Raw genomic sequence first — 576716 nt, forward strand, 5'->3', positions numbered from 1 at the left:
GGCTCCATTCCTTCAAGGCTTCCAAGACATCTCTTGGGACACATTACCATGTGCCCAGTGGGCCCACGTGACACCAGAGCTTCGGAAAAAGAGACTGACCTTCAAAGAATGCTATGGGCCTTGGAAAGGAGGCATCGATTCTTCTCTTCAATGTCCTCAAGACATCTTTCTTGACTTTGCATTATGCTTAAGGCACAAGGGCACTGTAGGTGTGATGAACGCCAAGTCCGGCCACTTGTTTCCAATGAAGTTGCAAGCTTGAATCAGCATGACCTCCACATAGACTTGAATAGATGACAATGTTCTCCTCTCCGTGCCTGTCCCTCTATTCTCACTTGTGGCCTAGGGTTCCTTTCTTATCCTTTGCTTCAGACTCTGTTTTATCTCTTCTAGTTTCTGTGCCTGCTTTCTGTTTGCCAAACCTGTTTCTGGGTATCTGTCCCTTTAATAGCCTAGCCTAGGCCAATCCTCAGACTGTAACCATGCGGCCACCCTGGGGGACATGTTCACCGTGATGTCATAAGCGACCTCAAAATTCGAAGTTGTCCTGACAACCTCCGTGCACACAGAGTTTCACAGCCATCTCAGACCAGTCTGACTCCTCACCCTGTCTAGGTAGGATAGTTTTCCTTTTTCTGCAATTGTTGTCAGTTTCTATCTTTCTCCTTGAACTTCGAAAGGGCTCCTACATTCTCTCTAGACACTGGTTTCACTCCTGTAAGATTATCCTGGGTTTTATCTCTTATATCTTGGGTAGATGGCAAAATGGGTGGGCCTTACCCAGAAAAAGTCCTGGACTCCCTCACAAGTTGAAGTTGCCCAGGGAATGTTCTGATGCACAATGATGGTGTCATCTCGTGGCACTCTGCCAATTCCACCTTGGCAGGTCACAAGATTTCCTTCCTTCTGCCTTTGGGAAGTGTACCAGATACTTCCATAGATTGTAATATTCTTATGGTTCCTTTTCTTGTGCGTATTGATAACGTATCCTCACAATTGCTGCTTATTTATGATCTCTGCCCGCACCATACCATGAAATCTATATTTCCTAACACTACTAATGTGATATGCACTCGTAATGTGAAACAGTGAGGCCCGGGCCGCCCAAGCGGAATGTGGGCACTTACCTGCTCCACCACAGGGCCGGCCCTGAATTGTACTTTTGGACCAACCTTTTGCCTGAACTTGGGAAGACGTGGGCCTGTTTGGATTATTCGTGAAGGTGATTAGTAATAACATCATGGACGGTAACATTTTCCGTTCGTTCATGGGTTTAGGACTGATCATGTTCTCTTCGTAGTATTCCTCTTCACCTATTTGGAATGGTCTGCCTTTCTGTAGCATCTGTAAGCATTTGGAGGTGATTTTCCATCCTTGGAAGTTCACCTTCCGTAAACTCTTTCCGCCCCCAAAGCTTTATGACATCATTCTGGACCCCTTTTTGGATTTTTGATTTGAGGTGAATTTATAGCCATGACCCTGCATTAGAACGTACTATAACTTCCAGATTCACATGCTCATTGCTTTAGACTTCTGTGTAGCTTACATCATCTTCACCAGTGTAAGACTAATCACAGGCCCTCACCACACACTTGTGCCTAATCTTCTCTTTCACCCTCCGTCACCGCCCCTCTTTGCCTCTGGGAGCCCGCATACAAATGTTCAGTGCCACCTGTTGGTTAGTGCTTGCTTTTTCTTCTCCTTGTAAGTGAGATTCTATGGTATTTGAATTTCTCCCTGGGGCTTGTTACACTTCCCCTAAAACCCTCACAGCCATTCTGGTGGTCACAAATGGCTGGATTGCATCATTTGTTCCGGCTGAGTGGTATGCCATTGTGTGGCTATAGCCCATCTTCCTTCTCCAATCATCCCTTGCTGGACACCAGGGTGCTTTCCAAGTCTTGGATATCAGGAGTAAGACTGTGGTGAACACAGCCATGCACATGTCTTTATGCGGTAGTCTTTCTGACTTTTTTGGATAAACAAGCGGCAGATTAATAGCTGGGTCATACGGGACATGGATACTTAAATTTCTGAGGCAGTTCCACACCTTTGGCATCGTGGCTGCACCGGGTTACACTCCCACCAGCAGTGCAGGAGGCTTCCCTTCTCTCCACCTCCTCTCTGACACTTGTTATTTCCTGTCTGCTTCCTTCTAGCCATGCTGACCACAGTGAGCTGCCATGGCCTTGCAGTTTGGATTTGCATTTTCCTGAGACTTAATGATGGTGAACAAGTTTTCATGCACCTACTGGCCCTCTTTCTGTCTTCTTCGGAGAAATCTCTGCTTCCATCTTTTGACCAGGTTTTCATTGGCTTGTTTTTTTTCTTGTGGAGACGTGCGAGTTGATTGTATCTTTGGGCTTTTCACCCCTTGTCCGATGTGTGGTTTGCAAACATCCTCTCCCAATTGTTGTGGTGTCTTAGTATTCAGTTGATGGTTTCCTTGAGTGGGCAGAAGTGTGTGCATTTGATGTGGTCCCGTTTGTTTCTTGTTTCCTTTGTTGCCCTTGCCCAGTCAGACATGCTTCTTCCAAATAGGCGGCTCAGACAGATGGCAAAGAGCACTCTGCCTAGGTCTTCTCCTACAAGGTTCACGGTTTCAAGTCTGCCATTCAAGGCTTTAATCCACTTCAGGTGGTGTGTGTGCCAGGTGTAACATCATGGTGTACTCTCGTTGTGTTCCATGTGGCTGTGCAGGCTTCCCAGCACCGTTTATTGTAGAGACTCTCCTTTCTCCGCTGTCTCCACTTGGCTCCCTGGTCCAAAATGGGCTGTCCATGTAAGTTTGAGTTGGGCTCTGGGCTCTCAATTGTTTTGCATGGGTCTTCATGCCTGTTTTGGGGCCCAGACTGTGCCGTTTCGGTACCTAGCGCTTCGTCCTCTATGTTGAAATCAGAAATTGTGACACGTGCTGCTTTGTTCGTTTTCCTGAGGATTCCTTTGCCTAGTCAGGGTCTCGTGTTGCTGGCTAGAAACTTTAGGATTCTCTCTTCTTCTCTGTGGCAAATACTGCTGCAACTTTGACTGGGATTGCATGGAATCCAGAGATTCCTTACTGCGGTATGAACCTTTCAAGTGTGTTAATCCTTCCATTCCTAGATCCCTCGATATCTTTTTTTTTCTTGTGTCTTCTTGAGTTTCTTTCCCCAAAGGTTTGCTAGTTTTTGAATTAACATAGAATTCACCTGTTTTGCTAAGGTTATTCACAGAGATCCTATTCTTCGTAATGGCAAGCTCCTGTTTTTTTGTTTTTTTTTTTCCTTAGCTTCAGTTTTTCTATTCTTTGCAACTTTTAATTGGTTTTGTTTTGGCACAAGTGCATTGCTGTGCTCACATCTGCTGGCAATGCTCCTGTATTTGCTGTGGAAGTCTGGCCCTGTCCAACGTCCCTTCCCATCTGCCTCTACTCTACCTCGGACGCCTGCACCAGAACAACTGAAGCAGTGGTGAGGAGGCCCAAACCGAGGATTCCACCCAGCCCATACTGGGCCACAGACCCAGAAGGTGCGGACCTCACCACTGCACCACCGGCCGGCCACTTACATGTTCAGTGGCAACGTGCAGTTGAGTGCAATGGGAGTTAAATATACTAGTGAGCCCAACTCTAGCACTGTGTAGATGAGGCTAGGTTGTTTTTCGGGTCCATTGTGATGTCAGAGGATTTGTCATAATTGTGTCTCTGAGGTCCAGCATGCTTCCTGGATACAGGTTTCAGAGCCTGCTTGGAGCAGTCTCATAACTCACCCTTCCCAGTTAGCCCATGCTTGACCTTCGCTGCCGTTTTTTGGCTTGTGAATTTCTCTGACTTTCAAACGTTCCAGCAGAGTCTGTCTAAAGACGGACATCATCTTTCATTGTGGATAATTCAGGTGTGATTTCTGTTCACCTTCCATTTTCTGGGTCCTCTTTTTCTTTTCCATAGTATACTCGTCATGGTCTTTCTCAGCTATCTCCCTTAGACATGCTTATCAGTCCGTTCTCCTTCATTCCAAGGGATTAGTTTGTATTTCTTTAATCGCTGTATGTTCTCTAGGGTGAGGTGTGAGTGCTTTCGTGACTCTTGGTTGTTGTCCTTGAATTTGCACCGGTCACTTGTAGGACTCTTGGCTATCCTAGCCTAGGTCAAACTAAGCACTGAGAACACGTGGTCATGTGGGTTGGTTTGACATCCTGAGATCAGAAACTCCAAATTCGAGGTGGTCCTGGCAACCCCCTTCACGGACACAATGTTTCCAAGACAACTTAGACAAATCGGATGAATTCCACTCTCCAGGAAAGATATTTTTCTGTCTCTTTTCCGGATTTGGGAAGTTTCGAACTTGACCCCTGATCCTTGAACGTTCCCCTAGATTCCGTCCAGATACGGGCTTACTTAATTTTTATAGGGTGTGCCATTTGTTTGCCCTACATCCTCTACCCTGGCCTGTTTATTTTTCTTGAAACACAACTGTAAAGTTCTAATTTTCGTGCAACTTCCTTACATATGGTGTCAAAACACATAATCAATAATCCTTCTACGGCAAGAGGTAGGGGGAGAGAATTTCGATGGAGGCAAACAGAGCACACTAGCCTGGGAGGGCAGCCTTCACGAAGGAACGAAGCCCTGTGGAAGAGGGTGCTTTTCAGCACCCTTGTAGAGCACTTCCAAACAAAGAGACATACCCCAAGCGTGACAGGGCTCCATTCCTTCAAGGCTTCCAAGACATCTCTTGGGACACATTACCATGTGCCCAGTGGGCCCACGTGACACCAGAGCTTCGGAAAAAGAGACTGACCTTCAAAGAATGCTATGGGCCTTGGAAAGGAGGCATCGATTCTTCTCTTCAATGTCCTCAAGACATCTTTCTTGACTTTGCATTATGCTTAAGGCACAAGGGCACTGTAGGTGTGATGAACGCCAAGTCCGGTCACTTGTTTCCAATGAAGTTGCAAGCTTGAATCAGCATGACCTCCCCATAGACTTGAATAGATGACAATGTTCTCCTCTCCGTGCCTGTCCCTCTATTCTCACTTGTGGCCTAGGGTTCCTTTCTTATCCCTTGCATCAGACTCTGTTTTATCTCTTCTAGTTTCTGTGCCTGCTTTCTGTTTGCCAAACCTGTTTCTGGGTATCTGTCCCTTTAATAGCCTAGCCTAGGCCAATCCTCAGACTGTAACCATGCGGCCACCCTGGGGGACATGTTCACCGTGATGTCATAAGCGACCTCAAAATTCGAAGTTGTCCTGACAACCTCCGTGCACACAGAGTTTCACAGCCATCTCAGACCAGTCTGACTCCTCACCCTGTCTAGGTAGGATAGTTTTCCTTTTTCTGCAATTGTTGTCAGTTTCTATCTTTCTCCTTGAACTTCGAAAGGGCTCCTACATTCTCTCTAGACACTGGTTTCACTCCTGTAAGATTATCCTGGGTTTTATCTCTTATATCTTGGGTAGATGGCAAAATGGGTGGGCCTTACCCAGAAAAAGTCCTGGACTCCCTCACAAGTTGAAGTTGCCCAGGGAATGTTCTGATGCACAATGATGGTGTCATCTCGTGGCACTCTGCCAATTCCACCTTGGCAGGTCACAAGATTTCCTTCCTTCTGCCTTTGGGAAGTGTACCAGATACTTCCATAGATTGTAATATTCTTATGGTTCCTTTTCTTGTGCGTATTGATAACGTATCCTCACAATTGCTGCTTATTTATGATCTCTGCCCGCACCATACCATGAAATCTATATTTCCTAACACTACTAATGTGATATGCACTCGTAATGTGAAACAGTGAGGCCCGGGCCGCCCAAGCGGAATGTGGGCACTTACCTGCTCCACCACAGGGCCGGCCCTGAATTGTACTTTTGGACCAACCTTTTGCCTGAACTTGGGAAGACGTGGGCCTGTTTGGATTATTCGTGAAGGTGATTAGTAATAACATCATGGACGGTAACATTTTCCGTTCGTTCATGGGTTTAGGACTGATCATGTTCTCTTCGTAGTATTCCTCTTCACCTATTTGGAATGGTCTGCCTTTCTGTAGCATCTGTAAGCATTTGGAGGTGATTTTCCATCCTTGGAAGTTCACCTTCCGTAAACTCTTTCCGCCCCCAAAGCTTTATGACATCATTCTGGACCCCTTTTTGGATTTTTGATTTGAGGTGAATTTATAGCCATGACCCTGCATTAGAACGTACTATAACTTCCAGATTCACATGCTCATTGCTTTAGACTTCTGTGTAGCTTACATCATCTTCACCAGTGTAAGACTAATCACAGGCCCTCACCACACACTTGTGCCTAATCTTCTCTTTCACCCTCCGTCACCGCCCCTCTTTGCCTCTGGGAGCCCGCATACAAATGTTCAGTGCCACCTGTTGGTTAGTGCTTGCTTTTTCTTCTCCTTGTAAGTGAGATTCTATGGTATTTGAATTTCTCCCTGGGGCTTGTTACACTTCCCCTAAAACCCTCACAGCCATTCTGGTGGTCACAAATGGCTGGCTTGCATCATTTGTTCCGGCTGAGTGGTATGCCATTTTGTGGCTATAGCCCATCTTCCTTCTCCAATCATCCCTTGCTGGACACCAGGGTGCTTTCCAAGTCTTGGATATCAGGAGTAAGACTGTGGTGAACACAGCCATGCACATGTCTTTATGCGGTAGTCTTTCTGACTTTTTTGGATAAACAAGCGGCAGATTAATAGCTGGGTCATACGGGACATGGATACTTAAATTTCTGAGGCAGTTCCACACCTTTGGCATCGTGGCTGCACCGGGTTACACTCCCACCAGCAGTGCAGGAGGCTTCCCTTCTCTCCACCTCCTCTCTGACACTTGTTATTTCCTGTCTGCTTCCTTCTAGCCATGCTGACCACAGTGAGCTGCCATGGCCTTGCAGTTTGGATTTGCATTTTCCTGAGACTTAATGATGGTGAACAAGTTTTCATGCACCTACTGGCCCTCTTTCTGTCTTCTTCGGAGAAATCTCTGCTTCCATCTTTTGACCAGGTTTTCATTGGCTTGTTTTTTTTCTTGTGGAGACGTGCGAGTTGATTGTATCTTTGGGCTTTTCACCCCTTGTCCGATGTGTGGTTTGCAAACATCCTCTCCCAATTGTTGTGGTGTCTTAGTATTCAGTTGATGGTTTCCTTGAGTGGGCAGAAGTGTGTGCATTTGATGTGGTCCCGTTTGTTTCTTGTTTCCTTTGTTGCCCTTGCCCAGTCAGACATGCTTCTTCCCAATAGGCGGCTCAGACAGATGGCAAAGAGCACTCTGCCTAGGTCTTCTCCTACAAGGTTCACGGTTTCAAGTCTGCCATTCAAGGCTTTAATCCACTTCAGGTGGTGTGTGTGCCAGGTGTAACATCATGGTGTACTCTCGTTGTGTTCCATGTGGCTGTGCAGGCTTCCCAGCACCGTTTATTGTAGAGACTCTCCTTTCTCCGCTGTCTCCACTTGGCTCCCTGGTCCAAAATGGGCTGTCCATGTAAGTTTGAGTTGGGCTCTGGGCTCTCAATTGTTTTGCATGGGTCTTCATGCCTGTTTTGGGGCCCAGACTGTGCCGTTTCGGTACCTAGCGCTTCGTCCTCTATGTTGAAATCAGAAATTGTGACACGTGCTGCTTTGTTCGTTTTCCTGAGGATTCCTTTGCCTAGTCAGGGTCTCGTGTTGCTGGCTAGAAACTTTAGGATTCTCTCTTCTTCTCTGTGGCAAATACTGCTGCAACTTTGACTGGGATTGCATGGAATCCAGAGATTCCTTACTGCGGTATGAACCTTTCAAGTGTGTTAATCCTTCCATTCCTAGATCCCTCGATATCTTTTTTTTTCTTGTGTCTTCTTGAGTTTCTTTCCCCAAAGGTTTGCTAGTTTTTGAATTAACATAGAATTCACCTGTTTTGCTAAGGTTATTCACAGAGATCCTATTCTTCGTAATGGCAAGCTCCTGTTTTTTTGTTTTTTTTTTCCTTAGCTTCAGTTTTTCTATTCTTTGCAACTTTTAATTGGTTTTGTTTTGGCACAAGTGCATTGCTGTGCTCACATCTGCTGGCAATGCTCCTGTATTTGCTGTGGAAGTCTGGCCCTGTCCAACGTCCCTTCCCATCTGCCTCTACTCTACCTCGGACGCCTGCACCAGAACAACTGAAGCAGTGGTGAGGAGGCCCAAACCGAGGATTCCACCCAGCCCATACTGGGCCACAGACCCAGAAGGTGCGGACCTCACCACTGCACCACCGGCCGGCCACTTACATGTTCAGTGGCAACGTGCAGTTGAGTGCAATGGGAGTTAAATATACTAGTGAGCCCAACTCTAGCACTGTGTAGATGAGGCTAGGTTGTTTTTCGGGTCCATTGTGATGTCAGAGGATTTGTCATAATTGTGTCTCTGAGGTCCAGCATGCTTCCTGGATACAGGTTTCAGAGCCTGCTTGGAGCAGTCTCATAACTCACCCTTCCCAGTTAGCCCATGCTTGACCTTCGCTGCCGTTTTTTGGCTTGTGAATTTCTCTGACTTTCAAACGTTCCAGCAGAGTCTGTCTAAAGACGGACATCATCTTTCATTGTGGATAATTCAGGTGTGATTTCTGTTCACCTTCCATTTTCTGGGTCCTCTTTTTCTTTTCCATAGTATACTCGTCATGGTCTTTCTCAGCTATCTCCCTTAGACATGCTTATCAGTCCGTTCTCCTTCATTCCAAGGGATTAGTTTGTATTTCTTTAATCGCTGTATGTTCTCTAGGGTGAGGTGTGAGTGCTTTCGTGACTCTTGGTTGTTGTCCTTGAATTTGCACCGGTCACTTGTAGGACTCTTGGCTATCCTAGCCTAGGTCAAACTAAGCACTGAGAACACGTGGTCATGTGGGTTGGTTTGACATCCTGAGATCAGAAACTCCAAATTCGAGGTGGTCCTGGCAACCCCCTTCACGGACACAATGTTTCCAAGACAACTTAGACAAATCGGATGAATTCCACTCTCCAGGAAAGATATTTTTCTGTCTCTTTTCCGGATTTGGGAAGTTTCGAACTTGACCCCTGATCCTTGAACGTTCCCCTAGATTCCGTCCAGATACGGGCTTACTTAATTTTTATAGGGTGTGCCATTTGTTTGCCCTACATCCTCTACCCTGGCCTGTTTATTTTTCTTGAAACACAACTGTAAAGTTCTAATTTTCGTGCAACTTCCTTACATATGGTGTCAAAACACATAATCAATAATCCTTCTACGGCAAGAGGTAGGGGGAGAGAATTTCGATGGAGGCAAACAGAGCACACTAGCCTGGGAGGGCAGCCTTCACGAAGGAACGAAGCCCTGTGGAAGAGGGTGCTTTTCAGCACCCTTGTAGAGCACTTCCAAACAAAGAGACATACCCCAAGCGTGACAGGGCTCCATTCCTTCAAGGCTTCCAAGACATCTCTTGGGACACATTACCATGTGCCCAGTGGGCCCACGTGACACCAGAGCTTCGGAAAAAGAGACTGACCTTCAAAGAATGCTATGGGCCTTGGAAAGGAGGCATCGATTCTTCTCTTCAATGTCCTCAAGACATCTTTCTTGACTTTGCATTATGCTTAAGGCACAAGGGCACTGTAGGTGTGATGAACGCCAAGTCCGGTCACTTGTTTCCAATGAAGTTGCAAGCTTGAATCAGCATGACCTCCCCATAGACTTGAATAGATGACAATGTTCTCCTCTCCGTGCCTGTCCCTCTATTCTCACTTGTGGCCTAGGGTTCCTTTCTTATCCCTTGCATCAGACTCTGTTTTATCTCTTCTAGTTTCTGTGCCTGCTTTCTGTTTGCCAAACCTGTTTCTGGGTATCTGTCCCTTTAATAGCCTAGCCTAGGCCAATCCTCAGACTGTAACCATGCGGCCACCCTGGGGGACATGTTCACCGTGATGTCATAAGCGACCTCAAAATTCGAAGTTGTCCTGACAACCTCCGTGCACACAGAGTTTCACAGCCATCTCAGACCAGTCTGACTCCTCACCCTGTCTAGGTAGGATAGTTTTCCTTTTTCTGCAATTGTTGTCAGTTTCTATCTTTCTCCTTGAACTTCGAAAGGGCTCCTACATTCTCTCTAGACACTGGTTTCACTCCTGTAAGATTATCCTGGGTTTTATCTCTTATATCTTGGGTAGATGGCAAAATGGGTGGGCCTTACCCAGAAAAAGTCCTGGACTCCCTCACAAGTTGAAGTTGCCCAGGGAATGTTCTGATGCACAATGATGGTGTCATCTCGTGGCACTCTGCCAATTCCACCTTGGCAGGTCACAAGATTTCCTTCCTTCTGCCTTTGGGAAGTGTACCAGATACTTCCATAGATTGTAATATTCTTATGGTTCCTTTTCTTGTGCGTATTGATAACGTATCCTCACAATTGCTGCTTATTTATGATCTCTGCCCGCACCATACCATGAAATCTATATTTCCTAACACTACTAATGTGATATGCACTCGTAATGTGACACAGTGAGGCCCGGGCCGCCCAAGCGGAATGTGGGCACTTACCTGCTCCACCACAGGGCCGGCCCTGAATTGTACTTTTGGACCAACCTTTTGCCTGAACTTGGGAAGACGTGGGCCTGTTTGGATTATTCGTGAAGGTGATTAGTAATAACATCATGGACGGTAACATTTTCCGTTCGTTCATGGGTTTAGGACTGATCATGTTCTCTTCGTAGTATTCCTCTTCACCTATTTGGAATGGTCTGCCTTTCTGTAGCATCTGTAAGCATTTGGAGGTGATTTTCCATCCTTGGAAGTTCACCTTCCGTAAACTCTTTCCGCCCCCAAAGCTTTATGACATCATTCTGGACCCCTTTTTGGATTTTTGATTTGAGGTGAATTTCTAGCCATGACCCTGCATTAGAACGTACTATAACTTCCAGATTCACATCCTCATTGCTTTAGACTTCTGTGTAGCTTACATCATCTTCACCAGTGTAAGACTAATCACAGGCCCTCACCACACACTTGTGCCTAATCTTCTCTTTCACCCTCCGTCACCGCCCCTCTTTGCCTCTGGGAGCCCGCATACAAATGTTCAGTGCCACCTGTTGGTTAGTGCTTGCTTTTTCTTCTCCTTGTAAGTGAGATTCTATGGTATTTGAATTTCTCCCTGGGGCTTGTTACACTTCCCCTAAAACCCTCACAGCCATTCTGGTGGTCACAAATGGCTGGCTTGCATCATTTGTTCCGGCTGAGTGGTATGCCATTTTGTGGCTATAGCCCATCTTCCTTCTCCAATCATCCCTTGCTGGACACCAGGGTGCTTTCCAAGTCTTGGATATCAGGAGTAAGACTGTGGTGAACACAGCCATGCACATGTCTTTATGCGGTAGTCTTTCTGACTTTTTTGGATAAGCAAGCGGCAGACTAATAGCTGGGTCATACGGGACATGGATACTTAAACTTCTGAGGCAGTTCCACACCTTTGGCATCGTGGCTGCACCGGGTTACACTCCCACCAGCAGTGCAGGAGGCTTCCCTTCTCTGCACCTCCTCTCTGACACTTGTTATTTCCTGTCTGCTTCCTTCTAGCCATGCTGACCACAGTGAGCTGCCACGGCCTTGCAGTTTGGATTTGCCTTTTCCTGAGACTTAATGATGGTGAACAAGTTTTCATGCACCTACTGGCCCTCTTTCTGTCTTCTTCGGAGAAATCTCTGCTTCCATCTTTTGACCAGGTTTTCATTGGCTTGTTTTTTTTCTTGTGGAGACGTGCGAGTTGATTGTATCTTTGGGCTTTTCACCCCTTGTCCGATGTGTGGTTTGCAAACATCCTCTCCCAATTGTTGTGGTGTCTTAGTATTCAGTTGATGGTTTCCTTGAGTGGGCAGAAGTGTGTGCATTTGATGTGGTCCCGTTTGTTTCTTGTTTCCTTTGTTGCCCTTGCCCAGTCAGACATGCTTCTTCCAAATAGGCGGCTCAGACAGATGGCAAAGAGCACTCTGCCTAGGTCTTCTCCTACAAGGTTCACGGTTTCAAGTCTGCCATTCAAGGCTTTAATCCACTTCAGGTGGTGTGTGTGCCAGGTGTAACATCATGGTGTACTCTCGTTGTGTTCCATGTGGCTGTGCAGGCTTCCCAGCACCGTTTATTGTAGAGACTCTCCTTTCTCCGCTGTCTCCACTTGGCTCCCTGGTCCAAAATGGGCTGTCCATGTAAGTTTGAGTTGGGCTCTGGGCTCTCAATTGTTTTGCATGGGTCTTCATGCCTGTTTTGGGGCCCAGACTGTGCCGTTTCGGTACCTAGCGCTTCGTCCTCTATGTTGAAATCAGAAATTGTGACACGTGCTGCTTTGTTCGTTTTCCTGAGGATTCCTTTGCCTAGTCAGGGTCTCGTGTTGCTGGCTAGAAACTTTAGGATTCTCTCTTCTTCTCTGTGGCAAATACTGCTGCAACTTTGACTGGGATTGCATGGAATCCAGAGATTCCTTACTGCGGTATGAACCTTTCAAGTGTGTTAATCCTTCCATTCCTAGATCCCTCGATATCTTTTTTTTTCTTGTGTCTTCTTGAGTTTCTTTCCCCAAAGGTTTGCTAGTTTTTGAATTAACATAGAATTCACCTGTTTTGCTAAGGTTATTCACAGAGATCCTATTCTTCGTAATGGCAAGCTCCTGTTTTTTTGTTTTTTTTTTCCTTAGCTTCAGTTTTTCTATTCTTTGCAACTTTTAATTGGTTTTGTTTTGGCACAAGTGCATTGCTGTGCTCACATCTGCTGGCAATGCTCCTGTATTTGCTGTGGAAGTCTGGCCCTGTCCAACGTCCCTTCCCATCTGCCTCTACTCTACCTCGGACGCCTGCACCAGAACAACTGAAGCAGTGGTGAGGAGGCCCAAACCGAGGATTCCACCCAGCCCATACTGGGCCACAGACCCAGAAGGTGCGGACCTCACCACTGCACCACCGGCCGGCCACTTACATGTTCAGTGGCAACGTGCAGTTGAGTGCAATGGGAGTTAAATATACTAGTGAGCCCAACTCTAGCACTGTGTAGATGAGGCTAGGTTGTTTTTCGGGTCCATTGTGATGTCAGAGGATTTGTCATAATTGTGTCTCTGAGGTCCAGCATGCTTCCTGGATACAGGTTTCAGAGCCTGCTTGGAGCAGTCTCATAACTCACCCTTCCCAGTTAGCCCATGCTTGACCTTCGCTGCCGTTTTTTGGCTTGTGAATTTCTCTGACTTTCAAACGTTCCAGCAGAGTCTGTCTAAAGACGGACATCATCTTTCATTGTGGATAATTCAGGTGTGATTTCTGTTCACCTTCCATTTTCTGGGTCCTCTTTTTCTTTTCCATAGTATACTCGTCATGGTCTTTCTCAGCTATCTCCCTTAGACATGCTTATCAGTCCGTTCTCCTTCATTCCAAGGGATTAGTTTGTATTTCTTTAATCGCTGTATGTTCTCTAGGGTGAGGTGTGAGTGCTTTCGTGACTCTTGGTTGTTGTCCTTGAATTTGCACCGGTCACTTGTAGGACTCTTGGCTACCCTAGCCAAGGTCAAACTAAGCACTGAGAACACGTGGTCATGTGGGTTGGTTTGACATCCTGAGATCAGAAACTCCAAATTCGAGGTGGTCCTGGCAACCCCCTTCACGGACACAATGTTTCCAAGACAACTTAGACAAATCGGATGAATTCCACTCTCCAGGAAAGATATTTTTCTGTCTCTTTTCCGGATTTGGGAAGTTTCGAACTTGACCCCTGATCCTTGAACGTTCCCCTAGATTCCGTCCAGATACGGGCTTACTTAATTTTTATAGGGTGTGCCATTTGTTTGCCCTACATCCTCTACCCTGGCCTGTTTATTTTTCTTGAAACACAACTGTAAAGTTCTAATTTTCGTGCAACTTCCTTACATATGGTGTCAAAACACATAATCAATAATCCTTCTACGGCAAGAGGTAGGGGGAGAGAATTTCGATGGAGGCAAACAGAGCACACTAGCCTGGGAGGGCAGCCTTCACGAAGGAACGAAGCCCTGTGGAAGAGGGTGCTTTTCAGCACCCTTGTAGAGCACTTCCAAACAAAGAGACATACCCCAAGCGTGACAGGGCTCCATTCCTTCAAGGCTTCCAAGACATCTCTTGGGACACATTACCATGTGCCCAGTGGGCCCACGTGACACCAGAGCTTCGGAAAAAGAGACTGACCTTCAAAGAATGCTATGGGCCTTGGAAAGGAGGCATCGATTCTTCTCTTCAATGTCCTCAAGACATCTTTCTTGACTTTGCATTATGCTTAAGGCACAAGGGCACTGGAGGTGTGATGAACGCCAAGTCCGGCCACTTGTTTCCAATGAAGTTGCAAGCTTGAATCAGCATGACCTCCCCATAGACTTGAAGAGATGACAATGTTCTCCTCTCCGTGCCTGTCCCTCTATTCTCACTTGTGGCCTAGGGTTCCTTTCTTATCCCTTGCATCAGACTCTGTTTTATCTCTTCTAGTTTCTGTGCCTGCTTTCTGTTTGCCAAACCTGTTTCTGGGTATCTGTCCCTTTAATAGCCTAGCCTAGGCCAATCCTCAGACTGTAACCATGCGGCCACCCTGGGGGACATGTTCACCGTGATGTCATAAGCGACCTCAAAATTCGAAGTTGTCCTGACAACCTCCGTGCACACAGAGTTTCACAGCCATCTCAGACCAGTCTGACTCCTCACCCTGTCTAGGTAGGATAGTTTTCCTTTTTCTGCAATTGTTGTCAGTTTCTATCTTTCTCCTTGAACTTCGAAAGGGCTCCTACATTCTCTCTAGACACTGGTTTCACTCCTGTAAGATTATCCTGGGTTTTATCTCTTATATCTTGGGTAGATGGCAAAATGGGTGGGCCTTACCCAGAAAAAGTCCTGGACTCCCTCACAAGTTGAAGTTGCCCAGGGAATGTTCTGATGCACAATGATGGTGTCATCTCGTGGCACTCTGCCAATTCCACCTTGGCAGGTCACAAGATTTCCTTCCTTCTGCCTTTGGGAAGTGTACCAGATACTTCCATAGATTGTAATATTCTTATGGTTCCTTTTCTTGTGCGTATTGATAACGTATCCTCACAATTGCTGCTTATTTATGATCTCTGCCCGCACCATACCATGAAATCTATATTTCCTAACACTACTAATGTGATATGCACTCGTAATGTGACACAGTGAGGCCCGGGCCGCCCAAGCGGAATGTGGGCACTTACCTGCTCCACCACAGGGCCGGCCCTGAATTGTACTTTTGGACCAACCTTTTGCCTGAACTTGGGAAGACGTGGGCCTGTTTGGATTATTCGTGAAGGTGATTAGTAATAACATCATGGACGGTAACATTTTCCGTTCGTTCATGGGTTTAGGACTGATCATGTTCTCTTCGTAGTATTCCTCTTCACCTATTTGGAATGGTCCGCCTTTCTGTAGCATCTGTAAGCATTTGGAGGTGATTTTCCATCCTTGGAAGTTCACCTTCCGTAAACTCTTTCCGCCCCCAAAGCTTTATGACATCATTCTGGACCCCTTTTTGGATTTTTGATTTGAGGTGAATTTCTAGCCATGACCCTGCATTAGAACGTACTATAACTTCCAGATTCACATGCTCATTGCTTTAGACTTCTGTGTAGCTTACATCATCTTCACCAGTGTAAGACTAATCACAGGCCCTCACCACACACTTGTGCCTAATCTTCTCTTTCACCCTCCGTCACCGCCCCTCTTTGCCTCTGGGAGCCCGCATACAAATGTTCAGTGCCACCTGTTGGTTAGTGCTTGCTTTTTCTTCTCCTTGTAAGTGAGATTCTATGGTATTTGAATTTCTCCCTGGGGCTTGTTACACTTCCCCTAAAACCCTCACAGCCATTCTGGTGGTCACAAATGGCTGGATTGCATCATTTGTTCCGGCTGAGTGGTATGCCATTGTGTGGCTATAGCCCATCTTCCTTCTCCAATCATCCCTTGCTGGACACCAGGGTGCTTTCCAAGTCTTGGATATCAGGAGTAAGACTGTGGTGAACACAGCCATGCACATGTCTTTATGCGGTAGTCTTTCTGACTTTTTTGGATAAACAAGCGGCAGATTAATAGCTGGGTCATACGGGACATGGATACTTAAATTTCTGAGGCAGTTCCACACCTTTGGCATCGTGGCTGCACCGGGTTACACTCCCACCAGCAGTGCAGGAGGCTTCCCTTCTCTCCACCTCCTCTCTGACACTTGTTATTTCCTGTCTGCTTCCTTCTAGCCATGCTGACCACAGTGAGCTGCCATGGCCTTGCAGTTTGGATTTGCATTTTCCTGAGACTTAATGATGGTGAACAAGTTTTCATGCACCTACTGGCCCTCTTTCTGTCTTCTTCGGAGAAATCTCTGCTTCCATCTTTTGACCAGGTTTTCATTGGCTTGTTTTTTTTCTTGTGGAGACGTGCGAGTTGATTGTATCTTTGGGCTTTTCACCCCTTGTCCGATGTGTGGTTTGCAAACATCCTCTCCCAATTGTTGTGGTGTCTTAGTATTCAGTTGATGGTTTCCTTGAGTGGGCAGAAGTGTGTGCATTTGATGTGGTCCCGTTTGTTTCTTGTTTCCTTTGTTGCCCTTGCCCAGTCAGACATGCTTCTTCCCAATAGGCGGCTCAGACAGATGGCAAAGAGCACTCTGCCTAGGTCTTCTCCTACAAGGTTCACGGTTTCAAGTCTGCCATTCAAGGCTTTAATCCACTTCAGGTGGTGTGTGTGCCAGGTGTAACATCATGGTGTACTCTCGTTGTGTTCCATGTGGCTGTGCAGGCTTCCCAGCACCGTTTATTGTAGAGACTCTCCTTTCTCCGCTGTCTCCACTTGGCTCCCTGGTCCAAAATGGGCTGTCCATGTAAGTTTGAGTTGGGCTCTGGGCTCTCAATTGTTTTGCATGGGTCTTCATGCCTGTTTTGGGGCCCAGACTGTGCCGTTTCGGTACCTAGCGCTTCGTCCTCTATGTTGAAATCAGAAATTGTGACACGTGCTGCTTTGTTCGTTTTCCTGAGGATTCCTTTGCCTAGTCAGGGTCTCGTGTTGCTGGCTAGAAACTTTAGGATTCTCTCTTCTTCTCTGTGGCAAATACTGCTGCAACTTTGACTGGGATTGCATGGAATCCAGAGATTCCTTACTGCGGTATGAACCTTTCAAGTGTGTTAATCCTTCCATTCCTAGATCCCTCGATATCTTTTTTTTTCTTGTGTCTTCTTGAGTTTCTTTCCCCAAAGGTTTGCTAGTTTTTGAATTAACATAGAATTCACCTGTTTTGCTAAGGTTATTCACAGAGATCCTATTCTTCGTAATGGCAAGCTCCTGTTTTTTTGTTTTTTTTTTCCTTAGCTTCAGTTTTTCTATTCTTTGCAACTTTTAATTGGTTTTGTTTTGGCACAAGTGCATTGCTGTGCTCACATCTGCTGGCAATGCTCCTGTATTTGCTGTGGAAGTCTGGCCCTGTCCAACGTCCCTTCCCATCTGCCTCTACTCTACCTCGGACGCCTGCACCAGAACAACTGAAGCAGTGGTGAGGAGGCCCAAACCGAGGATTCCACCCAGCCCATACTGGGCCACAGACCCAGAAGGTGCGGACCTCACCACTGCACCACCGGCCGGCCACTTACATGTTCAGTGGCAACGTGCAGTTGAGTGCAATGGGAGTTAAATATACTAGTGAGCCCAACTCTAGCACTGTGTAGATGAGGCTAGGTTGTTTTTCGGGTCCATTGTGATGTCAGAGGATTTGTCATAATTGTGTCTCTGAGGTCCAGCATGCTTCCTGGATACAGGTTTCAGAGCCTGCTTGGAGCAGTCTCATAACTCACCCTTCCCAGTTAGCCCATGCTTGACCTTCGCTGCCGTTTTTTGGCTTGTGAATTTCTCTGACTTTCAAACGTTCCAGCAGAGTCTGTCTAAAGACGGACATCATCTTTCATTGTGGATAATTCAGGTGTGATTTCTGTTCACCTTCCATTTTCTGGGTCCTCTTTTTCTTTTCCATAGTATACTCGTCATGGTCTTTCTCAGCTATCTCCCTTAGACATGCTTATCAGTCCGTTCTCCTTCATTCCAAGGGATTAGTTTGTATTTCTTTAATCGCTGTATGTTCTCTAGGGTGAGGTGTGAGTGCTTTCGTGACTCTTGGTTGTTGTCCTTGAATTTGCACCGGTCACTTGTAGGACTCTTGGCTACCCTAGCCTAGGTCAAACTAAGCACTGAGAACACGTGGTCATGTGGGTTGGTTTGACATCCTGAGATCAGAAACTCCAAATTCGAGGTGGTCCTGGCAACCCCCTTCACGGACACAATGTTTCCAAGACAACTTAGACAAATCGGATGAATTCCACTCTCCAGGAAAGATATTTTTCTGTCTCTTTTCCGGATTTGGGAAGTTTCGAACTTGACCCCTGATCCTTGAACGTTCCCCTAGATTCCGTCCAGATACGGGCTTACTTAATTTTTATAGGGTGTGCCATTTGTTTGCCCTACATCCTCTACCCTGGCCTGTTTATTTTTCTTGAAACACAACTGTAAAGTTCTAATTTTCGTGCAACTTCCTTACATATGGTGTCAAAACACATAATCAATAATCCTTCTACGGCAAGAGGTAGGGGGAGAGAATTTCGATGGAGGCAAACAGAGCACACTAGCCTGGGAGGGCAGCCTTCACGAAGGAACGAAGCCCTGTGGAAGAGGGTGCTTTTCAGCACCCTTGTAGAGCACTTCCAAACAAAGAGACATACCCCAAGCGTGACAGGGCTCCATTCCTTCAAGGCTTCCAAGACATCTCTTGGGACACATTACCATGTGCCCAGTGGGCCCACGTGACACCAGAGCTTCGGAAAAAGAGACTGACCTTCAAAGAATGCTATGGGCCTTGGAAAGGAGGCATCGATTCTTCTCTTCAATGTCCTCAAGACATCTTTCTTGACTTTGCATTATGCTTAAGGCACAAGGGCACTGTAGGTGTGATGAACGCCAAGTCCGGTCACTTGTTTCCAATGAAGTTGCAAGCTTGAATCAGCATGACCTCCCCATAGACTTGAATAGATGACAATGTTCTCCTCTCCGTGCCTGTCCCTCTATTCTCACTTGTGGCCTAGGGTTCCTTTCTTATCCCTTGCATCAGACTCTGTTTTATCTCTTCTAGTTTCTGTGCCTGCTTTCTGTTTGCCAAACCTGTTTCTGGGTATCTGTCCCTTTAATAGCCTAGCCTAGGCCAATCCTCAGACTGTAACCATGCGGCCACCCTGGGGGACATGTTCACCGTGATGTCATAAGCGACCTCAAAATTCGAAGTTGTCCTGACAACCTCCGTGCACACAGAGTTTCACAGCCATCTCAGACCAGTCTGACTCCTCACCCTGTCTAGGTAGGATAGTTTTCCTTTTTCTGCAATTGTTGTCAGTTTCTATCTTTCTCCTTGAACTTCGAAAGGGCTCCTACATTCTCTCTAGACACTGGTTTCACTCCTGTAAGATTATCCTGGGTTTTATCTCTTATATCTTGGGTAGATGGCAAAATGGGTGGGCCTTACCCAGAAAAAGTCCTGGACTCCCTCACAAGTTGAAGTTGCCCAGGGAATGTTCTGATGCACAATGATGGTGTCATCTCGTGGCACTCTGCCAATTCCACCTTGGCAGGTCACAAGATTTCCTTCCTTCTGCCTTTGGGAAGTGTACCAGATACTTCCATAGATTGTAATATTCTTATGGTTCCTTTTCTTGTGCGTATTGATAACGTATCCTCACAATTGCTGCTTATTTATGATCTCTGCCCGCACCATACCATGAAATCTATATTTCCTAACACTACTAATGTGATATGCACTCGTAATGTGAAACAGTGAGGCCCGGGCCGCCCAAGCGGAATGTGGGCACTTACCTGCTCCACCACAGGGCCGGCCCTGAATTGTACTTTTGGACCAACCTTTTGCCTGAACTTGGGAAGACGTGGGCCTGTTTGGATTATTCGTGAAGGTGATTAGTAATAACATCATGGACGGTAACATTTTCCGTTCGTTCATGGGTTTAGGACTGATCATGTTCTCTTCGTAGTATTCCTCTTCACCTATTTGGAATGGTCTGCCTTTCTGTAGCATCCGTAAGCATTTGGAGGTGATTTTCCATCCTTGGAAGTTCACCTTCCGTAAACTCTTTCCGCCCCCAAAGCTTTATGACATCATTCTGGACCCCTTTTTGGATTTTTGATTTGAGGTGAATTTATAGCCATGACCCTGCATTAGAACGTACTATAACTTCCAGATTCACATGCTCATTGCTTTAGACTTCTGTGTAGCTTACATCATCTTCACCAGTGTAAGACTAATCACAGGCCCTCACCACACACTTGTGCCTAATCTTCTCTTTCACCCTCCGTCACCGCCCCTCTTTGCCTCTGGGAGCCCGCATACAAATGTTCAGTGCCACCTGTTGGTTAGTGCTTGCTTTTTCTTCTCCTTGTAAGTGAGATTCTATGGTATTTGAATTTCTCACTGGGGCTTGTTACACTTCCCCTAAAACCCTCACAGCCATTCTGGTGGTCACAAATGGCTGGATTGCATCATTTGTTCCGGCTGAGTGGTATGCCATTGTGTGGCTATAGCCCATCTTCCTTCTCCAATCATCCCTTGCTGGACACCAGGGTGCTTTCCAAGTCTTGGATATCAGGAGTAAGACTGTGGTGAACACAGCCATGCACATGTCTTTATGCGGTAGTCTTTCTGACTTTTTTGGATAAACAAGCGGCAGATTAATAGCTGGGTCATACGGGACATGGATACTTAAATTTCTGAGGCAGTTCCACACCTTTGGCATCGTGGCTGCACCGGGTTACACTCCCACCAGCAGTGCAGGAGGCTTCCCTTCTCTCCACCTCCTCTCTGACACTTGTTATTTCCTGTCTGCTTCCTTCTAGCCATGCTGACCACAGTGAGCTGCCATGGCCTTGCAGTTTGGATTTGCATTTTCCTGAGACTTAATGATGGTGAACAAGTTTTCATGCACCTACTGGCCCTCTTTCTGTCTTCTTCGGAGAAATCTCTGCTTCCATCTTTTGACCAGGTTTTCATTGGCTTGTTTTTTTTCTTGTGGAGACGTGCGAGTTGATTGTATCTTTGGGCTTTTCACCCCTTGTCCGATGTGTGGTTTGCAAACATCCTCTCCCAATTGTTGTGGTGTCTTAGTATTCAGTTGATGGTTTCCTTGAGTGGGCAGAAGTGTGTGCATTTGATGTGGTCCCGTTTGTTTCTTGTTTCCTTTGTTGCCCTTGCCCAGTCAGACATGCTTCTTCCAAATAGGCGGCTCAGACAGATGGCAAAGAGCACTCTGCCTAGGTCTTCTCCTACAAGGTTCACGGTTTCAAGTCTGCCATTCAAGGCTTTAATCCACTTCAGGTGGTGTGTGTGCCAGGTGTAACATCATGGTGTACTCTCGTTGTGTTCCATGTGGCTGTGCAGGCTTCCCAGCACCGTTTATTGTAGAGACTCTCCTTTCTCCGCTGTCTCCACTTGGCTCCCTGGTCCAAAATGGGCTGTCCATGTAAGTTTGAGTTGGGCTCTGGGCTCTCAATTGTTTTGCATGGGTCTTCATGCCTGTTTTGGGGCCCAGACTGTGCCGTTTCGGTACCTAGCGCTTCGTCCTCTATGTTGAAATCAGAAATTGTGACACGTGCTGCCTTGTTCGTTTTCCTGAGGATTCCTTTGCCTAGTCAGGGTCTCGTGTTGCTGGCTAGAAACTTTAGGATTCTCTCTTCTTCTCTGTGGCAAATACTGCTGCAACTTTGACTGGGATTGCATGGAATCCAGAGATTCCTTACTGCGGTATGAACCTTTCAAGTGTGTTAATCCTTCCATTCCTAGATCCCTCGATATCTTTTTTTTTCTTGTGTCTTCTTGAGTTTCTTTCCCCAAAGGTTTGCTAGTTTTTGAATTAACATAGAATTCACCTGTTTTGCTAAGGTTATTCACAGAGATCCTATTCTTCGTAATGGCAAGCTCCTGTTTTTTTGTTTTTTTTTTCCTTAGCTTCAGTTTTTCTATTCTTTGCAACTTTTAATTGGTTTTGTTTTGGCACAAGTGCATTGCTGTGCTCACATCTGCTGGCAATGCTCCTGTATTTGCTGTGGAAGTCTGGCCCTGTCCAACGTCCCTTCCCATCTGCCTCTACTCTACCTCGGACGCCTGCACCAGAACAACTGAAGCAGTGGTGAGGAGGCCCAAACCGAGGATTCCACCCAGCCCATACTGGGCCACAGACCCAGAAGGTGCGGACCTCACCACTGCACCACCGGCCGGCCACTTACATGTTCAGTGGCAACGTGCAGTTGAGTGCAATGGGAGTTAAATATACTAGTGAGCCCAACTCTAGCACTGTGTAGATGAGGCTAGGTTGTTTTTCGGGTCCATTGTGATGTCAGAGGATTTGTCATAATTGTGTCTCTGAGGTCCAGCATGCTTCCTGGATACAGGTTTCAGAGCCTGCTTGGAGCAGTCTCATAACTCACCCTTCCCAGTTAGCCCATGCTTGACCTTCGCTGCCGTTTTTTGGCTTGTGAATTTCTCTGACTTTCAAACGTTCCAGCAGAGTCTGTCTAAAGACGGACATCATCTTTCATTGTGGATAATTCAGGTGTGATTTCTGTTCACCTTCCATTTTCTGGGTCCTCTTTTTCTTTTCCATAGTATACTCGTCATGGTCTTTCTCAGCTATCTCCCTTAGACATGCTTATCAGTCCGTTCTCCTTCATTCCAAGGGATTAGTTTGTATTTCTTTAATCGCTGTATGTTCTCTAGGGTGAGGTGTGAGTGCTTTCGTGACTCTTGGTTGTTGTCCTTGAATTTGCACCGGTCACTTGTAGGACTCTTGGCTATCCTAGCCTAGGTCAAACTAAGCACTGAGAACACGTGGTCATGTGGGTTGGTTTGACATCCTGAGATCAGAAACTCCAAATTCGAGGTGGTCCTGGCAACCCCCTTCACGGACACAATGTTTCCAAGACAACTCTGACAAATCGGATGAATTCCACTCTCCAGGAAAGATATTTTTCTGTCTCTTTTCCGGATTTGGGAAGTTTCGAACTTGACCCCTGATCCTTGAACGTTCCCCTAGATTCCGTCCAGATACGGGCTTACTTAATTTTTATAGGGTGTGCCATTTGTTTGCCCTACATCCTCTACCCTGGCCTGTTTATTTTTCTTGAAACACAACTGTAAAGTTCTAATTTTCGTGCAACTTCCTTACATATGGTGTCAAAACACATAATCAATAATCCTTCTACGGCAAGAGGTAGGGGGAGAGAATTTCGATGGAGGCAAACAGAGCACACTAGCCTGGGAGGGCAGCCTTCACGAAGGAACGAAGCCCTGTGGAAGAGGGTGCTTTTCAGCACCCTTGTAGAGCACTTCCAAACAAAGAGACATACCCCAAGCGTGACAGGGCTCCATTCCTTCAAGGCTTCCAAGACATCTCTTGGGACACATTACCATGTGCCCAGTGGGCCCACGTGACACCAGAGCTTCGGAAAAAGAGACTGACCTTCAAAGAATGCTATGGGCCTTGGAAAGGAGGCATCGATTCTTCTCTTCAATGTCCTCAAGACATCTTTCTTGACTTTGCATTATGCTTAAGGCACAAGGGCACTGTAGGTGTGATGAACGCCAAGTCCGGTCACTTGTTTCCAATGAAGTTGCAAGCTTGAATCAGCATGACCTCCCCATAGACTTGAATAGATGACAATGTTCTCCTCTCCGTGCCTGTCCCTCTATTCTCACTTGTGGCCTAGGGTTCCTTTCTTATCCCTTGCATCAGACTCTGTTTTATCTCTTCTAGTTTCTGTGCCTGCTTTCTGTTTGCCAAACCTGTTTCTGGGTATCTGTCCCTTTAATAGCCTAGCCTAGGCCAATCCTCAGACTGTAACCATGCGGCCACCCTGGGGGACATGTTCACCGTGATGTCATAAGCGACCTCAAAATTCGAAGTTGTCCTGACAACCTCCGTGCACACAGAGTTTCACAGCCATCTCAGACCAGTCTGACTCCTCACCCTGTCTAGGTAGGATAGTTTTCCTTTTTCTGCAATTGTTGTCAGTTTCTATCTTTCTCCTTGAACTTCGAAAGGGCTCCTACATTCTCTCTAGACACTGGTTTCACTCCTGTAAGATTATCCTGGGTTTTATCTCTTATATCTTGGGTAGATGGCAAAATGGGTGGACCTTACCCAGAAAAAGTCCTGGACTCCCTCACAAGTTGAAGTTGCCCAGGGAATGTTCTGATGCACAATGATGGTGTCATCTCGTGGCACTCTGCCAATTCCACCTTGGCAGGTCACAAGTTTTCCTTCCTTCTGCCTTTGGGAAGTGTACCAGATACTTCCATAGATTGTAATATTCTTATGGTTCCTTTTCTTGTGCGTATTGATAACGTATCCTCACAATTGCTGCTTATTTATGATCTCTGCCCGCACCATACCATGAAATCTATATTTCCTAACACTACTAATGTGATATGCGCTCGTAATGTGAAACAGTGAGGCCCGGGCCGCCCAAGCGGAATGTGGGCACTTACCTGCTCCACCACAGGGCCGGCCCTGAATTGTACTTTTGGACCAACCTTTTGCCTGAACTTGGGAAGACGTGGGCCTGTTTGGATTATTCGTGAAGGTGATTAGTAATAACATCATGGACGGTAACATTTTCCGTTCGTTCATGGGTTTAGGACTGATCATGTTCTCTTCGTAGTATTCCTCTTCACCTATTTGGAATGGTCTGCCTTTCTGTAGCATCTGTAAGCATTTGGAGGTGATTTTCCATCCTTGGAAGTTCACCTTCCGTAAACTCTTTCCGCCCCCAAAGCTTTATGACATCATTCTGGACCCCTTTTTGGATTTTTGATTTGAGGTGAATTTCTAGCCATGACCCTGCATTAGAACGTACTATAACTTCCAGATTCACATCCTCATTGCTTTAGACTTCTGTGTAGCTTACATCATCTTCACCAGTGTAAGACTAATCACAGGCCCTCACCACACACTTGTGCCTAATCTTCTCTTTCACCCTCCGTCACCGCCCCTCTTTGCCTCTGGGAGCCCGCATACAAATGTTCAGTGCCACCTGTTGGTTAGTGCTTGCTTTTTCTTCTCCTTGTAAGTGAGATTCTATGGTATTTGAATTTCTCCCTGGGGCTTGTTACACTTCCCCTAAAACCCTCACAGCCATTCTGGTGGTCACAAATGGCTGGCTTGCATCATTTGTTCCGGCTGAGTGGTATGCCATTTTGTGGCTATAGCCCATCTTCCTTCTCCAATCATCCCTTGCTGGACACCAGGGTGCTTTCCAAGTCTTGGATATCAGGAGTAAGACTGTGGTGAACACAGCCATGCACATGTCTTTATGCGGTAGTCTTTCTGACTTTTTTGGATAAGCAAGCGGCAGACTAATAGCTGGGTCATACGGGACATGGATACTTAAACTTCTGAGGCAGTTCCACACCTTTGGCATCGTGGCTGCACCGGGTTACACTCCCACCAGCAGTGCAGGAGGCTTCCCTTCTCTCCACCTCCTCTCTGACACTTGTTATTTCCTGTCTGCTTCCTTCTAGCCATGCTGACCACAGTGAGCTGCCATGGCCTTGCAGTTTGGATTTGCATTTTCCTGAGACTTAATGATGGTGAACAAGTTTTCATGCACCTACTGGCCCTCTTTCTGTCTTCTTCGGAGAAATCTCTGCTTCCATCTTTTGACCAGGTTTTCATTGGCTTGTTTTTTTTCTTGTGGAGACGTGCGAGTTGATTGTATCTTTGGGCTTTTCACCCCTTGTCCGATGTGTGGTTTGCAAACATCCTCTCCCAATTGTTGTGGTGTCTTAGTATTCAGTTGATGGTTTCCTTGAGTGGGCAGAAGTGTGTGCATTTGATGTGGTCCCGTTTGTTTCTTGTTTCCTTTGTTGCCCTTGCCCAGTCAGACATGCTTCTTCCAAATAGGCGGCTCAGACAGATGGCAAAGAGCACTCTGCCTAGGTCTTCTCCTACAAGGTTCACGGTTTCAAGTCTGCCATTCAAGGCTTTAATCCACTTCAGGTGGTGTGTGTGCCAGGTGTAACATCATGGTGTACTCTCGTTGTGTTCCATGTGGCTGTGCAGGCTTCCCAGCACCGTTTATTGTAGAGACTCTCCTTTCTCCGCTGTCTCCACTTGGCTCCCTGGTCCAAAATGGGCTGTCCATGTAAGTTTGAGTTGGGCTCTGGGCTCTCAATTGTTTTGCATGGGTCTTCATGCCTGTTTTGGGGCCCAGACTGTGCCGTTTCGGTACCTAGCGCTTCGTCCTCTATGTTGAAATCAGAAATTGTGACACGTGCTGCTTTGTTCGTTTTCCTGAGGATTCCTTTGCCTAGTCAGGGTCTCGTGTTGCTGGCTAGAAACTTTAGGATTCTCTCTTCTTCTCTGTGGCAAATACTGCTGCAACTTTGACTGGGATTGCATGGAATCCAGAGATTCCTTACTGCGGTATGAACCTTTCAAGTGTGTTAATCCTTCCATTCCTAGATCCCTCGATATCTTTTTTTTTCTTGTGTCTTCTTGAGTTTCTTTCCCCAAAGGTTTGCTAGTTTTTGAATTAACATAGAATTCACCTGTTTTGCTAAGGTTATTCACAGAGATCCTATTCTTCGTAATGGCAAGCTCCTGTTTTTTTGTTTTTTTTTTCCTTAGCTTCAGTTTTTCTATTCTTTGCAACTTTTAATTGGTTTTGTTTTGGCACAAGTGCATTGCTGTGCTCACATCTGCTGGCAATGCTCCTGTATTTGCTGTGGAAGTCTGGCCCTGTCCAACGTCCCTTCCCATCTGCCTCTACTCTACCTCGGACGCCTGCACCAGAACAACTGAAGCAGTGGTGAGGAGGCCCAAACCGAGGATTCCACCCAGCCCATACTGGGCCACAGACCCAGAAGGTGCGGACCTCACCACTGCACCACCGGCCGGCCACTTACATGTTCAGTGGCAACGTGCAGTTGAGTGCAATGGGAGTTAAATATACTAGTGAGCCCAACTCTAGCACTGTGTAGATGAGGCTAGGTTGTTTTTCGGGTCCATTGTGATGTCAGAGGATTTGTCATAATTGTGTCTCTGAGGTCCAGCATGCTTCCTGGATACAGGTTTCAGAGCCTGCTTGGAGCAGTCTCATAACTCACCCTTCCCAGTTAGCCCATGCTTGACCTTCGCTGCCGTTTTTTGGCTTGTGAATTTCTCTGACTTTCAAACGTTCCAGCAGAGTCTGTCTAAAGACGGACATCATCTTTCATTGTGGATAATTCAGGTGTGATTTCTGTTCACCTTCCATTTTCTGGGTCCTCTTTTTCTTTTCCATAGTATACTCGTCATGGTCTTTCTCAGCTATCTCCCTTAGACATGCTTATCCGTCCGTTCTCCTTCATTCCAAGGGATTAGTTTGTATTTCTTTAATCGCTGTATGTTCTCTAGGGTGAGGTGTGAGTGCTTTCGTGACTCTTGGTTGTTGTCCTTGAATTTGCACCGGTCACTTGTAGGACTCTTGGCTATCCTAGCCTAGGTCAAACTAAGCACTGAGAACACGTGGTCATGTGGGTTGGTTTGACATCCTGAGATCAGAAACTCCAAATTCGAGGTGGTCCTGGCAACCCCCTTCACGGACACAATGTTTCCAAGACAACTTAGACAAATCGGATGAATTCCACTCTCCAGGAAAGATATTTTTCTGTCTCTTTTCCGGATTTGGGAAGTTTCGAACTTGACCCCTGATCCTTGAACGTTCCCCTAGATTCCGTCCAGATACGGGCTTACTTAATTTTTATAGGGTGTGCCATTTGTTTGCCCTACATCCTCTACCCTGGCCTGTTTATTTTTCTTGAAACACAACTGTAAAGTTCTAATTTTCGTGCAACTTCCTTACATATGGTGTCAAAACACATAATCAATAATCCTTCTACGGCAAGAGGTAGGGGGAGAGAATTTCGATGGAGGCAAACAGAGCACACTAGCCTGGGAGGGCAGCCTTCACGAAGGAACGAAGCCCTGTGGAAGAGGGTGCTTTTCAGCACCCTTGTAGAGCACTTCCAAACAAAGAGGCATACCCCAAGCGTGACAGGGCTCCATTCCTTCAAGGCTTCCAAGACATCTCTTGGGACACATTACCATGTGCCCAGTGGGCCCACGTGACACCAGAGCTTCGGAAAAAGAGACTGACCTTCAAAGAATGCTATGGGCCTTGGAAAGGAGGCATCGATTCTTCTCTTCAATGTCCTCAAGACATCTTTCTTGACTTTGCATTATGCTTAAGGCACAAGGGCACTGTAGGTGTGATGAACGCCAAGTCCGGCCACTTGTTTCCAATGAAGTTGCAAGCTTGAATCAGCATGACCTCCCCATAGACTTGAATAGATGACAATGTTCTCCTCTCCGTGCCTGTCCCTCTATTCTCACTTGTGGCCTAGGGTTCCTTTCTTATCCCTTGCATCAGACTCTGTTTTATCTCTTCTAGTTTCTGTGCCTGCTTTCTGTTTGCCAAACCTGTTTCTGGGTATCTGTCCCTTTAATAGCCTAGCCTAGGCCAATCCTCAGACTGTAACCATGCGGCCACCCTGGGGGACATGTTCACCGTGATGTCATAAGCGACCTCAAAATTCGAAGTTGTCCTGACAACCTCCGTGCACACAGAGTTTCACAGCCATCTCAGACCAGTCTGACTCCTCACCCTGTCTAGGTAGGATAGTTTTCCTTTTTCTGCAATTGTTGTCAGTTTCTATCTTTCTCCTTGAACTTCGAAAGGGCTCCTACATTCTCTCTAGACACTGGTTTCACTCCTGTAAGATTATCCTGGGTTTTATCTCTTATATCTTGGGTAGATGGCAAAATGGGTGGGCCTTACCCAGAAAAAGTCCTGGACTCCCTCACAAGTTGAAGTTGCCCAGGGAATGTTCTGATGCACAATGATGGTGTCATCTCGTGGCACTCTGCCAATTCCACCTTGGCAGGTCACAAGATTTCCTTCCTTCTGCCTTTGGGAAGTGTACCAGATACTTCCATAGATTGTAATATTCTTATGGTTCCTTTTCTTGTGCGTATTGATAACGTATCCTCACAATTGCTGCTTATTTATGATCTCTGCCCGCACCATACCATGAAATCTATATTTCCTAACACTACTAATGTGATATGCACTCGTAATGTGAAACAGTGAGGCCCGGGCCGCCCAAGCGGAATGTGGGCACTTACCTGCTCCACCACAGGGCCGGCCCTGAATTGTACTTTTGGACCAACCTTTTGCCTGAACTTGGGAAGACGTGGGCCTGTCTGGATTATTCGTGAAGGTGATTAGTAATAACATCATGGACGGTAACATTTTCCGTTCGTTCATGGGTTTAGGACTGATCATGTTCTCTTCGTAGTATTCCTCTTCACCTATTTGGAATGGTCCGCCTTTCTGTAGCATCTGTAAGCATTTGGAGGTGATTTTCCATCCTTGGAAGTTCACCTTCCGTAAACTCTTTCCGCCCCCAAAGCTTTATGACATCATTCTGGACCCCTTTTTGGATTTTTGATTTGAGGTGAATTTCTAGCCATGACCCTGCATTAGAACGTACTATAACTTCCAGATTCACATCCTCATTGCTTTAGACTTCTGTGTAGCTTACATCATCTTCACCAGTGTAAGACTAATCACAGGCCCTCACCACACACTTGTGCCTAATCTTCTCTTTCACCCTCCGTCACCGCCCCTCTTTGCCTCTGGGAGCCCGCATACAAATGTTCAGTGCCACCTGTTGGTTAGTGCTTGCTTTTTCTTCTCCTTGTAAGTGAGATTCTATGGTATTTGAATTTCTCCCTGGGGCTTGTTACACTTCCCCTAAAACCCTCACAGCCATTCTGGTGGTCACAAATGGCTGGATTGCATCATTTGTTCCGGCTGAGTGGTATACCATTGTGTGGCTATAGCCCATCTTCCTTCTCCAATCATCCCTTGCTGGACACCAGGGTGCTTTCCAAGTCTTGGATATCAGGAGTAAGACTGTGGTGAACACAGCCATGCACATGTCTTTATGCGGTAGTCTTTCTGACTTTTTGGATAAACAAGCGGCAGATTAATAGCTGGGTCATACGGGACATGGATACTTAAATTTCTGAGGCAGTTCCACACCTTTGGCATCGTGGCTGCACCGGGTTACACTCCCACCAGCAGTGCAGGAGGCTTCCCTTCTCTCCACCTCCTCTCTGACACTTGTTATTTCCTGTCTGCTTCCTTCTAGCCATGCTGACCACAGTGAGCTGCCATGGCCTTGCAGTTTGGATTTGCATTTTCCTGAGACTTAATGATGGTGAACAAGTTTTCATGCACCTACTGGCCCTCTTTCTGTCTTCTTCGGAGAAATCTCTGCTTCCATCTTTTGACCAGGTTTTCATTGGCTTGTTTTTTTTCTTGTGGAGACGTGCGAGTTGATTGTATCTTTGGGCTTTTCACCCCTTGTCCGATGTGTGGTTTGCAAACATCCTCTCCCAATTGTTGTGGTGTCTTAGTATTCAGTTGATGGTTTCCTTGAGTGGGCAGAAGTGTGTGCATTTGATGTGGTCCCGTTTGTTTCTTGTTTCCTTTGTTGCCCTTGCCCAGTCAGACATGCTTCTTCCCAATAGGCGGCTCAGACAGATGGCAAAGAGCACTCTGCCTAGGTCTTCTCCTACAAGGTTCACGGTTTCAAGTCTGCCATTCAAGGCTTTAATCCACTTCAGGTGGTGTGTGTGCCAGGTGTAACATCATGGTGTACTCTCGTTGTGTTCCATGTGGCTGTGCAGGCTTCCCAGCACCGTTTATTGTAGAGACTCTCCTTTCTCCGCTGTCTCCACTTGGCTCCCTGGTCCAAAATGGGCTGTCCATGTAAGTTTGAGTTGGGCTCTGGGCTCTCAATTGTTTTGCATGGGTCTTCATGCCTGTTTTGGGGCCCAGACTGTGCCGTTTCGGTACCTAGCGCTTCGTCCTCTATGTTGAAATCAGAAATTGTGACACGTGCTGCCTTGTTCGTTTTCCTGAGGATTCCTTTGCCTAGTCAGGGTCTCGTGTTGCTGGCTAGAAACTTTAGGATTCTCTCTTCTTCTCTGTGGCAAATACTGCTGCAACTTTGACTGGGATTGCATGGAATCCAGAGATTCCTTACTGCGGTATGAACCTTTCAAGTGTGTTAATCCTTCCATTCCTAGATCCCTCGATATCTTTTATTTTCTTGTGTCTTCTTGAGTTTCTTTCCCCAAAGGTTTGCTAGTTTTTGAATTAACATAGAATTCACCTGTTTTGCTAAGGTTATTCACAGAGATCCTATTCTTCGTAATGGCAAGCTCCTGTTTTTTTGTTTTTTTTTTCCTTAGCTTCAGTTTTTCTATTCTTTGCAACTTTTAATTGGTTTTGTTTTGGCACAAGTGCATTGCTGTGCTCACATCTGCTGGCAATGCTCCTGTATTTGCTGTGGAAGTCTGGCCCTGTCCAACGTCCCTTCCCATCTGCCTCTACTCTACCTCGGACGCCTGCACCAGAACAACTGAAGCAGTGGTGAGGAGGCCCAAACCGAGGATTCCACCCAGCCCATACTGGGCCACAGACCCAGAAGGTGCGGACCTCACCACTGCACCACCGGCCGGCCACTTACATGTTCAGTGGCAACGTGCAGTTGAGTGCAATGGGAGTTAAATATACTAGTGAGCCCAACTCTAGCACTGTGTAGATGAGGCTAGGTTGTTTTTCGGGTCCATTGTGATGTCAGAGGATTTGTCATAATTGTGTCTCTGAGGTCCAGCATGCTTCCTGGATACAGGTTTCAGAGCCTGCTTGGAGCAGTCTCATAACTCACCCTTCCCAGTTAGCCCATGCTTGACCTTCGCTGCCGTTTTTTGGCTTGTGAATTTCTCTGACTTTCAAACGTTCCAGCAGAGTCTGTCTAAAGACGGACATCATCTTTCATTGTGGATAATTCAGGTGTGATTTCTGTTCACCTTCCATTTTCTGGGTCCTCTTTTTCTTTTCCATAGTATACTCGTCATGGTCTTTCTCAGCTATCTCCCTTAGACATGCTTATCCGTCCGTTCTCCTTCATTCCAAGGGATTAGTTTGTATTTCTTTAATCGCTGTATGTTCTCTAGGGTGAGGTGTGAGTGCTTTCGTGACTCTTGGTTGTTGTCCTTGAATTTGCACCGGTCACTTGTAGGACTCTTGGCTACCCTAGCCTAGGTCAAACTAAGCACTGAGAACACGTGGTCATGTGGGTTGGTTTGACATCCTGAGATCAGAAACTCCAAATTCGAGGTGGTCCTGGCAACCCCCTTCACGGACACAATGTTTCCAAGACAACTTAGACAAATCGGATGAATTCCACTCTCCAGGAAAGATATTTTTCTGTCTCTTTTCCGGATTTGGGAAGTTTCGAACTTGACCCCTGATCCTTGAACGTTCCCCTAGATTCCGTCCAGATACGGGCTTACTTAATTTTTATAGGGTGTGCCATTTGTTTGCCCTACATCCTCTACCCTGGCCTGTTTATTTTTCTTGAAACACAACTGTAAAGTTCTAATTTTCGTGCAACTTCCTTACATATGGTGTCAAAACACATAATCAATAATCCTTCTACGGCAAGAGGTAGGGGGAGAGAATTTCGATGGAGGCAAACAGAGCACACTAGCCTGGGAGGGCAGCCTTCACGAAGGAACGAAGCCCTGTGGAAGAGGGTGCTTTTCAGCACCCTTGTAGAGCACTTCCAAACAAAGAGACATACCCCAAGCGTGACAGGGCTCCATTCCTTCAAGGCTTCCAAGACATCTCTTGGGACACATTACCATGTGCCCAGTGGGCCCACGTGACACCAGAGCTTCGGAAAAAGAGACTGACCTTCAAAGAATGCTATGGGCCTTGGAAAGGAGGCATCGATTCTTCTCTTCAATGTCCTCAAGACATCTTTCTTGACTTTGCATTATGCTTAAGGCACAAGGGCACTGTAGGTGTGATGAACGCCAAGTCCGGCCACTTGTTTCCAATGAAGTTGCAAGCTTGAATCAGCATGACCTCCCCATAGACTTGAATAGATGACAATGTTCTCCTCTCCGTGCCTGTCCCTCTATTCTCACTTGTGGCCTAGGGTTCCTTTCTTATCCCTTGCATCAGACTCTGTTTTATCTCTTCTAGTTTCTGTGCCTGCTTTCTGTTTGCCAAACCTGTTTCTGGGTATCTGTCCCTTTAATAGCCTAGCCTAGGCCAATCCTCAGGCTGTAACCATGCGGCCACCCTGGGGGACATGTTCACCGTGATGTCATAAGCGACCTCAAAATTCGAAGTTGTCCTGACAACCTCCGTGCACACAGAGTTTCACAGCCATCTCAGACCAGTCTGACTCCTCACCCTGTCTAGGTAGGATAGTTTTCCTTTTTCTGCAATTGTTGTCAGTTTCTATCTTTCTCCTTGAACTTCGAAAGGGCTCCTACATTCTCTCTAGACACTGGTTTCACTCCTGTAAGATTATCCTGGGTTTTATCTCTTATATCTTGGGTAGATGGCAAAATGGGTGGGCCTTACCCAGAAAAAGTCCTGGACTCCCTCACAAGTTGAAGTTGCCCAGGGAATGTTCTGATGCACAATGATGGTGTCATCTCGTGGCACTCTGCCAATTCCACCTTGGCAGGTCACAAGATTTCCTTCCTTCTGCCTTTGGGAAGTGTACCAGATACTTCCATAGATTGTAATATTCTTATGGTTCCTTTTCTTGTGCGTATTGATAACGTATCCTCACAATTGCTGCTTATTTATGATCTCTGCCCGCACCATACCATGAAATCTATATTTCCTAACACTACTAATGTGATATGCACTCGTAATGTGAAACAGTGAGGCCCGGGCCGCCCAAGCGGAATGTGGGCACTTACCTGCTCCACCACAGGGCCGGCCCTGAATTGTACTTTTGGACCAACCTTTTGCCTGAACTTGGGAAGACGTGGGCCTGTTTGGATTATTCGTGAAGGTGATTAGTAATAACATCATGGACGGTAACATTTTCCGTTCGTTCATGGGTTTAGGACTGATCATGTTCTCTTCGTAGTATTCCTCTTCACCTATTTGGAATGGTCTGCCTTTCTGTAGCATCTGTAAGCATTTGGAGGTGATTTTCCATCCTTGGAAGTTCACCTTCCGTAAACTCTTTCCGCCCCCAAAGCTTTATGACATCATTCTGGACCCCTTTTTGGATTTTTGATTTGAGGTGAATTTATAGCCATGACCCTGCATTAGAACGTACTATAACTTCCAGATTCACATCCTCATTGCTTTAGACTTCTGTGTAGCTTACATCATCTTCACCAGTGTAAGACTAATCACAGGCCCTCACCACACACTTGTGCCTAATCTTCTCTTTCACCCTCCGTCACCGCCCCTCTTTGCCTCTGGGAGCCCGCATACAAATGTTCAGTGCCACCTGTTGGTTAGTGCTTGCTTTTTCTTCTCCTTGTAAGTGAGATTCTATGGTATTTGAATTTCTCCCTGGGGCTTGTTACACTTCCCCTAAAACCCTCACAGCCATTCTGGTGGTCACAAATGGCTGGCTTGCATCATTTGTTCCGGCTGAGTGGTATGCCATTTTGTGGCTATAGCCCATCTTCCTTCTCCAATCATCCCTTGCTGGACACCAGGGTGCTTTCCAAGTCTTGGATATCAGGAGTAAGACTGTGGTGAACACAGCCATGCACATGTCTTTATGCGGTAGTCTTTCTGACTTTTTTGGATAAGCAAGCGGCAGACTAATAGCTGGGTCATACGGGACATGGATACTTAAACTTCTGAGGCAGTTCCACACCTTTGGCATCGTGGCTGCACCGGGTTACACTCCCACCAGCAGTGCAGGAGGCTTCCCTTCTCTGCACCTCCTCTCTGACACTTGTTATTTCCTGTCTGCTTCCTTCTAGCCATGCTGACCACAGTGAGCTGCCACGGCCTTGCAGTTTGGATTTGCATTTTCCTGAGACTTAATGATGGTGAACAAGTTTTCATGCACCTACTGGCCCTCTTTCTGTCTTCTTCGGAGAAATCTCTGCTTCCATCTTTTGACCAGGTTTTCATTGGCTTGTTTTTTTTCTTGTGGAGACGTGCGAGTTGATTGTATCTTTGGGCTTTTCACCCCTTGTCCGATGTGTGGTTTGCAAACATCCTCTCCCAATTGTTGTGGTGTCTTAGTATTCAGTTGATGGTTTCCTTGAGTGGGCAGAAGTGTGTGCATTTGATGTGGTCCCGTTTGTTTCTTGTTTCCTTTGTTGCCCTTGCCCAGTCAGACATGCTTCTTCCAAATAGGCGGCTCAGACAGATGGCAAAGAGCACTCTGCCTAGGTCTTCTCCTACAAGGTTCACGGTTTCAAGTCTGCCATTCAAGGCTTTAATCCACTTCAGGTGGTGTGTGTGCCAGGTGTAACATCATGGTGTACTCTCGTTGTGTTCCATGTGGCTGTGCAGGCTTCCCAGCACCGTTTATTGTAGAGACTCTCCTTTCTCCGCTGTCTCCACTTGGCTCCCTGGTCCAAAATGGGCTGTCCATGTAAGTTTGAGTTGGGCTCTGGGCTCTCAATTGTTTTGCATGGGTCTTCATGCCTGTTTTGGGGCCCAGACTGTGCCGTTTCGGTACCTAGCGCTTCGTCCTCTATGTTGAAATCAGAAATTGTGACACGTGCTGCTTTGTTCGTTTTCCTGAGGATTCCTTTGCCTAGTCAGGGTCTCGTGTTGCTGGCTAGAAACTTTAGGATTCTCTCTTCTTCTCTGTGGCAAATACTGCTGCAACTTTGACTGGGATTGCATGGAATCCAGAGATTCCTTACTGCGGTATGAACCTTTCAAGTGTGTTAATCCTTCCATTCCTAGATCCCTCGATATCTTTTTTTTTCTTGTGTCTTCTTGAGTTTCTTTCCCCAAAGGTTTGCTAGTTTTTGAATTAACATAGAATTCACCTGTTTTGCTAAGGTTATTCACAGAGATCCTATTCTTCGTAATGGCAAGCTCCTGTTTTTTTGTTTTTTTTTTCCTTAGCTTCAGTTTTTCTATTCTTTGCAACTTTTAATTGGTTTTGTTTTGGCACAAGTGCATTGCTGTGCTCACATCTGCTGGCAATGCTCCTGTATTTGCTGTGGAAGTCTGGCCCTGTCCAACGTCCCTTCCCATCTGCCTCTACTCTACCTCGGACGCCTGCACCAGAACAACTGAAGCAGTGGTGAGGAGGCCCAAACCGAGGATTCCACCCAGCCCATACTGGGCCACAGACCCAGAAGGTGCGGACCTCACCACTGCACCACCGGCCGGCCACTTACATGTTCAGTGGCAACGTGCAGTTGAGTGCAATGGGAGTTAAATATACTAGTGAGCCCAACTCTAGCACTGTGTAGATGAGGCTAGGTTGTTTTTCGGGTCCATTGTGATGTCAGAGGATTTGTCATAATTGTGTCTCTGAGGTCCAGCATGCTTCCTGGATACAGGTTTCAGAGCCTGCTTGGAGCAGTCTCATAACTCACCCTTCCCAGTTAGCCCATGCTTGACCTTCCCTGCCGTTTTTTGGCTTGTGAATTTCTCTGACTTTCAAACGTTCCAGCAGAGTCTGTCTAAAGACGGACATCATCTTTCATTGTGGATAATTCAGGTGTGATTTCTGTTCACCTTCCATTTTCTGGGTCCTCTTTTTCTTTTCCATAGTATACTCGTCATGGTCTTTCTCAGCTATCTCCCTTAGACATGCTTATCAGTCCGTTCTCCTTCATTCCAAGGGATTAGTTTGTATTTCTTTAATCGCTGTATGTTCTCTAGGGTGAGGTGTGAGTGCTTTCGTGACTCTTGGTTGTTGTCCTTGAATTTGCACCGGTCACTTGTAGGACTCTTGGCTACCCTAGCCAAGGTCAAACTAAGCACTGAGAACACGTGGTCATGTGGGTTGGTTTGACATCCTGAGATCAGAAACTCCAAATTCGAGGTGGTCCTGGCAACCCCCTTCACGGACACAATGTTTCCAAGACAACTTAGACAAATCGGATGAATTCCACTCTCCAGGAAAGATATTTTTCTGTCTCTTTTCCGGATTTGGGAAGTTTCGAACTTGACCCCTGATCCTTGAACGTTCCCCTAGATTCCGTCCAGATACGGGCTTACTTAATTTTTATAGGGTGTGCCATTTGTTTGCCCTACATCCTCTACCCTGGCCTGTTTATTTTTCTTGAAACACAACTGTAAAGTTCTAATTTTCGTGCAACTTCCTTACATATGGTGTCAAAACACATAATCAATAATCCTTCTACGGCAAGAGGTAGGGGGAGAGAATTTCGATGGAGGCAAACAGAGCACACTAGCCTGGGAGGGCAGCCTTCACGAAGGAACGAAGCCCTGTGGAAGAGGGTGCTTTTCAGCACCCTTGTAGAGCACTTCCAAACAAAGAGACATACCCCAAGCGTGACAGGGCTCCATTCCTTCAAGGCTTCCAAGACATCTCTTGGGACACATTACCATGTGCCCAGTGGGCCCACGTGACACCAGAGCTTCGGAAAAAGAGACTGACCTTCAAAGAATGCTATGGGCCTTGGAAAGGAGGCATCGATTCTTCTCTTCAATGTCCTCAAGACATCTTTCTTGACTTTGCATTATGCTTAAGGCACAAGGGCACTGGAGGTGTGATGAACGCCAAGTCCGGCCACTTGTTTCCAATGAAGTTGCAAGCTTGAATCAGCATGACCTCCCCATAGACTTGAAGAGATGACAATGTTCTCCTCTCCGTGCCTGTCCCTCTATTCTCACTTGTGGCCTAGGGTTCCTTTCTTATCCCTTGCATCAGACTCTGTTTTATCTCTTCTAGTTTCTGTGCCTGCTTTCTGTTTGCCAAACCTGTTTCTGGGTATCTGTCCCTTTAATAGCCTAGCCTAGGCCAATCCTCAGACTGTAACCATGCGGCCACCCTGGGGGACATGTTCACCGTGATGTCATAAGCGACCTCAAAATTCGAAGTTGTCCTGACAACCTCCGTGCACACAGAGTTTCACAGCCATCTCAGACCAGTCTGACTCCTCACCCTGTCTAGGTAGGATAGTTTTCCTTTTTCTGCAATTGTTGTCAGTTTCTATCTTTCTCCTTGAACTTCGAAAGGGCTCCTACATTCTCTCTAGACACTGGTTTCACTCCTGTAAGATTATCCTGGGTTTTATCTCTTATATCTTGGGTAGATGGCAAAATGGGTGGGCCTTACCCAGAAAAAGTCCTGGACTCCCTCACAAGTTGAAGTTGCCCAGGGAATGTTCTGATGCACAATGATGGTGTCATCTCGTGGCACTCTGCCAATTCCACCTTGGCAGGTCACAAGATTTCCTTCCTTCTGCCTTTGGGAAGTGTACCAGATACTTCCATAGATTGTAATATTCTTATGGTTCCTTTTCTTGTGCGTATTGATAACGTATCCTCACAATTGCTGCTTATTTATGATCTCTGCCCGCACCATACCATGAAATCTATATTTCCTAACACTACTAATGTGATATGCACTCGTAATGTGACACAGTGAGGCCCGGGCCGCCCAAGCGGAATGTGGGCACTTACCTGCTCCACCACAGGGCCGGCCCTGAATTGTACTTTTGGACCAACCTTTTGCCTGAACGTGGGAAGACGTGGGCCTGTTTGGATTATTCGTGAAGGTGATTAGTAATAACATCATGGACGGTAACATTTTCCGTTCGTTCATGGGTTTAGGACTGATCATGTTCTCTTCGTAGTATTCCTCTTCACCTATTTGGAATGGTCCGCCTTTCTGTAGCATCCGTAAGCATTTGGAGGTGATTTTCCATCCTTGGAAGTTCACCTTCCGTAAACTCTTTCCGCCCCCAAAGCTTTATGACATCATTCTGGACCCCTTTTTGGATTTTTGATTTGAGGTGAATTTCTAGCCATGACCCTGCATTAGAACGTACTATAACTTCCAGATTCACATGCTCATTGCTTTAGACTTCTGTGTAGCTTACATCATCTTCACCAGTGTAAGACTAATCACAGGCCCTCACCACACACTTGTGCCTAATCTTCTCTTTCACCCTCCGTCACCGCCCCTCTTTGCCTCTGGGAGCCCGCATACAAATGTTCAGTGCCACCTGTTGGTTAGTGCTTGCTTTTTCTTCTCCTTGTAAGTGAGATTCTATGGTATTTGAATTTCTCCCTGGGGCTTGTTACACTTCCCCTAAAACCCTCACAGCCATTCTGGTGGTCACAAATGGCTGGATTGCATCATTTGTTCCGGCTGAGTGGTATGCCATTGTGTGGCTATAGCCCATCTTCCTTCTCCAATCATCCCTTGCTGGACACCAGGGTGCTTTCCAAGTCTTGGATATCAGGAGTAAGACTGTGGTGAACACAGCCATGCACATGTCTTTATGCGGTAGTCTTTCTGACTTTTTTGGATAAACAAGCGGCAGATTAATAGCTGGGTCATACGGGACATGGATACTTAAATTTCTGAGGCAGTTCCACACCTTTGGCATCGTGGCTGCACCGGGTTACACTCCCACCAGCAGTGCAGGAGGCTTCCCTTCTCTCCACCTCCTCTCTGACACTTGTTATTTCCTGTCTGCTTCCTTCTAGCCATGCTGACCACAGTGAGCTGCCATGGCCTTGCAGTTTGGATTTGCATTTTCCTGAGACTTAATGATGGTGAACAAGTTTTCATGCACCTACTGGCCCTCTTTCTGTCTTCTTCGGAGAAATCTCTGCTTCCATCTTTTGACCAGGTTTTCATTGGCTTGTTTTTTTTCTTGTGGAGACGTGCGAGTTGATTGTATCTTTGGGCTTTTCACCCCTTGTCCGATGTGTGGTTTGCAAACATCCTCTCCCAATTGTTGTGGTGTCTTAGTATTCAGTTGATGGTTTCCTTGAGTGGGCAGAAGTGTGTGCATTTGATGTGGTCCCGTTTGTTTCTTGTTTCCTTTGTTGCCCTTGCCCAGTCAGACATGCTTCTTCCCAATAGGCGGCTCAGACAGATGGCAAAGAGCACTCTGCCTAGGTCTTCTCCTACAAGGTTCACGGTTTCAAGTCTGCCATTCAAGGCTTTAATCCACTTCAGGTGGTGTGTGTGCCAGGTGTAACATCATGGTGTACTCTCGTTGTGTTCCATGTGGCTGTGCAGGCTTCCCAGCACCGTTTATTGTAGAGACTCTCCTTTCTCCGCTGTCTCCACTTGGCTCCCTGGTCCAAAATGGGCTGTCCATGTAAGTTTGAGTTGGGCTCTGGGCTCTCAATTGTTTTGCATGGGTCTTCATGCCTGTTTTGGGGCCCAGACTGTGCCGTTTCGGTACCTAGCGCTTCGTCCTCTATGTTGAAATCAGAAATTGTGACACGTGCTGCTTTGTTCGTTTTCCTGAGGATTCCTTTGCCTAGTCAGGGTCTCGTGTTGCTGGCTAGAAACTTTAGGATTCTCTCTTCTTCTCTGTGGCAAATACTGCTGCAACTTTGACTGGGATTGCATGGAATCCAGAGATTCCTTACTGCGGTATGAACCTTTCAAGTGTGTTAATCCTTCCATTCCTAGATCCCTCGATATCTTTTTTTTTCTTGTGTCTTCTTGAGTTTCTTTCCCCAAAGGTTTGCTAGTTTTTGAATTAACATAGAATTCACCTGTTTTGCTAAGGTTATTCACAGAGATCCTATTCTTCGTAATGGCAAGCTCCTGTTTTTTTGTTTTTTTTTTCCTTAGCTTCAGTTTTTCTATTCTTTGCAACTTTTAATTGGTTTTGTTTTGGCACAAGTGCATTGCTGTGCTCACATCTGCTGGCAATGCTCCTGTATTTGCTGTGGAAGTCTGGCCCTGTCCAACGTCCCTTCCCATCTGCCTCTACTCTACCTCGGACGCCTGCACCAGAACAACTGAAGCAGTGGTGAGGAGGCCCAAACCGAGGATTCCACCCAGCCCATACTGGGCCACAGACCCAGAAGGTGCGGACCTCACCACTGCACCACCGGCCGGCCACTTACATGTTCAGTGGCAACGTGCAGTTGAGTGCAATGGGAGTTAAATATACTAGTGAGCCCAACTCTAGCACTGTGTAGATGAGGCTAGGTTGTTTTTCGGGTCCATTGTGATGTCAGAGGATTTGTCATAATTGTGTCTCTGAGGTCCAGCATGCTTCCTGGATACAGGTTTCAGAGCCTGCTTGGAGCAGTCTCATAACTCACCCTTCCCAGTTAGCCCATGCTTGACCTTCGCTGCCGTTTTTTGGCTTGTGAATTTCTCTGACTTTCAAACGTTCCAGCAGAGTCTGTCTAAAGACGGACATCATCTTTCATTGTGGATAATTCAGGTGTGATTTCTGTTCACCTTCCATTTTCTGGGTCCTCTTTTTCTTTTCCATAGTATACTCGTCATGGTCTTTCTCAGCTATCTCCCTTAGACATGCTTATCAGTCCGTTCTCCTTCATTCCAAGGGATTAGTTTGTATTTCTTTAATCGCTGTATGTTCTCTAGGGTGAGGTGTGAGTGCTTTCGTGACTCTTGGTTGTTGTCCTTGAATTTGCACCGGTCACTTGTAGGACTCTTGGCTACCCTAGCCTAGGTCAAACTAAGCACTGAGAACACGTGGTCATGTGGGTTGGTTTGACATCCTGAGATCAGAAACTCCAAATTCGAGGTGGTCCTGGCAACCCCCTTCACGGACACAATGTTTCCAAGACAACTTAGACAAATCGGATGAATTCCACTCTCCAGGAAAGATATTTTTCTGTCTCTTTTCCGGATTTGGGAAGTTTCGAACTTGACCCCTGATCCTTGAACGTTCCCCTAGATTCCGTCCAGATACGGGCTTACTTAATTTTTATAGGGTGTGCCATTTGTTTGCCCTACATCCTCTACCCTGGCCTGTTTATTTTTCTTGAAACACAACTGTAAAGTTCTAATTTTCGTGCAACTTCCTTACATATGGTGTCAAAACACATAATCAATAATCCTTCTACGGCAAGAGGTAGGGGGAGAGAATTTCGATGGAGGCAAACAGAGCACACTAGCCTGGGAGGGCAGCCTTCACGAAGGAACGAAGCCCTGTGGAAGAGGGTGCTTTTCAGCACCCTTGTAGAGCACTTCCAAACAAAGAGACATACCCCAAGCGTGACAGGGCTCCATTCCTTCAAGGCTTCCAAGACATCTCTTGGGACACATTACCATGTGCCCAGTGGGCCCACGTGACACCAGAGCTTCGGAAAAAGAGACTGACCTTCAAAGAATGCTATGGGCCTTGGAAAGGAGGCATCGATTCTTCTCTTCAATGTCCTCAAGACATCTTTCTTGACTTTGCATTATGCTTAAGGCACAAGGGCACTGTAGGTGTGATGAACGCCAAGTCCGGCCACTTGTTTCCAATGAAGTTGCAAGCTTGAATCAGCATGACCTCCCCATAGACTTGAATAGATGACAATGTTCTCCTCTCCGTGCCTGTCCCTCTATTCTCACTTGTGGCCTAGGGTTCCTTTCTTATCCCTTGCATCAGACTCTGTTTTATCTCTTCTAGTTTCTGTGCCTGCTTTCTGTTTGCCAAACCTGTTTCTGGGTATCTGTCCCTTTAATAGCCTAGCCTAGGCCAATCCTCAGGCTGTAACCATGCGGCCACCCTGGGGGACATGTTCACCGTGATGTCATAAGCGACCTCAAAATTCGAAGTTGTCCTGACAACCTCCGTGCACACAGAGTTTCACAGCCATCTCAGACCAGTCTGACTCCTCACCCTGTCTAGGTAGGATAGTTTTCCTTTTTCTGCAATTGTTGTCAGTTTCTATCTTTCTCCTTGAACTTCGAAAGGGCTCCTACATTCTCTCTAGACACTGGTTTCACTCCTGTAAGATTATCCTGGGTTTTATCTCTTATATCTTGGGTAGATGGCAAAATGGGTGGACCTTACCCAGAAAAAGTCCTGGACTCCCTCACAAGTTGAAGTTGCCCAGGGAATGTTCTGATGCACAATGATGGTGTCATCTCGTGGCACTCTGCCAATTCCACCTTGGCAGGTCACAAGTTTTCCTTCCTTCTGCCTTTGGGAAGTGTACCAGATACTTCCATAGATTGTAATATTCTTATGGTTCCTTTTCTTGTGCGTATTGATAACGTATCCTCACAATTGCTGCTTATTTATGATCTCTGCCCGCACCATACCATGAAATCTATATTTCCTAACACTACTAATGTGATATGCGCTCGTAATGTGAAACAGTGAGGCCCGGGCCGCCCAAGCGGAATGTGGGCACTTACCTGCTCCACCACAGGGCCGGCCCTGAATTGTACTTTTGGACCAACCTTTTGCCTGAACTTGGGAAGACGTGGGCCTGTTTGGATTATTCGTGAAGGTGATTAGTAATAACATCATGGACGGTAACATTTTCCGTTCGTTCATGGGTTTAGGACTGATCATGTTCTCTTCGTAGTATTCCTCTTCACCTATTTGGAATGGTCTGCCTTTCTGTAGCATCTGTAAGCATTTGGAGGTGATTTTCCATCCTTGGAAGTTCACCTTCCGTAAACTCTTTCCGCCCCCAAAGCTTTATGACATCATTCTGGACCCCTTTTTGGATTTTTGATTTGAGGTGAATTTCTAGCCATGACCCTGCATTAGAACGTACTATAACTTCCAGATTCACATCCTCATTGCTTTAGACTTCTGTGTAGCTTACATCATCTTCACCAGTGTAAGACTAATCACAGGCCCTCACCACACACTTGTGCCTAATCTTCTCTTTCACCCTCCGTCACCGCCCCTCTTTGCCTCTGGGAGCCCGCATACAAATGTTCAGTGCCACCTGTTGGTTAGTGCTTGCTTTTTCTTCTCCTTGTAAGTGAGATTCTATGGTATTTGAATTTCTCCCTGGGGCTTGTTACACTTCCCCTAAAACCCTCACAGCCATTCTGGTGGTCACAAATGGCTGGCTTGCATCATTTGTTCCGGCTGAGTGGTATGCCATTTTGTGGCTATAGCCCATCTTCCTTCTCCAATCATCCCTTGCTGGACACCAGGGTGCTTTCCAAGTCTTGGATATCAGGAGTAAGACTGTGGTGAACACAGCCATGCACATGTCTTTATGCGGTAGTCTTTCTGACTTTTTTGGATAAGCAAGCGGCAGACTAATAGCTGGGTCATACGGGACATGGATACTTAAACTTCTGAGGCAGTTCCACACCTTTGGCATCGTGGCTGCACCGGGTTACACTCCCACCAGCAGTGCAGGAGGCTTCCCTTCTCTGCACCTCCTCTCTGACACTTGTTATTTCCTGTCTGCTTCCTTCTAGCCATGCTGACCACAGTGAGCTGCCATGGCCTTGCAGTTTGGATTTGCATTTTCCTGAGACTTAATGATGGTGAACAAGTTTTCATGCACCTACTGGCCCTCTTTCTGTCTTCTTCGGAGAAATCTCTGCTTCCATCTTTTGACCAGGTTTTCATTGGCTTGTTTTTTTTCTTGTGGAGACGTGCGAGTTGATTGTATCTTTGGGCTTTTCACCCCTTGTCCGATGTGTGGTTTGCAAACATCCTCTCCCAATTGTTGTGGTGTCTTAGTATTCAGTTGATGGTTTCCTTGAGTGGGCAGAAGTGTGTGCATTTGATGTGGTCCCGTTTGTTTCTTGTTTCCTTTGTTGCCCTTGCCCAGTCAGACATGCTTCTTCCAAATAGGCGGCTCAGACAGATGGCAAAGAGCACTCTGCCTAGGTCTTCTCCTACAAGGTTCACGGTTTCAAGTCTGCCATTCAAGGCTTTAATCCACTTCAGGTGGTGTGTGTGCCAGGTGTAACATCATGGTGTACTCTCGTTGTGTTCCATGTGGCTGTGCAGGCTTCCCAGCACCGTTTATTGTAGAGACTCTCCTTTCTCCGCTGTCTCCACTTGGCTCCCTGGTCCAAAATGGGCTGTCCATGTAAGTTTGAGTTGGGCTCTGGGCTCTCAATTGTTTTGCATGGGTCTTCATGCCTGTTTTGGGGCCCAGACTGTGCCGTTTCGGTACCTAGCGCTTCGTCCTCTATGTTGAAATCAGAAATTGTGACACGTGCTGCTTTGTTCGTTTTCCTGAGGATTCCTTTGCCTAGTCAGGGTCTCGTGTTGCTGGCTAGAAACTTTAGGATTCTCTCTTCTTCTCTGTGGCAAATACTGCTGCAACTTTGACTGGGATTGCATGGAATCCAGAGATTCCTTACTGCGGTATGAACCTTTCAAGTGTGTTAATCCTTCCATTCCTAGATCCCTCGATATCTTTTTTTTTCTTGTGTCTTCTTGAGTTTCTTTCCCCAAAGGTTTGCTAGTTTTTGAATTAACATAGAATTCACCTGTTTTGCTAAGGTTATTCACAGAGATCCTATTCTTCGTAATGGCAAGCTCCTGTTTTTTTGTTTTTTTTTTCCTTAGCTTCAGTTTTTCTATTCTTTGCAACTTTTAATTGGTTTTGTTTTGGCACAAGTGCATTGCTGTGCTCACATCTGCTGGCAATGCTCCTGTATTTGCTGTGGAAGTCTGGCCCTGTCCAACGTCCCTTCCCATCTGCCTCTACTCTACCTCGGACGCCTGCACCAGAACAACTGAAGCAGTGGTGAGGAGGCCCAAACCGAGGATTCCACCCAGCCCATACTGGGCCACAGACCCAGAAGGTGCGGACCTCACCACTGCACCACCGGCCGGCCACTTACATGTTCAGTGGCAACGTGCAGTTGAGTGCAATGGGAGTTAAATATACTAGTGAGCCCAACTCTAGCACTGTGTAGATGAGGCTAGGTTGATTTTCGGGTCCATTGTGATGTCAGAGGATTTGTCATAATTGTGTCTCTGAGGTCCAGCATGCTTCCTGGATACAGGTTTCAGAGCCTGCTTGGAGCAGTCTCATAACTCACCCTTCCCAGTTAGCCCATGCTTGACCTTCGCTGCCGTTTTTTGGCTTGTGAATTTCTCTGACTTTCAAACGTTCCAGCAGAGTCTGTCTAAAGACGGACATCATCTTTCATTGTGGATAATTCAGGTGTGATTTCTGTTCACCTTCCATTTTCTGGGTCCTCTTTTTCTTTTCCATAGTATACTCGTCATGGTCTTTCTCAGCTATCTCCCTTAGACATGCTTATCAGTCCGTTCTCCTTCATTCCAAGGGATTAGTTTGTATTTCTTTAATCGCTGTATGTTCTCTAGGGTGAGGTGTGAGTGCTTTCGTGACTCTTGGTTGTTGTCCTTGAATTTGCACCGGTCACTTGTAGGACTCTTGGCTACCCTAGCCTAGGTCAAACTAAGCACTGAGAACACGTGGTCATGTGGGTTGGTTTGACATCCTGAGATCAGAAACTCCAAATTCGAGGTGGTCCTGGCAACCCCCTTCACGGACACAATGTTTCCAAGACAACTTAGACAAATCGGATGAATTCCACTCTCCAGGAAAGATATTTTTCTGTCTCTTTTCCGGATTTGGGAAGTTTCGAACTTGACCCCTGATCCTTGAACGTTCCCCTAGATTCCGTCCAGATACGGGCTTACTTAATTTTTATAGGGTGTGCCATTTGTTTGCCCTACATCCTCTACCCTGGCCTGTTTATTTTTCTTGAAACACAACTGTAAAGTTCTAATTTTCGTGCAACTTCCTTACATATGGTGTCAAAACACATAATCAATAATCCTTCTACGGCAAGAGGTAGGGGGAGAGAATTTCGATGGAGGCAAACAGAGCACACTAGCCTGGGAGGGCAGCCTTCACGAAGGAACGAAGCCCTGTGGAAGAGGGTGCTTTTCAGCACCCTTGTAGAGCACTTCCAAACAAAGAGACATACCCCAAGCGTGACAGGGCTCCATTCCTTCAAGGCTTCCAAGACATCTCTTGGGACACATTACCATGTGCCCAGTGGGCCCACGTGACACCAGAGCTTCGGAAAAAGAGACTGACCTTCAAAGAATGCTATGGGCCTTGGAAAGGAGGCATCGATTCTTCTCTTCAATGTCCTCAAGACATCTTTCTTGACTTTGCATTATGCTTAAGGCACAAGGGCACTGTAGGTGTGATGAACGCCAAGTCCGGTCACTTGTTTCCAATGAAGTTGCAAGCTTGAATCAGCATGACCTCCCCATAGACTTGAATAGATGACAATGTTCTCCTCTCCGTGCCTGTCCCTCTATTCTCACTTGTGGCCTAGGGTTCCTTTCTTATCCCTTGCATCAGACTCTGTTTTATCTCTTCTAGTTTCTGTGCCTGCTTTCTGTTTGCCAAACCTGTTTCTGGGTATCTGTCCCTTTAATAGCCTAGCCTAGGCCAATCCTCAGGCTGTAACCATGCGGCCACCCTGGGGGACATGTTCACCGTGATGTCATAAGCGACCTCAAAATTCGAAGTTGTCCTGACAACCTCCGTGCACACAGAGTTTCACAGCCATCTCAGACCAGTCTGACTCCTCACCCTGTCTAGGTAGGATAGTTTTCCTTTTTCTGCAATTGTTGTCAGTTTCTATCTTTCTCCTTGAACTTCGAAAGGGCTCCTACATTCTCTCTAGACACTGGTTTCACTCCTGTAAGATTATCCTGGGTTTTATCTCTTATATCTTGGGTAGATGGCAAAATGGGTGGACCTTACCCAGAAAAAGTCCTGGACTCCCTCACAAGTTGAAGTTGCCCAGGGAATGTTCTGATGCACAATGATGGTGTCATCTCGTGGCACTCTGCCAATTCCACCTTGGCAGGTCACAAGTTTTCCTTCCTTCTGCCTTTGGGAAGTGTACCAGATACTTCCATAGATTGTAATATTCTTATGGTTCCTTTTCTTGTGCGTATTGATAACGTATCCTCACAATTGCTGCTTATTTATGATCTCTGCCCGCACCATACCATGAAATCTATATTTCCTAACACTACTAATGTGATATGCGCTCGTAATGTGAAACAGTGAGGCCCGGGCCGCCCAAGCGGAATGTGGGCACTTACCTGCTCCACCACAGGGCCGGCCCTGAATTGTACTTTTGGACCAACCTTTTGCCTGAACTTGGGAAGACGTGGGCCTGTTTGGATTATTCGTGAAGGTGATTAGTAATAACATCATGGACGGTAACATTTTCCGTTCGTTCATGGGTTTAGGACTGATCATGTTCTCTTCGTAGTATTCCTCTTCACCTATTTGGAATGGTCTGCCTTTCTGTAGCATCTGTAAGCATTTGGAGGTGATTTTCCATCCTTGGAAGTTCACCTTCCGTAAACTCTTTCCGCCCCCAAAGCTTTATGACATCATTCTGGACCCCTTTTTGGATTTTTGATTTGAGGTGAATTTCTAGCCATGACCCTGCATTAGAACGTACTATAACTTCCAGATTCACATCCTCATTGCTTTAGACTTCTGTGTAGCTTACATCATCTTCACCAGTGTAAGACTAATCACAGGCCCTCACCACACACTTGTGCCTAATCTTCTCTTTCACCCTCCGTCACCGCCCCTCTTTGCCTCTGGGAGCCCGCATACAAATGTTCAGTGCCACCTGTTGGTTAGTGCTTGCTTTTTCTTCTCCTTGTAAGTGAGATTCTATGGTATTTGAATTTCTCCCTGGGGCTTGTTACACTTCCCCTAAAACCCTCACAGCCATTCTGGTGGTCACAAATGGCTGGCTTGCATCATTTGTTCCGGCTGAGTGGTATGCCATTTTGTGGCTATAGCCCATCTTCCTTCTCCAATCATCCCTTGCTGGACACCAGGGTGCTTTCCAAGTCTTGGATATCAGGAGTAAGACTGTGGTGAACACAGCCATGCACATGTCTTTATGCGGTAGTCTTTCTGACTTTTTTGGATAAGCAAGCGGCAGACTAATAGCTGGGTCATACGGGACATGGATACTTAAACTTCTGAGGCAGTTCCACACCTTTGGCATCGTGGCTGCACCGGGTTACACTCCCACCAGCAGTGCAGGAGGCTTCCCTTCTCTGCACCTCCTCTCTGACACTTGTTATTTCCTGTCTGCTTCCTTCTAGCCATGCTGACCACAGTGAGCTGCCATGGCCTTGCAGTTTGGATTTGCATTTTCCTGAGACTTAATGATGGTGAACAAGTTTTCATGCACCTACTGGCCCTCTTTCTGTCTTCTTCGGAGAAATCTCTGCTTCCATCTTTTGACCAGGTTTTCATTGGCTTGTTTTTTTTCTTGTGGAGACGTGCGAGTTGATTGTATCTTTGGGCTTTTCACCCCTTGTCCGATGTGTGGTTTGCAAACATCCTCTCCCAATTGTTGTGGTGTCTTAGTATTCAGTTGATGGTTTCCTTGAGTGGGCAGAAGTGTGTGCATTTGATGTGGTCCCGTTTGTTTCTTGTTTCCTTTGTTGCCCTTGCCCAGTCAGACATGCTTCTTCCAAATAGGCGGCTCAGACAGATGGCAAAGAGCACTCTGCCTAGGTCTTCTCCTACAAGGTTCACGGTTTCAAGTCTGCCATTCAAGGCTTTAATCCACTTCAGGTGGTGTGTGTGCCAGGTGTAACATCATGGTGTACTCTCGTTGTGTTCCATGTGGCTGTGCAGGCTTCCCAGCACCGTTTATTGTAGAGACTCTCCTTTCTCCGCTGTCTCCACTTGGCTCCCTGGTCCAAAATGGGCTGTCCATGTAAGTTTGAGTTGGGCTCTGGGCTCTCAATTGTTTTGCATGGGTCTTCATGCCTGTTTTGGGGCCCAGACTGTGCCGTTTCGGTACCTAGCGCTTCGTCCTCTATGTTGAAATCAGAAATTGTGACACGTGCTGCTTTGTTCGTTTTCCTGAGGATTCCTTTGCCTAGTCAGGGTCTCGTGTTGCTGGCTAGAAACTTTAGGATTCTCTCTTCTTCTCTGTGGCAAATACTGCTGCAACTTTGACTGGGATTGCATGGAATCCAGAGATTCCTTACTGCGGTATGAACCTTTCAAGTGTGTTAATCCTTCCATTCCTAGATCCCTCGATATCTTTTTTTTTCTTGTGTCTTCTTGAGTTTCTTTCCCCAAAGGTTTGCTAGTTTTTGAATTAACATAGAATTCACCTGTTTTGCTAAGGTTATTCACAGAGATCCTATTCTTCGTAATGGCAAGCTCCTGTTTTTTTGTTTTTTTTTTTCCTTAGCTTCAGTTTTTCTATTCTTTGCAACTTTTAATTGGTTTTGTTTTGGCACAAGTGCATTGCTGTGCTCACATCTGCTGGCAATGCTCCTGTATTTGCTGTGGAAGTCTGGCCCTGTCCAACGTCCCTTCCCATCTGCCTCTACTCTACCTCGGACGCCTGCACCAGAACAACTGAAGCAGTGGTGAGGAGGCCCAAACCGAGGATTCCACCCAGCCCATACTGGGCCACAGACCCAGAAGGTGCGGACCTCACCACTGCACCACCGGCCGGCCACTTACATGTTCAGTGGCAACGTGCAGTTGAGTGCAATGGGAGTTAAATATACTAGTGAGCCCAACTCTAGCACTGTGTAGATGAGGCTAGGTTGTTTTTCGGGTCCATTGTGATGTCAGAGGATTTGTCATAATTGTGTCTCTGAGGTCCAGCATGCTTCCTGGATACAGGTTTCAGAGCCTGCTTGGAGCAGTCTCATAACTCACCCTTCCCAGTTAGCCCATGCTTGACCTTCCCTGCCGTTTTTTGGCTTGTGAATTTCTCTGACTTTCAAACGTTCCAGCAGAGTCTGTCTAAAGACGGACATCATCTTTCATTGTGGATAATTCAGGTGTGATTTCTGTTCACCTTCCATTTTCTGGGTCCTCTTTTTCTTTTCCATAGTATACTCGTCATGGTCTTTCTCAGCTATCTCCCTTAGACATGCTTATCAGTCCGTTCTCCTTCATTCCAAGGGATTAGTTTGTATTTCTTTAATCGCTGTATGTTCTCTAGGGTGAGGTGTGAGTGCTTTCGTGACTCTTGGTTGTTGTCCTTGAATTTGCACCGGTCACTTGTAGGACTCTTGGCTACCCTAGCCAAGGTCAAACTAAGCACTGAGAACACGTGGTCATGTGGGTTGGTTTGACATCCTGAGATCAGAAACTCCAAATTCGAGGTGGTCCTGGCAACCCCCTTCACGGACACAATGTTTCCAAGACAACTTAGACAAATCGGATGAATTCCACTCTCCAGGAAAGATATTTTTCTGTCTCTTTTCCGGATTTGGGAAGTTTCGAACTTGACCCCTGATCCTTGAATGTTCCCCTAGATTCCGTCCAGATACGGGCTTACTTAATTTTTATAGGGTGTGCCATTTGTTTGCCCTACATCCTCTACCCTGGCCTGTTTATTTTTCTTGAAACACAACTGTAAAGTTCTAATTTTCGTGCAACTTCCTTACATATGGTGTCAAAACACATAATCAATAATCCTTCTACGGCAAGAGGTAGGGGGAGAGAATTTCGATGGAGGCAAACAGAGCACACTAGCCTGGGAGGGCAGCCTTCACGAAGGAACGAAGCCCTGTGGAAGAGGGTGCTTTTCAGCACCCTTGTAGAGCACTTCCAAACAAAGAGACATACCCCAAGCGTGACAGGGCTCCATTCCTTCAAGGCTTCCAAGACATCTCTTGGGACACATTACCATGTGCCCAGTGGGCCCACGTGACACCAGAGCTTCGGAAAAAGAGACTGACCTTCAAAGAATGCTATGGGCCTTGGAAAGGAGGCATCGATTCTTCTCTTCAATGTCCTCAAGACATCTTTCTTGACTTTGCATTATGCTTAAGGCACAAGGGCACTGTAGGTGTGATGAACGCCAAGTCCGGCCACTTGTTTCCAATGAAGTTGCAAGCTTGAATCAGCATGACCTCCCCATAGACTTGAATAGATGACAATGTTCTCCTCTCCGTGCCTGTCCCTCTATTCTCACTTGTGGCCTAGGGTTCCTTTCTTATCCCTTGCATCAGACTCTGTTTTATCTCTTCTAGTTTCTGTGCCTGCTTTCTGTTTGCCAAACCTGTTTCTGGGTATCTGTCCCTTTAATAGCCTAGCCTAGGCCAATCCTCAGGCTGTAACCATGCGGCCACCCTGGGGGACATGTTCACCGTGATGTCATAAGCGACCTCAAAATTCGAAGTTGTCCTGACAACCTCCGTGCACACAGAGTTTCACAGCCATCTCAGACCAGTCTGACTCCTCACCCTGTCTAGGTAGGATAGTTTTCCTTTTTCTGCAATTGTTGTCAGTTTCTATCTTTCTCCTTGAACTTCGAAAGGGCTCCTACATTCTCTCTAGACACTGGTTTCACTCCTGTAAGATTATCCTGGGTTTTATCTCTTATATCTTGGGTAGATGGCAAAATGGGTGGGCCTTACCCAGAAAAAGTCCTGGACTCCCTCACAAGTTGAAGTTGCCCAGGGAATGTTCTGATGCACAATGATGGTGTCATCTCGTGGCACTCTGCCAATTCCACCTTGGCAGGTCACAAGATTTCCTTCCTTCTGCCTTTGGGAAGTGTACCAGATACTTCCATAGATTGTAATATTCTTATGGTTCCTTTTCTTGTGCGTATTGATAACGTATCCTCACAATTGCTGCTTATTTATGATCTCTGCCCGCACCATACCATGAAATCTATATTTCCTAACACTACTAATGTGATATGCACTCGTAATGTGAAACAGTGAGGCCCGGGCCGCCCAAGCGGAATGTGGGCACTTACCTGCTCCACCACAGGGCCGGCCCTGAATTGTACTTTTGGACCAACCTTTTGCCTGAACTTGGGAAGACGTGGGCCTGTTTGGATTATTCGTGAAGGTGATTAGTAATAACATCATGGACGGTAACATTTTCCGTTCGTTCATGGGTTTAGGACTGATCATGTTCTCTTCGTAGTATTCCTCTTCACCTATTTGGAATGGTCTGCCTTTCTGTAGCATCTGTAAGCATTTGGAGGTGATTTTCCATCCTTGGAAGTTCACCTTCCGTAAACTCTTTCCGCCCCCAAAGCTTTATGACATCATTCTGGACCCCTTTTTGGATTTTTGATTTGAGGTGAATTTCTAGCCATGACCCTGCATTAGAACGTACTATAACTTCCAGATTCACATCCTCATTGCTTTAGACTTCTGTGTAGCTTACATCATCTTCACCAGTGTAAGACTAATCACAGGCCCTCACCACACACTTGTGCCTAATCTTCTCTTTCACCCTCCGTCACCGCCCCTCTTTGCCTCTGGGAGCCCGCATACAAATGTTCAGTGCCACCTGTTGGTTAGTGCTTGCTTTTTCTTCTCCTTGTAAGTGAGATTCTATGGTATTTGAATTTCTCACTGGGGCTTGTTACACTTCCCCTAAAACCCTCACAGCCATTCTGGTGGTCACAAATGGCTGGATTGCATCATTTGTTCCGGCTGAGTGGTATACCATTGTGTGGCTATAGCCCATCTTCCTTCTCCAATCATCCCTTGCTGGACACCAGGGTGCTTTCCAAGTCTTGGATATCAGGAGTAAGACTGTGGGGAACACAGCCATGCACATGTCTTTATGCGGTAGTCTTTCTGACTTTTTTGGATAAACAAGCGGCAGATTAATAGCTGGGTCATACGGGACATGGATACTTAAATTTCTGAGGCAGTTCCACACCTTTGGCATCGTGGCTGCACCGGGTTACACTCCCACCAGCAGTGCAGGAGGCTTCCCTTCTCTCCACCTCCTCTCTGACACTTGTTATTTCCTGTCTGCTTCCTTCTAGCCATGCTGACCACAGTGAGCTGCCATGGCCTTGCAGTTTGGATTTGCATTTTCCTGAGACTTAATGATGGTGAACAAGTTTTCATGCACCTACTGGCCCTCTTTCTGTCTTCTTCGGAGAAATCTCTGCTTCCATCTTTTGACCAGGTTTTCATTGGCTTGTTTTTTTTCTTGTGGAGACGTGCGAGTTGATTGTATCTTTGGGCTTTTCACCCCTTGTCCGATGTGTGGTTTGCAAACATCCTCTCCCAATTGTTGTGGTGTCTTAGTATTCAGTTGATGGTTTCCTTGAGTGGGCAGAAGTGTGTGCATTTGATGTGGTCCCGTTTGTTTCTTGTTTCCTTTGTTGCCCTTGCCCAGTCAGACATGCTTCTTCCCAATAGGCGGCTCAGACAGATGGCAAAGAGCACTCTGCCTAGGTCTTCTCCTACAAGGTTCACGGTTTCAAGTCTGCCATTCAAGGCTTTAATCCACTTCAGGTGGTGTGTGTGCCAGGTGTAACATCATGGTGTACTCTCGTTGTGTTCCATGTGGCTGTGCAGGCTTCCCAGCACCGTTTATTGTAGAGACTCTCCTTTCTCCGCTGTCTCCACTTGGCTCCCTGGTCCAAAATGGGCTGTCCATGTAAGTTTGAGTTGGGCTCTGGGCTCTCAATTGTTTTGCATGGGTCTTCATGCCTGTTTTGGGGCCCAGACTGTGCCGTTTCGGTACCTAGCGCTTCGTCCTCTATGTTGAAATCAGAAATTGTGACACGTGCTGCTTTGTTCGTTTTCCTGAGGATTCCTTTGCCTAGTCAGGGTCTCGTGTTGCTGGCTAGAAACTTTAGGATTCTCTCTTCTTCTCTGTGGCAAATACTGCTGCAACTTTGACTGGGATTGCATGGAATCCAGAGATTCCTTACTGCGGTATGAACCTTTCAAGTGTGTTAATCCTTCCATTCCTAGATCCCTCGATATCTTTTTTTTTCTTGTGTCTTCTTGAGTTTCTTTCCCCAAAGGTTTGCTAGTTTTTGAATTAACATAGAATTCACCTGTTTTGCTAAGGTTATTCACAGAGATCCTATTCTTCGTAATGGCAAGCTCCTGTTTTTTTGTTTTTTTTTTTCCTTAGCTTCAGTTTTTCTATTCTTTGCAACTTTTAATTGGTTTTGTTTTGGCACAAGTGCATTGCTGTGCTCACATCTGCTGGCAATGCTCCTGTATTTGCTGTGGAAGTCTGGCCCTGTCCAACGTCCCTTCCCATCTGCCTCTACTCTACCTCGGACGCCTGCACCAGAACAACTGAAGCAGTGGTGAGGAGGCCCAAACCGAGGATTCCACCCAGCCCATACTGGGCCACAGACCCAGAAGGTGCGGACCTCACCACTGCACCACCGGCCGGCCACTTACATGTTCAGTGGCAACGTGCAGTTGAGTGCAATGGGAGTTAAATATACTAGTGAGCCCAACTCTAGCACTGTGTAGATGAGGCTAGGTTGTTTTTCGGGTCCATTGTGATGTCAGAGGATTTGTCATAATTGTGTCTCTGAGGTCCAGCATGCTTCCTGGATACAGGTTTCAGAGCCTGCTTGGAGCAGTCTCATAACTCACCCTTCCCAGTTAGCCCATGCTTGACCTTCCCTGCCGTTTTTTGGCTTGTGAATTTCTCTGACTTTCAAACGTTCCAGCAGAGTCTGTCTAAAGACGGACATCATCTTTCATTGTGGATAATTCAGGTGTGATTTCTGTTCACCTTCCATTTTCTGGGTCCTCTTTTTCTTTTCCATAGTATACTCGTCATGGTCTTTCTCAGCTATCTCCCTTAGACATGCTTATCAGTCCGTTCTCCTTCATTCCAAGGGATTAGTTTGTATTTCTTTAATCGCTGTATGTTCTCTAGGGTGAGGTGTGAGTGCTTTCGTGACTCTTGGTTGTTGTCCTTGAATTTGCACCGGTCACTTGTAGGACTCTTGGCTACCCTAGCCAAGGTCAAACTAAGCACTGAGAACACGTGGTCATGTGGGTTGGTTTGACATCCTGAGATCAGAAACTCCAAATTCGAGGTGGTCCTGGCAACCCCCTTCACGGACACAATGTTTCCAAGACAACTTAGACAAATCGGATGAATTCCACTCTCCAGGAAAGATATTTTTCTGTCTCTTTTCCGGATTTGGGAAGTTTCGAACTTGACCCCTGATCCTTGAATGTTCCCCTAGATTCCGTCCAGATACGGGCTTACTTAATTTTTATAGGGTGTGCCATTTGTTTGCCCTACATCCTCTACCCTGGCCTGTTTATTTTTCTTGAAACACAACTGTAAAGTTCTAATTTTCGTGCAACTTCCTTACATATGGTGTCAAAACACATAATCAATAATCCTTCTACGGCAAGAGGTAGGGGGAGAGAATTTCGATGGAGGCAAACAGAGCACACTAGCCTGGGAGGGCAGCCTTCACGAAGGAACGAAGCCCTGTGGAAGAGGGTGCTTTTCAGCACCCTTGTAGAGCACTTCCAAACAAAGAGACATACCCCAAGCGTGACAGGGCTCCATTCCTTCAAGGCTTCCAAGACATCTCTTGGGACACATTACCATGTGCCCAGTGGGCCCACGTGACACCAGAGCTTCGGAAAAAGAGACTGACCTTCAAAGAATGCTATGGGCCTTGGAAAGGAGGCATCGATTCTTCTCTTCAATGTCCTCAAGACATCTTTCTTGACTTTGCATTATGCTTAAGGCACAAGGGCACTGTAGGTGTGATGAACGCCAAGTCCGGCCACTTGTTTCCAATGAAGTTGCAAGCTTGAATCAGCATGACCTCCCCATAGACTTGAATAGATGACAATGTTCTCCTCTCCGTGCCTGTCCCTCTATTCTCACTTGTGGCCTAGGGTTCCTTTCTTATCCCTTGCATCAGACTCTGTTTTATCTCTTCTAGTTTCTGTGCCTGCTTTCTGTTTGCCAAACCTGTTTCTGGGTATCTGTCCCTTTAATAGCCTAGCCTAGGCCAATCCTCAGGCTGTAACCATGCGGCCACCCTGGGGGACATGTTCACCGTGATGTCATAAGCGACCTCAAAATTCGAAGTTGTCCTGACAACCTCCGTGCACACAGAGTTTCACAGCCATCTCAGACCAGTCTGACTCCTCACCCTGTCTAGGTAGGATAGTTTTCCTTTTTCTGCAATTGTTGTCAGTTTCTATCTTTCTCCTTGAACTTCGAAAGGGCTCCTACATTCTCTCTAGACACTGGTTTCACTCCTGTAAGATTATCCTGGGTTTTATCTCTTATATCTTGGGTAGATGGCAAAATGGGTGGGCCTTACCCAGAAAAAGTCCTGGACTCCCTCACAAGTTGAAGTTGCCCAGGGAATGTTCTGATGCACAATGATGGTGTCATCTCGTGGCACTCTGCCAATTCCACCTTGGCAGGTCACAAGATTTCCTTCCTTCTGCCTTTGGGAAGTGTACCAGATACTTCCATAGATTGTAATATTCTTATGGTTCCTTTTCTTGTGCGTATTGATAACGTATCCTCACAATTGCTGCTTATTTATGATCTCTGCCCGCACCATACCATGAAATCTATATTTCCTAACACTACTAATGTGATATGCACTCGTAATGTGAAACAGTGAGGCCCGGGCCGCCCAAGCGGAATGTGGGCACTTACCTGCTCCACCACAGGGCCGGCCCTGAATTGTACTTTTGGACCAACCTTTTGCCTGAACTTGGGAAGACGTGGGCCTGTTTGGATTATTCGTGAAGGTGATTAGTAATAACATCATGGACGGTAACATTTTCCGTTCGTTCATGGGTTTAGGACTGATCATGTTCTCTTCGTAGTATTCCTCTTCACCTATTTGGAATGGTCCGCCTTTCTGTAGCATCTGTAAGCATTTGGAGGTGATTTTCCATCCTTGGAAGTTCACCTTCCGTAAACTCTTTCCGCCCCCAAAGCTTTATGACATCATTCTGGACCCCTTTTTGGATTTTTGATTTGAGGTGAATTTCTAGCCATGACCCTGCATTAGAACGTACTATAACTTCCAGATTCACATCCTCATTGCTTTAGACTTCTGTGTAGCTTACATCATCTTCACCAGTGTAAGACTAATCACAGGCCCTCACCACACACTTGTGCCTAATCTTCTCTTTCACCCTCCGTCACCGCCCCTCTTTGCCTCTGGGAGCCCGCATACAAATGTTCAGTGCCACCTGTTGGTTAGTGCTTGCTTTTTCTTCTCCTTGTAAGTGAGATTCTATGGTATTTGAATTTCTCCCTGGGGCTTGTTACACTTCCCCTAAAACCCTCACAGCCATTCTGGTGGTCACAAATGGCTGGATTGCATCATTTGTTCCGGCTGAGTGGTATACCATTGTGTGGCTATAGCCCATCTTCCTTCTCCAATCATCCCTTGCTGGACACCAGGGTGCTTTCCAAGTCTTGGATATCAGGAGTAAGACTGTGGTGAACACAGCCATGCACATGTCTTTATGCGGTAGTCTTTCTGACTTTTTGGATAAACAAGCGGCAGATTAATAGCTGGGTCATACGGGACATGGATACTTAAATTTCTGAGGCAGTTCCACACCTTTGGCATCGTGGCTGCACCGGGTTACACTCCCACCAGCAGTGCAGGAGGCTTCCCTTCTCTCCACCTCCTCTCTGACACTTGTTATTTCCTGTCTGCTTCCTTCTAGCCATGCTGACCACAGTGAGCTGCCATGGCCTTGCAGTTTGGATTTGCATTTTCCTGAGACTTAATGATGGTGAACAAGTTTTCATGCACCTACTGGCCCTCTTTCTGTCTTCTTCGGAGAAATCTCTGCTTCCATCTTTTGACCAGGTTTTCATTGGCTTGTTTTTTTTCTTGTGGAGACGTGCGAGTTGATTGTATCTTTGGGCTTTTCACCCCTTGTCCGATGTGTGGTTTGCAAACATCCTCTCCCAATTGTTGTGGTGTCTTAGTATTCAGTTGATGGTTTCCTTGAGTGGGCAGAAGTGTGTGCATTTGATGTGGTCCCGTTTGTTTCTTGTTTCCTTTGTTGCCCTTGCCCAGTCAGACATGCTTCTTCCCAATAGGCGGCTCAGACAGATGGCAAAGAGCACTCTGCCTAGGTCTTCTCCTACAAGGTTCACGGTTTCAAGTCTGCCATTCAAGGCTTTAATCCACTTCAGGTGGTGTGTGTGCCAGGTGTAACATCATGGTGTACTCTCGTTGTGTTCCATGTGGCTGTGCAGGCTTCCCAGCACCGTTTATTGTAGAGACTCTCCTTTCTCCGCTGTCTCCACTTGGCTCCCTGGTCCAAAATGGGCTGTCCATGTAAGTTTGAGTTGGGCTCTGGGCTCTCAATTGTTTTGCATGGGTCTTCATGCCTGTTTTGGGGCCCAGACTGTGCCGTTTCGGTACCTAGCGCTTCGTCCTCTATGTTGAAATCAGAAATTGTGACACGTGCTGCCTTGTTCGTTTTCCTGAGGATTCCTTTGCCTAGTCAGGTTCTCGTGTTGCTGGCTAGAAACTTTAGGATTCTCTCTTCTTCTCTGTGGCAAATACTGCTGCAACTTTGACTGGGATTGCATGGAATCCAGAGATTCCTTACTGCGGTATGAACCTTTCAAGTGTGTTAATCCTTCCATTCCTAGATCCCTCGATATCTTTTATTTTCTTGTGTCTTCTTGAGTTTCTTTCCCCAAAGGTTTGCTAGTTTTTGAATTAACATAGAATTCACCTGTTTTGCTAAGGTTATTCACAGAGATCCTATTCTTCGTAATGGCAAGCTCCTGTTTTTTTTTTTTTTTTTCCTTAGCTACAGTTTTTCTATTCTTTGCAACTTTTAATTGGTTTTGTTTTGGCACAAGTGCATTGCTGTGCTCACATCTGCTGGCAATGCTCCTGTATTTGCTGTGGAAGTCTGGCCCTGTCCAACGTCCCTTCCCATCTGCCTCTACTCTACCTCGGACGCCTGCACCAGAACAACTGAAGCAGTGGTGAGGAGGCCCAAACCGAGGATTCCACCCAGCCCATACTGGGCCACAGACCCAGAAGGTGCGGACCTCACCACTGCACCACCGGCCGGCCACTTACATGTTCAGTGGCAACGTGCAGTTGAGTGCAATGGGAGTTAAATATACTAGTGAGCCCAACTCTAGCACTGTGTAGATGAGGCTAGGTTGTTTTTCGGGTCCATTGTGATGTCAGAGGATTTGTCATAATTGTGTCTCTGAGGTCCAGCATGCTTCCTGGATACAGGTTTCAGAGCCTGCTTGGAGCAGTCTCATAACTCACCCTTCCCAGTTAGCCCATGCTTGACCTTCGCTGCCGTTTTTTGGCTTGTGAATTTCTCTGACTTTCAAACGTTCCAGCAGAGTCTGTCTAAAGACGGACATCATCTTTCATTGTGGATAATTCAGGTGTGATTTCTGTTCACCTTCCATTTTCTGGGTCCTCTTTTTCTTTTCCATAGTATACTCGTCATGGTCTTTCTCAGCTATCTCCCTTAGACATGCTTATCAGTCCGTTCTCCTTCATTCCAAGGGATTAGTTTGTATTTCTTTAATCGCTGTATGTTCTCTAGGGTGAGGTGTGAGTGCTTTCGTGACTCTTGGTTGTTGTCCTTGAATTTGCACCGGTCACTTGTAGGACTCTTGGCTACCCTAGCCAAGGTCAAACTAAGCACTGAGAACACGTGGTCATGTGGGTTGGTTTGACATCCTGAGATCAGAAACTCCAAATTCGAGGTGGTCCTGGCAACCCCCTTCACGGACACAATGTTTCCAAGACAACTTAGACAAATCGGATGAATTCCACTCTCCAGGAAAGATATTTTTCTGTCTCTTTTCCGGATTTGGGAAGTTTCGAACTTGACCCCTGATCCTTGAATGTTCCCCTAGATTCCGTCCAGATACGGGCTTACTTAATTTTTATAGGGTGTGCCATTTGTTTGCCCTACATCCTCTACCCTGGCCTGTTTATTTTTCTTGAAACACAACTGTAAAGTTCTAATTTTCGTGCAACTTCCTTACATATGGTGTCAAAACACATAATCAATAATCCTTCTACGGCAAGAGGTAGGGGGAGAGAATTTCGATGGAGGCAAACAGAGCACACTAGCCTGGGAGGGCAGCCTTCACGAAGGAACGAAGCCCTGTGGAAGAGGGTGCTTTTCAGCACCCTTGTAGAGCACTTCCAAACAAAGAGACATACCCCAAGCGTGACAGGGCTCCATTCCTTCAAGGCTTCCAAGACATCTCTTGGGACACATTACCATGTGCCCAGTGGGCCCACGTGACACCAGAGCTTCGGAAAAAGAGACTGACCTTCAAAGAATGCTATGGGCCTTGGAAAGGAGGCATCGATTCTTCTCTTCAATGTCCTCAAGACATCTTTCTTGACTTTGCATTATGCTTAAGGCACAAGGGCACTGTAGGTGTGATGAACGCCAAGTCCGGCCACTTGTTTCCAATGAAGTTGCAAGCTTGAATCAGCATGACCTCCCCATAGACTTGAATAGATGACAATGTTCTCCTCTCCGTGCCTGTCCCTCTATTCTCACTTGTGGCCTAGGGTTCCTTTCTTATCCCTTGCATCAGACTCTGTTTTATCTCTTCTAGTTTCTGTGCCTGCTTTCTGTTTGCCAAACCTGTTTCTGGGTATCTGTCCCTTTAATAGCCTAGCCTAGGCCAATCCTCAGGCTGTAACCATGCGGCCACCCTGGGGGACATGTTCACCGTGATGTCATAAGCGACCTCAAAATTCGAAGTTGTCCTGACAACCTCCGTGCACACAGAGTTTCACAGCCATCTCAGACCAGTCTGACTCCTCACCCTGTCTAGGTAGGATAGTTTTCCTTTTTCTGCAATTGTTGTCAGTTTCTATCTTTCTCCTTGAACTTCGAAAGGGCTCCTACATTCTCTCTAGACACTGGTTTCACTCCTGTAAGATTATCCTGGGTTTTATCTCTTATATCTTGGGTAGATGGCAAAATGGGTGGGCCTTACCCAGAAAAAGTCCTGGACTCCCTCACAAGTTGAAGTTGCCCAGGGAATGTTCTGATGCACAATGATGGTGTCATCTCGTGGCACTCTGCCAATTCCACCTTGGCAGGTCACAAGATTTCCTTCCTTCTGCCTTTGGGAAGTGTACCAGATACTTCCATAGATTGTAATATTCTTATGGTTCCTTTTCTTGTGCGTATTGATAACGTATCCTCACAATTGCTGCTTATTTATGATCTCTGCCCGCACCATACCATGAAATCTATATTTCCTAACACTACTAATGTGATATGCACTCGTAATGTGAAACAGTGAGGCCCGGGCCGCCCAAGCGGAATGTGGGCACTTACCTGCTCCACCACAGGGCCGGCCCTGAATTGTACTTTTGGACCAACCTTTTGCCTGAACTTGGGAAGACGTGGGCCTGTTTGGATTATTCGTGAAGGTGATTAGTAATAACATCATGGACGGTAACATTTTCCGTTCGTTCATGGGTTTAGGACTGATCATGTTCTCTTCGTAGTATTCCTCTTCACCTATTTGGAATGGTCTGCCTTTCTGTAGCATCTGTAAGCATTTGGAGGTGATTTTCCATCCTTGGAAGTTCACCTTCCGTAAACTCTTTCCGCCCCCAAAGCTTTATGACATCATTCTGGACCCCTTTTTGGATTTTTGATTTGAGGTGAATTTCTAGCCATGACCCTGCATTAGAACGTACTATAACTTCCAGATTCACATCCTCATTGCTTTAGACTTCTGTGTAGCTTACATCATCTTCACCAGTGTAAGACTAATCACAGGCCCTCACCACACACTTGTGCCTAATCTTCTCTTTCACCCTCCGTCACCGCCCCTCTTTGCCTCTGGGAGCCCGCATACAAATGTTCAGTGCCACCTGTTGGTTAGTGCTTGCTTTTTCTTCTCCTTGTAAGTGAGATTCTATGGTATTTGAATTTCTCACTGGGGCTTGTTACACTTCCCCTAAAACCCTCACAGCCATTCTGGTGGTCACAAATGGCTGGATTGCATCATTTGTTCCGGCTGAGTGGTATACCATTGTGTGGCTATAGCCCATCTTCCTTCTCCAATCATCCCTTGCTGGACACCAGGGTGCTTTCCAAGTCTTGGATATCAGGAGTAAGACTGTGGGGAACACAGCCATGCACATGTCTTTATGCGGTAGTCTTTCTGACTTTTTTGGATAAACAAGCGGCAGATTAATAGCTGGGTCATACGGGACATGGATACTTAAATTTCTGAGGCAGTTCCACACCTTTGGCATCGTGGCTGCACCGGGTTACACTCCCACCAGCAGTGCAGGAGGCTTCCCTTCTCTCCACCTCCTCTCTGACACTTGTTATTTCCTGTCTGCTTCCTTCTAGCCATGCTGACCACAGTGAGCTGCCATGGCCTTGCAGTTTGGATTTGCATTTTCCTGAGACTTAATGATGGTGAACAAGTTTTCATGCACCTACTGGCCCTCTTTCTGTCTTCTTCGGAGAAATCTCTGCTTCCATCTTTTGACCAGGTTTTCATTGGCTTGTTTTTTTTCTTGTGGAGACGTGCGAGTTGATTGTATCTTTGGGCTTTTCACCCCTTGTCCGATGTGTGGTTTGCAAACATCCTCTCCCAATTGTTGTGGTGTCTTAGTATTCAGTTGATGGTTTCCTTGAGTGGGCAGAAGTGTGTGCATTTGATGTGGTCCCGTTTGTTTCTTGTTTCCTTTGTTGCCCTTGCCCAGTCAGACATGCTTCTTCCCAATAGGCGGCTCAGACAGATGGCAAAGAGCACTCTGCCTAGGTCTTCTCCTACAAGGTTCACGGTTTCAAGTCTGCCATTCAAGGCTTTAATCCACTTCAGGTGGTGTGTGTGCCAGGTGTAACATCATGGTGTACTCTCGTTGTGTTCCATGTGGCTGTGCAGGCTTCCCAGCACCGTTTATTGTAGAGACTCTCCTTTCTCCGCTGTCTCCACTTGGCTCCCTGGTCCAAAATGGGCTGTCCATGTAAGTTTGAGTTGGGCTCTGGGCTCTCAATTGTTTTGCATGGGTCTTCATGCCTGTTTTGGGGCCCAGACTGTGCCGTTTCGGTACCTAGCGCTTCGTCCTCTATGTTGAAATCAGAAATTGTGACACGTGCTGCTTTGTTCGTTTTCCTGAGGATTCCTTTGCCTAGTCAGGGTCTCGTGTTGCTGGCTAGAAACTTTAGGATTCTCTCTTCTTCTCTGTGGCAAATACTGCTGCAACTTTGACTGGGATTGCATGGAATCCAGAGATTCCTTACTGCGGTATGAACCTTTCAAGTGTGTTAATCCTTCCATTCCTAGATCCCTCGATATCTTTTTTTTTCTTGTGTCTTCTTGAGTTTCTTTCCCCAAAGGTTTGCTAGTTTTTGAATTAACATAGAATTCACCTGTTTTGCTAAGGTTATTCACAGAGATCCTATTCTTCGTAATGGCAAGCTCCTGTTTTTTTGTTTTTTTTTTTCCTTAGCTTCAGTTTTTCTATTCTTTGCAACTTTTAATTGGTTTTGTTTTGGCACAAGTGCATTGCTGTGCTCACATCTGCTGGCAATGCTCCTGTATTTGCTGTGGAAGTCTGGCCCTGTCCAACGTCCCTTCCCATCTGCCTCTACTCTACCTCGGACGCCTGCACCAGAACAACTGAAGCAGTGGTGAGGAGGCCCAAACCGAGGATTCCACCCAGCCCATACTGGGCCACAGACCCAGAAGGTGCGGACCTCACCACTGCACCACCGGCCGGCCACTTACATGTTCAGTGGCAACGTGCAGTTGAGTGCAATGGGAGTTAAATATACTAGTGAGCCCAACTCTAGCACTGTGTAGATGAGGCTAGGTTGTTTTTCGGGTCCATTGTGATGTCAGAGGATTTGTCATAATTGTGTCTCTGAGGTCCAGCATGCTTCCTGGATACAGGTTTCAGAGCCTGCTTGGAGCAGTCTCATAACTCACCCTTCCCAGTTAGCCCATGCTTGACCTTCGCTGCCGTTTTTTGGCTTGTGAATTTCTCTGACTTTCAAACGTTCCAGCAGAGTCTGTCTAAAGACGGACATCATCTTTCATTGTGGATAATTCAGGTGTGATTTCTGTTCACCTTCCATTTTCTGGGTCCTCTTTTTCTTTTCCATAGTATACTCGTCATGGTCTTTCTCAGCTATCTCCCTTAGACATGCTTATCCGTCCGTTCTCCTTCATTCCAAGGGATTAGTTTGTATTTCTTTAATCGCTGTATGTTCTCTAGGGTGAGGTGTGAGTGCTTTCGTGACTCTTGGTTGTTGTCCTTGAATTTGCACCGGTCACTTGTAGGACTCTTGGCTACCCTAGCCAAGGTCAAACTAAGCACTGAGAACACGTGGTCATGTGGGTTGGTTTGACATCCTGAGATCAGAAACTCCAAATTCGAGGTGGTCCTGGCAACCCCCTTCACGGACACAATGTTTCCAAGACAACTCTGACAAATCGGATGAATTCCACTCTCCAGGAAAGATATTTTTCTGTCTCTTTTCCGGATTTGGGAAGTTTCGAACTTGACCCCTGATCCTTGAACGTTCCCCTAGATTCCGTCCAGATACGGGCTTACTTAATTTTTATAGGGTGTGCCATTTGTTTGCCCTACATCCTCTACCCTGGCCTGTTTATTTTTCTTGAAACACAACTGTAAAGTTCTAATTTTCGTGCAACTTCCTTACATATGGTGTCAAAACACATAATCAATAATCCTTCTACGGCAAGAGGTAGGGGGAGAGAATTTCGATGGAGGCAAACAGAGCACACTAGCCTGGGAGGGCAGCCTTCACGAAGGAACGAAGCCCTGTGGAAGAGGGTGCTTTTCAGCACCCTTGTAGAGCACTTCCAAACAAAGAGACATACCCCAAGCGTGACAGGGCTCCATTCCTTCAAGGCTTCCAAGACATCTCTTGGGACACATTACCATGTGCCCAGTGGGCCCACGTGACACCAGAGCTTCGGAAAAAGAGACTGACCTTCAAAGAATGCTATGGGCCTTGGAAAGGAGGCATCGATTCTTCTCTTCAATGTCCTCAAGACATCTTTCTTGACTTTGCATTATGCTTAAGGCACAAGGGCACTGTAGGTGTGATGAACGCCAAGTCCGGTCACTTGTTTCCAATGAAGTTGCAAGCTTGAATCAGCATGACCTCCCCATAGACTTGAATAGATGACAATGTTCTCCTCTCCGTGCCTGTCCCTCTATTCTCACTTGTGGCCTAGGGTTCCTTTCTTATCCCTTGCATCAGACTCTGTTTTATCTCTTCTAGTTTCTGTGCCTGCTTTCTGTTTGCCAAACCTGTTTCTGGGTATCTGTCCCTTTAATAGCCTAGCCTAGGCCAATCCTCAGACTGTAACCATGCGGCCACCCTGGGGGACATGTTCACCGTGATGTCATAAGCGACCTCAAAATTCGAAGTTGTCCTGACAACCTCCGTGCACACAGAGTTTCACAGCCATCTCAGACCAGTCTGACTCCTCACCCTGTCTAGGTAGGATAGTTTTCCTTTTTCTGCAATTGTTGTCAGTTTCTATCTTTCTCCTTGAACTTCGAAAGGGCTCCTACATTCTCTCTAGACACTGGTTTCACTCCTGTAAGATTATCCTGGGTTTTATCTCTTATATCTTGGGTAGATGGCAAAATGGGTGGGCCTTACCCAGAAAAAGTCCTGGACTCCCTCACAAGTTGAAGTTGCCCAGGGAATGTTCTGATGCACAATGATGGTGTCATCTCGTGGCACTCTGCCAATTCCACCTTGGCAGGTCACAAGATTTCCTTCCTTCTGCCTTTGGGAAGTGTACCAGATACTTCCATAGATTGTAATATTCTTATGGTTCCTTTTCTTGTGCGTATTGATAACGTATCCTCACAATTGCTGCTTATTTATGATCTCTGCCCGCACCATACCATGAAATCTATATTTCCTAACACTACTAATGTGATATGCACTCGTAATGTGAAACAGTGAGGCCCGGGCCGCCCAAGCGGAATGTGGGCACTTACCTGCTCCACCACAGGGCCGGCCCTGAATTGTACTTTTGGACCAACCTTTTGCCTGAACTTGGGAAGACGTGGGCCTGTTTGGATTATTCGTGAAGGTGATTAGTAATAACATCATGGACGGTAACATTTTCCGTTCGTTCATGGGTTTAGGACTGATCATGTTCTCTTCGTAGTATTCCTCTTCACCTATTTGGAATGGTCTGCCTTTCTGTAGCATCTGTAAGCATTTGGAGGTGATTTTCCATCCTTGGAAGTTCACCTTCCGTAAACTCTTTCCGCCCCCAAAGCTTTATGACATCATTCTGGACCCCTTTTTGGATTTTTGATTTGAGGTGAATTTCTAGCCATGACCCTGCATTAGAACGTACTATAACTTCCAGATTCACATCCTCATTGCTTTAGACTTCTGTGTAGCTTACATCATCTTCACCAGTGTAAGACTAATCACAGGCCCTCACCACACACTTGTGCCTAATCTTCTCTTTCACCCTCCGTCACCGCCCCTCTTTGCCTCTGGGAGCCCGCATACAAATGTTCAGTGCCACCTGTTGGTTAGTGCTTGCTTTTTCTTCTCCTTGTAAGTGAGATTCTATGGTATTTGAATTTCTCACTGGGGCTTGTTACACTTCCCCTAAAACCCTCACAGCCATTCTGGTGGTCACAAATGGCTGGATTGCATCATTTGTTCCGGCTGAGTGGTATGCCATTGTGTGGCTATAGCCCATCTTCCTTCTCCAATCATCCCTTGCTGGACACCAGGGTGCTTTCCAAGTCTTGGATATCAGGAGTAAGACTGTGGTGAACACAGCCATGCACATGTCTTTATGCGGTAGTCTTTCTGACTTTTTTGGATAAGCAAGCGGCAGACTAATAGCTGGGTCATACGGGACATGGATACTTAAACTTCTGAGGCAGTTCCACACCTTTGGCATCGTGGCTGCACCGGGTTACACTCCCACCAGCAGTGCAGGAGGCTTCCCTTCTCTCCACCTCCTCTCTGACACTTGTTATTTCCTGTCTGCTTCCTTCTAGCCATGCTGACCACAGTGAGCTGCCATGGCCTTGCAGTTTGGATTTGCATTTTCCTGAGACTTAATGATGGTGAACAAGTTTTCATGCACCTACTGGCCCTCTTTCTGTCTTCTTCGGAGAAATCTCTGCTTCCATCTTTTGACCAGGTTTTCATTGGCTTGTTTTTTTTCTTGTGGAGACGTGCGAGTTGATTGTATCTTTGGGCTTTTCACCCCTTGTCCGATGTGTGGTTTGCAAACATCCTCTCCCAATTGTTGTGGTGTCTTAGTATTCAGTTGATGGTTTCCTTGAGTGGGCAGAAGTGTGTGCATTTGATGTGGTCCCGTTTGTTTCTTGTTTCCTTTGTTGCCCTTGCCCAGTCAGACATGCTTCTTCCAAATAGGCGGCTCAGACAGATGGCAAAGAGCACTCTGCCTAGGTCTTCTCCTACAAGGTTCACGGTTTCAAGTCTGCCATTCAAGGCTTTAATCCACTTCAGGTGGTGTGTGTGCCAGGTGTAACATCATGGTGTACTCTCGTTGTGTTCCATGTGGCTGTGCAGGCTTCCCAGCACCGTTTATTGTAGAGACTCTCCTTTCTCCGCTGTCTCCACTTGGCTCCCTGGTCCAAAATGGGCTGTCCATGTAAGTTTGAGTTGGGCTCTGGGCTCTCAATTGTTTTGCATGGGTCTTCATGCCTGTTTTGGGGCCCAGACTGTGCCGTTTCGGTACCTAGCGCTTCGTCCTCTATGTTGAAATCAGAAATTGTGACACGTGCTGCTTTGTTCGTTTTCCTGAGGATTCCTTTGCCTAGTCAGGGTCTCGTGTTGCTGGCTAGAAACTTTAGGATTCTCTCTTCTTCTCTGTGGCAAATACTGCTGCAACTTTGACTGGGATTGCATGGAATCCAGAGATTCCTTACTGCGGTATGAACCTTTCAAGTGTGTTAATCCTTCCATTCCTAGATCCCTCGATATCTTTTTTTTTCTTGTGTCTTCTTGAGTTTCTTTCCCCAAAGGTTTGCTAGTTTTTGAATTAACATAGAATTCACCTGTTTTGCTAAGGTTATTCACAGAGATCCTATTCTTCGTAATGGCAAGCTCCTGTTTTTTTGTTTTTTTTTTCCTTAGCTTCAGTTTTTCTATTCTTTGCAACTTTTAATTGGTTTTGTTTTGGCACAAGTGCATTGCTGTGCTCACATCTGCTGGCAATGCTCCTGTATTTGCTGTGGAAGTCTGGCCCTGTCCAACGTCCCTTCCCATCTGCCTCTACTCTACCTCGGACGCCTGCACCAGAACAACTGAAGCAGTGGTGAGGAGGCCCAAACCGAGGATTCCACCCAGCCCATACTGGGCCACAGACCCAGAAGGTGCGGACCTCACCACTGCACCACCGGCCGGCCACTTACATGTTCAGTGGCAACGTGCAGTTGAGTGCAATGGGAGTTAAATATACTAGTGAGCCCAACTCTAGCACTGTGTAGATGAGGCTAGGTTGTTTTTCGGGTCCATTGTGATGTCAGAGGATTTGTCATAATTGTGTCTCTGAGGTCCAGCATGCTTCCTGGATACAGGTTTCAGAGCCTGCTTGGAGCAGTCTCATAACTCACCCTTCCCAGTTAGCCCATGCTTGACCTTCGCTGCCGTTTTTTGGCTTGTGAATTTCTCTGACTTTCAAACGTTCCAGCAGAGTCTGTCTAAAGACGGACATCATCTTTCATTGTGGATAATTCAGGTGTGATTTCTGTTCACCTTCCATTTTCTGGGTCCTCTTTTTCTTTTCCATAGTATACTCGTCATGGTCTTTCTCAGCTATCTCCCTTAGACATGCTTATCAGTCCGTTCTCCTTCATTCCAAGGGATTAGTTTGTATTTCTTTAATCGCTGTATGTTCTCTAGGGTGAGGTGTGAGTGCTTTCGTGACTCTTGGTTGTTGTCCTTGAATTTGCACCGGTCACTTGTAGGACTCTTGGCTACCCTAGCCTAGGTCAAACTAAGCACTGAGAACACGTGGTCATGTGGGTTGGTTTGACATCCTGAGATCAGAAACTCCAAATTCGAGGTGGTCCTGGCAACCCCCTTCACGGACACAATGTTTCCAAGACAACTTAGACAAATCGGATGAATTCCACTCTCCAGGAAAGATATTTTTCTGTCTCTTTTCCGGATTTGGGAAGTTTCGAACTTGACCCCTGATCCTTGAACGTTCCCCTAGATTCCGTCCAGATACGGGCTTACTTAATTTTTATAGGGTGTGCCATTTGTTTGCCCTACATCCTCTACCCTGGCCTGTTTATTTTTCTTGAAACACAACTGTAAAGTTCTAATTTTCGTGCAACTTCCTTACATATGGTGTCAAAACACATAATCAATAATCCTTCTACGGCAAGAGGTAGGGGGAGAGAATTTCGATGGAGGCAAACAGAGCACACTAGCCTGGGAGGGCAGCCTTCACGAAGGAACGAAGCCCTGTGGAAGAGGGTGCTTTTCAGCACCCTTGTAGAGCACTTCCAAACAAAGAGACATACCCCAAGCGTGACAGGGCTCCATTCCTTCAAGGCTTCCAAGACATCTCTTGGGACACATTACCATGTGCCCAGTGGGCCCACGTGACACCAGAGCTTCGGAAAAAGAGACTGACCTTCAAAGAATGCTATGGGCCTTGGAAAGGAGGCATCGATTCTTCTCTTCAATGTCCTCAAGACATCTTTCTTGACTTTGCATTATGCTTAAGGCACAAGGGCACTGTAGGTGTGATGAACGCCAAGTCCGGCCACTTGTTTCCAATGAAGTTGCAAGCTTGAATCAGCATGACCTCCCCATAGACTTGAATAGATGACAATGTTCTCCTCTCCGTGCCTGTCCCTCTATTCTCACTTGTGGCCTAGGGTTCCTTTCTTATCCCTTGCATCAGACTCTGTTTTATCTCTTCTAGTTTCTGTGCCTGCTTTCTGTTTGCCAAACCTGTTTCTGGGTATCTGTCCCTTTAATAGCCTAGCCTAGGCCAATCCTCAGGCTGTAACCATGCGGCCACCCTGGGGGACATGTTCACCGTGATGTCATAAGCGACCTCAAAATTCGAAGTTGTCCTGACAACCTCCGTGCACACAGAGTTTCACAGCCATCTCAGACCAGTCTGACTCCTCACCCTGTCTAGGTAGGATAGTTTTCCTTTTTCTGCAATTGTTGTCAGTTTCTATCTTTCTCCTTGAACTTCGAAAGGGCTCCTACATTCTCTCTAGACACTGGTTTCACTCCTGTAAGATTATCCTGGGTTTTATCTCTTATATCTTGGGTAGATGGCAAAATGGGTGGGCCTTACCCAGAAAAAGTCCTGGACTCCCTCACAAGTTGAAGTTGCCCAGGGAATGTTCTGATGCACAATGATGGTGTCATCTCGTGGCACTCTGCCAATTCCACCTTGGCAGGTCACAAGATTTCCTTCCTTCTGCCTTTGGGAAGTGTACCAGATACTTCCATAGATTGTAATATTCTTATGGTTCCTTTTCTTGTGCGTATTGATAACGTATCCTCACAATTGCTGCTTATTTATGATCTCTGCCCGCACCATACCATGAAATCTATATTTCCTAACACTACTAATGTGATATGCACTCGTAATGTGAAACAGTGAGGCCCGGGCCGCCCAAGCGGAATGTGGGCACTTACCTGCTCCACCACAGGGCCGGCCCTGAATTGTACTTTTGGACCAACCTTTTGCCTGAACTTGGGAAGACGTGGGCCTGTTTGGATTATTCGTGAAGGTGATTAGTAATAACATCATGGACGGTAACATTTTCCGTTCGTTCATGGGTTTAGGACTGATCATGTTCTCTTCGTAGTATTCCTCTTCACCTATTTGGAATGGTCTGCCTTTCTGTAGCATCTGTAAGCATTTGGAGGTGATTTTCCATCCTTGGAAGTTCACCTTCCGTAAACTCTTTCCGCCCCCAAAGCTTTATGACATCATTCTGGACCCCTTTTTGGATTTTTGATTTGAGGTGAATTTCTAGCCATGACCCTGCATTAGAACGTACTATAACTTCCAGATTCACATCCTCATTGCTTTAGACTTCTGTGTAGCTTACATCATCTTCACCAGTGTAAGACTAATCACAGGCCCTCACCACACACTTGTGCCTAATCTTCTCTTTCACCCTCCGTCACCGCCCCTCTTTGCCTCTGGGAGCCCGCATACAAATGTTCAGTGCCACCTGTTGGTTAGTGCTTGCTTTTTCTTCTCCTTGTAAGTGAGATTCTATGGTATTTGAATTTCTCACTGGGGCTTGTTACACTTCCCCTAAAACCCTCACAGCCATTCTGGTGGTCACAAATGGCTGGATTGCATCATTTGTTCCGGCTGAGTGGTATACCATTGTGTGGCTATAGCCCATCTTCCTTCTCCAATCATCCCTTGCTGGACACCAGGGTGCTTTCCAAGTCTTGGATATCAGGAGTAAGACTGTGGTGAACACAGCCATGCACATGTCTTTATGCGGTAGTCTTTCTGACTTTTTTGGATAAGCAAGCGGCAGACTAATAGCTGGGTCATACGGGACATGGATACTTAAACTTCTGAGGCAGTTCCACACCTTTGGCATCGTGGCTGCACCGGGTTACACTCCCACCAGCAGTGCAGGAGGCTTCCCTTCTCTCCACCTCCTCTCTGACACTTGTTATTTCCTGTCTGCTTCCTTCTAGCCATGCTGACCACAGTGAGCTGCCATGGCCTTGCAGTTTGGATTTGCATTTTCCTGAGACTTAATGATGGTGAACAAGTTTTCATGCACCTACTGGCCCTCTTTCTGTCTTCTTCGGAGAAATCTCTGCTTCCATCTTTTGACCAGGTTTTCATTGGCTTGTTTTTTTTCTTGTGGAGACGTGCGAGTTGATTGTATCTTTGGGCTTTTCACCCCTTGTCCGATGTGTGGTTTGCAAACATCCTCTCCCAATTGTTGTGGTGTCTTAGTATTCAGTTGATGGTTTCCTTGAGTGGGCAGAAGTGTGTGCATTTGATGTGGTCCCGTTTGTTTCTTGTTTCCTTTGTTGCCCTTGCCCAGTCAGACATGCTTCTTCCCAATAGGCGGCTCAGACAGATGGCAAAGAGCACTCTGCCTAGGTCTTCTCCTACAAGGTTCACGGTTTCAAGTCTGCCATTCAAGGCTTTAATCCACTTCAGGTGGTGTGTGTGCCAGGTGTAACATCATGGTGTACTCTCGTTGTGTTCCATGTGGCTGTGCAGGCTTCCCAGCACCGTTTATTGTAGAGACTCTCCTTTCTCCGCTGTCTCCACTTGGCTCCCTGGTCCAAAATGGGCTGTCCATGTAAGTTTGAGTTGGGCTCTGGGCTCTCAATTGTTTTGCATGGGTCTTCATGCCTGTTTTGGGGCCCAGACTGTGCCGTTTCGGTACCTAGCGCTTCGTCCTCTATGTTGAAATCAGAAATTGTGACACGTGCTGCTTTGTTCGTTTTCCTGAGGATTCCTTTGCCTAGTCAGGGTCTCGTGTTGCTGGCTAGAAACTTTAGGATTCTCTCTTCTTCTCTGTGGCAAATACTGCTGCAACTTTGACTGGGATTGCATGGAATCCAGAGATTCCTTACTGCGGTATGAACCTTTCAAGTGTGTTAATCCTTCCATTCCTAGATCCCTCGATATCTTTTTTTTTCTTGTGTCTTCTTGAGTTTCTTTCCCCAAAGGTTTGCTAGTTTTTGAATTAACATAGAATTCACCTGTTTTGCTAAGGTTATTCACAGAGATCCTATTCTTCGTAATGGCAAGCTCCTGTTTTTTTGTTTTTTTTTTTCCTTAGCTTCAGTTTTTCTATTCTTTGCAACTTTTAATTGGTTTTGTTTTGGCACAAGTGCATTGCTGTGCTCACATCTGCTGGCAATGCTCCTGTATTTGCTGTGGAAGTCTGGCCCTGTCCAACGTCCCTTCCCATCTGCCTCTACTCTACCTCGGACGCCTGCACCAGAACAACTGAAGCAGTGGTGAGGAGGCCCAAACCGAGGATTCCACCCAGCCCATACTGGGCCACAGACCCAGAAGGTGCGGACCTCACCACTGCACCACCGGCCGGCCACTTACATGTTCAGTGGCAACGTGCAGTTGAGTGCAATGGGAGTTAAATATACTAGTGAGCCCAACTCTAGCACTGTGTAGATGAGGCTAGGTTGTTTTTCGGGTCCATTGTGATGTCAGAGGATTTGTCATAATTGTGTCTCTGAGGTCCAGCATGCTTCCTGGATACAGGTTTCAGAGCCTGCTTGGAGCAGTCTCATAACTCACCCTTCCCAGTTAGCCCATGCTTGACCTTCGCTGCCGTTTTTTGGCTTGTGAATTTCTCTGACTTTCAAACGTTCCAGCAGAGTCTGTCTAAAGACGGACATCATCTTTCATTGTGGATAATTCAGGTGTGATTTCTGTTCACCTTCCATTTTCTGGGTCCTCTTTTTCTTTTCCATAGTATACTCGTCATGGTCTTTCTCAGCTATCTCCCTTAGACATGCTTATCCGTCCGTTCTCCTTCATTCCAAGGGATTAGTTTGTATTTCTTTAATCGCTGTATGTTCTCTAGGGTGAGGTGTGAGTGCTTTCGTGACTCTTGGTTGTTGTCCTTGAATTTGCACCGGTCACTTGTAGGACTCTTGGCTACCCTAGCCAAGGTCAAACTAAGCACTGAGAACACGTGGTCATGTGGGTTGGTTTGACATCCTGAGATCAGAAACTCCAAATTCGAGGTGGTCCTGGCAACCCCCTTCACGGACACAATGTTTCCAAGACAACTCTGACAAATCGGATGAATTCCACTCTCCAGGAAAGATATTTTTCTGTCTCTTTTCCGGATTTGGGAAGTTTCGAACTTGACCCCTGATCCTTGAACGTTCCCCTAGATTCCGTCCAGATACGGGCTTACTTAATTTTTATAGGGTGTGCCATTTGTTTGCCCTACATCCTCTACCCTGGCCTGTTTATTTTTCTTGAAACACAACTGTAAAGTTCTAATTTTCGTGCAACTTCCTTACATATGGTGTCAAAACACATAATCAATAATCCTTCTACGGCAAGAGGTAGGGGGAGAGAATTTCGATGGAGGCAAACAGAGCACACTAGCCTGGGAGGGCAGCCTTCACGAAGGAACGAAGCCCTGTGGAAGAGGGTGCTTTTCAGCACCCTTGTAGAGCACTTCCAAACAAAGAGACATACCCCAAGCGTGACAGGGCTCCATTCCTTCAAGGCTTCCAAGACATCTCTTGGGACACATTACCATGTGCCCAGTGGGCCCACGTGACACCAGAGCTTCGGAAAAAGAGACTGACCTTCAAAGAATGCTATGGGCCTTGGAAAGGAGGCATCGATTCTTCTCTTCAATGTCCTCAAGACATCTTTCTTGACTTTGCATTATGCTTAAGGCACAAGGGCACTGTAGGTGTGATGAACGCCAAGTCCGGTCACTTGTTTCCAATGAAGTTGCAAGCTTGAATCAGCATGACCTCCCCATAGACTTGAATAGATGACAATGTTCTCCTCTCCGTGCCTGTCCCTCTATTCTCACTTGTGGCCTAGGGTTCCTTTCTTATCCCTTGCATCAGACTCTGTTTTATCTCTTCTAGTTTCTGTGCCTGCTTTCTGTTTGCCAAACCTGTTTCTGGGTATCTGTCCCTTTAATAGCCTAGCCTAGGCCAATCCTCAGACTGTAACCATGCGGCCACCCTGGGGGACATGTTCACCGTGATGTCATAAGCGACCTCAAAATTCGAAGTTGTCCTGACAACCTCCGTGCACACAGAGTTTCACAGCCATCTCAGACCAGTCTGACTCCTCACCCTGTCTAGGTAGGATAGTTTTCCTTTTTCTGCAATTGTTGTCAGTTTCTATCTTTCTCCTTGAACTTCGAAAGGGCTCCTACATTCTCTCTAGACACTGGTTTCACTCCTGTAAGATTATCCTGGGTTTTATCTCTTATATCTTGGGTAGATGGCAAAATGGGTGGGCCTTACCCAGAAAAAGTCCTGGACTCCCTCACAAGTTGAAGTTGCCCAGGGAATGTTCTGATGCACAATGATGGTGTCATCTCGTGGCACTCTGCCAATTCCACCTTGGCAGGTCACAAGATTTCCTTCCTTCTGCCTTTGGGAAGTGTACCAGATACTTCCATAGATTGTAATATTCTTATGGTTCCTTTTCTTGTGCGTATTGATAACGTATCCTCACAATTGCTGCTTATTTATGATCTCTGCCCGCACCATACCATGAAATCTATATTTCCTAACACTACTAATGTGATATGCACTCGTAATGTGAAACAGTGAGGCCCGGGCCGCCCAAGCGGAATGTGGGCACTTACCTGCTCCACCACAGGGCCGGCCCTGAATTGTACTTTTGGACCAACCTTTTGCCTGAACTTGGGAAGACGTGGGCCTGTTTGGATTATTCGTGAAGGTGATTAGTAATAACATCATGGACGGTAACATTTTCCGTTCGTTCATGGGTTTAGGACTGATCATGTTCTCTTCGTAGTATTCCTCTTCACCTATTTGGAATGGTCTGCCTTTCTGTAGCATCTGTAAGCATTTGGAGGTGATTTTCCATCCTTGGAAGTTCACCTTCCGTAAACTCTTTCCGCCCCCAAAGCTTTATGACATCATTCTGGACCCCTTTTTGGATTTTTGATTTGAGGTGAATTTCTAGCCATGACCCTGCATTAGAACGTACTATAACTTCCAGATTCACATCCTCATTGCTTTAGACTTCTGTGTAGCTTACATCATCTTCACCAGTGTAAGACTAATCACAGGCCCTCACCACACACTTGTGCCTAATCTTCTCTTTCACCCTCCGTCACCGCCCCTCTTTGCCTCTGGGAGCCCGCATACAAATGTTCAGTGCCACCTGTTGGTTAGTGCTTGCTTTTTCTTCTCCTTGTAAGTGAGATTCTATGGTATTTGAATTTCTCACTGGGGCTTGTTACACTTCCCCTAAAACCCTCACAGCCATTCTGGTGGTCACAAATGGCTGGATTGCATCATTTGTTCCGGCTGAGTGGTATGCCATTGTGTGGCTATAGCCCATCTTCCTTCTCCAATCATCCCTTGCTGGACACCAGGGTGCTTTCCAAGTCTTGGATATCAGGAGTAAGACTGTGGTGAACACAGCCATGCACATGTCTTTATGCGGTAGTCTTTCTGACTTTTTTGGATAAGCAAGCGGCAGACTAATAGCTGGGTCATACGGGACATGGATACTTAAACTTCTGAGGCAGTTCCACACCTTTGGCATCGTGGCTGCACCGGGTTACACTCCCACCAGCAGTGCAGGAGGCTTCCCTTCTCTCCACCTCCTCTCTGACACTTGTTATTTCCTGTCTGCTTCCTTCTAGCCATGCTGACCACAGTGAGCTGCCATGGCCTTGCAGTTTGGATTTGCATTTTCCTGAGACTTAATGATGGTGAACAAGTTTTCATGCACCTACTGGCCCTCTTTCTGTCTTCTTCGGAGAAATCTCTGCTTCCATCTTTTGACCAGGTTTTCATTGGCTTGTTTTTTTTCTTGTGGAGACGTGCGAGTTGATTGTATCTTTGGGCTTTTCACCCCTTGTCCGATGTGTGGTTTGCAAACATCCTCTCCCAATTGTTGTGGTGTCTTAGTATTCAGTTGATGGTTTCCTTGAGTGGGCAGAAGTGTGTGCATTTGATGTGGTCCCGTTTGTTTCTTGTTTCCTTTGTTGCCCTTGCCCAGTCAGACATGCTTCTTCCAAATAGGCGGCTCAGACAGATGGCAAAGAGCACTCTGCCTAGGTCTTCTCCTACAAGGTTCACGGTTTCAAGTCTGCCATTCAAGGCTTTAATCCACTTCAGGTGGTGTGTGTGCCAGGTGTAACATCATGGTGTACTCTCGTTGTGTTCCATGTGGCTGTGCAGGCTTCCCAGCACCGTTTATTGTAGAGACTCTCCTTTCTCCGCTGTCTCCACTTGGCTCCCTGGTCCAAAATGGGCTGTCCATGTAAGTTTGAGTTGGGCTCTGGGCTCTCAATTGTTTTGCATGGGTCTTCATGCCTGTTTTGGGGCCCAGACTGTGCCGTTTCGGTACCTAGCGCTTCGTCCTCTATGTTGAAATCAGAAATTGTGACACGTGCTGCTTTGTTCGTTTTCCTGAGGATTCCTTTGCCTAGTCAGGGTCTCGTGTTGCTGGCTAGAAACTTTAGGATTCTCTCTTCTTCTCTGTGGCAAATACTGCTGCAACTTTGACTGGGATTGCATGGAATCCAGAGATTCCTTACTGCGGTATGAACCTTTCAAGTGTGTTAATCCTTCCATTCCTAGATCCCTCGATATCTTTTTTTTTCTTGTGTCTTCTTGAGTTTCTTTCCCCAAAGGTTTGCTAGTTTTTGAATTAACATAGAATTCACCTGTTTTGCTAAGGTTATTCACAGAGATCCTATTCTTCGTAATGGCAAGCTCCTGTTTTTTTGTTTTTTTTTTCCTTAGCTTCAGTTTTTCTATTCTTTGCAACTTTTAATTGGTTTTGTTTTGGCACAAGTGCATTGCTGTGCTCACATCTGCTGGCAATGCTCCTGTATTTGCTGTGGAAGTCTGGCCCTGTCCAACGTCCCTTCCCATCTGCCTCTACTCTACCTCGGACGCCTGCACCAGAACAACTGAAGCAGTGGTGAGGAGGCCCAAACCGAGGATTCCACCCAGCCCATACTGGGCCACAGACCCAGAAGGTGCGGACCTCACCACTGCACCACCGGCCGGCCACTTACATGTTCAGTGGCAACGTGCAGTTGAGTGCAATGGGAGTTAAATATACTAGTGAGCCCAACTCTAGCACTGTGTAGATGAGGCTAGGTTGTTTTTCGGGTCCATTGTGATGTCAGAGGATTTGTCATAATTGTGTCTCTGAGGTCCAGCATGCTTCCTGGATACAGGTTTCAGAGCCTGCTTGGAGCAGTCTCATAACTCACCCTTCCCAGTTAGCCCATGCTTGACCTTCGCTGCCGTTTTTTGGCTTGTGAATTTCTCTGACTTTCAAACGTTCCAGCAGAGTCTGTCTAAAGACGGACATCATCTTTCATTGTGGATAATTCAGGTGTGATTTCTGTTCACCTTCCATTTTCTGGGTCCTCTTTTTCTTTTCCATAGTATACTCGTCATGGTCTTTCTCAGCTATCTCCCTTAGACATGCTTATCAGTCCGTTCTCCTTCATTCCAAGGGATTAGTTTGTATTTCTTTAATCGCTGTATGTTCTCTAGGGTGAGGTGTGAGTGCTTTCGTGACTCTTGGTTGTTGTCCTTGAATTTGCACCGGTCACTTGTAGGACTCTTGGCTATCCTAGCCTAGGTCAAACTAAGCACTGAGAACACGTGGTCATGTGGGTTGGTTTGACATCCTGAGATCAGAAACTCCAAATTCGAGGTGGTCCTGGCAACCCCCTTCACGGACACAATGTTTCCAAGACAACTTAGACAAATCGGATGAATTCCACTCTCCAGGAAAGATATTTTTCTGTCTCTTTTCCGGATTTGGGAAGTTTCGAACTTGACCCCTGATCCTTGAACGTTCCCCTAGATTCCGTCCAGATACGGGCTTACTTAATTTTTATAGGGTGTGCCATTTGTTTGCCCTACATCCTCTACCCTGGCCTGTTTATTTTTCTTGAAACACAACTGTAAAGTTCTAATTTTCGTGCAACTTCCTTACATATGGTGTCAAAACACATAATCAATAATCCTTCTACGGCAAGAGGTAGGGGGAGAGAATTTCGATGGAGGCAAACAGAGCACACTAGCCTGGGAGGGCAGCCTTCACGAAGGAACGAAGCCCTGTGGAAGAGGGTGCTTTTCAGCACCCTTGTAGAGCACTTCCAAACAAAGAGACATACCCCAAGCGTGACAGGGCTCCATTCCTTCAAGGCTTCCAAGACATCTCTTGGGACACATTACCATGTGCCCAGTGGGCCCACGTGACACCAGAGCTTCGGAAAAAGAGACTGACCTTCAAAGAATGCTATGGGCCTTGGAAAGGAGGCATCGATTCTTCTCTTCAATGTCCTCAAGACATCTTTCTTGACTTTGCATTATGCTTAAGGCACAAGGGCACTGTAGGTGTGATGAACGCCAAGTCCGGCCACTTGTTTCCAATGAAGTTGCAAGCTTGAATCAGCATGACCTCCCCATAGACTTGAATAGATGACAATGTTCTCCTCTCCGTGCCTGTCCCTCTATTCTCACTTGTGGCCTAGGGTTCCTTTCTTATCCCTTGCATCAGACTCTGTTTTATCTCTTCTAGTTTCTGTGCCTGCTTTCTGTTTGCCAAACCTGTTTCTGGGTATCTGTCCCTTTAATAGCCTAGCCTAGGCCAATCCTCAGACTGTAACCATGCGGCCACCCTGGGGGACATGTTCACCGTGATGTCATAAGCGACCTCAAAATTCGAAGTTGTCCTGACAACCTCCGTGCACACAGAGTTTCACAGCCATCTCAGACCAGTCTGACTCCTCACCCTGTCTAGGTAGGATAGTTTTCCTTTTTCTGCAATTGTTGTCAGTTTCTATCTTTCTCCTTGAACTTCGAAAGGGCTCCTACATTCTCTCTAGACACTGGTTTCACTCCTGTAAGATTATCCTGGGTTTTATCTCTTATATCTTGGGTAGATGGCAAAATGGGTGGACCTTACCCAGAAAAAGTCCTGGACTCCCTCACAAGTTGAAGTTGCCCAGGGAATGTTCTGATGCACAATGATGGTGTCATCTCGTGGCACTCTGCCAATTCCACCTTGGCAGGTCACAAGTTTTCCTTCCTTCTGCCTTTGGGAAGTGTACCAGATACTTCCATAGATTGTAATATTCTTATGGTTCCTTTTCTTGTGCGTATTGATAACGTATCCTCACAATTGCTGCTTATTTATGATCTCTGCCCGCACCATACCATGAAATCTATATTTCCTAACACTACTAATGTGATATGCGCTCGTAATGTGAAACAGTGAGGCCCGGGCCGCCCAAGCGGAATGTGGGCACTTACCTGCTCCACCACAGGGCCGGCCCTGAATTGTACTTTTGGACCAACCTTTTGCCTGAACTTGGGAAGACGTGGGCCTGTTTGGATTATTCGTGAAGGTGATTAGTAATAACATCATGGACGGTAACATTTTCCGTTCGTTCATGGGTTTAGGACTGATCATGTTCTCTTCGTAGTATTCCTCTTCACCTATTTGGAATGGTCTGCCTTTCTGTAGCATCTGTAAGCATTTGGAGGTGATTTTCCATCCTTGGAAGTTCACCTTCCGTAAACTCTTTCCGCCCCCAAAGCTTTATGACATCATTCTGGACCCCTTTTTGGATTTTTGATTTGAGGTGAATTTCTAGCCATGACCCTGCATTAGAACGTACTATAACTTCCAGATTCACATCCTCATTGCTTTAGACTTCTGTGTAGCTTACATCATCTTCACCAGTGTAAGACTAATCACAGGCCCTCACCACACACTTGTGCCTAATCTTCTCTTTCACCCTCCGTCACCGCCCCTCTTTGCCTCTGGGAGCCCGCATACAAATGTTCAGTGCCACCTGTTGGTTAGTGCTTGCTTTTTCTTCTCCTTGTAAGTGAGATTCTATGGTATTTGAATTTCTCCCTGGGGCTTGTTACACTTCCCCTAAAACCCTCACAGCCATTCTGGTGGTCACAAATGGCTGGCTTGCATCATTTGTTCCGGCTGAGTGGTATGCCATTTTGTGGCTATAGCCCATCTTCCTTCTCCAATCATCCCTTGCTGGACACCAGGGTGCTTTCCAAGTCTTGGATATCAGGAGTAAGACTGTGGTGAACACAGCCATGCACATGTCTTTATGCGGTAGTCTTTCTGACTTTTTTGGATAAGCAAGCGGCAGACTAATAGCTGGGTCATACGGGACATGGATACTTAAACTTCTGAGGCAGTTCCACACCTTTGGCATCGTGGCTGCACCGGGTTACACTCCCACCAGCAGTGCAGGAGGCTTCCCTTCTCTGCACCTCCTCTCTGACACTTGTTATTTCCTGTCTGCTTCCTTCTAGCCATGCTGACCACAGTGAGCTGCCATGGCCTTGCAGTTTGGATTTGCATTTTCCTGAGACTTAATGATGGTGAACAAGTTTTCATGCACCTACTGGCCCTCTTTCTGTCTTCTTCGGAGAAATCTCTGCTTCCATCTTTTGACCAGGTTTTCATTGGCTTGTTTTTTTTCTTGTGGAGACGTGCGAGTTGATTGTATCTTTGGGCTTTTCACCCCTTGTCCGATGTGTGGTTTGCAAACATCCTCTCCCAATTGTTGTGGTGTCTTAGTATTCAGTTGATGGTTTCCTTGAGTGGGCAGAAGTGTGTGCATTTGATGTGGTCCCGTTTGTTTCTTGTTTCCTTTGTTGCCCTTGCCCAGTCAGACATGCTTCTTCCCAATAGGCGGCTCAGACAGATGGCAAAGAGCACTCTGCCTAGGTCTTCTCCTACAAGGTTCACGGTTTCAAGTCTGCCATTCAAGGCTTTAATCCACTTCAGGTGGTGTGTGTGCCAGGTGTAACATCATGGTGTACTCTCGTTGTGTTCCATGTGGCTGTGCAGGCTTCCCAGCACCGTTTATTGTAGAGACTCTCCTTTCTCCGCTGTCTCCACTTGGCTCCCTGGTCCAAAATGGGCTGTCCATGTAAGTTTGAGTTGGGCTCTGGGCTCTCAATTGTTTTGCATGGGTCTTCATGCCTGTTTTGGGGCCCAGACTGTGCCGTTTCGGTACCTAGCGCTTCGTCCTCTATGTTGAAATCAGAAATTGTGACACGTGCTGCTTTGTTCGTTTTCCTGAGGATTCCTTTGCCTAGTCAGGGTCTCGTGTTGCTGGCTAGAAACTTTAGGATTCTCTCTTCTTCTCTGTGGCAAATACTGCTGCAACTTTGACTGGGATTGCATGGAATCCAGAGATTCCTTACTGCGGTATGAACCTTTCAAGTGTGTTAATCCTTCCATTCCTAGATCCCTCGATATCTTTTTTTTTCTTGTGTCTTCTTGAGTTTCTTTCCCCAAAGGTTTGCTAGTTTTTGAATTAACATAGAATTCACCTGTTTTGCTAAGGTTATTCACAGAGATCCTATTCTTCGTAATGGCAAGCTCCTGTTTTTTTGTTTTTTTTTTCCTTAGCTTCAGTTTTTCTATTCTTTGCAACTTTTAATTGGTTTTGTTTTGGCACAAGTGCATTGCTGTGCTCACATCTGCTGGCAATGCTCCTGTATTTGCTGTGGAAGTCTGGCCCTGTCCAACGTCCCTTCCCATCTGCCTCTACTCTACCTCGGACGCCTGCACCAGAACAACTGAAGCAGTGGTGAGGAGGCCCAAACCGAGGATTCCACCCAGCCCATACTGGGCCACAGACCCAGAAGGTGCGGACCTCACCACTGCACCACCGGCCGGCCACTTACATGTTCAGTGGCAACGTGCAGTTGAGTGCAATGGGAGTTAAATATACTAGTGAGCCCAACTCTAGCACTGTGTAGATGAGGCTAGGTTGTTTTTCGGGTCCATTGTGATGTCAGAGGATTTGTCATAATTGTGTCTCTGAGGTCCAGCATGCTTCCTGGATACAGGTTTCAGAGCCTGCTTGGAGCAGTCTCATAACTCACCCTTCCCAGTTAGCCCATGCTTGACCTTCGCTGCCGTTTTTTGGCTTGTGAATTTCTCTGACTTTCAAACGTTCCAGCAGAGTCTGTCTAAAGACGGACATCATCTTTCATTGTGGATAATTCAGGTGTGATTTCTGTTCACCTTCCATTTTCTGGGTCCTCTTTTTCTTTTCCATAGTATACTCGTCATGGTCTTTCTCAGCTATCTCCCTTAGACATGCTTATCCGTCCGTTCTCCTTCATTCCAAGGGATTAGTTTGTATTTCTTTAATCGCTGTATGTTCTCTAGGGTGAGGTGTGAGTGCTTTCGTGACTCTTGGTTGTTGTCCTTGAATTTGCACCGGTCACTTGTAGGACTCTTGGCTATCCTAGCCTAGGTCAAACTAAGCACTGAGAACACGTGGTCATGTGGGTTGGTTTGACATCCTGAGATCAGAAACTCCAAATTCGAGGTGGTCCTGGCAACCCCCTTCACGGACACAATGTTTCCAAGACAACTTAGACAAATCGGATGAATTCCACTCTCCAGGAAAGATATTTTTCTGTCTCTTTTCCGGATTTGGGAAGTTTCGAACTTGACCCCTGATCCTTGAACGTTCCCCTAGATTCCGTCCAGATACGGGCTTACTTAATTTTTATAGGGTGTGCCATTTGTTTGCCCTACATCCTCTACCCTGGCCTGTTTATTTTTCTTGAAACACAACTGTAAAGTTCTAATTTTCGTGCAACTTCCTTACATATGGTGTCAAAACACATAATCAATAATCCTTCTACGGCAAGAGGTAGGGGGAGAGAATTTCGATGGAGGCAAACAGAGCACACTAGCCTGGGAGGGCAGCCTTCACGAAGGAACGAAGCCCTGTGGAAGAGGGTGCTTTTCAGCACCCTTGTAGAGCACTTCCAAACAAAGAGGCATACCCCAAGCGTGACAGGGCTCCATTCCTTCAAGGCTTCCAAGACATCTCTTGGGACACATTACCATGTGCCCAGTGGGCCCACGTGACACCAGAGCTTCGGAAAAAGAGACTGACCTTCAAAGAATGCTATGGGCCTTGGAAAGGAGGCATCGATTCTTCTCTTCAATGTCCTCAAGACATCTTTCTTGACTTTGCATTATGCTTAAGGCACAAGGGCACTGTAGGTGTGATGAACGCCAAGTCCGGCCACTTGTTTCCAATGAAGTTGCAAGCTTGAATCAGCATGACCTCCCCATAGACTTGAATAGATGACAATGTTCTCCTCTCCGTGCCTGTCCCTCTATTCTCACTTGTGGCCTAGGGTTCCTTTCTTATCCCTTGCATCAGACTCTGTTTTATCTCTTCTAGTTTCTGTGCCTGCTTTCTGTTTGCCAAACCTGTTTCTGGGTATCTGTCCCTTTAATAGCCTAGCCTAGGCCAATCCTCAGACTGTAACCATGCGGCCACCCTGGGGGACATGTTCACCGTGATGTCATAAGCGACCTCAAAATTCGAAGTTGTCCTGACAACCTCCGTGCACACAGAGTTTCACAGCCATCTCAGACCAGTCTGACTCCTCACCCTGTCTAGGTAGGATAGTTTTCCTTTTTCTGCAATTGTTGTCAGTTTCTATCTTTCTCCTTGAACTTCGAAAGGGCTCCTACATTCTCTCTAGACACTGGTTTCACTCCTGTAAGATTATCCTGGGTTTTATCTCTTATATCTTGGGTAGATGGCAAAATGGGTGGGCCTTACCCAGAAAAAGTCCTGGACTCCCTCACAAGTTGAAGTTGCCCAGGGAATGTTCTGATGCACAATGATGGTGTCATCTCGTGGCACTCTGCCAATTCCACCTTGGCAGGTCACAAGATTTCCTTCCTTCTGCCTTTGGGAAGTGTACCAGATACTTCCATAGATTGTAATATTCTTATGGTTCCTTTTCTTGTGCGTATTGATAACGTATCCTCACAATTGCTGCTTATTTATGATCTCTGCCCGCACCATACCATGAAATCTATATTTCCTAACACTACTAATGTGATATGCACTCGTAATGTGAAACAGTGAGGCCCGGGCCGCCCAAGCGGAATGTGGGCACTTACCTGCTCCCCCACAGGGCCGGCCCTGAATTGTACTTTTGGACCAACCTTTTGCCTGAACTTGGGAAGACGTGGGCCTGTTTGGATTATTCGTGAAGGTGATTAGTAATAACATCATGGACGGTAACATTTTCCGTTCGTTCATGGGTTTAGGACTGATCATGTTCTCTTCGTAGTATTCCTCTTCACCTATTTGGAATGGTCCGCCTTTCTGTAGCATCTGTAAGCATTTGGAGGTGATTTTCCATCCTTGGAAGTTCACCTTCCGTAAACTCTTTCCGCCCCCAAAGCTTTATGACATCATTCTGGACCCCTTTTTGGATTTTTGATTTGAGGTGAATTTCTAGCCATGACCCTGCATTAGAACGTACTATAACTTCCAGATTCACATCCTCATTGCTTTAGACTTCTGTGTAGCTTACATCATCTTCACCAGTGTAAGACTAATCACAGGCCCTCACCACACACTTGTGCCTAATCTTCTCTTTCACCCTCCGTCACCGCCCCTCTTTGCCTCTGGGAGCCCGCATACAAATGTTCAGTGCCACCTGTTGGTTAGTGCTTGCTTTTTCTTCTCCTTGTAAGTGAGATTCTATGGTATTTGAATTTCTCCCTGGGGCTTGTTACACTTCCCCTAAAACCCTCACAGCCATTCTGGTGGTCACAAATGGCTGGATTGCATCATTTGTTCCGGCTGAGTGGTATACCATTGTGTGGCTATAGCCCATCTTCCTTCTCCAATCATCCCTTGCTGGACACCAGGGTGCTTTCCAAGTCTTGGATATCAGGAGTAAGACTGTGGTGAACACAGCCATGCACATGTCTTTATGCGGTAGTCTTTCTGACTTTTTGGATAAACAAGCGGCAGATTAATAGCTGGGTCATACGGGACATGGATACTTAAATTTCTGAGGCAGTTCCACACCTTTGGCATCGTGGCTGCACCGGGTTACACTCCCACCAGCAGTGCAGGAGGCTTCCCTTCTCTCCACCTCCTCTCTGACACTTGTTATTTCCTGTCTGCTTCCTTCTAGCCATGCTGACCACAGTGAGCTGCCATGGCCTTGCAGTTTGGATTTGCATTTTCCTGAGACTTAATGATGGTGAACAAGTTTTCATGCACCTACTGGCCCTCTTTCTGTCTTCTTCGGAGAAATCTCTGCTTCCATCTTTTGACCAGGTTTTCATTGGCTTGTTTTTTTTCTTGTGGAGACGTGCGAGTTGATTGTATCTTTGGGCTTTTCACCCCTTGTCCGATGTGTGGTTTGCAAACATCCTCTCCCAATTGTTGTGGTGTCTTAGTATTCAGTTGATGGTTTCCTTGAGTGGGCAGAAGTGTGTGCATTTGATGTGGTCCCGTTTGTTTCTTGTTTCCTTTGTTGCCCTTGCCCAGTCAGACATGCTTCTTCCCAATAGGCGGCTCAGACAGATGGCAAAGAGCACTCTGCCTAGGTCTTCTCCTACAAGGTTCACGGTTTCAAGTCTGCCATTCAAGGCTTTAATCCACTTCAGGTGGTGTGTGTGCCAGGTGTAACATCATGGTGTACTCTCGTTGTGTTCCATGTGGCTGTGCAGGCTTCCCAGCACCGTTTATTGTAGAGACTCTCCTTTCTCCGCTGTCTCCACTTGGCTCCCTGGTCCAAAATGGGCTGTCCATGTAAGTTTGAGTTGGGCTCTGGGCTCTCAATTGTTTTGCATGGGTCTTCATGCCTGTTTTGGGGCCCAGACTGTGCCGTTTCGGTACCTAGCGCTTCGTCCTCTATGTTGAAATCAGAAATTGTGACACGTGCTGCCTTGTTCGTTTTCCTGAGGATTCCTTTGCCTAGTCAGGGTCTCGTGTTGCTGGCTAGAAACTTTAGGATTCTCTCTTCTTCTCTGTGGCAAATACTGCTGCAACTTTGACTGGGATTGCATGGAATCCAGAGATTCCTTACTGCGGTATGAACCTTTCAAGTGTGTTAATCCTTCCATTCCTAGATCCCTCGATATCTTTTATTTTCTTGTGTCTTCTTGAGTTTCTTTCCCCAAAGGTTTGCTAGTTTTTGAATTAACATAGAATTCACCTGTTTTGCTAAGGTTATTCACAGAGATCCTATTCTTCGTAATGGCAAGCTCCTGTTTTTTTTTTTTTTTTCCTTAGCTACAGTTTTTCTATTCTTTGCAACTTTTAATTGGTTTTGTTTTGGCACAAGTGCATTGCTGTGCTCACATCTGCTGGCAATGCTCCTGTATTTGCTGTGGAAGTCTGGCCCTGTCCAACGTCCCTTCCCATCTGCCTCTACTCTACCTCGGACGCCTGCACCAGAACAACTGAAGCAGTGGTGAGGAGGCCCAAACCGAGGATTCCACCCAGCCCATACTGGGCCACAGACCCAGAAGGTGCGGACCTCACCACTGCACCACCGGCCGGCCACTTACATGTTCAGTGGCAACGTGCAGTTGAGTGCAATGGGAGTTAAATATACTAGTGAGCCCAACTCTAGCACTGTGTAGATGAGGCTAGGTTGTTTTTCGGGTCCATTGTGATGTCAGAGGATTTGTCATAATTGTGTCTCTGAGGTCCAGCATGCTTCCTGGATACAGGTTTCAGAGCCTGCTTGGAGCAGTCTCATAACTCACCCTTCCCAGTTAGCCCATGCTTGACCTTCGCTGCCGTTTTTTGGCTTGTGAATTTCTCTGACTTTCAAACGTTCCAGCAGAGTCTGTCTAAAGACGGACATCATCTTTCATTGTGGATAATTCAGGTGTGATTTCTGTTCACCTTCCATTTTCTGGGTCCTCTTTTTCTTTTCCATAGTATACTCGTCATGGTCTTTCTCAGCTATCTCCCTTAGACATGCTTATCAGTCCGTTCTCCTTCATTCCAAGGGATTAGTTTGTATTTCTTTAATCGCTGTATGTTCTCTAGGGTGAGGTGTGAGTGCTTTCGTGACTCTTGGTTGTTGTCCTTGAATTTGCACCGGTCACTTGTAGGACTCTTGGCTACCCTAGCCAAGGTCAAACTAAGCACTGAGAACACGTGGTCATGTGGGTTGGTTTGACATCCTGAGATCAGAAACTCCAAATTCGAGGTGGTCCTGGCAACCCCCTTCACGGACACAATGTTTCCAAGACAACTTAGACAAATCGGATGAATTCCACTCTCCAGGAAAGATATTTTTCTGTCTCTTTTCCGGATTTGGGAAGTTTCGAACTTGACCCCTGATCCTTGAACGTTCCCCTAGATTCCGTCCAGATACGGGCTTACTTAATTTTTATAGGGTGTGCCATTTGTTTGCCCTACATCCTCTACCCTGGCCTGTTTATTTTTCTTGAAACACAACTGTAAAGTTCTAATTTTCGTGCAACTTCCTTACATATGGTGTCAAAACACATAATCAATAATCCTTCTACGGCAAGAGGTAGGGGGAGAGAATTTCGATGGAGGCAAACAGAGCACACTAGCCTGGGAGGGCAGCCTTCACGAAGGAACGAAGCCCTGTGGAAGAGGGTGCTTTTCAGCACCCTTGTAGAGCACTTCCAAACAAAGAGACATACCCCAAGCGTGACAGGGCTCCATTCCTTCAAGGCTTCCAAGACATCTCTTGGGACACATTACCATGTGCCCAGTGGGCCCACGTGACACCAGAGCTTCGGAAAAAGAGACTGACCTTCAAAGAATGCTATGGGCCTTGGAAAGGAGGCATCGATTCTTCTCTTCAATGTCCTCAAGACATCTTTCTTGACTTTGCATTATGCTTAAGGCACAAGGGCACTGTAGGTGTGATGAACGCCAAGTCCGGCCACTTGTTTCCAATGAAGTTGCAAGCTTGAATCAGCATGACCTCCCCATAGACTTGAATAGATGACAATGTTCTCCTCTCCGTGCCTGTCCCTCTATTCTCACTTGTGGCCTAGGGTTCCTTTCTTATCCCTTGCATCAGACTCTGTTTTATCTCTTCTAGTTTCTGTGCCTGCTTTCTGTTTGCCAAACCTGTTTCTGGGTATCTGTCCCTTTAATAGCCTAGCCTAGGCCAATCCTCAGGCTGTAACCATGCGGCCACCCTGGGGGACATGTTCACCGTGATGTCATAAGCGACCTCAAAATTCGAAGTTGTCCTGACAACCTCCGTGCACACAGAGTTTCACAGCCATCTCAGACCAGTCTGACTCCTCACCCTGTCTAGGTAGGATAGTTTTCCTTTTTCTGCAATTGTTGTCAGTTTCTATCTTTCTCCTTGAACTTCGAAAGGGCTCCTACATTCTCTCTAGACACTGGTTTCACTCCTGTAAGATTATCCTGGGTTTTATCTCTTATATCTTGGGTAGATGGCAAAATGGGTGGGCCTTACCCAGAAAAAGTCCTGGACTCCCTCACAAGTTGAAGTTGCCCAGGGAATGTTCTGATGCACAATGATGGTGTCATCTCGTGGCACTCTGCCAATTCCACCTTGGCAGGTCACAAGATTTCCTTCCTTCTGCCTTTGGGAAGTGTACCAGATACTTCCATAGATTGTAATATTCTTATGGTTCCTTTTCTTGTGCGTATTGATAACGTATCCTCACAATTGCTGCTTATTTATGATCTCTGCCCGCACCATACCATGAAATCTATATTTCCTAACACTACTAATGTGATATGCACTCGTAATGTGAAACAGTGAGGCCCGGGCCGCCCAAGCGGAATGTGGGCACTTACCTGCTCCACCACAGGGCCGGCCCTGAATTGTACTTTTGGACCAACCTTTTGCCTGAACTTGGGAAGACGTGGGCCTGTTTGGATTATTCGTGAAGGTGATTAGTAATAACATCATGGACGGTAACATTTTCCGTTCGTTCATGGGTTTAGGACTGATCATGTTCTCTTCGTAGTATTCCTCTTCACCTATTTGGAATGGTCTGCCTTTCTGTAGCATCTGTAAGCATTTGGAGGTGATTTTCCATCCTTGGAAGTTCACCTTCCGTAAACTCTTTCCGCCCCCAAAGCTTTATGACATCATTCTGGACCCCTTTTTGGATTTTTGATTTGAGGTGAATTTCTAGCCATGACCCTGCATTAGAACGTACTATAACTTCCAGATTCACATCCTCATTGCTTTAGACTTCTGTGTAGCTTACATCATCTTCACCAGTGTAAGACTAATCACAGGCCCTCACCACACACTTGTGCCTAATCTTCTCTTTCACCCTCCGTCACCGCCCCTCTTTGCCTCTGGGAGCCCGCATACAAATGTTCAGTGCCACCTGTTGGTTAGTGCTTGCTTTTTCTTCTCCTTGTAAGTGAGATTCTATGGTATTTGAATTTCTCACTGGGGCTTGTTACACTTCCCCTAAAACCCTCACAGCCATTCTGGTGGTCACAAATGGCTGGATTGCATCATTTGTTCCGGCTGAGTGGTATACCATTGTGTGGCTATAGCCCATCTTCCTTCTCCAATCATCCCTTGCTGGACACCAGGGTGCTTTCCAAGTCTTGGATATCAGGAGTAAGACTGTGGGGAACACAGCCATGCACATGTCTTTATGCGGTAGTCTTTCTGACTTTTTTGGATAAACAAGCGGCAGATTAATAGCTGGGTCATACGGGACATGGATACTTAAATTTCTGAGGCAGTTCCACACCTTTGGCATCGTGGCTGCACCGGGTTACACTCCCACCAGCAGTGCAGGAGGCTTCCCTTCTCTCCACCTCCTCTCTGACACTTGTTATTTCCTGTCTGCTTCCTTCTAGCCATGCTGACCACAGTGAGCTGCCATGGCCTTGCAGTTTGGATTTGCATTTTCCTGAGACTTAATGATGGTGAACAAGTTTTCATGCACCTACTGGCCCTCTTTCTGTCTTCTTCGGAGAAATCTCTGCTTCCATCTTTTGACCAGGTTTTCATTGGCTTGTTTTTTTTCTTGTGGAGACGTGCGAGTTGATTGTATCTTTGGGCTTTTCACCCCTTGTCCGATGTGTGGTTTGCAAACATCCTCTCCCAATTGTTGTGGTGTCTTAGTATTCAGTTGATGGTTTCCTTGAGTGGGCAGAAGTGTGTGCATTTGATGTGGTCCCGTTTGTTTCTTGTTTCCTTTGTTGCCCTTGCCCAGTCAGACATGCTTCTTCCCAATAGGCGGCTCAGACAGATGGCAAAGAGCACTCTGCCTAGGTCTTCTCCTACAAGGTTCACGGTTTCAAGTCTGCCATTCAAGGCTTTAATCCACTTCAGGTGGTGTGTGTGCCAGGTGTAACATCATGGTGTACTCTCGTTGTGTTCCATGTGGCTGTGCAGGCTTCCCAGCACCGTTTATTGTAGAGACTCTCCTTTCTCCGCTGTCTCCACTTGGCTCCCTGGTCCAAAATGGGCTGTCCATGTAAGTTTGAGTTGGGCTCTGGGCTCTCAATTGTTTTGCATGGGTCTTCATGCCTGTTTTGGGGCCCAGACTGTGCCGTTTCGGTACCTAGCGCTTCGTCCTCTATGTTGAAATCAGAAATTGTGACACGTGCTGCTTTGTTCGTTTTCCTGAGGATTCCTTTGCCTAGTCAGGGTCTCGTGTTGCTGGCTAGAAACTTTAGGATTCTCTCTTCTTCTCTGTGGCAAATACTGCTGCAACTTTGACTGGGATTGCATGGAATCCAGAGATTCCTTACTGCGGTATGAACCTTTCAAGTGTGTTAATCCTTCCATTCCTAGATCCCTCGATATCTTTTTTTTTCTTGTGTCTTCTTGAGTTTCTTTCCCCAAAGGTTTGCTAGTTTTTGAATTAACATAGAATTCACCTGTTTTGCTAAGGTTATTCACAGAGATCCTATTCTTCGTAATGGCAAGCTCCTGTTTTTTTGTTTTTTTTTTTCCTTAGCTTCAGTTTTTCTATTCTTTGCAACTTTTAATTGGTTTTGTTTTGGCACAAGTGCATTGCTGTGCTCACATCTGCTGGCAATGCTCCTGTATTTGCTGTGGAAGTCTGGCCCTGTCCAACGTCCCTTCCCATCTGCCTCTACTCTACCTCGGACGCCTGCACCAGAACAACTGAAGCAGTGGTGAGGAGGCCCAAACCGAGGATTCCACCCAGCCCATACTGGGCCACAGACCCAGAAGGTGCGGACCTCACCACTGCACCACCGGCCGGCCACTTACATGTTCAGTGGCAACGTGCAGTTGAGTGCAATGGGAGTTAAATATACTAGTGAGCCCAACTCTAGCACTGTGTAGATGAGGCTAGGTTGTTTTTCGGGTCCATTGTGATGTCAGAGGATTTGTCATAATTGTGTCTCTGAGGTCCAGCATGCTTCCTGGATACAGGTTTCAGAGCCTGCTTGGAGCAGTCTCATAACTCACCCTTCCCAGTTAGCCCATGCTTGACCTTCGCTGCCGTTTTTTGTCTTGTGAATTTCTCTGACTTTCAAACGTTCCAGCAGAGTCTGTCTAAAGACGGACATCATCTTTCATTGTGGATAATTCAGGTGTGATTTCTGTTCACCTTCCATTTTCTGGGTCCTCTTTTTCTTTTCCATAGTATACTCGTCATGGTCTTTCTCAGCTATCTCCCTTAGACATGCTTATCCGTCCGTTCTCCTTCATTCCAAGGGATTAGTTTGTATTTCTTTAATCGCTGTATGTTCTCTAGGGTGAGGTGTGAGTGCTTTCGTGACTCTTGGTTGTTGTCCTTGAATTTGCACCGGTCACTTGTAGGACTCTTGGCTACCCTAGCCAAGGTCAAACTAAGCACTGAGAACACGTGGTCATGTGGGTTGGTTTGACATCCTGAGATCAGAAACTCCAAATTCGAGGTGGTCCTGGCAACCCCCTTCACGGACACAATGTTTCCAAGACAACTCTGACAAATCGGATGAATTCCACTCTCCAGGAAAGATATTTTTCTGTCTCTTTTCCGGATTTGGGAAGTTTCGAACTTGACCCCTGATCCTTGAACGTTCCCCTAGATTCCGTCCAGATACGGGCTTACTTAATTTTTATAGGGTGTGCCATTTGTTTGCCCTACATCCTCTACCCTGGCCTGTTTATTTTTCTTGAAACACAACTGTAAAGTTCTAATTTTCGTGCAACTTCCTTACATATGGTGTCAAAACACATAATCAATAATCCTTCTACGGCAAGAGGTAGGGGGAGAGAATTTCGATGGAGGCAAACAGAGCACACTAGCCTGGGAGGGCAGCCTTCACGAAGGAACGAAGCCCTGTGGAAGAGGGTGCTTTTCAGCACCCTTGTAGAGCACTTCCAAACAAAGAGACATACCCCAAGCGTGACAGGGCTCCATTCCTTCAAGGCTTCCAAGACATCTCTTGGGACACATTACCATGTGCCCAGTGGGCCCACGTGACACCAGAGCTTCGGAAAAAGAGACTGACCTTCAAAGAATGCTATGGGCCTTGGAAAGGAGGCATCGATTCTTCTCTTCAATGTCCTCAAGACATCTTTCTTGACTTTGCATTATGCTTAAGGCACAAGGGCACTGTAGGTGTGATGAACGCCAAGTCCGGTCACTTGTTTCCAATGAAGTTGCAAGCTTGAATCAGCATGACCTCCCCATAGACTTGAATAGATGACAATGTTCTCCTCTCCGTGCCTGTCCCTCTATTCTCACTTGTGGCCTAGGGTTCCTTTCTTATCCCTTGCATCAGACTCTGTTTTATCTCTTCTAGTTTCTGTGCCTGCTTTCTGTTTGCCAAACCTGTTTCTGGGTATCTGTCCCTTTAATAGCCTAGCCTAGGCCAATCCTCAGACTGTAACCATGCGGCCACCCTGGGGGACATGTTCACCGTGATGTCATAAGCGACCTCAAAATTCGAAGTTGTCCTGACAACCTCCGTGCACACAGAGTTTCACAGCCATCTCAGACCAGTCTGACTCCTCACCCTGTCTAGGTAGGATAGTTTTCCTTTTTCTGCAATTGTTGTCAGTTTCTATCTTTCTCCTTGAACTTCGAAAGGGCTCCTACATTCTCTCTAGACACTGGTTTCACTCCTGTAAGATTATCCTGGGTTTTATCTCTTATATCTTGGGTAGATGGCAAAATGGGTGGGCCTTACCCAGAAAAAGTCCTGGACTCCCTCACAAGTTGAAGTTGCCCAGGGAATGTTCTGATGCACAATGATGGTGTCATCTCGTGGCACTCTGCCAATTCCACCTTGGCAGGTCACAAGATTTCCTTCCTTCTGCCTTTGGGAAGTGTACCAGATACTTCCATAGATTGTAATATTCTTATGGTTCCTTTTCTTGTGCGTATTGATAACGTATCCTCACAATTGCTGCTTATTTATGATCTCTGCCCGCACCATACCATGAAATCTATATTTCCTAACACTACTAATGTGATATGCACTCGTAATGTGAAACAGTGAGGCCCGGGCCGCCCAAGCGGAATGTGGGCACTTACCTGCTCCACCACAGGGCCGGCCCTGAATTGTACTTTTGGACCAACCTTTTGCCTGAACTTGGGAAGACGTGGGCCTGTTTGGATTATTCGTGAAGGTGATTAGTAATAACATCATGGACGGTAACATTTTCCGTTCGTTCATGGGTTTAGGACTGATCATGTTCTCTTCGTAGTATTCCTCTTCACCTATTTGGAATGGTCTGCCTTTCTGTAGCATCTGTAAGCATTTGGAGGTGATTTTCCATCCTTGGAAGTTCACCTTCCGTAAACTCTTTCCGCCCCCAAAGCTTTATGACATCATTCTGGACCCCTTTTTGGATTTTTGATTTGAGGTGAATTTCTAGCCATGACCCTGCATTAGAACGTACTATAACTTCCAGATTCACATCCTCATTGCTTTAGACTTCTGTGTAGCTTACATCATCTTCACCAGTGTAAGACTAATCACAGGCCCTCACCACACACTTGTGCCTAATCTTCTCTTTCACCCTCCGTCACCGCCCCTCTTTGCCTCTGGGAGCCCGCATACAAATGTTCAGTGCCACCTGTTGGTTAGTGCTTGCTTTTTCTTCTCCTTGTAAGTGAGATTCTATGGTATTTGAATTTCTCCCTGGGGCTTGTTACACTTCCCCTAAAACCCTCACAGCCATTCTGGTGGTCACAAATGGCTGGCTTGCATCATTTGTTCCGGCTGAGTGGTATGCCATTGTGTGGCTATAGCCCATCTTCCTTCTCCAATCATCCCTTGCTGGACACCAGGGTGCTTTCCAAGTCTTGGATATCAGGAGTAAGACTGTGGTGAACACAGCCATGCACATGTCTTTATGCGGTAGTCTTTCTGACTTTTTTGGATAAGCAAGCGGCAGACTAATAGCTGGGTCATACGGGACATGGATACTTAAACTTCTGAGGCAGTTCCACACCTTTGGCATCGTGGCTGCACCGGGTTACACTCCCACCAGCAGTGCAGGAGGCTTCCCTTCTCTGCACCTCCTCTCTGACACTTGTTATTTCCTGTCTGCTTCCTTCTAGCCATGCTGACCACAGTGAGCTGCCATGGCCTTGCAGTTTGGATTTGCATTTTCCTGAGACTTAATGATGGTGAACAAGTTTTCATGCACCTACTGGCCCTCTTTCTGTCTTCTTCGGAGAAATCTCTGCTTCCATCTTTTGACCAGGTTTTCATTGGCTTGTTTTTTTTCTTGTGGAGACGTGCGAGTTGATTGTATCTTTGGGCTTTTCACCCCTTGTCCGATGTGTGGTTTGCAAACATCCTCTCCCAATTGTTGTGGTGTCTTAGTATTCAGTTGATGGTTTCCTTGAGTGGGCAGAAGTGTGTGCATTTGATGTGGTCCCGTTTGTTTCTTGTTTCCTTTGTTGCCCTTGCCCAGTCAGACATGCTTCTTCCCAATAGGCGGCTCAGACAGATGGCAAAGAGCACTCTGCCTAGGTCTTCTCCTACAAGGTTCACGGTTTCAAGTCTGCCATTCAAGGCTTTAATCCACTTCAGGTGGTGTGTGTGCCAGGTGTAACATCATGGTGTACTCTCGTTGTGTTCCATGTGGCTGTGCAGGCTTCCCAGCACCGTTTATTGTAGAGACTCTCCTTTCTCCGCTGTCTCCACTTGGCTCCCTGGTCCAAAATGGGCTGTCCATGTAAGTTTGAGTTGGGCTCTGGGCTCTCAATTGTTTTGCATGGGTCTTCATGCCTGTTTTGGGGCCCAGACTGTGCCGTTTCGGTACCTAGCGCTTCGTCCTCTATGTTGAAATCAGAAATTGTGACACGTGCTGCTTTGTTCGTTTTCCTGAGGATTCCTTTGCCTAGTCAGGGTCTCGTGTTGCTGGCTAGAAACTTTAGGATTCTCTCTTCTTCTCTGTGGCAAATACTGCTGCAACTTTGACTGGGATTGCATGGAATCCAGAGATTCCTTACTGCGGTATGAACCTTTCAAGTGTGTTAATCCTTCCATTCCTAGATCCCTCGATATCTTTTTTTTTCTTGTGTCTTCTTGAGTTTCTTTCCCCAAAGGTTTGCTAGTTTTTGAATTAACATAGAATTCACCTGTTTTGCTAAGGTTATTCACAGAGATCCTATTCTTCGTAATGGCAAGCTCCTGTTTTTTTGTTTTTTTTTTCCTTAGCTTCAGTTTTTCTATTCTTTGCAACTTTTAATTGGTTTTGTTTTGGCACAAGTGCATTGCTGTGCTCACATCTGCTGGCAATGCTCCTGTATTTGCTGTGGAAGTCTGGCCCTGTCCAACGTCCCTTCCCATCTGCCTCTACTCTACCTCGGACGCCTGCACCAGAACAACTGAAGCAGTGGTGAGGAGGCCCAAACCGAGGATTCCACCCAGCCCATACTGGGCCACAGACCCAGAAGGTGCGGACCTCACCACTGCACCACCGGCCGGCCACTTACATGTTCAGTGGCAACGTGCAGTTGAGTGCAATGGGAGTTAAATATACTAGTGAGCCCAACTCTAGCACTGTGTAGATGAGGCTAGGTTGTTTTTCGGGTCCATTGTGATGTCAGAGGATTTGTCATAATTGTGTCTCTGAGGTCCAGCATGCTTCCTGGATACAGGTTTCAGAGCCTGCTTGGAGCAGTCTCATAACTCACCCTTCCCAGTTAGCCCATGCTTGACCTTCGCTGCCGTTTTTTGGCTTGTGAATTTCTCTGACTTTCAAACGTTCCAGCAGAGTCTGTCTAAAGACGGACATCATCTTTCATTGTGGATAATTCAGGTGTGATTTCTGTTCACCTTCCATTTTCTGGGTCCTCTTTTTCTTTTCCATAGTATACTCGTCATGGTCTTTCTCAGCTATCTCCCTTAGACATGCTTATCAGTCCGTTCTCCTTCATTCCAAGGGATTAGTTTGTATTTCTTTAATCGCTGTATGTTCTCTAGGGTGAGGTGTGAGTGCTTTCGTGACTCTTGGTTGTTGTCCTTGAATTTGCACCGGTCACTTGTAGGACTCTTGGCTATCCTAGCCTAGGTCAAACTAAGCACTGAGAACACGTGGTCATGTGGGTTGGTTTGACATCCTGAGATCAGAAACTCCAAATTCGAGGTGGTCCTGGCAACCCCCTTCACGGACACAATGTTTCCAAGACAACTTAGACAAATCGGATGAATTCCACTCTCCAGGAAAGATATTTTTCTGTCTCTTTTCCGGATTTGGGAAGTTTCGAACTTGACCCCTGATCCTTGAACGTTCCCCTAGATTCCGTCCAGATACGGGCTTACTTAATTTTTATAGGGTGTGCCATTTGTTTGCCCTACATCCTCTACCCTGGCCTGTTTATTTTTCTTGAAACACAACTGTAAAGTTCTAATTTTCGTGCAACTTCCTTACATATGGTGTCAAAACACATAATCAATAATCCTTCTACGGCAAGAGGTAGGGGGAGAGAATTTCGATGGAGGCAAACAGAGCACACTAGCCTGGGAGGGCAGCCTTCACGAAGGAACGAAGCCCTGTGGAAGAGGGTGCTTTTCAGCACCCTTGTAGAGCACTTCCAAACAAAGAGGCATACCCCAAGCGTGACAGGGCTCCATTCCTTCAAGGCTTCCAAGACATCTCTTGGGACACATTACCATGTGCCCAGTGGGCCCACGTGACACCAGAGCTTCGGAAAAAGAGACTGACCTTCAAAGAATGCTATGGGCCTTGGAAAGGAGGCATCGATTCTTCTCTTCAATGTCCTCAAGACATCTTTCTTGACTTTGCATTATGCTTAAGGCACAAGGGCACTGTAGGTGTGATGAACGCCAAGTCCGGTCACTTGTTTCCAATGAAGTTGCAAGCTTGAATCAGCATGACCTCCCCATAGACTTGAATAGATGACAATGTTCTCCTCTCCGTGCCTGTCCCTCTATTCTCACTTGTGGCCTAGGGTTCCTTTCTTATCCCTTGCATCAGACTCTGTTTTATCTCTTCTAGTTTCTGTGCCTGCTTTCTGTTTGCCAAACCTGTTTCTGGGTATCTGTCCCTTTAATAGCCTAGCCTAGGCCAATCCTCAGACTGTAACCATGCGGCCACCCTGGGGGACATGTTCACCGTGATGTCATAAGCGACCTCAAAATTCGAAGTTGTCCTGACAACCTCCGTGCACACAGAGTTTCACAGCCATCTCAGACCAGTCTGACTCCTCACCCTGTCTAGGTAGGATAGTTTTCCTTTTTCTGCAATTGTTGTCAGTTTCTATCTTTCTCCTTGAACTTCGAAAGGGCTCCTACATTCTCTCTAGACACTGGTTTCACTCCTGTAAGATTATCCTGGGTTTTATCTCTTATATCTTGGGTAGATGGCAAAATGGGTGGGCCTTACCCAGAAAAAGTCCTGGACTCCCTCACAAGTTGAAGTTGCCCAGGGAATGTTCTGATGCACAATGATGGTGTCATCTCGTGGCACTCTGCCAATTCCACCTTGGCAGGTCACAAGATTTCCTTCCTTCTGCCTTTGGGAAGTGTACCAGATACTTCCATAGATTGTAATATTCTTATGGTTCCTTTTCTTGTGCGTATTGATAACGTATCCTCACAATTGCTGCTTATTTATGATCTCTGCCCGCACCATACCATGAAATCTATATTTCCTAACACTACTAATGTGATATGCACTCGTAATGTGAAACAGTGAGGCCCGGGCCGCCCAAGCGGAATGTGGGCACTTACCTGCTCCACCACAGGGCCGGCCCTGAATTGTACTTTTGGACCAACCTTTTGCCTGAACTTGGGAAGACGTGGGCCTGTTTGGATTATTCGTGAAGGTGATTAGTAATAACATCATGGACGGTAACATTTTCCGTTCGTTCATGGGTTTAGGACTGATCATGTTCTCTTCGTAGTATTCCTCTTCACCTATTTGGAATGGTCCGCCTTTCTGTAGCATCTGTAAGCATTTGGAGGTGATTTTCCATCCTTGGAAGTTCACCTTCCGTAAACTCTTTCCGCCCCCAAAGCTTTATGACATCATTCTGGACCCCTTTTTGGATTTTTGATTTGAGGTGAATTTCTAGCCATGACCCTGCATTAGAACGTACTATAACTTCCAGATTCACATCCTCATTGCTTTAGACTTCTGTGTAGCTTACATCATCTTCACCAGTGTAAGACTAATCACAGGCCCTCACCACACACTTGTGCCTAATCTTCTCTTTCACCCTCCGTCACCGCCCCTCTTTGCCTCTGGGAGCCCGCATACAAATGTTCAGTGCCACCTGTTGGTTAGTGCTTGCTTTTTCTTCTCCTTGTAAGTGAGATTCTATGGTATTTGAATTTCTCCCTGGGGCTTGTTACACTTCCCCTAAAACCCTCACAGCCATTCTGGTGGTCACAAATGGCTGGATTGCATCATTTGTTCCGGCTGAGTGGTATACCATTGTTTGGCTATAGCCCATCTTCCTTCTCCAATCATCCCTTGCTGGACACCAGGGTGCTTTCCAAGTCTTGGATATCAGGAGTAAGACTGTGGTGAACACAGCCATGCACATGTCTTTATGCGGTAGTCTTTCTGACTTTTTGGATAAACAAGCGGCAGATTAATAGCTGGGTCATACGGGACATGGATACTTAAATTTCTGAGGCAGTTCCACACCTTTGGCATCGTGGCTGCACCGGGTTACACTCCCACCAGCAGTGCAGGAGGCTTCCCTTCTCTCCACCTCCTCTCTGACACTTGTTATTTCCTGTCTGCTTCCTTCTAGCCATGCTGACCACAGTGAGCTGCCATGGCCTTGCAGTTTGGATTTGCATTTTCCTGAGACTTAATGATGGTGAACAAGTTTTCATGCACCTACTGGCCCTCTTTCTGTCTTCTTCGGAGAAATCTCTGCTTCCATCTTTTGACCAGGTTTTCATTGGCTTGTTTTTTTTCTTGTGGAGACGTGCGAGTTGATTGTATCTTTGGGCTTTTCACCCCTTGTCCGATGTGTGGTTTGCAAACATCCTCTCCCAATTGTTGTGGTGTCTTAGTATTCAGTTGATGGTTTCCTTGAGTGGGCAGAAGTGTGTGCATTTGATGTGGTCCCGTTTGTTTCTTGTTTCCTTTGTTGCCCTTGCCCAGTCAGACATGCTTCTTCCCAATAGGCGGCTCAGACAGATGGCAAAGAGCACTCTGCCTAGGTCTTCTCCTACAAGGTTCACGGTTTCAAGTCTGCCATTCAAGGCTTTAATCCACTTCAGGTGGTGTGTGTGCCAGGTGTAACATCATGGTGTACTCTCGTTGTGTTCCATGTGGCTGTGCAGGCTTCCCAGCACCGTTTATTGTAGAGACTCTCCTTTCTCCGCTGTCTCCACTTGGCTCCCTGGTCCAAAATGGGCTGTCCATGTAAGTTTGAGTTGGGCTCTGGGCTCTCAATTGTTTTGCATGGGTCTTCATGCCTGTTTTGGGGCCCAGACTGTGCCGTTTCGGTACCTAGCGCTTCGTCCTCTATGTTGAAATCAGAAATTGTGACACGTGCTGCCTTGTTCGTTTTCCTGAGGATTCCTTTGCCTAGTCAGGGTCTCGTGTTGCTGGCTAGAAACTTTAGGATTCTCTCTTCTTCTCTGTGGCAAATACTGCTGCAACTTTGACTGGGATTGCATGGAATCCAGAGATTCCTTACTGCGGTATGAACCTTTCAAGTGTGTTAATCCTTCCATTCCTAGATCCCTCGATATCTTTTATTTTCTTGTGTCTTCTTGAGTTTCTTTCCCCAAAGGTTTGCTAGTTTTTGAATTAACATAGAATTCACCTGTTTTGCTAAGGTTATTCACAGAGATCCTATTCTTCGTAATGGCAAGCTCCTGTTTTTTTTTTTTTTTTCCTTAGCTACAGTTTTTCTATTCTTTGCAACTTTTAATTGGTTTTGTTTTGGCACAAGTGCATTGCTGTGCTCACATCTGCTGGCAATGCTCCTGTATTTGCTGTGGAAGTCTGGCCCTGTCCAACGTCCCTTCCCATCTGCCTCTACTCTACCTCGGACGCCTGCACCAGAACAACTGAAGCAGTGGTGAGGAGGCCCAAACCGAGGATTCCACCCAGCCCATACTGGGCCACAGACCCAGAAGGTGCGGACCTCACCACTGCACCACCGGCCGGCCACTTACATGTTCAGTGGCAACGTGCAGTTGAGTGCAATGGGAGTTAAATATACTAGTGAGCCCAACTCTAGCACTGTGTAGATGAGGCTAGGTTGTTTTTCGGGTCCATTGTGATGTCAGAGGATTTGTCATAATTGTGTCTCTGAGGTCCAGCATGCTTCCTGGATACAGGTTTCAGAGCCTGCTTGGAGCAGTCTCATAACTCACCCTTCCCAGTTAGCCCATGCTTGACCTTCGCTGCCGTTTTTTGGCTTGTGAATTTCTCTGACTTTCAAACGTTCCAGCAGAGTCTGTCTAAAGACGGACATCATCTTTCATTGTGGATAATTCAGGTGTGATTTCTGTTCACCTTCCATTTTCTGGGTCCTCTTTTTCTTTTCCATAGTATACTCGTCATGGTCTTTCTCAGCTATCTCCCTTAGACATGCTTATCCGTCCGTTCTCCTTCATTCCAAGGGATTAGTTTGTATTTCTTTAATCGCTGTATGTTCTCTAGGGTGAGGTGTGAGTGCTTTCGTGACTCTTGGTTGTTGTCCTTGAATTTGCACCGGTCACTTGTAGGACTCTTGGCTACCCTAGCCAAGGTCAAACTAAGCACTGAGAACACGTGGTCATGTGGGTTGGTTTGACATCCTGAGATCAGAAACTCCAAATTCGAGGTGGTCCTGGCAACCCCCTTCACGGACACAATGTTTCCAAGACAACTTAGACAAATCGGATGAATTCCACTCTCCAGGAAAGATATTTTTCTGTCTCTTTTCCGGATTTGGGAAGTTTCGAACTTGACCCCTGATCCTTGAACGTTCCCCTAGATTCCGTCCAGATACGGGCTTACTTAATTTTTATAGGGTGTGCCATTTGTTTGCCCTACATCCTCTACCCTGGCCTGTTTATTTTTCTTGAAACACAACTGTAAAGTTCTAATTTTCGTGCAACTTCCTTACATATGGTGTCAAAACACATAATCAATAATCCTTCTACGGCAAGAGGTAGGGGGAGAGAATTTCGATGGAGGCAAACAGAGCACACTAGCCTGGGAGGGCAGCCTTCACGAAGGAACGAAGCCCTGTGGAAGAGGGTGCTTTTCAGCACCCTTGTAGAGCACTTCCAAACAAAGAGGCATACCCCAAGCGTGACAGGGCTCCATTCCTTCAAGGCTTCCAAGACATCTCTTGGGACACATTACCATGTGCCCAGTGGGCCCACGTGACACCAGAGCTTCGGAAAAAGAGACTGACCTTCAAAGAATGCTATGGGCCTTGGAAAGGAGGCATCGATTCTTCTCTTCAATGTCCTCAAGACATCTTTCTTGACTTTGCATTATGCTTAAGGCACAAGGGCACTGTAGGTGTGATGAACGCCAAGTCCGGTCACTTGTTTCCAATGAAGTTGCAAGCTTGAATCAGCATGACCTCCCCATAGACTTGAATAGATGACAATGTTCTCCTCTCCGTGCCTGTCCCTCTATTCTCACTTGTGGCCTAGGGTTCCTTTCTTATCCCTTGCATCAGACTCTGTTTTATCTCTTCTAGTTTCTGTGCCTGCTTTCTGTTTGCCAAACCTGTTTCTGGGTATCTGTCCCTTTAATAGCCTAGCCTAGGCCAATCCTCAGACTGTAACCATGCGGCCACCCTGGGGGACATGTTCACCGTGATGTCATAAGCGACCTCAAAATTCGAAGTTGTCCTGACAACCTCCGTGCACACAGAGTTTCACAGCCATCTCAGACCAGTCTGACTCCTCACCCTGTCTAGGTAGGATAGTTTTCCTTTTTCTGCAATTGTTGTCAGTTTCTATCTTTCTCCTTGAACTTCGAAAGGGCTCCTACATTCTCTCTAGACACTGGTTTCACTCCTGTAAGATTATCCTGGGTTTTATCTCTTATATCTTGGGTAGATGGCAAAATGGGTGGGCCTTACCCAGAAAAAGTCCTGGACTCCCTCACAAGTTGAAGTTGCCCAGGGAATGTTCTGATGCACAATGATGGTGTCATCTCGTGGCACTCTGCCAATTCCACCTTGGCAGGTCACAAGATTTCCTTCCTTCTGCCTTTGGGAAGTGTACCAGATACTTCCATAGATTGTAATATTCTTATGGTTCCTTTTCTTGTGCGTATTGATAACGTATCCTCACAATTGCTGCTTATTTATGATCTCTGCCCGCACCATACCATGAAATCTATATTTCCTAACACTACTAATGTGATATGCACTCGTAATGTGAAACAGTGAGGCCCGGGCCGCCCAAGCGGAATGTGGGCACTTACCTGCTCCACCACAGGGCCGGCCCTGAATTGTACTTTTGGACCAACCTTTTGCCTGAACTTGGGAAGACGTGGGCCTGTTTGGATTATTCGTGAAGGTGATTAGTAATAACATCATGGACGGTAACATTTTCCGTTCGTTCATGGGTTTAGGACTGATCATGTTCTCTTCGTAGTATTCCTCTTCACCTATTTGGAATGGTCCGCCTTTCTGTAGCATCTGTAAGCATTTGGAGGTGATTTTCCATCCTTGGAAGTTCACCTTCCGTAAACTCTTTCCGCCCCCAAAGCTTTATGACATCATTCTGGACCCCTTTTTGGATTTTTGATTTGAGGTGAATTTCTAGCCATGACCCTGCATTAGCACGTACTATAACTTCCAGATTCACATCCTCATTGCTTTAGACTTCTGTGTAGCTTACATCATCTTCACCAGTGTAAGACTAATCACAGGCCCTCACCACACACTTGTGCCTAATCTTCTCTTTCACCCTCCGTCACCGCCCCTCTTTGCCTCTGGGAGCCCGCATACAAATGTTCAGTGCCACCTGTTGGTTAGTGCTTGCTTTTTCTTCTCCTTGTAAGTGAGATTCTATGGTATTTGAATTTCTCCCTGGGGCTTGTTACACTTCCCCTAAAACCCTCACAGCCATTCTGGTGGTCACAAATGGCTGGATTGCATCATTTGTTCCGGCTGAGTGGTATACCATTGTTTGGCTATAGCCCATCTTCCTTCTCCAATCATCCCTTGCTGGACACCAGGGTGCTTTCCAAGTCTTGGATATCAGGAGTAAGACTGTGGTGAACACAGCCATGCACATGTCTTTATGCGGTAGTCTTTCTGACTTTTTGGATAAACAAGCGGCAGATTAATAGCTGGGTCATACGGGACATGGATACTTAAATTTCTGAGGCAGTTCCACACCTTTGGCATCGTGGCTGCACCGGGTTACACTCCCACCAGCAGTGCAGGAGGCTTCCCTTCTCTCCACCTCCTCTCTGACACTTGTTATTTCCTGTCTGCTTCCTTCTAGCCATGCTGACCACAGTGAGCTGCCATGGCCTTGCAGTTTGGATTTGCATTTTCCTGAGACTTAATGATGGTGAACAAGTTTTCATGCACCTACTGGCCCTCTTTCTGTCTTCTTCGGAGAAATCTCTGCTTCCATCTTTTGACCAGGTTTTCATTGGCTTGTTTTTTTTCTTGTGGAGACGTGCGAGTTGATTGTATCTTTGGGCTTTTCACCCCTTGTCCGATGTGTGGTTTGCAAACATCCTCTCCCAATTGTTGTGGTGTCTTAGTATTCAGTTGATGGTTTCCTTGAGTGGGCAGAAGTGTGTGCATTTGATGTGGTCCCGTTTGTTTCTTGTTTCCTTTGTTGCCCTTGCCCAGTCAGACATGCTTCTTCCCAATAGGCGGCTCAGACAGATGGCAAAGAGCACTCTGCCTAGGTCTTCTCCTACAAGGTTCACGGTTTCAAGTCTGCCATTCAAGGCTTTAATCCACTTCAGGTGGTGTGTGTGCCAGGTGTAACATCATGGTGTACTCTCGTTGTGTTCCATGTGGCTGTGCAGGCTTCCCAGCACCGTTTATTGTAGAGACTCTCCTTTCTCCGCTGTCTCCACTTGGCTCCCTGGTCCAAAATGGGCTGTCCATGTAAGTTTGAGTTGGGCTCTGGGCTCTCAATTGTTTTGCATGGGTCTTCATGCCTGTTTTGGGGCCCAGACTGTGCCGTTTCGGTACCTAGCGCTTCGTCCTCTATGTTGAAATCAGAAATTGTGACACGTGCTGCCTTGTTCGTTTTCCTGAGGATTCCTTTGCCTAGTCAGGGTCTCGTGTTGCTGGCTAGAAACTTTAGGATTCTCTCTTCTTCTCTGTGGCAAATACTGCTGCAACTTTGACTGGGATTGCATGGAATCCAGAGATTCCTTACTGCGGTATGAACCTTTCAAGTGTGTTAATCCTTCCATTCCTAGATCCCTCGATATCTTTTATTTTCTTGTGTCTTCTTGAGTTTCTTTCCCCAAAGGTTTGCTAGTTTTTGAATTAACATAGAATTCACCTGTTTTGCTAAGGTTATTCACAGAGATCCTATTCTTCGTAATGGCAAGCTCCTGTTTTTTTTTTTTTTTTCCTTAGCTACAGTTTTTCTATTCTTTGCAACTTTTAATTGGTTTTGTTTTGGCACAAGTGCATTGCTGTGCTCACATCTGCTGGCAATGCTCCTGTATTTGCTGTGGAAGTCTGGCCCTGTCCAACGTCCCTTCCCATCTGCCTCTACTCTACCTCGGACGCCTGCACCAGAACAACTGAAGCAGTGGTGAGGAGGCCCAAACCGAGGATTCCACCCAGCCCATACTGGGCCACAGACCCAGAAGGTGCGGACCTCACCACTGCACCACCGGCCGGCCACTTACATGTTCAGTGGCAACGTGCAGTTGAGTGCAATGGGAGTTAAATATACTAGTGAGCCCAACTCTAGCACTGTGTAGATGAGGCTAGGTTGTTTTTCGGGTCCATTGTGATGTCAGAGGATTTGTCATAATTGTGTCTCTGAGGTCCAGCATGCTTCCTGGATACAGGTTTCAGAGCCTGCTTGGAGCAGTCTCATAACTCACCCTTCCCAGTTAGCCCATGCTTGACCTTCCCTGCCGTTTTTTGGCTTGTGAATTTCTCTGACTTTCAAACGTTCCAGCAGAGTCTGTCTAAAGACGGACATCATCTTTCATTGTGGATAATTCAGGTGTGATTTCTGTTCACCTTCCATTTTCTGGGTCCTCTTTTTCTTTTCCATAGTATACTCGTCATGGTCTTTCTCAGCTATCTCCCTTAGACATGCTTATCAGTCCGTTCTCCTTCATTCCAAGGGATTAGTTTGTATTTCTTTAATCGCTGTATGTTCTCTAGGGTGAGGTGTGAGTGCTTTCGTGACTCTTGGTTGTTGTCCTTGAATTTGCACCGGTCACTTGTAGGACTCTTGGCTACCCTAGCCAAGGTCAAACTAAGCACTGAGAACACGTGGTCATGTGGGTTGGTTTGACATCCTGAGATCAGAAACTCCAAATTCGAGGTGGTCCTGGCAACCCCCTTCACGGACACAATGTTTCCAAGACAACTCTGACAAATCGGATGAATTCCACTCTCCAGGAAAGATATTTTTCTGTCTCTTTTCCGGATTTGGGAAGTTTCGAACTTGACCCCTGATCCTTGAACGTTCCCCTAGATTCCGTCCAGATACGGGCTTACTTAATTTTTATAGGGTGTGCCATTTGTTTGCCCTACATCCTCTACCCTGGCCTGTTTATTTTTCTTGAAACACAACTGTAAAGTTCTAATTTTCGTGCAACTTCCTTACATATGGTGTCAAAACACATAATCAATAATCCTTCTACGGCAAGAGGTAGGGGGAGAGAATTTCGATGGAGGCAAACAGAGCACACTAGCCTGGGAGGGCAGCCTTCACGAAGGAACGAAGCCCTGTGGAAGAGGGTGCTTTTCAGCACCCTTGTAGAGCACTTCCAAACAAAGAGGCATACCCCAAGCGTGACAGGGCTCCATTCCTTCAAGGCTTCCAAGACATCTCTTGGGACACATTACCATGTGCCCAGTGGGCCCACGTGACACCAGAGCTTCGGAAAAAGAGACTGACCTTCAAAGAATGCTATGGGCCTTGGAAAGGAGGCATCGATTCTTCTCTTCAATGTCCTCAAGACATCTTTCTTGACTTTGCATTATGCTTAAGGCACAAGGGCACTGTAGGTGTGATGAACGCCAAGTCCGGCCACTTGTTTCCAATGAAGTTGCAAGCTTGAATCAGCATGACCTCCCCATAGACTTGAATAGATGACAATGTTCTCCTCTCCGTGCCTGTCCCTCTATTCTCACTTGTGGCCTAGGGTTCCTTTCTTATCCCTTGCATCAGACTCTGTTTTATCTCTTCTAGTTTCTGTGCCTGCTTTCTGTTTGCCAAACCTGTTTCTGGGTATCTGTCCCTTTAATAGCCTAGCCTAGGCCAATCCTCAGACTGTAACCATGCGGCCACCCTGGGGGACATGTTCACCGTGATGTCATAAGCGACCTCAAAATTCGAAGTTGTCCTGACAACCTCCGTGCACACAGAGTTTCACAGCCATCTCAGACCAGTCTGACTCCTCACCCTGTCTAGGTAGGATAGTTTTCCTTTTTCTGCAATTGTTGTCAGTTTCTATCTTTCTCCTTGAACTTCGAAAGGGCTCCTACATTCTCTCTAGACACTGGTTTCACTCCTGTAAGATTATCCTGGGTTTTATCTCTTATATCTTGGGTAGATGGCAAAATGGGTGGGCCTTACCCAGAAAAAGTCCTGGACTCCCTCACAAGTTGAAGTTGCCCAGGGAATGTTCTGATGCACAATGATGGTGTCATCTCGTGGCACTCTGCCAATTCCACCTTGGCAGGTCACAAGATTTCCTTCCTTCTGCCTTTGGGAAGTGTACCAGATACTTCCATAGATTGTAATATTCTTATGGTTCCTTTTCTTGTGCGTATTGATAACGTATCCTCACAATTGCTGCTTATTTATTATCTCTGCCCGCACCATACCATGAAATCTATATTTCCTAACACTACTAATGTGATATGCACTCGTAATGTGAAACAGTGAGGCCCGGGCCGCCCAAGCGGAATGTGGGCACTTACCTGCTCCACCACAGGGCCGGCCCTGAATTGTACTTTTGGACCAACCTTTTGCCTGAACTTGGGAAGACGTGGGCCTGTTTGGATTATTCGTGAAGGTGATTAGTAATAACATCATGGACGGTAACATTTTCCGTTCGTTCATGGGTTTAGGACTGATCATGTTCTCTTCGTAGTATTCCTCTTCACCTATTTGGAATGGTCCGCCTTTCTGTAGCATCTGTAAGCATTTGGAGGTGATTTTCCATCCTTGGAAGTTCACCTTCCGTAAACTCTTTCCGCCCCCAAAGCTTTATGACATCATTCTGGACCCCTTTTTGGATTTTTGATTTGAGGTGAATTTCTAGCCATGACCCTGCATTAGAACGTACTATAACTTCCAGATTCACATGCTCATTGCTTTAGACTTCTGTGTAGCTTACATCATCTTCACCAGTGTAAGACTAATCACAGGCCCTCACCACACACTTGTGCCTAATCTTCTCTTTCACCCTCCGTCACCGCCCCTCTTTGCCTCTGGGAGCCCGCATACAAATGTTCAGTGCCACCTGTTGGTTAGTGCTTGCTTTTTCTTCTCCTTGTAAGTGAGATTCTATGGTATTTGAATTTCTCCCTGGGGCTTGTTACACTTCCCCTAAAACCCTCACAGCCATTCTGGTGGTCACAAATGGCTGGATTGCATCATTTGTTCCGGCTGAGTGGTATACCATTGTTTGGCTATAGCCCATCTTCCTTCTCCAATCATCCCTTGCTGGACACCAGGGTGCTTTCCAAGTCTTGGATATCAGGAGTAAGACTGTGGTGAACACAGCCATGCACATGTCTTTATGCGGTAGTCTTTCTGACTTTTTGGATAAACAAGCGGCAGATTAATAGCTGGGTCATACGGGACATGGATACTTAAATTTCTGAGGCAGTTCCACACCTTTGGCATCGTGGCTGCACCGGGTTACACTCCCACCAGCAGTGCAGGAGGCTTCCCTTCTCTCCACCTCCTCTCTGACACTTGTTATTTCCTGTCTGCTTCCTTCTAGCCATGCTGACCACAGTGAGCTGCCATGGCCTTGCAGTTTGGATTTGCATTTTCCTGAGACTTAATGATGGTGAACAAGTTTTCATGCACCTACTGGCCCTCTTTCTGTCTTCTTCGGAGAAATCTCTGCTTCCATCTTTTGACCAGGTTTTCATTGGCTTGTTTTTTTTCTTGTGGAGACGTGCGAGTTGATTGTATCTTTGGGCTTTTCACCCCTTGTCCGATGTGTGGTTTGCAAACATCCTCTCCCAATTGTTGTGGTGTCTTAGTATTCAGTTGATGGTTTCCTTGAGTGGGCAGAAGTGTGTGCATTTGATGTGGTCCCGTTTGTTTCTTGTTTCCTTTGTTGCCCTTGCCCAGTCAGACATGCTTCTTCCCAATAGGCGGCTCAGACAGATGGCAAAGAGCACTCTGCCTAGGTCTTCTCCTACAAGGTTCACGGTTTCAAGTCTGCCATTCAAGGCTTTAATCCACTTCAGGTGGTGTGTGTGCCAGGTGTAACATCATGGTGTACTCTCGTTGTGTTCCATGTGGCTGTGCAGGCTTCCCAGCACCGTTTATTGTAGAGACTCTCCTTTCTCCGCTGTCTCCACTTGGCTCCCTGGTCCAAAATGGGCTGTCCATGTAAGTTTGAGTTGGGCTCTGGGCTCTCAATTGTTTTGCATGGGTCTTCATGCCTGTTTTGGGGCCCAGACTGTGCCGTTTCGGTACCTAGCGCTTCGTCCTCTATGTTGAAATCAGAAATTGTGACACGTGCTGCCTTGTTCGTTTTCCTGAGGATTCCTTTGCCTAGTCAGGGTCTCGTGTTGCTGGCTAGAAACTTTAGGATTCTCTCTTCTTCTCTGTGGCAAATACTGCTGCAACTTTGACTGGGATTGCATGGAATCCAGAGATTCCTTACTGCGGTATGAACCTTTCAAGTGTGTTAATCCTTCCATTCCTAGATCCCTCGATATCTTTTATTTTCTTGTGTCTTCTTGAGTTTCTTTCCCCAAAGGTTTGCTAGTTTTTGAATTAACATAGAATTCACCTGTTTTGCTAAGGTTATTCACAGAGATCCTATTCTTCGTAATGGCAAGCTCCTGTTTTTTTTTTTTTTTTCCTTAGCTTCAGTTTTTCTATTCTTTGCAACTTTTAATTGGTTTTGTTTTGGCACAAGTGCATTGCTGTGCTCACATCTGCTGGCAATGCTCCTGTATTTGCTGTGGAAGTCTGGCCCTGTCCAACGTCCCTTCCCATCTGCCTCTACTCTACCTCGGACGCCTGCACCAGAACAACTGAAGCAGTGGTGAGGAGGCCCAAACCGAGGATTCCACCCAGCCCATACTGGGCCACAGACCCAGAAGGTGCGGACCTCACCACTGCACCACCGGCCGGCCACTTACATGTTCAGTGGCAACGTGCAGTTGAGTGCAATGGGAGTTAAATATACTAGTGAGCCCAACTCTAGCACTGTGTAGATGAGGCTAGGTTGTTTTTCGGGTCCATTGTGATGTCAGAGGATTTGTCATAATTGTGTCTCTGAGGTCCAGCATGCTTCCTGGATACAGGTTTCAGAGCCTGCTTGGAGCAGTCTCATAACTCACCCTTCCCAGTTAGCCCATGCTTGACCTTCGCTGCCGTTTTTTGGCTTGTGAATTTCTCTGACTTTCAAACGTTCCAGCAGAGTCTGTCTAAAGACGGACATCATCTTTCATTGTGGATAATTCAGGTGTGATTTCTGTTCACCTTCCATTTTCTGGGTCCTCTTTTTCTTTTCCATAGTATACTCGTCATGGTCTTTCTCAGCTATCTCCCTTAGACATGCTTATCAGTCCGTTCTCCTTCATTCCAAGGGATTAGTTTGTATTTCTTTAATCGCTGTATGTTCTCTAGGGTGAGGTGTGAGTGCTTTCGTGACTCTTGGTTGTTGTCCTTGAATTTGCACCGGTCACTTGTAGGACTCTTGGCTATCCTAGCCTAGGTCAAACTAAGCACTGAGAACACGTGGTCATGTGGGTTGGTTTGACATCCTGAGATCAGAAACTCCAAATTCGAGGTGGTCCTGGCAACCCCCTTCACGGACACAATGTTTCCAAGACAACTTAGACAAATCGGATGAATTCCACTCTCCAGGAAAGATATTTTTCTGTCTCTTTTCCGGATTTGGGAAGTTTCGAACTTGACCCCTGATCCTTGAACGTTCCCCTAGATTCCGTCCAGATACGGGCTTACTTAATTTTTATAGGGTGTGCCATTTGTTTGCCCTACATCCTCTACCCTGGCCTGTTTATTTTTCTTGAAACACAACTGTAAAGTTCTAATTTTCGTGCAACTTCCTTACATATGGTGTCAAAACACATAATCAATAATCCTTCTACGGCAAGAGGTAGGGGGAGAGAATTTCGATGGAGGCAAACAGAGCACACTAGCCTGGGAGGGCAGCCTTCACGAAGGAACGAAGCCCTGTGGAAGAGGGTGCTTTTCAGCACCCTTGTAGAGCACTTCCAAACAAAGAGACATACCCCAAGCGTGACAGGGCTCCATTCCTTCAAGGCTTCCAAGACATCTCTTGGGACACATTACCATGTGCCCAGTGGGCCCACGTGACACCAGAGCTTCGGAAAAAGAGACTGACCTTCAAAGAATGCTATGGGCCTTGGAAAGGAGGCATCGATTCTTCTCTTCAATGTCCTCAAGACATCTTTCTTGACTTTGCATTATGCTTAAGGCACAAGGGCACTGTAGGTGTGATGAACGCCAAGTCCGGCCACTTGTTTCCAATGAAGTTGCAAGCTTGAATCAGCATGACCTCCCCATAGACTTGAATAGATGACAATGTTCTCCTCTCCGTGCCTGTCCCTCTATTCTCACTTGTGGCCTAGGGTTCCTTTCTTATCCCTTGCATCAGACTCTGTTTTATCTCTTCTAGTTTCTGTGCCTGCTTTCTGTTTGCCAAACCTGTTTCTGGGTATCTGTCCCTTTAATAGCCTAGCCTAGGCCAATCCTCAGGCTGTAACCATGCGGCCACCCTGGGGGACATGTTCACCGTGATGTCATAAGCGACCTCAAAATTCGAAGTTGTCCTGACAACCTCCGTGCACACAGAGTTTCACAGCCATCTCAGACCAGTCTGACTCCTCACCCTGTCTAGGTAGGATAGTTTTCCTTTTTCTGCAATTGTTGTCAGTTTCTATCTTTCTCCTTGAACTTCGAAAGGGCTCCTACATTCTCTCTAGACACTGGTTTCACTCCTGTAAGATTATCCTGGGTTTTATCTCTTATATCTTGGGTAGATGGCAAAATGGGTGGGCCTTACCCAGAAAAAGTCCTGGACTCCCTCACAAGTTGAAGTTGCCCAGGGAATGTTCTGATGCACAATGATGGTGTCATCTCGTGGCACTCTGCCAATTCCACCTTGGCAGGTCACAAGATTTCCTTCCTTCTGCCTTTGGGAAGTGTACCAGATACTTCCATAGATTGTAATATTCTTATGGTTCCTTTTCTTGTGCGTATTGATAACGTATCCTCACAATTGCTGCTTATTTATGATCTCTGCCCGCACCATACCATGAAATCTATATTTCCTAACACTACTAATGTGATATGCACTCGTAATGTGAAACAGTGAGGCCCGGGCCGCCCCAGCGGAATGTGGGCACTTACCTGCTCCCCCACAGGGCCGGCCCTGAATTGTACTTTTGGACCAACCTTTTGCCTGAACTTGGGAAGACGTGGGCCTGTTTGGATTATTCGTGAAGGTGATTAGTAATAACATCATGGACGGTAACATTTTCCGTTCGTTCATGGGTTTAGGACTGATCATGTTCTCTTCGTAGTATTCCTCTTCACCTATTTGGAATGGTCTGCCTTTCTGTAGCATCTGTAAGCATTTGGAGGTGATTTTCCATCCTTGGAAGTTCACCTTCCGTAAACTCTTTCCGCCCCCAAAGCTTTATGACATCATTCTGGACCCCTTTTTGGATTTTTGATTTGAGGTGAATTTCTAGCCATGACCCTGCATTAGCACGTACTATAACTTCCAGATTCACATCCTCATTGCTTTAGACTTCTGTGTAGCTTACATCATCTTCACCAGTGTAAGACTAATCACAGGCCCTCACCACACACTTGTGCCTAATCTTCTCTTTCACCCTCCGTCACCGCCCCTCTTTGCCTCTGGGAGCCCGCATACAAATGTTCAGTGCCACCTGTTGGTTAGTGCTTGCTTTTTCTTCTCCTTGTAAGTGAGATTCTATGGTATTTGAATTTCTCCCTGGGGCTTGTTACACTTCCCCTAAAACCCTCACAGCCATTCTGGTGGTCACAAATGGCTGGATTGCATCATTTGTTCCGGCTGAGTGGTATGCCATTGTGTGGCTATAGCCCATCTTCCTTCTCCAATCATCCCTTGCTGGACACCAGGGTGCTTTCCAAGTCTTGGATATCAGGAGTAAGACTGTGGGGAACACAGCCATGCACATGTCTTTATGCGGTAGTCTTTCTGACTTTTTTGGATAAACAAGCGGCAGATTAATAGCTGGGTCATACGGGACATGGATACTTAAATTTCTGAGGCAGTTCCACACCTTTGGCATCGTGGCTGCACCGGGTTACACTCCCACCAGCAGTGCAGGAGGCTTCCCTTCTCTCCACCTCCTCTCTGACACTTGTTATTTCCTGTCTGCTTCCTTCTAGCCATGCTGACCACAGTGAGCTGCCATGGCCTTGCAGTTTGGATTTGCATTTTCCTGAGACTTAATGATGGTGAACAAGTTTTCATGCACCTACTGGCCCTCTTTCTGTCTTCTTCGGAGAAATCTCTGCTTCCATCTTTTGACCAGGTTTTCATTGGCTTGTTTTTTTTCTTGTGGAGATGTGCGAGTTGATTGTATCTTTGGGCTTTTCACCCCTTGTCCGATGTGTGGTTTGCAAACATCCTCTCCCAATTGTTGTGGTGTCTTAGTATTCAGTTGATGGTTTCCTTGAGTGGGCAGAAGTGTGTGCATTTGATGTGGTCCCGTTTGTTTCTTGTTTCCTTTGTTGCCCTTGCCCAGTCAGACATGCTTCTTCCCAATAGGCGGCTCAGACAGATGGCAAAGAGCACTCTGCCTAGGTCTTCTCCTACAAGGTTCACGGTTTCAAGTCTGCCATTCAAGGCTTTAATCCACTTCAGGTGGTGTGTGTGCCAGGTGTAACATCATGGTGTACTCTCGTTGTGTTCCATGTGGCTGTGCAGGCTTCCCAGCACCGTTTATTGTAGAGACTCTCCTTTCTCCGCTGTCTCCACTTGGCTCCCTGGTCCAAAATGGGCTGTCCATGTAAGTTTGAGTTGGGCTCTGGGCTCTCAATTGTTTTGCATGGGTCTTCATGCCTGTTTTGGGGCCCAGACTGTGCCGTTTCGGTACCTAGCGCTTCGTCCTCTATGTTGAAATCAGAAATTGTGACACGTGCTGCCTTGTTCGTTTTCCTGAGGATTCCTTTGCCTAGTCAGGGTCTCGTGTTGCTGGCTAGAAACTTTAGGATTCTCTCTTCTTCTCTGTGGCAAATACTGCTGCAACTTTGACTGGGATTGCATGGAATCCAGAGATTCCTTACTGCGGTATGAACCTTTCAAGTGTGTTAATCCTTCCATTCCTAGATCCCTCGATATCTTTTTTTTTCTTGTGTCTTCTTGAGTTTCTTTCCCCAAAGGTTTGCTAGTTTTTGAATTAACATAGAATTCACCTGTTTTGCTAAGGTTATTCACAGAGATCCTATTCTTCGTAATGGCAAGCTCCTGTTTTTTTTTTTTTTTTCCTTAGCTTCAGTTTTTCTATTCTTTGCAACTTTTAATTGGTTTTGTTTTGGCACAAGTGCATTGCTGTGCTCACATCTGCTGGCAATGCTCCTGTATTTGCTGTGGAAGTCTGGCCCTGTCCAACGTCCCTTCCCATCTGCCTCTACTCTACCTCGGACGCCTGCACCAGAACAACTGAAGCAGTGGTGAGGAGGCCCAAACCGAGGATTCCACCCAGCCCATACTGGGCCACAGACCCAGAAGGTGCGGACCTCACCACTGCACCACCGGCCGGCCACTTACATGTTCAGTGGCAACGTGCAGTTGAGTGCAATGGGAGTTAAATATACTAGTGAGCCCAACTCTAGCACTGTGTAGATGAGGCTAGGTTGTTTTTCGGGTCCATTGTGATGTCAGAGGATTTGTCATAATTGTGTCTCTGAGGTCCAGCATGCTTCCTGGATACAGGTTTCAGAGCCTGCTTGGAGCAGTCTCATAACTCACCCTTCCCAGTTAGCCCATGCTTGACCTTCGCTGCCGTTTTTTGGCTTGTGAATTTCTCTGACTTTCAAACGTTCCAGCAGAGTCTGTCTAAAGACGGACATCATCTTTCATTGTGGATAATTCAGGTGTGATTTCTGTTCACCTTCCATTTTCTGGGTCCTCTTTTTCTTTTCCATAGTATACTCGTCATGGTCTTTCTCAGCTATCTCCCTTAGACATGCTTATCAGTCCGTTCTCCTTCATTCCAAGGGATTAGTTTGTATTTCTTTAATCGCTGTATGTTCTCTAGGGTGAGGTGTGAGTGCTTTCGTGACTCTTGGTTGTTGTCCTTGAATTTGCACCGGTCACTTGTAGGACTCTTGGCTATCCTAGCCTAGGTCAAACTAAGCACTGAGAACACGTGGTCATGTGGGTTGGTTTGACATCCTGAGATCAGAAACTCCAAATTCGAGGTGGTCCTGGCAACCCCCTTCACGGACACAATGTTTCCAAGACAACTTAGACAAATCGGATGAATTCCACTCTCCAGGAAAGATATTTTTCTGTCTCTTTTCCGGATTTGGGAAGTTTCGAACTTGACCCCTGATCCTTGAACGTTCCCCTAGATTCCGTCCAGATACGGGCTTACTTAATTTTTATAGGGTGTGCCATTTGTTTGCCCTACATCCTCTACCCTGGCCTGTTTATTTTTCTTGAAACACAACTGTAAAGTTCTAATTTTCGTGCAACTTCCTTACATATGGTGTCAAAACACATAATCAATAATCCTTCTACGGCAAGAGGTAGGGGGAGAGAATTTCGATGGAGGCAAACAGAGCACACTAGCCTGGGAGGGCAGCCTTCACGAAGGAACGAAGCCCTGTGGAAGAGGGTGCTTTTCAGCACCCTTGTAGAGCACTTCCAAACAAAGAGACATACCCCAAGCGTGACAGGGCTCCATTCCTTCAAGGCTTCCAAGACATCTCTTGGGACACATTACCATGTGCCCAGTGGGCCCACGTGACACCAGAGCTTCGGAAAAAGAGACTGACCTTCAAAGAATGCTATGGGCCTTGGAAAGGAGGCATCGATTCTTCTCTTCAATGTCCTCAAGACATCTTTCTTGACTTTGCATTATGCTTAAGGCACAAGGGCACTGTAGGTGTGATGAACGCCAAGTCCGGCCACTTGTTTCCAATGAAGTTGCAAGCTTGAATCAGCATGACCTCCCCATAGACTTGAATAGATGACAATGTTCTCCTCTCCGTGCCTGTCCCTCTATTCTCACTTGTGGCCTAGGGTTCCTTTCTTATCCCTTGCATCAGACTCTGTTTTATCTCTTCTAGTTTCTGTGCCTGCTTTCTGTTTGCCAAACCTGTTTCTGGGTATCTGTCCCTTTAATAGCCTAGCCTAGGCCAATCCTCAGGCTGTAACCATGCGGCCACCCTGGGGGACATGTTCACCGTGATGTCATAAGCGACCTCAAAATTCGAAGTTGTCCTGACAACCTCCGTGCACACAGAGTTTCACAGCCATCTCAGACCAGTCTGACTCCTCACCCTGTCTAGGTAGGATAGTTTTCCTTTTTCTGCAATTGTTGTCAGTTTCTATCTTTCTCCTTGAACTTCGAAAGGGCTCCTACATTCTCTCTAGACACTGGTTTCACTCCTGTAAGATTATCCTGGGTTTTATCTCTTATATCTTGGGTAGATGGCAAAATGGGTGGGCCTTACCCAGAAAAAGTCCTGGACTCCCTCACAAGTTGAAGTTGCCCAGGGAATGTTCTGATGCACAATGATGGTGTCATCTCGTGGCACTCTGCCAATTCCACCTTGGCAGGTCACAAGATTTCCTTCCTTCTGCCTTTGGGAAGTGTACCAGATACTTCCATAGATTGTAATATTCTTATGGTTCCTTTTCTTGTGCGTATTGATAACGTATCCTCACAATTGCTGCTTATTTATGATCTCTGCCCGCACCATACCATGAAATCTATATTTCCTAACACTACTAATGTGATATGCACTCGTAATGTGAAACAGTGAGGCCCGGGCCGCCCCAGCGGAATGTGGGCACTTACCTGCTCCCCCACAGGGCCGGCCCTGAATTGTACTTTTGGACCAACCTTTTGCCTGAACTTGGGAAGACGTGGGCCTGTTTGGATTATTCGTGAAGGTGATTAGTAATAACATCATGGACGGTAACATTTTCCGTTCGTTCATGGGTTTAGGACTGATCATGTTCTCTTCGTAGTATTCCTCTTCACCTATTTGGAATGGTCTGCCTTTCTGTAGCATCTGTAAGCATTTGGAGGTGATTTTCCATCCTTGGAAGTTCACCTTCCGTAAACTCTTTCCGCCCCCAAAGCTTTATGACATCATTCTGGACCCCTTTTTGGATTTTTGATTTGAGGTGAATTTCTAGCCATGACCCTGCATTAGCACGTACTATAACTTCCAGATTCACATCCTCATTGCTTTAGACTTCTGTGTAGCTTACATCATCTTCACCAGTGTAAGACTAATCACAGGCCCTCACCACACACTTGTGCCTAATCTTCTCTTTCACCCTCCGTCACCGCCCCTCTTTGCCTCTGGGAGCCCGCATACAAATGTTCAGTGCCACCTGTTGGTTAGTGCTTGCTTTTTCTTCTCCTTGTAAGTGAGATTCTATGGTATTTGAATTTCTCCCTGGGGCTTGTTACACTTCCCCTAAAACCCTCACAGCCATTCTGGTGGTCACAAATGGCTGGATTGCATCATTTGTTCCGGCTGAGTGGTATGCCATTGTGTGGCTATAGCCCATCTTCCTTCTCCAATCATCCCTTGCTGGACACCAGGGTGCTTTCCAAGTCTTGGATATCAGGAGTAAGACTGTGGGGAACACAGCCATGCACATGTCTTTATGCGGTAGTCTTTCTGACTTTTTTGGATAAACAAGCGGCAGATTAATAGCTGGGTCATACGGGACATGGATACTTAAATTTCTGAGGCAGTTCCACACCTTTGGCATCGTGGCTGCACCGGGTTACACTCCCACCAGCAGTGCAGGAGGCTTCCCTTCTCTCCACCTCCTCTCTGACACTTGTTATTTCCTGTCTGCTTCCTTCTAGCCATGCTGACCACAGTGAGCTGCCATGGCCTTGCAGTTTGGATTTGCATTTTCCTGAGACTTAATGATGGTGAACAAGTTTTCATGCACCTACTGGCCCTCTTTCTGTCTTCTTCGGAGAAATCTCTGCTTCCATCTTTTGACCAGGTTTTCATTGGCTTGTTTTTTTTCTTGTGGAGACGTGCGAGTTGATTGTATCTTTGGGCTTTTCACCCCTTGTCCGATGTGTGGTTTGCAAACATCCTCTCCCAATTGTTGTGGTGTCTTAGTATTCAGTTGATGGTTTCCTTGAGTGGGCAGAAGTGTGTGCATTTGATGTGGTCCCGTTTGTTTCTTGTTTCCTTTGTTGCCCTTGCCCAGTCAGACATGCTTCTTCCCAATAGGCGGCTCAGACAGATGGCAAAGAGCACTCTGCCTAGGTCTTCTCCTACAAGGTTCACGGTTTCAAGTCTGCCATTCAAGGCTTTAATCCACTTCAGGTGGTGTGTGTGCCAGGTGTAACATCATGGTGTACTCTCGTTGTGTTCCATGTGGCTGTGCAGGCTTCCCAGCACCGTTTATTGTAGAGACTCTCCTTTCTCCGCTGTCTCCACTTGGCTCCCTGGTCCAAAATGGGCTGTCCATGTAAGTTTGAGTTGGGCTCTGGGCTCTCAATTGTTTTGCATGGGTCTTCATGCCTGTTTTGGGGCCCAGACTGTGCCGTTTCGGTACCTAGCGCTTCGTCCTCTATGTTGAAATCAGAAATTGTGACACGTGCTGCCTTGTTCGTTTTCCTGAGGATTCCTTTGCCTAGTCAGGGTCTCGTGTTGCTGGCTAGAAACTTTAGGATTCTCTCTTCTTCTCTGTGGCAAATACTGCTGCAACTTTGACTGGGATTGCATGGAATCCAGAGATTCCTTACTGCGGTATGAACCTTTCAAGTGTGTTAATCCTTCCATTCCTAGATCCCTCGATATCTTTTATTTTCTTGTGTCTTCTTGAGTTTCTTTCCCCAAAGGTTTGCTAGTTTTTGAATTAACATAGAATTCACCTGTTTTGCTAAGGTTATTCACAGAGATCCTATTCTTCGTAATGGCAAGCTCCTGTTTTTTTTTTTTTTTTCCTTAGCTTCAGTTTTTCTATTCTTTGCAACTTTTAATTGGTTTTGTTTTGGCACAAGTGCATTGCTGTGCTCACATCTGCTGGCAATGCTCCTGTATTTGCTGTGGAAGTCTGGCCCTGTCCAACGTCCCTTCCCATCTGCCTCTACTCTACCTCGGACGCCTGCACCAGAACAACTGAAGCAGTGGTGAGGAGGCCCAAACCGAGGATTCCACCCAGCCCATACTGGGCCACAGACCCAGAAGGTGCGGACCTCACCACTGCACCACCGGCCGGCCACTTACATGTTCAGTGGCAACGTGCAGTTGAGTGCAATGGGAGTTAAATATACTAGTGAGCCCAACTCTAGCACTGTGTAGATGAGGCTAGGTTGTTTTTCGGGTCCATTGTGATGTCAGAGGATTTGTCATAATTGTGTCTCTGAGGTCCAGCATGCTTCCTGGATACAGGTTTCAGAGCCTGCTTGGAGCAGTCTCATAACTCACCCTTCCCAGTTAGCCCATGCTTGACCTTCGCTGCCGTTTTTTGGCTTGTGAATTTCTCTGACTTTCAAACGTTCCAGCAGAGTCTGTCTAAAGACGGACATCATCTTTCATTGTGGATAATTCAGGTGTGATTTCTGTTCACCTTCCATTTTCTGGGTCCTCTTTTTCTTTTCCATAGTATACTCGTCATGGTCTTTCTCAGCTATCTCCCTTAGACATGCTTATCCGTCCGTTCTCCTTCATTCCAAGGGATTAGTTTGTATTTCTTTAATCGCTGTATGTTCTCTAGGGTGAGGTGTGAGTGCTTTCGTGACTCTTGGTTGTTGTCCTTGAATTTGCACCGGTCACTTGTAGGACTCTTGGCTACCCTAGCCAAGGTCAAACTAAGCACTGAGAACACGTGGTCATGTGGGTTGGTTTGACATCCTGAGATCAGAAACTCCAAATTCGAGGTGGTCCTGGCAACCCCCTTCACGGACACAATGTTTCCAAGACAACTTAGACAAATCGGATGAATTCCACTCTCCAGGAAAGATATTTTTCTGTCTCTTTTCCGGATTTGGGAAGTTTCGAACTTGACCCCTGATCCTTGAACGTTCCCCTAGATTCCGTCCAGATACGGGCTTACTTAATTTTTATAGGGTGTGCCATTTGTTTGCCCTACATCCTCTACCCTGGCCTGTTTATTTTTCTTGAAACACAACTGTAAAGTTCTAATTTTCGTGCAACTTCCTTACATATGGTGTCAAAACACATAATCAATAATCCTTCTACGGCAAGAGGTAGGGGGAGAGAATTTCGATGGAGGCAAACAGAGCACACTAGCCTGGGAGGGCAGCCTTCACGAAGGAACGAAGCCCTGTGGAAGAGGGTGCTTTTCAGCACCCTTGTAGAGCACTTCCAAACAAAGAGACATACCCCAAGCGTGACAGGGCTCCATTCCTTCAAGGCTTCCAAGACATCTCTTGGGACACATTACCATGTGCCCAGTGGGCCCACGTGACACCAGAGCTTCGGAAAAAGAGACTGACCTTCAAAGAATGCTATGGGCCTTGGAAAGGAGGCATCGATTCTTCTCTTCAATGTCCTCAAGACATCTTTCTTGACTTTGCATTATGCTTAAGGCACAAGGGCACTGTAGGTGTGATGAACGCCAAGTCCGGCCACTTGTTTCCAATGAAGTTGCAAGCTTGAATCAGCATGACCTCCCCATAGACTTGAATAGATGACAATGTTCTCCTCTCCGTGCCTGTCCCTCTATTCTCACTTGTGGCCTAGGGTTCCTTTCTTATCCCTTGCATCAGACTCTGTTTTATCTCTTCTAGTTTCTGTGCCTGCTTTCTGTTTGCCAAACCTGTTTCTGGGTATCTGTCCCTTTAATAGCCTAGCCTAGGCCAATCCTCAGGCTGTAACCATGCGGCCACCCTGGGGGACATGTTCACCGTGATGTCATAAGCGACCTCAAAATTCGAAGTTGTCCTGACAACCTCCGTGCACACAGAGTTTCACAGCCATCTCAGACCAGTCTGACTCCTCACCCTGTCTAGGTAGGATAGTTTTCCTTTTTCTGCAATTGTTGTCAGTTTCTATCTTTCTCCTTGAACTTCGAAAGGGCTCCTACATTCTCTCTAGACACTGGTTTCACTCCTGTAAGATTATCCTGGGTTTTATCTCTTATATCTTGGGTAGATGGCAAAATGGGTGGACCTTACCCAGAAAAAGTCCTGGACTCCCTCACAAGTTGAAGTTGCCCAGGGAATGTTCTGATGCACAATGATGGTGTCATCTCGTGGCACTCTGCCAATTCCACCTTGGCAGGTCACAAGATTTCCTTCCTTCTGCCTTTGGGAAGTGTACCAGATACTTCCATAGATTGTAATATTCTTATGGTTCCTTTTCTTGTGCGTATTGATAACGTATCCTCACAATTGCTGCTTATTTATGATCTCTGCCCGCACCATACCATGAAATCTATATTTCCTAACACTACTAATGTGATATGCACTCGTAATGTGAAACAGTGAGGCCCGGGCCGCCCCAGCGGAATGTGGGCACTTACCTGCTCCCCCACAGGGCCGGCCCTGAATTGTACTTTTGGACCAACCTTTTGCCTGAACTTGGGAAGACGTGGGCCTGTTTGGATTATTCGTGAAGGTGATTAGTAATAACATCATGGACGGTAACATTTTCCGTTCGTTCATGGGTTTAGGACTGATCATGTTCTCTTCGTAGTATTCCTCTTCACCTATTTGGAATGGTCTGCCTTTCTGTAGCATCTGTAAGCATTTGGAGGTGATTTTCCATCCTTGGAAGTTCACCTTCCGTAAACTCTTTCCGCCCCCAAAGCTTTATGACATCATTCTGGACCCCTTTTTGGATTTTTGATTTGAGGTGAATTTCTAGCCATGACCCTGCATTAGAACGTACTATAACTTCCAGATTCACATCCTCATTGCTTTAGACTTCTGTGTAGCTTACATCATCTTCACCAGTGTAAGACTAATCACAGGCCCTCACCACACACTTGTGCCTAATCTTCTCTTTCACCCTCCGTCACCGCCCCTCTTTGCCTCTGGGAGCCCGCATACAAATGTTCAGTGCCACCTGTTGGTTAGTGCTTGCTTTTTCTTCTCCTTGTAAGTGAGATTCTATGGTATTTGAATTTCTCCCTGGGGCTTGTTACACTTCCCCTAAAACCCTCACAGCCATTCTGGTGGTCACAAATGGCTGGCTTGCATCATTTGTTCCGGCTGAGTGGTATGCCATTGTGTGGCTATAGCCCATCTTCCTTCTCCAATCATCCCTTGCTGGACACCAGGGTGCTTTCCAAGTCTTGGATATCAGGAGTAAGACTGTGGTGAACACAGCCATGCACATGTCTTTATGCGGTAGTCTTTCTGACTTTTTTGGATAAACAAGCGGCAGATTAATAGCTGGGTCATACGGGACATGGATACTTAAATTTCTGAGGCAGTTCCACACCTTTGGCATCGTGGCTGCACCGGGTTACACTCCCACCAGCAGTGCAGGAGGCTTCCCTTCTCTGCACCTCCTCTCTGACACTTGTTATTTCCTGTCTGCTTCCTTCTAGCCATGCTGACCACAGTGAGCTGCCATGGCCTTGCAGTTTGGATTTGCCTTTTCCTGAGACTTAATGATGGTGAACAAGTTTTCATGCACCTACTGGCCCTCTTTCTGTCTTCTTCGGAGAAATCTCTGCTTCCATCTTTTGACCAGGTTTTCATTGGCTTGTTTTTTTTCTTGTGGAGACGTGCGAGTTGATTGTATCTTTGGGCTTTTCACCCCTTGTCCGATGTGTGGTTTGCAAACATCCTCTCCCAATTGTTGTGGTGTCTTAGTATTCAGTTGATGGTTTCCTTGAGTGGGCAGAAGTGTGTGCATTTGATGTGGTCCCGTTTGTTTCTTGTTTCCTTTGTTGCCCTTGCCCAGTCAGACATGCTTCTTCCCAATAGGCGGCTCAGACAGATGGCAAAGAGCACTCTGCCTAGGTCTTCTCCTACAAGGTTCACGGTTTCAAGTCTGCCATTCAAGGCTTTAATCCACTTCAGGTGGTGTGTGTGCCAGGTGTAACATCATGGTGTACTCTCGTTGTGTTCCATGTGGCTGTGCAGGCTTCCCAGCACCGTTTATTGTAGAGACTCTCCTTTCTCCGCTGTCTCCACTTGGCTCCCTGGTCCAAAATGGGCTGTCCATGTAAGTTTGAGTTGGGCTCTGGGCTCTCAATTGTTTTGCATGGGTCTTCATGCCTGTTTTGGGGCCCAGACTGTGCCGTTTCGGTACCTAGCGCTTCGTCCTCTATGTTGAAATCAGAAATTGTGACACGTGCTGCTTTGTTCGTTTTCCTGAGGATTCCTTTGCCTAGTCAGGGTCTCGTGTTGCTGGCTAGAAACTTTAGGATTCTCTCTTCTTCTCTGTGGCAAATACTGCTGCAACTTTGACTGGGATTGCATGGAATCCAGAGATTCCTTACTGCGGTATGAACCTTTCAAGTGTGTTAATCCTTCCATTCCTAGATCCCTCGATATCTTTTTTTTTCTTGTGTCTTCTTGAGTTTCTTTCCCCAAAGGTTTGCTAGTTTTTGAATTAACATAGAATTCACCTGTTTTGCTAAGGTTATTCACAGAGATCCTATTCTTCGTAATGGCAAGCTCCTGTTTTTTTGTTTTTTTTTTCCTTAGCTTCAGTTTTTCTATTCTTTGCAACTTTTAATTGGTTTTGTTTTGGCACAAGTGCATTGCTGTGCTCACATCTGCTGGCAATGCTCCTGTATTTGCTGTGGAAGTCTGGCCCTGTCCAACGTCCCTTCCCATCTGCCTCTACTCTACCTCGGACGCCTGCACCAGAACAACTGAAGCAGTGGTGAGGAGGCCCAAACCGAGGATTCCACCCAGCCCATACTGGGCCACAGACCCAGAAGGTGCGGACCTCACCACTGCACCACCGGCCGGCCACTTACATGTTCAGTGGCAACGTGCAGTTGAGTGCAATGGGAGTTAAATATACTAGTGAGCCCAACTCTAGCACTGTGTAGATGAGGCTAGGTTGTTTTTCGGGTCCATTGTGATGTCAGAGGATTTGTCATAATTGTGTCTCTGAGGTCCAGCATGCTTCCTGGATACAGGTTTCAGAGCCTGCTTGGAGCAGTCTCATAACTCACCCTTCCCAGTTAGCCCATGCTTGACCTTCGCTGCCGTTTTTTGGCTTGTGAATTTCTCTGACTTTCAAACGTTCCAGCAGAGTCTGTCTAAAGACGGACATCATCTTTCATTGTGGATAATTCAGGTGTGATTTCTGTTCACCTTCCATTTTCTGGGTCCTCTTTTTCTTTTCCATAGTATACTCGTCATGGTCTTTCTCAGCTATCTCCCTTAGACATGCTTATCAGTCCGTTCTCCTTCATTCCAAGGGATTAGTTTGTATTTCTTTAATCGCTGTATGTTCTCTAGGGTGAGGTGTGAGTGCTTTCGTGACTCTTGGTTGTTGTCCTTGAATTTGCACCGGTCACTTGTAGGACTCTTGGCTATCCTAGCCTAGGTCAAACTAAGCACTGAGAACACGTGGTCATGTGGGTTGGTTTGACATCCTGAGATCAGAAACTCCAAATTCGAGGTGGTCCTGGCAACCCCCTTCACGGACACAATGTTTCCAAGACAACTTAGACAAATCGGATGAATTCCACTCTCCAGGAAAGATATTTTTCTGTCTCTTTTCCGGATTTGGGAAGTTTCGAACTTGACCCCTGATCCTTGAACGTTCCCCTAGATTCCGTCCAGATACGGGCTTACTTAATTTTTATAGGGTGTGCCATTTGTTTGCCCTACATCCTCTACCCTGGCCTGTTTATTTTTCTTGAAACACAACTGTAAAGTTCTAATTTTCGTGCAACTTCCTTACATATGGTGTCAAAACACATAATCAATAATCCTTCTACGGCAAGAGGTAGGGGGAGAGAATTTCGATGGAGGCAAACAGAGCACACTAGCCTGGGAGGGCAGCCTTCACGAAGGAACGAAGCCCTGTGGAAGAGGGTGCTTTTCAGCACCCTTGTAGAGCACTTCCAAACAAAGAGACATACCCCAAGCGTGACAGGGCTCCATTCCTTCAAGGCTTCCAAGACATCTCTTGGGACACATTACCATGTGCCCAGTGGGCCCACGTGACACCAGAGCTTCGGAAAAAGAGACTGACCTTCAAAGAATGCTATGGGCCTTGGAAAGGAGGCATCGATTCTTCTCTTCAATGTCCTCAAGACATCTTTCTTGACTTTGCATTATGCTTAAGGCACAAGGGCACTGTAGGTGTGATGAACGCCAAGTCCGGCCACTTGTTTCCAATGAAGTTGCAAGCTTGAATCAGCATGACCTCCCCATAGACTTGAATAGATGACAATGTTCTCCTCTCCGTGCCTGTCCCTCTATTCTCACTTGTGGCCTAGGGTTCCTTTCTTATCCCTTGCATCAGACTCTGTTTTATCTCTTCTAGTTTCTGTGCCTGCTTTCTGTTTGCCAAACCTGTTTCTGGGTATCTGTCCCTTTAATAGCCTAGCCTAGGCCAATCCTCAGGCTGTAACCATGCGGCCACCCTGGGGGACATGTTCACCGTGATGTCATAAGCGACCTCAAAATTCGAAGTTGTCCTGACAACCTCCGTGCACACAGAGTTTCACAGCCATCTCAGACCAGTCTGACTCCTCACCCTGTCTAGGTAGGATAGTTTTCCTTTTTCTGCAATTGTTGTCAGTTTCTATCTTTCTCCTTGAACTTCGAAAGGGCTCCTACATTCTCTCTAGACACTGGTTTCACTCCTGTAAGATTATCCTGGGTTTTATCTCTTATATCTTGGGTAGATGGCAAAATGGGTGGGCCTTACCCAGAAAAAGTCCTGGACTCCCTCACAAGTTGAAGTTGCCCAGGGAATGTTCTGATGCACAATGATGGTGTCATCTCGTGGCACTCTGCCAATTCCACCTTGGCAGGTCACAAGATTTCCTTCCTTCTGCCTTTGGGAAGTGTACCAGATACTTCCATAGATTGTAATATTCTTATGGTTCCTTTTCTTGTGCGTATTGATAACGTATCCTCACAATTGCTGCTTATTTATGATCTCTGCCCGCACCATACCATGAAATCTATATTTCCTAACACTACTAATGTGATATGCACTCGTAATGTGAAACAGTGAGGCCCGGGCCGCCCAAGCGGAATGTGGGCACTTACCTGCTCCACCACAGGGCCGGCCCTGAATTGTACTTTTGGACCAACCTTTTGCCTGAACTTGGGAAGACGTGGGCCTGTTTGGATTATTCGTGAAGGTGATTAGTAATAACATCATGGACGGTAACATTTTCCGTTCGTTCATGGGTTTAGGACTGATCATGTTCTCTTCGTAGTATTCCTCTTCACCTATTTGGAATGGTCTGCCTTTCTGTAGCATCTGTAAGCATTTGGAGGTGATTTTCCATCCTTGGAAGTTCACCTTCCGTAAACTCTTTCCGCCCCCAAAGCTTTATGACATCATTCTGGACCCCTTTTTGGATTTTTGATTTGAGGTGAATTTCTAGCCATGACCCTGCATTAGCACGTACTATAACTTCCAGATTCACATCCTCATTGCTTTAGACTTCTGTGTAGCTTACATCATCTTCACCAGTGTAAGACTAATCACAGGCCCTCACCACACACTTGTGCCTAATCTTCTCTTTCACCCTCCGTCACCGCCCCTCTTTGCCTCTGGGAGCCCGCATACAAATGTTCAGTGCCACCTGTTGGTTAGTGCTTGCTTTTTCTTCTCCTTGTAAGTGAGATTCTATGGTATTTGAATTTCTCCCTGGGGCTTGTTACACTTCCCCTAAAACCCTCACAGCCATTCTGGTGGTCACAAATGGCTGGATTGCATCATTTGTTCCGGCTGAGTGGTATGCCATTGTGTGGCTATAGCCCATCTTCCTTCTCCAATCATCCCTTGCTGGACACCAGGGTGCTTTCCAAGTCTTGGATATCAGGAGTAAGACTGTGGGGAACACAGCCATGCACATGTCTTTATGCGGTAGTCTTTCTGACTTTTTTGGATAAACAAGCGGCAGATTAATAGCTGGGTCATACGGGACATGGATACTTAAATTTCTGAGGCAGTTCCACACCTTTGGCATCGTGGCTGCACCGGGTTACACTCCCACCAGCAGTGCAGGAGGCTTCCCTTCTCTCCACCTCCTCTCTGACACTTGTTATTTCCTGTCTGCTTCCTTCTAGCCATGCTGACCACAGTGAGCTGCCATGGCCTTGCAGTTTGGATTTGCATTTTCCTGAGACTTAATGATGGTGAACAAGTTTTCATGCACCTACTGGCCCTCTTTCTGTCTTCTTCGGAGAAATCTCTGCTTCCATCTTTTGACCAGGTTTTCATTGGCTTGTTTTTTTTCTTGTGGAGACGTGCGAGTTGATTGTATCTTTGGGCTTTTCACCCCTTGTCCGATGTGTGGTTTGCAAACATCCTCTCCCAATTGTTGTGGTGTCTTAGTATTCAGTTGATGGTTTCCTTGAGTGGGCAGAAGTGTGTGCATTTGATGTGGTCCCGTTTGTTTCTTGTTTCCTTTGTTGCCCTTGCCCAGTCAGACATGCTTCTTCCCAATAGGCGGCTCAGACAGATGGCAAAGAGCACTCTGCCTAGGTCTTCTGCTACAAGGTTCACGGTTTCAAGTCTGCCATTCAAGGCTTTAATCCATTTCAGGTGGTGTGTGTGCCAAGTGTAACATCATGGTGTACTCTCGTTGTGTTCCATGTGGCTGTGCAGGCTTCCCAGCACCGTTTATTGTAGAGACTCTCCTTTCTCCGCTGTCTCCACTTGGCTCCCTGGTCCAAAATGGGCTGTCCATGTAAGTTTGAGTTGGGCTCTGGGCTCTCAATTGTTTTGCATGGGTCTTCATGCCTGTTTTGGGGCCCAGACTGTGCCGTTTCGGTACCTAGCGCTTCGTCCTCTATGTTGAAATCAGAAATTGTGACACGTGCTGCTTTGTTCGTTTTCCTGAGGATTCCTTTGCCTAGTCAGGGTCTCGTGTTGCTGGCTAGAAACTTTAGGATTCTCTCTTCTTCTCTGTGGCAAATACTGCTGCAACTTTGACTGGGATTGCATGGAATCCAGAGATTCCTTACTGCGGTATGAACCTTTCAAGTGTGTTAATCCTTCCATTCCTAGATCCCTCGATATCTTTTTTTTTCTTGTGTCTTCTTGAGTTTCTTTCCCCAAAGGTTTGCTAGTTTTTGAATTAACATAGAATTCACCTGTTTTGCTAAGGTTATTCACAGAGATCCTATTCTTCGTAATGGCAAGCTCCTGTTTTTTTGTTTTTTTTTTCCTTAGCTTCAGTTTTTCTATTCTTTGCAACTTTTAATTGGTTTTGTTTTGGCACAAGTGCATTGCTGTGCTCACATCTGCTGGCAATGCTCCTGTATTTGCTGTGGAAGTCTGGCCCTGTCCAACGTCCCTTCCCATCTGCCTCTACTCTACCTCGGACGCCTGCACCAGAACAACTGAAGCAGTGGTGAGGAGGCCCAAACCGAGGATTCCACCCAGCCCATACTGGGCCACAGACCCAGAAGGTGCGGACCTCACCACTGCACCACCGGCCGGCCACTTACATGTTCAGTGGCAACGTGCAGTTGAGTGCAATGGGAGTTAAATATACTAGTGAGCCCAACTCTAGCACTGTGTAGATGAGGCTAGGTTGTTTTTCGGGTCCATTGTGATGTCAGAGGATTTGTCATAATTGTGTCTCTGAGGTCCAGCATGCTTCCTGGATACAGGTTTCAGAGCCTGCTTGGAGCAGTCTCATAACTCACCCTTCCCAGTTAGCCCATGCTTGACCTTCGCTGCCGTTTTTTGGCTTGTGAATTTCTCTGACTTTCAAACGTTCCAGCAGAGTCTGTCTAAAGACGGACATCATCTTTCATTGTGGATAATTCAGGTGTGATTTCTGTTCACCTTCCATTTTCTGGGTCCTCTTTTTCTTTTCCATAGTATACTCGTCATGGTCTTTCTCAGCTATCTCCCTTAGACATGCTTATCAGTCCGTTCTCCTTCATTCCAAGGGATTAGTTTGTATTTCTTTAATCGCTGTATGTTCTCTAGGGTGAGGTGTGAGTGCTTTCGTGACTCTTGGTTGTTGTCCTTGAATTTGCACCGGTCACTTGTAGGACTCTTGGCTATCCTAGCCTAGGTCAAACTAAGCACTGAGAACACGTGGTCATGTGGGTTGGTTTGACATCCTGAGATCAGAAACTCCAAATTCGAGGTGGTCCTGGCAACCCCCTTCACGGACACAATGTTTCCAAGACAACTTAGACAAATCGGATGAATTCCACTCTCCAGGAAAGATATTTTTCTGTCTCTTTTCCGGATTTGGGAAGTTTCGAACTTGACCCCTGATCCTTGAACGTTCCCCTAGATTCCGTCCAGATACGGGCTTACTTAATTTTTATAGGGTGTGCCATTTGTTTGCCCTACATCCTCTACCCTGGCCTGTTTATTTTTCTTGAAACACAACTGTAAAGTTCTAATTTTCGTGCAACTTCCTTACATATGGTGTCAAAACACATAATCAATAATCCTTCTACGGCAAGAGGTAGGGGGAGAGAATTTCGATGGAGGCAAACAGAGCACACTAGCCTGGGAGGGCAGCCTTCACGAAGGAACGAAGCCCTGTGGAAGAGGGTGCTTTTCAGCACCCTTGTAGAGCACTTCCAAACAAAGAGACATACCCCAAGCGTGACAGGGCTCCATTCCTTCAAGGCTTCCAAGACATCTCTTGGGACACATTACCATGTGCCCAGTGGGCCCACGTGACACCAGAGCTTCGGAAAAAGAGACTGACCTTCAAAGAATGCTATGGGCCTTGGAAAGGAGGCATCGATTCTTCTCTTCAATGTCCTCAAGACATCTTTCTTGACTTTGCATTATGCTTAAGGCACAAGGGCACTGTAGGTGTGATGAACGCCAAGTCCGGCCACTTGTTTCCAATGAAGTTGCAAGCTTGAATCAGCATGACCTCCCCATAGACTTGAATAGATGACAATGTTCTCCTCTCCGTGCCTGTCCCTCTATTCTCACTTGTGGCCTAGGGTTCCTTTCTTATCCCTTGCATCAGACTCTGTTTTATCTCTTCTAGTTTCTGTGCCTGCTTTCTGTTTGCCAAACCTGTTTCTGGGTATCTGTCCCTTTAATAGCCTAGCCTAGGCCAATCCTCAGGCTGTAACCATGCGGCCACCCTGGGGGACATGTTCACCGTGATGTCATAAGCGACCTCAAAATTCGAAGTTGTCCTGACAACCTCCGTGCACACAGAGTTTCACAGCCATCTCAGACCAGTCTGACTCCTCACCCTGTCTAGGTAGGATAGTTTTCCTTTTTCTGCAATTGTTGTCAGTTTCTATCTTTCTCCTTGAACTTCGAAAGGGCTCCTACATTCTCTCTAGACACTGGTTTCACTCCTGTAAGATTATCCTGGGTTTTATCTCTTATATCTTGGGTAGATGGCAAAATGGGTGGGCCTTACCCAGAAAAAGTCCTGGACTCCCTCACAAGTTGAAGTTGCCCAGGGAATGTTCTGATGCACAATGATGGTGTCATCTCGTGGCACTCTGCCAATTCCACCTTGGCAGGTCACAAGATTTCCTTCCTTCTGCCTTTGGGAAGTGTACCAGATACTTCCATAGATTGTAATATTCTTATGGTTCCTTTTCTTGTGCGTATTGATAACGTATCCTCACAATTGCTGCTTATTTATGATCTCTGCCCGCACCATACCATGAAATCTATATTTCCTAACACTACTAATGTGATATGCACTCGTAATGTGAAACAGTGAGGCCGGGCCGCCCAAGCGGAATGTGGGCACTTACCTGCTCCACCACAGGGCCGGCCCTGAATTGTACTTTTGGACCAACCTTTTGCCTGAACTTGGGAAGACGTGGGCCTGTTTGGATTATTCGTGAAGGTGATTAGTAATAACATCATGGACGGTAACATTTTCCGTTCGTTCATGGGTTTAGGACTGATCATGTTCTCTTCGTAGTATTCCTCTTCACCTATTTGGAATGGTCTGCCTTTCTGTAGCATCTGTAAGCATTTGGAGGTGATTTTCCATCCTTGGAAGTTCACCTTCCGTAAACTCTTTCCGCCCCCAAAGCTTTATGACATCATTCTGGACCCCTTTTTGGATTTTTGATTTGAGGTGAATTTCTAGCCATGACCCTGCATTAGCACGTACTATAACTTCCAGATTCACATCCTCATTGCTTTAGACTTCTGTGTAGCTTACATCATCTTCACCAGTGTAAGACTAATCACAGGCCCTCACCACACACTTGTGCCTAATCTTCTCTTTCACCCTCCGTCACCGCCCCTCTTTGCCTCTGGGAGCCCGCATACAAATGTTCAGTGCCACCTGTTGGTTAGTGCTTGCTTTTTCTTCTCCTTGTAAGTGAGATTCTATGGTATTTGAATTTCTCCCTGGGGCTTGTTACACTTCCCCTAAAACCCTCACAGCCATTCTGGTGGTCACAAATGGCTGGATTGCATCATTTGTTCCGGCTGAGTGGTATGCCATTGTGTGGCTATAGCCCATCTTCCTTCTCCAATCATCCCTTGCTGGACACCAGGGTGCTTTCCAAGTCTTGGATATCAGGAGTAAGACTGTGGGGAACACAGCCATGCACATGTCTTTATGCGGTAGTCTTTCTGACTTTTTTGGATAAACAAGCGGCAGATTAATAGCTGGGTCATACGGGACATGGATACTTAAATTTCTGAGGCAGTTCCACACCTTTGGCATCGTGGCTGCACCGGGTTACACTCCCACCAGCAGTGCAGGAGGCTTCCCTTCTCTCCACCTCCTCTCTGACACTTGTTATTTCCTGTCTGCTTCCTTCTAGCCATGCTGACCACAGTGAGCTGCCATGGCCTTGCAGTTTGGATTTGCATTTTCCTGAGACTTAATGATGGTGAACAAGTTTTCATGCACCTACTGGCCCTCTTTCTGTCTTCTTCGGAGAAATCTCTGCTTCCATCTTTTGACCAGGTTTTCATTGGCTTGTTTTTTTTCTTGTGGAGACGTGCGAGTTGATTGTATCTTTGGGCTTTTCACCCCTTGTCCGATGTGTGGTTTGCAAACATCCTCTCCCAATTGTTGTGGTGTCTTAGTATTCAGTTGATGGTTTCCTTGAGTGGGCAGAAGTGTGTGCATTTGATGTGGTCCCGTTTGTTTCTTGTTTCCTTTGTTGCCCTTGCCCAGTCAGACATGCTTCTTCCCAATAGGCGGCTCAGACAGATGGCAAAGAGCACTCTGCCTAGGTCTTCTGCTACAAGGTTCACGGTTTCAAGTCTGCCATTCAAGGCTTTAATCCATTTCAGGTGGTGTGTGTGCCAAGTGTAACATCATGGTGTACTCTCGTTGTGTTCCATGTGGCTGTGCAGGCTTCCCAGCACCGTTTATTGTAGAGACTCTCCTTTCTCCGCTGTCTCCACTTGGCTCCCTGGTCCAAAATGGGCTGTCCATGTAAGTTTGAGTTGGGCTCTGGGCTCTCAATTGTTTTGCATGGGTCTTCATGCCTGTTTTGGGGCCCAGACTGTGCCGTTTCGGTACCTAGCGCTTCGTCCTCTATGTTGAAATCAGAAATTGTGACACGTGCTGCTTTGTTCGTTTTCCTGAGGATTCCTTTGCCTAGTCAGGGTCTCGTGTTGCTGGCTAGAAACTTTAGGATTCTCTCTTCTTCTCTGTGGCAAATACTGCTGCAACTTTGACTGGGATTGCATGGAATCCAGAGATTCCTTACTGCGGTATGAACCTTTCAAGTGTGTTAATCCTTCCATTCCTAGATCCCTCGATATCTTTTTTTTTCTTGTGTCTTCTTGAGTTTCTTTCCCCAAAGGTTTGCTAGTTTTTGAATTAACATAGAATTCACCTGTTTTGCTAAGGTTATTCACAGAGATCCTATTCTTCGTAATGGCAAGCTCCTGTTTTTTTGTTTTTTTTTTCCTTAGCTTCAGTTTTTCTATTCTTTGCAACTTTTAATTGGTTTTGTTTTGGCACAAGTGCATTGCTGTGCTCACATCTGCTGGCAATGCTCCTGTATTTGCTGTGGAAGTCTGGCCCTGTCCAACGTCCCTTCCCATCTGCCTCTACTCTACCTCGGACGCCTGCACCAGAACAACTGAAGCAGTGGTGAGGAGGCCCAAACCGAGGATTCCACCCAGCCCATACTGGGCCACAGACCCAGAAGGTGCGGACCTCACCACTGCACCACCGGCCGGCCACTTACATGTTCAGTGGCAACGTGCAGTTGAGTGCAATGGGAGTTAAATATACTAGTGAGCCCAACTCTAGCACTGTGTAGATGAGGCTAGGTTGTTTTTCGGGTCCATTGTGATGTCAGAGGATTTGTCATAATTGTGTCTCTGAGGTCCAGCATGCTTCCTGGATACAGGTTTCAGAGCCTGCTTGGAGCAGTCTCATAACTCACCCTTCCCAGTTAGCCCATGCTTGACCTTCGCTGCCGTTTTTTGGCTTGTGAATTTCTCTGACTTTCAAACGTTCCAGCAGAGTCTGTCTAAAGACGGACATCATCTTTCATTGTGGATAATTCAGGTGTGATTTCTGTTCACCTTCCATTTTCTGGGTCCTCTTTTTCTTTTCCATAGTATACTCGTCATGGTCTTTCTCAGCTATCTCCCTTAGACATGCTTATCCGTCCGTTCTCCTTCATTCCAAGGGATTAGTTTGTATTTCTTTAATCGCTGTATGTTCTCTAGGGTGAGGTGTGAGTGCTTTCGTGACTCTTGGTTGTTGTCCTTGAATTTGCACCGGTCACTTGTAGGACTCTTGGCTACCCTAGCCAAGGTCAAACTAAGCACTGAGAACACGTGGTCATGTGGGTTGGTTTGACATCCTGAGATCAGAAACTCCAAATTCGAGGTGGTCCTGGCAACCCCCTTCACGGACACAATGTTTCCAAGACAACTTAGACAAATCGGATGAATTCCACTCTCCAGGAAAGATATTTTTCTGTCTCTTTTCCGGATTTGGGAAGTTTCGAACTTGACCCCTGATCCTTGAACGTTCCCCTAGATTCCGTCCAGATACGGGCTTACTTAATTTTTATAGGGTGTGCCATTTGTTTGCCCTACATCCTCTACCCTGGCCTGTTTATTTTTCTTGAAACACAACTGTAAAGTTCTAATTTTCGTGCAACTTCCTTACATATGGTGTCAAAACACATAATCAATAATCCTTCTACGGCAAGAGGTAGGGGGAGAGAATTTCGATGGAGGCAAACAGAGCACACTAGCCTGGGAGGGCAGCCTTCACGAAGGAACGAAGCCCTGTGGAAGAGGGTGCTTTTCAGCACCCTTGTAGAGCACTTCCAAACAAAGAGACATACCCCAAGCGTGACAGGGCTCCATTCCTTCAAGGCTTCCAAGACATCTCTTGGGACACATTACCATGTGCCCAGTGGGCCCACGTGACACCAGAGCTTCGGAAAAAGAGACTGACCTTCAAAGAATGCTATGGGCCTTGGAAAGGAGGCATCGATTCTTCTCTTCAATGTCCTCAAGACATCTTTCTTGACTTTGCATTATGCTTAAGGCACAAGGGCACTGTAGGTGTGATGAACGCCAAGTCCGGCCACTTGTTTCCAATGAAGTTGCAAGCTTGAATCAGCATGACCTCCCCATAGACTTGAATAGATGACAATGTTCTCCTCTCCGTGCCTGTCCCTCTATTCTCACTTGTGGCCTAGGGTTCCTTTCTTATCCCTTGCATCAGACTCTGTTTTATCTCTTCTAGTTTCTGTGCCTGCTTTCTGTTTGCCAAACCTGTTTCTGGGTATCTGTCCCTTTAATAGCCTAGCCTAGGCCAATCCTCAGGCTGTAACCATGCGGCCACCCTGGGGGACATGTTCACCGTGATGTCATAAGCGACCTCAAAATTCGAAGTTGTCCTGACAACCTCCGTGCACACAGAGTTTCACAGCCATCTCAGACCAGTCTGACTCCTCACCCTGTCTAGGTAGGATAGTTTTCCTTTTTCTGCAATTGTTGTCAGTTTCTATCTTTCTCCTTGAACTTCGAAAGGGCTCCTACATTCTCTCTAGACACTGGTTTCACTCCTGTAAGATTATCCTGGGTTTTATCTCTTATATCTTGGGTAGATGGCAAAATGGGTGGGCCTTACCCAGAAAAAGTCCTGGACTCCCTCACAAGTTGAAGTTGCCCAGGGAATGTTCTGATGCACAATGATGGTGTCATCTCGTGGCACTCTGCCAATTCCACCTTGGCAGGTCACAAGATTTCCTTCCTTCTGCCTTTGGGAAGTGTACCAGATACTTCCATAGATTGTAATATTCTTATGGTTCCTTTTCTTGTGCGTATTGATAACGTATCCTCACAATTGCTGCTTATTTATGATCTCTGCCCGCACCATACCATGAAATCTATATTTCCTAACACTACTAATGTGATATGCACTCGTAATGTGAAACAGTGAGGCCCGGGCCGCCCAAGCGGAATGTGGGCACTTACCTGCTCCACCACAGGGCCGGCCCTGAATTGTACTTTTGGACCAACCTTTTGCCTGAACTTGGGAAGACGTGGGCCTGTTTGGATTATTCGTGAAGGTGATTAGTAATAACATCATGGACGGTAACATTTTCCGTTCGTTCATGGGTTTAGGACTGATCATGTTCTCTTCGTAGTATTCCTCTTCACCTATTTGGAATGGTCTGCCTTTCTGTAGCATCTGTAAGCATTTGGAGGTGATTTTCCATCCTTGGAAGTTCACCTTCCGTAAACTCTTTCCGCCCCCAAAGCTTTATGACATCATTCTGGACCCCTTTTTGGATTTTTGATTTGAGGTGAATTTCTAGCCATGACCCTGCATTAGCACGTACTATAACTTCCAGATTCACATCCTCATTGCTTTAGACTTCTGTGTAGCTTACATCATCTTCACCAGTGTAAGACTAATCACAGGCCCTCACCACACACTTGTGCCTAATCTTCTCTTTCACCCTCCGTCACCGCCCCTCTTTGCCTCTGGGAGCCCGCATACAAATGTTCAGTGCCACCTGTTGGTTAGTGCTTGCTTTTTCTTCTCCTTGTAAGTGAGATTCTATGGTATTTGAATTTCTCCCTGGGGCTTGTTACACTTCCCCTAAAACCCTCACAGCCATTCTGGTGGTCACAAATGGCTGGATTGCATCATTTGTTCCGGCTGAGTGGTATGCCATTGTGTGGCTATAGCCCATCTTCCTTCTCCAATCATCCCTTGCTGGACACCAGGGTGCTTTCCAAGTCTTGGATATCAGGAGTAAGACTGTGGGGAACACAGCCATGCACATGTCTTTATGCGGTAGTCTTTCTGACTTTTTTGGATAAACAAGCGGCAGATTAATAGCTGGGTCATACGGGACATGGATACTTAAATTTCTGAGGCAGTTCCACACCTTTGGCATCGTGGCTGCACCGGGTTACACTCCCACCAGCAGTGCAGGAGGCTTCCCTTCTCTCCACCTCCTCTCTGACACTTGTTATTTCCTGTCTGCTTCCTTCTAGCCATGCTGACCACAGTGAGCTGCCATGGCCTTGCAGTTTGGATTTGCATTTTCCTGAGACTTAATGATGGTGAACAAGTTTTCATGCACCTACTGGCCCTCTTTCTGTCTTCTTCGGAGAAATCTCTGCTTCCATCTTTTGACCAGGTTTTCATTGGCTTGTTTTTTTTCTTGTGGAGACGTGCGAGTTGATTGTATCTTTGGGCTTTTCACCCCTTGTCCGATGTGTGGTTTGCAAACATCCTCTCCCAATTGTTGTGGTGTCTTAGTATTCAGTTGATGGTTTCCTTGAGTGGGCAGAAGTGTGTGCATTTGATGTGGTCCCGTTTGTTTCTTGTTTCCTTTGTTGCCCTTGCCCAGTCAGACATGCTTCTTCCCAATAGGCGGCTCAGACAGATGGCAAAGAGCACTCTGCCTAGGTCTTCTCCTACAAGGTTCACGGTTTCAAGTCTGCCATTCAAGGCTTTAATCCACTTCAGGTGGTGTGTGTGCCAGGTGTAACATCATGGTGTACTCTCGTTGTGTTCCATGTGGCTGTGCAGGCTTCCCAGCACCGTTTATTGTAGAGACTCTCCTTTCTCCGCTGTCTCCACTTGGCTCCCTGGTCCAAAATGGGCTGTCCATGTAAGTTTGAGTTGGGCTCTGGGCTCTCAATTGTTTTGCATGGGTCTTCATGCCTGTTTTGGGGCCCAGACTGTGCCGTTTCGGTACCTAGCGCTTCGTCCTCTATGTTGAAATCAGAAATTGTGACACGTGCTGCTTTGTTCGTTTTCCTGAGGATTCCTTTGCCTAGTCAGGGTCTCGTGTTGCTGGCTAGAAACTTTAGGATTCTCTCTTCTTCTCTGTGGCAAATACTGCTGCAACTTTGACTGGGATTGCATGGAATCCAGAGATTCCTTACTGCGGTATGAACCTTTCAAGTGTGTTAATCCTTCCATTCCTAGATCCCTCGATATCTTTTTTTTTCTTGTGTCTTCTTGAGTTTCTTTCCCCAAAGGTTTGCTAGTTTTTGAATTAACATAGAATTCACCTGTTTTGCTAAGGTTATTCACAGAGATCCTATTCTTCGTAATGGCAAGCTCCTGTTTTTTTGTTTTTTTTTTCCTTAGCTTCAGTTTTTCTATTCTTTGCAACTTTTAATTGGTTTTGTTTTGGCACAAGTGCATTGCTGTGCTCACATCTGCTGGCAATGCTCCTGTATTTGCTGTGGAAGTCTGGCCCTGTCCAACGTCCCTTCCCATCTGCCTCTACTCTACCTCGGACGCCTGCACCAGAACAACTGAAGCAGTGGTGAGGAGGCCCAAACCGAGGATTCCACCCAGCCCATACTGGGCCACAGACCCAGAAGGTGCGGACCTCACCACTGCACCACCGGCCGGCCACTTACATGTTCAGTGGCAACGTGCAGTTGAGTGCAATGGGAGTTAAATATACTAGTGAGCCCAACTCTAGCACTGTGTAGATGAGGCTAGGTTGTTTTTCGGGTCCATTGTGATGTCAGAGGATTTGTCATAATTGTGTCTCTGAGGTCCAGCATGCTTCCTGGATACAGGTTTCAGAGCCTGCTTGGAGCAGTCTCATAACTCACCCTTCCCAGTTAGCCCATGCTTGACCTTCGCTGCCGTTTTTTGGCTTGTGAATTTCTCTGACTTTCAAACGTTCCAGCAGAGTCTGTCTAAAGACGGACATCATCTTTCATTGTGGATAATTCAGGTGTGATTTCTGTTCACCTTCCATTTTCTGGGTCCTCTTTTTCTTTTCCATAGTATACTCGTCATGGTCTTTCTCAGCTATCTCCCTTAGACATGCTTATCCGTCCGTTCTCCTTCATTCCAAGGGATTAGTTTGTATTTCTTTAATCGCTGTATGTTCTCTAGGGTGAGGTGTGAGTGCTTTCGTGACTCTTGGTTGTTGTCCTTGAATTTGCACCGGTCACTTGTAGGACTCTTGGCTACCCTAGCCAAGGTCAAACTAAGCACTGAGAACACGTGGTCATGTGGGTTGGTTTGACATCCTGAGATCAGAAACTCCAAATTCGAGGTGGTCCTGGCAACCCCCTTCACGGACACAATGTTTCCAAGACAACTTAGACAAATCGGATGAATTCCACTCTCCAGGAAAGATATTTTTCTGTCTCTTTTCCGGATTTGGGAAGTTTCGAACTTGACCCCTGATCCTTGAACGTTCCCCTAGATTCCGTCCAGATACGGGCTTACTTAATTTTTATAGGGTGTGCCATTTGTTTGCCCTACATCCTCTACCCTGGCCTGTTTATTTTTCTTGAAACACAACTGTAAAGTTCTAATTTTCGTGCAACTTCCTTACATATGGTGTCAAAACACATAATCAATAATCCTTCTACGGCAAGAGGTAGGGGGAGAGAATTTCGATGGAGGCAAACAGAGCACACTAGCCTGGGAGGGCAGCCTTCACGAAGGAACGAAGCCCTGTGGAAGAGGGTGCTTTTCAGCACCCTTGTAGAGCACTTCCAAACAAAGAGACATACCCCAAGCGTGACAGGGCTCCATTCCTTCAAGGCTTCCAAGACATCTCTTGGGACACATTACCATGTGCCCAGTGGGCCCACGTGACACCAGAGCTTCGGAAAAAGAGACTGACCTTCAAAGAATGCTATGGGCCTTGGAAAGGAGGCATCGATTCTTCTCTTCAATGTCCTCAAGACATCTTTCTTGACTTTGCATTATGCTTAAGGCACAAGGGCACTGTAGGTGTGATGAACGCCAAGTCCGGCCACTTGTTTCCAATGAAGTTGCAAGCTTGAATCAGCATGACCTCCCCATAGACTTGAATAGATGACAATGTTCTCCTCTCCGTGCCTGTCCCTCTATTCTCACTTGTGGCCTAGGGTTCCTTTCTTATCCCTTGCATCAGACTCTGTTTTATCTCTTCTAGTTTCTGTGCCTGCTTTCTGTTTGCCAAACCTGTTTCTGGGTATCTGTCCCTTTAATAGCCTAGCCTAGGCCAATCCTCAGACTGTAACCATGCGGCCACCCTGGGGGACATGTTCACCGTGATGTCATAAGCGACCTCAAAATTCGAAGTTGTCCTGACAACCTCCGTGCACACAGAGTTTCACAGCCATCTCAGACCAGTCTGACTCCTCACCCTGTCTAGGTAGGATAGTTTTCCTTTTTCTGCAATTGTTGTCAGTTTCTATCTTTCTCCTTGAACTTCGAAAGGGCTCCTACATTCTCTCTAGACACTGGTTTCACTCCTGTAAGATTATCCTGGGTTTTATCTCTTATATCTTGGGTAGATGGCAAAATGGGTGGACCTTACCCAGAAAAAGTCCTGGACTCCCTCACAAGTTGAAGTTGCCCCGGGAATGTTCTGATGCACAATGATGGTGTCATCTCGTGGCACTCTGCCAATTCCACCTTGGCAGGTCACAAGATTTCCTTCCTTCTGCCTTTGGGAAGTGTACCAGATACTTCCATAGATTGTAATATTCTTATGGTTCCTTTTCTTGTGCGTATTGATAACGTATCCTCACAATTGCTGCTTATTTATGATCTCTGCCCGCACCATACCATGAAATCTATATTTCCTAACACTACTAATGTGATATGCACTCGTAATGTGAAACAGTGAGGCCCGGGCCGCCCAAGCGGAATGTGGGCACTTACCTGCTCCACCACAGGGCCGGCCCTGAATTGTACTTTTGGACCAACCTTTTGCCTGAACTTGGGAAGACGTGGGCCTGTTTGGATTATTCGTGAAGGTGATTAGTAATAACATCATGGACGGTAACATTTTCCGTTCGTTCATGGGTTTAGGACTGATCATGTTCTCTTCGTAGTATTCCTCTTCACCTATTTGGAATGGTCTGCCTTTCTGTAGCATCTGTAAGCATTTGGAGGTGATTTTCCATCCTTGGAAGTTCACCTTCCGTAAACTCTTTCCGCCCCCAAAGCTTTATGACATCATTCTGGACCCCTTTTTGGATTTTTGATTTGAGGTGAATTTATAGCCATGACCCTGCATTAGAACGTACTATAACTTCCAGATTCACATCCTCATTGCTTTAGACTTCTGTGTAGCTTACATCATCTTCACCAGTGTAAGACTAATCACAGGCCCTCACCACACACTTGTGCCTAATCTTCTCTTTCACCCTCCGTCACCGCCCCTCTTTGCCTCTGGGAGCCCGCATACAAATGTTCAGTGCCACCTGTTGGTTAGTGCTTGCTTTTTCTTCTCCTTGTAAGTGAGATTCTATGGTATTTGAATTTCTCCCTGGGGCTTGTTACACTTCCCCTAAAACCCTCACAGCCATTCTGGTGGTCACAAATGGCTGGATTGCATCATTTGTTCCGGCTGAGTGGTATGCCATTGTGTGGCTATAGCCCATCTTCCTTCTCCAATCATCCCTTGCTGGACACCAGGGTGCTTTCCAAGTCTTGGATATCAGGAGTAAGACTGTGGGGAACACAGCCATGCACATGTCTTTATGCGGTAGTCTTTCTGACTTTTTTGGATAAACAAGCGGCAGATTAATAGCTGGGTCATACGGGACATGGATACTTAAATTTCTGAGGCAGTTCCACACCTTTGGCATCGTGGCTGCACCGGGTTACACTCCCACCAGCAGTGCAGGAGGCTTCCCTTCTCTCCACCTCCTCTCTGACACTTGTTATTTCCTGTCTGCTTCCTTCTAGCCATGCTGACCACAGTGAGCTGCCATGGCCTTGCAGTTTGGATTTGCATTTTCCTGAGACTTAATGATGGTGAACAAGTTTTCATGCACCTACTGGCCCTCTTTCTGTCTTCTTCGGAGAAATCTCTGCTTCCATCTTTTGACCAGGTTTTCATTGGCTTGTTTTTTTTCTTGTGGAGACGTGCGAGTTGATTGTATCTTTGGGCTTTTCACCCCTTGTCCGATGTGTGGTTTGCAAACATCCTCTCCCAATTGTTGTGGTGTCTTAGTATTCAGTTGATGGTTTCCTTGAGTGGGCAGAAGTGTGTGCATTTGATGTGGTCCCGTTTGTTTCTTGTTTCCTTTGTTGCCCTTGCCCAGTCAGACATGCTTCTTCCCAATAGGCGGCTCAGACAGATGGCAAAGAGCACTCTGCCTAGGTCTTCTCCTACAAGGTTCACGGTTTCAAGTCTGCCATTCAAGGCTTTAATCCATTTCAGGTGGTGTGTGTGCCAGGTGTAACATCATGGTGTACTCTCGTTGTGTTCCATGTGGCTGTGCAGGCTTCCCAGCACCGTTTATTGTAGAGACTCTCCTTTCTCCGCTGTCTCCACTTGGCTCCCTGGTCCAAAATGGGCTGTCCATGTAAGTTTGAGTTGGGCTCTGGGCTCTCAATTGTTTTGCATGGGTCTTCATGCCTGTTTTGGGGCCCAGACTGTGCCGTTTCGGTACCTAGCGCTTCGTCCTCTATGTTGAAATCAGAAATTGTGACACGTGCTGCTTTGTTCGTTTTCCTGAGGATTCCTTTGCCTAGTCAGGGTCTCGTGTTGCTGGCTAGAAACTTTAGGATTCTCTCTTCTTCTCTGTGGCAAATACTGCTGCAACTTTGACTGGGATTGCATGGAATCCAGAGATTCCTTACTGCGGTATGAACCTTTCAAGTGTGTTAATCCTTCCATTCCTAGATCCCTCGATATCTTTTTTTTTCTTGTGTCTTCTTGAGTTTCTTTCCCCAAAGGTTTGCTAGTTTTTGAATTAACATAGAATTCACCTGTTTTGCTAAGGTTATTCACAGAGATCCTATTCTTCGTAATGGCAAGCTCCTGTTTTTTTGTTTTTTTTTTCCTTAGCTTCAGTTTTTCTATTCTTTGCAACTTTTAATTGGTTTTGTTTTGGCACAAGTGCATTGCTGTGCTCACATCTGCTGGCAATGCTCCTGTATTTGCTGTGGAAGTCTGGCCCTGTCCAACGTCCCTTCCCATCTGCCTCTACTCTACCTCGGACGCCTGCACCAGAACAACTGAAGCAGTGGTGAGGAGGCCCAAACCGAGGATTCCACCCAGCCCATACTGGGCCACAGACCCAGAAGGTGCGGACCTCACCACTGCACCACCGGCCGGCCACTTACATGTTCAGTGGCAACGTGCAGTTGAGTGCAATGGGAGTTAAATATACTAGTGAGCCCAACTCTAGCACTGTGTAGATGAGGCTAGGTTGTTTTTCGGGTCCATTGTGATGTCAGAGGATTTGTCATAATTGTGTCTCTGAGGTCCAGCATGCTTCCTGGATACAGGTTTCAGAGCCTGCTTGGAGCAGTCTCATAACTCACCCTTCCCAGTTAGCCCATGCTTGACCTTCGCTGCCGTTTTTTGGCTTGTGAATTTCTCTGACTTTCAAACGTTCCAGCAGAGTCTGTCTAAAGACGGACATCATCTTTCATTGTGGATAATTCAGGTGTGATTTCTGTTCACCTTCCATTTTCTGGGTCCTCTTTTTCTTTTCCATAGTATACTCGTCATGGTCTTTCTCAGCTATCTCCCTTAGACATGCTTATCCGTCCGTTCTCCTTCATTCCAAGGGATTAGTTTGTATTTCTTTAATCGCTGTATGTTCTCTAGGGTGAGGTGTGAGTGCTTTCGTGACTCTTGGTTGTTGTCCTTGAATTTGCACCGGTCACTTGTAGGACTCTTGGCTACCCTAGCCAAGGTCAAACTAAGCACTGAGAACACGTGGTCATGTGGGTTGGTTTGACATCCTGAGATCAGAAACTCCAAATTCGAGGTGGTCCTGGCAACCCCCTTCACGGACACAATGTTTCCAAGACAACTTAGACAAATCGGATGAATTCCACTCTCCAGGAAAGATATTTTTCTGTCTCTTTTCCGGATTTGGGAAGTTTCGAACTTGACCCCTGATCCTTGAACGTTCCCCTAGATTCCGTCCAGATACGGGCTTACTTAATTTTTATAGGGTGTGCCATTTGTTTGCCCTACATCCTCTACCCTGGCCTGTTTATTTTTCTTGAAACACAACTGTAAAGTTCTAATTTTCGTGCAACTTCCTTACATATGGTGTCAAAACACATAATCAATAATCCTTCTACGGCAAGAGGTAGGGGGAGAGAATTTCGATGGAGGCAAACAGAGCACACTAGCCTGGGAGGGCAGCCTTCACGAAGGAACGAAGCCCTGTGGAAGAGGGTGCTTTTCAGCACCCTTGTAGAGCACTTCCAAACAAAGAGACATACCCCAAGCGTGACAGGGCTCCATTCCTTCAAGGCTTCCAAGACATCTCTTGGGACACATTACCATGTGCCCAGTGGGCCCACGTGACACCAGAGCTTCGGAAAAAGAGACTGACCTTCAAAGAATGCTATGGGCCTTGGAAAGGAGGCATCGATTCTTCTCTTCAATGTCCTCAAGACATCTTTCTTGACTTTGCATTATGCTTAAGGCACAAGGGCACTGTAGGTGTGATGAACGCCAAGTCCGGCCACTTGTTTCCAATGAAGTTGCAAGCTTGAATCAGCATGACCTCCCCATAGACTTGAATAGATGACAATGTTCTCCTCTCCGTGCCTGTCCCTCTATTCTCACTTGTGGCCTAGGGTTCCTTTCTTATCCCTTGCATCAGACTCTGTTTTATCTCTTCTAGTTTCTGTGCCTGCTTTCTGTTTGCCAAACCTGTTTCTGGGTATCTGTCCCTTTAATAGCCTAGCCTAGGCCAATCCTCAGGCTGTAACCATGCGGCCACCCTGGGGGACATGTTCACCGTGATGTCATAAGCGACCTCAAAATTCGAAGTTGTCCTGACAACCTCCGTGCACACAGAGTTTCACAGCCATCTCAGACCAGTCTGACTCCTCACCCTGTCTAGGTAGGATAGTTTTCCTTTTTCTGCAATTGTTGTCAGTTTCTATCTTTCTCCTTGAACTTCGAAAGGGCTCCTACATTCTCTCTAGACACTGGTTTCACTCCTGTAAGATTATCCTGGGTTTTATCTCTTATATCTTGGGTAGATGGCAAAATGGGTGGGCCTTACCCAGAAAAAGTCCTGGACTCCCTCACAAGTTGAAGTTGCCCAGGGAATGTTCTGATGCACAATGATGGTGTCATCTCGTGGCACTCTGCCAATTCCACCTTGGCAGGTCACAAGATTTCCTTCCTTCTGCCTTTGGGAAGTGTACCAGATACTTCCATAGATTGTAATATTCTTATGGTTCCTTTTCTTGTGCGTATTGATAACGTATCCTCACAATTGCTGCTTATTTATGATCTCTGCCCGCACCATACCATGAAATCTATATTTCCTAACACTACTAATGTGATATGCACTCGTAATGTGAAACAGTGAGGCCCGGGCCGCCCAAGCGGAATGTGGGCACTTACCTGCTCCACCACAGGGCCGGCCCTGAATTGTACTTTTGGACCAACCTTTTGCCTGAACTTGGGAAGACGTGGGCCTGTTTGGATTATTCGTGAAGGTGATTAGTAATAACATCATGGACGGTAACATTTTCCGTTCGTTCATGGGTTTAGGACTGATCATGTTCTCTTCGTAGTATTCCTCTTCACCTATTTGGAATGGTCTGCCTTTCTGTAGCATCTGTAAGCATTTGGAGGTGATTTTCCATCCTTGGAAGTTCACCTTCCGTAAACTCTTTCCGCCCCCAAAGCTTTATGACATCATTCTGGACCCCTTTTTGGATTTTTGATTTGAGGTGAATTTCTAGCCATGACCCTGCATTAGCACGTACTATAACTTCCAGATTCACATCCTCATTGCTTTAGACTTCTGTGTAGCTTACATCATCTTCACCAGTGTAAGACTAATCACAGGCCCTCACCACACACTTGTGCCTAATCTTCTCTTTCACCCTCCGTCACCGCCCCTCTTTGCCTCTGGGAGCCCGCATACAAATGTTCAGTGCCACCTGTTGGTTAGTGCTTGCTTTTTCTTCTCCTTGTAAGTGAGATTCTATGGTATTTGAATTTCTCCCTGGGGCTTGTTACACTTCCCCTAAAACCCTCACAGCCATTCTGGTGGTCACAAATGGCTGGATTGCATCATTTGTTCCGGCTGAGTGGTATGCCATTGTGTGGCTATAGCCCATCTTCCTTCTCCAATCATCCCTTGCTGGACACCAGGGTGCTTTCCAAGTCTTGGATATCAGGAGTAAGACTGTGGGGAACACAGCCATGCACATGTCTTTATGCGGTAGTCTTTCTGACTTTTTTGGATAAACAAGCGGCAGATTAATAGCTGGGTCATACGGGACATGGATACTTAAATTTCTGAGGCAGTTCCACACCTTTGGCATCGTGGCTGCACCGGGTTACACTCCCACCAGCAGTGCAGGAGGCTTCCCTTCTCTCCACCTCCTCTCTGACACTTGTTATTTCCTGTCTGCTTCCTTCTAGCCATGCTGACCACAGTGAGCTGCCATGGCCTTGCAGTTTGGATTTGCATTTTCCTGAGACTTAATGATGGTGAACAAGTTTTCATGCACCTACTGGCCCTCTTTCTGTCTTCTTCGGAGAAATCTCTGCTTCCATCTTTTGACCAGGTTTTCATTGGCTTGTTTTTTTTCTTGTGGAGACGTGCGAGTTGATTGTATCTTTGGGCTTTTCACCCCTTGTCCGATGTGTGGTTTGCAAACATCCTCTCCCAATTGTTGTGGTGTCTTAGTATTCAGTTGATGGTTTCCTTGAGTGGGCAGAAGTGTGTGCATTTGATGTGGTCCCGTTTGTTTCTTGTTTCCTTTGTTGCCCTTGCCCAGTCAGACATGCTTCTTCCCAATAGGCGGCTCAGACAGATGGCAAAGAGCACTCTGCCTAGGTCTTCTCCTACAAGGTTCACGGTTTCAAGTCTGCCATTCAAGGCTTTAATCCATTTCAGGTGGTGTGTGTGCCAAGTGTAACATCATGGTGTACTCTCGTTGTGTTCCATGTGGCTGTGCAGGCTTCCCAGCACCGTTTATTGTAGAGACTCTCCTTTCTCCGCTGTCTCCACTTGGCTCCCTGGTCCAAAATGGGCTGTCCATGTAAGTTTGAGTTGGGCTCTGGGCTCTCAATTGTTTTGCATGGGTCTTCATGCCTGTTTTGGGGCCCAGACTGTGCCGTTTCGGTACCTAGCGCTTCGTCCTCTATGTTGAAATCAGAAATTGTGACACGTGCTGCTTTGTTCGTTTTCCTGAGGATTCCTTTGCCTAGTCAGGGTCTCGTGTTGCTGGCTAGAAACTTTAGGATTCTCTCTTCTTCTCTGTGGCAAATACTGCTGCAACTTTGACTGGGATTGCATGGAATCCAGAGATTCCTTACTGCGGTATGAACCTTTCAAGTGTGTTAATCCTTCCATTCCTAGATCCCTCGATATCTTTTTTTTTCTTGTGTCTTCTTGAGTTTCTTTCCCCAAAGGTTTGCTAGTTTTTGAATTAACATAGAATTCACCTGTTTTGCTAAGGTTATTCACAGAGATCCTATTCTTCGTAATGGCAAGCTCCTGTTTTTTTGTTTTTTTTTTCCTTAGCTTCAGTTTTTCTATTCTTTGCAACTTTTAATTGGTTTTGTTTTGGCACAAGTGCATTGCTGTGCTCACATCTGCTGGCAATGCTCCTGTATTTGCTGTGGAAGTCTGGCCCTGTCCAACGTCCCTTCCCATCTGCCTCTACTCTACCTCGGACGCCTGCACCAGAACAACTGAAGCAGTGGTGAGGAGGCCCAAACCGAGGATTCCACCCAGCCCATACTGGGCCACAGACCCAGAAGGTGCGGACCTCACCACTGCACCACCGGCCGGCCACTTACATGTTCAGTGGCAACGTGCAGTTGAGTGCAATGGGAGTTAAATATACTAGTGAGCCCAACTCTAGCACTGTGTAGATGAGGCTAGGTTGTTTTTCGGGTCCATTGTGATGTCAGAGGATTTGTCATAATTGTGTCTCTGAGGTCCAGCATGCTTCCTGGATACAGGTTTCAGAGCCTGCTTGGAGCAGTCTCATAACTCACCCTTCCCAGTTAGCCCATGCTTGACCTTCGCTGCCGTTTTTTGGCTTGTGAATTTCTCTGACTTTCAAACGTTCCAGCAGAGTCTGTCTAAAGACGGACATCATCTTTCATTGTGGATAATTCAGGTGTGATTTCTGTTCACCTTCCATTTTCTGGGTCCTCTTTTTCTTTTCCATAGTATACTCGTCATGGTCTTTCTCAGCTATCTCCCTTAGACATGCTTATCCGTCCGTTCTCCTTCATTCCAAGGGATTAGTTTGTATTTCTTTAATCGCTGTATGTTCTCTAGGGTGAGGTGTGAGTGCTTTCGTGACTCTTGGTTGTTGTCCTTGAATTTGCACCGGTCACTTGTAGGACTCTTGGCTACCCTAGCCAAGGTCAAACTAAGCACTGAGAACACGTGGTCATGTGGGTTGGTTTGACATCCTGAGATCAGAAACTCCAAATTCGAGGTGGTCCTGGCAACCCCCTTCACGGACACAATGTTTCCAAGACAACTTAGACAAATCGGATGAATTCCACTCTCCAGGAAAGATATTTTTCTGTCTCTTTTCCGGATTTGGGAAGTTTCGAACTTGACCCCTGATCCTTGAACGTTCCCCTAGATTCCGTCCAGATACGGGCTTACTTAATTTTTATAGGGTGTGCCATTTGTTTGCCCTACATCCTCTACCCTGGCCTGTTTATTTTTCTTGAAACACAACTGTAAAGTTCTAATTTTCGTGCAACTTCCTTACATATGGTGTCAAAACACATAATCAATAATCCTTCTACGGCAAGAGGTAGGGGGAGAGAATTTCGATGGAGGCAAACAGAGCACACTAGCCTGGGAGGGCAGCCTTCACGAAGGAACGAAGCCCTGTGGAAGAGGGTGCTTTTCAGCACCCTTGTAGAGCACTTCCAAACAAAGAGACATACCCCAAGCGTGACAGGGCTCCATTCCTTCAAGGCTTCCAAGACATCTCTTGGGACACATTACCATGTGCCCAGTGGGCCCACGTGACACCAGAGCTTCGGAAAAAGAGACTGACCTTCAAAGAATGCTATGGGCCTTGGAAAGGAGGCATCGATTCTTCTCTTCAATGTCCTCAAGACATCTTTCTTGACTTTGCATTATGCTTAAGGCACAAGGGCACTGTAGGTGTGATGAACGCCAAGTCCGGCCACTTGTTTCCAATGAAGTTGCAAGCTTGAATCAGCATGACCTCCCCATAGACTTGAATAGATGACAATGTTCTCCTCTCCGTGCCTGTCCCTCTATTCTCACTTGTGGCCTAGGGTTCCTTTCTTATCCCTTGCATCAGACTCTGTTTTATCTCTTCTAGTTTCTGTGCCTGCTTTCTGTTTGCCAAACCTGTTTCTGGGTATCTGTCCCTTTAATAGCCTAGCCTAGGCCAATCCTCAGACTGTAACCATGCGGCCACCCTGGGGGACATGTTCACCGTGATGTCATAAGCGACCTCAAAATTCGAAGTTGTCCTGACAACCTCCGTGCACACAGAGTTTCACAGCCATCTCAGACCAGTCTGACTCCTCACCCTGTCTAGGTAGGATAGTTTTCCTTTTTCTGCAATTGTTGTCAGTTTCTATCTTTCTCCTTGAACTTCGAAAGGGCTCCTACATTCTCTCTAGACACTGGTTTCACTCCTGTAAGATTATCCTGGGTTTTATCTCTTATATCTTGGGTAGATGGCAAAATGGGTGGACCTTACCCAGAAAAAGTCCTGGACTCCCTCACAAGTTGAAGTTGCCCCGGGAATGTTCTGATGCACAATGATGGTGTCATCTCGTGGCACTCTGCCAATTCCACCTTGGCAGGTCACAAGATTTCCTTCCTTCTGCCTTTGGGAAGTGTACCAGATACTTCCATAGATTGTAATATTCTTATGGTTCCTTTTCTTGTGCGTATTGATAACGTATCCTCACAATTGCTGCTTATTTATGATCTCTGCCCGCACCATACCATGAAATCTATATTTCCTAACACTACTAATGTGATATGCACTCGTAATGTGAAACAGTGAGGCCCGGGCCGCCCAAGCGGAATGTGGGCACTTACCTGCTCCACCACAGGGCCGGCCCTGAATTGTACTTTTGGACCAACCTTTTGCCTGAACTTGGGAAGACGTGGGCCTGTTTGGATTATTCGTGAAGGTGATTAGTAATAACATCATGGACGGTAACATTTTCCGTTCGTTCATGGGTTTAGGACTGATCATGTTCTCTTCGTAGTATTCCTCTTCACCTATTTGGAATGGTCTGCCTTTCTGTAGCATCTGTAAGCATTTGGAGGTGATTTTCCATCCTTGGAAGTTCACCTTCCGTAAACTCTTTCCGCCCCCAAAGCTTTATGACATCATTCTGGACCCCTTTTTGGATTTTTGATTTGAGGTGAATTTATAGCCATGACCCTGCATTAGAACGTACTATAACTTCCAGATTCACATCCTCATTGCTTTAGACTTCTGTGTAGCTTACATCATCTTCACCAGTGTAAGACTAATCACAGGCCCTCACCACACACTTGTGCCTAATCTTCTCTTTCACCCTCCGTCACCGCCCCTCTTTGCCTCTGGGAGCCCGCATACAAATGTTCAGTGCCACCTGTTGGTTAGTGCTTGCTTTTTCTTCTCCTTGTAAGTGAGATTCTATGGTATTTGAATTTCTCACTGGGGCTTGTTACACTTCCCCTAAAACCCTCACAGCCATTCTGGTGGTCACAAATGGCTGGATTGCATCATTTGTTCCGGCTGAGTGGTATACCATTGTGTGGCTATAGCCCATCTTCCTTCTCCAATCATCCCTTGCTGGACACCAGGGTGCTTTCCAAGTCTTGGATATCAGGAGTAAGACTGTGGGGAACACAGCCATGCACATGTCTTTATGCGGTAGTCTTTCTGACTTTTTTGGATAAGCAAGCGGCAGACTAATAGCTGGGTCATACGGGACATGGATACTTAAACTTCTGAGGCAGTTCCACACCTTTGGCATCGTGGCTGCACCGGGTTACACTCCCACCAGCAGTGCAGGAGGCTTCCCTTCTCTCCACCTCCTCTCTGACACTTGTTATTTCCTGTCTGCTTCCTTCTAGCCATGCTGACCACAGTGAGCTGCCATGGCCTTGCAGTTTGGATTTGCATTTTCCTGAGACTTAATGATGGTGAACAAGTTTTCATGCACCTACTGGCCCTCTTTCTGTCTTCTTCGGAGAAATCTCTGCTTCCATCTTTTGACCAGGTTTTCATTGGCTTGTTTTTTTTCTTGTGGAGACGTGCGAGTTGATTGTATCTTTGGGCTTTTCACCCCTTGTCCGATGTGTGGTTTGCAAACATCCTCTCCCAATTGTTGTGGTGTCTTAGTATTCAGTTGATGGTTTCCTTGAGTGGGCAGAAGTGTGTGCATTTGATGTGGTCCCGTTTGTTTCTTGTTTCCTTTGTTGCCCTTGCCCAGTCAGACATGCTTCTTCCCAATAGGCGGCTCAGACAGATGGCAAAGAGCACTCTGCCTAGGTCTTCTCCTACAAGGTTCACGGTTTCAAGTCTGCCATTCAAGGCTTTAATCCATTTCAGGTGGTGTGTGTGCCAGGTGTAACATCATGGTGTACTCTCGTTGTGTTCCATGTGGCTGTGCAGGCTTCCCAGCACCGTTTATTGTAGAGACTCTCCTTTCTCCGCTGTCTCCACTTGGCTCCCTGGTCCAAAATGGGCTGTCCATGTAAGTTTGAGTTGGGCTCTGGGCTCTCAATTGTTTTGCATGGGTCTTCATGCCTGTTTTGGGGCCCAGACTGTGCCGTTTCGGTACCTAGCGCTTCGTCCTCTATGTTGAAATCAGAAATTGTGACACGTGCTGCTTTGTTCGTTTTCCTGAGGATTCCTTTGCCTAGTCAGGGTCTCGTGTTGCTGGCTAGAAACTTTAGGATTCTCTCTTCTTCTCTGTGGCAAATACTGCTGCAACTTTGACTGGGATTGCATGGAATCCAGAGATTCCTTACTGCGGTATGAACCTTTCAAGTGTGTTAATCCTTCCATTCCTAGATCCCTCGATATCTTTTTTTTTCTTGTGTCTTCTTGAGTTTCTTTCCCCAAAGGTTTGCTAGTTTTTGAATTAACATAGAATTCACCTGTTTTGCTAAGGTTATTCACAGAGATCCTATTCTTCGTAATGGCAAGCTCCTGTTTTTTTGTTTTTTTTTTCCTTAGCTTCAGTTTTTCTATTCTTTGCAACTTTTAATTGGTTTTGTTTTGGCACAAGTGCATTGCTGTGCTCACATCTGCTGGCAATGCTCCTGTATTTGCTGTGGAAGTGTGGCCCTGTCCAACGTCCCTTCCCATCTGCCTCTACTCTACCTCGGACGCCTGCACCAGAACAACTGAAGCAGTGGTGAGGAGGCCCAAACCGAGGATTCCACCCAGCCCATACTGGGCCACAGACCCAGAAGGTGCGGACCTCACCACTGCACCACCGGCCGGCCACTTACATGTTCAGTGGCAACGTGCAGTTGAGTGCAATGGGAGTTAAATATACTAGTGAGCCCAACTCTAGCACTGTGTAGATGAGGCTAGGTTGTTTTTCGGGTCCATTGTGATGTCAGAGGATTTGTCATAATTGTGTCCCTGAGGTCCAGCATGCTTCCTGGATACAGGTTTCAGAGCCTGCTTGGAGCAGTCTCATAACTCACCCTTCCCAGTTAGCCCATGCTTGACCTTCGCTGCCGTTTTTTGGCTTGTGAATTTCTCTGACTTTCAAACGTTCCAGCAGAGTCTGTCTAAAGACGGACATCATCTTTCATTGTGGATAATTCAGGTGTGATTTCTGTTCACCTTCCATTTTCTGGGTCCTCTTTTTCTTTTCCATAGTATACTCGTCATGGTCTTTCTCAGCTATCTCCCTTAGACATGCTTATCAGTCCATTCTCCTTCATTCCAAGGGATTAGTTTGTATTTCTTTAATCGCTGTATGTTCTCTAGGGTGAGGTGTGAGTGCTTTCGTGACTCTTGGTTGTTGTCCTTGAATTTGCACCGGTCACTTGTAGGACTCTTGGCTATCCTAGCCTAGGTCAAACTAAGCACTGAGAACACGTGGTCATGTGGGTTGGTTTGACATCCTGAGATCAGAAACTCCAAATTCGAGGTGGTCCTGGCAACCCCCTTCACGGACACAATGTTTCCAAGACAACTTAGACAAATCGGATGAATTCCACTCTCCAGGAAAGATATTTTTCTGTCTCTTTTCCGGATTTGGGAAGTTTCGAACTTGACCCCTGATCCTTGAACGTTCCCCTAGATTCCGTCCAGATAGGGGCTTACTTAATTTTTATAGGGTGTGCCATTTGTTTGCCCTACATCCTCTACCCTGGCCTGTTTATTTTTCTTGAAACACAACTGTAAAGTTCTAATTTTCGTGCAACTTCCTTACATATGGTGTCAAAACACATAATCAATAATCCTTCTACGGCAAGAGGTAGGGGGAGAGAATTTCGATGGAGGCAAACAGAGCACACTAGCCTGGGAGGGCAGCCTTCACGAAGGAACGAAGCCCTGTGGAAGAGGGTGCTTTTCAGCACCCTTGTAGAGCACTTCCAAACAAAGAGACATACCCCAAGCGTGACAGGGCTCCATTCCTTCAAGGCTTCCAAGATATCTCTTGGGACACATTACCATGTGCCCAGTGGGCCCACGTGACACCAGAGCTTCGGAAAAAGAGACTGACCTTCAAAGAATGCTATGGGCCTTGGAAAGGAGGCATCGATTCTTCTCTTCAATGTCCTCAAGACATCTTTCTTGACTTTGCATTATGCTTAAGGCACAAGGGCACTGTAGGTGTGATGAACGCCAAGTCCGGCCACTTGTTTCCAATGAAGTTGCAAGCTTGAATCAGCATGACCTCCCCATAGACTTGAATAGATGACAATGTTCTCCTCTCCGTGCCTGTCCCTCTATTCTCACTTGTGGCCTAGGGTTCCTTTCTTATCCCTTGCATCAGACTCTGTTTTATCTCTTCTAGTTTCTGTGCCTGCTTTCTGTTTGCCAAACCTGTTTCTGGGTATCTGTCCCTTTAATAGCCTAGCCTAGGCCAATCCTCAGGCTGTAACCATGCGGCCACCCTGGGGGACATGTTCACCGTGATGTCATAAGCGACCTCAAAATTCGAAGTTGTCCTGACAACCTCCGTGCACACAGAGTTTCACAGCCATCTCAGACCAGTCTGACTCCTCACCCTGTCTAGGTAGGATAGTTTTCCTTTTTCTGCAATTGTTGTCAGTTTCTATCTTTCTCCTTGAACTTCGAAAGGGCTCCTACATTCTCTCTAGACACTGGTTTCACTCCTGTAAGATTATCCTGGGTTTTATCTCTTATATCTTGGGTAGATGGCAAAATGGGTGGACCTTACCCAGAAAAAGTCCTGGACTCCCTCACAAGTTGAAGTTGCCCAGGGAATGTTCTGATGCACAATGATGGTGTCATCTCGTGGCACTCTGCCAATTCCACCTTGGCAGGTCACAAGATTTCCTTCCTTCTGCCTTTGGGAAGTGTACCAGATACTTCCATAGATTGTAATATTCTTATGGTTCCTTTTCTTGTGCGTATTGATAACGTATCCTCACAATTGCTGCTTATTTATGATCTCTGCCCGCACCATACCATGAAATCTATATTTCCTAACACTACTAATGTGATATGCACTCGTAATGTGAAACAGTGAGGCCCGGGCCGCCCCAGCGGAATGTGGGCACTTACCTGCTCCCCCACAGGGCCGGCCCTGAATTGTACTTTTGGACCAACCTTTTGCCTGAACTTGGGAAGACGTGGGCCTGTTTGGATTATTCGTGAAGGTGATTAGTAATAACATCATGGACGGTAACATTTTCCGTTCGTTCATGGGTTTAGGACTGATCATGTTCTCTTCGTAGTATTCCTCTTCACCTATTTGGAATGGTCTGCCTTTCTGTAGCATCTGTAAGCATTTGGAGGTGATTTTCCATCCTTGGAAGTTCACCTTCCGTAAACTCTTTCCGCCCCCAAAGCTTTATGACATCATTCTGGACCCCTTTTTGGATTTTTGATTTGAGGTGAATTTCTAGCCATGACCCTGCATTAGAACGTACTATAACTTCCAGATTCACATCCTCATTGCTTTAGACTTCTGTGTAGCTTACATCATCTTCACCAGTGTAAGACTAATCACAGGCCCTCACCACACACTTGTGCCTAATCTTCTCTTTCACCCTCCGTCACCGCCCCTCTTTGCCTCTGGGAGCCCGCATACAAATGTTCAGTGCCACCTGTTGGTTAGTGCTTGCTTTTTCTTCTCCTTGTAAGTGAGATTCTATGGTATTTGAATTTCTCCCTGGGGCTTGTTACACTTCCCCTAAAACCCTCACAGCCATTCTGGTGGTCACAAATGGCTGGCTTGCATCATTTGTTCCGGCTGAGTGGTATGCCATTGTGTGGCTATAGCCCATCTTCCTTCTCCAATCATCCCTTGCTGGACACCAGGGTGCTTTCCAAGTCTTGGATATCAGGAGTAAGACTGTGGGGAACACAGCCATGCACATGTCTTTATGCGGTAGTCTTTCTGACTTTTTTGGATAAACAAGCGGCAGATTAATAGCTGGGTCATACGGGACATGGATACTTAAATTTCTGAGGCAGTTCCACACCTTTGGCATCGTGGCTGCACCGGGTTACACTCCCACCAGCAGTGCAGGAGGCTTCCCTTCTCTCCACCTCCTCTCTGACACTTGTTATTTCCTGTCTGCTTCCTTCTAGCCATGCTGACCACAGTGAGCTGCCATGGCCTTGCAGTTTGGATTTGCATTTTCCTGAGACTTAATGATGGTGAACAAGTTTTCATGCACCTACTGGCCCTCTTTCTGTCTTCTTCGGAGAAATCTCTGCTTCCATCTTTTGACCAGGTTTTCATTGGCTTGTTTTTTTTCTTGTGGAGACGTGCGAGTTGATTGTATCTTTGGGCTTTTCACCCCTTGTCCGATGTGTGGTTTGCAAACATCCTCTCCCAATTGTTGTGGTGTCTTAGTATTCAGTTGATGGTTTCCTTGAGTGGGCAGAAGTGTGTGCATTTGATGTGGTCCCGTTTGTTTCTTGTTTCCTTTGTTGCCCTTGCCCAGTCAGACATGCTTCTTCCCAATAGGCGGCTCAGACAGATGGCAAAGAGCACTCTGCCTAGGTCTTCTCCTACAAGGTTCACGGTTTCAAGTCTGCCATTCAAGGCTTTAATCCACTTCAGGTGGTGTGTGTGCCAGGTGTAACATCATGGTGTACTCTCGTTGTGTTCCATGTGGCTGTGCAGGCTTCCCAGCACCGTTTATTGTAGAGACTCTCCTTTCTCCGCTGTCTCCACTTGGCTCCCTGGTCCAAAATGGGCTGTCCATGTAAGTTTGAGTTGGGCTCTGGGCTCTCAATTGTTTTTCATGGGTCTTCATGCCTGTTTTGGGGCCCAGACTGTGCCGTTTCGGTACCTAGCGCTTCGTCCTCTATGTTGAAATCAGAAATTGTGACACGTGCTGCTTTGTTCGTTTTCCTGAGGATTCCTTTGCCTAGTCAGGGTCTCGTGTTGCTGGCTAGAAACTTTAGGATTCTCTCTTCTTCTCTGTGGCAAATACTGCTGCAACTTTGACTGGGATTGCATGGAATCCAGAGATTCCTTACTGCGGTATGAACCTTTCAAGTGTGTTAATCCTTCCATTCCTAGATCCCTCGATATCTTTTTTTTTCTTGTGTCTTCTTGAGTTTCTTTCCCCAAAGGTTTGCTAGTTTTTGAATTAACATAGAATTCACCTGTTTTGCTAAGGTTATTCACAGAGATCCTATTCTTCGTAATGGCAAGCTCCTGTTTTTTTGTTTTTTTTTTCCTTAGCTTCAGTTTTTCTATTCTTTGCAACTTTTAATTGGTTTTGTTTTGGCACAAGTGCATTGCTGTGCTCACATCTGCTGGCAATGCTCCTGTATTTGCTGTGGAAGTCTGGCCCTGTCCAACGTCCCTTCCCATCTGCCTCTACTCTACCTCGGACGCCTGCACCAGAACAACTGAAGCAGTGGTGAGGAGGCCCAAACCGAGGATTCCACCCAGCCCATACTGGGCCACAGACCCAGAAGGTGCGGACCTCACCACTGCACCACCGGCCGGCCACTTACATGTTCAGTGGCAACGTGCAGTTGAGTGCAATGGGAGTTAAATATACTAGTGAGCCCAACTCTAGCACTGTGTAGATGAGGCTAGGTTGTTTTTCGGGTCCATTGTGATGTCAGAGGATTTGTCATAATTGTGTCTCTGAGGTCCAGCATGCTTCCTGGATACAGGTTTCAGAGCCTGCTTGGAGCAGTCTCATAACTCACCCTTCCCAGTTAGCCCATGCTTGACCTTCGCTGCCGTTTTTTGGCTTGTGAATTTCTCTGACTTTCAAACGTTCCAGCAGAGTCTGTCTAAAGACGGACATCATCTTTCATTGTGGATAATTCAGGTGTGATTTCTGTTCACCTTCCATTTTCTGGGTCCTCTTTTTCTTTTCCATAGTATACTCGTCATGGTCTTTCTCAGCTATCTCCCTTAGACATGCTTATCAGTCCGTTCTCCTTCATTCCAAGGGATTAGTTTGTATTTCTTTAATCGCTGTATGTTCTCTAGGGTGAGGTGTGAGTGCTTTCGTGACTCTTGGTTGTTGTCCTTGAATTTGCACCGGTCACTTGTAGGACTCTTGGCTACCCTAGCCAAGGTCAAACTAAGCACTGAGAACACGTGGTCATGTGGGTTGGTTTGACATCCTGAGATCAGAAACTCCAAATTCGAGGTGGTCCTGGCAACCCCCTTCACGGACACAATGTTTCCAAGACAACTTAGACAAATCGGATGAATTCCACTCTCCAGGAAAGATATTTTTCTGTCTCTTTTCCGGATTTGGGAAGTTTCGAACTTGACCCCTGATCCTTGAACGTTCCCCTAGATTCCGTCCAGATACGGGCTTACTTAATTTTTATAGGGTGTGCCATTTGTTTGCCCTACATCCTCTACCCTGGCCTGTTTATTTTTCTTGAAACACAACTGTAAAGTTCTAATTTTCGTGCAACTTCCTTACATATGGTGTCAAAACACATAATCAATAATCCTTCTACGGCAAGAGGTAGGGGGAGAGAATTTCGATGGAGGCAAACAGAGCACACTAGCCTGGGAGGGCAGCCTTCACGAAGGAACGAAGCCCTGTGGAAGAGGGTGCTTTTCAGCACCCTTGTAGAGCACTTCCAAACAAAGAGACATACCCCAAGCGTGACAGGGCTCCATTCCTTCAAGGCTTCCAAGACATCTCTTGGGACACATTACCATGTGCCCAGTGGGCCCACGTGACACCAGAGCTTCGGAAAAAGAGACTGACCTTCAAAGAATGCTATGGGCCTTGGAAAGGAGGCATCGATTCTTCTCTTCAATGTCCTCAAGACATCTTTCTTGCCTTTGCATTATGCTTAAGGCACAAGGGCACTGTAGGTGTGATGAACGCCAAGTCCGGCCACTTGTTTCCAATGAAGTTGCAAGCTTGAATCAGCATGACCTCCCCATAGACTTGAATAGATGACAATGTTCTCCTCTCCGTGCCTGTCCCTCTATTCTCACTTGTGGCCTAGGGTTCCTTTCTTATCCCTTGCATCAGACTCTGTTTTATCTCTTCTAGTTTCTGTGCCTGCTTTCTGTTTGCCAAACCTGTTTCTGGGTATCTGTCCCTTTAATAGCCTAGCCTAGGCCAATCCTCAGGCTGTAACCATGCGGCCACCCTGGGGGACATGTTCACCGTGATGTCATAAGCGACCTCAAAATTCGAAGTTGTCCTGACAACCTCCGTGCACACAGAGTTTCACAGCCATCTCAGACCAGTCTGACTCCTCACCCTGTCTAGGTAGGATAGTTTTCCTTTTTCTGCAATTGTTGTCAGTTTCTATCTTTCTCCTTGAACTTCGAAAGGGCTCCTACATTCTCTCTAGACACTGGTTTCACTCCTGTAAGATTATCCTGGGTTTTATCTCTTATATCTTGGGTAGATGGCAAAATGGGTGGGCCTTACCCAGAAAAAGTCCTGGACTCCCTCACAAGTTGAAGTTGCCCAGGGAATGTTCTGATGCACAATGATGGTGTCATCTCGTGGCACTCTGCCAATTCCACCTTGGCAGGTCACAAGATTTCCTTCCTTCTGCCTTTGGGAAGTGTACCAGATACTTCCATAGATTGTAATATTCTTATGGTTCCTTTTCTTGTGCGTATTGATAACGTATCCTCACAATTGCTGCTTATTTATGATCTCTGCCCGCACCATACCATGAAATCTATATTTCCTAACACTACTAATGTGATATGCGCTCGTAATGTGAAACAGTGAGGCCCGGGCCGCCCAAGCGGAATGTGGGCACTTACCTGCTCCACCACAGGGCCGGCCCTGAATTGTACTTTTGGACCAACCTTTTGCCTGAACTTGGGAAGACGTGGGCCTGTTTGGATTATTCGTGAAGGTGATTAGTAATAACATCATGGACGGTAACATTTTCCGTTCGTTCATGGGTTTAGGACTGATCATGTTCTCTTCGTAGTATTCCTCTTCACCTATTTGGAATGGTCCGCCTTTCTGTAGCATCTGTAAGCATTTGGAGGTGATTTTCCATCCTTGGAAGTTCACCTTCCGTAAACTCTTTCCGCCCCCAAAGCTTTATGACATCATTCTGGACCCCTTTTTGGATTTTTGATTTGAGGTGAATTTCTAGCCATGACCCTGCATTAGAACGTACTATAACTTCCAGATTCACATCCTCATTGCTTTAGACTTCTGTGTAGCTTACATCATCTTCACCAGTGTAAGACTAATCACAGGCCCTCACCACACACTTGTGCCTAATCTTCTCTTTCACCCTCCGTCACCGCCCTTCTTTGCCTCTGGGAGCCCGCATACAAATGTTCAGTGCCACCTGTTGGTTAGTGCTTGCTTTTTCTTCTCCTTGTAAGTGAGATTCTATGGTATTTGAATTTCTCCCTGGGGCTTGTTACACTTCCCCTAAAACCCTCACAGCCATTCTGGTGGTCACAAATGGCTGGATTGCATCATTTGTTCCGGCTGAGTGGTATACCATTGTGTGGCTATAGCCCATCTTCCTTCTCCAATCATCCCTTGCTGGACACCAGGGTGCTTTCCAAGTCTTGGATATCAGGAGTAAGACTGTGGGGAACACAGCCATGCACATGTCTTTATGCGGTAGTCTTTCTGACTTTTTTGGATAAACAAGCGGCAGATTAATAGCTGGGTCATACGGGACATGGATACTTAAATTTCTGAGGCAGTTCCACACCTTTGGCATCGTGGCTGCACCGGGTTACACTCCCACCAGCAGTGCAGGAGGCTTCCCTTCTCTCCACCTCCTCTCTGACACTTGTTATTTCCTGTCTGCTTCCTTCTAGCCATGCTGACCACAGTGAGCTGCCATGGCCTTGCAGTTTGGATTTGCATTTTCCTGAGACTTAATGATGGTGAACAAGTTTTCATGCACCTACTGGCCCTCTTTCTGTCTTCTTCGGAGAAATCTCTGCTTCCATCTTTTGACCAGGTTTTCATTGGCTTGTTTTTTTTCTTGTGGAGACGTGCGAGTTGATTGTATCTTTGGGCTTTTCACCCCTTGTCCGATGTGTGGTTTGCAAACATCCTCTCCCAATTGTTGTGGTGTCTTAGTATTCAGTTGATGGTTTCCTTGAGTGGGCAGAAGTGTGTGCATTTGATGTGGTCCCGTTTGTTTCTTGTTTCCTTTGTTGCCCTTGCCCAGTCAGACATGCTTCTTCCCAATAGGCGGCTCAGACAGATGGCAAAGAGCACTCTGCCTAGGTCTTCTCCTACAAGGTTCACGGTTTCAAGTCTGCCATTCAAGGCTTTAATCCACTTCAGGTGGTGTGTGTGCCAGGTGTAACATCATGGTGTACTCTCGTTGTGTTCCATGTGGCTGTGCAGGCTTCCCAGCACCGTTTATTGTAGAGACTCTCCTTTCTCCGCTGTCTCCACTTGGCTCCCTGGTCCAAAATGGGCTGTCCATGTAAGTTTGAGTTGGGCTCTGGGCTCTCAATTGTTTTGCATGGGTCTTCATGCCTGTTTTGGGGCCCAGACTGTGCCGTTTCGGTACCTAGCGCTTCGTCCTCTATGTTGAAATCAGAAATTGTGACACGTGCTGCTTTGTTCGTTTTCCTGAGGATTCCTTTGCCTAGTCAGGGTCTCGTGTTGCTGGCTAGAAACTTTAGGATTCTCTCTTCTTCTCTGTGGCAAATACTGCTGCAACTTTGACTGGGATTGCATGGAATCCAGAGATTCCTTACTGCGGTATGAACCTTTCAAGTGTGTTAATCCTTCCATTCCTAGATCCCTCGATATCTTTTTTTTTCTTGTGTCTTCTTGAGTTTCTTTCCCCAAAGGTTTGCTAGTTTTTGAATTAACATAGAATTCACCTGTTTTGCTAAGGTTATTCACAGAGATCCTATTCTTCGTAATGGCAAGCTCCTGTTTTTTTGTTTTTTTTTTTCTTAGCTTCAGTTTTTCTATTCTTTGCAACTTTTAATTGGTTTTGTTTTGGCACAAGTGCATTGCTGTGCTCACATCTGCTGGCAATGCTCCTGTATTTGCTGTGGAAGTCTGGCCCTGTCCAACGTCCCTTCCCATCTGCCTCTACTCTACCTCGGACGCCTGCACCAGAACAACTGAAGCAGTGGTGAGGAGGCCCAAACCGAGGATTCCACCCAGCCCATACTGGGCCACAGACCCAGAAGGTGCGGACCTCACCACTGCACCACCGGCCGGCCACTTACATGTTCAGTGGCAACGTGCAGTTGAGTGCAATGGGAGTTAAATATACTAGTGAGCCCAACTCTAGCACTGTGTAGATGAGGCTAGGTTGTTTTTCGGGTCCATTGTGATGTCAGAGGATTTGTCATAATTGTGTCTCTGAGGTCCAGCATGCTTCCTGGATACAGGTTTCAGAGCCTGCTTGGAGCAGTCTCATAACTCACCCTTCCCAGTTAGCCCATGCTTGACCTTCGCTGCCGTTTTTTGGCTTGTGAATTTCTCTGACTTTCAAACGTTCCAGCAGAGTCTGTCTAAAGACGGACATCATCTTTCATTGTGGATAATTCAGGTGTGATTTCTGTTCACCTTCCATTTTCTGGGTCCTCTTTTTCTTTTCCATAGTATACTCGTCATGGTCTTTCTCAGCTATCTCCCTTAGACATGCTTATCAGTCCGTTCTCCTTCATTCCAAGGGATTAGTTTGTATTTCTTTAATCGCTGTATGTTCTCTAGGGTGAGGTGTGAGTGCTTTCGTGACTCTTGGTTGTTGTCCTTGAATTTGCACCGGTCACTTGTAGGACTCTTGGCTATCCTAGCCTAGGTCAAACTAAGCACTGAGAACACGTGGTCATGTGGGTTGGTTTGACATCCTGAGATCAGAAACTCCAAATTCGAGGTGGTCCTGGCAACCCCCTTCACGGACACAATGTTTCCAAGACAACTTAGACAAATCGGATGAATTCCACTCTCCAGGAAAGATATTTTTCTGTCTCTTTTCCGGATTTGGGAAGTTTCGAACTTGACCCCTGATCCTTGAACGTTCCCCTAGATTCCGTCCAGATACGGGCTTACTTAATTTTTATAGGGTGTGCCATTTGTTTGCCCTACATCCTCTACCCTGGCCTGTTTATTTTTCTTGAAACACAACTGTAAAGTTCTAATTTTCGTGCAACTTCCTTACATATGGTGTCAAAACACATAATCAATAATCCTTCTACGGCAAGAGGTAGGGGGAGAGAATTTCGATGGAGGCAAACAGAGCACACTAGCCTGGGAGGGCAGCCTTCACGAAGGAACGAAGCCCTGTGGAAGAGGGTGCTTTTCAGCACCCTTGTAGAGCACTTCCAAACAAAGAGACATACCCCAAGCGTGACAGGGCTCCATTCCTTCAAGGCTTCCAAGACATCTCTTGGGACACATTACCATGTGCCCAGTGGGCCCACGTGACACCAGAGCTTCGGAAAAAGAGACTGACCTTCAAAGAATGCTATGGGCCTTGGAAAGGAGGCATCGATTCTTCTCTTCAATGTCCTCAAGACATCTTTCTTGACTTTGCATTATGCTTAAGGCACAAGGGCACTGTAGGTGTGATGAACGCCAAGTCCGGTCACTTGTTTCCAATGAAGTTGCAAGCTTGAATCAGCATGACCTCCCCATAGACTTGAATAGATGACAATGTTCTCCTCTCCGTGCCTGTCCCTCTATTCTCACTTGTGGCCTAGGGTTCCTTTCTTATCCCTTGCATCAGACTCTGTTTTATCTCTTCTAGTTTCTGTGCCTGCTTTCTGTTTGCCAAACCTGTTTCTGGGTATCTGTCCCTTTAATAGCCTAGCCTAGGCCAATCCTCAGGCTGTAACCATGCGGCCACCCTGGGGGACATGTTCACCGTGATGTCATAAGCGACCTCAAAATTCGAAGTTGTCCTGACAACCTCCGTGCACACAGAGTTTCACAGCCATCTCAGACCAGTCTGACTCCTCACCCTGTCTAGGTAGGATAGTTTTCCTTTTTCTGCAATTGTTGTCAGTTTCTATCTTTCTCCTTGAACTTCGAAAGGGCTCCTACATTCTCTCTAGACACTGGTTTCACTCCTGTAAGATTATCCTGGGTTTTATCTCTTATATCTTGGGTAGATGGCAAAATGGGTGGACCTTACCCAGAAAAAGTCCTGGACTCCCTCACAAGTTGAAGTTGCCCAGGGAATGTTCTGATGCACAATGATGGTGTCATCTCGTGGCACTCTGCCAATTCCACCTTGGCAGGTCACAAGGTTTCCTTCCTTCTGCCTTTGGGAAGTGTACCAGATACTTCCATAGATTGTAATATTCTTATGGTTCCTTTTCTTGTGCGTATTGATAACGTATCCTCACAATTGCTGCTTATTTATGATCTCTGCCCGCACCATACCATGAAATCTATATTTCCTAACACTACTAATGTGATATGCACTCGTAATGTGAAACAGTGAGGCCCGGGCCGCCCAAGCGGAATGTGGGCACTTACCTGCTCCACCACAGGGCCGGCCCTGAATTGTACTTTTGGACCAACCTTTTGCCTGAACTTGGGAAGACGTGGGCCTGTTTGGATTATTCGTGAAGGTGATTAGTAATAACATCATGGACGGTAACATTTTCCGTTCGTTCATGGGTTTAGGACTGATCATGTTCTCTTCGTAGTATTCCTCTTCACCTATTTGGAATGGTCTGCCTTTCTGTAGCATCCGTAAGCATTTGGAGGTGATTTTCCATCCTTGGAAGTTCACCTTCCGTAAACTCTTTCCGCCCCCAAAGCTTTATGACATCATTCTGGACCCCTTTTTGGATTTTTGATTTGAGGTGAATTTCTAGCCATGACCCTGCATTAGAACGTACTATAACTTCCAGATTCACATCCTCATTGCTTTAGACTTCTGTGTAGCTTACATCATCTTCACCAGTGTAAGACTAATCACAGGCCCTCACCACACACTTGTGCCTAATCTTCTCTTTCACCCTCCGTCACCGCCCTTCTTTGCCTCTGGGAGCCCGCATACAAATGTTCAGTGCCACCTGATGGTTAGTGCTTGCTTTTTCTTCGCCTTGTAAGTGAGATTCTATGGTATTTGAATTTCTCACTGGGGCTTGTTACACTTCCCCTAAAACCCTCACAGCCATTCTGGTGGTCACAAATGGCTGGATTGCATCATTTGTTCCGGCTGAGTGGTATGCCATTGTGTGGCTATAGCCCATCTTCCTTCTCCAATCATCCCTTGCTGGACACCAGGGTGCTTTCCAAGTCTTGGATATCAGGAGTAAGACTGTGGTGAACACAGCCATGCACATGTCTTTATGCGGTAGTCTTTCTGACTTTTTTGGATAAGCAAGCGGCAGATTAATAGCTGGGTCATACGGGACATGGATACTTAAATTTCTGAGGCAGTTCCACACCTTTGGCATCGTGGCTGCACCGGGTTACACTCCCACCAGCAGTGCAGGAGGCTTCCCTTCTCTCCACCTCCTCTCTGACACTTGTTATTTCCTGTCTGCTTCCTTCTAGCCATGCTGACCACAGTGAGCTGCCATGGCCTTGCAGTTTGGATTTGCATTTTCCTGAGACTTAATGATGGTGAACAAGTTTTCATGCACCTACTGGCCCTCTTTCTGTCTTCTTCGGAGAAATCTCTGCTTCCATCTTTTGACCAGGTTTTCATTGGCTTGTTTTTTTTCTTGTGGAGACGTGCGAGTTGATTGTATCTTTGGGCTTTTCACCCCTTGTCCGATGTGTGGTTTGCAAACATCCTCTCCCAATTGTTGTGGTGTCTTAGTATTCAGTTGATGGTTTCCTTGAGTGGGCAGAAGTGTGTGCATTTGATGTGGTCCCGTTTGTTTCTTGTTTCCTTTGTTGCCCTTGCCCAGTCAGACATGCTTCTTCCCAATAGGCGGCTCAGACAGATGGCAAAGAGCACTCTGCCTAGGTCTTCTCCTACAAGGTTCACGGTTTCAAGTCTGCCATTCAAGGCTTTAATCCATTTCAGGTGGTGTGTGTGCCAGGTGTAACATCATGGTGTACTCTCGTTGTGTTCCATGTGGCTGTGCAGGCTTCCCAGCACCGTTTATTGTAGAGACTCTCCTTTCTCCGCTGTCTCCACTTGGCTCCCTGGTCCAAAATGGGCTGTCCATGTAAGTTTGAGTTGGGCTCTGGGCTCTCAATTGTTTTGCATGGGTCTTCATGCCTGTTTTGGGGCCCAGACTGTGCCGTTTCGGTACCTAGCGCTTCGTCCTCTATGTTGAAATCAGAAATTGTGACACGTGCTGCCTTGTTCGTTTTCCTGAGGATTCCTTTGCCTAGTCAGGGTCTCGTGTTGCTGGCTAGAAACTTTAGGATTCTCTCTTCTTCTCTGTGGCAAATACTGCTGCAACTTTGACTGGGATTGCATGGAATCCAGAGATTCCTTACTGCGGTATGAACCTTTCAAGTGTGTTAATCCTTCCATTCCTAGATCCCTCGATATCTTTTTTTTTCTTGTGTCTTCTTGAGTTTCTTTCCCCAAAGGTTTGCTAGTTTTTGAATTAACATAGAATTCACCTGTTTTGCTAAGGTTATTCACAGAGATCCTATTCTTCGTAATGGCAAGCTCCTGTTTTTTTGTTTTTTTTTTTCCTTAGCTTCAGTTTTTCTATTCTTTGCAACTTTTAATTGGTTTTGTTTTGGCACAAGTGCATTGCTGTGCTCACATCTGCTGGCAATGCTCCTGTATTTGCTGTGGAAGTCTGGCCCTGTCCAACGTCCCTTCCCATCTGCCTCTACTCTACCTCGGACGCCTGCACCAGAACAACTGAAGCAGTGGTGAGGAGGCCCAAACCGAGGATTCCACCCAGCCCATACTGGGCCACAGACCCAGAAGGTGCGGACCTCACCACTGCACCACCGGCCGGCCACTTACATGTTCAGTGGCAACGTGCAGTTGAGTGCAATGGGAGTTAAATATACTAGTGAGCCCAACTCTAGCACTGTGTAGATGAGGCTAGGTTGTTTTTCGGGTCCATTGTGATGTCAGAGGATTTGTCATAATTGTGTCTCTGAGGTCCAGCATGCTTCCTGGATACAGGTTTCAGAGCCTGCTTGGAGCAGTCTCATAACTCACCCTTCCCAGTTAGCCCATGCTTGACCTTCGCTGCCGTTTTTTGGCTTGTGAATTTCTCTGACTTTCAAACGTTCCAGCAGAGTCTGTCTAAAGACGGACATCATCTTTCATTGTGGATAATTCAGGTGTGATTTCTGTTCACCTTCCATTTTCTGGGTCCTCTTTTTCTTTTCCATAGTATTCTCGTCATGGTCTTTCTCAGCTATCTCCCTTAGACATGCTTATCCGTCCGTTCTCCTTCATTCCAAGGGATTAGTTTGTATTTCGTTAATCGCTGTATGTTCTCTAGGGTGAGGTGTGAGTGCTTTCGTGACTCTTGGTTGTTGTCCTTGAAGTTGCACCGGTCACTTGTAGGACTCTTGGCTACCCTAGCCTAGGTCAAACTAAGCACTGAGAACACGTGGTCATGTGGGTTGGTTTGACATCCTGAGATCAGAAACTCCAAATTCGAGGTGGTCCTGGCAACTCCCTTCACGGACACAATGTTTCCAAGACAACTTAGACAAATCGGATGAATTCCACTCTCCAGGAAAGATATTTTTCTGTCTCTTTTCCGGATTTGGGAAGTTTCGAACTTGACCCCTGATCCTTGAACGTTCCCCTAGATTCCGTCCAGATACGGGCTTACTTAATTTTTATAGGGTGTGCCATTTGTTTGCCCTACATCCTCTACCCTGGCCTGTTTATTTTTCTTGAAACACAACTGTAAAGTTCTAATTTTCGTGCAACTTCCTTACATATGGTGTCAAAACACATAATCAATAATCCTTCTACGGCAAGAGGTAGGGGGAGAGAATTTCGATGGAGGCAAACAGAGCACACTAGCCTGGGAGGGCAGCCTTCACGAAGGAACGAAGCCCTGTGGAAGAGGGTGCTTTTCAGCACCCTTGTAGAGCACTTCCAAACAAAGAGACATACCCCAAGCGTGACAGGGCTCCATTCCTTCAAGGCTTCCAAGACATCTCTTGGGACACATTACCATGTGCCCAGTGGGCCCACGTGACACCAGAGCTTCGGAAAAAGAGACTGACCTTCAAAGAATGCTATGGGCCTTGGAAAGGAGGCATCGATTCTTCTCTTCAATGTCCTCAAGACATCTTTCTTGACTTTGCATTATGCTTAAGGCACAAGGGCACTGTAGGTGTGATGAACGCCAAGTCCGGCCACTTGTTTCCAATGAAGTTGCAAGCTTGAATCAGCATGACCTCCCCATAGACTTGAATAGATGACAATGTTCTCCTCTCCGTGCCTGTCCCTCTATTCTCACTTGTGGCCTAGGGTTCCTTTCTTATCCCTTGCATCAGACTCTGTTTTATCTCTTCTAGTTTCTGTGCCTGCTTTCTGTTTGCCAAACCTGTTTCTGGGTATCTGTCCCTTTAATAGCCTAGCCTAGGCCAATCCTCAGGCTGTAACCATGCGGCCACCCTGGGGGACATGTTCACCGTGATGTCATAAGCGACCTCAAAATTCGAAGTTGTCCTGACAACCTCCGTGCACACAGAGTTTCACAGCCATCTCAGACCAGTCTGACTCCTCACCCTGTCTAGGTAGGATAGTTTTCCTTTTTCTGCAATTGTTGTCAGTTTCTATCTTTCTCCTTGAACTTCGAAAGGGCTCCTACATTCTCTCTAGACACTGGTTTCACTCCTGTAAGATTATCCTGGGTTTTATCTCTTATATCTTGGGTAGATGGCAAAATGGGTGGGCCTTACCCAGAAAAAGTCCTGGACTCCCTCACAAGTTGAAGTTGCCCAGGGAATGTTCTGATGCACAATGATGGTGTCATCTCGTGGCACTCTGCCAATTCCACCTTGGCAGGTCACAAGATTTCCTTCCTTCTGCCTTTGGGAAGTGTACCAGATACTTCCATAGATTGTAATATTCTTATGGTTCCTTTTCTTGTGCGTATTGATAACGTATCCTCACAATTGCTGCTTATTTATGATCTCTGCCCGCACCATACCATGAAATCTATATTTCCTAACACTACTAATGTGATATGCACTCGTAATGTGAAACAGTGAGGCCCGGGCCGCCCAAGCGGAATGTGGGCACTTACCTGCTCCACCACAGGGCCGGCCCTGAATTGTACTTTTGGACCAACCTTTTGCCTGAACTTGGGAAGACGTGGGCCTGTTTGGATTATTCGTGAAGGTGATTAGTAATAACATCATGGACGGTAACATTTTCCGTTCGTTCATGGGTTTAGGACTGATCATGTTCTCTTCGTAGTATTCCTCTTCACCTATTTGGAATGGTCCGCCTTTCTGTAGCATCTGTAAGCATTTGGAGGTGATTTTCCATCCTTGGAAGTTCACCTTCCGTAAACTCTTTCCGCCCCCAAAGCTTTATGACATCATTCTGGACCCCTTTTTGGATTTTTGATTTGAGGTGAATTTCTAGCCATGACCCTGCATTAGCACGTACTATAACTTCCAGATTCACATCCTCATTGCTTTAGACTTCTGTGTAGCTTACATCATCTTCACCAGTGTAAGACTAATCACAGGCCCTCACCACACACTTGTGCCTAATCTTCTCTTTCACCCTCCGTCACCGCCCCTCTTTGCCTCTGGGAGCCCGCATACAAATGTTCAGTGCCACCTGTTGGTTAGTGCTTGCTTTTTCTTCGCCTTGTAAGTGAGATTCTATGGTATTTGAATTTCTCCCTGGGGCTTGTTACACTTCCCCTAAAACCCTCACAGCCATTCTGGTGGTCACAAATGGCTGGATTGCATCATTTGTTCCGGCTGAGTGGTATGCCATTGTGTGGCTATAGCCCATCTTCCTTCTCCAATCATCCCTTGCTGGACACCAGGGTGCTTTCCAAGTCTTGGATATCAGGAGTAAGACTGTGGTGAACACAGCCATGCACATGTCTTTATGCGGTAGTCTTTCTGACTTTTTTGGATAAGCAAGCGGCAGACTAATAGCTGGGTCATACGGGACATGGATACTTAAACTTCTGAGGCAGTTCCACACCTTTGGCATCGTGGCTGCACCGGGTTACACTCCCACCAGCAGTGCAGGAGGCTTCCCTTCTCTCCACCTCCTCTCTGACACTTGTTATTTCCTGTCTGCTTCCTTCTAGCCATGCTGACCACAGTGGGCTGCCATGGCCTTGCAGTTTGGATTTGCATTTTCCTGAGACTTAATGATGGTGAACAAGTTTTCATGCACCTACTGGCCCTCTTTCTGTCTTCTTCGGAGAAATCTCTGCTTCCATCTTTTGACCAGGTTTTCATTGGCTTGTTTTTTTTCTTGTGGAGACGTGCGAGTTGATTGTATCTTTGGGCTTTTCACCCCTTGTCCGATGTGTGGTTTGCAAACATCCTCTCCCAATTGTTGTGGTGTCTTAGTATTCAGTTGATGGTTTCCTTGAGTGGGCAGAAGTGTGTGCATTTGATGTGGTCCCGTTTGTTTCTTGTTTCCTTTGTTGCCCTTGCCCAGTCAGACATGCTTCTTCCAAATAGGCGGCTCAGACAGATGGCAAAGAGCACTCTGCCTAGGTCTTCTCCTACAAGGTTCACGGTTTCAAGTCTGCCATTCAAGGCTTTAATCCACTTCAGGTGGTGTGTGTGCCAGGTGTAACATCATGGTGTACTCTCGTTGTGTTCCATGTGGCTGTGCAGGCTTCCCAGCACCGTTTATTGTAGAGACTCTCCTTTCTCCGCTGTCTCCACTTGGCTCCCTGGTCCAAAATGGGCTGTCCATGTAAGTTTGAGTTGGGCTCTGGGCTCTCAATTGTTTTGCATGGGTCTTCATGCCTGTTTTGGGGCCCAGACTGTGCCGTTTCGGTACCTAGCGCTTCGTCCTCTATGTTGAAATCAGAAATTGTGACACGTGCTGCTTTGTTCGTTTTCCTGAGGATTCCTTTGCCTAGTCAGGGTCTCGTGTTGCTGGCTAGAAACTTTAGGATTCTCTCTTCTTCTCTGTGGCAAATACTGCTGCAACTTTGACTGGGATTGCATGGAATCCAGAGATTCCTTACTGCGGTATGAACCTTTCAAGTGTGTTAATCCTTCCATTCCTAGATCCCTCGATATCTTTTTTTTTCTTGTGTCTTCTTGAGTTTCTTTCCCCAAAGGTTTGCTAGTTTTTGAATTAACATAGAATTCACCTGTTTTGCTAAGGTTATTCACAGAGATCCTATTCTTCGTAATGGCAAGCTCCTGTTTTTTTGTTTTTTTTTTTCCTTAGCTTCAGTTTTTCTATTCTTTGCAACTTTTAATTGGTTTTGTTTTGGCACAAGTGCATTGCTGTGCTCACATCTGCTGGCAATGCTCCTGTATTTGCTGTGGAAGTCTGGCCCTGTCCAACGTCCCTTCCCATCTGCCTCTACTCTACCTCGGACGCCTGCACCAGAACAACTGAAGCAGTGGTGAGGAGGCCCAAACCGAGGATTCCACCCAGCCCATACTGGGCCACAGACCCAGAAGGTGCGGACCTCACCACTGCACCACCGGCCGGCCACTTACATGTTCAGTGGCAACGTGCAGTTGAGTGCAATGGGAGTTAAATATACTAGTGAGCCCAACTCTAGCACTGTGTAGATGAGGCTAGGTTGTTTTTCGGGTCCATTGTGATGTCAGAGGATTTGTCATAATTGTGTCTCTGAGGTCCAGCATGCTTCCTGGATACAGGTTTCAGAGCCTGCTTGGAGCAGTCTCATAACTCACCCTTCCCAGTTAGCCCATGCTTGACCTTCGCTGCCGTTTTTTGGCTTGTGAATTTCTCTGACTTTCAAACGTTCCAGCAGAGTCTGTCTAAAGACGGACATCATCTTTCATTGTGGATAATTCAGGTGTGATTTCTGTTCACCTTCCATTTTCTGGGTCCTCTTTTTCTTTTCCATAGTATACTCGTCATGGTCTTTCTCAGCTATCTCCCTTAGACATGCTTATCAGTCCGTTCTCCTTCATTCCAAGGGATTAGTTTGTATTTCTTTAATCGCTGTATGTTCTCTAGGGTGAGGTGTGAGTGCTTTCGTGACTCTTGGTTGTTGTCCTTGAATTTGCACCGGTCACTTGTAGGACTCTTGGCTACCCTAGCCAAGGTCAAACTAAGCACTGAGAACACGTGGTCATGTGGGTTGGTTTGACATCCTGAGATCAGAAACTCCAAATTCGAGGTGGTCCTGGCAACCCCCTTCACGGACACAATGTTTCCAAGACAACTCTGACAAATCGGATGAATTCCACTCTCCAGGAAAGATATTTTTCTGTCTCTTTTCCGGATTTGGGAAGTTTCGAACTTGACCCCTGATCCTTGAACGTTCCCCTAGATTCCGTCCAGATACGGGCTTACTTAATTTTTATAGGGTGTGCCATTTGTTTGCCCTACATCCTCTACCCTGGCCTGTTTATTTTTCTTGAAACACAACTGTAAAGTTCTAATTTTCGTGCAACTTCCTTACATATGGTGTCAAAACACATAATCAATAATCCTTCTACGGCAAGAGGTAGGGGGAGAGAATTTCGATGGAGGCAAACAGAGCACACTAGCCTGGGAGGGCAGCCTTCACGAAGGAACGAAGCCCTGTGGAAGAGGGTGCTTTTCAGCACCCTTGTAGAGCACTTCCAAACAAAGAGACATACCCCAAGCGTGACAGGGCTCCATTCCTTCAAGGCTTCCAAGACATCTCTTGGGACACATTACCATGTGCCCAGTGGGCCCACGTGACACCAGAGCTTCGGAAAAAGAGACTGACCTTCAAAGAATGCTATGGGCCTTGGAAAGGAGGCATCGATTCTTCTCTTCAATGTCCTCAAGACATCTTTCTTGACTTTGCATTATGCTTAAGGCACAAGGGCACTGTAGGTGTGATGAACGCCAAGTCCGGCCACTTGTTTCCAATGAAGTTGCAAGCTTGAATCAGCATGACCTCCCCATAGACTTGAATAGATGACAATGTTCTCCTCTCCGTGCCTGTCCCTCTATTCTCACTTGTGGCCTAGGGTTCCTTTCTTATCCCTTGCATCAGACTCTGTTTTATCTCTTCTAGTTTCTGTGCCTGCTTTCTGTTTGCCAAACCTGTTTCTGGGTATCTGTCCCTTTAATAGCCTAGCCTAGGCCAATCCTCAGGCTGTAACCATGCGGCCACCCTGGGGGACATGTTCACCGTGATGTCATAAGCGACCTCAAAATTCGAAGTTGTCCTGACAACCTCCGTGCACACAGAGTTTCACAGCCATCTCAGACCAGTCTGACTCCTCACCCTGTCTAGGTAGGATAGTTTTCCTTTTTCTGCAATTGTTGTCAGTTTCTATCTTTCTCCTTGAACTTCGAAAGGGCTCCTACATTCTCTCTAGACACTGGTTTCACTCCTGTAAGATTATCCTGGGTTTTATCTCTTATATCTTGGGTAGATGGCAAAATGGGTGGGCCTTACCCAGAAAAAGTCCTGGACTCCCTCACAAGTTGAAGTTGCCCAGGGAATGTTCTGATGCACAATGATGGTGTCATCTCGTGGCACTCTGCCAATTCCACCTTGGCAGGTCACAAGTTTTCCTTCCTTCTGCCTTTGGGAAGTGTACCAGATACTTCCATAGATTGTAATATTCTTATGGTTCCTTTTCTTGTGCGTATTGATAACGTATCCTCACAATTGCTGCTTATTTATGATCTCTGCCCGCACCATACCATGAAATCTATATTTCCTAACACTACTAATGTGATATGCACTCGTAATGTGAAACAGTGAGGCCCGGGCCGCCCAAGCGGAATGTGGGCACTTACCTGCTCCACCACAGGGCCGGCCCTGAATTGTACTTTTGGACCAACCTTTTGCCTGAACTTGGGAAGACGTGGGCCTGTTTGGATTATTCGTGAAGGTGATTAGTAATAACATCATGGACGGTAACATTTTCCGTTCGTTCATGGGTTTAGGACTGATCATGTTCTCTTCGTAGTATTCCTCTTCACCTATTTGGAATGGTCCGCCTTTCTGTAGCATCTGTAAGCATTTGGAGGTGATTTTCCATCCTTGGAAGTTCACCTTCCGTAAACTCTTTCCGCCCCCAAAGCTTTATGACATCATTCTGGACCCCTTTTTGGATTTTTGATTTGAGGTGAATTTCTAGCCATGACCCTGCATTAGCACGTACTATAACTTCCAGATTCACATCCTCATTGCTTTAGACTTCTGTGTAGCTTACATCATCTTCACCAGTGTAAGACTAATCACAGGCCCTCACCACACACTTGTGCCTAATCTTCTCTTTCACCCTCCGTCACCGCCCCTCTTTGCCTCTGGGAGCCCGCATACAAATGTTCAGTGCCACCTGTTGGTTAGTGCTTGCTTTTTCTTCTCCTTGTAAGTGAGATTCTATGGTATTTGAATTTCTCCCTGGGGCTTGTTACACTTCCCCTAAAACCCTCACAGCCATTCTGGTGGTCACAAATGGCTGGCTTGCATCATTTGTTCCGGCTGAGTGGTATGCCATTGTGTGGCTATAGCCCATCTTCCTTCTCCAATCATCCCTTGCTGGACACCAGGGTGCTTTCCAAGTCTTGGATATCAGGAGTAAGACTGTGGTGAACACAGCCATGCACATGTCTTTATGCGGTAGTCTTTCTGACTTTTTTGGATAAGCAAGCGGCAGACTAATAGCTGGGTCATACGGGACATGGATACTTAAACTTCTGAGGCAGTTCCACACCTTTGGCATCGTGGCTGCACCGGGTTACACTCCCACCAGCAGTGCAGGAGGCTTCCCTTCTCTCCACCTCCTCTCTGACACTTGTTATTTCCTGTCTGCTTCCTTCTAGCCATGCTGACCACAGTGGGCTGCCATGGCCTTGCAGTTTGGATTTGCATTTTCCTGAGACTTAATGATGGTGAACAAGTTTTCATGCACCTACTGGCCCTCTTTCTGTCTTCTTCGGAGAAATCTCTGCTTCCATCTTTTGACCAGGTTTTCATTGGCTTGTTTTTTTTCTTGTGGAGACGTGCGAGTTGATTGTATCTTTGGGCTTTTCACCCCTTGTCCGATGTGTGGTTTGCAAACATCCTCTCCCAATTGTTGTGGTGTCTTAGTATTCAGTTGATGGTTTCCTTGAGTGGGCAGAAGTGTGTGCATTTGATGTGGTCCCGTTTGTTTCTTGTTTCCTTTGTTGCCCTTGCCCAGTCAGACATGCTTCTTCCAAATAGGCGGCTCAGACAGATGGCAAAGAGCACTCTGCCTAGGTCTTCTCCTACAAGGTTCACGGTTTCAAGTCTGCCATTCAAGGCTTTAATCCACTTCAGGTGGTGTGTGTGCCAGGTGTAACATCATGGTGTACTCTCGTTGTGTTCCATGTGGCTGTGCAGGCTTCCCAGCACCGTTTATTGTAGAGACTCTCCTTTCTCCGCTGTCTCCACTTGGCTCCCTGGTCCAAAATGGGCTGTCCATGTAAGTTTGAGTTGGGCTCTGGGCTCTCAATTGTTTTGCATGGGTCTTCATGCCTGTTTTGGGGCCCAGACTGTGCCGTTTCGGTACCTAGCGCTTCGTCCTCTATGTTGAAATCAGAAATTGTGACACGTGCTGCTTTGTTCGTTTTCCTGAGGATTCCTTTGCCTAGTCAGGGTCTCGTGTTGCTGGCTAGAAACTTTAGGATTCTCTCTTCTTCTCTGTGGCAAATACTGCTGCAACTTTGACTGGGATTGCATGGAATCCAGAGATTCCTTACTGCGGTATGAACCTTTCAAGTGTGTTAATCCTTCCATTCCTAGATCCCTCGATATCTTTTTTTTTCTTGTGTCTTCTTGAGTTTCTTTCCCCAAAGGTTTGCTAGTTTTTGAATTAACATAGAATTCACCTGTTTTGCTAAGGTTATTCACAGAGATCCTATTCTTCGTAATGGCAAGCTCCTGTTTTTTTGTTTTTTTTTTCCTTAGCTTCAGTTTTTCTATTCTTTGCAACTTTTAATTGGTTTTGTTTTGGCACAAGTGCATTGCTGTGCTCACATCTGCTGGCAATGCTCCTGTATTTGCTGTGGAAGTCTGGCCCTGTCCAACGTCCCTTCCCATCTGCCTCTACTCTACCTCGGACGCCTGCACCAGAACAACTGAAGCAGTGGTGAGGAGGCCCAAACCGAGGATTCCACCCAGCCCATACTGGGCCACAGACCCAGAAGGTGCGGACCTCACCACTGCACCACCGGCCGGCCACTTACATGTTCAGTGGCAACGTGCAGTTGAGTGCAATGGGAGTTAAATATACTAGTGAGCCCAACTCTAGCACTGTGTAGATGAGGCTAGGTTGTTTTTCGGGTCCATTGTGATGTCAGAGGATTTGTCATAATTGTGTCTCTGAGGTCCAGCATGCTTCCTGGATACAGGTTTCAGAGCCTGCTTGGAGCAGTCTCATAACTCACCCTTCCCAGTTAGCCCATGCTTGACCTTCGCTGCCGTTTTTTGGCTTGTGAATTTCTCTGACTTTCAAACGTTCCAGCAGAGTCTGTCTAAAGACGGACATCATCTTTCATTGTGGATAATTCAGGTGTGATTTCTGTTCACCTTCCATTTTCTGGGTCCTCTTTTTCTTTTCCATAGTATACTCGTCATGGTCTTTCTCAGCTATCTCCCTTAGACATGCTTATCAGTCCGTTCTCCTTCATTCCAAGGGATTAGTTTGTATTTCTTTAATCGCTGTATGTTCTCTAGGGTGAGGTGTGAGTGCTTTCGTGACTCTTGGTTGTTGTCCTTGAATTTGCACCGGTCACTTGTAGGACTCTTGGCTACCCTAGCCAAGGTCAAACTAAGCACTGAGAACACGTGGTCATGTGGGTTGGTTTGACATCCTGAGATCAGAAACTCCAAATTCGAGGTGGTCCTGGCAACCCCCTTCACGGACACAATGTTTCCAAGACAACTTAGACAAATCGGATGAATTCCACTCTCCAGGAAAGATATTTTTCTGTCTCTTTTCCGGATTTGGGAAGTTTCGAACTTGACCCCTGATCCTTGAACGTTCCCCTAGATTCCGTCCAGATACGGGCTTACTTAATTTTTATAGGGTGTGCCATTTGTTTGCCCTACATCCTCTACCCTGGCCTGTTTATTTTTCTTGAAACACAACTGTAAAGTTCTAATTTTCGTGCAACTTCCTTACATATGGTGTCAAAACACATAATCAATAATCCTTCTACGGCAAGAGGTAGGGGGAGAGAATTTCGATGGAGGCAAACAGAGCACACTAGCCTGGGAGGGCAGCCTTCACGAAGGAACGAAGCCCTGTGGAAGAGGGTGCTTTTCAGCACCCTTGTAGAGCACTTCCAAACAAAGAGACATACCCCAAGCGTGACAGGGCTCCATTCCTTCAAGGCTTCCAAGACATCTCTTGGGACACATTACCATGTGCCCAGTGGGCCCACGTGACACCAGAGCTTCGGAAAAAGAGACTGACCTTCAAAGAATGCTATGGGCCTTGGAAAGGAGGCATCGATTCTTCTCTTCAATGTCCTCAAGACATCTTTCTTGACTTTGCATTATGCTTAAGGCACAAGGGCACTGTAGGTGTGATGAACGCCAAGTCCGGCCACTTGTTTCCAATGAAGTTGCAAGCTTGAATCAGCATGACCTCCCCATAGACTTGAATAGATGACAATGTTCTCCTCTCCGTGCCTGTCCCTCTATTCTCACTTGTGGCCTAGGGTTCCTTTCTTATCCCTTGCATCAGACTCTGTTTTATCTCTTCTAGTTTCTGTGCCTGCTTTCTGTTTGCCAAACCTGTTTCTGGGTATCTGTCCCTTTAATAGCCTAGCCTAGGCCAATCCTCAGGCTGTAACCATGCGGCCACCCTGGGGGACATGTTCACCGTGATGTCATAAGCGACCTCAAAATTCGAAGTTGTCCTGACAACCTCCGTGCACACAGAGTTTCACAGCCATCTCAGACCAGTCTGACTCCTCACCCTGTCTAGGTAGGATAGTTTTCCTTTTTCTGCAATTGTTGTCAGTTTCTATCTTTCTCCTTGAACTTCGAAAGGGCTCCTACATTCTCTCTAGACACTGGTTTCACTCCTGTAAGATTATCCTGGGTTTTATCTCTTATATCTTGGGTAGATGGCAAAATGGGTGGGCCTTACCCAGAAAAAGTCCTGGACTCCCTCACAAGTTGAAGTTGCCCAGGGAATGTTCTGATGCACAATGATGGTGTCATCTCGTGGCACTCTGCCAATTCCACCTTGGCAGGTCACAAGTTTTCCTTCCTTCTGCCTTTGGGAAGTGTACCAGATACTTCCATAGATTGTAATATTCTTATGGTTCCTTTTCTTGTGCGTATTGATAACGTATCCTCACAATTGCTGCTTATTTATGATCTCTGCCCGCACCATACCATGAAATCTATATTTCCTAACACTACTAATGTGATATGCACTCGTAATGTGAAACAGTGAGGCCCGGGCCGCCCAAGCGGAATGTGGGCACTTACCTGCTCCACCACAGGGCCGGCCCTGAATTGTACTTTTGGACCAACCTTTTGCCTGAACTTGGGAAGACGTGGGCCTGTTTGGATTATTCGTGAAGGTGATTAGTAATAACATCATGGACGGTAACATTTTCCGTTCGTTCATGGGTTTAGGACTGATCATGTTCTCTTCGTAGTATTCCTCTTCACCTATTTGGAATGGTCCGCCTTTCTGTAGCATCTGTAAGCATTTGGAGGTGATTTTCCATCCTTGGAAGTTCACCTTCCGTAAACTCTTTCCGCCCCCAAAGCTTTATGACATCATTCTGGACCCCTTTTTGGATTTTTGATTTGAGGTGAATTTCTAGCCATGACCCTGCATTAGCACGTACTATAACTTCCAGATTCACATCCTCATTGCTTTAGACTTCTGTGTAGCTTACATCATCTTCACCAGTGTAAGACTAATCACAGGCCCTCACCACACACTTGTGCCTAATCTTCTCTTTCACCCTCCGTCACCGCCCCTCTTTGCCTCTGGGAGCCCGCATACAAATGTTCAGTGCCACCTGTTGGTTAGTGCTTGCTTTTTCTTCTCCTTGTAAGTGAGATTCTATGGTATTTGAATTTCTCCCTGGGGCTTGTTACACTTCCCCTAAAACCCTCACAGCCATTCTGGTGGTCACAAATGGCTGGCTTGCATCATTTGTTCCGGCTGAGTGGTATGCCATTGTGTGGCTATAGCCCATCTTCCTTCTCCAATCATCCCTTGCTGGACACCAGGGTGCTTTCCAAGTCTTGGATATCAGGAGTAAGACTGTGGTGAACACAGCCATGCACATGTCTTTATGCGGTAGTCTTTCTGACTTTTTTGGATAAGCAAGCGGCAGACTAATAGCTGGGTCATACGGGACATGGATACTTAAACTTCTGAGGCAGTTCCACACCTTTGGCATCGTGGCTGCACCGGGTTACACTCCCACCAGCAGTGCAGGAGGCTTCCCTTCTCTCCACCTCCTCTCTGACACTTGTTATTTCCTGTCTGCTTCCTTCTAGCCATGCTGACCACAGTGGGCTGCCATGGCCTTGCAGTTTGGATTTGCATTTTCCTGAGACTTAATGATGGTGAACAAGTTTTCATGCACCTACTGGCCCTCTTTCTGTCTTCTTCGGAGAAATCTCTGCTTCCATCTTTTGACCAGGTTTTCATTGGCTTGTTTTTTTTCTTGTGGAGACGTGCGAGTTGATTGTATCTTTGGGCTTTTCACCCCTTGTCCGATGTGTGGTTTGCAAACATCCTCTCCCAATTGTTGTGGTGTCTTAGTATTCAGTTGATGGTTTCCTTGAGTGGGCAGAAGTGTGTGCATTTGATGTGGTCCCGTTTGTTTCTTGTTTCCTTTGTTGCCCTTGCCCAGTCAGACATGCTTCTTCCAAATAGGCGGCTCAGACAGATGGCAAAGAGCACTCTGCCTAGGTCTTCTCCTACAAGGTTCACGGTTTCAAGTCTGCCATTCAAGGCTTTAATCCACTTCAGGTGGTGTGTGTGCCAGGTGTAACATCATGGTGTACTCTCGTTGTGTTCCATGTGGCTGTGCAGGCTTCCCAGCACCGTTTATTGTAGAGACTCTCCTTTCTCCGCTGTCTCCACTTGGCTCCCTGGTCCAAAATGGGCTGTCCATGTAAGTTTGAGTTGGGCTCTGGGCTCTCAATTGTTTTGCATGGGTCTTCATGCCTGTTTTGGGGCCCAGACTGTGCCGTTTCGGTACCTAGCGCTTCGTCCTCTATGTTGAAATCAGAAATTGTGACACGTGCTGCTTTGTTCGTTTTCCTGAGGATTCCTTTGCCTAGTCAGGGTCTCGTGTTGCTGGCTAGAAACTTTAGGATTCTCTCTTCTTCTCTGTGGCAAATACTGCTGCAACTTTGACTGGGATTGCATGGAATCCAGAGATTCCTTACTGCGGTATGAACCTTTCAAGTGTGTTAATCCTTCCATTCCTAGATCCCTCGATATCTTTTTTTTTCTTGTGTCTTCTTGAGTTTCTTTCCCCAAAGGTTTGCTAGTTTTTGAATTAACATAGAATTCACCTGTTTTGCTAAGGTTATTCACAGAGATCCTATTCTTCGTAATGGCAAGCTCCTGTTTTTTTGTTTTTTTTTTCCTTAGCTTCAGTTTTTCTATTCTTTGCAACTTTTAATTGGTTTTGTTTTGGCACAAGTGCATTGCTGTGCTCACATCTGCTGGCAATGCTCCTGTATTTGCTGTGGAAGTCTGGCCCTGTCCAACGTCCCTTCCCATCTGCCTCTACTCTACCTCGGACGCCTGCACCAGAACAACTGAAGCAGTGGTGAGGAGGCCCAAACCGAGGATTCCACCCAGCCCATACTGGGCCACAGACCCAGAAGGTGCGGACCTCACCACTGCACCACCGGCCGGCCACTTACATGTTCAGTGGCAACGTGCAGTTGAGTGCAATGTGAGTTAAATATACTAGTGAGCCCAACTCTAGCACTGTGTAGATGAGGCTAGGTTGTTTTTCGGGTCCATTGTGATGTCAGAGGATTTGTCATAATTGTGTCTCTGAGGTCCAGCATGCTTCCTGGATACAGGTTTCAGAGCCTGCTTGGAGCAGTCTCATAACTCACCCTTCCCAGTTAGCCCATGCTTGACCTTCGCTGCCGTTTTTTGGCTTGTGAATTTCTCTGACTTTCAAACGTTCCAGCAGAGTCTGTCTAAAGACGGACATCATCTTTCATTGTGGATAATTCAGGTGTGATTTCTGTTCACCTTCCATTTTCTGGGTCCTCTTTTTCTTTTCCATAGTATACTCGTCATGGTCTTTCTCAGCTATCTCCCTTAGACATGCTTATCAGTCCGTTCTCCTTCATTCCAAGGGATTAGTTTGTATTTCTTTAATCGCTGTATGTTCTCTAGGGTGAGGTGTGAGTGCTTTCGTGACTCTTGGTTGTTGTCCTTGAATTTGCACCGGTCACTTGTAGGACTCTTGGCTACCCTAGCCAAGGTCAAACTAAGCACTGAGAACACGTGGTCATGTGGGTTGGTTTGACATCCTGAGATCAGAAACTCCAAATTCGAGGTGGTCCTGGCAACCCCCTTCACGGACACAATGTTTCCAAGACAACTTAGACAAATCGGATGAATTCCACTCTCCAGGAAAGATATTTTTCTGTCTCTTTTCCGGATTTGGGAAGTTTCGAACTTGACCCCTGATCCTTGAACGTTCCCCTAGATTCCGTCCAGATACGGGCTTACTTAATTTTTATAGGGTGTGCCATTTGTTTGCCCTACATCCTCTACCCTGGCCTGTTTATTTTTCTTGAAACACAACTGTAAAGTTCTAATTTTCGTGCAACTTCCTTACATATGGTGTCAAAACACATAATCAATAATCCTTCTACGGCAAGAGGTAGGGGGAGAGAATTTCGATGGAGGCAAACAGAGCACACTAGCCTGGGAGGGCAGCCTTCACGAAGGAACGAAGCCCTGTGGAAGAGGGTGCTTTTCAGCACCCTTGTAGAGCACTTCCAAACAAAGAGACATACCCCAAGCGTGACAGGGCTCCATTCCTTCAAGGCTTCCAAGACATCTCTTGGGACACATTACCATGTGCCCAGTGGGCCCACGTGACACCAGAGCTTCGGAAAAAGAGACTGACCTTCAAAGAATGCTATGGGCCTTGGAAAGGAGGCATCGATTCTTCTCTTCAATGTCCTCAAGACATCTTTCTTGACTTTGCATTATGCTTAAGGCACAAGGGCACTGTAGGTGTGATGAACGCCAAGTCCGGCCACTTGTTTCCAATGAAGTTGCAAGCTTGAATCAGCATGACCTCCCCATAGACTTGAATAGATGACAATGTTCTCCTCTCCGTGCCTGTCCCTCTATTCTCACTTGTGGCCTAGGGTTCCTTTCTTATCCCTTGCATCAGACTCTGTTTTATCTCTTCTAGTTTCTGTGCCTGCTTTCTGTTTGCCAAACCTGTTTCTGGGTATCTGTCCCTTTAATAGCCTAGCCTAGGCCAATCCTCAGGCTGTAACCATGCGGCCACCCTGGGGGACATGTTCACCGTGATGTCATAAGCGACCTCAAAATTCGAAGTTGTCCTGACAACCTCCGTGCACACAGAGTTTCACAGCCATCTCAGACCAGTCTGACTCCTCACCCTGTCTAGGTAGGATAGTTTTCCTTTTTCTGCAATTGTTGTCAGTTTCTATCTTTCTCCTTGAACTTCGAAAGGGCTCCTACATTCTCTCTAGACACTGGTTTCACTCCTGTAAGATTATCCTGGGTTTTATCTCTTATATCTTGGGTAGATGGCAAAATGGGTGGACCTTACCCAGAAAAAGTCCTGGACTCCCTCACAAGTTGAAGTTGCCCAGGGAATGTTCTGATGCACAATGATGGTGTCATCTCGTGGCACTCTGCCAATTCCACCTTGGCAGGTCACAAGATTTCCTTCCTTCTGCCTTTGGGAAGTGTACCAGATACTTCCATAGATTGTAATATTCTTATGGTTCCTTTTCTTGTGCGTATTGATAACGTATCCTCACAATTGCTGCTTATTTATGATCTCTGCCCGCACCATACCATGAAATCTATATTTCCTAACACTACTAATGTGATATGCGCTCGTAATGTGAAACAGTGAGGCCCGGGCCGCCCCAGCGGAATGTGGGCACTTACCTGCTCCCCCACAGGGCCGGCCCTGAATTGTACTTTTGGACCAACCTTTTGCCTGAACTTGGGAAGACGTGGGCCTGTTTGGATTATTCGTGAAGGTGATTAGTAATAACATCATGGACGGTAACATTTTCCGTTCGTTCATGGGTTTAGGACTGATCATGTTCTCTTCGTAGTATTCCTCTTCACCTATTTGGAATGGTCTGCCTTTCTGTAGCATCTGTAAGCATTTGGAGGTGATTTTCCATCCTTGGAAGTTCACCTTCCGTAAACTCTTTCCGCCCCCAAAGCTTTATGACATCATTCTGGACCCCTTTTTGGATTTTTGATTTGAGGTGAATTTCTAGCCATGACCCTGCATTAGAACGTACTATAACTTCCAGATTCACATCCTCATTGCTTTAGACTTCTGTGTAGCTTACATCATCTTCACCAGTGTAAGACTAATCACAGGCCCTCACCACACACTTGTGCCTAATCTTCTCTTTCACCCTCCGTCACCGCCCCTCTTTGCCTCTGGGAGCCCGCATACAAATGTTCAGTGCCACCTGTTGGTTAGCGCTTGCTTTTTCTTCGCCTTGTAAGTGAGATTCTATGGTATTTGAATTTCTCCCTGGGGCTTGTTACACTTCCCCTAAAACCCTCACAGCCATTCTGGTGGTCACAAATGGCTGGATTGCATCATTTGTTCCGGCTGAGTGGTATGCCATTGTGTGGCTATAGCCCATCTTCCTTCTCCAATCATCCCTTGCTGGACACCAGGGTGCTTTCCAAGTCTTGGATATCAGGAGTAAGACTGTGGGGAACACAGCCATGCACATGTCTTTATGCGGTAGTCTTTCTGACTTTTTTGGATAAGCAAGCGGCAGATTAATAGCTGGGTCATACGGGACATGGATACTTAAATTTCTGAGGCAGTTCCACACCTTTGGCATCGTGGCTGCACCGGGTTACACTCCCACCAGCAGTGCAGGAGGCTTCCCTTCTCTCCACCTCCTCTCTGACACTTGTTATTTCCTGTCTGCTTCCTTCTAGCCATGCTGACCACAGTGAGCTGCCATGGCCTTGCAGTTTGGATTTGCATTTTCCTGAGACTTAATGATGGTGAACAAGTTTTCATGCACCTACTGGCCCTCTTTCTGTCTTCTTCGGAGAAATCTCTGCTTCCATCTTTTGACCAGGTTTTCATTGGCTTGTTTTTTTTCTTGTGGAGACGTGCGAGTTGATTGTATCTTTGGGCTTTTCACCCCTTGTCCGATGTGTGGTTTGCAAACATCCTCTCCCAATTGTTGTGGTGTCTTAGTATTCAGTTGATGGTTTCCTTGAGTGGGCAGAAGTGTGTGCATTTGATGTGGTCCCGTTTGTTTCTTGTTTCCTTTGTTGCCCTTGCCCAGTCAGACATGCTTCTTCCCAATAGGCGGCTCAGACAGATGGCAAAGAGCACTCTGCCTAGGTCTTCTCCTACAAGGTTCACGGTTTCAAGTCTGCCATTCAAGGCTTTAATCCACTTCAGGTGGTGTGTGTGCCAGGTGTAACATCATGGTGTACTCTCGTTGTGTTCCATGTGGCTGTGCAGGCTTCCCAGCACCGTTTATTGTAGAGACTCTCCTTTCTCCGCTGTCTCCACTTGGCTCCCTGGTCCAAAATGGGCTGTCCATGTAAGTTTGAGTTGGGCTCTGGGCTCTCAATTGTTTTGCATGGGTCTTCATGCCTGTTTTGGGGCCCAGACTGTGCCGTTTCGGTACCTAGCGCTTCGTCCTCTATGTTGAAATCAGAAATTGTGACACGTGCTGCTTTGTTCGTTTTCCTGAGGATTCCTTTGCCTAGTCAGGGTCTCGTGTTGCTGGCTAGAAACTTTAGGATTCTCTCTTCTTCTCTGTGGCAAATACTGCTGCAACTTTGACTGGGATTGCATGGAATCCAGAGATTCCTTACTGCGGTATGAACCTTTCAAGTGTGTTAATCCTTCCATTCCTAGATCCCTCGATATCTTTTTTTTTCTTGTGTCTTCTTGAGTTTCTTTCCCCAAAGGTTTGCTAGTTTTTGAATTAACATAGAATTCACCTGTTTTGCTAAGGTTATTCACAGAGATCCTATTCTTCGTAATGGCAAGCTCCTGTTTTTTTGTTTTTTTTTTCCTTAGCTTCAGTTTTTCTATTCTTTGCAACTTTTAATTGGTTTTGTTTTGGCACAAGTGCATTGCTGTGCTCACATCTGCTGGCAATGCTCCTGTATTTGCTGTGGAAGTCTGGCCCTGTCCAACGTCCCTTCCCATCTGCCTCTACTCTACCTCGGACGCCTGCACCAGAACAACTGAAGCAGTGGTGAGGAGGCCCAAACCGAGGATTCCACCCAGCCCATACTGGGCCACAGACCCAGAAGGTGCGGACCTCACCACTGCACCACCGGCCGGCCACTTACATGTTCAGTGGCAACGTGCAGTTGAGTGCAATGGGAGTTAAATATACTAGTGAGCCCAACTCTAGCACTGTGTAGATGAGGCTAGGTTGTTTTTCGGGTCCATTGTGATGTCAGAGGATTTGTCATAATTGTGTCTCTGAGGTCCAGCATGCTTCCTGGATACAGGTTTCAGAGCCTGCTTGGAGCAGTCTCATAACTCACCCTTCCCAGTTAGCCCATGCTTGACCTTCGCTGCCGTTTTTTGGCTTGTGAATTTCTCTGACTTTCAAACGTTCCAGCAGAGTCTGTCTAAAGACGGACATCATCTTTCATTGTGGATAATTCAGGTGTGATTTCTGTTCACCTTCCATTTTCTGGGTCCTCTTTTTCTTTTCCATAGTATACTCGTCATGGTCTTTCTCAGCTATCTCCCTTAGACATGCTTATCAGTCCGTTCTCCTTCATTCCAAGGGATTAGTTTGTATTTCTTTAATCGCTGTATGTTCTCTAGGGTGAGGTGTGAGTGCTTTCGTGACTCTTGGTTGTTGTCCTTGAATTTGCACCGGTCACTTGTAGGACTCTTGGCTACCCTAGCCAAGGTCAGACTAAGCACTGAGAACACGTGGTCATGTGGGTTGGTTTGACATCCTGAGATCAGAAACTCCAAATTCGAGGTGGTCCTGGCAACCCCCTTCACGGACACAATGTTTCCAAGACAACTTAGACAAATCGGATGAATTCCACTCTCCAGGAAAGATATTTTTCTGTCTCTTTTCCGGATTTGGGAAGTTTCGAACTTGACCCCTGATCCTTGAACGTTCCCCTAGATTCCGTCCAGATACGGGCTTACTTAATTTTTATAGGGTGTGCCATTTGTTTGCCCTACATCCTCTACCCTGGCCTGTTTATTTTTCTTGAAACACAACTGTAAAGTTCTAATTTTCGTGCAACTTCCTTACATATGGTGTCAAAACACATAATCAATAATCCTTCTACGGCAAGAGGTAGGGGGAGAGAATTTCGATGGAGGCAAACAGAGCACACTAGCCTGGGAGGGCAGCCTTCACGAAGGAACGAAGCCCTGTGGAAGAGGGTGCTTTTCAGCACCCTTGTAGAGCACTTCCAAACAAAGAGACATACCCCAAGCGTGACAGGGCTCCATTCCTTCAAGGCTTCCAAGACATCTCTTGGGACACATTACCATGTGCCCAGTGGGCCCACGTGACACCAGAGCTTCGGAAAAAGAGACTGACCTTCAAAGAATGCTATGGGCCTTGGAAAGGAGGCATCGATTCTTCTCTTCAATGTCCTCAAGACATCTTTCTTGACTTTGCATTATGCTTAAGGCACAAGGGCACTGTAGGTGTGATGAACGCCAAGTCCGGCCACTTGTTTCCAATGAAGTTGCAAGCTTGAATCAGCATGACCTCCCCATAGACTTGAATAGATGACAATGTTCTCCTCTCCGTGCCTGTCCCTCTATTCTCACTTGTGGCCTAGGGTTCCTTTCTTATCCCTTGCATCAGACTCTGTTTTATCTCTTCTAGTTTCTGTGCCTGCTTTCTGTTTGCCAAACCTGTTTCTGGGTATCTGTCCCTTTAATAGCCTAGCCTAGGCCAATCCTCAGGCTGTAACCATGCGGCCACCCTGGGGGACATGTTCACCGTGATGTCATAAGCGACCTCAAAATTCGAAGTTGTCCTGACAACCTCCGTGCACACAGAGTTTCACAGCCATCTCAGACCAGTCTGACTCCTCACCCTGTCTAGGTAGGATAGTTTTCCTTTTTCTGCAATTGTTGTCAGTTTCTATCTTTCTCCTTGAACTTCGAAAGGGCTCCTACATTCTCTCTAGACACTGGTTTCACTCCTGTAAGATTATCCTGGGTTTTATCTCTTATATCTTGGGTAGATGGCAAAATGGGTGGACCTTACCCAGAAAAAGTCCTGGACTCCCTCACAAGTTGAAGTTGCCCAGGGAATGTTCTGATGCACAATGATGGTGTCATCTCGTGGCACTCTGCCAATTCCACCTTGGCAGGTCACAAGTTTTCCTTCCTTCTGCCTTTGGGAAGTGTACCAGATACTTCCATAGATTGTAATATTCTTATGGTTCCTTTTCTTGTGCGTATTGATAACGTATCCTCACAATTGCTGCTTATTTATGATCTCTGCCCACACCATACCATGAAATCTATATTTCCTAACACTACTAATGTGATATGCGCTCGTAATGTGAAACAGTGAGGCCCGGGCCGCCCAAGCGGAATGTGGGCACTTACCTGCTCCACCACAGGGCCGGCCCTGAATTGTACTTTTGGACCAACCTTTTGCCTGAACTTGGGAAGACGTGGGCCTGTTTGGATTATTCGTGAAGGTGATTAGTAATAACATCATGGACGGTAACATTTTCCGTTCGTTCATGGGTTTAGGACTGATCATGTTCTCTTCGTAGTATTCCTCTTCACCTATTTGGAATGGTCTGCCTTTCTGTAGCATCTGTAAGCATTTGGAGGTGATTTTCCATCCTTGGAAGTTCACCTTCCGTAAACTCTTTCCGCCCCCAAAGCTTTATGACATCATTCTGGACCCCTTTTTGGATTTTTGATTTGAGGTGAATTTATAGCCATGACCCTGCATTAGAACGTACTATAACTTCCAGATTCACATCCTCATTGCTTTAGACTTCTGTGTAGCTTACATCATCTTCACCAGTGTAAGACTAATCACAGGCCCTCACCACACACTTGTGCCTAATCTTCTCTTTCACCCTCCGTCACCGCCCCTCTTTGCCTCTGGGAGCCCGCATACAAATGTTCAGTGCCACCTGTTGGTTAGTGCTTGCTTTTTCTTCTCCTTGTAAGTGAGATTCTATGGTATTTGAATTTCTCCCTGGGGCTTGTTACACTTCCCCTAAAACCCTCACAGCCATTCTGGTGGTCACAAATGGCTGGATTGCATCATTTGTTCCGGCTGAGTGGTATGCCATTGTGTGGCTATAGCCCATCTTCCTTCTCCAATCATCCCTTGCTGGACACCAGGGTGCTTTCCAAGTCTTGGATATCAGGAGTAAGACTGTGGGGAACACAGCCATGCACATGTCTTTATGCGGTAGTCTTTCTGACTTTTTTGGATAAGCAAGCGGCAGACTAATAGCTGGGTCATACGGGACATGGATACTTAAACTTCTGAGGCAGTTCCACACCTTTGGCATCGTGGCTGCACCGGGTTACACTCCCACCAGCAGTGCAGGAGGCTTCCCTTCTCTCCACCTCCTCTCTGACACTTGTTATTTCCTGTCTGCTTCCTTCTAGCCATGCTGACCACAGTGAGCTGCCATGGCCTTGAAGTTTGGATTTGCATTTACCTGAGACTTAATGATGGTGAACAAGTTTTCATGCACCTACTGGCCCTCTTTCTGTCTTCTTCGGAGAAATCTCTGCTTCCATCTTTTGACCAGGTTTTCATTGGCTTGTTTTTTTTCTTGTGGAGACGTGCGAGTTGATTGTATCTTTGGGCTTTTCACCCCTTGTCCGATGTGTGGTTTGCAAACATCCTCTCCCAATTGTTGTGGTGTCTTAGTATTCAGTTGATGGTTTCCTTGAGTGGGCAGAAGTGTGTGCATTTGATGTGGTCCCGTTTGTTTCTTGTTTCCTTTGTTGCCCTTGCCCAGTCAGACATGCTTCTTCCCAATAGGCGGCTCAGACAGATGGCAAAGAGCACTCTGCCTAGGTCTTCTCCTACAAGGTTCACGGTTTCAAGTCTGCCATTCAAGGCTTTAATCCATTTCAGGTGGTGTGTGTGCCAGGTGTAACATCATGGTGTACTCTCGTTGTGTTCCATGTGGCTGTGCAGGCTTCCCAGCACCGTTTATTGTAGAGACTCTCCTTTCTCCGCTGTCTCCACTTGGCTCCCTGGTCCAAAATGGGCTGTCCATGTAAGTTTGAGTTGGGCTCTGGGCTCTCAATTGTTTTGCATGGGTCTTCATGCCTGTTTTGGGGCCCAGACTGTGCCGTTTCGGTACCTAGCGCTTCGTCCTCTATGTTGAAATCAGAAATTGTGACACGTGCTGCTTTGTTCGTTTTCCTGAGGATTCCTTTGCCTAGTCAGGGTCTCGTGTTGCTGGCTAGAAACTTTAGGATTCTCTCTTCTTCTCTGTGGCAAATACTGCTGCAACTTTGACTGGGATTGCATGGAATCCAGAGATTCCTTACTGCGGTATGAACCTTTCAAGTGTGTTAATCCTTCCATTCCTAGATCCCTCGATATCTTTTTTTTTCTTGTGTCTTCTTGAGTTTCTTTCCCCAAAGGTTTGCTAGTTTTTGAATTAACATAGAATTCACCTGTTTTGCTAAGGTTATTCACAGAGATCCTATTCTTCGTAATGGCAAGCTCCTGTTTTTTTGTTTTTTTTTTTCCTTAGCTTCAGTTTTTCTATTCTTTGCAACTTTTAATTGGTTTTGTTTTGGCACAAGTGCATTGCTGTGCTCACATCTGCTGGCAATGCTCCTGTATTTGCTGTGGAAGTCTGGCCCTGTCCAACGTCCCTTCCCATCTGCCTCTACTCTACCTCGGACGCCTGCACCAGAACAACTGAAGCAGTGGTGAGGAGGCCCAAACCGAGGATTCCACCCAGCCCATACTGGGCCACAGACCCAGAAGGTGCGGACCTCACCACTGCACCACCGGCCGGCCACTTACATGTTCAGTGGCAACGTGCAGTTGAGTGCAATGGGAGTTAAATATACTAGTGAGCCCAACTCTAGCACTGTGTAGATGAGGCTAGGTTGTTTTTCGGGTCCATTGTGATGTCAGAGGATTTGTCATAATTGTGTCTCTGAGGTCCAGCATGCTTCCTGGATACAGGTTTCAGAGCCTGCTTGGAGCAGTCTCATAACTCACCCTTCCCAGTTAGCCCATGCTTGACCTTCGCTGCCGTTTTTTGGCTTGTGAATTTCTCTGACTTTCAAACGTTCCAGCAGAGTCTGTCTAAAGACGGACATCATCTTTCATTGTGGATAATTCAGGTGTGATTTCTGTTCACCTTCCATTTTCTGGGTCCTCTTTTTCTTTTCCATAGTATACTCGTCATGGTCTTTCTCAGCTATCTCCCTTAGACATGCTTATCAGTCCGTTCTCCTTCATTCCAAGGGATTAGTTTGTATTTCTTTAATCGCTGTATGTTCTCTAGGGTGAGGTGTGAGTGCTTTCGTGACTCTTGGTTGTTGTCCTTGAATTTGCACCGGTCACTTGTAGGACTCTTGGCTACCCTAGCCTAGGTCAAACTAAGCACTGAGAACACGTGGTCATGTGGGTTGGTTTGACATCCTGAGATCAGAAACTCCAAATTCGAGGTGGTCCTGGCAACCCCCTTCACGGACACAATGTTTCCAAGACAACTTAGACAAATCGGATGAATTCCACTCTCCAGGAAAGATATTTTTCTGTCTCTTTTCCGGATTTGGGAAGTTTCGAACTTGACCCCTGATCCTTGAACGTTCCCCTAGATTCCGTCCAGATACGGGCTTACTTAATTTTTATAGGGTGTGCCATTTGTTTGCCCTACATCCTCTACCCTGGCCTGTTTATTTTTCTTGAAACACAACTGTAAAGTTCTAATTTTCGTGCAACTTCCTTACATATGGTGTCAAAACACATAATCAATAATCCTTCTACGGCAAGAGGTAGGGGGAGAGAATTTCGATGGAGGCAAACAGAGCACACTAGCCTGGGAGGGCAGCCTTCACGAAGGAACGAAGCCCTGTGGAAGAGGGTGCTTTTCAGCACCCTTGTAGAGCACTTCCAAACAAAGAGACATACCCCAAGCGTGACAGGGCTCCATTCCTTCAAGGCTTCCAAGACATCTCTTGGGACACATTACCATGTGCCCAGTGGGCCCACGTGACACCAGAGCTTCGGAAAAAGAGACTGACCTTCAAAGAATGCTATGGGCCTTGGAAAGGAGGCATCGATTCTTCTCTTCAATGTCCTCAAGACATCTTTCTTGACTTTGCATTATGCTTAAGGCACAAGGGCACTGTAGGTGTGATGAACGCCAAGTCCGGCCACTTGTTTCCAATGAAGTTGCAAGCTTGAATCAGCATGACCTCCCCATAGACTTGAATAGATGACAATGTTCTCCTCTCCGTGCCTGTCCCTCTATTCTCACTTGTGGCCTAGGGTTCCTTTCTTATCCCTTGCATCAGACTCTGTTTTATCTCTTCTAGTTTCTGTGCCTGCTTTCTGTTTGCCAAACCTGTTTCTGGGTATCTGTCCCTTTAATAGCCTAGCCTAGGCCAATCCTCAGGCTGTAACCATGCGGCCACCCTGGGGGACATGTTCACCGTGATGTCATAAGCGACCTCAAAATTCGAAGTTGTCCTGACAACCTCCGTGCACACAGAGTTTCACAGCCATCTCAGACCAGTCTGACTCCTCAACCTGTCTAGGTAGGATAGTTTTCCTTTTTCTGCAATTGTTGTCAGTTTCTATCTTTCTCCTTGAACTTCGAAAGGGCTCCTACATTCTCTCTAGACACTGGTTTCACTCCTGTAAGATTATCCTGGGTTTTATCTCTTATATCTTGGGTAGATGGCAAAATGGGTGGACCTTACCCAGAAAAAGTCCTGGACTCCCTCACAAGTTGAAGTTGCCCAGGGAATGTTCTGATGCACAATGATGGTGTCATCTCGTGGCACTCTGCCAATTCCACCTTGGCAGGTCACAAGATTTCCTTCCTTCTGCCTTTGGGAAGTGTACCAGATACTTCCATAGATTGTAATATTCTTATGGTTCCTTTTCTTGTGCGTATTGATAACGTATCCTCACAATTGCTGCTTATTTATGATCTCTGCCCGCACCATACCATGAAATCTATATTTCCTAACACTACTAATGTGATATGCACTCGTAATGTGAAACAGTGAGGCCCGGGCCGCCCCAGCGGAATGTGGGCACTTACCTGCTCCCCCACAGGGCCGGCCCTGAATTGTACTTTTGGACCAACCTTTTGCCTGAACTTGGGAAGACGTGGGCCTGTTTGGATTATTCGTGAAGGTGATTAGTAATAACATCATGGACGGTAACATTTTCCGTTCGTTCATGGGTTTAGGACTGATCATGTTCTCTTCGTAGTATTCCTCTTCACCTATTTGGAATGGTCTGCCTTTCTGTAGCATCTGTAAGCATTTGGAGGTGATTTTCCATCCTTGGAAGTTCACCTTCCGTAAACTCTTTCCGCCCCCAAAGCTTTATGACATCATTCTGGACCCCTTTTTGGATTTTTGATTTGAGGTGAATTTCTAGCCATGACCCTGCATTAGAACGTACTATAACTTCCAGATTCACATCCTCATTGCTTTAGACTTCTGTGTAGCTTACATCATCTTCACCAGTGTAAGACTAATCACAGGCCCTCACCACACACTTGTGCCTAATCTTCTCTTTCACCCTCCGTCACCGCCCCTCTTTGCCTCTGGGAGCCCGCATACAAATGTTCAGTGCCACCTGTTGGTTAGTGCTTGCTTTTTCTTCTCCTTGTAAGTGAGATTCTATGGTATTTGAATTTCTCCCTGGGGCTTGTTACACTTCCCCTAAAACCCTCACAGCCATTCTGGTGGTCACAAATGGCTGGATTGCATCATTTGTTCCGGCTGAGTGGTATGCCATTGTGTGGCTATAGCCCATCTTCCTTCTCCAATCATCCCTTGCTGGACACCAGGGTGCTTTCCAAGTCTTGGATATCAGGAGTAAGACTGTGGTGAACACAGCCATGCACATGTCTTTATGCGGTAGTCTTTCTGACTTTTTTGGATAAACAAGCGGCAGATTAATAGCTGGGTCATACGGGACATGGATACTTAAATTTCTGAGGCAGTTCCACACCTTTGGCATCGTGGCTGCACCGGGTTACACTCCCACCAGCAGTGCAGGAGGCTTCCCTTCTCTCCACCTCCTCTCTGACACTTGTTATTTCCTGTCTGCTTCCTTCTAGCCATGCTGACCACAGTGAGCTGCCATGGCCTTGCAGTTTGGATTTGCATTTTCCTGAGACTTAATGATGGTGAACAAGTTTTCATGCACCTACTGGCCCTCTTTCTGTCTTCTTCGGAGAAATCTCTGCTTCCATCTTTTGACCAGGTTTTCATTGGCTTGTTTTTTTTCTTGTGGAGACGTGCGAGTTGATTGTATCTTTGGGCTTTTCACCCCTTGTCCGATGTGTGGTTTGCAAACATCCTCTCCCAATTGTTGTGGTGTCTTAGTATTCAGTTGATGGTTTCCTTGAGTGGGCAGAAGTGTGTGCATTTGATGTGGTCCCGTTTGTTTCTTGTTTCCTTTGTTGCCCTTGCCCAGTCAGACATGCTTCTTCCCAATAGGCGGCTCAGACAGATGGCAAAGAGCACTCTGCCTAGGTCTTCTCCTACAAGGTTCACGGTTTCAAGTCTGCCATTCAAGGCTTTAATCCACTTCAGGTGGTGTGTGTGCCAGGTGTAACATCATGGTGTACTCTCGTTGTGTTCCATGTGGCTGTGCAGGCTTCCCAGCACCGTTTATTGTAGAGACTCTCCTTTCTCCGCTGTCTCCACTTGGCTCCCTGGTCCAAAATGGGCTGTCCATGTAAGTTTGAGTTGGGCTCTGGGCTCTCAATTGTTTTGCATGGGTCTTCATGCCTGTTTTGGGGCCCAGACTGTGCCGTTTCGGTACCTAGCGCTTCGTCCTCTATGTTGAAATCAGAAATTGTGACACGTGCTGCTTTGTTCGTTTTCCTGAGGATTCCTTTGCCTAGTCAGGGTCTCGTGTTGCTGGCTAGAAACTTTAGGATTCTCTCTTCTTCTCTGTGGCAAATACTGCTGCAACTTTGACTGGGATTGCATGGAATCCAGAGATTCCTTACTGCGGTATGAACCTTTCAAGTGTGTTAATCCTTCCATTCCTAGATCCCTCGATATCTTTTTTTTTCTTGTGTCTTCTTGAGTTTCTTTCCCCAAAGGTTTGCTAGTTTTTGAATTAACATAGAATTCACCTGTTTTGCTAAGGTTATTCACAGAGATCCTATTCTTCGTAATGGCAAGCTCCTGTTTTTTTGTTTTTTTTTTCCTTAGCTTCAGTTTTTCTATTCTTTGCAACTTTTAATTGGTTTTGTTTTGGCACAAGTGCATTGCTGTGCTCACATCTGCTGGCAATGCTCCTGTATTTGCTGTGGAAGTCTGGCCCTGTCCAACGTCCCTTCCCATCTGCCTCTACTCTACCTCGGACGCCTGCACCAGAACAACTGAAGCAGTGGTGAGGAGGCCCAAACCGAGGATTCCACCCAGCCCATACTGGGCCACAGACCCAGAAGGTGCGGACCTCACCACTGCACCACCGGCCGGCCACTTACATGTTCAGTGGCAACGTGCAGTTGAGTGCAATGGGAGTTAAATATACTAGTGAGCCCAACTCTAGCACTGTGTAGATGAGGCTAGGTTGATTTTCGGGTCCATTGTGATGTCAGAGGATTTGTCATAATTGTGTCTCTGAGGTCCAGCATGCTTCCTGGATACAGGTTTCAGAGCCTGCTTGGAGCAGTCTCATAACTCACCCTTCCCAGTTAGCCCATGCTTGACCTTCGCTGCCGTTTTTTGGCTTGTGAATTTCTCTGACTTTCAAACGTTCCAGCAGAGTCTGTCTAAAGACGGACATCATCTTTCATTGTGGATAATTCAGGTGTGATTTCTGTTCACCTTCCATTTTCTGGGTCCTCTTTTTCTTTTCCATAGTATACTCGTCATGGTCTTTCTCAGCTATCTCCCTTAGACATGCTTATCAGTCCGTTCTCCTTCATTCCAAGGGATTAGTTTGTATTTCTTTAATCGCTGTATGTTCTCTAGGGTGAGGTGTGAGTGCTTTCGTGACTCTTGGTTGTTGTCCTTGAATTTGCACCGGTCACTTGTAGGACTCTTCGCTATCCTAGCCTAGGTCAAACTAAGCACTGAGAACACGTGGTCATGTGGGTTGGTTTGACATCCTGAGATCAGAAACTCCAAATTCGAGGTGGTCCTGGCAACCCCCTTCACGGACACAATGTTTCCAAGACAACTTAGACAAATCGGATGAATTCCACTCTCCAGGAAAGATATTTTTCTGTCTCTTTTCCGGATTTGGGAAGTTTCGAACTTGACCCCTGATCCTTGAACGTTCCCCTAGATTCCGTCCAGATACGGGCTTACTTAATTTTTATAGGGTGTGCCATTTGTTTGCCCTACATCCTCTACCCTGGCCTGTTTATTTTTCTTGAAACACAACTGTAAAGTTCTAATTTTCGTGCAACTTCCTTACATATGGTGTCAAAACACATAATCAATAATCCTTCTACGGCAAGAGGTAGGGGGAGAGAATTTCGATGGAGGCAAACAGAGCACACTAGCCTGGGAGGGCAGCCTTCACGAAGGAACGAAGCCCTGTGGAAGAGGGTGCTTTTCAGCACCCTTGTAGAGCACTTCCAAACAAAGAGACATACCCCAAGCGTGACAGGGCTCCATTCCTTCAAGGCTTCCAAGACATCTCTTGGGACACATTACCATGTGCCCAGTGGGCCCACGTGACACCAGAGCTTCGGAAAAAGAGACTGACCTTCAAAGAATGCTATGGGCCTTGGAAAGGAGGCATCGATTCTTCTCTTCAATGTCCTCAAGACATCTTTCTTGACTTTGCATTATGCTTAAGGCACAAGGGCACTGTAGGTGTGATGAACGCCAAGTCCGGCCACTTGTTTCCAATGAAGTTGCAAGCTTGAATCAGCATGACCTCCCCATAGACTTGAATAGATGACAATGTTCTCCTCTCCGTGCCTGTCCCTCTATTCTCACTTGTGGCCTAGGGTTCCTTTCTTATCCCTTGCATCAGACTCTGTTTTATCTCTTCTAGTTTCTGTGCCTGCTTTCTGTTTGCCAAACCTGTTTCTGGGTATCTGTCCCTTTAATAGCCTAGCCTAGGCCAATCCTCAGACTGTAACCATGCGGCCACCCTGGGGGACATGTTCACCGTGATGTCATAAGCGACCTCAAAATTCGAAGTTGTCCTGACAACCTCCGTGCACACAGAGTTTCACAGCCATCTCAGACCAGTCTGACTCCTCACCCTGTCTAGGTAGGATAGTTTTCCTTTTTCTGCAATTGTTGTCAGTTTCTATCTTTCTCCTTGAACTTCGAAAGGGCTCCTACATTCTCTCTAGACACTGGTTTCACTCCTGTAAGATTATCCTGGGTTTTATCTCTTATATCTTGGGTAGATGGCAAAATGGGTGGGCCTTACCCAGAAAAAGTCCTGGACTCCCTCACAAGTTGAAGTTGCCCAGGGAATGTTCTGATGCACAATGATGGTGTCATCTCGTGGCACTCTGCCAATTCCACCTTGGCAGGTCACAAGTTTTCCTTCCTTCTGCCTTTGGGAAGTGTACCAGATACTTCCATAGATTGTAATATTCTTATGGTTCCTTTTCTTGTGCGTATTGATAACGTATCCTCACAATTGCTGCTTATTTATGATCTCTGCCCGCACCATACCATGAAATCTATATTTCCTAACACTACTAATGTGATATGCGCTCCTAATGTGAAACAGTGAGGCCCGGGCCGCCCAAGCGGAATGTGGGCACTTACCTGCTCCACCACAGGGCCGGCCCTGAATTGTACTTTTGGACCAACCTTTTGCCTGAACTTGGGAAGACGTGGGCCTGTTTGGATTATTCGTGAAGGTGATTAGTAATAACATCATGGACGGTAACATTTTCCGTTCGTTCATGGGTTTAGGACTGATCATGTTCTCTTCGTAGTATTCCTCTTCACCTATTTGGAATGGTCTGCCTTTCTGTAGCATCTGTAAGCATTTGGAGGTGATTTTCCATCCTTGGAAGTTCACCTTCCGTAAACTCTTTCCGCCCCCAAAGCTTTATGACATCATTCTGGACCCCTTTTTGGATTTTTGATTTGAGGTGAATTTCTAGCCATGACCCTGCATTAGAACGTACTATAACTTCCAGATTCACATCCTCATTGCTTTAGACTTCTGTGTAGCTTACATCATCTTCACCAGTGTAAGACTAATCACAGGCCCTCACCACACACTTGTGCCTAATCTTCTCTTTCACCCTCCGTCACCGCCCCTCTTTGCCTCTGGGAGCCCGCATACAAATGTTCAGTGCCACCTGTTGGTTAGTGCTTGCTTTTTCTTCTCCTTGTAAGTGAGATTCTATGGTATTTGAATTTCTCCCTGGGGCTTGTTACACTTCCCCTAAAACCCTCACAGCCATTCTGGTGGTCACAAATGGCTGGCTTGCATCATTTGTTCCGGCTGAGTGGTATGCCATTTTGTGGCTATAGCCCATCTTCCTTCTCCAATCATCCCTTGCTGGACACCAGGGTGCTTTCCAAGTCTTGGATATCAGGAGTAAGACTGTGGTGAACACAGCCATGCACATGTCTTTATGCGGTAGTCTTTCTGACTTTTTTGGATAAGCAAGCGGCAGACTAATAGCTGGGTCATACGGGACATGGATACTTAAACTTCTGAGGCAGTTCCACACCTTTGGCATCGTGGCTGCACCGGGTTACACTCCCACCAGCAGTGCAGGAGGCTTCCCTTCTCTGCACCTCCTCTCTGACACTTGTTATTTCCTGTCTGCTTCCTTCTAGCCATGCTGACCACAGTGAGCTGCCATGGCCTTGCAGTTTGGATTTGCATTTTCCTGAGACTTAATGATGGTGAACAAGTTTTCATGCACCTACTGGCCCTCTTTCTGTCTTCTTCGGAGAAATCTCTGCTTCCATCTTTTGACCAGGTTTTCATTGGCTTGTTTTTTTTCTTGTGGAGACGTGCGAGTTGATTGTATCTTTGGGCTTTTCACCCCTTGTCCGATGTGTGGTTTGCAAACATCCTCTCCCAATTGTTGTGGTGTCTTAGTATTCAGTTGATGGTTTCCTTGAGTGGGCAGAAGTGTGTGCATTTGATGTGGTCCCGTTTGTTTCTTGTTTCCTTTGTTGCCCTTGCCCAGTCAGACATGCTTCTTCCCAATAGGCGGCTCAGACAGATGGCAAAGAGCACTCTGCCTAGGTCTTCTCCTACAAGGTTCACGGTTTCAAGTCTGCCATTCAAGGCTTTAATCCACTTCAGGTGGTGTGTGTGCCAGGTGTAACATCATGGTGTACTCTCGTTGTGTTCCATGTGGCTGTGCAGGCTTCCCAGCACCGTTTATTGTAGAGACTCTCCTTTCTCCGCTGTCTCCACTTGGCTCCCTGGTCCAAAATGGGCTGTCCATGTAAGTTTGAGTTGGGCTCTGGGCTCTCAATTGTTTTGCATGGGTCTTCATGCCTGTTTTGGGGCCCAGACTGTGCCGTTTCGGTACCTAGCGCTTCGTCCTCTATGTTGAAATCAGAAATTGTGACACGTGCTGCTTTGTTCGTTTTCCTGAGGATTCCTTTGCCTAGTCAGGGTCTCGTGTTGCTGGCTAGAAACTTTAGGATTCTCTCTTCTTCTCTGTGGCAAATACTGCTGCAACTTTGACTGGGATTGCATGGAATCCAGAGATTCCTTACTGCGGTATGAACCTTTCAAGTGTGTTAATCCTTCCATTCCTAGATCCCTCGATATCTTTTTTTTTCTTGTGTCTTCTTGAGTTTCTTTCCCCAAAGGTTTGCTAGTTTTTGAATTAACATAGAATTCACCTGTTTTGCTAAGGTTATTCACAGAGATCCTATTCTTCGTAATGGCAAGCTCCTGTTTTTTTGTTTTTTTTTTCCTTAGCTTCAGTTTTTCTATTCTTTGCAACTTTTAATTGGTTTTGTTTTGGCACAAGTGCATTGCTGTGCTCACATCTGCTGGCAATGCTCCTGTATTTGCTGTGGAAGTCTGGCCCTGTCCAACGTCCCTTCCCATCTGCCTCTACTCTACCTCGGACGCCTGCACCAGAACAACTGAAGCAGTGGTGAGGAGGCCCAAACCGAGGATTCCACCCAGCCCATACTGGGCCACAGACCCAGAAGGTGCGGACCTCACCACTGCACCACCGGCCGGCCACTTACATGTTCAGTGGCAACGTGCAGTTGAGTGCAATGGGAGTTAAATATACTAGTGAGCCCAACTCTAGCACTGTGTAGATGAGGCTAGGTTGTTTTTCGGGTCCATTGTGATGTCAGAGGATTTGTCATAATTGTGTCTCTGAGGTCCAGCATGCTTCCTGGATACAGGTTTCAGAGCCTGCTTGGAGCAGTCTCATAACTCACCCTTCCCAGTTAGCCCATGCTTGACCTTCGCTGCCGTTTTTTGGCTTGTGAATTTCTCTGACTTTCAAACGTTCCAGCAGAGTCTGTCTAAAGACGGACATCATCTTTCATTGTGGATAATTCAGGTGTGATTTCTGTTCACCTTCCATTTTCTGGGTCCTCTTTTTCTTTTCCATAGTATACTCGTCATGGTCTTTCTCAGCTATCTCCCTTAGACATGCTTATCAGTCCGTTCTCCTTCATTCCAAGGGATTAGTTTGTATTTCTTTAATCGCTGTATGTTCTCTAGGGTGAGGTGTGAGTGCTTTCGTGACTCTTGGTTGTTGTCCTTGAATTTGCACCGGTCACTTGTAGGACTCTTGGCTACCCTAGCCAAGGTCAAACTAAGCACTGAGAACACGTGGTCATGTGGGTTGGTTTGACATCCTGAGATCAGAAACTCCAAATTCGAGGTGGTCCTGGCAACCCCCTTCACGGACACAATGTTTCCAAGACAACTTAGACAAATCGGATGAATTCCACTCTCCAGGAAAGATATTTTTCTGTCTCTTTTCCGGATTTGGGAAGTTTCGAACTTGACCCCTGATCCTTGAATGTTCCCCTAGATTCCGTCCAGATACGGGCTTACTTAATTTTTATAGGGTGTGCCATTTGTTTGCCCTACATCCTCTACCCTGGCCTGTTTATTTTTCTTGAAACACAACTGTAAAGTTCTAATTTTCGTGCAACTTCCTTACATATGGTGTCAAAACACATAATCAATAATCCTTCTACGGCAAGAGGTAGGGGGAGAGAATTTCGATGGAGGCAAACAGAGCACACTAGCCTGGGAGGGCAGCCTTCACGAAGGAACGAAGCCCTGTGGAAGAGGGTGCTTTTCAGCACCCTTGTAGAGCACTTCCAAACAAAGAGACATACCCCAAGCGTGACAGGGCTCCATTCCTTCAAGGCTTCCAAGACATCTCTTGGGACACATTACCATGTGCCCAGTGGGCCCACGTGACACCAGAGCTTCGGAAAAAGAGACTGACCTTCAAAGAATGCTATGGGCCTTGGAAAGGAGGCATCGATTCTTCTCTTCAATGTCCTCAAGACATCTTTCTTGACTTTGCATTATGCTTAAGGCACAAGGGCACTGTAGGTGTGATGAACGCCAAGTCCGGCCACTTGTTTCCAATGAAGTTGCAAGCTTGAATCAGCATGACCTCCCCATAGACTTGAATAGATGACAATGTTCTCCTCTCCGTGCCTGTCCCTCTATTCTCACTTGTGGCCTAGGGTTCCTTTCTTATCCCTTGCATCAGACTCTGTTTTATCTCTTCTAGTTTCTGTGCCTGCTTTCTGTTTGCCAAACCTGTTTCTGGGTATCTGTCCCTTTAATAGCCTAGCCTAGGCCAATCCTCAGGCTGTAACCATGCGGCCACCCTGGGGGACATGTTCACCGTGATGTCATAAGCGACCTCAAAATTCGAAGTTGTCCTGACAACCTCCGTGCACACAGAGTTTCACAGCCATCTCAGACCAGTCTGACTCCTCACCCTGTCTAGGTAGGATAGTTTTCCTTTTTCTGCAATTGTTGTCAGTTTCTATCTTTCTCCTTGAACTTCGAAAGGGCTCCTACATTCTCTCTAGACACTGGTTTCACTCCTGTAAGATTATCCTGGGTTTTATCTCTTATATCTTGGGTAGATGGCAAAATGGGTGGGCCTTACCCAGAAAAAGTCCTGGACTCCCTCACAAGTTGAAGTTGCCCAGGGAATGTTCTGATGCACAATGATGGTGTCATCTCGTGGCACTCTGCCAATTCCACCTTGGCAGGTCACAAGATTTCCTTCCTTCTGCCTTTGGGAAGTGTACCAGATACTTCCATAGATTGTAATATTCTTATGGTTCCTTTTCTTGTGCGTATTGATAACGTATCCTCACAATTGCTGCTTATTTATGATCTCTGCCCGCACCATACCATGAAATCTATATTTCCTAACACTACTAATGTGATATGCACTCGTAATGTGAAACAGTGACGCCCGGGCCGCCCCAGCGGAATGTGGGCACTTACCTGCTCCCCCTCAGGGCCGGCCCTGAATTGTACTTTTGGACCAACCTTTTGCCTGAACTTGGGAAGACGTGGGCCTGTTTGGATTATTCGTGAAGGTGATTAGTAATAACATCATGGACGGTAACATTTTCCGTTCGTTCATGGGTTTAGGACTGATCATGTTCTCTTCGTAGTATTCCTCTTCACCTATTTGGAATGGTCTGCCTTTCTGTAGCATCTGTAAGCATTTGGAGGTGATTTTCCATCCTTGGAAGTTCACCTTCCGTAAACTCTTTCCGCCCCCAAAGCTTTATGACATCATTCTGGACCCCTTTTTGGATTTTTGATTTGAGGTGAATTTCTAGCCATGACCCTGCATTAGAACGTACTATAACTTCCAGATTCACATCCTCATTGCTTTAGACTTCTGTGTAGCTTACATCATCTTCACCAGTGTAAGACTAATCACAGGCCCTCACCACACACTTGTGCCTAATCTTCTCTTTCACCCTCCGTCACCGCCCCTCTTTGCCTCTGGGAGCCCGCATACAAATGTTCAGTGCCACCTGTTGGTTAGTGCTTGCTTTTTCTTCTCCTTGTAAGTGAGATTCTATGGTATTTGAATTTCTCCCTGGGGCTTGTTACACTTCCCCTAAAACCCTCACAGCCATTCTGGTGGTCACAAATGGCTGGCTTGCATCATTTGTTCCGGCTGAGTGGTATGCCATTGTGTGGCTATAGCCCATCTTCCTTCTCCAATCATCCCTTGCTGGACACCAGGGTGCTTTCCAAGTCTTGGATATCAGGAGTAAGACTGTGGTGAACACAGCCATGCACATGTCTTTATGCGGTAGTCTTTCTGACTTTTTTGGATAAACAAGCGGCAGATTAATAGCTGGGTCATACGGGACATGGATACTTAAATTTCTGAGGCAGTTCCACACCTTTGGCATCGTGGCTGCACCGGGTTACACTCCCACCAGCAGTGCAGGAGGCTTCCCTTCTCTGCACCTCCTCTCTGACACTTGTTATTTCCTGTCTGCTTCCTTCTAGCCATGCTGACCACAGTGAGCTGCCATGGCCTTGCAGTTTGGATTTGCATTTTCCTGAGACTTAATGATGGTGAACAAGTTTTCATGCACCTACTGGCCCTCTTTCTGTCTTCTTCGGAGAAGTCTCTGCTTCCATCTTTTGACCAGGTTTTCATTGGCTTGTTTTTTTTCTTGTGGAGACGTGCGAGTTGATTGTATCTTTGGGCTTTTCACCCCTTGTCCGATGTGTGGTTTGCAAACATCCTCTCCCAATTGTTGTGGTGTCTTAGTATTCAGTTGATGGTTTCCTTGAGTGGGCAGAAGTGTGTGCATTTGATGTGGTCCCGTTTGTTTCTTGTTTCCTTTGTTGCCCTTGCCCAGTCAGACATGCTTCTTCCCAATAGGCGGCTCAGACAGATGGCAAAGAGCACTCTGCCTAGGTCTTCTCCTACAAGGTTCACGGTTTCAAGTCTGCCATTCAAGGCTTTAATCCACTTCAGGTGGTGTGTGTGCCAGGTGTAACATCATGGTGTACTCTCGTTGTGTTTCATGTGGCTGTGCAGGCTTCCCAGCACCGTTTATTGTAGAGACTCTCCTTTCTCCGCTGTCTCCACTTGGCTCCCTGGTCCAAAATGGGCTGTCCATGTAAGTTTGAGTTGGGCTCTGGGCTCTCAATTGTTTTGCATGGGTCTTCATGCCTGTTTTGGGGCCCAGACTGTGCCGTTTCGGTACCTAGCGCTTCGTCCTCTATGTTGAAATCAGAAATTGTGACACGTGCTGCTTTGTTCGTTTTCCTGAGGATTCCTTTGCCTAGTCAGGGTCTCGTGTTGCTGGCTAGAAACTTTAGGATTCTCTCTTCTTCTCTGTGGCAAATACTGCTGCAACTTTGACTGGGATTGCATGGAATCCAGAGATTCCTTACTGCGGTATGAACCTTTCAAGTGTGTTAATCCTTCCATTCCTAGATCCCTCGATATCTTTTTTTTTCTTGTGTCTTCTTGAGTTTCTTTCCCCAAAGGTTTGCTAGTTTTTGAATTAACATAGAATTCACCTGTTTTGCTAAGGTTATTCACAGAGATCCTATTCTTCGTAATGGCAAGCTCCTGTTTTTTTGTTTTTTTTTTTCCTTAGCTTCAGTTTTTCTATTCTTTGCAACTTTTAATTGGTTTTGTTTTGGCACAAGTGCATTGCTGTGCTCACATCTGCTGGCAATGCTCCTGTATTTGCTGTGGAAGTCTGGCCCTGTCCAACGTCTCTTCCCATCTGCCTCTACTCTACCTCGGACGCCTGCACCAGAACAACTGAAGCAGTGGTGAGGAGGCCCAAACCGAGGATTCCACCCAGCCCATACTGGGCCACAGACCCAGAAGGTGCGGACCTCACCACTGCACCACCGGCCGGCCACTTACATGTTCAGTGGCAACGTGCAGTTGAGTGCAATGGGAGTTAAATATACTAGTGAGCCCAACTCTAGCACTGTGTAGATGAGGCTAGGTTGTTTTTCGGGTCCATTGTGATGTCAGAGGATTTGTCATAATTGTGTCTCTGAGGTCCAGCATGCTTCCTGGATACAGGTTTCAGAGCCTGCTTGGAGCAGTCTCATAACTCACCCTTCCCAGTTAGCCCATGCTTGACCTTCGCTGCCGTTTTTTGGCTTGTGAATTTCTCTGACTTTCAAACGTTCCAGCAGAGTCTGTCTAAAGACGGACATCATCTTTCATTGTGGATAATTCAGGTGTGATTTCTGTTCACCTTCCATTTTCTGGGTCCTCTTTTTCTTTTCCATAGTATACTCGTCATGGTCTTTCTCAGCTATCTCCCTTAGACATGCTTATCCGTCCGTTCTCCTTCATTCCAAGGGATTAGTTTGTATTTCTTTAATCGCTGTATGTTCTCTAGGGTGAGGTGTGAGTGCTTTCGTGACTCTTGGTTGTTGTCCTTGAATTTGCACCGGTCACTTGTAGGACTCTTGGCTATCCTAGCCTAGGTCAAACTAAGCACTGAGAACACGTGGTCATGTGGGTTGGTTTGACATCCTGAGATCAGAAACTCCAAATTCGAGGTGGTCCTGGCAACCCCCTTCACGGACACAATGTTTCCAAGACAACTTAGACAAATCGGATGAATTCCACTCTCCAGGAAAGATATTTTTCTGTCTCTTTTCCGGATTTGGGAAGTTTCGAACTTGACCCCTGATCCTTGAACGTTCCCCTAGATTCCGTCCAGATAGGGGCTTACTTAATTTTTATAGGGTGTGCCATTTGTTTGCCCTACATCCTCTACCCTGGCCTGTTTATTTTTCTTGAAACACAACTGTAAAGTTCTAATTTTCGTGCAACTTCCTTACATATGGTGTCAAAACACATAATCAATAATCCTTCTACGGCAAGAGGTAGGGGGAGAGAATTTCGATGGAGGCAAACAGAGCACACTAGCCTGGGAGGGCAGCCTTCACGAAGGAACGAAGCCCTGTGGAAGAGGGTGCTTTTCAGCACCCTTGTAGAGCACTTCCAAACAAAGAGACATACCCCAAGCGTGACAGGGCTCCATTCCTTCAAGGCTTCCAAGACATCTCTTGGGACACATTACCATGTGCCCAGTGGGCCCACGTGACACCAGAGCTTCGGAAAAAGAGACTGACCTTCAAAGAATGCTATGGGCCTTGGAAAGGAGGCATCGATTCTTCTCTTCAATGTCCTCAAGACATCTTTCTTGACTTTGCATTATGCTTAAGGCACAAGGGCACTGTAGGTGTGATGAACGCCAAGTCCGGCCACTTGTTTCCAATGAAGTTGCAAGCTTGAATCAGCATGACCTCCCCATAGACTTGAATAGATGACAATGTTCTCCTCTCCGTGCCTGTCCCTCTATTCTCACTTGTGGCCTAGGGTTCCTTTCTTATCCCTTGCATCAGACTCTGTTTTATCTCTTCTAGTTTCTGTGCCTGCTTTCTGTTTGCCAAACCTGTTTCTGGGTATCTGTCCCTTTAATAGCCTAGCCTAGGCCAATCCTCAGACTGTAACCATGCGGCCACCCTGGGGGACATGTTCACCGTGATGTCATAAGCGACCTCAAAATTCGAAGTTGTCCTGACAACCTCCGTGCACACAGAGTTTCACAGCCATCTCAGACCAGTCTGACTCCTCACCCTGTCTAGGTAGGATAGTTTTCCTTTTTCTGCAATTGTTGTCAGTTTCTATCTTTCTCCTTGAACTTCGAAAGGGCTCCTACATTCTCTCTAGACACTGGTTTCACTCCTGTAAGATTATCCTGGGTTTTATCTCTTATATCTTGGGTAGATGGCAAAATGGGTGGACCTTACCCAGAAAAAGTCCTGGACTCCCTCACAAGTTGAAGTTGCCCAGGGAATGTTCTGATGCACAATGATGGTGTCATCTCGTGGCACTCTGCCAATTCCACCTTGGCAGGTCACAAGATTTCCTTCCTTCTGCCTTTGGGAAGTGTACCAGATACTTCCATAGATTGTAATATTCTTATGGTTCCTTTTCTTGTGCGTATTGATAACGTATCCTCACAATTGCTGCTTATTTATGATCTCTGCCCGCACCATACCATGAAATCTATATTTCCTAACACTACTAATGTGATATGCACTCGTAATGTGAAACAGTGAGGCCCGGGCCGCCCAAGCGGAATGTGGGCACTTACCTGCTCCACCACAGGGCCGGCCCTGAATTGTACTTTTGGACCAACCTTTTGCCTGAACTTGGGAAGACGTGGGCCTGTTTGGATTATTCGTGAAGGTGATTAGTAATAACATCATGGACGGTAACATTTTCCGTTCGTTCATGGGTTTAGGACTGATCATGTTCTCTTCGTAGTATTCCTCTTCACCTATTTGGAATGGTCCGCCTTTCTGTAGCATCTGTAAGCATTTGGAGGTGATTTTCCATCCTTGGAAGTTCACCTTCTGTAAACTCTTTCCGCCCCCAAAGCTTTATGACATCATTCTGGACCCCTTTTTGGATTTTTGATTTGAGGTGAATTTCTAGCCATGACCCTGCATTAGAACGTACTATAACTTCCAGATTCACATCCTCATTGCTTTAGACTTCTGTGTAGCTTACATCATCTTCACCAGTGTAAGACTAATCACAGGCCCTCACCACACACTTGTGCCTAATCTTCTCTTTCACCCTCCGTCACCGCCCCTCTTTGCCTCTGGGAGCCCGCATACAAATGTTCAGTGCCACCTGTTGGTTAGTGCTTGCTTTTTCTTCTCCTTGTAAGTGAGATTCTATGGTATTTGAATTTCTCCCTGGGGCTTGTTACACTTCCCCTAAAACCCTCACAGCCATTCTGGTGGTCACAAATGGCTGGATTGCATCATTTGTTCCGGCTGAGTGGTATGCCATTGTGTGGCTATAGCCCATCTTCCTTCTCCAATCATCCCTTGCTGGACACCAGGGTGCTTTCCAAGTCTTGGATATCAGGAGTAAGACTGTGGTGAACACAGCCATGCACATGTCTTTATGCGGTAGTCTTTCTGACTTTTTTGGATAAGCAAGCGGCAGACTAATAGCTGGGTCATACGGGACATGGATACTTAAACTTCTGAGGCAGTTCCACACCTTTGGCATCGTGGCTGCACCGGGTTACACTCCCACCAGCAGTGCAGGAGGCTTCCCTTCTCTCCACCTCCTCTCTGACACTTGTTATTTCCTGTCTGCTTCCTTCTAGCCATGCTGACCACAGTGAGCTGCCATGGCCTTGCAGTTTGGATTTGCATTTTCCTGAGACTTAATGATGGTGAACAAGTTTTCATGCACCTACTGGCCCTCTTTCTGTCTTCTTCGGAGAAATCTCTGCTTCCATCTTTTGACCAGGTTTTCATTGGCTTGTTTTTTTTCTTGTGGAGACGTGCGAGTTGATTGTATCTTTGGGCTTTTCACCCCTTGTCCGATGTGTGGTTTGCAAACATCCTCTCCCAATTGTTGTGGTGTCTTAGTATTCAGTTGATGGTTTCCTTGAGTGGGCAGAAGTGTGTGCATTTGATGTGGTCCCGTTTGTTTCTTGTTTCCTTTGTTGCCCTTGCCCAGTCAGACATGCTTCTTCCCAATAGGCGGCTCAGACAGATGGCAAAGAGCACTCTGCCTAGGTCTTCTCCTACAAGGTTCACGGTTTCAAGTCTGCCATTCAAGGCTTTAATCCACTTCAGGTGGTGTGTGTGCCAGGTGTAACATCATGGTGTACTCTCGTTGTGTTCCATGTGGCTGTGCAGGCTTCCCAGCACCGTTTATTGTAGAGACTCTCCTTTCTCCGCTGTCTCCACTTGGCTCCCTGGTCCAAAATGGGCTGTCCATGTAAGTTTGAGTTGGGCTCTGGGCTCTCAATTGTTTTGCATGGGTCTTCATGCCTGTTTTGGGGCCCAGACTGTGCCGTTTCGGTACCTAGCGCTTCGTCCTCTATGTTGAAATCAGAAATTGTGACACGTGCTGCTTTGTTCGTTTTCCTGAGGATTCCTTTGCCTAGTCAGGGTCTCGTGTTGCTGGCTAGAAACTTTAGGATTCTCTCTTCTTCTCTGTGGCAAATACTGCTGCAACTTTGACTGGGATTGCATGGAATCCAGAGATTCCTTACTGCGGTATGAACCTTTCAAGTGTGTTAATCCTTCCATTCCTAGATCCCTCGATATCTTTTTTTTTCTTGTGTCTTCTTGAGTTTCTTTCCCCAAAGGTTTGCTAGTTTTTGAATTAACATAGAATTCACCTGTTTTGCTAAGGTTATTCACAGAGATCCTATTCTTCGTAATGGCAAGCTCCTGTTTTTTTGTTTTTTTTTTTCCTTAGCTTCAGTTTTTCTATTCTTTGCAACTTTTAATTGGTTTTGTTTTGGCACAAGTGCATTGCTGTGCTCACATCTGCTGGCAATGCTCCTGTATTTGCTGTGGAAGTCTGGCCCTGTCCAACGTCCCTTCCCATCTGCCTCTACTCTACCTCGGACGCCTGCACCAGAACAACTGAAGCAGTGGTGAGGAGGCCCAAACCGAGGATTCCACCCAGCCCATACTGGGCCACAGACCCAGAAGGTGCGGACCTCACCACTGCACCACCGGCCGGCCACTTACATGTTCAGTGGCAACGTGCAGTTGAGTGCAATGGGAGTTAAATATACTAGTGAGCCCAACTCTAGCACTGTGTAGATGAGGCTAGGTTGTTTTTCGGGTCCATTGTGATGTCAGAGGATTTGTCATAATTGTGTCTCTGAGGTCCAGCATGCTTCCTGGATACAGGTTTCAGAGCCTGCTTGGAGCAGTCTCATAACTCACCCTTCCCAGTTAGCCCATGCTTGACCTTCGCTGCCGTTTTTTGGCTTGTGAATTTCTCTGACTTTCAAACGTTCCAGCAGAGTCTGTCTAAAGACGGACATCATCTTTCATTATGGATAATTCAGGTGTGATTTCTGTTCACCTTCCATTTTCTGGGTCCTCTTTTTCTTTTCCATAGTATTCTCGTCATGGTCTTTCTCAGCTATCTCCCTTAGACATGCTTATCCGTCCGTTCTCCTTCATTCCAAGGGATTAGTTTGTATTTCGTTAATCGCTGTATGTTCTCTAGGGTGAGGTGTGAGTGCTTTCGTGACTCTTGGTTGTTGTCCTTGAAGTTGCACCGGTCACTTGTAGGACTCTTGGCTACCCTAGCCTAGGTCAAACTAAGCACTGAGAACACGTGGTCATGTGGGTTGGTTTGACATCCTGAGATCAGAAACTCCAAATTCGAGGTGGTCCTGGCAACTCCCTTCACGGACACAATGTTTCCAAGACAACTTAGACAAATCGGATGAATTCCACTCTCCAGGAAAGATATTTTTCTGTCTCTTTTCCGGATTTGGGAAGTTTCGAACTTGACCCCTGATCCTTGAACGTTCCCCTAGATTCCGTCCAGATACGGGCTTACTTAATTTTTATAGGGTGTGCCATTTGTTTGCCCTACATCCTCTACCCTGGCCTGTTTATTTTTCTTGAAACACAACTGTAAAGTTCTAATTTTCGTGCAACTTCCTTACATATGGTGTCAAAACACATAATCAATAATCCTTCTACGGCAAGAGGTAGGGGGAGAGAATTTCGATGGAGGCAAACAGAGCACACTAGCCTGGGAGGGCAGCCTTCACGAAGGAACGAAGCCCTGTGGAAGAGGGTGCTTTTCAGCACCCTTGTAGAGCACTTCCAAACAAAGAGACATACCCCAAGCGTGACAGGGCTCCATTCCTTCAAGGCTTCCAAGACATCTCTTGGGACACATTACCATGTGCCCAGTGGGCCCACGTGACACCAGAGCTTCGGAAAAAGAGACTGACCTTCAAAGAATGCTATGGGCCTTGGAAAGGAGGCATCGATTCTTCTCTTCAATGTCCTCAAGACATCTTTCTTGACTTTGCATTATGCTTAAGGCACAAGGGCACTGTAGGTGTGATGAACGCCAAGTCCGGCCACTTGTTTCCAATGAAGTTGCAAGCTTGAATCAGCATGACCTCCCCATAGACTTGAATAGATGACAATGTTCTCCTCTCCGTGCCTGTCCCTCTATTCTCACTTGTGGCCTAGGGTTCCTTTCTTATCCCTTGCATCAGACTCTGTTTTATCTCTTCTAGTTTCTGTGCCTGCTTTCTGTTTGCCAAACCTGTTTCTGGGTATCTGTCCCTTTAATAGCCTAGCCTAGGCCAATCCTCAGACTGTAACCATGCGGCCACCCTGGGGGACATGTTCACCGTGATGTCATAAGCGACCTCAAAATTCGAAGTTGTCCTGACAACCTCCGTGCACACAGAGTTTCACAGCCATCTCAGACCAGTCTGACTCCTCACCCTGTCTAGGTAGGATAGTTTTCCTTTTTCTGCAATTGTTGTCAGTTTCTATCTTTCTCCTTGAACTTCGAAAGGGCTCCTACATTCTCTCTAGACACTGGTTTGACTCCTGTAAGATTATCCTGGGTTTTATCTCTTATATCTTGGGTAGATGGCAAAATGGGTGGGCCTTACCCAGAAAAAGTCCTGGACTCCCTCACAAGTTGAAGTTGCCCAGGGAATGTTCTGATGCACAATGATGGTGTCATCTCGTGGCACTCTGCCAATTCCACCTTGGCAGGTCACAAGATTTCCTTCCTTCTGCCTTTGGGAAGTGTACCAGATACTTCCATAGATTGTAATATTCTTATGGTTCCTTTTCTTGTGCGTATTGATAACGTATCCTCACAATTGCTGCTTATTTATGATCTCTGCCCGCACCATACCATGAAATCTATATTTCCTAACACTACTAATGTGATATGCACTCGTAATGTGAAACAGTGAGGCCCGGGCCGCCCAAGCGGAATGTGGGCACTTACCTGCTCCCCCACAGGGCCGGCCCTGAATTGTACTTTTGGACCAACCTTTTGCCTGAACTTGGGAAGACGTGGGCCTGTTTGGATTATTCGTGAAGGTGATTAGTAATAACATCATGGACGGTAACATTTTCCGTTCGTTCATGGGTTTAGGACTGATCATGTTCTCTTCGTAGTATTCCTCTTCACCTATTTGGAATGGTCCGCCTTTCTGTAGCATCTGTAAGCATTTGGAGGTGATTTTCCATCCTTGGAAGTTCACCTTCCGTAAACTCTTTCCGCCCCCAAAGCTTTATGACATCATTCTGGACCCCTTTTTGGATTTTTGATTTGAGGTGAATTTCTAGCCATGACCCTGCATTAGAACGTACTATAACTTCCAGATTCACATCCTCATTGCTTTAGACTTCTGTGTAGCTTACATCATCTTCACCAGTGTAAGACTAATCACAGGCCCTCACCACACACTTGTGCCTAATCTTCTCTTTCACCCTCCGTCACCGCCCCTCTTTGCCTCTGGGAGCCCGCATACAAATGTTCAGTGCCACCTGTTGGTTAGTGCTTGCTTTTTCTTCTCCTTGTAAGTGAGATTCTATGGTATTTGAATTTCTCCCTGGGGCTTGTTACACTTCCCCTAAAACCCTCACAGCCATTCTGGTGGTCACAAATGGCTGGATTGCATCATTTGTTCCGGCTGAGTGGTATGCCATTGTGTGGCTATAGCCCATCTTCCTTCTCCAATCATCCCTTGCTGGACACCAGGGTGCTTTCCAAGTCTTGGATATCAGGAGTAAGACTGTGGTGAACACAGCCATGCACATGTCTTTATGCGGTAGTCTTTCTGACTTTTTTGGATAAGCAAGCGGCAGACTAATAGCTGGGTCATACGGGACATGGATACTTAAACTTCTGAGGCAGTTCCACACCTTTGGCATCGTGGCTGCACCGGGTTACACTCCCACCAGCAGTGCAGGAGGCTTCCCTTCTCTCCACCTCCTCTCTGACACTTGTTATTTCCTGTCTGCTTCCTTCTAGCCATGCTGACCACAGTGGGCTGCCATGGCCTTGCAGTTTGGATTTGCATTTTCCTGAGACTTAATGATGGTGAACAAGTTTTCATGCACCTACTGGCCCTCTTTCTGTCTTCTTCGGAGAAATCTCTGCTTCCATCTTTTGACCAGGTTTTCATTGGCTTGTTTTTTTTCTTGTGGAGACGTGCGAGTTGATTGTATCTTTGGGCTTTTCACCCCTTGTCCGATGTGTGGTTTGCAAACATCCTCTCCCAATTGTTGTGGTGTCTTAGTATTCAGTTGATGGTTTCCTTGAGTGGGCAGAAGTGTGTGCATTTGATGTGGTCCCGTTTGTTTCTTGTTTCCTTTGTTGCCCTTGCCCAGTCAGACATGCTTCTTCCAAATAGGCGGCTCAGACAGATGGCAAAGAGCACTCTGCCTAGGTCTTCTCCTACAAGGTTCACGGTTTCAAGTCTGCCATTCAAGGCTTTAATCCACTTCAGGTGGTGTGTGTGCCAGGTGTAACATCATGGTGTACTCTCGTTGTGTTCCATGTGGCTGTGCAGGCTTCCCAGCACCGTTTATTGTAGAGACTCTCCTTTCTCCGCTGTCTCCACTTGGCTCCCTGGTCCAAAATGGGCTGTCCATGTAAGTTTGAGTTGGGCTCTGGGCTCTCAATTGTTTTGCATGGGTCTTCATGCCTGTTTTGGGGCCCAGACTGTGCCGTTTCGGTACCTAGCGCTTCGTCCTCTATGTTGAAATCAGAAATTGTGACACGTGCTGCTTTGTTCGTTTTCCTGAGGATTCCTTTGCCTAGTCAGGGTCTCGTGTTGCTGGCTAGAAACTTTAGGATTCTCTCTTCTTCTCTGTGGCAAATACTGCTGCAACTTTGACTGGGATTGCATGGAATCCAGAGATTCCTTACTGCGGTATGAACCTTTCAAGTGTGTTAATCCTTCCATTCCTAGATCCCTCGATATCTTTTTTTTTCTTGTGTCTTCTTGAGTTTCTTTCCCCAAAGGTTTGCTAGTTTTTGAATTAACATAGAATTCACCTGTTTTGCTAAGGTTATTCACAGAGATCCTATTCTTCGTAATGGCAAGCTCCTGTTTTTTTGTTTTTTTTTTCCTTAGCTTCAGTTTTTCTATTCTTTGCAACTTTTAATTGGTTTTGTTTTGGCACAAGTGCATTGCTGTGCTCACATCTGCTGGCAATGCTCCTGTATTTGCTGTGGAAGTCTGGCCCTGTCCAACGTCCCTTCCCATCTGCCTCTACTCTACCTCGGACGCCTGCACCAGAACAACTGAAGCAGTGGTGAGGAGGCCCAAACCGAGGATTCCACCCAGCCCATACTGGGCCACAGACCCAGAAGGTGCGGACCTCACCACTGCACCACCGGCCGGCCACTTACATGTTCAGTGGCAACGTGCAGTTGAGTGCAATGGGAGTTAAATATACTAGTGAGCCCAACTCTAGCACTGTGTAGATGAGGCTAGGTTGTTTTTCGGGTCCATTGTGATGTCAGAGGATTTGTCATAATTGTGTCTCTGAGGTCCAGCATGCTTCCTGGATACAGGTTTCAGAGCCTGCTTGGAGCAGTCTCATAACTCACCCTTCCCAGTTAGCCCATGCTTGACCTTCGCTGCCGTTTTTTGGCTTGTGAATTTCTCTGACTTTCAAACGTTCCAGCAGAGTCTGTCTAAAGACGGACATCATCTTTCATTGTGGATAATTCAGGTGTGATTTCTGTTCACCTTCCATTTTCTGGGTCCTCTTTTTCTTTTCCATAGTATACTCGTCATGGTCTTTCTCAGCTATCTCCCTTAGACATGCTTATCCGTCCGTTCTCCTTCATTCCAAGGGATTAGTTTGTATTTCGTTAATCGCTGTATGTTCTCTAGGGTGAGGTGTGAGTGCTTTCGTGACTCTTGGTTGTTGTCCTTGAATTTGCACCGGTCACTTGTAGGACTCTTGGCTACCCTAGCCTAGGTCAAACTAAGCACTGAGAACACGTGGTCATGTGGGTTGGTTTGACATCCTGAGATCAGAAACTCCAAATTCGAGGTGGTCCTGGCAACCCCCTTCACGGACACAATGTTTCCAAGACAACTTAGACAAATCGGATGAATTCCACTCTCCAGGAAAGATATTTTTCTGTCTCTTTTCCGGATTTGGGAAGTTTCGAACTTGACCCCTGATCCTTGAACGTTCCCCTAGATTCCGTCCAGATACGGGCTTACTTAATTTTTATAGGGTGTGCCATTTGTTTGCCCTACATCCTCTACCCTGGCCTGTTTATTTTTCTTGAAACACAACTGTAAAGTTCTAATTTTCGTGCAACTTCCTTACATATGGTGTCAAAACACATAATCAATAATCCTTCTACGGCAAGAGGTAGGGGGAGAGAATTTCGATGGAGGCAAACAGAGCACACTAGCCTGGGAGGGCAGCCTTCACGAAGGAACGAAGCCCTGTGGAAGAGGGTGCTTTTCAGCACCCTTGTAGAGCACTTCCAAACAAAGAGACATACCCCAAGCGTGACAGGGCTCCATTCCTTCAAGGCTTCCAAGACATCTCTTGGGACACATTACCATGTGCCCAGTGGGCCCACGTGACACCAGAGCTTCGGAAAAAGAGACTGACCTTCAAAGAATGCTATGGGCCTTGGAAAGGAGGCATCGATTCTTCTCTTCAATGTCCTCAAGACATCTTTCTTGACTTTGCATTATGCTTAAGGCACAAGGGCACTGTAGGTGTGATGAACGCCAAGTCCGGCCACTTGTTTCCAATGAAGTTGCAAGCTTGAATCAGCATGACCTCCCCATAGACTTGAATAGATGACAATGTTCTCCTCTCCGTGCCTGTCCCTCTATTCTCACTTGTGGCCTAGGGTTCCTTTCTTATCCCTTGCATCAGACTCTGTTTTATCTCTTCTAGTTTCTGTGCCTGCTTTCTGTTTGCCAAACCTGTTTCTGGGTATCTGTCCCTTTAATAGCCTAGCCTAGGCCAATCCTCAGACTGTAACCATGCGGCCACCCTGGGGGACATGTTCACCGTGATGTCATAAGCGACCTCAAAATTCGAAGTTGTCCTGACAACCTCCGTGCACACAGAGTTTCACAGCCATCTCAGACCAGTCTGACTCCTCACCCTGTCTAGGTAGGATAGTTTTCCTTTTTCTGCAATTGTTGTCAGTTTCTATCTTTCTCCTTGAACTTCGAAAGGGCTCCTACATTCTCTCTAGACACTGGTTTCACTCCTGTAAGATTATCCTGGGTTTTATCTCTTATATCTTGGGTAGATGGCAAAATGGGTGGGCCTTACCCAGAAAAAGTCCTGGACTCCCTCACAAGTTGAAGTTGCCCAGGGAATGTTCTGATGCACAATGATGGTGTCATCTCGTGGCACTCTGCCAATTCCACCTTGGCAGGTCACAAGATTTCCTTCCTTCTGCCTTTGGGAAGTGTACCAGATACTTCCATAGATTGTAATATTCTTATGGTTCCTTTTCTTGTGCGTATTGATAACGTATCCTCACAATTGCTGCTTATTTATGATCTCTGCCCGCACCATACCATGAAATCTATATTTCCTAACACTACTAATGTGATATGCACTCGTAATGTGAAACAGTGAGGCCCGGGCCGCCCAAGCGGAATGTGGGCACTTACCTGCTCCACCACAGGGCCGGCCCTGAATTGTACTTTTGGACCAACCTTTTGCCTGAACTTGGGAAGACGTGGGCCTGTTTGGATTATTCGTGAAGGTGATTAGTAATAACATCATGGACGGTAACATTTTCCGTTCGTTCATGGGTTTAGGACTGATCATGTTCTCTTCGTAGTATTCCTCTTCACCTATTTGGAATGGTCTGCCTTTCTGTAGCATCTGTAAGCATTTGGAGGTGATTTTCCATCCTTGGAAGTTCACCTTCCGTAAACTCTTTCCGCCCCCAAAGCTTTATGACATCATTCTGGACCCCTTTTTGGATTTTTGATTTGAGGTGAATTTCTAGCCATGACCCTGCATTAGAACGTACTATAACTTCCAGATTCACATCCTCATTGCTTTAGACTTCTGTGTAGCTTACATCATCTTCACCAGTGTAAGACTAATCACAGGCCCTCACCACACACTTGTGCCTAATCTTCTCTTTCACCCTCCGTCACCGCCCCTCTTTGCCTCTGGGAGCCCGCATACAAATGTTCAGTGCCACCTGTTGGTTAGTGCTTGCTTTTTCTTCTCCTTGTAAGTGAGATTCTATGGTATTTGAATTTCTCCCTGGGGCTTGTTACACTTCCCCTAAAACCCTCACAGCCATTCTGGTGGTCACAAATGGCTGGATTGCATCATTTGTTCCGGCTGAGTGGTATGCCATTGTGTGGCTATAGCCCATCTTCCTTCTCCAATCATCCCTTGCTGGACACCAGGGTGCTTTCCAAGTCTTGGATATCAGGAGTAAGACTGTGGTGAACACAGCCATGCACATGTCTTTATGCGGTAGTCTTTCTGACTTTTTTGGATAAGCAAGCGGCAGACTAATAGCTGGGTCATACGGGACATGGATACTTAAACTTCTGAGGCAGTTCCACACCTTTGGCATCGTGGCTGCACCGGGTTACACTCCCACCAGCAGTGCAGGAGGCTTCCCTTCTCTCCACCTCCTCTCTGACACTTGTTATTTCCTGTCTGCTTCCTTCTAGCCATGCTGACCACAGTGGGCTGCCATGGCCTTGCAGTTTGGATTTGCATTTTCCTGAGACTTAATGATGGTGAACAAGTTTTCATGCACCTACTGGCCCTCTTTCTGTCTTCTTCGGAGAAATCTCTGCTTCCATCTTTTGACCAGGTTTTCATTGGCTTGTTTTTTTTCTTGTGGAGACGTGCGAGTTGATTGTATCTTTGGGCTTTTCACCCCTTGTCCGATGTGTGGTTTGCAAACATCCTCTCCCAATTGTTGTGGTGTCTTAGTATTCAGTTGATGGTTTCCTTGAGTGGGCAGAAGTGTGTGCATTTGATGTGGTCCCGTTTGTTTCTTGTTTCCTTTGTTGCCCTTGCCCAGTCAGACATGCTTCTTCCAAATAGGCGGCTCAGACAGATGGCAAAGAGCACTCTGCCTAGGTCTTCTCCTACAAGGTTCACGGTTTCAAGTCTGCCATTCAAGGCTTTAATCCACTTCAGGTGGTGTGTGTGCCAGGTGTAACATCATGGTGTACTCTCGTTGTGTTCCATGTGGCTGTGCAGGCTTCCCAGCACCGTTTATTGTAGAGACTCTCCTTTCTCCGCTGTCTCCACTTGGCTCCCTGGTCCAAAATGGGCTGTCCATGTAAGTTTGAGTTGGGCTCTGGGCTCTCAATTGTTTTGCATGGGTCTTCATGCCTGTTTTGGGGCCCAGACTGTGCCGTTTCGGTACCTAGCGCTTCGTCCTCTATGTTGAAATCAGAAATTGTGACACGTGCTGCTTTGTTCGTTTTCCTGAGGATTCCTTTGCCTAGTCAGGGTCTCGTGTTGCTGGCTAGAAACTTTAGGATTCTCTCTTCTTCTCTGTGGCAAATACTGCTGCAACTTTGACTGGGATTGCATGGAATCCAGAGATTCCTTACTGCGGTATGAACCTTTCAAGTGTGTTAATCCTTCCATTCCTAGATCCCTCGATATCTTTTTTTTTCTTGTGTCTTCTTGAGTTTCTTTCCCCAAAGGTTTGCTAGTTTTTGAATTAACATAGAATTCACCTGTTTTGCTAAGGTTATTCACAGAGATCCTATTCTTCGTAATGGCAAGCTCCTGTTTTTTTGTTTTTTTTTTCCTTAGCTTCAGTTTTTCTATTCTTTGCAACTTTTAATTGGTTTTGTTTTGGCACAAGTGCATTGCTGTGCTCACATCTGCTGGCAATGCTCCTGTATTTGCTGTGGAAGTCTGGCCCTGTCCAACGTCCCTTCCCATCTGCCTCTACTCTACCTCGGACGCCTGCACCAGAACAACTGAAGCAGTGGTGAGGAGGCCCAAACCGAGGATTCCACCCAGCCCATACTGGGCCACAGACCCAGAAGGTGCGGACCTCACCACTGCACCACCGGCCGGCCACTTACATGTTCAGTGGCAACGTGCAGTTGAGTGCAATGGGAGTTAAATATACTAGTGAGCCCAACTCTAGCACTGTGTAGATGAGGCTAGGTTGTTTTTCGGGTCCATTGTGATGTCAGAGGATTTGTCATAATTGTGTCTCTGAGGTCCAGCATGCTTCCTGGATACAGGTTTCAGAGCCTGCTTGGAGCAGTCTCATAACTCACCCTTCCCAGTTAGCCCATGCTTGACCTTCGCTGCCGTTTTTTGGCTTGTGAATTTCTCTGACTTTCAAACGTTCCAGCAGAGTCTGTCTAAAGACGGACATCATCTTTCATTGTGGATAATTCAGGTGTGATTTCTGTTCACCTTCCATTTTCTGGGTCCTCTTTTTCTTTTCCATAGTATACTCGTCATGGTCTTTCTCAGCTATCTCCCTTAGACATGCTTATCCGTCCGTTCTCCTTCATTCCAAGGGATTAGTTTGTATTTCGTTAATCGCTGTATGTTCTCTAGGGTGAGGTGTGAGTGCTTTCGTGACTCTTGGTTGTTGTCCTTGAATTTGCACCGGTCACTTGTAGGACTCTTGGCTACCCTAGCCTAGGTCAAACTAAGCACTGAGAACACGTGGTCATGTGGGTTGGTTTGACATCCTGAGATCAGAAACTCCAAATTCGAGGTGGTCCTGGCAACCCCCTTCACGGACACAATGTTTCCAAGACAACTTAGACAAATCGGATGAATTCCACTCTCCAGGAAAGATATTTTTCTGTCTCTTTTCCGGATTTGGGAAGTTTCGAACTTGACCCCTGATCCTTGAACGTTCCCCTAGATTCCGTCCAGATACGGGCTTACTTAATTTTTATAGGGTGTGCCATTTGTTTGCCCTACATCCTCTACCCTGGCCTGTTTATTTTTCTTGAAACACAACTGTAAAGTTCTAATTTTCGTGCAACTTCCTTACATATGGTGTCAAAACACATAATCAATAATCCTTCTACGGCAAGAGGTAGGGGGAGAGAATTTCGATGGAGGCAAACAGAGCACACTAGCCTGGGAGGGCAGCCTTCACGAAGGAACGAAGCCCTGTGGAAGAGGGTGCTTTTCAGCACCCTTGTAGAGCACTTCCAAACAAAGAGACATACCCCAAGCGTGACAGGGCTCCATTCCTTCAAGGCTTCCAAGACATCTCTTGGGACACATTACCATGTGCCCAGTGGGCCCACGTGACACCAGAGCTTCGGAAAAAGAGACTGACCTTCAAAGAATGCTATGGGCCTTGGAAAGGAGGCATCGATTCTTCTCTTCAATGTCCTCAAGACATCTTTCTTGACTTTGCATTATGCTTAAGGCACAAGGGCACTGTAGGTGTGATGAACGCCAAGTCCGGCCACTTGTTTCCAATGAAGTTGCAAGCTTGAATCAGCATGACCTCCCCATAGACTTGAATAGATGACAATGTTCTCCTCTCCGTGCCTGTCCCTCTATTCTCACTTGTGGCCTAGGGTTCCTTTCTTATCCCTTGCATCAGACTCTGTTTTATCTCTTCTAGTTTCTGTGCCTGCTTTCTGTTTGCCAAACCTGTTTCTGGGTATCTGTCCCTTTAATAGCCTAGCCTAGGCCAATCCTCAGACTGTAACCATGCGGCCACCCTGGGGGACATGTTCACCGTGATGTCATAAGCGACCTCAAAATTCGAAGTTGTCCTGACAACCTCCGTGCACACAGAGTTTCACAGCCATCTCAGACCAGTCTGACTCCTCACCCTGTCTAGGTAGGATAGTTTTCCTTTTTCTGCAATTGTTGTCAGTTTCTATCTTTCTCCTTGAACTTCGAAAGGGCTCCTACATTCTCTCTAGACACTGGTTTCACTCCTGTAAGATTATCCTGGGTTTTATCTCTTATATCTTGGGTAGATGGCAAAATGGGTGGGCCTTACCCAGAAAAAGTCCTGGACTCCCTCACAAGTTGAAGTTGCCCAGGGAATGTTCTGATGCACAATGATGGTGTCATCTCGTGGCACTCTGCCAATTCCACCTTGGCAGGTCACAAGATTTCCTTCCTTCTGCCTTTGGGAAGTGTACCAGATACTTCCATAGATTGTAATATTCTTATGGTTCCTTTTCTTGTGCGTATTGATAACGTATCCTCACAATTGCTGCTTATTTATGATCTCTGCCCGCACCATACCATGAAATCTATATTTCCTAACACTACTAATGTGATATGCACTCGTAATGTGAAACAGTGAGGCCCGGGCCGCCCAAGCGGAATGTGGGCACTTACCTGCTCCCCCACAGGGCCGGCCCTGAATTGTACTTTTGGACCAACCTTTTGCCTGAACTTGGGAAGACGTGGGCCTGTTTGGATTATTCGTGAAGGTGATTAGTAATAACATCATGGACGGTAACATTTTCCGTTCGTTCATGGGTTTAGGACTGATCATGTTCTCTTCGTAGTATTCCTCTTCACCTATTTGGAATGGTCTGCCTTTCTGTAGCATCTGTAAGCATTTGGAGGTGATTTTCCATCCTTGGAAGTTCACCTTCCGTAAACTCTTTCCGCCCCCAAAGCTTTATGACATCATTCTGGACCCCTTTTTGGATTTTTGATTTGAGGTGAATTTCTAGCCATGACCCTGCATTAGAACGTACTATAACTTCCAGATTCACATCCTCATTGCTTTAGACTTCTGTGTAGCTTACATCATCTTCACCAGTGTAAGACTAATCACAGGCCCTCACCACACACTTGTGCCTAATCTTCTCTTTCACCCTCCGTCACCGCCCCTCTTTGCCTCTGGGAGCCCGCATACAAATGTTCAGTGCCACCTGTTCGTTAGTGCTTGCTTTTTCTTCGCCTTGTAAGTGAGATTCTATGGTATTTGAATTTCTCACTGGGGCTTGTTACACTTCCCCTAAAACCCTCACAGCCATTCTGGTGGTCACAAATGGCTGGATTGCATCATTTGTTCCGGCTGAGTGGTATACCATTGTGTGGCTATAGCCCATCTTCCTTCTCCAATCATCCCTTGCTGGACACCAGGGTGCTTTCCAAGTCTTGGATATCAGGAGTAAGACTGTGGGGAACACAGCCATGCACATGTCTTTATGCGGTAGTCTTTCTGACTTTTTTGGATAAGCAAGCGGCAGACTAATAGCTGGGTCATACGGGACATGGATACTTAAACTTCTGAGGCAGTTCCACACCTTTGGCATCGTGGCTGCACCGGGTTACACTCCCACCAGCAGTGCAGGAGGCTTCCCTTCTCTCCACCTCCTCTCTGACACTTGTTATTTCCTGTCTGCTTCCTTCTAGCCATGCTGACCACAGTGAGCTGCCATGGCCTTGCAGTTTGGATTTGCATTTTCCTGAGACTTAATGATGGTGAACAAGTTTTCATGCACCTACTGGCCCTCTTTCTGTCTTCTTCGGAGAAATCTCTGCTTCCATCTTTTGACCAGGTTTTCATTGGCTTGTTTTTTTTCTTGTGGAGACGTGCGAGTTGATTGTATCTTTGGGCTTTTCACCCCTTGTCCGATGTGTGGTTTGCAAACATCCTCTCCCAATTGTTGTGGTGTCTTAGTATTCAGTTGATGGTTTCCTTGAGTGGGCAGAAGTGTGTGCATTTGATGTGGTCCCGTTTGTTTCTTGTTTCCTTTGTTGCCCTTGCCCAGTCAGACATGCTTCTTCCAAATAGGCGGCTCAGACAGATGGCAAAGAGCACTCTGCCTAGGTCTTCTCCTACAAGGTTCACGGTTTCAAGTCTGCCATTCAAGGCTTTAATCCACTTCAGGTGGTGTGTGTGCCAGGTGTAACATCATGGTGTACTCTCGTTGTGTTCCATGTGGCTGTGCAGGCTTCCCAGCACCGTTTATTGTAGAGACTCTCCTTTCTCCGCTGTCTCCACTTGGCTCCCTGGTCCAAAATGGGCTGTCCATGTAAGTTTGAGTTGGGCTCTGGGCTCTCAATTGTTTTGCATGGGTCTTCATGCCTGTTTTGGGGCCCAGACTGTGCCGTTTCGGTACCTAGCGCTTCGTCCTCTATGTTGAAATCAGAAATTGTGACACGTGCTGCTTTGTTCGTTTTCCTGAGGATTCCTTTGCCTAGTCAGGGTCTCGTGTTGCTGGCTAGAAACTTTAGGATTCTCTCTTCTTCTCTGTGGCAAATACTGCTGCAACTTTGACTGGGATTGCATGGAATCCAGAGATTCCTTACTGCGGTATGAACCTTTCAAGTGTGTTAATCCTTCCATTCCTAGATCCCTCGATATCTTTTTTTTTCTTGTGTCTTCTTGAGTTTCTTTCCCCAAAGGTTTGCTAGTTTTTGAATTAACATAGAATTCACCTGTTTTGCTAAGGTTATTCACAGAGATCCTATTCTTCGTAATGGCAAGCTCCTGTTTTTTTGTTTTTTTTTTCCTTAGCTTCAGTTTTTCTATTCTTTGCAACTTTTAATTGGTTTTGTTTTGGCACAAGTGCATTGCTGTGCTCACATCTGCTGGCAATGCTCCTGTATTTGCTGTGGAAGTCTGGCCCTGTCCAACGTCCCTTCCCATCTGCCTCTACTCTACCTCGGACGCCTGCACCAGAACAACTGAAGCAGTGGTGAGGAGGCCCAAACCGAGGATTCCACCCAGCCCATACTGGGCCACAGACCCAGAAGGTGCGGACCTCACCACTGCACCACCGGCCGGCCACTTACATGTTCAGTGGCAACGTGCAGTTGAGTGCAATGGGAGTTAAATATACTAGTGAGCCCAACTCTAGCACTGTGTAGATGAGGCTAGGTTGTTTTTCGGGTCCATTGTGATGTCAGAGGATTTGTCATAATTGTGTCTCTGAGGTCCAGCATGCTTCCTGGATACAGGTTTCAGAGCCTGCTTGGAGCAGTCTCATAACTCACCCTTCCCAGTTAGCCCATGCTTGACCTTCGCTGCCGTTTTTTGGCTTGTGAATTTCTCTGACTTTCAAACGTTCCAGCAGAGTCTGTCTAAAGACGGACATCATCTTTCATTGTGGATAATTCAGGTGTGATTTCTGTTCACCTTCCATTTTCTGGGTCCTCTTTTTCTTTTCCATAGTATACTCGTCATGGTCTTTCTCAGCTATCTCCCTTAGACATGCTTATCCGTCCGTTCTCCTTCATTCCAAGGGATTAGTTTGTATTTCGTTAATCGCTGTATGTTCTCTAGGGTGAGGTGTGAGTGCTTTCGTGACTCTTGGTTGTTGTCCTTGAATTTGCACCGGTCACTTGTAGGACTCTTGGCTACCCTAGCCAAGGTCAAACTAAGCACTGAGAACACGTGGTCATGTGGGTTGGTTTGACATCCTGAGATCAGAAACTCCAAATTCGAGGTGGTCCTGGCAACCCCCTTCACGGACACAATGTTTCCAAGACAACTTAGACAAATCGGATGAATTCCACTCTCCAGGAAAGATATTTTTCTGTCTCTTTTCCGGATTTGGGAAGTTTCGAACTTGACCCCTGATCCTTGAACGTTCCCCTAGATTCCGTCCAGATACGGGCTTACTTAATTTTTATAGGGTGTGCCATTTGTTTGCCCTACATCCTCTACCCTGGCCTGTTTATTTTTCTTGAAACACAACTGTAAAGTTCTAATTTTCGTGCAACTTCCTTACATATGGTGTCAAAACACATAATCAATAATCCTTCTACGGCAAGAGGTAGGGGGAGAGAATTTCGATGGAGGCAAACAGAGCACACTAGCCTGGGAGGGCAGCCTTCACGAAGGAACGAAGCCCTGTGGAAGAGGGTGCTTTTCAGCACCCTTGTAGAGCACTTCCAAACAAAGAGACATACCCCAAGCGTGACAGGGCTCCATTCCTTCAAGGCTTCCAAGACATCTCTTGGGACACATTACCATGTGCCCAGTGGGCCCACGTGACACCAGAGCTTCGGAAAAAGAGACTGACCTTCAAAGAATGCTATGGGCCTTGGAAAGGAGGCATCGATTCTTCTCTTCAATGTCCTCAAGACATCTTTCTTGACTTTGCATTATGCTTAAGGCACAAGGGCACTGTAGGTGTGATGAACGCCAAGTCCGGCCACTTGTTTCCAATGAAGTTGCAAGCTTGAATCAGCATGACCTCCCCATAGACTTGAATAGATGACAATGTTCTCCTCTCCGTGCCTGTCCCTCTATTCTCACTTGTGGCCTAGGGTTCCTTTCTTATCCCTTGCATCAGACTCTGTTTTATCTCTTCTAGTTTCTGTGCCTGCTTTCTGTTTGCCAAACCTGTTTCTGGGTATCTGTCCCTTTAATAGCCTAGCCTAGGCCAATCCTCAGACTGTAACCATGCGGCCACCCTGGGGGACATGTTCACCGTGATGTCATAAGCGACCTCAAAATTCGAAGTTGTCCTGACAACCTCCGTGCACACAGAGTTTCACAGCCATCTCAGACCAGTCTGACTCCTCACCCTGTCTAGGTAGGATAGTTTTCCTTTTTCTGCAATTGTTGTCAGTTTCTATCTTTCTCCTTGAACTTCGAAAGGGCTCCTACATTCTCTCTAGACACTGGTTTCACTCCTGTAAGATTATCCTGGGTTTTATCTCTTATATCTTGGGTAGATGGCAAAATGGGTGGGCCTTACCCAGAAAAAGTCCTGGACTCCCTCACAAGTTGAAGTTGCCCAGGGAATGTTCTGATGCACAATGATGGTGTCATCTCGTGGCACTCTGCCAATTCCACCTTGGCAGGTCACAAGATTTCCTTCCTTCTGCCTTTGGGAAGTGTACCAGATACTTCCATAGATTGTAATATTCTTATGGTTCCTTTTCTTGTGCGTATTGATAACGTATCCTCACAATTGCTGCTTATTTATGATCTCTGCCCGCACCATACCATGAAATCTATATTTCCTAACACTACTAATGTGATATGCGCTCGTAATGTGAAACAGTGAGGCCCGGGCCGCCCAAGCGGAATGTGGGCACTTACCTGCTCCACCACAGGGCCGGCCCTGAATTGTACTTTTGGACCAACCTTTTGCCTGAACTTGGGAAGACGTGGGCCTGTTTGGATTATTCGTGAAGGTGATTAGTAATAACATCATGGACGGTAACATTTTCCGTTCGTTCATGGGTTTAGGACTGATCATGTTCTCTTCGTAGTATTCCTCTTCACCTATTTGGAATGGTCTGCCTTTCTGTAGCATCTGTAAGCATTTGGAGGTGATTTTCCATCCTTGGAAGTTCACCTTCCGTAAACTCTTTCCGCCCCCAAAGCTTTATGACATCATTCTGGACCCCTTTTTGGATTTTTGATTTGAGGTGAATTTCTAGCCATGACCCTGCATTAGAACGTACTATAACTTCCAGATTCACATCCTCATTGCTTTAGACTTCTGTGTAGCTTACATCATCTTCACCAGTGTAAGACTAATCACAGGCCCTCACCACACACTTGTGCCTAATCTTCTCTTTCACCCTCCGTCACCGCCCCTCTTTGCCTCTGGGAGCCCGCATACAAATGTTCAGTGCCACCTGTTGGTTAGTGCTTGCTTTTTCTTCTCCTTGTAAGTGAGATTCTATGGTATTTGAATTTCTCACTGGGGCTTGTTACACTTCCCCTAAAACCCTCACAGCCATTCTGGTGGTCACAAATGGCTGGATTGCATCATTTGTTCCGGCTGAGTGGTATACCATTGTGTGGCTATAGCCCATCTTCCTTCTCCAATCATCCCTTGCTGGACACCAGGGTGCTTTCCAAGTCTTGGATATCAGGAGTAAGACTGTGGTGAACACAGCCATGCACATGTCTTTATGCGGTAGTCTTTCTGACTTTTTTGGATAAGCAAGCGGCAGACTAATAGCTGGGTCATACGGGACATGGATACTTAAACTTCTGAGGCAGTTCCACACCTTTGGCATCGTGGCTGCACCGGGTTACACTCCCACCAGCAGTGCAGGAGGCTTCCCTTCTCTCCACCTCCTCTCTGACACTTGTTATTTCCTGTCTGCTTCCTTCTAGCCATGCTGACCACAGTGAGCTGCCATGGCCTTGCAGTTTGGATTTGCATTTTCCTGAGACTTAATGATGGTGAACAAGTTTTCATGCACCTACTGGCCCTCTTTCTGTCTTCTTCGGAGAAATCTCTGCTTCCATCTTTTGACCAGGTTTTCATTGGCTTGTTTTTTTTCTTGTGGAGACGTGCGAGTTGATTGTATCTTTGGGCTTTTCACCCCTTGTCCGATGTGTGGTTTGCAAACATCCTCTCCCAATTGTTGTGGTGTCTTAGTATTCAGTTGATGGTTTCCTTGAGTGGGCAGAAGTGTGTGCATTTGATGTGGTCCCGTTTGTTTCTTGTTTCCTTTGTTGCCCTTGCCCAGTCAGACATGCTTCTTCCAAATAGGCGGCTCAGACAGATGGCAAAGAGCACTCTGCCTAGGTCTTCTCCTACAAGGTTCACGGTTTCAAGTCTGCCATTCAAGGCTTTAATCCACTTCAGGTGGTGTGTGTGCCAGGTGTAACATCATGGTGTACTCTCGTTGTGTTCCATGTGGCTGTGCAGGCTTCCCAGCACCGTTTATTGTAGAGACTCTCCTTTCTCCGCTGTCTCCACTTGGCTCCCTGGTCCAAAATGGGCTGTCCATGTAAGTTTGAGTTGGGCTCTGGGCTCTCAATTGTTTTGCATGGGTCTTCATGCCTGTTTTGGGGCCCAGACTGTGCCGTTTCGGTACCTAGCGCTTCGTCCTCTATGTTGAAATCAGAAATTGTGACACGTGCTGCTTTGTTCGTTTTCCTGAGGATTCCTTTGCCTAGTCAGGGTCTCGTGTTGCTGGCTAGAAACTTTAGGATTCTCTCTTCTTCTCTGTGGCAAATACTGCTGCAACTTTGACTGGGATTGCATGGAATCCAGAGATTCCTTACTGCGGTATGAACCTTTCAAGTGTGTTAATCCTTCCATTCCTAGATCCCTCGATATCTTTTTTTTTCTTGTGTCTTCTTGAGTTTCTTTCCCCAAAGGTTTGCTAGTTTTTGAATTAACATAGAATTCACCTGTTTTGCTAAGGTTATTCACAGAGATCCTATTCTTCGTAATGGCAAGCTCCTGTTTTTTTGTTTTTTTTTTCCTTAGCTTCAGTTTTTCTATTCTTTGCAACTTTTAATTGGTTTTGTTTTGGCACAAGTGCATTGCTGTGCTCACATCTGCTGGCAATGCTCCTGTATTTGCTGTGGAAGTCTGGCCCTGTCCAACGTCCCTTCCCATCTGCCTCTACTCTACCTCGGACGCCTGCACCAGAACAACTGAAGCAGTGGTGAGGAGGCCCAAACCGAGGATTCCACCCAGCCCATACTGGGCCACAGACCCAGAAGGTGCGGACCTCACCACTGCACCACCGGCCGGCCACTTACATGTTCAGTGGCAACGTGCAGTTGAGTGCAATGGGAGTTAAATATACTAGTGAGCCCAACTCTAGCACTGTGTAGATGAGGCTAGGTTGTTTTTCGGGTCCATTGTGATGTCAGAGGATTTGTCATAATTGTGTCTCTGAGGTCCAGCATGCTTCCTGGATACAGGTTTCAGAGCCTGCTTGGAGCAGTCTCATAACTCACCCTTCCCAGTTAGCCCATGCTTGACCTTCGCTGCCGTTTTTTGGCTTGTGAATTTCTCTGACTTTCAAACGTTCCAGCAGAGTCTGTCTAAAGACGGACATCATCTTTCATTGTGGATAATTCAGGTGTGATTTCTGTTCACCTTCCATTTTCTGGGTCCTCTTTTTCTTTTCCATAGTATACTCGTCATGGTCTTTCTCAGCTATCTCCCTTAGACATGCTTATCAGTCCGTTCTCCTTCATTCCAAGGGATTAGTTTGTATTTCTTTAATCGCTGTATGTTCTCTAGGGTGAGGTGTGAGTGCTTTCGTGACTCTTGGTTGTTGTCCTTGAATTTGCACCGGTCACTTGTAGGACTCTTGGCTATCCTAGCCTAGGTCAAACTAAGCACTGAGAACACGTGGTCATGTGGGTTGGTTTGACATCCTGAGATCAGAAACTCCAAATTCGAGGTGGTCCTGGCAACCCCCTTCACGGACACAATGTTTCCAAGACAACTTAGACAAATCGGATGAATTCCACTCTCCAGGAAAGATATTTTTCTGTCTCTTTTCCGGATTTGGGAAGTTTCGAACTTGACCCCTGATCCTTGAACGTTCCCCTAGATTCCGTCCAGATACGGGCTTACTTAATTTTTATAGGGTGTGCCATTTGTTTGCCCTACATCCTCTACCCTGGCCTGTTTATTTTTCTTGAAACACAACTGTAAAGTTCTAATTTTCGTGCAACTTCCTTACATATGGTGTCAAAACACATAATCAATAATCCTTCTACGGCAAGAGGTAGGGGGAGAGAATTTCGATGGAGGCAAACAGAGCACACTAGCCTGGGAGGGCAGCCTTCACGAAGGAACGAAGCCCTGTGGAAGAGGGTGCTTTTCAGCACCCTTGTAGAGCACTTCCAAACAAAGAGACATACCCCAAGCGTGACAGGGCTCCATTCCTTCAAGGCTTCCAAGACATCTCTTGGGACACATTACCATGTGCCCAGTGGGCCCACGTGACACCAGAGCTTCGGAAAAAGAGACTGACCTTCAAAGAATGCTATGGGCCTTGGAAAGGAGGCATCGATTCTTCTCTTCAATGTCCTCAAGACATCTTTCTTGACTTTGCATTATGCTTAAGGCACAAGGGCACTGTAGGTGTGATGAACGCCAAGTCCGGCCACTTGTTTCCAATGAAGTTGCAAGCTTGAATCAGCATGACCTCCCCATAGACTTGAATAGATGACAATGTTCTCCTCTCCGTGCCTGTCCCTCTATTCTCACTTGTGGCCTAGGGTTCCTTTCTTATCCCTTGCATCAGACTCTGTTTTATCTCTTCTAGTTTCTGTGCCTGCTTTCTGTTTGCCAAACCTGTTTCTGGGTATCTGTCCCTTTAATAGCCTAGCCTAGGCCAATCCTCAGACTGTAACCATGCGGCCACCCTGGGGGACATGTTCACCGTGATGTCATAAGCGACCTCAAAATTCGAAGTTGTCCTGACAACCTCCGTGCACACAGAGTTTCACAGCCATCTCAGACCAGTCTGACTCCTCACCCTGTCTAGGTAGGATAGTTTTCCTTTTTCTGCAATTGTTGTCAGTTTCTATCTTTCTCCTTGAACTTCGAAAGGGCTCCTACATTCTCTCTAGACACTGGTTTCACTCCTGTAAGATTATCCTGGGTTTTATCTCTTATATCTTGGGTAGATGGCAAAATGGGTGGGCCTTACCCAGAAAAAGTCCTGGACTCCCTCACAAGTTGAAGTTGCCCAGGGAATGTTCTGATGCACAATGATGGTGTCATCTCGTGGCACTCTGCCAATTCCACCTTGGCAGGTCACAAGATTTCCTTCCTTCTGCCTTTGGGAAGTGTACCAGATACTTCCATAGATTGTAATATTCTTATGGTTCCTTTTCTTGTGCGTATTGATAACGTATCCTCACAATTGCTGCTTATTTATGATCTCTGCCCGCACCATACCATGAAATCTATATTTCCTAACACTACTAATGTGATATGCGCTCGTAATGTGAAACAGTGAGGCCCGGGCCGCCCAAGCGGAATGTGGGCACTTACCTGCTCCACCACAGGGCCGGCCCTGAATTGTACTTTTGGACCAACCTTTTGCCTGAACTTGGGAAGACGTGGGCCTGTTTGGATTATTCGTGAAGGTGATTAGTAATAACATCATGGACGGTAACATTTTCCGTTCGTTCATGGGTTTAGGACTGATCATGTTCTCTTCGTAGTATTCCTCTTCACCTATTTGGAATGGTCTGCCTTTCTGTAGCATCTGTAAGCATTTGGAGGTGATTTTCCATCCTTGGAAGTTCACCTTCCGTAAACTCTTTCCGCCCCCAAAGCTTTATGACATCATTCTGGACCCCTTTTTGGATTTTTGATTTGAGGTGAATTTCTAGCCATGACCCTGCATTAGAACGTACTATAACTTCCAGATTCACATCCTCATTGCTTTAGACTTCTGTGTAGCTTACATCATCTTCACCAGTGTAAGACTAATCACAGGCCCTCACCACACACTTGTGCCTAATCTTCTCTTTCACCCTCCGTCACCGCCCCTCTTTGCCTCTGGGAGCCCGCATACAAATGTTCAGTGCCACCTGTTGGTTAGTGCTTGCTTTTTCTTCTCCTTGTAAGTGAGATTCTATGGTATTTGAATTTCTCACTGGGGCTTGTTACACTTCCCCTAAAACCCTCACAGCCATTCTGGTGGTCACAAATGGCTGGATTGCATCATTTGTTCCGGCTGAGTGGTATACCATTGTGTGGCTATAGCCCATCTTCCTTCTCCAATCATCCCTTGCTGGACACCAGGGTGCTTTCCAAGTCTTGGATATCAGGAGTAAGACTGTGGTGAACACAGCCATGCACATGTCTTTATGCGGTAGTCTTTCTGACTTTTTTGGATAAGCAAGCGGCAGACTAATAGCTGGGTCATACGGGACATGGATACTTAAACTTCTGAGGCAGTTCCACACCTTTGGCATCGTGGCTGCACCGGGTTACACTCCCACCAGCAGTGCAGGAGGCTTCCCTTCTCTCCACCTCCTCTCTGACACTTGTTATTTCCTGTCTGCTTCCTTCTAGCCATGCTGACCACAGTGAGCTGCCATGGCCTTGCAGTTTGGATTTGCATTTTCCTGAGACTTAATGATGGTGAACAAGTTTTCATGCACCTACTGGCCCTCTTTCTGTCTTCTTCGGAGAAATCTCTGCTTCCATCTTTTGACCAGGTTTTCATTGGCTTGTTTTTTTTCTTGTGGAGACGTGCGAGTTGATTGTATCTTTGGGCTTTTCACCCCTTGTCCGATGTGTGGTTTGCAAACATCCTCTCCCAATTGTTGTGGTGTCTTAGTATTCAGTTGATGGTTTCCTTGAGTGGGCAGAAGTGTGTGCATTTGATGTGGTCCCGTTTGTTTCTTGTTTCCTTTGTTGCCCTTGCCCAGTCAGACATGCTTCTTCCAAATAGGCGGCTCAGACAGATGGCAAAGAGCACTCTGCCTAGGTCTTCTCCTACAAGGTTCACGGTTTCAAGTCTGCCATTCAAGGCTTTAATCCACTTCAGGTGGTGTGTGTGCCAGGTGTAACATCATGGTGTACTCTCGTTGTGTTCCATGTGGCTGTGCAGGCTTCCCAGCACCGTTTATTGTAGAGACTCTCCTTTCTCCGCTGTCTCCACTTGGCTCCCTGGTCCAAAATGGGCTGTCCATGTAAGTTTGAGTTGGGCTCTGGGCTCTCAATTGTTTTGCATGGGTCTTCATGCCTGTTTTGGGGCCCAGACTGTGCCGTTTCGGTACCTAGCGCTTCGTCCTCTATGTTGAAATCAGAAATTGTGACACGTGCTGCTTTGTTCGTTTTCCTGAGGATTCCTTTGCCTAGTCAGGGTCTCGTGTTGCTGGCTAGAAACTTTAGGATTCTCTCTTCTTCTCTGTGGCAAATACTGCTGCAACTTTGACTGGGATTGCATGGAATCCAGAGATTCCTTACTGCGGTATGAACCTTTCAAGTGTGTTAATCCTTCCATTCCTAGATCCCTCGATATCTTTTTTTTTCTTGTGTCTTCTTGAGTTTCTTTCCCCAAAGGTTTGCTAGTTTTTGAATTAACATAGAATTCACCTGTTTTGCTAAGGTTATTCACAGAGATCCTATTCTTCGTAATGGCAAGCTCCTGTTTTTTTGTTTTTTTTTTCCTTAGCTTCAGTTTTTCTATTCTTTGCAACTTTTAATTGGTTTTGTTTTGGCACAAGTGCATTGCTGTGCTCACATCTGCTGGCAATGCTCCTGTATTTGCTGTGGAAGTCTGGCCCTGTCCAACGTCCCTTCCCATCTGCCTCTACTCTACCTCGGACGCCTGCACCAGAACAACTGAAGCAGTGGTGAGGAGGCCCAAACCGAGGATTCCACCCAGCCCATACTGGGCCACAGACCCAGAAGGTGCGGACCTCACCACTGCACCACCGGCCGGCCACTTACATGTTCAGTGGCAACGTGCAGTTGAGTGCAATGGGAGTTAAATATACTAGTGAGCCCAACTCTAGCACTGTGTAGATGAGGCTAGGTTGATTTTCGGGTCCATTGTGATGTCAGAGGATTTGTCATAATTGTGTCTCTGAGGTCCAGCATGCTTCCTGGATACAGGTTTCAGAGCCTGCTTGGAGCAGTCTCATAACTCACCCTTCCCAGTTAGCCCATGCTTGACCTTCGCTGCCGTTTTTTGGCTTGTGAATTTCTCTGACTTTCAAACGTTCCAGCAGAGTCTGTCTAAAGACGGACATCATCTTTCATTGTGGATAATTCAGGTGTGATTTCTGTTCACCTTCCATTTTCTGGGTCCTCTTTTTCTTTTCCATAGTATACTCGTCATGGTCTTTCTCAGCTATCTCCCTTAGACATGCTTATCCGTCCGTTCTCCTTCATTCCAAGGGATTAGTTTGTATTTCGTTAATCGCTGTATGTTCTCTAGGGTGAGGTGTGAGTGCTTTCGTGACTCTTGGTTGTTGTCCTTGAATTTGCACCGGTCACTTGTAGGACTCTTGGCTATCCTAGCCTAGGTCAAACTAAGCACTGAGAACACGTGGTCATGTGGGTTGGTTTGACATCCTGAGATCAGAAACTCCAAATTCGAGGTGGTCCTGGCAACCCCCTTCACGGACACAATGTTTCCAAGACAACTTAGACAAATCGGATGAATTCCACTCTCCAGGAAAGATATTTTTCTGTCTCTTTTCCGGATTTGGGAAGTTTCGAACTTGACCCCTGATCCTTGAACGTTCCCCTAGATTCCGTCCAGATACGGGCTTACTTAATTTTTATAGGGTGTGCCATTTGTTTGCCCTACATCCTCTACCCTGGCCTGTTTATTTTTCTTGAAACACAACTGTAAAGTTCTAATTTTCGTGCAACTTCCTTACATATGGTGTCAAAACACATAATCAATAATCCTTCTACGGCAAGAGGTAGGGGGAGAGAATTTCGATGGAGGCAAACAGAGCACACTAGCCTGGGAGGGCAGCCTTCACGAAGGAACGAAGCCCTGTGGAAGAGGGTGCTTTTCAGCACCCTTGTAGAGCACTTCCAAACAAAGAGACATACCCCAAGCGTGACAGGGCTCCATTCCTTCAAGGCTTCCAAGACATCTCTTGGGACACATTACCATGTGCCCAGTGGGCCCACGTGACACCAGAGCTTCGGAAAAAGAGACTGACCTTCAAAGAATGCTATGGGCCTTGGAAAGGAGGCATCGATTCTTCTCTTCAATGTCCTCAAGACATCTTTCTTGACTTTGCATTATGCTTAAGGCACAAGGGCACTGTAGGTGTGATGAACGCCAAGTCCGGCCACTTGTTTCCAATGAAGTTGCAAGCTTGAATCAGCATGACCTCCCCATAGACTTGAATAGATGACAATGTTCTCCTCTCCGTGCCTGTCCCTCTATTCTCACTTGTGGCCTAGGGTTCCTTTCTTATCCCTTGCATCAGACTCTGTTTTATCTCTTCTAGTTTCTGTGCCTGCTTTCTGTTTGCCAAACCTGTTTCTGGGTATCTGTCCCTTTAATAGCCTAGCCTAGGCCAATCCTCAGACTGTAACCATGCGGCCACCCTGGGGGACATGTTCACCGTGATGTCATAAGCGACCTCAAAATTCGAAGTTGTCCTGACAACCTCCGTGCACACAGAGTTTCACAGCCATCTCAGACCAGTCTGACTCCTCACCCTGTCTAGGTAGGATAGTTTTCCTTTTTCTGCAATTGTTGTCAGTTTCTATCTTTCTCCTTGAACTTCGAAAGGGCTCCTACATTCTCTCTAGACACTGGTTTCACTCCTGTAAGATTATCCTGGGTTTTATCTCTTATATCTTGGGTAGATGGCAAAATGGGTGGGCCTTACCCAGAAAAAGTCCTGGACTCCCTCACAAGTTGAAGTTGCCCAGGGAATGTTCTGATGCACAATGATGGTGTCATCTCGTGGCACTCTGCCAATTCCACCTTGGCAGGTCACAAGATTTCCTTCCTTCTGCCTTTGGGAAGTGTACCAGATACTTCCATAGATTGTAATATTCTTATGGTTCCTTTTCTTGTGCGTATTGATAACGTATCCTCACAATTGCTGCTTATTTATGATCTCTGCCCGCACCATACCATGAAATCTATATTTCCTAACACTACTAATGTGATATGCACTCGTAATGTGAAACAGTGAGGCCCGGGCCGCCCAAGCGGAATGTGGGCACTTACCTGCTCCACCACAGGGCCGGCCCTGAATTGTACTTTTGGACCAACCTTTTGCCTGAACTTGGGAAGACGTGGGCCTGTTTGGATTATTCGTGAAGGTGATTAGTAATAACATCATGGACGGTAACATTTTCCGTTCGTTCATGGGTTTAGGACTGATCATGTTCTCTTCGTAGTATTCCTCTTCACCTATTTGGAATGGTCTGCCTTTCTGTAGCATCTGTAAGCATTTGGAGGTGATTTTCCATCCTTGGAAGTTCACCTTCCGTAAACTCTTTCCGCCCCCAAAGCTTTATGACATCATTCTGGACCCCTTTTTGGATTTTTGATTTGAGGTGAATTTATAGCCATGACCCTGCATTAGAACGTACTATAACTTCCAGATTCACATCCTCATTGCTTTAGACTTCTGTGTAGCTTACATCATCTTCACCAGTGTAAGACTAATCACAGGCCCTCACCACACACTTGTGCCTAATCTTCTCTTTCACCCTCCGTCACCGCCCCTCTTTGCCTCTGGGAGCCCGCATACAAATGTTCAGTGCCACCTGATGGTTAGTGCTTGCTTTTTCTTCGCCTTGTAAGTGAGATTCTATGGTATTTGAATTTCTCACTGGGGCTTGTTACACTTCCCCTAAAACCCTCACAGCCATTCTGGTGGTCACAAATGGCTGGATTGCATCATTTGTTCCGGCTGAGTGGTATACCATTGTGTGGCTATAGCCCATCTTCCTTCTCCAATCATCCCTTGCTGGACACCAGGGTGCTTTCCAAGTCTTGGATATCAGGAGTAAGACTGTGGTGAACACAGCCATGCACATGTCTTTATGCGGTAGTCTTTCTGACTTTTTTGGATAAGCAAGCGGCAGACTAATAGCTGGGTCATACGGGACATGGATACTTAAACTTCTGAGGCAGTTCCACACCTTTGGCATCGTGGCTGCACCGGGTTACACTCCCACCAGCAGTGCAGGAGGCTTCCCTTCTCTCCACCTCCTCTCTGACACTTGTTATTTCCTGTCTGCTTCCTTCTAGCCATGCTGACCACAGTGAGCTGCCATGGCCTTGCAGTTTGGATTTGCATTTTCCTGAGACTTAATGATGGTGAACAAGTTTTCATGCACCTACTGGCCCTCTTTCTGTCTTCTTCGGAGAAATCTCTGCTTCCATCTTTTGACCAGGTTTTCATTGGCTTGTTTTTTTTCTTGTGGAGACGTGCGAGTTGATTGTATCTTTGGGCTTTTCACCCCTTGTCCGATGTGTGGTTTGCAAACATCCTCTCCCAATTGTTGTGGTGTCTTAGTATTCAGTTGATGGTTTCCTTGAGTGGGCAGAAGTGTGTGCATTTGATGTGGTCCCGTTTGTTTCTTGTTTCCTTTGTTGCCCTTGCCCAGTCAGACATGCTTCTTCCAAATAGGCGGCTCAGACAGATGGCAAAGAGCACTCTGCCTAGGTCTTCTCCTACAAGGTTCACGGTTTCAAGTCTGCCATTCAAGGCTTTAATCCACTTCAGGTGGTGTGTGTGCCAGGTGTAACATCATGGTGTACTCTCGTTGTGTTCCATGTGGCTGTGCAGGCTTCCCAGCACCGTTTATTGTAGAGACTCTCCTTTCTCCGCTGTCTCCACTTGGCTCCCTGGTCCAAAATGGGCTGTCCATGTAAGTTTGAGTTGGGCTCTGGGCTCTCAATTGTTTTGCATGGGTCTTCATGCCTGTTTTGGGGCCCAGACTGTGCCGTTTCGGTACCTAGCGCTTCGTCCTCTATGTTGAAATCAGAAATTGTGACACGTGCTGCTTTGTTCGTTTTCCTGAGGATTCCTTTGCCTAGTCAGGGTCTCGTGTTGCTGGCTAGAAACTTTAGGATTCTCTCTTCTTCTCTGTGGCAAATACTGCTGCAACTTTGACTGGGATTGCATGGAATCCAGAGATTCCTTACTGCGGTATGAACCTTTCAAGTGTGTTAATCCTTCCATTCCTAGATCCCTCGATATCTTTTTTTTTCTTGTGTCTTCTTGAGTTTCTTTCCCCAAAGGTTTGCTAGTTTTTGAATTAACATAGAATTCACCTGTTTTGCTAAGGTTATTCACAGAGATCCTATTCTTCGTAATGGCAAGCTCCTGTTTTTTTGTTTTTTTTTTCCTTAGCTTCAGTTTTTCTATTCTTTGCAACTTTTAATTGGTTTTGTTTTGGCACAAGTGCATTGCTGTGCTCACATCTGCTGGCAATGCTCCTGTATTTGCTGTGGAAGTCTGGCCCTGTCCAACGTCCCTTCCCATCTGCCTCTACTCTACCTCGGACGCCTGCACCAGAACAACTGAAGCAGTGGTGAGGAGGCCCAAACCGAGGATTCCACCCAGCCCATACTGGGCCACAGACCCAGAAGGTGCGGACCTCACCACTGCACCACCGGCCGGCCACTTACATGTTCAGTGGCAACGTGCAGTTGAGTGCAATGGGAGTTAAATATACTAGTGAGCCCAACTCTAGCACTGTGTAGATGAGGCTAGGTTGATTTTCGGGTCCATTGTGATGTCAGAGGATTTGTCATAATTGTGTCTCTGAGGTCCAGCATGCTTCCTGGATACAGGTTTCAGAGCCTGCTTGGAGCAGTCTCATAACTCACCCTTCCCAGTTAGCCCATGCTTGACCTTCGCTGCCGTTTTTTGGCTTGTGAATTTCTCTGACTTTCAAACGTTCCAGCAGAGTCTGTCTAAAGACGGACATCATCTTTCATTGTGGATAATTCAGGTGTGATTTCTGTTCACCTTCCATTTTCTGGGTCCTCTTTTTCTTTTCCATAGTATACTCGTCATGGTCTTTCTCAGCTATCTCCCTTAGACATGCTTATCCGTCCGTTCTCCTTCATTCCAAGGGATTAGTTTGTATTTCGTTAATCGCTGTATGTTCTCTAGGGTGAGGTGTGAGTGCTTTCGTGACTCTTGGTTGTTGTCCTTGAATTTGCACCGGTCACTTGTAGGACTCTTGGCTATCCTAGCCTAGGTCAAACTAAGCACTGAGAACACGTGGTCATGTGGGTTGGTTTGACATCCTGAGATCAGAAACTCCAAATTCGAGGTGGTCCTGGCAACCCCCTTCACGGACACAATGTTTCCAAGACAACTTAGACAAATCGGATGAATTCCACTCTCCAGGAAAGATATTTTTCTGTCTCTTTTCCGGATTTGGGAAGTTTCGAACTTGACCCCTGATCCTTGAACGTTCCCCTAGATTCCGTCCAGATACGGGCTTACTTAATTTTTATAGGGTGTGCCATTTGTTTGCCCTACATCCTCTACCCTGGCCTGTTTATTTTTCTTGAAACACAACTGTAAAGTTCTAATTTTCGTGCAACTTCCTTACATATGGTGTCAAAACACATAATCAATAATCCTTCTACGGCAAGAGGTAGGGGGAGAGAATTTCGATGGAGGCAAACAGAGCACACTAGCCTGGGAGGGCAGCCTTCACGAAGGAACGAAGCCCTGTGGAAGAGGGTGCTTTTCAGCACCCTTGTAGAGCACTTCCAAACAAAGAGACATACCCCAAGCGTGACAGGGCTCCATTCCTTCAAGGCTTCCAAGACATCTCTTGGGACACATTACCATGTGCCCAGTGGGCCCACGTGACACCAGAGCTTCGGAAAAAGAGACTGACCTTCAAAGAATGCTATGGGCCTTGGAAAGGAGGCATCGATTCTTCTCTTCAATGTCCTCAAGACATCTTTCTTGACTTTGCATTATGCTTAAGGCACAAGGGCACTGTAGGTGTGATGAACGCCAAGTCCGGCCACTTGTTTCCAATGAAGTTGCAAGCTTGAATCAGCATGACCTCCCCATAGACTTGAATAGATGACAATGTTCTCCTCTCCGTGCCTGTCCCTCTATTCTCACTTGTGGCCTAGGGTTCCTTTCTTATCCCTTGCATCAGACTCTGTTTTATCTCTTCTAGTTTCTGTGCCTGCTTTCTGTTTGCCAAACCTGTTTCTGGGTATCTGTCCCTTTAATAGCCTAGCCTAGGCCAATCCTCAGACTGTAACCATGCGGCCACCCTGGGGGACATGTTCACCGTGATGTCATAAGCGACCTCAAAATTCGAAGTTGTCCTGACAACCTCCGTGCACACAGAGTTTCACAGCCATCTCAGACCAGTCTGACTCCTCACCCTGTCTAGGTAGGATAGTTTTCCTTTTTCTGCAATTGTTGTCAGTTTCTATCTTTCTCCTTGAACTTCGAAAGGGCTCCTACATTCTCTCTAGACACTGGTTTGACTCCTGTAAGATTATCCTGGGTTTTATCTCTTATATCTTGGGTAGATGGCAAAATGGGTGGGCCTTACCCAGAAAAAGTCCTGGACTCCCTCACAAGTTGAAGTTGCCCAGGGAATGTTCTGATGCACAATGATGGTGTCATCTCGTGGCACTCTGCCAATTCCACCTTGGCAGGTCACAAGATTTCCTTCCTTCTGCCTTTGGGAAGTGTACCAGATACTTCCATAGATTGTAATATTCTTATGGTTCCTTTTCTTGTGCGTATTGATAACGTATCCTCACAATTGCTGCTTATTTATGATCTCTGCCCGCACCATACCATGAAATCTATATTTCCTAACACTACTAATGTGATATGCACTCGTAATGTGAAACAGTGAGGCCCGGGCCGCCCAAGCGGAATGTGGGCACTTACCTGCTCCACCACAGGGCCGGCCCTGAATTGTACTTTTGGACCAACCTTTTGCCTGAACTTGGGAAGACGTGGGCCTGTTTGGATTATTCGTGAAGGTGATTAGTAATAACATCATGGACGGTAACATTTTCCGTTCGTTCATGGGTTTAGGACTGATCATGTTCTCTTCGTAGTATTCCTCTTCACCTATTTGGAATGGTCTGCCTTTCTGTAGCATCTGTAAGCATTTGGAGGTGATTTTCCATCCTTGGAAGTTCACCTTCCGTAAACTCTTTCCGCCCCCAAAGCTTTATGACATCATTCTGGACCCCTTTTTGGATTTTTGATTTGAGGTGAATTTATAGCCATGACCCTGCATTAGAACGTACTATAACTTCCAGATTCACATCCTCATTGCTTTAGACTTCTGTGTAGCTTACATCATCTTCACCAGTGTAAGACTAATCACAGGCCCTCACCACACACTTGTGCCTAATCTTCTCTTTCACCCTCCGTCACCGCCCCTCTTTGCCTCTGGGAGCCCGCATACAAATGTTCAGTGCCACCTGATGGTTAGTGCTTGCTTTTTCTTCGCCTTGTAAGTGAGATTCTATGGTATTTGAATTTCTCACTGGGGCTTGTTACACTTCCCCTAAAACCCTCACAGCCATTCTGGTGGTCACAAATGGCTGGATTGCATCATTTGTTCCGGCTGAGTGGTATACCATTGTGTGGCTATAGCCCATCTTCCTTCTCCAATCATCCCTTGCTGGACACCAGGGTGCTTTCCAAGTCTTGGATATCAGGAGTAAGACTGTGGGGAACACAGCCATGCACATGTCTTTATGCGGTAGTCTTTCTGACTTTTTTGGATAAACAAGCGGCAGATTAATAGCTGGGTCATACGGGACATGGATACTTAAATTTCTGAGGCAGTTCCACACCTTTGGCATCGTGGCTGCACCGGGTTACACTCCCACCAGCAGTGCAGGAGGCTTCCCTTCTCTCCACCTCCTCTCTGACACTTGTTATTTCCTGTCTGCTTCCTTCTAGCCATGCTGACCACAGTGAGCTGCCATGGCCTTGCAGTTTGGATTTGCATTTTCCTGAGACTTAATGATGGTGAACAAGTTTTCATGCACCTACTGGCCCTCTTTCTGTCTTCTTCGGAGAAATCTCTGCTTCCATCTTTTGACCAGGTTTTCATTGGCTTGTTTTTTTTCTTGTGGAGACGTGCGAGTTGATTGTATCTTTGGGCTTTTCACCCCTTGTCCGATGTGTGGTTTGCAAACATCCTCTCCCAATTGTTGTGGTGTCTTAGTATTCAGTTGATGGTTTCCTTGAGTGGGCAGAAGTGTGTGCATTTGATGTGGTCCCGTTTGTTTCTTGTTTCCTTTGTTGCCCTTGCCCAGTCAGACATGCTTCTTCCAAATAGGCGGCTCAGACAGATGGCAAAGAGCACTCTGCCTAGGTCTTCTCCTACAAGGTTCACGGTTTCAAGTCTGCCATTCAAGGCTTTAATCCACTTCAGGTGGTGTGTGTGCCAGGTGTAACATCATGGTGTACTCTCGTTGTGTTCCATGTGGCTGTGCAGGCTTCCCAGCACCGTTTATTGTAGAGACTCTCCTTTCTCCGCTGTCTCCACTTGGCTCCCTGGTCCAAAATGGGCTGTCCATGTAAGTTTGAGTTGGGCTCTGGGCTCTCAATTGTTTTGCATGGGTCTTCATGCCTGTTTTGGGGCCCAGACTGTGCCGTTTCGGTACCTAGCGCTTCGTCCTCTATGTTGAAATCAGAAATTGTGACACGTGCTGCTTTGTTCGTTTTCCTGAGGATTCCTTTGCCTAGTCAGGGTCTCGTGTTGCTGGCTAGAAACTTTAGGATTCTCTCTTCTTCTCTGTGGCAAATACTGCTGCAACTTTGACTGGGATTGCATGGAATCCAGAGATTCCTTACTGCGGTATGAACCTTTCAAGTGTGTTAATCCTTCCATTCCTAGATCCCTCGATATCTTTTTTTTTCTTGTGTCTTCTTGAGTTTCTTTCCCCAAAGGTTTGCTAGTTTTTGAATTAACATAGAATTCACCTGTTTTGCTAAGGTTATTCACAGAGATCCTATTCTTCGTAATGGCAAGCTCCTGTTTTTTTGTTTTTTTTTTCCTTAGCTTCAGTTTTTCTATTCTTTGCAACTTTTAATTGGTTTTGTTTTGGCACAAGTGCATTGCTGTGCTCACATCTGCTGGCAATGCTCCTGTATTTGCTGTGGAAGTCTGGCCCTGTCCAACGTCCCTTCCCATCTGCCTCTACTCTACCTCGGACGCCTGCACCAGAACAACTGAAGCAGTGGTGAGGAGGCCCAAACCGAGGATTCCACCCAGCCCATACTGGGCCACAGACCCAGAAGGTGCGGACCTCACCACTGCACCACCGGCCGGCCACTTACATGTTCAGTGGCAACGTGCAGTTGAGTGCAATGGGAGTTAAATATACTAGTGAGCCCAACTCTAGCACTGTGTAGATGAGGCTAGGTTGTTTTTCGGGTCCATTGTGATGTCAGAGGATTTGTCATAATTGTGTCTCTGAGGTCCAGCATGCTTCCTGGATACAGGTTTCAGAGCCTGCTTGGAGCAGTCTCATAACTCACCCTTCCCAGTTAGCCCATGCTTGACCTTCGCTGCCGTTTTTTGGCTTGTGAATTTCTCTGACTTTCAAACGTTCCAGCAGAGTCTGTCTAAAGACGGACATCATCTTTCATTGTGGATAATTCAGGTGTGATTTCTGTTCACCTTCCATTTTCTGGGTCCTCTTTTTCTTTTCCATAGTATACTCGTCATGGTCTTTCTCAGCTATCTCCCTTAGACATGCTTATCAGTCCGTTCTCCTTCATTCCAAGGGATTAGTTTGTATTTCTTTAATCGCTGTATGTTCTCTAGGGTGAGGTGTGAGTGCTTTCGTGACTCTTGGTTGTTGTCCTTGAATTTGCACCGGTCACTTGTAGGACTCTTGGCTACCCTAGCCTAGGTCAAACTAAGCACTGAGAACACGTGGTCATGTGGGTTGGTTTGACATCCTGAGATCAGAAACTCCAAATTCGAGGTGGTCCTGGCAACCCCCTTCACGGACACAATGTTTCCAAGACAACTTAGACAAATCGGATGAATTCCACTCTCCAGGAAAGATATTTTTCTGTCTCTTTTCCGGATTTGGGAAGTTTCGAACTTGACCCCTGATCCTTGAACGTTCCCCTAGATTCCGTCCAGATACGGGCTTACTTAATTTTTATAGGGTGTGCCATTTGTTTGCCCTACATCCTCTACCCTGGCCTGTTTATTTTTCTTGAAACACAACTGTAAAGTTCTAATTTTCGTGCAACTTCCTTACATATGGTGTCAAAACACATAATCAATAATCCTTCTACGGCAAGAGGTAGGGGGAGAGAATTTCGATGGAGGCAAACAGAGCACACTAGCCTGGGAGGGCAGCCTTCACGAAGGAACGAAGCCCTGTGGAAGAGGGTGCTTTTCAGCACCCTTGTAGAGCACTTCCAAACAAAGAGACATACCCCAAGCGTGACAGGGCTCCATTCCTTCAAGGCTTCCAAGACATCTCTTGGGACACATTACCATGTGCCCAGTGGGCCCACGTGACACCAGAGCTTCGGAAAAAGAGACTGACCTTCAAAGAATGCTATGGGCCTTGGAAAGGAGGCATCGATTCTTCTCTTCAATGTCCTCAAGACATCTTTCTTGACTTTGCATTATGCTTAAGGCACAAGGGCACTGTAGGTGTGATGAACGCCAAGTCCGGCCACTTGTTTCCAATGAAGTTGCAAGCTTGAATCAGCATGACCTCCCCATAGACTTGAATAGATGACAATGTTCTCCTCTCCGTGCCTGTCCCTCTATTCTCACTTGTGGCCTAGGGTTCCTTTCTTATCCCTTGCATCAGACTCTGTTTTATCTCTTCTAGTTTCTGTGCCTGCTTTCTGTTTGCCAAACCTGTTTCTGGGTATCTGTCCCTTTAATAGCCTAGCCTAGGCCAATCCTCAGACTGTAACCATGCGGCCACCCTGGGGGACATGTTCACCGTGATGTCATAAGCGACCTCAAAATTCGAAGTTGTCCTGACAACCTCCGTGCACACAGAGTTTCACAGCCATCTCAGACCAGTCTGACTCCTCACCCTGTCTAGGTAGGATAGTTTTCCTTTTTCTGCAATTGTTGTCAGTTTCTATCTTTCTCCTTGAACTTCGAAAGGGCTCCTACATTCTCTCTAGACACTGGTTTCACTCCTGTAAGATTATCCTGGGTTTTATCTCTTATATCTTGGGTAGATGGCAAAATGGGTGGGCCTTACCCAGAAAAAGTCCTGGACTCCCTCACAAGTTGAAGTTGCCCAGGGAATGTTCTGATGCACAATGATGGTGTCATCTCGTGGCACTCTGCCAATTCCACCTTGGCAGGTCACAAGATTTCCTTCCTTCTGCCTTTGGGAAGTGTACCAGATACTTCCATAGATTGTAATATTCTTATGGTTCCTTTTCTTGTGCGTATTGATAACGTATCCTCACAATTGCTGCTTATTTATGATCTCTGCCCGCACCATACCATGAAATCTATATTTCCTAACACTACTAATGTGATATGCACTCGTAATGTGAAACAGTGAGGCCCGGGCCGCCCAAGCGGAATGTGGGCACTTACCTGCTCCACCACAGGGCCGGCCCTGAATTGTACTTTTGGACCAACCTTTTGCCTGAACTTGGGAAGACGTGGGCCTGTTTGGATTATTCGTGAAGGTGATTAGTAATAACATCATGGACGGTAACATTTTCCGTTCGTTCATGGGTTTAGGACTGATCATGTTCTCTTCGTAGTATTCCTCTTCACCTATTTGGAATGGTCTGCCTTTCTGTAGCATCTGTAAGCATTTGGAGGTGATTTTCCATCCTTGGAAGTTCACCTTCCGTAAACTCTTTCCGCCCCCAAAGCTTTATGACATCATTCTGGACCCCTTTTTGGATTTTTGATTTGAGGTGAATTTCTAGCCATGACCCTGCATTAGAACGTACTATAACTTCCAGATTCACATCCTCATTGCTTTAGACTTCTGTGTAGCTTACATCATCTTCACCAGTGTAAGACTAATCACAGGCCCTCACCACACACTTGTGCCTAATCTTCTCTTTCACCCTCCGTCACCGCCCCTCTTTGCCTCTGGGAGCCCGCATACAAATGTTCAGTGCCACCTGTTGGTTAGTGCTTGCTTTTTCTTCTCCTTGTAAGTGAGATTCTATGGTATTTGAATTTCTCACTGGGGCTTGTTACACTTCCCCTAAAACCCTCACAGCCATTCTGGTGGTCACAAATGGCTGGATTGCATCATTTGTTCCGGCTGAGTGGTATACCATTGTGTGGCTATAGCCCATCTTCCTTCTCCAATCATCCCTTGCTGGACACCAGGGTGCTTTCCAAGTCTTGGATATCAGGAGTAAGACTGTGGGGAACACAGCCATGCACATGTCTTTATGCGGTAGTCTTTCTGACTTTTTTGGATAAGCAAGCGGCAGACTAATAGCTGGGTCATACGGGACATGGATACTTAAACTTCTGAGGCAGTTCCACACCTTTGGCATCGTGGCTGCACCGGGTTACACTCCCACCAGCAGTGCAGGAGGCTTCCCTTCTCTCCACCTCCTCTCTGACACTTGTTATTTCCTGTCTGCTTCCTTCTAGCCATGCTGACCACAGTGAGCTGCCATGGCCTTGCAGTTTGGATTTGCATTTTCCTGAGACTTAATGATGGTGAACAAGTTTTCATGCACCTACTGGCCCTCTTTCTGTCTTCTTCGGAGAAATCTCTGCTTCCATCTTTTGACCAGGTTTTCATTGGCTTGTTTTTTTTCTTGTGGAGACGTGCGAGTTGATTGTATCTTTGGGCTTTTCACCCCTTGTCCGATGTGTGGTTTGCAAACATCCTCTCCCAATTGTTGTGGTGTCTTAGTATTCAGTTGATGGTTTCCTTGAGTGGGCAGAAGTGTGTGCATTTGATGTGGTCCCGTTTGTTTCTTGTTTCCTTTGTTGCCCTTGCCCAGTCAGACATGCTTCTTCCAAATAGGCGGCTCAGACAGATGGCAAAGAGCACTCTGCCTAGGTCTTCTCCTACAAGGTTCACGGTTTCAAGTCTGCCATTCAAGGCTTTAATCCATTTCAGGTGGTGTGTGTGCCAGGTGTAACATCATGGTGTACTCTCGTTGTGTTCCATGTGGCTGTGCAGGCTTCCCAGCACCGTTTATTGTAGAGACTCTCCTTTCTCCGCTGTCTCCACTTGGCTCCCTGGTCCAAAATGGGCTGTCCATGTAAGTTTGAGTTGGGCTCTGGGCTCTCAATTGTTTTGCATGGGTCTTCATGCCTGTTTTGGGGCCCAGACTGTGCCGTTTCGGTACCTAGCGCTTCGTCCTCTATGTTGAAATCAGAAATTGTGACACGTGCTGCTTTGTTCGTTTTCCTGAGGATTCCTTTGCCTAGTCAGGGTCTCGTGTTGCTGGCTAGAAACTTTAGGATTCTCTCTTCTTCTCTGTGGCAAATACTGCTGCAACTTTGACTGGGATTGCATGGAATCCAGAGATTCCTTACTGCGGTATGAACCTTTCAAGTGTGTTAATCCTTCCATTCCTAGATCCCTCGATATCTTTTTTTTTCTTGTGTCTTCTTGAGTTTCTTTCCCCAAAGGTTTGCTAGTTTTTGAATTAACATAGAATTCACCTGTTTTGCTAAGGTTATTCACAGAGATCCTATTCTTCGTAATGGCAAGCTCCTGTTTTTTTGTTTTTTTTTTTCCTTAGCTTCAGTTTTTCTATTCTTTGCAACTTTTAATTGGTTTTGTTTTGGCACAAGTGCATTGCTGTGCTCACATCTGCTGGCAATGCTCCTGTATTTGCTGTGGAAGTCTGGCCCTGTCCAACGTCCCTTCCCATCTGCCTCTACTCTACCTCGGACGCCTGCACCAGAACAACTGAAGCAGTGGTGAGGAGGCCCAAACCGAGGATTCCACCCAGCCCATACTGGGCCACAGACCCAGAAGGTGCGGACCTCACCACTGCACCACCGGCCGGCCACTTACATGTTCAGTGGCAACGTGCAGTTGAGTGCAATGGGAGTTAAATATACTAGTGAGCCCAACTCTAGCACTGTGTAGATGAGGCTAGGTTGTTTTTCGGGTCCATTGTGATGTCAGAGGATTTGTCATAATTGTGTCTCTGAGGTCCAGCATGCTTCCTGGATACAGGTTTCAGAGCCTGCTTGGAGCAGTCTCATAACTCACCCTTCCCAGTTAGCCCATGCTTGACCTTCGCTGCCGTTTTTTGGCTTGTGAATTTCTCTGACTTTCAAACGTTCCAGCAGAGTCTGTCTAAAGACGGACATCATCTTTCATTGTGGATAATTCAGGTGTGATTTCTGTTCACCTTCCATTTTCTGGGTCCTCTTTTTCTTTTCCATAGTATACTCGTCATGGTCTTTCTCAGCTATCTCCCTTAGACATGCTTATCAGTCCGTTCTCCTTCATTCCAAGGGATTAGTTTGTATTTCTTTAATCGCTGTATGTTCTCTAGGGTGAGGTGTGAGTGCTTTCGTGACTCTTGGTTGTTGTCCTTGAATTTGCACCGGTCACTTGTAGGACTCTTGGCTATCCTAGCCTAGGTCAAACTAAGCACTGAGAACACGTGGTCATGTGGGTTGGTTTGACATCCTGAGATCAGAAACTCCAAATTCGAGGTGGTCCTGGCAACCCCCTTCACGGACACAATGTTTCCAAGACAACTTAGACAAATCGGATGAATTCCACTCTCCAGGAAAGATATTTTTCTGTCTCTTTTCCGGATTTGGGAAGTTTCGAACTTGACCCCTGATCCTTGAACGTTCCCCTAGATTCCGTCCAGATACGGGCTTACTTAATTTTTATAGGGTGTGCCATTTGTTTGCCCTACATCCTCTACCCTGGCCTGTTTATTTTTCTTGAAACACAACTGTAAAGTTCTAATTTTCGTGCAACTTCCTTACATATGGTGTCAAAACACATAATCAATAATCCTTCTACGGCAAGAGGTAGGGGGAGAGAATTTCGATGGAGGCAAACAGAGCACACTAGCCTGGGAGGGCAGCCTTCACGAAGGAACGAAGCCCTGTGGAAGAGGGTGCTTTTCAGCACCCTTGTAGAGCACTTCCAAACAAAGAGACATACCCCAAGCGTGACAGGGCTCCATTCCTTCAAGGCTTCCAAGACATCTCTTGGGACACATTACCATGTGCCCAGTGGGCCCACGTGACACCAGAGCTTCGGAAAAAGAGACTGACCTTCAAAGAATGCTATGGGCCTTGGAAAGGAGGCATCGATTCTTCTCTTCAATGTCCTCAAGACATCTTTCTTGACTTTGCATTATGCTTAAGGCACAAGGGCACTGTAGGTGTGATGAACGCCAAGTCCGGCCACTTGTTTCCAATGAAGTTGCAAGCTTGAATCAGCATGACCTCCCCATAGACTTGAATAGATGACAATGTTCTCCTCTCCGTGCCTGTCCCTCTATTCTCACTTGTGGCCTAGGGTTCCTTTCTTATCCCTTGCATCAGACTCTGTTTTATCTCTTCTAGTTTCTGTGCCTGCTTTCTGTTTGCCAAACCTGTTTCTGGGTATCTGTCCCTTTAATAGCCTAGCCTAGGCCAATCCTCAGACTGTAACCATGCGGCCACCCTGGGGGACATGTTCACCGTGATGTCATAAGCGACCTCAAAATTCGAAGTTGTCCTGACAACCTCCGTGCACACAGAGTTTCACAGCCATCTCAGACCAGTCTGACTCCTCACCCTGTCTAGGTAGGATAGTTTTCCTTTTTCTGCAATTGTTGTCAGTTTCTATCTTTCTCCTTGAACTTCGAAAGGGCTCCTACATTCTCTCTAGACACTGGTTTCACTCCTGTAAGATTATCCTGGGTTTTATCTCTTATATCTTGGGTAGATGGCAAAATGGGTGGGCCTTACCCAGAAAAAGTCCTGGACTCCCTCACAAGTTGAAGTTGCCCAGGGAATGTTCTGATGCACAATGATGGTGTCATCTCGTGGCACTCTGCCAATTCCACCTTGGCAGGTCACAAGATTTCCTTCCTTCTGCCTTTGGGAAGTGTACCAGATACTTCCATAGATTGTAATATTCTTATGGTTCCTTTTCTTGTGCGTATTGATAACGTATCCTCACAATTGCTGCTTATTTATGATCTCTGCCCGCACCATACCATGAAATCTATATTTCCTAACACTACTAATGTGATATGCACTCGTAATGTGAAACAGTGAGGCCCGGGCCGCCCAAGCGGAATGTGGGCACTTACCTGCTCCACCACAGGGCCGGCCCTGAATTGTACTTTTGGACCAACCTTTTGCCTGAACTTGGGAAGACGTGGGCCTGTTTGGATTATTCGTGAAGGTGATTAGTAATAACATCATGGACGGTAACATTTTCCGTTCGTTCATGGGTTTAGGACTGATCATGTTCTCTTCGTAGTATTCCTCTTCACCTATTTGGAATGGTCTGCCTTTCTGTAGCATCTGTAAGCATTTGGAGGTGATTTTCCATCCTTGGAAGTTCACCTTCCGTAAACTCTTTCCGCCCCCAAAGCTTTATGACATCATTCTGGACCCCTTTTTGGATTTTTGATTTGAGGTGAATTTCTAGCCATGACCCTGCATTAGAACGTACTATAACTTCCAGATTCACATCCTCATTGCTTTAGACTTCTGTGTAGCTTACATCATCTTCACCAGTGTAAGACTAATCACAGGCCCTCACCACACACTTGTGCCTAATCTTCTCTTTCACCCTCCGTCACCGCCCCTCTTTGCCTCTGGGAGCCCGCATACAAATGTTCAGTGCCACCTGTTGGTTAGTGCTTGCTTTTTCTTCTCCTTGTAAGTGAGATTCTATGGTATTTGAATTTCTCACTGGGGCTTGTTACACTTCCCCTAAAACCCTCACAGCCATTCTGGTGGTCACAAATGGCTGGATTGCATCATTTGTTCCGGCTGAGTGGTATACCATTGTGTGGCTATAGCCCATCTTCCTTCTCCAATCATCCCTTGCTGGACACCAGGGTGCTTTCCAAGTCTTGGATATCAGGAGTAAGACTGTGGGGAACACAGCCATGCACATGTCTTTATGCGGTAGTCTTTCTGACTTTTTTGGATAAGCAAGCGGCAGACTAATAGCTGGGTCATACGGGACATGGATACTTAAACTTCTGAGGCAGTTCCACACCTTTGGCATCGTGGCTGCACCGGGTTACACTCCCACCAGCAGTGCAGGAGGCTTCCCTTCTCTCCACCTCCTCTCTGACACTTGTTATTTCCTGTCTGCTTCCTTCTAGCCATGCTGACCACAGTGAGCTGCCATGGCCTTGCAGTTTGGATTTGCATTTTCCTGAGACTTAATGATGGTGAACAAGTTTTCATGCACCTACTGGCCCTCTTTCTGTCTTCTTCGGAGAAATCTCTGCTTCCATCTTTTGACCAGGTTTTCATTGGCTTGTTTTTTTTCTTGTGGAGACGTGCGAGTTGATTGTATCTTTGGGCTTTTCACCCCTTGTCCGATGTGTGGTTTGCAAACATCCTCTCCCAATTGTTGTGGTGTCTTAGTATTCAGTTGATGGTTTCCTTGAGTGGGCAGAAGTGTGTGCATTTGATGTGGTCCCGTTTGTTTCTTGTTTCCTTTGTTGCCCTTGCCCAGTCAGACATGCTTCTTCCAAATAGGCGGCTCAGACAGATGGCAAAGAGCACTCTGCCTAGGTCTTCTCCTACAAGGTTCACGGTTTCAAGTCTGCCATTCAAGGCTTTAATCCATTTCAGGTGGTGTGTGTGCCAGGTGTAACATCATGGTGTACTCTCGTTGTGTTCCATGTGGCTGTGCAGGCTTCCCAGCACCGTTTATTGTAGAGACTCTCCTTTCTCCGCTGTCTCCACTTGGCTCCCTGGTCCAAAATGGGCTGTCCATGTAAGTTTGAGTTGGGCTCTGGGCTCTCAATTGTTTTGCATGGGTCTTCATGCCTGTTTTGGGGCCCAGACTGTGCCGTTTCGGTACCTAGCGCTTCGTCCTCTATGTTGAAATCAGAAATTGTGACACGTGCTGCTTTGTTCGTTTTCCTGAGGATTCCTTTGCCTAGTCAGGGTCTCGTGTTGCTGGCTAGAAACTTTAGGATTCTCTCTTCTTCTCTGTGGCAAATACTGCTGCAACTTTGACTGGGATTGCATGGAATCCAGAGATTCCTTACTGCGGTATGAACCTTTCAAGTGTGTTAATCCTTCCATTCCTAGATCCCTCGATATCTTTTTTTTTCTTGTGTCTTCTTGAGTTTCTTTCCCCAAAGGTTTGCTAGTTTTTGAATTAACATAGAATTCACCTGTTTTGCTAAGGTTATTCACAGAGATCCTATTCTTCGTAATGGCAAGCTCCTGTTTTTTTGTTTTTTTTTTTCCTTAGCTTCAGTTTTTCTATTCTTTGCAACTTTTAATTGGTTTTGTTTTGGCACAAGTGCATTGCTGTGCTCACATCTGCTGGCAATGCTCCTGTATTTGCTGTGGAAGTCTGGCCCTGTCCAACGTCCCTTCCCATCTGCCTCTACTCTACCTCGGACGCCTGCACCAGAACAACTGAAGCAGTGGTGAGGAGGCCCAAACCGAGGATTCCACCCAGCCCATACTGGGCCACAGACCCAGAAGGTGCGGACCTCACCACTGCACCACCGGCCGGCCACTTACATGTTCAGTGGCAACGTGCAGTTGAGTGCAATGGGAGTTAAATATACTAGTGAGCCCAACTCTAGCACTGTGTAGATGAGGCTAGGTTGTTTTTCGGGTCCATTGTGATGTCAGAGGATTTGTCATAATTGTGTCTCTGAGGTCCAGCATGCTTCCTGGATACAGGTTTCAGAGCCTGCTTGGAGCAGTCTCATAACTCACCCTTCCCAGTTAGCCCATGCTTGACCTTCGCTGCCGTTTTTTGGCTTGTGAATTTCTCTGACTTTCAAACGTTCCAGCAGAGTCTGTCTAAAGACGGACATCATCTTTCATTGTGGATAATTCAGGTGTGATTTCTGTTCACCTTCCATTTTCTGGGTCCTCTTTTTCTTTTCCATAGTATACTCGTCATGGTCTTTCTCAGCTATCTCCCTTAGACATGCTTATCAGTCCGTTCTCCTTCATTCCAAGGGATTAGTTTGTATTTCTTTAATCGCTGTATGTTCTCTAGGGTGAGGTGTGAGTGCTTTCGTGACTCTTGGTTGTTGTCCTTGAATTTGCACCGGTCACTTGTAGGACTCTTGGCTATCCTAGCCTAGGTCAAACTAAGCACTGAGAACACGTGGTCATGTGGGTTGGTTTGACATCCTGAGATCAGAAACTCCAAATTCGAGGTGGTCCTGGCAACCCCCTTCACGGACACAATGTTTCCAAGACAACTTAGACAAATCGGATGAATTCCACTCTCCAGGAAAGATATTTTTCTGTCTCTTTTCCGGATTTGGGAAGTTTCGAACTTGACCCCTGATCCTTGAACGTTCCCCTAGATTCCGTCCAGATACGGGCTTACTTAATTTTTATAGGGTGTGCCATTTGTTTGCCCTACATCCTCTACCCTGGCCTGTTTATTTTTCTTGAAACACAACTGTAAAGTTCTAATTTTCGTGCAACTTCCTTACATATGGTGTCAAAACACATAATCAATAATCCTTCTACGGCAAGAGGTAGGGGGAGAGAATTTCGATGGAGGCAAACAGAGCACACTAGCCTGGGAGGGCAGCCTTCACGAAGGAACGAAGCCCTGTGGAAGAGGGTGCTTTTCAGCACCCTTGTAGAGCACTTCCAAACAAAGAGACATACCCCAAGCGTGACAGGGCTCCATTCCTTCAAGGCTTCCAAGACATCTCTTGGGACACATTACCATGTGCCCAGTGGGCCCACGTGACACCAGAGCTTCGGAAAAAGAGACTGACCTTCAAAGAATGCTATGGGCCTTGGAAAGGAGGCATCGATTCTTCTCTTCAATGTCCTCAAGACATCTTTCTTGACTTTGCATTATGCTTAAGGCACAAGGGCACTGTAGGTGTGATGAACGCCAAGTCCGGCCACTTGTTTCCAATGAAGTTGCAAGCTTGAATCAGCATGACCTCCCCATAGACTTGAATAGATGACAATGTTCTCCTCTCCGTGCCTGTCCCTCTATTCTCACTTGTGGCCTAGGGTTCCTTTCTTATCCCTTGCATCAGACTCTGTTTTATCTCTTCTAGTTTCTGTGCCTGCTTTCTGTTTGCCAAACCTGTTTCTGGGTATCTGTCCCTTTAATAGCCTAGCCTAGGCCAATCCTCAGACTGTAACCATGCGGCCACCCTGGGGGACATGTTCACCGTGATGTCATAAGCGACCTCAAAATTCGAAGTTGTCCTGACAACCTCCGTGCACACAGAGTTTCACAGCCATCTCAGACCAGTCTGACTCCTCACCCTGTCTAGGTAGGATAGTTTTCCTTTTTCTGCAATTGTTGTCAGTTTCTATCTTTCTCCTTGAACTTCGAAAGGGCTCCTACATTCTCTCTAGACACTGGTTTCACTCCTGTAAGATTATCCTGGGTTTTATCTCTTATATCTTGGGTAGATGGCAAAATGGGTGGGCCTTACCCAGAAAAAGTCCTGGACTCCCTCACAAGTTGAAGTTGCCCAGGGAATGTTCTGATGCACAATGATGGTGTCATCTCGTGGCACTCTGCCAATTCCACCTTGGCAGGTCACAAGATTTCCTTCCTTCTGCCTTTGGGAAGTGTACCAGATACTTCCATAGATTGTAATATTCTTATGGTTCCTTTTCTTGTGCGTATTGATAACGTATCCTCACAATTGCTGCTTATTTATGATCTCTGCCCGCACCATACCATGAAATCTATATTTCCTAACACTACTAATGTGATATGCACTCGTAATGTGAAACAGTGAGGCCCGGGCCGCCCAAGCGGAATGTGGGCACTTACCTGCTCCACCACAGGGCCGGCCCTGAATTGTACTTTTGGACCAACCTTTTGCCTGAACTTGGGAAGACGTGGGCCTGTTTGGATTATTCGTGAAGGTGATTAGTAATAACATCATGGACGGTAACATTTTCCGTTCGTTCATGGGTTTAGGACTGATCATGTTCTCTTCGTAGTATTCCTCTTCACCTATTTGGAATGGTCTGCCTTTCTGTAGCATCTGTAAGCATTTGGAGGTGATTTTCCATCCTTGGAAGTTCACCTTCCGTAAACTCTTTCCGCCCCCAAAGCTTTATGACATCATTCTGGACCCCTTTTTGGATTTTTGATTTGAGGTGAATTTCTAGCCATGACCCTGCATTAGAACGTACTATAACTTCCAGATTCACATCCTCATTGCTTTAGACTTCTGTGTAGCTTACATCATCTTCACCAGTGTAAGACTAATCACAGGCCCTCACCACACACTTGTGCCTAATCTTCTCTTTCACCCTCCGTCACCGCCCCTCTTTGCCTCTGGGAGCCCGCATACAAATGTTCAGTGCCACCTGTTGGTTAGTGCTTGCTTTTTCTTCTCCTTGTAAGTGAGATTCTATGGTATTTGAATTTCTCACTGGGGCTTGTTACACTTCCCCTAAAACCCTCACAGCCATTCTGGTGGTCACAAATGGCTGGATTGCATCATTTGTTCCGGCTGAGTGGTATACCATTGTGTGGCTATAGCCCATCTTCCTTCTCCAATCATCCCTTGCTGGACACCAGGGTGCTTTCCAAGTCTTGGATATCAGGAGTAAGACTGTGGTGAACACAGCCATGCACATGTCTTTATGCGGTAGTCTTTCTGACTTTTTTGGATAAGCAAGCGGCAGACTAATAGCTGGGTCATACGGGACATGGATACTTAAACTTCTGAGGCAGTTCCACACCTTTGGCATCGTGGCTGCACCGGGTTACACTCCCACCAGCAGTGCAGGAGGCTTCCCTTCTCTCCACCTCCTCTCTGACACTTGTTATTTCCTGTCTGCTTCCTTCTAGCCATGCTGACCACAGTGAGCTGCCATGGCCTTGCAGTTTGGATTTGCATTTTCCTGAGACTTAATGATGGTGAACAAGTTTTCATGCACCTACTGGCCCTCTTTCTGTCTTCTTCGGAGAAATCTCTGCTTCCATCTTTTGACCAGGTTTTCATTGGCTTGTTTTTTTTCTTGTGGAGACGTGCGAGTTGATTGTATCTTTGGGCTTTTCACCCCTTGTCCGATGTGTGGTTTGCAAACATCCTCTCCCAATTGTTGTGGTGTCTTAGTATTCAGTTGATGGTTTCCTTGAGTGGGCAGAAGTGTGTGCATTTGATGTGGTCCCGTTTGTTTCTTGTTTCCTTTGTTGCCCTTGCCCAGTCAGACATGCTTCTTCCAAATAGGCGGCTCAGACAGATGGCAAAGAGCACTCTGCCTAGGTCTTCTCCTACAAGGTTCACGGTTTCAAGTCTGCCATTCAAGGCTTTAATCCACTTCAGGTGGTGTGTGTGCCAGGTGTAACATCATGGTGTACTCTCGTTGTGTTCCATGTGGCTGTGCAGGCTTCCCAGCACCGTTTATTGTAGAGACTCTCCTTTCTCCGCTGTCTCCACTTGGCTCCCTGGTCCAAAATGGGCTGTCCATGTAAGTTTGAGTTGGGCTCTGGGCTCTCAATTGTTTTGCATGGGTCTTCATGCCTGTTTTGGGGCCCAGACTGTGCCGTTTCGGTACCTAGCGCTTCGTCCTCTATGTTGAAATCAGAAATTGTGACACGTGCTGCTTTGTTCGTTTTCCTGAGGATTCCTTTGCCTAGTCAGGGTCTCGTGTTGCTGGCTAGAAACTTTAGGATTCTCTCTTCTTCTCTGTGGCAAATACTGCTGCAACTTTGACTGGGATTGCATGGAATCCAGAGATTCCTTACTGCGGTATGAACCTTTCAAGTGTGTTAATCCTTCCATTCCTAGATCCCTCGATATCTTTTTTTTTCTTGTGTCTTCTTGAGTTTCTTTCCCCAAAGGTTTGCTAGTTTTTGAATTAACATAGAATTCACCTGTTTTGCTAAGGTTATTCACAGAGATCCTATTCTTCGTAATGGCAAGCTCCTGTTTTTTTGTTTTTTTTTTCCTTAGCTTCAGTTTTTCTATTCTTTGCAACTTTTAATTGGTTTTGTTTTGGCACAAGTGCATTGCTGTGCTCACATCTGCTGGCAATGCTCCTGTATTTGCTGTGGAAGTCTGGCCCTGTCCAACGTCCCTTCCCATCTGCCTCTACTCTACCTCGGACGCCTGCACCAGAACAACTGAAGCAGTGGTGAGGAGGCCCAAACCGAGGATTCCACCCAGCCCATACTGGGCCACAGACCCAGAAGGTGCGGACCTCACCACTGCACCACCGGCCGGCCACTTACATGTTCAGTGGCAACGTGCAGTTGAGTGCAATGGGAGTTAAATATACTAGTGAGCCCAACTCTAGCACTGTGTAGATGAGGCTAGGTTGATTTTCGGGTCCATTGTGATGTCAGAGGATTTGTCATAATTGTGTCTCTGAGGTCCAGCATGCTTCCTGGATACAGGTTTCAGAGCCTGCTTGGAGCAGTCTCATAACTCACCCTTCCCAGTTAGCCCATGCTTGACCTTCGCTGCCGTTTTTTGGCTTGTGAATTTCTCTGACTTTCAAACGTTCCAGCAGAGTCTGTCTAAAGACGGACATCATCTTTCATTGTGGATAATTCAGGTGTGATTTCTGTTCACCTTCCATTTTCTGGGTCCTCTTTTTCTTTTCCATAGTATACTCGTCATGGTCTTTCTCAGCTATCTCCCTTAGACATGCTTATCCGTCCGTTCTCCTTCATTCCAAGGGATTAGTTTGTATTTCGTTAATCGCTGTATGTTCTCTAGGGTGAGGTGTGAGTGCTTTCGTGACTCTTGGTTGTTGTCCTTGAATTTGCACCGGTCACTTGTAGGACTCTTGGCTATCCTAGCCTAGGTCAAACTAAGCACTGAGAACACGTGGTCATGTGGGTTGGTTTGACATCCTGAGATCAGAAACTCCAAATTCGAGGTGGTCCTGGCAACCCCCTTCACGGACACAATGTTTCCAAGACAACTTAGACAAATCGGATGAATTCCACTCTCCAGGAAAGATATTTTTCTGTCTCTTTTCCGGATTTGGGAAGTTTCGAACTTGACCCCTGATCCTTGAACGTTCCCCTAGATTCCGTCCAGATACGGGCTTACTTAATTTTTATAGGGTGTGCCATTTGTTTGCCCTACATCCTCTACCCTGGCCTGTTTATTTTTCTTGAAACACAACTGTAAAGTTCTAATTTTCGTGCAACTTCCTTACATATGGTGTCAAAACACATAATCAATAATCCTTCTACGGCAAGAGGTAGGGGGAGAGAATTTCGATGGAGGCAAACAGAGCACACTAGCCTGGGAGGGCAGCCTTCACGAAGGAACGAAGCCCTGTGGAAGAGGGTGCTTTTCAGCACCCTTGTAGAGCACTTCCAAACAAAGAGACATACCCCAAGCGTGACAGGGCTCCATTCCTTCAAGGCTTCCAAGACATCTCTTGGGACACATTACCATGTGCCCAGTGGGCCCACGTGACACCAGAGCTTCGGAAAAAGAGACTGACCTTCAAAGAATGCTATGGGCCTTGGAAAGGAGGCATCGATTCTTCTCTTCAATGTCCTCAAGACATCTTTCTTGACTTTGCATTATGCTTAAGGCACAAGGGCACTGTAGGTGTGATGAACGCCAAGTCCGGCCACTTGTTTCCAATGAAGTTGCAAGCTTGAATCAGCATGACCTCCCCATAGACTTGAATAGATGACAATGTTCTCCTCTCCGTGCCTGTCCCTCTATTCTCACTTGTGGCCTAGGGTTCCTTTCTTATCCCTTGCATCAGACTCTGTTTTATCTCTTCTAGTTTCTGTGCCTGCTTTCTGTTTGCCAAACCTGTTTCTGGGTATCTGTCCCTTTAATAGCCTAGCCTAGGCCAATCCTCAGACTGTAACCATGCGGCCACCCTGGGGGACATGTTCACCGTGATGTCATAAGCGACCTCAAAATTCGAAGTTGTCCTGACAACCTCCGTGCACACAGAGTTTCACAGCCATCTCAGACCAGTCTGACTCCTCACCCTGTCTAGGTAGGATAGTTTTCCTTTTTCTGCAATTGTTGTCAGTTTCTATCTTTCTCCTTGAACTTCGAAAGGGCTCCTACATTCTCTCTAGACACTGGTTTCACTCCTGTAAGATTATCCTGGGTTTTATCTCTTATATCTTGGGTAGATGGCAAAATGGGTGGACCTTACCCAGAAAAAGTCCTGGACTCCCTCACAAGTTGAAGTTGCCCAGGGAATGTTCTGATGCACAATGATGGTGTCATCTCGTGGCACTCTGCCAATTCCACCTTGGCAGGTCACAAGATTTCCTTCCTTCTGCCTTTGGGAAGTGTACCAGATACTTCCATAGATTGTAATATTCTTATGGTTCCTTTTCTTGTGCGTATTGATAACGTATCCTCACAATTGCTGCTTATTTATGATCTCTGCCCGCACCATACCATGAAATCTATATTTCCTAACACTACTAATGTGATATGCACTCGTAATGTGAAACAGTGAGGCCCGGGCCGCCCAAGCGGAATGTGGGCACTTACCTGCTCCACCACAGGGCCGGCCCTGAATTGTACTTTTGGACCAACCTTTTGCCTGAACTTGGGAAGACGTGGGCCTGTTTGGATTATTCGTGAAGGTGATTAGTAATAACATCACGGACGGTAACATTTTCCGTTCGTTCATGGGTTTAGGACTGATCATGTTCTCTTCGTAGTATTCCTCTTCACCTATTTGGAATGGTCTGCCTTTCTGTAGCATCTGTAAGCATTTGGAGGTGATTTTCCATCCTTGGAAGTTCACCTTCCGTAAACTCTTTCCGCCCCCAAAGCTTTATGACATCATTCTGGACCCCTTTTTGGATTTTTGATTTGAGGTGAATTTCTAGCCATGACCCTGCATTAGAACGTACTATAACTTCCAGATTCACATCCTCATTGCTTTAGACTTCTGTGTAGCTTACATCATCTTCACCAGTGTAAGACTAATCACAGGCCCTCACCACACACTTGTGCCTAATCTTCTCTTTCACCCTCCGTCACCGCCCCTCTTTGCCTCTGGGAGCCCGCATACAAATGTTCAGTGCCACCTGATGGTTAGTGCTTGCTTTTTCTTCGCCTTGTAAGTGAGATTCTATGGTATTTGAATTTCTCACTGGGGCTTGTTACACTTCCCCTAAAACCCTCACAGCCATTCTGGTGGTCACAAATGGCTGGATTGCATCATTTGTTCCGGCTGAGTGGTATACCATTGTGTGGCTATAGCCCATCTTCCTTCTCCAATCATCCCTTGCTGGACACCAGGGTGCTTTCCAAGTCTTGGATATCAGGAGTAAGACTGTGGGGAACACAGCCATGCACATGTCTTTATGCGGTAGTCTTTCTGACTTTTTTGGATAAACAAGCGGCAGATTAATAGCTGGGTCATACGGGACATGGATACTTAAATTTCTGAGGCAGTTCCACACCTTTGGCATCGTGGCTGCACCGGGTTACACTCCCACCAGCAGTGCAGGAGGCTTCCCTTCTCTCCACCTCCTCTCTGACACTTGTTATTTCCTGTCTGCTTCCTTCTAGCCATGCTGACCACAGTGAGCTGCCATGGCCTTGCAGTTTGGATTTGCATTTTCCTGAGACTTAATGATGGTGAACAAGTTTTCATGCACCTACTGGCCCTCTTTCTGTCTTCTTCGGAGAAATCTCTGCTTCCATCTTTTGACCAGGTTTTCATTGGCTTGTTTTTTTTCTTGTGGAGACGTGCGAGTTGATTGTATCTTTGGGCTTTTCACCCCTTGTCCGATGTGTGGTTTGCAAACATCCTCTCCCAATTGTTGTGGTGTCTTAGTATTCAGTTGATGGTTTCCTTGAGTGGGCAGAAGTGTGTGCATTTGATGTGGTCCCGTTTGTTTCTTGTTTCCTTTGTTGCCCTTGCCCAGTCAGACATGCTTCTTCCAAATAGGCGGCTCAGACAGATGGCAAAGAGCACTCTGCCTAGGTCTTCTCCTACAAGGTTCACGGTTTCAAGTCTGCCATTCAAGGCTTTAATCCACTTCAGGTGGTGTGTGTGCCAGGTGTAACATCATGGTGTACTCTCGTTGTGTTCCATGTGGCTGTGCAGGCTTCCCAGCACCGTTTATTGTAGAGACTCTCCTTTCTCCGCTGTCTCCACTTGGCTCCCTGGTCCAAAATGGGCTGTCCATGTAAGTTTGAGTTGGGCTCTGGGCTCTCAATTGTTTTGCATGGGTCTTCATGCCTGTTTTGGGGCCCAGACTGTGCCGTTTCGGTACCTAGCGCTTCGTCCTCTATGTTGAAATCAGAAATTGTGACACGTGCTGCTTTGTTCGTTTTCCTGAGGATTCCTTTGCCTAGTCAGGGTCTCGTGTTGCTGGCTAGAAACTTTAGGATTCTCTCTTCTTCTCTGTGGCAAATACTGCTGCAACTTTGACTGGGATTGCATGGAATCCAGAGATTCCTTACTGCGGTATGAACCTTTCAAGTGTGTTAATCCTTCCATTCCTAGATCCCTCGATATCTTTTTTTTTCTTGTGTCTTCTTGAGTTTCTTTCCCCAAAGGTTTGCTAGTTTTTGAATTAACATAGAATTCACCTGTTTTGCTAAGGTTATTCACAGAGATCCTATTCTTCGTAATGGCAAGCTCCTGTTTTTTTGTTTTTTTTTTCCTTAGCTTCAGTTTTTCTATTCTTTGCAACTTTTAATTGGTTTTGTTTTGGCACAAGTGCATTGCTGTGCTCACATCTGCTGGCAATGCTCCTGTATTTGCTGTGGAAGTCTGGCCCTGTCCAACGTCCCTTCCCATCTGCCTCTACTCTACCTCGGACGCCTGCACCAGAACAACTGAAGCAGTGGTGAGGAGGCCCAAACCGAGGATTCCACCCAGCCCATACTGGGCCACAGACCCAGAAGGTGCGGACCTCACCACTGCACCACCGGCCGGCCACTTACATGTTCAGTGGCAACGTGCAGTTGAGTGCAATGGGAGTTAAATATACTAGTGAGCCCAACTCTAGCACTGTGTAGATGAGGCTAGGTTGATTTTCGGGTCCATTGTGATGTCAGAGGATTTGTCATAATTGTGTCTCTGAGGTCCAGCATGCTTCCTGGATACAGGTTTCAGAGCCTGCTTGGAGCAGTCTCATAACTCACCCTTCCCAGTTAGCCCATGCTTGACCTTCGCTGCCGTTTTTTGGCTTGTGAATTTCTCTGACTTTCAAACGTTCCAGCAGAGTCTGTCTAAAGACGGACATCATCTTTCATTGTGGATAATTCAGGTGTGATTTCTGTTCACCTTCCATTTTCTGGGTCCTCTTTTTCTTTTCCATAGTATACTCGTCATGGTCTTTCTCAGCTATCTCCCTTAGACATGCTTATCCGTCCGTTCTCCTTCATTCCAAGGGATTAGTTTGTATTTCGTTAATCGCTGTATGTTCTCTAGGGTGAGGTGTGAGTGCTTTCGTGACTCTTGGTTGTTGTCCTTGAATTTGCACCGGTCACTTGTAGGACTCTTGGCTATCCTAGCCTAGGTCAAACTAAGCACTGAGAACACGTGGTCATGTGGGTTGGTTTGACATCCTGAGATCAGAAACTCCAAATTCGAGGTGGTCCTGGCAACCCCCTTCACGGACACAATGTTTCCAAGACAACTTAGACAAATCGGATGAATTCCACTCTCCAGGAAAGATATTTTTCTGTCTCTTTTCCGGATTTGGGAAGTTTCGAACTTGACCCCTGATCCTTGAACGTTCCCCTAGATTCCGTCCAGATACGGGCTTACTTAATTTTTATAGGGTGTGCCATTTGTTTGCCCTACATCCTCTACCCTGGCCTGTTTATTTTTCTTGAAACACAACTGTAAAGTTCTAATTTTCGTGCAACTTCCTTACATATGGTGTCAAAACACATAATCAATAATCCTTCTACGGCAAGAGGTAGGGGGAGAGAATTTCGATGGAGGCAAACAGAGCACACTAGCCTGGGAGGGCAGCCTTCACGAAGGAACGAAGCCCTGTGGAAGAGGGTGCTTTTCAGCACCCTTGTAGAGCACTTCCAAACAAAGAGACATACCCCAAGCGTGACAGGGCTCCATTCCTTCAAGGCTTCCAAGACATCTCTTGGGACACATTACCATGTGCCCAGTGGGCCCACGTGACACCAGAGCTTCGGAAAAAGAGACTGACCTTCAAAGAATGCTATGGGCCTTGGAAAGGAGGCATCGATTCTTCTCTTCAATGTCCTCAAGACATCTTTCTTGACTTTGCATTATGCTTAAGGCACAAGGGCACTGTAGGTGTGATGAACGCCAAGTCCGGCCACTTGTTTCCAATGAAGTTGCAAGCTTGAATCAGCATGACCTCCCCATAGACTTGAATAGATGACAATGTTCTCCTCTCCGTGCCTGTCCCTCTATTCTCACTTGTGGCCTAGGGTTCCTTTCTTATCCCTTGCATCAGACTCTGTTTTATCTCTTCTAGTTTCTGTGCCTGCTTTCTGTTTGCCAAACCTGTTTCTGGGTATCTGTCCCTTTAATAGCCTAGCCTAGGCCAATCCTCAGACTGTAACCATGCGGCCACCCTGGGGGACATGTTCACCGTGATGTCATAAGCGACCTCAAAATTCGAAGTTGTCCTGACAACCTCCGTGCACACAGAGTTTCACAGCCATCTCAGACCAGTCTGACTCCTCACCCTGTCTAGGTAGGATAGTTTTCCTTTTTCTGCAATTGTTGTCAGTTTCTATCTTTCTCCTTGAACTTCGAAAGGGCTCCTACATTCTCTCTAGACACTGGTTTCACTCCTGTAAGATTATCCTGGGTTTTATCTCTTATATCTTGGGTAGATGGCAAAATGGGTGGGCCTTACCCAGAAAAAGTCCTGGACTCCCTCACAAGTTGAAGTTGCCCAGGGAATGTTCTGATGCACAATGATGGTGTCATCTCGTGGCACTCTGCCAATTCCACCTTGGCAGGTCACAAGATTTCCTTCCTTCTGCCTTTGGAAAGTGTACCAGATACTTCCATAGATTGTAATATTCTTATGGTTCCTTTTCTTGTGCGTATTGATAACGTATCCTCACAATTGCTGCTTATTTATGATCTCTGCCCGCACCATACCATGAAATCTATATTTCCTAACACTACTAATGTGATATGCACTCGTAATGTGAAACAGTGAGGCCCGGGCCGCCCAAGCGGAATGTGGGCACTTACCTGCTCCACCACAGGGCCGGCCCTGAATTGTACTAATGGACCAACCTTTTGCCTGAACTTGGGAAGACGTGGGCCTGTTTGGATTATTCGTGAAGGTGATTAGTAATAACATCATGGACGGTAACATTTTCCGTTCGTTCATGGGTTTAGGACTGATCATGTTCTCTTCGTAGTATTCCTCTTCACCTATTTGGAATGGTCTGCCTTTCTGTAGCATCTGTAAGCATTTGGAGGTGATTTTCCATCCTTGGAAGTTCACCTTCCGTAAACTCTTTCCGCCCCCAAAGCTTTATGACATCATTCTGGACCCCTTTTTGGATTTTTGATTTGAGGTGAATTTCTAGCCATGACCCTGCATTAGAACGTACTATAACTTCCAGATTCACATCCTCATTGCTTTAGACTTCTGTGTAGCTTACATCATCTTCACCAGTGTAAGACTAATCACAGGCCCTCACCACACACTTGTGCCTAATCTTCTCTTTCACCCTCCGTCACCGCCCCTCTTTGCCTCTGGGAGCCCGCATACAAATGTTCAGTGCCACCTGTTGGTTAGTGCTTGCTTTTTCTTCTCCTTGTAAGTGAGATTCTATGGTATTTGAATTTCTCACTGGGGCTTGTTACACTTCCCCTAAAACCCTCACAGCCATTCTGGTGGTCACAAATGGCTGGATTGCATCATTTGTTCCGGCTGAGTGGTATACCATTGTGTGGCTATAGCCCATCTTCCTTCTCCAATCATCCCTTGCTGGACACCAGGGTGCTTTCCAAGTCTTGGATATCAGGAGTAAGACTGTGGTGAACACAGCCATGCACATGTCTTTATGCGGTAGTCTTTCTGACTTTTTTGGATAAGCAAGCGGCAGACTAATAGCTGGGTCATACGGGACATGGATACTTAAACTTCTGAGGCAGTTCCACACCTTTGGCATCGTGGCTGCACCGGGTTACACTCCCACCAGCAGTGCAGGAGGCTTCCCTTCTCTCCACCTCCTCTCTGACACTTGTTATTTCCTGTCTGCTTCCTTCTAGCCATGCTGACCACAGTGAGCTGCCATGGCCTTGCAGTTTGGATTTGCATTTTCCTGAGACTTAATGATGGTGAACAAGTTTTCATGCACCTACTGGCCCTCTTTCTGTCTTCTTCGGAGAAATCTCTGCTTCCATCTTTTGACCAGGTTTTCATTGGCTTGTTTTTTTTCTTGTGGAGACGTGCGAGTTGATTGTATCTTTGGGCTTTTCACCCCTTGTCCGATGTGTGGTTTGCAAACATCCTCTCCCAATTGTTGTGGTGTCTTAGTATTCAGTTGATGGTTTCCTTGAGTGGGCAGAAGTGTGTGCATTTGATGTGGTCCCGTTTGTTTCTTGTTTCCTTTGTTGCCCTTGCCCAGTCAGACATGCTTCTTCCAAATAGGCGGCTCAGACAGATGGCAAAGAGCACTCTGCCTAGGTCTTCTCCTACAAGGTTCACGGTTTCAAGTCTGCCATTCAAGGCTTTAATCCACTTCAGGTGGTGTGTGTGCCAGGTGTAACATCATGGTGTACTCTCGTTGTGTTCCATGTGGCTGTGCAGGCTTCCCAGCACCGTTTATTGTAGAGACTCTCCTTTCTCCGCTGTCTCCACTTGGCTCCCTGGTCCAAAATGGGCTGTCCATGTAAGTTTGAGTTGGGCTCTGGGCTCTCAATTGTTTTGCATGGGTCTTCATGCCTGTTTTGGGGCCCAGACTGTGCCGTTTCGGTACCTAGCGCTTCGTCCTCTATGTTGAAATCAGAAATTGTGACACGTGCTGCTTTGTTCGTTTTCCTGAGGATTCCTTTGCCTAGTCAGGGTCTCGTGTTGCTGGCTAGAAACTTTAGGATTCTCTCTTCTTCTCTGTGGCAAATACTGCTGCAACTTTGACTGGGATTGCATGGAATCCAGAGATTCCTTACTGCGGTATGAACCTTTCAAGTGTGTTAATCCTTCCATTCCTAGATCCCTCGATATCTTTTTTTTTCTTGTGTCTTCTTGAGTTTCTTTCCCCAAAGGTTTGCTAGTTTTTGAATTAACATAGAATTCACCTGTTTTGCTAAGGTTATTCACAGAGATCCTATTCTTCGTAATGGCAAGCTCCTGTTTTTTTGTTTTTTTTTTCCTTAGCTTCAGTTTTTCTATTCTTTGCAACTTTTAATTGGTTTTGTTTTGGCACAAGTGCATTGCTGTGCTCACATCTGCTGGCAATGCTCCTGTATTTGCTGTGGAAGTCTGGCCCTGTCCAACGTCCCTTCCCATCTGCCTCTACTCTACCTCGGACGCCTGCACCAGAACAACTGAAGCAGTGGTGAGGAGGCCCAAACCGAGGATTCCACCCAGCCCATACTGGGCCACAGACCCAGAAGGTGCGGACCTCACCACTGCACCACCGGCCGGCCACTTACATGTTCAGTGGCAACGTGCAGTTGAGTGCAATGGGAGTTAAATATACTAGTGAGCCCAACTCTAGCACTGTGTAGATGAGGCTAGGTTGTTTTTCGGGTCCATTGTGATGTCAGAGGATTTGTCATAATTGTGTCTCTGAGGTCCAGCATGCTTCCTGGATACAGGTTTCAGAGCCTGCTTGGAGCAGTCTCATAACTCACCCTTCCCAGTTAGCCCATGCTTGACCTTCGCTGCCGTTTTTTGGCTTGTGAATTTCTCTGACTTTCAAACGTTCCAGCAGAGTCTGTCTAAAGACGGACATCATCTTTCATTGTGGATAATTCAGGTGTGATTTCTGTTCACCTTCCATTTTCTGGGTCCTCTTTTTCTTTTCCATAGTATACTCGTCATGGTCTTTCTCAGCTATCTCCCTTAGACATGCTTATCCGTCCGTTCTCCTTCATTCCAAGGGATTAGTTTGTATTTCTTTAATCGCTGTATGTTCTCTAGGGTGAGGTGTGAGTGCTTTCGTGACTCTTGGTTGTTGTCCTTGAATTTGCACCGGTCACTTGTAGGACTCTTGGCTACCCTAGCCAAGGTCAAACTAAGCACTGAGAACACGTGGTCATGTGGGTTGGTTTGACATCCTGAGATCAGAAACTCCAAATTCGAGGTGGTCCTGGCAACCCCCTTCACGGACACAATGTTTCCAAGACAACTCTGACAAATCGGATGAATTCCACTCTCCAGGAAAGATATTTTTCTGTCTCTTTTCCGGATTTGGGAAGTTTCGAACTTGACCCCTGATCCTTGAACGTTCCCCTAGATTCCGTCCAGATACGGGCTTACTTAATTTTTATAGGGTGTGCCATTTGTTTGCCCTACATCCTCTACCCTGGCCTGTTTATTTTTCTTGAAACACAACTGTAAAGTTCTAATTTTCGTGCAACTTCCTTACATATGGTGTCAAAACACATAATCAATAATCCTTCTACGGCAAGAGGTAGGGGGAGAGAATTTCGATGGAGGCAAACAGAGCACACTAGCCTGGGAGGGCAGCCTTCACGAAGGAACGAAGCCCTGTGGAAGAGGGTGCTTTTCAGCACCCTTGTAGAGCACTTCCAAACAAAGAGACATACCCCAAGCGTGACAGGGCTCCATTCCTTCAAGGCTTCCAAGACATCTCTTGGGACACATTACCATGTGCCCAGTGGGCCCACGTGACACCAGAGCTTCGGAAAAAGAGACTGACCTTCAAAGAATGCTATGGGCCTTGGAAAGGAGGCATCGATTCTTCTCTTCAATGTCCTCAAGACATCTTTCTTGACTTTGCATTATGCTTAAGGCACAAGGGCACTGTAGGTGTGATGAACGCCAAGTCCGGCCACTTGTTTCCAATGAAGTTGCAAGCTTGAATCAGCATGACCTCCCCATAGACTTGAATAGATGACAATGTTCTCCTCTCCGTGCCTGTCCCTCTATTCTCACTTGTGGCCTAGGGTTCCTTTCTTATCCCTTGCATCAGACTCTGTTTTATCTCTTCTAGTTTCTGTGCCTGCTTTCTGTTTGCCAAACCTGTTTCTGGGTATCTGTCCCTTTAATAGCCTAGCCTAGGCCAATCCTCAGACTGTAACCATGCGGCCACCCTGGGGGACATGTTCACCGTGATGTCATAAGCGACCTCAAAATTCGAAGTTGTCCTGACAACCTCCGTGCACACAGAGTTTCACAGCCATCTCAGACCAGTCTGACTCCTCACCCTGTCTAGGTAGGATAGTTTTCCTTTTTCTGCAATTGTTGTCAGTTTCTATCTTTCTCCTTGAACTTCGAAAGGGCTCCTACATTCTCTCTAGACACTGGTTTCACTCCTGTAAGATTATCCTGGGTTTTATCTCTTATATCTTGGGTAGATGGCAAAATGGGTGGGCCTTACCCAGAAAAAGTCCTGGACTCCCTCACAAGTTGAAGTTGCCCAGGGAATGTTCTGATGCACAATGATGGTGTCATCTCGTGGCACTCTGCCAATTCCACCTTGGCAGGTCACAAGATTTCCTTCCTTCTGCCTTTGGAAAGTGTACCAGATACTTCCATAGATTGTAATATTCTTATGGTTCCTTTTCTTGTGCGTATTGATAACGTATCCTCACAATTGCTGCTTATTTATGATCTCTGCCCGCACCATACCATGAAATCTATATTTCCTAACACTACTAATGTGATATGCACTCGTAATGTGAAACAGTGAGGCCCGGGCCGCCCAAGCGGAATGTGGGCACTTACCTGCTCCACCACAGGGCCGGCCCTGAATTGTACTAATGGACCAACCTTTTGCCTGAACTTGGGAAGACGTGGGCCTGTTTGGATTATTCGTGAAGGTGATTAGTAATAACATCATGGACGGTAACATTTTCCGTTCGTTCATGGGTTTAGGACTGATCATGTTCTCTTCGTAGTATTCCTCTTCACCTATTTGGAATGGTCTGCCTTTCTGTAGCATCTGTAAGCATTTGGAGGTGATTTTCCATCCTTGGAAGTTCACCTTCCGTAAACTCTTTCCGCCCCCAAAGCTTTATGACATCATTCTGGACCCCTTTTTGGATTTTTGATTTGAGGTGAATTTCTAGCCATGACCCTGCATTAGAACGTACTATAACTTCCAGATTCACATCCTCATTGCTTTAGACTTCTGTGTAGCTTACATCATCTTCACCAGTGTAAGACTAATCACAGGCCCTCACCACACACTTGTGCCTAATCTTCTCTTTCACCCTCCGTCACCGCCCCTCTTTGCCTCTGGGAGCCCGCATACAAATGTTCAGTGCCACCTGTTGGTTAGTGCTTGCTTTTTCTTCTCCTTGTAAGTGAGATTCTATGGTATTTGAATTTCTCACTGGGGCTTGTTACACTTCCCCTAAAACCCTCACAGCCATTCTGGTGGTCACAAATGGCTGGATTGCATCATTTGTTCCGGCTGAGTGGTATACCATTGTGTGGCTATAGCCCATCTTCCTTCTCCAATCATCCCTTGCTGGACACCAGGGTGCTTTCCAAGTCTTGGATATCAGGAGTAAGACTGTGGTGAACACAGCCATGCACATGTCTTTATGCGGTAGTCTTTCTGACTTTTTTGGATAAGCAAGCGGCAGACTAATAGCTGGGTCATACGGGACATGGATACTTAAACTTCTGAGGCAGTTCCACACCTTTGGCATCGTGGCTGCACCGGGTTACACTCCCACCAGCAGTGCAGGAGGCTTCCCTTCTCTCCACCTCCTCTCTGACACTTGTTATTTCCTGTCTGCTTCCTTCTAGCCATGCTGACCACAGTGAGCTGCCATGGCCTTGCAGTTTGGATTTGCATTTTCCTGAGACTTAATGATGGTGAACAAGTTTTCATGCACCTACTGGCCCTCTTTCTGTCTTCTTCGGAGAAATCTCTGCTTCCATCTTTTGACCAGGTTTTCATTGGCTTGTTTTTTTTCTTGTGGAGACGTGCGAGTTGATTGTATCTTTGGGCTTTTCACCCCTTGTCCGATGTGTGGTTTGCAAACATCCTCTCCCAATTGTTGTGGTGTCTTAGTATTCAGTTGATGGTTTCCTTGAGTGGGCAGAAGTGTGTGCATTTGATGTGGTCCCGTTTGTTTCTTGTTTCCTTTGTTGCCCTTGCCCAGTCAGACATGCTTCTTCCAAATAGGCGGCTCAGACAGATGGCAAAGAGCACTCTGCCTAGGTCTTCTCCTACAAGGTTCACGGTTTCAAGTCTGCCATTCAAGGCTTTAATCCATTTCAGGTGGTGTGTGTGCCAGGTGTAACATCATGGTGTACTCTCGTTGTGTTCCATGTGGCTGTGCAGGCTTCCCAGCACCGTTTATTGTAGAGACTCTCCTTTCTCCGCTGTCTCCACTTGGCTCCCTGGTCCAAAATGGGCTGTCCATGTAAGTTTGAGTTGGGCTCTGGGCTCTCAATTGTTTTGCATGGGTCTTCATGCCTGTTTTGGGGCCCAGACTGTGCCGTTTCGGTACCTAGCGCTTCGTCCTCTATGTTGAAATCAGAAATTGTGACACGTGCTGCTTTGTTCGTTTTCCTGAGGATTCCTTTGCCTAGTCAGGGTCTCGTGTTGCTGGCTAGAAACTTTAGGATTCTCTCTTCTTCTCTGTGGCAAATACTGCTGCAACTTTGACTGGGATTGCATGGAATCCAGAGATTCCTTACTGCGGTATGAACCTTTCAAGTGTGTTAATCCTTCCATTCCTAGATCCCTCGATATCTTTTTTTTTCTTGTGTCTTCTTGAGTTTCTTTCCCCAAAGGTTTGCTAGTTTTTGAATTAACATAGAATTCACCTGTTTTGCTAAGGTTATTCACAGAGATCCTATTCTTCGTAATGGCAAGCTCCTGTTTTTTTGTTTTTTTTTTCCTTAGCTTCAGTTTTTCTATTCTTTGCAACTTTTAATTGGTTTTGTTTTGGCACAAGTGCATTGCTGTGCTCACATCTGCTGGCAATGCTCCTGTATTTGCTGTGGAAGTCTGGCCCTGTCCAACGTCCCTTCCCATCTGCCTCTACTCTACCTCGGACGCCTGCACCAGAACAACTGAAGCAGTGGTGAGGAGGCCCAAACCGAGGATTCCACCCAGCCCATACTGGGCCACAGACCCAGAAGGTGCGGACCTCACCACTGCACCACCGGCCGGCCACTTACATGTTCAGTGGCAACGTGCAGTTGAGTGCAATGGGAGTTAAATATACTAGTGAGCCCAACTCTAGCACTGTGTAGATGAGGCTAGGTTGATTTTCGGGTCCATTGTGATGTCAGAGGATTTGTCATAATTGTGTCTCTGAGGTCCAGCATGCTTCCTGGATACAGGTTTCAGAGCCTGCTTGGAGCAGTCTCATAACTCACCCTTCCCAGTTAGCCCATGCTTGACCTTCGCTGCCGTTTTTTGGCTTGTGAATTTCTCTGACTTTCAAACGTTCCAGCAGAGTCTGTCTAAAGACGGACATCATCTTTCATTGTGGATAATTCAGGTGTGATTTCTGTTCACCTTCCATTTTCTGGGTCCTCTTTTTCTTTTCCATAGTATACTCGTCATGGTCTTTCTCAGCTATCTCCCTTAGACATGCTTATCCGTCCGTTCTCCTTCATTCCAAGGGATTAGTTTGTATTTCGTTAATCGCTGTATGTTCTCTAGGGTGAGGTGTGAGTGCTTTCGTGACTCTTGGTTGTTGTCCTTGAATTTGCACCGGTCACTTGTAGGACTCTTGGCTATCCTAGCCTAGGTCAAACTAAGCACTGAGAACACGTGGTCATGTGGGTTGGTTTGACATCCTGAGATCAGAAACTCCAAATTCGAGGTGGTCCTGGCAACCCCCTTCACGGACACAATGTTTCCAAGACAACTTAGACAAATCGGATGAATTCCACTCTCCAGGAAAGATATTTTTCTGTCTCTTTTCCGGATTTGGGAAGTTTCGAACTTGACCCCTGATCCTTGAACGTTCCCCTAGATTCCGTCCAGATACGGGCTTACTTAATTTTTATAGGGTGTGCCATTTGTTTGCCCTACATCCTCTACCCTGGCCTGTTTATTTTTCTTGAAACACAACTGTAAAGTTCTAATTTTCGTGCAACTTCCTTACATATGGTGTCAAAACACATAATCAATAATCCTTCTACGGCAAGAGGTAGGGGGAGAGAATTTCGATGGAGGCAAACAGAGCACACTAGCCTGGGAGGGCAGCCTTCACGAAGGAACGAAGCCCTGTGGAAGAGGGTGCTTTTCAGCACCCTTGTAGAGCACTTCCAAACAAAGAGACATACCCCAAGCGTGACAGGGCTCCATTCCTTCAAGGCTTCCAAGACATCTCTTGGGACACATTACCATGTGCCCAGTGGGCCCACGTGACACCAGAGCTTCGGAAAAAGAGACTGACCTTCAAAGAATGCTATGGGCCTTGGAAAGGAGGCATCGATTCTTCTCTTCAATGTCCTCAAGACATCTTTCTTGACTTTGCATTATGCTTAAGGCACAAGGGCACTGTAGGTGTGATGAACGCCAAGTCCGGCCACTTGTTTCCAATGAAGTTGCAAGCTTGAATCAGCATGACCTCCCCATAGACTTGAATAGATGACAATGTTCTCCTCTCCGTGCCTGTCCCTCTATTCTCACTTGTGGCCTAGGGTTCCTTTCTTATCCCTTGCATCAGACTCTGTTTTATCTCTTCTAGTTTCTGTGCCTGCTTTCTGTTTGCCAAACCTGTTTCTGGGTATCTGTCCCTTTAATAGCCTAGCCTAGGCCAATCCTCAGACTGTAACCATGCGGCCACCCTGGGGGACATGTTCACCGTGATGTCATAAGCGACCTCAAAATTCGAAGTTGTCCTGACAACCTCCGTGCACACAGAGTTTCACAGCCATCTCAGACCAGTCTGACTCCTCACCCTGTCTAGGTAGGATAGTTTTCCTTTTTCTGCAATTGTTGTCAGTTTCTATCTTTCTCCTTGAACTTCGAAAGGGCTCCTACATTCTCTCTAGACACTGGTTTCACTCCTGTAAGATTATCCTGGGTTTTATCTCTTATATCTTGGGTAGATGGCAAAATGGGTGGACCTTACCCAGAAAAAGTCCTGGACTCCCTCACAAGTTGAAGTTGCCCAGGGAATGTTCTGATGCACAATGATGGTGTCATCTCGTGGCACTCTGCCAATTCCACCTTGGCAGGTCACAAGATTTCCTTCCTTCTGCCTTTGGGAAGTGTACCAGATACTTCCATAGATTGTAATATTCTTATGGTTCCTTTTCTTGTGCGTATTGATAACGTATCCTCACAATTGCTGCTTATTTATGATCTCTGCCCGCACCATACCATGAAATCTATATTTCCTAACACTACTAATGTGATATGCACTCGTAATGTGAAACAGTGAGGCCCGGGCCGCCCAAGCGGAATGTGGGCACTTACCTGCTCCACCACAGGGCCGGCCCTGAATTGTACTTTTGGACCAACCTTTTGCCTGAACTTGGGAAGACGTGGGCCTGTTTGGATTATTCGTGAAGGTGATTAGTAATAACATCATGGACGGTAACATTTTCCGTTCGTTCATGGGTTTAGGACTGATCATGTTCTCTTCGTAGTATTCCTCTTCACCTATTTGGAATGGTCTGCCTTTCTGTAGCATCTGTAAGCATTTGGAGGTGATTTTCCATCCTTGGAAGTTCACCTTCCGTAAACTCTTTCCGCCCCCAAAGCTTTATGACATCATTCTGGACCCCTTTTTGGATTTTTGATTTGAGGTGAATTTCTAGCCATGACCCTGCATTAGAACGTACTATAACTTCCAGATTCACATCCTCATTGCTTTAGACTTCTGTGTAGCTTACATCATCTTCACCAGTGTAAGACTAATCACAGGCCCTCACCACACACTTGTGCCTAATCTTCTCTTTCACCCTCCGTCACCGCCCCTCTTTGCCTCTGGGAGCCCGCATACAAATGTTCAGTGCCACCTGATGGTTAGTGCTTGCTTTTTCTTCGCCTTGTAAGTGAGATTCTATGGTATTTGAATTTCTCACTGGGGCTTGTTACACTTCCCCTAAAACCCTCACAGCCATTCTGGTGGTCACAAATGGCTGGATTGCATCATTTGTTCCGGCTGAGTGGTATACCATTGTGTGGCTATAGCCCATCTTCCTTCTCCAATCATCCCTTGCTGGACACCAGGGTGCTTTCCAAGTCTTGGATATCAGGAGTAAGACTGTGGGGAACACAGCCATGCACATGTCTTTATGCGGTAGTCTTTCTGACTTTTTTGGATAAACAAGCGGCAGATTAATAGCTGGGTCATACGGGACATGGATACTTAAATTTCTGAGGCAGTTCCACACCTTTGGCATCGTGGCTGCACCGGGTTACACTCCCACCAGCAGTGCAGGAGGCTTCCCTTCTCTCCACCTCCTCTCTGACACTTGTTATTTCCTGTCTGCTTCCTTCTAGCCATGCTGACCACAGTGAGCTGCCATGGCCTTGCAGTTTGGATTTGCATTTTCCTGAGACTTAATGATGGTGAACAAGTTTTCATGCACCTACTGGCCCTCTTTCTGTCTTCTTCGGAGAAATCTCTGCTTCCATCTTTTGACCAGGTTTTCATTGGCTTGTTTTTTTTCTTGTGGAGACGTGCGAGTTGATTGTATCTTTGGGCTTTTCACCCCTTGTCCGATGTGTGGTTTGCAAACATCCTCTCCCAATTGTTGTGGTGTCTTAGTATTCAGTTGATGGTTTCCTTGAGTGGGCAGAAGTGTGTGCATTTGATGTGGTCCCGTTTGTTTCTTGTTTCCTTTGTTGCCCTTGCCCAGTCAGACATGCTTCTTCCAAATAGGCGGCTCAGACAGATGGCAAAGAGCACTCTGCCTAGGTCTTCTCCTACAAGGTTCACGGTTTCAAGTCTGCCATTCAAGGCTTTAATCCACTTCAGGTGGTGTGTGTGCCAGGTGTAACATCATGGTGTACTCTCGTTGTGTTCCATGTGGCTGTGCAGGCTTCCCAGCACCGTTTATTGTAGAGACTCTCCTTTCTCCGCTGTCTCCACTTGGCTCCCTGGTCCAAAATGGGCTGTCCATGTAAGTTTGAGTTGGGCTCTGGGCTCTCAATTGTTTTGCATGGGTCTTCATGCCTGTTTTGGGGCCCAGACTGTGCCGTTTCGGTACCTAGCGCTTCGTCCTCTATGTTGAAATCAGAAATTGTGACACGTGCTGCTTTGTTCGTTTTCCTGAGGATTCCTTTGCCTAGTCAGGGTCTCGTGTTGCTGGCTAGAAACTTTAGGATTCTCTCTTCTTCTCTGTGGCAAATACTGCTGCAACTTTGACTGGGATTGCATGGAATCCAGAGATTCCTTACTGCGGTATGAACCTTTCAAGTGTGTTAATCCTTCCATTCCTAGATCCCTCGATATCTTTTTTTTTCTTGTGTCTTCTTGAGTTTCTTTCCCCAAAGGTTTGCTAGTTTTTGAATTAACATAGAATTCACCTGTTTTGCTAAGGTTATTCACAGAGATCCTATTCTTCGTAATGGCAAGCTCCTGTTTTTTTGTTTTTTTTTTCCTTAGCTTCAGTTTTTCTATTCTTTGCAACTTTTAATTGGTTTTGTTTTGGCACAAGTGCATTGCTGTGCTCACATCTGCTGGCAATGCTCCTGTATTTGCTGTGGAAGTCTGGCCCTGTCCAACGTCCCTTCCCATCTGCCTCTACTCTACCTCGGACGCCTGCACCAGAACAACTGAAGCAGTGGTGAGGAGGCCCAAACCGAGGATTCCACCCAGCCCATACTGGGCCACAGACCCAGAAGGTGCGGACCTCACCACTGCACCACCGGCCGGCCACTTACATGTTCAGTGGCAACGTGCAGTTGAGTGCAATGGGAGTTAAATATACTAGTGAGCCCAACTCTAGCACTGTGTAGATGAGGCTAGGTTGATTTTCGGGTCCATTGTGATGTCAGAGGATTTGTCATAATTGTGTCTCTGAGGTCCAGCATGCTTCCTGGATACAGGTTTCAGAGCCTGCTTGGAGCAGTCTCATAACTCACCCTTCCCAGTTAGCCCATGCTTGACCTTCGCTGCCGTTTTTTGGCTTGTGAATTTCTCTGACTTTCAAACGTTCCAGCAGAGTCTGTCTAAAGACGGACATCATCTTTCATTGTGGATAATTCAGGTGTGATTTCTGTTCACCTTCCATTTTCTGGGTCCTCTTTTTCTTTTCCATAGTATACTCGTCATGGTCTTTCTCAGCTATCTCCCTTAGACATGCTTATCCGTCCGTTCTCCTTCATTCCAAGGGATTAGTTTGTATTTCGTTAATCGCTGTATGTTCTCTAGGGTGAGGTGTGAGTGCTTTCGTGACTCTTGGTTGTTGTCCTTGAATTTGCACCGGTCACTTGTAGGACTCTTGGCTATCCTAGCCTAGGTCAAACTAAGCACTGAGAACACGTGGTCATGTGGGTTGGTTTGACATCCTGAGATCAGAAACTCCAAATTCGAGGTGGTCCTGGCAACCCCCTTCACGGACACAATGTTTCCAAGACAACTTAGACAAATCGGATGAATTCCACTCTCCAGGAAAGATATTTTTCTGTCTCTTTTCCGGATTTGGGAAGTTTCGAACTTGACCCCTGATCCTTGAACGTTCCCCTAGATTCCGTCCAGATACGGGCTTACTTAATTTTTATAGGGTGTGCCATTTGTTTGCCCTACATCCTCTACCCTGGCCTGTTTATTTTTCTTGAAACACAACTGTAAAGTTCTAATTTTCGTGCAACTTCCTTACATATGGTGTCAAAACACATAATCAATAATCCTTCTACGGCAAGAGGTAGGGGGAGAGAATTTCGATGGAGGCAAACAGAGCACACTAGCCTGGGAGGGCAGCCTTCACGAAGGAACGAAGCCCTGTGGAAGAGGGTGCTTTTCAGCACCCTTGTAGAGCACTTCCAAACAAAGAGACATACCCCAAGCGTGACAGGGCTCCATTCCTTCAAGGCTTCCAAGACATCTCTTGGGACACATTACCATGTGCCCAGTGGGCCCACGTGACACCAGAGCTTCGGAAAAAGAGACTGACCTTCAAAGAATGCTATGGGCCTTGGAAAGGAGGCATCGATTCTTCTCTTCAATGTCCTCAAGACATCTTTCTTGACTTTGCATTATGCTTAAGGCACAAGGGCACTGTAGGTGTGATGAACGCCAAGTCCGGCCACTTGTTTCCAATGAAGTTGCAAGCTTGAATCAGCATGACCTCCCCATAGACTTGAATAGATGACAATGTTCTCCTCTCCGTGCCTGTCCCTCTATTCTCACTTGTGGCCTAGGGTTCCTTTCTTATCCCTTGCATCAGACTCTGTTTTATCTCTTCTAGTTTCTGTGCCTGCTTTCTGTTTGCCAAACCTGTTTCTGGGTATCTGTCCCTTTAATAGCCTAGCCTAGGCCAATCCTCAGACTGTAACCATGCGGCCACCCTGGGGGACATGTTCACCGTGATGTCATAAGCGACCTCAAAATTCGAAGTTGTCCTGACAACCTCCGTGCACACAGAGTTTCACAGCCATCTCAGACCAGTCTGACTCCTCACCCTGTCTAGGTAGGATAGTTTTCCTTTTTCTGCAATTGTTGTCAGTTTCTATCTTTCTCCTTGAACTTCGAAAGGGCTCCTACATTCTCTCTAGACACTGGTTTCACTCCTGTAAGATTATCCTGGGTTTTATCTCTTATATCTTGGGTAGATGGCAAAATGGGTGGGCCTTACCCAGAAAAAGTCCTGGACTCCCTCACAAGTTGAAGTTGCCCAGGGAATGTTCTGATGCACAATGATGGTGTCATCTCGTGGCACTCTGCCAATTCCACCTTGGCAGGTCACAAGATTTCCTTCCTTCTGCCTTTGGAAAGTGTACCAGATACTTCCATAGATTGTAATATTCTTATGGTTCCTTTTCTTGTGCGTATTGATAACGTATCCTCACAATTGCTGCTTATTTATGATCTCTGCCCGCACCATACCATGAAATCTATATTTCCTAACACTACTAATGTGATATGCACTCGTAATGTGAAACAGTGAGGCCCGGGCCGCCCAAGCGGAATGTGGGCACTTACCTGCTCCACCACAGGGCCGGCCCTGAATTGTACTAATGGACCAACCTTTTGCCTGAACTTGGGAAGACGTGGGCCTGTTTGGATTATTCGTGAAGGTGATTAGTAATAACATCATGGACGGTAACATTTTCCGTTCGTTCATGGGTTTAGGACTGATCATGTTCTCTTCGTAGTATTCCTCTTCACCTATTTGGAATGGTCTGCCTTTCTGTAGCATCTGTAAGCATTTGGAGGTGATTTTCCATCCTTGGAAGTTCACCTTCCGTAAACTCTTTCCGCCCCCAAAGCTTTATGACATCATTCTGGACCCCTTTTTGGATTTTTGATTTGAGGTGAATTTCTAGCCATGACCCTGCATTAGAACGTACTATAACTTCCAGATTCACATCCTCATTGCTTTAGACTTCTGTGTAGCTTACATCATCTTCACCAGTGTAAGACTAATCACAGGCCCTCACCACACACTTGTGCCTAATCTTCTCTTTCACCCTCCGTCACCGCCCCTCTTTGCCTCTGGGAGCCCGCATACAAATGTTCAGTGCCACCTGTTGGTTAGTGCTTGCTTTTTCTTCTCCTTGTAAGTGAGATTCTATGGTATTTGAATTTCTCACTGGGGCTTGTTACACTTCCCCTAAAACCCTCACAGCCATTCTGGTGGTCACAAATGGCTGGATTGCATCATTTGTTCCGGCTGAGTGGTATACCATTGTGTGGCTATAGCCCATCTTCCTTCTCCAATCATCCCTTGCTGGACACCAGGGTGCTTTCCAAGTCTTGGATATCAGGAGTAAGACTGTGGTGAACACAGCCATGCACATGTCTTTATGCGGTAGTCTTTCTGACTTTTTTGGATAAGCAAGCGGCAGACTAATAGCTGGGTCATACGGGACATGGATACTTAAACTTCTGAGGCAGTTCCACACCTTTGGCATCGTGGCTGCACCGGGTTACACTCCCACCAGCAGTGCAGGAGGCTTCCCTTCTCTCCACCTCCTCTCTGACACTTGTTATTTCCTGTCTGCTTCCTTCTAGCCATGCTGACCACAGTGAGCTGCCATGGCCTTGCAGTTTGGATTTGCATTTTCCTGAGACTTAATGATGGTGAACAAGTTTTCATGCACCTACTGGCCCTCTTTCTGTCTTCTTCGGAGAAATCTCTGCTTCCATCTTTTGACCAGGTTTTCATTGGCTTGTTTTTTTTCTTGTGGAGACGTGCGAGTTGATTGTATCTTTGGGCTTTTCACCCCTTGTCCGATGTGTGGTTTGCAAACATCCTCTCCCAATTGTTGTGGTGTCTTAGTATTCAGTTGATGGTTTCCTTGAGTGGGCAGAAGTGTGTGCATTTGATGTGGTCCCGTTTGTTTCTTGTTTCCTTTGTTGCCCTTGCCCAGTCAGACATGCTTCTTCCAAATAGGCGGCTCAGACAGATGGCAAAGAGCACTCTGCCTAGGTCTTCTCCTACAAGGTTCACGGTTTCAAGTCTGCCATTCAAGGCTTTAATCCATTTCAGGTGGTGTGTGTGCCAGGTGTAACATCATGGTGTACTCTCGTTGTGTTCCATGTGGCTGTGCAGGCTTCCCAGCACCGTTTATTGTAGAGACTCTCCTTTCTCCGCTGTCTCCACTTGGCTCCCTGGTCCAAAATGGGCTGTCCATGTAAGTTTGAGTTGGGCTCTGGGCTCTCAATTGTTTTGCATGGGTCTTCATGCCTGTTTTGGGGCCCAGACTGTGCCGTTTCGGTACCTAGCGCTTCGTCCTCTATGTTGAAATCAGAAATTGTGACACGTGCTGCTTTGTTCGTTTTCCTGAGGATTCCTTTGCCTAGTCAGGGTCTCGTGTTGCTGGCTAGAAACTTTAGGATTCTCTCTTCTTCTCTGTGGCAAATACTGCTGCAACTTTGACTGGGATTGCATGGAATCCAGAGATTCCTTACTGCGGTATGAACCTTTCAAGTGTGTTAATCCTTCCATTCCTAGATCCCTCGATATCTTTTTTTTTCTTGTGTCTTCTTGAGTTTCTTTCCCCAAAGGTTTGCTAGTTTTTGAATTAACATAGAATTCACCTGTTTTGCTAAGGTTATTCACAGAGATCCTATTCTTCGTAATGGCAAGCTCCTGTTTTTTTGTTTTTTTTTTCCTTAGCTTCAGTTTTTCTATTCTTTGCAACTTTTAATTGGTTTTGTTTTGGCACAAGTGCATTGCTGTGCTCACATCTGCTGGCAATGCTCCTGTATTTGCTGTGGAAGTCTGGCCCTGTCCAACGTCCCTTCCCATCTGCCTCTACTCTACCTCGGACGCCTGCACCAGAACAACTGAAGCAGTGGTGAGGAGGCCCAAACCGAGGATTCCACCCAGCCCATACTGGGCCACAGACCCAGAAGGTGCGGACCTCACCACTGCACCACCGGCCGGCCACTTACATGTTCAGTGGCAACGTGCAGTTGAGTGCAATGGGAGTTAAATATACTAGTGAGCCCAACTCTAGCACTGTGTAGATGAGGCTAGGTTGTTTTTCGGGTCCATTGTGATGTCAGAGGATTTGTCATAATTGTGTCTCTGAGGTCCAGCATGCTTCCTGGATACAGGTTTCAGAGCCTGCTTGGAGCAGTCTCATAACTCACCCTTCCCAGTTAGCCCATGCTTGACCTTCGCTGCCGTTTTTTGGCTTGTGAATTTCTCTGACTTTCAAACGTTCCAGCAGAGTCTGTCTAAAGACGGACATCATCTTTCATTGTGGATAATTCAGGTGTGATTTCTGTTCACCTTCCATTTTCTGGGTCCTCTTTTTCTTTTCCATAGTATACTCGTCATGGTCTTTCTCAGCTATCTCCCTTAGACATGCTTATCCGTCCGTTCTCCTTCATTCCAAGGGATTAGTTTGTATTTCTTTAATCGCTGTATGTTCTCTAGGGTGAGGTGTGAGTGCTTTCGTGACTCTTGGTTGTTGTCCTTGAATTTGCACCGGTCACTTGTAGGACTCTTGGCTACCCTAGCCAAGGTCAAACTAAGCACTGAGAACACGTGGTCATGTGGGTTGGTTTGACATCCTGAGATCAGAAACTCCAAATTCGAGGTGGTCCTGGCAACCCCCTTCACGGACACAATGTTTCCAAGACAACTCTGACAAATCGGATGAATTCCACTCTCCAGGAAAGATATTTTTCTGTCTCTTTTCCGGATTTGGGAAGTTTCGAACTTGACCCCTGATCCTTGAACGTTCCCCTAGATTCCGTCCAGATACGGGCTTACTTAATTTTTATAGGGTGTGCCATTTGTTTGCCCTACATCCTCTACCCTGGCCTGTTTATTTTTCTTGAAACACAACTGTAAAGTTCTAATTTTCGTGCAACTTCCTTACATATGGTGTCAAAACACATAATCAATAATCCTTCTACGGCAAGAGGTAGGGGGAGAGAATTTCGATGGAGGCAAACAGAGCACACTAGCCTGGGAGGGCAGCCTTCACGAAGGAACGAAGCCCTGTGGAAGAGGGTGCTTTTCAGCACCCTTGTAGAGCACTTCCAAACAAAGAGACATACCCCAAGCGTGACAGGGCTCCATTCCTTCAAGGCTTCCAAGACATCTCTTGGGACACATTACCATGTGCCCAGTGGGCCCACGTGACACCAGAGCTTCGGAAAAAGAGACTGACCTTCAAAGAATGCTATGGGCCTTGGAAAGGAGGCATCGATTCTTCTCTTCAATGTCCTCAAGACATCTTTCTTGACTTTGCATTATGCTTAAGGCACAAGGGCACTGTAGGTGTGATGAACGCCAAGTCCGGCCACTTGTTTCCAATGAAGTTGCAAGCTTGAATCAGCATGACCTCCCCATAGACTTGAATAGATGACAATGTTCTCCTCTCCGTGCCTGTCCCTCTATTCTCACTTGTGGCCTAGGGTTCCTTTCTTATCCCTTGCATCAGACTCTGTTTTATCTCTTCTAGTTTCTGTGCCTGCTTTCTGTTTGCCAAACCTGTTTCTGGGTATCTGTCCCTTTAATAGCCTAGCCTAGGCCAATCCTCAGACTGTAACCATGCGGCCACCCTGGGGGACATGTTCACCGTGATGTCATAAGCGACCTCAAAATTCGAAGTTGTCCTGACAACCTCCGTGCACACAGAGTTTCACAGCCATCTCAGACCAGTCTGACTCCTCACCCTGTCTAGGTAGGATAGTTTTCCTTTTTCTGCAATTGTTGTCAGTTTCTATCTTTCTCCTTGAACTTCGAAAGGGCTCCTACATTCTCTCTAGACACTGGTTTCACTCCTGTAAGATTATCCTGGGTTTTATCTCTTATATCTTGGGTAGATGGCAAAATGGGTGGGCCTTACCCAGAAAAAGTCCTGGACTCCCTCACAAGTTGAAGTTGCCCAGGGAATGTTCTGATGCACAATGATGGTGTCATCTCGTGGCACTCTGCCAATTCCACCTTGGCAGGTCACAAGATTTCCTTCCTTCTGCCTTTGGGAAGTGTACCAGATACTTCCATAGATTGTAATATTCTTATGGTTCCTTTTCTTGTGCGTATTGATAACGTATCCTCACAATTGCTGCTTATTTATGATCTCTGCCCGCACCATACCATGAAATCTATATTTCCTAACACTACTAATGTGATATGCACTCGTAATGTGAAACAGTGAGGCCCGGGCCGCCCAAGCGGAATGTGGGCACTTACCTGCTCCACCACAGGGCCGGCCCTGAATTGTACTTTTGGACCAACCTTTTGCCTGAACTTGGGAAGACGTGGGCCTGTTTGGATTATTCGTGAAGGTGATTAGTAATAACATCATGGACGGTAACATTTTCCGTTCGTTCATGGGTTTAGGACTGATCATGTTCTCTTCGTAGTATTCCTCTTCACCTATTTGGAATGGTCTGCCTTTCTGTAGCATCCGTAAGCATTTGGAGGTGATTTTCCATCCTTGGAAGTTCACCTTCCGTAAACTCTTTCCGCCCCCAAAGCTTTATGACATCATTCTGGACCCCTTTTTGGATTTTTGATTTGAGGTGAATTTCTAGCCATGACCCTGCATTAGAACGTACTATAACTTCCAGATTCACATCCTCATTGCTTTAGACTTCTGTGTAGCTTACATCATCTTCACCAGTGTAAGACTAATCACAGGCCCTCACCACACACTTGTGCCTAATCTTCTCTTTCACCCTCCGTCACCGCCCCTCTTTGCCTCTGGGAGCCCGCATACAAATGTTCAGTGCCACCTGTTGGTTAGTGCTTGCTTTTTCTTCTCCTTGTAAGTGAGATTCTATGGTATTTGAATTTCTCACTGGGGCTTGTTACACTTCCCCTAAAACCCTCACAGCCATTCTGGTGGTCACAAATGGCTGGATTGCATCATTTGTTCCGGCTGAGTGGTATACCATTGTGTGGCTATAGCCCATCTTCCTTCTCCAATCATCCCTTGCTGGACACCAGGGTGCTTTCCAAGTCTTGGATATCAGGAGTAAGACTGTGGTGAACACAGCCATGCACATGTCTTTATGCGGTAGTCTTTCTGACTTTTTTGGATAAGCAAGCGGCAGACTAATAGCTGGGTCATACGGGACATGGATACTTAAACTTCTGAGGCAGTTCCACACCTTTGGCATCGTGGCTGCACCGGGTTACACTCCCACCAGCAGTGCAGGAGGCTTCCCTTCTCTCCACCTCCTCTCTGACACTTGTTATTTCCTGTCTGCTTCCTTCTAGCCATGCTGACCACAGTGAGCTGCCATGGCCTTGCAGTTTGGATTTGCATTTTCCTGAGACTTAATGATGGTGAACAAGTTTTCATGCACCTACTGGCCCTCTTTCTGTCTTCTTCGGAGAAATCTCTGCTTCCATCTTTTGACCAGGTTTTCATTGGCTTGTTTTTTTTCTTGTGGAGACGTGCGAGTTGATTGTATCTTTGGGCTTTTCACCCCTTGTCCGATGTGTGGTTTGCAAACATCCTCTCCCAATTGTTGTGGTGTCTTAGTATTCAGTTGATGGTTTCCTTGAGTGGGCAGAAGTGTGTGCATTTGATGTGGTCCCGTTTGTTTCTTGTTTCCTTTGTTGCCCTTGCCCAGTCAGACATGCTTCTTCCAAATAGGCGGCTCAGACAGATGGCAAAGAGCACTCTGCCTAGGTCTTCTCCTACAAGGTTCACGGTTTCAAGTCTGCCATTCAAGGCTTTAATCCACTTCAGGTGGTGTGTGTGCCAGGTGTAACATCATGGTGTACTCTCGTTGTGTTCCATGTGGCTGTGCAGGCTTCCCAGCACCGTTTATTGTAGAGACTCTCCTTTCTCCGCTGTCTCCACTTGGCTCCCTGGTCCAAAATGGGCTGTCCATGTAAGTTTGAGTTGGGCTCTGGGCTCTCAATTGTTTTGCATGGGTCTTCATGCCTGTTTTGGGGCCCAGACTGTGCCGTTTCGGTACCTAGCGCTTCGTCCTCTATGTTGAAATCAGAAATTGTGACACGTGCTGCTTTGTTCGTTTTCCTGAGGATTCCTTTGCCTAGTCAGGGTCTCGTGTTGCTGGCTAGAAACTTTAGGATTCTCTCTTCTTCTCTGTGGCAAATACTGCTGCAACTTTGACTGGGATTGCATGGAATCCAGAGATTCCTTACTGCGGTATGAACCTTTCAAGTGTGTTAATCCTTCCATTCCTAGATCCCTCGATATCTTTTTTTTTCTTGTGTCTTCTTGAGTTTCTTTCCCCAAAGGTTTGCTAGTTTTTGAATTAACATAGAATTCACCTGTTTTGCTAAGGTTATTCACAGAGATCCTATTCTTCGTAATGGCAAGCTCCTGTTTTTTTGTTTTTTTTTTCCTTAGCTTCAGTTTTTCTATTCTTTGCAACTTTTAATTGGTTTTGTTTTGGCACAAGTGCATTGCTGTGCTCACATCTGCTGGCAATGCTCCTGTATTTGCTGTGGAAGTCTGGCCCTGTCCAACGTCCCTTCCCATCTGCCTCTACTCTACCTCGGACGCCTGCACCAGAACAACTGAAGCAGTGGTGAGGAGGCCCAAACCGAGGATTCCACCCAGCCCATACTGGGCCACAGACCCAGAAGGTGCGGACCTCACCACTGCACCACCGGCCGGCCACTTACATGTTCAGTGGCAACGTGCAGTTGAGTGCAATGGGAGTTAAATATACTAGTGAGCCCAACTCTAGCACTGTGTAGATGAGGCTAGGTTGTTTTTCGGGTCCATTGTGATGTCAGAGGATTTGTCATAATTGTGTCTCTGAGGTCCAGCATGCTTCCTGGATACAGGTTTCAGAGCCTGCTTGGAGCAGTCTCATAACTCACCCTTCCCAGTTAGCCCATGCTTGACCTTCGCTGCCGTTTTTTGGCTTGTGAATTTCTCTGACTTTCAAACGTTCCAGCAGAGTCTGTCTAAAGACGGACATCATCTTTCATTGTGGATAATTCAGGTGTGATTTCTGTTCACCTTCCATTTTCTGGGTCCTCTTTTTCTTTTCCATAGTATACTCGTCATGGTCTTTCTCAGCTATCTCCCTTAGACATGCTTATCAGTCCGTTCTCCTTCATTCCAAGGGATTAGTTTGTATTTCTTTAATCGCTGTATGTTCTCTAGGGTGAGGTGTGAGTGCTTTCGTGACTCTTGGTTGTTGTCCTTGAATTTGCACCGGTCACTTGTAGGACTCTTGGCTATCCTAGCCTAGGTCAAACTAAGCACTGAGAACACGTGGTCATGTGGGTTGGTTTGACATCCTGAGATCAGAAACTCCAAATTCGAGGTGGTCCTGGCAACCCCCTTCACGGACACAATGTTTCCAAGACAACTTAGACAAATCGGATGAATTCCACTCTCCAGGAAAGATATTTTTCTGTCTCTTTTCCGGATTTGGGAAGTTTCGAACTTGACCCCTGATCCTTGAACGTTCCCCTAGATTCCGTCCAGATACGGGCTTACTTAATTTTTATAGGGTGTGCCATTTGTTTGCCCTACATCCTCTACCCTGGCCTGTTTATTTTTCTTGAAACACAACTGTAAAGTTCTAATTTTCGTGCAACTTCCTTACATATGGTGTCAAAACACATAATCAATAATCCTTCTACGGCAAGAGGTAGGGGGAGAGAATTTCGATGGAGGCAAACAGAGCACACTAGCCTGGGAGGGCAGCCTTCACGAAGGAACGAAGCCCTGTGGAAGAGGGTGCTTTTCAGCACCCTTGTAGAGCACTTCCAAACAAAGAGACATACCCCAAGCGTGACAGGGCTCCATTCCTTCAAGGCTTCCAAGACATCTCTTGGGACACATTACCATGTGCCCAGTGGGCCCACGTGACACCAGAGCTTCGGAAAAAGAGACTGACCTTCAAAGAATGCTATGGGCCTTGGAAAGGAGGCATCGATTCTTCTCTTCAATGTCCTCAAGACATCTTTCTTGACTTTGCATTATGCTTAAGGCACAAGGGCACTGTAGGTGTGATGAACGCCAAGTCCGGCCACTTGTTTCCAATGAAGTTGCAAGCTTGAATCAGCATGACCTCCCCATAGACTTGAATAGATGACAATGTTCTCCTCTCCGTGCCTGTCCCTCTATTCTCACTTGTGGCCTAGGGTTCCTTTCTTATCCCTTGCATCAGACTCTGTTTTATCTCTTCTAGTTTCTGTGCCTGCTTTCTGTTTGCCAAACCTGTTTCTGGGTATCTGTCCCTTTAATAGCCTAGCCTAGGCCAATCCTCAGACTGTAACCATGCGGCCACCCTGGGGGACATGTTCACCGTGATGTCATAAGCGACCTCAAAATTCGAAGTTGTCCTGACAACCTCCGTGCACACAGAGTTTCACAGCCATCTCAGACCAGTCTGACTCCTCACCCTGTCTAGGTAGGATAGTTTTCCTTTTTCTGCAATTGTTGTCAGTTTCTATCTTTCTCCTTGAACTTCGAAAGGGCTCCTACATTCTCTCTAGACACTGGTTTCACTCCTGTAAGATTATCCTGGGTTTTATCTCTTATATCTTGGGTAGATGGCAAAATGGGTGGGCCTTACCCAGAAAAAGTCCTGGACTCCCTCACAAGTTGAAGTTGCCCAGGGAATGTTCTGATGCACAATGATGGTGTCATCTCGTGGCACTCTGCCAATTCCACCTTGGCAGGTCACAAGATTTCCTTCCTTCTGCCTTTGGGAAGTGTACCAGATACTTCCATAGATTGTAATATTCTTATGGTTCCTTTTCTTGTGCGTATTGATAACGTATCCTCACAATTGCTGCTTATTTATGATCTCTGCCCGCACCATACCATGAAATCTATATTTCCTAACACTACTAATGTGATATGCGCTCGTAATGTGAAACAGTGAGGCCCGGGCCGCCCAAGCGGAATGTGGGCACTTACCTGCTCCACCACAGGGCCGGCCCTGAATTGTACTTTTGGACCAACCTTTTGCCTGAACTTGGGAAGACGTGGGCCTGTTTGGATTATTCGTGAAGGTGATTAGTAATAACATCACGGACGGTAACATTTTCCGTTCGTTCATGGGTTTAGGACTGATCATGTTCTCTTCGTAGTATTCCTCTTCACCTATTTGGAATGGTCTGCCTTTCTGTAGCATCTGTAAGCATTTGGAGGTGATTTTCCATCCTTGGAAGTTCACCTTCCGTAAACTCTTTCCGCCCCCAAAGCTTTATGACATCATTCTGGACCCCTTTTTGGATTTTTGATTTGAGGTGAATTTCTAGCCATGACCCTGCATTAGAACGTACTATAACTTCCAGATTCACATCCTCATTGCTTTAGACTTCTGTGTAGCTTACATCATCTTCACCAGTGTAAGACTAATCACAGGCCCTCACCACACACTTGTGCCTAATCTTCTCTTTCACCCTCCGTCACCGCCCCTCTTTGCCTCTGGGAGCCCGCATACAAATGTTCAGTGCCACCTGTTGGTTAGTGCTTGCTTTTTCTTCTCCTTGTAAGTGAGATTCTATGGTATTTGAATTTCTCACTGGGGCTTGTTACACTTCCCCTAAAACCCTCACAGCCATTCTGGTGGTCACAAATGGCTGGATTGCATCATTTGTTCCGGCTGAGTGGTATACCATTGTGTGGCTATAGCCCATCTTCCTTCTCCAATCATCCCTTGCTGGACACCAGGGTGCTTTCCAAGTCTTGGATATCAGGAGTAAGACTGTGGTGAACACAGCCATGCACATGTCTTTATGCGGTAGTCTTTCTGACTTTTTTGGATAAGCAAGCGGCAGACTAATAGCTGGGTCATACGGGACATGGATACTTAAATTTCTGAGGCAGTTCCACACCTTTGGCATCGTGGCTGCACCGGGTTACACTCCCACCAGCAGTGCAGGAGGCTTCCCTTCTCTCCACCTCCTCTCTGACACTTGTTATTTCCTGTGTGCTTCCTTCTAGCCATGCTGACCACAGTGAGCTGCCATGGCCTTGCAGTTTGGATTTGCATTTTCCTGAGACTTAATGATGGTGAACAAGTTTTCATGCACCTACTGGCCCTCTTTCTGTCTTCTTCGGAGAAATCTCTGCTTCCATCTTTTGACCAGGTTTTCATTGGCTTGTTTTTTTTCTTGTGGAGACGTGCGAGTTGATTGTATCTTTGGGCTTTTCACCCCTTGTCCGATGTGTGGTTTGCAAACATCCTCTCCCAATTGTTGTGGTGTCTTAGTATTCAGTTGATGGTTTCCTTGAGTGGGCAGAAGTGTGTGCATTTGATGTGGTCCCGTTTGTTCCTTGTTTCCTTTGTTGCCCTTGCCCAGTCAGACATGCTTCTTCCCAATAGGCGGCTCAGACAGATGGCAAAGAGCACTCTGCCTAGGTCTTCTCCTACAAGGTTCACGGTTTCAAGTCTGCCATTCAAGGCTTTAATCCATTTCAGGTGGTGTGTGTGCCAGGTGTAACATCATGGTGTACTCTCGTTGTGTTCCATGTGGCTGTGCAGGCTTCCCAGCACCGTTTATTGTAGAGACTCTCCTTTCTCCGCTGTCTCCACTTGGCTCCCTGGTCCAAAATGGGCTGTCCATGTAAGTTTGAGTTGGGCTCTGGGCTCTCAATTGTTTTGCATGGGTCTTCATGCCTGTTTTGGGGCCCAGACTGTGCCGTTTCGGTACCTAGCGCTTCGTCCTCTATGTTGAAATCAGAAATTGTGACACGTGCTGCTTTGTTCGTTTTCCTGAGGATTCCTTTGCCTAGTCAGGGTCTCGTGTTGCTGGCTAGAAACTTTAGGATTCTCTCTTCTTCTCTGTGGCAAATACTGCTGCAACTTTGACTGGGATTGCATGGAATCCAGAGATTCCTTACTGCGGTATGAACCTTTCAAGTGTGTTAATCCTTCCATTCCTAGATCCCTCGATATCTTTTTTTTTCTTGTGTCTTCTTGAGTTTCTTTCCCCAAAGGTTTGCTAGTTTTTGAATTAACATAGAATTCACCTGTTTTGCTAAGGTTATTCACAGAGATCCTATTCTTCGTAATGGCAAGCTCCTGTTTTTTTGTTTTTTTTTTTCCTTAGCTTCAGTTTTTCTATTCTTTGCAACTTTTAATTGGTTTTGTTTTGGCACAAGTGCATTGCTGTGCTCACATCTGCTGGCAATGCTCCTGTATTTGCTGTGGAAGTCTGGCCCTGTCCAACGTCCCTTCCCATCTGCCTCTACTCTACCTCGGACGCCTGCACCAGAACAACTGAAGCAGTGGTGAGGAGGCCCAAACCGAGGATTCCACCCAGCCCATACTGGGCCACAGACCCAGAAGGTGCGGACCTCACCACTGCACCACCGGCCGGCCACTTACATGTTCAGTGGCAACGTGCAGTTGAGTGCAATGGGAGTTAAATATACTAGTGAGCCCAACTCTAGCACTGTGTAGATGAGGCTAGGTTGTTTTTCGGGTCCATTGTGATGTCAGAGGATTTGTCATAATTGTGTCTCTGAGGTCCAGCATGCTTCCTGGATACAGGTTTCAGAGCCTGCTTGGAGCAGTCTCATAACTCACCCTTCCCAGTTAGCCCATGCTTGACCTTCGCTGCCGTTTTTTGGCTTGTGAATTTCTCTGACTTTCAAACGTTCCAGCAGAGTCTGTCTAAAGACGGACATCATCTTTCATTGTGGATAATTCAGGTGTGATTTCTGTTCACCTTCCATTTTCTGGGTCCTCTTTTTCTTTTCCATAGTATACTCGTCATGGTCTTTCTCAGCTATCTCCCTTAGACATGCTTATCAGTCCGTTCTCCTTCATTCCAAGGGATTAGTTTGTATTTCTTTAATCGCTGTATGTTCTCTAGGGTGAGGTGTGAGTGCTTTCGTGACTCTTGGTTGTTGTCCTTGAATTTGCACCGGTCACTTGTAGGACTCTTGGCTATCCTAGCCTAGGTCAAACTAAGCACTGAGAACACGTGGTCATGTGGGTTGGTTTGACATCCTGAGATCAGAAACTCCAAATTCGAGGTGGTCCTGGCAACTCCCTTCACGGACACAATGTTTCCAAGACAACTTAGACAAATCGGATGAATTCCACTCTCCAGGAAAGATATTTTTCTGTCTCTTTTCCGGATTTGGGAAGTTTCGAACTTGACCCCTGATCCTTGAACGTTCCCCTAGATTCCGTCCAGATACGGGCTTACTTAATTTTTATAGGGTGTGCCATTTGTTTGCCCTACATCCTCTACCCTGGCCTGTTTATTTTTCTTGAAACACAACTGTAAAGTTCTAATTTTCGTGCAACTTCCTTACATATGGTGTCAAAACACATAATCAATAATCCTTCTACGGCAAGAGGTAGGGGGAGAGAATTTCGATGGAGGCAAACAGAGCACACTAGCCTGGGAGGGCAGCCTTCACGAAGGAACAAAGCCCTGTGGAAGAGGGTGCTTTTCAGCACCCTTGTAGAGCACTTCCAAACAAAGAGACATACCCCAAGCGTGACAGGGCTCCATTCCTTCAAGGCTTCCAAGACATCTCTTGGGACACATTACCATGTGCCCAGTGGGCCCACGTGACACCAGAGCTTCGGAAAAAGAGACTGACCTTCAAAGAATGCTATGGGCCTTGGAAAGGAGGCATCGATTCTTCTCTTCAATGTCCTCAAGACATCTTTCTTGACTTTGCATTATGCTTAAGGCACAAGGGCACTGTAGGTGTGATGAACGCCAAGTCCGGCCACTTGTTTCCAATGAAGTTGCAAGCTTGAATCAGCATGACCTCCCCATAGACTTGAATAGATGACAATGTTCTCCTCTCCGTGCCTGTCCCTCTATTCTCACTTGTGGCCTAGGGTTCCTTTCTTATCCCTTGCATCAGACTCTGTTTTATCTCTTCTAGTTTCTGTGCCTGCTTTCTGTTTGCCAAACCTGTTTCTGGGTATCTGTCCCTTTAATAGCCTAGCCTAGGCCAATCCTCAGGCTGTAACCATGCGGCCACCCTGGGGGACATGTTCACCGTGATGTCATAAGCGACCTCAAAATTCGAAGTTGTCCTGACAACCTCCGTGCACACAGAGTTTCACAGCCATCTCAGACCAGTCTGACTCCTCACCCTGTCTAGGTAGGATAGTTTTCCTTTTTCTGCAATTGTTGTCAGTTTCTATCTTTCTCCTTGAACTTCGAAAGGGCTCCTACATTCTCTCTAGACACTGGTTTCACTCCTGTAAGATTATCCTGGGTTTTATCTCTTATATCTTGGGTAGATGGCAAAATGGGTGGGACTTACCCAGAAAAAGTCCTGGACTCCCTCACAAGTTGAAGTTGCCCAGGGAATGTTCTGATGCACAATGATGGTGTCATCTCGTGGCACTCTGCCAATTCCACCTTGGCAGGTCACAAGATTTCCTTCCTTCTGCCTTTGGGAAGTGTACCAGATACTTCCATAGATTGTAATATTCTTATGGTTCCTTTTCTTGTGCGTATTGATAACGTATCCTCACAATTGCTGCTTATTTATGATCTCTGCCCGCACCATACCATGAAATCTATATTTCCTAACACTACTAATGTGATATGCACTCGTAATGTGAAACAGTGAGGCCCGGGCCGCCCAAGCGGAATGTGGGCACTTACCTGCTCCACCACAGGGCCGGCCCTGAATTGTACTTTTGGACCAACCTTTTGCCTGAACTTGGGAAGACGTGGGCCTGTTTGGATTATTCGTGAAGGTGATTAGTAATAACATCATGGACGGTAACATTTTCCGTTCGTTCATGGGTTTAGGACTGATCATGTTCTCTTCGTAGTATTCCTCTTCACCTATTTGGAATGGTCTGCCTTTCTGTAGCATCTGTAAGCATTTGGAGGTGATTTTCCATCCTTGGAAGTTCACCTTCCGTAAACTCTTTCCGCCCCCAAAGCTTTATGACATCATTCTGGACCCCTTTTTGGATTTTTGATTTGAGGTGAATTTCTAGCCATGACCCTGCATTAGAACGTACTATAACTTCCAGATTCACATCCTCATTGCTTTAGACTTCTGTGTAGCTTACATCATCTTCACCAGTGTAAGACTAATCACAGGCCCTCACCACACACTTGTGCCTAATCTTCTCTTTCACCCTCCGTCACCGCCCCTCTTTGCCTCTGGGAGCCCGCATACAAATGTTCAGTGCCACCTGTTGGTTAGTGCTTGCTTTTTCTTCTCCTTGTAAGTGAGATTCTATGGTATTTGAATTTCTCACTGGGGCTTGTTACACTTCCCCTAAAACCCTCACAGCCATTCTGGTGGTCACAAATGGCTGGATTGCATCATTTGTTCCGGCTGAGTGGTATACCATTGTGTGGCTATAGCCCATCTTCCTTCTCCAATCATCCCTTGCTGGACACCAGGGTGCTTTCCAAGTCTTGGATATCAGGAGTAAGACTGTGGGGAACACAGCCATGCACATGTCTTTATGCGGTAGTCTTTCTGACTTTTTTGGATAAGCAAGCGGCAGACTAATAGCTGGGTCATACGGGACATGGATACTTAAACTTCTGAGGCAGTTCCACACCTTTGGCATCGTGGCTGCACCGGGTTACACTCCCACCAGCAGTGCAGGAGGCTTCCCTTCTCTCCACCTCCTCTCTGACACTTGTTATTTCCTGTCTGCTTCCTTCTAGCCATGCTGACCACAGTGAGCTGCCATGGCCTTGCAGTTTGGATTTGCATTTTCCTGAGACTTAATGATGGTGAACAAGTTTTCATGCACCTACTGGCCCTCTTTCTGTCTTCTTCGGAGAAATCTCTGCTTCCATCTTTTGACCAGGTTTTCATTGGCTTGTTTTTTTTCTTGTGGAGACGTGCGAGTTGATTGTATCTTTGGGCTTTTCACCCCTTGTCCGATGTGTGGTTTGCAAACATCCTCTCCCAATTGTTGTGGTGTCTTAGTATTCAGTTGATGGTTTCCTTGAGTGGGCAGAAGTGTGTGCATTTGATGTGGTCCCGTTTGTTTCTTGTTTCCTTTGTTGCCCTTGCCCAGTCAGACATGCTTCTTCCAAATAGGCGGCTCAGACAGATGGCAAAGAGCACTCTGCCTAGGTCTTCTCCTACAAGGTTCACGGTTTCAAGTCTGCCATTCAAGGCTTTAATCCACTTCAGGTGGTGTGTGTGCCAGGTGTAACATCATGGTGTACTCTCGTTGTGTTCCATGTGGCTGTGCAGGCTTCCCAGCACCGTTTATTGTAGAGACTCTCCTTTCTCCGCTGTCTCCACTTGGCTCCCTGGTCCAAAATGGGCTGTCCATGTAAGTTTGAGTTGGGCTCTGGGCTCTCAATTGTTTTGCATGGGTCTTCATGCCTGTTTTGGGGCCCAGACTGTGCCGTTTCGGTACCTAGCGCTTCGTCCTCTATGTTGAAATCAGAAATTGTGACACGTGCTGCTTTGTTCGTTTTCCTGAGGATTCCTTTGCCTAGTCAGGGTCTCGTGTTGCTGGCTAGAAACTTTAGGATTCTCTCTTCTTCTCTGTGGCAAATACTGCTGCAACTTTGACTGGGATTGCATGGAATCCAGAGATTCCTTACTGCGGTATGAACCTTTCAAGTGTGTTAATCCTTCCATTCCTAGATCCCTCGATATCTTTTTTTTTCTTGTGTCTTCTTGAGTTTCTTTCCCCAAAGGTTTGCTAGTTTTTGAATTAACATAGAATTCACCTGTTTTGCTAAGGTTATTCACAGAGATCCTATTCTTCGTAATGGCAAGCTCCTGTTTTTTTGTTTTTTTTTTTCCTTAGCTTCAGTTTTTCTATTCTTTGCAACTTTTAATTGGTTTTGTTTTGGCACAAGTGCATTGCTGTGCTCACATCTGCTGGCAATGCTCCTGTATTTGCTGTGGAAGTCTGGCCCTGTCCAACGTCCCTTCCCATCTGCCTCTACTCTACCTCGGACGCCTGCACCAGAACAACTGAAGCAGTGGTGAGGAGGCCCAAACCGAGGATTCCACCCAGCCCATACTGGGCCACAGACCCAGAAGGTGCGGACCTCACCACTGCACCACCGGCCGGCCACTTACATGTTCAGTGGCAACGTGCAGTTGAGTGCAATGGGAGTTAAATATACTAGTGAGCCCAACTCTAGCACTGTGTAGATGAGGCTAGGTTGTTTTTCGGGTCCATTGTGATGTCAGAGGATTTGTCATAATTGTGTCTCTGAGGTCCAGCATGCTTCCTGGATACAGGTTTCAGAGCCTGCTTGGAGCAGTCTCATAACTCACCCTTCCCAGTTAGCCCATGCTTGACCTTCGCTGCCGTTTTTTGGCTTGTGAATTTCTCTGACTTTCAAACGTTCCAGCAGAGTCTGTCTAAAGACGGACATCATCTTTCATTGTGGATAATTCAGGTGTGATTTCTGTTCACCTTCCATTTTCTGGGTCCTCTTTTTCTTTTCCATAGTATACTCGTCATGGTCTTTCTCAGCTATCTCCCTTAGACATGCTTATCAGTCCGTTCTCCTTCATTCCAAGGGATTAGTTTGTATTTCTTTAATCGCTGTATGTTCTCTAGGGTGAGGTGTGAGTGCTTTCGTGACTCTTGGTTGTTGTCCTTGAATTTGCACCGGTCACTTGTAGGACTCTTGGCTATCCTAGCCTAGGTCAAACTAAGCACTGAGAACACGTGGTCATGTGGGTTGGTTTGACATCCTGAGATCAGAAACTCCAAATTCGAGGTGGTCCTGGCAACTCCCTTCACGGACACAATGTTTCCAAGACAACTTAGACAAATCGGATGAATTCCACTCTCCAGGAAAGATATTTTTCTGTCTCTTTTCCGGATTTGGGAAGTTTCGAACTTGACCCCTGATCCTTGAACGTTCCCCTAGATTCCGTCCAGATACGGGCTTACTTAATTTTTATAGGGTGTGCCATTTGTTTGCCCTACATCCTCTACCCTGGCCTGTTTATTTTTCTTGAAACACAACTGTAAAGTTCTAATTTTCGTGCAACTTCCTTACATATGGTGTCAAAACACATAATCAATAATCCTTCTACGGCAAGAGGTAGGGGGAGAGAATTTCGATGGAGGCAAACAGAGCACACTAGCCTGGGAGGGCAGCCTTCACGAAGGAACGAAGCCCTGTGGAAGAGGGTGCTTTTCAGCACCCTTGTAGAGCACTTCCAAACAAAGAGACATACCCCAAGCGTGACAGGGCTCCATTCCTTCAAGGCTTCCAAGACATCTCTTGGGACACATTACCATGTGCCCAGTGGGCCCACGTGACACCAGAGCTTCGGAAAAAGAGACTGACCTTCAAAGAATGCTATGGGCCTTGGAAAGGAGGCATCGATTCTTCTCTTCAATGTCCTCAAGACATCTTTCTTGACTTTGCATTATGCTTAAGGCACAAGGGCACTGTAGGTGTGATGAACGCCAAGTCCGGTCACTTGTTTCCAATGAAGTTGCAAGCTTGAATCAGCATGACCTCCCCATAGACTTGAATAGATGACAATGTTCTCCTCTCCGTGCCTGTCCCTCTATTCTCACTTGTGGCCTAGGGTTCCTTTCTTATCCCTTGCATCAGACTCTGTTTTATCTCTTCTAGTTTCTGTGCCTGCTTTCTGTTTGCCAAACCTGTTTCTGGGTATCTGTCCCTTTAATAGCCTAGCCTAGGCCAATCCTCAGACTGTAACCATGCGGCCACCCTGGGGGACATGTTCACCGTGATGTCATAAGCGACCTCAAAATTCGAAGTTGTCCTGACAACCTCCGTGCACACAGAGTTTCACAGCCATCTCAGACCAGTCTGACTCCTCACCCTGTCTAGGTAGGATAGTTTTCCTTTTTCTGCAATTGTTGTCAGTTTCTATCTTTCTCCTTGAACTTCGAAAGGGCTCCTACATTCTCTCTAGACACTGGTTTCACTCCTGTAAGATTATCCTGGGTTTTATCTCTTATATCTTGGGTAGATGGCAAAATGGGTGGGCCTTACCCAGAAAAAGTCCTGGACTCCCTCACAAGTTGAAGTTGCCCAGGGAATGTTCTGATGCACAATGATGGTGTCATCTCGTGGCACTCTGCCAATTCCACCTTGGCAGGTCACAAGATTTCCTTCCTTCTGCCTTTGGGAAGTGTACCAGATACTTCCATAGATTGTAATATTCTTATGGTTCCTTTTCTTGTGCGTATTGATAACGTATCCTCACAATTGCTGCTTATTTATGATCTCTGCCCGCACCATACCATGAAATCTATATTTCCTAACACTACTAATGTGATATGCACTCGTAATGTGAAACAGTGAGGCCCGGGCCGCCCAAGCGGAATGTGGGCACTTACCTGCTCCACCACAGGGCCGGCCCTGAATTGTACTTTTGGACCAACCTTTTGCCTGAACTTGGGAAGACGTGGGCCTGTTTGGATTATTCGTGAAGGTGATTAGTAATAACATCATGGACGGTAACATTTTCCGTTCGTTCATGGGTTTAGGACTGATCATGTTCTCTTCGTAGTATTCCTCTTCACCTATTTGGAATGGTCTGCCTTTCTGTAGCATCTGTAAGCATTTGGAGGTGATTTTCCATCCTTGGAAGTTCACCTTCCGTAAACTCTTTCCGCCCCCAAAGCTTTATGACATCATTCTGGACCCCTTTTTGGATTTTTGATTTGAGGTGAATTTCTAGCCATGACCCTGCATTAGAACGTACTATAACTTCCAGATTCACATCCTCATTGCTTTAGACTTCTGTGTAGCTTACATCATCTTCACCAGTGTAAGACTAATCACAGGCCCTCACCACACACTTGTGCCTAATCTTCTCTTTCACCCTCCGTCACCGCCCCTCTTTGCCTCTGGGAGCCCGCATACAAATGTTCAGTGCCACCTGTTGGTTAGTGCTTGCTTTTTCTTCTCCTTGTAAGTGAGATTCTATGGTATTTGAATTTCTCACTGGGGCTTGTTACACTTCCCCTAAAACCCTCACAGCCATTCTGGTGGTCACAAATGGCTGGATTGCATCATTTGTTCCGGCTGAGTGGTATACCATTGTGTGGCTATAGCCCATCTTCCTTCTCCAATCATCCCTTGCTGGACACCAGGGTGCTTTCCAAGTCTTGGATATCAGGAGTAAGACTGTGGGGAACACAGCCATGCACATGTCTTTATGCGGTAGTCTTTCTGACTTTTTTGGATAAACAAGCGGCAGATTAATAGCTGGGTCATACGGGACATGGATACTTAAATTTCTGAGGCAGTTCCACACCTTTGGCATCGTGGCTGCACCGGGTTACACTCCCACCAGCAGTGCAGGAGGCTTCCCTTCTCTCCACCTCCTCTCTGACACTTGTTATTTCCTGTCTGCTTCCTTCTAGCCATGCTGACCACAGTGAGCTGCCATGGCCTTGCAGTTTGGATTTGCATTTTCCTGAGACTTAATGATGGTGAACAAGTTTTCATGCACCTACTGGCCCTCTTTCTGTCTTCTTCGGAGAAATCTCTGCTTCCATCTTTTGACCAGGTTTTCATTGGCTTGTTTTTTTTCTTGTGGAGACGTGCGAGTTGATTGTATCTTTGGGCTTTTCACCCCTTGTCCGATGTGTGGTTTGCAAACATCCTCTCCCAATTGTTGTGGTGTCTTAGTATTCATTTGATGGTTTCCTTGACTGGCAGAAGTGTGTGCATTTGATGTGGTCCCGTTTGTTTCTTGTTTCCTTTGTTGCCCTTGCCCAGTCAGACATGCTTCTTCCAAATAGGCGGCTCAGACAGATGGCAAAGAGCACTCTGCCTAGGTCTTCTCCTACAAGGTTCACGGTTTCAAGTCTGCCATTCAAGGCTTTAATCCATTTCAGGTGGTGTGTGTGCCAGGTGTAACATCATGGTGTACTCTCGTTGTGTTCCATGTGGCTGTGCAGGCTTCCCAGCACCGTTTATTGTAGAGACTCTCCTTTCTCCGCTGTCTCCACTTGGCTCCCTGGTCCAAAATGGGCTGTCCATGTAAGTTTGAGTTGGGCTCTGGGCTCTCAATTGTTTTGCATGGGTCTTCATGCCTGTTTTGGGGCCCAGACTGTGCCGTTTCGGTACCTAGCGCTTCGTCCTCTATGTTGAAATCAGAAATTGTGACACGTGCTGCTTTGTTCGTTTTCCTGAGGATTCCTTTGCCTAGTCAGGGTCTCGTGTTGCTGGCTAGAAACTTTAGGATTCTCTCTTCTTCTCTGTGGCAAATACTGCTGCAACTTTGACTGGGATTGCATGGAATCCAGAGATTCCTTACTGCGGTATGAACCTTTCAAGTGTGTTAATCCTTCCATTCCTAGATCCCTCGATATCTTTTTTTTTCTTGTGTCTTCTTGAGTTTCTTTCCCCAAAGGTTTGCTAGTTTTTGAATTAACATAGAATTCACCTGTTTTGCTAAGGTTATTCACAGAGATCCTATTCTTCGTAATGGCAAGCTCCTGTTTTTTTGTTTTTTTTTTTCCTTAGCTTCAGTTTTTCTATTCTTTGCAACTTTTAATTGGTTTTGTTTTGGCACAAGTGCATTGCTGTGCTCACATCTGCTGGCAATGCTCCTGTATTTGCTGTGGAAGTCTGGCCCTGTCCAACGTCCCTTCCCATCTGCCTCTACTCTACCTCGGACGCCTGCACCAGAACAACTGAAGCAGTGGTGAGGAGGCCCAAACCGAGGATTCCACCCAGCCCATACTGGGCCACAGACCCAGAAGGTGCGGACCTCACCACTGCACCACCGGCCGGCCACTTACATGTTCAGTGGCAACGTGCAGTTGAGTGCAATGGGAGTTAAATATACTAGTGAGCCCAACTCTAGCACTGTGTAGATGAGGCTAGGTTGTTTTTCGGGTCCATTGTGATGTCAGAGGATTTGTCATAATTGTGTCTCTGAGGTCCAGCATGCTTCCTGGATACAGGTTTCAGAGCCTGCTTGGAGCAGTCTCATAACTCACCCTTCCCAGTTAGCCCATGCTTGACCTTCGCTGCCGTTTTTTGGCTTGTGAATTTCTCTGACTTTCAAACGTTCCAGCAGAGTCTGTCTAAAGACGGACATCATCTTTCATTGTGGATAATTCAGGTGTGATTTCTGTTCACCTTCCATTTTCTGGGTCCTCTTTTTCTTTTCCATAGTATACTCGTCATGGTCTTTCTCAGCTATCTCCCTTAGACATGCTTATCAGTCCGTTCTCCTTCATTCCAAGGGATTAGTTTGTATTTCTTTAATCGCTGTATGTTCTCTAGGGTGAGGTGTGAGTGCTTTCGTGACTCTTGGTTGTTGTCCTTGAATTTGCACCGGTCACTTGTAGGACTCTTGGCTATCCTAGCCTAGGTCAAACTAAGCACTGAGAACACGTGGTCATGTGGGTTGGTTTGACATCCTGAGATCAGAAACTCCAAATTCGAGGTGGTCCTGGCAACTCCCTTCACGGACACAATGTTTCCAAGACAACTTAGACAAATCGGATGAATTCCACTCTCCAGGAAAGATATTTTTCTGTCTCTTTTCCGGATTTGGGAAGTTTCGAACTTGACCCCTGATCCTTGAACGTTCCCCTAGATTCCGTCCAGATACGGGCTTACTTAATTTTTATAGGGTGTGCCATTTGTTTGCCCTACATCCTCTACCCTGGCCTGTTTATTTTTCTTGAAACACAACTGTAAAGTTCTAATTTTCGTGCAACTTCCTTACATATGGTGTCAAAACACATAATCAATAATCCTTCTACGGCAAGAGGTAGGGGGAGAGAATTTCGATGGAGGCAAACAGAGCACACTAGCCTGGGAGGGCAGCCTTCACGAAGGAACGAAGCCCTGTGGAAGAGGGTGCTTTTCAGCACCCTTGTAGAGCACTTCCAAACAAAGAGACATACCCCAAGCGTGACAGGGCTCCATTCCTTCAAGGCTTCCAAGACATCTCTTGGGACACATTACCATGTGCCCAGTGGGCCCACGTGACACCAGAGCTTCGGAAAAAGAGACTGACCTTCAAAGAATGCTATGGGCCTTGGAAAGGAGGCATCGATTCTTCTCTTCAATGTCCTCAAGACATCTTTCTTGACTTTGCATTATGCTTAAGGCACAAGGGCACTGTAGGTGTGATGAACGCCAAGTCCGGCCACTTGTTTCCAATGAAGTTGCAAGCTTGAATCAGCATGACCTCCCCATAGACTTGAATAGATGACAATGTTCTCCTCTCCGTGCCTGTCCCTCTATTCTCACTTGTGGCCTAGGGTTCCTTTCTTATCCCTTGCATCAGACTCTGTTTTATCTCTTCTAGTTTCTGTGCCTGCTTTCTGTTTGCCAAACCTGTTTCTGGGTATCTGTCCCTTTAATAGCCTAGCCTAGGCCAATCCTCAGGCTGTAACCATGCGGCCACCCTGGGGGACATGTTCATCGTGATGTCATAAGAGACCTCAAAATTCGAAGTTGTCCTGACAACCTCCGTGCACACAGAGTTTCACAGCCATCTCAGACCAGTCTGACTCCTCACCCTGTCTAGGTAGGATAGTTTTCCTTTTTCTGCAATTGTTGTCAGTTTCTATCTTTCTCCTTGAACTTCGAAAGGGCTCCTACATTCTCTCTAGACACTGGTTTCACTCCTGTAAGATTATCCTGGGTTTTATCTCTTATATCTTGGGTAGATGGCAAAATGGGTGGGCCTTACCCAGAAAAAGTCCTGGACTCCCTCACAAGTTGAAGTTGCCCAGGGAATGTTCTGATGCACAATGATGGTGTCATCTCGTGGCACTCTGCCAATTCCACCTTGGCAGGTCACAAGATTTCCTTCCTTCTGCCTTTGGGAAGTGTACCAGATACTTCCATAGATTGTAATATTCTTATGGTTCCTTTTCTTGTGCGTATTGATAACGTATCCTCACAATTGCTGCTTATTTATGATCTCTGCCCGCACCATACCATGAAATCTATATTTCCTAACACTACTAATGTGATATGCACTCGTAATGTGAAACAGTGAGGCCCGGGCCGCCCAAGCGGAATGTGGGCACTTACCTGCTCCACCACAGGGCCGGCCCTGAATTGTACTTTTGGACCAACCTTTTGCCTGAACTTGGGAAGACGTGGGCCTGTTTGGATTATTCGTGAAGGTGATTAGTAATAACATCATGGACGGTAACATTTTCCGTTCGTTCATGGGTTTAGGACTGATCATGTTCTCTTCGTAGTATTCCTCTTCACCTATTTGGAATGGTCTGCCTTTCTGTAGCATCTGTAAGCATTTGGAGGTGATTTTCCATCCTTGGAAGTTCACCTTCCGTAAACTCTTTCCGCCCCCAAAGCTTTATGACATCATTCTGGACCCCTTTTTGGATTTTTGATTTGAGGTGAATTTCTAGCCATGACCCTGCATTAGAACGTACTATAACTTCCAGATTCACATCCTCATTGCTTTAGACTTCTGTGTAGCTTACATCATCTTCACCAGTGTAAGACTAATCACAGGCCCTCACCACACACTTGTGCCTAATCTTCTCTTTCACCCTCCGTCACCGCCCCTCTTTGCCTCTGGGAGCCCGCATACAAATGTTCAGTGCCACCTGTTGGTTAGTGCTTGCTTTTTCTTCTCCTTGTAAGTGAGATTCTATGGTATTTGAATTTCTCACTGGGGCTTGTTACACTTCCCCTAAAACCCTCACAGCCATTCTGGTGGTCACAAATGGCTGGATTGCATCATTTGTTCCGGCTGAGTGGTATACCATTGTGTGGCTATAGCCCATCTTCCTTCTCCAATCATCCCTTGCTGGACACCAGGGTGCTTTCCAAGTCTTGGATATCAGGAGTAAGACTGTGGGGAACACAGCCATGCACATGTCTTTATGCGGTAGTCTTTCTGACTTTTTTGGATAAACAAGCGGCAGATTAATAGCTGGGTCATACGGGACATGGATACTTAAATTTCTGAGGCAGTTCCACACCTTTGGCATCGTGGCTGCACCGGGTTACACTCCCACCAGCAGTGCAGGAGGCTTCCCTTCTCTCCACCTCCTCTCTGACACTTGTTATTTCCTGTCTGCTTCCTTCTAGCCATGCTGACCACAGTGAGCTGCCATGGCCTTGCAGTTTGGATTTGCATTTTCCTGAGACTTAATGATGGTGAACAAGTTTTCATGCACCTACTGGCCCTCTTTCTGTCTTCTTCGGAGAAATCTCTGCTTCCATCTTTTGACCAGGTTTTCATTGGCTTGTTTTTTTTCTTGTGGAGACGTGCGAGTTGATTGTATCTTTGGGCTTTTCACCCCTTGTCCGATGTGTGGTTTGCAAACATCCTCTCCCAATTGTTGTGGTGTCTTAGTATTCAGTTGATGGTTTCCTTGAGTGGGCAGAAGTGTGTGCATTTGATGTGGTCCCGTTTGTTTCTTGTTTCCTTTGTTGCCCTTGCCCAGTCAGACATGCTTCTTCCAAATAGGCGGCTCAGACAGATGGCAAAGAGCACTCTGCCTAGGTCTTCTCCTACAAGGTTCACGGTTTCAAGTCTGCCATTCAAGGCTTTAATCCACTTCAGGTGGTGTGTGTGCCAGGTGTAACATCATGGTGTACTCTCGTTGTGTTCCATGTGGCTGTGCAGGCTTCCCAGCACCGTTTATTGTAGAGACTCTCCTTTCTCCGCTGTCTCCACTTGGCTCCCTGGTCCAAAATGGGCTGTCCATGTAAGTTTGAGTTGGGCTCTGGGCTCTCAATTGTTTTGCATGGGTCTTCATGCCTGTTTTGGGGCCCAGACTGTGCCGTTTCGGTACCTAGCGCTTCGTCCTCTATGTTGAAATCAGAAATTGTGACACGTGCTGCTTTGTTCGTTTTCCTGAGGATTCCTTTGCCTAGTCAGGGTCTCGTGTTGCTGGCTAGAAACTTTAGGATTCTCTCTTCTTCTCTGTGGCAAATACTGCTGCAACTTTGACTGGGATTGCATGGAATCCAGAGATTCCTTACTGCGGTATGAACCTTTCAAGTGTGTTAATCCTTCCATTCCTAGATCCCTCGATATCTTTTTTTTTCTTGTGTCTTCTTGAGTTTCTTTCCCCAAAGGTTTGCTAGTTTTTGAATTAACATAGAATTCACCTGTTTTGCTAAGGTTATTCAGAGATCCTATTCTTCGTAATGGCAAGCTCCTGTTTTTTTGTTTTTTTTTTTCCTTAGCTTCAGTTTTTCTATTCTTTGCAACTTTTAATTGGTTTTGTTTTGGCACAAGTGCATTGCTGTGCTCACATCTGCTGGCAATGCTCCTGTATTTGCTGTGGAAGTCTGGCCCTGTCCAACGTCCCTTCCCATCTGCCTCTACTCTACCTCGGACGCCTGCACCAGAACAACTGAAGCAGTGGTGAGGAGGCCCAAACCGAGGATTCCACCCAGCCCATACTGGGCCACAGACCCAGAAGGTGCGGACCTCACCACTGCACCACCGGCCGGCCACTTACATGTTCAGTGGCAACGTGCAGTTGAGTGCAATGGGAGTTAAATATACTAGTGAGCCCAACTCTAGCACTGTGTAGATGAGGCTAGGTTGTTTTTCGGGTCCATTGTGATGTCAGAGGATTTGTCATAATTGTGTCTCTGAGGTCCAGCATGCTTCCTGGATACAGGTTTCAGAGCCTGCTTGGAGCAGTCTCATAACTCACCCTTCCCAGTTAGCCCATGCTTGACCTTCGCTGCCGTTTTTTGGCTTGTGAATTTCTCTGACTTTCAAACGTTCCAGCAGAGTCTGTCTAAAGACGGACATCATCTTTCATTGTGGATAATTCAGGTGTGATTTCTGTTCACCTTCCATTTTCTGGGTCCTCTTTTTCTTTTCCATAGTATACTCGTCATGGTCTTTCTCAGCTATCTCCCTTAGACATGCTTATCAGTCCGTTCTCCTTCATTCCAAGGGATTAGTTTGTATTTCTTTAATCGCTGTATGTTCTCTAGGGTGAGGTGTGAGTGCTTTCGTGACTCTTGGTTGTTGTCCTTGAATTTGCACCGGTCACTTGTAGGACTCTTGGCTATCCTAGCCTAGGTCAAACTAAGCACTGAGAACACGTGGTCATGTGGGTTGGTTTGACATCCTGAGATCAGAAACTCCAAATTCGAGGTGGTCCTGGCAACTCCCTTCACGGACACAATGTTTCCAAGACAACTTAGACAAATCGGATGAATTCCACTCTCCAGGAAAGATATTTTTCTGTCTCTTTTCCGGATTTGGGAAGTTTCGAACTTGACCCCTGATCCTTGAACGTTCCCCTAGATTCCGTCCAGATACGGGCTTACTTAATTTTTATAGGGTGTGCCATTTGTTTGCCCTACATCCTCTACCCTGGCCTGTTTATTTTTCTTGAAACACAACTGTAAAGTTCTAATTTTCGTGCAACTTCCTTACATATGGTGTCAAAACACATAATCAATAATCCTTCTACGGCAAGAGGTAGGGGGAGAGAATTTCGATGGAGGCAAACAGAGCACACTAGCCTGGGAGGGCAGCCTTCACGAAGGAACGAAGCCCTGTGGAAGAGGGTGCTTTTCAGCACCCTTGTAGAGCACTTCCAAACAAAGAGACATACCCCAAGCGTGACAGGGCTCCATTCCTTCAAGGCTTCCAAGACATCTCTTGGGACACATTACCATGTGCCCAGTGGGCCCACGTGACACCAGAGCTTCGGAAAAAGAGACTGACCTTCAAAGAATGCTATGGGCCTTGGAAAGGAGGCATCGATTCTTCTCTTCAATGTCCTCAAGACATCTTTCTTGACTTTGCATTATGCTTAAGGCACAAGGGCACTGTAGGTGTGATGAACGCCAAGTCCGGCCACTTGTTTCCAATGAAGTTGCAAGCTTGAATCAGCATGACCTCCCCATAGACTTGAATAGATGACAATGTTCTCCTCTCCGTGCCTGTCCCTCTATTCTCACTTGTGGCCTAGGGTTCCTTTCTTATCCCTTGCATCAGACTCTGTTTTATCTCTTCTAGTTTCTGTGCCTGCTTTCTGTTTGCCAAACCTGTTTCTGGGTATCTGTCCCTTTAATAGCCTAGCCTAGGCCAATCCTCAGGCTGTAACCATGCGGCCACCCTGGGGGACATGTTCATCGTGATGTCATAAGAGACCTCAAAATTCGAAGTTGTCCTGACAACCTCCGTGCACACAGAGTTTCACAGCCATCTCAGACCAGTCTGACTCCTCACCCTGTCTAGGTAGGATAGTTTTCCTTTTTCTGCAATTGTTGTCAGTTTCTATCTTTCTCCTTGAACTTCGAAAGGGCTCCTACATTCTCTCTAGACACTGGTTTCACTCCTGTAAGATTATCCTGGGTTTTATCTCTTATATCTTGGGTAGATGGCAAAATGGGTGGGCCTTACCCAGAAAAAGTCCTGGACTCCCTCACAAGTTGAAGTTGCCCAGGGAATGTTCTGATGCACAATGATGGTGTCATCTCGTGGCACTCTGCCAATTCCACCTTGGCAGGTCACAAGATTTCCTTCCTTCTGCCTTTGGGAAGTGTACCAGATACTTCCATAGATTGTAATATTCTTATGGTTCCTTTTCTTGTGCGTATTGATAACGTATCCTCACAATTGCTGCTTATTTATGATCTCTGCCCGCACCATACCATGAAATCTATATTTCCTAACACTACTAATGTGATATGCACTCGTAATGTGAAACAGTGAGGCCCGGGCCGCCCAAGCGGAATGTGGGCACTTACCTGCTCCACCACAGGGCCGGCCCTGAATTGTACTTTTGGACCAACCTTTTGCCTGAACTTGGGAAGACGTGGGCCTGTTTGGATTATTCGTGAAGGTGATTAGTAATAACATCATGGACGGTAACATTTTCCGTTCGTTCATGGGTTTAGGACTGATCATGTTCTCTTCGTAGTATTCCTCTTCACCTATTTGGAATGGTCTGCCTTTCTGTAGCATCTGTAAGCATTTGGAGGTGATTTTCCATCCTTGGAAGTTCACCTTCCGTAAACTCTTTCCGCCCCCAAAGCTTTATGACATCATTCTGGACCCCTTTTTGGATTTTTGATTTGAGGTGAATTTCTAGCCATGACCCTGCATTAGAACGTACTATAACTTCCAGATTCACATCCTCATTGCTTTAGACTTCTGTGTAGCTTACATCATCTTCACCAGTGTAAGACTAATCACAGGCCCTCACCACACACTTGTGCCTAATCTTCTCTTTCACCCTCCGTCACCGCCCCTCTTTGCCTCTGGGAGCCCGCATACAAATGTTCAGTGCCACCTGTTGGTTAGTGCTTGCTTTTTCTTCTCCTTGTAAGTGAGATTCTATGGTATTTGAATTTCTCACTGGGGCTTGTTACACTTCCCCTAAAACCCTCACAGCCATTCTGGTGGTCACAAATGGCTGGATTGCATCATTTGTTCCGGCTGAGTGGTATACCATTGTGTGGCTATAGCCCATCTTCCTTCTCCAATCATCCCTTGCTGGACACCAGGGTGCTTTCCAAGTCTTGGATATCAGGAGTAAGACTGTGGGGAACACAGCCATGCACATGTCTTTATGCGGTAGTCTTTCTGACTTTTTTGGATAAACAAGCGGCAGATTAATAGCTGGGTCATACGGGACATGGATACTTAAATTTCTGAGGCAGTTCCACACCTTTGGCATCGTGGCTGCACCGGGTTACACTCCCACCAGCAGTGCAGGAGGCTTCCCTTCTCTCCACCTCCTCTCTGACACTTGTTATTTCCTGTCTGCTTCCTTCTAGCCATGCTGACCACAGTGAGCTGCCATGGCCTTGCAGTTTGGATTTGCATTTTCCTGAGACTTAATGATGGTGAACAAGTTTTCATGCACCTACTGGCCCTCTTTCTGTCTTCTTCGGAGAAATCTCTGCTTCCATCTTTTGACCAGGTTTTCATTGGCTTGTTTTTTTTCTTGTGGAGACGTGCGAGTTGATTGTATCTTTGGGCTTTTCACCCCTTGTCCGATGTGTGGTTTGCAAACATCCTCTCCCAATTGTTGTGGTGTCTTAGTATTCATTTGATGGTTTCCTTGACTGGCAGAAGTGTGTGCATTTGATGTGGTCCCGTTTGTTTCTTGTTTCCTTTGTTGCCCTTGCCCAGTCAGACATGCTTCTTCCAAATAGGCGGCTCAGACAGATGGCAAAGAGCACTCTGCCTAGGTCTTCTCCTACAAGGTTCACGGTTTCAAGTCTGCCATTCAAGGCTTTAATCCATTTCAGGTGGTGTGTGTGCCAGGTGTAACATCATGGTGTACTCTCGTTGTGTTCCATGTGGCTGTGCAGGCTTCCCAGCACCGTTTATTGTAGAGACTCTCCTTTCTCCGCTGTCTCCACTTGGCTCCCTGGTCCAAAATGGGCTGTCCATGTAAGTTTGAGTTGGGCTCTGGGCTCTCAATTGTTTTGCATGGGTCTTCATGCCTGTTTTGGGGCCCAGACTGTGCCGTTTCGGTACCTAGCGCTTCGTCCTCTATGTTGAAATCAGAAATTGTGACACGTGCTGCTTTGTTCGTTTTCCTGAGGATTCCTTTGCCTAGTCAGGGTCTCGTGTTGCTGGCTAGAAACTTTAGGATTCTCTCTTCTTCTCTGTGGCAAATACTGCTGCAACTTTGACTGGGATTGCATGGAATCCAGAGATTCCTTACTGCGGTATGAACCTTTCAAGTGTGTTAATCCTTCCATTCCTAGATCCCTCGATATCTTTTTTTTTCTTGTGTCTTCTTGAGTTTCTTTCCCCAAAGGTTTGCTAGTTTTTGAATTAACATAGAATTCACCTGTTTTGCTAAGGTTATTCACAGAGATCCTATTCTTCGTAATGGCAAGCTCCTGTTTTTTTGTTTTTTTTTTCCTTAGCTTCAGTTTTTCTATTCTTTGCAACTTTTAATTGGTTTTGTTTTGGCACAAGTGCATTGCTGTGCTCACATCTGCTGGCAATGCTCCTGTATTTGCTGTGGAAGTCTGGCCCTGTCCAACGTCCCTTCCCATCTGCCTCTACTCTACCTCGGACGCCTGCACCAGAACAACTGAAGCAGTGGTGAGGAGGCCCAAACCGAGGATTCCACCCAGCCCATACTGGGCCACAGACCCAGAAGGTGCGGACCTCACCACTGCACCACCGGCCGGCCACTTACATGTTCAGTGGCAACGTGCAGTTGAGTGCAATGGGAGTTAAATATACTAGTGAGCCCAACTCTAGCACTGTGTAGATGAGGCTAGGTTGTTTTTCGGGTCCATTGTGATGTCAGAGGATTTGTCATAATTGTGTCTCTGAGGTCCAGCATGCTTCCTGGATACAGGTTTCAGAGCCTGCTTGGAGCAGTCTCATAACTCACCCTTCCCAGTTAGCCCATGCTTGACCTTCGCTGCCGTTTTTTGGCTTGTGAATTTCTCTGACTTTCAAACGTTCCAGCAGAGTCTGTCTAAAGACGGACATCATCTTTCATTGTGGATAATTCAGGTGTGATTTCTGTTCACCTTCCATTTTCTGGGTCCTCTTTTTCTTTTCCATAGTATACTCGTCATGGTCTTTCTCAGCTATCTCCCTTAGACATGCTTATCAGTCCGTTCTCCTTCATTCCAAGGGATTAGTTTGTATTTCTTTAATCGCTGTATGTTCTCTAGGGTGAGGTGTGAGTGCTTTCGTGACTCTTGGTTGTTGTCCTTGAATTTGCACCGGTCACTTGTAGGACTCTTGGCTATCCTAGCCTAGGTCAAACTAAGCACTGAGAACACGTGGTCATGTGGGTTGGTTTGACATCCTGAGATCAGAAACTCCAAATTCGAGGTGGTCCTGGCAACTCCCTTCACGGACACAATGTTTCCAAGACAACTTAGACAAATCGGATGAATTCCACTCTCCAGGAAAGATATTTTTCTGTCTCTTTTCCGGATTTGGGAAGTTTCGAACTTGACCCCTGATCCTTGAACGTTCCCCTAGATTCCGTCCAGATACGGGCTTACTTAATTTTTATAGGGTGTGCCATTTGTTTGCCCTACATCCTCTACCCTGGCCTGTTTATTTTTCTTGAAACACAACTGTAAAGTTCTAATTTTCGTGCAACTTCCTTACATATGGTGTCAAAACACATAATCAATAATCCTTCTACGGCAAGAGGTAGGGGGAGAGAATTTCGATGGAGGCAAACAGAGCACACTAGCCTGGGAGGGCAGCCTTCACGAAGGAACGAAGCCCTGTGGAAGAGGGTGCTTTTCAGCACCCTTGTAGAGCACTTCCAAACAAAGAGACATACCCCAAGCGTGACAGGGCTCCATTCCTTCAAGGCTTCCAAGACATCTCTTGGGACACATTACCATGTGCCCAGTGGGCCCACGTGACACCAGAGCTTCGGAAAAAGAGACTGACCTTCAAAGAATGCTATGGGCCTTGGAAAGGAGGCATCGATTCTTCTCTTCAATGTCCTCAAGACATCTTTCTTGACTTTGCATTATGCTTAAGGCACAAGGGCACTGTAGGTGTGATGAACGCCAAGTCCGGCCACTTGTTTCCAATGAAGTTGCAAGCTTGAATCAGCATGACCTCCCCATAGACTTGAATAGATGACAATGTTCTCCTCTCCGTGCCTGTCCCTCTATTCTCACTTGTGGCCTAGGGTTCCTTTCTTATCCCTTGCATCAGACTCTGTTTTATCTCTTCTAGTTTCTGTGCCTGCTTTCTGTTTGCCAAACCTGTTTCTGGGTATCTGTCCCTTTAATAGCCTAGCCTAGGCCAATCCTCAGACTGTAACCATGCGGCCACCCTGGGGGACATGTTCACCGTGATGTCATAAGCGACCTCAAAATTCGAAGTTGTCCTGACAACCTCCGTGCACACAGAGTTTCACAGCCATCTCAGACCAGTCTGACTCCTCACCCTGTCTAGGTAGGATAGTTTTCCTTTTTCTGCAATTGTTGTCAGTTTCTATCTTTCTCCTTGAACTTCGAAAGGGCTCCTACATTCTCTCTAGACACTGGTTTCACTCCTGTAAGATTATCCTGGGTTTTATCTCTTATATCTTGGGTAGATGGCAAAATGGGTGGACCTTACCCAGAAAAAGTCCTGGACTCCCTCACAAGTTGAAGTTGCCCAGGGAATGTTCTGATGCACAATGATGGTGTCATCTCGTGGCACTCTGCCAATTCCACCTTGGCAGGTCACAAGATTTCCTTCCTTCTGCCTTTGGGAAGTGTACCAGATACTTCCATAGATTGTAATATTCTTATGGTTCCTTTTCTTGTGCGTATTGATAACGTATCCTCACAATTGCTGCTTATTTATGATCTCTGCCCGCACCATACCATGAAATCTATATTTCCTAACACTACTAATGTGATATGCGCTCGTAATGTGAAACAGTGAGGCCCGGGCCGCCCAAGCGGAATGTGGGCACTTACCTGCTCCACCACAGGGCCGGCCCTGAATTGTACTTTTGGACCAACCTTTTGCCTGAACTTGGGAAGACGTGGGCCTGTTTGGATTATTCGTGAAGGTGATTAGTAATAACATCATGGACGGTAACATTTTCCGTTCGTTCATGGGTTTAGGACTGATCATGTTCTCTTCGTAGTATTCCTCTTCACCTATTTGGAATGGTCTGCCTTTCTGTAGCATCTGTAAGCATTTGGAGGTGATTTTCCATCCTTGGAAGTTCACCTTCCGTAAACTCTTTCCGCCCCCAAAGCTTTATGACATCATTCTGGACCCCTTTTTGGATTTTTGATTTGAGGTGAATTTATAGCCATGACCCTGCATTAGAACGTACTATAACTTCCAGATTCACATCCTCATTGCTTTAGACTTCTGTGTAGCTTACATCATCTTCACCAGTGTAAGACTAATCACAGGCCCTCACCACACACTTGTGCCTAATCTTCTCTTTCACCCTCCGTCACCGCCCCTCTTTGCCTCTGGGAGCCCGCATACAAATGTTCAGTGCCACCTGATGGTTAGTGCTTGCTTTTTCTTCGCCTTGTAAGTGAGATTCTATGGTATTTGAATTTCTCACTGGGGCTTGTTACACTTCCCCTAAAACCCTCACAGCCATTCTGGTGGTCACAAATGGCTGGATTGCATCATTTGTTCCGGCTGAGTGGTATACCATTGTGTGGCTATAGCCCATCTTCCTTCTCCAATCATCCCTTGCTGGACACCAGGGTGCTTTCCAAGTCTTGGATATCAGGAGTAAGACTGTGGTGAACACAGCCATGCACATGTCTTTATGCGGTAGTCTTTCTGACTTTTTTGGATAAGCAAGCGGCAGACTAATAGCTGGGTCATACGGGACATGGATACTTAAACTTCTGAGGCAGTTCCACACCTTTGGCATCGTGGCTGCACCGGGTTACACTCCCACCAGCAGTGCAGGAGGCTTCCCTTCTCTCCACCTCCTCTCTGACACTTGTTATTTCCTGTGTGCTTCCTTCTAGCCATGCTGACCACAGTGAGCTGCCATGGCCTTGCAGTTTGGATTTGCATTTTCCTGAGACTTAATGATGGTGAACAAGTTTTCATGCACCTACTGGCCCTCTTTCTGTCTTCTTCGGAGAAATCTCTGCTTCCATCTTTTGACCAGGTTTTCATTGGCTTGTTTTTTTTCTTGTGGAGACGTGCGAGTTGATTGTATCTTTGGGCTTTTCACCCCTTGTCCGATGTGTGGTTTGCAAACATCCTCTCCCAATTGTTGTGGTGTCTTAGTATTCAGTTGATGGTTTCCTTGAGTGGGCAGAAGTGTGTGCATTTGATGTGGTCCCGTTTGTTCCTTGTTTCCTTTGTTGCCCTTGCCCAGTCAGACATGCTTCTTCCCAATAGGCGGCTCAGACAGATGGCAAAGAGCACTCTGCCTAGGTCTTCTCCTACAAGGTTCACGGTTTCAAGTCTGCCATTCAAGGCTTTAATCCATTTCAGGTGGTGTGTGTGCCAGGTGTAACATCATGGTGTACTCTCGTTGTGTTCCATGTGGCTGTGCAGGCTTCCCAGCACCGTTTATTGTAGAGACTCTCCTTTCTCCGCTGTCTCCACTTGGCTCCCTGGTCCAAAATGGGCTGTCCATGTAAGTTTGAGTTGGGCTCTGGGCTCTCAATTGTTTTGCATGGGTCTTCATGCCTGTTTTGGGGCCCAGACTGTGCCGTTTCGGTACCTAGCGCTTCGTCCTCTATGTTGAAATCAGAAATTGTGACACGTGCTGCTTTGTTCGTTTTCCTGAGGATTCCTTTGCCTAGTCAGGGTCTCGTGTTGCTGGCTAGAAACTTTAGGATTCTCTCTTCTTCTCTGTGGCAAATACTGCTGCACCTTTGACTGGGATTGCATGGAATCCAGAGATTCCTTACTGCGGTATGAACCTTTCAAGTGTGTTAATCCTTCCATTCCTAGATCCCTCGATATCTTTTTTTTTCTTGTGTCTTCTTGAGTTTCTTTCCCCAAAGGTTTGCTAGTTTTTGAATTAACATAGAATTCACCTGTTTTGCTAAGGTTATTCACAGAGATCCTATTCTTCGTAATGGCAAGCTCCTGTTTTTTTGTTTTTTTTTTCCTTAGCTTCAGTTTTTCTATTCTTTGCAACTTTTAATTGGTTTTGTTTTGGCACAAGTGCATTGCTGTGCTCACATCTGCTGGCAATGCTCCTGTATTTGCTGTGGAAGTCTGGCCCTGTCCAACGTCCCTTCCCATCTGCCTCTACTCTACCTCGGACGCCTGCACCAGAACAACTGAAGCAGTGGTGAGGAGGCCCAAACCGAGGATTCCACCCAGCCCATACTGGGCCACAGACCCAGAAGGTGCGGACCTCACCACTGCACCACCGGCCGGCCACTTACATGTTCAGTGGCAACGTGCAGTTGAGTGCAATGGGAGTTAAATATACTAGTGAGCCCAACTCTAGCACTGTGTAGATGAGGCTAGGTTGTTTTTCGGGTCCATTGTGATGTCAGAGGATTTGTCATAATTGTGTCTCTGAGGTCCAGCATGCTTCCTGGATACAGGTTTCAGAGCCTGCTTGGAGCAGTCTCATAACTCACCCTTCCCAGTTAGCCCATGCTTGACCTTCGCTGCCGTTTTTTGGCTTGTGAATTTCTCTGACTTTCAAACGTTCCAGCAGAGTCTGTCTAAAGACGGACATCATCTTTCATTGTGGATAATTCAGGTGTGATTTCTGTTCACCTTCCATTTTCTGGGTCCTCTTTTTCTTTTCCATAGTATACTCGTCATGGTCTTTCTCAGCTATCTCCCTTAGACATGCTTATCAGTCCGTTCTCCTTCATTCCAAGGGATTAGTTTGTATTTCTTTAATCGCTGTATGTTCTCTAGGGTGAGGTGTGAGTGCTTTCGTGACTCTTGGTTGTTGTCCTTGAATTTGCACCGGTCACTTGTAGGACTCTTGGCTACCCTAGCCTAGGTCAAACTAAGCACTGAGAACACGTGGTCATGTGGGTTGGTTTGACATCCTGAGATCAGAAACTCCAAATTCGAGGTGGTCCTGGCAACCCCCTTCACGGACACAATGTTTCCAAGACAACTTAGACAAATCGGATGAATTCCACTCTCCAGGAAAGATATTTTTCTGTCTCTTTTCCGGATTTGGGAAGTTTCGAACTTGACCCCTGATCCTTGAACGTTCCCCTAGATTCCGTCCAGATACGGGCTTACTTAATTTTTATAGGGTGTGCCATTTGTTTGCCCTACATCCTCTACCCTGGCCTGTTTATTTTTCTTGAAACACAACTGTAAAGTTCTAATTTTCGTGCAACTTCCTTACATATGGTGTCAAAACACATAATCAATAATCCTTCTACGGCAAGAGGTAGGGGGAGAGAATTTCGATGGAGGCAAACAGAGCACACTAGCCTGGGAGGGCAGCCTTCACGAAGGAACAAAGCCCTGTGGAAGAGGGTGCTTTTCAGCACCCTTGTAGAGCACTTCCAAACAAAGAGACATACCCCAAGCGTGACAGGGCTCCATTCCTTCAAGGCTTCCAAGACATCTCTTGGGACACATTACCATGTGACCAGTGGGCCCACGTGACACCAGAGCTTCGGAGAAAGAGACTGACCTTCAAAGAATGCTATGGGCCTTGGAAAGGAGGCATCGATTCTTCTCTTCAATGTCCTCAAGACATCTTTCTTGACTTTGCATTATGCTTAAGGCACAAGGGCACTGTAGGTGTGATGAACCCCAAGTCCGGCCACTTGTTTCCAATGGAGTTGCAAGCTTGAATCAGCATGACCTCCCCATAGACTTGAATAGATGACAATGTTCTCCTCTCCGTGCCTGTCCCTCTATTCTCACTTGTGGCCTAGGGTTCCTTTCTTATCCCTTGCATCAGACTCTGTTTTATCTCTTCTAGTTTCTGTGCCTGCTTTCTGTTTGCCAAACCTGTTTCTGGGTATCAGATGTCCCTTTAATAGCCTAGCCTAGGCCAATCCTCAGGCTGTAACCATGCGGCCACCCTGGGGGACATGTTCACCGTGATGTCATAAGCGACCTCAAAATTCGAAGTTGTCCTGACAACCTCCGTGCACACAGAGTTTCACAGCCATCTCAGACCAGTCTGACTCCTCACCCTGTCTAGGTAGGATAGTTTTCCTTTTTCTGCAATTGTTGTCAGTTTCTATCTTTCTCCTTGAACTTCGAAAGGGCTCCTACATTCTCTCTAGACACTGGTTTCACTCCTGTAAGATTATCCTGGGTTTTATCTCTTATATCTTGGGTAGATGGCAAAATGGGTGGACCTTACCCAGAAAAAGTCCTGGACTCCCTCACAAGTTGAAGTTGCCCCGGGAATGTTCTGATGCACAATGATGGTGTCATCTCGTGGCACTCTGCCAATTCCACCTTGGCAGGTCACAAGTTTTCCTTCCTTCTGCCTTTGGGAAGTGTACCAGATACTTCCATAGATTGTAATATTCTTATGGTTCCTTTTCTTGTGCGTATTGATAACGTATCCTCACAATTGCTGCTTATTTATGATCTCTGCCCGCACCATACCATGAAATCTATATTTCCTAACACTACTAATGTGATATGCACTCGTAATGTGAAACAGTGAGGCCCGGGCCGCCCAAGCGGAATGTGGGCACTTACCTGCTCCACCACAGGGCCGGCCCTGAATTGTACTTTTGGACCAACCTTTTGCCTGAACTTGGGAAGACGTGGGCCTGTTTGGATTATTCGTGAAGGTGATTAGTAATAACATCATGGACGGTAACATTTTCCGTTCGTTCATGGGTTTAGGACTGATCATGTTCTCTTCGTAGTATTCCTCTTCACCTATTTGGAATGGTCTGCCTTTCTGTAGCATCTGTAAGCATTTGGAGGTGATTTTCCATCCTTGGAAGTTCACCTTCCGTAAACTCTTTCTGCCCCCAAAGCTTTATGACATCATTCTGGACCCCTTTTTGGATTTTTGATTTGAGGTGAATTTATAGCCATGACCCTGCATTAGAACGTACTATAACTTCCAGATTCACATCCTCATTGCTTTAGACTTCTGTGTAGCTTACATCATCTTCACCAGTGTAAGACTAATCACAGGCCCTCACCACACACTTGTGCCTAATCTTCTCTTTCACCCTCCGTCACCGCCCCTCTTTGCCTCTGGGAGCCCGCATACAAATGTTCAGTGCCACCTGTTGGTTAGTGCTTGCTTTTTCTTCTCCTTGTAAGTGAGATTCTATGGTATTTGAATTTCTCACTGGGGCTTGTTACACTTCCCCTAAAACCCTCACAGCCATTCTGGTGGTCACAAATGGCTGGATTGCATCATTTGTTCCGGCTGAGTGGTATACCATTGTGTGGCTATAGCCCATCTTCCTTCTCCAATCATCCCTTGCTGGACACCAGGGTGCTTTCCAAGTCTTGGATATCAGGAGTAAGACTGTGGGGAACACAGCCATGCACATGTCTTTATGCGGTAGTCTTTCTGACTTTTTTGGATAAGCAAGCGGCAGACTAATAGCTGGGTCATACGGGACATGGATACTTAAACTTCTGAGGCAGTTCCACACCTTTGGCATCGTGGCTGCACCGGGTTACACTCCCACCAGCAGTGCAGGAGGCTTCCCTTCTCTCCACCTCCTCTCTGACACTTGTTATTTCCTGTCTGCTTCCTTCTAGCCATGCTGACCACAGTGAGCTGCCATGGCCTTGCAGTTTGGATTTGCATTTTCCTGAGACTTAGTGATGGTGAACAAGTTTTCATGCACCTACTGGCCCTCTTTCTGTCTTCTTCGGAGAAATCTCTGCTTCCATCTTTTGACCAGGTTTTCATTGGCTTGTTTTTTTTCTTGTGGAGACGTGCGAGTTGATTGTATCTTTGGGCTTTTCACCCCTTGTCCGATGTGTGGTTTGCAAACATCCTCTCCCAATTGTTGTGGTGTCTTAGTATTCAGTTGATGGTTTCCTTGAGTGGGCAGAAGTGTGTGCATTTGATGTGGTCCCGTTTGTTTCTTGTTTCCTTTGTTGCCCTTGCCCAGTCAGACATGCTTCTTCCCAATAGGCGGCTCAGACAGATGGCAAAGAGCACTCTGCCTAGGTCTTCTCCTACAAGGTTCACGGTTTCAAGTCTGCCATTCAAGGCTTTAATCCATTTCAGGTGGTGTGTGTGCCAGGTGTAACATCATGGTGTACTCTCGTTGTGTTCCATGTGGCTGTGCAGGCTTCCCAGCACCGTTTATTGTAGAGACTCTCCTTTCTCCGCTGTCTCCACTTGGCTCCCTGGTCCAAAATGGGCTGTCCATGTAAGTTTGAGTTGGGCTCTGGGCTCTCAATTGTTTTGCATGGGTCTTCATGCCTGTTTTGGGGCCCAGACTGTGCCGTTTCGGTACCTAGCGCTTCGTCCTCTATGTTGAAATCAGAAATTGTGACACGTGCTGCTTTGTTCGTTTTCCTGAGGATTCCTTTGCCTAGTCAGGGTCTCGTGTTGCTGGCTAGAAACTTTAGGATTCTCTCTTCTTCTCTGTGGCAAATACTGCTGCACCTTTGACTGGGATTGCATGGAATCCAGAGATTCCTTACTGCGGTATGAACCTTTCAAGTGTGTTAATCCTTCCATTCCTAGATCCCTCGATATCTTTTTTTTTCTTGTGTCTTCTTGAGTTTCTTTCCCCAAAGGTTTGCTAGTTTTTGAATTAACATAGAATTCACCTGTTTTGCTAAGGTTATTCACAGAGATCCTATTCTTCGTAATGGCAAGCTCCTGTTTTTTTGTTTTTTTTTTCCTTAGCTTCAGTTTTTCTATTCTTTGCAACTTTTAATTGGTTTTGTTTTGGCACAAGTGCATTGCTGTGCTCACATCTGCTGGCAATGCTCCTGTATTTGCTGTGGAAGTCTGGCCCTGTCCAACGTCCCTTCCCATCTGCCTCTACTCTACCTCGGACGCCTGCACCAGAACAACTGAAGCAGTGGTGAGGAGGCCCAAACCGAGGATTCCACCCAGCCCATACTGGGCCACAGACCCAGAAGGTGCGGACCTCACCACTGCACCACCGGCCGGCCACTTACATGTTCAGTGGCAACGTGCAGTTGAGTGCAATGGGAGTTAAATATACTAGTGAGCCCAACTCTAGCACTGTGTAGATGAGGCTAGGTTGTTTTTCGGGTCCATTGTGATGTCAGAGGATTTGTCATAATTGTGTCTCTGAGGTCCAGCATGCTTCCTGGATACAGGTTTCAGAGCCTGCTTGGAGCAGTCTCATAACTCACCCTTCCCAGTTAGCCCATGCTTGACCTTCGCTGCCGTTTTTTGGCTTGTGAATTTCTCTGACTTTCAAACGTTCCAGCAGAGTCTGTCTAAAGACGGACATCATCTTTCATTGTGGATAATTCAGGTGTGATTTCTGTTCACCTTCCATTTTCTGGGTCCTCTTTTTCTTTTCCATAGTATACTCGTCATGGTCTTTCTCAGATATCTCCCTTAGACATGCTTATCAGTCCGTTCTCCTTCATTCCAAGGGATTAGTTTGTATTTCTTTAATCGCTGTATGTTCTCTAGGGTGAGGTGTGAGTGCTTTCGTGACTCTTGGTTGTTGTCCTTGAATTTGCACCGGTCACTTGTAGGACTCTTGGCTATCCTAGCCTAGGTCAAACTAAGCACTGAGAACACGTGGTCATGTGGGTTGGTTTGACATCCTGAGATCAGAAACTAAAAATTCGAGGTGGTCCTGGCAACCCCCTTCACGGACACAATGTTTCCAAGACAACTTAGACAAATCGGATGAATTCCACTCTCCAGGAAAGATATTTTTCTGTCTCTTTTCCGGATTTGGGAAGTTTCGAACTTGACCCCTGATCCTTGAACGTTCCCCTAGATTCCGTCCAGATACGGGCTTACTTAATTTTTATAGGGTGTGCCATTTGTTTGCCCTACATCCTCTACCCTGGCCTGTTTATTTTTCTTGAAACACAACTGTAAAGTTCTAATTTTCGTGCAACTTCCTTACATATGGTGTCAAAACACATAATCAATAATCCTTCTACGGCAAGAGGTAGGGGGAGAGAATTTCGATGGAGGCAAACAGAGCACACTAGCCTGGGAGGGCAGCCTTCACGAAGGAACAAAGCCCTGTGGAAGAGGGTGCTTTTCAGCACCCTTGTAGAGCACTTCCAAACAAAGAGACATACCCCAAGCGTGACAGGGCTCCATTCCTTCAAGGCTTCCAAGACATCTCTTGGGACACATTACCATGTGCCCAGTGGGCCCACGTGACACCAGAGCTTCGGAGAAAGAGACTGACCTTCAAAGAATGCTATGGGCCTTGGAAAGGAGGCATCGATTCTTCTCTTCAATGTCCTCAAGACATCTTTCTTGACTTTGCATTATGCTTAAGGCACAAGGGCACTGTAGGTGTGATGAACCCCAAGTCCGGCCACTTGTTTCCAATGGAGTTGCAAGCTTGAATCAGCATGACCTCCCCATAGACTTGAATAGATGACAATGTTCTCCTCTCCGTGCCTGTCCCTCTATTCTCACTTGTGGCCTAGGGTTCCTTTCTTATCCCTTGCATCAGACTCTGTTTTATCTCTTCTAGTTTCTGTGCCTGCTTTCTGTTTGCCAAACCTGTTTCTGGGTATCAGATGTCCCTTTAATAGCCTAGCCTAGGCCAATCCTCAGGCTGTAACCATGCGGCCACCCTGGGGGACATGTTCACCGTGATGTCATAAGCGACCTCAAAATTCGAAGTTGTCCTGACAACCTCCGTGCACACAGAGTTTCACAGCCATCTCAGACCAGTCTGACTCCTCACCCTGTCTAGGTAGGATAGTTTTCCTTTTTCTGCAATTGTTGTCAGTTTCTATCTTTCTCCTTGAACTTCGAAAGGGCTCCTACATTCTCTCTAGACACTGGTTTCACTCCTGTAAGATTATCCTGGGTTTTATCTCTTATATCTTGGGTAGATGGCAAAATGGGTGGACCTTACCCAGAAAAAGTCCTGGACTCCCTCACAAGTTGAAGTTGCCCCGGGAATGTTCTGATGCACAATGATGGTGTCATCTCGTGGCACTCTGCCAATTCCACCTTGGCAGGTCACAAGTTTTCCTTCCTTCTGCCTTTGGGAAGTGTACCAGATACTTCCATAGATTGTAATATTCTTATGGTTCCTTTTCTTGTGCGTATTGATAACGTATCCTCACAATTGCTGCTTATTTATGATCTCTGCCCGCACCATACCATGAAATCTATATTTCCTAACACTACTAATGTGATATGCACTCGTAATGTGAAACAGTGAGGCCCGGGCCGCCCAAGCGGAATGTGGGCACTTACCTGCTCCACCACAGGGCCGGCCCTGAATTGTACTTTTGGACCAACCTTTTGCCTGAACTTGGGAAGACGTGGGCCTGTTTGGATTATTCGTGAAGGTGATTAGTAATAACATCATGGACGGTAACTTTTTCCGTTCGTTCATGGGTTTAGGACTGATCATGTTCTCTTCGTAGTATTCCTCTTCACCTATTTGGAATGGTCTGCCTTTCTGTAGCATCTGTAAGCATTTGGAGGTGATTTTCCATCCTTGGAAGTTCACCTTCCGTAAACTCTTTCCGCCCCCAAAGCTTTATGACATCATTCTGGACCCCTTTTTGGATTTTTGATTTGAGGTGAATTTATAGCCATGACCCTGCATTAGAACGTACTATAACTTCCAGATTCACATCCTCATTGCTTTAGACTTCTGTGTAGCTTACATCATCTTCACCAGTGTAAGACTAATCACAGGCCCTCACCACACACTTGTGCCTAATCTTCTCTTTCACCCTCCGTCACCGCCCCTCTTTGCCTCTGGGAGCCCGCATACAAATGTTCAGTGCCACCTGTTGGTTAGTGCTTGCTTTTTCTTCTCCTTGTAAGTGAGATTCTATGGTATTTGAATTTCTCACTGGGGCTTGTTACACTTCCCCTAAAACCCTCACAGCCATTCTGGTGGTCACAAATGGCTGGATTGCATCATTTGTTCCGGCTGAGTGGTATACCATTGTGTGGCTATAGCCCATCTTCCTTCTCCAATCATCCCTTGCTGGACACCAGGGTGCTTTCCAAGTCTTGGATATCAGGAGTAAGACTGTGGTGAACACAGCCATGCACATGTCTTTATGCGGTAGTCTTTCTGACTTTTTTGGATAAGCAAGCGGCAGACTAATAGCTGGGTCATACGGGACATGGATACTTAAACTTCTGAGGCAGTTCCACACCTTTGGCATCGTGGCTGCACCGGGTTACACTCCCACCAGCAGTGCAGGAGGCTTCCCTTCTCTCCACCTCCTCTCTGACACTTGTTATTTCCTGTCTGCTTCCTTCTAGCCATGCTGACCACAGTGAGCTGCCATGGCCTTGCAGTTTGGATTTGCATTTTCCTGAGACTTAATGATGGTGAACAAGTTTTCATGCACCTACTGGCCCTCTTTCTGTCTTCTTCGGAGAAATCTCTGCTTCCATCTTTTGACCAGGTTTTCATTGGCTTGTTTTTTTTCTTGTGGAGACGTGCGAGTTGATTGTATCTTTGGGCTTTTCACCCCTTGTCCGATGTGTGGTTTGCAAACATCCTCTCCCAATTGTTGTGGTGTCTTAGTATTCAGTTGATGGTTTCCTTGAGTGGGCAGAAGTGTGTGCATTTGATGTGGTCCCGTTTGTTCCTTGTTTCCTTTGTTGCCCTTGCCCAGTCAGACATGCTTCTTCCCAATAGGCGGCTCAGACAGATGGCAAAGAGCACTCTGCCTAGGTCTTCTCCTACAAGGTTCACGGTTTCAAGTCTGCCATTCAAGGCTTTAATCCATTTCAGGTGGTGTGTGTGCCAGGTGTAACATCATGGTGTACTCTCGTTGTGTTCCATGTGGCTGTGCAGGCTTCCCAGCACCGTTTATTGTAGAGACTCTCCTTTCTCCGCTGTCTCCACTTGGCTCCCTGGTCCAAAATGGGCTGTCCATGTAAGTTTGAGTTGGGCTCTGGGCTCTCAATTGTTTTGCATGGGTCTTCATGCCTGTTTTGGGGCCCAGACTGTGCCGTTTCGGTACCTAGCGCTTCGTCCTCTATGTTGAAATCAGAAATTGTGACACGTGCTGCTTTGTTCGTTTTCCTGAGGATTCCTTTGCCTAGTCAGGGTCTCGTGTTGCTGGCTAGAAACTTTAGGATTCTCTCTTCTTCTCTGTGGCAAATACTGCTGCAACTTTGACTGGGATTGCATGGAATCCAGAGATTCCTTACTGCGGTATGAACCTTTCAAGTGTGTTAATCCTTCCATTCCTAGATCCCTCGATATCTTTTTTTTTCTTGTGTCTTCTTGAGTTTCTTTCCCCAAAGGTTTGCTAGTTTTTGAATTAACATAGAATTCACCTGTTTTGCTAAGGTTATTCACAGAGATCCTATTCTTCGTAATGGCAAGCTCCTGTTTTTTTGTTTTTTTTTTCCTTAGCTTCAGTTTTTCTATTCTTTGCAACTTTTAATTGGTTTTGTTTTGGCACAAGTGCATTGCTGTGCTCACATCTGCTGGCAATGCTCCTGTATTTGCTGTGGAAGTCTGGCCCTGTCCAACGTCCCTTCCCATCTGCCTCTACTCTACCTCGGACGCCTGCACCAGAACAACTGAAGCAGTGGTGAGGAGGCCCAAACCGAGGATTCCACCCAGCCCATACTGGGCCACAGACCCAGAAGGTGCGGACCTCACCACTGCACCACCGGCCGGCCACTTACATGTTCAGTGGCAACGTGCAGTTGAGTGCAATGGGAGTTAAATATACTAGTGAGCCCAACTCTAGCACTGTGTAGATGAGGCTAGGTTGTTTTTCGGGTCCATTGTGATGTCAGAGGATTTGTCATAATTGTGTCTCTGAGGTCCAGCATGCTTCCTGGATACAGGTTTCAGAGCCTGCTTGGAGCAGTCTCATAACTCACCCTTCCCAGTTAGCCCATGCTTGACCTTCGCTGCCGTTTTTTGGCTTGTGAATTTCTCTGACTTTCAAACGTTCCAGCAGAGTCTGTCTAAAGACGGACATCATCTTTCATTGTGGATAATTCAGGTGTGATTTCTGTTCACCTTCCATTTTCTGGGTCCTCTTTTTCTTTTCCATAGTATACTCGTCATGGTCTTTCTCAGCTATCTCCCTTAGACATGCTTATCAGTCCGTTCTCCTTCATTCCAAGGGATTAGTTTGTATTTCTTTAATCGCTGTATGTTCTCTAGGGTGAGGTGTGAGTGCTTTCGTGACTCTTGGTTGTTGTCCTTGAATTTGCACCGGTCACTTGTAGGACTCTTGGCTATCCTAGCCTAGGTCAAACTAAGCACTGAGAACACGTGGTCATGTGGGTTGGTTTGACATCCTGAGATCAGAAACTAAAAATTCGAGGTGGTCCTGGCAACCCCCTTCACGGACACAATGTTTCCAAGACAACTTAGACAAATCGGATGAATTCCACTCTCCAGGAAAGATATTTTTCTGTCTCTTTTCCGGATTTGGGAAGTTTCGAACTTGACCCCTGATCCTTGAACGTTCCCCTAGATTCCGTCCAGATACGGGCTTACTTAATTTTTATAGGGTGTGCCATTTGTTTGCCCTACATCCTCTACCCTGGCCTGTTTATTTTTCTTGAAACACAACTGTAAAGTTCTAATTTTCGTGCAACTTCCTTACATATGGTGTCAAAACACATAATCAATAATCCTTCTACGGCAAGAGGTAGGGGGAGAGAATTTCGATGGAGGCAAACAGAGCACACTAGCCTGGGAGGGCAGCCTTCACGAAGGAACGAAGCCCTGTGGAAGAGGGTGCTTTTCAGCACCCTTGTAGAGCACTTCCAAACAAAGAGACATACCCCAAGCGTGACAGGGCTCCATTCCTTCAAGGCTTCCAAGACATCTCTTGGGACACATTACCATGTGCCCAGTGGGCCCACGTGACACCAGAGCTTCGGAAAAAGAGACTGACCTTCAAAGAATGCTATGGGCCTTGGAAAGGAGGCATCGATTCTTCTCTTCAATGTCCTCAAGACATCTTTCTTGACTTTGCATTATGCTTAAGGCACAAGGGCACTGTAGGTGTGATGAACGCCAAGTCCGGCCACTTGTTTCCAATGAAGTTGCAAGCTTGAATCAGCATGACCTCCCCATAGACTTGAATAGATGACAATGTTCTCCTCTCCGTGCCTGTCCCTCTATTCTCACTTGTGGCCTAGGGTTCCTTTCTTATCCCTTGCATCAGACTCTGTTTTATCTCTTCTAGTTTCTGTGCCTGCTTTCTGTTTGCCAAACCTGTTTCTGGGTATCTGTCCCTTTAATAGCCTAGCCTAGGCCAATCCTCAGACTGTAACCATGCGGCCACCCTGGGGGACATGTTCACCGTGATGTCATAAGCGACCTCAAAATTCGAAGTTGTCCTGACAACCTCCGTGCACACAGAGTTTCACAGCCATCTCAGACCAGTCTGACTCCTCACCCTGTCTAGGTAGGATAGTTTTCCTTTTTCTGCAATTGTTGTCAGTTTCTATCTTTCTCCTTGAACTTCGAAAGGGCTCCTACATTCTCTCTAGACACTGGTTTCACTCCTGTAAGATTATCCTGGGTTTTATCTCTTATATCTTGGGTAGATGGCAAAATGGGTGGACCTTACCCAGAAAAAGTCCTGGACTCCCTCACAAGTTGAAGTTGCCCAGGGAATGTTCTGATGCACAATGATGGTGTCATCTCGTGGCACTCTGCCAATTCCACCTTGGCAGGTCACAAGATTTCCTTCCTTCTGCCTTTGGGAAGTGTACCAGATACTTCCATAGATTGTAATATTCTTATGGTTCCTTTTCTTGTGCGTATTGATAACGTATCCTCACAATTGCTGCTTATTTATGATCTCTGCCCGCACCATACCATGAAATCTATATTTCCTAACACTACTAATGTGATATGCGCTCGTAATGTGAAACAGTGAGGCCCGGGCCGCCCAAGCGGAATGTGGGCACTTACCTGCTCCACCACAGGGCCGGCCCTGAATTGTACTTTTGGACCAACCTTTTGCCTGAACTTGGGAAGACGTGGGCCTGTTTGGATTATTCGTGAAGGTGATTAGTAATAACATCATGGACGGTAACATTTTCCGTTCGTTCATGGGTTTAGGACTGATCATGTTCTCTTCGTAGTATTCCTCTTCACCTATTTGGAATGGTCTGCCTTTCTGTAGCATCTGTAAGCATTTGGAGGTGATTTTCCATCCTTGGAAGTTCACCTTCCGTAAACTCTTTCCGCCCCCAAAGCTTTATGACATCATTCTGGACCCCTTTTTGGATTTTTGATTTGAGGTGAATTTATAGCCATGACCCTGCATTAGAACGTACTATAACTTCCAGATTCACATCCTCATTGCTTTAGACTTCTGTGTAGCTTACATCATCTTCACCAGTGTAAGACTAATCACAGGCCCTCACCACACACTTGTGCCTAATCTTCTCTTTCACCCTCCGTCACCGCCCCTCTTTGCCTCTGGGAGCCCGCATACAAATGTTCAGTGCCACCTGATGGTTAGTGCTTGCTTTTTCTTCGCCTTGTAAGTGAGATTCTATGGTATTTGAATTTCTCACTGGGGCTTGTTACACTTCCCCTAAAACCCTCACAGCCATTCTGGTGGTCACAAATGGCTGGATTGCATCATTTGTTCCGGCTGAGTGGTATACCATTGTGTGGCTATAGCCCATCTTCCTTCTCCAATCATCCCTTGCTGGACACCAGGGTGCTTTCCAAGTCTTGGATATCAGGAGTAAGACTGTGGTGAACACAGCCATGCACATGTCTTTATGCGGTAGTCTTTCTGACTTTTTTGGATAAGCAAGCGGCAGACTAATAGCTGGGTCATACGGGACATGGATACTTAAACTTCTGAGGCAGTTCCACACCTTTGGCATCGTGGCTGCACCGGGTTACACTCCCACCAGCAGTGCAGGAGGCTTCCCTTCTCTCCACCTCCTCTCTGACACTTGTTATTTCCTGTGTGCTTCCTTCTAGCCATGCTGACCACAGTGAGCTGCCATGGCCTTGCAGTTTGGATTTGCATTTTCCTGAGACTTAATGATGGTGAACAAGTTTTCATGCACCTACTGGCCCTCTTTCTGTCTTCTTCGGAGAAATCTCTGCTTCCATCTTTTGACCAGGTTTTCATTGGCTTGTTTTTTTTCTTGTGGAGACGTGCGAGTTGATTGTATCTTTGGGCTTTTCACCCCTTGTCCGATGTGTGGTTTGCAAACATCCTCTCCCAATTGTTGTGGTGTCTTAGTATTCAGTTGATGGTTTCCTTGAGTGGGCAGAAGTGTGTGCATTTGATGTGGTCCCGTTTGTTCCTTGTTTCCTTTGTTGCCCTTGCCCAGTCAGACATGCTTCTTCCCAATAGGCGGCTCAGACAGATGGCAAAGAGCACTCTGCCTAGGTCTTCTCCTACAAGGTTCACGGTTTCAAGTCTGCCATTCAAGGCTTTAATCCATTTCAGGTGGTGTGTGTGCCAGGTGTAACATCATGGTGTACTCTCGTTGTGTTCCATGTGGCTGTGCAGGCTTCCCAGCACCGTTTATTGTAGAGACTCTCCTTTCTCCGCTGTCTCCACTTGGCTCCCTGGTCCAAAATGGGCTGTCCATGTAAGTTTGAGTTGGGCTCTGGGCTCTCAATTGTTTTGCATGGGTCTTCATGCCTGTTTTGGGGCCCAGACTGTGCCGTTTCGGTACCTAGCGCTTCGTCCTCTATGTTGAAATCAGAAATTGTGACACGTGCTGCTTTGTTCGTTTTCCTGAGGATTCCTTTGCCTAGTCAGGGTCTCGTGTTGCTGGCTAGAAACTTTAGGATTCTCTCTTCTTCTCTGTGGCAAATACTGCTGCACCTTTGACTGGGATTGCATGGAATCCAGAGATTCCTTACTGCGGTATGAACCTTTCAAGTGTGTTAATCCTTCCATTCCTAGATCCCTCGATATCTTTTTTTTTCTTGTGTCTTCTTGAGTTTCTTTCCCCAAAGGTTTGCTAGTTTTTGAATTAACATAGAATTCACCTGTTTTGCTAAGGTTATTCACAGAGATCCTATTCTTCGTAATGGCAAGCTCCTGTTTTTTTGTTTTTTTTTTCCTTAGCTTCAGTTTTTCTATTCTTTGCAACTTTTAATTGGTTTTGTTTTGGCACAAGTGCATTGCTGTGCTCACATCTGCTGGCAATGCTCCTGTATTTGCTGTGGAAGTCTGGCCCTGTCCAACGTCCCTTCCCATCTGCCTCTACTCTACCTCGGACGCCTGCACCAGAACAACTGAAGCAGTGGTGAGGAGGCCCAAACCGAGGATTCCACCCAGCCCATACTGGGCCACAGACCCAGAAGGTGCGGACCTCACCACTGCACCACCGGCCGGCCACTTACATGTTCAGTGGCAACGTGCAGTTGAGTGCAATGGGAGTTAAATATACTAGTGAGCCCAACTCTAGCACTGTGTAGATGAGGCTAGGTTGTTTTTCGGGTCCATTGTGATGTCAGAGGATTTGTCATAATTGTGTCTCTGAGGTCCAGCATGCTTCCTGGATACAGGTTTCAGAGCCTGCTTGGAGCAGTCTCATAACTCACCCTTCCCAGTTAGCCCATGCTTGACCTTCGCTGCCGTTTTTTGGCTTGTGAATTTCTCTGACTTTCAAACGTTCCAGCAGAGTCTGTCTAAAGACGGACATCATCTTTCATTGTGGATAATTCAGGTGTGATTTCTGTTCACCTTCCATTTTCTGGGTCCTCTTTTTCTTTTCCATAGTATACTCGTCATGGTCTTTCTCAGCTATCTCCCTTAGACATGCTTATCAGTCCGTTCTCCTTCATTCCAAGGGATTAGTTTGTATTTCTTTAATCGCTGTATGTTCTCTAGGGTGAGGTGTGAGTGCTTTCGTGACTCTTGGTTGTTGTCCTTGAATTTGCACCGGTCACTTGTAGGACTCTTGGCTACCCTAGCCTAGGTCAAACTAAGCACTGAGAACACGTGGTCATGTGGGTTGGTTTGACATCCTGAGATCAGAAACTCCAAATTCGAGGTGGTCCTGGCAACCCCCTTCACGGACACAATGTTTCCAAGACAACTTAGACAAATCGGATGAATTCCACTCTCCAGGAAAGATATTTTTCTGTCTCTTTTCCGGATTTGGGAAGTTTCGAACTTGACCCCTGATCCTTGAACGTTCCCCTAGATTCCGTCCAGATACGGGCTTACTTAATTTTTATAGGGTGTGCCATTTGTTTGCCCTACATCCTCTACCCTGGCCTGTTTATTTTTCTTGAAACACAACTGTAAAGTTCTAATTTTCGTGCAACTTCCTTACATATGGTGTCAAAACACATAATCAATAATCCTTCTACGGCAAGAGGTAGGGGGAGAGAATTTCGATGGAGGCAAACAGAGCACACTAGCCTGGGAGGGCAGCCTTCACGAAGGAACAAAGCCCTGTGGAAGAGGGTGCTTTTCAGCACCCTTGTAGAGCACTTCCAAACAAAGAGACATACCCCAAGCGTGACAGGGCTCCATTCCTTCAAGGCTTCCAAGACATCTCTTGGGACACATTACCATGTGACCAGTGGGCCCACGTGACACCAGAGCTTCGGAGAAAGAGACTGACCTTCAAAGAATGCTATGGGCCTTGGAAAGGAGGCATCGATTCTTCTCTTCAATGTCCTCAAGACATCTTTCTTGACTTTGCATTATGCTTAAGGCACAAGGGCACTGTAGGTGTGATGAACCCCAAGTCCGGCCACTTGTTTCCAATGGAGTTGCAAGCTTGAATCAGCATGACCTCCCCATAGACTTGAATAGATGACAATGTTCTCCTCTCCGTGCCTGTCCCTCTATTCTCACTTGTGGCCTAGGGTTCCTTTCTTATCCCTTGCATCAGACTCTGTTTTATCTCTTCTAGTTTCTGTGCCTGCTTTCTGTTTGCCAAACCTGTTTCTGGGTATCAGATGTCCCTTTAATAGCCTAGCCTAGGCCAATCCTCAGGCTGTAACCATGCGGCCACCCTGGGGGACATGTTCACCGTGATGTCATAAGCGACCTCAAAATTCGAAGTTGTCCTGACAACCTCCGTGCACACAGAGTTTCACAGCCATCTCAGACCAGTCTGACTCCTCACCCTGTCTAGGTAGGATAGTTTTCCTTTTTCTGCAATTGTTGTCAGTTTCTATCTTTCTCCTTGAACTTCGAAAGGGCTCCTACATTCTCTCTAGACACTGGTTTCACTCCTGTAAGATTATCCTGGGTTTTATCTCTTATATCTTGGGTAGATGGCAAAATGGGTGGACCTTACCCAGAAAAAGTCCTGGACTCCCTCACAAGTTGAAGTTGCCCCGGGAATGTTCTGATGCACAATGATGGTGTCATCTCGTGGCACTCTGCCAATTCCACCTTGGCAGGTCACAAGTTTTCCTTCCTTCTGCCTTTGGGAAGTGTACCAGATACTTCCATAGATTGTAATATTCTTATGGTTCCTTTTCTTGTGCGTATTGATAACGTATCCTCACAATTGCTGCTTATTTATGATCTCTGCCCGCACCATACCATGAAATCTATATTTCCTAACACTACTAATGTGATATGCACTCGTAATGTGAAACAGTGAGGCCCGGGCCGCCCAAGCGGAATGTGGGCACTTACCTGCTCCACCACAGGGCCGGCCCTGAATTGTACTTTTGGACCAACCTTTTGCCTGAACTTGGGAAGACGTGGGCCTGTTTGGATTATTCGTGAAGGTGATTAGTAATAACATCATGGACGGTAACATTTTCCGTTCGTTCATGGGTTTAGGACTGATCATGTTCTCTTCGTAGTATTCCTCTTCACCTATTTGGAATGGTCTGCCTTTCTGTAGCATCTGTAAGCATTTGGAGGTGATTTTCCATCCTTGGAAGTTCACCTTCCGTAAACTCTTTCTGCCCCCAAAGCTTTATGACATCATTCTGGACCCCTTTTTGGATTTTTGATTTGAGGTGAATTTATAGCCATGACCCTGCATTAGAACGTACTATAACTTCCAGATTCACATCCTCATTGCTTTAGACTTCTGTGTAGCTTACATCATCTTCACCAGTGTAAGACTAATCACAGGCCCTCACCACACACTTGTGCCTAATCTTCTCTTTCACCCTCCGTCACCGCCCCTCTTTGCCTCTGGGAGCCCGCATACAAATGTTCAGTGCCACCTGTTGGTTAGTGCTTGCTTTTTCTTCTCCTTGTAAGTGAGATTCTATGGTATTTGAATTTCTCACTGGGGCTTGTTACACTTCCCCTAAAACCCTCACAGCCATTCTGGTGGTCACAAATGGCTGGATTGCATCATTTGTTCCGGCTGAGTGGTATACCATTGTGTGGCTATAGCCCATCTTCCTTCTCCAATCATCCCTTGCTGGACACCAGGGTGCTTTCCAAGTCTTGGATATCAGGAGTAAGACTGTGGGGAACACAGCCATGCACATGTCTTTATGCGGTAGTCTTTCTGACTTTTTTGGATAAGCAAGCGGCAGACTAATAGCTGGGTCATACGGGACATGGATACTTAAACTTCTGAGGCAGTTCCACACCTTTGGCATCGTGGCTGCACCGGGTTACACTCCCACCAGCAGTGCAGGAGGCTTCCCTTCTCTCCACCTCCTCTCTGACACTTGTTATTTCCTGTCTGCTTCCTTCTAGCCATGCTGACCACAGTGAGCTGCCATGGCCTTGCAGTTTGGATTTGCATTTTCCTGAGACTTAGTGATGGTGAACAAGTTTTCATGCACCTACTGGCCCTCTTTCTGTCTTCTTCGGAGAAATCTCTGCTTCCATCTTTTGACCAGGTTTTCATTGGCTTGTTTTTTTTCTTGTGGAGACGTGCGAGTTGATTGTATCTTTGGGCTTTTCACCCCTTGTCCGATGTGTGGTTTGCAAACATCCTCTCCCAATTGTTGTGGTGTCTTAGTATTCAGTTGATGGTTTCCTTGAGTGGGCAGAAGTGTGTGCATTTGATGTGGTCCCGTTTGTTTCTTGTTTCCTTTGTTGCCCTTGCCCAGTCAGACATGCTTCTTCCCAATAGGCGGCTCAGACAGATGGCAAAGAGCACTCTGCCTAGGTCTTCTCCTACAAGGTTCACGGTTTCAAGTCTGCCATTCAAGGCTTTAATCCATTTCAGGTGGTGTGTGTGCCAGGTGTAACATCATGGTGTACTCTCGTTGTGTTCCATGTGGCTGTGCAGGCTTCCCAGCACCGTTTATTGTAGAGACTCTCCTTTCTCCGCTGTCTCCACTTGGCTCCCTGGTCCAAAATGGGCTGTCCATGTAAGTTTGAGTTGGGCTCTGGGCTCTCAATTGTTTTGCATGGGTCTTCATGCCTGTTTTGGGGCCCAGACTGTGCCGTTTCGGTACCTAGCGCTTCGTCCTCTATGTTGAAATCAGAAATTGTGACACGTGCTGCTTTGTTCGTTTTCCTGAGGATTCCTTTGCCTAGTCAGGGTCTCGTGTTGCTGGCTAGAAACTTTAGGATTCTCTCTTCTTCTCTGTGGCAAATACTGCTGCACCTTTGACTGGGATTGCATGGAATCCAGAGATTCCTTACTGCGGTATGAACCTTTCAAGTGTGTTAATCCTTCCATTCCTAGATCCCTCGATATCTTTTTTTTTCTTGTGTCTTCTTGAGTTTCTTTCCCCAAAGGTTTGCTAGTTTTTGAATTAACATAGAATTCACCTGTTTTGCTAAGGTTATTCACAGAGATCCTATTCTTCGTAATGGCAAGCTCCTGTTTTTTTGTTTTTTTTTTCCTTAGCTTCAGTTTTTCTATTCTTTGCAACTTTTAATTGGTTTTGTTTTGGCACAAGTGCATTGCTGTGCTCACATCTGCTGGCAATGCTCCTGTATTTGCTGTGGAAGTCTGGCCCTGTCCAACGTCCCTTCCCATCTGCCTCTACTCTACCTCGGACGCCTGCACCAGAACAACTGAAGCAGTGGTGAGGAGGCCCAAACCGAGGATTCCACCCAGCCCATACTGGGCCACAGACCCAGAAGGTGCGGACCTCACCACTGCACCACCGGCCGGCCACTTACATGTTCAGTGGCAACGTGCAGTTGAGTGCAATGGGAGTTAAATATACTAGTGAGCCCAACTCTAGCACTGTGTAGATGAGGCTAGGTTGTTTTTCGGGTCCATTGTGATGTCAGAGGATTTGTCATAATTGTGTCTCTGAGGTCCAGCATGCTTCCTGGATACAGGTTTCAGAGCCTGCTTGGAGCAGTCTCATAACTCACCCTTCCCAGTTAGCCCATGCTTGACCTTCGCTGCCGTTTTTTGGCTTGTGAATTTCTCTGACTTTCAAACGTTCCAGCAGAGTCTGTCTAAAGACGGACATCATCTTTCATTGTGGATAATTCAGGTGTGATTTCTGTTCACCTTCCATTTTCTGGGTCCTCTTTTTCTTTTCCATAGTATACTCGTCATGGTCTTTCTCAGATATCTCCCTTAGACATGCTTATCAGTCCGTTCTCCTTCATTCCAAGGGATTAGTTTGTATTTCTTTAATCGCTGTATGTTCTCTAGGGTGAGGTGTGAGTGCTTTCGTGACTCTTGGTTGTTGTCCTTGAATTTGCACCGGTCACTTGTAGGACTCTTGGCTATCCTAGCCTAGGTCAAACTAAGCACTGAGAACACGTGGTCATGTGGGTTGGTTTGACATCCTGAGATCAGAAACTAAAAATTCGAGGTGGTCCTGGCAACCCCCTTCACGGACACAATGTTTCCAAGACAACTTAGACAAATCGGATGAATTCCACTCTCCAGGAAAGATATTTTTCTGTCTCTTTTCCGGATTTGGGAAGTTTCGAACTTGACCCCTGATCCTTGAACGTTCCCCTAGATTCCGTCCAGATACGGGCTTACTTAATTTTTATAGGGTGTGCCATTTGTTTGCCCTACATCCTCTACCCTGGCCTGTTTATTTTTCTTGAAACACAACTGTAAAGTTCTAATTTTCGTGCAACTTCCTTACATATGGTGTCAAAACACATAATCAATAATCCTTCTACGGCAAGAGGTAGGGGGAGAGAATTTCGATGGAGGCAAACAGAGCACACTAGCCTGGGAGGGCAGCCTTCACGAAGGAACAAAGCCCTGTGGAAGAGGGTGCTTTTCAGCACCCTTGTAGAGCACTTCCAAACAAAGAGACATACCCCAAGCGTGACAGGGCTCCATTCCTTCAAGGCTTCCAAGACATCTCTTGGGACACATTACCATGTGCCCAGTGGGCCCACGTGACACCAGAGCTTCGGAGAAAGAGACTGACCTTCAAAGAATGCTATGGGCCTTGGAAAGGAGGCATCGATTCTTCTCTTCAATGTCCTCAAGACATCTTTCTTGACTTTGCATTATGCTTAAGGCACAAGGGCACTGTAGGTGTGATGAACCCCAAGTCCGGCCACTTGTTTCCAATGGAGTTGCAAGCTTGAATCAGCATGACCTCCCCATAGACTTGAATAGATGACAATGTTCTCCTCTCCGTGCCTGTCCCTCTATTCTCACTTGTGGCCTAGGGTTCCTTTCTTATCCCTTGCATCAGACTCTGTTTTATCTCTTCTAGTTTCTGTGCCTGCTTTCTGTTTGCCAAACCTGTTTCTGGGTATCAGATGTCCCTTTAATAGCCTAGCCTAGGCCAATCCTCAGGCTGTAACCATGCGGCCACCCTGGGGGACATGTTCACCGTGATGTCATAAGCGACCTCAAAATTCGAAGTTGTCCTGACAACCTCCGTGCACACAGAGTTTCACAGCCATCTCAGACCAGTCTGACTCCTCACCCTGTCTAGGTAGGATAGTTTTCCTTTTTCTGCAATTGTTGTCAGTTTCTATCTTTCTCCTTGAACTTCGAAAGGGCTCCTACATTCTCTCTAGACACTGGTTTCACTCCTGTAAGATTATCCTGGGTTTTATCTCTTATATCTTGGGTAGATGGCAAAATGGGTGGACCTTACCCAGAAAAAGTCCTGGACTCCCTCACAAGTTGAAGTTGCCCCGGGAATGTTCTGATGCACAATGATGGTGTCATCTCGTGGCACTCTGCCAATTCCACCTTGGCAGGTCACAAGTTTTCCTTCCTTCTGCCTTTGGGAAGTGTACCAGATACTTCCATAGATTGTAATATTCTTATGGTTCCTTTTCTTGTGCGTATTGATAACGTATCCTCACAATTGCTGCTTATTTATGATCTCTGCCCGCACCATACCATGAAATCTATATTTCCTAACACTACTAATGTGATATGCACTCGTAATGTGAAACAGTGAGGCCCGGGCCGCCCAAGCGGAATGTGGGCACTTACCTGCTCCACCACAGGGCCGGCCCTGAATTGTACTTTTGGACCAACCTTTTGCCTGAACTTGGGAAGACGTGGGCCTGTTTGGATTATTCGTGAAGGTGATTAGTAATAACATCATGGACGGTAACTTTTTCCGTTCGTTCATGGGTTTAGGACTGATCATGTTCTCTTCGTAGTATTCCTCTTCACCTATTTGGAATGGTCTGCCTTTCTGTAGCATCTGTAAGCATTTGGAGGTGATTTTCCATCCTTGGAAGTTCACCTTCCGTAAACTCTTTCCGCCCCCAAAGCTTTATGACATCATTCTGGACCCCTTTTTGGATTTTTGATTTGAGGTGAATTTATAGCCATGACCCTGCATTAGAACGTACTATAACTTCCAGATTCACATCCTCATTGCTTTAGACTTCTGTGTAGCTTACATCATCTTCACCAGTGTAAGACTAATCACAGGCCCTCACCACACACTTGTGCCTAATCTTCTCTTTCACCCTCCGTCACCGCCCCTCTTTGCCTCTGGGAGCCCGCATACAAATGTTCAGTGCCACCTGTTGGTTAGTGCTTGCTTTTTCTTCTCCTTGTAAGTGAGATTCTATGGTATTTGAATTTCTCACTGGGGCTTGTTACACTTCCCCTAAAACCCTCACAGCCATTCTGGTGGTCACAAATGGCTGGATTGCATCATTTGTTCCGGCTGAGTGGTATACCATTGTGTGGCTATAGCCCATCTTCCTTCTCCAATCATCCCTTGCTGGACACCAGGGTGCTTTCCAAGTCTTGGATATCAGGAGTAAGACTGTGGTGAACACAGCCATGCACATGTCTTTATGCGGTAGTCTTTCTGACTTTTTTGGATAAGCAAGCGGCAGACTAATAGCTGGGTCATACGGGACATGGATACTTAAACTTCTGAGGCAGTTCCACACCTTTGGCATCGTGGCTGCACCGGGTTACACTCCCACCAGCAGTGCAGGAGGCTTCCCTTCTCTCCACCTCCTCTCTGACACTTGTTATTTCCTGTCTGCTTCCTTCTAGCCATGCTGACCACAGTGAGCTGCCATGGCCTTGCAGTTTGGATTTGCATTTTCCTGAGACTTAATGATGGTGAACAAGTTTTCATGCACCTACTGGCCCTCTTTCTGTCTTCTTCGGAGAAATCTCTGCTTCCATCTTTTGACCAGGTTTTCATTGGCTTGTTTTTTTTCTTGTGGAGACGTGCGAGTTGATTGTATCTTTGGGCTTTTCACCCCTTGTCCGATGTGTGGTTTGCAAACATCCTCTCCCAATTGTTGTGGTGTCTTAGTATTCAGTTGATGGTTTCCTTGAGTGGGCAGAAGTGTGTGCATTTGATGTGGTCCCGTTTGTTCCTTGTTTCCTTTGTTGCCCTTGCCCAGTCAGACATGCTTCTTCCCAATAGGCGGCTCAGACAGATGGCAAAGAGCACTCTGCCTAGGTCTTCTCCTACAAGGTTCACGGTTTCAAGTCTGCCATTCAAGGCTTTAATCCATTTCAGGTGGTGTGTGTGCCAGGTGTAACATCATGGTGTACTCTCGTTGTGTTCCATGTGGCTGTGCAGGCTTCCCAGCACCGTTTATTGTAGAGACTCTCCTTTCTCCGCTGTCTCCACTTGGCTCCCTGGTCCAAAATGGGCTGTCCATGTAAGTTTGAGTTGGGCTCTGGGCTCTCAATTGTTTTGCATGGGTCTTCATGCCTGTTTTGGGGCCCAGACTGTGCCGTTTCGGTACCTAGCGCTTCGTCCTCTATGTTGAAATCAGAAATTGTGACACGTGCTGCTTTGTTCGTTTTCCTGAGGATTCCTTTGCCTAGTCAGGGTCTCGTGTTGCTGGCTAGAAACTTTAGGATTCTCTCTTCTTCTCTGTGGCAAATACTGCTGCAACTTTGACTGGGATTGCATGGAATCCAGAGATTCCTTACTGCGGTATGAACCTTTCAAGTGTGTTAATCCTTCCATTCCTAGATCCCTCGATATCTTTTTTTTTCTTGTGTCTTCTTGAGTTTCTTTCCCCAAAGGTTTGCTAGTTTTTGAATTAACATAGAATTCACCTGTTTTGCTAAGGTTATTCACAGAGATCCTATTCTTCGTAATGGCAAGCTCCTGTTTTTTTGTTTTTTTTTTCCTTAGCTTCAGTTTTTCTATTCTTTGCAACTTTTAATTGGTTTTGTTTTGGCACAAGTGCATTGCTGTGCTCACATCTGCTGGCAATGCTCCTGTATTTGCTGTGGAAGTCTGGCCCTGTCCAACGTCCCTTCCCATCTGCCTCTACTCTACCTCGGACGCCTGCACCAGAACAACTGAAGCAGTGGTGAGGAGGCCCAAACCGAGGATTCCACCCAGCCCATACTGGGCCACAGACCCAGAAGGTGCGGACCTCACCACTGCACCACCGGCCGGCCACTTACATGTTCAGTGGCAACGTGCAGTTGAGTGCAATGGGAGTTAAATATACTAGTGAGCCCAACTCTAGCACTGTGTAGATGAGGCTAGGTTGTTTTTCGGGTCCATTGTGATGTCAGAGGATTTGTCATAATTGTGTCTCTGAGGTCCAGCATGCTTCCTGGATACAGGTTTCAGAGCCTGCTTGGAGCAGTCTCATAACTCACCCTTCCCAGTTAGCCCATGCTTGACCTTCGCTGCCGTTTTTTGGCTTGTGAATTTCTCTGACTTTCAAACGTTCCAGCAGAGTCTGTCTAAAGACGGACATCATCTTTCATTGTGGATAATTCAGGTGTGATTTCTGTTCACCTTCCATTTTCTGGGTCCTCTTTTTCTTTTCCATAGTATACTCGTCATGGTCTTTCTCAGCTATCTCCCTTAGACATGCTTATCAGTCCGTTCTCCTTCATTCCAAGGGATTAGTTTGTATTTCTTTAATCGCTGTATGTTCTCTAGGGTGAGGTGTGAGTGCTTTCGTGACTCTTGGTTGTTGTCCTTGAATTTGCACCGGTCACTTGTAGGACTCTTGGCTATCCTAGCCTAGGTCAAACTAAGCACTGAGAACACGTGGTCATGTGGGTTGGTTTGACATCCTGAGATCAGAAACTAAAAATTCGAGGTGGTCCTGGCAACCCCCTTCACGGACACAATGTTTCCAAGACAACTTAGACAAATCGGATGAATTCCACTCTCCAGGAAAGATATTTTTCTGTCTCTTTTCCGGATTTGGGAAGTTTCGAACTTGACCCCTGATCCTTGAACGTTCCCCTAGATTCCGTCCAGATACGGGCTTACTTAATTTTTATAGGGTGTGCCATTTGTTTGCCCTACATCCTCTACCCTGGCCTGTTTATTTTTCTTGAAACACAACTGTAAAGTTCTAATTTTCGTGCAACTTCCTTACATATGGTGTCAAAACACATAATCAATAATCCTTCTACGGCAAGAGGTAGGGGGAGAGAATTTCGATGGAGGCAAACAGAGCACACTAGCCTGGGAGGGCAGCCTTCACTAAGGAACAAAGCCCTGTGGAAGAGGGTGCTTTTCAGCACCCTTGTAGAGCACTTCCAAACAAAGAGACATACCCCAAGCGTGACAGGGCTCCATTCCTTCAAGGCTTCCAAGACATCTCTTGGGACACATTACCATGTGCCCAGTGGGCCCACGTGACACCAGAGCTTCGGAAAAAGAGACTGACCTTCAAAGAATGCTATGGGCCTTGGAAAGGAGGCATCGATTCTTCTCTTCAATGTCCTCAAGACATCTTTCTTGACTTTGCATTATGCTTAAGGCACAAGGGCACTGTAGGTGTGATGAACCCCAAGTCCGGCCACTTGTTTCCAATGGAGTTGCAAGCTTGAATCAGCATGACCTCCCCATAGACTTGAATAGATGACAATGTTCTCCTCTCTGTGCCTGTCCCTCTATTCTCACTTGTGGCCTAGGGTTCCTTTCTTATCCCTTGCATCAGACTCTGTTTTATCTCTTCTAGTTTCTGTGCCTGCTTTCTGTTTGCCAAACCTGTTTCTGGGTATCAGATGTCCCTTTAATAGCCTAGCCTAGGCCAATCCTCAGGCTGTAACCATGCGGCCACCCTGGGGGACATGTTCACCGTGATGTCATAAGCGACCTCAAAATTCGAAGTTGTCCTGACAACCTCCGTGCACACAGAGTTTCACAGCCATCTCAGACCAGTCTGACTCCTCACCCTGTCTAGGTAGGATAGTTTTCCTTTTTCTGCAATTGTTGTCAGTTTCTATCTTTCTCCTTGAACTTCGAAAGGGCTCCTACATTCTCTCTAGACACTGGTTTCACTCCTGTAAGATTATCCTGGGTTTTATCTCTTATATCTTGGGTAGATGGCAAAATGGGTGGACCTTACCCAGAAAAAGTCCTGGACTCCCTCACAAGTTGAAGTTGCCCCGGGAATGTTCTGATGCACAATGATGGTGTCATCTCGTGGCACTCTGCCAATTCCACCTTGGCAGGTCACAAGTTTTCCTTCCTTCTGCCTTTGGGAAGTGTACCAGATACTTCCATAGATTGTAATATTCTTATGGTTCCTTTTCTTGTGCGTATTGATAACGTATCCTCACAATTGCTGCTTATTTATGATCTCTGCCCGCACCATACCATGAAATCTATATTTCCTAACACTACTAATGTGATATGCACTCGTAATGTGAAACAGTGAGGCCCGGGCCGCCCAAGCGGAATGTGGGCACTTACCTGCTCCACCACAGGGCCGGCCCTGAATTGTACTTTTGGACCAACCTTTTGCCTGAACTTGGGAAGACGTGGGCCTGTTTGGATTATTCGTGAAGGTGATTAGTAATAACATCATGGACGGTAACTTTTTCCGTTCGTTCATGGGTTTAGGACTGATCATGTTCTCTTCGTAGTATTCCTCTTCACCTATTTGGAATGGTCTGCCTTTCTGTAGCATCTGTAAGCATTTGGAGGTGATTTTCCATCCTTGGAAGTTCACCTTCCGTAAACTCTTTCCGCCCCCAAAGCTTTATGACATCATTCTGGACCCCTTTTTGGATTTTTGATTTGAGGTGAATTTCTAGCCATGACCCTGCATTAGAACGTACTATAACTTCCAGATTCACATCCTCATTGCTTTAGACTTCTGTGTAGCTTACATCATCTTCACCAGTGTAAGACTAATCACAGGCCCTCACCACACACTTGTGCCTAATCTTCTCTTTCACCCTCCGTCACCGCCCCTCTTTGCCTCTGGGAGCCCGCATACAAATGTTCAGTGCCACCTGTTGGTTAGTGCTTGCTTTTTCTTCTCCTTGTAAGTGAGATTCTATGGTATTTGAATTTCTCACTGGGGCTTGTTACACTTCCCCTAAAACCCTCACAGCCATTCTGGTGGTCACAAATGGCTGGATTGCATCATTTGTTCCGGCTGAGTGGTATACCATTGTGTGGCTATAGCCCATCTTCCTTCTCCAATCATCCCTTGCTGGACACCAGGGTGCTTTCCAAGTCTTGGATATCAGGAGTAAGACTGTGGTGAACACAGCCATGCACATGTCTTTATGCGGTAGTCTTTCTGACTTTTTTGGATAAGCAAGCGGCAGACTAATAGCTGGGTCATACGGGACATGGATACTTAAACTTCTGAGGCAGTTCCACACCTTTGGCATCGTGGCTGCACCGGGTTACACTCCCACCAGCAGTGCAGGAGGCTTCCCTTCTCTCCACCTCCTCTCTGACACTTGTTATTTCCTGTCTGCTTCCTTCTAGCCATGCTGACCACAGTGAGCTGCCATGGCCTTGCAGTTTGGATTTGCATTTTCCTGAGACTTAATGATGGTGAACAAGTTTTCATGCACCTACTGGCCCTCTTTCTGTCTTCTTCGGAGAAATCTCTGCTTCCATCTTTTGACCAGGTTTTCATTGGCTTGTTTTTTTCTTGTGGAGACGTGCGAGTTGATTGTATCTTTGGGCTTTTCACCCCTTGTCCGATGTGTGGTTTGCAAACATCCTCTCCCAATTGTTGTGGTGTCTTAGTATTCATTTGATGGTTTCCTTGACTGGCAGAAGTGTGTGCATTTGATGTGGTCCCGTTTGTTTCTTGTTTCCTTTGTTGCCCTTGCCCAGTCAGACATGCTTCTTCCCAATAGGCGGCTCAGACAGATGGCAAAGAGCACTCTGCCTAGGTCTTCTCCTACAAGGTTCACGGTTTCAAGTCTGCCATTCAAGGCTTTAATCCATTTCAGGTGGTGTGTGTGCCAGGTGTAACATCATGGTGTACTCTCGTTGTGTTCCATGTGGCTGTGCAGGCTTCCCAGCACCGTTTATTGTAGAGACTCTCCTTTCTCCGCTGTCTCCACTTGGCTCCCTGGTCCAAAATGGGCTGTCCATGTAAGTTTGAGTTGGGCTCTGGGCTCTCAATTGTTTTGCATGGGTCTTCATGCCTGTTTTGGGGCCCAGACTGTGCCGTTTCGGTACCTAGCGCTTCGTCCTCTATGTTGAAATCAGAAATTGTGACACGTGCTGCTTTGTTCGTTTTCCTGAGGATTCCTTTGCCTAGTCAGGGTCTCGTGTTGCTGGCTAGAAACTTTAGGATTCTCTCTTCTTCTCTGTGGCAAATACTGCTGCAACTTTGACTGGGATTGCATGGAATCCAGAGATTCCTTACTGCGGTATGAACCTTTCAAGTGTGTTAATCCTTCCATTCCTAGATCCCTCGATATCTTTTTTTTTCTTGTGTCTTCTTGAGTTTCTTTCCCCAAAGGTTTGCTAGTTTTTGAATTAACATAGAATTCACCTGTTTTGCTAAGGTTATTCACAGAGATCCTATTCTTCGTAATGGCAAGCTCCTGTTTTTTTGTTTTTTTTTTCCTTAGCTTCAGTTTTTCTATTCTTTGCAACTTTTAATTGGTTTTGTTTTGGCACAAGTGCATTGCTGTGCTCACATCTGCTGGCAATGCTCCTGTATTTGCTGTGGAAGTCTGGCCCTGTCCAACGTCCCTTCCCATCTGCCTCTACTCTACCTCGGACGCCTGCACCAGAACAACTGAAGCAGTGGTGAGGAGGCCCAAACCGAGGATTCCACCCAGCCCATACTGGGCCACAGACCCAGAAGGTGCGGACCTCACCACTGCACCACCGGCCGGCCACTTACATGTTCAGTGGCAACGTGCAGTTGAGTGCAATGGGAGTTAAATATACTAGTGAGCCCAACTCTAGCACTGTGTAGATGAGGCTAGGTTGTTTTTCGGGTCCATTGTGATGTCAGAGGATTTGTCATAATTGTGTCTCTGAGGTCCAGCATGCTTCCTGGATACAGGTTTCAGAGCCTGCTTGGAGCAGTCTCATAACTCACCCTTCCCAGTTAGCCCATGCTTGACCTTCGCTGCCGTTTTTTGGCTTGTGAATTTCTCTGACTTTCAAACGTTCCAGCAGAGTCTGTCTAAAGACGGACATCATCTTTCATTGTGGATAATTCAGGTGTGATTTCTGTTCACCTTCCATTTTCTGGGTCCTCTTTTTCTTTTCCATAGTATACTCGTCATGGTCTTTCTCAGCTATCTCCCTTAGACATGCTTATCAGTCCGTTCTCCTTCATTCCAAGGGATTAGTTTGTATTTCTTTAATCGCTGTATGTTCTCTAGGGTGAGGTGTGAGTGCTTTCGTGACTCTTGGTTGTTGTCCTTGAATTTGCACCGGTCACTTGTAGGACTCTTGGCTACCCTAGCCTAGGTCAAACTAAGCACTGAGAACACGTGGTCATGTGGGTTGGTTTGACATCCTGAGATCAGAAACTCCAAATTCGAGGTGGTCCTGGCAACCCCCTTCACGGACACAATGTTTCCAAGACAACTTAGACAAATCGGATGAATTCCACTCTCCAGGAAAGATATTTTTCTGTCTCTTTTCCGGATTTGGGAAGTTTCGAACTTGACCCCTGATCCTTGAACGTTCCCCTAGATTCCGTCCAGATACGGGCTTACTTAATTTTTATAGGGTGTGCCATTTGTTTGCCCTACATCCTCTACCCTGGCCTGTTTATTTTTCTTGAAACACAACTGTAAAGTTCTAATTTTCGTGCAACTTCCTTACATATGGTGTCAAAACACATAATCAATAATCCTTCTACGGCAAGAGGTAGGGGGAGAGAATTTCGATGGAGGCAAACAGAGCACACTAGCCTGGGAGGGCAGCCTTCACGAAGGAACGAAGCCCTGTGGAAGAGGGTGCTTTTCAGCACCCTTGTAGAGCACTTCCAAACAAAGAGACATACCCCAAGCGTGACAGGGCTCCATTCCTTCAAGGCTTCCAAGACATCTCTTGGGACACATTACCATGTGCCCAGTGGGCCCACGTGACACCAGAGCTTCGGAAAAAGAGACTGACCTTCAAAGAATGCTATGGGCCTTGGAAAGGAGGCATCGATTCTTCTCTTCAATGTCCTCAAGACATCTTTCTTGACTTTGCATTATGCTTAAGGCACAAGGGCACTGTAGGTGTGATGAACGCCAAGTCCGGTCACTTGTTTCCAATGAAGTTGCAAGCTTGAATCAGCATGACCTCCCCATAGACTTGAATAGATGACAATGTTCTCCTCTCCGTGCCTGTCCCTCTATTCTCACTTGTGGCCTAGGGTTCCTTTCTTATCCCTTGCATCAGACTCTGTTTTATCTCTTCTAGTTTCTGTGCCTGCTTTCTGTTTGCCAAACCTGTTTCTGGGTATCTGTCCCTTTAATAGCCTAGCCTAGGCCAATCCTCAGACTGTAACCATGCGGCCACCCTGGGGGACATGTTCACCGTGATGTCATAAGCGACCTCAAAATTCGAAGTTGTCCTGACAACCTCCGTGCACACAGAGTTTCACAGCCATCTCAGACCAGTCTGACTCCTCACCCTGTCTAGGTAGGATAGTTTTCCTTTTTCTGCAATTGTTGTCAGTTTCTATCTTTCTCCTTGAACTTCGAAAGGGCTCCTACATTCTCTCTAGACACTGGTTTCACTCCTGTAAGATTATCCTGGGTTTTATCTCTTATATCTTGGGTAGATGGCAAAATGGGTGGACCTTACCCAGAAAAAGTCCTGGACTCCCTCACAAGTTGAAGTTGCCCAGGGAATGTTCTGATGCACAATGATGGTGTCATCTCGTGGCACTCTGCCAATTCCACCTTGGCAGGTCACAAGATTTCCTTCCTTCTGCCTTTGGGAAGTGTACCAGATACTTCCATAGATTGTAATATTCTTATGGTTCCTTTTCTTGTGCGTATTGATAACGTATCCTCACAATTGCTGCTTATTTATGATCTCTGCCCGCACCATACCATGAAATCTGTATTTCCTAACACTACTAATGTGATATGCACTCGTAATGTGAAACAGTGAGGCCCGGGCCGCCCAAGCGGAATGTGGGCACTTACCTGCTCCACCACAGGGCCGGCCCTGAATTGTACTTTTGGACCAACCTTTTGCCTGAACTTGGGAAGACGTGGGCCTGTTTGGATTATTCGTGAAGGTGATTAGTAATAACATCATGGACGGTAACATTTTCCGTTCGTTCATGGGTTTAGGACTGATCATGTTCTCTTCGTAGTATTCCTCTTCACCTATTTGGAATGGTCTGCCTTTCTGTAGCATCTGTAAGCATTTGGAGGTGATTTTCCATCCTTGGAAGTTCACCTTCCGTAAACTCTTTCCGCCCCCAAAGCTTTATGACATCATTCTGGACCCCTTTTTGGATTTTTGATTTGAGGTGAATTTATAGCCATGACCCTGCATTAGAACGTACTATAACTTCCAGATTCACATCCTCATTGCTTTAGACTTCTGTGTAGCTTACATCATCTTCACCAGTGTAAGACTAATCACAGGCCCTCACCACACACTTGTGCCTAATCTTCTCTTTCACCCTCCGTCACCGCCCCTCTTTGCCTCTGGGAGCCCGCATACAAATGTTCAGTGCCACCTGTTGGTTAGTGCTTGCTTTTTCTTCTCCTTGTAAGTGAGATTCTATGGTATTTGAATTTCTCACTGGGGCTTGTTACACTTCCCCTAAAACCCTCACAGCCATTCTGGTGGTCACAAATGGCTGGATTGCATCATTTGTTCCGGCTGAGTGGTATACCATTGTGTGGCTATAGCCCATCTTCCTTCTCCAATCATCCCTTGCTGGACACCAGGGTGCTTTCCAAGTCTTGGATATCAGGAGTAAGACTGTGGTGAACACAGCCATGCACATGTCTTTATGCGGTAGTCTTTCTGACATTTTTGGATAAACAAGCGGCAGACTAATAGCTGGGTCATACGGGACATGGATACTTAAACTTCTGAGGCAGTTCCACACCTTTGGCATCGTGGCTGCACCGGGTTACACTCCCACCAGCAGTGCAGGAGGCTTCCCTTCTCTCCACCTCCTCTCTGACACTTGTTATTTCCTGTCTGCTTCCTTCTAGCCATGCTGACCACAGTGAGCTGCCATGGCCTTGCAGTTTGGATTTGCATTTTCCTGAGACTTAATGATGGTGAACAAGTTTTCATGCACCTACTGGCCCTCTTTCTGTCTTCTTCGGAGAAATCTCTGCTTCCATCTTTTGACCAGGTTTTCATTGGCTTGTTTTTTTTCTTGTGGAGACGTGCGAGTTGATTGTATCTTTGGGCTTTTCACCCCTTGTCCGATGTGTGGTTTGCAAACATCCTCTCCCAATTGTTGTGGTGTCTTAGTATTCAGTTGATGGTTTCCTTGAGTGGGCAGAAGTGTGTGCATTTGATGTGGTCCCGTTTGTTCCTTGTTTCCTTTGTTGCCCTTGCCCAGTCAGACATGCTTCTTCCCAATAGGCGGCTCAGACAGATGGCAAAGAGCACTCTGCCTAGGTCTTCTCCTACAAGGTTCACGGTTTCAAGTCTGCCATTCAAGGCTTTAATCCATTTCAGGTGGTGTGTGTGCCAGGTGTAACATCATGGTGTACTCTCGTTGTGTTCCATGTGGCTGTGCAGGCTTCCCAGCACCGTTTATTGTAGAGACTCTCCTTTCTCCGCTGTCTCCACTTGGCTCCCTGGTCCAAAATGGGCTGTCCATGTAAGTTTGAGTTGGGCTCTGGGCTCTCAATTGTTTTGCATGGGTCTTCATGCCTGTTTTGGGGCCCAGACTGTGCCGTTTCGGTACCTAGCGCTTCGTCCTCTATGTTGAAATCAGAAATTGTGACACGTGCTGCTTTGTTCGTTTTCCTGAGGATTCCTTTGCCTAGTCAGGGTCTCGTGTTGCTGGCTAGAAACTTTAGGATTCTCTCTTCTTCTCTGTGGCAAATACTGCTGCAACTTTGACTGGGATTGCATGGAATCCAGAGATTCCTTACTGCGGTATGAACCTTTCAAGTGTGTTAATCCTTCCATTCCTAGATCCCTCGATATCTTTTTTTTTCTTGTGTCTTCTTGAGTTTCTTTCCCCAAAGGTTTGCTAGTTTTTGAATTAACATAGAATTCACCTGTTTTGCTAAGGTTATTCACAGAGATCCTATTCTTCGTAATGGCAAGCTCCTGTTTTTTTGTTTTTTTTTTCCTTAGCTTCAGTTTTTCTATTCTTTGCAACTTTTAATTGGTTTTGTTTTGGCACAAGTGCATTGCTGTGCTCACATCTGCTGGCAATGCTCCTGTATTTGCTGTGGAAGTCTGGCCCTGTCCAACGTCCCTTCCCATCTGCCTCTACTCTACCTCGGACGCCTGCACCAGAACAACTGAAGCAGTGGTGAGGAGGCCCAAACCGAGGATTCCACCCAGCCCATACTGGGCCACAGACCCAGAAGGTGCGGACCTCACCACTGCACCACCGGCCGGCCACTTACATGTTCAGTGGCAACGTGCAGTTGAGTGCAATGGGAGTTAAATATACTAGTGAGCCCAACTCTAGCACTGTGTAGATGAGGCTAGGTTGTTTTTCGGGTCCATTGTGATGTCAGAGGATTTGTCATAATTGTGTCTCTGAGGTCCAGCATGCTTCCTGGATACAGGTTTCAGAGCCTGCTTGGAGCAGTCTCATAACTCACCCTTCCCAGTTAGCCCATGCTTGACCTTCGCTGCCGTTTTTTGGCTTGTGAATTTCTCTGACTTTCAAACGTTCCAGCAGAGTCTGTCTAAAGACGGACATCATCTTTCATTGTGGATAATTCAGGTGTGATTTCTGTTCACCTTCCATTTTCTGGGTCCTCTTTTTCTTTTCCATAGTATACTCGTCATGGTCTTTCTCAGCTATCTCCCTTAGACATGCTTATCAGTCCGTTCTCCTTCATTCCAAGGGATTAGTTTGTATTTCTTTAATCGCTGTATGTTCTCTAGGGTGAGGTGTGAGTGCTTTCGTGACTCTTGGTTGTTGTCCTTGAATTTGCACCGGTCACTTGTAGGACTCTTGGCTACCCTAGCCTAGGTCAAACTAAGCACTGAGAACACGTGGTCATGTGGGTTGGTTTGACATCCTGAGATCAGAAACTCCAAATTCGAGGTGGTCCTGGCAACCCCCTTCACGGACACAATGTTTCCAAGACAACTTAGACAAATCGGATGAATTCCACTCTCCAGGAAAGATATTTTTCTGTCTCTTTTCCGGATTTGGGAAGTTTCGAACTTGACCCCTGATCCTTGAACGTTCCCCTAGATTCCGTCCAGATACGGGCTTACTTAATTTTTATAGGGTGTGCCATTTGTTTGCCCTACATCCTCTACCCTGGCCTGTTTATTTTTCTTGAAACACAACTGTAAAGTTCTAATTTTCGTGCAACTTCCTTACATATGGTGTCAAAACACATAATCAATAATCCTTCTACGGCAAGAGGTAGGGGGAGAGAATTTCGATGGAGGCAAACAGAGCACACTAGCCTGGGAGGGCAGCCTTCACGAAGGAACGAAGCCCTGTGGAAGAGGGTGCTTTTCAGCACCCTTGTAGAGCACTTCCAAACAAAGAGACATACCCCAAGCGTGACAGGGCTCCATTCCTTCAAGGCTTCCAAGACATCTCTTGGGACACATTACCATGTGCCCAGTGGGCCCACGTGACACCAGAGCTTCGGAAAAAGAGACTGACCTTCAAAGAATGCTATGGGCCTTGGAAAGGAGGCATCGATTCTTCTCTTCAATGTCCTCAAGACATCTTTCTTGACTTTGCATTATGCTTAAGGCACAAGGGCACTGTAGGTGTGATGAACCCCAAGTCCGGCCACTTGTTTCCAATGGAGTTGCAAGCTTGAATCAGCATGACCTCCCCATAGACTTGAATAGATGACAATGTTCTCCTCTCCGTGCCTGTCCCTCTATTCTCACTTGTGGCCTAGGGTTCCTTTCTTATCCCTTGCATCAGACTCTGTTTTATCTCTTCTAGTTTCTGTGCCTGCTTTCTGTTTGCCAAACCTGTTTCTGGGTATCAGATGTCCCTTTAATAGCCTAGCCTAGGCCAATCCTCAGGCTGTAACCATGCGGCCACCCTGGGGGACATGTTCACCGTGATGTCATAAGCGACCTCAAAATTCGAAGTTGTCCTGACAACCTCCGTGCACACAGAGTTTCACAGCCATCTCAGACCAGTCTGACTCCTCACCCTGTCTAGGTAGGATAGTTTTCCTTTTTCTGCAATTGTTGTCAGTTTCTATCTTTCTCCTTGAACTTCGAAAGGGCTCCTACATTCTCTCTAGACACTGGTTTCACTCCTGTAAGATTATCCTGGGTTTTATCTCTTATATCTTGGGTAGATGGCAAAATGGGTGGACCTTACCCAGAAAAAGTCCTGGACTCCCTCACAAGTTGAAGTTGCCCAGGGAATGTTCTGATGCACAATGATGGTGTCATCTCGTGGCACTCTGCCAATTCCACCTTGGCAGGTCACAAGTTTTCCTTCCTTCTGCCTTTGGGAAGTGTACCAGATACTTCCATAGATTGTAATATTCTTATGGTTCCTTTTCTTGTGCGTATTGATAACGTATCCTCACAATTGCTGCTTATTTATGATCTCTGCCCGCACCATACCATGAAATCTGTATTTCCTAACACTACTAATGTGATATGCACTCGTAATGTGAAACAGTGAGGCCCGGGCCGCCCAAGCGGAATGTGGGCACTTACCTGCTCCACCACAGGGCCGGCCCTGAATTGTACTTTTGGACCAACCTTTTGCCTGAACTTGGGAAGACGTGGGCCTGTTTGGATTATTCGTGAAGGTGATTAGTAATAACATCATGGACGGTAACATTTTCCGTTCGTTCATGGGTTTAGGACTGATCATGTTCTCTTCGTAGTATTCCTCTTCACCTATTTGGAATGGTCTGCCTTTCTGTAGCATCTGTAAGCATTTGGAGGTGATTTTCCATCCTTGGAAGTTCACCTTCCGTAAACTCTTTCCGCCCCCAAAGCTTTATGACATCATTCTGGACCCCTTTTTGGATTTTTGATTTGAGGTGAATTTCTAGCCATGACCCTGCATTAGAACGTACTATAACTTCCAGATTCACATCCTCATTGCTTTAGACTTCTGTGTAGCTTACATCATCTTCACCAGTGTAAGACTAATCACAGGCCCTCACCACACACTTGTGCCTAATCTTCTCTTTCACCCTCCGTCACCGCCCCTCTTTGCCTCTGGGAGCCCGCATACAAATGTTCAGTGCCACCTGTTGGTTAGTGCTTGCTTTTTCTTCTCCTTGTAAGTGAGATTCTATGGTATTTGAATTTCTCACTGGGGCTTGTTACACTTCCCCTAAAACCCTCACAGCCATTCTGGTGGTCACAAATGGCTGGATTGCATCATTTGTTCCGGCTGAGTGGTATACCATTGTGTGGCTATAGCCCATCTTCCTTCTCCAATCATCCCTTGCTGGACACCAGGGTGCTTTCCAAGTCTTGGATATCAGGAGTAAGACTGTGGTGAACACAGCCATGCACATGTCTTTATGCGGTAGTCTTTCTGACATTTTTGGATAAACAAGCGGCAGACTAATAGCTGGGTCATACGGGACATGGATACTTAAACTTCTGAGGCAGTTCCACACCTTTGACATCGTGGCTGCACCGGGTTACACTCCCACCAGCAGTGCAGGAGGCTTCCCTTCTCTCCACCTCCTCTCTGACACTTGTTATTTCCTGTCTGCTTCCTTCTAGCCATGCTGACCACAGTGAGCTGCCATGGCCTTGCAGTTTGGATTTGCATTTTCCTGAGACTTAATGATGGTGAACAAGTTTTCATGCACCTACTGGCCCTCTTTCTGTCTTCTTCGGAGAAATCTCTGCTTCCATCTTTTGACCAGGTTTTCATTGGCTTGTTTTTTTTCTTGTGGAGACGTGCGAGTTGATTGTATCTTTGGGCTTTTCACCCCTTGTCCGATGTGTGGTTTGCAAACATCCTCTCCCAATTGTTGTGGTGTCTTAGTATTCAGTTGATGGTTTCCTTGAGTGGGCAGAAGTGTGTGCATTTGATGTGGTCCCGTTTGTTCCTTGTTTCCTTTGTTGCCCTTGCCCAGTCAGACATGCTTCTTCCCAATAGGCGGCTCAGACAGATGGCAAAGAGCACTCTGCCTAGGTCTTCTCCTACAAGGTTCACGGTTTCAAGTCTGCCATTCAAGGCTTTAATCCATTTCAGGTGGTGTGTGTGCCAGGTGTAACATCATGGTGTACTCTCGTTGTGTTCCATGTGGCTGTGCAGGCTTCCCAGCACCGTTTATTGTAGAGACTCTCCTTTCTCCGCTGTCTCCACTTGGCTCCCTGGTCCAAAATGGGCTGTCCATGTAAGTTTGAGTTGGGCTCTGGGCTCTCAATTGTTTTGCATGGGTCTTCATGCCTGTTTTGGGGCCCAGACTGTGCCGTTTCGGTACCTAGCGCTTCGTCCTCTATGTTGAAATCAGAAATTGTGACACGTGCTGCTTTGTTCGTTTTCCTGAGGATTCCTTTGCCTAGTCAGGGTCTCGTGTTGCTGGCTAGAAACTTTAGGATTCTCTCTTCTTCTCTGTGGCAAATACTGCTGCAACTTTGACTGGGATTGCATGGAATCCAGAGATTCCTTACTGCGGTATGAACCTTTCAAGTGTGTTAATCCTTCCATTCCTAGATCCCTCGATATCTTTTTTTTTCTTGTGTCTTCTTGAGTTTCTTTCCCCAAAGGTTTGCTAGTTTTTGAATTAACATAGAATTCACCTGTTTTGCTAAGGTTATTCACAGAGATCCTATTCTTCGTAATGGCAAGCTCCTGTTTTTTTGTTTTTTTTTTCCTTAGCTTCAGTTTTTCTATTCTTTGCAACTTTTAATTGGTTTTGTTTTGGCACAAGTGCATTGCTGTGCTCACATCTGCTGGCAATGCTCCTGTATTTGCTGTGGAAGTCTGGCCCTGTCCAACGTCCCTTCCCATCTGCCTCTACTCTACCTCGGACGCCTGCACCAGAACAACTGAAGCAGTGGTGAGGAGGCCCAAACCGAGGATTCCACCCAGCCCATACTGGGCCACAGACCCAGAAGGTGCGGACCTCACCACTGCACCACCGGCCGGCCACTTACATGTTCAGTGGCAACGTGCAGTTGAGTGCAATGGGAGTTAAATATACTAGTGAGCCCAACTCTAGCACTGTGTAGATGAGGCTAGGTTGTTTTTCGGGTCCATTGTGATGTCAGAGGATTTGTCATAATTGTGTCTCTGAGGTCCAGCATGCTTCCTGGATACAGGTTTCAGAGCCTGCTTGGAGCAGTCTCATAACTCACCCTTCCCAGTTAGCCCATGCTTGACCTTCGCTGCCGTTTTTTGGCTTGTGAATTTCTCTGACTTTCAAAAGTTCCAGCAGAGTCTGTCTAAAGACGGACATCATCTTTCATTGTGGATAATTCAGGTGTGATTTCTGTTCACCTTCCATTTTCTGGGTCCTCTTTTTCTTTTCCATAGTATACTCGTCATGGTCTTTCTCAGCTATCTCCCTTAGACATGCTTATCAGTCCGTTCTCCTTCATTCCAAGGGATTAGTTTGTATTTCTTTAATCGCTGTATGTTCTCTAGGGTGAGGTGTGAGTGCTTTCGTGACTCTTGGTTGTTGTCCTTGAATTTGCACCGGTCACTTGTAGGACTCTTGGCTACCCTAGCCTAGGTCAAACTAAGCACTGAGAACACGTGGTCATGTGGGTTGGTTTGACATCCTGAGATCAGAAACTCCAAATTCGAGGTGGTCCTGGCAACCCCCTTCACGGACACAATGTTTCCAAGACAACTTAGACAAATCGGATGAATTCCACTCTCCAGGAAAGATATTTTTCTGTCTCTTTTCCGGATTTGGGAAGTTTCGAACTTGACCCCTGATCCTTGAACGTTCCCCTAGATTCCGTCCAGATACGGGCTTACTTAATTTTTATAGGGTGTGCCATTTGTTTGCCCTACATCCTCTACCCTGGCCTGTTTATTTTTCTTGAAACACAACTGTAAAGTTCTAATTTTCGTGCAACTTCCTTACATATGGTGTCAAAACACATAATCAATAATCCTTCTACGGCAAGAGGTAGGGGGAGAGAATTTCGATGGAGGCAAACAGAGCACACTAGCCTGGGAGGGCAGCCTTCACGAAGGAACGAAGCCCTGTGGAAGAGGGTGCTTTTCAGCACCCTTGTAGAGCACTTCCAAACAAAGAGACATACCCCAAGCGTGACAGGGCTCCATTCCTTCAAGGCTTCCAAGACATCTCTTGGGACACATTACCATGTGCCCAGTGGGCCCACGTGACACCAGAGCTTCGGAAAAAGAGACTGACCTTCAAAGAATGCTATGGGCCTTGGAAAGGAGGCATCGATTCTTCTCTTCAATGTCCTCAAGACATCTTTCTTGACTTTGCATTATGCTTAAGGCACAAGGGCACTGTAGGTGTGATGAACCCCAAGTCCGGCCACTTGTTTCCAATGAAGTTGCAAGCTTGAATCAGCATGACCTCCCCATAGACTTGAATAGATGACAATGTTCTCCTCTCCGTGCCTGTCCCTCTATTCTCACTTGTGGCCTAGGGTTCCTTTCTTATCCCTTGCATCAGACTCTGTTTTATCTCTTCTTGTTTCTGTGCCTGCTTTCTGTTTGCCAAACCTGTTTCTGGGTATCTGTCCCTTTAATAGCCTAGCCTAGGCCAATCCTCAGACTGTAACCATGCGGCCACCCTGGGGGACATGTTCACCGTGATGTCATAAGCGACCTCAAAATTCGAAGTTGTCCTGACAACCTCCGTGCACACAGAGTTTCACAGCCATCTCAGACCAGTCTGACTCCTCACCCTGTCTAGGTAGGATAGTTTTCCTTTTTCTGCAATTGTTGTCAGTTTCTATCTTTCTCCTTGAACTTCGAAAGGGCTCCTACATTCTCTCTAGACACTGGTTTCACTCCTGTAAGATTATCCTGGGTTTTATCTCTTATATCTTGGGTAGATGGCAAAATGGGTGGACCTTACCCAGAAAAAGTCCTGGACTCCCTCACAAGTTGAAGTTGCCCAGGGAATGTTCTGATGCACAATGATGGTGTCATCTCGTGGCACTCTGCCAATTCCACCTTGGCAGGTCACAAGTTTTCCTTCCTTCTGCCTTTGGGAAGTGTACCAGATACTTCCATAGATTGTAATATTCTTATGGTTCCTTTTCTTGTGCGTATTGATAACGTATCCTCACAATTGCTGCTTATTTATGATCTCTGCCCGCACCATACCATGAAATCTGTATTTCCTAACACTACTAATGTGATATGCACTCGTAATGTGAAACAGTGAGGCCCGGGCCGCCCAAGCGGAATGTGGGCACTTACCTGCTCCACCACAGGGCCGGCCCTGAATTGTACTTTTGGACCAACCTTTTGCCTGAACTTGGGAAGACGTGGGCCTGTTTGGATTATTCGTGAAGGTGATTAGTAATAACATCATGGACGGTAACATTTTCCGTTCGTTCATGGGTTTAGGACTGATCATGTTCTCTTCGTAGTATTCCTCTTCACCTATTTGGAATGGTCTGCCTTTCTGTAGCATCTGTAAGCATTTGGAGGTGATTTTCCATCCTTGGAAGTTCACCTTCCGTAAACTCTTTCCGCCCCCAAAGCTTTATGACATCATTCTGGACCCCTTTTTGGATTTTTGATTTGAGGTGAATTTCTAGCCATGACCCTGCATTAGAACGTACTATAACTTCCAGATTCACATCCTCATTGCTTTAGACTTCTGTGTAGCTTACATCATCTTCACCAGTGTAAGACTAATCACAGGCCCTCACCACACACTTGTGCCTAATCTTCTCTTTCACCCTCCGTCACCGCCCCTCTTTGCCTCTGGGAGCCCGCATACAAATGTTCAGTGCCACCTGTTGGTTAGTGCTTGCTTTTTCTTCTCCTTGTAAGTGAGATTCTATGGTATTTGAATTTCTCACTGGGGCTTGTTACACTTCCCCTAAAACCCTCACAGCCATTCTGGTGGTCACAAATGGCTGGATTGCATCATTTGTTCCGGCTGAGTGGTATACCATTGTGTGGCTATAGCCCATCTTCCTTCTCCAATCATCCCTTGCTGGACACCAGGGTGCTTTCCAAGTCTTGGATATCAGGAGTAAGACTGTGGTGAACACAGCCATGCACATGTCTTTATGCGGTAGTCTTTCTGACATTTTTGGATAAACAAGCGGCAGATTAATAGCTGGGTCATACGGGACATGGATACTTAAACTTCTGAGGCAGTTCCACACCTTTGGCATCGTGGCTGCACCGGGTTACACTCCCACCAGCAGTGCAGGAGGCTTCCCTTCTCTCCACCTCCTCTCTGACACTTGTTATTTCCTGTGTGCTTCCTTCTAGCCATGCTGACCACAGTGAGCTGCCATGGCCTTGCAGTTTGGATTTGCATTTTCCTGAGACTTAATGATGGTGAACAAGTTTTCATGCACCTACTGGCCCTCTTTCTGTCTTCTTCGGAGAAATCTCTGCTTCCATCTTTTGACCAGGTTTTCATTGGCTTGTTTTTTTTCTTGTGGAGACGTGCGAGTTGATTGTATCTTTGGGCTTTTCACCCCTTGTCCGATGTGTGGTTTGCAAACATCCTCTCCCAATTGTTGTGGTGTCTTAGTATTCAGTTGATGGTTTCCTTGAGTGGGCAGAAGTGTGTGCATTTGATGTGGTCCCGTTTGTTCCTTGTTTCCTTTGTTGCCCTTGCCCAGTCAGACATGCTTCTTCCCAATAGGCGGCTCAGACAGATGGCAAAGAGCACTCTGCCTAGGTCTTCTCCTACAAGGTTCACGGTTTCAAGTCTGCCATTCAAGGCTTTAATCCATTTCAGGTGGTGTGTGTGCCAGGTGTAACATCATGGTGTACTCTCGTTGTGTTCCATGTGGCTGTGCAGGCTTCCCAGCACCGTTTATTGTAGAGACTCTCCTTTCTCCGCTGTCTCCACTTGGCTCCCTGGTCCAAAATGGGCTGTCCATGTAAGTTTGAGTTGGGCTCTGGGCTCTCAATTGTTTTGCATGGGTCTTCATGCCTGTTTTGGGGCCCAGACTGTGCCGTTTCGGTACCTAGCGCTTCGTCCTCTATGTTGAAATCAGAAATTGTGACACGTGCTGCTTTGTTCGTTTTCCTGAGGATTCCTTTGCCTAGTCAGGGTCTCGTGTTGCTGGCTAGAAACTTTAGGATTCTCTCTTCTTCTCTGTGGCAAATACTGCTGCAACTTTGACTGGGATTGCATGGAATCCAGAGATTCCTTACTGCGGTATGAACCTTTCAAGTGTGTTAATCCTTCCATTCCTAGATCCCTCGATATCTTTTTTTTTCTTGTGTCTTCTTGAGTTTCTTTCCCCAAAGGTTTGCTAGTTTTTGAATTAACATAGAATTCACCTGTTTTGCTAAGGTTATTCACAGAGATCCTATTCTTCGTAATGGCAAGCTCCTGTTTTTTTGTTTTTTTTTTCCTTAGCTTCAGTTTTTCTATTCTTTGCAACTTTTAATTGGTTTTGTTTTGGCACAAGTGCATTGCTGTGCTCACATCTGCTGGCAATGCTCCTGTATTTGCTGTGGAAGTCTGGCCCTGTCCAACGTCCCTTCCCATCTGCCTCTACTCTACCTCGGACGCCTGCACCAGAACAACTGAAGCAGTGGTGAGGAGGCCCAAACCGAGGATTCCACCCAGCCCATACTGGGCCACAGACCCAGAAGGTGCGGACCTCACCACTGCACCACCGGCCGGCCACTTACATGTTCAGTGGCAACGTGCAGTTGAGTGCAATGGGAGTTAAATATACTAGTGAGCCCAACTCTAGCACTGTGTAGATGAGGCTAGGTTGTTTTTCGGGTCCATTGTGATGTCAGAGGATTTGTCATAATTGTGTCTCTGAGGTCCAGCATGCTTCCTGGATACAGGTTTCAGAGCCTGCTTGGAGCAGTCTCATAACTCACCCTTCCCAGTTAGCCCATGCTTGACCTTCGCTGCCGTTTTTTGGCTTGTGAATTTCTCTGACTTTCAAACGTTCCAGCAGAGTCTGTCTAAAGACGGACATCATCTTTCATTGTGGATAATTCAGGTGTGATTTCTGTTCACCTTCCATTTTCTGGGTCCTCTTTTTCTTTTCCATAGTATACTCGTCATGGTCTTTCTCAGCTATCTCCCTTAGACATGCTTATCAGTCCGTTCTCCTTCATTCCAAGGGATTAGTTTGTATTTCTTTAATCGCTGTATGTTCTCTAGGGTGAGGTGTGAGTGCTTTCGTGACTCTTGGTTGTTGTCCTTGAATTTGCACCGGTCACTTGTAGGACTCTTGGCTACCCTAGCCTAGGTCAAACTAAGCACTGAGAACACGTGGTCATGTGGGTTGGTTTGACATCCTGAGATCAGAAACTCCAAATTCGAGGTGGTCCTGGCAACCCCCTTCACGGACACAATGTTTCCAAGACAACTTAGACAAATCGGATGAATTCCACTCTCCAGGAAAGATATTTTTCTGTCTCTTTTCCGGATTTGGGAAGTTTCGAACTTGACCCCTGATCCTTGAACGTTCCCCTAGATTCCGTCCAGATACGGGCTTACTTAATTTTTATAGGGTGTGCCATTTGTTTGCCCTACATCCTCTACCCTGGCCTGTTTATTTTTCTTGAAACACAACTGTAAAGTTCTAATTTTCGTGCAACTTCCTTACATATGGTGTCAAAACACATAATCAATAATCCTTCTACGGCAAGAGGTAGGGGGAGAGAATTTCGATGGAGGCAAACAGAGCACACTAGCCTGGGAGGGCAGCCTTCACGAAGGAACGAAGCCCTGTGGAAGAGGGTGCTTTTCAGCACCCTTGTAGAGCACTTCCAAACAAAGAGACATACCCCAAGCGTGACAGGGCTCCATTCCTTCAAGGCTTCCAAGACATCTCTTGGGACACATTACCATGTGCCCAGTGGGCCCACGTGACACCAGAGCTTCGGAAAAAGAGACTGACCTTCAAAGAATGCTATGGGCCTTGGAAAGGAGGCATCGATTCTTCTCTTCAATGTCCTCAAGACATCTTTCTTGACTTTGCATTATGCTTAAGGCACAAGGGCACTGTAGGTGTGATGAACCCCAAGTCCGGCCACTTGTTTCCAATGGAGTTGCAAGCTTGAATCAGCATGACCTCCCCATAGACTTGAATAGATGACAATGTTCTCCTCTCCGTGCCTGTCCCTCTATTCTCACTTGTGGCCTAGGGTTCCTTTCTTATCCCTTGCATCAGACTCTGTTTTATCTCTTCTAGTTTCTGTGCCTGCTTTCTGTTTGCCAAACCTGTTTCTGGGTATCAGATGTCCCTTTAATAGCCTAGCCTAGGCCAATCCTCAGGCTGTAACCATGCGGCCACCCTGGGGGACATGTTCACCGTGATGTCATAAGCGACCTCAAAATTCGAAGTTGTCCTGACAACCTCCGTGCACACAGAGTTTCACAGCCATCTCAGACCAGTCTGACTCCTCACCCTGTCTAGGTAGGATAGTTTTCCTTTTTCTGCAATTGTTGTCAGTTTCTATCTTTCTCCTTGAACTTCGAAAGGGCTCCTACATTCTCTCTAGACACTGGTTTCACTCCTGTAAGATTATCCTGGGTTTTATCTCTTATATCTTGGGTAGATGGCAAAATGGGTGGACCTTACCCAGAAAAAGTCCTGGACTCCCTCACAAGTTGAAGTTGCCCAGGGAATGTTCTGATGCACAATGATGGTGTCATCTCGTGGCACTCTGCCAATTCCACCTTGGCAGGTCACAAGTTTTCCTTCCTTCTGCCTTTGGGAAGTGTACCAGATACTTCCATAGATTGTAATATTCTTATGGTTCCTTTTCTTGTGCGTATTGATAACGTATCCTCACAATTGCTGCTTATTTATGATCTCTGCCCGCACCATACCATGAAATCTGTATTTCCTAACACTACTAATGTGATATGCACTCGTAATGTGAAACAGTGAGGCCCGGGCCGCCCAAGCGGAATGTGGGCACTTACCTGCTCCACCACAGGGCCGGCCCTGAATTGTACTTTTGGACCAACCTTTTGCCTGAACTTGGGAAGACGTGGGCCTGTTTGGATTATTCGTGAAGGTGATTAGTAATAACATCATGGACGGTAACATTTTCCGTTCGTTCATGGGTTTAGGACTGATCATGTTCTCTTCGTAGTATTCCTCTTCACCTATTTGGAATGGTCTGCCTTTCTGTAGCATCTGTAAGCATTTGGAGGTGATTTTCCATCCTTGGAAGTTCACCTTCCGTAAACTCTTTCCGCCCCCAAAGCTTTATGACATCATTCTGGACCCCTTTTTGGATTTTTGATTTGAGGTGAATTTATAGCCATGACCCTGCATTAGAACGTACTATAACTTCCAGATTCACATCCTCATTGCTTTAGACTTCTGTGTAGCTTACATCATCTTCACCAGTGTAAGACTAATCACAGGCCCTCACCACACACTTGTGCCTAATCTTCTCTTTCACCCTCCGTCACCGCCCCTCTTTGCCTCTGGGAGCCCGCATACAAATGTTCAGTGCCACCTGTTGGTTAGTGCTTGCTTTTTCTTCTCCTTGTAAGTGAGATTCTATGGTATTTGAATTTCTCACTGGGGCTTGTTACACTTCCCCTAAAACCCTCACAGCCATTCTGGTGGTCACAAATGGCTGGATTGCATCATTTGTTCCGGCTGAGTGGTATACCATTGTGTGGCTATAGCCCATCTTCCTTCTCCAATCATCCCTTGCTGGACACCAGGGTGCTTTCCAAGTCTTGGATATCAGGAGTAAGACTGTGGTGAACACAGCCATGCACATGTCTTTATGCGGTAGTCTTTCTGACATTTTTGGATAAACAAGCGGCAGACTAATAGCTGGGTCATACGGGACATGGATACTTAAACTTCTGAGGCAGTTCCACACCTTTGGCATCGTGGCTGCACCGGGTTACACTCCCACCAGCAGTGCAGGAGGCTTCCCTTCTCTCCACCTCCTCTCTGACACTTGTTATTTCCTGTGTGCTTCCTTCTAGCCATGCTGACCACAGTGAGCTGCCATGGCCTTGCAGTTTGGATTTGCATTTTCCTGAGACTTAATGATGGTGAACAAGTTTTCATGCACCTACTGGCCCTCTTTCTGTCTTCTTCGGAGAAATCTCTGCTTCCATCTTTTGACCAGGTTTTCATTGGCTTGTTTTTTTTCTTGTGGAGACGTGCGAGTTGATTGTATCTTTGGGCTTTTCACCCCTTGTCCGATGTGTGGTTTGCAAACATCCTCTCCCAATTGTTGTGGTGTCTTAGTATTCAGTTGATGGTTTCCTTGAGTGGGCAGAAGTGTGTGCATTTGATGTGGTCCCGTTTGTTCCTTGTTTCCTTTGTTGCCCTTGCCCAGTCAGACATGCTTCTTCCCAATAGGCGGCTCAGACAGATGGCAAAGAGCACTCTGCCTAGGTCTTCTCCTACAAGGTTCACGGTTTCAAGTCTGCCATTCAAGGCTTTAATCCATTTCAGGTGGTGTGTGTGCCAGGTGTAACATCATGGTGTACTCTCGTTGTGTTCCATGTGGCTGTGCAGGCTTCCCAGCACCGTTTATTGTAGAGACTCTCCTTTCTCCGCTGTCTCCACTTGGCTCCCTGGTCCAAAATGGGCTGTCCATGTAAGTTTGAGTTGGGCTCTGGGCTCTCAATTGTTTTGCATGGGTCTTCATGCCTGTTTTGGGGCCCAGACTGTGCCGTTTCGGTACCTAGCGCTTCGTCCTCTATGTTGAAATCAGAAATTGTGACACGTGCTGCTTTGTTCGTTTTCCTGAGGATTCCTTTGCCTAGTCAGGGTCTCGTGTTGCTGGCTAGAAACTTTAGGATTCTCTCTTCTTCTCTGTGGCAAATACTGCTGCAACTTTGACTGGGATTGCATGGAATCCAGAGATTCCTTACTGCGGTATGAACCTTTCAAGTGTGTTAATCCTTCCATTCCTAGATCCCTCGATATCTTTTTTTTTCTTGTGTCTTCTTGAGTTTCTTTCCCCAAAGGTTTGCTAGTTTTTGAATTAACATAGAATTCACCTGTTTTGCTAAGGTTATTCACAGAGATCCTATTCTTCGTAATGGCAAGCTCCTGTTTTTTTGTTTTTTTTTTCCTTAGCTTCAGTTTTTCTATTCTTTGCAACTTTTAATTGGTTTTGTTTTGGCACAAGTGCATTGCTGTGCTCACATCTGCTGGCAATGCTCCTGTATTTGCTGTGGAAGTCTGGCCCTGTCCAACGTCCCTTCCCATCTGCCTCTACTCTACCTCGGACGCCTGCACCAGAACAACTGAAGCAGTGGTGAGGAGGCCCAAACCGAGGATTCCACCCAGCCCATACTGGGCCACAGACCCAGAAGGTGCGGACCTCACCACTGCACCACCGGCCGGCCACTTACATGTTCAGTGGCAACGTGCAGTTGAGTGCAATGGGAGTTAAATATACTAGTGAGCCCAACTCTAGCACTGTGTAGATGAGGCTAGGTTGTTTTTCGGGTCCATTGTGATGTCAGAGGATTTGTCATAATTGTGTCTCTGAGGTCCAGCATGCTTCCTGGATACAGGTTTCAGAGCCTGCTTGGAGCAGTCTCATAACTCACCCTTCCCAGTTAGCCCATGCTTGACCTTCGCTGCCGTTTTTTGGCTTGTGAATTTCTCTGACTTTCAAAAGTTCCAGCAGAGTCTGTCTAAAGACGGACATCATCTTTCATTGTGGATAATTCAGGTGTGATTTCTGTTCACCTTCCATTTTCTGGGTCCTCTTTTTCTTTTCCATAGTATACTCGTCATGGTCTTTCTCAGCTATCTCCCTTAGACATGCTTATCAGTCCGTTCTCCTTCATTCCAAGGGATTAGTTTGTATTTCTTTAATCGCTGTATGTTCTCTAGGGTGAGGTGTGAGTGCTTTCGTGACTCTTGGTTGTTGTCCTTGAATTTGCACCGGTCACTTGTAGGACTCTTGGCTACCCTAGCCTAGGTCAAACTAAGCACTGAGAACACGTGGTCATGTGGGTTGGTTTGACATCCTGAGATCAGAAACTCCAAATTCGAGGTGGTCCTGGCAACCCCCTTCACGGACACAATGTTTCCAAGACAACTTAGACAAATCGGATGAATTCCACTCTCCAGGAAAGATATTTTTCTGTCTCTTTTCCGGATTTGGGAAGTTTCGAACTTGACCCCTGATCCTTGAACGTTCCCCTAGATTCCGTCCAGATACGGGCTTACTTAATTTTTATAGGGTGTGCCATTTGTTTGCCCTACATCCTCTACCCTGGCCTGTTTATTTTTCTTGAAACACAACTGTAAAGTTCTAATTTTCGTGCAACTTCCTTACATATGGTGTCAAAACACATAATCAATAATCCTTCTACGGCAAGAGGTAGGGGGAGAGAATTTCGATGGAGGCAAACAGAGCACACTAGCCTGGGAGGGCAGCCTTCACGAAGGAACGAAGCCCTGTGGAAGAGGGTGCTTTTCAGCACCCTTGTAGAGCACTTCCAAACAAAGAGACATACCCCAAGCGTGACAGGGCTCCATTCCTTCAAGGCTTCCAAGACATCTCTTGGGACACATTACCATGTGCCCAGTGGGCCCACGTGACACCAGAGCTTCGGAAAAAGAGACTGACCTTCAAAGAATGCTATGGGCCTTGGAAAGGAGGCATCGATTCTTCTCTTCAATGTCCTCAAGACATCTTTCTTGACTTTGCATTATGCTTAAGGCACAAGGGCACTGTAGGTGTGATGAACGCCAAGTCCGGCCACTTGTTTCCAATGAAGTTGCAAGCTTGAATCAGCATGACCTCCCCATAGACTTGAATAGATGACAATGTTCTCCTCTCCGTGCCTGTCCCTCTATTCTCACTTGTGGCCTAGGGTTCCTTTCTTATCCCTTGCATCAGACTCTGTTTTATCTCTTCTTGTTTCTGTGCCTGCTTTCTGTTTGCCAAACCTGTTTCTGGGTATCTGTCCCTTTAATAGCCTAGCCTAGGCCAATCCTCAGACTGTAACCATGCGGCCACCCTGGGGGACATGTTCACCGTGATGTCATAAGCGACCTCAAAATTCGAAGTTGTCCTGACAACCTCCGTGCACACAGAGTTTCACAGCCATCTCAGACCAGTCTGACTCCTCACCCTGTCTAGGTAGGATAGTTTTCCTTTTTCTGCAATTGTTGTCAGTTTCTATCTTTCTCCTTGAACTTCGAAAGGGCTCCTACATTCTCTCTAGACACTGGTTTCACTCCTGTAAGATTATCCTGGGTTTTATCTCTTATATCTTGGGTAGATGGCAAAATGGGTGGACCTTACCCAGAAAAAGTCCTGGACTCCCTCACAAGTTGAAGTTGCCCAGGGAATGTTCTGATGCACAATGATGGTGTCATCTCGTGGCACTCTGCCAATTCCACCTTGGCAGGTCACAAGTTTTCCTTCCTTCTGCCTTTGGGAAGTGTACCAGATACTTCCATAGATTGTAATATTCTTATGGTTCCTTTTCTTGTGCGTATTGATAACGTATCCTCACAATTGCTGCTTATTTATGATCTCTGCCCGCACCATACCATGAAATCTGTATTTCCTAACACTACTAATGTGATATGCACTCGTAATGTGAAACAGTGAGGCCCGGGCCGCCCAAGCGGAATGTGGGCACTTACCTGCTCCACCACAGGGCCGGCCCTGAATTGTACTTTTGGACCAACCTTTTGCCTGAACTTGGGAAGACGTGGGCCTGTTTGGATTATTCGTGAAGGTGATTAGTAATAACATCATGGACGGTAACATTTTCCGTTCGTTCATGGGTTTAGGACTGATCATGTTCTCTTCGTAGTATTCCTCTTCACCTATTTGGAATGGTCTGCCTTTCTGTAGCATCTGTAAGCATTTGGAGGTGATTTTCCATCCTTGGAAGTTCACCTTCCGTAAACTCTTTCCGCCCCCAAAGCTTTATGACATCATTCTGGACCCCTTTTTGGATTTTTGATTTGAGGTGAATTTATAGCCATGACCCTGCATTAGAACGTACTATAACTTCCAGATTCACATCCTCATTGCTTTAGACTTCTGTGTAGCTTACATCATCTTCACCAGTGTAAGACTAATCACAGGCCCTCACCACACACTTGTGCCTAATCTTCTCTTTCACCCTCCGTCACCGCCCCTCTTTGCCTCTGGGAGCCCGCATACAAATGTTCAGTGCCACCTGTTGGTTAGTGCTTGCTTTTTCTTCTCCTTGTAAGTGAGATTCTATGGTATTTGAATTTCTCACTGGGGCTTGTTACACTTCCCCTAAAACCCTCACAGCCATTCTGGTGGTCACAAATGGCTGGATTGCATCATTTGTTCCGGCTGAGTGGTATACCATTGTGTGGCTATAGCCCATCTTCCTTCTCCAATCATCCCTTGCTGGACACCAGGGTGCTTTCCAAGTCTTGGATATCAGGAGTAAGACTGTGGTGAACACAGCCATGCACATGTCTTTATGCGGTAGTCTTTCTGACATTTTTGGATAAACAAGCGGCAGATTAATAGCTGGGTCATACGGGACATGGATACTTAAACTTCTGAGGCAGTTCCACACCTTTGGCATCGTGGCTGCACCGGGTTACACTCCCACCAGCAGTGCAGGAGGCTTCCCTTCTCTCCACCTCCTCTCTGACACTTGTTATTTCCTGTGTGCTTCCTTCTAGCCATGCTGACCACAGTGAGCTGCCATGGCCTTGCAGTTTGGATTTGCATTTTCCTGAGACTTAATGATGGTGAACAAGTTTTCATGCACCTACTGGCCCTCTTTCTGTCTTCTTCGGAGAAATCTCTGCTTCCATCTTTTGACCAGGTTTTCATTGGCTTGTTTTTTTTCTTGTGGAGACGTGCGAGTTGATTGTATCTTTGGGCTTTTCACCCCTTGTCCGATGTGTGGTTTGCAAACATCCTCTCCCAATTGTTGTGGTGTCTTAGTATTCAGTTGATGGTTTCCTTGAGTGGGCAGAAGTGTGTGCATTTGATGTGGTCCCGTTTGTTCCTTGTTTCCTTTGTTGCCCTTGCCCAGTCAGACATGCTTCTTCCCAATAGGCGGCTCAGACAGATGGCAAAGAGCACTCTGCCTAGGTCTTCTCCTACAAGGTTCACGGTTTCAAGTCTGCCATTCAAGGCTTTAATCCATTTCAGGTGGTGTGTGTGCCAGGTGTAACATCATGGTGTACTCTCGTTGTGTTCCATGTGGCTGTGCAGGCTTCCCAGCACCGTTTATTGTAGAGACTCTCCTTTCTCCGCTGTCTCCACTTGGCTCCCTGGTCCAAAATGGGCTGTCCATGTAAGTTTGAGTTGGGCTCTGGGCTCTCAATTGTTTTGCATGGGTCTTCATGCCTGTTTTGGGGCCCAGACTGTGCCGTTTCGGTACCTAGCGCTTCGTCCTCTATGTTGAAATCAGAAATTGTGACACGTGCTGCTTTGTTCGTTTTCCTGAGGATTCCTTTGCCTAGTCAGGGTCTCGTGTTGCTGGCTAGAAACTTTAGGATTCTCTCTTCTTCTCTGTGGCAAATACTGCTGCAACTTTGACTGGGATTGCATGGAATCCAGAGATTCCTTACTGCGGTATGAACCTTTCAAGTGTGTTAATCCTTCCATTCCTAGATCCCTCGATATCTTTTTTTTTCTTGTGTCTTCTTGAGTTTCTTTCCCCAAAGGTTTGCTAGTTTTTGAATTAACATAGAATTCACCTGTTTTGCTAAGGTTATTCACAGAGATCCTATTCTTCGTAATGGCAAGCTCCTGTTTTTTTGTTTTTTTTTTCCTTAGCTTCAGTTTTTCTATTCTTTGCAACTTTTAATTGGTTTTGTTTTGGCACAAGTGCATTGCTGTGCTCACATCTGCTGGCAATGCTCCTGTATTTGCTGTGGAAGTCTGGCCCTGTCCAACGTCCCTTCCCATCTGCCTCTACTCTACCTCGGACGCCTGCACCAGAACAACTGAAGCAGTGGTGAGGAGGCCCAAACCGAGGATTCCACCCAGCCCATACTGGGCCACAGACCCAGAAGGTGCGGACCTCACCACTGCACCACCGGCCGGCCACTTACATGTTCAGTGGCAACGTGCAGTTGAGTGCAATGGGAGTTAAATATACTAGTGAGCCCAACTCTAGCACTGTGTAGATGAGGCTAGGTTGTTTTTCGGGTCCATTGTGATGTCAGAGGATTTGTCATAATTGTGTCTCTGAGGTCCAGCATGCTTCCTGGATACAGGTTTCAGAGCCTGCTTGGAGCAGTCTCATAACTCACCCTTCCCAGTTAGCCCATGCTTGACCTTCGCTGCCGTTTTTTGGCTTGTGAATTTCTCTGACTTTCAAACGTTCCAGCAGAGTCTGTCTAAAGACGGACATCATCTTTCATTGTGGATAATTCAGGTGTGATTTCTGTTCACCTTCCATTTTCTGGGTCCTCTTTTTCTTTTCCATAGTATACTCGTCATGGTCTTTCTCAGCTATCTCCCTTAGACATGCTTATCAGTCCGTTCTCCTTCATTCCAAGGGATTAGTTTGTATTTCTTTAATCGCTGTATGTTCTCTAGGGTGAGGTGTGAGTGCTTTCGTGACTCTTGGTTGTTGTCCTTGAATTTGCACCGGTCACTTGTAGGACTCTTGGCTACCCTAGCCAAGGTCAAACTAAGCACTGAGAACACGTGGTCATGTGGGTTGGTTTGACATCCTGAGATCAGAAACTCCAAATTCGAGGTGGTCCTGGCAACCCCCTTCACGGACACAATGTTTCCAAGACAACTTAGACAAATCGGATGAATTCCACTCTCCAGGAAAGATATTTTTCTGTCTCTTTTCCGGATTTGGGAAGTTTCGAACTTGACCCCTGATCCTTGAACGTTCCCCTAGATTCCGTCCAGATACGGGCTTACTTAATTTTTATAGGGTGTGCCATTTGTTTGCCCTACATCCTCTACCCTGGCCTGTTTATTTTTCTTGAAACACAACTGTAAAGTTCTAATTTTCGTGCAACTTCCTTACATATGGTGTCAAAACACATAATCAATAATCCTTCTACGGCAAGAGGTAGGGGGAGAGAATTTCGATGGAGGCAAACAGAGCACACTAGCCTGGGAGGGCAGCCTTCACGAAGGAACGAAGCCCTGTGGAAGAGGGTGCTTTTCAGCACCCTTGTAGAGCACTTCCAAACAAAGAGACATACCCCAAGCGTGACAGGGCTCCATTCCTTCAAGGCTTCCAAGACATCTCTTGGGACACATTACCATGTGCCCAGTGGGCCCACGTGACACCAGAGCTTCGGAAAAAGAGACTGACCTTCAAAGAATGCTATGGGCCTTGGAAAGGAGGCATCGATTCTTCTCTTCAATGTCCTCAAGACATCTTTCTTGACTTTGCATTATGCTTAAGGCACAAGGGCACTGTAGGTGTGATGAACGCCAAGTCCGGCCACTTGTTTCCAATGAAGTTGCAAGCTTGAATCAGCATGACCTCCCCATAGACTTGAATAGATGACAATGTTCTCCTCTCCGTGCCTGTCCCTCTATTCTCACTTGTGGCCTAGGGTTCCTTTCTTATCCCTTGCATCAGACTCTGTTTTATCTCTTCTTGTTTCTGTGCCTGCTTTCTGTTTGCCAAACCTGTTTCTGGGTATCTGTCCCTTTAATAGCCTAGCCTAGGCCAATCCTCAGACTGTAACCATGCGGCCACCCTGGGGGACATGTTCACCGTGATGTCATAAGCGACCTCAAAATTCGAAGTTGTCCTGACAACCTCCGTGCACACAGAGTTTCACAGCCATCTCAGACCAGTCTGACTCCTCACCCTGTCTAGGTAGGATAGTTTTCCTTTTTCTGCAATTGTTGTCAGTTTCTATCTTTCTCCTTGAACTTCGAAAGGGCTCCTACATTCTCTCTAGACACTGGTTTCACTCCTGTAAGATTATCCTGGGTTTTATCTCTTATATCTTGGGTAGATGGCAAAATGGGTGGACCTTACCCAGAAAAAGTCCTGGACTCCCTCACAAGTTGAAGTTGCCCAGGGAATGTTCTGATGCACAATGATGGTGTCATCTCGTGGCACTCTGCCAATTCCACCTTGGCAGGTCACAAGTTTTCCTTCCTTCTGCCTTTGGGAAGTGTACCAGATACTTCCATAGATTGTAATATTCTTATGGTTCCTTTTCTTGTGCGTATTGATAACGTATCCTCACAATTGCTGCTTACTTATGATCTCTGCCCGCACCATACCATGAAATCTGTATTTCCTAACACTACTAATGTGATATGCACTCGTAATGTGAAACAGTGAGGCCCGGGCCGCCCAAGCGGAATGTGGGCACTTACCTGCTCCACCACAGGGCCGGCCCTGAATTGTACTTTTGGACCAACCTTTTGCCTGAACTTGGGAAGACGTGGGCCTGTTTGGATTATTCGTGAAGGTGATTAGTAATAACATCATGGACGGTAACATTTTCCGTTCGTTCATGGGTTTAGGACTGATCATGTTCTCTTCGTAGTATTCCTCTTCACCTATTTGGAATGGTCTGCCTTTCTGTAGCATCTGTAAGCATTTGGAGGTGATTTTCCATCCTTGGAAGTTCACCTTCCGTAAACTCTTTCCGCCCCCAAAGCTTTATGACATCATTCTGGACCCCTTTTTGGATTTTTGATTTGAGGTGAATTTATAGCCATGACCCTGCATTAGAACGTACTATAACTTCCAGATTCACATCCTCATTGCTTTAGACTTCTGTGTAGCTTACATCATCTTCACCAGTGTAAGACTAATCACAGGCCCTCACCACACACTTGTGCCTAATCTTCTCTTTCACCCTCCGTCACCGCCCCTCTTTGCCTCTGGGAGCCCGCATACAAATGTTCAGTGCCACCTGTTGGTTAGTGCTTGCTTTTTCTTCTCCTTGTAAGTGAGATTCTATGGTATTTGAATTTCTCACTGGGGCTTGTTACACTTCCCCTAAAACCCTCACAGCCATTCTGGTGGTCACAAATGGCTGGATTGCATCATTTGTTCCGGCTGAGTGGTATACCATTGTGTGGCTATAGCCCATCTTCCTTCTCCAATCATCCCTTGCTGGACACCAGGGTGCTTTCCAAGTCTTGGATATCAGGAGTAAGACTGTGGTGAACACAGCCATGCACATGTCTTTATGCGGTAGTCTTTCTGACATTTTTGGATAAACAAGCGGCAGACTAATAGCTGGGTCATACGGGACATGGATACTTAAACTTCTGAGGCAGTTCCACACCTTTGGCATCGTGGCTGCACCGGGTTACACTCCCACCAGCAGTGCAGGAGGCTTCCCTTCTCTCCACCTCCTCTCTGACACTTGTTATTTCCTGTGTGCTTCCTTCTAGCCATGCTGACCACAGTGAGCTGCCATGGCCTTGCAGTTTGGATTTGCATTTTCCTGAGACTTAATGATGGTGAACAAGTTTTCATGCACCTACTGGCCCTCTTTCTGTCTTCTTCGGAGAAATCTCTGCTTCCATCTTTTGACCAGGTTTTCATTGGCTTGTTTTTTTTCTTGTGGAGACGTGCGAGTTGATTGTATCTTTGGGCTTTTCACCCCTTGTCCGATGTGTGGTTTGCAAACATCCTCTCCCAATTGTTGTGGTGTCTTAGTATTCAGTTGATGGTTTCCTTGAGTGGGCAGAAGTGTGTGCATTTGATGTGGTCCCGTTTGTTCCTTGTTTCCTTTGTTGCCCTTGCCCAGTCAGACATGCTTCTTCCCAATAGGCGGCTCAGACAGATGGCAAAGAGCACTCTGCCTAGGTCTTCTCCTACAAGGTTCACGGTTTCAAGTCTGCCATTCAAGGCTTTAATCCATTTCAGGTGGTGTGTGTGCCAGGTGTAACATCATGGTGTACTCTCGTTGTGTTCCATGTGGCTGTGCAGGCTTCCCAGCACCGTTTATTGTAGAGACTCTCCTTTCTCCGCTGTCTCCACTTGGCTCCCTGGTCCAAAATGGGCTGTCCATGTAAGTTTGAGTTGGGCTCTGGGCTCTCAATTGTTTTGCATGGGTCTTCATGCCTGTTTTGGGGCCCAGACTGTGCCGTTTCGGTACCTAGCGCTTCGTCCTCTATGTTGAAATCAGAAATTGTGACACGTGCTGCTTTGTTCGTTTTCCTGTGGATTCCTTTGCCTAGTCAGGGTCTCGCGTTGCTGGCTAGAAACTTTAGGATTCTCTCTTCTTCTCTGTGGCAAATACTGCTGCAACTTTGACTGGGATTGCATGGAATCCAGAGATTCCTTACTGCGGTATGAACCTTTCAAGTGTGTTAATCCTTCCATTCCTAGATCCCTCGATATCTTTTTTTTTCTTGTGTCTTCTTGAGTTTCTTTCCCCAAAGGTTTGCTAGTTTTTGAATTAACATAGAATTCACCTGTTTTGCTAAGGTTATTCACAGAGATCCTATTCTTCGTAATGGCAAGCTCCTGTTTTTTTTTTTTTTTTTCCTTAGCTTCAGTTTTTCTATTCTTTGCAACTTTTAATTGGTTTTGTTTTGGCACAAGTGCATTGCTGTGCTCACATCTGCTGGCAATGCTCCTGTATTTGCTGTGGAAGTCTGGCCCTGTCCAACGTCCCTTCCCATCTGCCTCTACTCTACCTCGGACGCCTGCACCAGAACAACTGAAGCAGTGGTGAGGAGGCCCAAACCGAGGATTCCACCCAGCCCATACTGGGCCACAGACCCAGAAGGTGCGGACCTCACCACTGCACCACCGGCCGGCCACTTACATGTTCAGTGGCAACGTGCAGTTGAGTGCAATGGGAGTTAAATATACTAGTGAGCCCAACTCTAGCACTGTGTAGATGAGGCTAGGTTGTTTTTCGGGTCCATTGTGATGTCAGAGGATTTGTCATAATTGTGTCCCTGAGGTCCAGCATGCTTCCTGGATACAGGTTTCAGAGCCTGCTTGGAGCAGTCTCATAACTCACCCTTCCCAGTTAGCCCATGCTTGACCTTCGCTGCCGTTTTTTGGCTTGTGAATTTCTCTGACTTTCAAACGTTCCAGCAGAGTCTGTCTAAAGACGGACATCATCTTTCATTGTGGATAATTCAGGTGTGATTTCTGTTCACCTTCCATTTTCTGGGTCCTCTTTTTCTTTTCCATAGTATACTCGTCATGGTCTTTCTCAGCTATCTCCCTTAGACATGCTTATCAGTCCGTTCTCCTTCATTCCAAGGGATTAGTTTGTATTTCTTTAATCGCTGTATGTTCTCTAGGGTGAGGTGTGAGTGCTTTCGTGACTCTTGGTTGTTGTCCTTGAATTTGCACCGGTCACTTGTAGGACTCTTGGCTACCCTAGCCAAGGTCAAACTAAGCACTGAGAACACGTGGTCATGTGGGTTGGTTTGACATCCTGAGATCAGAAACTCCAAATTCGAGGTGGTCCTGGCAACCCCCTTCACGGACACAATGTTTCCAAGACAACTTAGACAAATCGGATGAATTCCACTCTCCAGGAAAGATATTTTTCTGTCTCTTTTCCGGATTTGGGAAGTTTCGAACTTGACCCCTGATCCTTGAACGTTCCCCTAGATTCCGTCCAGATACGGGCTTACTTAATTTTTATAGGGTGTGCCATTTGTTTGCCCTACATCCTCTACCCTGGCCTGTTTATTTTTCTTGAAACACAACTGTAAAGTTCTAATTTTCGTGCAACTTCCTTACATATGGTGTCAAAACACATAATCAATAATCCTTCTACGGCAAGAGGTAGGGGGAGAGAATTTCGATGGAGGCAAACAGAGCACACTAGCCTGGGAGGGCAGCCTTCACGAAGGAACGAAGCCCTGTGGAAGAGGGTGCTTTTCAGCACCCTTGTAGAGCACTTCCAAACAAAGAGACATACCCCAAGCGTGACAGGGCTCCATTCCTTCAAGGCTTCCAAGACATCTCTTGGGACACATTACCATGTGCCCAGTGGGCCCACGTGACACCAGAGCTTCGGAAAAAGAGACTGACCTTCAAAGAATGCTATGGGCCTTGGAAAGGAGGCATCGATTCTTCTCTTCAATGTCCTCAAGACATCTTTCTTGACTTTGCATTATGCTTAAGGCACAAGGGCACTGTAGGTGTGATGAACGCCAAGTCCGGCCACTTGTTTCCAATGAAGTTGCAAGCTTGAATCAGCATGACCTCCCCATAGACTTGAATAGATGACAATGTTCTCCTCTCCGTGCCTGTCCCTCTATTCTCACTTGTGGCCTAGGGTTCCTTTCTTATCCCTTGCATCAGACTCTGTTTTATCTCTTCTTGTTTCTGTGCCTGCTTTCTGTTTGCCAAACCTGTTTCTGGGTATCTGTCCCTTTAATAGCCTAGCCTAGGCCAATCCTCAGACTGTAACCATGCGGCCACCCTGGGGGACATGTTCACCGTGATGTCATAAGCGACCTCAAAATTCGAAGTTGTCCTGACAACCTCCGTGCACACAGAGTTTCACAGCCATCTCAGACCAGTCTGACTCCTCACCCTGTCTAGGTAGGATAGTTTTCCTTTTTCTGCAATTGTTGTCAGTTTCTATCTTTCTCCTTGAACTTCGAAAGGGCTCCTACATTCTCTCTAGACACTGGTTTCACTCCTGTAAGATTATCCTGGGTTTTATCTCTTATATCTTGGGTAGATGGCAAAATGGGTGGACCTTACCCAGAAAAAGTCCTGGACTCCCTCACAAGTTGAAGTTGCCCAGGGAATGTTCTGATGCACAATGATGGTGTCATCTCGTGGCACTCTGCCAATTCCACCTTGGCAGGTCACAAGTTTTCCTTCCTTCTGCCTTTGGGAAGTGTACCAGATACTTCCATAGATTGTAATATTCTTATGGTTCCTTTTCTTGTGCGTATTGATAACGTATCCTCACAATTGCTGCTTACTTATGATCTCTGCCCGCACCATACCATGAAATCTGTATTTCCTAACACTACTAATGTGATATGCACTCGTAATGTGAAACAGTGAGGCCCGGGCCGCCCAAGCGGAATGTGGGCACTTACCTGCTCCACCACAGGGCCGGCCCTGAATTGTACTTTTGGACCAACCTTTTGCCTGAACTTGGGAAGACGTGGGCCTGTTTGGATTATTCGTGAAGGTGATTAGTAATAACATCATGGACGGTAACATTTTCCGTTCGTTCATGGGTTTAGGACTGATCATGTTCTCTTCGTAGTATTCCTCTTCACCTATTTGGAATGGTCTGCCTTTCTGTAGCATCTGTAAGCATTTGGAGGTGATTTTCCATCCTTGGAAGTTCACCTTCCGTAAACTCTTTCCGCCCCCAAAGCTTTATGACATCATTCTGGACCCCTTTTTGGATTTTTGATTTGAGGTGAATTTATAGCCATGACCCTGCATTAGAACGTACTATAACTTCCAGATTCACATCCTCATTGCTTTAGACTTCTGTGTAGCTTACATCATCTTCACCAGTGTAAGACTAATCACAGGCCCTCACCACACACTTGTGCCTAATCTTCTCTTTCACCCTCCGTCACCGCCCCTCTTTGCCTCTGGGAGCCCGCATACAAATGTTCAGTGCCACCTGTTGGTTAGTGCTTGCTTTTTCTTCTCCTTGTAAGTGAGATTCTATGGTATTTGAATTTCTCACTGGGGCTTGTTACACTTCCCCTAAAACCCTCACAGCCATTCTGGTGGTCACAAATGGCTGGATTGCATCATTTGTTCCGGCTGAGTGGTATACCATTGTGTGGCTATAGCCCATCTTCCTTCTCCAATCATCCCTTGCTGGACACCAGGGTGCTTTCCAAGTCTTGGATATCAGGAGTAAGACTGTGGTGAACACAGCCATGCACATGTCTTTATGCGGTAGTCTTTCTGACATTTTTGGATAAACAAGCGGCAGACTAATAGCTGGGTCATACGGGACATGGATACTTAAACTTCTGAGGCAGTTCCACACCTTTGGCATCGTGGCTGCACCGGGTTACACTCCCACCAGCAGTGCAGGAGGCTTCCCTTCTCTCCACCTCCTCTCTGACACTTGTTATTTCCTGTGTGCTTCCTTCTAGCCATGCTGACCACAGTGAGCTGCCATGGCCTTGCAGTTTGGATTTGCATTTTCCTGAGACTTAATGATGGTGAACAAGTTTTCATGCACCTACTGGCCCTCTTTCTGTCTTCTTCGGAGAAATCTCTGCTTCCATCTTTTGACCAGGTTTTCATTGGCTTGTTTTTTTTCTTGTGGAGACGTGCGAGTTGATTGTATCTTTGGGCTTTTCACCCCTTGTCCGATGTGTGGTTTGCAAACATCCTCTCCCAATTGTTGTGGTGTCTTAGTATTCAGTTGATGGTTTCCTTGAGTGGGCAGAAGTGTGTGCATTTGATGTGGTCCCGTTTGTTCCTTGTTTCCTTTGTTGCCCTTGCCCAGTCAGACATGCTTCTTCCCAATAGGCGGCTCAGACAGATGGCAAAGAGCACTCTGCCTAGGTCTTCTCCTACAAGGTTCACGGTTTCAAGTCTGCCATTCAAGGCTTTAATCCATTTCAGGTGGTGTGTGTGCCAGGTGTAACATCATGGTGTACTCTCGTTGTGTTCCATGTGGCTGTGCAGGCTTCCCAGCACCGTTTATTGTAGAGACTCTCCTTTCTCCGCTGTCTCCACTTGGCTCCCTGGTCCAAAATGGGCTGTCCATGTAAGTTTGAGTTGGGCTCTGGGCTCTCAATTGTTTTGCATGGGTCTTCATGCCTGTTTTGGGGCCCAGACTGTGCCGTTTCGGTACCTAGCGCTTCGTCCTCTATGTTGAAATCAGAAATTGTGACACGTGCTGCTTTGTTCGTTTTACTGAGGATTCCTTTGCCTAGTCAGGGTCTCGCGTTGCTGGCTAGAAACTTTAGGATTCTCTCTTCTTCTCTGTGGCAAATACTGCTGCAACTTTGACTGGGATTGCATGGAATCCAGAGATTCCTTACTGCGGTATGAACCTTTCAAGTGTGTTAATCCTTCCATTCCTAGATCCCTCGATATCTTTTTTTTTCTTGTGTCTTCTTGAGTTTCTTTCCCCAAAGGTTTGCTAGTTTTTGAATTAACATAGAATTCACCTGTTTTGCTAAGGTTATTCACAGAGATCCTATTCTTCGTAATGGCAAGCTCCTGTTTTTTTTTTTTTTTTTCCTTAGCTTCAGTTTTTCTATTCTTTGCAACTTTTAATTGGTTTTGTTTTGGCACAAGTGCATTGCTGTGCTCACATCTGCTGGCAATGCTCCTGTATTTGCTGTGGAAGTCTGGCCCTGTCCAACGTCCCTTCCCATCTGCCTCTACTCTACCTCGGACGCCTGCACCAGAACAACTGAAGCAGTGGTGAGGAGGCCCAAACCGAGGATTCCACCCAGCCCATACTGGGCCACAGACCCAGAAGGTGCGGACCTCACCACTGCACCACCGGCCGGCCACTTACATGTTCAGTGGCAACGTGCAGTTGAGTGCAATGGGAGTTAAATATACTAGTGAGCCCAACTCTAGCACTGTGTAGATGAGGCTAGGTTGTTTTTCGGGTCCATTGTGATGTCAGAGGATTTGTCATAATTGTGTCCCTGAGGTCCAGCATGCTTCCTGGATACAGGTTTCAGAGCCTGCTTGGAGCAGTCTCATAACTCACCCTTCCCAGTTAGCCCATGCTTGACCTTCGCTGCCGTTTTTAGGCTTGTGAATTTCTCTGACTTTCAAACGTTCCAGCAGAGTCTGTCTAAAGACGGACATCATCTTTCATTGTGGATAATTCAGGTGTGATTTCTGTTCACCTTCCATTTTCTGGGTCCTCTTTTTCTTTTCCATAGTATACTCGTCATGGTCTTTCTCAGCTATCTCCCTTAGACATGCTTATCAGTCCGTTCTCCTTCATTCCAAGGGATTAGTTTGTATTTCTTTAATCGCTGTATGTTCTCTAGGGTGAGGTGTGAGTGCTTTCGTGACTCTTGGTTGTTGTCCTTGAATTTGCACCGGTCACTTGTAGGACTCTTGGCTACCCTAGCCAAGGTCAAACTAAGCACTGAGAACACGTGGTCATGTGGGTTGGTTTGACATCCTGAGATCAGAAACTCCAAATTCGAGGTGGTCCTGGCAACCCCCTTCACGGACACAATGTTTCCAAGACAACTTAGACAAATCGGATGAATTCCACTCTCCAGGAAAGATATTTTTCTGTCTCTTTTCCGGATTTGGGAAGTTTCGAACTTGACCCCTGATCCTTGAACGTTCCCCTAGATTCCGTCCAGATACGGGCTTACTTAATTTTTATAGGGTGTGCCATTTGTTTGCCCTACATCCTCTACCCTGGCCTGTTTATTTTTCTTGAAACACAACTGTAAAGTTCTAATTTTCGTGCAACTTCCTTACATATGGTGTCAAAACACATAATCCATAATCCTTCTACGGCAAGAGGTAGGGGGAGAGAATTTCGATGGAGGCAAACAGAGCACACTAGCCTGGGAGGGCAGCCTTCACGAAGGAACGAAGCCCTGTGGAAGAGGGTGCTTTTCAGCACCCTTGTAGAGCACTTCCAAACAAAGAGACATACCCCAAGCGTGACAGGGCTCCATTCCTTCAAGGCTTCCAAGACATCTCTTGGGACACATTACCATGTGCCCAGTGGGCCCACGTGACACCAGAGCTTCGGAAAAAGAGACTGACCTTCAAAGAATGCTATGGGCCTTGGAAAGGAGGCATCGATTCTTCTCTTCAATGTCCTCAAGACATCTTTCTTGACTTTGCATTATGCTTAAGGCACAAGGGCACTGTAGGTGTGATGAACGCCAAGTCCGGCCACTTGTTTCCAATGAAGTTGCAAGCTTGAATCAGCATGACCTCCCCATAGACTTGAATAGATGACAATGTTCTCCTCTCCGTGCCTGTCCCTCTATTCTCACTTGTGGCCTAGGGTTCCTTTCTTATCCCTTGCATCAGACTCTGTTTTATCTCTTCTAGTTTCTGTGCCTGCTTTCTGTTTGCCAAACCTGTTTCTGGGTATCTGTCCCTTTAATAGCCTAGCCTAGGCCAATCCTCAGACTGTAACCATGCGGCCACCCTGGGGGACATGTTCACCGTGATGTCATAAGCGACCTCAAAATTCGAAGTTGTCCTGACAACCTCCGTGCACACAGAGTTTCACAGCCATCTCAGACCAGTCTGACTCCTCACCCTGTCTAGGTAGGATAGTTTTCCTTTTTCTGCAATTGTTGTCAGTTTCTATCTTTCTCCTTGAACTTCGAAAGGGCTCCTACATTCTCTCTAGACACTGGTTTCACTCCTGTAAGATTATCCTGGGTTTTATCTCTTATATCTTGGGTAGATGGCAAAATGGGTGGACCTTACCCAGAAAAAGTCCTGGACTCCCTCACAAGTTGAAGTTGCCCCGGGAATGTTCTGATGCACAATGATGGTGTCATCTCGTGGCACTCTGCCAATTCCACCTTGGCAGGTCACAAGATTTCCTTCCTTCTGCCTTTGGGAAGTGTACCAGATACTTCCATAGATTGTAATATTCTTATGGTTCCTTTTCTTGTGCGTATTGATAACGTATCCTCACAATTGCTGCTTATTTATGATCTCTGCCCGCACCATACCATGAAATCTATATTTCCTAACACTACTAATGTGATATGCACTCGTAATGTGAAACAGTGAGGCCCGGGCCGCCCAAGCGGAATGTGGGCACTTACCTGCTCCACCACAGGGCCGGCCCTGAATTGTACTTTTGGACCAACCTTTTGCCTGAACTTGGGAAGACGTGGGCCTGTTTGGATTATTCGTGAAGGTGATTAGTAATAACATCATGGACGGTAACATTTTCCGTTCGTTCATGGGTTTAGGACTGATCATGTTCTCTTCGTAGTATTCCTCTTCACCTATTTGGAATGGTCTGCCTTTCTGTAGCATCTGTAAGCATTTGGAGGTGATTTTCCATCCTTGGAAGTTCACCTTCCGTAAACTCTTTCCGCCCCCAAAGCTTTATGACATCATTCTGGACCCCTTTTTGGATTTTTGATTTGAGGTGAATTTCTAGCCATGACCCTGCATTAGAACGTACTATAACTTCCAGATTCACATCCTCATTGCTTTAGACTTCTGTGTAGCTTACATCATCTTCACCACTGTAAGACTAATCACAGGCCCTCACCACACACTTGTGCCTAATCTTCTCTTTCACCCTCCGTCACCGCCCCTCTTTGCCTCTGGGAGCCCGCATACAAATGTTCAGTGCCACCTGTTGGTTAGTGCTTGCTTTTTCTTCTCCTTGTAAGTGAGATTCTATGGTATTTGAATTTCTCACTGGGGCTTGTTACACTTCCCCTAAAACCCTCACAGCCATTCTGGTGGTCACAAATGGCTGGATTGCATCATTTGTTCCGGCTGAGTGGTATACCATTGTGTGGCTATAGCCCATCTTCCTTCTCCAATCATCCCTTGCTGGACACCAGGGTGCTTTCCAAGTCTTGGATATCAGGAGTAAGACTGTGGTGAACACAGCCATGCACATGTCTTTATGCGGTAGTCTTTCTGACTTTTTTGGATAAGCAAGCGGCAGACTAATAGCTGGGTCATACGGGACATGGATACTTAAACTTCTGAGGCAGTTCCACACCTTTGGCATCGTGGCTGCACCGGGTTACACTCCCACCAGCAGTGCAGGAGGCTTCCCTTCTCTCCACCTCCTCTCTGACACTTGTTATTTCCTGTCTGCTTCCTTCTAGCCATGCTGACCACAGTGAGCTGCCATGGCCTTGCAGTTTGGATTTGCATTTTCCTGAGACTTAATGATGGTGAACAAGTTTTCATGCACCTACTGGCCCTCTTTCTGTCTTCTTCGGAGAAATCTCTGCTTCCATCTTTTGACCAGGTTTTCATTGGCTTGTTTTTTTTCTTGTGGAGACGTGCGAGTTGATTGTATCTTTGGGCTTTTCACCCCTTGTCCGATGTGTGGTTTGCAAACATCCTCTCCCAATTGTTGTGGTGTCTTAGTATTCAGTTGATGGTTTCCTTGAGTGGGCAGAAGTGTGTGCATTTGATGTGGTCCCGTTTGTTTCTTGTTTCCTTTGTTGCCCTTGCCCAGTCAGACATGCTTCTTCCCAATAGGCGGCTCAGACAGATGGCAAAGAGCACTCTGCCTAGGTCTTCTCCTACAAGGTTCACGGTTTCAAGTCTGCCATTCAAGGCTTTAATCCATTTCAGGTGGTGTGTGTGCCAGGTGTAACATCATGGTGTACTCTCGTTGTGTTCCATGTGGCTGTGCAGGCTTCCCAGCACCGTTTATTGTAGAGACTCTCCTTTCTCCGCTGTCTCCACTTGGCTCCCTGGTCCAAAATGGGCTGTCCATGTAAGTTTGAGTTGGGCTCTGGGCTCTCAATTGTTTTGCATGGGTCTTCATGCCTGTTTTGGGGCCCAGACTGTGCCGTTTCGGTACCTAGCGCTTCGTCCTCTATGTTGAAATCAGAAATTGTGACACGTGCTGCTTTGTTCGTTTTCCTGTGGATTCCTTTGCCTAGTCAGGGTCTCGCGTTGCTGGCTAGAAACTTTAGGATTCTCTCTTCTTCTCTGTGGCAAATACTGCTGCAACTTTGACTGGGATTGCATGGAATCCAGAGATTCCTTACTGCGGTATGAACCTTTCAAGTGTGTTAATCCTTCCATTCCTAGATCCCTCGATATCTTTTTTTTTCTTGTGTCTTCTTGAGTTTCTTTCCCCAAAGGTTTGCTAGTTTTTGAATTAACATAGAATTCACCTGTTTTGCTAAGGTTATTCACAGAGATCCTATTCTTCGTAATGGCAAGCTCCTGTTTTTTTTTTTTTTTTTCCTTAGCTTCAGTTTTTCTATTCTTTGCAACTTTTAATTGGTTTTGTTTTGGCACAAGTGCATTGCTGTGCTCACATCTGCTGGCAATGCTCCTGTATTTGCTGTGGAAGTCTGGCCCTGTCCAACGTCCCTTCCCATCTGCCTCTACTCTACCTCGGACGCCTGCACCAGAACAACTGAAGCAGTGGTGAGGAGGCCCAAACCGAGGATTCCACCCAGCCCATACTGGGCCACAGACCCAGAAGGTGCGGACCTCACCACTGCACCACCGGCCGGCCACTTACATGTTCAGTGGCAACGTGCAGTTGAGTGCAATGGGAGTTAAATATACTAGTGAGCCCAACTCTAGCACTGTGTAGATGAGGCTAGGTTGTTTTTCGGGTCCATTGTGATGTCAGAGGATTTGTCATAATTGTGTCTCTGAGGTCCAGCATGCTTCCTGGATACAGGTTTCAGAGCCTGCTTGGAGCAGTCTCATAACTCACCCTTCCCAGTTAGCCCATGCTTGACCTTCGCTGCCGTTTTTAGGCTTGTGAATTTCTCTGACTTTCAAACGTTCCAGCAGAGTCTGTCTAAAGACGGACATCATCTTTCATTGTGGATAATTCAGGTGTGATTTCTGTTCACCTTCCATTTTCTGGGTCCTCTTTTTCTTTTCCATAGTATACTCGTCATGGTCTTTCTCAGCTATCTCCCTTAGACATGCTTATCAGTCCGTTCTCCTTCATTCCAAGGGATTAGTTTGTATTTCTTTAATCGCTGTATGTTCTCTAGGGTGAGGTGTGAGTGCTTTCGTGACTCTTGGTTGTTGTCCTTGAATTTGCACCGGTCACTTGTAGGACTCTTGGCTACCCTAGCCAAGGTCAAACTAAGCACTGAGAACACGTGGTCATGTGGGTTGGTTTGACATCCTGAGATCAGAAACTCCAAATTCGAGGTGGTCCTGGCAACCCCCTTCACGGACACAATGTTTCCAAGACAACTTAGACAAATCGGATGAATTCCACTCTCCAGGAAAGATATTTTTCTGTCTCTTTTCCGGATTTGGGAAGTTTCGAACTTGACCCCTGATCCTTGAACGTTCCCCTAGATTCCGTCCAGATAGGGGCTTACTTAATTTTTATAGGGTGTGCCATTTGTTTGCCCTACATCCTCTACCCTGGCCTGTTTATTTTTCTTGAAACACAACTGTAAAGTTCTAATTTTCGTGCAACTTCCTTACATATGGTGTCAAAACACATAATCAATAATCCTTCTACGGCAAGAGGTAGGGGGAGAGAATTTCGATGGAGGCAAACAGAGCACACTAGCCTGGGAGGGCAGCCTTCACGAAGGAACGAAGCCCTGTGGAAGAGGGTGCTTTTCAGCACCCTTGTAGAGCACTTCCAAACAAAGAGACATACCCCAAGCGTGACAGGGCTCCATTCCTTCAAGGCTTCCAAGACATCTCTTGGGACACATTACCATGTGCCCAGTGGGCCCACGTGACACCAGAGCTTCGGAAAAAGAGACTGACCTTCAAAGAATGCTATGGGCCTTGGAAAGGAGGCATCGATTCTTCTCTTCAATGTCCTCAAGACATCTTTCTTGACTTTGCATTATGCTTAAGGCACAAGGGCACTGTAGGTGTGATGAACGCCAAGTCCGGCCACTTGTTTCCAATGAAGTTGCAAGCTTGAATCAGCATGACCTCCCCATAGACTTGAATAGATGACAATGTTCTCCTCTCCGTGCCTGTCCCTCTATTCTCACTTGTGGCCTAGGGTTCCTTTCTTATCCCTTGCATCAGACTCTGTTTTATCTCTTCTAGTTTCTGTGCCTGCTTTCTGTTTGCCAAACCTGTTTCTGGGTATCTGTCCCTTTAATAGCCTAGCCTAGGCCAATCCTCAGACTGTAACCATGCGGCCACCCTGGGGGACATGTTCACCGTGATGTCATAAGCGACCTCAAAATTCGAAGTTGTCCTGACAACCTCCGTGCACACAGAGTTTCACAGCCATCTCAGACCAGTCTGACTCCTCACCCTGTCTAGGTAGGATAGTTTTCCTTTTTCTGCAATTGTTGTCAGTTTCTATCTTTCTCCTTGAACTTCGAAAGGGCTCCTACATTCTCTCTAGACACTGGTTTCACTCCTGTAAGATTATCCTGGGTTTTATCTCTTATATCTTGGGTAGATGGCAAAATGGGTGGACCTTACCCAGAAAAAGTCCTGGACTCCCTCACAAGTTGAAGTTGCCCAGGGAATGTTCTGATGCACAATGATGGTGTCATCTCGTGGCACTCTGCCAATTCCACCTTGGCAGGTCACAAGATTTCCTTCCTTCTGCCTTTGGGAAGTGTACCAGATACTTCCATAGATTGTAATATTCTTATGGTTCCTTTTCTTGTGCGTATTGATAACGTATCCTCACAATTGCTGCTTATTTATGATCTCTGCCCGCACCATACCATGAAATCTATATTTCCTAACACTACTAATGTGATATGCACTCGTAATGTGAAACAGTGAGGCCCGGGCCGCCCAAGCGGAATGTGGGCACTTACCTGCTCCACCACAGGGCCGGCCCTGAATTGTACTTTTGGACCAACCTTTTGCCTGAACTTGGGAAGACGTGGGCCTGTTTGGATTATTCGTGAAGGTGATTAGTAATAACATCATGGACGGTAACATTTTCCGTTCGTTCATGGGTTTAGGACTGATCATGTTCTCTTCGTAGTATTCCTCTTCACCTATTTGGAATGGTCTGCCTTTCTGTAGCATCTGTAAGCATTTGGAGGTGATTTTCCATCCTTGGAAGTTCACCTTCCGTAAACTCTTTCCGCCCCCAAAGCTTTATGACATCATTCTGGACCCCTTTTTGGATTTTTGATTTGAGGTGAATTTCTAGCCATGACCCTGCATTAGAACGTACTATAACTTCCAGATTCACATCCTCATTGCTTTAGACTTCTGTGTAGCTTACATCATCTTCACCAGTGTAAGACTAATCACAGGCCCTCACCACACACTTGTGCCTAATCTTCTCTTTCACCCTCCGTCACCGCCCCTCTTTGCCTCTGGGAGCCCGCATACAAATGTTCAGTGCCACCTGTTGGTTAGTGCTTGCTTTTTCTTCTCCTTGTAAGTGAGATTCTATGGTATTTGAATTTCTCACTGGGGCTTGTTACACTTCCCCTAAAACCCTCACAGCCATTCTGGTGGTCACAAATGGCTGGATTGCATCATTTGTTCCGGCTGAGTGGTATACCATTGTGTGGCTATAGCCCATCTTCCTTCTCCAATCATCCCTTGCTGGACACCAGGGTGCTTTCCAAGTCTTGGATATCAGGAGTAAGACTGTGGGGAACACAGCCATGCACATGTCTTTATGCGGTAGTCTTTCTGACTTTTTTGGATAAGCAAGCGGCAGACTAATAGCTGGGTCATACGGGACATGGATACTTAAACTTCTGAGGCAGTTCCACACCTTTGGCATCGTGGCTGCACCGGGTTACACTCCCACCAGCAGTGCAGGAGGCTTCCCTTCTCTCCACCTCCTCTCTGACACTTGTTATTTCCTGTCTGCTTCCTTCTAGCCATGCTGACCACAGTGAGCTGCCATGGCCTTGCAGTTTGGATTTGCATTTTCCTGAGACTTAATGATGGTGAACAAGTTTTCATGCACCTACTGGCCCTCTTTCTGTCTTCTTCGGAGAAATCTCTGCTTCCATCTTTTGACCAGGTTTTCATTGGCTTGTTTTTTTTCTTGTGGAGACGTGCGAGTTGATTGTATCTTTGGGCTTTTCACCCCTTGTCCGATGTGTGGTTTGCAAACATCCTCTCCCAATTGTTGTGGTGTCTTAGTATTCAGTTGATGGTTTCCTTGAGTGGGCAGAAGTGTGTGCATTTGATGTGGTCCCGTTTGTTTCTTGTTTCCTTTGTTGCCCTTGCCCAGTCAGACATGCTTCTTCCCAATAGGCGGCTCAGACAGATGGCAAAGAGCACTCTGCCTAGGTCTTCTCCTACAAGGTTCACGGTTTCAAGTCTGCCATTCAAGGCTTTAATCCATTTCAGGTGGTGTGTGTGCCAGGTGTAACATCATGGTGTACTCTCGTTGTGTTCCATGTGGCTGTGCAGGCTTCCCAGCACCGTTTATTGTAGAGACTCTCCTTTCTCCGCTGTCTCCACTTGGCTCCCTGGTCCAAAATGGGCTGTCCATGTAAGTTTGAGTTGGGCTCTGGGCTCTCAATTGTTTTGCATGGGTCTTCATGCCTGTTTTGGGGCCCAGACTGTGCCGTTTCGGTACCTAGCGCTTCGTCCTCTATGTTGAAATCAGAAATTGTGACACGTGCTGCTTTGTTCGTTTTCCTGAGGATTCCTTTGCCTAGTCAGGGTCTCGTGTTGCTGGCTAGAAACTTTAGGATTCTCTCTTCTTCTCTGTGGCAAATACTGCTGCAACTTTGACTGGGATTGCATGGAATCCAGAGATTCCTTACTGCGGTATGAACCTTTCAAGTGTGTTAATCCTTCCATTCCTAGATCCCTCGATATCTTTTTTTTTCTTGTGTCTTCTTGAGTTTCTTTCCCCAAAGGTTTGCTAGTTTTTGAATTAACATAGAATTCACCTGTTTTGCTAAGGTTATTCACAGAGATCCTATTCTTCGTAATGGCAAGCTCCTGTTTTTGTTTTTTTTTTCCTTAGCTTCAGTTTTTCTATTCTTTGCAACTTTTAATTGGTTTTGTTTTGGCACAAGTGCATTGCTGTGCTCACATCTGCTGGCAATGCTCCTGTATTTGCTGTGGAAGTCTGGCCCTGTCCAACGTCCCTTCCCATCTGCCTCTACTCTACCTCGGACGCCTGCACCAGAACAACTGAAGCAGTGGTGAGGAGGCCCAAACCGAGGATTCCACCCAGCCCATACTGGGCCACAGACCCAGAAGGTGCGGACCTCACCACTGCACCACCGGCCGGCCACTTACATGTTCAGTGGCAACGTGCAGTTGAGTGCAATGGGAGTTAAATATACTAGTGAGCCCAACTCTAGCACTGTGTAGATGAGGCTAGGTTGTTTTTCGGGTCCATTGTGATGTCAGAGGATTTGTCATAATTGTGTCCCTGAGGTCCAGCATGCTTCCTGGATACAGGTTTCAGAGCCTGCTTGGAGCAGTCTCATAACTCACCCTTCCCAGTTAGCCCATGCTTGACCTTCGCTGCCGTTTTTTGGCTTGTGAATTTCTCTGACTTTCAAACGTTCCAGCAGAGTCTGTCTAAAGACGGACATCATCTTTCATTGTGGATAATTCAGGTGTGATTTCTGTTCACCTTCCATTTTCTGGGTCCTCTTTTTCTTTTCCATAGTATACTCGTCATGGTCTTTCTCAGCTATCTCCCTTAGACATGCTTATCAGTCCATTCTCCTTCATTCCAAGGGATTAGTTTGTATTTCTTTAATCGCTGTATGTTCTCTAGGGTGAGGTGTGAGTGCTTTCGTGACTCTTGGTTGTTGTCCTTGAATTTGCACCGGTCACTTGTAGGACTCTTGGCTATCCTAGCCTAGGTCAAACTAAGCACTGAGAACACGTGGTCATGTGGGTTGGTTTGACATCCTGAGATCAGAAACTCCAAATTCGAGGTGGTCCTGGCAACCCCCTTCACGGACACAATGTTTCCAAGACAACTTAGACAAATCGGATGAATTCCACTCTCCAGGAAAGATATTTTTCTGTCTCTTTTCCGGATTTGGGAAGTTTCGAACTTGACCCCTGATCCTTGAACGTTCCCCTAGATTCCGTCCAGATAGGGGCTTACTTAATTTTTATAGGGTGTGCCATTTGTTTGCCCTACATCCTCTACCCTGGCCTGTTTATTTTTCTTGAAACACAACTGTAAAGTTCTAATTTTCGTGCAACTTCCTTACATATGGTGTCAAAACACATAATCAATAATCCTTCTACGGCAAGAGGTAGGGGGAGAGAATTTCGATGGAGGCAAACAGAGCACACTAGCCTGGGAGGGCAGCCTTCACGAAGGAACGAAGCCCTGTGGAAGAGGGTGCTTTTCAGCACCCTTGTAGAGCACTTCCAAACAAAGAGACATACCCCAAGCGTGACAGGGCTCCATTCCTTCAAGGCTTCCAAGATATCTCTTGGGACACATTACCATGTGCCCAGTGGGCCCACGTGACACCAGAGCTTCGGAAAAAGAGACTGACCTTCAAAGAATGCTATGGGCCTTGGAAAGGAGGCATCGATTCTTCTCTTCAATGTCCTCAAGACATCTTTCTTGACTTTGCATTATGCTTAAGGCACAAGGGCACTGTAGGTGTGATGAACGCCAAGTCCGGCCACTTGTTTCCAATGAAGTTGCAAGCTTGAATCAGCATGACCTCCCCATAGACTTGAATAGATGACAATGTTCTCCTCTCCGTGCCTGTCCCTCTATTCTCACTTGTGGCCTAGGGTTCCTTTCTTATCCCTTGCATCAGACTCTGTTTTATCTCTTCTAGTTTCTGTGCCTGCTTTCTGTTTGCCAAACCTGTTTCTGGGTATCTGTCCCTTTAATAGCCTAGCCTAGGCCAATCCTCAGACTGTAACCATGCGGCCACCCTGGGGGACATGTTCACCGTGATGTCATAAGCGACCTCAAAATTCGAAGTTGTCCTGACAACCTCCGTGCACACAGAGTTTCACAGCCATCTCAGACCAGTCTGACTCCTCACCCTGTCTAGGTAGGATAGTTTTCCTTTTTCTGCAATTGTTGTCAGTTTCTATCTTTCTCCTTGAACTTCGAAAGGGCTCCTACATTCTCTCTAGACACTGGTTTCACTCCTGTAAGATTATCCTGGGTTTTATCTCTTATATCTTGGGTAGATGGCAAAATGGGTGGACCTTACCCAGAAAAAGTCCTGGACTCCCTCACAAGTTGAAGTTGCCCAGGGAATGTTCTGATGCACAATGATGGTGTCATCTCGTGGCACTCTGCCAATTCCACCTTGGCAGGTCACAAGTTTTCCTTCCTTCTGCCTTTGGGAAGTGTACCAGATACTTCCATAGATTGTAATATTCTTATGGTTCCTTTTCTTGTGCGTATTGATAACGTATCCTCACAATTGCTGCTTATTTATGATCTCTGCCCGCACCATACCATGAAATCTATATTTCCTAACACTACTAATGTGATATGCACTCGTAATGTGAAACAGTGAGGCCCGGGCCGCCCAAGCGGAATGTGGGCACTTACCTGCTCCACCACAGGGCCGGCCCTGAATTGTACTTTTGGACCAACCTTTTGCCTGAACTTGGGAAGACGTGGGCCTGTTTGGATTATTCGTGAAGGTGATTAGTAATAACATCATGGACGGTAACATTTTCCGTTCGTTCATGGGTTTAGGACTGATCATGTTCTCTTCGTAGTATTCCTCTTCACCTATTTGGAATGGTCTGCCTTTCTGTAGCATCTGTAAGCATTTGGAGGTGATTTTCCATCCTTGGAAGTTCACCTTCTGTAAACTCTTTCCGCCCCCAAAGCTTTATGACATCATTCTGGACCCCTTTTTGGATTTTTGATTTGAGGTGAATTTATAGCCATGACCCTGCATTAGAACGTACTATAACTTCCAGATTCACATCCTCATTGCTTTAGACTTCTGTGTAGCTTACATCATCTTCACCAGTGTAAGACTAATCACAGGCCCTCACCACACACTTGTGCCTAATCTTCTCTTTCACCCTCCGTCACCGCCCCTCTTTGCCTCTGGGAGCCCGCATACAAATGTTCAGTGCCACCTGTTGGTTAGTGCTTGCTTTTTCTTCGCCTTGTAAGTGAGATTCTATGGTATTTGAATTTCTCACTGGGGCTTGTTACACTTCCCCTAAAACCCTCACAGCCATTCTGGTGGTCACAAATGGCTGGATTGCATCATTTGTTCCGGCTGAGTGGTATACCATTGTGTGGCTATAGCCCATCTTCCTTCTCCAATCATCCCTTGCTGGACACCAGGGTGCTTTCCAAGTCTTGGATATCAGGAGTAAGACTGTGGGGAACACAGCCATGCACATGTCTTTATGCGGTAGTCTTTCTGACTTTTTTGGATAAGCAAGCGGCAGACTAATAGCTGGGTCATACGGGACATGGATACTTAAACTTCTGAGGCAGTTCCACACCTTTGGCATCGTGGCTGCACTGGGTTACACTCCCACCAGCAGTGCAGGAGGCTTCCCTTCTCTCCACCTCCTCTCTGACACTTGTTATTTCCTGTCTGCTTCCTTCTAGCCATGCTGACCACAGTGAGCTGCCATGGCCTTGCAGTTTGGATTTGCATTTTCCTGAGACTTAATGATGGTGAACAAGTTTTCATGCACCTACTGGCCCTCTTTCTGTCTTCTTCGGAGAAATCTCTGCTTCCATCTTTTGACCAGGTTTTCATTGGCTTGTTTTTTTTCTTGTGGAGACGTGCGAGTTGATTGTATCTTTGGGCTTTTCACCCCTTGTCCGATGTGTGGTTTGCAAACATCCTCTCCCAATTGTTGTGGTGTCTTAGTATTCAGTTGATGGTTTCCTTGAGTGGGCAGAAGTGTGTGCATTTGATGTGGTCCCGTTTGTTTCTTGTTTCCTTTGTTGCCCTTGCCCACTCAGACATGCTTCTTCCCAATAGGCGGCTCAGACAGATGGCAAAGAGCACTCTGCCTAGGTCTTCTCCTACAAGGTTCACGGTTTCAAGTCTGCCATTCAAGGCTTTAATCCATTTCAGGTGGTGTGTGTGCCAGGTGTAACATCATGGTGTACTCTCGTTGTGTTCCATGTGGCTGTGCAGGCTTCCCAGCACCGTTTATTGTAGAGACTCTCCTTTCTCCGCTGTCTCCACTTGGCTCCCTGGTCCAAAATGGGCTGTCCATGTAAGTTTGAGTTGGGCTCTGGGCTCTCAATTGTTTTGCATGGGTCTTCATGCCTGTTTTGGGGCCCAGACTGTGCCGTTTCGGTACCTAGCGCTTCGTCCTCTATGTTGAAATCAGAAATTGTGACACGTGCTGCTTTGTTCGTTTTCCTGAGGATTCCTTTGCCTAGTCAGGGTCTCGTGTTGCTGGCTAGAAACTTTAGGATTCTCTCTTCTTCTCTGTGGCAAATACTGCTGCAACTTTGACTGGGATTGCATGGAATCCAGAGATTCCTTACTGCGGTATGAACCTTTCAAGTGTGTTAATCCTTCCATTCCTAGATCCCTCGATATCTTTTTTTTTCTTGTGTCTTCTTGAGTTTCTTTCCCCAAAGGTTTGCTAGTTTTTGAATTAACATAGAATTCACCTGTTTTGCTAAGGTTATTCACAGAGATCCTATTCTTCGTAATGGCAAGCTCCTGTTTTTTTGTTTTTTTTTTCCTTAGCTTCAGTTTTTCTATTCTTTGCAACTTTTAATTGGTTTTGTTTTGGCACAAGTGCATTGCTGTGCTCACATCCGCTGGCAATGCTCCTGTATTTGCTGTGGAAGTCTGGCCCTGTCCAACGTCCCTTCCCATCTGCCTCTACTCTACCTCGGACGCCTGCACCAGAACAACTGAAGCAGTGGTGAGGAGGCCCAAACCGAGGATTCCACCCAGCCCATACTGGGCCACAGACCCAGAAGGTGCGGACCTCACCACTGCACCACCGGCCGGCCACTTACATGTTCAGTGGCAACGTGCAGTTGAGTGCAATGGGAGTTAAATATACTAGTGAGCCCAACTCTAGCACTGTGTAGATGAGGCTAGGTTGTTTTTCGGGTCCATTGTGATGTCAGAGGATTTGTCATAATTGTGTCCCTGAGGTCCAGCATGCTTCCTGGATACAGGTTTCAGAGCCTGCTTGGAGCAGTCTCATAACTCACCCTTCCCAGTTAGCCCATGCTTGACCTTCGCTGCCGTTTTTTGGCTTGTGAATTTCTCTGACTTTCAAACGTTCCAGCAGAGTCTGTCTAAAGACGGACATCATCTTTCATTGTGGATAATTCAGGTGTGATTTCTGTTCACCTTCCATTTTCTGGGTCCTCTTTTTCTTTTCCATAGTATACTCGTCATGGTCTTTCTCAGCTATCTCCCTTAGACATGCTTATCAGTCCATTCTCCTTCATTCCAAGGGATTAGTTTGTATTTCTTTAATCGCTGTATGTTCTCTAGGGTGAGGTGTGAGTGCTTTCGTGACTCTTGGTTGTTGTCCTTGAATTTGCACCGGTCACTTGTAGGACTCTTGGCTATCCTAGCCTAGGTCAAACTAAGCACTGAGAACACGTGGTCATGTGGGTTGGTTTGACATCCTGAGATCAGAAACTCCAAATTCGAGGTGGTCCTGGCAACCCCCTTCACAGACACAATGTTTCCAAGACAACTTAGACAAATCGGATGAATTCCACTCTCCAGGAAAGATATTTTTCTGTCTCTTTTCCGGATTTGGGAAGTTTCGAACTTGACCCCTGATCCTTGAACGTTCCCCTAGATTCCGTCCAGATACGGGCTTACTTAATTTTTATAGGGTGTGCCATTTGTTTGCCCTACATCCTCTACCCTGGCCTGTTTATTTTTCTTGAAACACAACTGTAAAGTTCTAATTTTCGTGCAACTTCCTTACATATGGTGTCAAAACACATAATCAATAATCCTTCTACGGCAAGAGGTAGGGGGAGAGAATTTCGATGGAGGCAAACAGAGCACACTAGCCTGGGAGGGCAGCCTTCACGAAGGAACGAAGCCCTGTGGAAGAGGGTGCTTTTCAGCACCCTTGTAGAGCACTTCCAAACAAAGAGACATACCCCAAGCGTGACAGGGCTCCATTCCTTCAAGGCTTCCAAGACATCTCTTGGGACACATTACCATGTGCCCAGTGGGCCCACGTGACACCAGAGCTTCGGAAAAAGAGACTGACCTTCAAAGAATGCTATGGGCCTTGGAAAGGAGGCATCGATTCTTCTCTTCAATGTCCTCAAGACATCTTTCTTGACTTTGCATTATGCTTAAGGCACAAGGGCACTGTAGGTGTGATGAACGCCAAGTCCGGCCACTTGTTTCCAATGAAGTTGCAAGCTTGAATCAGCATGACCTCCCCATAGACTTGAATAGATGACAATGTTCTCCTCTCCGTGCCTGTCCCTCTATTCTCACTTGTGGCCTAGGGTTCCTTTCTTATCCCTTGCATCAGACTCTGTTTTATCTCTTCTAGTTTCTGTGCCTGCTTTCTGTTTGCCAAACCTGTTTCTGGGTATCTGTCCCTTTAATAGCCTAGCCTAGGCCAATCCTCAGACTGTAACCATGCGGCCACCCTGGGGGACATGTTCACCGTGATGTCATAAGCGACCTCAAAATTCGAAGTTGTCCTGACAACCTCCGTGCACACAGAGTTTCACAGCCATCTCAGACCAGTCTGACTCCTCACCCTGTCTAGGTAGGATAGTTTTCCTTTTTCTGCAATTGTTGTCAGTTTCTATCTTTCTCCTTGAACTTCGAAAGGGCTCCTACATTCTCTCTAGACACTGGTTTCACTCCTGTAAGATTATCCTGGGTTTTATCTCTTATATCTTGGGTAGATGGCAAAATGGGTGGACCTTACCCAGAAAAAGTCCTGGACTCCCTCACAAGTTGAAGTTGCCCAGGGAATGTTCTGATGCACAATGATGGTGTCATCTCGTGGCACTCTGCCAATTCCACCTTGGCAGGTCACAAGTTTTCCTTCCTTCTGCCTTTGGGAAGTGTACCAGATACTTCCATAGATTGTAATATTCTTATGGTTCCTTTTCTTGTGCGTATTGATAACGTATCCTCACAATTGCTGCTTATTTATGATCTCTGCCCGCACCATACCATGAAATCTATATTTCCTAACACTACTAATGTGATATGCACTCGTAATGTGAAACAGTGAGGCCCGGGCCGCCCAAGCGGAATGTGGGCACTTACCTGCTCCACCACAGGGCCGGCCCTGAATTGTACTTTTGGACCAACCTTTTGCCTGAACTTGGGAAGACGTGGGCCTGTTTGGATTATTCGTGAAGGTGATTAGTAATAACATCATGGACGGTAACATTTTCCGTTCGTTCATGGGTTTAGGACTGATCATGTTCTCTTCGTAGTATTCCTCTTCACCTATTTGGAATGGTCTGCCTTTCTGTAGCATCTGTAAGCATTTGGAGGTGATTTTCCATCCTTGGAAGTTCACCTTCTGTAAACTCTTTCCGCCCCCAAAGCTTTATGACATCATTCTGGACCCCTTTTTGGATTTTTGATTTGAGGTGAATTTATAGCCATGACCCTGCATTAGAACGTACTATAACTTCCAGATTCACATCCTCATTGCTTTAGACTTCTGTGTAGCTTACATCATCTTCACCAGTGTAAGACTAATCACAGGCCCTCACCACACACTTGTGCCTAATCTTCTCTTTCACCCTCCGTCACCGCCCCTCTTTGCCTCTGGGAGCCCGCATACAAATGTTCAGTGCCACCTGTTGGTTAGTGCTTGCTTTTTCTTCTCCTTGTAAGTGAGATTCTATGGTATTTGAATTTCTCCCTGGGGCTTGTTACACTTCCCCTAAAACCCTCACAGCCATTCTGGTGGTCACAAATGGCTGGCTTGCATCATTTGTTCCGGCTGAGTGGTATACCATTGTGTGGCTATAGCCCATCTTCCTTCTCCAATCATCCCTTGCTGGACACCAGGGTGCTTTCCAAGTCTTGGATATCAGGAGTAAGACTGTGGTGAACACAGCCATGCACATGTCTTTATGCGGTAGTCTTTCTGACTTTTTTGGATAAACAAGCGGCAGACTAATAGCTGGGTCATACGGGACATGGATACTTAAACTTCTGAGGCAGTTCCACACCTTTGGCATCGTGGCTGCACCGGGTTACACTCCCACCAGCAGTGCAGGAGGCTTCCCTTCTCTCCACCTCCTCTCTGACACTTGTTATTTCCTGTCTGCTTCCTTCTAGCCATGCTGACCACAGTGAGCTGCCATGGCCTTGCAGTTTGGATTTGCATTTTCCTGAGACTTAATGATGGTGAACAAGTTTTCATGCACCTACTGGCCCTCTTTCTGTCTTCTTCGGAGAAATCTCTGCTTCCATCTTTTGACCAGGTTTTCATTGGCTTGTTTTTTTTCTTGTGGAGACGTGCGAGTTGATTGTATCTTTGGGCTTTTCACCCCTTATCCGATGTGTGGTTTGCAAACATCCTCTCCCAATTGTTGTGGTGTCTTAGTATTCAGTTGATGGTTTCCTTGAGTGGGCAGAAGTGTGTGCATTTGATGTGGTCCCGTTTGTTTCTTGTTTCCTTTGTTGCCCTTGCCCAGTCAGACATGCTTCTTCCCAATAGGCGGCTCAGACAGATGGCAAAGAGCACTCTGCCTAGGTCTTCTCCTACAAGGTTCACGGTTTCAAGTCTGCCATTCAAGGCTTTAATCCATTTCAGGTGGTGTGTGTGCCAGGTGTAACATCATGGTGTACTCTCGTTGTGTTCCATGTGGCTGTGCAGGCTTCCCAGCACCGTTTATTGTAGAGACTCTCCTTTCTCCGCTGTCTCCACTTGGCTCCCTGGTCCAAAATGGGCTGTCCATGTAAGTTTGAGTTGGGCTCTGGGCTCTCAATTGTTTTGCATGGGTCTTCATGCCTGTTTTGGGGCCCAGACTGTGCCGTTTCGGTACCTAGCGCTTCGTCCTCTATGTTGAAATCAGAAATTGTGACACGTGCTGCTTTGTTCGTTTTCCTGAGGATTCCTTTGCCTAGTCAGGGTCTCGCGTTGCTGGCTAGAAACTTTAGGATTCTCTCTTCTTCTCTGTGGCAAATACTGCTGCAACTTTGACTGGGATTGCATGGAATCCAGAGATTCCTTACTGCGGTATGAACCTTTCAAGTGTGTTAATCCTTCCATTCCTAGATCCCTCGATATCTTTTTTTTTCTTGTGTCTTCTTGAGTTTCTTTCCCCAAAGGTTTGCTAGTTTTTGAATTAACATAGAATTCACCTGTTTTGCTAAGGTTATTCACAGAGATCCTATTCTTCGTAATGGCAAGCTCCTGTTTTTTTGTTTTTTTTTTCCTTAGCTTCAGTTTTTCTATTCTTTGCAACTTTTAATTGGTTTTGTTTTGGCACAAGTGCATTGCTGTGCTCACATCTGCTGGCAATGCTCCTGTATTTGCTGTGGAAGTCTGGCCCTGTCCAACGTCCCTTCCCATCTGCCTCTACTCTACCTCGGACGCCTGCACCAGAACAACTGAAGCAGTGGTGAGGAGGCCCAAACCGAGGATTCCACCCAGCCCATACTGGGCCACAGACCCAGAAGGTGCGGACCTCACCACTGCACCACCGGCCGGCCACTTACATGTTCAGTGGCAACGTGCAGTTGAGTGCAATGGGAGTTAAATATACTAGTGAGCCCAACTCTAGCACTGTGTAGATGAGGCTAGGTTGTTTTTCGGGTCCATTGTGATGTCAGAGGATTTGTCATAATTGTGTCCCTGAGGTCCAGCATGCTTCCTGGATACAGGTTTCAGAGCCTGCTTGGAGCAGTCTCATAACTCACCCTTCCCAGTTAGCCCATGCTTGACCTTCGCTGCCGTTTTTTGGCTTGTGAATTTCTCTGACTTTCAAACGTTCCAGCAGAGTCTGTCTAAAGACGGACATCATCTTTCATTGTGGATAATTCAGGTGTGATTTCTGTTCACCTTCCATTTTCTGGGTCCTCTTTTTCTTTTCCATAGTATACTCGTCATGGTCTTTCTCAGCTATCTCCCTTAGACATGCTTATCAGTCCGTTCTCCTTCATTCCAAGGGATTAGTTTGTATTTCTTTAATCGCTGTATGTTCTCTAGGGTGAGGTGTGAGTGCTTTCGTGACTCTTGGTTGTTGTCCTTGAATTTGCACCGGTCACTTGTAGGACTCTTGGCTATCCTAGCCTAGGTCAAACTAAGCACTGAGAACACGTGGTCATGTGGGCTGGTTTGACATCCTGAGATCAGAAACTCCAAATTCGAGGTGGTCCTGGCAACCCCCTTCACGGACACAATGTTTCCAAGACAACTTAGACAAATCGGATGAATTCCACTCTCCAGGAAAGATATTTTTCTGTCTGTTTTCCGGATATGGGAAGTTTCGAACTTGACCCCTGATCCTTGAACGTTCCCCTAGATTCCGTCCAGATACGGGCTTACTTAATTTTTATAGGGTGTGCCATTTGTTTGCCCTACATCCTCTACCCTGGCCTGTTTATTTTTCTTGAAACACAACTGTAAAGTTCTAATTTTCGTGCAACTTCCTTACATATGGTGTCAAAACACATAATCAATAATCCTTCTACGGCAAGAGGTAGGGGGAGAGAATTTCGATGGAGGCAAACAGAGCACACTAGCCTGGGAGGGCAGCCTTCACGAAGGAACGAAGCCCTGTGGAAGAGGGTGCTTTTCAGCACCCTTGTAGAGCACTTCCAAACAAAGAGACATACCCCAAGCGTGACAGGGCTCCATTCCTTCAAGGCTTCCAAGACATCTCTTGGGACACATTACCATGTGCCCAGTGGGCCCACGTGACACCAGAGCTTCGGAAAAAGAGACTGACCTTCAAAGAATGCTATGGGCCTTGGAAAGGAGGCATCGATTCTTCTCTTCAATGTCCTCAAGACATCTTTCTTGACTTTGCATTATGCTTAAGGCACAAGGGCACTGTAGGTGTGATGAACGCCAAGTCCGGCCACTTGTTTCCAATGAAGTTGCAAGCTTGAATCAGCATGACCTCCCCATAGACTTGAATAGATGACAATGTTCTCCTCTCCGTGCCTGTCCCTCTATTCTCACTTGTGGCCTAGGGTTCCTTTCTTATCCCTTGCATCAGACTCTGTTTTATCTCTTCTAGTTTCTGTGCCTGCTTTCTGTTTGCCAAACCTGTTTCTGGGTATCTGTCCCTTTAATAGCCTAGCCTAGGCCAATCCTCAGACTGTAACCATGCGGCCACCCTGGGGGACATGTTCACCGTGATGTCATAAGCGACCTCAAAATTCGAAGTTGTCCTGACAACCTCCGTGCACACAGAGTTTCACAGCCATCTCAGACCAGTCTGACTCCTCACCCTGTCTAGGTAGGATAGTTTTCCTTTTTCTGCAATTGTTGTCAGTTTCTATCTTTCTCCTTGAACTTCGAAAGGGCTCCTACATTCTCTCTAGACACTGGTTTCACTCCTGTAAGATTATCCTGGGTTTTATCTCTTATATCTTGGGTAGATGGCAAAATGGGTGGACCTTACCCAGAAAAAGTCCTGGACTCCCTCACAAGTTGAAGTTGCCCAGGGAATGTTCTGATGCACAATGATGGTGTCATCTCGTGGCACTCTGCCAATTCCACCTTGGCAGGTCACAAGTTTTCCTTCCTTCTGCCTTTGGGAAGTGTACCAGATACTTCCATAGATTGTAATATTCTTATGGTTCCTTTTCTTGTGCGTATTGATAACGTATCCTCACAATTGCTGCTTATGTATGATCTCTGCCCGCACCATACCATGAAATCTATATTTCCTAACACTACTAATGTGATATGCACTCGTAATGTGAAACAGTGAGGCCCGGGCCGCCCAAGCGGAATGTGGGCACTTACCTGCTCCACCACAGGGCCGGCCCTGAATTGTACTTTTGGACCAACCTTTTGCCTGAACTTGGGAAGACGTGGGCCTGTTTGGATTATTCGTGAAGGTGATTAGTAATAACATCATGGACGGTAACATTTTCCGTTCGTTCATGGGTTTAGGACTGATCATGTTCTCTTCGTAGTATTCCTCTTCACCTATTTGGAATGGTCTGCCTTTCTGTAGCATCTGTAAGCATTTGGAGGTGATTTTCCATCCTTGGAAGTTCACCTTCTGTAAACTCTTTCCGCCCCCAAAGCTTTATGACATCATTCTGGACCCCTTTTTGGATTTTTGATTTGAGGTGAATTTATAGCCATGACCCTGCATTAGAACGTACTATAACTTCCAGATTCACATCCTCATTGCTTTAGACTTCTGTGTAGCTTACATCATCTTCACCAGTGTAAGACTAATCACAGGCCCTCACCACACACTTGTGCCTAATCTTCTCTTTCACCCTCCGTCACCGCCCCTCTTTGCCTCTGGGAGCCCGCATACAAATGTTCAGTGCCACCTGTTGGTTAGTGCTTGCTTTTTCTTCGCCTTGTAAGTGAGATTCTATGGTATTTGAATTTCTCACTGGGGCTTGTTACACTTCCCCTAAAACCCTCACAGCCATTCTGGTGGTCACAAATGGCTGGATTGCATCATTTGTTCCGGCTGAGTGGTATACCATTGTGTGGCTATAGCCCATCTTCCTTCTCCAATCATCCCTTGCTGGACACCAGGGTGCTTTCCAAGTCTTGGATATCAGGAGTAAGACTGTGGTGAACACAGCCATGCACATGTCTTTATGCGGTAGTCTTTCTGACTTTTTTGGATAAGCAAGCGGCAGATTAATAGCTGGGTCATACGGGACATGGATACTTAAACTTCTGAGGCAGTTCCACACCTTTGGCATCGTGGCTGCACCGGGTTACACTCCCACCAGCAGTGCAGGAGGCTTCCCTTCTCTCCACCTCCTCTCTGACACTTGTTATTTCCTGTCTGCTTCCTTCTAGCCATGCTGACCACAGTGAGCTGCCATGGCCTTGCAGTTTGGATTTGCATTTTCCTGAGACTTAATGATGGTGAACAAGTTTTCATGCACCTACTGGCCCTCTTTCTGTCTTCTTCGGAGAAATCTCTGCTTCCATCTTTTGACCAGGTTTTCATTGGCTTGTTTTTTTTCTTGTGGAGACGTGCGAGTTGATTGTATCTTTGGGCTTTTCACCCCTTGTCCGATGTGTGGTTTGCAAACATCCTCTCCCAATTGTTGTGGTGTCTTAGTATTCAGTTGATGGTTTCCTTGAGTGGGCAGAAGTGTGTGCATTTGATGTGGTCCCGTTTGTTTCTTGTTTCCTTTGTTGCCCTTGCCCAGTCAGACATGCTTCTTCCCAATAGGCGGCTCAGACAGATGGCAAAGAGCACTCTGCCTAGGTCTTCTCCTACAAGGTTCACGGTTTCAAGTCTGCCATTCAAGGCTTTAATCCATTTCAGGTGGTGTGTGTGCCAGGTGTAACATCATGGTGTACTCTCGTTGTGTTCCATGTGGCTGTGCAGGCTTCCCAGCACCGTTTATTGTAGAGACTCTCCTTTCTCCGCTGTCTCCACTTGGCTCCCTGGTCCAAAATGGGCTGTCCATGTAAGTTTGAGTTGGGCTCTGGGCTCTCAATTGTTTTGCATGGGTCTTCATGCCTGTTTTGGGGCCCAGACTGTGCCGTTTCGGTACCTAGCGCTTCGTCCTCTATGTTGAAATCAGAAATTGTGACACGTGCTGCTTTGTTCGTTTTCCTGAGGATTCCTTTGCCTAGTCAGGGTCTCGCGTTGCTGGCTAGAAACTTTAGGATTCTCTCTTCTTCTCTGTGGCAAATACTGCTGCAACTTTGACTGGGATTGCATGGAATCCAGAGATTCCTTACTGCGGTATGAACCTTTCAAGTGTGTTAATCCTTCCATTCCTAGATCCCTCGATATCTTTTTTTTTCTTGTGTCTTCTTGAGTTTCTTTCCCCAAAGGTTTGCTAGTTTTTGAATTAACATAGAATTCACCTGTTTTGCTAAGGTTATTCACAGAGATCCTATTCTTCGTAATGGCAAGCTCCTGTTTTTTTGTTTTTTTTTTCCTTAGCTTCAGTTTTTCTATTCTTTGCAACTTTTAATTGGTTTTGTTTTGGCACAAGTGCATTTCTGTGCTCACATCTGCTGGCAATGCTCCTGTATTTGCTGTGGAAGTGTGGCCCTGTCCAACGTCCCTTCCCATCTGCCTCTACTCTACCTCGGACGCCTGCACCAGAACAACTGAAGCAGTGGTGAGGAGGCCCAAACCGAGGATTCCACCCAGCCCATACTGGGCCACAGACCCAGAAGGTGCGGACCTCACCACTGCACCACCGGCCGGCCACTTACATGTTCAGTGGCAACGTGCAGTTGAGTGCAATGGGAGTTAAATATACTAGTGAGCCCAACTCTAGCACTGTGTAGATGAGGCTAGGTTGTTTTTCGGGTCCATTGTGATGTCAGAGGATTTGTCATAATTGTGTCCCTGAGGTCCAGCATGCTTCCTGGATACAGGTTTCAGAGCCTGCTTGGAGCAGTCTCATAACTCACCCTTCCCAGTTAGCCCATGCTTGACCTTCGCTGCCGTTTTTTGGCTTGTGAATTTCTCTGACTTTCAAACGTTCCAGCAGAGTCTGTCTAAAGACGGACATCATCTTTCATTGTGGATAATTCAGGTGTGATTTCTGTTCACCTTCCATTTTCTGGGTCCTCTTTTTCTTTTCCATAGTATACTCGTCATGGTCTTTCTCAGCTATCTCCCTTAGACATGCTTATCAGTCCGTTCTCCTTCATTCCAAGGGATTAGTTTGTATTTCTTTAATCGCTGTATGTTCTCTAGGGTGAGGTGTGAGTGCTTTCGTGACTCTTGGTTGTTGTCCTTGAATTTGCACCGGTCACTTGTAGGACTCTTGGCTATCCTAGCCTAGGTCAAACTAAGCACTGAGAACACGTGGTCATGTGGGCTGGTTTGACATCCTGAGATCAGAAACTCCAAATTCGAGGTGGTCCTGGCAACCCCCTTCACGGACACAATGTTTCCAAGACAACTTAGACAAATCGGATGAATTCCACTCTCCAGGAAAGATATTTTTCTGTCTGTTTTCCGGATATGGGAAGTTTCGAACTTGACCCCTGATCCTTGAACGTTCCCCTAGATTCCGTCCAGATACGGGCTTACTTAATTTTTATAGGGTGTGCCATTTGTTTGCCCTACATCCTCTACCCTGGCCTGTTTATTTTTCTTGAAACACAACTGTAAAGTTCTAATTTTCGTGCAACTTCCTTACATATGGTGTCAAAACACATAATCAATAATCCTTCTACGGCAAGAGGTAGGGGGAGAGAATTTCGATGGAGGCAAACAGAGCACACTAGCCTGGGAGGGCAGCCTTCACGAAGGAACGAAGCCCTGTGGAAGAGGGTGCTTTTCAGCACCCTTGTAGAGCACTTCCAAACAAAGAGACATACCCCAAGCGTGACAGGGCTCCATTCCTTCAAGGCTTCCAAGACATCTCTTGGGACACATTACCATGTGCCCAGTGGGCCCACGTGACACCAGAGCTTCGGAAAAAGAGACTGACCTTCAAAGAATGCTATGGGCCTTGGAAAGGAGGCATCGATTCTTCTCTTCAATGTCCTCAAGACATCTTTCTTGACTTTGCATTATGCTTAAGGCACAAGGGCACTGTAGGTGTGATGAACGCCAAGTCCGGCCACTTGTTTCCAATGAAGTTGCAAGCTTGAATCAGCATGACCTCCCCATAGACTTGAATAGATGACAATGTTCTCCTCTCCGTGCCTGTCCCTCTATTCTCACTTGTGGCCTAGGGTTCCTTTCTTATCCCTTGCATCAGACTCTGTTTTATCTCTTCTAGTTTCTGTGCCTGCTTTCTGTTTGCCAAACCTGTTTCTGGGTATCTGTCCCTTTAATAGCCTAGCCTAGGCCAATCCTCAGACTGTAACCATGCGGCCACCCTGGGGGACATGTTCACCGTGATGTCATAAGCGACCTCAAAATTCGAAGTTGTCCTGACAACCTCCGTGCACACAGAGTTTCACAGCCATCTCAGACCAGTCTGACTCCTCACCCTGTCTAGGTAGGATAGTTTTCCTTTTTCTGCAATTGTTGTCAGTTTCTATCTTTCTCCTTGAACTTCGAAAGGGCTCCTACATTCTCTCTAGACACTGGTTTCACTCCTGTAAGATTATCCTGGGTTTTATCTCTTATATCTTGGGTAGATGGCAAAATGGGTGGACCTTACCCAGAAAAAGTCCTGGACTCCCTCACAAGTTGAAGTTGCCCAGGGAATGTTCTGATGCACAATGATGGTGTCATCTCGTGGCACTCTGCCAATTCCACCTTGGCAGGTCACAAGTTTTCCTTCCTTCTGCCTTTGGGAAGTGTACCAGATACTTCCATAGATTGTAATATTCTTATGGTTCCTTTTCTTGTGCGTATTGATAACGTATCCTCACAATTGCTGCTTATTTATGATCTCTGCCCGCACCATACCATGAAATCTATATTTCCTAACACTACTAATGTGATATGCACTCGTAATGTGAAACAGTGAGGCCCGGGCCGCCCAAGCGGAATGTGGGCACTTACCTGCTCCACCACAGGGCCGGCCCTGAATTGTACTTTTGGACCAACCTTTTGCCTGAACTTGGGAAGACGTGGGCCTGTTTGGATTATTCGTGAAGGTGATTAGTAATAACATCATGGACGGTAACATTTTCCGTTCGTTCATGGGTTTAGGACTGATCATGTTCTCTTCGTAGTATTCCTCTTCACCTATTTGGAATGGTCTGCCTTTCTGTAGCATCTGTAAGCATTTGGAGGTGATTTTCCATCCTTGGAAGTTCACCTTCTGTAAACTCTTTCCGCCCCCAAAGCTTTATGACATCATTCTGGACCCCTTTTTGGATTTTTGATTTGAGGTGAATTTATAGCCATGACCCTGCATTAGAACGTACTATAACTTCCAGATTCACATCCTCATTGCTTTAGACTTCTGTGTAGCTTACATCATCTTCACCAGTGTAAGACTAATCACAGGCCCTCACCACACACTTGTGCCTAATCTTCTCTTTCACCCTCCGTCACCGCCCCTCTTTGCCTCTGGGAGCCCGCATACAAATGTTCAGTGCCACCTGTTGGTTAGTGCTTGCTTTTTCTTCTCCTTGTAAGTGAGATTCTATGGTATTTGAATTTCTCACTGGGGCTTGTTACACTTCCCCTAAAACCCTCACAGCCATTCTGGTGGTCACAAATGGCTGGATTGCATCATTTGTTCCGGCTGAGTGGTATACCATTGTGTGGCTATAGCCCATCTTCCTTCTCCAATCATCCCTTGCTGGACACCAGGGTGCTTTCCAAGTCTTGGATATCAGGAGTAAGACTGTGGTGAACACAGCCATGCACATGTCTTTATGCGGTAGTCTTTCTGACTTTTTTGGATAAGCAAGCGGCAGATTAATAGCTGGGTCATACGGGACATGGATACTTAAACTTCTGAGGCAGTTCCACACCTTTGGCATCGTGGCTGCACCGGGTTACACTCCCACCAGCAGTGCAGGAGGCTTCCCTTCTCTCCACCTCCTCTCTGACACTTGTTATTTCCTGTCTGCTTCCTTCTAGCCATGCTGACCACAGTGAGCTGCCATGGCCTTGCAGTTTGGATTTGCATTTTCCTGAGACTTAATGATGGTGAACAAGTTTTCATGCACCTACTGGCCCTCTTTCTGTCTTCTTCGGAGAAATCTCTGCTTCCATCTTTTGACCAGGTTTTCATTGGCTTGTTTTTTTTCTTGTGGAGACGTGCGAGTTGATTGTATCTTTGGGCTTTTCACCCCTTGTCCGATGTGTGGTTTGCAAACATCCTCTCCCAATTGTTGTGGTGTCTTAGTATTCAGTTGATGGTTTCCTTGAGTGGGCAGAAGTGTGTGCATTTGATGTGGTCCCGTTTGTTTCTTGTTTCCTTTGTTGCCCTTGCCCAGTCAGACATGCTTCTTCCCAATAGGCGGCTCAGACAGATGGCAAAGAGCACTCTGCCTAGGTCTTCTCCTACAAGGTTCACGGTTTCAAGTCTGCCATTCAAGGCTTTAATCCACTTCAGGTGGTGTGTGTGCCAGGTGTAACATCATGGTGTACTCTCGTTGTGTTCCATGTGGCTGTGCAGGCTTCCCAGCACCGTTTATTGTAGAGACTCTCCTTTCTCCGCTGTCTCCACTTGGCTCCCTGGTCCAAAATGGGCTGTCCATGTAAGTTTGAGTTGGGCTCTGGGCTCTCAATTGTTTTGCATGGGTCTTCATGCCTGTTTTGGGGCCCAGACTGTGCCGTTTCGGTACCTAGCGCTTCGTCCTCTATGTTGAAATCAGAAATTGTGACACGTGCTGCTTTGTTCGTTTTCCTGAGGATTCCTTTGCCTAGTCAGGGTCTCGTGTTGCTGGCTAGAAACTTTAGGATTCTCTCTTCTTCTCTGTGGCAAATACTGCTGCAACTTTGACTGGGATTGCATGGAATCCAGAGATTCCTTACTGCGGTATGAACCTTTCAAGTGTGTTAATCCTTCCATTCCTAGATCCCTCGATATCTTTTTTTTTCTTGTGTCTTCTTGAGTTTCTTTCCCCAAAGGTTTGCTAGTTTTTGAATTAACATAGAATTCACCTGTTTTGCTAAGGTTATTCACAGAGATCCTATTCTTCGTAATGGCAAGCTCCTGTTTTTTTGTTTTTTTTTTCCTTAGCTTCAGTTTTTCTATTCTTTGCAACTTTTAATTGGTTTTGTTTTGGCACAAGTGCATTGCTGTGCTCACATCTGCTGGCAATGCTCCTGTATTTGCTGTGGAAGTCTGGCCCTGTCCAACGTCCCTTCCCATCTGCCTCTACTCTACCTCGGACGCCTGCACCAGAACAACTGAAGCAGTGGTGAGGAGGCCCAAACCGAGGATTCCACCCAGCCCATACTGGGCCACAGACCCAGAAGGTGCGGACCTCACCACTGCACCACCGGCCGGCCACTTACATGTTCAGTGGCAACGTGCAGTTGAGTGCAATGGGAGTTAAATATACTAGTGAGCCCAACTCTAGCACTGTGTAGATGAGGCTAGGTTGTTTTTCGGGTCCATTGTGATGTCAGAGGATTTGTCATAATTGTGTCCCTGAGGTCCAGCATGCTTCCTGGATACAGGTTTCAGAGCCTGCTTGGAGCAGTCTCATAACTCACCCTTCCCAGTTAGCCCATGCTTGACCTTCGCTGCCGTTTTTTGGCTTGTGAATTTCTCTGACTTTCAAACGTTCCAGCAGAGTCTGTCTAAAGACGGACATCATCTTTCATTGTGGATAATTCAGGTGTGATTTCTGTTCACCTTCCATTTTCTGGGTCCTCTTTTTCTTTTCCATAGTATACTCGTCATGGTCTTTCTCAGCTATCTCCCTTAGACATGCTTATCAGTCCGTTCTCCTTCATTCCAAGGGATTAGTTTGTATTTCTTTAATCGCTGTATGTTCTCTAGGGTGAGGTGTGAGTGCTTTCGTGACTCTTGGTTGTTGTCCTTGAATTTGCACCGGTCACTTGTAGGACTCTTGGCTATCCTAGCCTAGGTCAAACTAAGCACTGAGAACACGTGGTCATGTGGGTTGGTTTGACATCCTGAGATCAGAAACTCCAAATTCGAGGTGGTCCTGGCAACCCCCTTCACGGACACAATGTTTCCAAGACAACTTAGACAAATCGGATGAATTCCACTCTCCAGGAAAGATATTTTTCTGTCTCTTTTCCGGATTTGGGAAGTTTCGAACTTGACCCCTGATCCTTGAACGTTCCCCTAGATTCCGTCCAGATAGGGGCTTACTTAATTTTTATAGGGTGTGCCATTTGTTTGCCCTACATCCTCTACCCTGGCCTGTTTATTTTTCTTGAAACACAACTGTAAAGTTCTAATTTTCGTGCAACTTCCTTACATATGGTGTCAAAACACATAATCAATAATCCTTCTACGGCAAGAGGTAGGGGGAGAGAATTTCGATGGAGGCAAACAGAGCACACTAGCCTGGGAGGGCAGCCTTCACGAAGGAACGAAGCCCTGTGGAAGAGGGTGCTTTTCAGCACCCTTGTAGAGCACTTCCAAACAAAGAGACATACCCCAAGCGTGACAGGGCTCCATTCCTTCAAGGCTTCCAAGACATCTCTTGGGACACATTACCATGTGCCCAGTGGGCCCACGTGACACCAGAGCTTCGGAAAAAGAGACTGACCTTCAAAGAATGCTATGGGCCTTGGAAAGGAGGCATCGATTCTTCTCTTCAATGTCCTCAAGACATCTTTCTTGACTTTGCATTATGCTTAAGGCACAAGGGCACTGTAGGTGTGATGAACGCCAAGTCCGGCCACTTGTTTCCAATGAAGTTGCAAGCTTGAATCAGCATGACCTCCCCATAGACTTGAATAGATGACAATGTTCTCCTCTCCGTGCCTGTCCCTCTATTCTCACTTGTGGCCTAGGGTTCCTTTCTTATCCCTTGCATCAGACTCTGTTTTATCTCTTCTAGTTTCTGTGCCTGCTTTCTGTTTGCCAAACCTGTTTCTGGGTATCTGTCCCTTTAATAGCCTAGCCTAGGCCAATCCTCAGACTGTAACCATGCGGCCACCCTGGGGGACATGTTCACCGTGATGTCATAAGCGACCTCAAAATTCGAAGTTGTCCTGACAACCTCCGTGCACACAGAGTTTCACAGCCATCTCAGACCAGTCTGACTCCTCACCCTGTCTAGGTAGGATAGTTTTCCTTTTTCTGCAATTGTTGTCAGTTTCTATCTTTCTCCTTGAACTTCGAAAGGGCTCCTACATTCTCTCTAGACACTGGTTTCACTCCTGTAAGATTATCCTGGGTTTTATCTCTTATATCTTGGGTAGATGGCAAAATGGGTGGACCTTACCCAGAAAAAGTCCTGGACTCCCTCACAAGTTGAAGTTGCCCAGGGAATGTTCTGATGCACAATGATGGTGTCATCTCGTGGCACTCTGCCAATTCCACCTTGGCAGGTCACAAGTTTTCCTTCCTTCTGCCTTTGGGAAGTGTACCAGATACTTCCATAGATTGTAATATTCTTATGGTTCCTTTTCTTGTGCGTATTGATAACGTATCCTCACAATTGCTGCTTATTTATGATCTCTGCCCGCACCATACCATGAAATCTGTATTTCCTAACACTACTAATGTGATATGCACTCGTAATGTGAAACAGTGAGGCCCGGGCCGCCCAAGCGGAATGTGGGCACTTACCTGCTCCACCACAGGGCCGGCCCTGAATTGTACTTTTGGACCAACCTTTTGCCTGAACTTGGGAAGACGTGGGCCTGTTTGGATTATTCGTGAAGGTGATTAGTAATAACATCATGGACGGTAACATTTTCCGTTCGTTCATGGGTTTAGGACTGATCATGTTCTCTTCGTAGTATTCCTCTTCACCTATTTGGAATGGTCTGCCTTTCTGTAGCATCTGTAAGCATTTGGAGGTGATTTTCCATCCTTGGAAGTTCACCTTCTGTAAACTCTTTCCGCCCCCAAAGCTTTATGACATCATTCTGGACCCCTTTTTGGATTTTTGATTTGAGGTGAATTTATAGCCATGACCCTGCATTAGAACGTACTATAACTTCCAGATTCACATCCTCATTGCTTTAGACTTCTGTGTAGCTTACATCATCTTCACCAGTGTAAGACTAATCACAGGCCCTCACCACACACTTGTGCCTAATCTTCTCTTTCACCCTCCGTCACCGCCCCTCTTTGCCTCTGGGAGCCCGCATACAAATGTTCAGTGCCACCTGTTGGTTAGTGCTTGCTTTTTCTTCTCCTTGTAAGTGAGATTCTATGGTATTTGAATTTCTCACTGGGGCTTGTTACACTTCCCCTAAAACCCTCACAGCCATTCTGGTGGTCACAAATGGCTGGATTGCATCATTTGTTCCGGCTGAGTGGTATACCATTGTGTGGCTATAGCCCATCTTCCTTCTCCAATCATCCCTTGCTGGACACCAGGGTGCTTTCCAAGTCTTGGATATCAGGAGTAAGACTGTGGTGAACACAGCCATGCACATGTCTTTATGCGGTAGTCTTTCTGACTTTTTTGGATAAGCAAGCGGCAGATTAATAGCTGGGTCATACGGGACATGGATACTTAAACTTCTGAGGCAGTTCCACACCTTTGGCATCGTGGCTGCACCGGGTTACACTCCCACCAGCAGTGCAGGAGGCTTCCCTTCTCTCCACCTCCTCTCTGACACTTGTTATTTCCTGTCTGCTTCCTTCTAGCCATGCTGACCACAGTGAGCTGCCATGGCCTTGCAGTTTGGATTTGCATTTTCCTGAGACTTAATGATGGTGAACAAGTTTTCATGCACCTACTGGCCCTCTTTCTGTCTTCTTCGGAGAAATCTCTGCTTCCATCTTTTGACCAGGTTTTCATTGGCTTGTTTTTTTTCTTGTGGAGACGTGCGAGTTGATTGTATCTTTGGGCTTTTCACCCCTTGTCCGATGTGTGGTTTGCAAACATCCTCTCCCAATTGTTGTGGTGTCTTAGTATTCAGTTGATGGTTTCCTTGAGTGGGCAGAAGTGTGTGCATTTGATGTGGTCCCGTTTGTTTCTTGTTTCCTTTGTTGCCCTTGCCCAGTCAGACATGCTTCTTCCCAATAGGCGGCTCAGACAGATGGCAAAGAGCACTCTGCCTAGGTCTTCTCCTACAAGGTTCACGGTTTCAAGTCTGCCATTCAAGGCTTTAATCCATTTCAGGTGGTGTGTGTGCCAGGTGTAACATCATGGTGTACTCTCGTTGTGTTCCATGTGGCTGTGCAGGCTTCCCAGCACCGTTTATTGTAGAGACTCTCCTTTCTCCGCTGTCTCCACTTGGCTCCCTGGTCCAAAATGGGCTGTCCATGTAAGTTTGAGTTGGGCTCTGGGCTCTCAATTGTTTTGCATGGGTCTTCATGCCTGTTTTGGGGCCCAGACTGTGCCGTTTCGGTACCTAGCGCTTCGTCCTCTATGTTGAAATCAGAAATTGTGACACGTGCTGCTTTGTTCGTTTTCCTGAGGATTCCTTTGCCTAGTCAGGGTCTCGTGTTGCTGGCTAGAAACTTTAGGATTCTCTCTTCTTCTCTGTGGCAAATACTGCTGCAACTTTGACTGGGATTGCATGGAATCCAGAGATTCCTTACTGCGGTATGAACCTTTCAAGTGTGTTAATCCTTCCATTCCTAGATCCCTCGATATCTTTTTTTTTCTTGTGTCTTCTTGAGTTTCTTTCCCCAAAGGTTTGCTAGTTTTTGAATTAACATAGAATTCACCTGTTTTGCTAAGGTTATTCACAGAGATCCTATTCTTCGTAATGGCAAGCTCCTGTTTTTTTGTTTTTTTTTTCCTTAGCTTCAGTTTTTCTATTCTTTGCAACTTTTAATTGGTTTTGTTTTGGCACAAGTGCATTGCTGTGCTCACATCTGCTGGCAATGCTCCTGTATTTGCTGTGGAAGTCTGGCCCTGTCCAACGTCCCTTCCCATCTGCCTCTACTCTACCTCGGACGCCTGCACCAGAACAACTGAAGCAGTGGTGAGGAGGCCCAAACCGAGGATTCCACCCAGCCCATACTGGGCCACAGACCCAGAAGGTGCGGACCTCACCACTGCACCACCGGCCGGCCACTTACATGTTCAGTGGCAACGTGCAGTTGAGTGCAATGGGAGTTAAATATACTAGTGAGCCCAACTCTAGCACTGTGTAGATGAGGCTAGGTTGTTTTTCGGGTCCATTGTGATGTCAGAGGATTTGTCATAATTGTGTCCCTGAGGTCCAGCATGCTTCCTGGATACAGGTTTCAGAGCCTGCTTGGAGCAGTCTCATAACTCACCCTTCCCAGTTAGCCCATGCTTGACCTTCGCTGCCGTTTTTTGGCTTGTGAATTTCTCTGACTTTCAAACGTTCCAGCAGAGTCTGTCTAAAGACGGACATCATCTTTCATTGTGGATAATTCAGGTGTGATTTCTGTTCACCTTCCATTTTCTGGGTCCTCTTTTTCTTTTCCATAGTATACTCGTCATGGTCTTTCTCAGCTATCTCCCTTAGACATGCTTATCAGTCCGTTCTCCTTCATTCCAAGGGATTAGTTTGTATTTCTTTAATCGCTGTATGTTCTCTAGGGTGAGGTGTGAGTGCTTTCGTGACTCTTGGTTGTTGTCCTTGAATTTGCACCGGTCACTTGTAGGACTCTTGGCTACCCTAGCCTAGGTCAAACTAAGCACTGAGAACACGTGGTCATGTGGGTTGGTTTGACATCCTGAGATCAGAAACTCCAAATTCGAGGTGGTCCTGGCAACCCCCTTCACGGACACAATGTTTCCAAGACAACTTAGACAAATCGGATGAATTCCACTCTCCAGGAAAGATATTTTTCTGTCTCTTTTCCGGATTTGGGAAGTTTCGAACTTGACCCCTGATCCTTGAACGTTCCCCTAGATTCCGTCCAGATACGGGCTTACTTAATTTTTATAGGGTGTGCCATTTGTTTGCCCTACATCCTCTACCCTGGCCTGTTTATTTTTCTTGAAACACAACTGTAAAGTTCTAATTTTCGTGCAACTTCCTTACATATGGTGTCAAAACACATAATCAATAATCCTTCTACGGCAAGAGGTAGGGGGAGAGAATTTCGATGGAGGCAAACAGAGCACACTAGCCTGGGAGGGCAGCCTTCACGAAGGAACGAAGCCCTGTGGAAGAGGGTGCTTTTCAGCACCCTTGTAGAGCACTTCCAAACAAAGAGACATACCCCAAGCGTGACAGGGCTCCATTCCTTCAAGGCTTCCAAGACATCTCTTGGGACACATTACCATGTGCCCAGTGGGCCCACGTGACACCAGAGCTTCGGAAAAAGAGACTGACCTTCAAAGAATGCTATGGGCCTTGGAAAGGAGGCATCGATTCTTCTCTTCAATGTCCTCAAGACATCTTTCTTGACTTTGCATTATGCTTAAGGCACAAGGGCACTGTAGGTGTGATGAACGCCAAGTCCGGCCACTTGTTTCCAATGAAGTTGCAAGCTTGAATCAGCATGACCTCCCCATAGACTTGAATAGATGACAATGTTCTCCTCTCCGTGCCTGTCCCTCTATTCTCACTTGTGGCCTAGGGTTCCTTTCTTAACCCTTGCATCAGACTCTGTTTTATCTCTTCTAGTTTCTGTGCCTGCTTTCTGTTTGCCAAACCTGTTTCTGGGTATCTGTCCCTTTAATAGCCTAGCCTAGGCCAATACTCAGACTGTACCCATGCGGCCACCCTGGGGGACATGTTCACCGTGATGTCATAAGCGACCTCAAAATTCGAAGTTGTCCTGACAACCTCCGTGCACACAGAGTTTCACAGCCATCTCAGACCAGTCTGACTCCTCACCCTGTCTAGGTAGGATAGTTTTCCTTTTTCTGCAATTGTTGTCAGTTTCTATCTTTCTCCTTGAACTTCGAAAGGGCTCCTACATTCTCTCTAGACACTGGTTTCACTCCTGTAAGATTATCCTGGGTTTTATCTCTTATATCTTGGGTAGATGGCAAAATGGGTGGACCTTACCCAGAAAAAGTCCTGGACTCCCTCACAAGTTGAAGTTGCCCAGGGAATGTTCTGATGCACAATGATGGTGTCATCTCGTGGCACTCTGCCAATTCCACCTTGGCAGGTCACAAGTTTTCCTTCCTTCTGCCTTTGGGAAGTGTACCAGATACTTCCATAGATTGTAATATTCTTATGGTTCCTTTTCTTGTGCGTATTGATAACGTATCCTCACAATTGCTGCTTATTTATGATCTCTGCCCGCACCATACCATGAAATCTGTATTTCCTAACACTACTAATGTGATATGCACTCGTAATGTGAAACAGTGAGGCCCGGGCCGCCCAAGCGGAATGTGGGCACTTACCTGCTCCACCACAGGGCCGGCCCTGAATTGTACTTTTGGACCAACCTTTTGCCTGAACTTGGGAAGACGTGGGCCTGTTTGGATTATTCGTGAAGGTGATTAGTAATAACATCATGGACGGTAACATTTTCCGTTCGTTCATGGGTTTAGGACTGATCATGTTCTCTTCGTAGTATTCCTCTTCACCTATTTGGAATGGTCTGCCTTTCTGTAGCATCTGTAAGCATTTGGAGGTGATTTTCCATCCTTGGAAGTTCACCTTCTGTAAACTCTTTCCGCCCCCAAAGCTTTATGACATCATTCTGGACCCCTTTTTGGATTTTTGATTTGAGGTGAATTTATAGCCATGACCCTGCATTAGAACGTACTATAACTTCCAGATTCACATCCTCATTGCTTTAGACTTCTGTGTAGCTTACATCATCTTCACCAGTGTAAGACTAATCACAGGCCCTCACCACACACTTGTGCCTAATCTTCTCTTTCACCCTCCGTCACCGCCCCTCTTTGCCTCTGGGAGCCCGCATACAAATGTTCAGTGCCACCTGTTGGTTAGTGCTTGCTTTTTCTTCTCCTTGTAAGTGAGATTCTATGGTATTTGAATTTCTCACTGGGGCTTGTTACACTTCCCCTAAAACCCTCACAGCCATTCTGGTGGTCACAAATGGCTGGATTGCATCATTTGTTCCGGCTGAGTGGTATACCATTGTGTGGCTATAGCCCATCTTCCTTCTCCAATCATCCCTTGCTGGACACCAGGGTGCTTTCCAAGTCTTGGATATCAGGAGTAAGACTGTGGTGAACACAGCCATGCACATGTCTTTATGCGGTAGTCTTTCTGACTTTTTTGGATAAGCAAGCGGCAGATTAATAGCTGGGTCATACGGGACATGGATACTTAAACTTCTGAGGCAGTTCCACACCTTTGGCATCGTGGCTGCACCGGGTTACACTCCCACCAGCAGTGCAGGAGGCTTCCCTTCTCTCCACCTCCTCTCTGACACTTGTTATTTCCTGTCTGCTTCCTTCTAGCCATGCTGACCACAGTGAGCTGCCATGGCCTTGCAGTTTGGATTTGCATTTTCCTGAGACTTAATGATGGTGAACAAGTTTTCATGCACCTACTGGCCCTCTTTCTGTCTTCTTCGGAGAAATCTCTGCTTCCATCTTTTGACCAGGTTTTCATTGGCTTGTTTTTTTTCTTGTGGAGACGTGCGAGTTGATTGTATCTTTGGGCTTTTCACCCCTTGTCCGATGTGTGGTTTGCAAACATCCTCTCCCAATTGTTGTGGTGTCTTAGTATTCAGTTGATGGTTTCCTTGAGTGGGCAGAAGTGTGTGCATTTGATGTGGTCCCGTTTGTTTCTTGTTTCCTTTGTTGCCCTTGCCCAGTCAGACATGCTTCTTCCCAATAGGCGGCTCAGACAGATGGCAAAGAGCACTCTGCCTAGGTCTTCTCCTACAAGGTTCACGGTTTCAAGTCTGCCATTCAAGGCTTTAATCCATTTCAGGTGGTGTGTGTGCCAGGTGTAACATCATGGTGTACTCTCGTTGTGTTCCATGTGGCTGTGCAGGCTTCCCAGCACCGTTTATTGTAGAGACTCTCCTTTCTCCGCTGTCTCCACTTGGCTCCCTGGTCCAAAATGGGCTGTCCATGTAAGTTTGAGTTGGGCTCTGGGCTCTCAATTGTTTTGCATGGGTCTTCATGCCTGTTTTGGGGCCCAGACTGTGCCGTTTCGGTACCTAGCGCTTCGTCCTCTATGTTGAAATCAGAAATTGTGACACGTGCTGCTTTGTTCGTTTTCCTGAGGATTCCTTTGCCTAGTCAGGGTCTCGTGTTGCTGGCTAGAAACTTTAGGATTCTCTCTTCTTCTCTGTGGCAAATACTGCTGCAACTTTGACTGGGATTGCATGGAATCCAGAGATTCCTTACTGCGGTATGAACCTTTCAAGTGTGTTAATCCTTCCATTCCTAGATCCCTCGATATCTTTTTTTTTCTTGTGTCTTCTTGAGTTTCTTTCCCCAAAGGTTTGCTAGTTTTTGAATTAACATAGAATTCACCTGTTTTGCTAAGGTTATTCACAGAGATCCTATTCTTCGTAATGGCAAGCTCCTGTTTTTTTGTTTTTTTTTTCCTTAGCTTCAGTTTTTCTATTCTTTGCAACTTTTAATTGGTTTTGTTTTGGCACAAGTGCATTGCTGTGCTCACATCTGCTGGCAATGCTCCTGTATTTGCTGTGGAAGTCTGGCCCTGTCCAACGTCCCTTCCCATCTGCCTCTACTCTACCTCGGACGCCTGCACCAGAACAACTGAAGCAGTGGTGAGGAGGCCCAAACCGAGGATTCCACCCAGCCCATACTGGGCCACAGACCCAGAAGGTGCGGACCTCACCACTGCACCACCGGCCGGCCACTTACATGTTCAGTGGCAACGTGCAGTTGAGTGCAATGGGAGTTAAATATACTAGTGAGCCCAACTCTAGCACTGTGTAGATGAGGCTAGGTTGTTTTTCGGGTCCATTGTGATGTCAGAGGATTTGTCATAATTGTGTCCCTGAGGTCCAGCATGCTTCCTGGATACAGGTTTCAGAGCCTGCTTGGAGCAGTCTCATAACTCACCCTTCCCAGTTAGCCCATGCTTGACCTTCGCTGCCGTTTTTTGGCTTGTGAATTTCTCTGACTTTCAAACGTTCCAGCAGAGTCTGTCTAAAGACGGACATCATCTTTCATTGTGGATAATTCAGGTGTGATTTCTGTTCACCTTCCATTTTCTGGGTCCTCTTTTTCTTTTCCATAGTATACTCGTCATGGTCTTTCTCAGCTATCTCCCTTAGACATGCTTATCAGTCCGTTCTCCTTCATTCCAAGGGATTAGTTTGTATTTCTTTAATCGCTGTATGTTCTCTAGGGTGAGGTGTGAGTGCTTTCGTGACTCTTGGTTGTTGTCCTTGAATTTGCACCGGTCACTTGTAGGACTCTTGGCTATCCTAGCCTAGGTCAAACTAAGCACTGAGAACACGTGGTCATGTGGGTTGGTTTGACATCCTGAGATCAGAAACTCCAAATTCGAGGTGGTCCTGGCAACCCCCTTCACGGACACAATGTTTCCAAGACAACTTAGACAAATCGGATGAATTCCACTCTCCAGGAAAGATATTTTTCTGTCTCTTTTCCGGATTTGGGAAGTTTCGAACTTGACCCCTGATCCTTGAACGTTCCCCTAGATTCCGTCCAGATAGGGGCTTACTTAATTTTTATAGGGTGTGCCATTTGTTTGCCCTACATCCTCTACCCTGGCCTGTTTATTTTTCTTGAAACACAACTGTAAAGTTCTAATTTTCGTGCAACTTCCTTACATATGGTGTCAAAACACATAATCAATAATCCTTCTACGGCAAGAGGTAGGGGGAGAGAATTTCGATGGAGGCAAACAGAGCACACTAGCCTGGGAGGGCAGCCTTCACGAAGGAACGAAGCCCTGTGGAAGAGGGTGCTTTTCAGCACCCTTGTAGAGCACTTCCAAACAAAGAGACATACCCCAAGCGTGACAGGGCTCCATTCCTTCAAGGCTTCCAAGACATCTCTTGGGACACATTACCATGTGCCCAGTGGGCCCACGTGACACCAGAGCTTCGGAAAAAGAGACTGACCTTCAAAGAATGCTATGGGCCTTGGAAAGGAGGCATCGATTCTTCTCTTCAATGTCCTCAAGACATCTTTCTTGACTTTGCATTATGCTTAAGGCACAAGGGCACTGTAGGTGTGATGAACGCCAAGTCCGGCCACTTGTTTCCAATGAAGTTGCAAGCTTGAATCAGCATGACCTCCCCATAGACTTGAATAGATGACAATGTTCTCCTCTCCGTGCCTGTCCCTCTATTCTCACTTGTGGCCTAGGGTTCCTTTCTTATCCCTTGCATCAGACTCTGTTTTATCTCTTCTAGTTTCTGTGCCTGCTTTCTGTTTGCCAAACCTGTTTCTGGGTATCTGTCCCTTTAATAGCCTAGCCTAGGCCAATCCTCAGACTGTAACCATGCGGCCACCCTGGGGGACATGTTCACCGTGATGTCATAAGCGACCTCAAAATTCGAAGTTGTCCTGACAACCTCCGTGCACACAGAGTTTCACAGCCATCTCAGACCAGTCTGACTCCTCACCCTGTCTAGGTAGGATAGTTTTCCTTTTTCTGCAATTGTTGTCAGTTTCTATCTTTCTCCTTGAACTTCGAAAGGGCTCCTACATTCTCTCTAGACACTGGTTTCACTCCTGTAAGATTATCCTGGGTTTTATCTCTTATATCTTGGGTAGATGGCAAAATGGGTGGACCTTACCAAGAAAAAGTCCTGGACTCCCTCACAAGTTGAAGTTGCCCCGGGAATGTTCTGATGCACAATGATGGTGTCATCTCGTGGCACTCTGCCAATTCCACCTTGGCAGGTCACAAGTTTTCCTTCCTTCTGCCTTTGGGAAGTGTACCAGATACTTCCATAGATTGTAATATTCTTATGGTTCCTTTTCTTGTGCGTATTGATAACGTATCCTCACAATTGCTGCTTATTTATGATCTCTGCCCGCACCATACCATGAAATCTATATTTCCTAACACTACTAATGTGATATGCACTCGTAATGTGAAACAGTGAGGCCCGGGCCGCCCAAGCGGAATGTGGGCACTTACCTGCTCCCCCACAGGGCCGGCCCTGAATTGTACTTTTGGACCAACCTTTTGCCTGAACTTGGGAAGACGTGGGCCTGTTTGGATTATTCGTGAAGGTGATTAGTAATAACATCATGGACGGTAACATTTTCCGTTCGTTCATGGGTTTAGGACTGATCATGTTCTCTTCGTAGTATTCCTCTTCACCTATTTGGAATGGTCTGCCTTTCTGTAGCATCTGTAAGCATTTGGAGGTGATTTTCCATCCTTGGAAGTTCACCTTCTGTAAACTCTTTCCGCCCCCAAAGCTTTATGACATCATTCTGGACCCCTTTTTGGATTTTTGATTTGAGGTGAATTTATAGCCATGACCCTGCATTAGAACGTACTATAACTTCCAGATTCACATCCTCATTGCTTTAGACTTCTGTGTAGCTTACATCATCTTCACCAGTGTAAGACTAATCACAGGCCCTCACCACACACTTGTGCCTAATCTTCTCTTTCACCCTCCGTCACCGCCCCTCTTTGCCTCTGGGAGCCCGCATACAAATGTTCAGTGCCACCTGTTGGTTAGTGCTTGCTTTTTCTTCTCCTTGTAAGTGAGATTCTATGGTATTTGAATTTCTCACTGGGGCTTGTTACACTTCCCCTAAAACCCTCACAGCCATTCTGGTGGTCACAAATGGCTGGATTGCATCATTTGTTCCGGCTGAGTGGTATACCATTGTGTGGCTATAGCCCATCTTCCTTCTCCAATCATCCCTTGCTGGACACCAGGGTGCTTTCCAAGTCTTGGATATCAGGAGTAAGACTGTGGTGAACACAGCCATGCACATGTCTTTATGCGGTAGTCTTTCTGACTTTTTTGGATAAGCAAGCGGCAGATTAATAGCTGGGTCATACGGGACATGGATACTTAAACTTCTGAGGCAGTTCCACACCTTTGGCATCGTGGCTGCACCGGGTTACACTCCCACCAGCAGTGCAGGAGGCTTCCCTTCTCTCCACCTCCTCTCTGACACTTGTTATTTCCTGTGTGCTTCCTTCTAGCCATGCTGACCACAGTGAGCTGCCATGGCCTTGCAGTTTGGATTTGCATTTTCCTGAGACTTAATGATGGTGAACAAGTTTTCATGCACCTACTGGCCCTCTTTCTGTCTTCTTCGGAGAAATCTCTGCTTCCATCTTTTGACCAGGTTTTCATTGGCTTGTTTTTTTTCTTGTGGAGACGTGCGAGTTGATTGTATCTTTGGGCCTTTCACCCCTTGTCCGATGTGTGGTTTGCAAACATCCTCTCCCAATTGTTGTGGTGTCTTAGTATTCAGTTGATGGTTTCCTTGAGTGGGCAGAAGTGTGTGCATTTGATGTGGTCCCGTTTGTTTCTTGTTTCCTTTGTTGCCCTTGCCCAGTCAGACATGCTTCTTCCCAATAGGCGGCTCAGACAGATGGCAAAGAGCACTCTGCCTAGGTCTTCTCCTACAAGGTTCACGGTTTCAAGTCTGCCATTCAAGGCTTTAATCCATTTCAGGTGGTGTGTGTGCCAGGTGTAACATCATGGTGTACTCTCGTTGTGTTCCATGTGGCTGTGCAGGCTTCCCAGCACCGTTTATTGTAGAGACTCTCCTTTCTCCGCTGTCTCCACTTGGCTCCCTGGTCCAAAATGGGCTGTCCATGTAAGTTTGAGTTGGGCTCTGGGCTCTCAATTGTTTTGCATGGGTCTTCATGCCTGTTTTGGGGCCCAGACTGTGCCGTTTCGGTACCTAGCGCTTCGTCCTCTATGTTGAAATCAGAAATTGTGACACGTGCTGCTTTGTTCGTTTTCCTGAGGATTCCTTTGCCTAGTCAGGGTCTCGTGTTGCTGGCTAGAAACTTTAGGATTCTCTCTTCTTCTCTGTGGCAAATACTGCTGCAACTTTGACTGGGATTGCATGGAATCCAGAGATTCCTTACTGCGGTATGAACCTTTCAAGTGTGTTAATCCTTCCATTCCTAGATCCCTCGATATCTTTTTTTTTCTTGTGTCTTCTTGAGTTTCTTTCCCCAAAGGTTTGCTAGTTTTTGAATTAACATAGAATTCACCTGTTTTGCTAAGGTTATTCACAGAGATCCTATTCTTCGTAATGGCAAGCTCCTGTTTTTTTGTTTTTTTTTTCCTTAGCTTCAGTTTTTCTATTCTTTGCAACTTTTAATTGGTTTTGTTTTGGCACAAGTGCATTGCTGTGCTCACATCTGCTGGCAATGCTCCTGTATTTGCTGTGGAAGTCTGGCCCTGTCCAACGTCCCTTCCCATCTGCCTCTACTCTACCTCGGACGCCTGCACCAGAACAACTGAAGCAGTGGTGAGGAGGCCCAAACCGAGGATTCCACCCAGCCCATACTGGGCCACAGACCCAGAAGGTGCGGACCTCACCACTGCACCACCGGCCGGCCACTTACATGTTCAGTGGCAACGTGCAGTTGAGTGCAATGGGAGTTAAATATACTAGTGAGCCCAACTCTAGCACTGTGTAGATGAGGCTAGGTTGTTTTTCGGGTCCATTGTGATGTCAGAGGATTTGTCATAATTGTGTCCCTGAGGTCCAGCATGCTTCCTGGATACAGGTTTCAGAGCCTGCTTGGAGCAGTCTCATAACTCACCCTTCCCAGTTAGCCCATGCTTGACCTTCGCTGCCGTTTTTTGGCTTGTGAATTTCTCTGACTTTCAAACGTTCCAGCAGAGTCTGTCTAAAGACGGACATCATCTTTCATTGTGGATAATTCAGGTGTGATTTCTGTTCACCTTCCATTTTCTGGGTCCTCTTTTTCTTTTCCATAGTATACTCGTCATGGTCTTTCTCAGCTATCTCCCTTAGACATGCTTATCAGTCCGTTCTCCTTCATTCCAAGGGATTAGTTTGTATTTCTTTAATCGCTGTATGTTCTCTAGGGTGAGGTGTGAGTGCTTTCGTGACTCTTGGTTGTTGTCCTTGAATTTGCACCGGTCACTTGTAGGACTCTTGGCTACCCTAGCCTAGGTCAAACTAAGCACTGAGAACACGTGGTCATGTGGGTTGGTTTGACATCCTGAGATCAGAAACTCCAAATTCGAGGTGGTCCTGGCAACCCCCTTCACGGACACAATGTTTCCAAGACAACTTAGACAAATCGGATGAATTCCACTCTCCAGGAAAGATATTTTTCTGTCTCTTTTCCGGATTTGGGAAGTTTCGAACTTGACCCCTGATCCTTGAACGTTCCCCTAGATTCCGTCCAGATAGGGGCTTACTTAATTTTTATAGGGTGTGCCATTTGTTTGCCCTACATCCTCTACCCTGGCCTGTTTATTTTTCTTGAAACACAACTGTAAAGTTCTAATTTTCGTGCAACTTCCTTACATATGGTGTCAAAACACATAATCAATAATCCTTCTACGGCAAGAGGTAGGGGGAGAGAATTTCGATGGAGGCAAACAGAGCACACTAGCCTGGGAGGGCAGCCTTCACGAAGGAACGAAGCCCTGTGGAAGAGGGTGCTTTTCAGCACCCTTGTAGAGCACTTCCAAACAAAGAGACATACCCCAAGCGTGACAGGGCTCCATTCCTTCAAGGCTTCCAAGACATCTCTTGGGACACATTACCATGTGCCCAGTGGGCCCACGTGACACCAGAGCTTCGGAAAAAGAGACTGACCTTCAAAGAATGCTATGGGCCTTGGAAAGGAGGCATCGATTCTTCTCTTCAATGTCCTCAAGACATCTTTCTTGACTTTGCATTATGCTTAAGGCACAAGGGCACTGTAGGTGTGATGAACGCCAAGTCCGGCCACTTGTTTCCAATGAAGTTGCAAGCTTGAATCAGCATGACCTCCCCATAGACTTGAATAGATGACAATGTTCTCCTCTCCGTGCCTGTCCCTCTATTCTCACTTGTGGCCTAGGGTTCCTTTCTTATCCCTTGCATCAGACTCTGTTTTATCTCTTCTAGTTTCTGTGCCTGCTTTCTGTTTGCCAAACCTGTTTCTGGGTATCTGTCCCTTTAATAGCCTAGCCTAGGCCAATCCTCAGACTGTAACCATGCGGCCACCCTGGGGGACATGTTCACCGTGATGTCATAAGCGACCTCAAAATTCGAAGTTGTCCTGACAACCTCCGTGCACACAGAGTTTCACAGCCATCTCAGACCAGTCTGACTCCTCACCCTGTCTAGGTAGGATAGTTTTCCTTTTTCTGCAATTGTTGTCAGTTTCTATCTTTCTCCTTGAACTTCGAAAGGGCTCCTACATTCTCTCTAGACACTGGTTTCACTCCTGTAAGATTATCCTGGGTTTTATCTCTTATATCTTGGGTAGATGGCAAAATGGGTGGACCTTACCCAGAAAAAGTCCTGGACTCCCTCACAAGTTGAAGTTGCCCAGGGAATGTTCTGATGCACAATGATGGTGTCATCTCGTGGCACTCTGCCAATTCCACCTTGGCAGGTCACAAGTTTTCCTTCCTTCTGCCTTTGGGAAGTGTACCAGATACTTCCATAGATTGTAATATTCTTATGGTTCCTTTTCTTGTGCGTATTGATAACGTATCCTCACAATTGCTGCTTATTTATGATCTCTGCCCGCACCATACCATGAAATCTGTATTTCCTAACACTACTAATGTGATATGCACTCGTAATGTGAAACAGTGAGGCCCGGGCCGCCCAAGCGGAATGTGGGCACTTACCTGCTCCACCACAGGGCCGGCCCTGAATTGTACTTTTGGACCAACCTTTTGCCTGAACTTGGGAAGACGTGGGCCTGTTTGGATTATTCGTGAAGGTGATTAGTAATAACATCATGGACGGTAACATTTTCCGTTCGTTCATGGGTTTAGGACTGATCATGTTCTCTTCGTAGTATTCCTCTTCACCTATTTGGAATGGTCTGCCTTTCTGTAGCATCTGTAAGCATTTGGAGGTGATTTTCCATCCTTGGAAGTTCACCTTCCGTAAACTCTTTCCGCCCCCAAAGCTTTATGACATCATTCTGGACCCCTTTTTGGATTTTTGATTTGAGGTGAATTTATAGCCATGACCCTGCATTAGAACGTACTATAACTTCCAGATTCACATCCTCATTGCTTTAGACTTCTGTGTAGCTTACATCATCTTCACCAGTGTAAGACTAATCACAGGCCCTCACCACACACTTGTGCCTAATCTTCTCTTTCACCCTCCGTCACCGCCCCTCTTTGCCTCTGGGAGCCCGCATACAAATGTTCAGTGCCACCTGTTGGTTAGTGCTTGCTTTTTCTTCTCCTTGTAAGTGAGATTCTATGGTATTTGAATTTCTCACTGGGGCTTGTTACACTTCCCCTAAAACCCTCACAGCCATTCTGGTGGTCACAAATGGCTGGATTGCATCATTTGTTCCGGCTGAGTGGTATACCATTGTGTGGCTATAGCCCATCTTCCTTCTCCAATCATCCCTTGCTGGACACCAGGGTGCTTTCCAAGTCTTGGATATCAGGAGTAAGACTGTGGTGAACACAGCCATGCACATGTCTTTATGCGGTAGTCTTTCTGACTTTTTTGGATAAGCAAGCGGCAGACTAATAGCTGGGTCATACGGGACATGGATACTTAAATTTCTGAGGCAGTTCCACACCTTTGGCATCGTGGCTGCACCGGGTTACACTCCCACCAGCAGTGCAGGAGGCTTCCCTTCTCTGCACCTCCTCTCTGACACTTGTTATTTCCTGTCTGCTTCCTTCTAGCCATGCTGACCACAGTGAGCTGCCATGGCCTTGCAGTTTGGATTTGCATTTTCCTGAGACTTAATGATGGTGAACAAGTTTTCATGCACCTACTGGCCCTCTTTCTGTCTTCTTCGGAGAAATCTCTGCTTCCATCTTTTGACCAGGTTTTCATTGGCTTGTTTTTTTTCTTGTGGAGACGTGCGAGTTGATTGTATCTTTGGGCTTTTCACCCCTTGTCCGATGTGTGGTTTGCAAACATCCTCTCCCAATTGTTGTGGTGTCTTAGTATTCAGTTGATGGTTTCCTTGAGTGGGCAGAAGTGTGTGCATTTGATGTGGTCCCGTTTGTTTCTTGTTTCCTTTGTTGCCCTTGCCCAGTCAGACATGCTTCTTCCCAATAGGCGGCTCAGACAGATGGCAAAGAGCACTCTGCCTAGGTCTTCTCCTACAAGGTTCACGGTTTCAAGTCTGCCATTCAAGGCTTTAATCCATTTCAGGTGGTGTGTGTGCCAGGTGTAACATCATGGTGTACTCTCGTTGTGTTCCATGTGGCTGTGCAGGCTTCCCAGCACCGTTTATTGTAGAGACTCTCCTTTCTCCGCTGTCTCCACTTGGCTCCCTGGTCCAAAATGGGCTGTCCATGTAAGTTTGAGTTGGGCTCTGGGCTCTCAATTGTTTTGCATGGGTCTTCATGCCTGTTTTGGGGCCCAGACTGTGCCGTTTCGGTACCTAGCGCTTCGTCCTCTATGTTGAAATCAGAAATTGTGACACGTGCTGCTTTGTTCGTTTTCCTGAGGATTCCTTTGCCTAGTCAGGGTCTCGTGTTGCTGGCTAGAAACTTTAGGATTCTCTCTTCTTCTCTGTGGCAAATACTGCTGCAACTTTGACTGGGATTGCATGGAATCCAGAGATTCCTTACTGCGGTATGAACCTTTCAAGTGTGTTAATCCTTCCATTCCTAGATCCCTCGATATCTTTTTTTTTCTTGTGTCTTCTTGAGTTTCTTTCCCCCAAAGGTTTGCTAGTTTTTGAATTAACATAGAATTCACCTGTTTTGCTAAGGTTATTCACAGAGATCCTATTCTTCGTAATGGCAAGCTCCTGTTTTTTTGTTTTTTTTTTCCTTAGCTTCAGTTTTTCTATTCTTTGCAACTTTTAATTGGTTTTGTTTTGGCACAAGTGCATTGCTGTGCTCACATCTGCTGGCAATGCTCCTGTATTTGCTGTGGAAGTCTGGCCCTGTCCAACGTCCCTTCCCATCTGCCTCTACTCTACCTCGGACGCCTGCACCAGAACAACTGAAGCAGTGGTGAGGAGGCCCAAACCGAGGATTCCACCCAGCCCATACTGGGCCACAGACCCAGAAGGTGCGGACCTCACCACTGCACCACCGGCCGGCCACTTACATGTTCAGTGGCAACGTGCAGTTGAGTGCAATGGGAGTTAAATATACTAGTGAGCCCAACTCTAGCACTGTGTAGATGAGGCTAGGTTGTTTTTCGGGTCCATTGTGATGTCAGAGGATTTGTCATAATTGTGTCCCTGAGGTCCAGCATGCTTCCTGGATACAGGTTTCAGAGCCTGCTTGGAGCAGTCTCATAACTCACCCTTCCCAGTTAGCCCATGCTTGACCTTCGCTGCCGTTTTTTGGCTTGTGAATTTCTCTGACTTTCAAACGTTCCAGCAGAGTCTGTCTAAAGACGGACATCATCTTTCATTGTGGATAATTCAGGTGTGATTTCTGTTCACCTTCCATTTTCTGGGTCCTCTTTTTCTTTTCCATAGTATACTCGTCATGGTCTTTCTCAGCTATCTCCCTTAGACATGCTTATCAGTCCGTTCTCCTTCATTCCAAGGGATTAGTTTGTATTTCTTTAATCGCTGTATGTTCTCTAGGGTGAGGTGTGAGTGCTTTCGTGACTCTTGGTTGTTGTCCTTGAATTTGCACCGGTCACTTGTAGGACTCTTGGCTACCCTAGCCTAGGTCAAACTAAGCACTGAGAACACGTGGTCATGTGGGTTGGTTTGACATCCTGAGATCAGAAACTCCAAATTCGAGGTGGTCCTGGCAACCCCCTTCACGGACACAATGTTTCCAAGACAACTTAGACAAATCGGATGAATTCCACTCTCCAGGAAAGATATTTTTCTGTCTCTTTTCCGGATTTGGGAAGTTTCGAACTTGACCCCTGATCCTTGAACGTTCCCCTAGATTCCGTCCAGATACGGGCTTACTTAATTTTTATAGGGTGTGCCATTTGTTTGCCCTACATCCTCTACCCTGGCCTGTTTATTTTTCTTGAAACACAACTGTAAAGTTCTAATTTTCGTGCAACTTCCTTACATATGGTGTCAAAACACATAATCAATAATCCTTCTACGGCAAGAGGTAGGGGGAGAGAATTTCGATGGAGGCAAACAGAGCACACTAGCCTGGGAGGGCAGCCTTCACGAAGGAACGAAGCCCTGTGGAAGAGGGTGCTTTTCAGCACCCTTGTAGAGCACTTCCAAACAAAGAGACATACCCCAAGCGTGACAGGGCTCCATTCCTTCAAGGCTTCCAAGACATCTCTTGGGACACATTACCATGTGCCCAGTGGGCCCACGTGACACCAGAGCTTCGGAAAAAGAGACTGACCTTCAAAGAATGCTATGGGCCTTGGAAAGGAGGCATCGATTCTTCTCTTCAATGTCCTCAAGACATCTTTCTTGACTTTGCATTATGCTTAAGGCACAAGGGCACTGTAGGTGTGATGAACGCCAAGTCCGGCCACTTGTTTCCAATGAAGTTGCAAGCTTGAATCAGCATGACCTCCCCATAGACTTGAATAGATGACAATGTTCTCCTCTCCGTGCCTGTCCCTCTATTCTCACTTGTGGCCTAGGGTTCCTTTCTTATCCCTTGCATCAGACTCTGTTTTATCTCTTCTAGTTTCTGTGCCTGCTTTCTGTTTGCCAAACCTGTTTCTGGGTATCTGTCCCTTTAATAGCCTAGCCTAGGCCAATCCTCAGACTGTAACCATGCGGCCACCCTGGGGGACATGTTCACCGTGATGTCATAAGCGACCTCAAAATTCGAAGTTGTCCTGACAACCTCCGTGCACACAGAGTTTCACAGCCATCTCAGACCAGTCTGACTCCTCACCCTGTCTAGGTAGGATAGTTTTCCTTTTTCTGCAATTGTTGTCAGTTTCTATCTTTCTCCTTGAACTTCGAAAGGGCTCCTACATTCTCTCTAGACACTGGTTTCACTCCTGTAAGATTATCCTGGGTTTTATCTCTTATATCTTGGGTAGATGGCAAAATGGGTGGACCTTACCCAGAAAAAGTCCTGGACTCCCTCACAAGTTGAAGTTGCCCAGGGAATGTTCTGATGCACAATGATGGTGTCATCTCGTGGCACTCTGCCAATTCCACCTTGGCAGGTCACAAGATTTCCTTCCTTCTGCCTTTGGGAAGTGTACCAGATACTTCCATAGATTGTAATATTCTTATGGTTCCTTTTCTTGTGCGTATTGATAACGTATCCTCACAATTGCTGCTTATTTATGATCTCTGCCCACACCATACCATGAAATCTATATTTCCTAACACTACTAATGTGATATGCACTCGTAATGTGAAACAGTGAGGCCCGGGCCGCCCAAGCGGAATGTGGGCACTTACCTGCTCCACCACAGGGCCGGCCCTGAATTGTACTTTTGGACCAACCTTTTGCCTGAACTTGGGAAGACGTGGGCCTGTTTGGATTATTCGTGAAGGTGATTAGTAATAACATCATGGACGGTAACATTTTCCGTTCGTTCATGGGTTTAGGACTGATCATGTTCTCTTCGTAGTATTCCTCTTCACCTATTTGGAATGGTCTGCCTTTCTGTAGCATCTGTAAGCATTTGGAGGTGATTTTCCATCCTTGGAAGTTCACCTTCCGTAAACTCTTTCCGCCCCCAAAGCTTTATGACATCATTCTGGACCCCTTTTTGGATTTTTGATTTGAGGTGAATTTCTAGCCATGACCCTGCATTAGAACGTACTATAACTTCCAGATTCACATCCTCATTGCTTTAGACTTCTGTGTAGCTTACATCATCTTCACCAGTGTAAGACTAATCACAGGCCCTCACCACACACTTGTGCCTAATCTTCTCTTTCACCCTCCGTCACCGCCCCTCTTTGCCTCTGGGAGCCCGCATACAAATGTTCAGTGCCACCTGTTGGTTAGTGCTTGCTTTTTCTTCTCCTTGTAAGTGAGATTCTATGGTATTTGAATTTCTCCCTGGGGCTTGTTACACTTCCCCTAAAACCCTCACAGCCATTCTGGTGGTCACAAATGGCTGGATTGCATCATTTGTTCCGGCTGAGTGGTATACCATTGTGTGGCTATAGCCCATCTTCCTTCTCCAATCATCCCTTGCTGGACACCAGGGTGCTTTCCAAGTCTTGGATATCAGGAGTAAGACTGTGGTGAACACAGCCATGCACATGTCTTTATGCGGTAGTCTTTCTGACTTTTTTGGATAAACAAGCGGCAGATTAATAGCTGGGTCATACGGGACATGGATACTTAAATTTCTGAGGCAGTTCCACACCTTTGGCATCGTGGCTGCACCGGGTTACACTCCCACCAGCAGTGCAGGAGGCTTCCCTTCTCTCCACCTCCTCTCTGACACTTGTTATTTCCTGTCTGCTTCCTTCTAGCCATGCTGACCACAGTGAGCTGCCATGGCCTTGCAGTTTGGATTTGCATTTTCCTGAGACTTAATGATGGTGAACAAGTTTTCATGCACCTACTGGCCCTCTTTCTGTCTTCTTCGGAGAAATCTCTGCTTCCATCTTTTGACCAGGTTTTCATTGGCTTGTTTTTTTTCTTGTGGAGACGTGCGAGTTGATTGTATCTTTGGGCTTTTCACCCCTTGTCCGATGTGTGGTTTGCAAACATCCTCTCCCAATTGTTGTGGTGTCTTAGTATTCAGTTGATGGTTTCCTTGAGTGGGCAGAAGTGTGTGCATTTGATGTGGTCCCGTTTGTTTCTTGTTTCCTTTGTTGCCCTTGCCCAGTCAGACATGCTTCTTCCCAATAGGCGGCTCAGACAGATGGCAAAGAGCACTCTGCCTAGGTCTTCTCCTACAAGGTTCACGGTTTCAAGTCTGCCATTCAAGGCTTTAATCCATTTCAGGTGGTGTGTGTGCCAGGTGTAACATCATGGTGTACTCTCGTTGTGTTCCATGTGGCTGTGCAGGCTTCCCAGCACCGTTTATTGTAGAGACTCTCCTTTCTCCGCTGTCTCCACTTGGCTCCCTGGTCCAAAATGGGCTGTCCATGTAAGTTTGAGTTGGGCTCTGGGCTCTCAATTGTTTTGCATGGGTCTTCATGCCTGTTTTGGGGCCCAGACTGTGCCGTTTCGGTACCTAGCGCTTCGTCCTCTATGTTGAAATCAGAAATTGTGACACGTGCTGCTTTGTTCGTTTTCCTGAGGATTCCTTTGCCTAGTCAGGGTCTCGTGTTGCTGGCTAGAAACTTTAGGATTCTCTCTTCTTCTCTGTGGCAAATACTGCTGCAACTTTGACTGGGATTGCATGGAATCCAGAGATTCCTTACTGCGGTATGAACCTTTCAAGTGTGTTAATCCTTCCATTCCTAGATCCCTCGATATCTTTTTTTTTCTTGTGTCTTCTTGAGTTTCTTTCCCCAAAGGTTTGCTAGTTTTTGAATTAACATAGAATTCACCTGTTTTGCTAAGGTTATTCACAGAGATCCTATTCTTCGTAATGGCAAGCTCCTGTTTTTTTGTTTTTTTTTTCCTTAGCTTCAGTTTTTCTATTCTTTGCAACTTTTAATTGGTTTTGTTTTGGCACAAGTGCATTGCTGTGCTCACATCTGCTGGCAATGCTCCTGTATTTGCTGTGGAAGTCTGGCCCTGTCCAACGTCCCTTCCCATCTGCCTCTACTCTACCTCGGACGCCTGCACCAGAACAACTGAAGCAGTGGTGAGGAGGCCCAAACCGAGGATTCCACCCAGCCCATACTGGGCCACAGACCCAGAAGGTGCGGACCTCACCACTGCACCACCGGCCGGCCACTTACATGTTCAGTGGCAACGTGCAGTTGAGTGCAATGGGAGTTAAATATACTAGTGAGCCCAACTCTAGCACTGTGTAGATGAGGCTAGGTTGTTTTTCGGGTCCATTGTGATGTCAGAGGATTTGTCATAATTGTGTCCCTGAGGTCCAGCATGCTTCCTGGATACAGGTTTCAGAGCCTGCTTGGAGCAGTCTCATAACTCACCCTTCCCAGTTAGCCCATGCTTGACCTTCGCTGCCGTTTTTTGGCTTGTGAATTTCTCTGACTTTCAAACGTTCCAGCAGAGTCTGTCTAAAGACGGACATCATCTTTCATTGTGGATAATTCAGGTGTGATTTCTGTTCACCTTCCATTTTCTGGGTCCTCTTTTTCTTTTCCATAGTATACTCGTCATGGTCTTTCTCAGCTATCTCCCTTAGACATGCTTATCAGTCCGTTCTCCTTCATTCCAAGGGATTAGTTTGTATTTCTTTAATCGCTGTATGTTCTCTAGGGTGAGGTGTGAGTGCTTTCGTGACTCTTGGTTGTTGTCCTTGAATTTGCACCGGTCACTTGTAGGACTCTTGGCTACCCTAGCCTAGGTCAAACTAAGCACTGAGAACACGTGGTCATGTGGGTTGGTTTGACATCCTGAGATCAGAAACTCCAAATTCGAGGTGGTCCTGGCAACCCCCTTCACGGACACAATGTTTCCAAGACAACTTAGACAAATCGGATGAATTCCACTCTCCAGGAAAGATATTTTTCTGTCTCTTTTCCGGATTTGGGAAGTTTCGAACTTGACCCCTGATCCTTGAACGTTCCCCTAGATTCCGTCCAGATACGGGCTTACTTAATTTTTATAGGGTGTGCCATTTGTTTGCCCTACATCCTCTACCCTGGCCTGTTTATTTTTCTTGAAACACAACTGTAAAGTTCTAATTTTCGTGCAACTTCCTTACATATGGTGTCAAAACACATAATCAATAATCCTTCTACGGCAAGAGGTAGGGGGAGAGAATTTCGATGGAGGCAAACAGAGCACACTAGCCTGGGAGGGCAGCCTTCACGAAGGAACGAAGCCCTGTGGAAGAGGGTGCTTTTCAGCACCCTTGTAGAGCACTTCCAAACAAAGAGACATACCCCAAGCGTGACAGGGCTCCATTCCTTCAAGGCTTCCAAGACATCTCTTGGGACACATTACCATGTGCCCAGTGGGCCCACGTGACACCAGAGCTTCGGAAAAAGAGACTGACCTTCAAAGAATGCTATGGGCCTTGGAAAGGAGGCATCGATTCTTCTCTTCAATGTCCTCAAGACATCTTTCTTGACTTTGCATTATGCTTAAGGCACAAGGGCACTGTAGGTGTGATGAACGCCAAGTCCGGCCACTTGTTTCCAATGAAGTTGCAAGCTTGAATCAGCATGACCTCCCCATAGACTTGAATAGATGACAATGTTCTCCTCTCCGTGCCTGTCCCTCTATTCTCACTTGTGGCCTAGGGTTCCTTTCTTATCCCTTGCATCAGACTCTGTTTTATCTCTTCTAGTTTCTGTGCCTGCTTTCTGTTTGCCAAACCTGTTTCTGGGTATCTGTCCCTTTAATAGCCTAGCCTAGGCCAATCCTCAGACTGTAACCATGCGGCCACCCTGGGGGACATGTTCACCGTGATGTCATAAGCGACCTCAAAATTCGAAGTTGTCCTGACAACCTCCGTGCACACAGAGTTTCACAGCCATCTCAGACCAGTCTGACTCCTCACCCTGTCTAGGTAGGATAGTTTTCCTTTTTCTGCAATTGTTGTCAGTTTCTATCTTTCTCCTTGAACTTCGAAAGGGCTCCTACATTCTCTCTAGACACTGGTTTCACTCCTGTAAGATTATCCTGGGTTTTATCTCTTATATCTTGGGTAGATGGCAAAATGGGTGGACCTTACCCAGAAAAAGTCCTGGACTCCCTCACAAGTTGAAGTTGCCCCGGGAATGTTCTGATGCACAATGATGGTGTCATCTCGTGGCACTCTGCCAATTCCACCTTGGCAGGTCACAAGTTTTCCTTCCTTCTGCCTTTGGGAAGTGTACCAGATACTTCCATAGATTGTAATATTCTTATGGTTCCTTTTCTTGTGCGTATTGATAACGTATCCTCACAATTGCTGCTTATTTATGATCTCTGCCCACACCATACCATGAAATCTATATTTCCTAACACTACTAATGTGATATGCACTCGTAATGTGAAACAGTGAGGCCCGGGCCGCCCAAGCGGAATGTGGGCACTTACCTGCTCCACCACAGGGCCGGCCCTGAATTGTACTTTTGGACCAACCTTTTGCCTGAACTTGGGAAGACGTGGGCCTGTTTGGATTATTCGTGAAGGTGATTAGTAATAACATCATGGACGGTAACATTTTCCGTTCGTTCATGGGTTTAGGACTGATCATGTTCTCTTCGTAGTATTCCTCTTCACCTATTTGGAATGGTCTGCCTTTCTGTAGCATCTGTAAGCATTTGGAGGTGATTTTCCATCCTTGGAAGTTCACCTTCTGTAAACTCTTTCCGCCCCCAAAGCTTTATGACATCATTCTGGACCCCTTTTTGGATTTTTGATTTGAGGTGAATTTATAGCCATGACCCTGCATTAGAACGTACTATAACTTCCAGATTCACATCCTCATTGCTTTAGACTTCTGTGTAGCTTACATCATCTTCACCAGTGTAAGACTAATCACAGGCCCTCACCACACACTTGTGCCTAATCTTCTCTTTCACCCTCCGTCACCGCCCCTCTTTGCCTCTGGGAGCCCGCATACAAATGTTCAGTGCCACCTGTTGGTTAGTGCTTGCTTTTTCTTCTCCTTGTAAGTGAGATTCTATGGTATTTGAATTTCTCACTGGGGCTTGTTACACTTCCCCTAAAACCCTCACAGCCATTCTGGTGGTCACAAATGGCTGGATTGCATCATTTGTTCCGGCTGAGTGGTATACCATTGTGTGGCTATAGCCCATCTTCCTTCTCCAATCATCCCTTGCTGGACACCAGGGTGCTTTCCAAGTCTTGGATATCAGGAGTAAGACTGTGGTGAACACAGCCATGCACATGTCTTTATGCGGTAGTCTTTCTGACTTTTTTGGATAAGCAAGCGGCAGACTAATAGCTGGGTCATACGGGACATGGATACTTAAATTTCTGAGGCAGTTCCACACCTTTGGCATCGTGGCTGCACCGGGTTACACTCCCACCAGCAGTGCAGGAGGCTTCCCTTCTCTGCACCTCCTCTCTGACACTTGTTATTTCCTGTCTGCTTCCTTCTAGCCATGCTGACCACAGTGAGCTGCCATGGCCTTGCAGTTTGGATTTGCATTTTCCTGAGACTTAATGATGGTGAACAAGTTTTCATGCACCTACTGGCCCTCTTTCTGTCTTCTTCGGAGAAATCTCTGCTTCCATCTTTTGACCAGGTTTTCATTGGCTTGTTTTTTTTCTTGTGGAGACGTGCGAGTTGATTGTATCTTTGGGCTTTTCACCCCTTGTCCGATGTGTGGTTTGCAAACATCCTCTCCCAATTGTTGTGGTGTCTTAGTATTCAGTTGATGGTTTCCTTGAGTGGGCAGAAGTGTGTGCATTTGATGTGGTCCCGTTTGTTTCTTGTTTCCTTTGTTGCCCTTGCCCAGTCAGACATGCTTCTTCCAAATAGGCGGCTCAGACAGATGGCAAAGAGCACTCTGCCTAGGTCTTCTCCTACAAGGTTCACGGTTTCAAGTCTGCCATTCAAGGCTTTAATCCATTTCAGGTGGTGTGTGTGCCAGGTGTAACATCATGGTGTACTCTCGTTGTGTTCCATGTGGCTGTGCAGGCTTCTCAGCACCGTTTATTGTAGAGACTCTCCTTTCTCCGCTGTCTCCACTTGGCTCCCTGGTCCAAAATGGGCTGTCCATGTAAGTTTGAGTTGGGCTCTGGGCTCTCAATTGTTTTGCATGGGTCTTCATGCCTGTTTTGGGGCCCAGACTGTGCCGTTTCGGTACCTAGCGCTTCGTCCTCTATGTTGAAATCAGAAATTGTGACACGTGCTGCTTTGTTCGTTTTCCTGAGGATTCCTTTGCCTAGTCAGGGTCTCGTGTTGCTGGCTAGAAACTTTAGGATTCTCTCTTCTTCTCTGTGGCAAATACTGCTGCAACTTTGACTGGGATTGCATGGAATCCAGAGATTCCTTACTGCGGTATGAACCTTTCAAGTGTGTTAATCCTTCCATTCCTAGATCCCTCGATATCTTTTTTTTTCTTGTGTCTTCTTGAGTTTCTTTCCCCAAAGGTTTGCTAGTTTTTGAATTAACATAGAATTCACCTGTTTTGCTAAGGTTATTCACAGAGATCCTATTCTTCGTAATGGCAAGCTCCTGTTTTTTTGTTTTTTTTTTCCTTAGCTTCAGTTTTTCTATTCTTTGCAACTTTTAATTGGTTTTGTTTTGGCACAAGTGCATTTCTGTGCTCACATCTGCTGGCAATGCTCCTGTATTTGCTGTGGAAGTGTGGCCCTGTCCAACGTCCCTTCCCATCTGCCTCTACTCTACCTCGGACGCCTGCACCAGAACAACTGAAGCAGTGGTGAGGAGGCCCAAACCGAGGATTCCACCCAGCCCATACTGGGCCACAGACCCAGAAGGTGCGGACCTCACCACTGCACCACCGGCCGGCCACTTACATGTTCAGTGGCAACGTGCAGTTGAGTGCAATGGGAGTTAAATATACTAGTGAGCCCAACTCTAGCACTGTGTAGATGAGGCTAGGTTGTTTTTCGGGTCCATTGTGATGTCAGAGGATTTGTCATAATTGTGTCCCTGAGGTCCAGCATGCTTCCTGGATACAGGTTTCAGAGCCTGCTTGGAGCAGTCTCATAACTCACCCTTCCCAGTTAGCCCATGCTTGACCTTCGCTGCCGTTTTTTGGCTTGTGAATTTCTCTGACTTTCAAACGTTCCAGCAGAGTCTGTCTAAAGACGGACATCATCTTTCATTGTGGATAATTCAGGTGTGATTTCTGTTCACCTTCCATTTTCTGGGTCCTCTTTTTCTTTTCCATAGTATACTCGTCATGGTCTTTCTCAGCTATCTCCCTTAGACATGCTTATCAGTCCGTTCTCCTTCATTCCAAGGGATTAGTTTGTATTTCTTTAATCGCTGTATGTTCTCTAGGGTGAGGTGTGAGTGCTTTCGTGACTCTTGGTTGTTGTCCTTGAATTTGCACCGGTCACTTGTAGGACTCTTGGCTACCCTAGCCTAGGTCAAACTAAGCACTGAGAACACGTGGTCATGTGGGTTGGTTTGACATCCTGAGATCAGAAACTCCAAATTCGAGGTGGTCCTGGCAACCCCCTTCACGGACACAATGTTTCCAAGACAACTTAGACAAATCGGATGAATTCCACTCTCCAGGAAAGATATTTTTCTGTCTCTTTTCCGGATTTGGGAAGTTTCGAACTTGACCCCTGATCCTTGAACGTTCCCCTAGATTCCGTCCAGATACGGGCTTACTTAATTTTTATAGGGTGTGCCATTTGTTTGCCCTACATCCTCTACCCTGGCCTGTTTATTTTTCTTGAAACACAACTGTAAAGTTCTAATTTTCGTGCAACTTCCTTACATATGGTGTCAAAACACATAATCCATAATCCTTCTACGGCAAGAGGTAGGGGGAGAGAATTTCGATGGAGGCAAACAGAGCACACTAGCCTGGGAGGGCAGCCTTCACGAAGGAACGAAGCCCTGTGGAAGAGGGTGCTTTTCAGCACCCTTGTAGAGCACTTCCAAACAAAGAGACATACCCCAAGCGTGACAGGGCTCCATTCCTTCAAGGCTTCCAAGACATCTCTTGGGACACATTACCATGTGCCCAGTGGGCCCACGTGACACCAGAGCTTCGGAAAAAGAGACTGACCTTCAAAGAATGCTATGGGCCTTGGAAAGGAGGCATCGATTCTTCTCTTCAATGTCCTCAAGACATCTTTCTTGACTTTGCATTATGCTTAAGGCACAAGGGCACTGTAGGTGTGATGAACGCCAAGTCCGGCCACTTGTTTCCAATGAAGTTGCAAGCTTGAATCAGCATGACCTCCCCATAGACTTGAATAGATGACAATGTTCTCCTCTCCGTGCCTGTCCCTCTATTCTCACTTGTGGCCTAGGGTTCCTTTCTTATCCCTTGCATCAGACTCTGTTTTATCTCTTCTAGTTTCTGTGCCTGCTTTCTGTTTGCCAAACCTGTTTCTGGGTATCTGTCCCTTTAATAGCCTAGCCTAGGCCAATCCTCAGACTGTAACCATGCGGCCACCCTGGGGGACATGTTCACCGTGATGTCATAAGCGACCTCAAAATTCGAAGTTGTCCTGACAACCTCCGTGCACACAGAGTTTCACAGCCATCTCAGACCAGTCTGACTCCTCACCCTGTCTAGGTAGGATAGTTTTCCTTTTTCTGCAATTGTTGTCAGTTTCTATCTTTCTCCTTGAACTTCGAAAGGGCTCCTACATTCTCTCTAGACACTGGTTTCACTCCTGTAAGATTATCCTGGGTTTTATCTCTTATATCTTGGGTAGATGGCAAAATGGGTGGACCTTACCCAGAAAAAGTCCTGGACTCCCTCACAAGTTGAAGTTGCCCCGGGAATGTTCTGATGCACAATGATGGTGTCATCTCGTGGCACTCTGCCAATTCCACCTTGGCAGGTCACAAGTTTTCCTTCCTTCTGCCTTTGGGAAGTGTACCAGATACTTCCATAGATTGTAATATTCTTATGGTTCCTTTTCTTGTGCGTATTGATAAAGTATCCTCACAATTGCTGCTTATTTATGATCTCTGCCCGCACCATACCATGAAATCTATATTTCCTAACACTACTAATGTGATATGCACTCGTAATGTGAAACAGTGAGGCCCGGGCCGCCCAAGCGGAATGTGGGCACTTACCTGCTCCACCACAGGGCCGGCCCTGAATTGTACTTTTGGACCAACCTTTTGCCTGAACTTGGGAAGACGTGGGCCTGTTTGGATTATTCGTGAAGGTGATTAGTAATAACATCATGGACGGTAACATTTTCCGTTCGTTCATGGGTTTAGGACTGATCATGTTCTCTTCGTAGTATTCCTCTTCACCTATTTGGAATGGTCTGCCTTTCTGTAGCATCTGTAAGCATTTGGAGGTGATTTTCCATCCTTGGAAGTTCACCTTCTGTAAACTCTTTCCGCCCCCAAAGCTTTATGACATCATTCTGGACCCCTTTTTGGATTTTTGATTTGAGGTGAATTTATAGCCATGACCCTGCATTAGAACGTACTATAACTTCCAGATTCACATCCTCATTGCTTTAGACTTCTGTGTAGCTTACATCATCTTCACCAGTGTAAGACTAATCACAGGCCCTCACCACACACTTGTGCCTAATCTTCTCTTTCACCCTCCGTCACCGCCCCTCTTTGCCTCTGGGAGCCCGCATACAAATGTTCAGTGCCACCTGTTGGTTAGTGCTTGCTTTTTCTTCTCCTTGTAAGTGAGATTCTATGGTATTTGAATTTCTCACTGGGGCTTGTTACACTTCCCCTAAAACCCTCACAGCCATTCTGGTGGTCACAAATGGCTGGATTGCATCATTTGTTCCGGCTGAGTGGTATACCATTGTGTGGCTATAGCCCATCTTCCTTCTCCAATCATCCCTTGCTGGACACCAGGGTGCTTTCCAAGTCTTGGATATCAGGAGTAAGACTGTGGTGAACACAGCCATGCACATGTCTTTATGCGGTAGTCTTTCTGACTTTTTTGGATAAGCAAGCGGCAGACTAATAGCTGGGTCATACGGGACATGGATACTTAAATTTCTGAGGCAGTTCCACACCTTTGGCATCGTGGCTGCACCGGGTTACACTCCCACCAGCAGTGCAGGAGGCTTCCCTTCTCTGCACCTCCTCTCTGACACTTGTTATTTCCTGTCTGCTTCCTTCTAGCCATGCTGACCACAGTGAGCTGCCATGGCCTTGCAGTTTGGATTTGCATTTTCCTGAGACTTAATGATGGTGAACAAGTTTTCATGCACCTACTGGCCCTCTTTCTGTCTTCTTCGGAGAAATCTCTGCTTCCATCTTTTGACCAGGTTTTCATTGGCTTGTTTTTTTTCTTGTGGAGACGTGCGAGTTGATTGTATCTTTGGGCTTTTCACCCCTTGTCCGATGTGTGGTTTGCAAACATCCTCTCCCAATTGTTGTGGTGTCTTAGTATTCAGTTGATGGTTTCCTTGAGTGGGCAGAAGTGTGTGCATTTGATGTGGTCCCGTTTGTTCCTTGTTTCCTTTGTTGCCCTTGCCCAGTCAGACATGCTTCTTCCCAATAGGCGGCTCAGACAGATGGCAAAGAGCACTCTGCCTAGGTCTTCTCCTACAAGGTTCACGGTTTCAAGTCTGCCATTCAAGGCTTTAATCCATTTCAGGTGGTGTGTGTGCCAGGTGTAACATCATGGTGTACTCTCGTTGTGTTCCATGTGGCTGTGCAGGCTTCCCAGCACCGTTTATTGTAGAGACTCTCCTTTCTCCGCTGTCTCCACTTGGCTCCCTGGTCCAAAATGGGCTGTCCATGTAAGTTTGAGTTGGGCTCTGGGCTCTCAATTGTTTTGCATGGGTCTTCATGCCTGTTTTGGGGCCCAGACTGTGCCGTTTCGGTACCTAGCGCTTCGTCCTCTATGTTGAAATCAGAAATTGTGACACGTGCTGCTTTGTTCGTTTTCCTGAGGATTCCTTTGCCTAGTCAGGGTCTCGTGTTGCTGGCTAGAAACTTTAGGATTCTCTCTTCTTCTCTGTGGCAAATACTGCTGCAACTTTGACTGGGATTGCATGGAATCCAGAGATTCCTTACTGCGGTATGAACCTTTCAAGTGTGTTAATCCTTCCATTCCTAGATCCCTCGATATCTTTTTTTTTCTTGTGTCTTCTTGAGTTTCTTTCCCCAAAGGTTTGCTAGTTTTTGAATTAACATAGAATTCACCTGTTTTGCTAAGGTTATTCACAGAGATCCTATTCTTCGTAATGGCAAGCTCCTGTTTTTTTTTTTTTTTCCTTAGCTTCAGTTTTTCTATTCTTTGCAACTTTTAATTGGTTTTGTTTTGGCACAAGTGCATTGCTGTGCTCACATCTGCTGGCAATGCTCCTGTATTTGCTGTGGAAGTCTGGCCCTGTCCAACGTCCCTTCCCATCTGCCTCTACTCTACCTCGGACGCCTGCACCAGAACAACTGAAGCAGTGGTGAGGAGGCCCAAACCGAGGATTCCACCCAGCCCATACTGGGCCACAGACCCAGAAGGTGCGGACCTCACCACTGCACCACCGGCCGGCCACTTACATGTTCAGTGGCAACGTGCAGTTGAGTGCAATGGGAGTTAAATATACTAGTGAGCCCAACTCTAGCACTGTGTAGATGAGGCTAGGTTGTTTTTCGGGTCCATTGTGATGTCAGAGGATTTGTCATAATTGTGTCTCTGAGGTCCAGCATGCTTCCTGGATACAGGTTTCAGAGCCTGCTTGGAGCAGTCTCATAACTCACCCTTCCCAGTTAGCCCATGCTTGACATTCGCTGCCGTTTTTTGGCTTGTGAATTTCTCTGACTTTCAAACGTTCCAGCAGAGTCTGTCTAAAGACGGACATCATCTTTCATTGTGGATAATTCAGGTGTGATTTCTGTTCACCTTCCATTTTCTGGGTCCTCTTTTTCTTTTCCATAGTATACTCGTCATGGTCTTTCTCAGCTATCTCCCTTAGACATGCTTATCAGTCCGTTCTCCTTCATTCCAAGGGATTAGTTTGTATTTCTTTAATCGCTGTATGTTCTCTAGGGTGAGGTGTGAGTGCTTTCGTGACTCTTGGTTGTTGTCCTTGAATTTGCACCGGTCACTTGTAGGACTCTTGGCTACCCTAGCCTAGGTCAAACTAAGCACTGAGAACACGTGGTCATGTGGGTTGGTTTGACATCCTGAGATCAGAAACTCCAAATTCGAGGTGGTCCTGGCAACCCCCTTCACGGACACAATGTTTCCAAGACAACTTAGACAAATCGGATGAATTCCACTCTCCAGGAAAGATATTTTTCTGTCTCTTTTCCGGATTTGGGAAGTTTCGAACTTGACCCCTGATCCTTGAACGTTCCCCTAGATTCCGTCCAGATACGGGCTTACTTAATTTTTATAGGGTGTGCCATTTGTTTGCCCTACATCCTCTACCCTGGCCTGTTTATTTTTCTTGAAACACAACTGTAAAGTTCTAATTTTCGTGCAACTTCCTTACATATGGTGTCAAAACACATAATCCATAATCCTTCTACGGCAAGAGGTAGGGGGAGAGAATTTCGATGGAGGCAAACAGAGCACACTAGCCTGGGAGGGCAGCCTTCACGAAGGAACGAAGCCCTGTGGAAGAGGGTGCTTTTCAGCACCCTTGTAGAGCACTTCCAAACAAAGAGACATACCCCAAGCGTGACAGGGCTCCATTCCTTCAAGGCTTCCAAGACATCTCTTGGGACACATTACCATGTGCCCAGTGGGCCCACGTGACACCAGAGCTTCGGAAAAAGAGACTGACCTTCAAAGAATGCTATGGGCCTTGGAAAGGAGGCATCGATTCTTCTCTTCAATGTCCTCAAGACATCTTTCTTGACTTTGCATTATGCTTAAGGCACAAGGGCACTGTAGGTGTGATGAACGCCAAGTCCGGCCACTTGTTTCCAATGAAGTTGCAAGCTTGAATCAGCATGACCTCCCCATAGACTTGAATAGATGACAATGTTCTCCTCTCCGTGCCTGTCCCTCTATTCTCACTTGTGGCCTAGGGTTCCTTTCTTATCCCTTGCATCAGACTCTGTTTTATCTCTTCTAGTTTCTGTGCCTGCTTTCTGTTTGCCAAACCTGTTTCTGGGTATCTGTCCCTTTAATAGCCTAGCCTAGGCCAATCCTCAGACTGTAACCATGCGGCCACCCTGGGGGACATGTTCACCGTGATGTCATAAGCGACCTCAAAATTCGAAGTTGTCCTGACAACCTCCGTGCACACAGAGTTTCACAGCCATCTCAGACCAGTCTGACTCCTCACCCTGTCTAGGTAGGATAGTTTTCCTTTTTCTGCAATTGTTGTCAGTTTCTATCTTTCTCCTTGAACTTCGAAAGGGCTCCTACATTCTCTCTAGACACTGGTTTCACTCCTGTAAGATTATCCTGGGTTTTATCTCTTATATCTTGGGTAGATGGCAAAATGGGTGGACCTTACCCAGAAAAAGTCCTGGACTCCCTCACAAGTTGAAGTTGCCCCGGGAATGTTCTGATGCACAATGATGGTGTCATCTCGTGGCACTCTGCCAATTCCACCTTGGCAGGTCACAAGTTTTCCTTCCTTCTGCCTTTGGGAAGTGTACCAGATACTTCCATAGATTGTAATATTCTTATGGTTCCTTTTCTTGTGCGTATTGATAACGTATCCTCACAATTGCTGCTTATTTATGATCTCTGCCCGCACCATACCATGAAATCTATATTTCCTAACACTACTAATGTGATATGCACTCGTAATGTGAAACAGTGAGGCCCGGGCCGCCCAAGCGGAATGTGGGCACTTACCTGCTCCACCACAGGGCCGGCCCTGAATTGTACTTTTGGACCAACCTTTTGCCTGAACTTGGGAAGACGTGGGCCTGTTTGGATTATTCGTGAAGGTGATTAGTAATAACATCATGGACGGTAACATTTTCCGTTCGTTCATGGGTTTAGGACTGATCATGTTCTCTTCGTAGTATTCCTCTTCACCTATTTGGAATGGTCTGCCTTTCTGTAGCATCTGTAAGCATTTGGAGGTGATTTTCCATCCTTGGAAGTTCACCTTCTGTAAACTCTTTCCGCCCCCAAAGCTTTATGACATCATTCTGGACCCCTTTTTGGATTTTTGATTTGAGGTGAATTTCTAGCCATGACCCTGCATTAGAACGTACTATAACTTCCAGATTCACATCCTCATTGCTTTAGACTTCTGTGTAGCTTACATCATCTTCACCAGTGTAAGACTAATCACAGGCCCTCACCACACACTTGTGCCTAATCTTCTCTTTCACCCTCCGTCACCGCCCCTCTTTGACTCTGGGAGCCCGCATACAAATGTTCAGTGCCACCTGTTGGTTAGTGCTTGCTTTTTCTTCTCCTTGTAAGTGAGATTCTATGGTATTTGAATTTCTCACTGGGGCTTGTTACACTTCCCCTAAAACCCTCACAGCCATTCTGGTGGTCACAAATGGCTGGATTGCATCATTTGTTCCGGCTGAGTGGTATACCATTGTGTGGCTATAGCCCATCTTCCTTCTCCAATCATCCCTTGCTGGACACCAGGGTGCTTTCCAAGTCTTGGATATCAGGAGTAAGACTGTGGTGAACACAGCCATGCACATGTCTTTATGCGGTAGTCTTTCTGACTTTTTTGGATAAGCAAGCGGCAGACTAATAGCTGGGTCATACGGGACATGGATACTTAAATTTCTGAGGCAGTTCCACACCTTTGGCATCGTGGCTGCACCGGGTTACACTCCCACCAGCAGTGCAGGAGGCTTCCCTTCTCTCCACCTCCTCTCTGACACTTGTTGTTTCCTGTCTGCTTCCTTCTAGCCATGCTGACCACAGTGAGCTGCCATGGCCTTGCAGTTTGGATTTGCATTTTCCTGAGACTTAATGATGGTGAACAAGTTTTCATGCACCTACTGGCCCTCTTTCTGTCTTCTTCGGAGAAATCTCTGCTTCCATCTTTTGACCAGGTTTTCATTGGCTTGTTTTTTTTCTTGTGGAGACGTGCGAGTTGATTGTATCTTTGGGCTTTTCACCCCTTGTCCGATGTGTGGTTTGCAAACATCCTCTCCCAATTGTTGTGGTGTCTTAGTATTCAGTTGATGGTTTCCTTGAGTGGGCAGAAGTGTGTGCATTTGATGTGGTCCCGTTTGTTTCTTGTTTCCTTTGTTGCCCTTGCCCAGTCAGACATGCTTCTTCCCAATAGGCGGCTCAGACAGATGGCAAAGAGCACTCTGCCTAGGTCTTCTCCTACAAGGTTCACGGTTTCAAGTCTGCCATTCAAGGCTTTAATCCATTTCAGGTGGTGTGTGTGCCAGGTGTAACATCATGGTGTACTCTCGTTGTGTTCCATGTGGCTGTGCAGGCTTCCCAGCACCGTTTATTGTAGAGACTCTCCTTTCTCCGCTGTCTCCACTTGGCTCCCTGGTCCAAAATGGGCTGTCCATGTAAGTTTGAGTTGGGCTCTGGGCTCTCAATTGTTTTGCATGGGTCTTCATGCCTGTTTTGGGGCCCAGACTGTGCCGTTTCGGTACCTAGCGCTTCGTCCTCTATGTTGAAATCAGAAATTGTGACACGTGCTGCTTTGTTCGTTTTCCTGAGGATTCCTTTGCCTAGTCAGGGTCTCGTGTTGCTGGCTAGAAACTTTAGGATTCTCTCTTCTTCTCTGTGGCAAATACTGCTGCAACTTTGACTGGGATTGCATGGAATCCAGAGATTCCTTACTGCGGTATGAACCTTTCAAGTGTGTTAATCCTTCCATTCCTAGATCCCTCGATATCTTTTTTTTTCTTGTGTCTTCTTGAGTTTCTTTCCCCAAAGGTTTGCTAGTTTTTGAATTAACATAGAATTCACCTGTTTTGCTAAGGTTATTCACAGAGATCCTATTCTTCGTAATGGCAAGCTCCTGTTTTTTTGTTTTTTTTTTCCTTAGCTTCAGTTTTTCTATTCTTTGCAACTTTTAATTGGTTTTGTTTTGGCACAAGTGCATTGCTGTGCTCACATCTGCTGGCAATGCTCCTGTATTTGCTGTGGAAGTCTGGCCCTGTCCAACGTCCCTTCCCATCTGCCTCTACTCTACCTCGGACGCCTGCACCAGAACAACTGAAGCAGTGGTGAGGAGGCCCAAACCGAGGATTCCACCCAGCCCATACTGGGCCACAGACCCAGAAGGTGCGGACCTCACCACTGCACCACCGGCCGGCCACTTACATGTTCAGTGGCAACGTGCAGTTGAGTGCAATGGGAGTTAAATATACTAGTGAGCCCAACTCTAGCACTGTGTAGATGAGGCTAGGTTGTTTTTCGGGTCCATTGTGATGTCAGAGGATTTGTCATAATTGTGTCTCTGAGGTCCAGCATGCTTCCTGGATACAGGTTTCAGAGCCTGCTTGGAGCAGTCTCATAACTCACCCTTCCCAGTTAGCCCATGCTTGACATTCGCTGCCGTTTTTTGGCTTGTGAATTTCTCTGACTTTCAAACGTTCCAGCAGAGTCTGTCTAAAGACGGACATCATCTTTCATTGTGGATAATTCAGGTGTGATTTCTGTTCACCTTCCATTTTCTGGGTCCTCTTTTTCTTTTCCATAGTATACTCGTCATGGTCTTTCTCAGCTATCTCCCTTAGACATGCTTATCAGTCCGTTCTCCTTCATTCCAAGGGATTAGTTTGTATTTCTTTAATCGCTGTATGTTCTCTAGGGTGAGGTGTGAGTGCTTTCGTGACTCTTGGTTGTTGTCCTTGAATTTGCACCGGTCACTTGTAGGACTCTTGGCTACCCTAGCCTAGGTCAAACTAAGCACTGAGAACACGTGGTCATGTGGGTTGGTTTGACATCCTGAGATCAGAAACTCCAAATTCGAGGTGGTCCTGGCAACCCCCTTCACGGACACAATGTTTCCAAGACAACTTAGACAAATCGGATGAATTCCACTCTCCAGGAAAGATATTTTTCTGTCTCTTTTCCGGATTTGGGAAGTTTCGAACTTGACCCCTGATCCTTGAACGTTCCCCTAGATTCCGTCCAGATACGGGCTTACTTAATTTTTATAGGGTGTGCCATTTGTTTGCCCTACATCCTCTACCCTGGCCTGTTTATTTTTCTTGAAACACAACTGTAAAGTTCTAATTTTCGTGCAACTTCCTTACATATGGTGTCAAAACACATAATCCATAATCCTTCTACGGCAAGAGGTAGGGGGAGAGAATTTCGATGGAGGCAAACAGAGCACACTAGCCTGGGAGGGCAGCCTTCACGAAGGAACGAAGCCCTGTGGAAGAGGGTGCTTTTCAGCACCCTTGTAGAGCACTTCCAAACAAAGAGACATACCCCAAGCGTGACAGGGCTCCATTCCTTCAAGGCTTCCAAGACATCTCTTGGGACACATTACCATGTGCCCAGTGGGCCCACGTGACACCAGAGCTTCGGAAAAAGAGACTGACCTTCAAAGAATGCTATGGGCCTTGGAAAGGAGGCATCGATTCTTCTCTTCAATGTCCTCAAGACATCTTTCTTGACTTTGCATTATGCTTAAGGCACAAGGGCACTGTAGGTGTGATGAACGCCAAGTCCGGCCACTTGTTTCCAATGAAGTTGCAAGCTTGAATCAGCATGACCTCCCCATAGACTTGAATAGATGACAATGTTCTCCTCTCCGTGCCTGTCCCTCTATTCTCACTTGTGGCCTAGGGTTCCTTTCTTATCCCTTGCATCAGACTCTGTTTTATCTCTTCTAGTTTCTGTGCCTGCTTTCTGTTTGCCAAACCTGTTTCTGGGTATCTGTCCCTTTAATAGCCTAGCCTAGGCCAATCCTCAGACTGTAACCATGCGGCCACCCTGGGGGACATGTTCACCGTGATGTCATAAGCGACCTCAAAATTCGAAGTTGTCCTGACAACCTCCGTGCACACAGAGTTTCACAGCCATCTCAGACCAGTCTGACTCCTCACCCTGTCTAGGTAGGATAGTTTTCCTTTTTCTGCAATTGTTGTCAGTTTCTATCTTTCTCCTTGAACTTCGAAAGGGCTCCTACATTCTCTCTAGACACTGGTTTCACTCCTGTAAGATTATCCTGGGTTTTATCTCTTATATCTTGGGTAGATGGCAAAATGGGTGGACCTTACCCAGAAAAAGTCCTGGACTCCCTCACAAGTTGAAGTTGCCCCGGGAATGTTCTGATGCACAATGATGGTGTCATCTCGTGGCACTCTGCCAATTCCACCTTGGCAGGTCACAAGTTTTCCTTCCTTCTGCCTTTGGGAAGTGTACCAGATACTTCCATAGATTGTAATATTCTTATGGTTCCTTTTCTTGTGCGTATTGATAACGTATCCTCACAATTGCTGCTTATTTATGATCTCTGCCCGCACCATACCATGAAATCTATATTTCCTAACACTACTAATGTGATATGCACTCGTAATGTGAAACAGTGAGGCCCGGGCCGCCCAAGCGGAATGTGGGCACTTACCTGCTCCCCCACAGGGCCGGCCCTGAATTGTACTTTTGGACCAACCTTTTGCCTGAACTTGGGAAGACGTGGGCCTGTTTGGATTATTCGTGAAGGTGATTAGTAATAACATCATGGACGGTAACATTTTCCGTTCGTTCATGGGTTTAGGACTGATCATGTTCTCTTCGTAGTATTCCTCTTCACCTATTTGGAATGGTCTGCCTTTCTGTAGCATCTGTAAGCATTTGGAGGTGATTTTCCATCCTTGGAAGTTCACCTTCTGTAAACTCTTTCCGCCCCCAAAGCTTTATGACATCATTCTGGACCCCTTTTTGGATTTTTGATTTGAGGTGAATTTCTAGCCATGACCCTGCATTAGAACGTACTATAACTTCCAGATTCACATCCTCATTGCTTTAGACTTCTGTGTAGCTTACATCATCTTCACCAGTGTAAGACTAATCACAGGCCCTCACCACACACTTGTGCCTAATCTTCTCTTTCACCCTCCGTCACCGCCCCTCTTTGCCTCTGGGAGCCCGCATACAAATGTTCAGTGCCACCTGTTGGTTAGTGCTTGCTTTTTCTTCTCCTTGTAAGTGAGATTCTATGGTATTTGAATTTCTCACTGGGGCTTGTTACACTTCCCCTAAAACCCTCACAGCCATTCTGGTGGTCACAAATGGCTGGATTGCATCATTTGTTCCGGCTGAGTGGTATACCATTGTGTGGCTATAGCCCATCTTCCTTCTCCAATCATCCCTTGCTGGACACCAGGGTGCTTTCCAAGTCTTGGATATCAGGAGTAAGACTGTGGTGAACACAGCCATGCACATGTCTTTATGCGGTAGTCTTTCTGACTTTTTTGGATAAGCAAGCGGCAGATTAATAGCTGGGTCATACGGGACATGGATACTTAAACTTCTGAGGCAGTTCCACACCTTTGGCATCGTGGCTGCACCGGGTTACACTCCCACCAGCAGTGCAGGAGGCTTCCCTTCTCTCCACCTCCTCTCTGACACTTGTTATTTCCTGTGTGCTTCCTTCTAGCCATGCTGACCACAGTGAGCTGCCATGGCCTTGCAGTTTGGATTTGCATTTTCCTGAGACTTAATGATGGTGAACAAGTTTTCATGCACCTACTGGCCCTCTTTCTGTCTTCTTCGGAGAAATCTCTGCTTCCATCTTTTGACCAGGTTTTCATTGGCTTGTTTTTTTTCTTGTGGAGACGTGCGAGTTGATTGTATCTTTGGGCTTTTCACCCCTTGTCCGATGTGTGGTTTGCAAACATCCTCTCCCAATTGTTGTGGTGTCTTAGTATTCAGTTGATGGTTTCCTTGAGTGGGCAGAAGTGTGTGCATTTGATGTGGTCCCGTTTGTTTCTTGTTTCCTTTGTTGCCCTTGCCCAGTCAGACATGCTTCTTCCCAATAGGCGGCTCAGACAGATGGCAAAGAGCACTCTGCCTAGGTCTTCTCCTACAAGGTTCACGGTTTCAAGTCTGCCATTCAAGGCTTTAATCCATTTCAGGTGGTGTGTGTGCCAGGTGTAACATCATGGTGTACTCTCGTTGTGTTCCATGTGGCTGTGCAGGCTTCCCAGCACCGTTTATTGTAGAGACTCTCCTTTCTCCGCTGTCTCCACTTGGCTCCCTGGTCCAAAATGGGCTGTCCATGTAAGTTTGAGTTGGGCTCTGGGCTCTCAATTGTTTTGCATGGGTCTTCATGCCTGTTTTGGGGCCCAGACTGTGCCGTTTCGGTACCTAGCGCTTCGTCCTCTATGTTGAAATCAGAAATTGTGACACGTGCTGCTTTGTTCGTTTTCCTGAGGATTCCTTTGCCTAGTCAGGGTCTCGTGTTGCTGGCTAGAAACTTTAGGATTCTCTCTTCTTCTCTGTGGCAAATACTGCTGCAACTTTGACTGGGATTGCATGGAATCCAGAGATTCCTTACTGCGGTATGAACCTTTCAAGTGTGTTAATCCTTCCATTCCTAGATCCCTCGATATCTTTTTTTTTCTTGTGTCTTCTTGAGTTTCTTTCCCCAAAGGTTTGCTAGTTTTTGAATTAACATAGAATTCACCTGTTTTGCTAAGGTTATTCACAGAGATCCTATTCTTCGTAATGGCAAGCTCCTGTTTTTTTGTTTTTTTTTTCCTTAGCTTCAGTTTTTCTATTCTTTGCAACTTTTAATTGGTTTTGTTTTGGCACAAGTGCATTGCTGTGCTCACATCTGCTGGCAATGCTCCTGTATTTGCTGTGGAAGTCTGGCCCTGTCCAACGTCCCTTCCCATCTGCCTCTACTCTACCTCGGACGCCTGCACCAGAACAACTGAAGCAGTGGTGAGGAGGCCCAAACCGAGGATTCCACCCAGCCCATACTGGGCCACAGACCCAGAAGGTGCGGACCTCACCACTGCACCACCGGCCGGCCACTTACATGTTCAGTGGCAACGTGCAGTTGAGTGCAATGGGAGTTAAATATACTAGTGAGCCCAACTCTAGCACTGTGTAGATGAGGCTAGGTTGTTTTTCGGGTCCATTGTGATGTCAGAGGATTTGTCATAATTGTGTCCCTGAGGTCCAGCATGCTTCCTGGATACAGGTTTCAGAGCCTGCTTGGAGCAGTCTCATAACTCACCCTTCCCAGTTAGCCCATGCTTGACCTTCGCTGCCGTTTTTTGGCTTGTGAATTTCTCTGACTTTCAAACGTTCCAGCAGAGTCTGTCTAAAGACGGACATCATCTTTCATTGTGGATAATTCAGGTGTGATTTCTGTTCACCTTCCATTTTCTGGGTCCTCTTTTTCTTTTCCATAGTATACTCGTCATGGTCTTTCTCAGCTATCTCCCTTAGACATGCTTATCAGTCCGTTCTCCTTCATTCCAAGGGATTAGTTTGTATTTCTTTAATCGCTGTATGTTCTCTAGGGTGAGGTGTGAGTGCTTTCGTGACTCTTGGTTGTTGTCCTTGAATTTGCACCGGTCACTTGTAGGACTCTTGGCTACCCTAGCCTAGGTCAAACTAAGCACTGAGAACACGTGGTCATGTGGGTTGGTTTGACATCCTGAGATCAGAAACTCCAAATTCGAGGTGGTCCTGGCAACCCCCTTCACGGACACAATGTTTCCAAGACAACTTAGACAAATCGGATGAATTCCACTCTCCAGGAAAGATATTTTTCTGTCTCTTTTCCGGATTTGGGAAGTTTCGAACTTGACCCCTGATCCTTGAACGTTCCCCTAGATTCCGTCCAGATACGGGCTTACTTAATTTTTATAGGGTGTGCCATTTGTTTGCCCTACATCCTCTACCCTGGCCTGTTTATTTTTCTTGAAACACAACTGTAAAGTTCTAATTTTCGTGCAACTTCCTTACATATGGTGTCAAAACACATAATCCATAATCCTTCTACGGCAAGAGGTAGGGGGAGAGAATTTCGATGGAGGCAAACAGAGCACACTAGCCTGGGAGGGCAGCCTTCACGAAGGAACGAAGCCCTGTGGAAGAGGGTGCTTTTCAGCACCCTTGTAGAGCACTTCCAAACAAAGAGACATACCCCAAGCGTGACAGGGCTCCATTCCTTCAAGGCTTCCAAGACATCTCTTGGGACACATTACCATGTGCCCAGTGGGCCCACGTGACACCAGAGCTTCGGAAAAAGAGACTGACCTTCAAAGAATGCTATGGGCCTTGGAAAGGAGGCATCGATTCTTCTCTTCAATGTCCTCAAGACATCTTTCTTGACTTTGCATTATGCTTAAGGCACAAGGGCACTGTAGGTGTGATGAACGCCAAGTCCGGCCACTTGTTTCCAATGAAGTTGCAAGCTTGAATCAGCATGACCTCCCCATAGACTTGAATAGATGACAATGTTCTCCTCTCCGTGCCTGTCCCTCTATTCTCACTTGTGGCCTAGGGTTCCTTTCTTATCCCTTGCATCAGACTCTGTTTTATCTCTTCTAGTTTCTGTGCCTGCTTTCTGTTTGCCAAACCTGTTTCTGGGTATCTGTCCCTTTAATAGCCTAGCCTAGGCCAATCCTCAGACTGTAACCATGCGGCCACCCTGGGGGACATGTTCACCGTGATGTCATAAGCGACCTCAAAATTCGAAGTTGTCCTGACAACCTCCGTGCACACAGAGTTTCACAGCCATCTCAGACCAGTCTGACTCCTCACCCTGTCTAGGTAGGATAGTTTTCCTTTTTCTGCAATTGTTGTCAGTTTCTATCTTTCTCCTTGAACTTCGAAAGGGCTCCTACATTCTCTCTAGACACTGGTTTCACTCCTGTAAGATTATCCTGGGTTTTATCTCTTATATCTTGGGTAGATGGCAAAATGGGTGGACCTTACCCAGAAAAAGTCCTGGACTCCCTCACAAGTTGAAGTTGCCCCGGGAATGTTCTGATGCACAATGATGGTGTCATCTCGTGGCACTCTGCCAATTCCACCTTGGCAGGTCACAAGATTTCCTTCCTTCTGCCTTTGGGAAGTGTACCAGATACTTCCATAGATTGTAATATTCTTATGGTTCCTTTTCTTGTGCGTATTGATAACGTATCCTCACAATTGCTGCTTATTTATGATCTCTGCCCGCACCATACCATGAAATCTATATTTCCTAACACTACTAATGTGATATGCACTCGTAATGTGAAACAGTGAGGCCCGGGCCGCCCAAGCGGAATGTGGGCACTTACCTGCTCCACCACAGGGCCGGCCCTGAATTGTACTTTTGGACCAACCTTTTGCCTGAACTTGGGAAGACGTGGGCCTGTTTGGATTATTCGTGAAGGTGATTAGTAATAACATCATGGACGGTAACATTTTCCGTTCGTTCATGGGTTTAGGACTGATCATGTTCTCTTCGTAGTATTCCTCTTCACCTATTTGGAATGGTCTGCCTTTCTGTAGCATCTGTAAGCATTTGGAGGTGATTTTCCATCCTTGGAAGTTCACCTTCTGTAAACTCTTTCCGCCCCCAAAGCTTTATGACATCATTCTGGACCCCTTTTTGGATTTTTGATTTGAGGTGAATTTCTAGCCATGACCCTGCATTAGAACGTACTATAACTTCCAGATTCACATCCTCATTGCTTTAGACTTCTGTGTAGCTTACATCATCTTCACCAGTGTAAGACTAATCACAGGCCCTCACCACACACTTGTGCCTAATCTTCTCTTTCACCCTCCGTCACCGCCCCTCTTTGCCTCTGGGAGCCCGCATACAAATGTTCAGTGCCACCTGTTGGTTAGTGCTTGCTTTTTCTTCTCCTTGTAAGTGAGATTCTATGGTATTTGAATTTCTCACTGGGGCTTGTTACACTTCCCCTAAAACCCTCACAGCCATTCTGGTGGTCACAAATGGCTGGATTGCATCATTTGTTCCGGCTGAGTGGTATACCATTGTGTGGCTATAGCCCATCTTCCTTCTCCAATCATCCCTTGCTGGACACCAGGGTGCTTTCCAAGTCTTGGATATCAGGAGTAAGACTGTGGTGAACACAGCCATGCACATGTCTTTATGCGGTAGTCTTTCTGACTTTTTTGGATAAGCAAGCGGCAGACTAATAGCTGGGTCATACGGGACATGGATACTTAAATTTCTGAGGCAGTTCCACACCTTTGGCATCGTGGCTGCACCGGGTTACACTCCCACCAGCAGTGCAGGAGGCTTCCCTTCTCTGCACCTCCTCTCTGACACTTGTTATTTCCTGTCTGCTTCCTTCTAGCCATGCTGACCACAGTGAGCTGCCATGGCCTTGCAGTTTGGATTTGCATTTTCCTGAGACTTAATGATGGTGAACAAGTTTTCATGCACCTACTGGCCCTCTTTCTGTCTTCTTCGGAGAAATCTCTGCTTCCATCTTTTGACCAGGTTTTCATTGGCTTGTTTTTTTTCTTGTGGAGACGTGCGAGTTGATTGTATCTTTGGGCTTTTCACCCCTTGTCCGATGTGTGGTTTGCAAACATCCTCTCCCAATTGTTGTGGTGTCTTAGTATTCAGTTGATGGTTTCCTTGAGTGGGCAGAAGTGTGTGCATTTGATGTGGTCCCGTTTGTTTCTTGTTTCCTTTGTTGCCCTTGCCCAGTCAGACATGCTTCTTCCCAATAGGCGGCTCAGACAGATGGCAAAGAGCACTCTGCCTAGGTCTTCTCCTACAAGGTTCACGGTTTCAAGTCTGCCATTCAAGGCTTTAATCCATTTCAGGTGGTGTGTGTGCCAGGTGTAACATCATGGTGTACTCTCGTTGTGTTCCATGTGGCTGTGCAGGCTTCCCAGCACCGTTTATTGTAGAGACTCTCCTTTCTCCGCTGTCTCCACTTGGCTCCCTGGTCCAAAATGGGCTGTCCATGTAAGTTTGAGTTGGGCTCTGGGCTCTCAATTGTTTTGCATGGGTCTTCATGCCTGTTTTGGGGCCCAGACTGTGCCGTTTCGGTACCTAGCGCTTCGTCCTCTATGTTGAAATCAGAAATTGTGACACGTGCTGCTTTGTTCGTTTTCCTGAGGATTCCTTTGCCTAGTCAGGGTCTCGTGTTGCTGGCTAGAAACTTTAGGATTCTCTCTTCTTCTCTGTGGCAAATACTGCTGCAACTTTGACTGGGATTGCATGGAATCCAGAGATTCCTTACTGCGGTATGAACCTTTCAAGTGTGTTAATCCTTCCATTCCTAGATCCCTCGATATCTTTTTTTTTCTTGTGTCTTCTTGAGTTTCTTTCCCCAAAGGTTTGCTAGTTTTTGAATTAACATAGAATTCACCTGTTTTGCTAAGGTTATTCACTGAGATCCTATTCTTCGTAATGGCAAGCTCCTGTTTTTTTGTTTTTTTTTTCCTTAGCTTCAGTTTTTCTATTCTTTGCAACTTTTAATTGGTTTTGTTTTGGCACAAGTGCATTGCTGTGCTCACATCTGCTGGCAATGCTCCTGTATTTGCTGTGGAAGTCTGGCCCTGTCCAACGTCCCTTCCCATCTGCCTCTACTCTACCTCGGACGCCTGCACCAGAACAACTGAAGCAGTGGTGAGGAGGCCCAAACCGAGGATTCCACCCAGCCCATACTGGGCCACAGACCCAGAAGGTGCGGACCTCACCACTGCACCACCGGCCGGCCACTTACATGTTCAGTGGCAACGTGCAGTTGAGTGCAATGGGAGTTAAATATACTAGTGAGCCCAACTCTAGCACTGTGTAGATGAGGCTAGGTTGTTTTTCGGGTCCATTGTGATGTCAGAGGATTTGTCATAATTGTGTCCCTGAGGTCCAGCATGCTTCCTGGATACAGGTTTCAGAGCCTGCTTGGAGCAGTCTCATAACTCACCCTTCCCAGTTAGCCCATGCTTGACCTTCGCTGCCGTTTTTTGGCTTGTGAATTTCTCTGACTTTCAAACGTTCCAGCAGAGTCTGTCTAAAGACGGACATCATCTTTCATTGTGGATAATTCAGGTGTGATTTCTGTTCACCTTCCATTTTCTGGGTCCTCTTTTTCTTTTCCATAGTATACTCGTCATGGTCTTTCTCAGCTATCTCCCTTAGACATGCTTATCAGTCCGTTCTCCTTCATTCCAAGGGATTAGTTTGTATTTCTTTAATCGCTGTATGTTCTCTAGGGTGAGGTGTGAGTGCTTTCGTGACTCTTGGTTGTTGTCCTTGAATTTGCACCGGTCACTTGTAGGACTCTTGGCTACCCTAGCCTAGGTCAAACTAAGCACTGAGAACACGTGGTCATGTGGGTTGGTTTGACATCCTGAGATCAGAAACTCCAAATTCGAGGTGGTCCTGGCAACCCCCTTCACGGACACAATGTTTCCAAGACAACTTAGACAAATCGGATGAATTCCACTCTCCAGGAAAGATATTTTTCTGTCTCTTTTCCGGATTTGGGAAGTTTCGAACTTGACCCCTGATCCTTGAACGTTCCCCTAGATTCCGTCCAGATACGGGCTTACTTAATTTTTATAGGGTGTGCCATTTGTTTGCCCTACATCCTCTACCCTGGCCTGTTTATTTTTCTTGAAACACAACTGTAAAGTTCTAATTTTCGTGCAACTTCCTTACATATGGTGTCAAAACACATAATCAATAATCCTTCTACGGCAAGAGGTAGGGGGAGAGAATTTCGATGGAGGCAAACAGAGCACACTAGCCTGGGAGGGCAGCCTTCACGAAGGAACGAAGCCCTGTGGAAGAGGGTGCTTTTCAGCACCCTTGTAGAGCACTTCCAAACAAAGAGACATACCCCAAGCGTGACAGGGCTCCATTCCTTCAAGGCTTCCAAGACATCTCTTGGGACACATTACCATGTGCCCAGTGGGCCCACGTGACACCAGAGCTTCGGAAAAAGAGACTGACCTTCAAAGAATGCTATGGGCCTTGGAAAGGAGGCATCGATTCTTCTCTTCAATGTCCTCAAGACATCTTTCTTGACTTTGCATTATGCTTAAGGCACAAGGGCACTGTAGGTGTGATGAACGCCAAGTCCGGCCACTTGTTTCCAATGAAGTTGCAAGCTTGAATCAGCATGACCTCCCCATAGACTTGAATAGATGACAATGTTCTCCTCTCCGTGCCTGTCCCTCTATTCTCACTTGTGGCCTAGGGTTCCTTTCTTATCCCTTGCATCAGACTCTGTTTTATCTCTTCTAGTTTCTGTGCCTGCTTTCTGTTTGCCAAACCTGTTTCTGGGTATCTGTCCCTTTAATAGCCTAGCCTAGGCCAATCCTCAGACTGTAACCATGCGGCCACCCTGGGGGACATGTTCACCGTGATGTCATAAGCGACCTCAAAATTCGAAGTTGTCCTGACAACCTCCGTGCACACAGAGTTTCACAGCCATCTCAGACCAGTCTGACTCCTCACCCTGTCTAGGTAGGATAGTTTTCCTTTTTCTGCAATTGTTGTCAGTTTCTATCTTTCTCCTTGAACTTCGAAAGGGCTCCTACATTCTCTCTAGACACTGGTTTCACTCCTGTAAGATTATCCTGGGTTTTATCTCTTATATCTTGGGTAGATGGCAAAATGGGTGGACCTTACCCAGAAAAAGTCCTGGACTCCCTCACAAGTTGAAGTTGCCCCGGGAATGTTCTGATGCACAATGATGGTGTCATCTCGTGGCACTCTGCCAATTCCACCTTGGCAGGTCACAAGATTTCCTTCCTTCTGCCTTTGGGAAGTGTACCAGATACTTCCATAGATTGTAATATTCTTATGGTTCCTTTTCTTGTGCGTATTGATAACGTATCCTCACAATTGCTGCTTATTTATGATCTCTGCCCGCACCATACCATGAAATCTATATTTCCTAACACTACTAATGTGATATGCACTCGTAATGTGAAACAGTGAGGCCCGGGCCGCCCAAGCGGAATGTGGGCACTTACCTGCTCCACCACAGGGCCGGCCCTGAATTGTACTTTTGGACCAACCTTTTGCCTGAACTTGGGAAGACGTGGGCCTGTTTGGATTATTCGTGAAGGTGATTAGTAATAACATCATGGACGGTAACATTTTCCGTTCGTTCATGGGTTTAGGACTGATCATGTTCTCTTCGTAGTATTCCTCTTCACCTATTTGGAATGGTCTGCCTTTCTGTAGCATCTGTAAGCATTTGGAGGTGATTTTCCATCCTTGGAAGTTCACCTTCTGTAAACTCTTTCCGCCCCCAAAGCTTTATGACATCATTCTGGACCCCTTTTTGGATTTTTGATTTGAGGTGAATTTCTAGCCATGACCCTGCATTAGAACGTACTATAACTTCCAGATTCACATCCTCATTGCTTTAGACTTCTGTGTAGCTTACATCATCTTCACCAGTGTAAGACTAATCACAGGCCCTCACCACACACTTGTGCCTAATCTTCTCTTTCACCCTCCGTCACCGCCCCTCTTTGCCTCTGGGAGCCCGCATACAAATGTTCAGTGCCACCTGTTGGTTAGTGCTTGCTTTTTCTTCTCCTTGTAAGTGAGATTCTATGGTATTTGAATTTCTCACTGGGGCTTGTTACACTTCCCCTAAAACCCTCACAGCCATTCTGGTGGTCACAAATGGCTGGATTGCATCATTTGTTCCGGCTGAGTGGTATACCATTGTGTGGCTATAGCCCATCTTCCTTCTCCAATCATCCCTTGCTGGACACCAGGGTGCTTTCCAAGTCTTGGATATCAGGAGTAAGACTGTGGTGAACACAGCCATGCACATGTCTTTATGCGGTAGTCTTTCTGACTTTTTTGGATAAGCAAGCGGCAGATTAATAGCTGGGTCATACGGGACATGGATACTTAAACTTCTGAGGCAGTTCCACACCTTTGGCATCGTGGCTGCACCGGGTTACACTCCCACCAGCAGTGCAGGAGGCTTCCCTTCTCTCCACCTCCTCTCTGACACTTGTTATTTCCTGTGTGCTTCCTTCTAGCCATGCTGACCACAGTGAGCTGCCATGGCCTTGCAGTTTGGATTTGCATTTTCCTGAGACTTAATGATGGTGAACAAGTTTTCATGCACCTACTGGCCCTCTTTCTGTCTTCTTCGGAGAAATCTCTGCTTCCATCTTTTGACCAGGTTTTCATTGGCTTGTTTTTTTTCTTGTGGAGACGTGCGAGTTGATTGTATCTTTGGGCTTTTCACCCCTTGTCCGATGTGTGGTTTGCAAACATCCTCTCCCAATTGTTGTGGTGTCTTAGTATTCAGTTGATGGTTTCCTTGAGTGGGCAGAAGTGTGTGCATTTGATGTGGTCCCGTTTGTTTCTTGTTTCCTTTGTTGCCCTTGCCCAGTCAGACATGCTTCTTCCCAATAGGCGGCTCAGACAGATGGCAAAGAGCACTCTGCCTAGGTCTTCTCCTACAAGGTTCACGGTTTCAAGTCTGCCATTCAAGGCTTTAATCCATTTCAGGTGGTGTGTGTGCCAGGTGTAACATCATGGTGTACTCTCGTTGTGTTCCATGTGGCTGTGCAGGCTTCCCAGCACCGTTTATTGTAGAGACTCTCCTTTCTCCGCTGTCTCCACTTGGCTCCCTGGTCCAAAATGGGCTGTCCATGTAAGTTTGAGTTGGGCTCTGGGCTCTCAATTGTTTTGCATGGGTCTTCATGCCTGTTTTGGGGCCCAGACTGTGCCGTTTCGGTACCTAGCGCTTCGTCCTCTATGTTGAAATCAGAAATTGTGACACGTGCTGCTTTGTTCGTTTTCCTGAGGATTCCTTTGCCTAGTCAGGGTCTCGTGTTGCTGGCTAGAAACTTTAGGATTCTCTCTTCTTCTCTGTGGCAAATACTGCTGCAACTTTGACTGGGATTGCATGGAATCCAGAGATTCCTTACTGCGGTATGAACCTTTCAAGTGTGTTAATCCTTCCATTCCTAGATCCCTCGATATCTTTTTTTTTCTTGTGTCTTCTTGAGTTTCTTTCCCCAAAGGTTTGCTAGTTTTTGAATTAACATAGAATTCACCTGTTTTGCTAAGGTTATTCACAGAGATCCTATTCTTCGTAATGGCAAGCTCCTGTTTTTTTGTTTTTTTTTTCCTTAGCTTCAGTTTTTCTATTCTTTGCAACTTTTAATTGGTTTTGTTTTGGCACAAGTGCATTGCTGTGCTCACATCTGCTGGCAATGCTCCTGTATTTGCTGTGGAAGTCTGGCCCTGTCCAACGTCCCTTCCCATCTGCCTCTACTCTACCTCGGACGCCTGCACCAGAACAACTGAAGCAGTGGTGAGGAGGCCCAAACCGAGGATTCCACCCAGCCCATACTGGGCCACAGACCCAGAAGGTGCGGACCTCACCACTGCACCACCGGCCGGCCACTTACATGTTCAGTGGCAACGTGCAGTTGAGTGCAATGGGAGTTAAATATACTAGTGAGCCCAACTCTAGCACTGTGTAGATGAGGCTAGGTTGTTTTTCGGGTCCATTGTGATGTCAGAGGATTTGTCATAATTGTGTCCCTGAGGTCCAGCATGCTTCCTGGATACAGGTTTCAGAGCCTGCTTGGAGCAGTCTCATAACTCACCCTTCCCAGTTAGCCCATGCTTGACCTTCGCTGCCGTTTTTTGGCTTGTGAATTTCTCTGACTTTCAAACGTTCCAGCAGAGTCTGTCTAAAGACGGACATCATCTTTCATTGTGGATAATTCAGGTGTGATTTCTGTTCACCTTCCATTTTCTGGGTCCTCTTTTTCTTTTCCATAGTATACTCGTCATGGTCTTTCTCAGCTATCTCCCTTAGACATGCTTATCAGTCCGTTCTCCTTCATTCCAAGGGATTAGTTTGTATTTCTTTAATCGCTGTATGTTCTCTAGGGTGAGGTGTGAGTGCTTTCGTGACTCTTGGTTGTTGTCCTTGAATTTGCACCGGTCACTTGTAGGACTCTTGGCTACCCTAGCCTAGGTCAAACTAAGCACTGAGAACACGTGGTCATGTGGGTTGGTTTGACATCCTGAGATCAGAAACTCCAAATTCGAGGTGGTCCTGGCAACCCCCTTCACGGACACAATGTTTCCAAGACAACTTAGACAAATCGGATGAATTCCACTCTCCAGGAAAGATATTTTTCTGTCTCTTTTCCGGATTTGGGAAGTTTCGAACTTGACCCCTGATCCTTGAACGTTCCCCTAGATTCCGTCCAGATACGGGCTTACTTAATTTTTATAGGGTGTGCCATTTGTTTGCCCTACATCCTCTACCCTGGCCTGTTTATTTTTCTTGAAACACAACTGTAAAGTTCTAATTTTCGTGCAACTTCCTTACATATGGTGTCAAAACACATAATCAATAATCCTTCTACGGCAAGAGGTAGGGGGAGAGAATTTCGATGGAGGCAAACAGAGCACACTAGCCTGGGAGGGCAGCCTTCACGAAGGAACGAAGCCCTGTGGAAGAGGGTGCTTTTCAGCACCCTTGTAGAGCACTTCCAAACAAAGAGACATACCCCAAGCGTGACAGGGCTCCATTCCTTCAAGGCTTCCAAGACATCTCTTGGGACACATTACCATGTGCCCAGTGGGCCCACGTGACACCAGAGCTTCGGAAAAAGAGACTGACCTTCAAAGAATGCTATGGGCCTTGGAAAGGAGGCATCGATTCTTCTCTTCAATGTCCTCAAGACATCTTTCTTGACTTTGCATTATGCTTAAGGCACAAGGGCACTGTAGGTGTGATGAACGCCAAGTCCGGCCACTTGTTTCCAATGAAGTTGCAAGCTTGAATCAGCATGACCTCCCCATAGACTTGAATAGATGACAATGTTCTCCTCTCCGTGCCTGTCCCTCTATTCTCACTTGTGGCCTAGGGTTCCTTTCTTATCCCTTGCATCAGACTCTGTTTTATCTCTTCTAGTTTCTGTGCCTGCTTTCTGTTTGCCAAACCTGTTTCTGGGTATCTGTCCCTTTAATAGCCTAGCCTAGGCCAATCCTCAGACTGTAACCATGCGGCCACCCTGGGGGACATGTTCACCGTGATGTCATAAGCGACCTCAAAATTCGAAGTTGTCCTGACAACCTCCGTGCACACAGAGTTTCACAGCCATCTCAGACCAGTCTGACTCCTCACCCTGTCTAGGTAGGATAGTTTTCCTTTTTCTGCAATTGTTGTCAGTTTCTATCTTTCTCCTTGAACTTCGAAAGGGCTCCTACATTCTCTCTAGACACTGGTTTCACTCCTGTAAGATTATCCTGGGTTTTATCTCTTATATCTTGGGTAGATGGCAAAATGGGTGGACCTTACCCAGAAAAAGTCCTGGACTCCCTCACAAGTTGAAGTTGCCCCGGGAATGTTCTGATGCACAATGATGGTGTCATCTCGTGGCACTCTGCGAATTCCACCTTGGCAGGTCACAAGATTTCCTTCCTTCTGCCTTTGGGAAGTGTACCAGATACTTCCATAGATTGTAATATTCTTATGGTTCCTTTTCTTGTGCGTATTGATAACGTATCCTCACAATTGCTGCTTATTTATGATCTCTGCCCGCACCATACCATGAAATCTATATTTCCTAACACTACTAATGTGATATGCACTCGTAATGTGAAACAGTGAGGCCCGGGCCGCCCAAGCGGAATGTGGGCACTTACCTGCTCCACCACAGGGCCGGCCCTGAATTGTACTTTTGGACCAACCTTTTGCCTGAACTTGGGAAGACGTGGGCCTGTTTGGATTATTCGTGAAGGTGATTAGTAATAACATCATGGACGGTAACATTTTCCGTTCGTTCATGGGTTTAGGACTGATCATGTTCTCTTCGTAGTATTCCTCTTCACCTATTTGGAATGGTCTGCCTTTCTGTAGCATCTGTAAGCATTTGGAGGTGATTTTCCATCCTTGGAAGTTCACCTTCTGTAAACTCTTTCCGCCCCCAAAGCTTTATGACATCATTCTGGACCCCTTTTTGGATTTTTGATTTGAGGTGAATTTCTAGCCATGACCCTGCATTAGAACGTACTATAACTTCCAGATTCACATCCTCATTGCTTTAGACTTCTGTGTAGCTTACATCATCTTCACCAGTGTAAGACTAATCACAGGCCCTCACCACACACTTGTGCCTAATCTTCTCTTTCACCCTCCGTCACCGCCCCTCTTTGCCTCTGGGAGCCCGCATACAAATGTTCAGTGCCACCTGTTGGTTAGTGCTTGCTTTTTCTTCTCCTTGTAAGTGAGATTCTATGGTATTTGAATTTCTCACTGGGGCTTGTTACACTTCCCCTAAAACCCTCACAGCCATTCTGGTGGTCACAAATGGCTGGATTGCATCATTTGTTCCGGCTGAGTGGTATACCATTGTGTGGCTATAGCCCATCTTCCTTCTCCAATCATCCCTTGCTGGACACCAGGGTGCTTTCCAAGTCTTGGATATCAGGAGTAAGACTGTGGTGAACACAGCCATGCACATGTCTTTATGCGGTAGTCTTTCTGACTTTTTTGGATAAGCAAGCGGCAGACTAATAGCTGGGTCATACGGGACATGGATACTTAAATTTCTGAGGCAGTTCCACACCTTTGGCATCGTGGCTGCACCGGGTTACACTCCCACCAGCAGTGCAGGAGGCTTCCCTTCTCTCCACCTCCTCTCTGACACTTGTTGTTTCCTGTCTGCTTCCTTCTAGCCATGCTGACCACAGTGAGCTGCCATGGCCTTGCAGTTTGGATTTGCATTTTCCTGAGACTTAATGATGGTGAACAAGTTTTCATGCACCTACTGGCCCTCTTTCTGTCTTCTTCGGAGAAATCTCTGCTTCCATCTTTTGACCAGGTTTTCATTGGCTTGTTTTTTTTCTTGTGGAGACGTGCGAGTTGATTGTATCTTTGGGCTTTTCACCCCTTGTCCGATGTGTGGTTTGCAAACATCCTCTCCCAATTGTTGTGGTGTCTTAGTATTCAGTTGATGGTTTCCTTGAGTGGGCAGAAGTGTGTGCATTTGATGTGGTCCCGTTTGTTTCTTGTTTCCTTTGTTGCCCTTGCCCAGTCAGACATGCTTCTTCCCAATAGGCGGCTCAGACAGATGGCAAAGAGCACTCTGCCTAGGTCTTCTCCTACAAGGTTCACGGTTTCAAGTCTGCCATTCAAGGCTTTAATCCATTTCAGGTGGTGTGTGTGCCAGGTGTAACATCATGGTGTACTCTCGTTGTGTTCCATGTGGCTGTGCAGGCTTCTCAGCACCGTTTATTGTAGAGACTCTCCTTTCTCCGCTGTCTCCACTTGGCTCCCTGGTCCAAAATGGGCTGTCCATGTAAGTTTGAGTTGGGCTCTGGGCTCTCAATTGTTTTGCATGGGTCTTCATGCCTGTTTTGGGGCCCAGACTGTGCCGTTTCGGTACCTAGCGCTTCGTCCTCTATGTTGAAATCAGAAATTGTGACACGTGCTGCTTTGTTCGTTTTCCTGAGGATTCCTTTGCCTAGTCAGGGTCTCGTGTTGCTGGCTAGAAACTTTAGGATTCTCTCTTCTTCTCTGTGGCAAATACTGCTGCAACTTTGACTGGGATTGCATGGAATCCAGAGATTCCTTACTGCGGTATGAACCTTTCAAGTGTGTTAATCCTTCCATTCCTAGATCCCTCGATATCTTTTTTTTTCTTGTGTCTTCTTGAGTTTCTTTCCCCAAAGGTTTGCTAGTTTTTGAATTAACATAGAATTCACCTGTTTTGCTAAGGTTATTCACAGAGATCCTATTCTTCGTAATGGCAAGCTCCTGTTTTTTTGTTTTTTTTTTCCTTAGCTTCAGTTTTTCTATTCTTTGCAACTTTTAATTGGTTTTGTTTTGGCACAAGTGCATTGCTGTGCTCACATCTGCTGGCAATGCTCCTGTATTTGCTGTGGAAGTCTGGCCCTGTCCAACGTCCCTTCCCATCTGCCTCTACTCTACCTCGGACGCCTGCACCAGAACAACTGAAGCAGTGGTGAGGAGGCCCAAACCGAGGATTCCACCCAGCCCATACTGGGCCACAGACCCAGAAGGTGCGGACCTCACCACTGCACCACCGGCCGGCCACTTACATGTTCAGTGGCAACGTGCAGTTGAGTGCAATGGGAGTTAAATATACTAGTGAGCCCAACTCTAGCACTGTGTAGATGAGGCTAGGTTGTTTTTCGGGTCCATTGTGATGTCAGAGGATTTGTCATAATTGTGTCCCTGAGGTCCAGCATGCTTCCTGGATACAGGTTTCAGAGCCTGCTTGGAGCAGTCTCATAACTCACCCTTCCCAGTTAGCCCATGCTTGACCTTCGCTGCCGTTTTTTGGCTTGTGAATTTCTCTGACTTTCAAACGTTCCAGCAGAGTCTGTCTAAAGACGGACATCATCTTTCATTGTGGATAATTCAGGTGTGATTTCTGTTCACCTTCCATTTTCTGGGTCCTCTTTTTCTTTTCCATAGTATACTCGTCATGGTCTTTCTCAGCTATCTCCCTTAGACATGCTTATCAGTCCGTTCTCCTTCATTCCAAGGGATTAGTTTGTATTTCTTTAATCGCTGTATGTTCTCTAGGGTGAGGTGTGAGTGCTTTCGTGACTCTTGGTTGTTGTCCTTGAATTTGCACCGGTCACTTGTAGGACTCTTGGCTACCCTAGCCTAGGTCAAACTAAGCACTGAGAACACGTGGTCATGTGGGTTGGTTTGACATCCTGAGATCAGAAACTCCAAATTCGAGGTGGTCCTGGCAACCCCCTTCACGGACACAATGTTTCCAAGACAACTTAGACAAATCGGATGAATTCCACTCTCCAGGAAAGATATTTTTCTGTCTCTTTTCCGGATTTGGGAAGTTTCGAACTTGACCCCTGATCCTTGAACGTTCCCCTAGATTCCGTCCAGATACGGGCTTACTTAATTTTTATAGGGTGTGCCATTTGTTTGCCCTACATCCTCTACCCTGGCCTGTTTATTTTTCTTGAAACACAACTGTAAAGTTCTAATTTTCGTGCAACTTCCTTACATATGGTGTCAAAACACATAATCAATAATCCTTCTACGGCAAGAGGTAGGGGGAGAGAATTTCGATGGAGGCAAACAGAGCACACTAGCCTGGGAGGGCAGCCTTCACGAAGGAACGAAGCCCTGTGGAAGAGGGTGCTTTTCAGCACCCTTGTAGAGCACTTCCAAACAAAGAGACATACCCCAAGCGTGACAGGGCTCCATTCCTTCAAGGCTTCCAAGACATCTCTTGGGACACATTACCATGTGCCCAGTGGGCCCACGTGACACCAGAGCTTCGGAAAAAGAGACTGACCTTCAAAGAATGCTATGGGCCTTGGAAAGGAGGCATCGATTCTTCTCTTCAATGTCCTCAAGACATCTTTCTTGACTTTGCATTATGCTTAAGGCACAAGGGCACTGTAGGTGTGATGAACGCCAAGTCCGGCCACTTGTTTCCAATGAAGTTGCAAGCTTGAATCAGCATGACCTCCCCATAGACTTGAATAGATGACAATGTTCTCCTCTCCGTGCCTGTCCCTCTATTCTCACTTGTGGCCTAGGGTTCCTTTCTTATCCCTTGCATCAGACTCTGTTTTATCTCTTCTAGTTTCTGTGCCTGCTTTCTGTTTGCCAAACCTGTTTCTGGGTATCTGTCCCTTTAATAGCCTAGCCTAGGCCAATCCTCAGACTGTAACCATGCGGCCACCCTGGGGGACATGTTCACCGTGATGTCATAAGCGACCTCAAAATTCGAAGTTGTCCTGACAACCTCCGTGCACACAGAGTTTCACAGCCATCTCAGACCAGTCTGACTCCTCACCCTGTCTAGGTAGGATAGTTTTCCTTTTTCTGCAATTGTTGTCAGTTTCTATCTTTCTCCTTGAACTTCGAAAGGGCTCCTACATTCTCTCTAGACACTGGTTTCACTCCTGTAAGATTATCCTGGGTTTTATCTCTTATATCTTGGGTAGATGGCAAAATGGGTGGACCTTACCCAGAAAAAGTCCTGGACTCCCTCACAAGTTGAAGTTGCCCCGGGAATGTTCTGATGCACAATGATGGTGTCATCTCGTGGCACTCTGCGAATTCCACCTTGGCAGGTCACAAGATTTCCTTCCTTCTGCCTTTGGGAAGTGTACCAGATACTTCCATAGATTGTAATATTCTTATGGTTCCTTTTCTTGTGCGTATTGATAACGTATCCTCACAATTGCTGCTTATTTATGATCTCTGCCCGCACCATACCATGAAATCTATATTTCCTAACACTACTAATGTGATATGCACTCGTAATGTGAAACAGTGAGGCCCGGGCCGCCCAAGCGGAATGTGGGCACTTACCTGCTCCACCACAGGGCCGGCCCTGAATTGTACTTTTGGACCAACCTTTTGCCTGAACTTGGGAAGACGTGGGCCTGTTTGGATTATTCGTGAAGGTGATTAGTAATAACATCATGGACGGTAACATTTTCCGTTCGTTCATGGGTTTAGGACTGATCATGTTCTCTTCGTAGTATTCCTCTTCACCTATTTGGAATGGTCTGCCTTTCTGTAGCATCTGTAAGCATTTGGAGGTGATTTTCCATCCTTGGAAGTTCACCTTCTGTAAACTCTTTCCGCCCCCAAAGCTTTATGACATCATTCTGGACCCCTTTTTGGATTTTTGATTTGAGGTGAATTTCTAGCCATGACCCTGCATTAGAACGTACTATAACTTCCAGATTCACATCCTCATTGCTTTAGACTTCTGTGTAGCTTACATCATCTTCACCAGTGTAAGACTAATCACAGGCCCTCACCACACACTTGTGCCTAATCTTCTCTTTCACCCTCCGTCACCGCCCCTCTTTGCCTCTGGGAGCCCGCATACAAATGTTCAGTGCCACCTGTTGGTTAGTGCTTGCTTTTTCTTCTCCTTGTAAGTGAGATTCTATGGTATTTGAATTTCTCACTGGGGCTTGTTACACTTCCCCTAAAACCCTCACAGCCATTCTGGTGGTCACAAATGGCTGGATTGCATCATTTGTTCCGGCTGAGTGGTATACCATTGTGTGGCTATAGCCCATCTTCCTTCTCCAATCATCCCTTGCTGGACACCAGGGTGCTTTCCAAGTCTTGGATATCAGGAGTAAGACTGTGGTGAACACAGCCATGCACATGTCTTTATGCGGTAGTCTTTCTGACTTTTTTGGATAAGCAAGCGGCAGACTAATAGCTGGGTCATACGGGACATGGATACTTAAATTTCTGAGGCAGTTCCACACCTTTGGCATCGTGGCTGCACCGGGTTACACTCCCACCAGCAGTGCAGGAGGCTTCCCTTCTCTCCACCTCCTCTCTGACACTTGTTGTTTCCTGTCTGCTTCCTTCTAGCCATGCTGACCACAGTGAGCTGCCATGGCCTTGCAGTTTGGATTTGCATTTTCCTGAGACTTAATGATGGTGAACAAGTTTTCATGCACCTACTGGCCCTCTTTCTGTCTTCTTCGGAGAAATCTCTGCTTCCATCTTTTGACCAGGTTTTCATTGGCTTGTTTTTTTTCTTGTGGAGACGTGCGAGTTGATTGTATCTTTGGGCTTTTCACCCCTTGTCCGATGTGTGGTTTGCAAACATCCTCTCCCAATTGTTGTGGTGTCTTAGTATTCAGTTGATGGTTTCCTTGAGTGGGCAGAAGTGTGTGCATTTGATGTGGTCCCGTTTGTTTCTTGTTTCCTTTGTTGCCCTTGCCCAGTCAGACATGCTTCTTCCCAATAGGCGGCTCAGACAGATGGCAAAGAGCACTCTGCCTAGGTCTTCTCCTACAAGGTTCACGGTTTCAAGTCTGCCATTCAAGGCTTTAATCCATTTCAGGTGGTGTGTGTGCCAGGTGTAACATCATGGTGTACTCTCGTTGTGTTCCATGTGGCTGTGCAGGCTTCTCAGCACCGTTTATTGTAGAGACTCTCCTTTCTCCGCTGTCTCCACTTGGCTCCCTGGTCCAAAATGGGCTGTCCATGTAAGTTTGAGTTGGGCTCTGGGCTCTCAATTGTTTTGCATGGGTCTTCATGCCTGTTTTGGGGCCCAGACTGTGCCGTTTCGGTACCTAGCGCTTCGTCCTCTATGTTGAAATCAGAAATTGTGACACGTGCTGCTTTGTTCGTTTTCCTGAGGATTCCTTTGCCTAGTCAGGGTCTCGTGTTGCTGGCTAGAAACTTTAGGATTCTCTCTTCTTCTCTGTGGCAAAGACTGCTGCAACTTTGACTGGGATTGCATGGAATCCAGAGATTCCTTACTGCGGTATGAACCTTTCAAGTGTGTTAATCCTTCCATTCCTAGATCCCTCGATATCTTTTTTTTTCTTGTGTCTTCTTGAGTTTCTTTCCCCAAAGGTTTGCTAGTTTTTGAATTAACATAGAATTCACCTGTTTTGCTAAGGTTATTCACAGAGATCCTATTCTTCGTAATGGCAAGCTCCTGTTTTTTTGTTTTTTTTTTCCTTAGCTTCAGTTTTTCTATTCTTTGCAACTTTTAATTGGTTTTGTTTTGGCACAAGTGCATTGCTGTGCTCACATCTGCTGGCAATGCTCCTGTATTTGCTGTGGAAGTCTGGCCCTGTCCAACGTCCCTTCCCATCTGCCTCTACTCTACCTCGGACGCCTGCACCAGAACAACTGAAGCAGTGGTGAGGAGGCCCAAACCGAGGATTCCACCCAGCCCATACTGGGCCACAGACCCAGAAGGTGCGGACCTCACCACTGCACCACCGGCCGGCCACTTACATGTTCAGTGGCAACGTGCAGTTGAGTGCAATGGGAGTTAAATATACTAGTGAGCCCAACTCTAGCACTGTGTAGATGAGGCTAGGTTGTTTTTCGGGTCCATTGTGATGTCAGAGGATTTGTCATAATTGTGTCTCTGAGGTCCAGCATGCTTCCTGGATACAGGTTTCAGAGCCTGCTTGGAGCAGTCTCATAACTCACCCTTCCCAGTTAGCCCATGCTTGACCTTCGCTGCCGTTTTTTGGCTTGTGAATTTCTCTGACTTTCAAACGTTCCAGCAGAGTCTGTCTAAAGACGGACATCATCTTTCATTGTGGATAATTCAGGTGTGATTTCTGTTCACCTTCCATTTTCTGGGTCCTCTTTTTCTTTTCCATAGTATACTCGCCATGGTCTTTCTCAGCTATCTCCCTTAGACATGCTTATCAGTCCGTTCTCCTTCATTCCAAGTGATTAGTTTGTATTTCGTTAATCGCTGTATGTTCTCTAGGGTGAGGTGTGAGTGCTTTCGTGACTCTTGGTTGTTGTCCTTGAATTTGCACCGGTCACTTGTAGGACTCTTGGCTATCCTAGCCTAGGTCAAACTAAGCACTGAGAACACGTGGTCATGCGGGTTGGTTTGACATCCTGAGATCAGAAACTCCAAATTCGAGGTGGTCCTGGCAACTCCCTTCACGGACACAATGTTTCCAAGACAACTTAGACAAATCGGATGAATTCCACTCTCCAGGAAAGATATTTTTCTGTCTCTTTTCCGGATTTGGGAAGTTTCGAACTTGACCCCTGATCCTTGAACGTTCCCCTAGATTCCGTCCAGATACGGGCTTACTTAATTTTTATAGGGTGTGCCATTTGTTTGCCCTACATCCTCTACCCTGGCCTATTTATTTTTCTTGAAACACAACTGTAAAGTTCTAATTTTCGTGCAACTTCCTTACATATGGTGTCAAAACACATAATCAATAATCCTTCTACGGCAAGAGGTAGGGGGAGAGAATTTCGATGGAGGCAAACAGAGCACACTAGCCTGGGAGGGCAGCCTTCACGAAGGAACGAAGCCCTGTGGAAGAGGGTGCTTTTCAGCACCCTTGTAGAGCACTTCCAAACAAAGAGACATACCCCAAGCGTGACAGGGCTCCAGTCCTTCAAGGCTTCCAAGACATCTCTTGGGACACATTACCATGTGCCCAGTGGGCCCACGTGACACCAGAGCTTCGGAAAAAGAGACTGACCTTCAAAGAATGCTATGGGCCTTGGAAAGGAGGCATCGATTCTTCTCTTCAATGTCCTCAAGACATCTTTCTTGACTTTGCATTATGCTTAAGGCACAAGGGCACTGTAGGTGTGATGAACGCCAAGTCCGGCCACTTGTTTCCAATGAAGTTGCAAGCTTGAATCAGCATGACCTCCCCATAGACTTGAATAGATGACAATGTTCTCCTCTCCGTGCCTGTCCCTCTATTCTCACTTGTGGCCTAGGGTTCCTTTCTTATCCCTTGCATCAGACTCTGTTTTATCTCTTCTAGTTTCTGTGCCTGCTTTCTGTTTGCCAAACCTGTTTCTGGGTATCTGTCCCTTTAATAGCCTAGCCTAGGCCAATCCTCAGACTGTAACCATGCGGCCACCCTGGGGGACATGTTCACCGTGATGTCATAAGCGACCTCAAAATTCGAAGTTGTCCTGACAACCTCCGTGCACACAGAGTTTCACAGCCATCTCAGACCAGTCTGACTCCTCACCCTGTCTAGGTAGGATAGTTTTCCTTTTTCTGCAATTGTTGTCAGTTTCTATCTTTCTCCTTGAACTTCGAAAGGGCTCCTACATTCTCTCTAGACACTGGTTTCACTCCTGTAAGATTATCCTGGGTTTTATCTCTTATATCTTGGGTAGATGGCAAAATGGGTGGACCTTACCCAGAAAAAGTCCTGGACTCCCTCACAAGTTGAAGTTGCCCAGGGAATGTTCTGATGCACAATGATGGTGTCACCTCGTGGCACTCTGCCAATTCCACCTTGGCAGGTCACAAGTTTTCCTTCCTTCTGCCTTTGGGAAGTGTACCAGATACTTCCATAGATTGTAATATTCTTATGGTTCCTTTTCTTGTGCGTATTGATAACGTATCCTCACAATTGCTGCTTATTTATGATCTCTGCCCGCACCATACCATGAAATCTGTATTTCCTAACACTACTAATGTGATATGCACTCGTAATGTGAAACAGTGAGGCCCGGGCCGCCCAAGCGGAATGTGGGCACTTACCTGCTCCACCACAGGGCCGGCCCTGAATTGTACTTTTGGACCAACCTTTTGCCTGAACTTGGGAAGACGTGGGCCTGTTTGGATTATTCGTGAAGGTGATTAGTAATAACATCATGGACGGTAACATTTTCCGTTCGTTCATGGGTTTAGGACTGATCATGTTCTCTTCGTAGTATTCCTCTTCACCTATTTGGAATGGTCTGCCTTTCTGTAGCATCTGTAAGCATTTGGAGGTGATTTTCCATCCTTGGAAGTTCACCTTCTGTAAACTCTTTCCGCCCCCAAAGCTTTATGACATCATTCTGGACCCCTTTTTGGATTTTTGATTTGAGGTGAATTTATAGCCATGACCCTGCATTAGAACGTACTATAACTTCCAGATTCACATCCTCATTGCTTTAGACTTCTGTGTAGCTTACATCATCTTCACCAGTGTAAGACTAATCACAGGCCCTCACCACACACTTGTGCCTAATCTTCTCTTTCACCCTCCGTCACCGCCCCTCTTTGCCTCTGGGAGCCCGCATACAAATGTTCAGTGCCACCTGTTGGTTAGTGCTTGCTTTTTCTTCTCCTTGTAAGTGAGATTCTATGGTATTTGAATTTCTCACTGGGGCTTGTTACACTTCCCCTAAAACCCTCACAGCCATTCTGGTGGTCACAAATGGCTGGATTGCATCATTTGTTCCGGCTGAGTGGTATACCATTGTGTGGCTATAGCCCATCTTCCTTCTCCAATCATCCCTTGCTGGACACCAGGGTGCTTTCCAAGTCTTGGATATCAGGAGTAAGACTGTGGTGAACACAGCCATGCACATGTCTTTATGCGGTAGTCTTTCTGACTTTTTTGGATAAGCAAGCGGCAGACTAATAGCTGGGTCATACGGGACATGGATACTTAAATTTCTGAGGCAGTTCCACACCTTTGGCATCGTGGCTGCACCGGGTTACACTCCCACCAGCAGTGCAGGAGGCTTCCCTTCTCTCCACCTCCTCTCTGACACTTGTTATTTCCTGTCTGCTTCCTTCTAGCCATGCTGACCACAGTGAGCTGCCATGGCCTTGCAGTTTGGATTTGCATTTTCCTGAGACTTAATGATGGTGAACAAGTTTTCATGCACCTACTGGCCCTCTTTCTGTCTTCTTCGGAGAAATCTCTGCTTCCATCTTTTGACCAGGTTTTCATTGGCTTGTTTTTTTTCTTGTGGAGACGTGCGAGTTGATTGTATCTTTGGGCTTTTCACCCCTTGTCCGATGTGTGGTTTGCAAACATCCTCTCCCAATTGTTGTGGTGTCTTAGCATTCAGTTGATGGTTTCCTTGAGTGGGCAGAAGTGTGTGCATTTGATGTGGTCCCGTTTGTTTCTTGTTTCCTTTGTTGCCCTTGCCCAGTCAGACATGCTTCTTCCCAATAGGCGGCTCAGACAGATGGCAAAGAGCACTCTGCCTAGGTCTTCTCCTACAAGGTTCACGGTTTCAAGTCTGCCATTCAAGGCTTTAATCCATTTCAGGTGGTGTGTGTGCCAGGTGTAACATCATGGTGTACTCTCGTTGTGTTCCATGTGGCTGTGCAGGCTTCCCAGCACCGTTTATTGTAGAGACTCTCCTTTCTCCGCTGTCTCCACTTGGCTCCCTGGTCCAAAATGGGCTGTCCATGTAAGTTTGAGTTGGGCTCTGGGCTCTCAATTGTTTTGCATGGGTCTTCATGCCTGTTTTGGGGCCCAGACTGTGCCGTTTCGGTACCTAGCGCTTCGTCCTCTATGTTGAAATCAGAAATTGTGACACGTGCTGCTTTGTTCGTTTTCCTGAGGATTCCTTTGCCTAGTCAGGGTCTCGTGTTGCTGGCTAGAAACTTTAGGATTCTCTCTTCTTCTCTGTGGCAAAGACTGCTGCAACTTTGACTGGGATTGCATGGAATCCAGAGATTCCTTACTGCGGTATGAACCTTTCAAGTGTGTTAATCCTTCCATTCCTAGATCCCTCGATATCTTTTTTTTTCTTGTGTCTTCTTGAGTTTCTTTCCCCAAAGGTTTGCTAGTTTTTGAATTAACATAGAATTCACCTGTTTTGCTAAGGTTATTCACAGAGATCCTATTCTTCGTAATGGCAAGCTCCTGTTTTTTTGTTTTTTTTTTCCTTAGCTTCAGTTTTTCTATTCTTTGCAACTTTTAATTGGTTTTGTTTTGGCACAAGTGCATTGCTGTGCTCACATCTGCTGGCAATGCTCCTGTATTTGCTGTGGAAGTCTGGCCCTGTCCAACGTCCCTTCCCATCTGCCTCTACTCTACCTCGGACGCCTGCACCAGAACAACTGAAGCAGTGGTGAGGAGGCCCAAACCGAGGATTCCACCCAGCCCATACTGGGCCACAGACCCAGAAGGTGCGGACCTCACCACTGCACCACCGGCCGGCCACTTACATGTTCAGTGGCAACGTGCAGTTGAGTGCAATGGGAGTTAAATATACTAGTGAGCCCAACTCTAGCACTGTGTAGATGAGGCTAGGTTGTTTTTCGGGTCCATTGTGATGTCAGAGGATTTGTCATAATTGTGTCTCTGAGGTCCAGCATGCTTCCTGGATACAGGTTTCAGAGCCTGCTTGGAGCAGTCTCATAACTCACCCTTCCCAGTTAGCCCATGCTTGACCTTCGCTGCCGTTTTTTGGCTTGTGAATTTCTCTGACTTTCAAACGTTCCAGCAGAGTCTGTCTAAAGACGGACATCATCTTTCATTGTGGATAATTCAGGTGTGATTTCTGTTCACCTTCCATTTTCTGGGTCCTCTTTTTCTTTTCCATAGTATACTCGCCATGGTCTTTCTCAGCTATCTCCCTTAGACATGCTTATCAGTCCGTTCTCCTTCATTCCAAGTGATTAGTTTGTATTTCGTTAATCGCTGTATGTTCTCTAGGGTGAGGTGTGAGTGCTTTCGTGACTCTTGGTTGTTGTCCTTGAATTTGCACCGGTCACTTGTAGGACTCTTGGCTATCCTAGCCTAGGTCAAACTAAGCACTGAGAACACGTGGTCATGCGGGTTGGTTTGACATCCTGAGATCAGAAACTCCAAATTCGAGGTGGTCCTGGCAACTCCCTTCACGGACACAATGTTTCCAAGACAACTTAGACAAATCGGATGAATTCCACTCTCCAGGAAAGATATTTTTCTGTCTCTTTTCCGGATTTGGGAAGTTTCGAACTTGACCCCTGATCCTTGAACGTTCCCCTAGATTCCGTCCAGATACGGGCTTACTTAATTTTTATAGGGTGTGCCATTTGTTTGCCCTACATCCTCTACCCTGGCCTATTTATTTTTCTTGAAACACAACTGTAAAGTTCTAATTTTCGTGCAACTTCCTTACATATGGTGTCAAAACACATAATCAATAATCCTTCTACGGCAAGAGGTAGGGGGAGAGAATTTCGATGGAGGCAAACAGAGCACACTAGCCTGGGAGGGCAGCCTTCACGAAGGAACGAAGCCCTGTGGAAGAGGGTGCTTTTCAGCACCCTTGTAGAGCACTTCCAAACAAAGAGACATACCCCAAGCGTGACAGGGCTCCAGTCCTTCAAGGCTTCCAAGACATCTCTTGGGACACATTACCATGTGCCCAGTGGGCCCACGTGACACCAGAGCTTCGGAAAAAGAGACTGACCTTCAAAGAATGCTATGGGCCTTGGAAAGGAGGCATCGATTCTTCTCTTCAATGTCCTCAAGACATCTTTCTTGACTTTGCATTATGCTTAAGGCACAAGGGCACTGTAGGTGTGATGAACGCCAAGTCCGGCCACTTGTTTCCAATGAAGTTGCAAGCTTGAATCAGCATGACCTCCCCATAGACTTGAATAGATGACAATGTTCTCCTCTCCGTGCCTGTCCCTCTATTCTCACTTGTGGCCTAGGGTTCCTTTCTTATCCCTTGCATCAGACTCTGTTTTATCTCTTCTAGTTTCTGTGCCTGCTTTCTGTTTGCCAAACCTGTTTCTGGGTATCTGTCCCTTTAATAGCCTAGCCTAGGCCAATCCTCAGACTGTAACCATGCGGCCACCCTGGGGGACATGTTCACCGTGATGTCATAAGCGACCTCAAAATTCGAAGTTGTCCTGACAACCTCCGTGCACACAGAGTTTCACAGCCATCTCAGACCAGTCTGACTCCTCACCCTGTCTAGGTAGGATAGTTTTCCTTTTTCTGCAATTGTTGTCAGTTTCTATCTTTCTCCTTGAACTTCGAAAGGGCTCCTACATTCTCTCTAGACACTGGTTTCACTCCTGTAAGATTATCCTGGGTTTTATCTCTTATATCTTGGGTAGATGGCAAAATGGGTGGACCTTACCCAGAAAAAGTCCTGGACTCCCTCACAAGTTGAAGTTGCCCAGGGAATGTTCTGATGCACAATGATGGTGTCACCTCGTGGCACTCTGCCAATTCCACCTTGGCAGGTCACAAGTTTTCCTTCCTTCTGCCTTTGGGAAGTGTACCAGATACTTCCATAGATTGTAATATTCTTATGGTTCCTTTTCTTGTGCGTATTGATAACGTATCCTCACAATTGCTGCTTATTTATGATCTCTGCCCGCACCATACCATGAAATCTGTATTTCCTAACACTACTAATGTGATATGCACTCGTAATGTGAAACAGTGAGGCCCGGGCCGCCCAAGCGGAATGTGGGCACTTACCTGCTCCACCACAGGGCCGGCCCTGAATTGTACTTTTGGACCAACCTTTTGCCTGAACTTGGGAAGACGTGGGCCTGTTTGGATTATTCGTGAAGGTGATTAGTAATAACATCATGGACGGTAACATTTTCCGTTCGTTCATGGGTTTAGGACTGATCATGTTCTCTTCGTAGTATTCCTCTTCACCTATTTGGAATGGTCTGCCTTTCTGTAGCATCTGTAAGCATTTGGAGGTGATTTTCCATCCTTGGAAGTTCACCTTCTGTAAACTCTTTCCGCCCCCAAAGCTTTATGACATCATTCTGGACCCCTTTTTGGATTTTTGATTTGAGGTGAATTTATAGCCATGACCCTGCATTAGAACGTACTATAACTTCCAGATTCACATCCTCATTGCTTTAGACTTCTGTGTAGCTTACATCATCTTCACCAGTGTAAGACTAATCACAGGCCCTCACCACACACTTGTGCCTAATCTTCTCTTTCACCCTCCGTCACCGCCCCTCTTTGCCTCTGGGAGCCCGCATACAAATGTTCAGTGCCACCTGTTGGTTAGTGCTTGCTTTTTCTTCTCCTTGTAAGTGAGATTCTATGGTATTTGAATTTCTCACTGGGGCTTGTTACACTTCCCCTAAAACCCTCACAGCCATTCTGGTGGTCACAAATGGCTGGATTGCATCATTTGTTCCGGCTGAGTGGTATACCATTGTGTGGCTATAGCCCATCTTCCTTCTCCAATCATCCCTTGCTGGACACCAGGGTGCTTTCCAAGTCTTGGATATCAGGAGTAAGACTGTGGTGAACACAGCCATGCACATGTCTTTATGCGGTAGTCTTTCTGACTTTTTTGGATAAGCAAGCGGCAGACTAATAGCTGGGTCATACGGGACATGGATACTTAAATTTCTGAGGCAGTTCCACACCTTTGGCATCGTGGCTGCACCGGGTTACACTCCCACCAGCAGTGCAGGAGGCTTCCCTTCTCTCCACCTCCTCTCTGACACTTGTTATTTCCTGTCTGCTTCCTTCTAGCCATGCTGACCACAGTGAGCTGCCATGGCCTTGCAGTTTGGATTTGCATTTTCCTGAGACTTAATGATGGTGAACAAGTTTTCATGCACCTACTGGCCCTCTTTCTGTCTTCTTCGGAGAAATCTCTGCTTCCATCTTTTGACCAGGTTTTCATTGGCTTGTTTTTTTTCTTGTGGAGACGTGCGAGTTGATTGTATCTTTGGGCTTTTCACCCCTTGTCCGATGTGTGGTTTGCAAACATCCTCTCCCAATTGTTGTGGTGTCTTAGCATTCAGTTGATGGTTTCCTTGAGTGGGCAGAAGTGTGTGCATTTGATGTGGTCCCGTTTGTTTCTTGTTTCCTTTGTTGCCCTTGCCCAGTCAGACATGCTTCTTCCCAATAGGCGGCTCAGACAGATGGCAAAGAGCACTCTGCCTAGGTCTTCTCCTACAAGGTTCACGGTTTCAAGTCTGCCATTCAAGGCTTTAATCCATTTCAGGTGGTGTGTGTGCCAGGTGTAACATCATGGTGTACTCTCGTTGTGTTCCATGTGGCTGTGCAGGCTTCCCAGCACCGTTTATTGTAGAGACTCTCCTTTCTCCGCTGTCTCCACTTGGCTCCCTGGTCCAAAATGGGCTGTCCATGTAAGTTTGAGTTGGGCTCTGGGCTCTCAATTGTTTTGCATGGGTCTTCATGCCTGTTTTGGGGCCCAGACTGTGCCGTTTCGGTACCTAGCGCTTCGTCCTCTATGTTGAAATCAGAAATTGTGACACGTGCCGCTTTGTTCGTTTTCCTGAGGATTCCTTTGCCTAGTCAGGGTCTCGTGTTGCTGGCTAGAAACTTTAGGATTCTCTCTTCTTCTCTGTGGCAAATACTGCTGCAACTTTGACTGGGATTGCATGGAATCCAGAGATTCCTTACTGCGGTATGAACCTTTCAAGTGTGTTAATCCTTCCATTCCTAGATCCCTCGATATCTTTTTTTTTCTTGTGTCTTCTTGAGTTTCTTTCCCCAAAGGTTTGCTAGTTTTTGAATTAACATAGAATTCACCTGTTTTGCTAAGGTTATTCACAGAGATCCTATTCTTCGTAATGGCAAGCTCCTGTTTTTTTGTTTTTTTTTTCCTTAGCTTCAGTTTTTCTATTCTTTGCAACTTTTAATTGGTTTTGTTTTGGCACAAGTGCATTGCTGTGCTCACATCTGCTGGCAATGCTCCTGTATTTGCTGTGGAAGTCTGGCCCTGTCCAACGTCCCTTCCCATCTGCCTCTACTCTACCTCGGACGCCTGCACCAGAACAACTGAAGCAGTGGTGAGGAGGCCCAAACCGAGGATTCCACCCAGCCCATACTGGGCCACAGACCCAGAAGGTGCGGACCTCACCACTGCACCACCGGCCGGCCACTTACATGTTCAGTGGCAACGTGCAGTTGAGTGCAATGGGAGTTAAATATACTAGTGAGCCCAACTCTAGCACTGTGTAGATGAGGCTAGGTTGTTTTTCGGGTCCATTGTGATGTCAGAGGATTTGTCATAATTGTGTCCCTGAGGTCCAGCATGCTTCCTGGATACAGGTTTCAGAGCCTGCTTGGAGCAGTCTCATAACTCACCCTTCCCAGTTAGCCCATGCTTGACCTTCGCTGCCGTTTTTTGGCTTGTGAATTTCTCTGACTTTCAAACGTTCCAGCAGAGTCTGTCTAAAGACGGACATCATCTTTCATTGTGGATAATTCAGGTGTGATTTCTGTTCACCTTCCATTTTCTGGGTCCTCTTTTTCTTTTCCATAGTATACTCGCCATGGTCTTTCTCAGCTATCTCCCTTAGACATGCTTATCAGTCCGTTCTCCTTCATTCCAAGTGATTAGTTTGTATTTCGTTAATCGCTGTATGTTCTCTAGGGTGAGGTGTGAGTGCTTTCGTGACTCTTGGTTGTTGTCCTTGAATTTGCACCGGTCACTTGTAGGACTCTTGGCTATCGTAGCCTAGGTCAAACTAAGCACTGAGAACACGTGGTCATGCGGGTTGGTTTGACATCCTGAGATCAGAAACTCCAAATTCGAGGTGGTCCTGGCAACTCCCTTCACGGACACAATGTTTCCAAGACAACTTAGACAAATCGGATGAATTCCACTCTCCAGGAAAGATATTTTTCTGTCTCTTTTCCGGATTTGGGAAGTTTCGAACTTGACCCCTGATCCTTGAACGTTCCCCTAGATTCCGTCCAGATACGGGCTTACTTAATTTTTATAGGGTGTGCCATTTGTTTGCCCTACATCCTCTACCCTGGCCTATTTATTTTTCTTGAAACACAACTGTAAAGTTCTAATTTTCGTGCAACTTCCTTACATATGGTGTCAAAACACATAATCAATAATCCTTCTACGGCAAGAGGTAGGGGGAGAGAATTTCGATGGAGGCAAACAGAGCACACTAGCCTGGGAGGGCAGCCTTCACGAAGGAACGAAGCCCTGTGGAAGAGGGTGCTTTTCAGCACCCTTGTAGAGCACTTCCAAACAAAGAGACATACCCCAAGCGTGACAGGGCTCCAGTCCTTCAAGGCTTCCAAGACATCTCTTGGGACACATTACCATGTGCCCAGTGGGCCCACGTGACACCAGAGCTTCGGAAAAAGAGACTGACCTTCAAAGAATGCTATGGGCCTTGGAAAGGAGGCATCGATTCTTCTCTTCAATGTCCTCAAGACATCTTTCTTGACTTTGCATTATGCTTAAGGCACAAGGGCACTGTAGGTGTGATGAACGCCAAGTCCGGCCACTTGTTTCCAATGAAGTTGCAAGCTTGAATCAGCATGACCTCCCCATAGACTTGAATAGATGACAATGTTCTCCTCTCCGTGCCTGTCCCTCTATTCTCACTTGTGGCCTAGGGTTCCTTTCTTATCCCTTGCATCAGACTCTGTTTTATCTCTTCTAGTTTCTGTGCCTGCTTTCTGTTTGCCAAACCTGTTTCTGGGTATCTGTCCCTTTAATAGCCTAGCCTAGGCCAATCCTCAGACTGTAACCATGCGGCCACCCTGGGGGACATGTTCACCGTGATGTCATAAGCGACCTCAAAATTCGAAGTTGTCCTGACAACCTCCGTGCACACAGAGTTTCACAGCCATCTCAGACCAGTCTGACTCCTCACCCTGTCTAGGTAGGATAGTTTTCCTTTTTCTGCAATTGTTGTCAGTTTCTATCTTTCTCCTTGAACTTCGAAAGGGCTCCTACATTCTCTCTAGACACTGGTTTCACTCCTGTAAGATTATCCTGGGTTTTATCTCTTATATCTTGGGTAGATGGCAAAATGGGTGGACCTTACCCAGAAAAAGTCCTGGACTCCCTCACAAGTTGAAGTTGCCCCGGGAATGTTCTGATGCACAATGATGGTGTCATCTCGTGGCACTCTGCCAATTCCACCTTGGCAGGTCACAAGTTTTCCTTCCTTCTGCCTTTGGGAAGTGTACCAGATACTTCCATAGATTGTAATATTCTTATGGTTCCTTTTCTTGTGCGTATTGATAACGTATCCTCACAATTGCTGCTTATTTATGATCTCTGCCCGCACCATACCATGAAATCTATATTTCCTAACACTACTAATGTGATATGCACTCGTAATGTGAAACAGTGAGGCCCGGGCCGCCCAAGCGGAATGTGGGCACTTACCTGCTCCACCACAGGGCCGGCCCTGAATTGTACTTTTGGACCAACCTTTTGCCTGAACTTGGGAAGACGTGGGCCTGTTTGGATTATTCGTGAAGGTGATTAGTAATAACATCATGGACGGTAACATTTTCCGTTCGTTCATGGGTTTAGGACTGATCATGTTCTCTTCGTAGTATTCCTCTTCACCTATTTGGAATGGTCTGCCTTTCTGTAGCATCTGTAAGCATTTGGAGGTGATTTTCCATCCTTGGAAGTTCACCTTCTGTAAACTCTTTCCGCCCCCAAAGCTTTATGACATCATTCTGGACCCCTTTTTGGATTTTTGATTTGAGGTGAATTTATAGCCATGACCCTGCATTAGAACGTACTATAACTTCCAGATTCACATCCTCATTGCTTTAGACTTCTGTGTAGCTTACATCATCTTCACCAGTGTAAGACTAATCACAGGCCCTCACCACACACTTGTGCCTAATCTTCTCTTTCACCCTCCGTCACCGCCCCTCTTTGCCTCTGGGAGCCCGCATACAAATGTTCAGTGCCACCTGTTGGTTAGTGCTTGCTTTTTCTTCTCCTTGTAAGTGAGATTCTATGGTATTTGAATTTCTCACTGGGGCTTGTTACACTTCCCCTAAAACCCTCACAGCCATTCTGGTGGTCACAAATGGCTGGATTGCATCATTTGTTCCGGCTGAGTGGTATACCATTGTGTGGCTATAGCCCATCTTCCTTCTCCAATCATCCCTTGCTGGACACCAGGGTGCTTTCCAAGTCTTGGATATCAGGAGTAAGACTGTGGTGAACACAGCCATGCACATGTCTTTATGCGGTAGTCTTTCTGACTTTTTTGGATAAGCAAGCGGCAGACTAATAGCTGGGTCATACGGGACATGGATACTTAAATTTCTGAGGCAGTTCCACACCTTTGGCATCGTGGCTGCACCGGGTTACACTCCCACCAGCAGTGCAGGAGGCTTCCCTTCTCTCCACCTCCTCTCTGACACTTGTTATTTCCTGTCTGCTTCCTTCTAGCCATGCTGACCACAGTGAGCTGCCATGGCCTTGCAGTTTGGATTTGCATTTTCCTGAGACTTAATGATGGTGAACAAGTTTTCATGCACCTACTGGCCCTCTTTCTGTCTTCTTCGGAGAAATCTCTGCTTCCATCTTTTGACCAGGTTTTCATTGGCTTGTTTTTTTTCTTGTGGAGACGTGCGAGTTGATTGTATCTTTGGGCTTTTCACCCCTTGTCCGATGTGTGGTTTGCAAACATCCTCTCCCAATTGTTGTGGTGTCTTAGCATTCAGTTGATGGTTTCCTTGAGTGGGCAGAAGTGTGTGCATTTGATGTGGTCCCGTTTGTTTCTTGTTTCCTTTGTTGCCCTTGCCCAGTCAGACATGCTTCTTCCCAATAGGCGGCTCAGACAGATGGCAAAGAGCACTCTGCCTAGGTCTTCTCCTACAAGGTTCACGGTTTCAAGTCTGCCATTCAAGGCTTTAATCCATTTCAGGTGGTGTGTGTGCCAGGTGTAACATCATGGTGTACTCTCGTTGTGTTCCATGTGGCTGTGCAGGCTTCCCAGCACCGTTTATTGTAGAGACTCTCCTTTCTCCGCTGTCTCCACTTGGCTCCCTGGTCCAAAATGGGCTGTCCATGTAAGTTTGAGTTGGGCTCTGGGCTCTCAATTGTTTTGCATGGGTCTTCATGCCTGTTTTGGGGCCCAGACTGTGCCGTTTCGGTACCTAGCGCTTCGTCCTCTATGTTGAAATCAGAAATTGTGACACGTGCCGCTTTGTTCGTTTTCCTGAGGATTCCTTTGCCTAGTCAGGGTCTCGTGTTGCTGGCTAGAAACTTTAGGATTCTCTCTTCTTCTCTGTGGCAAATACTGCTGCAACTTTGACTGGGATTGCATGGAATCCAGAGATTCCTTACTGCGGTATGAACCTTTCAAGTGTGTTAATCCTTCCATTCCTAGATCCCTCGATATCTTTTTTTTTCTTGTGTCTTCTTGAGTTTCTTTCCCCAAAGGTTTGCTAGTTTTTGAATTAACATAGAATTCACCTGTTTTGCTAAGGTTATTCACAGAGATCCTATTCTTCGTAATGGCAAGCTCCTGTTTTTTTGTTTTTTTTTTCCTTAGCTTCAGTTTTTCTATTCTTTGCAACTTTTAATTGGTTTTGTTTTGGCACAAGTGCATTGCTGTGCTCACATCTGCTGGCAATGCTCCTGTATTTGCTGTGGAAGTCTGGCCCTGTCCAACGTCCCTTCCCATCTGCCTCTACTCTACCTCGGACGCCTGCACCAGAACAACTGAAGCAGTGGTGAGGAGGCCCAAACCGAGGATTCCACCCAGCCCATACTGGGCCACAGACCCAGAAGGTGCGGACCTCACCACTGCACCACCGGCCGGCCACTTACATGTTCAGTGGCAACGTGCAGTTGAGTGCAATGGGAGTTAAATATACTAGTGAGCCCAACTCTAGCACTGTGTAGATGAGGCTAGGTTGTTTTTCGGGTCCATTGTGATGTCAGAGGATTTGTCATAATTGTGTCCCTGAGGTCCAGCATGCTTCCTGGATACAGGTTTCAGAGCCTGCTTGGAGCAGTCTCATAACTCACCCTTCCCAGTTAGCCCATGCTTGACCTTCGCTGCCGTTTTTTGGCTTGTGAATTTCTCTGACTTTCAAACGTTCCAGCAGAGTCTGTCTAAAGACGGACATCATCTTTCATTGTGGATAATTCAGGTGTGATTTCTGTTCACCTTCCATTTTCTGGGTCCTCTTTTTCTTTTCCATAGTATACTCGCCATGGTCTTTCTCAGCTATCTCCCTTAGACATGCTTATCAGTCCGTTCTCCTTCATTCCAAGTGATTAGTTTGTATTTCGTTAATCGCTGTATGTTCTCTAGGGTGAGGTGTGAGTGCTTTCGTGACTCTTGGTTGTTGTCCTTGAATTTGCACCGGTCACTTGTAGGACTCTTGGCTATCGTAGCCTAGGTCAAACTAAGCACTGAGAACACGTGGTCATGCGGGTTGGTTTGACATCCTGAGATCAGAAACTCCAAATTCGAGGTGGTCCTGGCAACTCCCTTCACGGACACAATGTTTCCAAGACAACTTAGACAAATCGGATGAATTCCACTCTCCAGGAAAGATATTTTTCTGTCTCTTTTCCGGATTTGGGAAGTTTCGAACTTGACCCCTGATCCTTGAACGTTCCCCTAGATTCCGTCCAGATACGGGCTTACTTAATTTTTATAGGGTGTGCCATTTGTTTGCCCTACATCCTCTACCCTGGCCTATTTATTTTTCTTGAAACACAACTGTAAAGTTCTAATTTTCGTGCAACTTCCTTACATATGGTGTCAAAACACATAATCAATAATCCTTCTACGGCAAGAGGTAGGGGGAGAGAATTTCGATGGAGGCAAACAGAGCACACTAGCCTGGGAGGGCAGCCTTCACGAAGGAACGAAGCCCTGTGGAAGAGGGTGCTTTTCAGCACCCTTGTAGAGCACTTCCAAACAAAGAGACATACCCCAAGCGTGACAGGGCTCCAGTCCTTCAAGGCTTCCAAGACATCTCTTGGGACACATTACCATGTGCCCAGTGGGCCCACGTGACACCAGAGCTTCGGAAAAAGAGACTGACCTTCAAAGAATGCTATGGGCCTTGGAAAGGAGGCATCGATTCTTCTCTTCAATGTCCTCAAGACATCTTTCTTGACTTTGCATTATGCTTAAGGCACAAGGGCACTGTAGGTGTGATGAACGCCAAGTCCGGCCACTTGTTTCCAATGAAGTTGCAAGCTTGAATCAGCATGACCTCCCCATAGACTTGAATAGATGACAATGTTCTCCTCTCCGTGCCTGTCCCTCTATTCTCACTTGTGGCCTAGGGTTCCTTTCTTATCCCTTGCATCAGACTCTGTTTTATCTCTTCTAGTTTCTGTGCCTGCTTTCTGTTTGCCAAACCTGTTTCTGGGTATCTGTCCCTTTAATAGCCTAGCCTAGGCCAATCCTCAGACTGTAACCATGCGGCCACCCTGGGGGACATGTTCACCGTGATGTCATAAGCGACCTCAAAATTCGAAGTTGTCCTGACAACCTCCGTGCACACAGAGTTTCACAGCCATCTCAGACCAGTCTGACTCCTCACCCTGTCTAGGTAGGATAGTTTTCCTTTTTCTGCAATTGTTGTCAGTTTCTATCTTTCTCCTTGAACTTCGAAAGGGCTCCTACATTCTCTCTAGACACTGGTTTCACTCCTGTAAGATTATCCTGGGTTTTATCTCTTATATCTTGGGTAGATGGCAAAATGGGTGGACCTTACCCAGAAAAAGTCCTGGACTCCCTCACAAGTTGAAGTTGCCCCGGGAATGTTCTGATGCACAATGATGGTGTCATCTCGTGGCACTCTGCCAATTCCACCTTGGCAGGTCACAAGTTTTCCTTCCTTCTGCCTTTGGGAAGTGTACCAGATACTTCCATAGATTGTAATATTCTTATGGTTCCTTTTCTTGTGCGTATTGATAACGTATCCTCACAATTGCTGCTTATTTATGATCTCTGCCCGCACCATACCATGAAATCTATATTTCCTAACACTACTAATGTGATATGCACTCGTAATGTGAAACAGTGAGGCCCGGGCCGCCCAAGCGGAATGTGGGCACTTACCTGCTCCACCACAGGGCCGGCCCTGAATTGTACTTTTGGACCAACCTTTTGCCTGAACTTGGGAAGACGTGGGCCTGTTTGGATTATTCGTGAAGGTGATTAGTAATAACATCATGGACGGTAACATTTTCCGTTCGTTCATGGGTTTAGGACTGATCATGTTCTCTTCGTAGTATTCCTCTTCACCTATTTGGAATGGTCTGCCTTTCTGTAGCATCTGTAAGCATTTGGAGGTGATTTTCCATCCTTGGAAGTTCACCTTCTGTAAACTCTTTCCGCCCCCAAAGCTTTATGACATCATTCTGGACCCCTTTTTGGATTTTTGATTTGAGGTGAATTTCTAGCCATGACCCTGCATTAGAACGTACTATAACTTCCAGATTCACATCCTCATTGCTTTAGACTTCTGTGTAGCTTACATCATCTTCACCAGTGTAAGACTAATCACAGGCCCTCACCACACACTTGTGCCTAATCTTCTCTTTCACCCTCCGTCACCGCCCCTCTTTGCCTCTGGGAGCCCGCATACAAATGTTCAGTGCCACCTGTTGGTTAGTGCTTGCTTTTTCTTCTCCTTGTAAGTGAGATTCTATGGTATTTGAATTTCTCACTGGGGCTTGTTACACTTCCCCTAAAACCCTCACAGCCATTCTGGTGGTCACAAATGGCTGGATTGCATCATTTGTTCCGGCTGAGTGGTATACCATTGTGTGGCTATAGCCCATCTTCCTTCTCCAATCATCCCTTGCTGGACACCAGGGTGCTTTCCAAGTCTTGGATATCAGGAGTAAGACTGTGGTGAACACAGCCATGCACATGTCTTTATGCGGTAGTCTTTCTGACTTTTTTGGATAAACAAGCGGCAGATTAATAGCTGGGTCATACGGGACATGGATACTTAAACTTCTGAGGCAGTTCCACACCTTTGGCATCGTGGCTGCACCGGGTTACACTCCCACCAGCAGTGCAGGAGGCTTCCCTTCTCTGCACCTCCTCTCTGACACTTGTTATTTCCTGTCTGCTTCCTTCTAGCCATGCTGACCACAGTGAGCTGCCATGGCCTTGCAGTTTGGATTTGCATTTTCCTGAGACTTAATGATGGTGAACAAGTTTTCATGCACCTACTGGCCCTCTTTCTGTCTTCTTCGGAGAAATCTCTGCTTCCATCTTTTGACCAGGTTTTCATTGGCTTGTTTTTTTTCTTGTGGAGACGTGCGAGTTGATTGTATCTTTGGGCTTTTCACCCCTTGTCCGATGTGTGGTTTGCAAACATCCTCTCCCAATTGTTGTGGTGTCTTAGCATTCAGTTGATGGTTTCCTTGAGTGGGCAGAAGTGTGTGCATTTGATGTGGTCCCGTTTGTTTCTTGTTTCCTTTGTTGCCCTTGCCCAGTCAGACATGCTTCTTCCCAATAGGCGGCTCAGACAGATGGCAAAGAGCACTCTGCCTAGGTCTTCTCCTACAAGGTTCACGGTTTCAAGTCTGCCATTCAAGGCTTTAATCCATTTCAGGTGGTGTGTGTGCCAGGTGTAACATCATGGTGTACTCTCGTTGTGTTCCATGTGGCTGTGCAGGCTTCCCAGCACCGTTTATTGTAGAGACTCTCCTTTCTCCGCTGTCTCCACTTGGCTCCCTGGTCCAAAATGGGCTGTCCATGTAAGTTTGAGTTGGGCTCTGGGCTCTCAATTGTTTTGCATGGGTCTTCATGCCTGTTTTGGGGCCCAGACTGTGCCGTTTCGGTACCTAGCGCTTCGTCCTCTATGTTGAAATCAGAAATTGTGACACGTGCCGCTTTGTTCGTTTTCCTGAGGATTCCTTTGCCTAGTCAGGGTCTCGTGTTGCTGGCTAGAAACTTTAGGATTCTCTCTTCTTCTCTGTGGCAAAGACTGCTGCAACTTTGACTGGGATTGCATGGAATCCAGAGATTCCTTACTGCGGTATGAACCTTTCAAGTGTGTTAATCCTTCCATTCCTAGATCCCTCGATATCTTTTTTTTTCTTGTGTCTTCTTGAGTTTCTTTCCCCAAAGGTTTGCTAGTTTTTGAATTAACATAGAATTCACCTGTTTTGCTAAGGTTATTCACAGAGATCCTATTCTTCGTAATGGCAAGCTCCTGTTTTTTTGTTTTTTTTTTCCTTAGCTTCAGTTTTTCTATTCTTTGCAACTTTTAATTGGTTTTGTTTTGGCACAAGTGCATTGCTGTGCTCACATCTGCTGGCAATGCTCCTGTATTTGCTGTGGAAGTGTGGCCCTGTCCAACGTCCCTTCCCATCTGCCTCTACTCTACCTCGGACGCCTGCACCAGAACAACTGAAGCAGTGGTGAGGAGGCCCAAACCGAGGATTCCACCCAGCCCATACTGGGCCACAGACCCAGAAGGTGCGGACCTCACCACTGCACCACCGGCCGGCCACTTACATGTTCAGTGGCAACGTGCAGTTGAGTGCAATGGGAGTTAAATATACTAGTGAGCCCAACTCTAGCACTGTGTAGATGAGGCTAGGTTGTTTTTCGGGTCCATTGTGATGTCAGAGGATTTGTCATAATTGTGTCTCTGAGGTCCAGCATGCTTCCTGGATACAGGTTTCAGAGCCTGCTTGGAGCAGTCTCATAACTCACCCTTCCCAGTTAGCCCATGCTTGACCTTCGCTGCCGTTTTTTGGCTTGTGAATTTCTCTGACTTTCAAACGTTCCAGCAGAGTCTGTCTAAAGACGGACATCATCTTTCATTGTGGATAATTCAGGTGTGATTTCTGTTCACCTTCCATTTTCTGGGTCCTTTTTTTCTTTTCCATAGTATACTCGCCATGGTCTTTCTCAGCTATCTCCCTTAGACATGCTTATCAGTCCGTTCTCCTTCATTCCAAGTGATTAGTTTGTATTTCGTTAATCGCTGTATGTTCTCTAGGGTGAGGTGTGAGTGCTTTCGTGACTCTTGGTTGTTGTCCTTGAATTTGCACCGGTCACTTGTAGGACTCTTGGCTATCCTAGCCTAGGTCAAACTAAGCACTGAGAACACGTGGTCATGCGGGTTGGTTTGACATCCTGAGATCAGAAACTCCAAATTCGAGGTGGTCCTGGCAACTCCCTTCACGGACACAATGTTTCCAAGACAACTTAGACAAATCGGATGAATTCCACTCTCCAGGAAAGATATTTTTCTGTCTCTTTTCCGGATTTGGGAAGTTTCGAACTTGACCCCTGATCCTTGAACGTTCCCCTAGATTCCGTCCAGATACGGGCTTACTTAATTTTTATAGGGTGTGCCATTTGTTTGCCCTACATCCTCTACCCTGGCCTATTTATTTTTCTTGAAACACAACTGTAAAGTTCTAATTTTCGTGCAACTTCCTTACATATGGTGTCAAAACACATAATCAATAATCCTTCTACGGCAAGAGGTAGGGGGAGAGAATTTCGATGGAGGCAAACAGAGCACACTAGCCTGGGAGGGCAGCCTTCACGAAGGAACGAAGCCCTGTGGAAGAGGGTGCTTTTCAGCACCCTTGTAGAGCACTTCCAAACAAAGAGACATACCCCAAGCGTGACAGGGCTCCATTCCTTCAAGGCTTCCAAGACATCTCTTGGGACACATTACCATGTGCCCAGTGGGCCCACGTGACACCAGAGCTTCGGAAAAAGAGACTGACCTTCAAAGAATGCTATGGGCCTTGGAAAGGAGGCATCGATTCTTCTCTTCAATGTCCTCAAGACATCTTTCTTGACTTTGCATTATGCTTAAGGCACAAGGGCACTGTAGGTGTGATGAACGCCAAGTCCGGCCACTTGTTTCCAATGAAGTTGCAAGCTTGAATCAGCATGACCTCCCCATAGACTTGAATAGATGACAATGTTCTCCTCTCCGTGCCTGTCCCTCTATTCTCACTTGTGGCCTAGGGTTCCTTTCTTATCCCTTGCATCAGACTCTGTTTTATCTCTTCTAGTTTCTGTGCCTGCTTTCTGTTTGCCAAACCTGTTTCTGGGTATCTGTCCCTTTAATAGCCTAGCCTAGGCCAATCCTCAGACTGTAACCATGCGGCCACCCTGGGGGACATGTTCACCGTGATGTCATAAGCGACCTCAAAATTCGAAGTTGTCCTGACAACCTCCGTGCACACAGAGTTTCACAGCCATCTCAGACCAGTCTGACTCCTCACCCTGTCTAGGTAGGATAGTTTTCCTTTTTCTGCAATTGTTGTCAGTTTCTATCTTTCTCCTTGAACTTCGAAAGGGCTCCTACATTCTCTCTAGACACTGGTTTCACTCCTGTAAGATTATCCTGGGTTTTATCTCTTATATCTTGGGTAGATGGCAAAATGGGTGGACCTTACCCAGAAAAAGTCCTGGACTCCCTCACAAGTTGAAGTTGCCCCGGGAATGTTCTGATGCACAATGATGGTGTCATCTCGTGGCACTCTGCCAATTCCACCTTGGCAGGTCACAAGTTTTCCTTCCTTCTGCCTTTGGGAAGTGTACCAGATACTTCCATAGATTGTAATATTCTTATGGTTCCTTTTCTTGTGCGTATTGATAACGTATCCTCACAATTGCTGCTTATTTATGATCTCTGCCCGCACCATACCATGAAATCTGTATTTCCTAACACTACTAATGTGATATGCACTCGTAATGTGAAACAGTGAGGCCCGGGCCGCCCAAGCGGAATGTGGGCACTTACCTGCTCCACCACAGGGCCGGCCCTGAATTGTACTTTTGGACCAACCTTTTGCCTGAACTTGGGAAGACGTGGGCCTGTTTGGATTATTCGTGAAGGTGATTAGTAATAACATCATGGACGGTAACATTTTCCGTTCGTTCATGGGTTTGGGACTGATCATGTTCTCTTCGTAGTATTCCTCTTCACCTATTTGGAATGGTCTGCCTTTCTGTAGCATCTGTAAGCATTTGGAGGTGATTTTCCATCCTTGGAAGTTCACCTTCTGTAAACTCTTTCCGCCCCCAAAGCTTTATGACATCATTCTGGACCCCTTTTTGGATTTTTGATTTGAGGTGAATTTATAGCCATGACCCTGCATTAGAACGTACTATAACTTCCAGATTCACATCCTCATTGCTTTAGACTTCTGTGTAGCTTACATCATCTTCACCAGTGTAAGACTAATCACAGGCCCTCACCACACACTTGTGCCTAATCTTCTCTTTCACCCTCCGTCACCGCCCCTCTTTGCCTCTGGGAGCCCGCATACAAATGTTCAGTGCCACCTGTTGGTTAGTGCTTGCTTTTTCTTCTCCTTGTAAGTGAGATTCTATGGTATTTGAATTTCTCACTGGGGCTTGTTACACTTCCCCTAAAACCCTCACAGCCATTCTGGTGGTCACAAATGGCTGGATTGCATCATTTGTTCCGGCTGAGTGGTATACCATTGTGTGGCTATAGCCCATCTTCCTTCTCCAATCATCCCTTGCTGGACACCAGGGTGCTTTCCAAGTCTTGGATATCAGGAGTAAGACTGTGGTGAACACAGCCATGCACATGTCTTTATGCGGTAGTCTTTCTGACTTTTTTGGATAAACAAGCGGCAGATTAATAGCTGGGTCATACGGGACATGGATACTTAAACTTCTGAGGCAGTTCCACACCTTTGGCATCGTGGCTGCACCGGGTTACACTCCCACCAGCAGTGCAGGAGGCTTCCCTTCTCTCCACCTCCTCTCTGACACTTGTTATTTCCTGTCTGCTTCCTTCTAGCCATGCTGACCACAGTGAGCTGCCATGGCCTTGCAGTTTGGATTTGCATTTTCCTGAGACTTAATGATGGTGAACAAGTTTTCATGCACCTACTGGCCCTCTTTCTGTCTTCTTCGGAGAAATCTCTGCTTCCATCTTTTGACCAGGTTTTCATTGGCTTGTTTTTTTTCTTGTGGAGACGTGCGAGTTGATTGTATCTTTGGGCTTTTCACCCCTTGTCCGATGTGTGGTTTGCAAACATCCTCTCCCAATTGTTGTGGTGTCTTAGCATTCAGTTGATGGTTTCCTTGAGTGGGCAGAAGTGTGTGCATTTGATGTGGTCCCGTTTGTTTCTTGTTTCCTTTGTTGCCCTTGCCCAGTCAGACATGCTTCTTCCCAATAGGCGGCTCAGACAGATGGCAAAGAGCACTCTGCCTAGGTCTTCTCCTACAAGGTTCACGGTTTCAAGTCTGCCATTCAAGGCTTTAATCCATTTCAGGTGGTGTGTGTGCCAGGTGTAACATCATGGTGTACTCTCGTTGTGTTCCATGTGGCTGTGCAGGCTTCCCAGCACCGTTTATTGTAGAGACTCTCCTTTCTCCGCTGTCTCCACTTGGCTCCCTGGTCCAAAATGGGCTGTCCATGTAAGTTTGAGTTGGGCTCTGGGCTCTCAATTGTTTTGCATGGGTCTTCATGCCTGTTTTGGGGCCCAGACTGTGCCGTTTCGGTACCTAGCGCTTCGTCCTCTATGTTGAAATCAGAAATTGTGACACGTGCCGCTTTGTTCGTTTTCCTGAGGATTCCTTTGCCTAGTCAGGGTCTCGTGTTGCTGGCTAGAAACTTTAGGATTCTCTCTTCTTCTCTGTGGCAAATACTGCTGCACCTTTGACTGGGATTGCATGGAATCCAGAGATTCCTTACTGCGGTATGAACCTTTCAAGTGTGTTAATCCTTCCATTCCTAGATCCCTCGATATCTTTTTTTTTCTTGTGTCTTCTTGAGTTTCTTTCCCCAAAGGTTTGCTAGTTTTTGAATTAACATAGAATTCACCTGTTTTGCTAAGGTTATTCACAGAGATCCTATTCTTCGTAATGGCAAGCTCCTGTTTTTTTTTTTTTTTTCCTTAGCTTCAGTTTTTCTATTCTTTGCAGCTTTTAATTGGTTTTGTTTTGGCACAAGTGCATTGCTGTGCTCACATCTGCTGGCAATGCTCCTGTATTTGCTGTGGAAGTCTGGCCCTGTCCAACGTCCCTTCCCATCTGCCTCTACTCTACCTCGGACGCCTGCACCAGAACAACTGAAGCAGTGGTGAGGAGGCCCAAACCGAGGATTCCACCCAGCCCATACTGGGCCACAGACCCAGAAGGTGCGGACCTCACCACTGCACCACCGGCCGGCCACTTACATGTTCAGTGGCAACGTGCAGTTGAGTGCAATGGGAGTTAAATATACTAGTGAGCCCAACTCTAGCACTGTGTAGATGAGGCTAGGTTGTTTTTCGGGTCCATTGTGATGTCAGAGGATTTGTCATAATTGTGTCTCTGAGGTCCAGCATGCTTCCTGGATACAGGTTTCAGAGCCTGCTTGGAGCAGTCTCATAACTCACCCTTCCCAGTTAGCCCATGCTTGACCTTCGCTGCCGTTTTTTGGCTTGTGAATTTCTCTGACTTTCAAACGTTCCAGCAGAGTCTGTCTAAAGACGGACATCATCTTTCATTGTGGATAATTCAGGTGTGATTTCTGTTCACCTTCCATTTTCTGGGTCCTCTTTTTCTTTTCCATAGTATACTCGCCATGGTCTTTCTCAGCTATCTCCCTTAGACATGCTTATCAGTCCGTTCTCCTTCATTCCAAGTGATTAGTTTGTATTTCGTTAATCGCTGTATGTTCTCTAGGGTGAGGTGTGAGTGCTTTCGTGACTCTTGGTTGTTGTCCTTGAATTTGCACCGGTCACTTGTAGGACTCTTGGCTATCGTAGCCTAGGTCAAACTAAGCACTGAGAACACGTGGTCATGCGGGTTGGTTTGACATCCTGAGATCAGAAACTCCAAATTCGAGGTGGTCCTGGCAACTCCCTTCACGGACACAATGTTTCCAAGACAACTTAGACAAATCGGATGAATTCCACTCTCCAGGAAAGATATTTTTCTGTCTCTTTTCCGGATTTGGGAAGTTTCGAACTTGACCCCTGATCCTTGAACGTTCCCCTAGATTCCGTCCAGATACGGGCTTACTTAATTTTTATAGGGTGTGCCATTTGTTTGCCCTACATCCTCTACCCTGGCCTATTTATTTTTCTTGAAACACAACTGTAAAGTTCTAATTTTCGTGCAACTTCCTTACATATGGTGTCAAAACACATAATCAATAATCCTTCTACGGCAAGAGGTAGGGGGAGAGAATTTCGATGGAGGCAAACAGAGCACACTAGCCTGGGAGGGCAGCCTTCACGAAGGAACGAAGCCCTGTGGAAGAGGGTGCTTTTCAGCACCCTTGTAGAGCACTTCCAAACAAAGAGACATACCCCAAGCGTGACAGGGCTCCATTCCTTCAAGGCTTCCAAGACATCTCTTGGGACACATTACCATGTGCCCAGTGGGCCCACGTGACACCAGAGCTTCGGAAAAAGAGACTGACCTTCAAAGAATGCTATGGGCCTTGGAAAGGAGGCATCGATTCTTCTCTTCAATGTCCTCAAGACATCTTTCTTGACTTTGCATTATGCTTAAGGCACAAGGGCACTGTAGGTGTGATGAACCCCAAGTCCGGCCACTTGTTTCCAATGAAGTTGCAAGCTTGAATCAGCATGACCTCCCCATAGACTTGAATAGATGACAATGTTCTCCTCTCCGTGCCTGTCCCTCTATTCTCACTTGTGGCCTAGGGTTCCTTTCTTATCCCTTGCATCAGACTCTGTTTTATCTCTTCTAGTTTCTGTGCCTGCTTTCTGTTTGCCAAACCTGTTTCTGGGTATCTGTCCCTTTAATAGCCTAGCCTAGGCCAATCCTCAGACTGTAACCATGCGGCCACCCTGGGGGACATGTTCACCGTGATGTCATAAGCGACCTCAAAATTCGAAGTTGTCCTGACAACCTCCGTGCACACAGAGTTTCACAGCCATCTCAGACCAGTCTGACTCCTCACCCTGTCTAGGTAGGATAGTTTTCCTTTTTCTGCAATTGTTGTCAGTTTCTATCTTTCTCCTTGAACTTCGAAAGGGCTCCTACATTCTCTCTAGACACTGGTTTCACTCCTGTAAGATTATCCTGGGTTTTATCTCTTATATCTTGGGTAGATGGCAAAATGGGTGGACCTTACCCAGAAAAAGTCCTGGACTCCCTCACAAGTTGAAGTTGCCCAGGGAATGTTCTGATGCACAATGATGGTGTCATCTCGTGGCACTCTGCCAATTCCACCTTGGCAGGTCACAAGTTTTCCTTCCTTCTGCCTTTGGGAAGTGTACCAGATACTTCCATAGATTGTAATATTCTTATGGTTCCTTTTCTTGTGCGTATTGATAACGTATCCTCACAATTGCTGCTTATTTATGATCTCTGCCCGCACCATACCATGAAATCTATATTTCCTAACACTACTAATGTGATATGCACTCGTAATGTGAAACAGTGAGGCCCGGGCCGCCCAAGCGGAATGTGGGCACTTACCTGCTCCCCCACAGGGCCGGCCCTGAATTGTACTTTTGGACCAACCTTTTGCCTGAACTTGGGAAGACGTGGGCCTGTTTGGATTATTCGTGAAGGTGATTAGTAATAACATCATGGACGGTAACATTTTCCGTTCGTTCATGGGTTTAGGACTGATCATGTTCTCTTCGTAGTATTCCTCTTCACCTATTTGGAATGGTCTGCCTTTCTGTAGCATCTGTAAGCATTTGGAGGTGATTTTCCATCCTTGGAAGTTCACCTTCTGTAAACTCTTTCCGCCCCCAAAGCTTTATGACATCATTCTGGACCCCTTTTTGGATTTTTGATTTGAGGTGAATTTCTAGCCATGACCCTGCATTAGAACGTACTATAACTTCCAGATTCACATCCTCATTGCTTTAGACTTCTGTGTAGCTTACATCATCTTCACCAGTGTAAGACTAATCACAGGCCCTCACCACACACTTGTGCCTAATCTTCTCTTTCACCCTCCGTCACCGCCCCTCTTTGCCTCTGGGAGCCCGCATACAAATGTTCAGTGCCACCTGTTGGTTAGTGCTTGCTTTTTCTTCTCCTTGTAAGTGAGATTCTATGGTATTTGAATTTCTCACTGGGGCTTGTTACACTTCCCCTAAAACCCTCACAGCCATTCTGGTGGTCACAAATGGCTGGATTGCATCATTTGTTCCGGCTGAGTGGTATACCATTGTGTGGCTATAGCCCATCTTCCTTCTCCAATCATCCCTTGCTGGACACCAGGGTGCTTTCCAAGTCTTGGATATCAGGAGTAAGACTGTGGTGAACACAGCCATGCACATGTCTTTATGCGGTAGTCTTTCTGACTTTTTTGGATAAACAAGCGGCAGATTAATAGCTGGGTCATACGGGACATGGATACTTAAACTTCTGAGGCAGTTCCACACCTTTGGCATCGTGGCTGCACCGGGTTACACTCCCACCAGCAGTGCAGGAGGCTTCCCTTCTCTCCACCTCCTCTCTGACACTTGTTATTTCCTGTCTGCTTCCTTCTAGCCATGCTGACCACAGTGAGCTGCCATGGCCTTGCAGTTTGGATTTGCATTTTCCTGAGACTTAATGATGGTGAACAAGTTTTCATGCACCTACTGGCCCTCTTTCTGTCTTCTTCGGAGAAATCTCTGCTTCCATCTTTTGACCAGGTTTTCATTGGCTTGTTTTTTTTCTTGTGGAGACGTGCGACTTGATTGTATCTTTGGGCTTTTCACCCCTTGTCCGATGTGTGGCTTGCAAACATCCTCTCCCAATTGTTGTGATGTCTTAGTATTCAGTTGATGGTTTCCTTGAGTGGGCAGAAGTGTGTGCATTTGATGTGGTCCCGTTTGTTTCTTGTTTCCTTTGTTGCCCTTGCCCAGTCAGACATGCTTCTTCCCAATAGGCGGCTCAGACAGATGGCAAAGAGCACTCTGCCTAGGTCTTCTCCTACAAGGTTCACGGTTTCAAGTCTGCCATTCAAGGCTTTAATCCATTTCAGGTGGTGTGTGTGCCAGGTGTAACATCATGGTGTACTCTCGTTGTGTTCCATGTGGCTGTGCAGGCTTCCCAGCACCGTTTATTGTAGAGACTCTCCTTTCTGCGCTGTCTCCACTTGGCTCCCTGGTCCAAAATGGGCTGTCCATGTAAGTTTGAGTTGGGCTCTGGGCTCTCAATTGTTTTGCATGGGTCTTCATGCCTGTTTTGGGGCCCAGACTGTGCCGTTTCGGTACCTAGCGCTTCGTCCTCTATGTTGAAATCAGAAATTGTGACACGTGCCGCTTTGTTCGTTTTCCTGAGGATTCCTTTGCCTAGTCAGGGTCTCGTGTTGCTGGCTAGAAACTTTAGGATTCTCTCTTCTTCTCTGTGGCAAATACTGCTGCAACTTTGACTGGGATTGCATGGAATCCAGAGATTCCTTACTGCGGTATGAACCTTTCAAGTGTGTTAATCCTTCCATTCCTAGATCCCTCGATATCTTTTTTTTTCTTGTGTCTTCTTGAGTTTCTTTCCCCAAAGGTTTGCTAGTTTTTGAATTAACATAGAATTCACCTGTTTTGCTAAGGTTATTCACAGAGATCCTATTCTTCGTAATGGCAAGCTCCTGTTTTTTTGTTTTTTTTTTCCTTAGCTTCAGTTTTTCTATTCTTTGCAACTTTTAATTGGTTTTGTTTTGGCACAAGTGCATTGCTGTGCTCACATCTGCTGGCAATGCTCCTGTATTTGCTGTGGAAGTGTGGCCCTGTCCAACGTCCCTTCCCATCTGCCTCTACTCTACCTCGGACGCCTGCACCAGAACAACTGAAGCAGTGGTGAGGAGGCCCAAACCGAGGATTCCACCCAGCCCATACTGGGCCACAGACCCAGAAGGTGCGGACCTCACCACTGCACCACCGGCCGGCCACTTACATGTTCAGTGGCAACGTGCAGTTGAGTGCAATGGGAGTTAAATATACTAGTGAGCCCAACTCTAGCACTGTGTAGATGAGGCTAGGTTGTTTTTCGGGTCCATTGTGATGTCAGAGGATTTGTCATAATTGTGTCTCTGAGGTCCAGCATGCTTCCTGGATACAGGTTTCAGAGCCTGCTTGGAGCAGTCTCATAACTCACCCTTCCCAGTTAGCCCATGCTTGACCTTCGCTGCCGTTTTTTGGCTTGTGAATTTCTCTGACTTTCAAACGTTCCAGCAGAGTCTGTCTAAAGATGGACATCATCTTTCATTGTGGATAATTCAGGTGTGATTTCTGTTCACCTTCCATTTTCTGGGTCCTCTTTTTCTTTTCCATAGTATACTCGTCATGGTCTTTCTCAGCTATCTCCCTTAGACATGCTTATCAGTCCGTTCTCCTTCATTCCAAGGGATTAGTTTGTATTTCTTTAATCGCTGTATGTTCTCTAGGGTGAGGTGTGAGTGCTTTCGTGACTCTTGGTTGTTGTCCTTGAATTTGCACCGGTCACTTGTAGGACTCTTGGCTACCCTAGCCTAGGTCAAACTAAGCACTGAGAACACGTGGTCATGTGGGTTGGTTTGACATCCTGAGATCAGAAACTCCAAATTCGAGGTGGTCCTGGCAACCCCCTTCACGGACACAATGTTTCCAAGACAACTTAGACAAATCGGATGAATTCCACTCTCCAGGAAAGATATTTTTCTGTCTCTTTTCCGGATTTGGGAAGTTTCGAACTTGACCCCTGATCCTTGAACGTTCCCCTAGATTCCGTCCAGATACGGGCTTACTTAATTTTTATAGGGTGTGCCATTTGTTTGCCCTACATCCTCTACCCTGGCCTGTTTATTTTTCTTAATACACAACTGTAAAGTTCTAATTTTCATGCAACTTCCTTACATATGGTGTCAAAACACATAATCAATAATCCTTCTACGGCAAGAGGTAGGGGGAGAGAATTTCGATGGAGGCAAACAGAGCACACTAGCCTGGGAGGGCAGCCTTCACGAAGGAACGAAGCCCTGTGGAAGAGGGTGCTTTTCAGCACCCTTGTAGAGCACTTCCAAACAAAGAGACATACCCCAAGCGTGACAGGGCTCCATTCCTTCAAGGCTTCCAAGACATCTCTTGGGACACATTACCATGTGCCCAGTGGGCCCACGTGACACCAGAGCTTCGGAAAAAGAGACTGACCTTCAAAGAATGCTATGGGCCTTGGAAAGGAGGCATCGATTCTTCTCTTCAATGTCCTCAAGACATCTTTCTTGACTTTGCATTATGCTTAAGGCACAAGGGCACTGTAGGTGTGATGAACGCCAAGTCCGGCCACTTGTTTCCAATGAAGTTGCAAGCTTGAATCAGCATGACCTCCCCATAGACTTGAATAGATGACAATGTTCTCCTCTCCGTGCCTGTCCCTCTATTCTCACTTGTGGCCTAGGGTTCCTTTCTTATCCCTTGCATCAGACTCTGTTTTATCTCTTCTAGTTTCTGTGCCTGCTTTCTGTTTGCCAAACCTGTTTCTGGGTATCTGTCCCTTTAATAGCCTAGCCTAGGCCAATCCTCAGACTGTAACCATGCGGCCACCCTGGGGGACATGTTCACCGTGATGTCATAAGCGACCTCAAAATTCGAAGTTGTCCTGACAACCTCCGTGCACACAGAGTTTCACAGCCATCTCAGACCAGTCTGACTCCTCACCCTGTCTAGGTAGGATAGTTTTCCTTTTTCTGCAATTGTTGTCAGTTTCTATCTTTCTCCTTGAACTTCGAAAGGGCTCCTACATTCTCTCTAGACACTGGTTTCACTCCTGTAAGATTATCCTGGGTTTTATCTCTTATATCTTGGGTAGATGGCAAAATGGGTGGACCTTACCCAGAAAAAGTCCTGGACTCCCTCACAAGTTGAAGTTGCCCAGGGAATGTTCTGATGCACAATGATGGTGTCATCTCGTGGCACTCTGCCAATTCCACCTTGGCAGGTCACAAGTTTTCCTTCCTTCTGCCTTTGGGAAGTGTACCAGATACTTCCATAGATTGTAATATTCTTATGGTTCCTTTTCTTGTGCGTATTGATAACGTATCCTCACAATTGCTGCTTATTTATGATCTCTGCCCGCACCATACCATGAAATCTATATTTCCTAACACTACTAATGTGATATGCACTCGTAATGTGAAACAGTGAGGCCCGGGCCGCCCAAGCGGAATGTGGGCACTTACCTGCTCCACCACAGGGCCGGCCCTGAATTGTACTTTTGGACCAACCTTTTGCCTGAACTTGGGAAGACGTGGGCCTGTTTGGATTATTCGTGAAGGTGATTAGTAATAACATCATGGACGGTAACATTTTCCGTTCGTTCATGGGTTTGGGACTGATCATGTTCTCTTCGTAGTATTCCTCTTCACCTATTTGGAATGGTCTGCCTTTCTGTAGCATCTGTAAGCATTTGGAGGTGATTTTCCATCCTTGGAAGTTCACCTTCTGTAAACTCTTTCCGCCCCCAAAGCTTTATGACATCATTCTGGACCCCTTTTTGGATTTTTGATTTGAGGTGAATTTATAGCCATGACCCTGCATTAGAACGTACTATAACTTCCAGATTCACATCCTCATTGCTTTAGACTTCTGTGTAGCTTACATCATCTTCACCAGTGTAAGACTAATCACAGGCCCTCACCACACACTTGTGCCTAATCTTCTCTTTCACCCTCCGTCACCGCCCCTCTTTGCCTCTGGGAGCCCGCATACAAATGTTCAGTGCCACCTGTTGGTTAGTGCTTGCTTTTTCTTCTCCTTGTAAGTGAGATTCTATGGTATTTGAATTTCTCACTGGGGCTTGTTACACTTCCCCTAAAACCCTCACAGCCATTCTGGTGGTCACAAATGGCTGGATTGCATCATTTGTTCCGGCTGAGTGGTATACCATTGTGTGGCTATAGCCCATCTTCCTTCTCCAATCATCCCTTGCTGGACACCAGGGTGCTTTCCAAGTCTTGGATATCAGGAGTAAGACTGTGGTGAACACAGCCATGCACATGTCTTTATGCGGTAGTCTTTCTGACTTTTTTGGATAAACAAGCAGCAGATTAATAGCTGGGTCATACGGGACATGGATACTTAAACTTCTGAGGCAGTTCCACACCTTTGGCATCGTGGCTGCACCGGGTTACACTCCCACCAGCAGTGCAGGAGGCTTCCCTTCTCTCCACCTCCTCTCTGACACTTGTTATTTCCTGTCTGCTTCCTTCTAGCCATGCTGACCACAGTGAGCTGCCATGGCCTTGCAGTTTGGATTTGCATTTTCCTGAGACTTAATGATGGTGAACAAGTTTTCATGCACCTACTGGCCCTCTTTCTGTCTTCTTCGGAGAAATCTCTGCTTCCATCTTTTGACCAGGTTTTCATTGGCTTGTTTTTTTTCTTGTGGAGACGTGCGAGTTGATTGTATCTTTGGGCTTTTCACCCCTTGTCCGATGTGTGGCTTGCAAACATCCTCTCCCAATTGTTGTGATGTCTTAGTATTCAGTTGATGGTTTCCTTGAGTGGGCAGAAGTGTGTGCATTTGATGTGGTCCCGTTTGTTTCTTGTTTCCTTTGTTGCCCTTGCCCAGTCAGACATGCTTCTTCCAAATAGGCGGCTCAGACAGATGGCAAAGAGCACTCTGCCTAGGTCTTCTCCTACAAGGTTCACGGTTTCAAGTCTGCCATTCAAGGCTTTAATCCATTTCAGGTGGTGTGTGTGCCAGGTGTAACATCATGGTGTACTCTCGTTGTGTTCCATGTGGCTGTGCAGGCTTCCCAGCACCGTTTATTGTAGAGACTCTCCTTTCTGCGCTGTCTCCACTTGGCTCCCTGGTCCAAAATGGGCTGTCCATGTAAGTTTGAGTTGGGCTCTGGGCTCTCAATTGTTTTGCATGGGTCTTCATGCCTGTTTTGGGGCCCAGACTGTGCCGTTTCGGTACCTAGCGCTTCGTCCTCTATGTTGAAATCAGAAATTGTGACACGTGCCGCTTTGTTCGTTTTCCTGAGGATTCCTTTGCCTAGTCAGGGTCTCGTGTTGCTGGCTAGAAACTTTAGGATTCTCTCTTCTTCTCTGTGGCAAATACTGCTGCACCTTTGACTGGGATTGCATGGAATCCAGAGATTCCTTACTGTGGTATGAACCTTTCAAGTGTGTTAATCCTTCCATTCCTAGATCCCTCGATATCTTTTTTTTTCTTGTGTCTTCTTGAGTTTCTTTCCCCAAAGGTTTGCTAGTTTTTGAATTAACATAGAATTCACCTGTTTTGCTAAGGTTATTCACAGAGATCCTATTCTTCGTAATGGCAAGCTCCTGTTTTTTTGTTTTTTTTTTCCTTAGCTTCAGTTTTTCTATTCTTTGCAACTTTTAATTGGTTTTGTTTTGGCACAAGTGCATTGCTGTGCTCACATCTGCTGGCAATGCTCCTGTATTTGCTGTGGAAGTCTGGCCCTGTCCAACGTCCCTTCCCATCTGCCTCTACTCTACCTCGGACGCCTGCACCAGAACAACTGAAGCAGTGGTGAGGAGGCCCAAACCGAGGATTCCACCCAGCCCATACTGGGCCACAGACCCAGAAGGTGCGGACCTCACCACTGCACCACCGGCCGGCCACTTACATGTTCAGTGGCAACGTGCAGTTGAGTGCAATGGGAGTTAAATATACTAGTGAGCCCAACTCTAGCACTGTGTAGATGAGGCTAGGTTGTTTTTCGGGTCCATTGTGATGTCAGAGGATTTGTCATAATTGTGTCTCTGAGGTCCAGCATGCTTCCTGGATACAGGTTTCAGAGCCTGCTTGGAGCAGTCTCATAACTCACCCTTCCCAGTTAGCCCATGCTTGACCTTCGCTGCCGTTTTTTGGCTTGTGAATTTCTCTGACTTTCAAACGTTCCAGCAGAGTCTGTCTAAAGACGGACATCATCTTTCATTGTGGATAATTCAGGTGTGATTTCTGTTCACCTTCCATTTTCTGGGTCCTCTTTTTCTTTTCCATAGTATACTCGTCATGGTCTTTCTCAGCTATCTCCCTTAGACATGCTTATCAGTCCGTTCTCCTTCATTCCAAGGGATTAGTTTGTATTTCTTTAATCGCTGTATGTTCTCTAGGGTGAGGTGTGAGTGCTTTCGTGACTCTTGGTTGTTGTCCTTGAATTTGCACCGGTCACTTGTAGGACTCTTGGCTACCCTAGCCTAGGTCAAACTAAGCACTGAGAACACGTGGTCATGTGGGTTGGTTTGACATCCTGAGATCAGAAACTCCAAATTCGAGGTGGTCCTGGCAACCCCCTTCACGGACACAATGTTTCCAAGACAACTTAGACAAATCGGATGAATTCCACTCTCCAGGAAAGATATTTTTCTGTCTCTTTTCCGGATTTGGGAAGTTTCGAACTTGACCCCTGATCCTTGAACGTTCCCCTAGATTCCGTCCAGATACGGGCTTACTTAATTTTTATAGGGTGTGCCATTTGTTTGCCCTACATCCTCTACCCTGGCCTGTTTATTTTTCTTAATACACAACTGTAAAGTTCTAATTTTCGTGCAACTTCCTTACATATGGTGTCAAAACACATAATCAATAATCCTTCTACGGCAAGAGGTAGGGGGAGAGAATTTCGATGGAGGCAAACAGAGCACACTAGCCTGGGAGGGCAGCCTTCACGAAGGAACGAAGCCCTGTGGAAGAGGGTGCTTTTCAGCACCCTTGTAGAGCACTTCCAAACAAAGAGACATACCCCAAGCGTGACAGGGCTCCATTCCTTCAAGGCTTCCAAGACATCTCTTGGGACACATTACCATGTGCCCAGTGGGCCCACGTGACACCAGAGCTTCGGAAAAAGAGACTGACCTTCAAAGAATGCTATGGGCCTTGGAAAGGAGGCATCGATTCTTCTCTTCAATGTCCTCAAGACATCTTTCTTGACTTTGCATTATGCTTAAGGCACAAGGGCACTGTAGGTGTGATGAACCCCAAGTCCGGCCACTTGTTTCCAATGAAGTTGCAAGCTTGAATCAGCATGACCTCCCCATAGACTTGAATAGATGACAATGTTCTCCTCTCCGTGCCTGTCCCTCTATTCTCACTTGTGGCCTAGGGTTCCTTTCTTAACCCTTGCATCAGACTCTGTTTTATCTCTTCTAGTTTCTGTGCCTGCTTTCTGTTTGCCAAACCTGTTTCTGGGTATCTGTCCATTTAATAGCCTAGCCTAGGCCAATCCTCAGACTGTAACCATGCGGCCACCCTGGGGGACATGTTCACCGTGATGTCATAAGCGACCTCAAAATTCGAAGTTGTCCTGACAACCTCCGTGCACACAGAGTTTCACAGCCATCTCAGACCAGTCTGACTCCTCACCCTGTCTAGGTAGGATAGTTTTCCTTTTTCTGCAATTGTTTTCAGTTTCTATCTTTCTCCTTGAACTTCGAAAGGGCTCCTACATTCTCTCTAGACACTGGTTTCACTCCTGTAAGATTATCCTGGGTTTTATCTCTTATATCTTGGGTAGATGGCAAAATGGGTGGACCTTACCCAGAAAAAGTCCTGGACTCCCTCACAAGTTGAAGTTGCCCAGGGAATGTTCTGATGCACAATGATGGTGTCATCTCGTGGCACTCTGCCAATTCCACCTTGGCAGGTCACAAGTTTTCCTTCCTTCTGCCTTTGGGAAGTGTACCAGATACTTCCATAGATTGTAATATTCTTATGGTTCCTTTTCTTGTGCGTATTGATAACGTATCCTCACAATTGCTGCTTATTTATGATCTCTGCCCGCACCATACCATGAAATCTATATTTCCTAACACTACTAATGTGATATGCACTCGTAATGTGAAACAGTGAGGCCCGGGCCGCCCAAGCGGAATGTGGGCACTTACCTGCTCCACCACAGGGCCGGCCCTGAATTGTACTTTTGGACCAACCTTTTGCCTGAACTTGGGAAGACGTGGGCCTGTTTGGATTATTCGTGAAGGTGATTAGTAATAACATCATGGACGGTAACATTTTCCGTTCGTTCATGGGTTTGGGACTGATCATGTTCTCTTCGTAGTATTCCTCTTCACCTATTTGGAATGGTCTGCCTTTCTGTAGCATCTGTAAGCATTTGGAGGTGATTTTCCATCCTTGGAAGTTCACCTTCTGTAAACTCTTTCCGCCCCCAAAGCTTTATGACATCATTCTGGACCCCTTTTTGGATTTTTGATTTGAGGTGAATTTATAGCCATGACCCTGCATTAGAACGTACTATAACTTCCAGATTCACATCCTCATTGCTTTAGACTTCTGTGTAGCTTACATCATCTTCACCAGTGTAAGACTAATCACAGGCCCTCACCACACACTTGTGCCTAATCTTCTCTTTCACCCTCCGTCACCGCCCCTCTTTGCCTCTGGGAGCCCGCATACAAATGTTCAGTGCCACCTGTTGGTTAGTGCTTGCTTTTTCTTCTCCTTGTAAGTGAGATTCTATGGTATTTGAATTTCTCACTGGGGCTTGTTACACTTCCCCTAAAACCCTCACAGCCATTCTGGTGGTCACAAATGGCTGGATTGCATCATTTGTTCCGGCTGAGTGGTATACCATTGTGTGGCTATAGCCCATCTTCCTTCTCCAATCATCCCTTGCTGGACACCAGGGTGCTTTCCAAGTCTTGGATATCAGGAGTAAGACTGTGGTGAACACAGCCATGCACATGTCTTTATGCGGTAGTCTTTCTGACTTTTTTGGATAAACAAGCGGCAGATTAATAGCTGGGTCATACGGGACATGGATACTTAAACTTCTGAGGCAGTTCCACACCTTTGGCATCGTGGCTGCACCGGGTTACACTCCCACCAGCAGTGCAGGAGGCTTCCCTTCTCTCCACCTCCTCTCTGACACTTGTTATTTCCTGTCTGCTTCCTTCTAGCCATGCTGACCACAGTGAGCTGCCATGGCCTTGCAGTTTGGATTTGCATTTTCCTGAGACTTAATGATGGTGAACAAGTTTTCATGCACCTACTGGCCCTCTTTCTGTCTTCTTCGGAGAAATCTCTGCTTCCATCTTTTGACCAGGTTTTCATTGGCTTGTTTTTTTTCTTGTGGAGACGTGCGACTTGATTGTATCTTTGGGCTTTTCACCCCTTGTCCGATGTGTGGCTTGCAAACATCCTCTCCCAACTGTTGTGGTGTCTTAGTATTCAGTTGATGGTTTCCTTGAGTGGGCAGAAGTGTGTGCATTTGATGTGGTCCCGTTTGTTTCTTGTTTCCTTTGTTGCCCTTGCCCAGTCAGACATGCTTCTTCCCAATAGGCGGCTCAGACAGATGGCAAAGAGCACTCTGCCTAGGTCTTCTCCTACAAGGTTCACGGTTTCAAGTCTGCCATTCAAGGCTTTAATCCATTTCAGGTGGTGTGTGTGCCAGGTGTAACATCATGGTGTACTCTCGTTGTGTTCCATGTGGCTGTGCAGGCTTCCCAGCACCGTTTATTGTAGAGACTCTCCTTTCTGCGCTGTCTCCACTTGGCTCCCTGGTCCAAAATGGGCTGTCCATGTAAGTTTGAGTTGGGCTCTGGGCTCTCAATTGTTTTGCATGGGTCTTCATGCCTGTTTTGGGGCCCAGACTGTGCCGTTTCGGTACCTAGCGCTTCGTCCTCTATGTTGAAATCAGAAATTGTGACACGTGCCGCTTTGTTCGTTTTCCTGAGGATTCCTTTGCCTAGTCAGGGTCTCGTGTTGCTGGCTAGAAACTTTAGGATTCTCTCTTCTTCTCTGTGGCAAATACTGCTGCACCTTTGACTGGGATTGCATGGAATCCAGAGATTCCTTACTGCGGTATGAACCTTTCAAGTGTGTTAATCCTTCCATTCCTAGATCCCTCGATATCTTTTTTTTTCTTGTGTCTTCTTGAGTTTCTTTCCCCAAAGGTTTGCTAGTTTTTGAATTAACATAGAATTCACCTGTTTTGCTAAGGTTATTCACAGAGATCCTATTCTTCGTAATGGCAAGCTCCTGTTTTTTTGTTTTTTTTTTCCTTAGCTTCAGTTTTTCTATTCTTTGCAACTTTTAATTGGTTTTGTTTTGGCACAAGTGCATTGCTGTGCTCACATCTGCTGGCAATGCTCCTGTATTTGCTGTGGAAGTCTGGCCCTGTCCAACGTCCCTTCCCATCTGCCTCTACTCTACCTCGGACGCCTGCACCAGAACAACTGAAGCAGTGGTGAGGAGGCCCAAACCGAGGATTCCACCCAGCCCATACTGGGCCACAGACCCAGAAGGTGCGGACCTCACCACTGCACCACCGGCCGGCCACTTACATGTTCAGTGGCAACGTGCAGTTGAGTGCAATGGGAGTTAAATATACTAGTGAGCCCAACTCTAGCACTGTGTAGATGAGGCTAGGTTGTTTTTCGGGTCCATTGTGATGTCAGAGGATTTGTCATAATTGTGTCTCTGAGGTCCAGCATGCTTCCTGGATACAGGTTTCAGAGCCTGCTTGGAGCAGTCTCATAACTCACCCTTCCCAGTTAGCCCATGCTTGACCTTCGCTGCCGTTTTTTGGCTTGTGAATTTCTCTGACTTTCAAACGTTCCAGCAGAGTCTGTCTAAAGACGGACATCATCTTTCATTGTGGATAATTCAGGTGTGATTTCTGTTCACCTTCCATTTTCTGGGTCCTCTTTTTCTTTTCCATAGTATACTCGTCATGGTCTTTCTCAGCTATCTCCCTTAGACATGCTTATCAGTCCGTTCTCCTTCATTCCAAGGGATTAGTTTGTATTTCTTTAATCGCTGTATGTTCTCTAGGGTGAGGTGTGAGTGCTTTCGTGACTCTTGGTTGTTGTCCTTGAATTTGCACCGGTCACTTGTAGGACTCTTGGCTACCCTAGCCTAGGTCAAACTAAGCACTGAGAACACGTGGTCATGTGGGTTGGTTTGACATCCTGAGATCAGAAACTCCAAATTCGAGGTGGTCCTGGCAACCCCCTTCACGGACACAATGTTTCCAAGACAACTTAGACAAATCAGATGAATTCCACTCTCCAGGAATGATATTTTTCTGTCTCTTTTCCGGATTTGGGAAGTTTCGAACTTGACCCCTGATCCTTGAACGTTCCCCTAGATTCCGTCCAGATACGGGCTTACTTAATTTTTATAGGGTGTGCCATTTGTTTGCCCTACATCCTCTACCCTGGCCTGTTTATTTTTCTTGATACACAACTGTAAAGTTCTAATTTTCGTGCAACTTCCTTACATATGGTGTCAAAACACATAATCAATAATCCTTCTACGGCAAGAGGTAGGGGGAGAGAATTTCGATGGAGGCAAACAGAGCACACTAGCCTGGGAGGGCAGCCTTCACGAAGGAACGAAGCCCTGTGGAAGAGGGTGCTTTTCAGCACCCTTGTAGAGCACTTCCAAACAAAGAGACATACCCCAAGCGTGACAGGGCTCCATTCCTTCAAGGCTTCCAAGACATCTCTTGGGACACATTACCATGTGCCCAGTGGGCCCACGTGACACCAGAGCTTCGGAAAAAGAGACTGACCTTCAAAGAATGCTATGGGCCTTGGAAAGGAGGCATCGATTCTTCTCTTCAATGTCCTCAAGACATCTTTCTTGACTTTGCATTATGCTTAAGGCACAAGGGCACTGTAGGTGTGATGAACGCCAAGTCCGGCCACTTGTTTCCAATGAAGTTGCAAGCTTGAATCAGCATGACCTCCCCATAGACTTGAATAGATGACAATGTTCTCCTCTCCGTGCCTGTCCCTCTATTCTCACTTGTGGCCTAGGGTTCCTTTCTTAACCCTTGCATCAGACTCTGTTTTATCTCTTCTAGTTTCTGTGCCTGCTTTCTGTTTGCCAAACCTGTTTCTGGGTATCTGTCCCTTTAATAGCCTAGCCTAGGCCAATACTCAGACTGTACCCATGCGGCCACCCTGGGGGACATGTTCACCGTGATGTCATAAGCGACCTCAAAATTCGAAGTTGTCCTGACAACCTCCGTGCACACAGAGTTTCACAGCCATCTCAGACCAGTCTGACTCCTCACCCTGTCTAGGTAGGATAGTTTTCCTTTTTCTGCAATTGTTGTCAGTTTCTATCTTTCTCCTTGAACTTCGAAAGGGCTCCTACATTCTCTCTAGACACTGGTTTCACTCCTGTAAGATTATCCTGGGTTTTATCTCTTATATCTTGGGTAGATGGCAAAATGGGTGGACCTTACCCAGAAAAAGTCCTGGACTCCCTCACAAGTTGAAGTTGCCCAGGGAATGTTCTGATGCACAATGATGGTGTCATCTCGTGGCACTCTGCCAATTCCACCTTGGCAGGTCACAAGTTTTCCTTCCTTCTGCCTTTGGGAAGTGTACCAGATACTTCCATAGATTGTAATATTCTTATGGTTCCTTTTCTTGTGCGTATTGATAACGTATCCTCACAATTGCTGCTTATTTATGATCTCTGCCCGCACCATACCATGAAATCTATATTTCCTAACACTACTAATGTGATATGCACTCGTAATGTGAAACAGTGAGGCCCGGGCCGCCCAAGCGGAATGTGGGCACTTACCTGCTCCACCACAGGGCCGGCCCTGAATTGTACTTTTGGACCAACCTTTTGCCTGAACTTGGGAAGACGTGGGCCTGTTTGGATTATTCGTGAAGGTGATTAGTAATAACATCATGGACGGTAACATTTTCCGTTCGTTCATGGGTTTGGGACTGATCATGTTCTCTTCGTAGTATTCCTCTTCACCTATTTGGAATGGTCTGCCTTTCTGTAGCATCTGTAAGCATTTGGAGGTGATTTTCCATCCTTGGAAGTTCACCTTCCGTAAACTCTTTCCGCCCCCAAAGCTTTATGACATCATTCTGGACCCCTTTTTGGATTTTTGATTTGAGGTGAATTTATAGCCATGACCCTGCATTAGAACGTACTATAACTTCCAGATTCACATCCTCATTGCTTTAGACTTCTGTGTAGCTTACATCATCTTCACCAGTGTAAGACTAATCACAGGCCCTCACCACACACTTGTGCCTAATCTTCTCTTTCACCCTCCGTCACCGCCCCTCTTTGCCTCTGGGAGCCCGCATACAAATGTTCAGTGCCACCTGTTGGTTAGTGCTTGCCTTTTCTTCGCCTTGTAAGTGAGATTCTATGGTATTTGAATTTCTCACTGGGGCTTGTTACACTTCCCCTAAAACCCTCACAGCCATTCTGGTGGTCACAAATGGCTGGATTGCATCATTTGTTCCGGCTGAGTGGTATACCATTGTGTGGCTATAGCCCATCTTCCTTCTCCAATCATCCCTTGCTGGACACCAGGGTGCTTTCCAAGTCTTGGATATCAGGAGTAAGACTGTGGTGAACACAGCCATGCACATGTCTTTATGCGGTAGTCTTTCTGACTCTTTTGGATAAACAAGCGGCAGATTAATAGCTGGGTCATACGGGACATGGATACTTAAACTTCTGAGGCAGTTCCACACCTTTGGCATCGTGGCTGCACCGGGTTACACTCCCACCAGCAGTGCAGGAGGCTTCCCTTCTCTCCACCTCCTCTCTGACACTTGTTATTTCCTGTCTGCTTCCTTCTAGCCATGCTGACCACAGTGAGCTGCCATGGCCTTGCAGTTTGGATTTGCATTTTCCTGAGACTTAATGATGGTGAACAAGTTTTCATGCACCTACTGGCCCTCTTTCTGTCTTCTTCGGAGAAATCTCTGCTTCCATCTTTTGACCAGGTTTTCATTGGCTTGTTTTTTTTCTTGTGGAGACGTGCGACTTGATTGTATCTTTGGGCTTTTCACCCCTTGTCCGATGTGTGGCTTGCAAACATCCTCTCCCAATTGTTGTGGTGTCTTAGTATTCAGTTGATGGTTTCCTTGAGTGGGCAGAAGTGTGTGCATTTGATGTGGTCCCGTTTGTTTCTTGTTTCCTTTGTTGCCCTTGCCCAGTCAGACATGCTTCTTCCCAATAGGCGGCTCAGACAGATGGCAAAGAGCACTCTGCCTAGGTCTTCTCCTACAAGGTTCACGGTTTCAAGTCTGCCATTCAAGGCTTTAATCCATTTCAGGTGGTGTGTGTGCCAGGTGTAACATCATGGTGTACTCTCGTTGTGTTCCATGTGGCTGTGCAGGCTTCCCAGCACCGTTTATTGTAGAGACTCTCCTTTCTGCGCTGTCTCCACTTGGCTCCCTGGTCCAAAATGGGCTGTCCATGTAAGTTTGAGTTGGGCTCTGGGCTCTCAATTGTTTTGCATGGGTCTTCATGCCTGTTTTGGGGCCCAGACTGTGCCGTTTCGGTACCTAGCGCTTCGTCCTCTATGTTGAAATCAGAAATTGTGACACGTGCCGCTTTGTTCGTTTTCCTGAGGATTCCTTTGCCTAGTCAGGGTCTCGTGTTGCTGGCTAGAAACTTTAGGATTCTCTCTTCTTCTCTGTGGCAAATACTGCTGCACCTTTGACTGGGATTGCATGGAATCCAGAGATTCCTTACTGCGGTATGAACCTTTCAAGTGTGTTAATCCTTCCATTCCTAGATCCCTCGATATCTTTTTTTTTCTTGTGTCTTCTTGAGTTTCTTTCCCCAAAGGTTTGCTAGTTTTTGAATTAACATAGAATTCACCTGTTTTGCTAAGGTTATTCACAGAGATCCTATTCTTCGTAATGGCAAGCTCCTGTTTTTTTGTTTTTTTTTTCCTTAGCTTCAGTTTTTCTATTCTTTGCAACTTTTAATTGGTTTTGTTTTGGCACAAGTGCATTGCTGTGCTCACATCTGCTGGCAATGCTCCTGTATTTGCTGTGGAAGTCTGGCCCTGTCCAACGTCCCTTCCCATCTGCCTCTACTCTACCTCGGACGCCTGCACCAGAACAACTGAAGCAGTGGTGAGGAGGCCCAAACCGAGGATTCCACCCAGCCCATACTGGGCCACAGACCCAGAAGGTGCGGAACTCACCACTGCACCACCGGCCGGCCACTTACATGTTCAGTGGCAACGTGCAGTTGAGTGCAATGGGAGTTAAATATACTAGTGAGCCCAACTCTAGCACTGTGTAGATGAGGCTAGGTTGTTTTTCGGGTCCATTGTGATGTCAGAGGATTTGTCATAATTGTGTCTCTGAGGTCCAGCATGCTTCCTGGATACAGGTTTCAGAGCCTGCTTGGAGCAGTCTCATAACTCACCCTTCCCAGTTAGCCCATGCTTGACCTTCGCTGCCGTTTTTTGGCTTGTGAATTTCTCTGACTTTCAAACGTTCCAGCAGAGTCTGTCTAAAGACGGACATCATCTTTCATTGTGGATAATTCAGGTGTGATTTCTGTTCACCTTCCATTTTCTGGGTCCTCTTTTTCTTTTCCATAGTATACTCGTCATGGTCTTTCTCAGCTATCTCCCTTAGACATGCTTATCAGTCCGTTCTCCTTCATTCCAAGGGATTAGTTTGTATTTCTTTAATCGCTGTATGTTCTCTAGGGTGAGGTGTGAGTGCTTTCGTGACTCTTGGTTGTTGTCCTTGAATTTGCACCGGTCACTTGTAGGACTCTTGGCTACCCTAGCCTAGGTCAAACTAAGCACTGAGAACACGTGGTCATGTGGGTTGGTTTGACATCCTGAGATCAGAAACTCCAAATTCGAGGTGGTCCTGGCAACTCCCTTCACGGACACAATGTTTCCAAGACAACTTAGACAAATCGGATGAATTCCACTCTCCAGGAAAGATATTTTTCTGTCTCTTTTCCGGATTTGGGAAGTTTCGAACTTGACCCCTGATCCTTGAACGTTCCCCTAGATTCCGTCCAGATACGGGCTTACTTAATTTTTATAGGGTGTGCCATTTGTTTGCCCTACATCCTCTACCCTGGCCTGTTTATTTTTCTTGAAACACAACTGTAAAGTTCTAATTTTCGTGCAACTTCCTTACATATGGTGTCAAAACACATAATCAATAATCCTTCTACGGCAAGAGGTAGGGGGAGAGAATTTCGATGGAGGCAAACAGAGCACACTAGCCTGGGAGGGCAGCCTTCACGAAGGAACGAAGCCCTGTGGAAGAGGGTGCTTTTCAGCACCCTTGTAGAGCACTTCCAAACAAAGAGACATACCCCAAGCGTGACAGGGCTCCATTCCTTCAAGGCTTCCAAGACATCTCTTGGGACACATTACCATGTGCCCAGTGGGCCCACGTGACACCAGAGCTTCGGAAAAAGAGACTGACCTTCAAAGAATGCTATGGGCCTTGGAAAGGAGGCATCGATTCTTCTCTTCAATGTCCTCAAGACATCTTTCTTGACTTTGCATTATGCTTAAGGCACAAGGGCACTGTAGGTGTGATGAACCCCAAGTCCGGCCACTTGTTTCCAATGAAGTTGCAAGCTTGAATCAGCATGACCTCCCCATAGACTTGAATAGATGACAATGTTCTCCTCTCCGTGCCTGTCCCTCTATTCTCACTTGTGGCCTAGGGTTCCTTTCTTAACCCTTGCATCAGACTCTGTTTTATCTCTTCTAGTTTCTGTGCCTGCTTTCTGTTTGCCAAACCTGTTTCTGGGTATCTGTCCCTTTAATAGCCTAGCCTAGGCCAATCCTCAGACTGTACCCATGCGGCCACCCTGGGGGACATGTTCACCGTGATGTCATAAGCGACCTCAAAATTCGAAGTTGTCCTGACAACCTCCGTGCACACAGAGTTTCACAGCCATCTCAGACCAGTCTGACTCCTCACCCTGTCTAGGTAGGATAGTTTTCCTTTTTCTGCAATTGTTGTCAGTTTCTATCTTTCTCCTTGAACTTCGAAAGGGCTCCTACATTCTCTCTAGACACTGGTTTCACTCCTGTAAGATTATCCTGGGTTTTATCTCTTATATCTTGGGTAGATGGCAAAATGGGTGGACCTTACCCAGAAAAAGTCCTGGACTCCCTCACAAGTTGAAGTTGCCCAGGGAATGTTCTGATGCACAATGATGGTGTCATCTCGTGGCACTCTGCCAATTCCACCTTGGCAGGTCACAAGTTTTCCTTCCTTCTGCCTTTGGGAAGTGTACCAGATACTTCCATAGATTGTAATATTCTTATGGTTCCTTTTCTTGTGCGTATTGATAACGTATCCTCACAATTGCTGCTTATTTATGATCTCTGCCCGCACCATACCATGAAATCTATATTTCCTAACACTACTAATGTGATATGCACTCGTAATGTGAAACAGTGAGGCCCGGGCCGCCCAAGCGGAATGTGGGCACTTACCTGCTCCCCCACAGGGCCGGCCCTGAATTGTACTTTTGGACCAACCTTTTGCCTGAACTTGGGAAGACGTGGGCCTGTTTGGATTATTCGTGAAGGTGATTAGTAATAACATCATGGACGGTAACATTTTCCGTTCGTTCATGGGTTTAGGACTGATCATGTTCTCTTCGTAGTATTCCTCTTCACCTATTTGGAATGGTCTGCCTTTCTGTAGCATCTGTAAGCATTTGGAGGTGATTTTCCATCCTTGGAAGTTCACCTTCCGTAAACTCTTTCCGCCCCCAAAGCTTTATGACATCATTCTGGACCCCTTTTTGGATTTTTGATTTGAGGTGAATTTATAGCCATGACCCTGCATTAGAACGTACTATAACTTCCAGATTCACATCCTCATTGCTTTAGACTTCTGTGTAGCTTACATCATCTTCACCAGTGTAAGACTAATCACAGGCCCTCACCACACACTTGTGCCTAATCTTCTCTTTCACCCTCCGTCACCGCCCCTCTTTGCCTCTGGGAGCCCGCATACAAATGTTCAGTGCCACCTGATGGTTAGTGCTTGCTTTTTCTTCGCCTTGTAAGTGAGATTCTATGGTATTTGAATTTCTCACTGGGGCTTGTTACACTTCCCCTAAAACCCTCACAGCCATTCTGGTGGTCACAAATGGCTGGATTGCATCATTTGTTCCGGCTGAGTGGTATACCATTGTGTGGCTATAGCCCATCTTCCTTCTCCAATCATCCCTTGCTGCACACCAGGGTGCCTTCCAAGTCTTGGATATCAGGAGTAAGACTGTGGTGAACACAGCCATGCACATGTCTTTATGCGGTAGTCTTTCTGACTTTTTTGGATAAACAAGCGGCAGATTAATAGCTGGGTCATACGGGACATGGATACTTAAACTTCTGAGGCAGTTCCACACCTTTGGCATCGTGGCTGCACCGGGTTACACTCCCACCAGCAGTGCAGGAGGCTTCCCTTCTCTCCACCTCCTCTCTGACACTTGTTATTTCCTGTCTGCTTCCTTCTAGCCATGCTGACCACAGTGAGCTGCCATGGCCTTGCAGTTTGGATTTGCATTTTCCTGAGACTTAATGATGGTGAACAAGTTTTCATGCACCTACTGGCCCTCTTTCTGTCTTCTTCGGAGAAATCTCTGCTTCCATCTTTTGACCAGGTTTTCATTGGCTTGTTTTTTTTCTTGTGGAGACGTGCGAGTTGATTGTATCTTTGGGCTTTTCACCCCTTATCCGATGTGTGGTTTGCAAACATCCTCTCCCAATTGTTGTGGTGTCTTAGTATTCAGTTGATGGTTTCCTTGAGTGGGCAGAAGTGTGTGCATTTGATGTGGTCCCGTTTGTTTCTTGTTTCCTTTGTTGCCCTTGCCCAGTCAGACATGCTTCTTCCCAATAGGCGGCTCAGACAGATGGCAAAGAGCACTCTGCCTAGGTCTTCTCCTACAAGGTTCACGGTTTCAAGTCTGCCATTCAAGGCTTTAATCCATTTCAGGTGGTGTGTGTGCCAGGTGTAACATCATGGTGTACTCTCGTTGTGTTCCATGTGGCTGTGCAGGCTTCCCAGCACCGTTTATTGTAGAGACTCTCCTTTCTGCGCTGTCTCCACTTGGCTCCCTGGTCCAAAATGGGCTGTCCATGTAAGTTTGAGTTGGGCTCTGGGCTCTCAATTGTTTTGCATGGGTCTTCATGCCTGTTTTGGGGCCCAGACTGTGCCGTTTCGGTACCTAGCGCTTCGTCCTCTATGTTGAAATCAGAAATTGTGACACGTGCTGCTTTGTTCGTTTTCCTGAGGATTCCTTTGCCTAGTCAGGGTCTCGCGTTGCTGGCTAGAAACTTTAGGATTCTCTCTTCTTCTCTGTGGCAAATACTGCTGCAACTTTGACTGGGATTGCATGGAATCCAGAGATTCCTTACTGCGGTATGAACCTTTCAAGTGTGTTAATCCTTCCATTCCTAGATCCCTCGATATCTTTTTTTTTCTTGTGTCTTCTTGAGTTTCTTTCCCCAAAGGTTTGCTAGTTTTTGAATTAACATAGAATTCACCTGTTTTGCTAAGGTTATTCACAGAGATCCTATTCTTCGTAATGGCAAGCTCCTGTTTTTTTTTTTTTTTTTTCCTTAGCTTCAGTTTTTCTATTCTTTGCAACTTTTAATTGGTTTTGTTTTGGCACAAGTGCATTGCTGTGCTCACATCTGCTGGCAATGCTCCTGTATTTGCTGTGGAAGTGTGGCCCTGTCCAACGTCCCTTCCCATCTGCCTCTACTCTACCTCGGACGCCTGCACCAGAACAACTGAAGCAGTGGTGAGGAGGCCCAAACCGAGGATTCCACCCAGCCCATACTGGGCCACAGACCCAGAAGGTGCGGACCTCACCACTGCACCACCGGCCGGCCACTTACATGTTCAGTGGCAACGTGCAGTTGAGTGCAATGGGAGTTAAATATACTAGTGAGCCCAACTCTAGCACTGTGTAGATGAGGCTAGGTTGTTTTTCGGGTCCATTGTGATGTCAGAGGATTTGTCATAATTGTGTCTCTGAGGTCCAGCATGCTTCCTGGATACAGGTTTCAGAGCCTGCTTGGAGCAGTCTCATAACTCACCCTTCCCAGTTAGCCCATGCTTGACCTTCGCTGCCGTTTTTTGGCTTGTGAATTTCTCTGACTTTCAAACGTTCCAGCAGAGTCTGTCTAAAGACGGACATCATCTTTCATTGTGGATAATTCAGGTGTGATTTCTGTTCACCTTCCATTTTCTGGGTCCTCTTTTTCTTTTCCATAGTATACTCGTCATGGTCTTTCTCAGCTATCTCCCTTAGACATGCTTATCAGTCCGTTCTCCTTCATTCCAAGGGATTAGTTTGTATTTCGTTAATCGCTGTATGTTCTCTAGGGTGAGGTGTGAGTGCTTTCGTGACTCTTGGTTGTTGTCCTTGAATTTGCACCGGTCACTTGTAGGACTCTTGGCTACCCTAGCCTAGGTCAAACTAAGCACTGAGAACACGTGGTCATGTGGGTTGGTTTGACATCCTGAGATCAGAAACTCCAAATTCGAGGTGGTCCTGGCAACCCCCTTCACGGACACAATGTTTCCAAGACAACTTAGACAAATCGGATGAATTCCACTCTCCAGGAAAGATATTTTTCTGTCTCTTTTCCGGATTTGGGAAGTTTCGAACTTGACCCCTGATCCTTGAACGTTCCCCTAGATTCCGTCCAGATACGGGCTTACTTAATTTTTATAGGGTGTGCCATTTGTTTGCCCTACATCCTCTACCCTGGCCTGTTTATTTTTCTTGAAACACAACTGTAAAGTTCTAATTTTCGTGCAACTTCCTTACATATGGTGTCAAAACACATAATCAATAATCCTTCTACGGCAAGAGGTAGGGGGAGAGAATTTCGATGGAGGCAAACAGAGCACACTAGCCTGGGAGGGCAGCCTTCACGAAGGAACGAAGCCCTGTGGAAGAGGGTGCTTTTCAGCACCCTTGTAGAGCACTTCCAAACAAAGAGACATACCCCAAGCGTGACAGGGCTCCATTCCTTCAAGGCTTCCAAGACATCTCTTGGGACACATTACCATGTGCCCAGTGGGCCCACGTGACACCAGAGCTTCGGAAAAAGAGACTGACCTTCAAAGAATGCTATGGGCCTTGGAAAGGAGGCATCGATTCTTCTCTTCAATGTCCTCAAGACATCTTTCTTGACTTTGCATTATGCTTAAGGCACAAGGGCACTGTAGGTGTGATGAACGCCAAGTCCGGCCACTTGTTTCCAATGAAGTTGCAAGCTTGAATCAGCATGACCTCCCCATAGACTTGAATAGATGACAATGTTCTCCTCTCCGTGCCTGTCCCTCTATTCTCACTTGTGGCCTAGGGTTCCTTTCTTATCCCTTGCATCAGACTCTGTTTTATCTCTTCTAGTTTCTGTGCCTGCTTTCTGTTTGCCAAACCTGTTTCTGGGTATCTGTCCCTTTAATAGCCTAGCCTAGGCCAATCCTCAGACTGTAACCATGCGGCCACCCTGGGGGACATGTTCACCGTGATGTCATAAGCGACCTCAAAATTCGAAGTTGTCCTGACAACCTCCGTGCACACAGAGTTTCACAGCCATCTCAGACCAGTCTGACTCCTCACCCTGTCTAGGTAGGATAGTTTTCCTTTTTCTGCAATTGTTGTCAGTTTCTATCTTTCTCCTTGAACTTCGAAAGGGCTCCTACATTCTCTCTAGACACTGGTTTCACTCCTGTAAGATTATCCTGGGTTTTATCTCTTATATCTTGGGTAGATGGCAAAATGGGTGGACCTTACCCAGAAAAAGTCCTGGACTCCCTCACAAGTTGAAGTTGCCCAGGGAATGTTCTGATGCACAATGATGGTGTCATCTCGTGGCACTCTGCCAATTCCACCTTGGCAGGTCACAAGATTTCCTTCCTTCTGCCTTTGGGAAGTGTACCAGATACTTCCATAGATTGTAATATTCTTATGGTTCCTTTTCTTGTGCGTATTGATAACGTATCCTCACAATTGCTGCTTATTTATGATCTCTGCCCGCACCATACCATGAAATCTATATTTCCTAACACTACTAATGTGATATGCACTCGTAATGTGAAACAGTGAGGCCCGGGCCGCCCAAGCGGAATGTGGGCACTTACCTGCTCCCCCACAGGGCCGGCCCTGAATTGTACTTTTGGACCAACCTTTTGCCTGAACTTGGGAAGACGTGGGCCTGTTTGGATTATTCGTGAAGGTGATTAGTAATAACATCATGGACGGTAACATTTTCCGTTCGTTCATGGGTTTAGGACTGATCATGTTCTCTTCGTAGTATTCCTCTTCACCTATTTGGAATGGTCTGCCTTTCTGTAGCATCTGTAAGCATTTGGAGGTGATTTTCCATCCTTGGAAGTTCACCTTCCGTAAACTCTTTCCGCCCCCAAAGCTTTATGACATCATTCTGGACCCCTTTTTGGATTTTTGATTTGAGGTGAATTTATAGCCATGACCCTGCATTAGAACGTACTATAACTTCCAGATTCACATCCTCATTGCTTTAGACTTCTGTGTAGCTTACATCATCTTCACCAGTGTAAGACTAATCACAGGCCCTCACCACACACTTGTGCCTAATCTTCTCTTTCACCCTCCGTCACCGCCCCTCTTTGCCTCTGGGAGCCCGCATACAAATGTTCAGTGCCACCTGATGGTTAGTGCTTGCTTTTTCTTCGCCTTGTAAGTGAGATTCTATGGTATTTGAATTTCTCACTGGGGCTTGTTACACTTCCCCTAAAACCCTCACAGCCATTCTGGTGGTCACAAATGGCTGGATTGCATCATTTGTTCCGGCTGAGTGGTATACCATTGTGTGGCTATAGCCCATCTTCCTTCTCCAATCATCCCTTGCTGCACACCAGGGTGCCTTCCAAGTCTTGGATATCAGGAGTAAGACTGTGGTGAACACAGCCATGCACATGTCTTTATGCGGTAGTCTTTCTGACTTTTTTGGATAAACAAGCGGCAGATTAATAGCTGGGTCATACGGGACATGGATACTTAAACTTCTGAGGCAGTTCCACACCTTTGGCATCGTGGCTGCACCGGGTTACACTCCCACCAGCAGTGCAGGAGGCTTCCCTTCTCTGCACCTCCTCTCTGACACTTGTTATTTCCTGTCTGCTTCCTTCTAGCCATGCTGACCACAGTGAGCTGCCATGGCCTTGCAGTTTGGATTTGCATTTTCCTGAGACTTAATGATGGTGAACAAGTTTTCATGCACCTACTGGCCCTCTTTCTGTCTTCTTCGGAGAAATCTCTGCTTCCATCTTTTGACCAGGTTTTCATTGGCTTGTTTTTTTTCTTGTGGAGACGTGCGAGTTGATTGTATCTTTGGGCTTTTCACCCCTTATCCGATGTGTGGTTTGCAAACATCCTCTCCCAATTGTTGTGGTGTCTTAGTATTCAGTTGATGGTTTCCTTGAGTGGGCAGAAGTGTGTGCATTTGATGTGGTCCCGTTTGTTTCTTGTTTCCTTTGTTGCCCTTGCCCAGTCAGACATGCTTCTTCCAAATAGGCGGCTCAGACAGATGGCAAAGAGCACTCTGCCTAGGTCTTCTCCTACAAGGTTCACGGTTTCAAGTCTGCCATTCAAGGCTTTAATCCATTTCAGGTGGTGTGTGTGCCAGGTGTAACATCATGGTGTACTCTCGTTGTGTTCCATGTGGCTGTGCAGGCTTCCCAGCACCGTTTATTGTAGAGACTCTCCTTTCTCCGCTGTCTCCACTTGGCTCCCTGGTCCAAAATGGGCTGTCCATGTAAGTTTGAGTTGGGCTCTGGGCTCTCAATTGTTTTGCATGGGTCTTCATGCCTGTTTTGGGGCCCAGACTGTGCCGTTTCGGTACCTAGCGCTTCGTCCTCTATGTTGAAATCAGAAATTGTGACACGTGCCGCTTTGTTCGTTTTCCTGAGGATTCCTTTGCCTAGTCAGGGTCTCGTGTTGCTGGCTAGAAACTTTAGGATTCTCTCTTCTTCTCTGTGGCAAATACTGCTGCACCTTTGACTGGGATTGCATGGAATCCAGAGATTCCTTACTGCGGTATGAACCTTTCAAGTGTGTTAATCCTTCCATTCCTAGATCCCTCGATATCTTTTTTTTTCTTGTGTCTTCTTGAGTTTCTTTCCCCAAAGGTTTGCTAGTTTTTGAATTAACATAGAATTCACCTGTTTTGCTAAGGTTATTCACAGAGATCCTATTCTTCGTAATGGCAAGCTCCTGTTTTTTTTTTTTTTTCCTTAGCTTCAGTTTTTCTATTCTTTGCAACTTTTAATTGGTTTTGTTTTGGCACAAGTGCATTGCTGTGCTCACATCTGCTGGCAATGCTCCTGTATTTGCTGTGGAAGTCTGGCCCTGTCCAACGTCCCTTCCCATCTGCCTCTACTCTACCTCGGACGCCTGCACCAGAACAACTGAAGCAGTGGTGAGGAGGCCCAAACCGAGGATTCCACCCAGCCCATACTGGGCCACAGACCCAGAAGGTGCGGACCTCACCACTGCACCACCGGCCGGCCACTTACATGTTCAGTGGCAACGTGCAGTTGAGTGCAATGGGAGTTAAATATACTAGTGAGCCCAACTCTAGCACTGTGTAGATGAGGCTAGGTTGTTTTTCGGGTCCATTGTGATGTCAGAGGATTTGTCATAATTGTGTCTCTGAGGTCCAGCATGCTTCCTGGATACAGGTTTCAGAGCCTGCTTGGAGCAGTCTCATAACTCACCCTTCCCAGTTAGCCCATGCTTGACCTTCGCTGCCGTTTTTTGGCTTGTGAATTTCTCTGACTTTCAAACGTTCCATCAGAGTCTGTCTAAAGACGGACATCATCTTTCATTGTGGATAATTCAGGTGTGATTTCTGTTCACCTTCCATTTTCTGGGTCCTCTTTTTCTTTTCCATAGTATACTCGTCATGGTCTTTCTCAGCTATCTCCCTTAGACATGCTTATCAGTCCGTTCTCCTTCATTCCAAGGGATTAGTTTGTATTTCTTTAATCGCTGTATGTTCTCTAGGGTGAGGTGTGAGTGCTTTCGTGACTCTTGGTTGTTGTCCTTGAATTTGCACCGGTCACTTGTAGGACTCTTGGCTACCCTAGCCTAGGTCAAACTAAGCACTGAGAACACGTGGTCATGTGGGTTGGTTTGACATCCTGAGATCAGAAACTCCAAATTCGAGGTGGTCCTGGCAACCCCCTTCACGGACACAATGTTTCCAAGACAACTTAGACAAATCGGATGAATTCCACTCTCCAGGAAAGATATTTTTCTGTCTCTTTTCCGGATTTGGGAAGTTTCGAACTTGACCCCTGATCCTTGAACGTTCCCCTAGATTCCGTCCAGATACGGGCTTACTTAATTTTTATAGGGTGTGCCATTTGTTTGCCCTACATCCTCTACCCTGGCCTGTTTATTTTTCTTGAAACACAACTGTAAAGTTCTAATTTTCGTGCAACTTCCTTACATATGGTGTCAAAACACATAATCAATAATCCTTCTACGGCAAGAGGTAGGGGGAGAGAATTTCGATGGAGGCAAACAGAGCACACTAGCCTGGGAGGGCAGCCTTCACGAAGGAACGAAGCCCTGTGGAAGAGGGTGCTTTTCAGCACCCTTGTAGAGCACTTCCAAACAAAGAGACATACCCCAAGCGTGACAGGGCTCCATTCCTTCAAGGCTTCCAAGACATCTCTTGGGACACATTACCATGTGCCCAGTGGGCCCACGTGACACCAGAGCTTCGGAAAAAGAGACTGACCTTCAAAGAATGCTATGGGCCTTGGAAAGGAGGCATCGATTCTTCTCTTCAATGTCCTCAAGACATCTTTCTTGACTTTGCATTATGCTTAAGGCACAAGGGCACTGTAGGTGTGATGAACGCCAAGTCCGGCCACTTGTTTCCAATGAAGTTGCAAGCTTGAATCAGCATGACCTCCCCATAGACTTGAATAGATGACAATGTTCTCCTCTCCGTGCCTGTCCCTCTATTCTCACTTGTGGCCTAGGGTTCCTTTCTTATCCCTTGCATCAGACTCTGTTTTATCTCTTCTAGTTTCTGTGCCTGCTTTCTGTTTGCCAAACCTGTTTCTGGGTATCTGTCCCTTTAATAGCCTAGCCTAGGCCAATCCTCAGACTGTAACCATGCGGCCACCCTGGGGGACATGTTCACCGTGATGTCATAAGCGACCTCAAAATTCGAAGTTGTCCTGACAACCTCCGTGCACACAGAGTTTCACAGCCATCTCAGACCAGTCTGACTCCTCACCCTGTCTAGGTAGGATAGTTTTCCTTTTTCTGCAATTGTTGTCAGTTTCTATCTTTCTCCTTGAACTTCGAAAGGGCTCCTACATTCTCTCTAGACACTGGTTTCACTCCTGTAAGATTATCCTGGGTTTTATCTCTTATATCTTGGGTAGATGGCAAAATGGGTGGACCTTACCCAGAAAAAGTCCTGGACTCCCTCACAAGTTGAAGTTGCCCAGGGAATGTTCTGATGCACAATGATGGTGTCATCTCGTGGCACTCTGCCAATTCCACCTTGGCAGGTCACAAGATTTCCTTCCTTCTGCCTTTGGGAAGTGTACCAGATACTTCCATAGATTGTAATATTCTTATGGTTCCTTTTCTTGTGCGTATTGATAACGTATCCTCACAATTGCTGCTTATTTATGATCTCTGCCCGCACCATACCATGAAATCTATATTTCCTAACACTACTAATGTGATATGCACTCGTAATGTGAAACAGTGAGGCCCGGGCCGCCCAAGCGGAATGTGGGCACTTACCTGCTCCCCCACAGGGCCGGCCCTGAATTGTACTTTTGGACCAACCTTTTGCCTGAACTTGGGAAGACGTGGGCCTGTTTGGATTATTCGTGAAGGTGATTAGTAATAACATCATGGACGGTAACATTTTCCGTTCGTTCATGGGTTTAGGACTGATCATGTTCTCTTCGTAGTATTCCTCTTCACCTATTTGGAATGGTCTGCCTTTCTGTAGCATCTGTAAGCATTTGGAGGTGATTTTCCATCCTTGGAAGTTCACCTTCCGTAAACTCTTTCCGCCCCCAAAGCTTTATGACATCATTCTGGACCCCTTTTTGGATTTTTGATTTGAGGTGAATTTATAGCCATGACCCTGCATTAGAACGTACTATAACTTCCAGATTCACATCCTCATTGCTTTAGACTTCTGTGTAGCTTACATCATCTTCACCAGTGTAAGACTAATCACAGGCCCTCACCACACACTTGTGCCTAATCTTCTCTTTCACCCTCCGTCACCGCCCCTCTTTGCCTCTGGGAGCCCGCATACAAATGTTCAGTGCCACCTGATGGTTAGTGCTTGCTTTTTCTTCGCCTTGTAAGTGAGATTCTATGGTATTTGAATTTCTCACTGGGGCTTGTTACACTTCCCCTAAAACCCTCACAGCCATTCTGGTGGTCACAAATGGCTGGATTGCATCATTTGTTCCGGCTGAGTGGTATACCATTGTGTGGCTATAGCCCATCTTCCTTCTCCAATCATCCCTTGCTGCACACCAGGGTGCCTTCCAAGTCTTGGATATCAGGAGTAAGACTGTGGTGAACACAGCCATGCACATGTCTTTATGCGGTAGTCTTTCTGACTTTTTTGGATAAACAAGCGGCAGATTAATAGCTGGGTCATACGGGACATGGATACTTAAACTTCTGAGGCAGTTCCACACCTTTGGCATCGTGGCTGCACCGGGTTACACTCCCACCAGCAGTGCAGGAGGCTTCCCTTCTCTCCACCTCCTCTCTGACACTTGTTATTTCCTGTCTGCTTCCTTCTAGCCATGCTGACCACAGTGAGCTGCCATGGCCTTGCAGTTTGGATTTGCATTTTCCTGAGACTTAATGATGGTGAACAAGTTTTCATGCACCTACTGGCCCTCTTTCTGTCTTCTTCGGAGAAATCTCTGCTTCCATCTTTTGACCAGGTTTTCATTGGCTTGTTTTTTTTCTTGTGGAGACGTGCGAGTTGATTGTATCTTTGGGCTTTTCACCCCTTATCCGATGTGTGGTTTGCAAACATCCTCTCCCAATTGTTGTGGTGTCTTAGTATTCAGTTGATGGTTTCCTTGAGTGGGCAGAAGTGTGTGCATTTGATGTGGTCCCGTTTGTTTCTTGTTTCCTTTGTTGCCCTTGCCCAGTCAGACATGCTTCTTCCAAATAGGCGGCTCAGACAGATGGCAAAGAGCACTCTGCCTAGGTCTTCTCCTACAAGGTTCACGGTTTCAAGTCTGCCATTCAAGGCTTTAATCCATTTCAGGTGGTGTGTGTGCCAGGTGTAACATCATGGTGTACTCTCGTTGTGTTCCATGTGGCTGTGCAGGCTTCCCAGCACCGTTTATTGTAGAGACTCTCCTTTCTCCGCTGTCTCCACTTGGCTCCCTGGTCCAAAATGGGCTGTCCATGTAAGTTTGAGTTGGGCTCTGGGCTCTCAATTGTTTTGCATGGGTCTTCATGCCTGTTTTGGGGCCCAGACTGTGCCGTTTCGGTACCTAGCGCTTCGTCCTCTATGTTGAAATCAGAAATTGTGACACGTGCCGCTTTGTTCGTTTTCCTGAGGATTCCTTTGCCTAGTCAGGGTCTCGTGTTGCTGGCTAGAAACTTTAGGATTCTCTCTTCTTCTCTGTGGCAAATACTGCTGCACCTTTGACTGGGATTGCATGGAATCCAGAGATTCCTTACTGCGGTATGAACCTTTCAAGTGTGTTAATCCTTCCATTCCTAGATCCCTCGATATCTTTTTTTTTCTTGTGTCTTCTTGAGTTTCTTTCCCCAAAGGTTTGCTAGTTTTTGAATTAACATAGAATTCACCTGTTTTGCTAAGGTTATTCACAGAGATCCTATTCTTCGTAATGGCAAGCTCCTGTTTTTTTTTTTTTTTCCTTAGCTTCAGTTTTTCTATTCTTTGCAACTTTTAATTGGTTTTGTTTTGGCACAAGTGCATTGCTGTGCTCACATCTGCTGGCAATGCTCCTGTATTTGCTGTGGAAGTCTGGCCCTGTCCAACGTCCCTTCCCATCTGCCTCTACTCTACCTCGGACGCCTGCACCAGAACAACTGAAGCAGTGGTGAGGAGGCCCAAACCGAGGATTCCACCCAGCCCATACTGGGCCACAGACCCAGAAGGTGCGGACCTCACCACTGCACCACCGGCCGGCCACTTACATGTTCAGTGGCAACGTGCAGTTGAGTGCAATGGGAGTTAAATATACTAGTGAGCCCAACTCTAGCACTGTGTAGATGAGGCTAGGTTGTTTTTCGGGTCCATTGTGATGTCAGAGGATTTGTCATAATTGTGTCTCTGAGGTCCAGCATGCTTCCTGGATACAGGTTTCAGAGCCTGCTTGGAGCAGTCTCATAACTCACCCTTCCCAGTTAGCCCATGCTTGACCTTCGCTGCCGTTTTTTGGCTTGTGAATTTCTCTGACTTTCAAACGTTCCAGCAGAGTCTGTCTAAAGACGGACATCATCTTTCATTGTGGATAATTCAGGTGTGATTTCTGTTCACCTTCCATTTTCTGGGTCCTCTTTTTCTTTTCCATAGTATACTCGTCATGGTCTTTCTCAGCTATCTCCCTTAGACATGCTTATCAGTCCGTTCTCCTTCATTCCAAGGGATTAGTTTGTATTTCGTTAATCGCTGTATGTTCTCTAGGGTGAGGTGTGAGTGCTTTCGTGACTCTTGGTTGTTGTCCTTGAATTTGCACCGGTCACTTGTAGGACTCTTGGCTACCCTAGCCTAGGTCAAACTAAGCACTGAGAACACGTGGTCATGTGGGTTGGTTTGACATCCTGAGATCAGAAACTCCAAATTCGAGGTGGTCCTGGCAACCCCCTTCACGGACACAATGTTTCCAAGACAACTTAGACAAATCGGATGAATTCCACTCTCCAGGAAAGATATTTTTCTGTCTCTTTTCCGGATTTGGGAAGTTTCGAACTTGACCCCTGATCCTTGAACGTTCCCCTAGATTCCGTCCAGATACGGGCTTACTTAATTTTTATAGGGTGTGCCATTTGTTTGCCCTACATCCTCTACCCTGGCCTGTTTATTTTTCTTGAAACACAACTGTAAAGTTCTAATTTTCGTGCAACTTCCTTACATATGGTGTCAAAACACATAATCAATAATCCTTCTACGGCAAGAGGTAGGGGGAGAGAATTTCGATGGAGGCAAACAGAGCACACTAGCCTGGGAGGGCAGCCTTCACGAAGGAACGAAGCCCTGTGGAAGAGGGTGCTTTTCAGCACCCTTGTAGAGCACTTCCAAACAAAGAGACATACCCCAAGCGTGACAGGGCTCCATTCCTTCAAGGCTTCCAAGACATCTCTTGGGACACATTACCATGTGCCCAGTGGGCCCACGTGACACCAGAGCTTCGGAAAAAGAGACTGACCTTCAAAGAATGCTATGGGCCTTGGAAAGGAGGCATCGATTCTTCTCTTCAATGTCCTCAAGACATCTTTCTTGACTTTGCATTATGCTTAAGGCACAAGGGCACTGTAGGTGTGATGAACGCCAAGTCCGGCCACTTGTTTCCAATGAAGTTGCAAGCTTGAATCAGCATGACCTCCCCATAGACTTGAATAGATGACAATGTTCTCCTCTCCGTGCCTGTCCCTCTATTCTCACTTGTGGCCTAGGGTTCCTTTCTTATCCCTTGCATCAGACTCTGTTTTATCTCTTCTAGTTTCTGTGCCTGCTTTCTGTTTGCCAAACCTGTTTCTGGGTATCTGTCCCTTTAATAGCCTAGCCTAGGCCAATCCTCAGACTGTAACCATGCGGCCACCCTGGGGGACATGTTCACCGTGATGTCATAAGCGACCTCAAAATTCGAAGTTGTCCTGACAACCTCCGTGCACACAGAGTTTCACAGCCATCTCAGACCAGTCTGACTCCTCACCCTGTCTAGGTAGGATAGTTTTCCTTTTTCTGCAATTGTTGTCAGTTTCTATCTTTCTCCTTGAACTTCGAAAGGGCTCCTACATTCTCTCTAGACACTGGTTTCACTCCTGTAAGATTATCCTGGGTTTTATCTCTTATATCTTGGGTAGATGGCAAAATGGGTGGACCTTACCCAGAAAAAGTCCTGGACTCCCTCACAAGTTGAAGTTGCCCAGGGAATGTTCTGATGCACAATGATGGTGTCATCTCGTGGCACTCTGCCAATTCCACCTTGGCAGGTCACAAGATTTCCTTCCTTCTGCCTTTGGGAAGTGTACCAGATACTTCCATAGATTGTAATATTCTTATGGTTCCTTTTCTTGTGCGTATTGATAACGTATCCTCACAATTGCTGCTTATTTATGATCTCTGCCCGCACCATACCATGAAATCTATATTTCCTAACACTACTAATGTGATATGCACTCGTAATGTGAAACAGTGAGGCCCGGGCCGCCCAAGCGGAATGTGGGCACTTACCTGCTCCACCACAGGGCCGGCCCTGAATTGTACTTTTGGACCAACCTTTTGCCTGAACTTGGGAAGACGTGGGCCTGTTTGGATTATTCGTGAAGGTGATTAGTAATAACATCATGGACGGTAACATTTTCCGTTCGTTCATGGGTTTGGGACTGATCATGTTCTCTTCGTAGTATTCCTCTTCACCTATTTGGAATGGTCTGCCTTTCTGTAGCATCTGTAAGCATTTGGAGGTGATTTTCCATCCTTGGAAGTTCACCTTCCGTAAACTCTTTCCGCCCCCAAAGCTTTATGACATCATTCTGGACCCCTTTTTGGATTTTTGATTTGAGGTGAATTTATAGCCATGACCCTGCATTAGAACGTACTATAACTTCCAGATTCACATCCTCATTGCTTTAGACTTCTGTGTAGCTTACATCATCTTCACCAGTGTAAGACTAATCACAGGCCCTCACCACACACTTGTGCCTAATCTTCTCTTTCACCCTCCGTCACCGCCCCTCTTTGCCTCTGGGAGCCCGCATACAAATGTTCAGTGCCACCTGATGGTTAGTGCTTGCTTTTTCTTCGCCTTGTAAGTGAGATTCTATGGTATTTGAATTTCTCACTGGGGCTTGTTACACTTCCCCTAAAACCCTCACAGCCATTCTGGTGGTCAGAAATGGCTGGATTGCATCATTTGTTCCGGCTGAGTGGTATACCATTGTGTGGCTATAGCCCATCTTCCTTCTCCAATCATCCCTTGCTGGACACCAGGGTGCTTTCCAAGTCTTGGATATCAGGAGTAAGACTGTGGTGAACACAGCCATGCACATGTCTATATGCGGTAGTCTTTCTGACTTTTTTGGATAAACAAGCGGCAGATTAATAGCTGGGTCATACGGGACATGGATACTTAAATTTCTGAGGCAGTTCCACACCTTTGGCATCGTGGCTGCACCGGGTTACACTCCCACCAGCAGTGCAGGAGGCTTCCCTTCTCTCCACCTCCTCTCTGACACTTGTTATTTCCTGTCTGCTTCCTTCTAGCCATGCTGACCACAGTGAGCTGCCATGGCCTTGCAGTTTGGATTTGCATTTTCCTGAGACTTAATGATGGTGAACAAGTTTTCATGCACCTACTGGCCCTCTTTCTGTCTTCTTCGGAGAAATCTCTGCTTCCATCTTTTGACCAGGTTTTCATTGGCTTGTTTTTTTTCTTGTGGAGACGTGCGAGTTGATTGTATCTTTGGGCTTTTCACCCCTTGCCCGATGTGTGGTTTGCAAACATCCTCTCCCAATTGTTGTGGTGTCTTAGTATTCAGTTGATGGTTTCCTTGAGTGGGCAGAAGTGTGTGCATTTGATGTGGTCCCGTTTGTTTCTTGTTTCCTTTGTTGCCCTTGCCCAGTCAGACATGCTTCTTCCCAATAGGTGGCTCAGACAGATGGCAAAGAGCACTCTGCCTAGGTCTTCTCCTACAAGGTTCACGGTTTCAAGTCTGCCATTCAAGGCTTTAATCCATTTCAGGTGGTGTGTGTGCCAGGTGTAACATCATGGTGTACTCTCGTTGTGTTCCATGTGGCTGTGCAGGCTTCCCAGCACCGTTTATTGTGGAGACTCTCCTTTCTGCGCTGTCTCCACTTGGCTCCCTGGTCCAAAATGGGCTGTCCATGTAAGTTTGAGTTGGGCTCTGGGCTCTCAATTGTTTTGCATGGGTCTTCATGCCTGTTTTGGTGCCCAGACTGTGCCGTTTCGGTACCTAGCGCTTCGTCCTCTATGTTGAAATCAGAAATTGTGACACGTGCTGCTTTGTTCGTTTTCCTGAGGATTCCTTTGCCTAGTCAGGGTCTCGCGTTGCTGGCTAGAAACTTTAGGATTCTCTCTTCTTCTCTGTGGCAAATACTGCTGCAACTTTGACTGGGATTGCATGGAATCCAGAGATTCCTTACTGCGGTATGAACCTTTCAAGTGTGTTAATCCTTCCATTCCTAGATCCCTCGATATCTTTTTTTTTCTTGTGTCTTCTTGAGTTTCTTTCCCCAAAGGTTTGCTAGTTTTTGAATTAACATAGAATTCACCTGTTTTGCTAAGGTTATTCACAGAGATCCTATTCTTCGTAATGGCAAGCTCCTGTTTTTTTGTTTTTTTTTTCCTTAGCTTCAGTTTTTCTATTCTTTGCAACTTTTAATTGGTTTTGTTTTGGCACAAGTGCATTGCTGTGCTCACATCTGCTGGCAATGCTCCTGTATTTGCTGTGGAAGTCTGGCCCTGTCCAACGTCCCTTCCCATCTGCCTCTACTCTACCTCGGACGCCTGCACCAGAACAACTGAAGCAGTGGTGAGGAGGCCCAAACCGAGGATTCCACCGAGCCCATACTGGGCCACAGACCCAGAAGGTGCGGACCTCACCACTGCACCACCGGCCGGCCACTTACATGTTCAGTGGCAACGTGCAGTTGAGTGCAATGGGAGTTAAATATACTAGTGAGCCCAACTCTAGCACTGTGTAGATGAGGCTAGGTTGTTTTTCGGGTCCATTGTGATGTCAGAGGATTTGTCATAATTGTGTCTCTGAGGTCCAGCATGCTTCCTGGATACAGGTTTCAGAGCCTGCTTGGAGCAGTCTCATAACTCACCCTTCCCAGTTAGCCCATGCTTGACCTTCGCTGCCGTTTTTTGGCTTGTGAATTTCTCTGACTTTCAAACGTTCCATCAGAGTCTGTCTAAAGACGGACATCATCTTTCATTGTGGATAATTCAGGTGTGATTTCTGTTCACCTTCCATTTTCTGGGTCCTCTTTTTCTTTTCCATAGTATACTCGTCATGGTCTTTCTCAGCTATCTCCCTTAGACATGCTTATCAGTCCGTTCTCCTTCATTCCAAGGGATTAGTTTGTATTTCTTTAATCGCTGTATGTTCTCTAGGGTGAGGTGTGAGTGCTTTCGTGACTCTTGGTTGTTGTCCTTGAATTTGCACCGGTCACTTGTAGGACTCTTGGCTACCCTAGCCTAGGTCAAACTAAGCACTGAGAACACGTGGTCATGTGGGTTGGTTTGACATCCTGAGATCAGAAACTCCAAATTCGAGGTGGTCCTGGCAACCCCCTTCACGGACACAATGTTTCCAAGACAACTTAGACAAATCGGATGAATTCCACTCTCCAGGAAAGATATTTTTCTGTCTCTTTTCCGGATTTGGGAAGTTTCGAACTTGACCCCTGATCCTTGAACGTTCCCCTAGATTCCGTCCAGATAGGGGCTTACTTAATTTTTATAGGGTGTGCCATTTGTTTGCCCTACATCCTCTACCCTGGCCTGTTTATTTTTCTTGAAACACAACTGTAAAGTTCTAATTTTCGTGCAACTTCCTTACATATGGTGTCAAAACACATAATCAATAATCCTTCTACGGCAAGAGGTAGGGGGAGAGAATTTCGATGGAGGCAAACAGAGCACACTAGCCTGGGAGGGCAGCCTTCACGAAGGAACGAAGCCCTGTGGAAGAGGGTGCTTTTCAGCACCCTTGTAGAGCACTTCCAAACAAAGAGACATACCCCAAGCGTGACAGGGCTCCATTCCTTCAAGGCTTCCAAGACATCTCTTGGGACACATTACCATGTGCCCAGTGGGCCCACGTGACACCAGAGCTTCGGAAAAAGAGACTGACCTTCAAAGAATGCTATGGGCCTTGGAAAGGAGGCATCGATTCTTCTCTTCAATGTCCTCAAGACATCTTTCTTGACTTTGCATTATGCTTAAGGCACAAGGGCACTGTAGGTGTGATGAACCCCAAGTCCGGCCACTTGTTTCCAATGAAGTTGCAAGCTTGAATCAGCATGACCTCCCCATAGACTTGAATAGATGACAATGTTCTCCTCTCCGTGCCTGTCCCTCTATTCTCACTTGTGGCCTAGGGTTCCTTTCTTATCCCTTGCATCAGACTCTGTTTTATCTCTTCTAGTTTCTGTGCCTGCTTTCTGTTTGCCAAACCTGTTTCTGGGTATCTGTCCCTTTAATAGCCTAGCCTAGGCCAATCCTCAGACTGTAACCATGCGGCCACCCTGGGGGACATGTTCACCGTGATGTCATAAGCGACCTCAAAATTCGAAGTTGTCCTGACAACCTCCGTGCACACAGAGTTTCACAGCCATCTCAGACCAGTCTGACTCCTCACCCTGTCTAGGTAGGATAGTTTTCCTTTTTCTGCAATTGTTGTCAGTTTCTATCTTTCTCCTTGAACTTCGAAAGGGCTCCTACATTCTCTCTAGACACTGGTTTCACTCCTGTAAGATTATCCTGGGTTTTATCTCTTATATCTTGGGTAGATGGCAAAATGGGTGGACCTTACCCAGAAAAAGTCCTGGACTCCCTCACAAGTTGAAGTTGCCCCGGGAATGTTCTGATGCACAATGATGGTGTCATCTCGTGGCACTCTGCCAATTCCACCTTGGCAGGTCACAAGATTTCCTTCCTTCTGCCTTTGGGAAGTGTACCAGATACTTCCATAGATTGTAATATTCTTATGGTTCCTTTTCTTGTGCGTATTGATAACGTATCCTCACAATTGCTGCTTATTTATGATCTCTGCCCGCACCATACCATGAAATCTATATTTCCTAACACTACTAATGTGATATGCGCTCGTAATGTGAAACAGTGAGGCCCGGGCCGCCCAAGCGGAATGTGGGCACTTACCTGCTCCACCACAGGGCCGGCCCTGAATTGTACTTTTGGACCAACCTTTTGCCTGAACTTGGGAAGACGTGGGCCTGTTTGGATTATTCGTGAAGGTGATTAGTAATAACATCATGGACGGTAACATTTTCCGTTCGTTCATGGGTTTAGGACTGATCATGTTCTCTTCGTAGTATTCCTCTTCACCTATTTGGAATGGTCTGCCTTTCTGTAGCATCTGTAAGCATTTGGGGGTGATTTTCCATCCTTGGAAGTTCACCTTCCGTAAACTCTTTCCGCCCCCAAAGCTTTATGACATCATTCTGGACCCCTTTTTGGATTTTTGATTTGAGGTGAATTTATAGCCATGACCCTGCATTAGAACGTACTATAACTTCCAGATTCACATCCTCATTGCTTTAGACTTCTGTGTAGCTTACATCATCTTCACCAGTGTAAGACTAATCACAGGCCCTCACCACACACTTGTGCCTAATCTTCTCTTTCACCCTCCGTCACCGCCCCTCTTTGCCTCTGGGAGCCCTCATACAAATGTTCAGTGCCACCTGATGGTTAGTGCTTGCTTTTTCTTCTCCTTGTAAGTGAGATTCTATGGTATTTGAATTTCTCACTGGGGCTTGTTACACTTCCCCTAAAACCCTCACAGCCATTCTGGTGGTCACAAATGGCTGGATTGCATCATTTGTTCCGGCTGAGTGGTATACCATTGTGTGGCTATAGCCCATCTTCCTTCTCCAATCATCCCTTGCTGGACACCAGGGTGCTTTCCAAGTCTTGGATATCAGGAGTAAGACTGTGGTGAACACAGCCATGCACATGTCTTTATGCGGTAGTCTTTCTGACTTTTTTGGATAAACAAGCGGCAGATTAATAGCTGGGTCATACGGGACATGGATACTTAAACTTCTGAGGCAGTTCCACACCTTTGGCATCGTGGCTGCACCGGGTTACACTCCCACCAGCAGTGCAGGAGGCTTCCCTTCTCTGCACCTCCTCTCTGACACTTGTTATTTCCTGTCTGCTTCCTTCTAGCCATGCTGACCACAGTGAGCTGCCATGGCCTTGCAGTTTGGATTTGCATTTTCCTGAGACTTAATGATGGTGAACAAGTTTTCATGCACCTACTGGCCCTCTTTCTGTCTTCTTCGGAGAAATCTCTGCTTCCATCTTTTGACCAGGTTTTCATTGGCTTGTTTTTTTTCTTGTGGAGACGTGCGAGTTGATTGTATCTTTGGGCTTTTCACCCCTTGTCCGATGTGTGGTTTGCAAACATCCTCTCCCAATTGTTGTGGTGTCTTAGTATTCAGTTGATGGTTTCCTTGAGTGGGCAGAAGTGTGTGCATTTGATGTGGTCCCGTTTGTTTCTTGTTTCCTTTGTTGCCCTTGCCCAGTCAGACATGCTTCTTCCCAATAGGCGGCTCAGACAGATGGCAAAGAGCACTCTGCCTAGGTCTTCTCCTACAAGGTTCACGGTTTCAAGTCTGCCATTCAAGGCTTTAATCCATTTCAGGTGGTGTGTGTGCCAGGTGTAACATCATGGTGTACTCTCGTTGTGTTCCATGTGGCTGTGCAGGCTTCCCAGCACCGTTTATTGTAGAGACTCTCCTTTCTGCGCTGTCTCCACTTGGCTCCCTGGTCCAAAATGGGCTGTCCATGTAAGTTTGAGTTGGGCTCTGGGCTCTCAATTGTTTTGCATGGGTCTTCATGCCTGTTTTGGGGCCCAGACTGTGCCGTTTCGGTACCTAGCGCTTCGTCCTCTATGTTGAAATCAGAAATTGTGACACGTGCTGCTTTGTTCGTTTTCCTGAGGATTCCTTTGCCTAGTCAGGGTCTCGCGTTGCTGGCTAGAAACTTTAGGATTCTCTCTTCTTCTCTGTGGCAAATACTGCTGCAACTTTGACTGGGATTGCATGGAATCCAGAGATTCCTTACTGCGGTATGAACCTTTCAAGTGTGTTAATCCTTCCATTCCTAGATCCCTCGATATCTTTTTTTTCTTGTGTCTTCTTGAGTTTCTTTCCCCAAAGGTTTGCTAGTTTTTGAATTAACATAGAATTCACCTGTTTTGCTAAGGTTATTCACAGAGATCCTATTCTTCGTAATGGCAAGCTCCTGTTTTTTTGTTTTTTTTTTTTCCTTAGCTTCAGTTTTTCTATTCTTTGCAACTTTTAATTGGTTTTGTTTTGGCACAAGTGCATTGCTGTGCTCACATCTGCTGGCAATGCTCCTGTATTTGCTGTGGAAGTGTGGCCCTGTCCAACGTCCCTTCCCATCTGCCTCTACTCTACCTCGGACGCCTGCACCAGAACAACTGAAGCAGTGGTGAGGAGGCCCAAACCGAGGATTCCACCCAGCCCATACTGGGCCACAGACCCAGAAGGTGCGGACCTCACCACTGCACCACCGGCCGGCCACTTACATGTTCAGTGGCAACGTGCAGTTGAGTGCAATGGGAGTTAAATATACTAGTGAGCCCAACTCTAGCACTGTGTAGATGAGGCTAGGTTGTTTTTCGGGTCCATTGTGATGTCAGAGGATTTGTCATAATTGTGTCTCTGAGGTCCAGCATGCTTCCTGGATACAGGTTTCAGAGCCTGCTTGGAGCAGTCTCATAACTCACCCTTCCCAGTTAGCCCATGCTTGACCTTCGCTGCCGTTTTTTGGCTTGTGAATTTCTCTGACTTTCAAACGTTCCAGCAGAGTCTGTCTAAAGACGGACATCATCTTTCATTGTGGATAATTCAGGTGTGATTTCTGTTCACCTTCCATTTTCTGGGTCCTCTTTTTCTTTTCCATAGTATACTCGTCATGGTCTTTCTCAGCTATCTCCCTTAGACATGCTTATCAGTCCGTTCTCCTTCATTCCAAGGGATTAGTTTGTATTTCTTTAATCGCTGTATGTTCTCTAGGGTGAGGTGTGAGTGCTTTCGTGACTCTTGGTTGTTGTCCTTGAATTTGCACCGGTCACTTGTAGGACTCTTGGCTACCCTAGCCTAGGTCAAACTAAGCACTGAGAACACGTGGTCATGTGGGTTGGTTTGACATCCTGAGATCAGAAACTCCAAATTCGAGGTGGTCCTGGCAACCCCCTTCACGGACACAATGTTTCCAAGACAACTTAGACAAATCGGATGAATTCCACTCTCCAGGAAAGATATTTTTCTGTCTCTTTTCCGGATTTGGGAAGTTTCGAACTTGACCCCTGATCCTTGAACGTTCCCCTAGATTCCGTCCAGATAGGGGCTTACTTAATTTTTATAGGGTGTGCCATTTGTTTGCCCTACATCCTCTACCCTGGCCTGTTTATTTTTCTTGAAACACAACTGTAAAGTTCTAATTTTCGTGCAACTTCCTTACATATGGTGTCAAAACACATAATCAATAATCCTTCTACGGCAAGAGGTAGGGGGAGAGAATTTCGATGGAGGCAAACAGAGCACACTAGCCTGGGAGGGCAGCCTTCACGAAGGAACGAAGCCCTGTGGAAGAGGGTGCTTTTCAGCACCCTTGTAGAGCACTTCCAAACAAAGAGACATACCCCAAGCGTGACAGGGCTCCATTCCTTCAAGGCTTCCAAGACATCTCTTGGGACACATTACCATGTGCCCAGTGGGCCCACGTGACACCAGAGCTTCGGAAAAAGAGACTGACCTTCAAAGAATGCTATGGGCCTTGGAAAGGAGGCATCGATTCTTCTCTTCAATGTCCTCAAGACATCTTTCTTGACTTTGCATTATGCTTAAGGCACAAGGGCACTGTAGGTGTGATGAACGCCAAGTCCGGCCACTTGTTTCCAATGAAGTTGCAAGCTTGAATCAGCATGACCTCCCCATAGACTTGAATAGATGACAATGTTCTCCTCTCCGTGCCTGTCCCTCTATTCTCACTTGTGGCCTAGGGTTCCTTTCTTATCCCTTGCATCAGACTCTGTTTTATCTCTTCTAGTTTCTGTGCCTGCTTTCTGTTTGCCAAACCTGTTTCTGGGTATCTGTCCCTTTAATAGCCTAGCCTAGGCCAATCCTCAGACTGTAACCATGCGGCCACCCTGGGGGACATGTTCACCGTGATGTCATAAGCGACCTCAAAATTCGAAGTTGTCCTGACAACCTCCGTGCACACAGAGTTTCACAGCCATCTCAGACCAGTCTGACTCCTCACCCTGTCTAGGTAGGATAGTTTTCCTTTTTCTGCAATTGTTGTCAGTTTCTATCTTTCTCCTTGAACTTCGAAAGGGCTCCTACATTCTCTCTAGACACTGGTTTCACTCCTGTAAGATTATCCTGGGTTTTATCTCTTATATCTTGGGTAGATGGCAAAATGGGTGGACCTTACCCAGAAAAAGTCCTGGACTCCCTCACAAGTTGAAGTTGCCCCGGGAATGTTCTGATGCACAATGATGGTGTCATCTCGTGGCACTCTGCCAATTCCACCTTGGCAGGTCACAAGATTTCCTTCCTTCTGCCTTTGGGAAGTGTACCAGATACTTCCATAGATTGTAATATTCTTATGGTTCCTTTTCTTGTGCGTATTGATAACGTATCCTCACAATTGCTGCTTATTTATGATCTCTGCCCGCACCATACCATGAAATCTATATTTCCTAACACTACTAATGTGATATGCGCTCGTAATGTGAAACAGTGAGGCCCGGGCCGCCCAAGCGGAATGTGGGCACTTACCTGCTCCACCACAGGGCCGGCCCTGAATTGTACTTTTGGACCAACCTTTTGCCTGAACTTGGGAAGACGTGGGCCTGTTTGGATTATTCGTGAAGGTGATTAGTAATAACATCATGGACGGTAACATTTTCCGTTCGTTCATGGGTTTAGGACTGATCATGTTCTCTTCGTAGTATTCCTCTTCACCTATTTGGAATGGTCTGCCTTTCTGTAGCATCTGTAAGCATTTGGGGGTGATTTTCCATCCTTGGAAGTTCACCTTCCGTAAACTCTTTCCGCCCCCAAAGCTTTATGACATCATTCTGGACCCCTTTTTGGATTTTTGATTTGAGGTGAATTTATAGCCATGACCCTGCATTAGAACGTACTATAACTTCCAGATTCACATCCTCATTGCTTTAGACTTCTGTGTAGCTTACATCATCTTCACCAGTGTAAGACTAATCACAGGCCCTCACCACACACTTGTGCCTAATCTTCTCTTTCACCCTCCGTCACCGCCCCTCTTTGCCTCTGGGAGCCCTCATACAAATGTTCAGTGCCACCTGATGGTTAGTGCTTGCTTTTTCTTCTCCTTGTAAGTGAGATTCTATGGTATTTGAATTTCTCACTGGGGCTTGTTACACTTCCCCTAAAACCCTCACAGCCATTCTGGTGGTCACAAATGGCTGGATTGCATCATTTGTTCCGGCTGAGTGGTATACCATTGTGTGGCTATAGCCCATCTTCCTTCTCCAATCATCCCTTGCTGGACACCAGGGTGCTTTCCAAGTCTTGGATATCAGGAGTAAGACTGTGGTGAACACAGCCATGCACATGTCTTTATGCGGTAGTCTTTCTGACTTTTTTGGATAAACAAGCGGCAGATTAATAGCTGGGTCATACGGGACATGGATACTTAAACTTCTGAGGCAGTTCCACACCTTTGGCATCGTGGCTGCACCGGGTTACACTCCCACCAGCAGTGCAGGAGGCTTCCCTTCTCTGCACCTCCTCTCTGACACTTGTTATTTCCTGTCTGCTTCCTTCTAGCCATGCTGACCACAGTGAGCTGCCATGGCCTTGCAGTTTGGATTTGCATTTTCCTGAGACTTAATGATGGTGAACAAGTTTTCATGCACCTACTGGCCCTCTTTCTGTCTTCTTCGGAGAAATCTCTGCTTCCATCTTTTGACCAGGTTTTCATTGGCTTGTTTTTTTTCTTGTGGAGACGTGCGAGTTGATTGTATCTTTGGGCTTTTCACCCCTTGTCCGATGTGTGGTTTGCAAACATCCTCTCCCAATTGTTGTGGTGTCTTAGTATTCAGTTGATGGTTTCCTTGAGTGGGCAGAAGTGTGTGCATTTGATGTGGTCCCGTTTGTTTCTTGTTTCCTTTGTTGCCCTTGCCCAGTCAGACATGCTTCTTCCCAATAGGCGGCTCAGACAGATGGCAAAGAGCACTCTGCCTAGGTCTTCTCCTACAAGGTTCACGGTTTCAAGTCTGCCATTCAAAGCTTTAATCCATTTCAGGTGGTGTGTGTGCCAGGTGTAACATCATGGTGTACTCTCGTTGTGTTCCATGTGGCTGTGCAGGCTTCCCAGCACCGTTTATTGTAGAGACTCTCCTTTCTGCGCTGTCTCCACTTGGCTCCCTGGTCCAAAATGGGCTGTCCATGTAAGTTTGAGTTGGGCTCTGGGCTCTCAATTGTTTTGCATGGGTCTTCATGCCTGTTTTGGGGCCCAGACTGTGCCGTTTCGGTACCTAGCGCTTCGTCCTCTATGTTGAAATCAGAAATTGTGACACGTGCTGCTTTGTTCGTTTTCCTGAGGATTCCTTTGCCTAGTCAGGGTCTCGCGTTGCTGGCTAGAAACTTTAGGATTCTCTCTTCTTCTCTGTGGCAAATACTGCTGCAACTTTGACTGGGATTGCATGGAATCCAGAGATTCCTTACTGCGGTATGAACCTTTCAAGTGTGTTAATCCTTCCATTCCTAGATCCCTCGATATCTTTTTTTTCTTGTGTCTTCTTGAGTTTCTTTCCCCAAAGGTTTGCTAGTTTTTGAATTAACATAGAATTCACCTGTTTTGCTAAGGTTATTCACAGAGATCCTATTCTTCGTAATGGCAAGCTCCTGTTTTTTTGTTTTTTTTTTTTCCTTAGCTTCAGTTTTTCTATTCTTTGCAACTTTTAATTGGTTTTGTTTTGGCACAAGTGCATTGCTGTGCTCACATCTGCTGGCAATGCTCCTGTATTTGCTGTGGAAGTGTGGCCCTGTCCAACGTCCCTTCCCATCTGCCTCTACTCTACCTCGGACGCCTGCACCAGAACAACTGAAGCAGTGGTGAGGAGGCCCAAACCGAGGATTCCACCCAGCCCATACTGGGCCACAGACCCAGAAGGTGCGGACCTCACCACTGCACCACCGGCCGGCCACTTACATGTTCAGTGGCAACGTGCAGTTGAGTGCAATGGGAGTTAAATATACTAGTGAGCCCAACTCTAGCACTGTGTAGATGAGGCTAGGTTGTTTTTCGGGTCCATTGTGATGTCAGAGGATTTGTCATAATTGTGTCTCTGAGGTCCAGCATGCTTCCTGGATACAGGTTTCAGAGCCTGCTTGGAGCAGTCTCATAACTCACCCTTCCCAGTTAGCCCATGCTTGACCTTCGCTGCCGTTTTTTGGCTTGTGAATTTCTCTGACTTTCAAACGTTCCAGCAGAGTCTGTCTAAAGACGGACATCATCTTTCATTGTGGATAATTCAGGTGTGATTTCTGTTCACCTTCCATTTTCTGGGTCCTCTTTTTCTTTTCCATAGTATACTCGTCATGGTCTTTCTCAGCTATCTCCCTTAGACATGCTTATCAGTCCGTTCTCCTTCATTCCAAGGGATTAGTTTGTATTTCTTTAATCGCTGTATGTTCTCTAGGGTGAGGTGTGAGTGCTTTCGTGACTCTTGGTTGTTGTCCTTGAATTTGCACCGGTCACTTGTAGGACTCTTGGCTACCCTAGCCTAGGTCAAACTAAGCACTGAGAACACGTGGTCATGTGGGTTGGTTTGACATCCTGAGATCAGAAACTCCAAATTCGAGGTGGTCCTGGCAACCCCCTTCACGGACACAATGTTTCCAAGACAACTTAGACAAATCGGATGAATTCCACTCTCCAGGAAAGATATTTTTCTGTCTCTTTTCCGGATTTGGGAAGTTTCGAACTTGACCCCTGATCCTTGAACGTTCCCCTAGATTCCGTCCAGATACGGGCTTACTTAATTTTTATAGGGTGTGCCATTTGTTTGCCCTACATCCTCTACCCTGGCCTGTTTATTTTTCTTGAAACACAACTGTAAAGTTCTAATTTTCGTGCAACTTCCTTACATATGGTGTCAAAACACATAATCAATAATCCTTCTACGGCAAGAGGTAGGGGGAGAGAATTTCGATGGAGGCAAACAGAGCACACTAGCCTGGGAGGGCAGCCTTCACGAAGGAACGAAGCCCTGTGGAAGAGGGTGCTTTTCAGCACCCTTGTAGAGCACTTCCAAACAAAGAGACATACCCCAAGCGTGACAGGGCTCCATTCCTTCAAGGCTTCCAAGACATCTCTTGGGACACATTACCATGTGCCCAGTGGGCCCACGTGACACCAGAGCTTCGGAAAAAGAGACTGACCTTCAAAGAATGCTATGGGCCTTGGAAAGGAGGCATCGATTCTTCTCTTCAATGTCCTCAAGACATCTTTCTTGACTTTGCATTATGCTTAAGGCACAAGGGCACTGTAGGTGTGATGAACGCCAAGTCCGGCCACTTGTTTCCAATGAAGTTGCAAGCTTGAATCAGCATGACCTCCCCATAGACTTGAATAGATGACAATGTTCTCCTCTCCGTGCCTGTCCCTCTATTCTCACTTGTGGCCTAGGGTTCCTTTCTTATCCCTTGCATCAGACTCTGTTTTATCTCTTCTAGTTTCTGTGCCTGCTTTCTGTTTGCCAAACCTGTTTCTGGGTATCTGTCCCTTTAATAGCCTAGCCTAGGCCAATCCTCAGACTGTAACCATGCGGCCACCCTGGGGGACATGTTCACCGTGATGTCATAAGCGACCTCAAAATTCGAAGTTGTCCTGACAACCTCCGTGCACACAGAGTTTCACAGCCATCTCAGACCAGTCTGACTCCTCACCCTGTCTAGGTAGGATAGTTTTCCTTTTTCTGCAATTGTTGTCAGTTTCTATCTTTCTCCTTGAACTTCGAAAGGGCTCCTACATTCTCTCTAGACACTGGTTTCACTCCTGTAAGATTATCCTGGGTTTTATCTCTTATATCTTGGGTAGATGGCAAAATGGGTGGACCTTACCCAGAAAAAGTCCTGGACTCCCTCACAAGTTGAAGTTGCCCCGGGAATGTTCTGATGCACAATGATGGTGTCATCTCGTGGCACTCTGCCAATTCCACCTTGGCAGGTCACAAGTTTTCCTTCCTTCTGCCTTTGGGAAGTGTACCAGATACTTCCATAGATTGTAATATTCTTATGGTTCCTTTTCTTGTGCGTATTGATAACGTATCCTCACAATTGCTGCTTATTTATGATCTCTGCCCGCACCATACCATGAAATCTATATTTCCTAACACTACTAATGTGATATGCACTCGTAATGTGAAACAGTGAGGCCCGGGCCGCCCAAGCGGAATGTGGGCACTTACCTGCTCCCCCACAGGGCCGGCCCTGAATTGTACTTTTGGACCAACCTTTTGCCTGAACTTGGGAAGACGTGGGCCTGTTTGGATTATTCGTGAAGGTGATTAGTAATAACATCATGGACGGTAACATTTTCCGTTCGTTCATGGGTTTAGGACTGATCATGTTCTCTTCGTAGTATTCCTCTTCACCTATTTGGAATGGTCTGCCTTTCTGTAGCATCTGTAAGCATTTGGAGGTGATTTTCCATCCTTGGAAGTTCACCTTCCGTAAACTCTTTCCGCCCCCAAAGCTTTATGACATCATTCTGGACCCCTTTTTGGATTTTTGATTTGAGGTGAATTTATAGCCATGACCCTGCATTAGAACGTACTATAACTTCCAGATTCACATCCTCATTGCTTTAGACTTCTGTGTAGCTTACATCATCTTCACCAGTGTAAGACTAATCACAGGCCCTCACCACACACTTGTGCCTAATCTTCTCTTTCACCCTCCGTCACCGCCCCTCTTTGCCTCTGGGAGCCCGCATACAAATGTTCAGTGCCACCTGATGGTTAGTGCTTGCTTTTTCTTCTCCTTGTAAGTGAGATTCTATGGTATTTGAATTTCTCACTGGGGCTTGTTACACTTCCCCTAAAACCCTCACAGCCATTCTGGTGGTCACAAATGGCTGGATTGCATCATTTGTTCCGGCTGAGTGGTATACCATTGTGTGGCTATAGCCCATCTTCCTTCTCCAATCATCCCTTGCTGGACACCAGGGTGCTTTCCAAGTCTTGGATATCAGGAGTAAGACTGTGGTGAACACAGCCATGCACATGTCTTTATGCGGTAGTCTTTCTGACTTTTTTGGATAAGCAAACGGCAGATTAATAGCTGGGTCATACGGGACATGGATACTTAAACTTCTGAGGCAGTTCCACACCTTTGGCATCGTGGCTGCACCGGGTTACACTCCCACCAGCAGTGCAGGAGGCTTCCCTTCTCTGCACCTCCTCTCTGACACTTGTTATTTCCTGTCTGCTTCCTTCTAGCCATGCTGACCACAGTGAGCTGCCATGGCCTTGCAGTTTGGATTTGCATTTTCCTGAGACTTAATGATGGTGAACAAGTTTTCATGCACCTACTGGCCCTCTTTCTGTCTTCTTCGGAGAAATCTCTGCTTCCATCTTTTGACCAGGTTTTCATTGGCTTGTTTTTTTTCTTGTGGAGACGTGCGAGTTGATTGTATCTTTGGGCTTTTCACCCCTTGTCCGATGTGTGGTTTGCAAACATCCTCTCCCAATTGTTGTGGTGTCTTAGTATTCAGTTGATGGTTTCCTTGAGTGGGCAGAAGTGTGTGCATTTGATGTGGTCCCGTTTGTTTCTTGTTTCCTTTGTTGCCCTTGCCCAGTCAGACATGCTTCTTCCCAATAGGCGGCTCAGACAGATGGCAAAGAGCACTCTGCCTAGGTCTTCTCCTACAAGGTTCACGGTTTCAAGTCTGCCATTCAAGGCTTTAATCCATTTCAGGTGGTGTGTGTGCCAGGTGTAACATCATGGTGTACTCTCGTTGTGTTCCATGTGGCTGTGCAGGCTTCCCAGCACCGTTTATTGTAGAGACTCTCCTTTCTCCGCTGTCTCCACTTGGCTCCCTGGTCCAAAATGGGCTGTCCATGTAAGTTTGAGTTGGGCTCTGGGCTCTCAATTGTTTTGCATGGGTCTTCATGCCTGTTTTGGGGCCCAGACTGTGCCGTTTCGGTACCTAGCGCTTCGTCCTCTATGTTGAAATCAGAAATTGTGACACGTGCTGCTTTGTTCGTTTTCCTGAGGATTCCTTTGCCTAGTCAGGGTCTCGCGTTGCTGGCTAGAAACTTTAGGATTCTCTCTTCTTCTCTGTGGCAAATACTGCTGCAACTTTGACTGGGATTGCATGGAATCCAGAGATTCCTTACTGCGGTATGAACCTTTCAAGTGTGTTAATCCTTCCATTCCTAGATCCCTCGATATCTTTTTTTTTCTTGTGTCTTCTTGAGTTTCTTTCCCCAAAGGTTTGCTAGTTTTTGAATTAACATAGAATTCACCTGTTTTGCTAAGGTTATTCACAGAGATCCTATTCTTCGTAATGGCAAGCTCCTGTTTTTTTGTTTTTTTTTTTTTCCTTAGCTTCAGTTTTTCTATTCTTTGCAACTTTTAATTGGTTTTGTTTTGGCACAAGTGCATTGCTGTGCTCACATCTGCTGGCAATGCTCCTGTATTTGCTGTGGAAGTCTGGCCCTGTCCAACGTCCCTTCCCATCTGCCTCTACTCTACCTCGGACGCCTGCACCAGAACAACTGAAGCAGTGGTGAGGAGGCCCAAACCGAGGATTCCACCCAGCCCATACTGGGCCACAGACCCAGAAGGTGCGGACCTCACCACTGCACCACCGGCCGGCCACTTACATGTTCAGTGGCAACGTGCAGTTGAGTGCAATGGGAGTTAAATATACTAGTGAGCCCAACTCTAGCACTGTGTAGATGAGGCTAGGTTGTTTTTCGGGTCCATTGTGATGTCAGAGGATTTGTCATAATTGTGTCTCTGAGGTCCAGCATGCTTCCTGGATACAGGTTTCAGAGCCTGCTTGGAGCAGTCTCATAACTCACCCTTCCCAGTTAGCCCATGCTTGACCTTCGCTGCCGTTTTTTGGCTTGTGAATTTCTCTGACTTTCAAACGTTCCAGCAGAGTCTGTCTAAAGACGGACATCATCTTTCATTGTGGATAATTCAGGTGTGATTTCTGTTCACCTTCCATTTTCTGGGTCCTCTTTTTCTTTTCCATAGTATACTCGTCATGGTCTTTCTCAGCTATCTCCCTTAGACATGCTTATCAGTCCGTTCTCCTTCATTCCAAGGGATTAGTTTGTATTTCTTTAATCGCTGTATGTTCTCTAGGGTGAGGTGTGAGTGCTTTCGTGACTCTTGGTTGTTGTCCTTGAATTTGCACCGGTCACTTGTAGGACTCTTGGCTACCCTAGCCTAGGTCAAACTAAGCACTGAGAACACGTGGTCATGTGGGTTGGTTTGACATCCTGAGATCAGAAACTCCAAATTCGAGGTGGTCCTGGCAACCCCCTTCACGGACACAATGTTTCCAAGACAACTTAGACAAATCGGATGAATTCCACTCTCCAGGAAAGATATTTTTCTGTCTCTTTTCCGGATTTGGGAAGTTTCGAACTTGACCCCTGATCCTTGAACGTTCCCCTAGATTCCGTCCAGATACGGGCTTACTTAATTTTTATAGGGTGTGCCATTTGTTTGCCCTACATCCTCTACCCTGGCCTGTTTATTTTTCTTGAAACACAACTGTAAAGTTCTAATTTTCGTGCAACTTCCTTACATATGGTGTCAAAACACATAATCAATAATCCTTCTACGGCAAGAGGTAGGGGGAGAGAATTTCGATGGAGGCAAACAGAGCACACTAGCCTGGGAGGGCAGCCTTCACGAAGGAACGAAGCCCTGTGGAAGAGGGTGCTTTTCAGCACCCTTGTAGAGCACTTCCAAACAAAGAGACATACCCCAAGCGTGACAGGGCTCCATTCCTTCAAGGCTTCCAAGACATCTCTTGGGACACATTACCATGTGCCCAGTGGGCCCACGTGACACCAGAGCTTCGGAAAAAGAGACTGACCTTCAAAGAATGCTATGGGCCTTGGAAAGGAGGCATCGATTCTTCTCTTCAATGTCCTCAAGACATCTTTCTTGACTTTGCATTATGCTTAAGGCACAAGGGCACTGTAGGTGTGATGAACGCCAAGTCCGGCCACTTGTTTCCAATGAAGTTGCAAGCTTGAATCAGCATGACCTCCCCATAGACTTGAATAGATGACAATGTTCTCCTCTCCGTGCCTGTCCCTCTATTCTCACTTGTGGCCTAGGGTTCCTTTCTTATCCCTTGCATCAGACTCTGTTTTATCTCTTCTAGTTTCTGTGCCTGCTTTCTGTTTGCCAAACCTGTTTCTGGGTATCTGTCCCTTTAATAGCCTAGCCTAGGCCAATCCTCAGACTGTAACCATGCGGCCACCCTGGGGGACATGTTCACCGTGATGTCATAAGCGACCTCAAAATTCGAAGTTGTCCTGACAACCTCCGTGCACACAGAGTTTCACAGCCATCTCAGACCAGTCTGACTCCTCACCCTGTCTAGGTAGGATAGTTTTCCTTTTTCTGCAATTGTTGTCAGTTTCTATCTTTCTCCTTGAACTTCGAAAGGGCTCCTACATTCTCTCTAGACACTGGTTTCACTCCTGTAAGATTATCCTGGGTTTTATCTCTTATATCTTGGGTAGATGGCAAAATGGGTGGACCTTACCCAGAAAAAGTCCTGGACTCCCTCACAAGTTGAAGTTGCCCAGGGAATGTTCTGATGCACAATGATGGTGTCATCTCGTGGCACTCTGCCAATTCCACCTTGGCAGGTCACAAGTTTTCCTTCCTTCTGCCTTTGGGAAGTGTACCAGATACTTCCATAGATTGTAATATTCTTATGGTTCCTTTTCTTGTGCGTATTGATAACGTATCCTCACAATTGCTGCTTATTTATGATCTCTGCCCGCACCATACCATGAAATCTATATTTCCTAACACTACTAATGTGATATGCACTCGTAATGTGAAACAGTGAGGCCCGGGCCGCCCAAGCGGAATGTGGGCACTTACCTGCTCCACCACAGGGCCGGCCCTGAATTGTACTTTTGGACCAACCTTTTGCCTGAACTTGGGAAGACGTGGGCCTGTTTGGATTATTCGTGAAGGTGATTAGTAATAACATCATGGACGGTAACATTTTCCGTTCGTTCATGGGTTTAGGACTGATCATGTTCTCTTCGTAGTATTCCTCTTCACCTATTTGGAATGGTCTGCCTTTCTGTAGCATCTGTAAGCATTTGGAGGTGATTTTCCATCCTTGGAAGTTCACCTTCCGTAAACTCTTTCCGCCCCCAAAGCTTTATGACATCATTCTGGACCCCTTTCTGGATTTTTGATTTGAGGTGAATTTATAGCCATGACCCTGCATTAGAACGTACTATAACTTCCAGATTCACATCCTCATTGCTTTAGACTTCTGTGTAGCTTACATCATCTTCACCAGTGTAAGACTAATCACAGGCCCTCACCACACACTTGTGCCTAATCTTCTCTTTCACCCTCCGTCACCGCCCCTCTTTGCCTCTGGGAGCCCGCATACAAATGTTCAGTGCCACCTGTTGGTTAGTGCTTGCTTTTTCTTCGCCTTGTAAGTGAGATTCTATGGTATTTGAATTTCTCACTGGGGCTTGTTACACTTCCCCTAAAACCCTCACAGCCATTCTGGTGGTCACAAATGGCTGGATTGCATCATTTGTTCCGGCTGAGTGGTATACCATTGTGTGGCTATAGCCCATCTTCCTTCTCCAATCATCCCTTGCTGGACACCAGGGTGCTTTCCAAGTCTTGGATATCAGGAGTAAGACTGTGGTGAACACAGCCATGCACATGTCTTTATGCGGTAGTCTTTCTGACTTTTTTGGATAAGCAAGCGGCAGATTAATAGCTGGGTCATACGGGACATGGATACTTAAATTTCTGAGGCAGTTCCACACCTTTGGCATCGTGGCTGCACCGGGTTACACTCCCACCAGCAGTGCAGGAGGCTTCCCTTCTCTCCACCTCCTCTCTGACACTTGTTATTTCCTGTCTGCTTCCTTCTAGCCATGCTGACCACAGTGAGCTGCCATGGCCTTGCAGTTTGGATTTGCATTTTCCTGAGACTTAATGATGGTGAACAAGTTTTCATGCACCTACTGGCCCTCTTTCTGTCTTCTTCGGAGAAATCTCTGCTTCCATCTTTTGACCAGGTTTTCATTGGCTTGTTTTTTTTCTTGTGGAGACGTGCGAGTTGATTGTATCTTTGGGCTTTTCACCCCTTGTCCGATGTGTGGTTTGCAAACATCCTCTCCCAATTGTTGTGGTGTCTTAGTATTCAGTTGATGGTTTCCTTGAGTGGGCAGAAGTGTGTGCATTTGATGTGGTCCCGTTTGTTTCTTGTTTCCTTTGTTGCCCTTGCCCAGTCAGACATGCTTCTTCCCAATAGGCGGCTCAGACAGATGGCAAAGAGCACTCTGCCTAGGTCTTCTCCTACAAGGTTCACGGTTTCAAGTCTGCCATTCAAGGCTTTAATCCATTTCAGGTGGTGTGTGTGCCAGGTGTAACATCATGGTGTACTCTCGTTGTGTTCCATGTGGCTGTGCAGGCTACCCAGCACCGTTTATTGTAGAGACTCTCCTTTCTCCGCTGTCTCCACTTGGCTCCCTGGTCCAAAATGGGCTGTCCATGTAAGTTTGAGTTGGGCTCTGGGCTCTCAATTGTTTTGCATGGGTCTTCATGCCTGTTTTGGGGCCCAGACTGTGCCGTTTCGGTACCTAGCGCTTCGTCCTCTATGTTGAAATCAGAAATTGTGACACGTGCTGCTTTGTTCGTTTTCCTGAGGATTCCTTTGCCTAGTCAGGGTCTCGCATTGCTGGCTAGAAACTTTAGGATTCTCTCTTCTTCTCTGTGGCAAATACTGCTGCAACTTTGACTGGGATTGCATGGAATCCAGAGATTCCTTACTGCGGTATGAACCTTTCAAGTGTGTTAATCCTTCCATTCCTAGATCCCTCGATATCTTTTTTTTTCTTGTGTCTTCTTGAGTTTCTTTCCCCAAAGGTTTGCTAGTTTTTGAATTAACATAGAATTCACCTGTTTTGCTAAGGTTATTCACAGAGATCCTATTCTTCGTAATGGCAAGCTCCTGTTTTTTTGTTTTTTTTTTTTTTCCTTAGCTTCAGTTTTTCTATTCTTTGCAACTTTTAATTGGTTTTGTTTTGGCACAAGTGCATTGCTGTGCTCACATCTGCTGGCAATGCTCCTGTATTTGCTGTGGAAGTGTGGCCCTGTCCAACGTCCCTTCCCATCTGCCTCTACTCTACCTCGGACGCCTGCACCAGAACAACTGAAGCAGTGGTGAGGAGGCCCAAACCGAGGATTCCACCCAGCCCATACTGGGCCACAGACCCAGAAGGTGCGGACCTCACCACTGCACCACCGGCCGGCCACTTACATGTTCAGTGGCAACGTGCAGTTGAGTGCAATGGGAGTTAAATATACTAGTGAGCCCAACTCTAGCACTGTGTAGATGAGGCTAGGTTGTTTTTCGGGTCCATTGTGATGTCAGAGGATTTGTCATAATTGTGTCTCTGAGGTCCAGCATGCTTCCTGGATACAGGTTTCAGAGCCTGCTTGGAGCAGTCTCATAACTCACCCTTCCCAGTTAGCCCATGCTTGACCTTCGCTGCCGTTTTTTGGCTTGTGAATTTCTCTGACTTTCAAACGTTCCAGCAGAGTCTGTCTAAAGACGGACATCATCTTTCATTGTGGATAATTCAGGTGTGATTTCTGTTCACCTTCCATTTTCTGGGTCCTCTTTTTCTTTTCCATAGTATACTCGTCATGGTCTTTCTCAGCTATCTCCCTTAGACATGCTTATCAGTCCGTTCTCCTTCATTCCAAGGGATTAGTTTGTATTTCTTTAATCGCTGTATGTTCTCTAGGGTGAGGTGTGAGTGCTTTCGTGACTCTTGGTTGTTGTCCTTGAATTTGCACCGGTCACTTGTAGGACTCTTGGCTATCCTAGCCTAGGTCAAACTAAGCACTGAGAACACGTGGTCATGTGGGTTGGTTTGACATCCTGAGATCAGAAACTCCAAATTCGAGGTGGTCCTGGCAACCCCCTTCACGGACACAATGTTTCCAAGACAACTTAGACAAATCGGATGAATTCCACTCTCCAGGAAAGATATTTTTCTGTCTCTTTTCCGGATTTGGGAAGTTTCGAACTTGACCCCTCATCCTTGAACGTTCCCCTAGATTCCGTCCAGATACGGGCTTACTTAATTTTTATAGGGTGTGCCATTTGTTTGCCCTACATCCTCTACCCTGGCCTGTTTATTTTTCTTGAAACACAACTGTAAAGTTCTAATTTTCGTGCAACTTCCTTACATATGGTGTCAAAACACATAATCAATAATCCTTCTACGGCAAGAGGTAGGGGGAGAGAATTTCGATGGAGGCAAACAGAGCACACTAGCCTGGGAGGGCAGCCTTCACGAAGGAACGAAGCCCTGTGGAAGAGGGTGCTTTTCAGCACCCTTGTAGAGCACTTCCAAACAAAGAGACATACCCCAAGCGTGACAGGGCTCCATTCCTTCAAGGCTTCCAAGACATCTCTTGGGACACATTACCATGTGCCCAGTGGGCCCACGTGACACCAGAGCTTCGGAAAAAGAGACTGACCTTCAAAGAATGCTATGGGCCTTGGAAAGGAGGCATCGATTCTTCTCTTCAATGTCCTCAAGACATCTTTCTTGACTTTGCATTATGCTTAAGGCACAAGGGCACTGTAGGTGTGATGAACGCCAAGTCCGGCCACTTGTTTCCAATGAAGTTGCAAGCTTGAATCAGCATGACCTCCCCATAGACTTGAATAGATGACAATGTTCTCCTCTCCGTGCCTGTCCCTCTATTCTCACTTGTGGCCTAGGGTTCCTTTCTTATCCCTTGCATCAGACTCTGTTTTATCTCTTCTAGTTTCTGTGCCTGCTTTCTGTTTGCCAAACCTGTTTCTGGGTATCTGTCCCTTTAATAGCCTAGCCTAGGCCAATCCTCAGACTGTAACCATGCGGCCACCCTGGGGGACATGTTCACCGTGATGTCATAAGCGACCTCAAAATTCGAAGTTGTCCTGACAACCTCCGTGCACACAGAGTTTCACAGCCATCTCAGACCAGTCTGACTCCTCACCCTGTCTAGGTAGGATAGTTTTCCTTTTTCTGCAATTGTTGTCAGTTTCTATCTTTCTCCTTGAACTTCGAAAGGGCTCCTACATTCTCTCTAGACACTGGTTTCACTCCTGTAAGATTATCCTGGGTTTTATCTCTTATATCTTGGGTAGATGGCAAAATGGGTGGACCTTACCCAGAAAAAGTCCTGGACTCCCTCACAAGTTGAAGTTGCCCAGGGAATGTTCTGATGCACAATGATGGTGTCATCTCGTGGCACTCTGCCAATTCCACCTTGGCAGGTCACAAGTTTTCCTTCCTTCTGCCTTTGGGAAGTGTACCAGATACTTCCATAAATTGTAATATTCTTATGGTTCCTTTTCTTGTGCGTATTGATAACGTATCCTCACAATTGCTGCTTATTTATGATCTCTGCCCGCACCATACCATGAAATCTATATTTCCTAACACTACTAATGTGATATGCACTCGTAATGTGAAACAGTGAGGCCCGGGCCGCCCAAGCGGAATGTGGGCACTTACCTGCTCCACCACAGGGCCGGCCCTGAATTGTACTTTTGGACCAACCTTTTGCCTGAACTTGGGAAGACGTGGGCCTGTTTGGATTATTCGTGAAGGTGATTAGTAATAACATCATGGACGGTAACATTTTCCGTTCGTTCATGGGTTTAGGACTGATCATGTTCTCTTCGTAGTATTCCTCTTCACCTATTTGGAATGGTCTGCCTTTCTGTAGCATCTGTAAGCATTTGGAGGTGATTTTCCATCCTTGGAAGTTCACCTTCCGTAAACTCTTTCCGCCCCCAAAGCTTTATGACATCATTCTGGACCCCTTTCTGGATTTTTGATTTGAGGTGAATTTATAGCCATGACCCTGCATTAGAACGTACTATAACTTCCAGATTCACATCCTCATTGCTTTAGACTTCTGTGTAGCTTACATCATCTTCACCAGTGTAAGACTAATCACAGGCCCTCACCACACACTTGTGCCTAATCTTCTCTTTCACCCTCCGTCACCGCCCCTCTTTGCCTCTGGGAGCCCGCATACAAATGTTCAGTGCCACCTGTTGGTTAGTGCTTGCTTTTTCTTCTCCTTGTAAGTGAGATTCTATGGTATTTGAATTTCTCACTGGGGCTTGTTACACTTCCCCTAAAACCCTCACAGCCATTCTGGTGGTCACAAATGGCTGGATTGCATCATTTGTTCCGGCTGAGTGGTATACCATTGTGTGGCTATAGCCCATCTTCCTTCTCCAATCATCCCTTGCTGGACACCAGGGTGCTTTCCAAGTCTTGGATATCAGGAGTAAGACTGTGGTGAACACAGCCATGCACATGTCTTTATGCGGTAGTCTTTCTGACTTTTTTGGATAAGCAAGCGGCAGATTAATAGCTGGGTCATACGGGACATGGATACTTAAACTTCTGAGGCAGTTCCACACCTTTGGCATCGTGGCTGCACCGGGTTACACTCCCACCAGCAGTGCAGGAGGCTTCCCTTCTCTCCACCTCCTCTCTGACACTTGTTATTTCCTGTCTGCTTCCTTCTAGCCATGCTGACCACAGTGAGCTGCCATGGCCTTGCAGTTTGGATTTGCATTTTCCTGAGACTTAATGATGGTGAACAAGTTTTCATGCACCTACTGGCCCTCTTTCTGTCTTCTTCGGAGAAATCTCTGCTTCCATCTTTTGACCAGGTTTTCATTGGCTTGTTTTTTTTCTTGTGGAGACGTGCGAGTTGATTGTATCTTTGGGCTTTTCACCCCTTGTCCGATGTGTGGTTTGCAAACATCCTCTCCCAATTGTTGTGGTGTCTTAGTATTCAGTTGATGGTTTCCTTGACTGGCAGAAGTGTGTGCATTTGATGTGGTCCCGTTTGTTTCTTGTTTCCTTTGTTGCCCTTGCCCAGCCAGACATGCTTCTTCCCAATAGGCGGCTCAGACAGATGGCAAAGAGCACTCTGCCTAGGTCTTCTCCTACAAGTTTCACGGTTTCAAGTCTGCCATTCAAGGCTTTAATCCATTTCAGGTGGTGTGTGTGCCAGGTGTAACATCATGGTGTACTCTCGTTGTGTTCCATGTGGCTGTGCAGGCTTCCCAGCACCGTTTATTGTAGAGACTCTCCTTTCTCCGCTGTCTCCACTTGGCTCCCTGGTCCAAAATGGGCTGTCCATGTAAGTTTGAGTTGGGCTCTGGGCTCTCAATTGTTTTGCATGGGTCTTCATGCCTGTTTTGGGGCCCAGACTGTGCCGTTTTGGTACCTAGCGCTTCGTCCTCTATGTTGAAATCAGAAATTGTGACACGTGCTGCTTTGTTCGTTTTCCTGAGGATTCCTTTGCCTAGTCAGGGTCTCGCGTTGCTGGCTAGAAACTTTAGGATTCTCTCTTCTTCTCTGTGGCAAATACTGCTGCAACTTTGACTGGGATTGCATGGAATCCAGAGATTCCTTACTGCGGTATGAACCTTTCAAGTGTGTTAATACTTCCATTCCTAGATCCTGGAATCTTCTTCTTTCTCCTTCTGTCTTCTTGAATTTCTTTCCCCCAACGTTCGTTAGTTTTCGATTGACATGGCTTTCACCTGTTTTGCTAAGGTTCTTCATAGAGATCTTATTCTTCTCACTGTCATGCATTTTTTTTTCCTTTTCAGCTTCAGTGTTTCTATTCTTTGCATCTTTGAATTGGTTTTGTTTTGGCAGAAGTGCATCGCTGAGCTCACATCTGCTGGCAATGCTCCTGTATTTTCTGTGGAAGTCTGGCCCTGTCCAACGTCCCTTCCCATCTGCCTCTTCACTACCTCGGACGCCTGCCCCAGAATGACTGAAGCAGTGGTGAGGACGATCACCCACTTCATTCCACCCGGCCCACCCTGGGCCACCAAACCAGAAGGTGCTGACCTCGCCACTGCACCACCGGCTGGCCGCTTTCATGTTTATTGGAAACTTGCAGTTGAGGGCAGTGGAACTTGAATGTGCTACTTGAGCCCAACTTTGGCACTGTATGGATGAGGCCACGAAGTTATTCAGGCCCACTGTGATGTCAGAGGATTTGTCATAATTTTGTCTCTGCTGTCCTGGCAATCTTCATGGACACAGGGTTTCAGAGCCCGCTTGGAGCAGTCTCATATCTCTCCCTTCCCAATTAGCCCAGGTTTGACCTTCGCTGTCGCTTTTTGGCTTATGAATTTCTCTGACTTTACCACGTTCAAGCAGAGTCTGTGTAAAGCCTTACATCCTTCATTGTGAATTATTCAGGTGTCACTTCTGTTCGCCTTCCATTTTCTGTCACCTTTTTTTCTTTTCAACAGTATAATCGTCATGGTCCTTCTCAACTATCTCCCTTAGATATGCTTATCAGTCCGTTCTCCTTCAGTCCAAGTGATTAATTTTGTATATCTTTAATCACCATATGTTCTCTAGGACGAGGTGTGAGTGCTTTCGTGATTCTTGGTTGTTGTCTTTGAATTTGCACCAGTCACTGCCAGGACTCTTTGCTAACCTAGCCTAGGTCACACTAAGCACTGAGACCACGTGGTCATCTGGGTTGGTTGACATCCTGAGATCAGAAACTCCAAATTCGAGCTGGTCCTGGCAACCCCATTCAGGGACATACTGTTTCTAAGACAAATTAGAGAAATCTGATGAATTCCTCTCTCAGGAAAGAAATTTTTTTCTTCTCATTTCTGGATTTTGGAAGTTTCGAACTTGACCCCTGATCCTTGGACTTTCCTTTAGAATGTGTCTTGATAGGGGCTTACTTTAATTCTCTAGAGTGTGCCATTTCTCTGCCTTACATCCTCAGCCCTGGAATGTTTATTTTTCTTGATACAGACTTGTAATGTTCTAATTTTGAGCCAACTTCCTCACATATGTTATCAAAACACATAATCAATAATCCTTGTACAGAAAGAGTTAAGGGGAGACAATTTCATTGGAAGCAAAGTGAGCACTCTAGCCTGGGAGGTCAGCCTTCACAAAGGAATGAAGCCCTCTGGAAAAGGGTGCTTTTCAACACACTTGTAGAGCGCTTCCAGACAAGGAGACATACCCACAGTGACAGGGCTACATTCCTTCAAGGCTTCCAAAACATCTCTTGAGACACATAAGCATGTACCCAGTGGGAACCCGTGACGCCAGAGCTATGGAAAGTGAGACTGACCTTCAAAGAATGCTATGGGCCTAGGAAAGTAGGCATCGATTCTTTTCAGCAATGTTCGGAACAGATAATTCTTGACTTTGCATTATGCTTAAGGCAGAAGGACACTATGTTCCTGAAGGGGGTTGCCAGGACCTCCTCGAATTTGGAGTTTCTGATCTCAGGATGTCAAACCAAAACAGATGACCACGTGTTCTCAGTGCTTAGTTTGACCTAGGCTAGGATAGCAAAGATTCCTACAATGACCAGTGTAAATTCAAAGACAACAACCAAGAGTCATGAAAGCACTCACACCTCGGACTAGAGAACATATGGTGATTAAAGAAGTATAAAATTAATCACTTGGAATGAAGGAGAACGATCTGATAAGCATGTCTAAGGGACATAGCTGAGAAAGACCATGACGAGTATATTATAGAAAAGAAAAAAAGGTCCCAGAAAATGGAAGGTGAACAGAAATCACACCTGGATAATCCACAATGAAAGATGATGTCAGTCTTTAGACAGACTCTGCTTGAACGTTTGAAAGTCACAGTAATTCACAAGCCAAAAAGCAGCGAAGGTCAAACCTTTGCTAACTGGGAAGGGCGAGTTATAAGACTGCTCCAAGCAGGCTCTGGAACCCTGTGTCCATGAATATTGTTGGGATAGCAGAGACACAATTATGACAAATCCTCTGACATCACAGAGGAAACAAAAAACACCTGGCCTCATCTACACAGTGCCATAGATGGGCTCAAGTACCATATTCAAGTCCCACTGCACTCAACTGCAGGTTGCCACTGGAACATGAAAGGGGCCGGCCGGTGGTGCAGCAGTGAGGTCCGCACCTTTTGGGTCAGTGGCCGGGTTTGGGCCGGGTGGAATCCTGGGGGTGAGCCTGCTCACCACTGCTTCAGTTATTCTGGGGCAGACGTCAGAGGTAATGTAGAGGGAGATGGGAGTGCACGTTAGACAGTGCCAGACTTAAACAGCAAATACAGGAACATTGCCAGCAGACGTGAGCTTAGTGATGCACTTCTGCCAAAGCAAAATCAGTCAAAATTTGCAAAGTATAGAAAACCTGAAACTGGAAGAAAAAACAACAGCTTGCCAGTTAGGCGAACAAGATCTCTATGAAGAACCTTAGCAAAACAGGTGAAACTATGTTAATCGAAAACTAGCCGTCGTTTGGTGAAAGATGTTCAAAAAGACACAAGGAGAAAGAAGGAGATTCCAGGATCTAGGAATGGAAGAATTAGCACATTTGAAACGTCCATACCAGAGAAAGGAATCTCTGGATTCCATGCAATCCCAGTCAAAGTTGCAGCAATATTTGCCACAGAGATAGAAGAGAGAATCTTAACGTTTCTAGGCAGCAACAACAGACCCTGAATAGGCAAAGGAATCCTCAGGAAACGAAAAAAGCAGGACGTGGCACACTTTCTGATTTCAATATAGAGGGCGAAACTCTAGGTACCAAAACGGCATTACCTGGGCCCAAAAACAGGCACACATACCCATGCAACAGGAGCGAGAACCCAGAGCCCAACTCAAACGTACATGGACAGCCCATTTTCTACCAGCGAGCCAAGAGAAGACAGTTGAGAAGGGAGAGTCTGTACAATAAACAGTGCTGGGAAGCCTGCACATCCACACGGAACACAACGAGAGAAGACCATGATGTTACACCTGGGACACACACCATGTGAAATGGATTGAAGCCCTTAATGGTAGACTTGAAACTGTGAAACTTGTAGGAGAAGACCTAGGCAGAATGCTCTATTCCATCTGTCTGAGCCACCTATTTGGAAGAAGCATGTCTGACTGGGCAAGGGCAACGAGGGAAACAAGAAACAAACGGGACCACATCAAATGCACACGCTTTTGCCCACTCAAGGAAACCATTGACTCAATGCAAAGACAGCACAACACCTGGGAGAGGAAGTTTGCAAACCACAAATCGGACAAGGGGTTAAAAGCCCAAAGATACAATCAACTCGCACGTCTCCACAAGAAAAAAAACAGCAAGCCTATGAAAACCTGGTCAAAAGATGGAAACAGAAATTTCTCCCAAGAAGATGGAAAGAAGGGTAACAGGTGCATGAAAACTTGTTCACCATCATTAAGTCTCAGGAAAATGAAAATCCAAACTGCAAGGACATGGCAGCTCACTGTGGTCAGAATGGCTAGAAGGAAGCAGACAGGAAACAACAAGTGTCAGAAAGGAGGTGGAGAGTACGGAAGCCTCCTGCACTCCTGCTGGGAGTGTAAAACAGTGCAGCCAGTATGTCAAGTGGTGTGTAACTGCCTCTGAAATTTAAGAATCCATGTCCCATATGATCCAGCTATTCCTCTGAGGCGTGTTTATCCAAAGAAGTCGGAAACACTACCACATAAAGACATGTGCATGGCTGATTTCACCACAGCCTTACTCCCACTATCCAAGACCTGTAAGCCACTCTGGTGCCCAGCAAGGGACGAATGCAGAAGGAAGATGGGCTCTAGCCACACAATGGCATACCACTCAACCGGAGCAAAGGCTGCAAACCAGCCATTTTTGACCAACAGAATGGCTGTGAGGGTTTTAGGGGAAGTGAAACAAGCTCCAGGGACAATGTCAAATACCGTAACATCTCAATTACAATTAGAAGAAAAAGAAAGCAATAACCAATATGTGGCACGGGATATTTGTGCCTTCCCAGAGGCAAAGCAGTGCGGTGGAGAAGGGTGAAAGATATGATTAGGCACAAGTATGTGGTGAGGGCCTGCGATTCGGCTTACGATGGTGAAGATGATTTAACCTACACAGAAGTCTAAATCGATGAGGATGTAAATCTGAAAGATATAGGATGTTCTAATGCAGTGTTACAGCAATAAATTCACCTAAAATCACAAATCCAAAAACGTTTCCAGAATGACGGCATAAAGCCCTGGGGACTGAAAGAGATAGGAGAAGGTGAACTTCCAAGCATGGAAAATCACCTCCAAATGCTTACTGATGCTACTGAAGGGTAGACCGTTCCAAATAGATGAACGTAACAATTGTGAGGATATGTTATCAATACACACCAGAAAAAGAACCATGAGAATATTACAATCTATGAACGCATCTGGTACACTTCCCCAAAGGAAGAAGGGAGGAAAACATGTGACCTGCTAAGGAGGAATTGCCAGAGTGCTAGGAGATGACATGATCATTGCGCATCAGAGGATTGCCTGGGCAACTTCAACTTGGGAGGGAGTCCAGGAGTTTCTCTGGGGAAGGTCCTCCCACTTGGCAATCTACACAAGATATAAGACATACAACCCAGGATAATCTTACAGGAAAGAAACCAGTGTCTAGAGAGAAAGTGAGAAACCGACAAGAAATTCAGAAAAAGGAAAACTATCCTACCTGGAAAGGGTGAGGAGTCAGACTGGTCTGAGATGGCTCTGAAACTCTGTGTGCACGCAGGTTGTCAGGACAACTTAGAATTTTGACGTTGTTTATGACATCATGGTACACATGTCCCCCAAGATGGCCGCATGGTTACAGTCTGAGGATTGGCCTAGGCTAGGCCATTAAAGAGAGAGATACCCTGAAACAGCTTTGAAAAACAGAAAGCGGGCACAGAAACTGGAACAGAGAAAACAGACTCTGATTCAAGGGATAAGAAAGGAATCCTTGGCAAGAAGCGAGAATAAAGGGACAAGCTCTGAGAGTAAAACATTGTCATCTATTCAAGTCTATGGGGAGGCAATGCTGATTCAAGCTTTCAACATGATTGGAAACAAGAGGCCAGACTGGGCCTTTTGAGACCTACAGTGTCCTCTGCCTTAAGCATAATCCAAAGTGAAGAAAGATGTCTTGAGGACATTGAAGAGAAGAATTGATGCCTCCTTTCCTAGGCCCCTAGCCTGCTTCAAAGATCAGTCTCACTTTCCATAGCTCTGGCGTCATGGGGGCCCACTGGGTACATGCTAATGTGTCCCAAGAGATGTCTTGGAAGCCTTGAAGGAATGGAGCCCTGTCATGCTTAGGGTATGTCTGTTTGTTTGGAAGTGCTCCACAAGGGTGCTAAAAATCAGCATTTTCCAGAGGGCTTTGTTTTTTGTGAAGGCTGTCCTCCCAGGCAGGAATCCTCAGTTTGGCTCCAATGACACTTTCTCTCTTCACCTCTTGCTGTAGAAGGATTATTGATTATGTGTTTTGACACCATATGTAAGGACGTTGGCTGAAAATTAGAACATTACAATTCTGTTTCAAGAAAAATAAAGAAGCCAGGGCTGAGAATGTAAGGCAAACAAAGTTCACTCCCTATAGAAATAAAGTAAGCCCGTATCTACACGGAATCTAGGGGAACGTTCAAGGATCAGGGGTCAAGTTTGAAGCTTCCCAAATCCAGAAAATGAGAGAAAAATATCTTTTCTGGAGAGAGGAATTCATCATATTTGACTAATTTGTCTGGGAAACATTATGTTCATGAAGGGTGTTGGCAGGACCTCCATGAAATTTGGAGTTTCTGATCTCAGGATGTCAAAAAAACCCAGATGACCACTTGTTTCCAGGCTTAGTTTGACCAAGGCTAGAATAGCAAAGATTCCTACGAGTGACCAGTGCAAATACAAAGAGAACAACCAAGAATCACGAAAGGACTCACACCTTGCCCTAGAGAACATAAGGTGACTACAGAAATGCAAAATTAAAGACTTGGAATGAAGGAGAACCCACTGATAAGCATGTCTAAGGGAGATAGCTGAGAAAGACCATGACGATTATACTATGGAAAAGAAAAAAATGTCCCAGAAAATGGAAGACGAACAGAAATCACACCTGAATAATCCACAATGAAAGATGTGCGTCTTTAGGCAGACTGAGCTTGAACGTTTGAAAGTTAGAGAAATTCACAAGCCAAAAAACGGCAGTGAATGTCAAACCTGGGCCAACTGGCAAGCATGAGTCATGAGACTGCTCCAAGCGGGCTCTGAAACCCTGTGTCCATGGAGCTTGCTGGGACAGCAGAGACACAATTATGACAAATCCTCTGACATCACAGTGGACCCGATAAACAACCTGGTCTCATCTATACAGAGCCACAGTTGGGCTCAAGCAGCACATTCAAGTCCCATTGCACTCAACTGCCGGTGGCCAACGGAACATGAAAGGGGCCAGCCGGTGGTGTAGCTGTGAGGTCCGCACCTTCTGGGTCAGTGTCACCTGGTGAGCCGGTTGGAAGCATGTGGGAGAGCCCCCTCACCACTGCTTCAGTCATTGTAGGTCAGGAGCCCGAGGTATTGTAGAGGCAGATAGGAAGGGACGTTAGACAGGGCCAGACTTCCACAGAAAATACTGTAGCATTGCCAGCAGATGTGGGCATACCACTGTACTTCTGCTCAAACAAAACCAATTCAAAGTTGCAAAGAATAGAAAAACTCAAGATAAAAAAAAGAAAAAAATACAGCTTGCCAGTATGAAGAATAACATCTCTATGAAGAACCTTAGCAAAACAGGTGAAAGCTATGTTAATTCAAAAACTAGCAAACCTTTGGGGAAAGAAATTCAAGAAGACACAAGGAGAAAGAAGGATATTCCAGGATCTAGGAATGCAAGAATTAACACACTTGAAACGCCCATACCTGAGTAAAGGAATCTCTGGGTTGCATGCAATGCCAGTCAAAGTTGCAGCAATACTTGCCACAGAGATAGAAGAGAGAATCCTAATGTTTCTAGACAGCAACAAGAGACCCTGAATAGGCAAAGGAATCCTCAGGAAAACGAAAAGCAGGACGTATCACACTTTCTGAATTCAACATATAGGACGAAGCGCTAGGTAATGAAACGGCACAGTCTGGGCCCAAAAACACGCACACAGACCCATGCAACAGAATCGAGAACCCAGAGCCCAACTCAAACGTGCATGGACAGCCCCTTTTCGAGCAGGGAGCCAAGAAGAGACAGAGGAGAGAGGAGAGTCTCTACAATAAATGGTGCTGGGAAGGCTACACAGCCACATGGAACACAACGAGAGTAGACCATGATGTTACACCTGGCACACAAACCACCTCGAAATAGATTAAAGCCCTGAATGGCAGACTTGAAACCGTGAACCTTGTAGGAGAAGACGTAGGCAGAGAGCTCTTTGCCATCTGTCTGAGCCGCCTATATGGAAGAAGCATGTCTGACTGGGCAAGGGCAACAAAGGAATCACGAAACAAACGGGACCACATCAAATGCACACGCTTCTGCCCACTCAAGGAAACCTTCCACTCAATGCGAAGACAACACAACAACTGGGAGAGGATGTTTGCAAACCACACATCAGACACAGGGTGGAAACCCCAAAGATGCAATCAACTCGCACGTGTCCACTAGAAAAAAACAAGAAGCCAATGAAAACCTGGGTAAAAGATGGAAAGAGAGATTTCTCCCAAGAAGATCGAAAGAGTGCCTGGAGGTGCATGAAAACTTGTTCACCATCATTAAATCTCAGGCCATGCAAATCCAAACTGGAATGACAAAGCAGCTCACTGTGCTGAGAATGGTTATAAGAAACCAGACGGAAAACAGCAAGTGTCAGAGGGGAGACGGCAGAAGGGAATCCTCCTGTACTGCTGGTGGGAGTGTAATCCGCTGCAACCACTACGCCAAGAGGTGTGGTGCTGCCTCAGAAGTTTAAGAATACATGTGACATATGATCCAGTTATTCCTCTGCGGCCTGTTTATCCTAAGAACTCGGAAACACTACAACATAAAGACATGTGCACCGCTGGGTTCAGCCTAGCCTGACTCCCGCTATCCAAGACTAGGTAGCCGCCCTGGTGCCCAGCAAGGGACGAAGGCAGAAGGAAGACGGGCTATAGCCACACAATGGCATACCACTCAACCACAACAAAAGATGCAATCCAGCCATTTGTGATCAACTGTATAGCTGTGAGGGTTTTCGGGGAAGCGAAAGAAGCCCCAGGGAGAATGTCAGATACCCTAGGATCTCATTTACAAGGAGAAGAAAAAGCAAGCAGTAACCAACAGGTGACAAGGGACATTTGATTGGACATTCCCAGAGACAAAGCGCGGTGGTGTGGGAGGGTGAAAGAGATGATTAGGGACAAGAGTGCAGTTAGGGCCTGCCATTAGGCTTATGCCGCTGAAGATGATGTAACCTACACAGAAGCCTAAATAGATGAGGATGCAAATCCGAAAGATATAGGATGTTCTAATGCAGGGTTATGGCAATAAACTCACCTAAAATCAAAAATCCAAAAAGAGGTCCAGAATGACGGCATAAAGCTTTGGAGGCTAAGAGATTACAGAAGGAGAACTTCCAAGGATGGAAAATCACCTCAAAATGCTTACTGATGCTACAGAAAGGTAGATCATTCAAAAGAGTTGAAGAGGAATACTACCGAGAGAACATGATCAGTCCTAAAACCATGAACCAAGGGAAAATGTTACCGACCATGATGTTACTAGTAATCACCTTCATGAATAATCCAAACAGGCCAACAACTTCCGAAGTTCAGGCAAAAGGTTGGTCCAAAAGAACAATTCAGGACCGGCCCTGTGGTGGATTGGGTAAGTGCCCACATTCCTCTTGGGCCCCGGGCCTCACTGTTTCAAATCACGGGTGCAGATCACATTAGCAGTGTTAGGAAATATAGATTTCATGGTACACTGCAGACAGGGATCATAAAATAAGTAGCAATTCTGACGATACGTTATCAATACGAACCAGAAAAAGAACGTGAGGCTTTTACAATCCATGAACGCATCTGGTACACTTCCCCAAAGGAAGAAGGAAGGAAAACATGGGACCTGCCAAGGTGGAATTGGCAGAGGGCTAGGAGATGACACGATCATTGCCCATCAGAGGATTGCCCGGGCAACTTCAACTTGGGAGGGAGTCCAGGACTTTCTCTGGGGAACGTCCACCCACTTGGCCATCTACATAAAATGTAAGAGGTAAAACCCAGGATAATCTTACAGGAAAGAAACCAGTGTCTAGAGAGAATGTAGCAGGCCTTACAAAGTTCGAGTAGAAAGTCAGAAACCGACAAGAAATCGAGAAAAAGGAAAACTATCCTACCTGGAAAGGGTGAGGAGTCACACTGGCCTGTGATGGCTCTGAAATTCTGTGTGCACGCAGGTCGTCAGGACAACTTCGAATTTTGAGGTTGTTTATGTAATCACGATGAACATGTCCGCCAAGATGGCCGCACGGTTACAGACTGAGGATTGGCCTAGGCTAGGCTATTAAAGGGAGGGATACCCAGAAACTGCTTTGAAAAACAGAAAGCAGACACAGAAACTGGAAGACATAAAACAGACACTGATTCAAGGGGTAAGAAAGGAATCCTTGGCAAGAAGCGAGAATAGAGGGACAAGCACCGAGAGGAGAACGTTGACATCTATTCAAGTCTATGGGGAGGCCATGCTGATTCAAGCTTGCAACTTGATTGGAAGCAAGAGGCCGGACTTGGGCCTTATCAGACCTACATGGTCCTTCTGCCTTAAGAATAAGCCAAAGTCAAGAATGATGTCTTGAGGACATTGAAGAGAAGAATCGATTCCTCGTTTCCTAAGCCCCTGGCATTCTTTGCAGATCAGTCTCACTTTCCATAGCTCTGGCGTCACGGGACCCCACTGGCTTCATGCTAATGTGTCCCAAGAGATTTCTTGGAAGCCTTGAAGGAATGGACCCCTGTCATGCTTGCAGTATGTCTCTTTGTTTAGAGTGCTCTACAAGGGTGCTGAAAAGCACCCTTTTCCACAGGGCTTCGTTCCTTTGTGAAGGCTGCCCTCCCAGACTGGAGTGCTCAGTTTGCCTCCAATGAAATTCTCTCCCCCACCTCTTGCCGTAGACGGATCATTGATTATGTGTTTTGACACCATATGTAAGGAAGTGGGATGAAAATGAGAACATTACAATTCTGTTTCAAGAAAAATAAACAGGCCAGGGCTGAGGATGTAAGGCAAACAAATGGCACAGCCTATAGAAATAAAGTAAGCCCGTATCTAGACGGAATCTAGAGGAACGTTCCAGGATCAGGGGTGAAGTTCGAAACTTCCCAAATCCGGAAAAGAGACAGGAAAATATCTTTCCTGGAGAGAGGAATTCTTCAGATTTGTCTAATTTGTCTTGGAAACATTGTGTCCATGATAAGGGATGCTAGGACTACCTGGAATTTGAAGTTTCTGATCTCAGGATGTCAAACCAACCCACATGACCACGTGTTCTCAGTGCTTAGTTTGACCTAGGCTAAGACATCAAAGACTCCTTCAAGTGATCGGTGCAAGTTCAAAGACAACAACCAAGAGACACGAAAGCACTCACACCTCGGCCTAGAGAACATACGGTGATTCAAGAAATGCAAAATTAATCACTTGGAATGAAGGAGAACGGACTGATAAGCATGTCTAAGAGTGATAGCTGAGAAGTACCATGACGATTATACTATGGAAAAGAGAAAAAGGTCCCAGAAAATGGAAGGCGAACAGAAATCACACCTGGATAATCCACAATGGAAGATGATGTCCGTCTTTAGACAGACTCTGCTGGAACGTGTGAAAGTCACAGAAATTCACAAGCCAAAAGACTGCAGTGAACGTCAAGCCTGGGCTAAGTGGGAAGGGTGAGTTATAAGACTGCTCCAAGCCGGCCATGAAACCGTGTGTCCATGAAGCTTGCCTGGACAGCAGAGACACAATTATGACAAATCCTCTGACATCACAGTGGACCCAAAAAACAACCTAGCCTCATCTACACAGTGCCAGAGTTGGGCTCAAGTAGCATATTCAAGTCCCATTGCCCTCAACTGCAGGTTGCCAATGGAACATGAAAGGGGCCGGCCGGTGGTGCAGCGGTGAGGTCCACACCTTCTTGGTCTGTGGCCAGGGGTGAGCCGTGTGGACCCTCAGGGTGAGCCTGCTCACCACTGCTTCAGTCATTCTGGGGCAGGCGTCCGAGGTAGTGTAGAGGCAGATGGGAAGGGACGTTAGACAGGGCCAGACTTCCACAGCAAATACAGGAGCATTGCCAGCGGATGTGAGCTCAGCGATGCACTTCTGCCAATACAAAACCGATTCAGTGTTGCAAAGAATAGAAAAACTGAAGCTGAAAATAAAAAATGAAAAACTGCATGCCAGTGAGAAGAATAAGATCTCTATGAAGAAACTTAGCAAAACAGGTGAAAGCCATGTCAATCGAAAAGTAACAAACTTTGGGGGAAAGAAATTCAAGAAGACACAAGGAGAAAGAAGGAGATTCCAAGATCTAGGAATGGAAGCATCAACACACTTGAAACGTCCATACCAGAGAAATAATCCGTGGATTCCATGCAATCCCAGTGAAAGTTGCAGCAATGTTTCCCACAGAGACAGAAGAGAGAATCCGAAAGTTTCTAGCCAGCAGACAGAGACTCTGAATAGGCAAACGAATCCTCAGGAAAACGAACAAAGCAGCACGTATCACACTTTCCGAATAAAACCTATAGGACAAGTCACTAGGTACCAAAATGGCACAGTCTGGGACCAAACACAGGCACACAGACCCATGCAACAGAATCGAGAGCCCAGAGCCCAACTCAAATGTACATGGACAGCCCATTTTCTGCCAGGAAGCCAAGAGGAGACAGTGGAGAAAGCAGAGTGTCTAAAATAAATGGTGCTGAGAAGCCTGCACAGCCACATGGAATACAATGAGAGTAGACCATGATGTTACACTTGGCACACACACCACCTAGAAATGGATTAAAGCCCTGAATGGCAGATTTGAAGCCATGAAACTTGCAGGAGAAGACCTAGGCAGAGTGCTCTTTGCCATCTGTCTGAGCCACCTATTTGGATGAAGCATGTCTGACTGGGCAAGGGCAGCAAAGGAAACAAGAAACAAACGGGACCACATCAAATGCACACACTTCTGCCCAGTCAAGGAAACCAGTGACTCAATGCCAAGACAGCACAACAACTGGGAGAGGATGTTTGCAAACCACACATCGGACCAGGGGTGAAAAGCCCAAAGATACATTCAACTCACACGTCTCCACAAGAAAAACAAGCCAATGAAAACCTGGGCAAAAGATGGAAACAGAGATTTCTCCCAAGGAGATCAAACGAGGGCCAACAGGTGCATGAAAACTTGTTCACCATCATTAAGTCTCAGGCCAATGCAAATGCAAACTGCGAGGACACAGCAGCTCACTGTGGTCAGAATGGCTATAAGGAAGCAGACAGGAAACAAGTGTCAGAGAGGATGTGGAGAGAAGGGAAGCCTCCTGTACTGCTGGTGGGAGTGTAAACCGGTGCAGTCAGTACTCCAACCGCTGTGGAACTTCTCAGAAATTGAAGAATCCATGTCCCATAAGATCCAGCTATTCCTGTGTGGCGTGTTGATCCAAAGAACTCGGAAACACTACTGCATAAAGACATGTGCACCACTGAGTTCACCACAGCCTTCCTCCCTCTATCCAAGACTTGGAATCCGCCCTGGTGACCCAGAAAAGGAGGAATTCAGAAGGGAGATGGGCTATACCCACACAATGGCATACCTCTTAGCCGGAACAAATGATGTAATCCAGCCATTAGTGACCACCACAATGGCTGTGAAGGTTTTAGGGGAAGTGAAACAGGCCCCAGGGAGAAAGTCAAATACTGTAGGATCTCACTTACAAGGAGAAGAAAAAACAAGCAGTAACAAACTATTGGCATGGGACATTTGATTAAGGGTTACCAGAGGCAATGCGGGGAGGTGGGGTAGGGTGAAACAGATGATTAGGCACAAGTGTGTGGTAAGGGCCTGTGATTCAGCTTACTCTGGTGAAGATGATGTAACCTACACAGAAGTCTAAACCGATGAGGATGCAAATCTGAAAGATATAGGATGTTCTATCGCAGCGTTATGGCAATAAATTCACCTAAAATCAAAAATCCAAAAAGGGGTTCAGAATGAAGGCATAGAGCTTTGGGGGCTGAAAGAGATTAGAGAAGGTGAACTTCCAAGGATGGAAAATCACCTCAAAATGCGTACTGATGCTACAGAAAAGTAGACCATTCCAAAAAGAGGAAGAGGAATACTTCCAAGAGAACATGATCCGTCCTAAACCCATGAACCAACGGAAAATGCTACCATCCATGATGTTACTACTAATCACCTTCGCGCATAATCCAAACAGGCCCACGTCTTCCCAAGTTCAGGCAAAGGGTTCGTCCAAAAGTCAAATTCAGGGCTGTCACTGTGGTGGAGCGGGTAAATGCCGACGTTCCGCTTGGGCTGCCAGGCCCTCACTGTTTCACATTACGAGTGCACATCACATTAGCAGTGGTAGGAAATATAGATTTCATGGTACAGTGCGGACAGAGGTCATAAATAAGTAGCAATTGTGAGGATACCTTATCAATATGTGCCAGAAAAAGAACCATGAGAATATTACAATCTATGAAGGCATCTGGTACACTTCCCCAAAGGCAGAAGGAAGGAAAACTTGTGACCTGCCAAGGTGGAATTGGCAGAGTGCTAGGAGATGACACGATCATTGTGCATCACAGGATTGCCTGGGCAACTTCAACTTGGGAGGGAGTCCAGGACTTTCTCTGGGGAACGTCCACCCACTTGGCCATCTACCCAAGATATAAGAGAAACAACCCAGGATAATCTTACAGGAAAGAAACCAGTGTCTAGAGAGAATGTAGCAGGCCTTTCAAAGTTCGAGGAGAAAGTGAGAAACTGACAAGAAATCCAGAGAAAGGAAAACTATCCTACCTGGAAAGGGCGAGGAGTCGGACTGGCCTGAGATGGCTCTGAAAGTCTGTGTGCATGGAGGTTGTCAGGACAACTTAGAATTTTGAGGTTGTTTATGACAACACGGTGAATATGTCCCCCATGATAGCCGCATGGTTACAGTCTATGGATTGGCCTACGCTAGGCTATTAAAGGGAGAGATACCCAGAAACAGCTTTGACAAACAGAAAGCAGGCACAGAAACTGGAAGAGATGAAACAGACTGTGAATCAAGGGATAAGAAAGGAATCCTTGGCAAGAAGCGAGAATAGAGGGACAAGCACTGAGAGGAGAACGTTGACATCTATTCAAGTCTATGGGGAGGCCAGGCTGATTCAAGCTTGCAACTTGATTGGAAGCAAGAGGCCGGACTTGGGCCTTATCAGACCTACGTGGTCCTTCTGCCTTGAGCATGATCCAAAGTCAAGAATGATGTCTTGAGGACATTGAAGAGAAGAATCGATGTCTCATTTCCTAGGCCCCTGGCATTCTTTGAAGATCAGTCTCACTTTCCATAGCTCTGGTGTTACGTGGGCCCACTGGGTACATGCTAATGTGTCCCAAGACATGTCTTGGACGCCTTGAAGGAATGGACCCCTGTCACGCTTGGGGCATGTCTCTTTGTTTGGAAGGGCTCTACAAGTGTGCTGAAAAACACCCTTTTCCAGGGGGTTCGTTCCTTTGTGAAGGCTGCCACTCAGACTGGAGTGCTCAGTTTGCCTCCAATGAAATTCTCTGCCTGTACCTCTTGCCCTAGAAGGATTATTGAATATGTATTTTGACACCATATGTAAGGAAGTGGGCTGAAAATTAGAACATTACAATTCTGTTTCAAGAAAAATAAACAGGCCAGGGCTGAGGATGTAAGACAAAGAAATGGCATAGCCTATAGAAATGAGGCAAGCCCGTATCTAGATGGAATCTAGGGGAACGTTCCAGGATCAGGGCTGAAGTTTGAAACTTCCCTAATCCAGAGAAGTGACAGAAAAATATCTTTCCTGGAGAGAGGAATTCATCAGATTTGTCTAATTGGTGTCAGACACATTGTGTCCCTGAAGGGAGATGCCAGGACCACCTCGAATTTGGAGTTTCTGATCTCAGGATGTCAAACAAACCCAGATGACCACGTGTTCTCAGTGCTTAGTTTGACCTAGGCTAGGATAGCAAAGATTCCTACAACTGACCTGTGTAAATTCAAAGACAACATCCAAGAGTCACGAAAGCATTCACGCCTCGGCCTAGAGAACATACGGTGATTCAAGAAATGCAGAATTAATCACTTCGAATGAAGGAGAACGGACTGATAAGCATGTCTAAGGGAGACAGCTGAGAAAGACCATGACGATTATACTCTGGAAAAATAAAAAAAAGCTCCCAGAAAATGGAAGGCGAACAGAAATCACACCTGAATAATCCACAATGAACGATGATGTCAGTCTTTAGACAGACTCTGGTTGATCATTTGAAAGTCAGAGAGATTCACTACCCAAAACATGGCACTGAATGTCAAACCTGGGCTAACTGGGAAGGGTGAGTTATGAGACTGCTCCAAGCGGACTCTGAAACCCTGTGTCTATGAAGCTTGCCGGGACAGCAGAGACCCAATTATGATGAATCCTCTGACAGCACAGTGGACCCGAAAAACAACCTGGCCTCATCTACACAGTGTCAGAGTTGGGCTCAAGTAGCATATTCAAGTCCCATTGAACTCAACTGCAGGTTGCCAATGGAACAGGAGAGGGGCTGACCGGTGGTGCAGCGGTGAGGTCCGCAGCTTTTGTGTCAGTGGCCCGAAGTGGGCCGGGTGGAATGATGGGGCTGAGCCTCCTCACCACTGCTTCAGTCATTGTGCGGCAGCCGTCTGAGGTAGTGTAGAGGCAGATAGGAAGGGACGTTAGACAGGGCCAGACTTCCACAGCAAACACAGGAGCATTGTCAGCAGATGTGAGGACAGCAATGCAATTCTGCCAAAACAAAACCAATTGAATGTTGCAAAGAATAGAAAAACTGAAGCTAAACAAAAAAAAAAAAAACATCTTGCCAGTGAGAAGAATAAGATCTTTATGAAGAACCTTAGCAAAACAGGTGAAAGCTATGTCAATCGAAAACTAGCAAATGTGTGAGGAAAGAAATTCAAGAAGACACAAGGAGAAAGAAGGATATTCCAGGTTCTAGGAATGGAAGAATTAACACACTTGAAACGTCCATACCAGAGAAAGGAATCTCTGGATTCCATGCAATCCCAGTCAAATTTGCAGCAATATTCTCTACAGAGATCGAAGACAGAATCTGAAAGTTTCTAGCCAGCAACAAGAGACCCTGAATAGGCAAAGGAATCCTCAGGAAACAGAACAAAGCAGGACGTGTCACACTTTCTGATTTCAACATATAGAATGAAGCGATAGGTACCGAAACGTCACAGTCTGGGCCCAAAAACAGGCACGCAGACCCATGCAAAACAATTGAGAGCCCAGAGCCCAAGTGAAACGTACATGGACAGCCCATTTTGTACCAGGGAGCCAAGAGGAGACAGCGGAGAAAGGAGAGTCTCTACAATAAACAGTGCTGGGAAGCCTGCACAGCCACATGGAACACAACGAGAGTACACCATGATGTTACACCTGGCACACACACCACCTCGAAATGGATTAAAGCCTTGAATGGCAGACTTGAAACTGTGAACCTTGTAGGAGAAGACCTAGGCAGAGTGCTCTTTGCCATCTGTCTGAGCCGCCTGTTTGGAAGAAGCAAGTCTGACTGGGCAAGGGCAACAAAGGAAACAAGAAACAAATGGGACCACATCAAATGCACACACTTCTGCCCTGTCAAGGAAACCATCGACTCAATGCCAAGACAGCACAACAACTGGGAGAGGATGTTTGCAATGCACACATCGGACCAGGGGTGAAAAGCCCAAAGATACAATCAACTCACACGTCTCCACAAGAAACACAACAAGCCAATGAAAACCTGGGCAAAAGATGGAGACAGAGATTTCTCCCCAGAAGATCGAAAGAGGGCCAACAGTTGCATGAAAACTTGTTCACCATCATTAAGTCTCAGGCCAATGCAAATCCAAACTGCAAGGACATGGCAGCTCACTGTGGTCAGAATGGCTATAAGGAAGCAGACAGGAAACAAGTGTCAGAGAGGAGGTGGAGAGAAGGGAACCCTCCTGCACTGATGGTGGGAGTGTAAACTGGTGCAGCCAGTACTCCAAGCGGTGTGGAACTGCCTCAGAAATTGAAGAATCCATGTCCCATATGATCCAGCTTTTCCTCTGTGGCGTGTTTATCCAAAGAACTTGGAAACACTAACGCATAAAGACATTTGCACCACTGAGTTCAGCACAGCCTTACTGCCGCTGTCCAAGACTTGGAGGCCCCCCTGGTGCCCAGCAAGGGACTAATGGAGAAGGATGATGGGCTATAGCCACACAATGGCATACCACTCAGCCAGAACAAGGTATGCAATCCAGCCATTTGTGACCACCAGAATGGCTGTGAGGGTTTTAGGGGAAGTGAAACAAGCCCTAGGGAGAAAGTCAAAGGGGTAGGATCTCACTGACAAGGAGAAGGAAAAGCAAGCACTACCCAACAAGTGGCACAGCACATTTGATTGGGGGTTCCCAGAGGCAAAGCGGGGCGGTGGGGGAGGGTGAAAGAGATGATGAGGCACAAGTGTGTGCTGAGGACCTGTGATTTGGCTTAGGTTGTTGAAGATGATGTAAGCTCCACAGAAGTCTAAATCGATGAGGATGCAAAGCGGATAGATATAGGATGTTCTAATGCAGGGTTATGGCAATAAATTCACCTAAAATCAAAAATCCAAAAAGGGGTCCAGCATGAAGGCATAAAGCTTTGGGGCTGAAAGAGATTAGAGAAGGTGAACTTCCAAGGATGGAAAATCACCTCAAAATGCCTACTCATGCTACAGGAATGTAGACCATTCCAAACAGAAGAAGAGGAATACTACCAAGAGAACATGATCCGTCCTAAACCCATGAACCAGCGGAAAATGTTACCGTCCATGATGTTACTAGTAATCACCTTCATGAATAATCCAAACAGGCCAACGTCTTCCCAAGTTCAGGCAAAAGGTTGGTCCAAAAGTCCAATTCAGGGCCGGCCCTGTGGTGAAGCAGATAAGTTTCTACCTTCCGCTTCAGCACCGCGGCCTCACTCTTTCACATCATGGGTGCAGATCAAATTAGCAGTGTTAGGAAACATAGATTTCATGGTACTATGCGGACAAGGATCATAAATAAGTTGCAATTGTGAGGATAAGTTATCAAAACTCACCAGAAAAAAAGCCATTAGAATATTACAATCTATGAACGAATCTGGTACTCTTCCCCAAAGGAAGAAGAAAGGAATACATGTGACCTGCCAAGGTGGAATTGGCAGAGTGCTAGGAGATGACACAATCATTGCACATCGGAGGATTGCCTGGGCAACTTCAACTTGGGAGGGAGTCCAGGGTTTTCTCAGGGGAAGGTCCACTCACTTGGCCATCTACACAAGGTATAAGAGATACAACCCAGGATAATCTTACAGGAAAGAAACCAGTGTCTAGCGAGAATGTAGCAGGCCTTTCAAAGTTCGAGGAGAAAGTTAGAAACCGACAAGAAATCTGGAAAAAGGAAAACTATCCTACCTGGAAAGGCTGAGGAGTCAGACTGGTCTGAGATGGCTCTGAAACTCTGTGTGCATAGAGGTTGTCAGGACAACTTAGAATTTTGAGGTTGTTTATGACATCACAGTGAACATGTCCACCAAGATGTCCGCATGGTTGCAGTCTGAAGCTTGGCCTTGGCTAGACTATTAAAGGGAGAGACACCCAAAAACAGCTTTGATAAACAGAAAGTGGACACCAAAACTGGAGGAGATAGAACAGACTCTGATTCAAGGGGTAAGAAAGGAATCCTTGGCAAGAAGCGAGAATAGGGGACAAGAACTGACAGGAGATCATTTTCATGTATTCAAGTCTATGGGGAGGCCATGTTGATTCAAGCTTGAAACTTGATTGGAAACAAGAGGCCAGACTTGGGGCTCATCTGATCTACTTTGTCCTTTTGCCTTAAGCACAATCCAAAGTCAAGAATGATGTCTTGAGGACATTGAAGTGAATAACCGATGCCTGCTTTCCTAGGCCCAGGGCTTTCTTTGATGATCAGTCTGACTTTCCCTACCTCTGGTGGCACGGGGGCCGACTGGGTACACGCTAATGTGTTCCAAGAGATTTCTTGGAAACCTTGAAGGACTGGACCCCTGTCATGCTTGGGGTATGTCTCTTTGTTTGGAAGGACTCTACAAGGGTGCTGAAAAGCACCCTTTAGCAGAGAACTTAGTTCCTTTGTGAAGGCTGCCCTCCCAGTCTGGAGTGCTCACATTGGCTCCAATGAAATTCTCTCCCCCTACTTCTTGCCACATAAGGATTATTGACTATGTGTTTTGACACCATATGTAAGGAAGTGGGCTGAAAATTAGAACATTACAATTGTGTTTCAAGAAAAATCAACAGGCAAGGTCTGAGGATTTAAGTCAAACAGATGGCACAGCCTATAGAAATAAGGTGAGCCCATATCTAGACGGAATCTAGGCGAACGTTCAAGGATTGGGGGTCAAGTTCGAAACTTCCCAAATCCAGAAAATAGACAGAAAAATATCTTTCCTGGAGAGAAGAATTCATCAGATTTGTCTAATTTGTCTCGGAAACATTGTGTTCCTGAAAGGGTTTGCCAGGACCACCTCGAAGATGGAGTTTCTGATCTCAGGATGTCAAACAAACCCAGATGACCACGTGTTCTCAGTGCTTATTTTGACCTCGGCTAGGATAGCAAAGATTCCTACAAGTTACCAGTGCAAATTCAAAGAAAACAAGCAAGAGTCACGAAAGCACTCACACCTCAGCCTAGAACACATGAGGTCATTAAAGAAATACAAAATGAATCACTTGGAATGAAGGAGAACGAACTGATTAGCATGTCTAAGGGAGACAGCTGAGAAAGACCATGACGAGTATACTATGGAAAAGAAAAAAAGGTCCCAGAAAATGGAAGGCCAAAAGAAATCACATCTGAATAATCCACAATGAAAGATCATGTCCGTCTTTAGACAGACTCTGCTTGAACGTTTCAAAGTCAGAAAAATTCACAAGCCACAAAACAGCAGCGAAGGTCATACCTGGGCTAACTGGGAAGGGTGAGTTATGAGACTGCTCCAAGCAGGCTCTGAAACCCTGTGTCCATGAAGCTTGCCAGGAGAGCAGAGACACAATTATGACAAATCCTCTGAAATCACAGTGTAGACGAAAATCAACCTGGCCTTATCTACAGTGCCAGAGTTGGGCTCAAGTAGCATATTCAAGTCCCATTGCACTCAACTGCATCTTGCCAGTGGAACAAGAAAGGTGCCGGCCGGTGGTGCAGTGGTGAGGTCTGCACCTTCTGGTTTAGTGGCCCAGGTTCGGCCGATTGGAATACTGGGGGTGAGACTGCTCACCACTGCTTCAGTCATTATGGGGCATACGTCAGAGGTAGTTCAGAGGCAGATGGGAAGGGACGTTAGACAGGGCCAGACTTCCACAGCAAATACAGGAGCATTGTCAGCAGGTGTGAGCTCAGTGATGCACTTCTGCGAAAACAAAACCAGTTAAAATTTGCAAAGAATAGAAAAACGGAAGCTAAAAAAAAAAACCAGCTTGCTAGTGAGAAGAATAAGATCTTTATGAAGAACCTTAGCAAAACAGGTGAAAGCTATGTCAATCGAAAACTAGCATACGTTTGGGGAAAGAAATTCAAGGAGACACACGGAGAAAGAAGGATATTACTGGATCTGGGAATGGAAGAATTAACACACTTGAAACGTCCATACTGGAGAAAGGAATCTCTGGATTCCATGAAATCCAAGTCAAAGTTGCAGCAATATTGGCCACAGAGATAAAAGAGAGAATCCGAAAGTTTCTAGCCAGCAACAAGAGACCCTGAGTAGGCAAAGGAATCCTCAGGAAAACGAAAAAGGCAGGATGTCTCACACTTTCTGATTTCAACATAGAGGACGAAGCGCTAGGTACCGAAACGGCACGGTCTGGGCCCAAAAACAGGCACGCAGATCCATGCAACAGAATCGACAGCCCACAGCCCAACTCAAACGCATATGTACATCCCATTTTGGTCCAGAGAGTCAAGAGGAGACAGTGGAGAAAGGAGAGTCTGTACAGTAAACGGTGCTGGGAAGCCTGCACAGCCACATGGACACAACGAGAGTAGACCATGATCTTACACCTGGCACACACACCACCTCGAAATGGATTAAAGCCTTGAATGGCAAACTTGAAACCGTGAACCTTGTAGAAGAAGACCTAGGCAGAGTCTACTTTGCCATCTGTCTGAGCCCCCTATTTGGAAGAAGCATGTCGGACCGGGCAAGGGCAACAAAGAAAACAAGAAACAAATGGGACCACATCAAATGCACACTCTTCTGCCCACTCAAGGAAACCATCGACTCAATGCAAAGAGAGCACAACAACCATGGGAGGCTGTTTGCAAAGCACACATAGGACAACGGTTGAAAAGCCCAAAGATATAATCAACTCGCATGTCTCCACAAGAAAAAAAACAACAAGCCAATGAAAACCTGGGCAAAAGATGGAAACAGAGATTGCTCCCAAGAAGATTGAAAGAAGGCCAACAGCTGCATGAAAACTTGTTCACCATCATTAAGTCTCAGGCCAATGCAAATCCAAACTGCAAGGACATAGCAGCTCACTGTGGTCAGAATGGCTATAAGGAAGCAGACAGGAAACAAGTGTCAGAGAGGAGGTGGAGAGAGTGGAAGCCTCCTGCACTGCTGGTGGGAGTGTAAACTGGTGCAGCCACTACTCCAAGCGGTGTGGAACTGCCTCAGAAATTTAAGAATCCGTGTGTCATATGATCCAGCTATTCCTCTGTGGTGTGTTTATCCAAAGAACCCGGAAACACTACTGCATAAAGACATGTGCACCGCTGAGTTCACCACTGCACTACTGCCACTATTGAAGACTTGGAAGCCGCCCTGGTGCCCAGCAAGGGACAAATGCAGAAGGAAAATATGCTATAGCCACATAATGGCATACCAGTCAGCCGGAACAAAGGATGCAATCCAGCCATTTGTGACCACCAGTATGGCTATGAGGGTTTTAGGAGAGGTGAATCAAGCCCCAGGGAGAAAGTCAAATACCATAGGATCTCACTTCCAAGGAGAAGAATAAGCAAGCACTAAATAACAGGTGGCATGGGACATTTAATTGGGGGTTCCACAGGCAAAGAGGGGCGGTGGGGGAGGGTGAAAGAGATGATGAGGCACAAGTGTGTGGTGAGGGCCTGTCATTAGGCTTATGCTGGTGCAGATGATGTAAGCTCCACAGAAGTCTAAATCGATGAGGATGCAAATCTGAAAGATAAAGGATGTTCTAATTCAGGGTTATGGCAATAAATTCACCAAAACTCAAAAATCCAAAAAGTGGTCCAGAATGACGGCATAAATCTTTGGGGGCTGAAAGAGATTAGAGAAGGTGAACTTCCAAGGATGGAAAATCACCTCAAAATGCGTACTGGTGCTACAGAAAGGTAGACCATTCCAAACAGATGAAGAGCAATACAACCAAGAGAACATGATCCGTCCTAAACCCATGAACCAACGGAAAATGTTACCGTCCATGATTTTACTACTAATCACCTTCATGAATAATGCAAACAGGCCCACGTCTTCCCAATTCAGGCAAAAGGTGGGTCCAAAATTACAATTCAGGGCCATCTCTGTGATGGAGCGCGTAAGTGCCCACGTTCCTCTTGGGCAGCCCAGGCCTCACTGTTTGACATCACGGGTGCAGATCACATTAGCAGTGTTAGGAAATATAGATTTCATGGTAATATGCGGACAGGGATGATAAATAAGTTGCAATTGTGAGGATACGTTATCAATACGCACCACAAAATGAACCATGAGAATATTACAATCTATGAACGAATCTGGTACACTTCCCCAAAGGAGAAAGGAAGGAAAACATGTGACCTGCCAAGGTGGAATATGCAGAGTGCTAGGAGATGACACGATCATTGCACATCACAGGATTGCCTGGGCAACTTCAACTTGGGAGGGAGTCCAGGGTTTTCTCAGGGGAAGGTCCACCCACTTGGCCATCTACACAAGGTGTAAGAGATACAACCCAGGATAATCTTACAGGAAAGAAACCAGTGTCTAGAGAGAATGTAGCAGGTCTTCAGAGTTCGAGAAGAAAGTTAGAAACTGACAAGAAATCCAGAGAAAGGAAAACTATCCTACCTGTAAAGGGTGAGGAGTCAGACTGGTCTGAGATGGCTCCGAAACTCTGTGTGCATGGAGGTTGTCAGGACTAGTTAGAATTTTGAGGTTTTTTATGGCATCACAGTGACCATGCCCCCGTCGTTTTCTAAATTTCTCTTCTAACTTTGAAATGTCTACTACATTCTCTCTACACACAGGTATCTTTCCTTTAAGATTATGCTTGGTTTTATCTCTTATCTTTTGTGGATATGGTTAAACTGGTGGACTTTCCCCGGAGACAGTCATGGAGGCCATCCCAAGCTGAAGTTGCCCATTCAATTGCCTGATGCACAATGATCATGTGATCTCCCAGCAGTCTGACAATTCCACCTTGGCAAGTCACATGCTTTCATTCCTTCATCATTTGGGGAAGTGCACCTGATGCGTTCAAAGATTGTAATATTCTCAAGGTTCTCTTTCTGGTGTGTATTGATAAGGTCTCCTCACCATTTCTACTTGTTTATGTTCTCTGTGCCCATCAGACCGTGTAATCTGGATTTCCTAATGCTTGTAATATGGTCTACACCCGTGATGCTAACCTTTGAAACCTGGTCAACCCAAGCGGAACATGTGCACTTACCCGCTACACCACAGGGCTGGCCCTGAATAGGACTTTTGGACCAAACTTTGGCCTGAACTTCAGAATATGTTGGCCTGCTTCGATCATTTGTGAAGGGAATCAGTAGTAACATCAAGGATGGTAACATTTTCCATCGGGTCATGTGTTTGGCTTGGACAATGTTCTCTTGGTAGTATTCCTCTTCATCTCTTTGCAAAGGTCTACCTTTCTGTATCATCATTAAGCATTTGGAGGTGATTGCTAATCCTTGGATGTTCATCTTCTCTAATCTCTTTCAGCCTCCAAAGATTTAGGCCGTAAATCTGCACCCCTTTTTGGAGTTTTGATTTTATGTGAATTGATTTCCGTAACCCTGCATTCTAACATCCTATAGCTTTCAAATCTACATGCTCATAGATTTAGACTTCTGTGTAGGCTACATCATCTTCACCAGCGTAAGCCTAATTACAGGCCCTCACCACACACTTGTGCCTAATCAGCTCTTTCTCCCTCCGGTGGCCGCCCCCATTTCCCTCTGGGAACTACCAATCCTATGTCACGTGCTACCTGTTTGTTGGTCCATTTTTCCTCTTCTCCTTGTACGTGAGATCCTGTGGTATTTTACCTTACCCCAGTGCTTGTTTCAGTTCCCCTAATACCCTCAGGAGCCTTTCTGGTGTTCACAAATGGCGGCACTGCCTCCGTTCCTACAACTGAGTGTTATGCCATTGTGTGGCTATATCCCATCTTCCTTCTTCTTTCGTCACATGATGGGGACCAGGGCGGCCTCGAAGTCTTGGATATCGGGAGTAAGGCTGTGGTGAGCACAGTGGTGCACGGATCTCTATGCGTTAGTGTTTCCAAGTTCTTTGGATAAATATGCTGCCAAGGACTACCTGGATCTTATGGTAGATGGATTCTGACATTTCTGAGGCTGTTCCACACAGCTTTGCATAGTGGCTGCACCGGTTTACACTCCCACCATCAGTGCAGGAAGCTTCTCTTCTCTCCACCTCCTCTCCCAAACCTGTGGTTTCCTGTCTTCCTCCATATACCCCTATGACCACTGTGAGCTGCTGTCTCATTGCTGTTCGGATTCACATTGACCAGAGACTTAATGATGATGAGCATGTTTTCATATAGCCTGTTGGCCATCTTTCTATCTTCCTGGGAGAAATGTCTGTTTCCATCTTTTTAACAGGTTGTATTGGGCTCGTTGTTTTTTTTCCCTCTGGAGACATATGAGTTCATTGGATCTTTTGGCTATTCACCTCTTCTCCGATGTGTGGTTTGCAAACATCCTGTCACAGTTGTTGTGCTGTCTTTGCATTGAGCCGATGGTGTTGTTGGCTGGGCAGAAGGTTCTGCGTTGGATGGAGTCCTGCTTGATTCTTGTTTCCTTTGTTGCCATTGCTCAGTCACACATGCTTCTTCCAAACAGGCAGCCAAGCCAGATGGCAAAGAGCAAGCTGCCTGCGTTTTCTCCTCGTAGCGTCACGGTTTCAAGTCTTCCATTCAAGGCCTGAATCCATTTCGAGGTGGTGTGTGTGCCTGGTGTAACATCATGGTCTACTCTCATTGTGTTACATGCGGCTGTGCAGTCTACCCAGCACCGTTTCTTGTCGAGACTCTACTTTCTCTGCTGTCTCCTCTTGGCTCCCTGGTCGTAAATGGGCTGTCCATGGATGTGTGAGTTGACCTCTGGGGTCTCGATTCTGTTGCGTGGGTCTGTGTGCCTATTTTGGAGTCCAGGCTGTGCTGTTTCGGGACCCAGCTCTTTGTTCTATATGTGGCAATCAGAAAGGGTGATAATTGCTGCTTTGTTCGTTTTCCTCAGGATTCCTGTGTCTATTCAGGGTCCTTTGTGGCTGGATAGAAACTTTAGGATTCTCTCTCCTATTTGTGTGGGACAGATTGCTGCAACTTTGACTGGGACTGCATGGAATCCAGACATTGCTTTCTCGTCAAAAATAATCCATAACCAATCTATAAATGAAACTTTGGGTGAGCTTACTCTGAGCTTAAATCTGAGGATTATAACCCGGGCATCAAACAAGTGGGGTGCACAGACTGGTTATATGCTCCCAGAGAGGATGTTTCACATAGGATTGAAATGTCCCATTTACAATAGTCACGAGACTACTCTGTTGGCACAGCGATTGATGGAAATAGCAGGTAGGTCTTCTGTCTCAGTGAACACAGCAGGGTGGCGGTCTGTTGCCTCCAGCTTACTGGTCACAGGTGGGCTGGGTGGTCAAGGGTGAGTGCAGCAATCTGTTCATAGCCTAGGACAAAATGCTTATCCCTAAGGAAATGTTAATGTTGGGGAAGTTGCACCTTTATCTTAAGGGCCATTGGAAATGTCTAAGCAGATATGCAATGCGTGCTAAATAGCCATAGTCAGGCCCTTTTGGAAAAAACAAAATCAGGCTGAATTAGGTCTATACCAAATGGCTTCCTCATATACTCCAATATATCCTATTGCTTCCCATTTTTATTTGTCAGCTTTCTGCCGTATGGACGTTTCAAGTGTGTCCGTTGTTCCATTCGAAGGGCATGGAATAGCCTTGCATTGCCTTGTGACTTGTGAAATTTCTTTCCCCAAAACTTTGCTAGTTTTTGTTTTCCATCGCTTTCTCCTGTTTGGCAAAGGTTATTCGTAGATATAATTTTCTTCTCAATGGCATGGGTCTTTTTTATTTTGAGGTTCAGCTTTTCTATTCTTTGCAACTTTTAATTGGTTTTGTTTTGGCAGATGTTTATGGCTGTGCTCAAATCTGCTGGCCATGCAGCTGTATTCTCTGAGGAAGAGTGGTGCTCTCTAAAGTCGCTTCCCATCTGCCTCTACACTAGGTCACACGCCTGGCACAGAATGGCTGGACGATCATTGAGGAGGCTGACCCCCAGGATTCCACATGGCTGACCATGGGCTATCGACCCAAATGAAGTGGACTCAACACTGCCCCACTGGCCAGCCCCTTTCATGTTCCATTGGCAACCTGCAGTTGAGTGGAATGGGACTTGAATATGCTACTTGAGCCCAAATCTGGCCCTGTGTAGATGCGGCCAGGTGTTTATCTGGGACACTGTGATGTCGGAGGATTTGTCAGAATCGTGTCTCCTCTGTCCAGTCTAGCTTCGTGGACACAGGCTTCAGAGCCTGCGGGGAGCAGTCTCATAACTCACCCTTCCCAGTTAGACCAGGTTTGACCTTCGCTGTAATTTTTGGGGTTGTGACTTTCTCAGACTTTCAAGCGTTCAAGCAGAATCTGTCTAAAGACTGACGTCTATCACTGTGGATTATTCACTTGTGATTTCTGTTGGCCTTCCATTTGACAGGACCTTATTTTCTTTTCCATCATCCAATCGTCATGGTCTTTCTGAGGTATCTCCCTTTGGTATGCTTATCAGTGCGTTCTCCTTCATTCCAAGTTATGAATTTTGCATTTCTTTAATCACCTTAGGTTCTGTAGGCCGAGGTGTGAGTCCTTTCGTGATTGTTGGGTGTTGTCTTGGAATTTTTATAGGTCACTTGTAGGAATCTTTGCTATCCTGGTCGAGTTGACAGTGCACTCTGAGAACTCGTGGTCATCTTGGCTGGTTTGACATTCTGAGATCAGAAACTCCAGATTCGTGGGGGTCCTGGCAACCGCCTTCACGGACAGTATGTTTCTGAGACAAGTTTGCAAAATCTGATGAACTCCTCTCTCCAGGTAACAGATTTTTCTGTCTCTTTCTGGATTTGGGAAATTTCGAACTTAACCCCTGATCCTTGGGCGCTCCACCAGATTAGGTCTAGATACTGGCTTACTTTATTTCCACAGGGTTTTCTATTGGTTTGACTTACATCCTCAGCTCTGGCATGTGTAGTTTTCTTTAAATATAATGGTAGTGTTCTAATTTTCAGCCAAACCCCTTCCATATGGTGTCAAAACACAGAGTCAGTACTCTTTCTACGGCAAGAGATAATGGGTGAGAATTTCATTGGAGTCCAACTGAGCATGCTAGCCTGTGGGGGCAGTCTTGACACAGGAACGAAGCCCTCTGGAAAAGGGTGCTTTTCAGCACACTTCCAGTGCCCTTCCAAACCAGCAGACATACTGAAAGAATGATCGGCGTGCATTTCTTCAAGTCTTCAGAGAGATGTCTTGGGACACATTAGCATGTACCCAGTGGGCCCCCATGACTCCAGAGCTGTGGAAAGGGAGACTTCTCTTCAAAGCATGCAAGGGGCGTAGGACGGACGCTTCGATTCTTCTCTTCAATGTCCTCAAGAGATCATTCTTGACTTTGGATTATGAGTAAGGCAGAAGGCCAACATAGGACTGATAAGTGCCAAGTCCGGCCTCTTGTTTCAAATCAAGTGTCAAGGTTGAATCAGCACGGCCTCCCCATCTACTCCAGTAGATGGCAATGTTCTCCTCTCAGCGCTTGTCCCTCTATTATCCGTTCTTCCCAGTGATTCCTTTCTTATCCCTTGAATCAGCGTCTCTTTGATCTCTTCAAGTTTCTGTGCCTGGTTCCTGTTGGGAAAAGCTGTTTCTGGGTATCTCTCACTTCACTATCACAGCCTAGGCAAATACTCGCCCGGGAAACATGCGGCCATCTTTGGTGACATGTTCAGCGTGATGTCATAAACACCCTCGGATTTTTCTAAGTTATCCTGACAACGTCCATGCACACAGTGTTTGAGAGCCATCTCATACCAGTCTGAAGACTCCATCTTTCCAGGTAGGATAGTTCTCCTTGTTCTGCATTTCTTATCAGTTTCTAAGATTCTCCTCGAACATTGAAAGGTCTACTACCTTCCCTCCAGAGACCGGTTTCTTTCCTTTAAGATTATCCTGGGTTTTACCTCTTACCTTTTGTGGATATGGCCAAATGGGTGGATTTTCCACAGAGAAAGTCCTGGAGTCCCTCCCAAGTTCAATTTGCCCAGGCAATCCTCTGACTCGTGTGATCACCTGGCAGTCTGACAATTCCACCTTGTCGGGTCACATGTCTTCCTTCCTTCATCATTTGGGGACGTGTACCTTATACGTTCATAGATTGTAATATTCTCATGGTTCCTTTTCTGGTGCGTATTGATAAGTTCTCCTCACAATTTCTACTTCTTTATGATCTCTGTGCCGACCAGACCATGAAATCTGGATTTCCCATTGCTATTAAACTGATGCCCACCCATGATGCTAGGCGGTGATGCCCGGGACGCCCAAGAGGAATGTGGGCACTTACTTGCTACACCACAGCCCCGGCCCTGAATTGGACTTTTGGAGCAATCTTTCGCTGAACTTGGGAAGAAGCTGGCCTTTTTCGATCATTCCTGCAGGTAATTAGTAGTGACCTCATAGAGGGTAACATTTTCCCTTGGTTCATGAGTTTAGCACGTAACACATTCTCTTTGTAGTATTCATCTTAATCTATTTGCAATGGTCGACCATTCTGTAGCATCATTAAGCATTTTGAGGAGCTTCACAATCCTTAGAAGTTCATCTCTCTAATCTCTTTCAGCATCAAAAGCTTTATGCCGCAAATATGCACGCTTTTTAGGATTTTTTCTTTCCCTCTGGGAACCACCAATCCAAAGGGAAGGCTGGTATCCAAAGCTAGAATGCACAGTTTGGCAACAATGAAATTCTCTCCCCCATCCCTCACCATAGAACAGTATTGCTTATGTGCTTTGACACCATATGTGAGGAAGTTGACTGAAAATTAGAACATTACACTTATATTTAACGAAAAATAAACATGACAGAGATGACGATGTAAGTCGAACAACTAACAAATCCTACAGAAATAAAGTAAACCAGCATCCAGACGTAGTCTACTGAAATGATCGAGGATCCAGGGTCCACTTCGAGCGTCCCCATATTCAGAAAAGAGACATAAAAATATCTTACCTGGAGACAGGAATTCATCAGATTTCTCTAATTTGTCTCGGAAGCATTATGTCCATATGGTGGTTGCCAGGACAACCTAGAATTTGGAGATTCTGATCTCAGAATGTCAAACCAACCAAGATGACCTCGTGTTCTCAGTGCTCCATTGGACCTAGGCTAGGATAGCAAAGACTCCTTTAAGTGAACGATTGAAATTCAAAGACAATACCCAAAAATCACCAAAGCACTCACACGTCGGCCTAGAGAACATATGGTGACTAAAGAAATACAAAATTAATAACTTGAATGAAGGACAAGGGACTGATAAGCATATCTATGGGAGACAGTTGAGAAAGACCATGACAATTGATGTGGATTAAGGCCGCCCAAGCTCGAAAAGCCCAAGGTTATGTGGTGGACATGCAGAACTATATGACCCGGTGAATTTCTTTTGGTATGAATTAGAGGTGCCCCAGTGAGAGAAGCCCAGGTCATGCTCACCTACATGTCTATCTATATGGCCAGATTAGTATCTAATATTATATGACCAGACAATAACAAGAACCCATCTGAACTGAAATCATTTAATGACGTTTATATCATATTTTCTTTTTCCAGTAAAAATAAGTCATGTACCCATGACTTATAAAATTAGCCCTTACCCTCAACTCAGGGCAGCAGCAGGAGCTCTGACTGCCCATGGGTCCTTTCCGCATTCAGCAGCAGCAGCAGCTCTTTGCTGCCCATGGGTCCTGTCCCCATGCAGCAACTCTTTACTGCCCATG

This window comes from Equus asinus, chromosome 1, assembly GCF_041296235.1.
Source record: "Equus asinus isolate D_3611 breed Donkey chromosome 1, EquAss-T2T_v2, whole genome shotgun sequence".
In the NCBI taxonomy this organism is placed as follows: domain Eukaryota; kingdom Metazoa; phylum Chordata; class Mammalia; order Perissodactyla; family Equidae; genus Equus; species Equus asinus.